The sequence below is a fragment of the Castor canadensis genome, chromosome 3 (assembly GCF_047511655.1).
Source record: "Castor canadensis chromosome 3, mCasCan1.hap1v2, whole genome shotgun sequence".
In the NCBI taxonomy this organism is placed as follows: Eukaryota; Metazoa; Chordata; class Mammalia; order Rodentia; family Castoridae; genus Castor; species Castor canadensis.
Genome location: NC_133388.1, coordinates 126,232,624 through 126,809,339, shown reverse-complemented (window position 1 = coordinate 126,809,339; position 576,716 = coordinate 126,232,624). Strand labels below are relative to the sequence as shown.

At 38.3% G+C, this 576,716-nt stretch overlaps 2 protein-coding genes and 1 long non-coding RNA gene across 18 annotated transcripts; 2 read left to right on the top strand and 1 right to left on the bottom strand.

Annotated features, from left to right (window-relative positions):
- Positions 1-3,499: 3,499 nt before the first annotated feature.
- Positions 3,500-31,341, top strand: LOC141421666 (uncharacterized). The gene is made up of 4 exons (XR_012446333.1): positions 3,500-3,798; positions 29,302-29,396; positions 29,476-29,516; positions 31,102-31,341. It is a non-coding gene; the product is annotated as an uncharacterized lncRNA (long non-coding RNA).
- Positions 31,342-174,991: 143,650 nt separating this feature from the next.
- Positions 174,992-366,839, top strand: Clvs1 (clavesin 1). The gene is made up of 6 exons (XM_074068621.1): positions 174,992-175,156; positions 186,780-187,409; positions 259,021-259,195; positions 331,129-331,239; positions 334,659-334,894; positions 364,675-366,839. The coding sequence occupies exons 2-6, from the start codon at positions 186,955-186,957 to the stop codon at positions 364,760-364,762; spliced, it is 1,065 nt and encodes a 354-aa protein (XP_073924722.1). The 5' UTR covers positions 174,992-175,156; positions 186,780-186,954; the 3' UTR covers positions 364,763-366,839.
- Positions 365,763-566,909, bottom strand: Asph (aspartate beta-hydroxylase). Of its 16 annotated transcripts, none has more exons than XM_074068605.1 (27): positions 566,326-566,900; positions 532,851-533,000; positions 531,466-531,510; positions 530,122-530,190; positions 519,795-519,836; positions 506,511-506,603; positions 504,005-504,079; positions 499,856-499,981; positions 497,357-497,389; positions 496,349-496,393; positions 495,823-495,879; positions 495,372-495,404; positions 490,530-490,568; positions 489,800-489,832; positions 485,155-485,199; positions 473,012-473,053; positions 432,709-432,794; positions 425,666-425,752; positions 420,151-420,301; positions 417,740-417,876; positions 411,867-411,965; positions 409,721-409,810; positions 403,522-403,659; positions 385,866-386,001; positions 382,333-382,424; positions 381,827-381,960; positions 365,763-368,689 (listed from the first exon to the last, which is right to left on the bottom strand). In XM_074068605.1, the coding sequence occupies exons 1-27, from the start codon at positions 566,447-566,449 to the stop codon at positions 368,539-368,541; spliced, it is 2,352 nt and encodes a 783-aa protein (XP_073924706.1). In that variant the 5' UTR covers positions 566,450-566,900; the 3' UTR covers positions 365,763-368,538. The 16 variants fall into 16 exon arrangements, with proteins under 16 accessions (XP_073924706.1, XP_073924713.1, XP_073924711.1 ...); XM_074068612.1 differs by lacking the exon at positions 566,326-566,900 and adding an exon at positions 538,241-538,973; XM_074068610.1 differs by lacking the exon at positions 504,005-504,079 and having other exon boundaries at positions 566,326-566,905.
- Positions 566,910-576,716: the final 9,807 nt, after the last annotated feature.

The following is a 576,716-nucleotide window of genomic DNA, read 5'->3' as shown; positions in this document are numbered from 1 at the left end:
GGTTAATGTCCATGGAACCACTGAAGCCTGGGACCTGAGGTCAAAGGTCTCCAGGGACGGGCTTGAAAGGCAGAGTAGCAAATTCAATGGGAAGCCATAAGTCTCCTTGGGCTTTTGTGCTTATTTATGATTCATTTATTTATTCCACAAACATTTATGGAGGATCTATTACACACCAGTCATTGGCTGGGTGCAAGCAATTCTAAGAGGAATAAGACACTATACTCATCTTTCAGCAGTTTGCAATCAGAGAGCAAAGATAAACAAGCAAGGGAACAATTATTGTATAAAGTAATGAATAATTGTAGAGATATTACAAAGTGTAGTCAGGGAGAATGTGCTTGAGTGGCTCAGAGAAATTCTCCAAAAGGCATTTCTTGAATGTCACATTGAAGGTGTGTCTGAAAGATGAGAGTTCGTTGAGGGGAGTCATTGAGACTAAACTTTCGAGGGTTATCTATTAGATGAAACTCTTTTAGGATTGATATCATTTACAGTAGCAGCAAACATTCACTGAATTTCTGATATGTACAAGCAATTATTCTGACCCAAGAGGGTACAAAGACACACCAGAAAAAATTCTGGTCCTCAAGCAAATTATAATCTGCTCCAAAAAGCAGGATTTACTTAAAAAGAGAGCTAACAATATAATGTGATGTATAGTTATTGCCACTTCAGTACTTAAAATGATAACCACAATTGAAATCCAAAGAAAATCATGTGGTAAGTTAGAATGCTAGAATTAAGCCTAGTTATAGGAGAGATGGAAACTAACTTGGCCTTATCTTAGTCTGTTTTTTTTTTTTTTTTTTTTTGCTGCTAATCACAGCAAAATATCATAAAGCAGGTAATTTATGAAGTAGAAAAATTTGTTTGTCATAGTGCCAGCATTGGTTGAGGGCTTTCTTGCTGTATTATAACATGGTGGAGTATATCATATGATAAGAGTATGTCCACTTGGGTTTGTCTTCCTCTCCTTGTAACACCACTGATCTCACCATGGGAGCCACACCATGATGACCTCATCTAACACTAATTATCTCCAAACACTATCAATATATAAGCTTGGGGATTAAGTTTTCAACACATGAAGCTTCAGACTATGGCAGGCCTCAGATAAGAACTCGTGGTGCTTAGCACAGGGGGTTTAGGAGAGATTCTAGGGAGAGGAAATTAGGGGAGGGGTAGATAAAGAAGACAACAAAGAGAGGGAGAATGAGGTGGGGCATATTGAGTGGACCAAACATTGAACTTTTGGTTAGAAAGTAATACTGACATAAGAGAGAAATGAATACAAATGTGGCTGGAGCAGCAGGGCTAGTTATGCTCTATGAAGATGACTCACATTGTGCTGTTTCCCCAACAATGGCTGCTATGCCTAATTCTCACTCAGCCTTTCCCAGAAAGCTGCACGGTTGCTTTCAGACCTCTCCACAGACTTTTGATATAGGCAAGTATAATGGTTAGGGTTAGGATTGGTTGCTGGTGACTAAATACACCAGACAGAAGTGGCTTTGAGGAAAAGCCTTATTTTCTCTCATGTAAACGTCTGGGAATAGTTAGTCCAGGAATTGCAACAGAGCCCTTGGCTCCTGCTGTCATGTTACTCTACTGTGTAGAGTATGGTCGTCAATGCTGCCTCAGGGTTTAAGTGGATGCTGGAGGAGCAGTTCAATGTCCACGTGCTAGCAGGAAGCAAGAAGGGTAGAAAAAATTTTAGGTGCTCATTGGTCTTTTATATATCTTCTTTAGAAAAATGTCTATTCAGACACACACACACACGCACACATATATACATTCTTGATACATGTGTCCCATCAAATACATAATTGGCAAACATTTTATCCCATTCTGTGGGTTGTGTTTTGACTTTCATTATATCATGGTGGCCTCCTTTGAAGCACACATTTTTGGTAGTACTGGAAGTTGAACTCTACTCCTTGAGCCACACCTCCAGCCCTTTTTGCTCTAGTTATTTTGGAGATAGGTTCTCACATTTTGCCCAGACTGACCTGGACTTCAATCCTCCTGTTTTAAGGTTTCTGCTGTCACTGGGATGACATGCATGTGCTACCATGCCCACCTTTTCTTGGTTGAGATGGGATTTTGCCCAGGCTGGCCTAGAATGCAATTCTAATCTCAGCTTCCCAAGAAGCTGGGATTATAGACGTGAGCCATGGGATACCAGCTTGAAACAGAAAAGCTTTTAATTTCTGTGATGCCTAGTTTATCTATCTTGCTTTTGCTTCTGGTATCATTTAAAGACATCATTGCTTAAGGCCATAAAGATTTACTTTTTTCTTCTAGAAAATTTGTATGTTTTTAAAGCTCCGCAGTTAAATCTTTGATCCATTTTGAGTTTGCTTTTCTATATTATATGAAGTAGTGGTCCACATTAGTTTTTTTCCTAACCAGTTTTCCAGTACCATTTGAAAAGAATATCTTGATTTCACTTAATTGACTAGGCACTATCACCAAAAATTAATTATTATGCAAGGGTTTATTTTAGGGTTCTCAATCTATTGCATTCGTCAATAAGACTACCTTATGCTAGTACCACATTGTTTTGATTTCTATAGCTTTGTAATAAATTTTGAAATTAGGAGGTGTGAGTCATTCAACTTGTTTTTGCATTTTCAAGATTACCTGACTATTCTGGGTACCTTGAATTTCCATATGAATTCTGAGATCATCTTGTCAATTTCTGCAAAGAAGTCAGTTGGGATTTTTGACAGGGATTAGATTGAATCTGTAGATAATTTGGGGGAGTATTTCTATCCTAACAACAGTCTTAGGTCTTCTAGTCTGTGAACATAAAATGTCTTTTCATTTAGTTAGTTCTTTTTAAATTTCTGTCAATAATGTTTTATAGTTTCCAGAGTATGAGTTTTACACTTATTTTGTTAAATTTATTTCCAAGTATTTTATTCTTACTGGTGTTATTGTAAGTAGAACTGTTTTCATAATTTGCTTTTTTGTTTGCTCATTGCTACTATATAAATACAACTAAATTATCTTGTATACTGTAACCTTGCTGTAGCCAGGTCATGTAATCTGTGAACAGAGATAGTTTTACATTCTATATTCCATGCTATTTCAAGCGTTTTTTTTGTTTGTTTTGTTTTGTTTCTGTTTTTGGGTGCTGGGGAATCAACCCACAGCCTCACACATGCTAGACAAATGCTCTACCTCTGAGTTACAGCCCCAGCCTCTATTCTAATTTGTATGCCTTTTATTTCATGTGTTTATTAAATTGCCCAGCTGGGAATTACAGCTTCTTGAGAGAACATCATGGACCATAATGAAAAGCTCCATACCCCTCCCAAACTCATACTCCTAAATGCCATTACTGGTTAAGCTATCATCCTGGCCTCTACTGACAAATTCCTAAGGGGAAAAAGCATAGGAAAATGGGAAAAAGAAAAAGTGAGAGGGTAAAGAAAGAGTAGTAAAAGAAGGAAGAGAAAGGGGAAGAAGGTAGTTGGAAGAAGAAAAGGAAGAGGAAAAAGACACAGAAAGAGGTGACTCTGGGGAGATGGCCCCCCCGAGCCCCACAAGGCTTTCATTTCCTTTATGTTAAGTAGAGGACTTTCTAGTTCCTTATGCAAGATAGACAGCTTCAGAGAAAATAGCATCAGGTTGGCAGATGATATAATACAAGGGTCCACAGAAAGACAATGGCACGGTCCTTTGTTGGTGGGCCTGAAATGACTCTGAGCAAGGACCAGGTGCAGCCCTGTTTGTGTTCCTTGACCATTGGTGACCATCTCAGTGAAAATGAGGGGGAGGAGTAAAAAGGTAAGCAAGGGGAGTGAATTTTAATCTAAATGGCCCTTCTTTACAGGCTGCTCCTTGCTGAGGGCCAAAAGTAGCTATGAGGATTATTGATTGGTGATTAATTGCTCAGTCTCTGGGTGAGAGTGTGGATAAACTGAGCACAGTTGGATCCAGAAGAACACTGGTAACTTAAAGAAGTATGATTCTTCAGAGGGTCAGGGCTGATAAGCAAACATCCTTGGACTATGTGACTTTTTTTAAAGAAAATTAATCAGAAAATGTGCACATCAGAATGCAGGTAGAACAAAGCTGTGAACTGTGCCACTTCTGGAATAACAAAAGACAAACAGGACCCTTAAGGAAATGGGCTGGCTTAGAATTATGAATCACTGAGCCCATTTCTTATAGTGATTAATGATGAATCACTCTTTTAACTTTGTATGAAATAATAGGCTGCATCTGAGGAGCTCCATTAATCATCATAAGAATTAGGCTTGTGCCAATTCATTACTGCAGGGTCGACATGTGCTAAACAGTTGAGCCGAATTTCAGGAAGGGGTGAACTTTAGGCAAGGGCTGGCTTAAAAGAATGCAAACATTAGGGGTCTATTCTTGCCTAGATGGGTGGGGATTTATGAGTGGAGACTAGATCCTATTATATTGTCCCTCATCTGGACTCCTCCTCCAGTAGCTTAATAAAACACCAACTACAAAGTCTTTGGGTGTTTTGGAATTCAGGGTCATGTTGCAATAGATAATCAACATATATCATAAAACCTGATGCTTTTATTTAATTTTCACTGTGCATGTTTTCTGTATTGAGAAAGTAGCTAACAATCTACTGGACATTTGGATTTTAGCACACATGAAAGTAAGCACATTTAGCCTATTGTTCTTCTTACAGAGCAAAATTGTCCTTGTAAAATTTCTGCTTTTCTGAAAACTTCTTCTTATAGATAATGAAAACCTGAGCTACAGACAGCAGAAGGAAGAAACCTGGTCCAAATAAAAAAAAGAAGTCAGACTGGATGCATTGTGGCCAACTTCAAAGCCCTTGAGCTGAAAAGAGAGTTAAACAGTTGTTTCCATATATTTAAACTGATGATGTAGTTCAAGGATATATAGAAAGTGTATATGTCTCTCTAGCAGTGGCCGGAAGTGATAGAAAATCCAATAGAATTTCATGCAGCCCTTTATGTGATTTTCATAAACGCAGATAATAACTCACCCAACTTACAAAGGACATATGATATAATGTCTTAACGTTGTTAGTTCTAGTAATCTTTAAGAATCACGATGCACATTCAAATCATCACCTGGAAACTTGACTTATACTACAGAAGACATTTTTTTCAAATCAAAACCATATTATTTAAAAATTTTATACAATTAATATGCACTAATAAAAACAGGAAAAAAGTATATGGGGATTGTTGAAGGAAAATCAAGGATTACATCCAAATGTTTAAATCTCTTTTATGGTAAAAGACTATGATAGAGATATTTTTAAAATATAGACTTTCTTAAAGTAGCTTTCATCCATATCTCTCCTTGAAAATCACCCTTGCAAAATTTTCATTTGTACTTATAGGAAGAAAAATGAATGACAAGAATTTGGAAGACATATTAACTCCCGTAGAGTATACATAGAGCACACGATTGTGAGTAAAGCTGCTATCAATGAAAATAGGTTCATAATCAGTTTTTCTGAGCTTAGCTTTCTCACTCCATCTACTTTTTTATACATAACAGAAAGAACTTTTTTTTGGTGGTGCTGAGGTTTGAACTTGGGACCTCACGCTTGCTAGGAAAGCACTCTACCACCTGAGCCACTCCACCAGCCAGAAAGAACTTCTTAAAACAGAAGGTATAAATAGTCCCTGCCTGACTTAAAACTCCAATGAGAGAAACACGAGTGGCTCCCAATTCTTAAGACCTGGATATCTTACGCAGTGAGAGAGGAGGGAGGTGCCACGGTGGCACTATCAGCCTCACAAATGCTTGTAAAGACTGTAATTTGCAAATAAGTAAACGAAAGCATGTTTCAAGTCATGTTTCATTATATCTGTTCTCATAACTATTTTCCTAATCATAGGATATTAAATATATAACCATTTTCCTGTAAGAGGTCCCAGAATATATAAATTGATATATACAGAATATGTAATAAAGTTCAAACTTTAGACCCCATCAAATCCAGTCTTTCTATTTTTAGCTCTTCTACTCTCACATCCATGCTGATGGTCCCTCTTAGCTCCCAGGGATCTCCTTCTGGAAGCCAGGTGCATTTCCCCCAGGAGAGCTGGCCTTCCCTTTTGTGCTGCTGGCACTTCTGTACCCCGTATGCTATAGTCTTTTCATATCATAGCATCATTTGCCTGTCTACCCACTAGTCTGGGAGCAGGTCTTGCATTCTTCCCTCCTTGAGTCCCTCCCTTGTCAGTTACCCAGAGAAAGAGAGGGGACACTTTGTAGGGTTTTGGCTGGTTAGGGTTTTTTACATTGAACTGTATTTTAAAACATGAAGCCAGTACTAGGAGCAGGCCATAAACATAACTCTAAAAAAACAAACAAAACACAAAAAAACCTCGTAAGCACACACCAACTATAGGTAGGTGACTAACACTTGATATTAACAACCAAATGAAAGATTTTTAATAAAATTGAAAAGCTGGAGCAGAGGAAAGAAAGTTTGATGTTTAAAAGAAATTTTAGTCAAGGCTGAAGCAGGTTTTGGAAGCCTAGACAAAAAGCAGTTCTGGGTACAGGCTTTCATACACACCAGAGAGGCAAACAATAGGGGTAGGAGGATTAGAGACTAGGACAATGAGCCCTGAGTTTAGGCCTGCACCAACATGAGGAAGGAGCTGCTGCCTCCTCTGTGTAGGCAGTCATGGTGTTGGGTGTCTCAGCCCTGGGGGGTTGACAAGCAGCCTACTTGCAGGTGGCTTGGATCGAGACCCACACAGATGCCTGCATTTTGTTCCTTTGCATTCAGAGGAGACATGGCTATGGAAATTTTATTGGCTATAACTTTCCAGGTACTGTGAAGCTCATAGATAAGGACCAGCCTCACTTTGCTTTGGGGGATTTTCCATCCCATTGGAAAGAAAAGATGGGACTTCTTATGTCTGGGTGCCTAGAGATGAGCAGAGTACCAGGTTCTCAGTGCTGGTTGGAAGGAATGGTGGCTGAGGAAATGGTGAACTTTACATGGTTCCATGGGATTGCAGGCCTTGAAGAAAAGCTAGGTCATGACAGTCCCAAACTTCAGACGGATGTGTGGAAGCAGGAATCCTGCCACCCTCTCATGAATTGTCCTAGTGGATTTTAGACATTGTCATTAGTTCTTTGTCCCTGCTACTCCGAAAAAGCAAACCAGATAAAATCTAGGAGGATAATTTGAAATCATAAGGACTGATTTTCAAGCTAGGAGGAGTGAGAAATTATGTAGCTGAAGACCAGACAGATTTCATGTCAGAAACTTCACTTTTCACTGCCAAACTGAATTTAATGATATTCTTAGTCTATGAAGACTTAGTAGGTTTGGGCTGCTATAACAAAATACCTTTCACTGGGTAATTTTAAATATCAGGAATTTATTGCTCATAGAACTGGAGACTGAGAAGTCCAAGATCAAGGAATTGGCAGAATCAGTGTGCGGTGAGAGCCCATTCCTCATAGACAGTGTCTTCTCAAATGATGGAAGGGGCGAACATGCTCACTCATGCCTATTTCACAAAGGCACTAATCTCATTCATAAACTCTCCCCTCACACGTGGTCTAATCACCTCCCAAAGTCCTTCTTCTTAACACCTTGGGGGGTAGATTTCAACAAATGAAATTTGAGGGATGCAGACATTCATACATATTCACAAACACTCATTTGCTAAACTCAGGTTTAGCAAAGGCTGAACTAGAGATGGTAGATGGTTCTCTGTGAAGACTAATAGTTCTTCTTTTCCACCTGCATGATTCCCTTGCTTAGAACAATATTATTTGGTATAGAAATTTACTTGCTGAATTGATCTGGAATGCCACTTGAAACTATGGAACTGTTTCCTTTTTTTTTCCTTCAGTTTTCAGAATTCAAGTTATTGGCTTTTCCTTTGAATGATGAACAGACATGTTTTTGTGGTCTCCAGTTATTTATAAATTGAAATTTAATTCATTCAACAAATATTTATTGAGTGTTTACTCTATAGCAAGCATTCTTTCCTGTAAACTCCATCTGGGAACAATTCAGTCCCTGCCCTATATCAGTGCAACACAAATCTGAACTATTAGCAGTAATATACTTGTAACAGCTGCATTTATCCTTTACAGTGAAAGATGTTTGCACTTTTCCACACCATTCACTATTGCTGATTAGTTGATTTTGTAATTCTGGTATCCAAAGGTTCTTAATGGCTCCCTAGATCTCTGTTGCAATCCATTTCGATCTATGTCTCAGTATCTCCCTCTTTCTCTCTCTCTCTCTCTCTCTTTCATACACACACACACACACACACACACACACACACTATGTACATCCCCAAGAACATCAGGAAGAAAAGATGAAAGGGATGTATATTATTATACTTAACATATTTAAGGCTATTAGAATTCTAAGAAATCTTTTAAGACTCAACCAGACTAAATATGAATCCTAATCCAAGGGTTGGCATTTTATTCTGACTTCATTGCTCCTTCTGGTTGCAATCTTTTCAGACAGATATGTTCTTGTCTGTTTATTGCAAAGCTTAGTGCTGAGTCTGGGCTTAATATTTTAGCTGGCCTGTTCCTCTCTAGTGGGACAGGCAACGCCACTGAGTCAGGGTTTTAAGTGTGTCCCCAGGTCATCCCTCCTATTTCAGGTTGCTCATCATTGTTGGTCCGTGTTGCCTTTAACAGGACCACAGCCCTCCCTGTGGAGCAGAGAGCATTCTATTCTACCAGATTCCTGGTGGAGCGAGGGAAGGAGTGAGGAGGGATTCACACTTAATCCTTCCCCTTTTAGAAGCCACATTGGTCATTTTCTACTTGGAATTTCTCCTCCTTGAGAAGCCCTGGCCTTAGAACCTGGTGTGATGGGGGAGAAGGACTTGAGGGGTCCCACTCTGAGTGGATGATGGGGGCTGCTGTGCCTTCTGGCTGGATGGTCATAGCTGGGTTTGCATTCTACTTCTTCCAGTTATTTCTGTATGACCATCTTCATCATTTATAATGTAAGAGAAATATTACTTTTAAAAAGTAGCTTAAATAAAATAATTTTCTTAAAAGACCCTGGCACTTGTAAGCTATTGGAGTGGATGGTTTTGGAGCCCAGCCTAGAGTAAAAAAATTTAACAACTAAAATTATAACATGCAGTTAAGTTGGAATTTCAGATGAACAAGACATACTTTTTAGTTATCATATATATGTAAAGATAACAAATGGGCTATAGAATATATAATAATATATATACTACATAGCTATATAAATGTAAATATTTTAGCATAAATATTGCCTGGGACATGCTTATACCAAAAATTGCTTCCTTGTTCACCTGAAAGTCACACTTACATCAAAAGGTACCACGGACCACCCTACCTCATCCACTTCACTGGGTCTGTGCACCCCTTCCCAGGAACCCTGAGTACAGGTTGCTTGCAGCTCATAGCAGCCCAGTTTGAAGGGGAACTACCTCACCTGGGAAATGAATCCCTCCTCCCACCACTACCACCACCAGTTGGGAACTCTTGTGGTCTGACTGACTGGCAGGAGAAGGGACCAATCAATTCGCAGTTGGAGGAGCTGCCCTTGGGGCCTAAATTGCCAGCAAACTCCAGCTAGAACCACTTCCTGCTGTCTCCTGCTTCCTTGTCTCCTTTTCCAAGACTGCTTTCTCAATCATTTCCGGGCCTCCCCATCTCAAACTTTCATCCCTCATGAAAGCCAATTAAAGCCAGCTATCTGTGAATGTGGATTTTCCCCCTTCCTATGATTAAAAAAATTCTAAGAATCTAAAAATGTAAATGGGATTACCATTTAAAAAATTTAAAAGTTTTCATTATGGTAAAACCCACACAACATGAAGTTTATTGTCTCAGTCATTTCTAAGTGTGCAGTTCAATAGTGTTAAGCATATTCATACTGTTTTGTAATCAATGTCTAGACCGTTTTCTTCTTGCTAAACTGGGAACTCTGTACCTATTAAGCAACAGCTCTCTATTTCCTACTCTTCTCCCGGCTCCTACTCCCTGGTAACCACCCTTTTATTTTGTATCTTTAGGAATCTGAGGACTTTGGGAACCTTAAGAAAGTGAAACCATATAGTATTATAGGTTTCAAAATATTCAAAATTTTGATTGACAAATTAAATTTATAGATTATTTTGAAGAGAAGTGGCAATTACTTTTTCTGTAAGATCTCTCCAACTAGTAGAGTCTTCTTTCAGTAACCGCAGAAGTTTCTTCGAACCAGCATTGCAGATTTCTTGTTGAAGCTCACCTATATTTTTATTTGCTCTTATGAGTAAGATCTTCTCATATTTCAAAAGACTCTTGCAAGGAACAAGAGAAAGAAAAATCTACAAGCCTATTGCCGATGGTAACCACCATTATTTTAGCAAAAGAAATTTCCATGCTACACAAATACGCAAACACACACACACAGATTCATACGTTTTTTTTAACTGCCTGTAAATGAATTTCTACAATAAAATGTGCTTGAACAAGGTATATTAGATTCATTAATAAATATTTGATTAAGTTAGTTAAAATTTAATGTAGATTTTTATGTGTTTCTATTGTAGATGAGAATTGGCTTATAAGTCTCTCTTTTTCAGTATTTGTAAGATTTTATTTCAGAACTGTGTTATATTGATCAAATAATTGTGACGATTTCTATAGCTTTGCAATAATTCAAGTAGGCAGAGAGATTGTGTTTTTCTTTAAGTCTTGTACAAACATACACGTTTGTAAGAGCTTTATAAAATACTTGCTGCCTCACTTTTCCAAAAGATTAAGAACCAAGATCAGATTCTAATAGGCTTGACAGGTAAAAAAGGATTAGAACTGATGGTGCTCCAGACTGGAGAAGCAATAGGACCAGCAAGCTTTGGAGTTGGATTTGGGGCCTCATTCACCAGCAGATACAGGGAGGGAGGCTTGGGACAATGTAGGTGACCAAAAGTCTTTATGAGCAGCAGAACAAGAATAGGAAACTTGGTTAATGTAGTAAAAGGAACCTTGTTTATAGTCAGAGCCTGCTCAGTCCTGGTGCATATCCACATGGAAAGAACATCCTATTTTGAGAAGTGCAGATGAATCAAACAACACTGATAGCAAAGGTGAGGAAGATAATTTTTGACCGTGATGTGGTGGTGGGTAGAACCACATGGGAGAAGCCGAACTTAGACAAGAACTTTCTAAATTCCATCCGCAGGAAAGCGGCTTCTTGCATTATCCAGAAGGTCCCAGCTACTCATAGTACCCTCCACTGGTGCAAAAGAGGCAAAGGACTAAAAAGCAAGTTGGATTCAGGAAGTTTTCCAAGAAAGCAAGTTCCAGCATCAGTTGCTTTTTAGTGTAGCACCAACTCCCTCTTTAGTACCCAGCTCCACTTCCACCTCAAGTCACATGAGGAAGTTACCTACCTACAGGGAAAGGCTGTGATGCCCAGAAAGTTTGGTTGCAGAAGACAAGACAGTAGACAGCGTATTTATGACAGTAGAAAATTCTTTTTTTATTATCATTGTTGTACTGGGGGTACATTGTGACATTTACAAAAAGTCTTACAATATATCATAGTTGCATTCACACCCTCCATCATTCTCCTTGATTCCCCTGCCCCATTCCTGGAAGAGTTTCAACAGGTCTCATTTTTCCATTTTCATACATGACTACATAATATTTCCATCATATTCACCCTCTACACCCTTTCCTTATATCTCCCCCTTGCCATTGGTACCAACCCCCACTCCCCTGGGGCCTATTTTACCTTCCTGTTCTCTGTTTTTGAAAAAAAAGACATTTTGTTTGTTTAAGATAGTTTTCATTGTGACATTTCTATACATATATGTATTGTAACTCAAATTGCTTCAACTTATTTCTGTCCTTTCTATTTTAGACTCCTTCTTATGGTGATTTCAACAGGTTTAAAAATTCTATATTCATTCTCATTCAAAAAGTACATCAACCATATTCACCTTCTTAACTTCCTTCTTTTACCCTTTTTCTCCCATTAGTGACCTCCCCTTAGTGTGATCTGTTTTTCATAATACTGCTTGTGTTTGCATTAGGTCTATATTTCACATACGAGAGAAAACATGTGGCCTTTGGTTTTCTGAGCCTGGCTAACTTCACTTAAGATGATGCTTTCTAGTTCCATCCATTTACTTGCAAACAACAACATTTCATTCTTCTTTATGGCTGAATAAAATTCCATTGTGTATAAACACTGCATTTTGACAGTAGATGACTCTTAAAGTCCTTTTCATTCTCATAACTTACTCATTCTATAATCTGTATAACAGTTTAACATGCTAAAATTTTCTATTTTTACTCCAGAATTCAAGCTTTTACTCATAGCACCACATCGGCAGGTAAAATTTTGAACTCTTATTCATAGAAAAAGCTAAGAAACCCCTAACTACACATTTCAAAAGCTGTCAAGTAAGGAAAAAAATCCCCCAAATTTACCATAGTACTCTAGTATGTAAAAGAGTCATTCATTCACACAATTGTGTATATCCTTTGTACCAGGAGTTAGCCAGCTTTTGTGAAAAGACCCTGGTAACAAATATTTTAGGCTTTGTGGGTGTTCAGCAGCTACTCAAACTCTGTCCTCACATCATGAAAGCAACTATACATGATGCAAAAATGAATGACTGTGACTGGATCCCAGGAAAACTTTATTCATGCAAATTGAAATAACAATTTAAAATAATTTTCATATTTTGAAATATTCTACTTTATTTCTTTCAGTCATTAAAAGGGGTTAAAAAAAACCCCAGTAATTCCTAGCTTGAGAACCATACAAGAACATGTGGTTGGCCATGGTTTTGCCCATCCTGCTCTACCCACACAAAAATCTACCTGCTTTATGAGCACCATATAGTCCTTTAGCAGTATTGACTCCACTCACAGACCCAAAATTAAATAGCAGAAAAGTTTAATGCAAATTTCATAAAGCATCACCCACAGAAAGTTGCCCACAAAGTCCTCCAAGTTTTGATCCAGCTGGATCTTCTACATGATTGCTTTCTATTAGTGACATCAACAGAAATGATGGAAGACCAGATTTCTACATAAAATCATTCTTTGCAGTCAATAGTTCAAAATAAAAAATGTAACTATCAGTAGGTTTTTGTTTGTTTCACTGGGGATTGGCTCCTGTGTGTTAAGCACATTCTTTACCACTGAGCTATACCCCACCAGCATTTTGTCTGATACGCTATTTATTAGCTAACACCTTGTACACCATTCTTAGTTTAAAAAATGGTTGCAAGTGAAACATGTATTCATCAAGAATTCTAGAATGACTGAAAAAAATTCTTGATAGAAGAAATACCTTAGAAACATTTCAAGAAAGTGGATAAATTTTTCTCACCCCTCCCATACCTCTCAAGGTTCATCTTTTGATTCTGTATTTTCAAAGTTAAACTCTCAAATTATTGACTTACTTTGCAAGTCTATAGTAAATATATAAATGAAAATAAAAACAAAGATCTTCCAGTGTCTTTGTGTTAGTATAGATGGTGCTAGAAGATCAGAAAATGCTCTTTGAGCTCCAGAAAGCATGCAGTTTTTTGGATTGTCATTTTCAACAATACATGAGAAGCTGGACAGTAGTGACTCAATAAAATGATTATATACATTTTTTTTGAGCAGATGTTTTTGGAACTGGCACAACCCTTGGCATAGCATTTTAAGGACACAGAGTTTTGCAGGACATAGCCTTAGTCTCAAAATTCAGTTCTGATACTTTCCCCTATATGACTTTAGACAAATTACTCTAAACCATACGTTCTTATGAGTGAAACAAGGCTGAAAGAGTTATCTTTTGTCATCATCATGAAGTAAAATGAGATACCATGTGCAAAGCACTTACTACAATGTCTAGTAGCTAGCAAGGCTTAAAAATGGCAGTTCGTAGTATTTTAACTCTTGGGTTTACTCTCTCTCTGTATTGGAACAGGTCTCAGAGAGAGTCATTGAGACGTGTCTTTGTGGCACTCATATGGAGATAGACTCATTCTGGGGGAAAAAACTCTCATATAACTTTGCAATTGTGTTTCAGTTCATCAGGTTTTTACAGAAGAATCAAAATTTGAGTGAACAGATACCATAGCCTGTGAAATCAAAGAGAGATTCTGAGCATCTTAAGTATGTTCTTTGCTGTCAAAGCAAAGTGTGCACAAAAACAGTAGGGCAGATCACAGCAGAAAACATACCCACTCCCATAAGGACATTAATGCAGTTGGATGTACATGCTATGGCTTATACTTGGTTAACATGGTACAGAACAGAAATTCTTGAGAGAGTTAAAGTGGAATAAAAAGAATCATAAATAAAACTACTCATAATTATTTATTAATCATAAATAAAACTACTCAAATTAGAAGTATTGCTTTCCAGAAGAAAAGAAAGCCAAGACACCAAAATGTAGTAGTCAGATTCAATGACGTGGAAGGCAAAGAATCCAAACTAAGACACAGAGCTACCCAGAAGTATAAGAAAACATGACCCTTGGTGAAGATCTTTTCTGGCTATAATTATAAAACCCTGTGAGGAGTGTAAAGCCATTTTCTTTAGCAGTTTCTGTGTGGTAGTCAGCTTTTCACCACTAGAAAAAAGACCTGAGATTGCCAACTTATAATGAGAAAGAGGTTATTTTGGTTTACAGTTTTGGAGGTTTCAGTTCATGATTGTTGGTCTTGTTGCTTTGGGCCTGTGGCAGTACCATTATAACATCACAGGCTGACGCCTAAGCCTTTAACATATGGGCTTGGGGGAACATTCCAGATCCAAACTATTGCAAGCTACATCTAGTGATAGACATGGATTATAAAAATGACCCAGGAAAAATGAGATGATTTGATTACTCTAAATATGCTTCTGCTTATAATAGGTACAGAGGAAATTAAGAAGAAAGACTATGTCAAAGATATTGGCAGGGTTTTATTGAAAACTCCTGCTACTGCAAACCATTCAAATGCAGGATCCAATAACAGCTTTGAAATGATGCCATTGCTGCCATTGGCTGACGAGGATACTAAATGAGGCCACACTGGGGGTTCTTATGATTGTTGCACAATTCAGGTTATTTCCAGTTATTCAGGCTCGGAATATAACTTGTTAGAAAACTAATGAAACACACTTTTTCTGTCAACCTAGTGGCAAGCTTTTGCAAATACATTTGGCTCCCCTTCTTGTTGAATTCTATGTATCGATTTCTTACAACTCATGAAAGATATTGGCCTATATTAAGAAAGAGCAAAAAATAGCAAAACAAGAAATGAAAGACCACGTGAAAAGAACTTGATCTTATGACTTTTCAGAAGGCTGTGCAAATGATAAAGATTTCCTCCAAAGGGGGACAGTTCCAAAAAGAAACATGATTATATAAAACTAATCAGAAAGATAAAGGTGTTTGTGACTAGTTTTAACCCTGTCCCAGGTCAATGGTTCCTTTGCTGAAAAAGAATGTTTGACTATGAGTAACAAAAATGTAACTTTCTGTATTCAGTGTTAACATTTGTGATTTCTTCTGTTTTCATATTTTTGACTGCTTTTAATCAACTCGTAAAACCCAAAGAGGTATCTACTGCTTAACAAGTTTATAGTTCATACTTCTTTTTCTATAAAAACAAAACTAAACTAAAAAACATTTAAAAGTAAGTTTCATCCATGACTGCAATTATTTTAAGTCTCCTGTTTACTTGAGTTAAAGTCATTGTAACTTTTTAAGGACCCAGAAAAAAAAAAGTTATGACAAACTGTTTCATACTTCCATGCTAAAAAGTATATATAGTAAATACGTTTCAAATTGTTCTTCATATTTCCATTTTTAGCCAAGAACGTTTCAAAGAAAAATTCAAAATCTTAAAATTTTCCCCCATGATTTCAAAATCACTGGAAATACTCTTTTCGCTATCATTAATTTAATAGGAAAATTTGCTCAAAAAAAAAAAATGAACAGGCATATGTTAGTGGATTTGTGTCATTCTTTTGTAGAGTTTTATGGATTTCAGATCAACGCATATGCATGGACTAAAGTCTAGGGAAGAACAGCCTCATGGGGTGGAAGTGACACGGCCTTGGCTTGTCCTGGGGGAGGGGAGAGTGGGCGTGGCTTCCTGTGTTTACATTGCAGCTCTGCATTGCTTTGGACCAGCTTGATCATCGCACTAGACAGAAACAAAGTGGAGCGAGGGTAACCAGGCGAAGAGGCGGTTGCATCTCTCTTTACCTTTAGCAATGAACATAAAAAAAAGAAAGAATGGACTTCAACTTGGTTGTCAAAGGGGTGTTTAAAAATGTTTTGTTCTGGCACAATAAAGGCACAGAGGCAGAAAAGATTAACCTTCAAAGCAAAAATTATCTTTAAAAAAGAAAGAAATAAGAACAAATCATTTCAAAAGTTGCTGAAACGTCAGTAAAAATCCAAGTAGTGAGCAGAGTGCAGGACCTCCTTTGCCTCGCGACTATACTCCCACATCAAATCTTTGCAAAAGAACAACACTGTAAAATCCAAAACCTCTGAGTGAGTTTTAAAACAATGATTTGAACTTCAGCAATGAATACATAATCAAACAAAGACATTTAGTAGGACTTAAAAAACATGCAAAGTACTTCATATGAAATTCCAGGATTAATTGCTGATCGTTCCCTGGAACGGGATGAATTGTTTCTAAAGTAGTCACTTGCTTGACTGGGCTTGATTGCATTTCTTTGTCTTAAGGCTGGTTTGTGCCCGTCTAGGCAAGGCCTTCTTGCTTATAAATGGAGTATGCTATTGTCACATATTTGATTGACTTTGTTACTATCTTTTTTCTTTTTAAAAATTGTTATTTTTAATAGTGTCCTTTTTCATTTTTCCCTTTCTAGTCAAGTTCATGTGTTTTCTCTAAAATATTAAACTGCAATATATTACTTCTGTTCCTTCAGACCCTTTCATGAAAGCACTCATGAACCTGAAAACGCTGCTTATGACTGCTGAGCCTCAAATTCCTCATTTGTTAGAGGGCTGAAAATTCATCCAGCCATTTTTTTTTTTTTTTTTTAAATTGTGACTGCTGGATGGGGGCATTGAGTGCATGAAGAGAAAGAGAAGACACTGTCCTTGCCATCATGCATGAGGCTGTAGTGAGAAGACCCCTGTATAAATACCATAAACCTCACATACCAAGCGATGGGGGGGTCATCAGCTCTACTTGGGATGAGAGGTGTGGGGAACACCAGCAAATCTGATGAAGGAGAGGAACATTTTTGAAAGCTCCTGGTTCACTGTAATGACAAATGTTCATGAGCATTTATTGTATACTTATACTGGGCTGAGCACTTCAGAGACATTTCATCTCAGCTTTTCAACACTCCTTTTTGGTAGTTACTATTATCATCTCCAAATCGATGAGGAAATTGAGGCCTACAGAGATGAAGTGACTTGTTCAAGGTTACAGTCAAAATGACAGCCTTATATTGTACCTTAGCCAATAGAACTTGTTTAACCACTAAACCACTGTTCCTTTTAGTGTCTGCCTCTTGGAGGGTGGCAGGGGCCCTTGTAAGTTATGAATGGTGCTGGGAATGGGGAAGGCTGGAAGGGAAAACAGGTCATACCAGGAAGCAGCTAGGCTCTGAGAGTTGGGCAGAACAGGCCTTACCTGTAAGGGGTTACTCGAAACTAAAACTAAAAACTTGATAATTCACTTCCTCATTTTGGCTTGTCCCTTCTAGATAATGTTGCTTTTCTCATTTAGTTCAAACTGACATTAGTGAGTTTTTCTTTAAAAAAAAAAAACAAACAATTTAAAGGCTAAAATAAAAAGAACAGTGGGTTATAAAATAGAAGCAAATGGATTCTCCTTGGGGAATTTAAAATAAACAGGTAGCAAACTGTCAGTGCTTGTTTAAGTCCAGTTCAAAGAAATCTTCTAATTTAAAGGACTCTGCTGCTCTATTTCATGACCAGAGCAAGTTCCTACTTAGTACCCAGAAAGGGTTTCTGTGAGGGAATTTAAAAAAGTGATATGCAAATCACTGGGAGAGCTTAATAGGAAACCATAGCTATGAGACACACAAAATGAAATACTGCAACAGATAATATATTTTAGTTTGATTTTTAAACATTATATAAATGTTCCTAATTAATATTAAAGCAAGAATTAATGAGAAATAGTCTTCTTGTCTTGATAAATGGAAGTCTTTTTCAAGGGGACATGTTTTCTTTTTGATTCCAAATATTATGTAGTTGCTTGTGGAAGATTCGATAATGAACTTCAGTAAGTCTATAAGGAAATGGAAATCACCTCTCTGACTCTAAGCTTTTGTGAATGTCGTGGAGGTGTGTCCTCCCATGCAGGCACTATCCCATATTCTCACTTCTCTCTTTCTTCTCTCTCTCTCTCCTACAAGAGTGCACACATTACCTGCACATAGCAAGTGGGCCATAAATGCTTGCTATTGTTATAACTAAAATTATTATATACATTAGTGTTTTAATTGGGGTCATAGTAATATCAGTTTTGATCCAGTGGAATGGATAGTGTTCAGGAAGCAGGAAAGTAGAATAATCATACAAGTTGTAGTGTTCAGGAGTCTTGCAGTGCAACAGCCAGAAACCCAACTCAAACCAACTTAAGCACAGAGGGATATTTATTCACTAATGTGATTTGAAGTCTGGAGGAAGTTTCACTCTCTTGCATGGCTGAATCCCAGGGTCCAAACAACACACTTACCTCATCCTCTCTTTCTCTTCCTCTCATATTACAGCTCTATTTATTTCTGTCTTTTGTTTGAATGTTGGATTTATTCTTTTCTGCTTCCCACCATATTTTTCTACTTTGCTGAGAAGTCTTGGGCTGACATTTATACCACTCACAATTTAAACAGAAAAGGTGGATTTTTCCTCTCCAGTCTAGCATGTAAGCCTCTCCGAGGACTCTAATTGACCAGCGTGGGTCATACGTCTATCCTAAACCAGTCCTTGGTTTCTTGGGCATGGTTCTGCAATTAGCCTGCAAACTTTCCCCTTCTGAATGGTGGGAGTAGGGGCTGCTATTGGTCTTGAAATGAGCACAATGATCTTTCCGTACTAGAGGGACTCCCAAAGGAAACCAAGAAAGAGGAATTGGGAAGCAGAGTTATTTCTCCCATTTTTTTTTCTTAAATCGATTCAATTTAGAATTAAGTCTTAGATTGACCTGTTTTAAGAGTCAAAGTAATCTAGAAAGTGAGGGAAAACATGAACTGATTTTTATATTTGCAACAAATTTTGAATTACAGCATAGCTGTTCTCTTCTAAAATACTATACATATATTGAATAGTACACTGAGTACTTAGAGATGAATTAATAAATCACCTTTGTATTTCTGTACATGTTTCATCATACATTCTAACTGGATATTCATCTTCAAATAGCGTCCTTGCAAAATCCAAACAATTATCTCCATTCTTTCTTTTTCTAGGTGTTCAGTCTGTTCTATAATGAACAGAAATGGAATGGAATGGTTGTGGGAACAATGTTTGGGAAATGCTTTGCTCATAGTTCCTTATCATGAAAATCTTCTGTCACTGTTAGAAGGAACATTCCAGTTACAAGAGACACTTGTTCTTTAGGCTACCACCAGTGGGGCCAAAAACCCATGCCCATTGGATGGGTTTTGAATACACATGGAAGATCTATAAAGCAATAATAGTGAGGGGAATAGTTAGTTTGAAACATTAACCAGTTGGTGTGGAGTGTTGAGTTGATTGATTTCACTATTTTTTTTTTTAAACAAGATTTTTAGGGTCAGCATAGTCAATTATCTGATATGTTGAGTTCTTACATAAATCAAATATTCCAAAAGTTATTTCCTTGTAGTGATACTAAGATTTATGTATACATACATCTGATCTGAATGTTACCATGATCTCATTTGTTTTCAGGGAGTTTCTTGGGCACTGAGGGGAAAGGCTCAAAATGCTCTGCAGCCACATGGGTTAGGTTTTACTTTCATGACCTTTTGGATTCTTCCAATAGATTATAGATGCTCCTAGATTTATGATGGGTTATATCCCAATAATACTATTAGAAGTCAAAAATCTTATCTTGAAAAGGAAGTACACTTAATACAGTTAACCTCACTGATCATGGTAGTTTAGCTTAGCTTACCTCAAATGTGTTTGGAACACTTACATGTTACATTAGCCTACCACTAAGCAGAATCATCTAGCAAAGTCCATTTTATGATGAAATGTTGGCTATCTTAAACAATTTATTGACTATTATCCTGAAAGTGAAAAACAGAATGATCATGTGAGTGTATTTTTACACAATCATAAAGTGGAAAAATTGAAAACCAGGGACTGTCTGTACTTACTTCATAGTTTCTTACACTCAGAACTAGTTTCTGAGTTGGGTCTATTCAGTTTATCATCATCTTTGCTTTTTCTCAAAATTTTTCCTACACGTGAAGGAAACATTCCTCTCTATCCTTTCCCCTAACAATTGTTGTATCTTACTCTAGGCCCCTGCAGTGAGAAGCCCTGATTTGTAAGTTACATAACATGGCATGAAGTTCAGGTTTCCGGAGCAGAATGAGGCACAGGCTTAGTGCCAGGGCAGCCACTAATGTGGCCTCGTCCATCTGGTTCTCTCGTCTCTACCCTGGTGCGTTTCAACCTGTTATGATGCTTCAGTCAGGCTTGATGTCCAATTGCTTCACTCATACATGAATAGGCTTTGGATTTTTTTTTTTTTTTGCAGTATGGCCCCTACTTTTCACTCTCCAGCCCAAACCCCTGAAAACTGCATGACTGAACCAATATTTCTCATATCATGACATTTGACTGAGTTTTCTTACCATTGCAAGTTGACCTGGTTTCAGAATGTTTCAGGAATAGAAGATAAATTTGCAGTCTTGCAACTTCTTTTTTTAATCTTTGAAGGGAATATTTTCACTGCTCTGTCATAGATTTTTCTCTGTGTTAGTGATATTCTTGATGCTTTAATGACTCATGTCTTTTTTTATTGCATTAGAGAGACACTGTTCTAGCCTTTTCCAGGATAACAATCATCAGGTTGTATTTCTGTACCAAGAAGTTCTCATTTCTGAAGCACATCAGATTTCCTTAGAATGATAACCTTCAGCTGACTCATTTGTTGCAGGGGAAGCCACAGGCAAGCCACATGGAGGGATGGAACTTTCTGTAGCTAAATGGAACTATATAGATAGTAAGTCATGGAAGTTGTTGTCCAGATAGTTTAAAAGCAATTGATCACATTACTCTATCCTGGAAAAGGAGAGGCAGAGTGGAAGCTTTTCCTATGCACAAATGAAGTTTGGCAATATAGGTTGTTAGTGATTAGTGAACACTGATTTGGGTGCTGGTTGTGCAATTGTTAAACTGAGGACAATGTGCTCCTGGTTCTTTGTCTTGCTACCACAGGGATTGTGACATTTACTCATCAGCTAAAATTGAAGTTACTGATTCTCCCTTTAAATCTGTCTCTTCTTAAAAAGTAAAGTTGGAGACAGCTTTGTCCTAAGTGGGCTGCTATGACAAACTACCATAGAATGGGTGGCTCATAAAAAAAAAAAAAAAAACCAAAAATCCAGAAATATATTGCTCACAGTTCTGGAGGCTGGAAGTCCAAGACACCAGCAGAGTCTGCATCCAGTGGGGATCCATTCCTCATAGAGGACACTTTCTTCCCGCATCCTTGCATAAAGGAAGGACAAACAAACTATCCCAGGAATCTTTTCTAAGAGCATTAATCTGGTTCAGGAGGGCTCCACCCTTACAATCCAACCACCTTCTGAATACCTCACCTCGTAGTACCATCATATTGGGGATTATGTTTCAACAAATAAATTTTGGGGGATGCCAACATTCAGACCACAGCAGGGTCTAGCTATCTATGAATAGTTTTCTTCTTAGAGTCAAGCATGAATAAAAACCCTGTCTTACTTAAGGCACACAAAGCAATAACTACTCAGAGGAAGGACTGGCCAATTATTAGAAGAGACAAGTAGCTGATTTTGTTGCAGCTAAGAGAAAATGCTTTCTGGATCATTCCTAAAGATAGCTGGAAAGATTCATATTAAAAACTCTCCCTTTATCTTCATGGCTTCTAACAACAATAGCCATTTTACAAGCAATCATTGTTTCTAAGGTCAGGTTTCAAGAAGACTTAGCTAGGTTAACTGGTCTCGGGTCTGCCACATGGTCACTGTCAGACAATAACTGGGGCTGGAACCGTGGGTTGCTGGAAGGCAGGTACTATCTCTCTCTGTTTCTCTCTCTCTGTTTCAGTTTCTCTCTCTCTCTCTCTCTCTCTCTGGTCTGAGGGCCTATCATGTGATCGTCCCATGTGGGCTATGTTGGGCTTCCCTATAACAGGGCAGCCTTGGGATTGCAGGACTTATTACCTGGAGACTGAAGGCTTCATTGTGAATGCTCCAGGTGGAATACACTTTACCTTTTATGACTCAGCTTCAGTAGTCCCAAAGCACCATTTTTGCCAAACCCTGTTAGTCAGTCACTCACTAAGACTGGGCTACATAGACTGTCCAGGAGGGGATATGGTCTTCCCCCTCAATGATCAGAGTGTCAAAAGAATGCAGAAGCATTTAAAAAGCAATTCACCTCTCTAAGACAATGTTAATATGTTCTTTATTTTTGACTCTAAACATATGCCTTTTTCTAAGTAATCCTGATGGACCATTGATTGAAAGAGTTAAAAATGTACATGTACATTATAAAATTCCACTGCAGGTCGGCATATTCAGGAACATACCATGAAGCCCTTGTGCATATCGTATCAACCTCATTCATGCCAGACTTTTGTGGACAGTAAAGAGTAACAGAGTGAATGAATGAATATATAATGAATGAGTTCACATATCTGTCATCAATCAAAAGAGCTTTAAAGCCAAATAGATTAGAAGCCAACAGAATGAATTATAACTTGGCATCTTGGGTGAGGAAATATGTTTCTAAAATGTAATTAGTATAGCACTTGTTTTATTTTGTTTTCTTTTATTTGTACACATAACTTAGTTAAAAGGCAGTTATATATATATATATACACATATATGTATTCAAATAACTGCCTTCTTGATGACAGAGGCAGAGCTCGAGAATATTTTCTGAAGAGCAGTGGGAGACTCACAGTCAAAGGTTCGAAATGGCAGGCTGCAGCACCCTCCTGTCCCCCCACGTTGGTGGAGGGGACACTGGAATACTGATAACAGCCAAGGAGATATGCAGAGTTTGCCCTGGATTTCTTACTTTCCCTGCCAAATTGATGCCAGAATGGAGACCTAAGAAGTTTCTAAAATTCTAAATGCATCACATCATAATAGTTTCACTAACCCTAGAGTTAGAAGGAGTTTTGGAGGAGTACTTGGTTTATTCATGTCATTTTAGACACGATTATCCTGTTTTCTTTTCTGCTTCTCCATTATTCCTGGGTGTGCCCAATTATACCCCAGGAAATGTTATATGCAAAGGGTCTATATCAAGCTTCCAGTGCCTGACCATTACCCGTATGTCCCACTCTGATCATCCAATCTTGCCCTATAAAGGGCATTCCCCATCTGTGACCTTGCCTAGGATGTTATCATGACAGCACCATATATGCAAAGACTTTTGACATCAAAGATGTTGAGTTCAGCATATAAGCATTTTATGAAGTTTCCTTTGGTATCAATGGGGAGAATACTTTTGAAACTAAGAAGGATGACAGATCGTGACTCTAACTGGGGTCTGCTATTGAGTTCAGGTATGAAGACACAGCAGGATTAGGGCAGTGGTATTGATAAAAGTAGTGCACATGTATGGGAAGATTGTAGAACCAATTTTCAAATTGTAAAAATTGTTTGGGGCCAAAGGACAACATTGGGTAGGGAATACATGGTATTGGAGCATGACTGTCAGGGACAATTGTTGTGTGATTTACTGAAAGGAACCCTAAAAGAGGAAGGAAGGAAGGAAGGGGCTCTGGGTAGAAGACAGGAATAAAGGGAATGGGGAAAGTTCTTCGTCGTTGTTGCGTAGGCAAACTTGACCATCAAAACTTTGGTACTGGCAGAGAAGAAACAAGGCTCAGCAAGGGCATTTACTTAATGCAGAGAACTTTTTTCCATGAACCTGAGCAGATTTTCTCTCTAACCAAACAATAAAACTAGTTTTTAAAAGTCCAGACTATTCTTTCATTTTAAATGAAGAGCCCAATCAAGGTATGGGAGGTGAGGGCACAGGCAGAAACAGGAGCATGAAGCATTTATTTTTTATGGTGGTCCAGGCATTTTTGTCAGCAAGGAAAAGTGAGAGTCAATATGACCTGAGGGGTTTGCATGACTTCATTGATAGGGGGTTTCTGGAAGGTGGCTCTTGAGAAGAAGTTCTTCTCCTAAAACCTCAGGAGGCATCTGGGGAAGGAAGGGATCATTTGATTGCCACAATGGAGATGCCCTAGCATTTCATGCATACCAAATGGTCTGACACTCACACAAAGAAGAATTACCTCTCTCACAAAATACCAACAGCACCTGTACTGAGAACATGAGGCCTGGCCTGCTAAGTGTTCTCACCCTTAGGACATTGTAAGTCTTTGAATTTAACCTGTGGTGAGGTTTATTGTATTCTTTTGTCAATAGGTGAAAATAAGATACCAAAACACAACTCTGAAACAGTCAAATCTTCTTGTTTAATGTCCCTTTGGGAGGAGTTGAGGAGCTCAGTCAGAGAAGAATGACTGGTGGTAGGGAAAAGTGACACCTGGGTTGGGCAGGCCTTCTAGAAGGCATCTGGTGATAAGAAGAGACCCGGGGGCTGTTCATGTCAGACCTGGTCTCAGGGGGATTTTCCAGAGAATGTTGGAGAAGCACAGTCCTGAGGATGCCATGCAGGGAATGCGAGGGACTGAGACTGGCTGGACAGGTCAGGTGTTCAGGGCTGTTCTTGCCCCAAGAAAAAGATGCTCCCAATTTCAAAAAAGAAGAGAGAGCCTCTGCCTTACGCCCTTTCCTTGACCATAGATAGCACCATCTTGTAGCTTTTTCCTTCCTATATGGCAGAGTTCAGGCCTGTTTGTCAGTGTTCATTTGGGGAACAACTTGTCCCCTAGGATACTGAGTAATGAACCTTCTGTGACTGACTCAGTACTGCCCTTGAGCTTGAGGCTGCTCAGCTAGCAGGAACCTCAGATGCCCAGAGAGCAGGGTGTGGGCTGAGTGAGCTGTTGAATGACAGAGGCTCCAGTGTCCTGGCTAGGACACAATGCCTGATTCCATAAGTGAATGATACCAAAGGCAGACTTAGAATGCACATAGAATGTCAAGTGCAAGATGACACAAGGCGTTTGGTTTCACTCAGCATCATCCTGCTGTGGCAGTGTAGCCAGGCATGAGATGAAGTCTTTTGTGGGGTGGGCCTCACAAGGCTGGCTTCCCTTACCCAAAGGCCTGAGAGGCATTGATCTTCTCATGATGAAAAGCAGTGGAATTCAGAATGGGAACAATAGGATCTGTAACAGCTGAGATCTGCAAGAGCCAGTGTTCTTCCTCTGTGCCTTGGGGGATTCTGCTAGCCCTGTAGGTTAAAGCACCTACAGGAAGCATTGGCCAAGGGCCAGATGTTCTACTTAGCCCTGAGACTACCATGATATATTGCCCTCAAGAATCTCCCGGCCTACAGGGAAGGCAGAATGGAAAGAAAACTATTTCAGTGGCCCTAAACATGTGGCCATCACAGACAGATGTAAAAAGCAGGGATGTACACAAAGGAGAGAATCAATTCTGTGCAGAAGTACAGGGGAGCCAGGGCCAGTAATGTGTCCCAGAGACAGAACTGCTGAAGGCAGTCCTGAAGAATGAATATAAATTAGTCAGGTGGACAAGGGGGCATGGAAGTCCAGGAACAAGCCATGACATAATGAAGGCAGGTATACAGAATGACATGTGTCTTGAAGTTGCCAGTAAGGTGGTTACTTTGTATCTGCAGGTTCCATATCCATTATTTCAACCTATAGAGGATCAAATATATTTGGAACAAAATTGCATCTGCACTGAACATGTCCAGACTTTTCCCCTCAAACAACACAGTACAACAGCTATGTAGATAGCATTTACATCGTGTTAGATATTGTAAGTAGTTGAGAGATTATTGTAAGTCTACAGCTGGATATGTGTGGGTTATTCGCAAATACTACACACTTTTATATGAGACTAGAGCAACTGCGAATTGTGGTATCAACTCCTTGAGAATATTGAGGGACAACTGCAATATTTTATGATTGGTTATAGATGGGGAGGAGGGTGTTGTTGGAACAGAACAGTGAGACCCGGGCCAGGTTATCAGGAATTTTGGTGCCACATTAAGGAGCTGGAACACATCCTGTGAATGAAAGACATCTTGAAGGGCTTTAGGTCAAGGAGAACCATGGTGATTGCTATAACTCTGTGCAAGAGGCTCTCACTCTGCCAATATATGTTGGAAAGATTGGGAAAGGCAGGACTGGAATTTGCAAGATCGGTTTTGGAAACCATCTCAGTCTTAGTGATGAAGGAAGGATTAAGGTATTGGTCATAGGGACAGTTCATGGGCACTTCTGTGATATGCAGAACATGTGAACACAATGGGACCTCATGGTCCACAGTGGAATACAGGAGGAAAATCGGGAAATGGCACCTTGAGCATTCTGAACCCTGGACCACATCACTTGGGAATTGATTAGCAATCAAAATGATCAGATTTCCCTAGATCTCCTGAATGAGAAACTCTGGTGATTGTGGAACCAACCAGTCTACATTTTTAATAAGTCCTCCAAGTGACGTTCATGTACACAAGGACCATTGCTCTTAGAATTTGTTTCTGACTGTTACCAGGTATAGTATTGCTTAAAGATCATATTGGATTCATATGGAATTCAGTGGCTCTTGAGGTGTGATTTCTCTGTTGAAAATGGCACACCCAAGTTCATAGCTTTAAAAGCCTGCTTCACCATCTCACTGAAACCCCATGATTTTGTTATATAAGTTAACACACACATTTGGGTTGTCCTGAAACACCAAGATGTATGTCTGGTATTCTTGTTTCTTTTCTGAAATTATAATTGTTGATTGGGTCTCCTTAGTCACTGATCTATAATCTCACTGAACCTTACAAATTGTGGCACTGTGGAGCAAGACATGATAAATGAGGCCCATTCCACTTCTGCAAGTATAAGGTGGGGGAAGGGGGATGTCCTAGCTAACATGGGAAATTGAGCTCTTCAATTATTGATCCCTGTTCTTTCTAGGACTTGACCAGGCTGAGAGCCAGGAGGTGGTCAGGATTAGTATTCAATGGTACACATTTCAGAGAAGGAAAAATATACAAGGACTCTCAATTAAGATGAAAATTAGCTTCTAGAAAGTTTTATCTCTTTTACCCAGGGATAAGGGGTTAGGACCTGCTACAGGTGCCTTTTGCTTTCCTTCTTACAGAAGAGGAAACATTAATGTAGAGAGAAAGCTGGGCTTGGAAGTCAGAGTCTGTCTTTGAATCTTGGGGCTATCACATAGCAGGTGTCAGACCTCAGCTATGGAACCAGATCTTTTTGAATCTCCATTTTTTTTCATTGAGCATGTATGGATAGTAATACCTATCTTCTTTGATTATTGTGATGTTTAGAAGGAATATGCTATAATGTGAATGTGTTGTTTAAAGTTTATGTGTTGGAAACTTAATCCCTAATTTCATATGTTGATGGACTTTGGAGATGAGGTCTTGGAGAGGTAATTAGAATTAAATGAAGTCAGGAGGATGGGGCTCCACATTGGAATTAGTGGCTCTATTAGAAGATGAGAAGAGGCCTGAGCTTGCATACTTTTGTGCTCTCTAGGTGTGTGATGCTTCTGTCATGTTATGATGCTGCAAGAAGGTCTTTACCAAATGCTGGCACCTTTATATGTACTTCTCGGCCTCCAGAACTATACTAACTAACTAACTAACTAACTAACTAACTAACTAAACATTCTTCATAAATTACCCAGTCTGTGATATTCTGTCATACCAACAAAAAAAAAGCACATGAGCATAGAATATAATACTCACCATCCCTGGCCATAAAGGAAATGTAAATCAAAACTACACTAAGATTCCATCTCACTTCTGTTAGAACAGCCATCATCAAAAACACCACCACCAACAAATGTTGGCAAGGATGTGGGGGAAAAAGAAACCCTCATACACTGCTGGTGGGAATGTAAGCTAGTACAGCCACTATGGAAAACAGTATGGAGGCTCCTCAAGAAACTAAAAATAGAACTGCCATATGATCCAGCAATTCCACTGCTAGGGATATATCCAAAGGAATGTAAGTCAGGTTACAATAGTCACCTGCACACCCATGATTATTACAGCATTATTCACAATAGCTAAATTAAGGAAACAGCCAAGATGCCCCACTACTGATGAATGGATTAAGAAAATGTGGTATTTATATACAATGGAATTTTATTTAGCCATAAAGAAGAATGAAATTTTGTCATTTGCAGGTAAATGGATGGAACTGGAGAACATCATCTGAAGTGAAGTTAGCCAGATTCAGAAGGCCAAAGGCCACATGTTGTCTCTCATATGTGGACTATAGACCTAATACAAGTACAGCAATATTAAGAAAAACAGGTTATGCTAAGGAGAGATCACATATGGGGGAGAGGGGTAAAAGAAGGAAGTAAAGAAGGAAGTTAAGAAGGAAAATACGGTTGATGTACTTCCTATACAAGAATGAATATAGGATTTTAAAAACTGTTGAAATCACCATTAGAAGGGGACTAGAAAGGAGAAATATAGAGGAAGTGAACCAATATGGGTTATAATACATATATACATGGAAAAGTCACAAGAAAACTTCCTGTGTAGCTATCTTAAACAAACAAAAATACCTTTTTGTTTTTTTTTTCAAAAACAGAGAACAGGAAAGCAAAACAGATCCTGTCTGGGGGGTTGGTACCCTTGGGAGTGGGGAGGGTGTGGGGAGTGGATGCAGGAGAATGAATATGGTGTGAATACTGTGCTCAATATATGTAAATGGAAAAATGAGACCCATTGGTTGAAACTATCCCAGGAATGGGGGAAGGGAGGGGATAAAAGAGAATGATGGAGGGGGTGAATTCAACTATGATATATTTGATATATTGTAAGATCTTTTGTAAATGCCATAATGTACCTCCAGCAAAACAATAAAAATATCATTCTATGTAATTGGTATATAAAATGTACTTAGTTGATTTCTCTCATCCAGTGCATCTTTTAAACTTCTGTGGTCTTCTTTTTCTTATGTGCCTGGTGTCCTAATGTAGACCCCTGAGTCTTGAATATTGCTCTCCTGCTGGATGGGGTCTCTGCCAGATGACTTTCAACTCTCCTCCTCTAATGATAACCTACCCTTTCAAAGGTAACTAGGTTCAATGTTGCCATTGCTGTTTAACTAAAGGCCAGAGTCTTCCAAGTGGTAATTGATTTGCTCTTCACAGACCCCAAAGGAGCAGAGTTAACCCACAGAACTCTCCAATTGGTAAGTGTAAGGAGATGGTTGGGGCACGTTAGTGCTTAGGAGACCGTCTCTCATTCATTCATTCATCATTCATTCTTCATTCATCCATACAAGCGACTCTGAAGTATATGACTTGGGATCTGTGCTAGTTACAGCAGGCATGAATATGAAACAGATGGTCCTGGAATTCAAGAAAGTCAGACATGGAGAGCAGAAAGACACATACACAGACAATCACACAACTCTGTGAAAGTTCTAATAATGAATGGAGTGCTTGACAAATACAGAAGAGGATGCCTAAATTCACAGGATTCATTTAGTACGCCAGTTGGGAATGACTTCCTGAAAGAAAAGAAAGTTTGAGTCTTAAAAGATAAATAAATAGGTAAAGAGACTGGGAGAAGCACAATTAAATAAAGGGCCCAGATTACCAATAACAGAGGTAAGAAGCAGGGTATATGCTGGAAAGCCTCACAAAATCACATTTGTAGTTTATATAGTAGGAGAGAATGTTTCTCAAGTGCTTACCATGTGCCAAGGGCTGTTTTAAGAACATTGTATTAATGGAGTTATTTAATGTAGATCTCTTTGGTATGAAGTGGAAAGCCAATGCTGGAGACAGGGAGAACCAGTCAGGGAGATCTGGGATGGGAAGAGTGAGAAGTCAAGATTCCTCCCAGAAGTATGAATGTGTTCTCTCTTCTCTCAAAATATTTTATTGTATTGTGGATCTAGTAATGTCACCACGTGATTTTTATTTAGTTATTAATTTGAGAAGTTTCATTTTTTTCACTTAAAAGAAGTGCTTTGCAGCTTCTTCTTGGCATATCTGAATTGTCAGCATCACTACACTTGGACTTAGGTACTATTATTAAGGCCCAAGTATTATAATTCTGCAATAGTCAATCTGATAGCCAACACTGGTACTAAGTGACTAATGGGCAAGTAACATACACAGTGTGGATGCATTGTGCAAAAGGATAATTCACACCCCAATTTGGATGGTGAGGAGTGGCATAAGATTCTGTCATGCTACTGAGAATGGCATGCAATCGAAAGCTTAAGAATTGTTTGTATCTGGAGTTTCCAGTTAATATTTTTGGACCATGGTCGATGGCAAGTAACTAACCAAAACCATGGAAAGTGAGACCATAGGCAAGGGAGGACTATTGTGGTGTCATGGACTGGGCCAGAGAAGGCAGAGGGCAGCCATATGGGAGTTGAACTCCCTTTGGGAAGGTTCTGTAGAGCCTCCAGTCACAAGAGATGAAGTGTAGTTTGTCCTCCTGGATTGTAATCTAGAAATCCTTTATTTTTCCTACATAAAATAAAGAGTGGGCTTCTCTCCCACTCTTTCCTAGTAGGGAACATCACCCCCACCCGCACATCTTTGTTCCACACGGGGAAAATGGCTGCATCCTGGGACTCTGACAACTTGAGAATTGATAGAAGTGGTCAGGCTGCAGAAAGGTCAGCTGAACATCCTCCATAGAGGTCAGGATGCCCTCCAAGGAGATGAACTTCTGCTGTTCCACCTTGTCTACAACTACCCATGGCTTCGCACCCTTGTGCTCCTTACAGATAATAATTTTATCTTTGGTCGAAGGTTCTTTGCTGCTGCAGAAACAAAATTTTTGTTGCTGCCAGCGTGTCCCAGGATGAGGTGTTTCCAGGCGTTGCCGGTGCACCGTCCGCCAGCAGAGAGCAGCATCGAGACATTAACGCGGGACGCTCCCGCCGCGCGGCTGCAGTGGAAGCTGAGACACAGAATCCAAGCTTGTTGGAGGCTTTAACCTTTTCACCAATTCCCGGGGGAGCTCTTCCTGCCATGTGTGGGCCCCCTAAAATGAGCATGTGATAGGAATGAAATATTAAACAATTCTGTTCTGCAAAATGAAAATGAGTTGTCATTTAGCTTTTTATCACCTGATGACACATTCTTCCTGGTTTAGGATGGTTTTGTGTAAGTGCAAGGACCTGGGGACTCATTTGCCACCACAGTCCTTGAGAACAGTACGTGGAGGAGTCGCCAGCAGCGGGAGGGGCACCTGGTAGATGAAGGCTGAAGTCTGCAGGAACGAGAGGCTGAGAACCCAGGACCTGTGAAGGTGGCGGGGACACAGCTGCCTTGGTTGGGGATGCTGAGGATGCAGACACAGTGCCAGCGAGGCTGTGGCCAGGCGGAAGGCACTATAGCATCACACAGTCACAGCAGGACCAAGGAAGCCAAGGGGGGGGGGTGAGGAAAAGCAGGAGGCGTGCCCTTCCCGTTAGTGACAGGTGTCTCCTTCCATGGTTCTGTGTGTCAGAAGGGCTTCAGGACGGATGCTTAGTGTTTTCTTTGTCCTCCACCATCTCAGTCGACCTGCCACTCCCCTCCCCTGCTCCCCTTTCTCTGAAGCAGATCCCTATGCACAGCAGTAGGCTGAAAGTGACCGGTAAACCTTTCCTATTTGGCCAGAAGGAAAGGCGTCTTTTGTCTCCATTTTTTGTGTTTCCAGACAATTTAGGCAACATTCCTCCTCTGGTCCTCAGATCTTGCAGAAAACATCGTGAGGTGTGTCTCCACACTGGCCCACAGATTGTCATAGGCAAATCAGTGTAAAAAGGGCACATTCAACGGAGATCAAGAAGAGAACAGCTGGCTGAGAGGCAAGAGCTGGGTAGGAGGCTGTACTGTGGGATCCTCTTCTGTCAGCCGATTAAATAATAATTTTATCTTTGGTGGAAAGTTTCTTCCTGCTACAGAAACAGAATCTTTCTTGTTGTCAGGGTGCTTTATTTCTTTAAAGGCTTTATTGATTCTTCTCTCTGGAGGATTACCCTCCAATTCCTGGTTTCACCCATACTCTTGGTCTTGTGTAAATGAAAGCCCTCTTGTATGGTAATCACGAGCACCATAAAATGCCTAGTGATGAGAAGTTTGATTGGAACTGAAGTTCTTTCTTCAGTCCTAAAGGTGCAATACATTTGACCAGATGAGTCAGATTCCTACATGGCACAGGCAAAGGAAATGCTTATAACTAGACTAAGAGCCCAAAGCACATTTAGGAATACGCACCTTAGTTTTTTTCTGTGAATTAAAATATCTTAAAAAATATTTCTATTTAAAAATGTGTCTTCACTGATTGGTTATAGTGATAGAATGTTCAGTGGGTCAAGCACCTCTGTCCTTGTTATAAAGTGACTAGATGTGAGAAAAAAGCAGGGACATTTGAACAGATGGGATTGTGCTGGAACCCCAGCTGTGTTTTTTACTAATTGTATTATTTCACTTATTTGACCTCATCTGAACTCATCCAAATCGGAGCAACATAATAGCTATCTCATCATGGGTGCAAAGATAAATTTCTGCAAACTAGTAGGTCCTGCAACATATTAGTCTTACTTTCTTCCCCTGTTTTTTTTCCTCTCTGTTTTCTCCTCTTCTTTCTCACTCTCCCCCTTTGGTTCAAATAACCTCAACCAAAAGACGATAAATGCAGCCTTATTCTATAATCTCAGTTGTATATTGACTTAGGAAAATCTACAGCATTCAACAAATGACATACACATGTCTTTTTATTTTCTGTATTTTATTTCTAAGTTACCAATCAGCTGTCTGGGGTCCTTTTGCTCTATCCAGGTAGAATGGTGAGTAGGTGAACAAAAGTTTTTCTATTGTCGGCAGTCTCAGGCCCTTGAGTGCCCAATGCCTAGGGGCTGGACTTATAGGGCCAGCCCCGAGAGGGAGGGGCTTTTAGCTGTTGGCTTTAGAGGCCAGAGACTTATGGCTCTAGGCACCCAGGTTGGAAGCTTGGTGTTCTGCAGCTGTTGGCAGCTATCATAACCCCTGGATCTAGCAGTATTGAGTGGTAGCTAGTGTTACCTCTCCCGGCTGGACCCTGGGTGTTTGGACCCTCGGCTCCTACAACAGTGTTACAGCTCTTGGGGCTAGTATGTAGGGCCCCTCAGCCCTTAAGTCTGAGCAGCTTCCTGAGCTCTTCCAGTGACTAGGGTCTGCTGTTTCCCTCTCTTACCTTCTCCATGCTTCTACCATCTCTCATTGTCCCTACTGCTTCAGCTTCCCATTGTACTGACCCTGGCTACCCTGTTACTGCCACTGCTGCTGCCACTACCACTACTGCTGCCATGGCTGGGGTAGTGGCTGTTGCTACCTTTGCCACTGCCACACTTCGTTGCTTCTTCTTCCATCTCCTCTTTGTGTTTCCAGCGTGGCTCACACTACTAATGATAAAGATCAAAAGTGAGCAAGAAAAGGCCACTCGAGAGAAGCCTTTTCATGGACCTGAGGTTGCAACACCAGGAGCAGCACAGTAGGGCATCTCCCAACTGACTTGAAAAGGGAGCTGAATAACCTCCTTATATAGCCAAAGGAAAGTGTGGCAATGGTATTTGCGTAATCATGGCACACCCTTTCATGTAAATGAAGGATTATGATCTGTACTAATCAAAGCTTTCTGCTGGGCTACCAAAGGAAGTGATCCCATTCAGGCCTGGGTGAAAATGACTTCAGAATCATCAAGAGTTCTCAGAGTCTTGTCTTGCTTAGGGTGTTGCTTTTCAAGGCCAGTGCAGGTTGTCTTGGGGTAGTTGTGATTAGAGCACATCTTTAATTGTGGTTGTACTGGTCCTCTGAGGGACTATCAGAATCCTCAAAGTGATTGTGAAGTGTCCAAAACAACTGGGTTGTTAGTAAAGGGGCAGCCATGATGACAGTTCCCTGCTCAAGGCTGCCAGGCATCAGGGAAGGGCATGACAAACACCCATTCTTGACAGTTTTAATCATTTACAGCAAGCATTAAAAGGGTATTCACAATAAAGACTTCATAAAAGCCCAACACAGAACCAGCAATTCTAATAACATTTAACAGTACTTAATAATATTTTATAGTGCTTAATTCCAACCCAGTGCCCTAGGAAGAGCCCTTTGATCTGTCTCCATTCCAATACACTGAGCGATGGTTTGAAAGTCTTATTTTGAGGCTCTGAGTTCAACTCCTCCCCCAAACAAATTGATAAAAACTCTAATTTTGAGCTCCCATGGGCCTTGACTTTGGTTTCTGAAATACCCCAGATTTGCAGGTGACCATCTTCCCTTAGTCTTTTTTCCTTGTTAGACATTGGTGTTTTTTTCCAAGAATTACTGATATGGCATGACTTCTCATGTGTATAGGCCTTATCTCTGGATCACAAACCTGTGTGTGCCCTCTTTGTACCCCTCACAATGCCAGAGCACATCTTCATCATCAGTAAGTAGGCCTCACTGGAATCTTGCTGGGTGATTGAAAGTCATTGCCAGGAAAGCAGGAGAGGAAAAAACAATGCTAGCTTCTTGTCATCACAAATAAAACATATGAAGGTGAAATTGCCTACACACTCAGTAAGCACTTCACCTCTCCTTCTCCAGCCTGTGCTTTGTGTCAAGTCCTGGTCTTATGGAGAGCCTTGATCAAAGAGAAGCAGCCCATAACACTTGTCTTCTCACCTTTAAATTATGAGAATAAAACTCAGATTGGAGGTGAAAAGGAGGAAACAAACACCGTGTTTTATGCCTTGAAGGGTTGCTCCTCTAGGGTTTGGATCTAGTGATACTTTCACAGGTCAAGTGAATCTATCTTTTAGATCTCTCAAACACTTTTGAATGGACATAGTACTAAAATGAGGAACATGGGATTATCTACCTAAGAAAAAGAATATGGATACTGTTAGGCTGAAAGAGGCACAGGATAGATAAGCTGGAGATGGCTCAAAGGCCAGCACAGCCAACATCATTTCATGATAAAAGCTCTAAGAAAACTAGGAATAGAAGGAAAGTTCCTCAACATTATAAAAGCTATATATGACAAACCTACAGCCAGCATTATACTTAACGGAGAAAAATTAAAACCGTTCCCTCTAAAATCAGGAACCAGACAAGGATGCCCACTATCTCCACTCCTATTCAACATAGTACTGGAATTCCTAGCCAGAGCAATTAGGCAAGAAGAAGGAATAAAAGGAATACAAATAGGTAAAGAAACTGTCAAAATATCCCTATTTGCAGACGACATGATCCTATACCTTAAAGACCCAAAAAACTCTACTCAGAAGCTTCTAGACATCTTCAATAGCTATAGCAAGGTAGCAGGATATAAAATCAACATAGAAAAATCATTAGCATTTCTATACACTAACAATGAGCAAACGGAAAAAGAATGTATGAAAACAATTCCATTTACAATAGCCTCAAAAAAAATCAAATACCTAGGTGTAAACCTAACAAAAGATGTGAAAGACCTCTACAAGGAAAACTATACACTTCTGAAGAAAGAGATTGAGGAAGACTATAGAAAGTGGAGAGATCTCCCATGCTCATGGATTGGTAGAATCAACATAGTAAAAATGTCTATACACCCAAAAGTAATCTACATGTTTAATGCAATTCCCATCAAAATTCCAATGACATTCATCAAAGAGATTGAAAAATCTACTGTGAAATTTATATGGAAACACAAGAGGCCACGAATAGCCAAGGCAATACTCAGTCAAAAGAACAATGCAGGAGGTATCACAATACCTGACTTCAAACTATATTACAAAGCAATAATAATAAAAACAGCATGGTACTGGCATAAAAACAGACATGAAGACCAGTGGAACAGAATAGAGGATCCAGATATGAAGCCACACAACTATGAGCAACTTATCTTTGACAAAGGAGCTAAAAATATACGATGGAGAAATAGCAGCCTCTTCAACAAAAACTGCTGGGAAAACTGGTTAGCAGTCTGCAAAAAACTGAAACTAGATCCATGTATATCACCCTATACCAAGATTAACTCAAAATGGATCAAGGATCTTAATATCAGACCCCAAACTCTTAAGTTGATACAAGAAAGAGTAGGAAATACTCTGGAGTTAGTAGGTATAGGTAAGAACTTTCTCAATGAAACCCCAGCAGCACAGCAACTAAGAGATAGCATAGATAAATGGGACCTCATAAAACTAAAAAGCTTCTGTTCATCAAAAGAAATGGTCTCTAAACTGAAGAGAACACCCACAGAGTGGGAGAAAATATTTGCCAACTATACATCAGACAAAGGACTGATAACCAGAATATACAGGGAACTTAAAAAACTAAATTCTCCCAAAACTAATGAACCAATAAAGAAATGGGCAGGTGAACTAAACAGAACTTTCTCAAAAGAAGAAATTCAAATGGCCAGAAAACACATGAAAAAATGCTCACCATCTCTAGCAATAAAGGAAATGCAAATTAAAACCACACTAAGATTCCACCTCACCCCTGTTAGAATAGCCATCATCAGCAACACCACCAACAACAGGTGTTGGCGAGGATGCGGGGGAAAAAGGAACCCTCTTACACTGTTGGTGGGAATGTAGACTAGTACAACCACTCTGGAAAAAAATTTGGAGGCTACTTAAAAAGCTGGACATCGATCTACCATTTGATCCAGCAATACCACTCTTGGGGATATACCCAAAAGACTGTTACTCCAGAGGCACCTGCACATCCATGTTTATTGCGGCACTATTCACAATAGCCAAGTTATGGAAACAGCCAAGATGCCCCAGCACTGACGAATGGATTAAGAAAATGTGGTATCTATACACAATGGAATTTTATGCAACCATGAAGAAGAACGAAATGTTATCATTCGCTGGTAAATGGATGGAATTGGAGAACATCATTCTGAGTGAGGTTAGCCTGGCTCAAAAGACCAAAAATCGTATGTTCTCCCTCATATGTGGACATTAGATCAAGGGCAAACACAACAAGGGGATTGGACTATGAGCACATGATAAAAGCGAGAGCACACAAGGGAGGGGTGAGGATAGGTAAGACACCTAAAAAACTAGCTAGCATTTGTTGCCCTTAATGCAGAGAAACTAAAGCAGATACCTTAAAGCAACTGAGGCCAATAGGAAAAGGAGACCAGGAACTAGAGAAAAGGTTAGATTAAAAAGAATTAACCTAGAAGGTAACACCCACGCACAGGAAATCAATGTGAGTCAATGCCCTGTATAGCTATCCTTATCTCAACCAGCAAAACCCCTTGTTCCTTCCTATTATTGCTTATACTCTCTCTACAACAAAATTAGAGATAAGGGCAAAATAGTTTCTGCTGGGTATTGAGGGGGGGAGCGGGAGGGGGTGGAGTGGGTGGTAAGGGAGGGGGTGGGGGCAGGGGGGAGAAATAAACCAAGCCTTGTATGCACATATGAATAATAAAAGAAAAATGAAAAAAAAAAAAAAAAGGCCAGCACAGGGTTTATTTGGGAGGAATAGAAGCCCTGTGGAAGGGAGTTTGCAGCCAAAGCCAGAATTCCACTGCTGTTTACAGACTTAGAGAAGATATAGGGGAGGGATCTGGAAGGGCAGTTTACCTGGGCGGGAGATTTTTTTCTCAATTGCTAGGGAAAGGTAGAGCAGATGGATGCTCAGCCAGATCTGATCCTTGGGCAAGGTAAGAGTTTGTCATTCCTTTGAGGCTAGGTGTTGTCCTCTCAGTAAGTGGTAGGGTGTTTCCACTAAGCTGCCTGCAAATGTGAGGATCCGATCCTAACATGGCTTCCCTTTTGTTCACCTTAACCGATTTGTGAAACGTTTTACTGAAGGATCTAATTAGTAGCCTTCTTTATTTGAATGACCTAAAATAGATGGATTAAATATTTTCTCTTCAGCTATTCAGTCATTCTCAAATTCACTTTGTGTGTGGTTATAATCTTTAGATTTGAGTTAGCTTAAAATCCTAAAACAGAGAACAAGGAAAAAAAACCTCACTGCACTCATCAAGATAAACAAGAAGTTGTAATCCCAATTTTGAATAAAATATATTAAAAAAAACCCATTTGTGCAGTAAAAATTGTGATGAGTATGCAGTTGATTTTCTGAAATAGCACGAAGTGGCCCTTCAAGTCTGTTAAGTACAAAGATCCATTGTCTCATTTACGTGAACAAGATGAGGCAGAGACTTGGCTCACCAACCTGGGCCAGGCCAGGTTCTTGGGGCTATGTCTTGTTTGTCCTTACATCCTTTGTTGCCTCAGGCTCTCTAGGATTTTCAATGACCAACCTGTCCCCTTGGGCAAGCCACACAGTGCCCACCACTGCTGGAAACAACTGTGGTCAGTAGATATGATCAGGAACCTGATACTTTTCCCTTTGGCTCTTTATAGTATCTGATGTAGCTGGCTTGCATGTGTCTTCTTCATTCATTTGATCTCATAATAATTCTGTCAAGTAGGTATTACAAATTCTTACTTACATGTGAAGAAACCGAGGCATAGAAAAGTTAAAGAATCATCTATAGTTCCTGTTCTGGGTTAGTGTAATGGCTTCTGATTTAAGTCCCAGTTGCTTCTACTTCGATGTTTCCTCAGATATGTTGCTATCATTGTACTGTTCAAAAGTGCTCACGTCTTTGTTTCTCATGGTGAGTTTCAGCAATGCTCAGCTAGGTTTAGTTAGTGTGATATATACGTCACCATCAAGCTCTGTTCTAAAATTTTAATTTCTGGGTTGGCCTGAGTGGCTCAAGTGGTAGAGCTCCTGCCTAGCAAGGCTGAGGCCCTGAGTTCAGACCCCACTACTGCCAAAACAAACAAACAAACAAGAGAAATAACAAAAATTTTAAAAAAGAAAAAAAAATTAATTTTCTTGCTACATTCTACTTTATTGAAAAAGTTATATGCACAGTACTTGAAATTTTTACTAAATAAATATTGTACACAAAGTACATTTTAAAAAGAGGGAGGAGTATTACTCTAGGTTGAGGAAATAAATAACCCATGGAAATCTATAAATTTGCTATTCCAAGTTCAATCCATTCTTAGTAATGATTGAATTCTAGTAGATATTACCAATCCCTACTTACAGGTGAGGAAACTGAGGTGCAGAAAATTTAAATAACCAGCTGTCCTGCATTGGTTTGGAAGGGCTTGTATTTTAAGTCTAGGTTTAACTCTAGATTGAGTTTTAGTTGCCATAGAAGTGGAAAAAGGAGGGTCCACTTGATAGTGGGAAGCAGGATTTAACCTCTACAAAAGAGCTTTGGTAACACAAGAGGCTTTCCTTGGAAATGTGAGAATTATCAAAATTCTCTGACCCGGCCCATGGATTGCATTCCATGGATGCCCTTTGGTAGAGAAGGTACATGTTCCCAACAATGCCACCATGGATTTGCGAACATTCTTTAAGAAACCTCATAGCATAGCTTTATTCAAGTCAGAAGAATGTCCTTGAAGGATCACAAGTTTAGCAGATGAAATATGGGTTGTGGTCTTAAGGGAGGAAATGAGGCTGAGAATTGAGAGGAAGAACAGGAGGGTGGATAGAGCATCACTGAAGCAGGGGTGCCTTTGGAGCCAACCTGGCTGAGCTTCACAGTGTCATTTAGCTTCATCCGTCATTTGCTACATCTGTCTGCACAGATACACAAGTGATAGGTACTTGCGTTGTGAATTGCATACTGTATATATGTCCTTGTGTGGCTTGAACTCAGTTGTTACCATCAACATTATTGTGGAGTCTTCATAAAGTTCTGAGTCAAAAGCACAGCTTAGGTTGTGTTTTAGGGACATATCTGAACTCAGTAGTCTATACCCATATTTGGGGTTACTCTCCTAGTGACCAAATAGATAAAATCAGCTCAGCAGAAACCCTTGTCAACATGTAAATGAAGTAGGATCTCCTTCTACTGGAGTTCCCTCCCTGAGATGGAGACCTTCTCAGAGAAGATAAAAAGAGAAAACAGCAGGGACACTGTTAGTCCATGTTGGAGCTCTTGGCCTGGGAGAGGAAGTGAATCTTGAGTTCTCAATGCAAACCTCAAAACTGTCATGGGGAAGTTGCAATTTTGAGCAAGACTTGTGCTATCCAGAACTGATCTTGAAGCCTCATTCAATGAAAACTGAGCAACCAATAGGATTTTCACTTGTTTGGATAACAGTTCTATTTCTCAGAAGTTAGAAGAAGATGTGATGGGTGTTTCTACTGTAGAACTAGTTTCATATCAACAAGGTGAGTACTTAATAATTAGAAAAACCTTGGGCGTAAAGGAGAAGTCATCTCAGTCCTAAAGAAATTTCTGAGCAACAAACTGAGATTAATGAATTTGGAAATTCAATTTTCAAAATGTCTTAAAAAGAAGCAAATTAAGTTAGTAAGTATGTAGATGTGATTGAATTCCATTTGGCAAAAGTGGAGTTATGGCGAGACTAACTTTAATATACCATTTGATGGGATGCTGTAACAATTTGGCCTCTCTGGTGTTGAAAGTCAGTTCTTTTTGGAGCCAGCTCCTAATCAGTTATATTCAAAGAGACTAGAATAAGGACTAGAATAAGAAATGAATTTATTGACCTCCATCATTAAATTCTGACCTTAAAATTAAGCTAAAAATATAGTTGATATTTAAAATTTCTCCTCCTCCTTAGGAAGCCAGCACTCTATAACATCCTTCAGCCTTATCAGCTGAACCTGTGTGGATTGGGCTCTGGCTATTGAAGAAGGAGCTCTGACCATGTTCAGAATCTGTGACTCTCAAGCTGCTAAAATCTCACTTCTGATTGGCTTTTGTGAGAAAGTCACTTCGAGCTTTTGGAGGATGGTGAATAACAATGCATGACAAGTTTTAAGACCTAATTAAATATTTCAAAAATATTCCTGTGATCCCAGATAAAAACATCTGCCCATGTGTGTGTGTGTGTGTGTGTGTGTGTGTGTGTGTGTGTAAGAGAGAGAGAGAGAGAGACAGAGAGAGAGTGTGGCACCTGGGTCCCTTTGTCATGGAGATGGGAACCCTTGAAAAATGTAGCTTAGCTTCCCAAATTCAACTTTTACTCATATTAAAGCCCAAGAAAGCTTACTCTGGCTCAGCAAGAGAAAATACTGAATTTGCCAGGGAAAGCAGCACTGAGGGTCAGAATCATGGTGCTTCATGTGGTTGACTTGGCATGCAAGTGACTGATCTGTTCCTTTCCTCACTTCTCTAAGTTTGATCTCCTGAGGCTAATTCTATCTTTGTCCCATTTGGCACCCCATAGTTTCTGTAGGGTGTATGCAAACCTGGCTTTGATAAATTCTATCCCCATTCCCTATTACTTCCCTGCCTCCTTTCCACTCGGGGCAGTGCTGGGATGTTTGTCTGTGCTGCCCTTTGTGATTTCCAGTCCAGATGGCCTCCTCTAATGCTTTAACACTGAGCCCGCGCATAGCTATGTTCAAGGAGTCACTGGCTGGTATGGGCATGTGTTCTGTTTGTGTAAGTGACATCTACCCTTTGAAATATGACTACTTCTTTCTCTGTAGCTTTATCAGAGCTCCAAAGATTGTTCTACCACTGCCTCTTACCCCTCAGCACCACAAAGCAATGACTCACACAGTGGCAATCAGGGCTGTTCCTAGAATTGATATGTTGACTTTGAGAGTGATGAGTCCTATTCTATGGAGGTTGTTATGTTGGGAGGATGAGACTGGGGCTACTAAAAGCCATCTTCCTTGGCCATAAGCTGAAAGCTATTTACAGCAGTAGAGAAGAAGGCCAACCTGTAAAGGAAAACAGAAACAAGAAATAGAGCCAGGTGACATGATGGGAGTCTTGAAAAAACCAGGATGCAACTTTTCATTTGTAAGAGCCATTGTGTTCCCAGAATATGTCTGAGTCAATTAGACTTCTGTCACTTGCAAGGTAAAGAATCTCAACTAATGCATTTGCTGTCAATAGTGGGATAGAGACAAACTCTAGTGTGCACATATAAGTAATAGGAAGACAAAAAGATGAGGAGAAATGAGAGCTGGGCTTCTGAAAGAATAGCTACAGTGTAGGTGACAGAAAGGTAGGCACTGAGGTCAGTGGAGTTGTTCAGATGACACTGTAATGGTATAGTCTGGATCTGAGATGTCCTTCAAAGATCCAACTGTTAAAGTTTGACTGCCAGTCAATGGTGCTATTGGGACTTGGTGGGATCTTTAAGAGGTGGAGCCTTCTTGGAGGATATTAGTCATTGGGGGCATGTACTCGGAGAGACTGTTGGGACCCATTCTCCCTTTGCTTCCAGGCTGCCATGAAGTGAACAGAAATGTGCTTCCTGCTGTGATGTACTGTGCTGCCACAGGCCCAAAGCATATGGCCAAGCAACCATGGACAGAAACCCTCAAAACCATGTGCCAAAAAAATAAACTTTTGCCTTTTAAGTTGATTTTTTTTGTCAGATATTTTGTTATAGCTGACAAACACAATGGAAAAGGGGCAGAATAATAAAATGACATTTATTGAATAGCTATTGGTTCATGGCCCTGAGCTATATTCTCTACTTTATTATCTTGTTAAAAGTTACAGAAAACTATAAAGTATTTTCCCCATTTTAATGATGGAAACCAAGGTAAGCCTTGGTTTGGGGTTATGTTACTCTTTCAAGATCCCAAAGCTAGAAAGAGGTAGAATTTTATTGGAGTCTAGATTACCTTATTTCAAAGTTGTTGATCTTTTTAGAACCTCTCATTCTTCTTAAAGCTAGATATTAGGGCCTTAGGAGAATTGTGTGTTCCTGTGAAAGACAGGATGTGTGTGTGGTGGAGCGGCAGGACCCAGCACCTGACTTTCACAAGGGAGAAGTGGAGTCCAATTTTAGGTAAACTGAGTTTGAGGGCTCCTTTGTTGGTTTGCCCAGAGCCTCCCACAATGTCCAACATATAACAGGTGGTTCACATCCGTTTTCAGGTTTTTTCTGAAAGCAATATCTTCCAACTTTTATGGGATTCCTCAATAGGGGTGATCCAATTGAATATGAAGGCTTTTATTGCTGATTTTTAGACCTGAGATTTTTTTGTATCCTAGTTTGTTAAGGTTGAAGGAAGGCATTGAAGGGCTTCAGGAGGAAAGATGTTTCAGCTTCTGCTCTTCTCCTGTGATGGGCAAAGGATATCTCACTACATTCCCCTCCGTGTTCTTTTCTATTTCTTCTTTTTCTGTTGGCTGGTATGGGTTTAAGATTATCTATATGTCTTAGTCAGTTCTGGCTGCTCAACAAAATGCCACAGACTGTGTGGCTTGAATAACAAACATTTATGTCTCATAGTCCTGGAGGCTGAGAAGTTCAAGCTCAAGGAGCCCACAGACTTAATGAGTGGTAAGGGACCAATTCTTGGGTTGCAGAGGGTTGCTTTCTTGCTGTATTTTCATATAGCAGAGAGAAAGGAAGAGAGGAAGGGCAAGGAAGGGAGGGAGGGAGGGTGAGAGAGAGAGAGAGAGATCACATGTTTTCTTCTAACGAGACTAATTTCATTTTAAGGGCTCGATCCTTTTTACCTCATCTAGACCTATTCACCTCGGAAGGGGTAATTTATAAATAACAGAAATTTACTTCTCATAATTTTGAAGTCTTGAAAATCCAATATCATGGCACCAACAGATTCTGTGTCTGGTGAAGGCTGCTGTCTATCTGCTTGCATGATGGTGCTTTCTTGCTGAGTTCTCACATGACAAAAGGGGTAAATGTTATGTCCTCATGTGGTAGAAGGCAGATAGGTGAAAGGGCCTCCCTAGTTCCCTCCAGTCCTTTTACAAGACACTAATCCCATCCATGAATCACCTCCTAAATGTCCCACTCCTTAACACTGTGGCACTGGGAATTAAGTTGCAACATGAATTTTTGAGGGTATCCAACCACTCAAACTGTAGCTCCTTCCACAGGCCCTTCCTCCAAATATCATCACATCGGGAATCAGTGATTCAACATATTACGTTTAGGGGAACGTAAGGATTTAGTCCATAGCCCTATAGAGATCTGAAAATGGTTAATAGCATGACTAAGAATTGATAGTACCACCATCAAAGTATTTTTTCTATGCACAGTGAAAGTGAATTTTCCAAATGGGCAATAACAAATTTAATATTTGAACCATCCTAAATAAGCCCTTGAAATAGACAGATTTGCATTTTAGAAGTGCCAGTTCAAATGTTCAAATGTGGACTTTTGATGCCTAATCAGGAAGCTGCAATTAAAATTTGAAATCTCAATGTTTGCAGGAAAGCAGTCACAATGCTGAGCCAAATGGCTGGCTTCCGAGGCTTTTTGAAATGTTTACAAGTCAGATGAAAGAAATGACTCTCCCAGATGGTGGCTGCATAGTAGGGATTTCTCCAGGGTCAGAGGGTGTGAAGAAAATCAGAAGTGCTGTTTTTTTTTGTTTTCAGAAGTTGGCAAGACAGACAGAGAGGTAGAATTCTCCCTAATATGAGTAAAAGCAAATGGTAGAGCAGGTTTGCACCACAGTGGAGGAGCTGAGAGCCTGGGACCAAGATGCAGCCCACGCTCAGGGCTTTGAGTCAACCCCAGGGAAGGTGGTTGGTGGCCTCCGGCTTTGTGAAGGAGCCTGGGGTTGCCTAGAAACTCAGTGTTGCCTGCAGTGTTCACCATCCATCTGTCTCTGCAATATGATGATGGTCCCATGTTTGTTCTGTGTCTCAGGTACTCTCAGGATACTGGAGGGGGGAAGATGAATTTAGGCCACCTGGCAGGGTCATGAAACTGGTCCTGGAGTGTTTTCATGCAAAATTGCACCAACACAGTTAGATTGGGGGTTTAGGTGCAGAAAAATAACTTGATCTTTTCAGGTACTTCAGAAGCCATTTTTTAGCTAGATCCCAGGAAATGAGGTTAAAAAAAAAAATCTATAAATCAGACATGACTTTCTTCTTCCCCACAAAGAAAAGAAAGCAGAAAAGAAACCAAAACAGCGATTACAAGAAGCTTGGCTTTGTTCCTGCTTTTGTTGCTTCTGTTTTATAATTTGGTCTTTCTTTCCCTTTGGTGGTCTCCACTGCTGGTGATATTAGCATGAAAACAAATATGCTTTTTTGTTTTGTTTTGTTTTTGTTTTTATGGAGAAGAGATTGATTTTTGTCTGATCTGAATGAAAGGGGCTCTACTTAACAAAAAATCAAATTCAGTGGCGGTACTTTTTTTTTTCACTGCAAAACATTCTAATTCAAAAATCAGAAGCAATCGTGACATCATTTCTGTCCTAAAAATTGTAGCTTCTGGGGCTTATGAAGGCACTATATCATTCTGGGGGAAGGAAGAGGAAAGAAAGAAGAGTTTTGCTTTGTTTTAATATATAGTTTGATTTCCCAAAAAAAAAAAAATTAAAACAAAGAGTTTGTTGTGCAGTCTAGAATGCATTGGGGTTGGGAGCAAACACTGGGCTCTGACAGTCCTTGGTCCAAGCTCAGGGTTAATTAGCTCTGTGGCCACGGACAAGTTATTGAATGTCGTTGCTAAGTCTCTGTCTTATTATCTATAATAAAATAATAAAACCTCCATCATAAGATAGTTGTGAGAATTCAGGGAAGAGTAGATCCTTAAAAATTATAACAAATTTAAGAACTTTAAAGAGCCAGGCACTAGTGGCTCACGCCTGTAATCCTAGCTACTCAGGAGGCAAAGATCAGGAGGATGGAGGTTTGAAGCCAGCCTCCTATTTTGAAAAAACCCATCACAAAAAAGGGTTGGTGGAGTGGCTCAAGGTGTAGGTCCTAAGTTCAAGCCTCTGTACTGCAAAAGACAAAACAAAAACTGTAATGTTCCTAGCCCAGTGCATAACATAAAGTGAATGCTGAGCAAATCTTAGCTATTGTTATTCACCATGGCCTTGGAAGCTCAGTTGTGGAAGAAGAAAAAGAATGTGAGAACCAAAGGAGTAAGCTGTGCAGTCCAGAGGAGGGGATCATCCTCATATTCATGAAAAGCACCTGGCAATGTCCCCACCTTGTGTGATTGCAGCATGTGTGCACCTAGGCATTGCACACGTTTTCTAGTTGATGATGAAGAGTCCTGGGCTCAAGGACTTCAGATTGAGCACAACAACACAATGATTGTCAGAAAACGAAAACATAATTTTTAAGCAAATCCCACATTCAGTATAACAGATACATAGAAACCGTTTTGCTAAACAGCACTGATTCCTTATTTGGGCTCACATGTTAACTGAAAGTAGAAAAGCTTGGCATCCTTGCCTCCATTTTGTATGTCTTTGCTCTGAGTCTCCTACAGCCACTAAGAATCCAAGAGGGACAGGACTGATGGATAAGCATGTGACAGCAGTCAAAGTGACTCTCCAGGCAACAATGACTTTCTTGTTGGGACCAGGCCCCACTGGGTCAATCCTGAGATGGTGATCAATAGGCCCACACTGTGACCAGGACATTTAATAATTAGTGCACACCTCTCATCCCCTGCCCCAATTCTTCTTCCAGTTGAACTTAAGCTCATGTTTGTACCCTGAACATGGGCCGACTTGTGCATATTGTCTCTCCACACAGTGTGCCCATGCTGTGCAATAAGCCTCCCTTCTCTGCCTTTCACCACTACTTATCTCTTTGACTGGTGTAATGAGGAAGTGGTTGGATGTGACCCATGGAACTTATGGAGTTGGGCCTCTGGTCTAGACATTCAGCCATATAAGTATTGAAGGCTAGATGTATATTGTGGGTTGTCAGTGGGTTGAGTGTCCTATAGTCAGAAAAGCTCCCAGGATGGCTCTGCTAAAGGACACATGTGTCCCTCTGCCCTGTCCCTCCACTGAAGGATTTTCTGCACCATTTGACAAAGCAATCCACAAGAAAATAACTCAATTTCCCACATGGCCTTCCTCTCTGCTGAGTCTGCCAAAGGACACCAACTGTCACTCAGTCTTGTGTCATCTCCTGCAAGATACTTCCACTTCCTCTCTGAAGTTCTCTCAAGATATGGGTTAGAGCTCTGATTGGTCTGTCATGGTGCTGTTGTAAGCATTAATTTATTACATGCTATTTGGTACAGGTCTCTTATTTTAAAATAGGACTTTCAAGAAAGTTCTCAAAATTTAAAGAATTTAAAGAGGCCGCATATTTTTGAGGTTCATTTCTGAATACTACTCAGCACTCAACATACTATTTTAGGCCACTGCAATATGGCTTTGATAATTAACAATAATAAGTGTAAGGAAGACTTTCCAATGAAACTTCAAAAAGATGTACGCATTATGGGTTTAAAAATACTATTCTTAAAATGTCAATTTACTTGTGATAGAAAAAATCACTTTAGAATTTATGAAGGGGAAACAGGAAAATAAAACTTGGAAAGGCTACTTACTTTTGAATTCTGGTTTAAGGAAGCAATAAAACTCTCAGTATATTTTTTCAATGCTCTGACACTGATGAAGTTTCCAAGCACTTTCTGGAAGTTAGAGTCAATGATGATTTTTGATCAAGGGACCCCATGCTGCTGCAGAACTCCATGAAATACCTCAGACAATTCTTCAATCTGGGGAGGAAAACAATAAACCAGAATGCCATACTTTGCAAATGCCAATAACTTTTTGACTGAATTTCCTTAGGTTTTCCTCTGCCTTTAATTACTAGAGAGTTTGAACACTGGAAATCAGGTGTCAGGTGAAACTCTTTCTTGTCTGGGCCCATCACCTACTCAGAGAGAGGGCTCCTGGATCCTTTGACCGCCTTCGCCCTCTCTTTGGGGGTAGATGCTTATGCACATCTGTACCCACAGCTGACTTGGCACAGACCTGCATTCCAGAGAACAGTTTCCTCTGTGCCATTCTTCCCTTCATGCTCCCACACCAACTTGTAGTGTGAATGGGCTCCTATTGCATAAAGCATGTCAAAGTGATGCTAACTCCATACACATGCAATCAAATGACTTTTAACAATGGCATCAAAGCAATTTAATGGGAAAAGGAAATTGTCCTCAAGCAATTGGACTGAGATAGCTAAAGATCCATATAGAAAAAGAAAGAACATTGACCTGTCTCACACCATATGCAAAAATCAGTTGAAGATGGACCACAGACCTAAATGAAAAAGGTAAGATTATAAAGCTACAGGAGTAAAACATAGGACTATCTTCATGACTTTCAAGTAGGTGCAGATTTCCTATAAAGGACACAAACACAGAAACTATTAGAGAGTAAACATTAATAAATTAAGCTATTGAAATAAAAAAATCCTCTGTGCCTTAAAAAATAGTATTAAGAAAACTGATAGGAAATTCATAGGTTGGGAAAAATAACTCACAACTCATGACAAACAGTTTGTATGTGGCATATAAAAACTTTTGAAATTTAATACTAAAATGATAACCAAATAAAAATGGGCAAAAGACAATGTACACAGACAGCAGGCACACACAAAAAAAAGCACATAATGTCATCCAGGAAATGCAAATGAAGACCACAATGGAGTACCACCATACATCTCCTGATGGCTAGAATGAGAGAAGGTAGGGCATTGGGACTTTCCTATGGTGCAAGTGAGTGTGTAAATGGCACACCTTGTTTAGCACTTTCTTAGAAGTTAAACATGAGTCTAACCTACCTATGACCTAAGAATTTATCAAAGAGTAATGAAAATAACATGTGCAGAATATTTATAGCAGCTTTGTACATTCCAACACCACACTTAAAACCTGTAAGCCTAACAGGGGCATGGATAAACAAATCATGGTATATTCATAAAAATGAAATACTGTTCAGCAACAAAAAGGAACAAACTATTGATGTATGCAAAAACATAGATGAATCTCAGAAATACTATGCTGAGTAAAAAAAGCTAAATCCTTCAGTCTCCCCCGCCCAAATACAAACTGGATGACTACAGTTACACAAAACCCTAAATGTGGCAAAATTATGTGCTAGTGATAGAAATCAAGTCAGTGGTGACTTTTGGAGGAATGGACTGGGAATGGCAGAGATTTTGCAGGGTAACAGTAGAATGTGAATTTGTTAACAACACAGTGTTCTTAAGACCTGAGCATTCTGCTGTGTGTGAATGAAGCCTCAATTAAAGAAAGAAAGTGAAAACCATAGCTACATGGTCATTGGTGGTAAAAGAGAGCATTGTTGTCTTGCACATGCTCTGCAGAAGACAGCAGTACACAGTGAAGGGCTTCAGATGGCCTGGCCTACGAGGATAGGCCTAATCAAAAGGGGTAGCAGTAAAGGGTGTGTGGAATGAAGAGTAAAAAAGAACATCAAGAGGAAGATCCCACTTGACAGCTTGAAATGGATTTTGAAAGACTGAATGATGGTGTCTTAGTTTTGTGTTGCTATAAAAAGTACTCGAGGCTAGGTAACTTACAAAGTAAAGAGGTTTCTGTGACTCATGATTCTGCTGGTTAGAGAGCCCAATAGTGCAGCGTCCAGCAGAGGCTCCTTGGCTGTATCTCCAACATGACAGAGAAATGGAAAGGTAATCAGCTGCGTGCAGAAGATGCCAAAGCATGGGGTGGGCTCACTTTTAACAACCAATTCTGGAAAGTGATCCATACCTGCCAGACCTGCATTAATTCATTCACCTCCATGACCTAATTACCTTCTACCAGGCCTCACCTCTTAAAGATTCTACCCTCTCCATACTGCCACACTGAGACCAGCTTCCAGAACATGGAACTGTCCTAGAGACAAACCATTTCTGAACCACAGCAGAAATGAGAATAATAAAGAAATATTTTGCAATAGCACATGAACATGATACACCAGTAATAAAAAATCAATTTCTTTGTGCTCCTAGCCTGTGCTTACAGCTGACATCGTTGGACAGAACCACATGCCCCGGGAGATGCTAAGTAAATACTTGTTGAATGCATGCTCTGAAGGGGCATTCTTTTTTCTTTCTTCCTTTTTTAAAATTAAAAAAATTTTTTTGAAACAGTGTCTCAGTGTGTACTGCATACTGGCTTCAAACTCAGGATCCCAAGTGCTAAGATTAAGGGCATTCACCACCATGCCCAGCTAGGAACTTTCTCTTCTACCTTAACTTATGGCAGTTACCTCAAATTCCACTTCTTACTTTAGCTAATTTTGAGGCTAGCTCAAATAAAGCCAAACTCAAAGGTATGCTGAAGGAGATAATGCTGTAAAGAATTCTGAAACGGATTATGGCAGAGGAAAACCTTTGCAAAGACTGCTGGGTGTGTAGGAGATTTACTCCTTCCCTCCTGGTGAGTAGCTTCTGACAACAGCCTGTTGTCTCCATTAACCAAATTGCATTTGAACCAGAGAAAAGCACTTTTATTTCCTTAGCCTCCTGAGCTAGCTCATCCTTCCTACTGAGGCAACTATTTTTCAGACATCCACATCATTTATCACAAATGAAATGGCTTGCTGAGAATCTGAAATGCCATAAGTCAAGGCATGGACCTAAATCAATTAGAGAAAAATCAAACCTTCATGCTTTTGATTAATTGCTAGGAAAAGAGACAATGCTGGTGTGATGTTCCTCTGGGGCTTTGTTGAAAGTACAACAGAAAGTTTGCTGTGTCCTGAACAAAACCCAGAGGGCACAGGACCAAGAACACATCAAACTTTTGTCTACACCCAGAAAAGAAATTTAAATTGGCTAGAGATCAGCTTGATTCTCCAATAATTCGTGGGAGGCCTCAGGATTATTTACACATTCTTTACACCTAGATAGGTTCTTACAGATTCCAGAAGTGGCTGACACTTTCTGAGGTTGAATTTCTGATCTTGCTGCTTACTATATGTGGGGTTGAAGGCCGATGCATTTCCATTTCTTCTCTGACCTGAGTTGCTCTGTGGAAGGAGTTGAATATAGACTGGCTGGGAGGGTCCTCTTTGAATGACTCCTTGGATTCAGCTGAATTTTAACCTTGATTTTTAAAAAATGCATATTGGTGACAGGAATTAATTGCTGTGTCTCCAAAATCAGTATCAACATTAAGTTAATGGGCCATTAAAAATGACTAATGTCAGCATCCAATTTGTAAGGAATGCCTGCTCTTTTAGCTGTTGTTTTCGCATTATGATTCCTTACCATATAAAGGAATCTATATTTAGAAAACAAAGCAGTCCCAAGAAGCAAAATTCTGCTAGGGCCTTCCTGGTGCCTGCTAAAGAGGGCAGTCCAGGAACATAAGTAAAATGGAAAAAAGGAAGGCTTACTTTTATTTTCACCTTCAGGGTCTCTGGGTGTCTCCACCTACCCTTTTCTAAAGATGGTGCCTCTAAATTATCTTCCAACTCCCTCTACCAGCTTCCTTTTATTTTCAATGAATTAGTAACTGATACAGTAATGTCGTCATTTTGTGAATGGCCAAAGTGGCAGCCCCGCCCCTTAACAGAAATTCCGGTGTTCTAAGACAGCACCACCCCTACCAGAGACTACCGTGCATGCGCTAACTTCTTTAACCTCCCCCGAGCTTTCTTTGTGAGTGGCATTTTTCCTAACATTTTGGTGCCATGACTTGGATCTGGTGCACTCCCAGCACTGACCTTGCTCTCCCAGCCTTCCCCACCTGCTCTTTCTCTCTCTCCCATTCCCTTCCTCTAGGATATGAACTGCTTCACTGGAACCCCTGACCTTAGAAAGCATCACACTCTCACAGCTCACAGGGAAGTTCCTCCACCCCAGTGTGCCTCCAATTGCCATCCACCACCAGCCAATCTTCCCTCAAGGTCTTCTCTTGGTGAGTCCTTCTCACATGCAGAGCTGTGATCTCGCTCTCATTTCCTTGAAATCCTATTGCTAGGTCTTGGCTTGCTCCCCTCCCTGGGAACCGGGATGCCCACTAGGGACTGTGGACCCCCATGGTGAAGACATTCCTTCTGGGTGCTCCACATCTCTCTCTCTCTCTCCTGAGGACCTGATATTTCCGAGACGCCTGCCATATCTCTCCTCAGGTCAGGCCTCACCATAAGAGTTGGACCACTCAAATTCCTTCAGACTCCCCGCTGGGTTGTCTCCTGGCCAACCTTGGGCCCCTCTGCCTAACGCCTGATCTTAAGCCATGAAAGCTCATTTTCCTCTGTAATTGGGCATGGCCCCCCAATACCCATTAGACAATGCCTCCAAATGCCACTTAATGGCACTTTTGATCCCAATATTTTAAGGGATTTATATAATTTCTGTGAGCGTGCTGGTAAATGGAAGGAAATGCCCTATGCCCAATCCTTTTCCTATCTCCCCACTAAACCCTCCCTCTGTACTTCCTGTTCCCCTGTGCAAGTTCTGTTAGCCTCTAAACCAGCTTATAAATGAACCAAATCTTCTCCTGAACCTCCTCCTTCTCCATGTAAGCAGACTTCTTGAGCTGTTCCCCCTGCCTGTCTCTTCCTATTTTCCTGAGGGACCTTCCCATCATGGTGTCAAGCCACTCCTTGCCAGCTCTGGCCTCAAGGTGATTCTAGCTCTAACAGAGCTCATGCTCCCTCCCAGTGGGCTGAGACCAAGCCTGGGGTTTATTCAGGTACACCTCATGTTACATTGGGGGGATCCTGTTTGATTATGGCATCTGATGACTGCTTCTCTTTTCCTCCCTGTCTAATGCCCCTTTTTCCTGAGACAGCAACTGGAGAGTGGAGGTTTCATGTTGCTGAAAGTGTTCCAGTACCAGTCAATGGGAGCGACCTAGAGGCACAGGTGATCGCTAATCCCTCAGGCATATGTCATGCCTCCAGGCTCTGCCTTCCCCTCACTTATCTAAGATGTCATGACACCTTTTCTGCTCCCTCCCTGGTCTCACCACATGTCCTTTGTCTCTGTCTGCCTTCCTCTCCCTGGGCTTACTGGGACCCCGTTTCCCATGAAAACTTCTAACATGGTACCTTATGACTTAAGTTATTCCAACTAGTTTGCCAGGCCTCTCAGACTAAAGTAACTGAGTCAGCTGCTAGGTAAAAGCACTTACAAAAAAAACTGCAGCTGCCACACTAATGCCCTAATTCCCCTCCCACAGGAGAGGAGGGAAAGCAAATAGGTGCGCTCATGCACAATGGGAATGCCTGCCATAGCTAAGAGAATCCATGGGCCAACCCAACACACATCTTAGGCCGCCAGCTGCACATGGCTGTGGCTATGGCCCACTGCCACTTCCCCTAGAATAAAATGTGCACAGAGTACACAGGAAGGGGGGAGGGGTGACAGGCCGCAGGATCAGGCCTAGGCAGTCAAGCTTGCTTGTCCCAGGTGTGTGTGGAGAGTGCCGGTGCCTTGCACATGCCCTGCTCCTAGCCCCATCTCACAGCTTGGGCACTGGACCCAGCCCTTGTAAGCCAATTGTTAGTTGAAGGTTATAGTCCCAGAAATAGCAAAATGGACATTACTGTGGTCTCTAAACTTCTTGTTTAAAATTTTCTATACTTTTGGCCTCAACATAAATTTTTCCCTCCAAATATTAGCACTAGTTGTCCCATATGGTAATGTTACTGGCCTGGGATGCCCTCTGAATGCCCTTCTCTAACTTTACAGATGATTTATTTATTCCTTTGTTAAAAAGTAGCCTTTATTAAAGAGGCTGCCTGCTGTTAGCTAAAAGACAGGATCCTAATGTCTTGTTCTTTCTAGATGGGACCTGCACCTTCCAGTCTTCTGGCTGGTAGATGGTGGAAGCTTTGTACTGAGGCCTGGCCTCAGTATGCCTTGGGTAACTAAGAGAAGTGGCCTTCACAGGGTTCCTTAAATTACAATACCATACTCCAATTAGGCCTTTTCTATAAAAGTAAAAAAAAGTGAACTGAGGTCCCCTATACAAATTTTCTTTCATCTCAGATTGGCTCCACAATTACTATTTAGATACTCAAACACTGGCCATTCCTTGTAAGCCACAGGATAAACATGGAAAGGAGGACCAGAAAAGCCCCTTATCAATGACAAGGACCACCCCTGCTGCTCCACCCTCTTCCCTACCTTCTAAGCCACCCCAATATTCAGAACCTCCTAATGGGTTCTTCTCCCTTCAACAGGCAATGGTAGAAAGAGGGTGAGTCTATGTCCCCTTCCAGCTATCAGATCTAAGAGGAATTAAAAAACATCTGGACAGCTATACTGATGCCCCAGACCAATACATCCAAGCCTTTCTAAACCTTTCAATTTCAATATTATGTTTCTACTAGACCAGACTCATTCCTCATTAGAAAAGCAAAGGGTTCTGGCCCAGGCCACTCAGGTTGGAAATGATTACCATTTACAATGAGCCCCAATACTAGTGGCACCTAGAAATGAGGGAATAAATGTGCCTACCTTCAGGGGCACAGGTAGTCCCCTTGACTGATCCACACTAAAAGGTGCTGGTGATATGGCTCAAGCAGTAGAGTGCCACTTTACAGGCATAAAGTCCTGAGTTCAAGCCCAGTACAGCCAAAGGAAAAAAAAATATTTGGGGATAAGGAAGTAGCTCAATGGGAGAATGTTTTCCCAGCATGTGCAAAGCCCTGGGTTCAATTCCTCAGCATTGCTAAATTAAAAAAAAAAGGTAATTAAGGTAAGTGGTGCTAATGTCACTTCAGCCATCTCATAGTGGAAGAAAGTAGTTTAACCTAGACCAGATCCCTCATTTGTCAAGTGAGGAAACTGAGGCCCAGGACAGTTCAGAGACCTGCTCTCCATAGTATCAGGTGTCAATGTAAAATAACAACTTTACTTTACATCAATGCCCTGAAGAAAATTCCCTTACCTTTCTGCAGCATCTTAAGGACAGTATCAGAAAGCATACCGCAATGGACCCAGAGTCACAGGTGAGAGAGGTTCTCCTCAAAGATAAACTTCTAACAGTCAGCCCCAGATATTTGTAGAAAACTCAGTCTGTGGCTGAAGGATAAAAGTCATTGTATCAACTAATACAACTAACCATGTCTGTATATTATAACTGAGACATTACTAACAGAGAGAAAGATAAGAGACACCATGGCCTCATTGCTGCTCTCAGAGAGGGCCCCACCTGACTGGGGCCTACATCCTGAACTTGCTACCATGATGGACAGGAGGGATATTTCTGCAGAGAATGCTTAAGGAGGGACAGCCCAGACAGCCCTGCCCCCAATCAGTACCCTGCCCTCTGCAAGGGTAACCACTGGAGGTCTAAGTGCCCCCATTACCAGATGGAAGGTGAGGTGCCATCTCCTCTGGATTGATGGGTCCTGGCCCCCTGTCCACACTCCAGTTCTTGGCATCAATGTTGAGGAGCCTCGGGGTAGCCATGATGGCAGAAACACAAAAGATCATTTTCTGGGTAGACAGTGGAGCTCATTTCTCTGTTTTACCTTTCTTTCCTGGTCCCCAGTCCAATGACAAAAGTTATCACTCGGGGCAAATCTGGTTAGACCCTAGAGCACTAATTTACCTGGCCTCTGGCCTGCTCTTGGGGAGACCTCCTCTTCTGTCACTCTTTCCTCATGGTACCTAAAACTCCAATATTCCTGCTGGGACAGGATTTACTATCTCAACTAAAAACTCAAGTTCTCCTCCCCCCAGGCAGCTATCTCTGCTGCTCCTCCTTTCAGGAACAAAGAGATTCCACAGTGTGGACTGATGAGATGAGTGTAGGGTGAGCCAAAACTCAAAAATCCCTCACAGTTTCCACACCTAAAACAATACGCCCTCAAGCCTGAGGGACGGATGAGGCATTATGCCAATTCCTTAAAACAACAAGGGCTACTAATTAGTTGCTCCAGCCCCTATAATAAATTTAAAATTCTTATAAAATACAATTTTATTAAAATTCTTTTAAAATACAAGTTACAAAGTACAAAATTACAACTTGTAATTTTAAAATACAAGTTACAAAGTCAACAACTAAAAAGGATATCAATAGGTAGTGAATGTATTTTTTGAGAAGTTAAAGGAAAAAGGAATGTTTTTGGATGAGAAAGGAATTTGTAAAGAAGGGTTTGTCCTAAAGATTGTTTCAAATAGGAGGGATAAAGACAAGCTATCAAAGGGTTTAGTATGTTATATAAAGGTCTGAGTAAGTTTTAGAAGTGTATAATAAAAAGCTTTGGTGTATGATAAAGTTAAAGCTGACTATAATCTAAGAGTTTCCTAAAAGATTTTTAGGGTCATGTCAAACTAAAATCAAATTCTCTTTGTCTATAAAATAACAAGGTTATCTTAGTATTGTTCTGCTCTGAGTAACAGCTACAAAAAGCCGTTACAGAGGAAAATTTTATCAAAGAAATTATTTGTGTTTTCTGCTGATCTTGTCAAGCTTTAAGTACTACTAAATCAGTGTTCATTTACATATTTGCTTATGTGTCTTAAATGACCACCTTGTAATAGTATTGTGTCTATACTTTATCTAAATATGGTACAAACATTTACAAAGTTAAAAATGTAAAGTTATATTAAAAATGAGCTAGAGCTCTCTTTCATCCAAGAGTGTTACACTCAACCTAAATCCTGACAGCCCCTGCCTCCCACAGGTCACCTACCTAGGTGTGGCCTTAATGGGACAGACTTACTCCCTGATTCATGAGTGCATAAACCCAATCTTCCGTTTCCCTCTCCCCCATACCATAAGGCAGCTTACACCTTTCTTGGGAGTTACAGGATTTTGTAGAATCTGTATCCCTAGATATGTAGTCCTTTAGCAGATACCTTTTATGTTTCTTCTAATAAACTTGCCTCCAACAGACCCTGCTCCTCTGACTGACTACTACCTTATCTTAACCTTCTCAGGGCACTTCTCAGCATACAGACCAGATCCTGCTCCACCCTATAACAATTTCTGTTAAACCAGGGGATCTTGTTCTCCTAAAGGATCTTCTACCCTCTCCATTGGGACTTCAGTGGACCAGCCTTCATCTGGTCATTCCCACAACACCCACTGCTGTCAAGCTCAATGGGATCCCCCAGTGGCAGCACCTCTCAAGGAACTGTTAGAAAAACGAAAAAGGGAGTTAAAAGACTCTTGAAATCCTCTAGGGAAAAACATTTCACAGTGGTTCTCCTGGCCAATGCCCGTCCTAATGCCTATGTTTCTTGCTCTCCTATTGTTAAGCTTCCTCCCTTGTATCATACTACATGTCTGCTCTTGATAATCAAAAGTTTAACCAGTTGTACCTCCAGGGATATCAACCTCTCCAAAACCATCCAAAGGACTGCTATGAGGGCCCCCACCAAGACGCAGGAGTCTGAGGATCTTGCCCCAAACAGCGCCCCCTTCCAGCAGGAAGCAGCTAAGAGGCCAACGCTTCACAATTCCCGATCCTCAGCCCTTTATTATTAAAGGAAAAATGGGGGAATGATAGAGTAATAATGTTGCCATTTTGTGAATCTGCCATAATGGCAGCCCCGCCCCTTAACAGAAATTCCCACCCTCTAAGACAGCCCCACCCCTACCAGACACTACCATGCATGTGCTAACTTCCTTACCCTCCCCTTTCTATAAAATCCACGCCTCACCCAGAGTCTGGGCTGCGCCATCTTTCCTTGGCCAGCCTGGCTGTTCAAGCCTACCATTGCTCTATGGTCGTGAGACTTTTCTTGTGAGCTTTCTTTGTGAGCAACATTTTTCTTAACCAGGTACAAGGGATAGATATAAAGAACTTTCTCAGTGGACATTTGCTTTTCACAGAAATTTGTTGAGCACAGTTGAATATTTGGAGGATGGAATCAATAAAATGCTTTCCTTGACCAAATTTCACTCAGGCTCCTCTGAACCCTCTTCTCAACTAGATACAACCACAGCCCCCATTCTTACCAGAGGAGTAGGCCAGGCTCTGCAGGAATCTTGCAAGGCCAGTTTACCTGGAAGCTTCCTTTAGTATTGATGTCTGACCACCCCGGTCTGTCTTCAGCAAGAATGCTGTGAAGTTTGCAGAGCAAGAAAGCCTCCAAACTTCATGATTCATCTTAATACTTTTCTGTCCACTAACCCCCAATCTGCTTGGCTATAAGTTCCTTCTTGTCCTTGTTTTATTTGGAATTGAGTCCAATCTCTTTTCTCTATGACAATAGTCTTGGTACTTATTTCCACAATCTTGATAAAATCTTACTATTTTAGTAAGTGTCAGAATAATTCTTCCTTCTTTCTTTCTTTCTTCCTTTCTTTCTTTTTCTTTCTTTCTTTCTTTTTGGTGGGAGTGGAGTTTGAACTCAAGGCCTTGTGCTTACAAAGCAGGCACTTTACAGCATGATCCACACCTCCATCCCTAATTTTTTCTTTTATAGAATAAAAACTCTACTGGTAAGATCCTTGTCTTTCTGTTCTACTAAGGTATCCTCAGCACTGGAACAAGACCAAGAATATATCTTCTCAGTAAATATTTGTTAATAAATGATCTCATTTTTCCCTTTTTTTTTTTTTTTTGGTGGTACTGAGGATTGAACTCAGGGTGAAGCAGGCACTCTTCTGCTTGAACCACATCTCCAGCCCTTTTTGTTCTAGTTACTTTGTGATCCTCCTATTTTATACTTTCCTCCATTGCTGGGATGACAGATGTGTACCACCATGCCCAGCTTTTTTTCTGTTGAAATGGGGGTCTCTCAAATCTTTTTGCCCAGGCTGTCCTCAAACCATGATCCTCTGGATCTCAGCCTCCCATGTAACTAGGATTACAGATGTGAACTGTGGTTTGTATCCCCGTTTTGTAGAAGAAAATGAGCTTTCAGTGGCTTATAGAGTTTATTTTTTGCTTAGCAGCTTCTAAGAAGCATTTCATGGAGAGACTCTTCTCTGCTCTATCTTGAGTAGTGAATAGCTCTTAATATATAGAACTAAAAGTATTTTTGAGAGTGACATAAGCAAGCTGGCAGAATAGGAGTGTCAGCAGTCACCCCTGACAGAAATGTCAATTTAAACAGAAATCCACACACAAAAATGCCTTCACAAGAGCTGAAGAATTCTGATAAAAATTAGGGTATCTGGAGTATGAAAATACAAGGCCCATGGAGGACTGTAGGAATGATAGTTTCATACTACCTCTGTGACCTTTTCCATCCTAACCTGCAAAGTGCCTCACAGAAAGAGACACCTTCTGCATGGGAGGAGAGTGCAGTGAGCACTGAATGTCACTGCAGACCCCAGCATTAGATCTGCCCCTTTGAACCCTGGTGCTAGAATGGACTCTGCAGTCCCAGGCTCCTGGATTGCCTCAGCAACAGGCCAGCCCCTGCAGACTCAGGTTCCAGCCCTGCTTTAGAAATTGACAAGATCACCAAATACCAGGCTCCATGTCAGCCCACTGGAGGACTTGAGTAGAAAGCCCATTCATGAACTGCAGCCAGGCTGCCCAGAATCACTGGTTAAGCAGATCACTGAAGGGCTTTCCTTGCTAGAGTCAGTTTACAAAGACTGTCTACTATTTCAAAGATCCTGATACAAAGCCAAAAGAATAATGAATAATCAGGAAAACATGATGCCACCGAAGGAACAAAATAAAGTATTCATTAACCAGCTCTCAATAAATGCCTATCTATGAAATGCCTGACAAATAATTAAAAAGTAATTATCTTAAAGAAATGTAATATGAACGAAAGCTCCTACATTGTACAATTAATATACCTTCATGAAAAATGGGGGAAAAAAGTAGAAAAAAAGAAGCTCAGTGTGCTACAGAAGAACCCAGATAGTCAACTAAATGCAATCAGGAAAACAATACATGAATAAATAGATAGAAACTATACAAAGAAGCCAGACAGAAATTCTGGAGCTAAAAAGTACAATGAGTCTGTATGAAAAAATTTCATAGACAGCTTCAACAACAGACTTGATCAAGCAGAGAGAAAATCAGGTCAAAGACAGATAGTTTGAAATTACTCATTCAGGGGAACAAAAGTGAAAAAAAAGAAAAAAAAAAAACGAATAAAACCCATGGAACTTATGGGTCACTATCAAATAAACCAATATATGCATTATGGAAGTCCAAACAGGAGCAGAGAAGGAGGAAGGAGTAAGAAGTTTATTTAAAGAAATAATGATAGAAAACTTTTCAAATCTAGAGAAATAAACACCCATATCCAGGAAGCCAAAACAATATCAAATGGATTAAATGTAAAGAGGTTTTCACCAAGACCCAGTATAATCAAATTCTCAAAAATCAAAGACAAAGACAGAATTTTGAAAGTGGCACAAGAAAAGCAACTAATCACATACAGGAGAATCCTTGCCTTTATTAGACTATAAAGGGGTTTCTTAGAAGAAACTTTGCAGGCTAGTAAAAGTGCTAAAAGAAACAAAATTCTAACAACAACAACAACAAAATGATACCCAGCAAAGTTGTCCTTCAGAAATGAAGGCAGGATAAGGACTACCCAAACAAATCTGAGTGAGTTCATTGCCTCTACTAATATGAAACTACATGAAAGTACAAAACTCACTGTAAAGATAAGAATATAGACAAATGTAGAATATTTCAATACAGTAAGGGTTGTGTGTAGATCACTTTTATTTTTGTATAAAAGTTAAAAGACAAAATTATTTAAAAACTCTAGACACAATAATCTGTTAATGGATACATAGTATGTAAAAGATATAAATTTTGACACCAATAATATAAAATTTGTGTGCAGGGAGAGAAAGAGGAATTAAAATATCAAGCTTTTGGGTGTGTTGGAAATTGTTACCAGCTTAAAACAGACAGTTGTAACTCTAAGATGTTTTATGTAAGCCTCATTATTACTATAAAGAAAAATAGCTACACAAAAGATAAAGTAAAAAGAATTAAAGCATACCACCATAAAAGCCCATTAAATCATAAAGGAAAGAGGCAAGAGAGGAAGAAAAGAACAAAGGAACTATAAAATATTCAGAAAATAATCAACAAATGACAATTCTAAGTCCTTACCTATGATTACTTTAAATGTAAATGGCTTAAATTCTCTAATCAAAGTACATAAAGTGGCTGAATAAATAAATTTTAAAGACCAGGATTCAACTAGATAAAACACTTGCTTTCAATATAAGGGCATACACAGAGACAGAAAATGAAGGCATGTAAAAGTATAATACTTGCAAATGGTAACCAAAAGAAAGTAAGGTGATAGAACTTAAGTAAAAACTGTTTTAAAGGACAAACAGTCTAATTATACGATGGTCAATTTAATGAGAGAATTAAATCTAAAAAAAAAAAAAATCTATATGCACCCAACTTTGGAGCACCTAAATACATATAAAAATGTTAATGGAACTGGAGAGTAAAGTTTACAGCAATATAATAACAATAGGCAACTTCAACATCCCAATTTCAAAAATGGATAGATCACACAGACACATTAACAAAACTGCATACCTGAATAAAACTATAGCTCAAATGGAATTAATATATCTACTGACTATTCTACCTAGCAACAGCAGGATATACATTTTTTTCAAGTGTACATGAATCATTCCCCAGCATAGCTCATATTAGTAACAAATTTAAGAAGTTTGACATCCTATAAAGTATCTTTTCTGACCACAATAAAAGGAAACTAAAAGTCAATTACAGGTGGAAAATTGGTAAATTCACAAATATGTGGACATTAAACAATACAAACTCTTAAATGGCAATCAGTGAAAGAGAAACTTCCAGGAAAAATCAAAACATATTTTGAGACAAACAAAAATGGAAACATAACACACAAAAATTTATGGGTTACAGCAAGAATAGTTCTAAGAGTGAAGTTTATAACGATAAATGCATACATTGGGAAAAAAGGTCTCATATAAACAACATAATTTTATACCTCAAGGACAAACTAAAAATCAGAAGAATAAGCTAAGCCCAAAGTCAGCATAAGGAAGGAGGAAATAGTCAATGTTGGGAGAAAAAAAAATGAGGCAGAGACAGGAAAAATAATAGAAAAGATAATTAAAGTTAAGAGTTGGCTTTTTGAGAAGACAAAATTGACAAACCTTTAGGTAGTACATCCAAGGAAAAAGAAAAGACCCAAATAAAATTTGTACAACTAATACCTCATAAATAACAAGAATCATAAGAGACTACTATTAACAAAAATATACCAACAAATTGTATATAGCCTAGAAGAAATGGATGAATTCATAGAAACATATGACCAACCAAGGTTAAATTATGAAGAAAACAGTAAGACCATATATGACCAGCCTATACCTAATATCACTCTACTCAATGAAAAATTAAAGTTTTTCCTCTAAGATCAGGAACAAGACTCTTGGCACTTCTATTCAATAGTATTGAAAATTCCACACAGAGCAAATACACGACAAAAAGAAATAAAAGATATTAAATTGGAAAGAAAGAATTGAGATGATCTTCAATCACAGATGACATGATCTTTTAAGTAGAAAACCCTAAAGACTCTACAAAAAATCTGTTAGAACTAATACATGAATCAGTAAATTTGCAGGATGCAAAATCAATATACAATCTCATTGTCTTTTAATATTTTAGCAATGACCCATCAAAGAAAAAAATAAAGAAAACCTCCCACTTATAATGGCATAAAAGATTTAAGAATAAATTTAATCAAGAGGTGACAGATCTGTAGACTGAAAACTATAGAACATGGATGAAAGAAATTGAAGAAGAAACAAATAAATGAAAAGATATCCCATGTTCATTGATTAATAGAACAAGTATTATAAAATGACAATACAACTCAGCGTGATCTACAGATTTTTAGCAGAAATAGAAAAAACAATCCTAAAATTCATATGAAACCATGAAAGACCTAAAATATCCAAAGCAAAAAGGATAAAGCTACAGGCATCACAGTACTTGATTTTAAAATATACCACAAAACTGTAGAACTCAAGCAGTATGGTACTAGCATAAAAATTGACATAAGTTCATGGAATAGAATGCAGAACCCAGAAATAAATCCGTGTTTTTATGATCAATTGATCTTTGAAAAAGTTGCCAAGAGCATACAATGGAAAAAGATGAGTCTCTTCAAGGAAGAGTGTTTGGAAAACTGGATATCCACATGCAAAGAAAGAAATTAGACCCTCATCTCACACTATATAGAAATAAAATCAAAATAGATTAAAGACTTAAATATAAGATGTGAAACTATAAAACTTTTAGAAGAAAACAGATAGAAAAATCTTCTTGACATCAGTCTGGGTGATTTTTTGAATATGATCTCAACAGCACAGGTAAACAAAAGTAAAATAAATAAATGAGATTGCATCAAATTAAATGCTTCTGCACAGCAAAAGAAATAATTTACATAATGAAAAGAACCTGAAAAATGGAGAAAATATTTGTAAACTATACATATGAATGGGGATTAACTTTAAAAATATCTAAATTAATTTATATATCACAGTGAGAAAATAAATAACCTGATTAAAAAATGGGCAAAGTGCCGTTTTAAACAGACATTCCTCTGAAGATGTGGAAGAAGGTGAACCCTAAATAATGTTGGTGGGAATGAAAATTATTACTACTATTATGGAAAACAATATGCAGGGTCTTCAACAAAATAAAAATAGAACAACCGTCAGGTCTAGCAATCAGAAAAGCTATGAAATCAGTATCTTGAAGAGATAATCTGCTCTCTCAAGCTCATTAGAGCATTATTCACAAATGGCAAGATGTGGAATCAATCTTGGTGTCCATCAACAATTGAATGGAAAAAGAAAATGTGGTATATGACACAATGGAATATCATTCAATTTTAAAAAGCAGGAAATTCTGCATTTTTGACAACAACCTTGAGGACTTTATGTCATGTGAAATGAGCCATAAGATCTAAAACAGTAACAACTCAAGAGAGCAGGGAGTAGAATGGTAGTTGTCAGGTGCTGAGAGTGGGTGGGGGGTTGTGGTGGTGGTGAAAATAGGGAGATGTTGGTTAAAGAGTTTGAAATTTCAGTTACTTGGTATGAACAACTCCTAGCGGATAGCATGTTGATTATAGTTAATAGTGCTGTATGTTATACTTGAAATTCACTAAGAGAACAGATTTTTAATGTTCTCACTATACACATACACACAAAGGTAACTGTGAGGGGATAGATTTTTAAATTAGCTTGATTGCAGTAAATTTCACATTGTATACATATACCAATGAATCACACTGTACATTGTAAATATATATAATTTTCATAAATTGTACTTCAAAAAAATTGAAAAAAACAGAAAGAAAATATAATTTTATTGTTGCTACTACTTTTGACCAGGAAGAGAAGGAAGGGGAAGGGGAAGGGGAAGAGGAAGGGGAGAAAGAAAGAAAGAAAGAAAGCAAATGAAATAAAGAACTTGGATAGAGATAAACAATATACAAATCTTCTGATTAAAAATAAGGGCTGTGTTTATTGAGAGCTTCCTCTATGTGGGCATCTAAGCATATATTAATTCTCTTCCTCACTTTGCTAATGAGGCAGTACTATTATTATTATTTTGATATCTTTATTGAAGTATAATTAGCATATAACAAACTACATACATAAAGAGTACACTTGTAAATTTTGACATGTGTATACACCTGGGAAAGCATCCCCACAATCAAGATAATGAGTACACCATTATCCCTCCAAAAGAGCTTTTATTATTCAGATCACTTTACAGATAATACACTTGATTTAGTTTTTTTCTTCTTCTTTTTTTTTTTTTTGTCATTAAACAGCTTCTGTGAAGGGGACCAGGACTTGAAGTTGTATCTGCTGAGATTTCAGAACCATCTCTCTTCCCACAATATCAGTCGCTACTTGTCTATCTCTCATGCTCACTCTCATTCCTCCCTTGTCTCTCTGTCTTGTTTCTTACTGATTTCACTGGGCACTCACTGTGTGTTAATGCCTCTATATTTAGATGTTCAATAATGCCCTCCTAAGCCACTTACAATGATAGCCAGTAATGACAATTGAAAGTAAGATGTATGACAAATCACTCTCACAAGCTCTTTATCTGGTGCTACATTTGATGCAATGTGGCCCTTTAGAACTTGGCCTGGCATTCAGGCTCACCCAGGATTGAACCATAGCCCTCACATTTATTGAATGACCCAGGTGACCTAAGCATCCTCTCTGAGCTTTGACATCTCCATTGGCAAGAGAATAACAATAACCATCTCAGAACTGGTGTGAACACCTCATGACATAATCTACTTAGCACTATATTTGATAACAGCAAGTACTGAAACAGTAACTACAATTATTCAGAGCATTATAGCACTTTTGTAACATGGCACATTTCCTAAAATTTTAAGTACTGTTTTTTCTCCTTCAATGGTAGAGTTGTTTCTTCAGATTTGCTCCATGTAGCATAACATTGTGGATCAATGGAAATATGATATTGCTAAAAAGAACACAGAAAATTGGAAATGTTCAACATCTTGCTTTATTTCTCTTTTTGTAAGTTTATTTTTAGTAAAAAAAAAATTATTGAGCAAAATATATGACAATTTAGTCATTAGTTGTTTAAACAAAAGAAAAAGAAGACCCTATATAACCACCCAGAGTGAATTTTGAGGGCCCCCTGTTGGCTCCATGTCACTGGTTTTTGATGCCATGGCTGCATTTCAGAGTAGAACACAATCATTGTTGAACAGATCAGCAAGAAATTTGAAAAACATTTTCCAGGTTCTGTTGTCAATACAAAAATCAAATTAATGAATTATTATTGAAAAAAAAAGTAGTGAATTTGAATGTTGAAGAGATTAGCAGGTCAATACTGGGGAGAAATTAATCAGCATAAAAAGTGTGTTGGAGAAGAGCCAATTTAAATGGATTTTTTTTCAAGTATTCATTCGCTCTTTTTTTTTTTTAAAGCACATGAGAAATAATCACGGCCAGTGTTATTCATCTCTTTTGGATGTCACTGAGATCCCGTCTTGAAAATCTTGGTCTTACAGACATGTTTCAGCCAGCGAGCAGAATGTAAATAGCCTACTTTGGAAGCCTGTTCAAATGCCTCCCATTCAATAAGAAGGGGAGGTCTCACAAAGTGCCTCTTTGTTCACCCCAGATCTCCATATGGCTGCACAGAGCCACTTAACTCTTAAGTAAGTCAGTTGCTATTTGTTCTTTCTTCTTTTTGAAAAATAAGCATGCTAGGGAGCAGGCACTGTGCTAGACACTGAGTGCACAAAGAGATAGAAGCAACAGTCCTTATCCCTCTAGAGCTTCATCTCTTTAATCTAGCTGGGAAACTAAATTTATCCAAATGAGAGAGATAAATAATAGTGTGTGGCTAAAAATAAGCACCACTTGAATACTACAAAGGAAAAATACTTTTGTAAAGGAGCAATTATTTGAGCTAGTGCGAGGCTATTGTGGTATAGAAGTAAGCAAAGTTTTATGCATGGGGTAGGTTTTAAGATGGCCCTCAGGTTGGATTTCAGTCAGGAATCCTGTAGCAAATGGCAGAAGTGAATATGTGGAGACTGGAAAGCCTAATTCACAGTCTGGCTGATCACATTTTCTTCCATGCAGTTCTTATGTCCCATAGCTCCTCCCAATCCATAGCTATGTTGGGTAGGATTACTAGGTTCCCGCCCCCCCCACTCTGCCATATCAATGTATTGGTAGATTTCAGCAATCTCTACATCTTTGCTCCTAGAAGCTGTATCTTGGAGATTATATAAAGAGCATTTGAAGAGGGGTCTGAGACTTTTGGCTCCTGCTGCTGAAGGGGTGGTGCTATTATCCAGTGAAGTAGAAAACACTGGAAGATGACTTTGTTCAGGGAAAAGATCATGAATTTGATGTGAAATAAATTAAGCTTGTAGTGACTTTGCCTCAACTGGTGAGAATTAATACAATTGTTTTTGAGCGCATTATAACAAAAATTTGCTATTTTTTCACTTTCATTTTCTTTTTCTTTGCAAAGAGCAGAAAAGTTTGCAAAATACACAAGAGCCTATTACTTTAAAAATAGGAAAAGTCATAAAATAATAACATAAGATATTCAAGAATCTAAAAAATTAAACAATATTCATTGAAATTTAATTTTGATTGAACTAGTTTATAAAATATGTGAAGAGTCAAATGCTAAATTTATCACATAGGGTATCTCCAACTCCTGTAATAAACAATTTTGAAAATGTATAATGACTCAAAACAATGAAAATTATTCCCTTCTCATGTAAAGCACAAAAATAGTACTCCTAATTAGTGACCATCCCCTTGAAGGGAGACTCACCTTCTGTCTTATTGCTCTGCTATCTCCACTGTATGCTTTCTAGAGTTGCCATACTCATTTTTTTTAGCTGACAAAGGAATAAAGAACAAGATGGATTTTTCCATGGCACATTTCTTTGTTTCAGTTCTGAAAAGGAGTACAAATGGCTTCCGATGGAATTTCACTAGCTAGAGCTCAGTCAAATGGTGTGCTAACCTCCATGGACACTGGGAGATATATTCTAGCTGTGTGTCCAGGAAGAGGAGGGAATAGGTTTTGTGGTGGGCTACGAAAATTCTATCTCAGATGTCAGGAGTGTGCAGTTGGTGTTTCCCCTCCAGGATGGCATCTGACCAGCAGGTTTTCAGTCAGTCTGTTCTTTAGATATTATCCATCTAGCATTTCTGTATACATGCACAATTAGATAAAGTCAAGTGCAGTGATCGTCATGTAATAAGAGATATTATAATATTGCACTGGAGCATTGATCTACTAATTCTGTGCTATAGAAAATGAAGTTAGAGTGATTTTTTCATATTCAATCAATTGCTCTTTCACTTTTTTAATGCCTCTTAACCATTGCATTAAAATTTTATTTTAGGAATTTGTGTATTCTTTTTGGTCTTAGTTCTGGGTGTCCATATGAGTGGTAGAATTGTATTTACAAGAGCTCTTTTAGTTTCAATCCATACGAACTTTTGTCTGCAGTAAGAATAAATAATAACTCACAAATACAGGGGCCACTATTTTTCAAATATATACATACATACATATATATATATATATATATATATATATATATGAAGATATTGTTGAGATAAATAAAATGCAGATTTATTTAAAGGAATTACTGAGTTTACAGTAGATTTTGCCACTGTGTATTTTGTGAATAAATTGATACAACCAGGAGAGTTATTATTGAGTAAGGTTGTAACATCTTGAAGAAGTCACACTTGACTAGGATGGGCCCATAACACAATGACCAATGTCCTTTTGAGAAGACAGAGACTTCAAGGCACAGGAAGAACAGTAGAGAAGTCCATATGAAGATGAAGGCAGAAATTGGAGTTATGCTGCTGCAAACTAAGGAATGCTAAAGATTGCCAGCCACAGTCATGGCACATTTCTTTGCAACTAGAAGAAGCAAGGAAAGTCCCCCTACAGCCTTCAGGTAATGGTTCTACTGACACTGTGATTTTGGACTTTAAGCTGCTAGAACTGTGAGAGAGTCAGTTTCTGTTGTAAGCCAACCAGTTTGTTGCAACAGCCCTAGAAAATGAATAACCAATGTCTGCCTAATCAATGCCCAATCCAGAAACTTGGAAGAGGGCAAGAAGTGGTTACTAACCTTTTCCAGAGCATTTCTGTACTTGCTGATTTTCTCCAAATATTCTGGAGAGTGATATATGTAGTACCCTTACTCAAGTTAAATGTGGTTGCAGTAATAATCATGACTTCCATTGTTTTGTGTTCATGCCTTTTAAAAATGCTCTCTCATATTGGTTTGGACTTACATTGCTTTTCTGTTTTCAATTTGCCAATGGGATAGTAGCCAATATGTCACAAGCAGAGTGTTGAAATGTGCTTGAACATTTGAATTTGCCTTTTATTGCTTTTGGACCTCATTGCTATGTGAGAAGATATAATTGTCACCTGGGAGAGGCTGCTGGAGAATGAGAGACTAGAGGGAGAGGGGCCCCAGTCATCCCAGCCATTTTATCTAAGGTTTTCCTGAGCCAATCAGTTATCATTGACTCACAAGTTAACCCCTGATTCATAAACAAGTCCAGCCAAGGTGGATGAGGCCCATTCTAGTCCAGAAGAGCAGTGCAGCTGAGGCCTGTCCAAGCTATCATTGTGAATATCTTTTAATAGATGATATTGAAAATGTAGGTTACTATTAAGTGGGATTTTAAAAATAAAAATTTTTAAATTTTATTTTAAAAGGGAATCCTTATATTTAAAAAAGAGCATCTAACTGTTTGTCTAATATCTGAATTTTCATCACTGGCTCATTTTTTTTCCTTGAGGCACTGGACATTGAACTCAGGGCCTCATACTTGTTAGGGAAGTGCTCTATTACTTGATCACTTGGGCCACACACTAGACTGTTTTTCCTTTTTCATTTGTTATTCAGACAGAGTCTCATGCTAACTTTTTCCGGGCTGGCCTTGAGTATCCCTCCTACCTCTGCCTCCTGAGTGGCTTGGACCATTGGCATGTACCACCATGCCATTCCTCACTGTTGGCTCATTAATGACATAGCTAATTTGTCCTGAGTTTCCTGTCATACTTATTGCTTCAATTTGTTGTTTGTCAGAATGCTTAAATTCTTTATTGACTCTCTACCTCCTAAGAGATGAGCTGAATAAATGTATTGCTCTAAGCAGCTAAATGTCATTTGAGAATATAGTCTTAATGGCACTATGACATCACATCTTGTGAATATAGCCTATTATCCTTCGATTATCCCCTATTTATAAACTTTAGCTGTGACTATATCACATTTCCACACTGTACTGAAATTTCTGTAAGTAAATTTTATGTATATTTATGACTTGTTTTTGCAATAAATTACTACAAGTTCTATACATTAGAACAAGGTCCACGCACATGTTTTAGGCCTTTAATATTTATTTCCCAATTGCTCTCTAAGTAGTTTATAGAGATAGATACAATAAAACATGATAGATATAGACAGTATACTAGGCAAATAATAAAAGCATGGGTTCTGAAGCCAGAGGCCCTGGGTTTGGTTACCAGGCTCAGTCATTCACTTTGTGGTTTAACAGTTTGCTGTTAATAATATCATTCCAGAGTTCCATTTCTCTATTTGCAAAATGGGACTAATAGCAACACTTAGCTCCTACAATGACTATGTTGATTTAATGTGTGAATATGAAAGCACTTTGCAAGGTTTAAAGGCTATCCAAATGTTATTTGTTTGTATTATTGACATGTTTCCAAATCTTGTTTCTTCCCTAGTTGCCTCTTGAAATATGATAGCCATAACCTGGCCCTGTACCTGGCCATGGAGGTAAGGACAGAGTAAACAAGGTTGTTCCTCAGAGCTAACAGGAATGGGGGAGAAAGCTTCATGCCTTCCACTAGAAATCCCAGTAGTGAAAATTTATGTCTCTCTGACATCTCACACCAACACTGCATGGCCTGTGGGTAAAAGGGTCACAGAGAAATGCACAGCCAGGCTATCTCATTATCATAAGTGTGTTTGGAATTGGAAAAGAGAATCGAGTAAGGACGAACAAGAAAAAGACAGTTTGCAGCTGGCATTTACCTTCTGTGAGATTAAAACATTCAGCTGAATGAATTGATATCATATTTCTGTAGATCTGCATGGACATAATGAAATGAAAATGTAATGCAAATGCAAACTCCCCTCAAAAGTAGGTGCAATTTTCCTTCCTCTCTGCATATTCAAAGAACTGTAAACATGAAGGAGGAAAGACAAGTGAGGACAAGTCTCTGAAGATGCATTGGGGGTGTGAAGTGAAGAGAGGAAAGAGAGAAGAAATAGCAGACAAACAGCCTTCTTGGAAAGACACTCAGTCAAACCGGATTTCTTCAGCCAAGATGCCCTCAACTGACGAATAGATTAAGAAAATGTGGTATTTATATACAATAGAATTTTATTCAACCATAAAGAAGAATGAAATTTTGTCATTTTGCAGATAAATAGATGGAACTGGAGAACATCATCTTAAAGAAGTTAGCCAGGCTCAGAAAGCCAAAGGCCACATGTTTTCTCTCATGTGTGGAATCTAGACCTAATACAAATACAAGCAATATTATGAAAAACAGGACACGCTAAGGGGGAGGTCACTAACAGGAGAGGGAGGACAAAAGAAAGAAGTTAAGAAGGTGAATATGGTTGATGTTCTCGCTATTTAAGAGTGAATATAGAATTTTTAAAAACTGTTGAAATCACCATAAAAAGGTAGAAAGAAGAAAAATAGAGGGGATGTGCTAATTCAGGTTATAATACATATATACATGGAAATGGCACAGTAAAACAGCATGTGTAGCTATCTTAAACAAACAAAAATGTCTTTTTTCAAAAATGGAGAACAGGAAGGTAAAACAGGTCCTGTCTGGGGTTGGTACCAGTGGAGAGCAGAGGGTGTAGGGAAAGGGTGTAGAGGGCGAATATGGTGGAAATATGTACTCAAGTACGACAATGGAAGAATGAGCCCCATTAAAACTATTCCAGGAATGGGGGGAGGGGAGAAAAAGGAGAATGATGGCGTGAATGAATTCAGCTATGATATTTTGTGAAAGCTTTTGCAAATGTCACAGTGTACCCCAGTTCAACAATAGTAATAATAAATAAAACCAGATTTCCTCATATGTACCACCCTTGGGATATTTGCTAGGGGTGGGTATAAACTGGACAATAGGCAACTGGGAACTATAACTACTTAAGGAAAGAGAGAAAGAGAAGAGGAAGAAGGAAGAAGAGAAAGAAGAAGAAAGAAAAGGAGGGAGGAAGGAAGTGAGGGAGGAAGAAAAAAAAAACACCTCTGAAACTGAGGAGAACTACAACAATGTCCTAAAATAGACTTGAGAGTCTGGCAATTAGAATTGTAAAAATGTAAAACTTTAAACATGTTTATTGTAGCTCTGTAGTTTGAGAAAGAATTTAATCAAGGTGTGAGGAAGGATTTTGGGTAGAAAGGGCAGTAGAAAGGGTAGTATATTCTCTGAGATATTGAAAGACTCTAATGCTCTGGAATGCAGTGTGGATAATCTGAAGGTGGGGAAAGAAAGTTCAAGGTCATTTTTGGTTTACTTACATCCTGCAGTGCTGCACCACATTGCTGGGCTTACTTTCTTGTATAACTGAAATGGAAGCCTAAGATACAAAAGTGAGGATTAATATATGGCGATGAGAATTTCCAAAGCATTAAAATATTTTCCCCATGAACTCAATTGATAAAGAGTTCCATTCATTTGATCATCTAACAAGCATTTGACTGAGGTGACATTTGAACAAGATCATAAAAGATAGAAATTAATTATACATAGGAAACAAAAAAATGCACGTCCATTTAAGCATGACAATTCCATATTTATTCCAGTGGAGAGTAATAAAAGATCTGTTCTCAGCAAATTCATTTCCTTATTGTCTTTGCTTTTCATGCAACCTCCAACCCCAAACCATCTTCCTTCCAACTCAACTTTTGCTCTCCCTCAATATATGCCCTATCAAAACATTGTCAGATTGAATGATTTTATGTAATAATAAAAGCAGACACACATGTGTTTAGTGCTAGACACCATAAAATATATGGAGCATGACTTATCTCACACAATCTTTAAATAAATTTATTTAATAAGCTTGATGATTTGTACAAAGTCCAGGATTTTGAAGCCTACCTCTGCCTCTTCCTTAAGATTTTGGTGGATATACTTTATTTCCAGTCATGTATTCTAGGTGGCTTAGACTAACCATCTCACTGCAAACAGCTAACATGAGTGGATTATATATAATATGTTGGCAAATGCTAACCAAAAGAAACCTGGGGTTGCTTTTCATTTCCTTTTGAGTAATGTCTGACCCATTAATACCAAACAAATTAGACATTAAGGAAAGGGAAGTTATTAGAGGTGAATTGGGATATTTTATGATAACAAAACTTTGATTCAACATCAAATTTTGCATTTTTAACTTTTATATGCATCTACTCATATAGTTAAACCCTCCTCCAAAGAAATGGATAAGCATTCTTGTGGCAGATTTTTGCACACATCTCTATGTTGGTAGAAAAAGCAAAAAGCAAAAAAAAAAAAAAAACCAAAAAGAAATCTCCAACAATTGTATAAATACATATTTATATTTTTTGAGAAATATGTAGAATTCATATTCTTTTGAAATTCATTTAAAGCAGCCATATGTGGTGGTGCACCCTTATAATCCAAGCTACTTAGGAGATGAAGATAGAAGGATTGCATTGTTAGGCTTGCCTGGGCAAAAAGAGCATGAGACCCTACCTGAAAGAGAGAAAAAAAAGATCTGGGGCATGAGCCAAGTGGTAGAACCAAACAGAAGTCCATAAATTCAAGCCCCAATACCACAAATCAGCAAATTTCAAGTATAGTCATGCACTGCATAATGACATTTTGGTTAATGATGGACCATATTTACAGCCATTGTAATCTTATAACCATAAGATTATATCACCTAGTGATGAAATCATCTAACAATGCATTTCTCAGAACATGACCCTGTTATTAAGTAATACATGACTGTACTTTGACCACAACACTACTTAGATTGAAATCGATAACAAAAGGAAAATCAGAAATTCTCATATGTTTTGGAATTCCAAAATATACTTGAATTAATCCATTGGTCAAAGGAGAAGTTATATTGAGATTTAGAAAGTGTTTTGAGCTGAGTGACAATGAAAATATTACATATCAAGATGTGTGAGATGCAGCTAAAGCAGAACACAGATACAAATGCATAGCTTTACACAAACATACTAGAAAAGCAGAAAGACTAAAATTTTATGGAGGTGTTAGGAAAAGAAGAGCAAAACATACTCAAAGCAAGTAGAATAAATAATATGGCAGTACTTGGGTTTGAGTTCAGGTCTTCGTGCTTGATTGGCAGGTGCTCTACCACTTGAGCCACACCCCAGCCCCAAAGTAAATATTTATGAAAAATAAAGCAAACACAGAGGCAATCAACTAAGTCAAAGTATTTTTTTAAGTTTAATGAAATTGACAAACTTCAGGAAGTGTGTGTATGGGAAGACACATACATATAAGCTGGAGAGAGAGAGAAAGAGCAAATTATTGATATCAGGAGTTAAAAAAGAGGAGATCACTACAAATTGAAGGTAATAAATGTGAAGAAGGAAAGGAGTGAGTTAAAAATAATGAAGAAATGATGAAACTTGCAAACTTGAAGGACCACAGAAAGAGTAAAAGTAGAAAATCAATAATTTCAAGCAGACTGGTTTATATAAAGTATGTAATTAAAATATGCATGCAATAATTTCTACAGAGACCATCTCATGGAGTTTTTTTGTGACCTTGGAAAAATTATAAAACTGCTTTGGGCTTTTTCCACTACATGAACAAACTGGACAAGTTAATTATAAATCTTTAAAATAGGATGGTTATTACTTTAGACAGAGAACAATCCAGGATAACTATAAGTATAGATTTGATATCCATGAATTCATTCATTCATTCATTCAGCAAAGATTTATTGAAAACTACTTTGTGTTTTAGGCCCTAGGGATATGGACAAGGTCTTTCTCACTGTAGAATTTCTCTACTATTAAAGGAGAGGCGCCAAAGAGGTGAAGTATTATATAAACAGGTGGGGACTGTGACATGAACTATATAAGAACTAAGGTGTTTTGATATAGATTAAAAGAGATGTTTGAATGCTTCTTAGTACTGTGCCTAACTCAGGACAAACTTTCAGTAAATACTTGCTGAGAGTCTTGTTATTAATGATAAAAAAATAGAATACAATTTTACATAAGCTCTCTGGCTTACGGGCTCGTATTGTTGCAAAAGAGGAAAACCTAACTGAGATGGGCTTAAGCAAAAAAAAAAAAAAGAAAGAATGTATTTGCTCATGTGTTCTGGAAGCCTAAAGTTGGCTTAGCCACAGTTGAACTTGGGGTCTTGATGGATATTGTGAAGTTTACTTGTATTTTCTTGCTTTCAAGAGCATTATCTCCAGCTCGAGTGTGTGTATGCGTGTGTGTGTATGTGTGTGTGTGGTTGGAGGCCATGAAGGGACAAATGTGTTTGTTAATTGTAATACTTAGGTCACTGTGTCTGAAGCAGACTTTTATTTGTCATGTGCCATACATTTTTTCTTTTGCTTTTTAGCAATACCTCTAAAAGTGTTTTCTCAGCACACGGCCAGCTAGTTTTTTGGCATCTGGCGCAGCTTAGCACATCTTCAACCATGCAGTGGCGTGTGAAACTTCCATACTACTTTCAAAAACCGCTCCACTACTCACCCTATCCCTTCTCCATGTGCTGAACTGCAGACACAGCGCTTGTCATGCCTACCGTGCTCCTGTTAGACAGCAAACACTCCAGCATCTTTTTTTCTTTTCTAGAAAAGAATTAGGCCCTAACATTCTCAGGCATCCTTTGTTGCTAATGCACTCAATTCTTTATTTATGCATTTAGAATTGTACTAGTTAAGTACTTATGGTTGGGAGACTCAAGAAAACTGGCTTGAATACAACAAGGAGAAAGAGACGTGGGCCCCTGGATTGACTTAAGGAGCACAGTGCCTGTCTTTTCTGGATCTCATGACAACCTTGGATTTAGTCACCTAACTACTCTATGTTTGGGTTTCGTGGTTCCAGTGGCTTAGCTAATGATTGTCCAACTTTGTCAATGGAGACTTGGACAAGTTCTTCATCAACAACATTGACTGGGAGTGGGGAAGATCGAAACTCACAAATAGAATCAGAGAAGTAAGTAAAATAATAATACTCAGAACAAGCCCTTACCTGAAAAGGCTGAAAAAAATTAGTTTTGCCACTGAAAAAAAGTCTGTAATAGAAATATTTGTAATGTTTTTTTTTTCTCTGAGCATTATCTTTCCAGGTCATAAGTTATAGAGAACATTAGACTCTTCTTTTACTCAATTATGGTTTTTTCTTTAAATATATACATTTCTTTTTAGTCAAGGAAGATAAGAATATGATTGTCTATAGCTCTCTTATGAACTCATGACAATATACTAATGATTTCAATTTTATTTCCCCCTGAGGTGGCAGTGTGAATTTGTATAAACTTAAAATTACATGTAGATAAATTATATATCTAACATACTACATTAAAAAAAATTTCCTTTTTGTTATAATTTGCATTAAAGATTCCAGTGTGGCTTTCTAGTGTCTTACATTCTCCTGTGCTCTGACGCCACTGTAGTTTTTGTATCCTGAATAGTTCCTCATATGGTGAAAGATGCATTTGGTTCAGTAGCCTTCTTGCTATGCCTCATTTACTCATGCTCAAATTTTCACTCTCCTCTGGTGAATCATGCTGGTGACACCGGAGTCTGGCACAGTGGTAGCCTGTGACTCCAACTAGATTGCATGCAAAAAGAGATGACTCCTCAGAGCTGAACCAAGGATGGAGCTGTTATTCATTTCAAAAGGCCCAGTGCAGTTGGTGGCTTCACACATGGAAGCAAGCACATACTGGCACACAGGAGAAAATAGCAGAATTGAAAGGGAAAACATCAACTTCCTTTAAGCTGCTATTTTGAGGGAGAATAAAATTCTGAATATAGTATAACACTGAGCATTCATGCCTAAGCTTCTAAATTGAGTTGTATTTTATTTTCCTCCTCCTTTTTGTTGCCTAAGTACTGTGCTTGTAGCAGAAAAATTAGAAAACTCTGATCATTGGAAAAAAATTGCTGAAAATCTTAATAATCAGAAATTGCTGTTGTATAAAATTTTGACTTTAGCAGTGACAAGGGATTGGTTAAAGCCAAACCACATGGTGGGTAATTGGTGATATCTTCAGAGACAATTATTCAGAGACAAATAGTTAGGAGAAAACTGTTCTGACAAGGAAAATTGTCAGACTCCAAATAGAATTCACTCATGCCAACCCTTCCAAAAGTAACCAAAGCTGAAAGGTTAAGAACAGGGTTCTTGGGGTGAGGATAGGTAAGACACCTAAAAAATTAGCTAGCATTTGTTGCCCTTAACGCAGAGAAACTAAAGCAGATACCTTAAAAGCAACTGAGGCCAATAGGAAAAGGGGAACAGGTACTAGAGAAAAGGTTAGATCAAAAAGAATTAACCTAGAAGGTAAAACCCACGCACAGGAAATCAATGTGAGTCAATGCCCTGTATAGCTATCCTTATCTCAACCAGCAAAAACCCTTGTTCCTTCCTATTATTGCTTATACTCTCTCTACAACAAAATTAGAGATAAGGGCAAAATAGTTTCTGCTGGGTATTGAGGGGGTGGGGGGAAGAGGGAGGGGATGGAGTGGGTGGTAAGGGAGGGGGTGGGGGCAGGGGGGAGAAATGAACCAAGCCTTGTATGCACATATGAATAATAAAAGAAAAAAAAAAAAAGAACAGGGCTCTTAAGCATGGCTATCTGACATTAAAGCCCTTCCATAAGCATCTTTAACAGAAGGCAAACTCATATTTTGGCCAAGACTTTCTATTTAACTGGAGACAAAAATGACTCTTTCTATTGACTTCAAACATCTTCTTTCAGTAGTTCATACTCATAAAGTTATTTTAAAAAAGAGGAAGCCCTACACAATTTATTTAATTGGATGTCTTCTGACTTTTTCTTCCTCTTGTATTCTGTTTTATAATAGGGTTTCAAGTTTTAGGCTTAAACACTGGTACTTTTGGCTTCTATGCTTCAGATCTTCTCCTGTACTAGTTTATTACTGAGCAAGAAATCTGCTAAGCCAGATTGGCTGACACCCCAACTTCCTCAAGACTGAAGAATATTCAAACATAAGAGGAGGGTAAGGAACTGTATAACAGGTATTTAAACTGCTTTTGCTGAAAAGCATTGACTTCTTATTTGGGCCCATTTATTAACTAAAAGCAGGAAAAAAGCTTGATATCATTGCCTCCATTTTTTCTATCTGTCTTTGCTTTGAGCAATTCACCATGAAAAACAGGACCGATTAATAATATCTTTAAAAGAAGACATTGAGGAAACTGACCCCAAGGAGAGGAACAACAGAGGCTCCTCAGGACAGACCACTCACCAGGCAGCAATGACTTGCTTATCCTGACCAGATTGCTCCTCTCAAATGATTACAAGGGTAACAACTTCTTCAGAATCCCTCCCCAAATCAGGAATGAGATAATGCTAAACTATGCATACTGCTCACCCCCTGCCCTAATTCTTTCTCTGTTAAACCTTAAATTTATGTCTGTACCCTGAGGATGGGCTGAAGAGCTTACTTTGCCTCTTCCTGCAATGTGCTTGTGCTGCATAATAAATCTTTACATGCAAAAATAATTTGTTTTTGACTTTAGGTCCTTTCAGAATTTTGCTTATACAAATATGTATATGTACATATAAATGTATAAAAATGGTACCCTGTTTTGTAACCTGATTTTTAATCTTTCTGAACCCTCTCCCAAATAATGTAACTCTGAAATGCTCTAATAAACCAAGAGGTCTATGTTGGTAGTTTTCAGTATTGCCTAAAAACATGTGGTCCATTAAGCCAAAGTACAGTGTCTTGAGTGTTATTAAGGGGAATCCAATACATAACGTCAGTTATGTTCCTGACAACCCACTTCCTCCTTCCTTCCTCCTTCTCTGTGCTGTTTTCCTTTGTCTGCACCCATACTTCATGCCACACTACCCATCTCCTTCATTCCCAAAGGGCTTTGCCCATTTTCTACTTTTAATGCAGAGCATCTTGCTTTCCCTGTTAGGTCCTTCCCTTTACATTCTGCCTCTGTAGTCTGGTCTCCATTATTAATTTACTTTCTCCAGAGTCCGCATCATCAGAGATAAGGACTTTGCTCTGCAAGTTTAGGGTGCTCTGCTGAGGACCAAAGGTGAGGACATGGAGTAGGAAAGGAAAACATCTTTAGTAAGTGGGATATAGGCAGTAAAAGAGAAAATGTAAACATTCAAGAGTTACTAAAGCTGTCACTGAAACATTAAAATATTTTGAAAATTTTCCATGACAAAAATGTACACTTGCATCATCATTTTTCACAACCACAGGGTGAATCGATCCATATATCTTTCCATACGTAGGTGGTGCTCATATATTTATTCTATTTCCTTTTTTTGAAAATTTGCTTTAACAATTTTTTATTAATATAAAAAGTCTGTTGTCGATATCCTTAGACACAGACCTTTGAGTATTTTTCAAATAGTTTCCTTAGAACCTGTAAATTCCTTAAAGTGGGTGTGTTGATTCAAAGTTATGTATAATCTGAGAATTTACCTTATGGTCCTTCAGAGGAGTTTATTAATTTGTATTTTACAAATTATATGTGAGATAATACTTACCCCCACAATTATGCCAGTATCGATTATCATCATTTTAAAATAAAATTTTTATTAGGATATATTCATTATACAGGGGGGATTTGTAGTGACAACTCTGATTAGACTTATATTGTACATTATTTATATTGACCCCATCATCTCTCTCCTTTCCCCCTTCTACTTAAAGCAATTGCAAGAGGTTATTTAGTTCTGTTTCATATAGGTATTTGAAGTCCATCAACCATATACCATCACCTTAATCTCCTTCTTTCACTGTCCCCCTTCCCAATAGTTACCACCCCCCCCAACCACACACACTAAATCTACTTTTCAGTCCTGATTTTTGTTAATATTTAAGTTGACGTTCAGAGGGTTATCTCAAGGTATGCCCTCTGTGGGTGTGCTTTACTTTGGTCTGTTCAACCCCTTCAAATACTCTCCTTTAACCTTAACCTCCCTCCCCCTCCCCCTGCTTTTCAACAGTTTTCAATACACATCCTTATATCCTCTACCTTTACATCTTATGGTATGCAATATTAATGATGCTCTATCATTTTCTTTTCCTTTCCCTCTTTCCCTGAATTCCATAGAGTAGTGCCACTGTTACAACATATTCTACATTTGAGTTTGCATATGATCATGCTTGTTTTTGTATATATGTTTATCTTTAGCTCTATCTTCCCTGTATGAGGGAAAACATGTGTCTTGCGTTTCTGATCTTGGCTACTTCACTTTAGCATAATTTTCTCCATTATATCAATTTACCTTCAAACCCCATGTCATTATTCCTTGCAGCTGAGTAATACTCCTTTGTGCATATGTACCACAATTTCACGATCCATTCATCAGTTGTAGGGCATCTGGGTTGTTTCCAAAGCCTGGCTATTGTGAATAGTGCTGCAATGAACATTAGTGTATAGGTGTCTATTGTATCCTGTCTTACATTCTTTTGGGTGGATGCCCAGGACCAGTATCGCTGGATCATATGGCAATTCTATCTCTAGCTTTTTGAGGACTTTCCATACTGTTTTCCATATACAACTTGCAGTGTATAAGGGTCCATGTTTTACCACATCCTCACCAACATTTGCTGTTGTTATTACCTTTGATTATGGCCATTTTAACTGGGGTGAGATGAAATCTAAGTGTTGTTTTGATTTGCATCTCTTTTATAAACAAGAAATTTGAACACTTCTTCATGTATTTACTGGCTATTTATACCGCTTCTTTTGAGAATTCCCTGTTTAATTCATGTGCTCATTTCTTCACTGGGGTGTTGAGTCTATGGGGGCTGAGTTTTTTAGTTTCCTGTAGATTATGGATATTAGTCCCTTATTTGATGAGTAGCTGACAAAGATTTTCTCCCATTCTGTGAACTGTCTCTTAAGTCTGGTGACTGTTTTCTTTGCTGTGCAGGAGCTCTTTAGTTTGATATAGTCCCATTTGTTCATTGTTTCTCTTAGATCCTGAGCCTTTTGAGTTCTATTTAGGAAGTTGTTCCCTATACCTATCTGTTCCAGTGTCTTTCCTACTGCTTCTTGGAGTTGTTGCAGGGTTTCTGGCCTTATATCAAGGACTTCGATCCACTTTGAGTTGATTTTGGTACAGAGTGAAAGACAGGGATCTAGTTTCAGTCTTCTACATGTGGATATCTAGTTTTCCCACAGCATTTGTTGAAGAGGCTGTCTTTTCTTCATTGTGTTTTAGGCCCCTTTGTCAAAGATCAGTTAGCTATAGATGCATGGGTTTATGTCTGGATCTTCTATTCTGATCTATTGGTCTTCCTGTCTGCTTTTTTTCCAATACCATACTGTTTTCATTGTTGTCGCTCTGTAGTATAATTTGAAGTTGGGTATTATGATGCCTCCAGCATTGAACTTTTTGGTTAGAATTGCTTTGGCTATTCAAGGTCTTTTGTGTTTCCATATGTATTTCATGATAGCTTTTTCTATTTCTGTGCAGAATGTCATTGGAATTTTGATAGGGATTGCACTGAACATGTAGATTGCTTTTGGTAGTATTAGAAATGCTGTTTCCAAACATTAATCAAAGAAACACATGGGAGTCACTCAGCAAGGCAAAAAGAAAAGTTTTACTTCTGCAGGAGTCTGCAGCCACACACCAGAGCCTGATAGGCAGAACACACTGAGAGGGTGTCAACTCAGTTTTTATCTCTCTCTGTCTCTCACCCTGATGGATGGGTTTGGGTTCACAATCTTTGCGATTGCTTGCTTAGGAAAGGGGGCACATTGGGTAAGGGGGACCTTGAAGCAGAAAGAACAAGAAAATTCTTTTGAGCAATATTCATCTTAAAGGAAGCAGTTTGAGATTAGGACATCTGGTGATAAACAGCTCTTTGACCACAAGAACCTTGTTAGATCAAGCAACATTTCACAAAACATGTAGGCAGCAATTTGGGGAAGATAGTTAGCATCTACACAGTGGATAGTTTTACATTAACTCCTTTGACAGAAAATATTTAACTTTAGTTGATTCTCATAGTAATATGGCCATTTTCACAATGTTGATTCTACCAATCCACGAGGATGGAAGGCCTTTTCATCTTCTGATGTCTTCTTTGATTTTTCTCTTCAATGATTTATAGTTTTCATTCAAAAGGTCTTTGGTTTCTTTTGTTAAATTTATTCCAGGGAACTTTATTGTTTTTGAGGCTATTGTATATGGGATTGTTTCCCTGATTTCTTTCTCAGTCTGTGCATTGTTGGTATAAAGGAAAGCTACTTATTTCTTCATGTTAATTTTTATCCCACTACTTTGCTGAAAAAATTTATGATTTCTATTAGTTTTTTTGGTATAGTTTTTGGGGTATCTTAGGTATAGGATCATATCATCTGCAAATAGGGATAGTTCGACTTCTTCCTTCCTTATTTGAATCCCTATTATTTCTTGCTCTTGACTTACTGCTCTGGCTAGGAATTCCAAAACTATGTTGAATAAGAGTGGGGAAAGTGGATAGCTCTGTCTCATTCCTGACTTTGAGGGGAATGGTTTCAGTTGTTCTATATTTAGTATGATGTTGGTTCTAGGTTTGTCATACATAGCCTTTATTATGTTGAGGAACATTCCTTCTATTCTTAGTTTCTTCAGAGCTTTTATCATGAAAGGGTATTGGATTTTTGTCAAAGGATTTTTCTACATTTATTGAGAGGATCATGTGGTTTTTGTCCTTCCTTCTGTTTATGTGCTGTATTATATTTATGGATTTATGCATGTTGAACCATCCTTGCATCTCTGGAATGAAACCAACTTGGTCATGGTGTATGATCTTCTTGAAATGTTGTTGGATTCTGTTTGCCAGTAATTTGTTGAGAATTTTTGCATCTATATTCATTAACAATATTGACCTATAGTTTTCTTTTCTGGTTACGTCTTTGTTTGGTTTTGGAATGAGTATAATACTGGCTTCATAGAATGAGTTTGGTAGTGTTCCTTCCCTTTTGACTTCCTGGAAAAGTTTGAGGAGTATTGGTGCTAGTTCTTCTTCAAAGGTTTGGTAAAATTCAGCCATAAATCCATCAGGTCCTGGGCTCTTCTTTATAGGGATACTCTTTATTGCTACTTCAATTTCATTGTAAGTAATAGGACTATTTAGGTGGTTAATATCTTCTTGGTTAAATTTTAGTTAGTTATATGCATCTAGGAATTTACCCATTTCATCTAGATTTCCCAGTTTACTTGAATATAAGATTTCAAAGTACTGTAATGATTCTTTGGATTTCATTGGTATTTGTGGTTATGTCCCTTTTTAATCTCTGGTTTTATTAATTTGAGTCTTCTCCCTCCTCCATTTTATCATGTCGACTAAGGGTCTGACAATCTTATTAATCTTTTCAAAGAACCAACTTTTCGTTTCATTGATTCTTTGTATAGTTTATTTGGTTTGTCAATTGAATAGGCAAAAATAGCATCTTGTTATTGTTTCCTTGAAACAATAACTTGAAACTTTCTTTTACCATTATTGATCACTTTGGTCTGATGTTTGGAATTATATATTGGTTTCATATTAGTGCTGAAATGCATTTTAACATGTGGCAACATAAAATACAGTTTTGGAGGTGGACAGTATTTCTGAGATATTATTAGCCACAACCGAACATGGTGAAATTTACTAAATCATTATGTTGTCCTTGATCTCCTTTTCAATCATTTGGCCATATACCTCAAAAAAAAAAAAAAAGCCCACAGCAAAATTAAATAAATCCATCTAGTAATTTTGATAAATCATACAAAAGGGAGCCCTTTATCATATAAAGGTCAGGGGCTACTGTCATTATCAATGAGGTAATTATGATGGTTAACTACCCTGAAAGATGCAAGGTCAGGAGCCTTGGCCAACTTTATGGTAGCAACAGAGAATACAGGTCAGGTGGTGTGCAATGGCAGATAAGGGAAGTTAGTGTGAGGAAGGGAAATGCATTACCCATAACTACAGAGCAAGGGCAGCTTCATGGCTTATACCCAGATCTGGCTACAATCCAGTACCCTCTTCATAAAAAACAAGTACATTAAAAGAAGAAGAATTGAAAAAAATCTAAAGAGCAAAAAAGAGCAAGCAAGAATTATTCTATCTTTTCTATGGTTGATTAGAGGCATCAGGGCACATTCAAATATTTCTTCCTAATGTAAATAAAAGACCTATTTGATCATAGTGAGAGAAGTTACAAATTTATGACCAATGTTATGATGTGCCATAGAGATCATGGTTTTAAGGGTTGTGTGCTTTACTTTCTATGCTTAGTTCTCCGTGTTCTTTCTCTGGTAATTCCAATTCCATTTCCCATGAAGACTAAAGTTACCTAAGTTCCCTGGTCCTCCTCCAGCAGATCAAGTTCATAGAGAACTGTTCTGGCATTTAATGCCTGTCCTAGCCAACTTATCATTGTCTATCTTCCATCTTCTTTTGCTTTCTAAAAATCCTTGCATGTTGTCCTTATTTGCCTGTTATATTCATTGTTAGCTCCCCATGTCAGAAATGTAACTTCCAGAACAAAGCCAGACACAAGTAGGGTTTACTGCAAATGCAAATTGATTTTCTTAAACCAGCTCTACAGAAAGATCCAACAATACCTCCTGAAAAACTTCTATGTGCCAGATGCTTCCACATAAAATACTTTGTTTAATCCTGCCAAGTGGGGGGATATAGGCCTGTTTTTCAAATGAAAGAACTGAGGCCAGCAAATGTTAAGCAAATTACTCAAGATTTCCCTTCTAATGGGTCTGGGATTAGAATTCCAGTTGCCCAGTTTAAGAGTTGGTGCTCTTTGACAGCCTTGCAATCCTTCTGGGATTGTTCTACATACCCTGGTTATGGGTGGAAGAACTTTGCATAAAGAATTATCATGGATGATGAGCCCCAAATAAGAAACTCATGATTGTTTTGGTTGTTTTTGCTAACCAGACAACATGGTGCCTATGTTCTTGGGCAAGAACTGAGTTTAAAAACCAAATTAATCAAAATACATAGAGGTTGCTTTTCCATGGAAGCCCAAATTGGTAGATTTTTCAAGAAGAAAACTATTGGATATGTGCTTATCTTCTGCTAGGGAAATAGCCAAGTAGAATTTTCAGGGACTATAAATGCAAATTATTTACACTATTAAAAATGTAGTAGGTAATATACTAAGGACTTTTCACCATGGCTATATAACTTGACTCTTTCTGCTGGAGAATGATAAATGTGAGAGGAATACAATGAGGTTCCCTAAACATTCTACAAATGACACTAAGTACATTATTGTACCTCATTAAAAAAGAAAAGAATAATTTCATATAACAAAACAAATGTGAAGTGCCTCATATTACTCTGCATAGATATTTTCCTATAAACAACTTCCCTAGTGATGGGAATTCAGCTTCATTAAGATTTCATAAGGTCAAGTCTTTCACTAATATATCACCAAAAGTGCATAGTGCATTTCCTATGCTTTCTTCAAGAACTTCTTGCCACTGAAAATACCCAAAACTAAGCCAAAGAAAGTCAAATAGGAAGGGCCGTGGACATCAAGTTTGTAAACACAACACAAAGATATAAGTGTTTCAAATCTGTCAAAGTCAATGTATGTAGTTGAAATTTTCATGAAAAAACAACTGCTTAAAAAATAAATTTAAGAGGTGGATAAAATTGTTCAGTGGTGGAAAGAACTGGAAAATCTGCCAGCTTTCCAGAAACTATATGTCACAAGGGAATTGCATAAGCTTAATGAGGAGAATATTTTTATTAAAAGTTAAAATTTTTCTAAAACCATGATTGAATATACATATCATAAAAGTTAACATTTTAGGTGTATAGTTCTATGGCATTGGGTTGCTTCACATTGTTGTAAGACTATCACCACCATCCATCTCCACAACTTTTTCATCTTCCCAAACTAAAACTCTTTGCTCACTAAATCAGAGCACCCCTCCCCTATACCTCTGGCAACCACCATTCTATTTTCTGTCTTATTTAAGTGGAATCATATAGTATTTGTCCTTTTGTGTCTGGCTAATTTTATTCAGCATAATGTCTTCAAGGTTGATCCACGTGGTAGCATGTGTCAGAATATCTTTCCCCTTTAAAGCTGAATAATATTACATTGTATGTATGCACCATGTTCTGTTTATGAACTGATTCTTTGATAAACATTTCATTTGTTTTCTCAAGGGCAACACCATTTTACATTCCCACAAGAAGAGAATAAGAGTTACAATTCCTCCATATTCTCATATGAGAATAACAATGAAATGTTATTTTCATTCTTTTTTTTCAAGTAATATCCATCCTCGTTGGTGTGAGAGGACAGTGTCTTTAATATTAAACTTTTACTGTTTTGTTTGCCAAAGTTCTTTAAACTCAGTAATCTCTATTTACTGTAACTATGCTTATTTTTAGATGTATTTTTCCATTCTTGGTGTTATTGTTTAACTGATTCTGTCACTCTCATCAGCCTATAAGCTTGAAAGGACATGCACTGTGTTTTGTTAGCAAAAATTTCAAGCACATAGTAAGTATCATTAAAATAAACATTTGCTGAGAATATAAATGGTGACTTAATCAACAAAGTCTCATACAAGCATTTGTATGATTCACTTCCATTTCATTCAGCAATTTTTTTTATCATCAAGGATACCACTAACAATCTTTGCTTGGCTGTCTTTCTCAGACTGGCTTTTTGTTAAAGCCTTAACCTCTACCATCAGAACTAAAGGCACTTTGGGAAAGAAATATCCTCACTGAAGTCACTGGTCCAGTGGATATCTATCTAGGACTGGATATGACAAAGAAATCTGCAGTAGATTTTGAACAGGAGGTGGTGTCTATAATAATGAGTGGAAAGATTGACAACACAGGATGAGTGGTGAGAAATCTCTGTTACCTACTAATTAATACATTATTCAGCATTCAGGGCATAAATTAATGTCACCTCCACAGGGAAGTCTTCCCTAGCTCCCTAAACTAGGTTTAGCTTTCATATAATCTTCCTTGGGGCCCCAAATTGCTTTGTAGTTACGTAAGTTTTTTAGCTATAGAATAATTTCCTTTCTACTAGATTCTCAGGCTAATGGGATCATGGCTGCATGTGCCTTATTTATTTGTTTCTGTGTTGCATGTGCAATGCCTGGTTCATATCTGTTAGTGGGGAGATACTTGGTAAATAAATGAAAGAGTACTTGAGACTTCTTAGTCTTGAGGGAGCTTGCAGTCTAATAGAAGAGATGCAAATATCTGAGAATCACAAATATTACTATGAATAAATTGCTGTAGAAGCAAAGAGAAGGAAAAAGTAATTCTGGCTGTAGAGGAAGGGATTCCGAAGACTCTTGTTTCCTGGTTTGGTTGTACATGAATTACAGTGAAGTGTGGATGTGATGAGGTGTTGTGGGAGATACTGGGTGAGGAAGGGAGACTTAGCAGTAAGATGACCCACACTATGGGCAAAGAATGTCAATCAGATCAATGTGTCTCAATACTGGGGCAAGAGATCTAGAGGGTTAGGAAACACTAACTCTCAATGAGCATAACTATATTCCTAGTGTCAACCATGTATCAGCACCTTTGATGCTGGGGCTTTTGCTAATATTGGTAATAGAATTATTGATTGAGACACATGAGATTCTTTTTCTGAGATCAACCAACCTTGACCTTCCTGATCTGGAGCCTACATAGAAAACTATAAGCTTCTAAGTGAATGTGGACTTATCTCAGACTAAAACTTGCCACAGATCCAGGCACCAAGCAGAGCAACAGAGCTGCCAACATGGACATGGTAGTTTTCTATTTAATTTTTTAAAATTAAAATTTAATGAAAAAGAATTTTTTAAAAAGAGAGACTGACACATTTTCCCATGACTCCAACATACTAACTCATGGCTTTTTATATCTTTCTATGCCCTTCTTTTTTGCTGCTGTGTATGAACAATGTGTACATTCTTGTGATCAATATATATAGATGATTTTGTTGTCTGCAAAGAAAACTCAACACTATCATGAAAAGTCTTACTGTTTTCTGTAGCTAAAAAATATTTCATCAATTGAATTGCTGTAGTCAAGTTGGCCATTGGATGCCTTTGTTACAAACTATGTCAGCTGGAAGAGTTCCTTTCCTGCCTTGTTGTGAAGAAAGACAACAGTCTGAGGAAGGGATAGATGATATTGAGTGTGAGTAGTTCATTTGCTTGTTTATCCCTCATAGAATATTTGTTGACTAACTTCTAAGAGTTGTAAGACCCATACTGTCTTTAGCTCCATCCAAAGGGCAGCTGACATCTCAGGTGGAGGAGACCAACTCTGCTTTCCCAATAAGGTGGTAGTAGCATACAGAGTAGGTATCTTCAAGTTTGACACATATCACAAGTACCAGAAGACATTTTTCTGCCCAAGTTTGTGAAGCTAAGCAACCATGGACCGAACTGTCTGAAACTTAGAGCCAAAATAAATCCCTCTTACCTTAAGTTGTTTATGTCAGGTATTTTGGTCACAACAATGATAAAAGCAAGTAATACAGAAAATTGGTACCAGAGAATTGATGGCTGTTGCCGTGATTAAACTTGACTATGAGGTTCTTAAGATTTTGGAAGTGGTTTGTGGGAGGAATTTGGAAGAGTTTGTATAAGTGGGCTCGCAAAAGCCTAGAATGCTGTAATCATAGTTTAATGGACAATTCTGGTAGGAGCTCAGAAGATCAGATTGCCAAGAGGAATGTAGAGAGTAAAGACTATGCTCATAGGTTTCAGGTAGAAATGAGGAGTCTACAGGGAATTGGAATACAGGCCATTCATGTTACCTTCTGGCAAAAAATGTGTCTACGTTTTGTCTGTGTCCTAAGACTTTGAATGAGGCTGAATATAAAAGTAATGGATTAATTAATTTGCCAGAGGAAAGTTCTAGACAGCACAGCATTCTAGCCAGCATGAATATGCTGGCTGTTTTTAGCCAGATTTATAGTGAAAATAAGGAGCAAAAAAACAGAGTGAAAAGATTTGGAAAATGTGTCATTTGGCCAGAAAAAATGCTTGTTTAAAGTTGTGGGCAAGGAGAGTGTGGTTGTTAAAGAATTAGTGCCACTAAGAAGAAGCCAAACACTGTGCATTGGGACAATAGGAAAATGCCTTGAGGGCATCTCAGGAATCGGCTAGGCCCAACCATCACAATCTCATTTGAGAGACGTTCCCTTGAGAAGAGAAAGACACTATGGCTCCTTGGCTACACAGGGCCATTTAGAGGAATGTCCTCTTGGTTTCAGGGTTCAGTCACTAAGGCACTTAGAGGGCACTACAACTGTGGTCCACAGGGGCCTGGATACTGCTTGAGTTGACAGCAGACCTTGGCATTGTCCATATGATGCTGGTTTTTCAGGAATGCAGAATGGAAGAGTTATGAGGTCATAAAGGCTTCCACTGAGATTTCAAAGTAAGGCCTTAGAGGCCAGGCAATGTGTGTCAGAGTCAAGATCTCTGCAGGCAACCCTTGCAAGGGCAATGCATGAAACTGTGAGGGTGAATGCCAAAGATAAAGTGGAGAGACCCCAGGATGTTAGAAATGTCCAAAGAAAGCCACAGGCAATGTGTGAAGCCAGTCCAAAAGGGAGGCCATGTGGGCTACAAATGGCAGGGCCATTCGGATAAGGCTGCCCAAGCACTTCGGGGCCCAGACCACGTCATCACATGTTCTGGATGCTGGACATGGATACAGATTTAATGTTAGGCCTCCTGGGTTTTGGAATTGGTCTTGCTTGGATTCCATTCCTTCTTTCTATTCCTCCCATTGGGAATGATTATGCTTATTCTGTGCCATTGTATCTTGGAAGTATGTAGCTGCCTTTTTTTTTTTTTTTTCCAAACAAGGGGTCACAACTAAGGGATTGCTTTGAGTATCAATAGAGACTCTGGACTTAGACCTTAAAGACTTTGGGGACTTTTGGAACTAGACTGAATGCATTTTGCATTATGTGATAGCCATGAGCCTTTGGGGCCAGGGGTGCAGTGCTATGATTTGAATAAGAAATGCCTCCATGGGCTCATGTGTTAAGTACTTGTTCCTTATTTTGGGAGGATCTGAAAACTTTAGTAATTGGGACCTAATTGGAAGAAGTAGGTCATAGGGGATAGGTCCTTGGGGCTGTGTTGTCCCTTGCCTCTTCCTGGCAGAGATGCAGGAAGTTGCTTCCTGTCTGCCTGAGGTAACTCTCTTCCTTCATGAGTAGCTTTCATGTCACCATGAAATAATAAATAAATCCTTCCTCCCTTAAGCTGTTTAGGCCAAGTATTTTGGTCATAGCAACAAAAAGCTGACAGATACAGGTATGGTTAAAAATATATGGTTCAGGGTCCCAAAGATGCTGGGACCAGGAAAATCATATAGGTTTCTAAAAGCCCCTCGGTGATTCTGATGTACACTTAAGTCTGGAAGCTAAGATGGAGAGACCTGGACTCAAAGCCAGCCTCTGTTGCTGGCCAGGTGTGTGATCTCAGGTAACACACCTATTGACTCTTAGCTTGTTTGCCTTCTGTATATTAAGTTTTGTGAGGAGGATGTGATGGCACAGTAGTTGGCTCAAAACAATTTTCAGCCTCACGTAACATTTGAGGCCAGAGTTAAGTTATAAGGTTCTCCACCATCATTCTCAGCTTTGGAGCGCTCTGTTCTCAGGACGGGAAGATACAGATTGAGAAACTACTCGATCTAATGGCTTCCCGGGCAACCTGAGTAAAGCTGGTCTTGAAGTACCAGCTTTCAGCCACTGGGGGTCCTTGCAAAGATTCCTGACTGATGGTTTAAGGAGCTTTGCTAGCAGTGGGAGCGAATACACCCGGAATACTGCAAAGAGAGAGGGGTGGCTCAGCAGCCTTAGCCAGCAGCTCTTCAGAAAATTCAGATCCATGCTCATCACCTTTGTCAACGGATTTCAGTCTTACAACAGAACTTAAAACGAAAAGTCAGAAATTAGAAATGCCTCCAATATTTTATTGCATGCTGATAGATGAAGCAATTTTTCTCTGTGATCCATCACCAGCACATTTGCTAAGAAGGGATATTTATTGGTTTCATAAAATGATAGATTTCTTCCAGACACACATGCTGATTTACTTTCAAGCATATGGCAGAATTCCTTAAAGACTCTATCTTTCATATACTTCGGAGCAAGGTATCTACATCATTAATTTTGAAGAAAGGGCTCTGACAAAATAGGAGATAAATCACACCAATATTACATTCTTACTCTTTCTTGGCAAGAGCTGCAATAGCTTAAGAAATCAGCTTAAAGAAATTGGAAAGCTGAGGTGAATTTTATATCTCAGTTATTGAGGCATTTCACAGAGTTTTAATGTGAAAATTAAAAATTATAAAAGTTGTCAGAACATACCTACCAGCACTGGGGGGAGGTAAAGCTTGGAAACACCTGCTCAGGAGAACTGATGATCTGACCAAAGCTAAGAACTAACCGGGTTAGTGACTTCTTCCAATTCATCCTAAAACCTGTTCTTTCAGTCTTGCCACTCCCTTTATCTACCTTCTCAGGCAGGTGTCAAGAGGACTGCATTTTCCCATTCCCAGGGGTCCCTGAATCAGTGAAAAGGAGGCTCCCCTGCTTTGAGCTTTTTGGTTTATTGCCAGCACCTTGGGAATACATGAGACTCTGTTTCTAAGAGTCGTGCACTTGCTTTGCTCCCAGCTGCTGGCTCTGCTCTCCTTTTCTAACCATTTCTTGTAGGGAGAGTCCGATTTTTGGATTGAGACTTATCCCTGGAAAGGACTGGTTTGTCTTTCTAGCACTCTCAGCAGTGCACAGAGCTACAACAACCCCTGCACTGAGCTTCCTGTATGTGGGAGGAAGAAAAGAGATCATATTCATACAGGATAACTTCCCATTGACAGTACAAACCATCAGCTAGTTTAGGAGGGGTTCTTCCTTCAAGGTCATTTATCATTATTCCACGTGTATGGGAAGAACACATGCCTCCCAATTGAGAGGTAGGAGCCAATTTGAATGGTATAAATCATGGGTATGTGGGAGCACATTTACAGGTGATGTGTGACATTGAGCAAGTAACTTACTATGTCAGTCTTCGAGGATTGCCATAACAAAATATCAGAGACTTGCGTGACTTAAACAAAAGAAATTCATTTTTTTATATAGTTCTGGAAGCTGGAAGTTCAAGATCAAGGTGCTGCCAGGTTTGTTTTCTTCTTGGCTTCTGTCTTTACTCTTAGACGTCCCCACATAATTTTCCTCTGACAGTATCTTATTCTCCCCTTCTTATACATATACCACTCAGATGAGAGCAGGGCCCACACCAATAACCTTATTTTAATATAATCACCTTTTAAACATCCTTTTTTTTCCAAGTACAGTTCCATTCCAAGGGAGTTATTCGACACACATATTTTGAGGGGACAGAATCCAGCCTATGGCACTCTTCTAAGGCTGTTACCTTCCTCAGCCCTGAAATAGGGATAGCAATCGTAGCTTCCTTGTACGGCTTATTTGCATGGTAAATGAAATGTGCATGGAAATGATGGCATCTGTCACTTAGGAACGCCCAGTTGATGTCTATGACTGTGATATCAACTCTGATGACTCTGCTCAGTGTGGTGACAAGCACAAGGTGGATAGAAGCTTGACCTGTCATCCTGAGAAACTCTTGGAAGTCTGTGCTCCTTTTCCTTCTACATTTAAAAAATCTCAGCAGAATATCTAGCAGTCATAAAGATAAGTAGGATTATACAGGTTTATTGGTACCTATATTTTAATGTTGGTTCTGCCTTTTGTTGTAAAGAAAGTTAAAAAAAAACCAAACCTCTGATTTGCACTTCCCCCATCCCATTCTACTCCCTTAATAATTTTTATTTCTAGAATGACATATATATATATATATATATATATGTATGTCTATTTATTTATTTATTTATTTATTTATGTGTGTGTGTATCTTTCTCTTCCCATCTCTATTTAGGCATAATTGACAAATAAAAATTATATATATTTAAATTATATGATGTGATCCTTTTATATATGTATTCATTAAAAATAATAATCACAATCAAGCTAGTTAGCATATCCATCACTTTAAATGGTTTGATGTGTGTATGTGGTGAGAATTCTTAACATATTCTCCTTAGTAAATTCCAAGTATACAAGCCAGTCATATAATCCTAGTTAATAAACTACAGTAATATAATTATTGGTAACTATAATATCCACCACACTGTACATTAAGCCTCCAAAATGAATTCATCTTATAACCAAAACCTTGTACCTTTTTTTTTTTGGTGGTACTGAGGTTTGGATTCAGGGCTTCATGCTTGTGAGGCAGGTGCTCTACCTTTGAACCACTCTTCCACTGTTTTTTGTTTTGTTTTTGAGATAGGTCTTTCTTTTTGTCTTGGCTAGCCTGGACCACAGTCTTATTTATGCTTCCCATGGTACCTGGGATGACAGGAACTTGTTACCACACCTAGCTCTTGGTTGAGATGGGGTCTTGTGAACTTTATGGTGTATGTTTTTTGTTTTTGTTTGTTTGTTTTCTTTCTTTTTTTTATGTGGGAGGGGGACAGTACTGGGGTTTGAACTGAGGACTTCGTGCTTGCTAGGCAGGTGTTCTACTACTTGAACCACACTTCCAGCTCTGGTCTTGTGAACTTTTGCCCTGGCTGGCTATGAGCCAAGACCTTCTTCATCTCTGCTTCCTGAATAGCTAGGATTACAGAAGTGAGCCAATGGTGTGTGGCCATCTAAGAGTAAAGACAGAAGTCAAGAAAAAAACAAACCTGGCACCACCTTGATCTTGGACCTCCAGCCTCCAGCACTATGAAAGAAAAATAAATTTCTTTTGACATTTTTCTATTTCCCCCAGCTCCCAACCCCAAGCCATCAGCAAGCATCCTCTATTCTCCACTTCTTCTTAAGATTCTACATAAAAGGGAGCTCATGCAGTAATTTTTTTCTTTGTCTGGCTTGTGTCACTTAGCATAACCTGCAGGTTCATTCATATTGTCACAAATGGCAGAATCTCCTTTATTTTTAAGGCTGAATAATATTTGCCCATACATACTACTTTTTTCTTTATAACAATAAATATGAATGTATTTATGTTTATTTTAAAAAGAAATACTTCCCACCCCAAACCATAAAAACATCCTTTAATATCTCACTATGTTCACTTTTTTTACATTTAGGTCTTTAAACTCAACTTGAAAAATTTTCATATGTGATATGTTGACACAGATTTAATTGTTCCCTGTTTTTTTCTCCACATGGGAAGTCCAATTTTTTTTCCTCCACATTTCTCAGTGCTATTTATTGAATCGTTTGTCTTTCCCCTATTGATTTGTAATTCCATCTCTATGATGTATTCAAGTTTTATATCCAAGTTCCTAGATCTGGTTGAGATATTTTGAATTATCTCTATTAACACTGTGCCTGCTCTGTACTGTTGGGAGTCTGTGATCTATAATTTTGGTCATCTCCCTTGGTTACTGTGATGTACTTGAAACTTGAGAGTCACAAATCTATACTACACTGCCTTCCTAGGTGGGAGTAAAGTCATTTCTTAATTGTGGCTTGTTGGCTATCTTGTGTATTGTTAATTTTTTTCATGTCATTTTAAGTAATAGTAATAATTTGCAGTTACACTTTTCCTTTTTTTTTTTTGAGACAGGGTCTCACTATGAAGCCCAGGCTGGTCTAGAACTTAGGATCTGCCTGCCTTGGCTGGCTTCCTGAGTGTTGGAATTATAGATGTACACCACCATGCTCAGCTAGAGATGATGTTAAGTAGGTTATTTTTAAAGCTTTCCCTCTCTTTATGTTTCTTCTCCCTGTCTAGCAGCCCTGCAGTTACTTTCTTCTCATCTCCCATGATCCCTTGTCAAGAAGTAGTTCCTATATTGGTAGTCTGACATCCTTGAGAATATTGCAGACATGGTAGATCCAGCTCAAGACCAATGTGCTATATTTTCTCTGCTTCATTTTTCTGTAGCTTTAGTTTCATTTAGAACCATGACCACTGAGGTCTAATACATTGTTTCTTTTGTTTTTAAGTGCACTTAGGCTATTTAAATTTGTGTATATGTGTGTGATCACTTATGTATTTAAAACAGAGAAATTTGCAGTATTTCTCTCTGGAATATCATCTTTTTGAGACATCCTTATGGCTATTGTGATATAATAAATGTGTATTTGGTTAAATACAGGGTTCCTAGAACAGAACCCCTAAAACTCTTGCAATTTCCTGACTGTTATAGTTGTTTCTGACACAACAGCCATAAGACCTTTGGTATGTCCAGAGAAAGGAGTGTTTTCATATGCTAATGCGATGACTGGTAGCTGAAGGTTCCAAGGTAGTTTCTGGATGGGGGCTGGTCCCAGAAAGACCCTGGCATGATGAAAGGGTTGGGATTTTTCAGCCCAACACAGAGGGGTTGGAAATTGAATTATTCATGAGAGCCAATTATTTAATTCACCAAGGATATCTAATGGAATCTATAAAGCCCCTAAATTAGGATTTGGAGAGCTTCTACTTTGGTGAATGCATCCATGTGAGCCACAAACTCCAAGGAGGAGCTCCTGCTCTCAAAACATTTATTATGTCCTTATGATAAACCAATAAATGTAAAGTGATGTGTTTTATGGAGTTCTGTGAGCCATTATAACAATTATTGAACCTGATGAAAGGGTTAGAGAAATTCCTGATTAGGAATCAACTTAGGACAGAAGTGTGAGTGAACTGGGGATCTGCTGGCATCTGCAGTGGAAGCAGTCATGCTAGACTGAACCTTTGTGGCCAGTGCTAACACTGAGTAGCTAGTGTCAGAAATGAATTAAATTGTAGAACATCAATTTGATGTTTACAGAGAACTGGTATACTGCTTGATTTGGAAAACCCACACTTCAGTGCCAGAAATACTATAAGAGAAACAATTTTCTTTTAACTACGTTCTTTCCATTTCCATTTCTTTATTTGATGGTTTATTGATAGCAAAAATGTATAGTGAAAAAAATTTATTTTTGTGGTACTGGGGTTTGAGCTCAGAGTTTCCTACTGTAGTAAAGAATTTTAAAATATGATTGCTTTCTGGGATAACTAATGAAACCCACTGTGTGACTGGGTTTGATTACCTTGGACAAAGACTAAGAAAGGAGAAGTGTGGGTTAAGGTATTTGAGAGAGGCAGGATTAAAATGACTTGGGAAGTTCAGATCTAATTTCTTGAGAAATACCCTGAAGAAAACCTACAACATTGATGGAATTGTCATCACTGAACTCAGAACTGTGATCCCATGGAGCAAGAATTGGTGTTTCCAGTACTGTTGGGAAGAGTGTGCCCTCAAGCTCACACAACCACGTCTTCTTGACAGGTTTACCTTATACTTAGAAGGACCCATTGAGCTACAAAAAACCTGATGAACTATGCCACAGTCAGTCATTATTAGGAGCTGAATTGTGTCTTCCTAAAATTCATGTGTTGAACATGAAAAAATGCTCACCATCTCTAGCAATAAAGGAAATGCAAATTAAAACTACATTAAGATTCCACCTTGATAGAATAATAATGTCACCATTTTGTGAATCAGCCAAAATGGCAGCCCTGCCCTTAAACAAATTCCCCCCCCCCCCGCTCTAAGACAGCCCCACCCCTACCAGAGACTACTGCACCTATACTAACCTCCTTACCCTCCCCCTTCTATAAAAGCCACTGCTCGCCCAGGCTCTGGGCTGCGCCATCTTTTCCCCGGCCAGCCTGGCAGTTTGGGCCTGCCATTAAACCTTGCTCCATGGACGTGAGACTTTTCTCGAGACCCGGTATTGGGTTGAGTTCCCGGCATTGACCTTGCTCTCCTGGCTTTCCTCCGGGATCTGAGCTGCTTTACTGGGACCCCTGATCCTAGAAAGCGCCACTCTCTCACTAGCTCACAGGGAAGTTCCTCCACCCCAGCGCGCCTCCAACCACCATCCACCACCGGCTGATCTTCCCTTAAGGTCCTCTCTCCCTTGGTGAGTCCTCCTTGCACACAGAGCTGTGGTCTCTCTCTCTCATTTCCTCGAAAACCCTAGTGCTAGGTTGCAGCTCGCTCTCCTCCCAGGGAAAACTGGGTTCCCCACTTGGGACTGTGGACATCCCCGTGGCAAAGACATTCCCTCTGGGAATTGTTTTCCACATTTCTCTCTCTCTCTCCTGAGGACCTGATATTTCGGGGACGCCTGCCATATCTCTCCTCAGGTCAGGCCTTCACCATGGGAGTTGGACCATCCCAAATTCCTTTAGACTCCCCAATGGGATGTCTCCTGGCCAACCTTGGGCCCCTCTACCCAACGCCTGATCTTAAGCCACGAAAGCTCATTTTTCTCTGTAATCAGGCCTGGCCCCAATTGGACAATGCCTCCAAATGGCCACTTAATGGCACTTTCAATCCCAATATTTTAAGGGATTTATTCAATCTCTGTGAGCCTGCTGGTAAATGGAAGGAACTTTCCTACGTCCAATCCTTTCTCTATCTCTGCATCAAACCCACCCTCTGTACTTTCTGTTCCCCTGCGCAGATTCTATTAGCCTGTAAACCAGTTTCTAAATCAGCCAATTCCTCTCCTAAACCTCCTCCTTCCCGATGTAAGCAGGCTTCTTGCACTGCTTACCATAGCTATCTCCTCCTATCTTCCTGAAAAACTTTCCCCATCATGGAGTTAAGCAAGCCACTCCTTGCCAATTCTGGCCTCAATGTGGTTCCAGCTCTGGAGAGCTCATGCTCCCTTCCTGTTTGCTGAGACAAAGCCCCAGATTTATTTGGCGACCTCGGAGAGTGGAGGTTTCATTTCCTGAAAGCCTGCCAGTACCAATCAATGGGAGCAACCTACAGACACAGGTGATGGCTAATCCCTCAGGCCTGTATCATGCCTCCAGGCTCTGCCTTCCCCTCCCTTACCTAAGATGTCAGCACACCTTTTCTGCCTCCTCCATGGTCTCACCACGTGTCCTTTGTCTCTGTCTGCCTTCCCTACCCTGGGCTTACTGGGACCCTGCCTCCCATGAAAAACCTGTAGCATGGTACCTTATGACTTAAGTTATTCCAACTAGTTTGCCAGGCCTCTCAGTCTAACGTAACTTTAAATCAGCTGCTTTACAAAAGCGCTTGCAAAAACCTGTGGCTGCCATGCTTACGCTCCAGCTCCACCCCCACAAGGGGAGGAGGGAAAACTAACAGGTGCACCTGTGCACAGGATGCCGGCTCCTGGACACAGCAAAAATGCCTGCTATAGCTAAGAAAATGCATAGAGAGGACCCAGTACATCCTGGGTCGCCAGCCACACGTGGCAATGGCTGTGGCCCACCGCCACTTCCCCTAGAATAAACACATGCAGAGCACACAGGAAAAGGGGAGGGTCGACAGGCTGCAGGACCAGGCCTAGGCAGTCAGGGTCATTTGTCCCAGGTGTGTGTGGAGGGAGTCACCTTGCACAAGTTCTACTCCTAGCCCCACCTCACACCTCAGGGCATCAGACCCTTGTAAGCCAATTGTTAGCTCAAGGTTATAGTTCCAGAAATAACAAAATAGACATTACTGTGGTCTCTAAACTTCTAATTTAGAATTTTCTATACCTTTGGCCTCAGCATAAATTTTTCCCTCCAAATATTAACACTAGTTGTCCCATATGGCACTGTTCTTGGCCTGAAATGCCCTCTGAATGCCCTTCTCTAACTTTACAAATGATTTATTTCTTTGTTAAAAAGATAGCCTTTATTAAAGAGGCTGCCTGCTGTTAGGTAAAAGACAGGATCTTAACGTTTTGTTCTTTCTAGATGGGACCTGCATCTTCCAGTCTTCTGGCTGGTAGATTTGGAAGCTTTGTACTGAGGCCTGGCCTCAGTATGCCTTGGTTCACCAAGAGAAGTGGCTTTCACAGGGCTCCTTAAATTACAATAGACCTTTTCTATAAAAAAAAAAAGTAAACTGAGGTCCCCTATACAAATTTCTCTCCCTCTCTCCTGGCTCTCTGCTCTCTCCCTCTCCCACCCAGCAATAAAGAATCACTTGGCCAGATCACTCCTCTCCACGTGGCCACTTTTGGGGTCCACATTTCCTTACATTTGGACAAATTTCTCTCATTAGAAAAGCAATGGGTTCTGGCCCAGGCCACTCAGGTTGGAAATGATTATATGGCTCAAGCAGTAGAGTGCCGCTTTACAAGCAGAAAGTCCTGAGTTCAAGCCCAGTACAGCCAAAGTAAAAAAAAAATAATAATAATATTTGGGGCTGTGGAAGTAGCTCAATGGGAGAATGTCTGCCCAGCATGTGCAAAGCCCTGGGTTCAATTCCCCAGCATTACTAAAAAAAAAAAAAAAAGGTAAAGAAGATAAGTGGCATTTGTGTCACTTCAGCCATCTCATAGTAGAAAAACATAGTTTAACCTAGACCAGATCCCTCATTCTTCAAGTAAGGAAACTGAGGCCCAGAACAGTTCAGAGACTTGCTCTCCAGAGTGTCAGGTGTCAATGTAAAATAACAACTTTACTTTACAGCAAAACCTATCAGAAAGCATACCATGGTGGACTCAGAGTCACAGGTGAGAGAGGTTCTCCTCCAAGATAAATTTCTAACAGTCAGTCCCAGATATTCGTAAAAAACTCAGACTGTGGCTGAAGGGAAAAGTCACTGAATCAAGAAATACAGCTAGCCATGTCTGTATTTACGGCTATGTCTGTATGTCTGGGACCTTACTAACAGGAGAGAAAAAGATAAGAGACACCATGGCCTCATGCTGCTCTCAGAGAGGGCCCCACCTGACTGGCGCCTGTATCCCGAACTTGCTACTGTGGTGGACAGGAGAGGCACTTCTGCAGAGAATGCTTAAGGGGGGACAGCCTGGGAGACAGCCCCGCCCCCGACCGGGACCCTGCCCTCTGCAAGGGTAACCACTGGAGGTCTAAGTGCCCCCATCACCAGATGGAAGGCGAGGTGCCACCTCCTATGGATTGATGGGTCCAAGCCTCCTGGCCACACTCCACTTCTTGGCATCAATGTTGAGGAGCCATAATGGCAGAAAAACAAAAGGTCATTTTCCTCCTAGACAGTGGAGCCTGTTTCTCTGTCTTACCTTTTTCTCCTGGTCCCCAGTCCAATGACAAAAGTTATCATTCAGGGCAAATCTGGCTAGCCCCTAGAGCGCTAGTTTTCCTGGCCTCTGGCCTGCTCTTGAGGAGACCTGCTCTTCTGTCACTCTTTCCTCATAGTACCTAAAACTCCAGTGTCCCTGCTGGGACAGGATTTACTATCTCAATTAAAGCTCAAATTCTCCTCCCCCCAGGCAGCTATCTCTGCTGCCCCCTCCTTCAGGAATAAACAGATGAGTGTAGGGTGAGCCAGGACGGCCCTCCCTATTCAAATAAAACTCAAAAATACCTCACAGTTTCCACACCTAAAAAAATATCCTCTCAAGCCTGAGGGACGATGAGGCCTTATGCCAATCATAAATTCCTTAAAACAACAAGGGCTACTAATTAGTTGCTCCAGCCCCTACAATAAATTTAAAATTCTTATAAAAGTTAATTTAAAATACAAGTTACAAAGTAAACAACTGGAAAAGATATAGATAGGTAATAAATGTATTTTTTGAGAAGTTAAAGGAAAAAGGAATGGTTTTTTGGATGAGAAGGGATTTTGCAAAGAAGGCATTTGTCCTAAAGATTGTTTCAAATAGAAAGGATAAGGACAAACCATCAAAGGGTTTAGCATGTTGTATGAAGGTCTGAGTAAGTTTGAAAAGTGTATAATAAAAGCTTCAGTGTGTGATAAAGTTAAAGTTGAATGTAATCTAAGAGTTGCCTAAAAGACTTTTAGGGTCATGTCAAACTAAAATCAAATTCTCTATGTCTATGAAATAACAAGGTTATCTTAATATTGTTCTGCTCTGAGTAACATCTACAAAAAACCCTTACAATGAAAGATTTTATCAAAGAAATTATTTGTGTTTTCTGCTGATCTTGTCACGCTTTAAGTACTACTAAATCAGAGTTCATTTACATATTTGCTTATGTGTCTTAAATGACCACTTTGTATATCTGACTATGGTACAAACATTTAAAAGGTTAAAAGTGTCAATTTATATGAAATAATGAGTTAAAGCTCTCTTTTATCCAAGAGTGTTACATTTAAATCCTGACAGTCCCTGTCTCCCACAGGTCACCTACCTAGGTGTGGCCTTAAAGGGACAGACTCACTCCCTGAGTCATAAATGCATCAACCCAATCTTCAGCTTCCCAACCCCCATACCATAAGACAGCTTACAGCTTTCCTGGCAGTTATAGGATTTTGCAGAATTTAGATCCCTAGTTATGTAGTCCCTGAACAGACACCTTTTTATGCTCCTCGTAATATTCCTATTTGGGTCTTAGATAATGTATGGCCATCCATTTCTCTCTCTGTAATTGGAGGACTCTTGAAATTGTCTAGGGAAGAACATTTCACAGTGGTTCCCCTGGCCAATGCCCACCCTAATGCCTGTGTTCCTCCCTTGTATCATACTGCATTTCTGTTATTACTAATCAAAAATTTAACCAGTTGTACTTCCAGGGATACCAACCTCTCCAAAACCACCCTGAAAACTACTGTGAAGTCCCCATCCAGGACACCACAGGAGCCTGAGGATCTGCCCCATACAATGTCCCCTGCCAGCAGGAAGCAGTTAAAGAGATCAATGCTTCACCCCAATTCCTGATCCTCAGCCCCTACACTCATCATTATTAAAGAAAAAATGGGGGAATGATAGAGTAATAATGTCGCCATTTTGTGAATCAGCCAAAATGGCAGCCCCGCCCCTTAAACAAATTCCCGCCCTCTAAGACAGCCCCACCCCTACCAGAGACTACTGTGCATGCCCTAAACTCCTTACCCTCCCCCTTCTATAAAAGCCACTGCTCACCCAGGCTCTGGGCTGCGCCATCTTTTCCCCGGCCAGCCTGGCAGTTTGGGTCTGCCATTAAACCTTGCTCTATGGATGGGAGACTTTTCTCGTGAGCTTTCTTTGAGAGCAGCGTTTTTCCTAACACACCTCACCCCTGTTAGAGTAGCCATCATTTACAACACCACCACCAACAGGTGTTGGTGAGGATGTGGGGAAAAAGGAACCCTCTTACACTGTTGGTGGGAATGTAAACTAGTACAACTACTCTGGAAAAAAATTTGGAGGCTACTTACAAAGCTAAACATTGATCTACCATTTGATCCAGCAATACCACTCTTGGGGATATACCCAAAGACTGTGACACAGGTTACTCCAGAGGCACCTGCCCACCCATGTTTATTGTGGCACTATTCACAACTATTCACAAGTTATGGAAACAGCCAAGATGCCCCACTACTGATGAATGGATAAAGAAAATGTGGTATCTATACACAATGGAATTTTATGCAGCCATGAAGAAGAACGAAATGTTATCATTCGCTGATAAATGGATGGAATTGGGGAACATCATTCTGAGTGAGGTTAGCCTGGCCCAAAAGACCAACAATCGTATGTTCTCCCTCATATGTGGACATTAGATCAAGGGCAAACACAACAAGGGGATTGGACTTTGAGCACATGATAAAAGCGAGAGCACACAAGGGAGGGGTGAGGATAGGTAAGACACCTAAAAAATTAGCTAGCATTTGTTGTCCTTAATGCAGAGAAGCTAACGCAGATACCTTAAAAGCAACTGAGGCCAATAGAAGAAGGGGACCAGGAACTAGAGAAAAGGTTAGATCAAAAAGAATTAACCTAAAAGATAACACACATGCACAGGAAATTAATGTGAGTCAACTCCCTGTATAGCTATCCTTATCTCAAGTAGCAAAAACCCCTGTTCCTTCCTATTATTGCTTATACTCTCTCTTCAACAAAATTAGAGATAAGGGCAAAATAGTTTCTGCTAGGTATTGAGGGGGTGGGGGGAGAGGGAGGGAGTGGAGTGGGTGGTAAGGGAGAGGGTAGGGGCAGGGGGGAGAAATGACCCAAGCATTGTATGTACATATGAATAATAAAACAATTAAAAAAATGAAAAAAAAACAGCCAGTGAAAGAAATGAAAAAAAAAATTCATGTGTTGAAATTCTAACCTCAGTGTTTCAGAATATGACTACATTTGGAGAAACTATCCTAATAGAATTAAAGTAAAATGAGGTCATTAGTATAGGTCCTAATCCAATATGACCGGTGTCCTTTTAAGAAGAAGAGATTAGGACACAGATATGTACAAGAGGCAGATCATGTGAAGACAAGGAAGAGGATAGCCAACCATAATTCAAGAAGAAACATACCTGTCAATACTTTGACCTGTTACTTCCAGCCTCCAGCACTGTGAGAAAATAAATTTGTTTTGTTTAAGCCACCCCATCTATGATTCATTGTTATGGCAGCCCTAACCAGCTAATTATCCATCTAACTCCTCACATCTCAACTTCAAACTCCAGGGGTAATTTTCTAGTTATAATATGGCTTTCCATGTCTCTGTCATTACAGGGTAAGAATGCATTGGCCAGATATCATGAGAACCCTGGTATACTTGCCAGCTCTATTTCCCATTCAAATTAACTTTCATTCTTGTCTTTGGAGCGTGTTTTGAATCCCTCTCATACTTGAGAGTGCTGATAAAATTGAGTTTCTGGACTTAAGTAGACATTCAGACTGCAAATGTTTTGATCCTGACTCCTGTAATGTGACATAAAGTAAATGTTCACCTTTCACATGTGATTTTTTCCTAACAAATGTGCATTGCCTTCTGAAATTTTGTGGTCAAAAATAAGATGCAGGAATGGGATAAGGTTTTGGTATAGGATAAGGGTGCTTGGTATTCAAAGAAGTTTTGAAAAAAGATTAGTACTTTTTTTAAAAGGATGTATTAAACATCCCAGCAGTCAGTTTAAACTGTCTACATAAAAATGATTGCATCAAAATTTACTGCTTTACCAATAGTATGTGGCACATAGTCACCTGGAATGAATATAAAAACAGTTGAAATGGTGAGTGATTGTTTTAGAGTCACACTGGGTACCTGAGCATGGCAGCCTATGAATTAAACCTTTTTATTATATTGACCTGGCCTCATGAACAAACTTGTTTTCCAGAGATCAAAAATAAAGTTTAGTCAATACCATTTTTATTTTTCCAACTGCAGTTATGGAGAAAAATCACTTGTACTTGAACTTTCATTTAGCTATAAACAGGATCCTCACTAGCTAGGAGAAGTTTGAAACATGTTTTTCCCTTTATATTCAATGGTGCTGAACTTACAATTATAGCATTAAAACTGAAAATGTGTGTATGTTCCACCCTACTCACACACACTTCAAGCTTCCAAGTCACTGCAAAGAGATGCAATTCAATCAACAAGAGGAGTGCTCTGTTTTCTTTCTGCTGTTTAAAATTTTACATGCCTTAAAGAGAAGCTGACCTCAGTCTCATGGCTCTGCCTGTGGGTAGAGGAATTTGACTGCAGTTTCTACCCAGGAAGCTGAACTTGCATGAACAGATCCCAATTATCCCGGGTCATTTCATCCAATTGTTCGTTCCACTTTTTGTATCCTTCTCAATGTGTGAATACAGTAAAGAGCAGTAGAAAATATGGTAGGTTCTAAGGGCATAGAAATCATCTTCTGGGACTTCATTTTCTCCTCTTCAAGTCTACCTTGGGACTAGAAATTCCTCTACAGACATCCTGGATTTAGAGTCCTCAAAACAAAGAGTGCCTCCAACACTAGCTTCCATCACAGGGTCATAGATTAAATTATAGCACAGGCTCCTTAACTCTTAGAACCATTAAGAACTCACTGTAACATAGCAAAAAACTAGGTGCCATGGGAATGTGATGGTAAAGTTAGAATCCGTAAGAGTAGGGGTAGACAATCCCCAAAGTCATGCTGGTCAAAAACATGTTGTGGAAGCCACAATCTGCTTTCAAGACTTGTCTATTCACCCTTCAACCTCTAACCTGTTTTCAGGAAGGAATTTAGCAGGCATTCAATCTTGTACTTTGCCCAGAAAGACAAACATGTGGCCTTAGTAACCTGGGTTCTGGATCACAGCCACTGCAACAATAATGATTTTTGAGAATGAAGGTGGAGAAATAAGACTGATTTTATTACCTTGAAAACAGGATTATAGACTCCTAGTTTAGAAAGTATATTTTACCTAAGGTAGTGATAGAAATACTGTAGACAAAGGGATTTGAACCTACCATTTTCTTTTTTTTTTAGAATAGTTTTTGTGCTTTATCATTTTTGCATTTACTTACATGTGTATACATTATTTGGGCCACCCCTCCCCTGCATCTTCCTGGCTGAACCTGTTCCACCCTCTTGTTCTCAGATTTTGTAGAAGAAAAAACATAAAAGATAATAAGAAAACATGACATTTTTGCTACTTTGAGATAAAGATAGCTATATAGGGAAATTCCTTGTGTTGTTTCCATGCATATGTGTATTACAACCCAAATTGGTTCAACTCTACCAGGCCTCTTCACTATTCCCTAGTCCCCTTCCCATAGTGGCCTCTGCCAGTTTAATATTACTATATTTGTTCCTATACAGTGAGCACATCAACCACGTTCAAGTTTTCGGTTTCCTTCCCTTTCCTTATCCCTCCTGTGCATGATCTCCTCTTATAGTGTGTGACCCATGTCCAATAATATTACTGCATTTGTTTTAGGTTTACAATCTGCATATGAGGGAGAACATGCAATTTTTGGCCTTCTGAGCCTGACTAACATCACTTAAGATGATATTCTCCAGTTCCATCCATTTACCTGCAAATGACAAAATTTCATTCTTCTTTGTGGCTGAATAAAATTCCATTATATATAAGTACCTCATTTTCTTAATCCATTTGTTGGTAATGGGGCATCTTGGCTGTTTCCATAGCTTGGTTATTGTGAATAGTGCTGCAATAAACATGGGTGTGCAGGGGCCTTTGTAGTTACCTGAGTCACATTCCTTCAGGTATACGCGTGGGAGTGGTATTGCTGGATTGTATGGCAGATCCATTTTTGGTTTTTTTAAGAAGCCTTCATATTGTTTTTCATGGTGGTTGTACTAGCTTACATTCCCATCAGCAGCATAGGAGGGTTCCTTTTTCCCGGCATCCTCACCAACACTTGTTGTTGGTGGTGTTCTTGATGGTAGCTATTCTAACAGGAGTGAGGTGGAATCTTAGTGTGGTTTTGATTTGCACTTCCTTTATGGCCAGGGGTGTCAAGCATTTTTTCCTATTTGGACTTCTTCTTTTAAAAAAGTTCTGTTTTTATAGAGGACCCAGATATGAAGCCACACAACTATAACCAACTTGTCTTTGACAAAGGAGCTAAAAATATAAGATGGAGAAATAGCAGCCTCTTCAACAAAAACTTCTGGGAAAACTGGTTAGCAGTCTGCAAGAAACTGAAACTAGATCCATGTATATCACCCTATACCAATATTAACTCAAAATGGATCAAGGATCTTAATATCAAACCACAAACTCTAAAGTTGATACAGGAAAGAGTAGGAAATCATATGGAATTAGTAGGTATAGGTAAGAACTTTCTCAACGAAACCCCAGCAGCACAGCAACTATGAGATAGCATAGATAAATGGGACCTCATAAAGCTTAAAAGCTTCTGTTCATCAAAAGAAATGGTTTCTAAACTGAAGAGAACACCCACAGAGTGGGAGAAAATATTTGCCAGCTACACATCAGACAAAGGACTGATAACCAGAATATATAGGGAACTTAAAAAACTAAATTCTCCCAAAGCTAATGAACCAATAAAGAAATGGACAAGTGAACTAAACAGAACTTTCTCAAAAGAAGAAATTCTTTTTTTTTTTTTTTCATTTTTCTTTTATTATTCATATGTGCATACAAGGCTTGGTTCATTTCTCCCCCCCTGCCCCCACCCCCTCCCTTACCACCCACTCCACCTCCTCCCGCTCCCCCCCCCAATACCCAGCAGAAACTATTTTGCCCTTATTTCTAATTTTGTTGTAGAGAGAGTATAAGCAATAATAGGAAGGAACAAGGGGTTTTGCTGGTTGAGATAAGGATAGCTATACAGGGAGTTGACTCACATTGATTTCCTGTGAGTGTGTGTTACCTTCTAGGTTAATTCTTTTTGATCTAACCTTTTCTCTAGTACCTGTTCCCCTTTTCCTATTGGCCTCGGTTGCTTTAAGGTATCTGCTTTAGTTTCTCTGCGTTAAGGGCAACAAATGCTAGCTAGTTTTTTAAGTGTCTTACCTATCCTCACCCCTCCCTTGTGTGCTCTCGCTTTTATCTTGTGCTCATAGTCCAATCCCCTTGTTGTGTTTGCCCTTGATCTAATGTCCACATATGAGGGAGAACATACGATTTTTGGTCTTTTGGGCCAGGCTAACCTCACTCAGAATGATGTTCTCCAATTCCATCCATTTACCAGCGAATGATAACATTTCGTTCTTCTTCATGGCTGCATAAAATTCCATTGTGTATAGATACCACATTTTCTTAATCCATTCGTCAGTGCTGGGGCATCTTGGCTGTTTCCATAACTTGGCTATTGTGAATAGTGCCGCAATAAACATGGATGTGCAGGTGCCTCTGGAGTAACAGTCTTTTGGGTATATCCCCAAGAGTGGTATTGCTGGATCAAATGGTAGATCGATGTCCAGCTTTTTAAGTAGCCTCCAAATTTTTTTCCAGAGTGGTTGTACTAGTCTACATTCCCACCAACAGTGTAAGAGGGTTCCTTTTTCCCCGCATCCTGGCCAACACCTGTTGTTGGTGGTGTTGCTGATGATGGCTATTCTAACAGGGGTGAGGTGGAATCTTAGTGTGGTTTTAATTTGCATTTCCTTTATTGCTAGAGATGGTGAGCATTTTTTCATGTGTTTTCTGGCCATTTGAATTTCTTCTTTTGAGAAAATTCTGTTTAGTTCACATGCCCATTTCTTTATTGGTTCATTAGTTTTGGGAGAATTTAGTTTTTTAAGTTCCCTGTATATTCTGGTTATCAGTCCTTTGTCTGATGTATAATTGGCAAATATTTTCTCCCACTCTGTGGGTGTTCTCTTCAGTTTAGAGACCATTTCTTTTGATGAACAGAAGCTTTTTAGTTTTATGAGGTCCCATTTATCTATGCTATCTCTTAGTTGCTGTGCTGCTGGGGTTTCATTGAGAAAGTTCTTACCTATACCTACTAACTCCAGAGTATTTCCTACTCTTTCTTGTATCAACTTAAGAGTTTGTGGTCTGATATTAAGATCCTTGATCCACTTTGAGTTAATCTTGGTATAGGGTGATATACATGGATCTAGTTTCAGTTTTTTGCAGACTGCTAACCAGTTTTCCCAGCAGTTTTTGTTGAAGAGGCTGCTATTTCTCCATCGTATATTTTTAGCTCCTTTGTCAAAGATAAGTTGCTCATAGTTGTGTGGCTTCATATCTGGATCCTCTATTCTGTTCCACTGGTCTTCATGTCTGTTTTTGTGCCAGTACCATGCTGTTTTTATTGTTATTGCTTTGTAATATAGTTTGAAGTCAGGTATTGTGATACCTCCTGCATTGTTCTTTTGACTGAGTATTGCCTTGGCTATTCGTGGCCTCTTGTGTTTCCATATAAATTTCACAGTAGATTTTTCAATCTCTTTAATGAATAAAAAAGAAATTCTAATGGCCAAAAAACACATGAAAAAATGCTCACCATCTCTAGCAATAAAGGAAATGCAAATTAAAACCACACTAAGATTCCACCTCACCCCTGTTAGAATAGCCATCATTAACAACACCACCAACAGGTGTTGGTGAGGATGCGGGGAAAAAGGAACCCTCTTACACTGTTGGTGGGAATGTAAACTAGTACAACTACTCTGGAAAAAAATTTGGAGGCTACTTAAAAAGCTAAACATTGATCTACCATTTGATCCAGCAATGCCACTCTTGGGGATTGTGACACAGGTTACTCCAGAGGCACCTGCACACCCATGTTTATTGCGGCACTATTCACAATAGCCAAGTTGTGGAAACAGCCAAGATGCCCCACTACTGATGAATGGATAAAGAAAATGTGGTATCTATACACAATGGAATTTTATGCAGCCATGAAGAAGAACGAAATGTTATCATTCGCTGATAAATGGATGGAATTGGAGAACATCATTTTGAGTGAGGTTAGCCTGGCCCAAAGGACCAAAAATCGTATGTTCTCTCTCATATGCGGACATTAGATCAAGGGCAAACACAACAAGGGGATTGGACTTTGAGCACATGTTAAAAGCGAGAGCACACAAGGGAGGTATGAGGATAGGTAAGACACCTAAAAAATTAGCTAGCATTTGTTGCCCTTAACGCAGAGAAACTAAAGCAGATACCTTAAAAGCCACTGAGGCCAATAGGAAAAGGGGACCAGGAACTAGAGAAAAGGTTAGATCAAAAAGAATTAACCTAGAAGGTAACACCCACGCACAGGAAATTAATGTGAGTCAACTCCCTGTATAGCTATCCTTATCTCAAGTAGCAAAAACCCTTGTTCCTTCCTATTATTGCTTATACTCTCTCTACAACAAAATTAGAGATAAGGACAAAATAGTTTCTGCTGGGTATTGAGGGGGTGGGGGGGAGAAGGAGGGGACGGAGTAGGTGGTAAGGGGGGTGGGACAAGGGGGACAAATGACCCAAGCCTTGTATGCATATATGAATATTAAAACATTAAAAAAAAAGTTCTGTTTTAGCTCAGTCACAAATTTCTGTATTTGGTCATTGATTTTTGGGGAGTTTAGTTTTTTGAGCTCCCAGTATATTCTGGTTATTAGCCCCTTGTCTGATATATATCTAGCAAAGATTTTCTCCCATTCTGTGGGTGGTCTCTTCAATTTAGAGACTTTTTCTTTTGTTGTGCAGAAGACTTTTAATTTCATGTAGTCGCATTTGTCAATCTTTTCTCTTAGTTGCTGAGCCACTTGAGCTCTACTGAGGAAGTCCTTGCCTATACCAATTTCTTTCAGTGTATACCCTGCTCTTGTCTGTACTAGCTTCAGTGTTTCAAGTCTGATATTAAGGTACTTAATCCACTTTGAGTTGGTATTAGTACAGAGTAACAGACATGGATCTACTTTCAGTTTTCTGCAGGCCACTAACCACTTTTCCCAGCAACATTTGTTGAAGAAGCTGTCTTTTCTCTCGTGTATGTTTTTGGCACTTTTGTCAAAGATTAGGTGAGCATAGTTGTGTAGATTCACATCCAGTCCTCTATTCTGTTCCACTGGTCTTCATGTCTGTTTTTGTGTCAGTACCATGGTGTTTTTATTGCTGTGGCTCTGTAGTGTAAAATTGGGTATTGTGATACCTCCAGCATTGCTCTTTATGCTCAGTGTTGTGTTGGCTATTTGTGGTCTTTTGTGCTTCCAAATGAAATTTAGGGCAGATTTTTTCAATCTCTGTGATGAAAGTCATTGGGATTTGTTGGGAATTGCATTGAACATGTAGTTGCTTTTGGTAGTATAGCCATTTTTACTCTGTTGATTCTGTCAATCCATTAGCATGGGAGATCTTTCCACCTTCTGTAGCCTTCCTCAATCTCTTTCTTCAATGGCTGTGGTTCTCCTTGTAGAAGTTATTACATCTTTTGTTAAGTTTATTCCTAGGTATTTGATTTTTTTTGAGGCTATTACAAATGTAATTGTTTTCCTATATTCTTTCTCAGTCTGCTCATTGTTGGTATATAGAAAGATGACTGATTTTTGTAAGCTGACTATGTATCTTGCTACTTTGCTGAAGCTGTTTATGGTGTCTAGGAGTATTTGGGTGGGGTTATTCACGTCTTTAAGGTATAAGATAATGCCATCTGCGAATAGGGAAATTTTGACTACTTCTTTCCCTATTTGTATTCCTTTTATTTCTTCTTCTTGCTTATTGCATAGTCCTGGCTAGGAATTCCAGGACTATGTTAAATAGGAGTGGGGAGAATGGGCACCCTTATCTCATTCTTGACTTTAGAGGAAATGGTTTCAGGTTTTCCCCATTAATTATGATGTTGGCTATAGGTTTGTCATATATAGCCTTTATAATGTGGTACATTCCTTCTATCCCTAGTTTCATCAGAGCTTTTCTCATGAAATGGTGTTGAATCTTTTCGAAGGCTTTTTCTGCATCTATGGAGATGATCAAGTGGTTTTTGTCATTGCTTCTGTTAATGTGCTGTATTGCATTTATTGATTTGTGTATGTTGAACCTCTCTGCATTCCTGGGTTGAAGCCAACTTGGTCATGGTTTATGATCTTTCTGATATGTTGTTGGATTCAGTTTGCTATTATTTTATTGAGGATTTTTACACCAATGTTCACTAAGGAGATTGGCCTGTAGTTTTCCTTTTTGGATGTGTTCTTGACTGGCTTTGGGATGAGTGTACTACTGGCTTCATAAAATTAGTTAGGCAGTGTTCCTTTCCTTTCTATTTCATGGAAAAGGAGTGTTGGTGTTAGTTCTTTAAAGGTCTGGTAAAATTCAGCAGAGAATTCATTAGGTCCTGGACATTTCTTTTTTGGGAGACTATTGCTGCTTCAATTTCATTATGTGTTATAAATCAGTTTAGGTGATTAATATCCTCTTGGATCAGTTTTGGATGGTCATGAGTATCTAGACATTTTTCCATTTCTTCAAAATTTTCCAATTTATTTGAATATAGGTTCTCAAATTGAATCAGTTCCTGATTATTCCCTGGATTTCCTTGGTTTTTGTTGTTATTTCCCCTTTCTCATTTCTAATTTTACTAATACAATTTGTGTGTCTTTTCCCTCTCATTTTAGTCAGATTTGCCAGAGGCTTGTCAATCTTGCTTATTTTTTTCAAAGAACCAGCTTTTTGTTTCCTTGATTCTTTGTATGTTTTTTTGGGTCTCTTTTTCATTAATTTTGGTCCTTATTTTTATTATTTCTCTTCTGCTTCTTTTGGGTTTGTCTTGGTTTTGTTTTTCTAGGAGTTTGAGGTATTGCATTAGATCATTTATTTGAGATCCTTCTGTGTTTTTAATATATGCACGCATGGCTCTAAACTTTCCTCTTAGGACTGACTTTTCTGTGTCCCATAGGTTCTGATAGGTTGTGTTTTTGTATTCATTAAATTCCAGGAACTTTTTGATTTCCTCCCTATTTCTTCAATGACCCACCAGTCATTGAGCAATGTATTGTTCAACCTCCAACTGAGCATTTTCTCCTGCTGCTTTTCTTGTTGAGTTCTAGTTTTATTGTATTGCGATCTGATAGTGTGCAGGGGGTTATTTCAGTTTTCTTGTATTTGTTGAGGCTTGCTTTGTGCCCTAATATATGGACTATTTTGAAAAAAAGTTTCATGGGTTGAGAAGAATGTATATTGTACTGTTGCAGGGTGAAACATTCTATAGACATCAGTTAAGTCCATTTGATATATGGTGTCATTTAGTTCCAGGATTTCTTTGTTGGTTTTTTTGTCTGGATGACCTATCTATTGGTGATAGAGAGGTATTAAAGTCTCCCACTACCACTGTGCTGTAGTCTATATGTGCTTTTAAGTCCTTTAGCATATGTTTGGTGATGTTGGGTGCACTGACTTTGGGTGCATATAGGTTGAGAATTGTTGTTTCCTTTTGATGTATTGCCCCTTTTATTAGTATGAAGTGACCTTCTCTGTCTCATTTGACTAATGTAAGTTTGAAGTCTACTTTGTCTGATATAAGTATTGCTACATCTGCCTGTTTTCAGGGGCTATTAGCTTGGTAAATCTTCTAGCCTTTCACCCTAAGTCAGTGTTTATTTCTGTCAATAAGGTGGGTCTCTTGTTAACAACAAATTGTCGGATCTCCCTTTTTAATACGGTTTGACAAATGGTGCCATTTTCTGTCTCCATTATGATCTGGCCCCTTGACCTCAGCATAGCAAGGAAACCATTTAGCAGTGTTCAGCCTCTGCCTCAGAGCTAGACTCTGGTTTGGAACTTCACAACCCAGAAGTTACTGTCTATGTGATAATTACACAAGTTTCTCACTGGTGTTCTTCCATTACTTCAGTACATAATCTTTTAAAAATATATATCTCACCCCTAGGCTATCATAAATATATTTTCATTCTGAATGTTGAAACAAAAGCACAAATTTATGCCTTTTTATCCTTCCCTTTTTGTGCCACACAAAGTCTACTTGAACCAACTTCTCTTTTTAAAAATACAATCCTAATGAAATTTAATTTCTTTAAATTACAGCTTTAAAATTATTGTTATTAATATTTATTATTATTTCTGAGCTTTTTTCCCCATTTTTTCTTGCCTCTTTCTAGGTTTTGTGGCAAAGAGCATCTCATAACTTTTGGTTATGATTTGATTTCTACTTATAGAAGATCTCGCATAGTTACAGATTAGAGAGTTGGAATTTCAGGTATTTCTAATTCACTAGGATAGATATGCTCTATGAAATACCAGAAAGACATAGGAGGGCAAAAGTGAAGGGGACCACCATGCTGATGGCCGTAATTTTTATTTCTTATTCTTATTGACTAACAATGAAGGGAGAAGGGTAACCTCTAATTGACAGGGACAAAGTCTACAAGAAATGCTCTAATACGTTTTCTTCTTCTACAATATAAATGCTGTGAACACTGCATTTTAGGACCAAAGGTATGTTTCAATTTACCACTTAGCTACTTTTTAAGAATATTATTGAATAAGTTAACCTTATATTTCAGTTCAATATACTTCACGCAACTAGTATATGCCCATAGGTTTGGCACTAGATGTATAAAAAATAAATGATACAGTGGCTGAGTTTAAGTTGCTCACAATTTTGGGGGCGTGAGAGTTAAATCAGTAAACAGAGAATCCCACTGGAATGTGGTTAATATTCAAACAGGTATTCATGGGAACTCGGAAGTCATCAAAGACTAGGAAAGGGGAAACTTAGCTTATGACCACAAGCCGTTTTCTTTCTAACCTTCTGTAAGTGAACCATGTATTCTCATTTATAATTGTTCTGAGAAAATATGTTGTAAAAGAACCAGGTATCATGGGTAGAAGGAGCTATGAGACCCAAAAGTCAGAGAGATCCAGGATTATACTACATGGAATTTATTGGGATTCTATTGACAGAAGTATGATCAAGGGCAATAATAACATCAGTGGATCTCTGTGATTTGGAAATGATAGTGGCTTAATTACTGGTCAGGATAAAAGTGACTTCATCCATGTCAGAATGTATCTGGTTTATCTCAAGCTAATGACAAAGAAATCAGGCACATTCCTGGTACTGATGGCACCAGGATCTGGTTGTAAAGCTCTACTTCCAACCACTTGAATGATTTTCTTTACTTATAGTTTGTTGGAAAACTATGCAGCAAATACATGCAGGGCTTCAGGGGCAATAATGGTGATTATGACTCCATACGGCTACTGTCAGGTCAAGCTAAATCTCCACAATAGTTTTGGGAGACACAGAAATGCATGGCATATTTGCTTTAAAAGTAATTTTATAGCTTAGTAAAATGGAGATAAAATATGAGCATAAATGATGCTTTGTCTCTAATACATCGTTATTATTAACCATGATCTACCATGATTTATACCTATTAAATCCTAGAAAATGGGGTTAAAAAAAATCACACATTGTTATTAAGTGAAATCCTTGGCAGTCTTGCTCCAGTGCTCTGAACTCGTTAGAATTTGAAAGTAAAATTCTCCACTGGATTCTAAAATCTTGCTGAGATAGTTTCAACTCCAAAGGTATTTTTCTAAATTCCTATCATAGTTACTGGTTTTATTGGAAATGAATAAGAGTGTGGTGCTTTATCCTGAAGCAAAAAAAGAACTCAAATGGCAGAAGGGGAAATGCAGTCTGCAAATCATTGCAGGCTCTTTGAGCAACCTCCAATAGTCTGAACCATTTAGGACAGACCATCCTAGGGCAAAATGATTAGTGAGAGTTAATGGAATTGGGGCTTCAACTCAGTCCATGGACAACTCTCATGCTGTCATTAATTCCAAGGATGCATTAGTTCTCCTGAGGGAGCTGCCTCTTGGGTAGCAATTGTTCAATATAATGCACAGGAAAAAGCAATATCCATTACTTCTTAATTACATCATAAAATATGGTGCAACCAGTGAGTTCTAATATTATCCCTACAAAGTCATCCTTGCTTCTTTCTGAAGGAATTTCATGTATGCTTTTCAAGAAGGGGAAAAAAAAAAACCCAAAGTCTGGATTTCCTATTACAGATACACAGGTGATAGTAACTTTAACTACCATGAACATAATCATTAGGCTTCTTTCAGCTTCAGAAATGTTCCAGTGGAGTAGAGATGCTCACTGAGGTAAAATTAATATGCTCCAGAAATGAAAAAGCAGAAGTTGGTCATATAATTATTTCTTTTTAAAACTTATTGGTTTTTTTCAAGATAGCAGAATCAATTAGTGAATAATAAGTTACTTTAAAAAGGAATGTCAGCCCACAATTTGTCAGCCCACAGGTATTATTAGAAATTATATTTTTGGAGAGTGACTACATTCTTGGCTTGGAAAGTAAGACAGTCATTGTTTAAAAAAAATGAAACAAACTGCTGGTCTATGACCCACATCTATAGTCCCAGCTATTAGGGAGGCTGAAGCAGGAAGTTCACTTTACCCCAAGAGTTTGAGGTCAGCCAAGGCAACATAGTAAGACCCTATTTCTCTCTCTCTTTTTTGTTTTTAAAGATAAAACAAACTTTTCATACTTTTAACATACATGTGGTTTTCCATCTTCAGCCTTGACCTTTAGGAGATATTTTTTACACACAAGCTGAGTTTGTTTAACCTGAGTGAGTGAAGAAGTATCAAATTTTCCATTTTTGCCTTCTGGATTTGTAATTTCTTTATAGTTTATCTTGAAAATTAGTAACATTTAGAATAAGGAATAATTTCAATCTTCTTTTGTTGTTTGTTTTGATCAAAATCAGTTTCTTTTCACAAGCAATCGTGAAGGACATCATGGGGCATCAACCTTTCACTTTAACATTGGGGCTGGGGAAGAAGGATGGTCAAGTTGGTGGGTGGATGGGGAGGACGAAAAGTAGGTGGCTCCTTTTGCAATCATTGTGATTCATAGCAAAGGAACCTAAAGATGCAGTCAGGGAGGCCATGAGAATTTCCTTTTGGGAAGTAAGTGGGGTGGATGACAGTTCCCTTCTGATGAGCTGGATCCAGAGTTCTGGAATTATATGAAGAACATCCACCATATTACAAAAATGTGTTTTTTTCTTCTTGATTTTCAGTGTTTAGCTCAGCTTTTCAGAAGCAGTTCAATATTATATCAAGGACTGGTTCTAACTGATGGTAATCTGATAATAGTTGGAAGGCACACTACAAAAGAAAGCAGTTTTGTCAATAGACAAATGATGTATGTGTGTGTGCTTAGCTGTATAGATATGTCCTAATAAATGAACATTGAGGCAGAATGCCTTATAAAACAAGATTATGTCAAAGACAAGCAGTGTTGTATTGAATTAATTCTCATTAGGAATGACATCCATTTAGATGTGAGAAATTAACCCTTGAAGGATTTGGTGAGAAATTTTTCTATTCCTTTATTTTTTAAAAAGTTTTAGAAAGGATTTATTTTAGTATAACAGGATAAAGTATAGACAAAGGGGTGGGGGGAAGGAAAAAAGAGAAACATTTCCTGCCCTCATGCAGGAAATGGTAGCAAAGACTCCACTATTCCTTTCTCATGTGAGAGGTTTTACAATTTTTCAGAGCAGGCACACAGCTATAAAATCTGATTCTGGGAAACTATATAATCACATTTCCAGAAAATCTTTGATGTACCCTGAACTGAAACCACACTGTTCCATTTTCATGAGGACTTATTGCTATAGGCCCTATGATAAGCATTTTGTCACATTTTCTTCTGCTTGAATAATCCAACTTAAAAGAAATGTTTTGAAGGGACATGAGTCATTCTTTCTATATTAATTCCTGTTTTGACTTCTGCAAAAAATACTATTTATTTTCCATAAATGTGACATTCATTTTCACATTTACCTTTTTGGACTTGGGATCAGATTCAAAAGAAGGAATAAGTCCTTTGGAGACTTTTCTTTATTGGAATAATTTGTACCCAAATGCTATGTTTTATAATTCAATGATATCTGGGTGCCAGGTAGGGTGACAAAAAGGATTTTTCTGCACTTAGGATTTCAGCAGTAAAACTGTGAGGTCCTGGGCAAAGCAAGACTACTGGTCAGCATAGCATTAAGACACTAAGCTAAACAATGAAAAAAGATGATGCCAAAGACCAGGTGTGAAGTAAAAAAAAAACCAAACCTCATGTCCTTAGAAAGTGAGGTCCGAAGGATTCAAAGAGAGGTTTTTGAGAAACTTGTTTTTGGCTCCCTGAATTATTCTTGATATTTGCTTGATTTGATTTCATTTTCCAGTAATTTTTTAAAGATTCATTTCTAACTATTTTATTTTAAATGTTTTAATTGACAAGTAAAATTGTATGCATTTGTAGTACAAAATAATGCATACATTGTGGAATGGGTAAATCAAAGTCCTTACTGTGTGCATTTCTTCATATGTATTTTTGTTGTTAAGAGCACTTAAAATCTTCTTGAAAAGCAATTTTTAAGAGTTCAATATATTAACCAGGGTCATCTTCTACAGCAGACTTATTAAACTTATTCTTCCTTTCCAATTGATATTTGGTGTCCTTTGACCAACATCTCTCTAAATCTCTCACTGTAGTCTCTGCTAATCTAATATCACAGACTCTGTGAATTCAATTTTTTGTATTTGCATGCAAGTGAACTCATGCAGTATGTGTCTTTTGGTAACTGAATTGTTTCACTTAGCATAGTGTCCTCCAGGTACATCCATGATGTTGCAAATGACAGAATTTCCTTTTCTTTTTTAGAGTCTTTAAATTTTGAAATAGTTTTTTAATATATATTAATTGTACAAAATAATTGGTGTCATTATAGCACTTTTACACATATATATAATATGCTTTGATTATATCCATATCCCCTTCCCTCTCTTTCCTATCCCCTCCTGCTGGTTTCTTTTGTCTTCCCAAATAGTCCCCCTTCTATTTGCATGATTTAAAAAAAAAATCTAGACTCTACATATGACAGAAAATATCTGATACTTGTTTTCTTGAATCTGGCTTATTTTCCTTAACATGATGGTCTCTAGTTACATCCATTTTCCTATAAATTATATGATTTAATTCTTCTATGACTGAATAATACTCCATTATCTCACATTTACTTTATCCATTCATCTGTTTATGGGTACATAGGCTGATTCCATAACTTGGTATTGTGAATAGTGCTGATATAAACAAGAATGCACGTTTCTCTATTGTAAGCTGAAATTGATTCACTCATGTATACCCAGGAGTGATATAACTGGATTTCATGGTAATTCTACTTTTAGTTTTTTGAGGGAACCTACATACTGATTTCCATAGAGGCTGCACCAATTTACATTTCCACCAACACTATATAAAGAGTTCCTTTCCCCTTACAACTTTGCCAGACTTTGATGTTTTTTGTTTTATCATGATAGCCATTCTGACTGAGATGAGATGAAATATCAGTGTAGTTTGATTTGCACTTCCCTGATGGCTAAAGATGTTGAACAGTTTTTTCCTGTGTCTATTAATTTGTACTTCTTCTTTGGAGAAGTGCTTATTCAGTTCATTTTCTTATTTATTCATTGGGTTATTCAGTTTTTGTTGTTTAATTCTTTTCTAAATATTAATTACCTTTTTTTTGTGGTATTGGGGTTTGAACTCAGGGCCTCAGACTTGCTAGGCTGGTGTTCTACCACTTGAGCCACTCCACAACTCCCCTTTTTGAGATATTAATCTACTATCGCATGAATAGCTGGCAAAGATTTTCTCTCATTCTACAGGTTGTCTTTTCACTCTGTTAATTGTTTCCTTTGCAGAAGCTTTTTAACTTGATGCAATGCCATTTGTCAATTCTTACTTTTATTTCCTGAGCTACCAGAGTCCTGTTCAGAAAGTCATTACCTATGCCTGTATATCAAAGAGCTTTCCCATTGGTAGCTTTGGAGTTTCACATCTTACATTAAGGTCCTTGGTTCATTTTAAGTTAATTTTTGCGCAGGGTGAGAGACAGGGATCTAGTTTCGGTCTTCTTTGTGTATATCCAGTCTTCCTAGTACCATTTGTTAAGGAGGCAGTTTTTTCTCTAATGTACATTTTTGACACCTAAGTCAAGAATCAGATGCCTATAGATGTGGGGGTTTATTTTGGGGTCCTCTATTCCATTTCCATTGGTCTACTTGTTTACTTTTGTGTCAGTACCATTCTGTTTTTGTTACTATGGTTCTATAGTATAATTTGAAGTCAAGTATTATGTTATTTCTAGCATTACTTTTTTAGCTCAGGATTGCTTTTGTTATTCAGGATTTTTTTTTTTTTTTTTGTGCTTCTTGAGTCTTAGGATATTTTTTCTATTTCTTTGAAGAATGCCATAGAATGGTGATGCTGACTGCATTGAATATGAAGATGGATTTTGGTAATATGGACATTTTCACAATATTAGTACTGCTAATCCATGAACATAGGAGGTCTTTCCATTTTCTAGTGGTTTCTCCAATTTCTTCCTTCAGTATTTTAAAGTTTTCATTGAAGAGGTTTTTTACCTCCTTGGTTAGGTTTATTCCTAAGTATTTTATTTCTGAGACTATTATGAATGAAATTACTTTCCTCATTTCTTTCTTAACATGTTCATTACTGGTATATAGAAAAGATACAGTTGCTGAGCATGGTGTCTGTAACCTTAGCTAATCCTATGATGGAAAAGATCACAGTTTGAGGCCAGCCTGGGAAAAAGTTCATGAAATCCCATCTCAATGGATAAAAAGCTGAGTGAGGTAGCACACACCTGTCATCCCAGCTGAAGATGAAGCATGATAGAAGGATTCCTGTCCTGGGTATAAATGTGAGACCCTATCTCAAAAATAACCAGGCAAAAATGGTTAGGGGCATGGCTTGGGCGGTAGAAGTGCCTACTTTGCAAGTGTAAGGACCCGAGCTTAAACTACAGTACTTTCAAAAAAAGAAACGAAAGAGAAGCACTGGTTTTCACATGCTAATTTTGTAACTTGCTATTTTGCAGAAAGTGTTTATCAGATCTGAGAGTTTTCTGAATTTTTAGGGTATTTTAAGTATGTGATTAGATTATCTACAAATAGAGATAATTTGACCTCTTCCTTTACTGTTTGTATCCCTTTCACTTCTTTCTATGGCTTTAATGCTCTAAGAATTCAAGCTCTGTATTGAATAGGAGTGGAGACAGTGGACACCCTTGTCTTATTCCTGATTTTAGAGGAAATGCTTTCAATTTTCCCCTATTCAGTTTAATGTCAACTATAGATCTGTCACATATAACCTTTATTATGTTGAGGTATGGTTCTTCTATTCTTAGTTTCTTCTGGGCTTTTTATCTAGAAGAAATGTTGAATTTTGTCTAAGGCTGTATCTATTTATATGATCATGTGATTTTTGTTCTTAATTCTATTTATGTGCTCTATTATATTTACTGACTTGTGTATGCTGAACCATCCTTGTATCCTGGGAATGTAACCAACTTGGTAATGGCATATGATATTTTAATGTGTTGTTGAATTCAGTTTATAAGTATTTTATGAGGATTTTTGCATCTACTTTCATCTAAGAACTTGATCTAATTTTTGTTGTATCCTGGAGTTTTGTTGTATCTGGTTTTGGTGTCAGGGCTTTGTAGAATGAAATTGGAACTGTTTATTCCCTTTTTGTTTTATGGAATAATTTAGGGACCAGTGGTGTTTGTTCTTTATAGGCTTGTTAGAATTCAGCAGTGAATCCATCGAGTCCTGGGCTTTTCTTTGTTGGGAGAATCTGCATGACTACTTAAATCTCATTGATTTTCACTGAGTTTTTTAGATTGCTTATTTTCTCTTGGTTCAATTTTGGTAGGGATATGTGTCTAGAATTTATCCATTTTCTCTAGAATTTCTGATTAATTGGAATGTAAGTTTTTTTTAATATTCCCTAATGATCTGAATTTCCATGGTATCTGTTGTAATATCCCTTTTTAAATCTCTAAGTTTATTATTTTGGGTCTCCTCTTTCTTTTGGTTAGGCTGGCTAAGAGTTTGTCATTTTTGTGTATCTTTTCAAAGAACAAGCTCTTTGTTTCACTAATCTTCTGTATTCTTCTTTTAGTCTCCATTTCATCAATTTCCACCCTGATTATTATTATTTCTTTCCATCTACTAATTTCAGGTTTGGTTTGTTCTTGTTTTTCTAAGACCTTGAGTTGCATTGTTAGGTTATTTATTTGAGATTTCTCTGTTTTTTTTAATGTAGGCAGTCATAGCTATAGACTTCTTTCTTAGAACTGCCTTCACTGTGTCCCAAAAGGATCTAGCAATTTGTTATTCCATTTTCACTTGATTCTAGGAATTTTAAGTATATCCATGATTTTTTCAGTGACCCACCATTCATTCAAAAGTGTGGTATTCAATCTTCATGTGTTTGTATGGTTTCTGTAGTTTCTGTGGTTATTGATTTCTAGTTTTATTCTATTTATGGTCTGATCTGATCAAACACAAGAAATTACTTCAACTTTTTTTTTGCATTTGTTGAGACTTTATTTATGAACTAAAATGTGATCTATTTTGGAGAGCATTACATGGACTTATGAGAAGAATGTGTATTCTGTAGCTGTTGGATGGAATTTTCTGTAGATGTCTGTTATATCCATTTGATCTATGGTACAGTTTAACTCTTACTGTTCTTTTTTGTGTTTTGTTTTTTTTTTGGATCTCCTGATCTATCTATTGATGTGAGTGGTGTGTTGGAATCACTATCATGTTATCTGAACTAATCTGTCCCTTCATGTCCACTACAGTTTATTTATGAAATTGAGTATATCAGTGTTTGGATGCATTTATATATATATATGTAATTGTTATATCATCTTCATGGATTGTTCACCTTATTAGTATGCAGTGATTTTCTTTGTATCTTCTGACTAATTTTGTCTTGAAATCTGCTTTGTATAGCTATTCCTATTTGCTTTCAAATTCCATTTACACTTAATCTTTTCACTCTCATCTTTGTTTTTCAGATTAATCTTTAGGCATCATTGCCAGTGAAACAAGTTTGTTGCAGACAGCAAAGAGTTTTTATCTATTCAACCAGTCTACACCTTTTAATTAGATAGTTAAGACCATTTACATTTAGAGTTATTATTGAAAGGTGTATGCTAATTTCTTCCTTTAATGATGTTTGTTTTTTTTTCCCTAATTCTCATTTCTAGTGTTCTTCTAGTGAGATTTATTCTTTCCTGAGATCTCATGGTTGTGTATACCATTTTTCCTCTTCTGTGGGTACTATTCATTTAAGTATGTTCGTAGTGGTCACTAATTACTTTATTTAGTGCTTACCATGAAAGGTTTTTATTTCTTCTTTGGTTTTAAAGGATGACTTTGCTGGATATAATAATCTTGGTTGCCAGTTATTTTGTTTCAGGTCTTGAAATACATCAATCTATGCTTTCCTGTTCTTTAGGGTTTCTGCTAAGAGTCTGCTGCTATTCTGATGAGTTCACCTTTTACATAACTTTGCATGTCTGTCTCACAGCTTTTAGTATTCTTTTTTTGATTAGAACCTAGTTGAGATTCTAAATGCCTTCTGGACTTGGATGCCCATCACTTTACCTAATTTGAAAATTTTCTGCTATAATTTCATTGAATAAGTTTTCTATGCCTTTAGCCTGTACTTTGGTTCCCTCTTCTATATCAAAACTTACTAGGTGTAGTTTCATTTCTTTTAACAGAAGTTTTGTTAGAAAATGAAAGTAAAGACTCCTTGTGGGAGGGGCTGGAAGAAAGCAGTCTGAGCTCTGGTTTGGTCTCTTAATCATGTACCAGAGGCTTGAAGGTTTTTTCCCATTATTCCTATCTGAATATAAAAATTCCCCAGCCTTCAGTGACAATGCCTGGCATTCTTTCTTCTACCTGGTCTAATATATCAGTGATTCTTATGGTTGAGTTTTTGTTTGATTTATTGAAATTTTCATTTCCAAAGTTTTTGTTTTGTTAATTTTTTTCAGAATCTCTTTCCTAACATTCTCATCCAAGTTCTTTAACTTTTCACCCAAGTCTTAAATTGACTACTTCATTCATCTGTTTTTGTTTTTGTTGAATCCTCTTTTATGTCTTTGATTCTTTTTAAAACTAGACTTTTAAATTCTTTGATATTTCAATCATTTCCATACCTTTTGATTCAGGTATATTCAGTTATTAAAGTTATGAGCTTTTCAAGGAGTCATGTTGCCTTGCCTTTTTGTGTTTCTTGGATTTCTAATTTGCAATTTGTGTTGGAGTTGGGATGAATAGCTCTTCGGACTTTATATGGGGGTCTTAGTGATTAGTCTTCTCTTAAGAGGTCAATCTTCAATACTGATTGGAGAGGAGAAAATATGCCATTTGTGATTATAGATTTAGATTCCCCTCCTTCCTGGAAGCCCAGATTGGAGTTGTAGACTGTTTCTTACTTTTCTCTGCATCATTTTCTGTTTCTTCTTGCTTTTTAGCTGACCTGTCACCTCTTCCTTGATTCCTGATGTTCTTTCTCTTTCTCTTTTTGAAACTTAGTCCCTGTTTTTTTACCCTGACTTTTATCTTCTTTTAAAGGTTGAATAATATTTCACTGTATATGCAGACCACATTTTTCTTTACCTTTTCATCTATTAATGTGGACATTAGTTTATTTCCATCTTTGCTATTGTGAATAATCATGCAAATACACATGGGAATGCAGATGTCTTTTCAATACACTGATTTCATATTCTTTTAGACATTTACCCACTAGTAGAAATTCCGTATCATATGGCCATTTTATTTTCATAGGAAACTGTTTTCTATAATGGCTAATAGCTTTCTTCTCATCTTCATCAGGAGTTTTTATCTTTTGTTCTTGATAATGGATATTCTATCAGGTGTAAGGTGATATGTCATTATCATTTTAATTGTATTCCCTGATGATTAATGATGTTGAGTATTTTTTCATATCCTTATTGGCCATTTGTATGTCTTCTTTTGAGGAATGTCTATTCAGATCTAGTCTCCTTGAATTTCAATGTGTGAGTTAAAGCTAGCAGCTAAGTCATTTGTCTCATCTACTCAGTCATTAATTCATCAAAAAATACTGAGTACTTATTCTATGCCAAACACTGTCTGCAAACATATATCTGAGAATAAAACAACATTTCTGTTTTTGTGAGATTTACATTGAAAATGACAACACTGGCACTTATTGAGCACTTGCCTCACACAGACACTTCATATGTGATTTCATTTATTCTTCATAACTCTATTTAATCACTCACCTTCTATATAGGGAAATGAAGGTTCAGAAACAAAATTAATTGTCCAAGACAGAAGGGTGGAACATAAGCCATCCTGAATCTGAATTGAAAACCCCCAAGTGTAGCATTATACATGCTAGTGGATAGATGGCTCTCATCTTTGAAGCAAAGCCCTACACTTTAGGGTATGCCTAGTTCTGAAGAACCTGCATTTTATATGCACATTTCTAACAGCTACCATATAGGTACTCTTATTTGATTCTCAGATCAACTAGGAAAACATTGAGCCCTCTAAAAGATAGGATATCATTCTCTCTAAGACCCAAGAACCTCTTTGTTTACAAGGATCCTTATTCTAGGGTAAGGAGATTTAGAAGTATGAGCATTAGAGAGAAGATAAGAGAGACAAAGGATATACTAAAGCAGAAGGGATCAGTGAATGATGAGATTCTTCAAGACTGCTTGCTGACTTCCAACAGAGATGTACTTTATTTCTGCCTTTTTATTTATTAGGAAAATGTGTTCAATATTTCAAATGTTGATAGTAACAGAGAGGCAACATCAACAATAGTTGATCACACACATTGTGGATCTCAGAGCCTAGATTCAGCTCTCCAACTCCTGGTAGTGTGGATTTGGATATTTGACTAACCTCTCTGTGCTTCGGTGATTTCATCTATAAAATGATAATGATAAAGATAGCATCTTCCTTAGAAGTTACTAAAAAGAATTAATTAGGTAATAGATATAAGCAGTAAGGGTGATCTCTTGCATTCAAGTATTGCATAAGTATTAGCTATAAATATTCAAGTCCCAAGCATATTGATCTTAATTGTATTTGTCTTAAAAATAAGGCAAACTATTTACTTAAATAATTATTTAAATTAGCTTTCATGTATACTTTATAATTTGCTGTTTTTACTTTGCCCTTTACCTGTTTAGCTTCCTACTTGAGTTGAGCAGGATGAGCCACTTGGCTTAGTAGTGTTTTAGTTGTTTTGAATTGCTATAACAAAAATACCATAGGTTGGGTTGGCTTACGAACAACAGAAATTTATTTCTCACAGTTCTGGGGTCTAGGAAGTCCAAGATCAAGGTACCAGCAGATATAGTGTCTAATGAAGGCTTGTGTTCACAGATATTCCTTACTGGGGTTCACCAGGTGAGAAGGGTAAGAAAGCTCTCTGAAATCTCTTTTATAAGGTCATTAGTCCAATGACCATCATGACCTAATCATCACTTTCTACTGCTATCACATGGGGGTTAGGTTACAACTTGTGACTCTTAGAGACACACAAACATTTTATCTATTAGAGCTGTATCAGAGTTGGACAATGTTGTTCTCTTGAAGATTCAGAACCCAGGGAACCCACCTTCCTTAAAAGCTATTTGAATCTATAGGCAAATGGCCAATTTCCATGACAGAGTTCACTGAATTCCTTGTTTGCATCATAAATGGACAAAAAGTTCAGGTCAGCCACCTCCAGTCTCACCCCCAAAACATGCATATACGTGTATGCCCACCCACAGATATACAAACAGCCTAACTACTGGTAACACCCCTATTTTATAAAGCAGGATTCTCAACTCCGGATGCATACTACCATCATAAGGAGGTTGAAAGGCTACTTTATACTCAAGCTTTGTTCAAAGCAATGAAATCAGAGTCTCTTGAGAGTAGAGCTAAGTCTGAGTATTTTTCTTTTAAAGATCTTCAGGTCAGTCAAGGTTGATACTGCTTTCAAGCAAACCATTCCTCTTACATCTTCCCCTTTGCCTTGGCATTCAAGAGTTTTCTCTTGAATACAGCAGAATGTTTTTGGAATTCACCTGTTGTATTATTTGAGGAGCCAGTGTACAGCAAATAGAAATCACAGTAGCTTCAATAACACCTAGAAAAATTCTCAGATTCCATCCCAGCCTGAATCTGACATTGGGAATGGGGGAGGGCTAGAAGTTGTTTTAACAGGTTCTGTTATGCTATCATGCTTGTGCAGACTGACATTTGGCTTAGACCAATCTGTAGGAAAGACCTACCATCTGTAGGAAAGAGAGCAGGATCACTTTCATTCAAATCTCACACATGCTGCATAGTTTGGGGGAGGAGTGTAAAGGGTGGATGTTAGGAGGTGGGTGGTCCCCATATGATCTCTCTTCATGTATTTTGCTGCAATAATGTTGGATGCTTGCAGATCCTTGTGATTAAGAAGAAGCCAAAGGAGGCACCCTAAAAAAAGTTTTAGGATACTTTTGAAGTACAGTTTTCACTGGGAACTTCCAGTTATTGATATGGAGAAACTCTCCTTATCAATTTTTTACTTGAGTCAGGCACACTTAAAATTTTTGTGGATGTGGAAAGTTTGTGGATATTTTAGAATAGGAAACCAGGGTCAAAATAAAGTCTTAATTAACCCGCTACATTTCCAGACTAATCTCCATTCTTTGAGAGATTCATCCCCATTGACAAGTTGCAAAATGGAAATCAGTCAGATCTGCAAGTGGTGGGTTAGTTTCTACGTGAATGCCCATAAATCTAGAAACTTTCTTAGAGACACATGCCTCTATTATCAATATTCAATACATTCTTCCCTGCACTATTTGATTCAACATCAAGCAGCTATCATGGCAACCATCTGGCAATATCATTTCATCTCCTTAGGATAAATGAAGTGACTTGGTCAAAGGGTAACAGCATTAATTATATTTTATCTTGACATTTTGCATTAAAATCAGCCATACCTTTAACACTCCACTTGATATTTGGGATTTTCTCCACTTTTAGTCTCATTTTTTCTAGACTCTTTGGAAAGTAAAAGAATAGATAAAGAACATACAACCTTCTAAAGAATTTTGTGGAGAGTAAAATATAGCTATTCTCTAGTATGTCTAAAGAATGTGGTAATTGTACTAATATCTTTCAAAAATCCACTATCTTCTAATCATGTGACAAACTCCTGAATGGGCATATCTGGAAAGATGAACTTTTATAAGGAAATCACTTGACTTGGACACATTGTTTTTCTCTGTAATGATTAAAAGGTATTAAGAAACATTAGTTTACCTACCAGACAAGTTAAGTAAGAGTTTATCATTTTATGTTCTAGTAGGCTAAATGAGAATTTGCAAAGGGCAAACATACTTGGTACACACTTGCTTGTGAGGGGCTCAGGGTTGCTAAATACTTGGCATTCACTTGTATGTATTTGATGGGGTACAAATAAGCAATGGATTTATTTTTCCCCACCATTGTTGCCACCAGCACTCTATTTCTTAATCTCTTATGAAGTCCCAGGAAGAACCCATAACTTTTCGTAATGCTAGTCATTTTAAAATTCAGGTTAGTGTAGTCTAGTTTGAAACTTCAGACTTATTTCTTGCCTAATACGCATCTCTTTTCCTACTCCCCATATCAGAGTTCTTCCAGTCTTGCCTCTAGCATTACCTCTTCCAGCTGGGTACTCACCAGACTACAGCTGTTGTGAACCCCCCCTCTGCCAGGCAGCCTGCTCTCTTGGCCTTCTTGGCTGGGGAGAGTCTGTTGTATCTACAGTGTCTGTTCAGTCCTAGCAAATGTGTTCATCCTTGCCATACCCTTCATACCTGCTTGGTACTTGGAGTGGCTTGTTGGCCACACAAGGCTAATGTCCACCAAGCTTTGGTTTGGTTTTCTTGGGGACTCCCCCTTCCTCTTTCTGCCTTCCTCATCTTCCTTCTTGTTCTCTCTCTCTCTCTCTCTCTCTCTCTCTCTCTCTCTCTCTCTACCTCCCAGAGAGAAAGAAAATGATTGAACCTGTGAATCCTTGCCCTAGAAGTGGCAATCTTTTCCTATCTTACTTGCTAGGGGTGAGGGGAGGAATTGGGGTGGCATTTGAATGGGTAGCAGAATTGGGAAATCACTTCTTAGTAAGTCCTAGAGGGGGAGGTGACTTTGAAACTGGAAGGAGGGTCAATGACACCTTTTTATTTCAGCTTTGGGCCCCAACCTCTCACTTAAGACAATAGGAATAGGTCTGCTCAGCATCTTATTCCCTGTCCCAGTTCCCCTGAAGCAGCCACACTTCAAGATATCACCACAGACCACTGGCATCAGGGACAATGGCCCAGGTACACAAGTCTGCTCAGACCAGAGCATGGAGTGCATCTGCCCTTGGCTTGGCTGAACTGTGCATACCAGCTTGAGGACAGAGCCTAGTTTGACTAGTGCTTGACATGCCTTGTTTTGCATTTCCTGCTGGAGCGTTTCAGCTTGACAGAGGATCCCTGTGTCTGTGCATAGCCACTGTGGATAATTACTCCAAAGGAAGAGGTGAATTATCCCTGCTGGGCCCATCTGTACAGATAGATCTCATACACGTCTTTCATCTGAGTCCAGGCAGACAGGGGCCCAAAGTACGTCTGAGCTTTGCTCTCACTTGGCTGCTCCAGCAGGAGGGAAAGTGGCTTCCTACTCTCCCATGGGCTGTGGCAAGGGGACCTGGCTGTTTAGAAAAACCCTTTAGCATCAATGACAAGTCAGGGAACTGTCCATGCTCCTGTTCCCATGATGGGCACACTCGTTTCTGCAGAACAGCCTGACATTTGTGGTTTTTATATGCCAAATTTTGTGCTAGGTGTCCAGAGCACATAGTGTAGAGACACATGTCCTTGTTCTGAAGTTGATGATGACTAAAAGCATGTATCTAGTCACAATGATCAGCCTCACCAATCGAAATGGGCACATAACAATGAAGCAAGGTTTCATTGACTTGCTAGGCACTTTCCCATTTGATGCTCACAACCACCCTAGAAGATTAGAGAATTTCATTATCCCAATTTTTCAGATGAGAAAGCTGAGGCTTAGGCAATGTATATAACTTGCCCAAGATCGACCCAACAGGTAGACAATGACAGCAAAGCCAAGGGTCAGCCCCAGGCATCTGATGTTCACATGTACAATTAACCTTTATGTGACCAGCTCTGCAGATGTGGATCTCAGCAGGCGAATGAGGTTGGGAAACCTCACTGAAGTCAGCATAAATGGCCCATTTTGCTAGTTTTCAAATTTAAGTCTTTTGAAAAAGATTAGAGTGGACAGAATGGCTGTTGTAGCTGTCTTCCACTCTAGGTCTCAAGGAGCAGACTGTTGTCTCTGTCTGAGGCATGCAATTCAGGCCACTTGGAAAAGGATCATTGTCACTTGAAACAAAGTGATAGGAGTAATTTCACATGAGAGCACACTGCAGCTCAGGCAGGTGAACTTAGGGCCCACTTAAATAGACACTCAGGAGCTAGGTGCAGGAAGGCACTGATGGAATTTGTGGGAAGGTCATATCAATGACTCAGCTGTCCTACAACAACTGTGGAGATGGTGGAATCAATGTGCCAGAGGTCAAAACCCAGGCAGGTGAGCAGAGCACAAAAATGTTCCAGATGCCTGAGGTTCTGTGGCTGCCCCGAGGTGTGTAGAGAAAGTACACATGCCTAAGACTGATTCCACAGTGATGCTGGGGCAAACCTCCACCAGAGGACCAGCTGAGCTGGCCTGAAGTGCCGTTTTAATAAGTGGTCTTAGGAGACAAGAATTTCAAATCACAGATGCATTTACCTAATACTGTGCTATTATCAATAACTACAAATAACTATAATTAAGGCTCAAGAAAATGAAAATTGCTGGGACACATTTTAAATAGTTTTTAAAAATTACACAAACCCATCCCAGTATATCACTTAGTTTTTTAAAAAAGCTTTTTTCTTTTTGTTTTTGGTGGTACTGGGGTTTGAACTCAGGGCTTCACACTTCCTAGGCAGGTGCTCTACCACTTGAGCCACAGCCACAGCCCTTGCCCTTTCTTACTGTTATTTTTCAGGTAGGGTCTCATGTTTTTGCCAGGGGAAGGCCTGAACAGTTATTTTCTTACCTCTGCCTCTTGTGTAGCTGGGACCATTGGTGTGAAACACCATTGCTCAGTTTTTCATTTTTTGTTAAGTTGGTGGGGGAGGTCTCCCTGACATTTTGCCCCCACTTGCCTTCAACAGCTATCCTCCTGATCTCTTCCTCCCAAATAGCTGGGATTACAGGTGTGAATTACCACATTTGGCTTTATTTCTTTAAGATTCTGAATGACTTTTAATTAAAAAGAAAGGCCAATATTTTCTAGAAAGTAGAGACCAGGGAGGAAAGGAGAGTTTTCTGTTGTAGTTAACTACCTCAAGGTGGTTTGTTCAAGGAAGGGACATTGGAGCACACAAATATCAGGCAATTTGAATTGAAAATTAATGTATTAGTGTCTTCTTCCCTGGCACATCCTCTGTCCTAAAGTTAAAACATAATGTACAAGGCACTTCCTTTGCTGGGGATAGATACTGTTGGGGCCAAAATCTTTTGGGACTTCACTTCCGTGTTAATTGTCCCTGTCTGCAAGCTGGAAACCCTGCCAACAGAAGCAGTATGTCCTCTGGCACATGATCAGCTGGGCCTGGTACCACTGAGCAAGCAGGTTTCAGATCAATGAAATCAGAGGCTGGGATTCAATCTGAGCCTTGCTATTGCTCTTCCTTTGTGAAGCTCCTGGACTGTTTTCTATAGTTGGTGAGAAACCAAAGACTTCTGGTAAGATGTTGACTGTGCCATAGATCTCCAGGAGCCTGTGCCAAGCTTCTGTTCCATACATTTTGGCTCTGTCGACATGATGCCAAAATGAGGCAGTGTGCTGCCAAGACCAAGGGTAGAGAAGAACAGTGTGTTGGCCAAGGGCACATGAAAGATGGGCAGAACACTTCTCAAACGAGACAAAGGGTATGGGAGAGCCACAAAGGGTATGCAACCAATACTTACAAAGTGGCTCAGAAAGGCAATTGATGTGGTGACAACAGGCAATTAGAGATGAATGTGTGCAGCTCACATGCCACAGGGCCCAGTGTGAAGCCAACCTGTTACAGGTCTGCTTCCAGGGGCAGCAGGCCCTGGGAAGTCTCCATCCAAGATCAGCCTATGGTGGAGCTGATCTTGAGACAGCCTGCCACTCACCCAGACATTCCTCTGGGACACAGAAACCCCACCAAAAACAGAGCTCTGTAGTTGAGTCAAATTTTACAAATGCAGCCGTGGTGCTGTTCCTGGTGGACAGCCTTTGCTCTTTGTGAAATTCCAGCCTCAACACCTGCTCTGTTCTTTAATAGCTCCCCAAGGGCCAAGCTCCAGCTGGGCTTCATTTACAAAAACAAGAAGGATTACAGGCTTTTCAGTAGGAACGACTATAGACTTGACTGAGTTCACTGACCTCATTTTACAAATGAGGAATGGTGTCAGGAGAGGTGAAGTTACTTCCCCAGGTCATCAGGCTCATGCAGGCGAACCAGTGCAAATGGGTAAGCCTGCACTTAGCATGTGGGACCCAACACCTGCATCCCCACCATCCTCATCTCTCCAGCTGGTGGATGAGGAAATGGAGTGCAATTAATTAATGAATAAAGTATAACCATGTGCTATTAATATGACATGAACAATTTAGTCAGAGGACCCAGAAACACTTAAAATTTGTCTTCAGTTAATCAATTCTTCATGTGAAGCCACAAAGAGAAATATATCCTGAGGATATATCAGAAAGGCAAAAAAGGATATTTTTTCAATTAGCTAGGGTTTTGTTCCCAAACCTAAGTCTAGTGATCTGAAGCCCCACTCTCATTTCAGGCAGAGCTTGCCTAGGCAGCAGGCTACTGGTCATAGCAGAAGAGTCAATTTCAAGGAGATTGTTGGCAGTGCCTGTGAGGGAAGAAATAGAAGGAAAAGGAGGCAGTCCGTGGAAACGAGGAGTTCTCTATTCTGAGAATCTTTAAATCACTGAGCTGGAAGAGGTCTCACAGGTCATCTTCATTCTTTCTCAGTTGCTAAATTAAAAGATGAGGGTATTGCGGTCTAAGGAGGAAAAATGAATTCTCTCTCCAGTTTTGATAAAAAGTTTAGGACCTTGGGACAGACCGTGGCACAGCACTTGTGCCAGTGGGCTGTGGTCTGATGGGCTCCTGCAGGGCCTACCAATGAGCAAAAGTTTTTGGTTATATTTAAGAAGCTACAACTTTCAGAGGCATCAAGACTGAGGCTGATGGTTCCACCATTTTCCCCCTTTTCCAAAGTCTCGTTGGCTCAGATACACAGGAAGCCATGAGAATGTACTACGGACTTCCTCTTACCTCTAGTCACATAAATTACAGTCCTCTATCCATCCAGGTGCTCCATGAAGAGGAGCCTGCAGAGGGCAGAACTCCTGAGAATTTGTCTGAGTCATTCAAGCTAAGACTGAATTGGCTAAACGCGGAGAAAATTGCTGCCTTGGCCAGAGTATCTGATTTGGTGTGAGAGGACCCAATTCATAGGGTTCTTCTTAGCCTGCTCCATACCTCTTCCTGACAGAACAGGGATCCTATGGAAGACTTAAACAGGTATAAAGAAATAAAGAAGCTGAGATCACTTGAAATTATGTTGCAAATATTTTTAAAATGGAAACAAAATTTACCCTTAATTCTAATACTCAGAATGTATCTACTGCTAACATTTTTATCCTTTCCTTCCTCCATGCCCCTTTCTATTTTTCTCTTCTTCCTTCATGTTCCCTCCCATCCTCTTTCTTTCCTTTTTTCTTCCCTTCCTTTCTTTCTTCCTTTCCTTTTTCCTTTCACAAAGAGTTTATTATAAGGTGTATTTCTTGGAGCAGCTAGGGGATAGCTGCTGCTGGTTCTCGGGACAAGACTTGAACTGGGAATAATCCAGGGAGTCTGCTTTGTTTTTTCTAGCAACAGACTTCATTCAGTTCTCTGGATGGATGGGTTTTCTCTGCTTCTCAAGGCAAGTGACAGGCAAAGGGCCTACCCACACTCACAAGCTCCCAGTTCTGCTTCCAACCATTCAGTCTGTCAACTGGCATCATATTATGCATAGTTTTTTTTTAATTTATGCTTTTACATAATGTGTATTGTGTGCAATTTCTCATGCTATTAAACTTTCTTCAAGAATAGTCCATTAGATGCAGATAATTTGTTTAATCAATCTGGTATTGTGGTCATTTAGATAAGTTTTGAATTTTTCACTCTGATGCACATTTTTAAGCATCAGTCTTGCCTATAACGAGGATTATTTCTGTATGGTAAACTCCCACATGCCAAGGAAAATTCTCGTTTAAAGGTACACATGTTTCAGTGGTCTTGATACATTCTTCCATATTTCTTTTTGTAAGGAGCAAACTAATTCACACTCCTTACTCTGCCAGCAGAATTGACGTCTGCTTCTCTACAAATTCTTTAGTATTTTCTTTTTTCCATTCTGATAGTCAAAAACTAGTATCTAATTTTTTTCGCCATATCCTTTTTTAAAGATCTCTATAAATAGTCTAACATTAACCTCTCTATTTTTGAACCTAGTTTATCCTTTCTCTAATTTTTTGTTATTAATTTTCCGAAATATACTGTTACTCCCTGGGGTTGTACAAGGTAAAATTTATATAACTGGACATGTGATCTCTGCAGAGTCACATGTTAGAGTCACATGTGGCATTTCTTCTTTCTTTTGTGACTTCTCTTAATGTTTTTGTTATTAGAAAATCATACCTTATCTAGAGACTAATACATTCTAACATATGTATTTTTCAGTCTTTCTGAAAAGATACTTTAGGTTTTTCAATATACATAGTTAATTTTTGAAAGTTTTTCTTTTGTGTCAGTCTTTATACTGAGCTTTGATGCAATGTTTTATTTAATACTCAATATCAATTGTATGAGATTTTCTCTTTGTTTCAAAAAGGAAGTACTGGGTTATGTGCCCAGATTACAAGCCCTGGCTTTAATTCACACATCTTTGGGAATCAACAGTGCTTGTGCCTTGTAAGCCTGATTTTGTTGTTATCTGTTGTCTTTTCCATTGATAATGGATCACATTCTCTGTAATCCTCTTGTTTAGAGAAATTTTGAATTGTGTCCGGACCTTATGAATATTATGTTGGGTTCTGTCTTGCTGAGCTGAGTTCTGTCATATTGCTTGTAAGATTATTGATTTAATTTTTAACTAGGATATTAATTTGGCTAGATTCATACAGCACATTCCCTCATGCCAGCTGTGGGCAGCTGAGGTCTATGCTTTTAAGTTGATTTACACATACATGAATCAGGGACCAGACACAGGCTTGGGCAGTGTTTATACACAGTCTAGCTCTGGCTTCTCTAGCTTCCTCCTTTACAGAACTCTCCTCACTCTCTGACAGGCTTGGTTGCCCCCAGGCTCCTTCATATATATTTCTCCTGATTGAAAGATGCAGATTTTTTTTGCTGGGGCTTTGGTTCTCTGTCAATGCTGCACTCAGGAAATAGCTAGAAAAATGTGACAGTTGTCACGTGCTGATTATTTGCTTAAGTTTCCATTCCTTTCCAAAATGGAAGTTCTTTTCAACCCCTAGAAGATTCAGTAGCTGCTTTTGTATTGTTTTTTTTTTTTTTTCATTTTTCTTTTATTATTCATATGTGCATACAAGGCTTGGTTTATTTCTCCCCCCTGCCCCCACCCCCTCCCTTACCACCCACTCCACCCCCTCCCGCTCCCCCCCTCAATACCCAGCAGAAACTATTTTGCCCTTATCTCTAATTTTGTTGTAGAGAGAGTATAAGCAATAATAGGAAGGAACAAGGGGTTTTGCTGGTTGAGATAAGGATAGCTATACAGGGCATTGACTCACATTGATTTCCTGTGCGTGGGTGTTACCTTCTAGGTTAATTCTTTTTAATCTAACCTTTTCTCTAGTTCCTGGTCTCCTTTTCCTATTGGACTCAGTTGCTTTAAGGTATCTGCTTTAGTTTCTCTGCATTAAGGGCAACAAATGCTAGCTAGTTTTTTAGGTGTCTTACCTATCCTCACCCCTCCCTTGTGTGCTCTCGCTTTTATCATGTGCTCATAGTCCAATCCCCTTGTTGTGTTTGCCCTTGATCTAATGTCCACATATGAGGGAGAACATACGATTTTTGGTCTTTTGAGCCAGGCTAACCTCACTCAGAATGATGTTCTCCAATTCCATCCATTTACCAGCGAATGATAACATTTCGTTCTTCTTCATGGCTGCATAAAATTCCATTGTGTATAGTATAGATACCACATTTTCTTAATCCATTCGTCAGTGCTGGGGCATCTTGGCTGTTTCCATAACTTGGCTATTGTGAATAGTGCCGCAATAAACATGGATGTGCAGGTGCCTCTGGAGTAACAGTCTTTTGGGTATATCCCCAAGAGTGGTATTGCTGGATCAAATGGTAGATCGATGTCCAGCTTTTTAAGTAGCCTCCAAATTTTTTTCCAGAGTGGTTGTACTAGTCTACATTCCCACCAACAGTGTAAAAGGGTTCCTTTTTCCCCGCATCCTTGCCAACACCTGTTGTTGGTGGTGTTGCTGATGATGGCTATTCTAACAGGGGTGAGGTGGAATCTTAGTGTGGTTTTAATTTGCATTTCCTTTATTGCTAGAGATGGTGAGCATTTTTTCATGTGTTTTCTGGCCATTTGAATTTCTTCTTTTGAGAAAGTTCTGTTTAGTTCACCTGCCCATTTCTTTATTGGTTCATTAGTTTTGGGAGAATTTAGTTTTTTAAGTTCCCTGTATATTCTGGTTATCAGTCCTTTGTCTGATGTATAGTTGGCAAATATTTTCTCCCACTCTGTGGGTGTTCTCTTCAGTTTAGAGACCATTTCTTTTGATGAACAGAAGCTTTTTAGTTTTATGAGGTCCCATTTATCTATGCTATCTCTTAGTTGCTGTGCTGCTGGGGTTTCATTGAGAAAGTTCTTACCTATACCTACTAACTCCAGAGTATTTCCTACTCTTTCTTGTATCAACTTAAGAGTTTGTGGTCTGATATTAAGATCCTTGATCCATTTTGAGTTAATCTTGGTATAGGGTGATATACATGGATCTAGTTTCAGTTTTTTGCAGACTGCTAACCAGTTTTCCCAGCAGTTTTTGTTGAAGAGGCTGCTATTTCTCCATCGTATATTTTTAGCTCCTTTGTCAAAGATAAGTTGCTTATAGTTGTGTGGCTTCATATCTGGATCCTCTATTCTGTTCCACTGGTCTTCATGTCTGTTTTTGTGCCAGTACCATGCTGTTTTTATTATTATTGCTTTGTAATACCTGACTTTGAAGTCAGGTATTGTGATACCTCCTGCATTGTTCTTTTGACTGAGTATTGCCTTGGCTATTCGTGGCCTCTTGTGTTTCCATATAAATTTAACAGTAGATTTTTCAATCTCTTTGATGAATGTCATTGGAATTTTGATGGGAATTGCATTAAACATGTAGATTACTTTTGGGAGTATAGACATTTTTACTATGTTGATTCTACCAATCCATGAGCATGGGAGATCTCTCCACTTTCTATAGTCTTCCTCAATCTCTTTCTTCAGAAGTGTATAGTTTTCCTTGTAGAGGTCTTTCACATCTTTTGTTAGGTTTACACCTAGGTATTTGATTTTTTTTGAGGCTATTGTAAATGGAATTATTTTCATACATTCTTTTTCCGTTTGCTCATTGTTAGTGTATAGAAATGCTAATGATTTTTCTATGTTGATTTTATATCCTGCTACCTTGCTATAGCTATTGATGATGTCTAGAAGCTTCTGAGTAGAGTTTTTTGGGTCTTTAAGGTATAGGATCATGTCGTCTGCAAATAGGGATATTTTGACAGTTTCTTTACCTATTTGTATTCCTTTTATTCCTTCTTCTTGCCTAATTGCTCTGGCTAGGAATTCCAGTACTATGTTGAATAGGAGTGGAGATAGTGGGCATCCTTGTCTGGTTCCTGATTTTAGAGGGAATGGTTTTAATTTTTCTCCGTTAAGTATAATGCTGGCTGTAGGTTTGTCATATATAGCTTTTATAATGTTGAGGAACTTTCCTTCTATTCCTAGTTTTCTTAGAGCTTTTATCATGAAATGATGTTGGATCTTATCAAAGGCTTTTTCTGCATCTATTGAGATGATCAAGTGGTTTTTGTCTTTGCTTCTGTTATTGTGGTTTATTACGTTTATTGATTTTCGTATGTTGAACCACCCCTGCATCCCTGGGATGAAGCCTACCTGGTCGTGGTGAATAATCTTTTTGATGTGTTGCTGAATTCGATTTGCCATTATTTTGTTGAGGATTTTTGCATCAATGTTCATTAAGGAGATTGGCCTATAGTTCTCCTTTTTGGAGGTGTCTTTGCCTGGTTTTGGGATAAGTGTAATAGTGGCTTCATAAAATGTGTTTGGCAGTTTTCCTTCCCTTTCTATTTCATGGAACAGTTTAAGGAGGGTTGGTATCAGTTCTTCTTTAAAGGTCTGATAGAATTCAGCAGAGAATCCATCAGGTCCTGGACTTTTCTTTTTGGGGAGACTCTTGATTGCTGCTTCAATTTCATTTTGTGTTATAGGTCTATTCAGGTGATTAATTTCCTCTTGGTTCAGTTTTGGATGATCATATGTATCTAGAAATCTGTCCATTTCTTTTAGATTTTCAAATTTATTTGAATATAGGTTCTCAAAGTAGTCTCTGATGATTTCCTGGACTTCCATGGTGTTTGTTGTTATCTCCCCTTTTGCATTCCTGATTCTACTAATTTGGGTTTTTTCTCTCCTCATTTTAGTCAGGTTTGCCAGGGGTCTATCGATCTTGTTTATTTTTTCAAAGAACCAACTTTTTGTTTCATTAATTCTTTGTATGGTTTTTTTGGTTTCTATTTCGTTGATTTCAGCTCTTATTTTTATTATTTCTCTCCTTCTATTTGTTTTGGGATTTGCTTGTTCTTGTTTTTCTAGGAGTTTGAGATGTATCATTAGGTCATTGATTTGGGATCTTTCAATCTTTTTAATATGTGCACTCATGGCTATAAACTTTCCTCTCAAGACTGCCTTAGCTGTGTCCCATAGGTTCTGGTAGGTTGTGTTTTCATTTTCATTGACTTCTAGGAACTTTTTAATTTCCTCTTTTATTGCATCGATGATCCATTCTTCATTAAGTAATGAGTTATTTAGTTTCCAGCTGTTTGCATGTTTTTTGTCTTTACTTTTGTTGTTGAGTTCTACTTTTACTGCATTGTGGTCAGATAGTATGCATGGTATTATTTCTATTTTCTTATATTTGCTGAGGCTTGCTTTGTGCCCTAGGATATGATCTATTTTGGAGAAGGTTCCATGGGCTGCTGAGAAGAATGTATATTGTGTAGAGGTTGGATGAAATGTTCTGTAGACATCTACTAGGTCCACTTGATCTATTGCATATTTTAGATCTTGGATTTCTTTATTGAGTTTTTGTTTGGATGACCTATCTATTGATGATAATGGAGTGTTAAAGTCTCCCACAACCACTGTGTTGGCGTTTATATATGCTTTTAGGTCTTTCAGGGTATGTTTGATGAAATTGGGTGCGTTGACGTTGGGTGCGTACAGATTGATGATTATTATTTCCTTTTGGTCTATTTCCCCTTTTATTAGTATGGAATGTCCTTCTTTATCTCGTTTGATCAATGTAGGTTTGAAGTCTACTTTGTCAGAGATAAGTATTGCTACTCCTGCTTGTTTTCGGGGGCCATTGGCTTGGTAAATCTTCTTCCAGCCTTTCATCCTAAGCATATGCTTATTTCTGTCGGTGAGATGAGTCTCCTGTAAGCAACAAATTGTTGGGTCTTCTTTTTTAATCCATTTTGTCAAACGGTGTCTTTTGATGGGTGAATTAAGTCCATTAACATTAAGTGTTAGTACTGATAGGTATGTGGTGATTCCTGCCATTTAGTTATCTTAGTTGTTTGAAGGTTTGATTGTGTGTACCTAACTTGATGTTACTCTCTACTGTCTTGCTTTTTCTTATCCTGTGGTTTGGTGCTGCCTGCCTTTTCATGGTTAAGTTGGGTGTCACTTTCTGTGTGCAGGATCCCTTGCAGAATCTTTTGTAATGGTGGCTTTGTGGTCACATATTGTTTTAGTTTCTGCTTATCATGGAAGACTTTTATTGCTCCATCTATTTTGAATGATAGCTTTGCTGGGTAGAGTATCCTGGGGTTGAAGTTATTTTCATTCAGTGCCCGGAAGATCTCACCCCACGCTCTTCTTGCTTTTAATGTTTCTGTTGAGAAGTCTGCTGTGATTTTGATGGGTTTACCTTTGTATGTTACTTGTTTTTTCTCTCTTGCAGCCTTCAATATTCTTTCCTTAGTTTCTGAACTTGTTGTTTTAATGATGATATGTCGTGGAGTAGTTCTGTTTTGATCTGGTCTGTTTGGTGTCCTGGAGGCCTCTTGCATTTGTATGGGAATATCTTTCTCTAGATTTGGGAAATTTTCCGTTATTATTTTGTTGAATATATTACGCATTCCCTTCGCTTGCACCTCTTCTCCTTCTTCGATGCCCATGATTCTCAAGTTTGGTCTTTTGATGGAGTCGGTGAGTTCTTGCATTTTCTTTTCACAGGTCTTGAGTTGTTTAATTAGTAGTTCTTCAGTTTTTCCTTTAATTACCATTTCATCTTCAAGTTCTGAGATTCTGTCTTCTGTTTGTTCTATTCTGCTGGATTGGCCTTCCGTTTTGTTTTGCAGTTCTGTTTCGTTCTTTTTTCTGAGGTTTTCCATATCCTGGCTGTTTTCTTCTTTATTGTTGTCTATTTTTGTCCTGAGTTCATTTATCCATTTATTCATTGTGTTCTCTCTTTCATTTTGGTGTTTATACAGTGCTTCTATGGTTTCCTTTATTTCTTCTTTTGCTTTTTCAAATTCTCTATTTTTATTGTCTTGGAATTTCTTGAGTGTCTCCTGTACATTTTGGTTGACCCTATCCAGTATCATCTCTATAAAATTCTCATTGAGTACTTGTAGTATGTCTTCTTTTAAATTATTCTTGTAGGCTTCATTGGGTCCTTTGGCATAGTTTATCTTCATTTTGCTGGAGTCTGGCTCTGAGTTTCTGTTCTCTTCATTCCCCTCTGGTTCCTGTACTAATTTTTTGCTGTGGGGAAACTGGTTTCCTTGTTTTTTCTGTCTTCCTGTCATTGTCCTTGGTGTTGTTACTGTCCCTGTACTGTGTGTAATTGAGTATTTTCTAGCTTGTAATAATAACAATGGTAATATTGAGAATGGAAGAGTGAGCTGAGATGGAAAGCAAGAAGTTAAAGAAAAGGGGAAAACAAATATACAGACAAGAGGGAGAAAGCAGAACAAGGTATCAGACAAGAGAGTTTCAAAGGTATAAACAGGGAGTGTTAGTGTACTAATCGACAGTAAGCTGAACAGACAATAGAGTGACAGAGAGAGGATTGAAAATCAAAGATAAAAAAAATAAAAAATAAGTATATGAAAGTAATATCTATTTATAAAAATGAATTAAAATAAAATGGAAAATAGAAAATTAAAAAAAACAAAAAAAACAAAAAAACCAAAAAACTTCCAAGTTTATATGCAATGCAATTTCAGTCTTAATAATTTGGATGTCCGTCTCAATCTCCAGTCCTGGAGTTGGTGCCTCAGATGTTGTTCTGTAGTTGTCTCATCAAAGGGGATGCATAAAGTAGAACAAAACTACACTCACACACACACAGAAGAAAAAAAAAAAGCCCCACCAAGTGTCCCCAGTTCAAATGCAATACAGTTTCAGTAAGTTTTTCGGCTTGCAGGTGTAATTCGGTTGTTCTCTCATCAAAGGTAGGGAGAAAAAGAAAAAAAAGCGTCTGGAGGCAGTTCTAAGAGTGGTATCTGCAACTGTGGCTTGCCTGCCTGCTGCTCTCAGCCTGTAGCTGGCGGCGTTATTTATGCAGATCTCTGGGGTGAGCTAGCACTCACCTGGTCCCACAGGCTTTGTTTGCTCAGAGTTCTCCTGTGCGGGGGAGGGGGGCCTCTGCTACAGGCTTTTCCCTTTCCAAGCACTGGGAAAGGCGACACTGCCCCGCGTTGTCAGGCCTGCGTGTTTATTTACAGTTCACGTGGGAAGTGGGTCTTCCCTCCTCTCACAAGCGTCCCCGCTCCTGGTTGCTGGCGCGCCCCGCTCCCGCCAGAGCCTCTCCGGCCCGCCCGGCTCGTTTATTTACAGTCCCGGGAAGGATTCCCTTCCCCCAATCTTCAGCGCTCAGGGCGCCCCACCCTCTTTCCAGCGTGTCTTAACTGTTCTTATTGCTTAGTACTCAGTTTCTCTTTTTTTCCCGGGTGGAGGTCAGTCTGTCCAGGGGGCTATGCTGCTTTGGCCCAGGCTTGTCTGTGGGGGAACCGTGGTACCGCGAAGCTCACCTGGTCCGCGTCTTCCCAAGCCGTATGGGCGCCGGCCACTGGCGGCCCGGGGGCCTCCTCGGTTCTCTGTTTAACGTGAAGTGGAGATTCTCTGCACCGGCTGGAGATGTGGAGGAGTCAAAGTTATGCCTTTTCTCGGTGATTATGCCTGCAAAGTGTGTCTCCAGCGTCTCTCCAAGATTTCACTATAGGAGGGTCGCTTTCTGCTTCCTACCTCTAGCCGCCATCTTGGAATTCTCCTTTTGTATTGTTTAATTGTTCTGTAAACCTAAAACTGCTCTAAAAATAAAGTTCATTGATTTTTAAAAATTGCCTTATTTTTGTATATTTTTACCCTATAGTCCTGACAAGAGTTGTTTTAACTATTTTTAGATCATATTACTAAGTGCATAAGTAATGACATTTTTGTGTCTTTCTGTTAAGTCCTATCTCTTCTCATATGTAATGTCATTTTTTATTTCTAAGAATATTTCTTCGTGATGACAACTTTGCAGTATGTTAATAAAGTTAGACTGCCTTCCTTCCTTTTGCTAAGTATTTTTATATTTGTTTTTCAACTTTTTACTTTAAACTTTAAAGTTTCCTTATGTATTAGATTTGTGTCATAGCAGTATATAGTTGTATTATTTAAAAATGAAATCTGAGATTCTTGTTATGTTATAGTAATTTTCAGTTCATTTATATTACATATAATTACCGAAACATCAGAGCAAAAAAGTTACCATCTTGTATCTTATTATTTACTTTCTGTTTATCTTATTTCATTAGATAAATTTTTATGTTTTAAAGTTGATTACTTTTTGAAAAGTTTATTTTTCCTCATTATTAGGCTGGTCATTATTTATCATTTTACTAATACTTTTGTGATAACTTAAGATTTTAGCTTGCATATTTGTCTTATGAATTTTAATCTAATGAGAATTTATCTCTTCCAAGACATAAGCATCCTTAACCTCTATCTATCCCCTCCCGACTTTCATGTTACTGTCCATATTTTACTTCTCTATGTAAAGTCCCATGAGACGTTATTATCATTGCATAGCCTACTCAGCCATCACTTGAATTTATTTATGTATTTATTCTTTCAATTTTCCTTCATTTCTTAAAATACTCCTACTCAATCTCATTTTTCATGTGAGATTAGTCAGTTTTCTGTTTCTATAACAAAATACCACAGATTATGTAAATTATAAACACTAGAAGTTTATTTGCCTCATGGTTCTTGAGACTGGGAAGTCAAGATTAGAGGACTTAGTGAGGACCTTCTTGCTGTATCACGTGCAGAAGGGCAAGTGTGTGTGAGACAAGATGGGGATAAACTTACCCTTTAATCAGGAGCCCACTCCCAGGTTGTGGCATTCACCCATTCACAAGGGCTCTGCCCTCATGGCATTGTCATCTCTTAAAGGTCTCATCTCTTAATACTGTTGCATTAGGGATTAAGTTTCCCATGAGTTTTGGCGATAACATTCAAATCATAGTTTTATATGAATATATATTATGAGTATTCTACTATAAGGATAGTATTATTATTAAAATACTTTGATCGAGAATTTTCCCAGTTTTGGTTTGTCTGAAAACATCCCATTTTTTTCTGATTTTTGATTTATGCTTCTCTAGCTTAGTTGCAATTTTATTTTACTATTTTCAAAATATCATTAAATTATCTTTAATTTTCCATTAACTTTATTGAAAAGCTAAACATCACCTCACTGTGAGTCATTTGAAAGTTAAGTGGCCTCCCCTATCTGACCTCTGGCTGCTTTTAAGATGTTTCCTTGTTCTTAGATGCTGGTAGCTTTACTATGATGAGCCTAAAAGTGATTTTCTTTGTAATTATCATGCTTTAGGTGAATATGGTTATATTTTTGCTTGTTATTTTTCTAAACTTGTGACTTGATATTGTCTTCTGTTTGATGAATTGGTTTGGGAAAACTTTTATCTTTAAGTACCACTTCTGACTCTTTTTCTCTTTCTCTCCCGGGATTGTAATTATGCTGGACCTTTTCAGTGACCCTCCCTCCTTTACTTTCCACTCTTTTGTCTCTCCATACTTTTTTCTGAATATTTTCTTTCAACCCTAACCCCATTCCATATCTTTCTTTTAATTGTGTTTATTGTTCATTAATCATTCTATTCATATCTTAATACTCTGTACATTAGCTTAAAATTTTTATTTCATCTGGGAATTCACTTCAATCAGATGATGCTGCCTTTTAAAACTATATTTCTAGGGCCATAGGGAAGTCAGGATATCACAGAATACTTGAGCTGAAAGAAACGTGATTTTACTTTTATAAACATTAATATACTCTTTAAAAGGATATTAATAAACAGAGAGTTGAGGGAAGAGCTGCAAGCTACTCAACTAAATTAACAGTGGTGCAGAAGCAAATACCAGATAGCTGAAGTTTTGTGAGAATTCTGGTACCTTCATTCTACCAGACTTCTCATCAAACGTCTTCATTTATCCATTCATTGAGCAAACATTTAGTGATCATCCACTAGGTGCCAGGAACCATCCTAGGTGTTGAGAGGTCATCAGGGAATGTTATAGACAAAATCTCAGTGCCCATAGACATTAAATTCTTATTTGTGTGTGTGTGTGTGTCGGGGACAGGGGGGAGGGGCAATAAAAGACAAAGAAAGTAAGCAAGCAAGAGAATAATATAATCTTAGGTATTGATAAAAATTATTCCATTTTCTTTATGGCCTCCTTCTTAAGGTCATTTCCTTTAGCAAGCAGATTTCTAACCATGGAATGATCTGGTGTTAGGATTTAAGGTGCAGCTTTTCAAGTAAGAACAGAGCAGGAAGAGAGGTCAAATAGATGAAGTATAATCTGTCAAAATAATGAAAATATTTACCATTGAAATGTCCATACTTCTAAAAAATAACTGAAAATTGACCTTTCTATAAAAAGTAGTCTATACTGAACAAGGGGAAGATGTATGCTTTTGAAATCTAAGTACCATCTTTGGCTTAAGAAATATGTGACTCACCTTCCTTTGACACAAATTATGTATTACTGCTTTGAGAACAGGACAGTTGAAAAGCTTTTTTAATTTTTTAATATGGTAAAAATATATAACCTAAAAATAAAATGTTCATAACCACTTTTGAGTGTACAGTTCAGAGGTAGAAAATACATTGTCATTTGTTGGGCAACCATCAGCACCCTCTGTCTCCAGAACTTTTCGTCACTCTGTACTGTACCTCTCCATTCTCCATCCCTCCCCAGCCCCTGACAACTTCCATTCAACTTTCTGTCTCCATGAATTTGCCTACTGTATGTACTTTATGTATATGGAATCATGCAATACTTCTTAAATATTATTTTAACAACCTACTCTACAAGATGGATCAAATAGTAAATTATTAGCACAGGTAACTCTATTCTAGCCATCGTTATTGATTACGGGTTTTATGCATTTTGCTTATTAGATTTGTGAGGTGGTTTTAGTCAAGGAGGCAATTTTAGAAAATTTCAAACCAAATAAATCATTATAACTTTCTCATATCATATAGAGCTTCTAAGTGGATTAAAAGCACCTTTCAGAACCAAGAGCTACTTACTACTTATATACTAATGTTATTGATTTCCTAATTATAAATGTAAGTTTATAATGCTTGTACAGACTTATGTTGTAGGTTTCAGGGTAGTGTTTCTGAGGCAAAGGAAATAATTTCCTTGTTGTTCAACCTTATTTTCTTCCCTGAAACATTACCAAAATGGTTTTAATTGATCATAACACATGCATTTATAATGGCCTAAAATCAATTACAGCTGCATCATTTGATTTAAACAAAACCCAGATTGTGGAGCTAACTCCAACCAGTACGTTAGCTGCATCGCTTTCATTTTCTGTCTCTGTGCTAATTGAGTAGATAGACACTCCTTTGCAACAAACAACTATTGATAAAACATCTTTATTTATTTTGCCACCCATTAAATTGATAGTAAGCAGGCCCTCAAGGCCTATAAATTTGCTCTATATTTAGGAAAGTCACACATTTGAAATTTTGACTTTAAGATTTTTATAAGCCTTAAATATAGTTTAATTCCAGATCAAATACTTAAATTATACATGATGCATAGATACTTGTAAAGGCCAGGTAAACTGTTTTAGACGAGTTCAATTCTCTGTCTTCTAATTAAATAGGCTTTGGAAATGCTCCAGTCTGCTTGCAAAGTTGGAGTGAGTGGATTTCATATGTACCATTACAGGGCATATGCTACACCTCAGTAGGATTTGTATTCATGTTCCAGGGGGCTTAGTGAGTATTTTTCATCACGTGAAAGGGATGAGGGTTGGGAGACTTAGCCGGAGAAAAGTGAACAAATAAGGGAAGAGAAATTGGAAAACAGGAATGCAAGATCTAGTGAAAAAAAATAGGCTAGGCTTCACTGTTGTGCTTATAAATGGATCTATTAACATAAATTTGGAGTTAAGAAAGCAAATATGCCTGCACGTCACTCATTAGCTCACACTATCCTAACTTACTATGTGCATTTTCTTTGCGCATCCTGTTTGTCTATCAGGAGACTCACTATGCATTGCTATCTTACTAAATATGTATTTGTGGCCATTAACATTAACAATGATGATGACAGTGGCAATACAACTTTTACTGAGAAAGCCAGGGACAGAAGATAGGGCAAGACAAAAGGAAGAAAAAGGGCATGAAGAAAAGCAAGAGGCTGATGAATCTAACCATGCCGCCCCACTCCACTCCCACCAACCGCACTCCAGTTTTGAAAACACTTGTATCTTTTTTTCTTTAGCCAGGGACAAATCTCATTTGAATTGCAAGAGCCTTCATTTACAGTAAATTTAACAATGAATATAGAGTAGATTTTCAGATTTTTTGATCAATTGAGTGCATAATGAGTCCTAGATATTCAAGTAGTCAAGATAATAACATTCAGCAAGAAAGCAGTCCATCTCAGTTTTACAAAGGATTGATTGTTTTATTTTTAAAAGATTGCTCATTATCCTACATTTTAGAAAGTACAAGGCAATACATTGCACCTTGCAAAGTGAAGAGAAGAAAATGCTATTTCATATTATTGAGTAAATACATTATCAGTCATACCTCTCTGAATCAGGACTATGCCAGGTACTAATTAAAGGCAGAACAGGGAAGGGAGGGAGGGCAAGAGGTAAAGCATCCCAAGAAAAGTGCAAAGCTAGCAGAATCAGTCATCACCCCTGTGACCCAGGAAGTCCACCCTGGACTCCAGCACAGACACAATTATTATTTATTGCTTTTCCTGGCCAGAGAAGCACAATGGCTTTCACCTAGCTGAAAATCCTTGGTAAGTGAATTCAAAATCGTTACTGAGTTTATGTCTTATAAAGAAGGTGTAAGTGAATTTTTGCATTATTTAGATTAAAACTTCTAGTTCTTTGTCTAGTGAAATAATTGCATAGTTAACATTCTTGTTTCCATAAAACTTTATTCCATTCAATAGAACATTTTGGAGAAAAATAATGCCTTTCATTTTATACAGTTCAAAGGTACAGCATACACAGAGGAGGAGATTGAAGCATCTTCCGTACTCTGGAGCCCAGCAGCTACAAAACTTTGAAAATTTCCCCCCAAAAATTGCATACTAAAGATTTCTAAGGAAGGCTTGGGCAAGGATTCTACGGTCAAATCATCACAGTATTCTAGCCCCAGTGTATGTTAAAGCTCACTCACAAAGTGAATTAATATGCCATCTCTGTTTAAAACTGCAACATGCCATTAGCAAACAGCTTCAGAGAGCATATTTTGAAAGTGAAATACAATAGTTATTTCTTAGATACTTGGAAAGTCAAGCTGTCTTTGTGGGTAGCCTTTCCATATGGGTCACTGTTTGCAGGGGCCTTACTTTGTGTAAATAATAGTACCATGGCATACTTGCTAGTATATAGACCATGTCAGAGGTGTTCCTGACCTTGGTGTGTTAGTAAAAATTCAAAAAGCACAGAAATCCAGGACACTCTTAAATGTCAAGGTCTGTACAGGTAAGAATCATTAATACAATAGCTTCCTTGCAAGGATGTTATTGTAAGATATCCATCACATGCAGCCCTGTGTGGCATTTTTTAAACATAGACAAGGTGTTTATGGCAAAAATCAAAGGTCTATTTTCTTTACTTGTTTTAAGGTGCAAGGGAGCTAAACTCAGAGCCTCATGAATGCTAGGCAAATGCTTTACCACCAAGAAATACCTCCAGCCCATCAAAGTTCTGCTAACATGTCATCTCTTCCCCACAATCCCCACATCCACATGCAAAGTAGGTGGCAGCTACCTGTCTTTATTACTCACTCTCCTGGTCCCTTCTTGGTTTTCTTCATGGCATTTATGTGCTATATTCTACTTATGTGGGTGCCATACCATCTAACCCCTTCCATTTATAAACAAATACACTAGTGGTCAGAGATGTAGGGTAGGTTCTTGAGGCTGCTTGCCTCAGATAACAGTGGTGAAAGGGCAGGAACATATGAAAGCTAATTTACTTACAGATAAATTGAAATATTAAATGACAAAGCAACCATAAAAAGGAAGGAACAGAATTTTTTTTTCTTTTTTCTTTAGGCCTCCAGCAGACACCGGTCCTCACTTCTTCTTCCTATACATCCAATGAATGGGAAGAAGTACATTTACTCATCTTTTTCTCCTCCCAGCTCCCTGTACCAGGGTTCCACCATTTCTTTCTCTGGTCAGGCTGTTGGTGAGTGGAGCATGGAGGGACTGGGCAGAGCTCCAGATCTTCAGGACCACTAGGTCTTGCTCATAGAACAAGGACTTAAGAAGTGTGGTCCTTCCTGGTCCAGCCCAAACTATTGATGGCCCCACAGTCCAAGTCCTGCCTTTTTTCTTCCTCCCATTTTCTGTTGTCTGAAGTGATAAGGACCAGCTCCTCACAGGAAGCCGTTTATGCAGGAAGTGGACAAAGGAGGGGGGAGATAATAGTGTTGTGCACGTAGCAAGGTAGGCAAGAATGGAGACATCCAAACCACAAAAATTTGCAAACTTAACATGCATGAGAATGATACCGGGAGCTTTGTTTTTGCGGTTTGCTTATTTCTTTGCTGTTTTGGCAGTACTGGGGTTTGAACTCAGGGTTCACACTTGCTAGGAAGGTTCTTTACTGCTTGAGTCATGCCTCCAGTCCTTTTTCGTTTGTTGTTGTTCTGATTACTTCTGAGATAGGGTGTCACTTTTTGCCTGGGCTGGCCTGGACCACAGTTCTCCTATTTCTGCTTCCCACGGTAGCTGGGAAGACAAGTGTGGGTCACAACATCCAGCTTTTTTCTTTTGAGATGGGGTCTTGTGAACTTTTCATTCAGGCTCTCCTGGAACTGTGATTCTCCTGATCTTGGCCTCCACATTGCTAGGATGACAGGCATGTGCTATTGCATCTAGCTATTGATTGCAATGGGGTCTCTCAAACTTTTTGCCTGAGCTAGCTTCAACTGAGATCCTCCTGATCTTTGCCTCCTGAGTAGCTGGCATTCCAGGCGTGAGCCACCAGCATCTGGCTGTTTATTTATTTTTGAGATTTATAGTTATGTAGTTATGTAGCCCAGGCTAGTCTTGAATTCATGATCCTCCTGCTTCAGTTTCCTTGAGTGCTGAGAGTCCAGGCGTGCTTGAGCAGGCCCAGCATTTATAAATTCATATTCCCAGGCTTCCCAAACCCCTTGAAGGACCTCAGGGTAGAGCAGGTACTTAGCATGTGCAAAGGCCTACTTTCAATTCCCAGCACCAAAACACAACATTTTCTAGCCCCTTGAAATCTGGAATCAGTAGGTCTGGATACTAGAGTTGGAGCCCAGAATCTATACTGCAAATGTAACATTACCCTAATAAAAGCAAGTCTTCAATCTTTCCACTCATGAAAGAACAAAGTGCCTGTGACTCAAACTCTGTGATCTATGTCAGGGTCTTCAACTGCTGTGTTCTCAGACACTTCTCAGAGGTGATCAGCGATCCTGAGGGATGGCCCTTGCCCAGCTTTATTTATTTACCTTGCTGTGCCTTACAAATACTACTATTTGTTTGGAAGGTCCTGATTTGAGGGAGTGTGTGAAGCATTAGCTAAGCCACACTACTTTAGATCCCCTGGAGTAACAAATTTCAGAAATAAAACAGGAGAGAAGAAAATATATAGCAGTCCTCAGTATTCACAGGGGATTGGTTCCAGGACCCCTAAGGATGTCCAAATCCTCAGATACTCCAGTCCCTTATATAGAAAGGTGTAATAATTGTATATAACCTATACAAATCTCCCCAAATACTTCAAATCACCTCTAAATGACATATAACACACAATGCAATGTAAATAGCTATTACATTGCATATTTTAGGAAATGACAAGAAAAAAAAAAGGTAAAGTTTTTTCAAATATCTTTGATCTGTGCATATTTGTTTCCTCAGATGTGGAACTCACGGATAAGAGGTTCTGACCATAGTTTAAGACAAAGGTGGAGTTCAGGAGGGGCCACTGTTCAATATCTCCAAACATTCTATGAATCCAAGAAATGCAAAGCCCTGACTACTGTGACTCTCTCAAATAAATCCTAACCCAAAATGTGATAGCATTAGGAGGTGAAGACTTTGGGAGGCAATTAGGCTGAAAGAGTGTAGCTGTCCTGAATGGGATTAGGGCCCTGAAACAACAAAGCTCATTGGTCTCTTCCACCATTCAAGGACACGGCTGGAAGGAGCTAACAGTGAGTCAGTAGTGAGCCTCCATCAAACACCAAATCTGCTGCTAACTTGATCTTGGGCTTCTCAGCTTCCAGGACTGTGAGACATACATTTCTACGGTATTTTGTTAGAAGCCTGAACTAAGACTTCTAACAAGTGAGAACCCCACAGCTCATGTTCCTTGGAGGAGGGACCCTCAGTTCTTGGGTTGAGTCACTGCTTTTCTTTACATTTGGCAGTGTTCTCATTGCCATGTACTTTGAAAGAATGTGGTGAGATGCTGCTTGCTTATCTTATTTTTTTTTCTCTTTTATTTTATTTTATTTTTCATATGTGCATACAAGGCTTGGTTCATTTCTCCCCCCTGCCCCCACCCCCTCCCTTACCACCCACTCCGCCCCCTCCCTCTCCCCCCCACCAATACCCAACAGAAACTATTTTGCCCTTATTTCTAATTTTGGCTGCTTGCTTATCTAATAGGACAGTGTAGACTCCTCAAATCAACAAGCCACTAGGCATCCTGGCAAGTATCCCTTGTTCCTTGTTCTGAGATGGGACTTTGGCATCACTTCAAAGAAAGCACATGCAATAGATTACCTTTGACTTCAATGCCTGGAGAAATGGAGATTAAGCATCTACCCACTAATGACTGAAGCTCATGCCTTGTTAGCACTAGTTTTCCCTTGACACACCACTTCCTTCCTTCTAGTCTGTAGGCAGAGAATGCAGCTATAGGTTGATAGGTATTTGCTCCTACCTCACCTATTCCTTGTCATTGACTTGCCCTTTCTTGATTGGGATCTGCCAAAGTTTAGAGCTACCGCAGCAAAGGGCACTAGTTGCTCTAGGAGCCAGCCAAACACACATCTGCTCCTGCTATAAGGCATGGAGGTGGGAGAAGTGTGTCCTGTGATTAAAGATGGTTTTATTTGAAATTTAATTAAATCGCTAGTATAGTATTGTCTCAAGGCTGGTAGATGAATGCACGTTTTAGTTACTGAATTTGCTGGCATGTGAGAGAGAAAGGAACAAGAGAGAAACATCTCCTTGGGACACTTGACAGGTGAAAAATGACCCAGGTTAAATAGTCAGCTCAACTGCACAAGGTACTGGAAACCTGCTCATATTTACAATAGTTTGCCTAAGATTTCTAGTAAAACTGTGTCCATTTCCCCAACACATGGAGGATGAGTTCTGGAATTATATATTGCTATTTTTTAGTCACATGCTTTTCTTTGAATACCAACTGTCAATTAATTGTCATAATGCAAATGTTAAAAACTCCACTTTTATTTTTGGCTGAACTTTGAATACAGTTTTGTATTTACATATGAAAATGGGCGTATTTTACTCTGAGAATTCACAGACTAATAATACTCACTGAGTAGCTCTCCCACAGCAAGTGGTGGAGAGCTGCCCATTTTCTCTCCAGATCCTTTTATAGGTGAATCTATAATTGGTGTTATTTCGGGATTCAACATCATTAAACCTGAGACATTTGGATAGTAGAGGAGATAAAGTTAAATGTTTGCATTTCTACCTTTTTCTTTTGTCAAAATGAATGGGAGTTGCAAACATTACAATGAAGAACACTGGTGTGCTGAGTAGACATAATGCTGCAGAAAGGGCATGGGATTTGGAATCCCAAGATGTGATTTGGAGTCCTAGCCCTGTTGATAATAGCATAGCCTTAAGCAAATGGTTTAATTTCCCTAAGCACTAGACCCTTGTCAGTAAAAGGTTATCATTGTCAGTATTCTGCTTACTTCATGGAGTAGTTATAACGGTCAAATGAAATGGTAACTGTGAAAGCACTTAGTAAATTGCAATGTATATTTCAAGCAGCTCAGAGTTCTAGCACTAAGCAGGTTCTTAGGTGGAGAAGGTGGTAATTGTCACAACAACTGAGCATAAGATTTTCTATATACTGTACAGACAGTCTGCCTCCAATAACTGTGATGGTACTCCTAGTGTACTTTAAACAGTATGAAAAGAAGGTGTTATGGCTTGAGTCCAATATGTCCCCCAAAGGCCATGTGTTGGTGTCTGTGACACTACTGTAGGTGTGTAACCTTTAAGAGGTGGGGTCTAGTGGGAGGATGTTAGGTCCTTGGGGACATGCCCTGGAAGGGGATATTGGGACCCTGGGTCCTTCCTGTGTGTCTCTTTGCTTCCTGGATGCCTTTAGATGAACAGACCTCCTCTACTATGCCACGATGTTCTGCCCTGCCATATGCCAAGGCAACATGACCAAGTGATCTTGGAGTGAAATTGTGAGACAAACTTTTCCTCCTTTAAGTTGATTTATCTCAGCTATTTTGTCACAACAACAATAACTGACTAATACTGAAGTTATCAGAACAGATATCCTTTTGCCAAAATCTAGAAAACCTGGACTAGAGGCTCAAGATGCAGGTCTTATCTTTTTCTTCTCTCTGTATCTTTTCAGGTGATCTTATTCAGTCCTATGATGTTAAAGGCTATCTATTTGCTGACAATGCTCTAAGTCACAGCTCCAAATAGGAACTTTTCCTGAGCTTCAAAAACATATCAAATTAAATTTTCAACATCATCATTTGGCTGTCTAGTAGGGATTAGAAACTAATCCCTACTCCTATTCAGACCCACCATTTCCCCCTTAAATCCATTTCCCACCAAGCCTTGTTTATCTCAACAAATGGCATTACCATTCACCCAGTGCTTTATACCCAAGTCATAAGAACCATATACACTGGATGTTGCACTGGAGTCTGCCAGGGCTCAATTCCCAGCTCTGCTGCCTTATTAGTCCAGTAATTTTGGATTAATTGCTTAATATTTCTGTTATTTGCAAAATGAGGACAATAACAGTACCTACCTATGGAATTTTGTGAGGATTACATGTAAAGATCTCAGAACAGTGCCTAGTACATTGTAGGTTCTTATAGGTTCTATGAAGGGTTTGCAGTTGTCACAATTCTTTCTTTGTGTCTCATCTAAATTTCACTATCAAATATTGTTAGCTTTACTTCCAGAAGGGACCCTGAATTTGACCATTTGTTGCCAACGCAATACCCCAATCCCAGTCCAGATGGTTATTCTATTTCTATTGAATTCCTGGAAACTTCCTTAACTGTCCCCTACCTTCACATTCCATCTGTGACCGGCCATTCTGTGCGGAGCAACCAGAATCCAGCTCTTTACCAGCAAGGTTACACCAGCTCAAGTCCTACCTTCCTTTCCTACCTCATCACCACTCTCCATGTCATTCAGGGTGGGCTAGTCTGTCATGGCTGTTCTCCTGCACCAATTATTTCTCAGCTCAAATGTCACCTCTTTAGAGAGTCCTTCCCTTGTCTCTACTGTCAGAGAAGCCCCTCAAGCAGTCATTTCTCTCCACGGTCATATAAACCTACTTTATTTCTATCACTTAACACGAGCTAAAAGGACTGGATTATTAGACATGTCTAAGGGTTGCTATTCATCTCTCTCCATGGAATGTCAGATGACAGTGTGCCTGTTTTGCTGTTATGTCCTGATACTCTTGAACTTCATCTGATGCTTATGATCCTGTAAAATAGAGAAAGTTAAGAAATCACTAACCTCTTGTGCTCTGGGAAGCAGTTGACTGCAAAGAACTGTCTCTCCTCAAATGACTTTAGATGAGACCTACCTCTCTTCCAAATTCCCACTCTTTGCCTCATGAGTGATTAGGTCAACAGCTTATCCCCACTTGTCATTCCCCAGTGACCACCTGGAACAAAATGCTAGTTAACTAAGCTTGTTATTTTTTTCTTTTTTTCTCGGGTCACTGAAGTAGGCTGAGCTGCAGACAGCCTCAAGTGAGAATAAGCTAGCCTATGTGTAAAACCTTTTTCTAACTACTATTTGTTCCATCATGGTGCTTCTCATGTTCTTTGTCCACATCAGGTTCTTTCTAGACTTTTTTCTCCTTTCTATAATAAGGAAAAGCCAATTTTTGCATTTTCCTTTTGTTGAGATACTTACAATTTCATGGTCACAACATTCTCATTATTGCAATAGCCCCTCTCACCTTATTGCAACCCTTCCTTTTTCTGTTGCAATAACCCTTTCAAATAAAGTCCCTGCTTAATAAATCTGGATTTGTTTTTATTTGACAGTCCTCAATGTCTGAGAATTGCCTGGTATATGATAGGTGCCTGATGGATATTTGTTATGCAATAAAAATACATTGCTATTTCTGATTGTAGCCAAAATACTATAGCTTTAGTATGGCAGCCCTTATACCTGGTGAATCTTAATGCTGATAGCCAAAATTCCACCACCATGGAGCCATACCAAGGCCCTTTCACTCTGAGATGACTATAGGGAGCAGAGACAGAATCTCAGGAGAAGCAAGGTATTCCGCCCAGAATGGGTGACTGGTGGTAGGAGTGGCATTGCCATTAACCTGTCAACTCATTTCATTCTTATTCACTTGCAGAAAAAAAATGCATGCTCTAATCATGCATCTAAAATGTAGAGATTTTAGTTTTCTTGTTGCCAACTAATCCTTCACAGTACATCTCCAGTGAAAAAGATGAAAGTAGTGTGAAGCTTTGCCTTTGTTACCACAGGAGGCTAAATAGCTATGTAAGGAAAGGATATTATTTGAAAAAAGTAAAAGTCTGTTTTTGTTTTTGTTTTTTTTTGGTGGTGGTACTGGGTTTTGAACTCATGGCCTAACAATTGCTAGGCAGGTGTGCTATCACTCAATCCGCTCCGCCAGTCCTAAACATCTGTTATTTTAAGAAGAATTCAGCATTTTATAAGCCTTAGATATAAATTTGTTTGTATTTCTGGCTGTTCTTAAAAATTAAAACCAACGGAAACAAAATATACCCCTTATTCTCAACACACATATGCATGCACACACACACACACACACACACATACACACATACTCATACCCTTCTACTCTCATTAAAGTTTTCTTTTTATCACCCAGGGTTAGTCTCTCCTCCTTGAGCATGAAGCATATAGCTGGCTATAATTTTATAGGAAACATTATCTTCAGCTTAAGGCTCATATTTTCCATACACTGCTTAAACAACTGTGATTTAAAAAACAAACAAGTTTCCCTCCAAGTTTTATTTTTTCTCTTCTTATGACTAATGTAAGCATCCTTCTCAAGTATAAATAAATTAAATGATAATCATGACTAGGTACTTAGCTAATTTGGTTTTATTGCATATATATGTATATTACAAATATGAACTTTCAAAGTTAACATTATTATGCTTCCAAGACCCATAAAATATGCCTCAATTTATTTTAGCTATATTGTCATTTTGAATTAATTTATGTAAGAAAATTCTTCATTGCCATTAAGGAATTGATCTCAGGGCTGAATATGAAAAGGCCATCAATTAGCTTTTTACTGATGGGTTGACCAGGGGAGGAGAGTGCCATTCAGAGACCTTGATGGTGATTTAACATGACATATAAGTCTTGATGCCAGCTGTTGATGATGGGGGGGGGTCATTTTGATTATGTAAGAATTAGATATGGTTAATTATTCTGGCTAAAAATTCTTAAGAGCAGCATTCAGAGTATTTTAAATATTTTGCATAACAGCAGGGATTCCACAGTATTTACTGAACATCTTCATTGTGCCCAGCGCATTTTCCCAGCTAATGGGTGATTAAAAGATGCTGGAAGTTCCATGCTTTCAACACTATTTCAGGGAGTTTATTTATTACCATCTGCTTAGATCAGATTAAATATTCTTTGACTTTATTTTTCCTTGCTTTATTAAAAAATGTGCTTGCTTACTCATTCCAGCTGAAATTAGCTCTGTTTCCCTGAATCTAAATCTTCTTAAGAGTTATTGATAATGCCATTTCTCTACCTTGATGAATCACTTAGCCAAGGACATACTTAATTCCTTTAAACGTTTATCTTGTTGCTTTCTTCTCCCCTTCCATCTTAACCAAATTCTGATCAGTGAGCTCATTACTGTGTATACTTGGATATCTTTTAACATGTAGCAAATTTGAGATGTTTTCATCACAGCAGAGAAATCACTACTTTTATTTTTCATCACATTGCAATTAGTTTTTAGGTCCCAAGAATGTATCTCCATTTTGGGGATACATCAAGGCAAAGGAGCACACAATCACTGGTTATTTTTAAGTTTGGGTGGCTTAAAACTGATGTAAAACACATCTATTTTGTCCAGATGAAGTTGCTTGAAATCTGGTACCACTTTGTTAAATTGATTAACATTTGTAGACTCTTATGCTTTCATAATTCATGTTATTGACTGTCCATTTCTCCAAGTACAAATAAGGCTGTCAGACAACTTGAGACTGCAATCATTGAGCAATACATAAAGAGTGCAACTGAATAAGTAATTTATGGAATTGTTCTCTGGTGGTGCAAAAAATTAATAAAGTTTTCAAAGGTGGCCAATTTGTACTCAGACAACAGCTCAGATGCTGGGAGGTTTTGACTTTAAATCACAGAAATAAAAAAACTACAAAATTATTAGTACTCATGTGTAAGACAACTATTATCTAACCCAGAGATTACAAGCAAGAGAACTTCAGGGTTGGTCTAGCCTATCGATTATTTTTATTTTCTCCTTTATTTCTTTTTTTAGACAGAGTCTATCTAGTCCATGTTGGCCTGGAACTCAGGATCATCCTACCTCTGCTCCCAAGTGCTGTGATTACAGATGTGTGCAACTATGCCAAGCCTTGTTTTTATTTTTGCAGGTTTGATTTTGAGTGCCTTCAGGAAATGCAAACAGATGTGTGGTTTGCCACACTCTCCATCATTATCACTGCCTTACTCTCTGTCCCCATACATGCATTTTCCTTCTTGCCTGGCACTAACAAGTATTGAAAGCTATGGCCTAGTTTTGTAGATAAGGAAATGAGATGAGGTTAAGGTAACTGACTAGCAACATGTTTCAAACATAGCTTGATATTGAGCAAGGGCTTAATGTTCAGCTCACATAGAAGTCAATACTATGAGATCAGGTTTTTGTAAAAAGAAAAGGCTGTCTTGCTCTGTCAACTGGTCAAAAGGCCAGGAGTTAGGAAATACAGTCTATGTCTTTCTCTGATCAATAGCTTTTGGGGTAATGTACAGGAAGGGAGAAGGCCAGAGCTTCTTGTTGACAGGGTGATGAGAAGGGAAATTTTTAGGGTTCTTTTGCTTAGGCATAGACAAGCATCATGTCTCTTCTGAGGTGGGGAGTTATCTTGGGGGGGATGGGGATTTTGACCTTTTCATGTCAAAGGTCATTTATCTGAGTTGCTGACTTCTGCAGATATTCATTTAAAAAAGTCAGTTTCAAGCAGTCCTCCAGTAGATTCCAGAGGCTTTTCCTGAAAAACAACTTAAGCACTTTGTTATTTAAGGAATTTATGTCTGGATGTGTCCAGGCCTTATGAGATTTCAGGTTTATTTAATAAATATACCTATTCCCCATTTAGAATCTTTTCCACCTCATGAACAGTTATATTTGTTGGATAGGTTAAAGGCAGAAAGAACTAAAAAGCTAGGTCATTAATATAACATCTGTGAAATTGCAAAAGTATTTTAGAAACAGTAGTAATAAAAAGGAAATGGTTCAAGAGGCGGAGTAATTTGATCAAGCTAAGGAGGAAAGCTGTATTTTGAGTCTTGAGTTCAATTCCCCATACAGACTGGGTTTATTGCTCATTTTGTACAATGAAGAGAACAGCCAATAAAAACTGACTAAATCATGGCATTTCTTTCTTGAAGCCTAAAGTCTCAGTGTCCAAATAAACCTCTATAAAGTTCTTGCCTTTAAAATGTCACCATTCACTCAAAAGAACAACCCACCAAACTAAAATAAATAAAGCATTTATGGCATGATCAGAAATTATTTTCTCTTAGCCATTATGTTACTCATGCATGATTTCTTTCTGCCAATATGACTTCAGTTTAAAAGTTCATTCGGCATGGCATTTCTTAATCTAAATGGCCATTAATGCAGTTCATCAAGAGCACACTGTATCCTATAAGCCTGAAAAGGAGCAAGAAAGGTATAGTTTGGAGAATTCTGGATTCCTTGTTCTAATCAGAGTTTAGATTAGTGGCCCAATCCAAGAGTTTCACATGTCAGATCTGGCCAGTCACTCTGCTATGCTGAATAAAGAGACAAAGTAGTGGTGAAGGGCAGAAAGGTTTATTATATGACATGGGCACACTGTGGGAAGAGACAAAGTAAGCACTTCAGCTTTAGGATGCAGATTTGAGCTATAGGTTTGAATACAGGAAGAATTGGGGTCAAGGGCTGGTAAGTATGCATAATTAATGCACAGTTCCTGTTACAGGTATGGTCTGGTTGATCCTCATCTCAGGATAGTCAGGTGGTGCCTGGTCATGATAAGGAAGGAATTGCTATTGGGGAACAATTTAAACTCTTGTCACAGACGTTATTGATTAGCCCTGTCCTTGCTGGATTCCAAGGTGACTGTAAGGTGACTCTAGAAAGAACAGCTCAAGCAAAGGCAAATACAAAATGGAGACATAGATGCTAAGCTTTTGTTCTGCGGGCCCAAGTGAGGAGTCAGTGCTTTTCAGCAAAAGCAATTTCTAAGTACCTGTTATACTTGTACTTTCTGACTCAGAGTTAAACATTCATTAAGAAAACCATGCTTCTCAATGAAACCCCAGCAGCACAGCAACTAAGAGATAGCATAGATAAATGGGACCTCATAAAACTAAAAAGCTTCTGTTCATCAAAAGAAATGGTCTCTAAACTGAAGAGAACACCCACAGAGTGGGAGAAAATATTTGCCAACTATACATCAGACAAAGGACTGTTAACCAGAATATACAGGGAACTTAAAAAACTAAATTCTCCCAAAACTAATGAACCAATAAAGAAATGGGCAGGTGAACTAAACAGAACTTTCTCAAAAGAAGAAATTCAAATGGCCAGAAAACACATGAAAAAAATGCTCACCATCTCTAGCAATAAAGGAAATGCAAATTAAAACCACACTAAGATTCCACCTCACCCCTGTTAGAATAGCCATCATCAGCAACACCACCAACAACAGGTGTTGGCGAGGATGTGGGGAAAAAGGAACCCTCTTACACTGTTGGTGGGAATGTAGACTAGTACAACCACTCTGGAAAAAAATTTGGAGGCTACTTAAAAAGCTGGACATCGATCTACCATTTGATCCAGCAATACCACTCTTGGGGATATACCCAAAAGACTGTTACTCCAGAGGCACCTGCACATCCATGTTTATTGCGGCACTATTCACAATAGCCAAGTTATGGAAACAGCCAAGATGCCCCAGCACTGACGAATGGATTAAGAAAATGTGGTATCTATACACAATGGAATTTTATGCAGCCATGAAGAAGAACGAAATGTTATCATTCGCTGGTAAATGGATGGAATTGGAGAACATCATTCTGAGTGAGGTTAGCCTGGCTCAAAAGACCAAAAATCGTATGTTCTCCCTCATATGTGGACATTAGATCAAGGGCAAACACAACAAGGGGATTGGACTATGAGCACATGATAAAAGCGAGAGCACACAAGGGAGGGGTGAGGATAGGTAAGACACCTAAAAAACTAGCTAGCATTTGTTGCCCTTAATGCAGAGAAACTAAAGCAGATACCTTAAAGCAACTGAGGCCAATAGGAAAAGGAGACCAGGAACTAGAGAAAAGGTTAGATTAAAAAGAATTAACCTAGAAGGTAACACCCACGCACAGGAAATCAATGTGAGTCAATGCCCTGTATAGCTATCCTTATCTCAACCAGCAAAACCCCTTGTTCCTTCCTATTATTGCTTATACTCTCTCTACAACAAAATTAGAGATAAGGGCAAAATAGTTTCTGCTGGGTATTGAGGGGGGGAGCGGGAGGGGGTGGAGTGGGTGGTAAGGGAGGGGGTGGGGGCAGGGGGGAGAAATAAACCAAGCCTTGTATGCACATATGAATAATAAAAGAAAAATGAAAAAAAAAAAAAAAAAAAGAAAACCATGCTTCTTGTGGTTTAAGATTTGGAATGAGCTATTAACAATCAGCAGGGAAGGTGTCCGCAGAATGAAGGACACAGTACAGATTGCTAATTAGAAAATATTCTCCCATTATTCTTGACCTAAACAGTTGTCATCAATGTTTCACCTTACTTTACACTCTTTTTTCTGTCTCTGTCCTTCCCTTCTTATTTCTTAGTCACCTTGTAATCTATAGACTTGGAATATTTTCCTCTTCTTCTTACTCTTTTATTGTCTTCTTCCAGGTAATAATAAACAGTCCCAGCAGGAGATGTATATGAGTTAGAAAGATTGCTCAAGAAACCCCTGTATTTATGCTCCAGTAAAGTCATATTTCTGACAATATTCTCTTGTTTGTTTTTATGTCTTCATTAAACTAGATTCTTAGTTTTTAAACCTCCTCTGTGAGCCAGGGCATTTTTCACACTTGTATCCAGCACTTATCAGATTGCACTACGATTATTTGCTCACATATTCAGCTCCTTCATTTGACTTGGGTACTTCAAGGACATTCTTAGCACCTAACACAGTATGTTATATTGCTGAAAGAAAGAAATGAGTGAATAAAACCACACAAGATAAGTGTTTGTGAAGAGTCCTGCTTTTTAAAAGATTCATGTGTTACTTAGCATATAAAAACAGAAAAGAGACACATGGTTGAGCCAGAAGGATCAGGGAGGACAATTTATGTAGGGAATGGTACCATCAAAGAAAGGGAAGCTGGTTCCAGTTCAATGTCCCAAGTAAATCACAGGGTAGTGTGTAGACTTCCTCTAAGAGTCCAGCTTCCTGAGGATGCCTCTGCTCTTGTTGGGGGTGAGGTTAGATAGGCTTTGTTGTGTGTGATGTCCACACACAGTTCTATGAGGTCCTTCATGCTGCAGGACAGAACCAGAGGTATGCCCAGAAGGGATAGTCTGTGGGTGAGTATAGGGGAGGCCTGTTTTTTTTCTTTTTTACCCTATTACTATTTACAGTTCATATAAACTGTAGAGTCAGTCCTACTAGGTGCTTTACATTATATTATATTGTCTCATTCCTTCTTTACAATAACTATATGTGAGGGAAACAGGGTATAAGGGTAAGTCAAGATTAGAGGGACATACTGAGGCCCGTGTAATTCAATTCATTCATTCAGCAAATATCTACTGCCCATAAGCTCCATAGATTTTCAATTAATGGGTCCCTGTGATTTTAAAGGGAAAGACAAATGAGTTTATTAACATGTGTATTTCCATATATGCATGGGAGACATGCAGAGAATGACTAGTTCTGAGAGGTGGCTTTGAATCTGGCAGATTATATAGCAACTTTAACAAAGCACGGTAAATGTTTAGAGAAGTGACAAAACAAAGGAAAAGGACTTTGAGTTTCTATGGGCACCATCTTGGGTAGGAGGAGGCAAATAACTGGCAAATGAAAGCTCGTTAGTACAGCTTGTTAATGCAGAGTCCTCTGGTCCCATCTCTAAACTGGTGAAGGTCTAGAGTTGTCTTCAGTGGTTAATCTTTCTTCTCCCTGGTGGAAGTAGAAGGAGTTGGAATAACTTTTATTTTTGTAAATCCATGTCTTACTTTCAACAAATAGAGGGAGGAGAGCTTCCCTACATCTGAGACTTCTTAATTGTCTCTAGTACAACAACTTTCATATTCTGGGGAGGCATATGCTGGTCTCCCACAATAGACATTGTGGTGAGCAGAAACAGAAGACCTGTTCTGTCATGAAACCTCTCACACCCCTTAAATAAAGCAGTAGAGATAATCCAGCAAGCAAAGGAAACACTCCATCACCACACACTTCTTTAAATAGCAACAATGAGGACTGTAACACTAGTTTCTATTTACCAGTCTTAGATTGCTAGGAAATGTTTAGGCTCATCCCATCTACAATTTCAAAAGAATTCTTACAAATTTGTTTCCTTTTGGTGAACACTATTTTCCTATATCTTCCTGTTTTCAAAGCAGATGTTTGAAATTTTCCTGATTTTATAACTTAAGAGTTGTTGGACGTAACTTCTCAAACTCTCTGCTAGTGTTACTAACAATAACACTGTATGTGGTGCTAGGTATCACCAGGCACATATTTTAAATTTGTTTCCTTTTGTGAGCATTATATGTTATATATATATTTGCATAAAATCCAATAAAATTGTATTTACATAAAATACAAACTTCTTAAGTGGAAAAAGAGCCTTGAAATAATTGAAGGTAACCCCTTCCTCCAGACTCCCAGTTTAGCACTGAGCCCTTTGGGATGCTTTAGTGAATCTCCCTCAGAAGGAGCAACCATCTTGAAAGCTCTAGGATTGCTTTGCCCTACATGTAAAGGTAGTTGTTTCTTTCCTAATTTCATTCTCCTGGGGTTCTATACTAGACTATTGACTTACATTAAAATTGACGATAAATGAAAATGGTAAGACCATAAAATATCTGTATTAACATATGTCAACCAAGTATTCATTTAAAGAAACTCAAAATGACAAGGGCAGCTTGTGATAGAGGCTACAATAATGGGTCAGATGCTATCACTGATGAGACCTACAGCCTCTGTGTAGGACCAGGGTCCAGGCACCATAAGGCAGAGAGTGGGCCAATCAAACTGCAGCTTTGGCTTCCAGGTGTGGAGGCCAGAACCTTCCATTTGAACTGACTTGACTTCTGGGGTGCAGATGGAAAACACTTTGGTTTTGAAAATTCTTAGTGTGTTTCCCAGTCCATCTTCCTTCTCACAACACAGCTCTGCTTCCCTTATCTCATGGGAAGCTCAGAGACATCTCTCGTTTGGCATCCCAGCCTCAGCTTCCTACTTGGCAGGAATTAAGGCCATTCTTGGTCCAGAGATCTTTTTTTTCCTCATCTCTTCCAAGTCTTCATGCAGAAACTCCATCTCTCTCTACTTTTTCTTTCCTTTTTTTTATCTTGTTTCAAGGACCACTTCCCTCTTTTTCTAACTCTCTCCTAGCGTAATGACTTGAAAATACAAATTTAGAAACCAAACTTCTAGTTGTTGAAAAGATCTGCAGAAATAATTCCATAAGATTTGGATAATTGCATTCAAATTTTGCAGAAAGAGTAACTCACACTGTCTGAAATCCATTTAGGTTGATTTGTAGCCCTAATTTCCCAAACCATAACTCTCCTCTCAGCTCCTCCTGTGTTATCCACTGAAAGCTTTATGAGGTTAGGATGTTGTAAACTTTACATATATCACAAAATATAAACTTGAAATATCAGTCCAATAAGATATACATGCAAGCTGGATGAATATATGTATAGGATATCTCTCTATATATCTATAGATATCTATATCTATATCTATATAGAGATATATACACATACACACATACATATACTTTAAAACCTAGTAGATACTTTGCTCAGTTTCAGGTTCTTATAAAAGTTTTGGTAAGATTAATGTGAACTTCAGAAATAATTCAAAACTTTGATTCATTTTCACTAGAAGAAATGAGGCCTCTTTTAGCATGACAGCATTTCTCAGGGAGGTATAAAATGACCCGAATGAAAGACCAAGGTGTGAATTTTAAATATTGTTAAAAAGTCAGCAGCATACATAAACATTTGCATATTATACAAAGTGTGGGGCAAAATAATTAATTTAAAAAATGTTAATGACATGTAATAGTTGTACAGGGGGATATATTGTGATATTTTCATGTGTTTACAATATGTCTTAGATGTACGCCCTCCATCATTCTCCCTCTTTCCCTTCCTTCTTCTTAGAACAATTTCAACAGGTTTCATTCTACTATTCTCATATATGGATATAAAATACATCCACCATATTCACCCTCATGCCCCCTTTCTTCATGCTCACCTACCTCCTTCTGGTACCCACCCCCAGAAATGAACCTATTTTACCCTCCTGCCCTTCATTTTTTAAAATGTATCCTGATAGTCCAAGAGGATTTCACCTTGATACTTCAGGCCTGTATGTATTGTGTTTTAATCAACTTATCCCCACCCCTGTTACTTACTTATTCTCTATCACCATGCTCTCTTAATAGTCAACAGCTCACTGTGTAGTGCATCATATTATATTCATATATGGATGGGTTGTTTCAACATTTTCCATTTTATAACATTTTCTTTACCTCTTCTGCCTCCTATAGTCCCCTCAGACAGACCCATGAATACAATTTTGTTCTCTCTGTCACTATATATACGTGTGCATGTGTATATATGTGTGTGTATATACATACATATATATATGATCATATAATATATACATTTAACTTATAGGTCTAGCTTCCACATATGAGGGAAAAAATGTGACCTTTGGCTTTTTGAGCCTATGTTACTTCGCTTAACATGATGTTCTCCAGTTATATCCATTTACTTGTAAACAAAATAATTTCATTCTTCTTTATGGCTGAATAATATTCCAATATATATGTATATGCCACAATTTCTTTTTTTAATGGATGTGCAACATTTATTTTTCCCTTCCCTTATATGACATAATTTCCCACTATCTTTTAACTTCAGAATCCATCAACCTTTTAAGCATGATTTTGTTTAGATGCACATTCTTTTTTTTTCTATTTTTTTATTGTGCTGGGTGGGGGTACACTGTGGCATTTACAAAAGTTCTTACAGTATATCAAATATATCATACTTGAATTTACCTCCTCCATCATTCTCCTTTATCCCCTTTTCCCACCATTCCTGGAATAGTTTCAAAAGGTATTATTTTTCCATTTATATACATATGTACACAGTATTTACACTATATTCACCCTTCCACACCCTTTCCCTACCTCTTTCCCCCTCCCACTGGTACCAACTCCCCAGGCAGGGCCTGTTCTCCAATTTTGTAAAAGGAAAAAAAGTGACATTTCTATTTGTTTAAGATAGCTACATATGGAATTTCCTTGTGATATTTCTATGTACATATGTATTATAACCTGAATTGGTTCAGCTCCTCTACTTTTCTTCTTTCTACCTTAGTTCCCTTCTTATGGTGGTTTCTACAGGTTTAAAAATTCTATATTCATTCTTGTATACAGAGTACATCAACCATATTCACCTTCTTAACTTCCTGTTTTCCAGTTCCATCCATTTACCTGCAAATGACAAAATTTCATTCTTCTTTATTGCTGAATACAATTCCATTGTATATAAATGCCACATTTTCTTTCTTTCTTTTTGTTTTTTTGCAGTACTGGGCTTGAACTCAGGGCTTACACCTTGAGCCATTCCACCAGCCTTTTTTTGTGAAGGGTTTTTTCAAGATAGGGTTTCTTGAACTATTTGTCTGAGTAGGCTTCGAACTGTGATTCTCTTGACCTCACCTCATGAACAGCTAGGATTACAGGTGTGAGCCACAGGTGCCTGGCTACATTTTCTTAATTCATTCATCAGTAGTGGGGCATCTTGGCTGTTTCCATAGCTTAGCTATTGTGAATAATGTTACAATTAACATGGGTGTATAGGTGCCTTTATTGTAACTTGACTTACATCCCTTCATGTATATCCCTAGGACAGGAATTGCTGGATCATATGGCAGTGCTATTTTTAGTTTTTTGAGGAGCTTCATACTGTTTTACATAGCGGTTGAACTAATGTACATTCCCACCAGCAGTGTAGAAGTGTACCTTTTCCCCCCATCCTCATCAGCATTTGTTGTTTGTGTTATTGATGATAACCATTCTGACTGGAGTGAGGTGAAATCGCAGTGTAGTTTTGATTTGCATTTCCCTTATAGCCAAGGATGTTGAGCATTTCTTCATCTGTTTATTGGCATTTGTGCTTATTTTGAGAATTGTTTGTTCAGTTTGTTTGCCCATTTATTCAATGGGTTATTGATTCGTTGAGAGTTTAGTTTTTGAGCTCCTTGTATATTCTGGTTATCAATCCCTTCAATGGTGTATAAGTGGCAAAGACTTTCTCCCATTCTGTAGGCTGTCTCTTCAGTCTGGTGACTTTCCTTTGCTGTACAGAAGCTTTTTAGTGTCATGAATTCTTACTTGTCTATATTTTCTCTTGATGAGCTATTGGAATTCCATTCATAAAATTTTTACCTATGCCTATGTGGCCCAGTATGTTCCCTATTTTTTCCTGTATTAATTTCAATGTTTCAGATCTTACATTAAGATCTTTCACCCATTTTTTGAATTGATGTTAGAACAAGGTGAGTGGCTGGGATCCAGTTTCAGTCCTCTGCAGGTAGAATTTCAGTTTTTCCAGCACTGTTTATCGAAGAGGCTGACTTTTCTCGAGTGCATATTTTGGAGCAGATGGTTAGAGCTGCGTGGATCTACGTCAAGTTCTTCTGTTCCACTGGTCTTCATGCCTGTTTCTGTGCCAGTGCCATGCTGTTTTTGTTACTGTGGCTCTGTAGTATACTTTAAAGTCAGGTATTGTTTTACCTCCAGCAATGCTGTTTTGGCTCAGGATTGCAAAAATTATTAATTTTTTGTATTAAATGAATGATAAATAGCAGAGCCAATTAAGTATATATTTTTTTGTAGTTTATCTTCTATACAAAATAAGATTTTTTTCTTATGAAATTCAAAATGATATCCAATTTCCTTGAATTTAATTTTTAAAATCATATTATTGACTCTTATAATTGAGTTTTTTATCATCACCTTTATATTAGAATACTGACATGCTGAAAATGAAAAGGAAGATAAATAAAAATGGTAAGACCACTAAATATTTGCATTAACATAAATCAACCAAGAATTTTGTTTTAAGAACCTAGAAATGAATTTTTCTGGGCTATTCCTTCATTAGTGGAAACAAAATTCCTTATTTGCAAATATAACAGCTCAAAAAGAAAAAAGATAGAAGTCATGGAGTATTCTCTGCCATATAGTTTAACATACTTTAGCCCTCATAGGTGATTACTTTCTTTTTATTTATTTATTTATTTTTTGTTTTGTTTTCTTTATTTATTCATATGTGCATACAAGGCTTGGGTCATTTCTCCCCCCTGCCCCCACCCCCTCCCTTACCACCCACTCCACCCCCTCCCTCTCTCCCCCACCCCCTCAATACCCAGCAGAAACTATTTGCCCTTATCTCTAATTTTGTTGTAGAGAGAGTATAAGCAATAATAGGAAGGAACAAGGGTTTTGCTGGTTGAGATAAGGATAGCTATACAGGGCATTGACTCACATTGATTTCCTGTGCATGGGTGTTACCTTCTAGGTTAATTCTTTTTGATCTAACCTTTTCTCTAGTTCCTGGTCCCCTTTTCCTATTGGCCTCAGTTGCTTTAAGGTATCTGCTTTAGTTTCTCTGCGTTAAGGGCAACAAATGCTAGCTAGTTTTTTAGGTGTCTTACCTATCCTCACCCCTCCCTTGTGTGCTCTCGCTTTTATCATGTGCTCATAGTCCAATTCCCTTGTTGTGTTTGCCCTTGATCTAATGTCCACATATGAGGGAGAACATGACTACTTTCTTTTTAGTGTGCACATGTACATCTCATGAATCATTTCCCCTTCCCCTAAAGGGCATTCAACTTGAGAAATGGCATGTTTCAACATTATAGACAACAAAGGCTGTCAAGTGAATACAAAGAAAGTTGGACTTGCTACATTTATTCTACATAGTTTCCTCCTCTTGAGCAGAATCAGCAGCATCATTACAAAAATTTCCAGAAATTTCTAAAGAAATACAGTTCTTTCTTCAGTCCTGAAATGAGATGTGCTGAAAGATTGCATCAATTGGTAAACTGAACAAGACTGAGGAGGGTGAATACAGGTTTCCAAAAAGATAAGGAAAAACATTTGGGGGTGTTAGAATTCAATTGTGTCTCCCCCAAATTCTTATGCTGAAGCTGAGCCCCCAGTGTGGCTGCACTTGAAGTGATTAAAGAAGCCAAATAGAACCTGATTCTAAGATCACAGGAGTAAGGTTTGGGATGTATTTAACTCAATGGTAGAGCACTAGCCCAGCATGCATGAGGCCCTGGGCTCAATTTTCAGCATATCAAAAAACAAAATCATAGAAGTTAATATTCAGATATGATATTTGTAGTTTTCCAGGTGTTCTGATTGCCCATTTCTTCTGGTATTCACATAGTATAGTAAAATAGTGGTTCAGAGCATTGATCTTGGGAACAGATAGACATGGGTTATGATTCCAGCTTAGCGGTGCCCCAACTCAACAACTCCTAATTTCTTTCTCTTAAGTTTAGGTTTTAACTATGAGGACCTGTTTTCTGGGGAGTAGATTTGCCCCAAAGAAATAGGTCCTAACAGGAAGTTATAGTTTGAGCAATAAGATCCCCTGTATTTTAAAGAAGTCAGCAGAATGAGACAGAACTATTTTAATATCATTGATAGAAAACCATTTCAAATTAGCTTGATGGGGTAGTTCAGATACCTGAAAGAAAAGCTGTACGAACCAAAGCCTTAGGAGAGAAAATAGTCGTACAGTACTCTCTTCATAGATTACTGTTGTGCTCTGTAGCAATGATGGACTGGAGTGTCAAGTGCCTCCCATAACATGTTATAGAACAGGAATACTAGATAATAGGGTAAGAAAAGTCTTTCCAAAGGAAAACATGTTTTTATTATAGTAATTCACCTGAGATGCCACAGCTAGAAGAGACTTGAACTAAGGCCCTTTGTGTCCAATTTTCACACTCTGTCCTCGGTCATACTGTTATCTATTACTGAACTCTTCTGTTTTCAAGTTATAGAAGGGATAATTTTTTGACACTGGTTGTACTTTCTTGACTGATACCTTGTAGACATTCAATATAGGCAGATTTATTTACTTTTTCTCTGTCAAGAATTTCTAACCTTTTGGTGTTTGATGCTGCACACATATCCTCTACGATGAGTATCAATGTATAATGATTTGTTATTAGATCTTTGGTTTTAGTCTCTCAAGCTTTTAGTTTCTATGTGCCTCTCCCAGTTTACTAGAAATAACTGGCTTTATGCATTTAATAAGAAACAAATGATTAATTCTGGTCAATGGGCCATTGAGTGCAAGTTCTTCTAAGTATACATTTAAAAATTTTTCATCACTATATTTCCCCAATATATGTTAAAAAAGATAACATTTGTTAATCTAGAAGGTGTTTGAAGTAGTTAAGAAAGTCTTCGTAGGTGCTGGTGGAGTGGCTCAAGTGATAGAGTGCCAGCCTAGCAAGTGTGAAGCCCTGAGTTCAACCTCCGGTACCACCAAAAATAAAAATAAAATATGTATTCCTTTAAAAAAAAAGAAAGAAAGAAAGAAAGTCTTTGTAGCAGGGCTGTGGGAGGAGTCTTAAGATCAAATTCCAGTCACATTAAGTATGCATTTTCATTGCTATGATGGTTTTCAAAATAATGGAACTTTTCTAAGTCTGACTTGGTGGACTGCAGAACTTCTATCTTCCTGACATACCATTTCTCTGAAAACTAGCATTGAAATTTAGCACACACAAAAAAATAAAACTTTGTTGAATTAAGTCTCTGATATCTTTGGGGCTATTTGTTATTGAATTAGACATAATCTCTTGGAAATGAAGCACTTATATTAAAAATAAACTGCATAGTGTTGACTTAGTGATTGGCAGTACATAGCTAGAAAGCTAATATTGAAGTAGAAAAGATAATCCATGTTATACGGTGGTGAAACATTCGGTAAAAACTCTCACCTGCAATAATTTAGGGGTAAGGTTGTATACTTAAAGAATTTGAATTTCTGGGGGGAAGTGGATAAAAAACAATGTGCTAGCATGCATGTTTTAATTATTATTTGCAAGATAATAAGGAAGAAAATGGACTGGTTTTGTAAGTCAGAACAAAAGGGAATGGAGACTTCTAGTAATCCAAAATCTTGCCATGTTAGAAAAACCAATTAATTTTTGCTCTGAAAGAAAGAGGTAAAATTAAGCAAGCATTTGAGGAAAAGATCATCAAAACCGATGGGTTGTTGTAGTTGTTTGTTTGGGAGTTGTTTTTGGCTGGAATCCTATTATGGGTGTAACTTTCATGCCAACTTAAAACCTCTCCATGAGTTAGAATGTCTGAAAAAAAATTGTTCTCCAGAAAGTTTCACCTAAATTGGGAGAGGTCTAGCCATCAGGAAAACGCAAATCAAAACAGTCATCTATCATCCTAGTCAGAATGGCTATCATCAAGAAAACAAACAACAGCAAATGCTGGCAAGGATGAGGGATGAGAGTGGGGGAGTTTGCAGTTGGAGGAAGGAACTCTTATACAATGTTGGTGGGAATGTAAATTAGTTAAGCCACTATGGAAATCAATATAAAGATTCCTCAAAAACAAGCAAACAAACAAAAATCCTCAGAACTACTATATGATCCAACTATACCAGTCCTGGGTATAAACCCAAAGGAATTTAAGTCTGAATACAATAGAGACAACTGCACATTTATGTTTATAGCAGTACTATTCACAATAGCCAAGCTATAGAATAGCCTTAGTGTTCATCAATGATGCATGGATGAAGAAAATGTAGTATATATGTACATATACATACATACAAACATACATATATATATATATACACATATATATGCAGTGAAGTAGCATTCAGCCATAAAGAAGAACAAAATTATATAATATTCAGAGAAATGGGTGGAACTGAAGGCCATAATGTTAAGTGAAATAAGACAGACTCAGAAAGACAAAGTTTGGATATTTTCTGTTATATACTGAATCTAGACTTTAAAAAAAAAGATGGCAGTAATGTGGAAGGGAGGTTTTTTGGGAAGAGGAAGGGGACCAGTGGGAGAAGGAGGACAAGAGAGGACACTGGGTGATGAACATGATTAAAGTACTTTGTATACATGTATGAAAATATCATGAGGAAGCCCATTAAAATGGACCCCACAAAAAAAGAGATTTAAGAGACACATCAAAAAAATTTGAGAGTGATAAGAAAAGGCAGATAAACATTGCATATCTGAGATATGTCTCCTAAGACCTATGGTGCGGTTCTAGGAACATGGACCTGATAGAGTCAGAACCAAAATGAGTCTCAGAGGTCTTCAGAAAGCTATATTTTCAAGGAAACTATGAACTTGGAGTAAAAAAGACTGCAGAGTCTTCAAAAATTAATATAACTCTTAAAGCTTCCATCTCCTATGGGAAGAGAGTGGGCCGAGAACCAGCGCTTCCCACAAGGACATTCAGATGTATGTATTTCAAAATATGGTAAAGGATGCCTCATCTTATTTATAACCACTTACTTGTAACAGCCTTACATGAAGAATTGATTAGATGTGGAATTCATATAAGCACATAGTTCCCTTGCCTGAAACAGATTAGAATATGGCAACCCAGGAATTTAAGCTATTGATGTAAGTTTGAATGTTGCAACTTTGAACCAATAGGAATATGAAACACTTTACTGTTATCTACATCCTAGCTATAGAAACACCTGACTTTCTGTAGCATCACTCTTCTTATGGAGTCACCTGTGACTTCAGCTCACATCTCACCTTGAAAAGTCAGTGATCAGAAGAAAACTTGTAGTAGTCAAGACAAAGAAAGACTGCTCTATTTAAGGATTTAGTTTGTATGCCAATTTCCTACCTTTTAGCTTCCTTACCGATTTAGTCTTATGAGGAAATAGATGTTAAGATGTATAAATGTTTAACTATGTGGTTTCTTGAGTGCATACAGCTTGTAACTCAAAGATCTTGGGTATGTACTATTATCTAAGTAAAACTAAAATTGAAATTAAGATTGGAAACTGAAATCTCCTGTAGGCATATTTTATAATTTCCATTCTGTATATGGCCAAGTAGTATAATAGAAAAAAACAAGACCTCTCCCCAGACTGTGGTGTCATTAAGAACAAAGGAGTAGGATAGGAAACTTCTCCCAGAAAGCTCAGTAAGGCCTACTAAAGAAATCAACTAACCTTAACAGAGAATGTCTCTCTAGAACCTGCCCAGGGTGTTTTCAAAATTGTGGGACCCAGTGACAGTTATGCTACATATCTTCCATCCTGCCCTTCCAGAGTGGGACTGCTTGCTTATTATAGTCACCCTGTCTCCTGTCTCCTACTGCGTATTTAAAGATAGGTTGAGTATGCTCTGTGTGGTAAGAAGTGAGCTAAAAGACTTTTGGTAAGTCTAAGAATAGACTGTTGAGGAAACAAAACTAGAGTTTTGTACCCAATGCCCAAACTCCTGAGATTCCATATGCCAGGTCCATCTACCCTTCCCTAAGTGCCAGATAAAGAGACATTCTGAAGGCAAAGAAAGAAGGTTTATTACATGGCTTGGGACATGCTGTGGAAGAGGTAGAGTAAGCACTCAGCTCATCTTCATCTATCTTCAAGGTACAGACATGAGCTATAGGTTTAAGCAGAGAAAAGAACTGAGGGCAGAGGGACAAAAGTATGCATAATTAAAAAGTTTAGTCACAGGTGTGACCTGGTTGGTTATTATCTCAGTCCTCATTCTAAGAAGGGTTTCTGAGTTGTTATCTGGATTTATTGTCAATTGGCAGGGAAGGTCTACTATTGAGGGTAATTTCTGTCCCTTGTCATGAAGATGTTATCATTTGTTTATCCTGGAATCCAAGGTGATTGCAAAGTGACTGAAAACAGAGTGGCTTAGAGCAATACAAATACAATTGACAGGTACAAAATGGAGGCAGAGATGCCAAACTTCTGTTTTCAGTTAATTCATGAGCTCAAGCAGGAGTCAGTGCTGTTCAGAAAAAGCAATTTGAGCTCCTCTTACCGAAACAGTGACTGATAACCAAACATCCTGCTACTTGCACATTTCCCAGCCCCCTTGCATACAGGCAGGACCATGTGACTTGTTCTGGTCATGGGCTATGAACAGAAATGATGTGTTACTTACTGATTGAAGCACAAGAGCAGGCACAAGTTCTCCATGCATTATTTTTCCCTACTGTGATAATTCCTTACTCAGTGCCTGGATGGCTAAATGCAGCAGAGCTCAACTTCTCTCCTCACTCCCACCTCCAGTGTGAACAAGAAAGAAGTCATTGTTATGAGAAGTCAGTGGTACTGCAGAGTTAAATGGTTCATTCAGCAATGCCTAGGCTGTCCTGACTAACACAATCCTTGAAACTTCAAAATTGGCCTGCATATTACATAATAGAAATATTACTGGCAATCTCTTATGATAATATATTGGGATGTACATTATAAAACTAGAATGAATATTATGTAGCTAGCTTGACTATTCTTACTTTTCACATATTTTCCCATGTGATGTCTTTTCAAATAAATTTCTATGTGAAAGTTATAGCTTTATAAAATACTTTAAATATATCTTCATTTGTATATATTATGTAATTCTTTCCTTCCTTCTTTCTTCCATTTAGTAAATATTTATTGAACTACTATGATGTTCCAGGCACACTTGTAAGTGCTTGGAAAACAGTACTGGACAAAAACAGGTTTTCTCTGCCAAATGGAGCTCATATTCTATTGGAGACAGAGATAGTAAATCCATAAATCAAGACAAACATAATACTATGTCAGTATTGGAGTTGGAGGAATTCTGGTGACATTGAAATCTCTGTGAGATATATGATAGGAAGACAGCTTAAAAATATTTCATAATTTTTGTTTAAAAAGTAAATGTATTAACTGTAGACAAATACAAAGAAGAAAATTGAGTCAAGTTCGCAAAAGGAAAATTTACCTATAATTTCATCATACTCTCCCATAATCCTACTAACTTGATAAGCAGGAGGTGGGGAGGGAAAGCTAGAGTCTGTATTTGGTATATTTCTTTTCTTCACCTACTGTTCTGCAAGTATTTCTTCTTGTCATTAAAATACATAATATGCAAAAATTACATCTTATATAAAATGCATGCTTTTAATATTTTGACAATTTCTATGATCATAAATGAAATGTATACCTTTATTTGCATGCCTGGATACATCCTAGCATTTTGCTTGAAATAAAACTATTGGGTCTAAATGCCATATACATTTTATGACAGCTTATGTATATTGTGAAATAGATTTTTGAAACATTACACTTTTTCAGTATTATCTCAATGATGTATAAGATATTACATGGATTTAAAATATCAGTTAGAACCGAACTTTGATGCTATTTTAAAATATCTTTTCTGGTTATTTTGTTGTGCTGTTTTAAGCAACATATTTCAGTTTACTCCTGATGTCGATTGTTAAAATGTGTTCACTGTGTCTTCCCATTTTTCTTTTGTGACTTCTTTGTGTCATTTGCCCTTTCTTTTTTCTATGAGGTTGTTAGTGTTTTTCTTTTGACTCACAAGATACTTTTTGTATGAAATACATTTGTTGCATTTTTTTTCAAGTTGTAATTTCTATTTGCTTTTTTTGGCATTTTGACATTCAGAAGTATTATGCACTCCAATTTACTGATCTTTTTCCTTGTGGTCTGTTCTATTCTTCTTATGTTTAAATACCTTTCTTAGCCTGAGAGCAATAAAATATTTATAGTCTTTTAGTTATTAAACAATTCTTTCTTTGAGTTATTTCATCTATGTGTGATTTATTTTGGTGGGATGGGCTTTAATTTGGACCTTTTCAAATAGTTCATTTTCTTAACGCCATCTGTTTATAAAATAATCCATCCTTTTTTACATAGGTCTGTGATACTTTGTTATCTGTCAGATTTACACACAAACACACAGACACTCGTAGTGGTCTATTTGAGAGCTTTCATTAATCCGTTTAAGATTATGTTTTTATCATTGCTGGGGGAAGTGATGGTTCGACACTTTTGGGCCCAGATGTCAAAAAAATTACAATAATTCTTGGTATAACTGGGGGAGAGCAATTGTACGGAGGTATTTAGGACCCAGGGGAAAGCCAGACTCGGTACAGAAGGACAGTCTCAGGCGCACACGCCTCCTACCAAAATCACAGCCCCGTGGCAGCCCGGGTTCTCATTCACAGCTTTCTAGAGAAATCTGAGCTCGAACCTGCCAGAATAGGGGATCTCACCCACCCAGTTCAGCCGTGAGGACACCTGCAGAAACACATTCCCAAAGCAAGCCTGGGCGGCTGTGTGAAGGTATTTGTTGCCTTTTTTCTCCCTTCTGTATTTGCAGCGCCTCCCCGCCTTTCCCCCGCGCTTGTGATGCCATGGCTGCAGCGTTTCAGCACTTCGTGCGTGGACAGCTCCCATCTGCAATCCCTCTGCACTCCATCCCTTCCCGTACCCCACTCGCCACCGCCTCCGCGGTCCATCCTCCTCCCGCGCCCGCTCAGCCTGCGCTCCTTACACCATCAGCACCCCATCTCCACCATCACCGTCATCATCTCCACCATCACCAGCGCGGTAACTACAGTCAACACAACTGTGTGTTATCACTTAGACAAAGCCCGAGGTCCGCAGGGGAGAGGAAAGAGTTCAAGTTTACCGGCAGAGGAAGGAAAGTTCAGGTGAATGACACTCCTGAAAACAAAGAGACGCCTGCTTGAAAGAAAGGGAAAGTAAAGGGAGAGACCCAGCACGGGGACAGATGGGGACTTGCCAGACACCAGCAGTTAGCCAGCTGCCTTTCAGCAGATTAGCGACTGTTTAGTTCAGGAAATTAACATGGCCTGAGGCACAGTGTAATTCCAGAAAGAAATGTGAGCTCAATCCAGGGTTCTGGTTTTCCAATGGAGAATCACCAGGAAGCCGGGTGGGGGTGATTGATGACTCACATTCACCCACATGTCTTTTCTTTCCTAAGCATTTTCTGCTGAAACTCCAGAATTAAGTTTTTTGTTTGTTTTTTTTTTAAACTGAAATGTTTGGGAAAATGGGGACTTCAAAGGTTGACAGTGTGGCCAGAATGAAAATTAAAATGATGGTAGTGATAATCTAACAAATGTGGATCTCAGTGGGGATTTCTATTTGCTGAAATGTCTCTTCTTGTCTCCTTATTTCAATTTTCCAATCTTAAATCACTCTTGGAAGCAGAACAGATAGATCCCTTGTCCAAATGGCCAAAGTACTAATGATATGGAGAGCAGATGGCCTGGCTTTGTTCATCACTAGTCAAGGACTGGCTCGGATTTGGGAGGCGAGATTTTTGTGTGCTTTCTCCATAATCAGGCGATAACACCATTTTCCTATAATAGTAAAGGGTAATAGAGTGCAAAAATTGAAAAGGCATTTTATGTAACTGTAGTTTGCCAAGCTCTGCTTTAAACAGTGCTATCATTTTCTATCTGAGCTGAAGGGAAGTGGGAACATCTTTCAAATATCTGATTAATTTGGACCTGACAGTCCAAACATGTCATCGCACCTATTTGATTTAGTCAGGATCATTTGTTTTATAAGAGCCAACAAACATCAGAAAATAAGTGCCTGAGCCTATTATAAATATAAATACATTGATGGGTACCCATTTAATTGAGTTGTACTAAGCAGCAAAATAAGGTGTTTTTTTTTTTAATTGGCAAAATAGCTGTTTTTCATAAAATCAGTATCTTAATTAAAATGAGGTGCATTTAAATGGAAGTGATGTCAGGTCACATGTAACAAGGAAGTTTAAACCAGAGCACAGAAAAACTTCTTTAAAATTGCCCTTGTAAATTTTATTCTGTCTCTTGGAAAAGAGAGAGTAAAGCAAGTTTTGTCCTTGCTCACCTTCAGAGGGATTGTCTAAAATAAAGATACTCACAAACTGGTATTTTCTGAAGAAGTTTTGTGGAAGAATTCACACCTAGTCCTCTTTATGAATGAGGAATAATAGTAGCATGGTGTCTACAGTTTACTTACTGTTATCATCACATAAACATCACTCTATTTGCCTCTAAAATTCACTTACTTTTGAACTCAAATCAAGAACATTAATGAAAATATTTGGTGAAATATGTTTTAGAGAAGAAGAAAATTTGGTCATCTACCTACTCTCCTTAGACTGGTAATATGCACAACAAATAAGACCTCTCAAGTCTCTGAGCAAGGAGAGCCTTAAAATTCTCTTCTCTCTCTGCAAATAATGGTTCAGCCTAGACAATTTAAAAATTGTACATATTGCCAATTCCATCTGCTTTGCACCAGAAACTCAGGCCAGGAATCCAGTGCCTCTAATGCCACTGTTTTCCTGTGCTTAATGTGATTTCCTGAGGCTGGGACATTTCAAAACAATGTTGCTTCAGTGAGATTTACGGGCATGTGTCAGAAGGATGATTCCCTGACTGAAATATTAAGCTGAGCTTGTTAATTTTTATAGCACTCTATTTTTATAGAGTGCTACTATCTTGGCTTCTTCATTTATTGTTTTTCTATTAAGGGCTGTTTTATTTTTTCATATTTCCAGCAACAGAATTTTCTCATTTTAAAAAAATGTATTTAAAGTTGAACAGAAAACATTTTTCAGCAGTGTCATAATATACATTTGTAGAAATGCTTATAGAAGGGTGCCACCTTAAGCTGGCAGTTCCTACATTTTTCAAAAGGTGAAATCTTGAACTCTTAGAACTATTAGTGTTTGCTTACTTCTGCAGGCTTTATAAAGAGGGACACCTTATTATCTTGAGAAGTATGTTCCTCACTTTATAGTCTCCCTTGTGGAAGAGCCACCCTCAGTTAATGGATTCTGACTGATTTTGATCTTCTCTACTGTTTTGGTCACACAGTGATTTGGACTGTGGAAGTAATACAGCAGAGTGTACCCACTCTGAGAGCGTGGCAACATGCAATAAACCCAGAAACACATTCGGCATTACCAAGAGAGATCTTCTTTCACACACTTTCATTATTCATTTTATCTAGATTTTACAGGGATATAGTTGTTTTAGGAGTAGGTTCACAGTGTGAATTACTATGCATATGCAACTCCCTACTATGCATATTTTAGCCCCAAGTATTATATCTCTCTAGAGAAAGTTGTGCTTACTGTCCAATCCTAGCTTTTCTTAGCATAAAGGAAGTTTGTGTTCATTGGCTTGAGTCACTATATCAACTGGTCCAATATCCCCTTCCCCACAAAAAAGTGTTCCTAGTAAGTTTATTATTCTTCTCTACCTCTGCTGCCTCCAGCAGTCCTTTCTTCCATCTCCTCTGGTCAGATTGCCCCATGCTCTTTCTTTTATGGACCTGTCCTATGACACGGAGTATCAGAGAAAACTGTCCTTCATGGTAGGTTAATTTCCTGTGAGCTTTTCATCTTCTTGACTTCTGAGCCAGCAAGAATTTCCCCACATGTGTTTGAGATGATGTGTTCTTGTGTCCTGGATCCTTTCAGCCAAATGTTCAATTCTTGGATAACATACAGACCACTGGTTACTCTGTTTCCATCTCCGCTCCTTAAAATAGAATCACCTCAATTCAGCTTCTATTATTGCTCAAATGTCTTATATAAAATTCCATATCTTTATGTGTGTCCAATATATAGCTTCAATGTTCTACATTTTTTAGTTTTGGAGGAAATAAAAAGGGAGTTGTGAGTCTGAAAATAGCAGTCCTGGGGCTTAAATTATAGGCTCTGTTAAGAAAAAAAAAAAAGGCTTCCTAAAGTGTGGTCAAAATAAAATGTGAAATTTCTCTCCCTTTCCTTTTTCTTTATTTCCCACCCTTTCTCCACCTCATCCACCCTCCCTGCCTCCCTCCCCTCCTTCCTTCTATCTGTTTGATTCATATATAGAGCATGCAAGCATGTATGAGAATAATGAACAGGCCGATACAAGCTTTCATGAGTGTCACTGCCCATGAGGAATAAACACACTGAAGATGCTTTTACTGTCCTGTTGGACCATGTAGCTCTGCTGTCCACAGACAGTGTGAGCTGAGTTTCACGGGCAGTTCATCTACTCTGTTAACCTTTGAGGGTCATTACTGGTCATTTCAGACCAGTGCTTTTGAAACATTAGAGTGCACATACGTGCCTGGGAATGTGTAACTCACTCAGTGGGTCTTGTTGGGTCTTGATATTCTGTATTCTTAATACAGAATGTATAAAGATGCTGTGCTGCAGATCCATGAACTATGTATCAAAACATTCTTAATTTACAGAATGTAGCATAATTTAATACATGTATAAAATATGTAATTATATTACATATTAGGTTAATTGACATTTCTTTGTGTTGAGAATCTTTGAACTCCTCTCTTCCAGTTATTTTGAGATATATTGTAAGTTGTTATAAACTACAGTTACCCCACTGTGCTATAGAACACTAGAATTAATTCCTCCTATCTACTTGCATTTTGGTACCTGTTACCTAAACACTTTTTCTACCTCCTCTCTTTACCCTGTCCAGACTCTACTGACCATTATTCTACTCTCTTCTTCTATGGAATCAGTTTTTTAAACTTCCACATATGAGTGAAAATTTGGTATTTGTCTTTCTGGGCTGGCTTATTAACATAATGCATGGATCACCATTTGGAAAGACAAAGAAAAGTTTCCTTCATGTTTAGCATTCCACTTTTAGGTCTGAACAGTAAATAATGGCACTCACTCTATAACAAACAGAAAGCATTCCAACTTCTGAGACAACAGGAGCTCACATGTCATATGACTAAATGAGGAGAAAGTTATATACAAACAGCCCTTTTCCTCCCACCTCACCCATAAGCACCCTGCACCTTCTCCAGGCATGTGCTACTTTCTGCCAAACCACATCCAAAAGAATTGCCCCATTTACACAGAAGTGCTGGGAAAAAACGGAATGGAAAGGGGGAAAGCAGATTTAACAGTTGTCTTTTGGAGCTCTGCCTTTCTTTCACTCATTCATATTCTTTTTCTCAAAAAAATAAAAGCCCCATTCTTAGAGAAATATCCTCTTCCTTTGATGATGAAAGAGACAAGTATCTTTATCCCACAATCTGTTTTGAAAATTGGAGTGTCAACTGCTAATAGCTTCTTAGGGGATAGTTTAATAGGATAGCAAAACATTCTAGTCTAATTTTCCATGCTTCTATAATTTCCCCCTTTTTTTAAAAAATACATTGAGGTAGAAGGTAAATGCTACTTCAATTAAAAGATTTTTAATTGAAGGAGGCAGAAAAAATCCTATACTTTCCCTGTAAGTTAGCTTTCTCCTCAACTCTTTGCATTACTTGTGCCAAAGCAAACTAAAATAACAAAGGACTTATAGATGGTTCTAGAACTCAGGACGCAATCCTTTGCCAAATAGGTCCACTATATGTGAGGCCCAGTGTATTTTAATTCTGATCTGGCATCTATTTTGGGTAAGACATTCTCATTGTCTCTGCTGTGATGGAACTCATTCCAATTTGCTTTTAACCTTTCTTAAGCTCAAGAGCAAATGGAAGCAGATGACAGAGAGTTTGTTGCTATTTTAAAGGGAGCCAAAGGAGTCTACACAATAATGAATATTTATGAAGCAAGAGTAAATCCTGGGCTAGGACTAAGGTAAAGGTGATGGAATGTTGACTGTGAGCCAGGGGCTAAATTCTGATCACGCTACACTTTCAGATGATTAAAGGTCTCCCTTTTATCCTTCCAGACTCTTCACCCTGCATCTGGTACAGATAGTTCATGCCTGGAAGTTGGCTAACTTTTGATAGAAAGTTAATGCTTTGAGGTCCACTTTGTTACTCACAGGACTAAAATCCTCTGCCACTACTGTTGCAGAAGTCTTACAATCATTAATGGCCCATCTGAAAATTCATCAATTGGAAAGACTCCTTTCTGGTCCATGCCAAAGAATGTGTAATTAATAATCTCTGAGATTTAAGTGTAGTCGCCACTGGCAGTAAGGGAACATGATCATTCAGAAAAGATTTCAAAGACAGTTGAACTTGAAAAAAGATTTTTGTTCACTGTGCTTTTCAACTTTGATCTAGGCATATTAGCAGCATCTACTTTTATTTCATTTGGTATAAAAATTCATTTTGGCATTCCTAGGTGAAAATACATATTTAGTTTAAAAATTAGCATTGAGATTTTGGAAAGGCAAAGAGCTTCAAGGGTTAGCCTAGTTTACCATATATTTAAAATTTGGAAACACAAATATCACATTTGCTGATGGGTGAGGTAGTTGATTAGACTTCCATGTGCAGAATTTTACCATTGAGACTTGTTTTTCACCCTTTTCTTAGAAGAGAGTCCCACTAAGCACATATGGGTATGATGGGTATGTATTGATTTAGAGTTATGTTTAAAATTTTTCTTTGTATTACCAAGAACACCCAAAAGTCATACAAATTTGAGGTACTGCTCATTAGTTATAGGTAGGCTTTATAGATTTTATCTTTCTGATTATGACAACAATATTCCCTTTATTCCTCAAATTTGGATGTGTACATGCAGTGTGAGTGAGAGGGAGGGCATTGGTACCTAGAGTGATGTTAGAGAAGATGCCTCCTCAGAAAGATAGGGCAACCATGGAAAAATCATGGCACAGGTAGGCTTGGGTACAAATCTTTGTCAATTTTCACCCAGACTTTTATCTAAATCTCAGACCTATCTTTCCATCTAATATGTAATATCCTAGTTTTAAAGATTGGTGTGGAAATTAGATATATAACATCAAAGCTCTTGACACATTACAAGTACTCAAAAAATATGTGTTTGTTTTCCAACTCTAAGCTAATTCATTTATCTGACATTAAGCCAGTTACTTAGCTGTTATGTGCTTCAATATCTTTTATGTATCTGCAGACAACATAATTATAATATTAACAAGAGTATCATAGCTAACATAAAATGGATCTTTTCACTTCACAAGCACTTTTGCCAGTCTTACTTCACATGATATTACCACAGCATTTCCCAGGAAATTACCATTCTTCTACCTATTAAAGGCTAATTGTAACAAAGAAAAGAGAAAATTAATGCAAAATGCTTTGAAATGATAGATACACATGTACATATTTTTAGATAAGATGCTTCTAGAATTATTCTTATCTTTTCCTGATATTAAATGTGTATTTCTAAAGATGATATCAAAATAAATGAGAATAACAAATGATTTTAAAAAACCCAAAATACTATACTTTGAGTCAATATAGTCTCTGAAAGGATCTTTATATTTAGATTCCTTTATTCATAAAGACTATGGTGTCACTTTCCATTTCATTTATGAGTGAATACTGAATGAGGAAATATATATATATATATTTTTTTTTCCAATGATACCTGAGATGAAGTATAAGACTAAAATCTATGGATGCCATGATTTCAAATTTGACATGGATGTTTTTTTCCTCTCCTTCACACGAAAATACCACAACCTAAATTTCTAGTTCATCAGAAAATGCACAGATTAGAAATGTGGGTATCCTCTACCTTGGCCTCCAAGAAGGTACTTTTGAGTTTTTATAAATGTTCCTAAACACAGAACCATTTGGGACTCCACCAGCAATGAAGAGAGATGTTTCTGTAACTGCCTAAAGTTCTCTTTCTGGTTATCAAGCAAATTTCATTGCTGGTGCCTTGTTTGACACCTTATGAGGCATGACAAAGAATCAATCCTTCAGAAAAAATAGCAGAGTCTTTGATTTGTCATTTTTGCCAAAGGAAAACATATGAAGGAAGAACAAAAATTAGTGATGGCTAGGAAAGCATAATCAGCCAAATCTTAAAGAGATTTAGTCATCTTCTAATAAAAAAAGATGATAAGATGGAAACTGGACACAGTTACTATAAGGTACAGCATTAGGCAACCTAAAAAGTCTGTTCATTCATTGGCATATCTAGGCTTATAGAGGTATAAATCTGAAAGGGGTTTGAGGAAACAGTGTTGAGGGCCTAAGAGGAAGATGACTTGTTGAACATATTGTAGAGCCTAAGTAGCAAATAGTACTATTTTATAAGATGTGGAGCAGCATACTAGTCAAGTACATTGTTCAATGACAGATTACTTGATCTTGTATCCAGTTTCTGCCTCTTAGTAGCTGTGTGATCATGGACAATCATTTAGCCTCTTTGTGCTTTGGCTTCCACTAATTTCATACAGTAGTTTCATAAATACTGTAGTATATAAAAAAGAGAGTATACAGTGTCTGGGACATAATAAGCACAGCTATAATAAATAATAAATTATAGATATTGTTATTATTAATACTATCAGGACAGAAAAATACTTCTTCATATGATATCAAGTCCAATATATCTATTCATAATTCAGAAAAGTTTAGTGAGAACAAAAGATTATAGGCAATTGAAAGTACTATATTCTTATGAACATTCTATGTGTAGTTTTTCTAGTACCATATGCTATCATCAGTTGAAGTTGTTATTTAAATAGCAGTCTATTCAGACTTCTGGCATGAAGGATTTGCCTTTAATGGAAAATATCTATTTCATCTTAAGCATGAAACCCAGTGACCCTGTCTCAGCTGTTCTCCCCAGAAGCTGCTTCTGTATGCTGAGCACAGAATAAAGATGTAGATTGGAGCAAATTTATTTCAGATATTATAGATTGGATGCATAGCTATGTGTGGAAGCAGGCCATGAAAAATGCAACCTCAAACCTCCCCTTGAACTTATAGTAATTTATCTTGGAAACATTGTTGAGTTCCCTGAACTGTAAGGTAAGTAACTTGCTCCAAGCAGCTTTAAATCTTCTGTAGGGAGCAAGCCGTTACTATGCCTTGTGCTTTTAATACTGTGCTCCATGGCTTGGCACTGTGAGCACTACCCAACATGCTTCAAAGAGAAAAAAGGAGGAGTTAAGATACAATGTGCCTAGGTAAGATTCTCCAGGAAGTGGAGCTATTTTGTAGATGAGGGAGGAAATTAAAAGTGAGTTGCAATGCCGTATTTAAGGAAAAACAGTCCTGAAGTACCCAAACAGAGAAGGAATAACTAACTCACTCACATAAACAACATTTTAACTACTTAACTTTATTTAATTGTGCTATGTATAACTATAGAGCACCTAGTTCATGGTGCACACTGCTCTAGGCACTGAGGATATGGCAGTGAACATAATGAGTTAGCTCTGCTCGTAGAGCTGACCCTCTTTATGCCACATGTACTGGGGATACACAGATGAATAAGAGCCAGTTCTTCTCCATAGGTTTGTCAATAAAAAGAGAGAAGGAAAATGACAATAAAACTTAGTATGGTTGCGAGTATGGGGAATATGGTGATCTCTGAGGACCAAAGAGTGTTTGCTGGGGAACGTGACTTTCAGGTTGAGTCCGTGAAGAGCAAAGGTGTGTTAACCAGTTCTCAAAAGAGAAGACAACTTTTACCAAGGCACACAGGAGATAGAAGAGACTGTTAGTGACTCAGTGTATCTGCATGACCAAATGAAGTACTGGGTTACAGAGTTTTATACTTTATTCTAGGACAATTGGAAGCTAATGACAGATATTAATCGATATAAGCATATTTCAACTGTAATCCAGAGAGTGAATTGGAATAGAGAATGGATTGGTAGGGACACTGTCACATGATTCTTACTCTGGACTTAAGGAGAGATTTGAAGTTGCAGGGCTGTCATAACTAGGCTCTGAACAAATGAGGAGTAATGTGGTCTCATCAAAGACAGTGATTATGGGGCCGGAAAGAATTGGGCAGATATGAGAACTGTTAAGGAAGTGATTGTCTGGTAGTGGATAGTGAAGGAGAGGGTGGGATAGAAGTTGACTCTAAGGATTCTTGCGTGGGAACTGCGTGGAAGATGATGTCATTCACTAAGACACCGAGGTGGAGGAGGAAGTTCAGGATGAGGAGCTATGATTAGCTCAGTTTTGAACATATTGATTTGTAGTGTCTGTGGGACCTCTAAGTGGAGATACTCAGTATGCAATTGACTGTGGAGACTGGAAATCAAGAGGAAGTTATAGACTGAGGTTATTTGTATGTAAATGGCCAAATCATGGGGGCAGAGCCCTAGAAAATAGTGGTATTGAAAGGGTCAGAACAGAAAGAGAAGACTGAGAAGGAAGGAGCAAAAAGATAAGAAAAAATTAGGATGTATAGAGTCAGAGAAAAGAATGGAAGAAGGGGCAGGTCCTGTTGAAGAAAGATTAAGGAGTCAGTGTAAAATACTAATAGAGGTCACCCAGACTGGTACTGGAATTTATCTATTAGATACAGAAAAAAGTTTTCATTTACTAGCAGGATGACCATCTGTCTGGATCTGCTTGGAACTGTCCCAGTTTATGCTTGTTCCAGCATCATTATTAGCACCCTTTAGTGGCTGTGTTTGGATAATAAATTATATTGTTGTCATTGGTTAGTGAGAGAAGTTTCAGCAGTACATCAAAGATAAATTACGATGGGCATAAGGATGAACTGGAGGAGGGAGACAGCAGATTAGGCAGTTTTTTGAAGGAGTGTGGTGAGACAATTGGAGAAGGAATTTAACATTTGGTGGGTACTGAACTAGATAGATTGTAAAATTTCCTCTAATCCTGGCATTATTCCATAGCCCTGGTTTCCTTTACTATTATGAGTCTCTAAAACCAGTGAAAAGCGAGTCTGTTGCCTCTTTATTTCACACATTATACAGCTATATGTTATTATTTTATAATGCAAAAATTTTATAAATAAATACATTCTATTATTCTATTATATTGAAAATGAATGCCAGTCACTTAAAGTGTCTTTCATCTACCCCATATCATAAAGCAAAAATATGTACTACTAAACTAAGCAGAAGACTCATTTTGTCTTTTAAATTATTTTGAATGATGAAGCATTACCAATAATGATTAGCTGGGGAGGAAATAATCTGCCTCTTGCCACAGATATTGTTGACCAAGGAAATCTAGGAGGAAAATACATGCTTCCAAGTATATTTACACATAGTATGTCTTGACTTTTGGAACTTACAGGATAGACCCAACAGATGTGGATTTAACTGTGAGAGTTAAGCATTTATACTTAGAATGGGAAAGACGCAAATAACATGGGTTTTTCTCTGTGTACCATTTAGGAAGAGAAGTCATAAGAGAGGATTGAAACAGTTATTATCATACATAAAACAGTATCTCAGGACACTAGAAAAGTTATATGAAATGGAATGGTTTTTGAGCCTATGTGGATATTGGATTAGGTAGAGAGCCAACCAAGAGTGTCCAGTTCCTGTGCCTTCCTTGCAAAAGGGTGGCAAATGTGAGGTTTCTTTCTGATTGCTTATTGAATTGATTACTGAAGGTCAGGCCTCCAGCCCTAAGTTGTCCCCACTCTCCACCCCACTAGAGGAGGACTCCTTTGAGTAATTAGGCACCTGTAGAGTTAAGTTAAGGTGACCTTTAACAGTTCCCTTTTATTGTTAAGATGTAAATGGAAGCCTGAAAAAAACCACAGGGAAGGGGGTAGTTCTGTGAGAGACAATTCTGTTTGAGAAACAAGCTAATGGGAAGCAATAAATTGTACAGGAGCCACAATTTCTCACCATATCTCAGCCTGTGAACAGCCCCATAAAGCATTCTAGAACAAAGAAGGATCTTTCTCTCCTTTCATTGTTTCTTAGGACATTAACAAAAGATTACTCTTATGACTAATTTGACCATACTCCCATTATGTTAACTAGTCACTGTAACTAAAAAATTCCCAAGCATGTTTTAAATGTTTGCATAGTAAACATTCAAATTGTCTAGTAACAAGGCCAAATAACTCACTTAAAGGATTGTTTACCCTTTATTCCTTGAATACCCACTCATAAGACTCACAGCCTACCTTACAGTTTTTCTATCTAGACTCTTTAGTTTGCCTAGACTTTCTTTGTATCATCTCTGTTTCACTTTCTTGTGTGCATTTGTTTTTCAGTAAGCAATGGCCCTGGTTTTGCTTCTGTTTTGGATGCAACCACCACACAGGGCCTGAATGTCCTGCTGCTTTTCAAGAGGAGCAAGAAGATCCCCTTGTATTTGTCAGTTTGTGCAGCAGTCTGGTAGTAGGAAAACTATTGAATGGGCCACAGTTTCAGCCCACCATCACGTGAATGGGACCAGTCTCTGTTCTTCCAAAACATCAGAAGTTAAACACTCAGAAAGGAGATTTGGCCAACATGACGCATTTGCAGGCTGGACTGAGTCCAGAGACTATAGAGAAAGCACGTCTGGAACTGAATGAAAACCCAGATGTTTTGCATCAGGACATTCAGCAAGTCAGAGACATGATCATTACCAGGCCTGACATTGGATTTTTACGTACAGACGATGCCTTCATCCTGAGATTTCTCCGAGCCAGGAAGTTTCACCAAGCAGATGCCTTTAGACTCCTGGCCCAGTACTTTCAGTACCGCCAGCTAAATCTGGACATGTTCAAAAACTTCAAGGCGGATGATCCCGGCATTAAGAGGGCTCTGATTGATGGCTTCCCTGGAGTGCTGGAAAACCGTGACCACTACGGCCGGAAGATTCTTCTGCTGTTTGCTGCCAATTGGGATCAGAGTAGGTAAATGTAGATAGTGTCTTTACTTGGTTTTTCTTTTCCATGGCATAATCACTGCATGTTTGGGGCTGTATGGCTTTATAGGTAATGGGCTTTCATTTTCAAAAATATATTCCACACACCCACAAAGGAGGCTTGAAGGTCACAGGGGTGCTGTCAGCAAAAGGCAAGTCCAGATTCCCAGTGGTGTTTCGGAACAGTAGAATCATAATACAGTTGTAAGAAACCTTAGAAGTCAGCATTCTGTTCATCAAAGTGGGTCATTTATTTCAATAAAGTTGAAAGCTGGCCTTCTGGAAGATACATATATTATGTCTTTAGTGTTCTCATCTTTAACACCAAGAATAACAAAAATAGATTCAGTAGATGGGCTTAAATCAAGTGTTTCAACACATAAAATAATTTCTTAGATCCTTTTCATGACGTTAATAGTCTCTTCTTCTACGTGCCACACCTTTCTATCAAAATACTTGCTAGACATTTCATCTGAAAGACCAATACAGAACCCCAAACTCTACATGCCTCAGACTGAAAACACCATCTTCCCCTCTATTCCTACTCTTCCATCCATCCAATACCTCAAGCCAGAATCTGGGCGTCATCCTTGACTGCTCCGTGGTTTGGTCTTCACATCCAACTAATTTCCAAGTCCCACCCCTTTCTTCTCAAAACACCTCAAATCTGTTCACTTTTCTCTGCTTGTATTGCTATTGCCTCAGTTTCATTTCTCACTTATATGACTGTAGCAGCCTGCTAAGTAGCATCCTGCCTCTAGTCTCTTCAGGACCATTCCAATTTTCACTGTGGCCAAATAGACAAAACTCTGATATGTCACTCCCCTGATTAAAGTTCTTCAATGACCTGCAAGACTTCAAAGTGAAGAAAGGCCGTTTGCCATACACTTTCTACAACACCTGCTCTTTACCCTTGCCCTCTGTTCTTGGTTGAGGTGGCTGGAAGTATAAGCCTTGCCTTGAACATGGAAGTTTTTACATGTCTCCAGCCCTTTGAAATCACGGTACTAGACTCCTAAAGGTTAACCCAGGCATCATTTATCCCAACTCCAGCCATCCTGGACCCAGTCTGCCTACTGATTCATACTCATCTTTGTAGTTCTTCAGGAAAGTAGTCTTTATCTACCCCACTCAACCTGGTTTTAGTCAGGTGTCTTCTTCTGTTCTTATTTCTATTAAAACCTTTATACCAGGAGTATAAGAATGACTATTATCAGAGATAATATTTTTGAATACTTGCTCTGTTAAGCATTTATATATTATCTCACTTAATATACCTAAGAACTTATTGTGATAAGGGTTGTTACTGTTACCCCTATTTTACATTCAGTGGCACAAGGCTTTGAGAAGTCAAGGAACTCACACAGTGAAGTCTTGAGATATGGAGTGGGAACTGAGTCCTGGTAGTCTGACTTGAGAGCCAAATAGATGCCTTAACCCAGTTTTATTACAATAGTGGGTTTATGAGGGCAGAAGACTGGGTCGTTTGCCTGTTTATCCCTTTGATATCTGACACAACAACTAAATGTTGAGTGAGAAAAGTGAATGGATCCATCTCCCAAACTTCAGCTGTGTCCTGTTTTTTTTTTGGTGGTGGTACTAGGGTTTGAACTTAGGACTTCACCTTGGTTAGGCAGGCACTCTATTGCTTGACACCTTTAGTGCTTTTTGTTCTGGTTATTGTGGCTGGCTTTTTGTCCAGGCCAGCCTGGAATGAGATCCTCCCATTTTACACTTCCTGCCTTGGCTAAGGTGGCAGGAATGCCACAGATATTCATTGAGATGGTATCTCTCAAACTTTTTGCCCAGGCTGACCTCTAACTGTGATCCTTCCCAATCTCAGTCTCCCAAGTAGCTAGGATTCTAGGCATGAACCGTCTGTACCTCACTCACAGTGATATTTTTATTGAGTTTTTTAATGCTTCATGAGAAGACACAGGTTTAACTTATAAAATATGCCAGAGCACCTTTCCAATAACATTAAAAAGAATTCTAGGGTGTCTCCTCATTTTTCACTCCTCCTCTCTTAAGAATATTAGTAGTATAGGATGCCTTAGCAATCATTGATTATTTTCTGAGTGATAAATTGGGACACAGCAAACCAGCCCTGAAAAGGTATTTGAATGCTTTAACATTATCAGTCTAGAGTTTGGTCAAGTCTGCACCTGAACCAATCATAACGGTATGGAATAACATATAAATATCATATATCATAATTAATGATGAGTTTCTCATTACATTGCTGCACTAATGAAAAATAACATCAACAAACATTTGGTGAGTATAGACTTTGTGCCAAGGCTTATACTAAGGCACTGAGGACAATGACCAGAACACACGGTCTCTGTCAGTGAACACCCCATCGTGCAGCTCATTGGCCAGCAATGAACACATAAACAACTAGCCCCCATCTACCACAGCACAATTACATTTGAGACACATGGACCATTGGCATAGGACATCAGTGTTAAACTAGAGGGAACAGTTGTTCTCCTGAGAATAGTACATTAACATTTTGGATTTTGAGGCCGGAAGGTGTTGAGGAGTTTAGAGAACAGTCATGCTGACGTCATTTGTGCTAAGTAGTTATTAGTGTTCTAGAACTTCCATCTGCTAACATGGGTGATGCAAAGAGCACCAGTGAGTAGTGATATGCACATAAAGAAATGAACCACAGTAAACTACTTTATTTTGTATTAGAATTTGGTCTGTATATACATATATACAAAATGTGTCATGAAGAAATTAGCAGTAACAGATCTCCAAGGTGAGACTCAGTTTCCTTATCTGTGAAGTAGGGGTGATAATGAGGTCTCTATGTGGTTGGGAGGATTGAATGAAATAATGCATCCAAGTGCACAGTAAGCACTCAATCATTACACATTGGCTGATGGTGTTATTACTAATATTTTAAAAGGCTCCACTACAAAAGTAATAGAGCACAGATAGCAAGTAAATCAGAACTGGGAAACAGGAGTATAATATTTAAAAATGGGAAGGGGACTATAAGTGTTACCTGCCCACCCACTTGTCCTAAGCACCTGATTGCTTTCTCCTCAGACATGCTTCCTGAAACACAGACCCAGCCCAAATGGGTCCTAAAAGGCCTGGAAGAGTTGGCACAGCTTTTCAAAGAGATTGCATCTATCTCGTTGGGGGTCCAGATGACTGGGAAGCAATTTGAATGTCTTATGTGAAAATTTACTAAGATTAAAATGGTTAATACTTATTAAAGTGATGTAAATTTCATTCATCTAGACCAGACACATGAACAAAAGTACAGAACAGCAAATGACTGCATGGCTGTGTGCAGAGCTCTGTCCATTCAGGTTCAGTGTCAGAAACAGAGGCACAGACAGCATTTGGACTACAGGAACAGAACTGGCCTCATCAGAGAGTTGTCTGGCTTCTGTCTTTTCTGAGGCTGCAGGGTTGAACTGAAATGAGTTAGATGAAATGAGCACCCACATATTCATTCACAAAATTAGCCTGCCCCTCCCGAGTCAGCAGAATTTACATTCCAGCTCACCAGCTTGGAGACTTAAGGGGACACTATTGTTCAACCAGCCCATTGATCTTTCTCATCTAAACTCATATCAACATTGGCAAGAATTCACAATTTTCCCATTAAGACCTGATCAAAAATAAATCCATTGCTTACTTGCTTCTTTCTGACCCATAGACTTGCACCTGATCATTTGACCTGATTTGCCATGAATACTCTAGTGCTGCAGAAGAAGATACAAATAGACAAGGGCACATCTATTTTTTTCTGGATTTTACTCAGTTGGAAAAAAAGTAGTTACACTTGACCAAGTTATTTTACTTTTTGGAATCTCAATTTCTCAAGTGGAAATGAACAAAATACTAGACTTTTGGGGTTGCTACAAGGATTAACCTCAATTACCCTAGTTGGTGGTGTCTATGAGGCAGAAGAGGATAATGATTAAATGCAGACTCTGAAGCCAGATGGTCAGCTTTAAATCCCAGCTGCCTCCTAACTGGCCATGCACATTACATGTTGGTTAAACCCATACCGCCCCCCTCCGGTTTTTTCCTTATAACGTGGGGGCAATGATGATCAGAGCACTAGTTGGTCCTCATAAATAGTTGTTTCTTATGTAAAAAAAGATCAAAGCAGGCAAATCTCTAGGATACTGGATCACAAGATGTACTTTCTAAGGGCAGAAGCATTTGATGCCATTATCAACATTCTTCCACCTAGAAAATTATAATAAAAAGTATGGTTGAGACCTCAAGCTACCTTGCTCCTAAGTTCTTTGTGATAGATTGTTCAATTGTGGCTGGGAGGCTCTGAGAACTCACTTCATTTTAATGCCCCTACCTATTGTTTATCATATCGTGAGGATAAAGAACTGCATTTTGGGGAATCCAGATTATAAAAGCTCCATAACACACTACAATAATATCCTTCAGTGCTGTGTGTAGACCACCCTTCCCCCATGCCAGCACGTTGATAGAGGAAAAACAACGGAAGATGCCTTGCAAGTCAGAGCATGTGGAGTTACAAGGGACATTCTTTTGTCAGTATGTTCTTTGTTTCTTACATTTATTTTTTTATTTTATCTATTTATTTATTTATTATCTTTTTTCTTTTTTAAATTTTATTCATATGTGCATACAATGTTTGAGTCATTTCTCCTCCCTACCCCCTGCCCCCTCCCTTACCCCCCTTACCCATTACTACACGGCAGAAACTTTTTGCCCTTATCTCTAATTTTGTTGAAGAGAGAGTATAAGCTATAATAGGAAGGAACAAGGGTTTTTGCTGGTTGAGATAAGGATAGCTATACAGGGAGTTGACTCACATTAATTTCCTGTGCATGTGTGTTACCTTCTAAGTTAACTCTTCTTGAACTAACCTTTTCTCTAGTTCCTGGTCCCCTTCTCCTATTGGCCTCAGCTGCTTTAAAGTATCTTCTTTAGTTTCTCTGCATTGAGGGCAAAAAATGCTATCTAGTTTTTTAGGCGTCTCACCTATCCTCACCCCTCCCTTGTGTGCTCTCGCTTTTATCTTGTGATGAAAGTCCAATCCCCTTGTTGTGTTTGCCCTTGATCTAATGTCCACATATGAGGGAGCACATATGACTTTTGGTCTTTTGGGCCAGGCTAACCTCACTCAGAATGATATTCTCCAATTCCATCCATTTCCCTGCAAATGATAGCATTTCGTTCTTCTTCATGACTGCATAAAATTCCATTGTGTATAGATACCACATTTTCTTAATCCATTCGTCAGTGGTGGGGCATCTTGGCTGTTTCCATAACTTGGTTATTGTGAATAGCGCTGCAATAAACATGGGTGTGCAGGTGCCTCTGGAGTAACCTGTGTCACAATCTTTTGGGTATATCCCCAAGAGTGGTATTGCTGGATCAAATGGTAGATCAATGTCTAGCTTTTTAAGTAGCCTCCAAATTTTTTTCCAGAGTGGTTGTACTAGTTTACATTCTCACCAACAGTGTAAGAGGGTTCCTTTTTCCCCACATCCTCGCCAACACCTGTTGTTGGTGGTGTTGCTAATGATGGCTATTCTAACAGGGGTGAGGTGGAATCTTAGTATGGTTTTAATTTGCATTTCCTTTATTGCTAGAGATGGTGAGCATTTTTCATGTGTTTTTTGGCCATTTTAATTTCTTCTTTTGAGAAAGTTCTGTTTAGTTCACTTGCCCATTTCTTTATTGGTTCATTAATTTTGGGAGAATTTAGTTTTTTAAGTTCCCTATATATTCTGGTTATCAGTCCTTTGTCTGATGTGTAGCTGGCAAATATTTTCTCCTACTCTGTGGGTGTTCTCTTCAGTTTAGAGACCTTTTCTTTTGTTGAGCAGAAGCTTTTTAGTCTTATGAAGTCCCATTTATCAATGCTGTCTCTTAGTTGCTGTGCTGCTGGGGTTCCATTGAGAAAGTTCTTACCTATACCTACTAATTCCAGAGTATTTCTTACTCTTTCCTGTATCATCTTTAGAGTTTGGGGTCTGATATTAAGATCTTTGATCCATTTTGAGTTAATATTTGTATAGGGTGATATACATGGATCTAGTTTCAGTTTTTTGCAGACTGCTAACCAGTTTTCCCACCAGTTTTTGTTGAAAAGGCTGTCTTTTCTCCATCGTATATTTTTAGCACCTTTGTCAAAGACAAGTTGGTGCTAGTTGTGTGGCTTCATATCCAGGTTCTCTATTCTGTTCCACTGGTCTTCATGTCTGTTTTGTGCCAGTACCATGCTGTTTATATTGTTATTTCTTTGTAATATAGTTTGAAGTCAGGTATCATGATACCTCTAGTATTGTTCTTTTGACTGAGTTTTGCCTTGGCTATTCTTGGTCTCTTGTGTTTCCATATAAATTTAACAGTAGATTTTTAATCTCTTTAATGAATGTCATTGGAATTTTAATAGGAATTGCATTAAGCATGTAGATTACTTTTGGGAGTATAGACATTTTTACTATGTTGATTCTACCAATCCATGAGCATGGGAGATCTCTCCACTTTCTATAGTCTTCCTCAATCTCTATCTTCAGAAGTTTATAGTTTTCCTTGTAGAGGTCTTTCACATCTTTTGTTAAGTTTACACCTAGGTATTTGATTTTTTTTGAGGCTATTGTAAATGGAATTGTTTTCATATATTCTTTCTCAGTTTGTTCATTATTAGTGTAAAGAAATGTTAAAGACTTTTCTATATTGATTTTATATCCTGCTACCTTGCTATAGCTATTGATGGTGTCTAGGAGCTTTTGAGTAGAGTTTTTTGGGTCTTTAAGATATAGGATCATATCTTCTGCAAATAGGGATATTTTGACAGTTTCTTTACCTATTTGTATTCCTTTTATTCCTTCTTCTTGCCTAATTGCTCTGGCTAGGAATTCCAGTACTATGTTGAATAGGAGTGGAGATAGTGGGCATCCTTGTGTACTTCCTGATTTTAGAGGGAATGGTTTCAGTTTTTCTCCATTAAGTATAATGCTGGCTGTAGGTTTGCCATATACAGCTTTTATAATGTTGAGGTACTTTCCTTCTATTCCTAGTTTTCTTAGAGCTTTTATCATGAAATGATGTTGGATCTTATCAAAGGCTTTTTCTGCATCTATTGAGATGATCAAGTGGTTTTTGTCTTTGCTTCTGTTAATGTGGTTTATTACGTTTATTGATTTTCATATGTTGAACCACCCCTGCATTCCTGTGATGAAGTCTACTTGGTCGTGGTGAATGATCTTTTTGATGTGTTGTTGAATTTGGTTTGTCATTATTTTATGGAGGATTTTTGCATCAATGTTCATTAAGGATATTGGCCTATAGTTCTCCTTTTTGGAGGTATCTTTGCCTGGTTTTGGGATAAGTATAATACTGGCTTCATAAAATGTGTTAGGCAGTTTTCCTTCCCTTTCTATTTCGTGGAAAATTTAAGGAGGGTTGGTATCAGTTCTTGTTTAAAGGTCTGGACTTTTCTTTTTGGGAAGACTCTTGATTGCTGCTTCAATTTCATTTTGTGTTATAGATCTATTCAGGCGATTAATATCCTCTAGGTTCAGTTTTGGATAATCATATGTATCTAGAAATCTGTCCATTTTTTTAAGATTTTCGAATTTATTTGCATATAGGTTCTCAAAGTAGTCTCTGATGGTTTCCTGGACCTCCATGGTGTTTGTTGTTATCTTCCCTTTTGCATTCCTGATTCTGCTAATTTGGGTTTTTTTCTCTCCTCACTTTAGTCAGGTTTGCCAGTCGTCTGTCAATCTTGTTTATTTTTCCAAAGAACCAACTTTTTGTTTCATTAATTCTTTGTATGGTTTTTTTGGTTTCTATTTCATTGATTTCAGCTCTTATTTTTATTATTTCTCTACTTCTGTTTGTTTTGGGATTTGCTTGTTCTTGTTTTTCTAGGAGTTTGAGATGTATCACTAGGTCATTGATTTGGGATCTTTCAGTCCTTTTAATGTATGCACTCTCGGCTATAAACTTTCCTCGCAGGACTGCCTTAGCTGTGTCCCATAGGTTCTGGTAGGTTGTGTTTTCATTTTCATTGACTTCCAGGAACTTTTTAATTTCCTCTTTTATTTCATCAATGACCCATTGTTCATTAAGCAATGAGTTATTCAGTTTCCAGCTGTTTGCATGTTTTTTGTCTTTATTTTTTGTTGTTGAGTTCTAGTTTTATTGCATTGTGATCAGATAGAATGCATGGTATAATTTCTATTTTCTTATGTTTGCTGAGGCTTGCTTTATGCTCTAGGATATGATCTATTTTGGGGAAGGTTCTGTGGGCTGCTGAGAAGAATGCATATTGTGTAGAAGTTGGATGAAAGGTTCTGTAGACATCAACTAGGTCCATTTGTTCTATGGTATGTTTTAGATCTAGGATTTCTTTATTGATTTTTTTTGGATGACCTATCTATTGAGGATAATGGGGTGTTAAAGTCTTCCATGACCACTGTTTTGGAGTTAATATATGCTTTTAAGTCCTTCAGGGTATGTTTGATGAAATGAGGGTGCGTTGACATTGTGTGCATATAGGTTGATAAATGTTATTTCCTTTTGGTCTATTTCCCCTTTTATTAATATGGAATGCCCTTCTTTATCTCGTTTGATCAATGTAGGTTTGAAGTCTACTTTGTCAGAGATAAGTATTGCTACTCCTGCCTGTTTTCGGGGGCCATTGGCTTAGTAAATCTTCTGCTAGCCTTTCATCCTAAGCCTATGCTTATTTCTGTCGGTGAGATGGGTCTCCTGTAAGCAACAAATTGTTGGATATTCCTTTTTAATCCAGTTTGTCAAATGGTGCCTTTTAATGGGGGAATTAAGTCCATTAACATTAAGTGTTAGTACTGATAGGTATGTGGTGATTCCTGTCATTTAGTTGTCTTAGTTGTTTGAAGGTTTGATTGTGTGTACCTAAATTGAGGTTACTCTCTACTTTCTTGCTTTTTCTTTTCCTATAGTTTGGTGCTGTCTGCCCTTTCATGGTTATGTTGGGTTTCTGCACACTTTCTGTGTGCAGAATTCCTTGAAGAATCTTTTGTAGTGGTGGCTTTGTGGTCACATATTGTTTTAGTTTCTGCTTATCATGGAAGACTTTTATTGCTCCATCTATTTTGAATGATAGTTTTGCTGGGTAGAGTATCCTAGGGTTAAAGTTATTTTCATTCAGTGCCCGGAAGATCTCACCCCAAGCTCTTCTTGCTTTTAATGTTTCTGTTGAGAAGTCTGCTGTGATTTTTGATGAATTTACCTTTGTATGTTATTTGTTTTTTCTCTCTTACAGCCTTCAATAGTCTTTCTCAGGTCTCTGTACTTGTTGTTTTAATGATAATATGCTGTGGAGTAGCTCTGTTTTGATCTGGTCTGTTTAGTGTTCTGGAGGCCTCTTGCATCTTTATGGGAATAGATTTCTCTAGATTTGGGAAATTTTCTGTTATTATTTTGTTGAATATATTACGCATTCCCTTTGCTAGCACCTCTTCTCCTTCTTCGATGCCCATAATTCTCAGGTTTGGTCTTTTGATGGAGTCAGTGAGTTCTTGCATTTTCTTTTCACAGGTCTTGAGTTGTTTAACTAATAGTTCTTCAGTTTTTCCTTCAATTACCATTTCATCTTTGAGTTCTGAGATTCTGTCTTCTGTTTGTTCTATTCTGCTGGATTGGCCTTCCATTTTTTTTTGCAATTCTGTTTTGTTCTTTTTTTCTGAGGTTTTCCATATCCTGAGTCCCTTCCTCTTTAATGTTGTCTATTTTTGTTCTGAGTTCATTTATCTCTTTATTAATCGTGTTCTTTGTTTCACTTTGGTGTTTATACAGTGCTTCTATGTTTTCTTTTATTTCTTCTTGTGCTTTCTCAAATTCTCTATTTTTGTTGTCTTGGAATTTCTTGAGTGTCTCCTGTACATTTTGGTTGACCATATCCAGTATCATCTCTATAAAATTCTCATTGATTACCTGTAGGATTTCTTCTTTTAGATTATTCTTGTAGATTTCATTGGGTTCTTTGACATAGTTTATCTTCATTTTGTTGGAGTCTTGGTTTGAGTATCTGTTTTCTTCATTTCCCTCTGCTTTCTGTACTAATTTTTTGCTATGGGGAAACTGGTTTTTCTGTCTTCCCATCATTGCCCTTGGTATTGTTATTGTCCCTGTACTGCGTGCAATTAAGTATTTTCTAGCTTGTAATAATAACAATGGTGACATTTAGAATGGAAGGGTGAAAGGAGATGGAAAGCAAAGTTAAAGAAAAAGGGAAAAACAAACAGACAAGTAAAAAACAAATAAACAAAAAAACAAAATATTTCAAAGATATAAACAAGGAGAGATAGTGTACAAATCAACAGTAAGCTAAACAGGCATTAGGAGACATAAAGAGGATTGAGAAATTAAAAAAAATTTTACAAATTAAAAAAAAAGTCTCCAAGTTCACATGCAATAAATTTCAGTCTTAATAATTTTGGTGTTAGTCCCTCAGCCTCCAATTCCGGAGATGGTGTCTCAGAAGTAGTTCTGTCATTGTCTCATCAAAAGGAAAAAAAACCCCCAAAAAACCAAAACACCACAAAGTGTCCCAAGTTCAAGTGCAATACAGTTTCACTAAGTGTTTCTGCATGGAGGTGTAGTTTGGTTGTTGTCTCATCAAAGGAGGAGAGAAAAAAAAAAAAGAGTCTGGGCACAGCTTTGTGAATGTGTATGTGAGGCTGTGGCTCACCTGCCTGCTGCTGTCAGCCTGCTGTTGCTAGAGGCTTTATTTATGCAGATCTCAAGAGAGAGCTTAACACTCAACTACCTCCTCAGGCTTTGTTTACTTGGAGTTCTCCTGGGCACTACCAACCGCCACTGCTACAAGCTTTTCCATTTCCAAACACACTGGGGGAGGTGACACTGCACCAGCTTTCTCAGGCCAGCATGTTTATTTACAGCTCATGTGGGAAGTGGGTCTTCCCCCTCTCCTGTGGAGTTTTCCTCCCACCAACACTTTTACAAGCTTTCCCACTCCTGGTTGCTGGGCGGGTGCCACCACTCCTGCCTTCTGCAGCCAGCTTGTTTATTTACAGTTCTGTGAGGGATTGCCCTCCTCCCTCTTCGGCACTCAGGGCACCCCACCCTCTTTGCTATGTGTCTTTTTTGTTGTTATTGCTTATTATTCAGTTTTTTCCTTTTTTCCCTGGGTGGGGGTCAGTCTGTCCAGGGGGCTATGCTGATCTGGCCCAGGGTTGTCTGTGGGAGTACTGTGTGCCACTTAGCTCACCTTGTGGTCTGCATCTTCCCAAGCGGTCTGGGCACTGGTGTCTAGCGGCACGGGAGCCCTTCTGGTTTCTCCATTTAACGGGCTGGGGGTGTGGAGGAGTCAAAGTTTTGCCTCTTCTTGGTGGTTTTTCCTGTAAGGTGTATCTCCAGAGTCTCTCCAAGATTTTACTTTAGGAAGCACGCTTTCTGCTTCCTCCCTGTAGTCGCCATCTTGGAATCCCCTGTTTCTTACACTTAAAAGCTCAGAAATCAGCAAGCAGGTTGAAAACTAGTAACTGGTTTAAAAATTGGTTCTTTAGGGGAGATGAAACACATTTAGAAAGAGTTAAGCTGGGGAAATCTACTAGAGAGTAAAGGAGGTTAATGAACAGCTTGATTACTACCTTTAAGTACAAAGTTATCCTAAGAAGGCAAAGAATCCAGTTAGCTCTCTTTCCCTAGAACACAGAACAAAGGATAAAAGGTTTACAATGAAGATTATGGAGCCTTAGCTAAGACCTCAGAACCAGGGTTGGGGCAAAGCTGAGGGAGTAGGGCAAAATTTAAAGAGGCACCCAAAACCTCAGTAATTTACTCAAAGTAAGTAATATTCTAATGAAATATTTTAGAAACTAGAATTAATGCAAAAAAAAAAAAACTAATGAACAAAAATTCAAAATTTTAAAGAAAACAAGGTAAGTATTTCTGATTTTTTTTTCCTTTTGTCTCAGGCTCCAGTTTGGCTCAGCATGGCACAACTCAGACCAAATGGGCTTCAGGGAAGGAGACTTAAGTTGGATCTTGTCCATCCGTTATGTCACAGTACATAATACCACAAATACAGATGCAACACAGTGACATAGTACCTTATGGTTCTCAGGCATTTTCATGCACGTTTTCTTATTTAATGCTCATAACCATTTGGAAGATTCAGTATCACTAAGTTGCAGATGTCAGGTAGAGATTTGGGAGGAGATGATGGCCTGTCAAGGAGCAATATGACTCATCAATGGAAAAACTGGGACCCAGGGCTTCCAATTTTAAGTTCATTCCAAAGACATCTGGAGTCAAGTGCTCAGCTCTGCATGGTTAGGTATTTCAAAAATATCCACAGAGCTTCTGCAAGGCTGCAAGTGGATTTCTTCATGGTGAACATGTAGGTGTATGAGCATGGTGAAGCACACAGGAGAGGATTGCAGGTCTGGGTGGGGAGCACCATGGTCTGTGGAGGTGCTCAGTTCATAATGTAAGACTGTGTCAAGTGCAATAGAATGTTTAACATCTTTGTTCCCAGGTGTTGTGATAATCAAAAGACCTCTATATTTCTAACACCTTGGAGAGAGTTCACTTGGAGAGCCCTGGTGTGGACTGTCTAGAAACATCTCATTATCAGTGTGGTATTGGTCAGCTTTCTGTTGCTGTAACAAAACACCTGAGATAATCAACTTAAAAGGAAAGGTTTATTTTGGCTCATAGTTTCAGAGATTTTAGTCCATGGTCACTTTGCTATGTGTTTTTTAGGTCTGTGGTGAGGTAGAAACATGTGGCAGAGGAAACTGCTCACCTCATGGTGGCCAAGAAGTAGAAAGAGAAATAGTAAGGGGCCAGGGACAATATGTACCCTGCACAGGTACTTCCTACACTGTCTAAAGTTTCCAACACCTCCCAATAGCCTATCAGCTTATGAATCTATAAGTGGAATAATCCATCGATGAGGTCAGAGCTCTCGTGATCCAGTCATTTTCCAGAGGCCCCACCTCTGAACACTGCTCCATTGTGGACCAACCCTTCAACATATGAGCTTTTGGGAAACATTTAAAACCCAAATCATAACATACATTAACAACTGCCCTTTGTTACAGCTTTTGTGCCAAGTGTTTCACACATAGTTGTTGCTCAGAATCTGTAGAGGACTGGTTCCAGGATTCCTCATGGATGCTAAAATCCATAGATGCTTGAGTCCCTTATATGAAACTCTGTACTATTTGTATACAACCTACATATATATGCCTACAGATTTTAAATCATCTTTAGATTACTTATTCCACTTAATACAACACAAGTGTTATATAAATAGTTGTTTCACCATATTGTTTTGGGAATAATGACCAGGAAAAAAGTCTGTCTATGCTCAGTACAGATGCAAGTTTTCCACCCAACAGTCTCTAAACTCTGGTTAGTTAGATCTGTAAGTGCAGATTTCACACATACAGAGGGCCGACTCTACATTTCTAAAGCCTACCACAGTCCTGAAAAGATCTGTTATGCTATGCTGGGATAGATAATCCCAAAAATGATGGGATTCTTCTCTTGTCTGTTTGAACATAAAAGACTATGCTCTCCCACTAAATTTTATCTATGACCTCATTTCTACCACAACTTAGAGTTTGAAAAGTCTCTGACAATGAAAATCAGAATCTTTGGTGTGTTGCTAAGTGGCAAAGTAGCCCCAGGGTCCAAGTTCAAGGTTTTGTCATACTCCTTCCTCAACTCTTTCTCAGCCAAGAGAAATCATGAAATCAGGGTTATCCTCATGGGGAGCACACAGGGAAGACTGTGCATTCAGGTCAGAAGTTGAGAAGCTTCAGGAGGCCCAGTGTTGAGGACTTGTCTAGGTCCCATTGTGCAGGAAGAAATTAGGGAGGGATTCATTGCCTCAGTTTGAGCAAGATGTGGTGCTGACCACTATTCTTTAATGAGATGAATTGGAGTCTCCATTTTCCATGCCCTCTATAGTAAGCACACAGAATGGCTACAGTAGCCTGGCCTTGTGTGTTTCCTGAAGGTCCCAAGGCAGTGTTCCCATGCTGCCCTCATGGTCTCAGAATTTTGCCTCCCAGCAGAGCCCCACCAGGCCCTCCAGGCACTTAAGGATGGGAAGATGAATGCTACCAGGATATATGACCTTCTTTGCTTCACAATTCTGAAAGTGAGGACACTGTCTTATTTCCTTTCACTGTAGAAAGCCTCTTGAATCTATCTGCCTGTGCTCAGGGATGGTGCTTTTCCACTCTCTGTGGTTTCTGGGAAGGCAGTCAGCACTTTCTTGTCTTCCCCTCACCCCACCACCACACACTGCAGTAATTTATTTAATGGATTTTCTGGAGACAGCAGCTCCTTCAAATGTCATGGGTCATTGTTGACCTATGACAACCTTTCCCAGGGCTGAGGTGGCAAAAATCCCCACAGGTCCATGGGTGCACTGTGGCCAGGGAGATGAGCTTTCAGCAAGTTCTTTCTTCTGATTAAAACCCTGAGCCATAGGTGGGATATAACTCTTCAAACTATAAATAAGCTAGCTGATTTAGGCTGTCCTCCAGCGTTTGCAAGAGCATTAAAGAGCTTTTTATAAGTAGCAGGGGGTCTGCCCCTTATTCAATTTGATTGTCCTGAGTGATAAGAACTTGTGACATGAAAAGGGACAGATTTCTCACATATCCCTGTGAAATACTGGTGAGGAAAGAAGAGGAGGCAAGCCACCAGCTGTTATGCTTTTTACCAGTGACTATGGAACCCTGCTCCCAAATCCAAAAGCCATCCAGGAGGATGTTTAGCCTTCTGCTCATCCTGTAAAACCCTGTCAGATTAGTTTTCCAGTTGTTAGGAGTTGGGGAATGAGTTGGAGAAGAGAGTTGTCACAACCACAAAAACAAAGAATATTGAGTGTTTATTAAGTGCTTACCAAGCATTAGGCAGGAATGCTCATAGGCAGGCCCTATTAATATCCTCATTTTTCAGATGATGAAATTGTGACTTAGAGAGGTTAGGTCATCCGTACAAGGTCATACACCTGATATGTGGCTACTGTGGGCAAAATCTCAGACCTAACTCCCAAGTTAAAATACCATGCTACATAACTCATCACCGGGCCTAATTTGCCAAATTTGGGAGTGGCTAAATCAGACATTCTAGAATCAGTGAGCAAGCACCATAGGTCACTTCAGGTCTCAAAGGACTTTGAAAGAGCCTCATAAGGCAAATCTTCTTGCCACATACTCCAGCCTCAGGAATCTGGAATACCACAAGTTATCTAGTCTCTGCCCCAATTATTTGACAATCATGACAATAAACACAACTTTGACTTACGAAAATCCTAGCCCAGCAAAGGAAACTAGATATTGCTTACAATATGTTACAAAACATGGTCCTAAATTGAGCCAGTAGAAGGTGCTATCTTTGCCTACCCATTCCTTGAATTAAAATGAATGTTCGTGTACAGACTTAGTTGGGATCAGAATCCCAGCTCTGTGGTTTACCAGCTCTGTAACCTTGGCAAACTCTGTTTGCCCTCAGTGTCTGTGTTTGCTGCGTGTTTGGTAGAGCTGTGAAGATGAAATAAGTTACTATGTAGGAAGGGTTTTTACATTTACATAGGCCTTTTCTTTCTCTCATAATTAAAGTGGTTTTCCAACTTTCATCTAATCCATAGTCTAAAATGCTCAAGATATGATCTCCCATTCAGTTAAAAGATCTTGTAAAAGAAAATAAATCTCTTATGTGGGATGAAGTTAGAAGAGTTCATAATGTGCCTAGATGGCTGGCACCTCAACCCACAGGATATTTATGTAGCTTGGTGTGTGGATGGCCAAACAATTCTTTGAATATTTCTTTAAAATCCTTCTTCCTCCACAGACACTTCTTATCAGGCCTGCTCCACCACTCACACTGTAATCATATAACCCAGGGCTCAGCTGCTTTCTGCCCACTGTCAACATACCCTGGTCACTGAACTCAGGACCTTAAAAAGTTGTTAAGTAGCAGCCTCCCTCTTACAGATTGAATGAGAGAGCAAGCCACAGAGGCTCTGCTTGAAGTTGAAGACAACACAGTACCACATGGCCTTACCTAACCAGATGGGGTAGCTGCCACTCAGGAAGATGTAGATGTCACATGAGCCTACCCCACTGTTACAAAGACCAGAACAAGCTTTTATTGACAGTGATCTTTTCCTGCTGGGGAAAGATCCCACACTCTCACTTATAAACCCAGGAGTTCAAAAAACATCACACTTATTACCATGAAGATTAAAAAATCTCCTCTGGTGGCCAAAAAATTGAGGGCCTAAAAATAACTTCTCCCTTCTCAGAGCAAGTCTTGGTTAAGGCAACCAGGGATGAGCTTGCTCTCAATTACTCCATTTGAAACAGTCCTTCAGTCTGGGGGCACGTTACATATTTGTTCTTTACAAGGCCAGTGTCAGTAAAAGAGGGCACGTAGAGTGGGCGTTTTTAAGCATGGTATTGCCAGCAAGCTGTGTTCACTGTGAGATTTTTCTTATGGGCCTAGCGGGCTCTGAGCGAATGTGTTGCCATGTATGAGGCTTTTTCCTGTATTGAAGCTCTTCAGGGGCTATTAATTGCTTTCCCTGGTTCTTAATAAACTAGAAAAGCATCTTCTGACCACTTTGTAAAGCAGGTACTATAAAGCTGAGAAGGAAGTTCCTCAGCACTTTCCCAGAGTCACCCCCACCCCGCCCTGAGGCCTGAGCTTCATCTCTATAACCATCCTCCACTCCTCTACCCTTTAAATATGGTTCCCAGATAATCACTGCTGAACTGGAGATATACAGAGCCTTAAACAGCTGCTGGGAAAGATTAAGTGCCGGTGCTTCGCTGCAGCTGTAAATCAAGCTCAAAGCCATTTATTGTGAGTGTGCTATAAAGCAGCAGAAGTTATTGCTACTATACTGCAAAATGTAGCATCAGACAAGAAAATAAAGAGAGGGAAAATTTTGTTGTGAAGGTTTTAACGTGATGTGTTGTTTTTCCTTTGCACATTCTTCCTGTTTCTCGCCATTTTTCTTTTCTCTCTGCTTCTGTTTCTTCCCTAACTCCAGTGCTGCCCATTGAGTGTGTCTGAATTAAATTTCAAGCTCAGCCCTCCCACAAAGCACACCCAGTGTCGTTCTGGATTGGAGAGTGTTAATGTTAGTGATGCTCCTCGGCATTGTGTATCTCCTTGTGCTCTGTTGTTTTATTTAATCCTCACCACAGTTTCTGAATGAGGTATTATTGTCTTCATTTTAAATGTGGGCATTTAATTTGCACCTAACACAAGGCTGGTTAGTGCTTTAATCCTGAGTATTTCTTTCTCTCCTTCATGTGGCCTCATTGTTTGGGGCTTGCTATTGTGGTATGTGCTACGTAATCTTTGCTCAAAATTTGTTGCAAAAGTTTTGCTCTTACAGCTCCCTAACAAAGATGGTTCTGTCTCTGCCATATATTTTGCCTTATAAAGCCTTGGTAATCTGCTATCACTTTCCTCATCCAAAGGACATCTTTCAGTTGAGTCAAAAGTGTTCCCCTCCTGTGCCCTTTCTCCTCCTTCTTCATCTCAACTCTCCCTCACCTTTGCTTGTGTAGTTCCTCGTACTCAGGTTTCATTCCTATAGGGAGGGCACAGGCCCTACAGGGGGAGAGAAGAGACATGTAACCTGACTGGAGAGCTGGGACATTGAGAGATTTTCCTAGAGGGGCAATTTAACTTGAAAGAGAAGGAAGAGTGAGCAGGTGAAGGGAAGTCATGTTAGTGCTGTCTGAGACAGAAGTGTACCTATGCAATGATCCTAGGGGACAGAGCTTGCCATGTAGTGAAAACCTTATTTGGTTCCATGGAGCATAAAAGATAAGAGCACACCTGGTGAGAAATGAGGCTGAGGAGGTTGACTGAGGCCAGGATTGAGGAATTTGGCTTTTATACTAAGGGTACATTAAAGTCCTATCTATCTTTCAAATCTCACACTCACACTAGGGAGCTTTGCCATGGCTGAGGTAGCATTGAATGCCCTGACACACTGATGTTCTTTATTGTGCTTTCTCACATGTCTGGGAAGCTCCTGGAGGCAGAACTCTGTGTTCTTCTGCCTTGGTATCCATGGGCACAGAGCAGTAATCAGAGGCTGTGACTTGTGGGGAGAAGTCTGAAGCAATGGAAAACTCAAGAAGGAGGCTCTTTCTAGACTCTTCCTAGTGACAATATTCCTATTCAGGTGTCTGGAGTTGTGTGCAGTTGAATTGAGAATTAAGGAGGGATGCTTCTGCTAATTGCTCTCCCAGTGATTTTCCCCATGACCTAAAGGGCACATAGTGGCAGCGGCAAATGGGCTGACAGCACAGGTTCTGCAGAGGCTTCTCCCCTGTGTGATTTGGGCTCAGTTTCCTCATCTTAGCTCCTAAACTCTCTGTTCAATGCACATCATTGCGCAACAGACAAAGTTAAGAAGAGGTTTCATGTTGCAAAAGTGTCCATTGTTGAGCATGCTGCCTTCCAAGCAGAGCTCAGGGAATGAAGGCCTGACTCCCAGCCTTGCTCTTTGTGAATGACTCTTTCTTCTCAAGAACCCTTCACACTGATTCTGGGTAACACATTTCCTCTTGAGTTTCTGAGGGGTTAATCCATCATATAATTTCATCCTATGCATGCTGATGGGCATATCATACCATATCATCACAGGTAGAGTGTTGCAGTTTAATATTTGATCTGCGGAATCTCCCCAAGTAAGACTGCAATACCTTGCTTACTTTGCATCTTTATAATGGAAAAGTGTAGTCCAAAGAAATTTCCAAATAGTCGAGGAATGGGTTTTAAGGGCCATTTGAAAAATTTCTATTTTATTCAGTTCTGGTTAAAATAAACAAATAAACCTGAGACTGCATTCCTGACCTTTGCTACATACAATTTAATACTTTCTTCGTGACAAGTGCTGACAGTGATGAACAAACTCACCATACTCTGGGCTGTGAAACAACCATCATAATAAAGATTCCTGGGGTATGTTGATCTTTGTCCCCCTGCTGCATGGCCCATGCTGTCACACCTTATGACTTACCCAGTATCTTCTGTTTAAGTTACTTCTTTTCCCTCTTAGCTGTTAATTCAAGTTCTTTTTGGGTCTACTTCAAAATGCCCATTGTTTCTAATTTTCTGTGAATTGGGGAGCCAGAAAATGAAGCTTGTTGAATTATATGCTCTGGGTGAGGCCCTACAGGGAATCCCATGGAATAAAGTAAATGAGCTGTAGCAGTGCATGGATTTAACAGCATCTCATCTGTGTGCTCACAAACAAGCTGCTTGGTGCGCCAGTAGGCAGGACATGAGGAATTTTCCACTGCAACATCTACTTGGACTTGCATAAAACTGACAGCCTGGGGGGGTCTCACTTCCAAGGTTTCTCCAACTTTGGATTCATGAACTTCACCCCTCTAACTTCTGCACCTTTCTTCTCTTTAATATTCTCCCCAGACTAATGGAAAGTGACCTACATCTTCATTTAAACTTAACTCAAACACCACTTTTACCAAAGTGGTGACTATCTTTTGTATTTTCATTTTTACACTTTTCTAGCTATTAAATATAAGGCTTTGTCTTGCATTTACTATGAGGATATGTTAAATATAAGGATATATTATGGGAAGAAAATTAAGTATCTTATTTTTCTGTTTATCTTTTACTATCTTCCTTGTACAACTACCCTAAGGCAGTGGGATCCAAACAGCAATGTCACTAGACACCTTCTCTTTGGTCCCCCTCATCTGAGCTACAACCCCTTCTCCTTTGCAGAGTGGCATCATGACTAATGTGACTGTGGCATCTTCACTATGACCACAAATTTTATGTTTATGGATTTAAATTTCTGCTGCTTTGATCCCACCAGTACCTAGACACCCACAGATAGGGTCAGGAGCAGGGCTGATGACAAGGACCACCAGCACAATGACTTAGTGGGCAGAGGAACATGGGTGATGCTTTCTTTTCTTGCCTCCACAGTAGTCTAGGTATTTGGGCTGTTGGATATGTAGTCACCTTAAGTTAGGAGGGTGAGCTTGCTAGGCCCTACCACTTGAGCCACTCCACCAAGCTGAACCCTATCATTCCTAAATTGAGAGCACTGACTTTTGATCTATAACTGACTACTATGAATCTCTTGAAATTATAGATGCATGTGCACTTAGTGGAGGAAAAAGTATCAGCTTCTACCAGATTCTTAGCAAGTTTGCAACCTCCCCTCTCCCCCCAAAATAAAGAAAGAACCATGACATTGTACTATTATCCTTCTATTGGTTAATGCAGGAGTGTAATTCTGTGGTACAGCAAGGAGGCAATCCTATTTGGATTGCATTACAGAATGCTTGTCAAATAGATTGACTGCTCTTTTTAAAATACGAAGTGTTATGTGATCATAAAGATAAGCATTCTGACAGAAGGAAGTTGTGAAAATAGAGAAAGCATCAGGACATTAAAATCATCCATAATCCCACCACTTGGCTATAAACAATGTTTTCACTGAGAATGTAGGTACATACTGTTCACACATGCATATACCACACGTACAACTGAGTTTACACTGAATAGCTTTATGAATTTAGACGGGACAGTACCATGATAAAGGCCACAAGCATGGTGGTTAGGTTGTCTGAGTCAGAGCATCACCATTTCCTAGCTGGCTGAGTCTGGGAAAGATACATAAACACTGTTTCTCAATTTCTTTACCTGTAAAATGAGGGTTTTTTTCAATATTTTCTGCTCAGAGAGTTATAATGAGAAGGAGTCAATGCAAGTGCAGTCTTAGAAAAATGCCTGATCCATAGTTAACACTCAGTAAGTGTCAACTTTTTAAAATTTTGTGCTTTTTTTCCTACTTAAAATTACACCATGGTTGTTTTATCAGGTTACTAAATATTTGTCTTAGTCCAATTTTGGTGTTATAACAAAACATCTGAACCTGGGTAATTTATAAAGAGCAGAAATTTATTTTTCACAGCTGGCTAGGTAGTCCAAGATGAAGGTGCCAACATTGCCTGACAAGGGCACTTCTCTGTTTTCAATATGGTACTTTCGTGGCACATTCTCTGAATGCTGTACTCTCACATGATGGAAGGCAGATGGGCAAGTGAGCCAGACACTAAGTAAAACCTCTTTTTTAAGGGTCCTTTATCACCTTCATGAGGGGAGGGGACTTGTGGCCTAATCATCTCTTAGTTCTATCATGTTGGGCATTACGTTCCTACACCTGAACTTTGGAAGGGCGCCTTCAAACCATAGCAATATTCCTTAAGCACAAAAATGTGATGGCAAACTTCAAATCACAATTAGTGTTGTTCTATTTTTAAGACATTTAATTTTTCTTTCATATTTTCCATGTTTCTATCTTTCTGAGCAGTGTTCTGGGACAACTTTTCAGTGCTATGTTGCAGAAATTCCTTGAATTTCTTTTTTAGCCACATCTGGTTTGTTTTAATTCAACTTCTGTAGTTTTCTTTTTTTTTATTCATATGCATATACAATGTTTGGGTCATTTCTCCCCCTGTAGTTTTCATTTTACAATTTCTACTTAATTATTTTCAAATCTACTTATTTTTCATAATATCTTTTTCTTACCTAATATACGCTATTCTTTTTCTATCTCAATATTTATTATTCAGTGAGCTATAGCCCTGGGCACCATTTCTCCAATCTCTCGTGTCTGTTGACTCTGCCATGGCATTGAACTTTTCTGTTTTTTGCTGGAAGCGCATTTTGGTGGGAATTATTTTCTACAGAGTTCCACATGTGTTTTCTGCTATGAAAGCAGCCCTACCTATTGCCTCTTCTGTGGCCTAACACTGGATCCATTTTCAGGTTGGTTCCTATATTAAGGTTTCTATATCAGAAAGGGCACAACACCCAATGTGGGGGCTGTTGAGAATTAACTTTGTTTGGGGTCATTCTTTTTCCCTCACAGAATGAGGGAAAGCCCCATTTTATGTCACTCCCAGGACAAGCAGGCATTTTCTTTATTCCTGTTGCAACTAGGAATCCTAATTCTCTAGTTGAATTGATATTTTCAAATTGTATCTATTTCAGTTTTGTTTGATGGGAAGAAGGTGACTGCTTTCTGGAACTGACTTATTCTACCACCTTAAGTAGGATTTCCAATAAATAAGAATAAATAAATGTTGCATATTTACCTGAAATTTATTTATCTCTCATTTTCTTGGATCTCATACATACAATCATATCATATAAAACTATTGATAAATTTGTTCTTTATTTTTATTTAAAAAACCTTAATATCTTTAGTTTTTACAAATATACTCTGTCATAGATTGATAACAGTATGCCACATTTTTCCAATAAAATTGTATTTTTATCAATCTCTGTGTAGAAGTGCCTCTTATAAGCACCATGTCATCCTTCATCAATGAGTATAGCTTCTATACATATTAAATTGTGACTTATCAGATAATTAAAATTTTTCCTCTACATACAGTTCTTCTTTTGGAGTTATCTGTTCTGCCTTTGGTCACTGTAATTATTTCAAGCTTTTCTGTGTTATTTTACTTCAGTGCGGATTTTATAAGTCTCCACTGTTATGAGTGGTGTTTCTCTTTGCTGCTTTGTTCTTTTTGCTATTTATGTGCTTTTTTTGTTTGTTCATTTTTGCTGATGTTTTTATTTGCTACTTTTCTGGAAATAATTTAAGTGAATAAGCTTTGTACTGTCCATGTTAGTTATGGTTAACTTAGATTTTCAAAAAGATAATCCTAGATCTGTATTAAATTAGCTTTTACAGTAAATAGCAAATTAGTAACTTAAAAAAAACCCATCTGCCATAGTCCATTCAGTGTGTTCTAGAAAAATATCATGGACGAGTTAGCTTAAAAACAACAGAAATTTATTTCTCACAGTTCTGCAGGCTCAAAATTCCAAGACCAAGGCTTCAGAAGATTCTGTGTCTGGTGAGGGTCCGTCCACTTTCTGGTTTATAGATAGAATCTCTGGCTTTGTCCTCACCTGGTAGAGGGGAAAAGCAAGCTCCCTCATTCCTCTTTTATTTTAATTTTATTTTTTATTATATTATTGTTGTACTGGGGGTACATTGTGACATTTACAAAAGTGCTTACAATATATCATAGTTGAATTCACTCCCTCCATCATTTTCCTTTATCCCCCTAATTCCCCATTCTGGATTAATCGCAACAGGTCTCATTTTTTCATTTACATACATGTGTACATAATATTTCTACCACATTCGTCCTCCTTCCCCCTCCCACTGGTACCAATTTCCAGACAGGACCTATTTTACCTTCCTTTTCTCCACTTTTGGAAAAAGACATTTTTGTTTGTTTAAGACAACTATACAAGAGTTTTATTATGACATTTCCATGTATAAATGTATTAAAACCCAAATTGGTTCATCCCCTCCATTTTTCTCCTTTCTACCTTAGTCCTCTTCTTATGGTGATTTCAACAGGTTTAATTATTCTATATTCATTCTTGTATAGAAAGCATATCACCCCTATGCACCTGCTTAACTTCCTTCTTTTACCCTCCCTTCTAGTATGTGATCTCCCTGTTTCACTCCTCTTTTATAAGAGCCCACATGATCTAATTACCTCCCAAAGCCCCACCTTCTAATACTATCACTTTGAATGGTCCAGTTCCAGTAGGCAGATTTTGTGAGTACACATGCATTCAAACCATAACACCATCTCTTGTGAAGATAAGAAATGTAATATATTGCACCACTCTTACTGTAGTTTTTAAAAATTTACTCTGTGGTTATGGTTATTGTTTTCTATTACCTTAAAAATAAATGTGGCTCAGTGGTAAAGTGCTTGTCTAGCTAGCACATACAAGTCCCTAGGTTCAATCCCCAACACCACAAAAAGCGACAAAATAAAGGTGATTATTTCATTCACTTAAAACATACCTTTAGTAATAAATTTTATAACCACTGAAAATACACTTAACCTCACTTCTGCATATTATTCTTTCATTTCTTTTTCTTTCTTTCTGTCCTTCTACCAGACTTCTTGCATTCTGACTTGGTTCTGTATGTTTCTCATTGTCCTGGCCTAGATTTTCCAGTAGCTTTTCAGGAAGACACTCAGCAGCTGGATTCTGTGTGCCAAGTAGCTGAGGAACGACTTTTGCTGTTTTCTCACCTGAGGGTGAGGGTGAGATTTTCTCACCAGAGTGACCTGACTGGGTATAGACTCTCAGGCTTTGTCCTTAGGACTTCTCTGTGGTGATTTGCTGCCTGCTTCCAGCGCCTTGACTGCTAATGAGTCTGAAAGAGTCTGACTTTGTTATGGATATTTTTCTGGGTGGCCTGATTAATTTTTTCTATATGCTTAAAAGATTTTCACCTCCTGTGCTTCCTCTTCCTCCTCTTCCTTCCAGAAACTGAAAATTTCCTTCCTCCGCTCGTGCTTAAGAGTGGTTGCTGTCCTGACATCTTGTTTACTTGGAGCCTAATGTCCACTAAAATTTCCAACTACAGCACCTCTTTGTGTCAGAAAATAGTTCTTATCTTGTGACAGCTGGTTACTCTTGTTTCTCTCTCAGCAATAGTGTGGAACTTCACAAGTCCATGCGTTCTCCTCTCACCCAGCGACCCTCTTCATTAGTGTCCTAAAGTTTCATGTACAGTGATTTCTGAGATGTTTTTTAAGGATAAGTAGAAAATTTCATCTTATTTTCAAATGATGTTTATTTTTATAATAACCTACTTTAGAGAGAGAAATATCTCTGGTCATTTCTCCCCTCCTTTAAGTTACTCCAATGTCATATTCTCAAGGAGACCAAACTTGACCATCCAATTCAGCACTGCAGTGCACCCTCTACCCTTGCATTCAGGTTTCCTTGATTCTGTTTTACCATATACTTCCGAATTTTGAAAATATTGTATCTTTTGTTTGCTTGTTTAATCTATTTTTTACAATTGTCCTTTTACCTCCATTTGGGCTCCACTAGACTATAAACTAGAAGGAAAAGAAGTTTCTTTATATGTTCTTCCTGCTACCAGAACTGTGTAGCAGACAGCAGGTGCTTGTCAAGTATATACTAGGTGGATGGTAGCATTCTTCAGTGTGCTTAAGCATCTAGAACTGTATGCAGCTCATATTTATATAAGCAGATGTGTTTTTCTCTAACCTTCACACACAGGAGGGCAGAATGGAAATACAGTAGGCTCCTCTGCAAACTCTTTGAAGTCCTGATGAACACAAGAACAGGAAACTCTCAGTTGGAATTACCATCCCGAGAATCCTTGTCCTGAGGTTAAGAATGGGGGGATGATTACTAACAGGAGTGTCATCTCTCTCCTGAACAATCTCCTCTGTGTGTCTGACATGGGAGCCTAGAACCAAGTTTGTGTAAGAAATATAAAATGCTAGGGATTCCCAGTGCCATTGGTGGTGTCAAAATTCTGCTCGCCTAGCCAAAGAGGGATTTACCTACCTTGTCTTATCAAATAGTGGAGATGAAACAAGGCTATTATTACTTTCTTCTGGAAACAGAAGAATGAACTGCTGATAAATAGGAATGATTCTTCTCATCTTCCTCAGCCCATTCTTGTTCTTTTGGGAAACAGTACTTTTCTCACCTCAAGTAACCAATAAGCGGAATTCCTGACTGCTGTGATTTGAATATGGTTTGTTGCTGGAAGCTTAGTCCCCAGTGTGGTCATAGTAAGATACCTTTAAGAGCTGAGGCCAAAGCCGGGATGGTGGTTTGTGCCTGTAATCCCAGAATGCAGAAGGCCTCAGCCTCATGGGATTGAGGTCAGCTTGCACTATTTTGAGATCCTGTCTCAAAATAAACAAACAAAAGAAAGCAAAAAGGGAATAAAAGAAAAGTAAAAAGGGAAAAAAAAAAGGTTGGGGTGGAAAGCAATTAGGTCAGGGGCTCCACCCTCATACTTGTATTAATGCTGGTCTCACAGAGGGGGCTGCATCTCACAGATGTAAGTTCATTCTCATGAGAGAAGGTTGTTATAAAGAGAGGACACCCCACATGTTTGGTCTCTTTTGCATGTAGTCATTTCCCTTTCTGCTTCTCCACCATATTGTGACACAGCCAGGGAGAGGCCCCTGCCAGGATGCTGGTTGAGCATTCCAGTCACCAGAATTATGAGCCAAACTCCCTTACTTATGTTGTTACAGCAACACAAAATGCACTGAGATAGCAACCATCCTCTCCAAGGAAATTCAAGATTTCTTTTCATGGTTCTTCTAACTGAAACATACTTCAAGATTCCATTTAAAATTTGAAAATGGAAAAATGAGACATGTTGAAACTATTCCAGGGATAGGAGGAAGGGGAAATAAAGGAGAATGATGGAGGGGGTGAATTCAATTATGATATATTGCAAGAACTTTTGTAAATGTCACAATGTACCTCCACTACAACAATGAATAAAAAAGATCAAAAAAATTCCTCTTCACTGCAGGTATTTGCCAGTCTTTCCAAACACAATCCAGTCTCCATTACTTTGCCCACCAACTGTTAGTGCTGTATCTCTTATGATATGCAGCACAATTGTCCTTTTGTGCACCCTTAAGTGTACATTGTTTTTTCTTTCCTAATACTTTTTAAGCATCTAAAGAACAGAACTGTTTTATAATAAACCACCTCAAAACTTAATGTCTTAAAATGCATATTTCTTGCAATTCTGTGAGTTGACTGATTCATCCCTGTTTTTTTTCTGGGCCTACTTGGTGGATGCATTCAGTTGGGAGCAGAGGGAGTGTCATTTGGGCCCTGAAATCAGATGGAAAATGGGCTTCCCTTTCTTCAGGGCCTGGTGCTCGCGGGGCAATTCTCCAAGATGACAAAGGCAGAAGCAATAGGTCTTTTGGGGTTGAGTCCTGTCAAGGCTTTGAGGGTTTGCAAAGATCCACCATCTGGTCAAAATAACTCACATTCCTCTCTTATGCAAAATATACTCCCAATGCCCTAAAAAGTCTCACTTCAATTTTCAGCATCAAGCTGAAAGACCATGACCCTGTGGGTCAAGAAGTGACCATGGCTTCTCTGGTGCACTATCTTGGAAACAGCAAGTACTGATCTCAAGATCTGCGGACTAAAATGCCACATTATTTACCCATACTCGCCCAGCATCCCACAATGCAGGTAACTGCAACAGGAAAAAAGTGGGAAACACATGGAGAACCCTCGTCCACAGCAGACCTGAAATTCAGCTGGCTCATGTTGTGACCAGTCCCTCTACTTAAGGAGCAGAGGATGCTGTTTAACATAAACTTGTTTCTTTGAAATTATGACCTGTTTATTATCCTCCTTGGAAATTAGCTCTGTCCTCTGGGCTCTTGGTTCTGGCCTCTGAGACTTTTTTTTTTTTTTTGCCTTAAGTAACACATACAGTAACTAGAACTATGTTAGGATATGGATATATGAATTAACTTAATTGTAGTAGTCATTTTACAATGTTGGGTACATATATCTAATCAGCATGATGTATACCTTTAATGTATGAATTTTATTGGTCTGTGATACCTCAATAAAGCTAAAAAGTAACTGATATTTGCAACAGATTAGTGTTCCAGGCTACTACTGCCTGCAGAACATTGGAGCCCCAAATGTGTCTCTTTATTTTGAACTTTTGTTCCCATCTACAGTGTTTTTGTCTACTCAACTCTCCAAAACACATTGTGAATTCCCTATGAATCTTCAGTGTTCACACTGTGCTCCATAAGCCACATTTACTCTTTTTTTTTTTTTTTTTAAATGCCTGTGTACTTTAGGTGGTATCTGCTCTGTGACAATTCCCTGGGCTTCTTCCATGCTCTTATATGGAAGTGTTTACCAGAGACCATCTGAAGTCTTTCAAGGTTTTAATGAAGGCCTGAGAGCCACAAGTCTGGGTTTGATCTTCATGCTGAGGTCATGTTTTACATTGATAATTTATTGACTAGCAGCACAGATTGAGAGTGTGAATTTAATTTCCCAATTCAACAAATCCTGGGCTTTTGCCTTTCTTTAAATTATGCTCACTAACTGAAAATTTCCTTCTTTAGTTCATCTCTCTTGACATGATCTATCATGCACAGCAAAAAGTACCAACTGACACTGTCAACTTCTGCCAGATCCACAAGCTCATTAGGTGCATTTTCTATGCTAGATTATACCTCAGAAAATAGTCTTGCAAATGCTCCATCACTCCATAAATGGATTGTCTTTCTTCCGCTTGTAATAGCAATCCTCTTACTGCTTTTTCCAGACTTCACTATCAGCCTTTTCACTGCTTTTCAGTCTTCACCTGCAACCCAGAACTAGAACACATAGAAGTACCAAATAGTACTTCCCAGTACTATTTGGGTCTGTTGTATATTTTAGTATAGTAAGCTATATCAACATTTAATGGTTTAAAGTACCAGTAATTTGTGATTTTTTTATGACTCTGAGGCTTGGCTGGGTGATTCTTTGCTGTTTTTTGGTTTTTTTGCTTCCCTTATGTGACTGTGTTCAGGTGTGCGGTCCACTGTGAGTTGAGCTCAGCTACAACAGTTGGAGAACTCGATTTCTATTTCCAATGTATTTTGTTTACTTGCGACTTGTTTGTTGTCTCAACCTCCTGAGTGCTGGGATTATAGGAATGTACTACCATACTTAGCTTTTCCATGAAGTCTTTTCCTGGGTTTCTATGTGGTATGATGGTCAAAAGCTGCCAGTGAACTTGAGGCCTAGACTCTGGAACTCACTTGTCCCTTCTACCACATCCTATTTGTCAAAGCAAGTCACACAGTCAGACTGTTCAAAGGGGGAGAGAAAAGAGATTTTGCCTCTGACTAGGGGCTGAGGCATAATCACATTATTGAGGAGGCTGTGTCTTGAGATGGGAAGAATTTGTAGCCATTAAACAATGTGCCACAGAAGCCAAGTCCTATTAGATCTTGCGTCCCTTCAGCATGAAGTGATCATCTCACATAAATAAGGGATATAATAGATGCTTGTTGAAGTAAAGGATGAGGAAGAATTGAGGTCAGTAATTCCAAATCTGATGTTCATTTAAAAGAGACTTAGCATTCAGATACTTTCAAAGGCCTCTTCTGATAATGATTTAGGAGGGTTTCACTCCACATAATAAATTCAGCCAGAAAACTGCTGATTTTATCTTTTAATACTTGAAACCCCTAGAAACATGGTTCAGTGCAGTTAAAAGAGTTTTGATTTAGCAACTCTCATGAATATGATATTCGGCTACCGCTCAGAGCGAGCTAAAGTAGACCTCTCAGACTGGAGGCAAGGGATTATCACACATACGAACACACATCTGGCCATATATGTGAGTGTGAAGGAAACACTTAAGAAATGTAGGGAGAATTCGCCATGAATCCTCTAAGGAATAGGGCCAATTTTTTTTCTCTTTTGTTAAAAAAAAAAAAAGCATGTTTATGTATTTCACAATAAATTTCATCATAAAACAACTCAAGTGACTTTAAATCTCAGCAATTTAAGATGTGTCCAGTGTTGGTAACATTTTATTGTTTGACATCCAGAACTTCACTTAACATTTCTTTTTATTAATGTTAGAACAGTAATCAGACAAGCTGTAATCACTTTTAGTACTACTATTTGCAGATAAATGTTTTTCTCTTCTAAATAGGCATTTTAAAAAGGCAAAGGCTGTATGCTCCACTTTCTTCTAGCTAGCTCAGAGTATTACAATTAGTTGCTCCTCAATACCTGCTGAATTAAATCAAATTGAACTTCTAGTTCCAATTCTAACCATGACTTAAAAGCTTCAGCTTTTTTGTATGGTTTTATTCCCATGTGCACATTGGTAGTAAATATGTTGCCAGAGACTTTTAGGAGGCATTTTCCTCTTCCTCATTTAAAAGGTGTCACAGCATAGTAGGATCACTGTATCTGTACTCACATATTCCTGTGCTTGTGTCAGAATTAGACTCAGTGGCTCCTGTACTCATCAGCATTTAGAGCCACTTAAATTAGTAACATGGATTTCTACTTCTCTTACCAGTAGAATATGCAATGGCCTTTCCTGGCTTAATCCATCTATGTGGATTTAACAATAGATATACCTGATGCTATGACACTGAGGAGGGAAAAAGACAGTCTCTACTCTCAAAATGTGTGCAGTTATTTCCATGAACAATTAGAATCTTGGTAATAATAGCAGCTAGTATTCTTATTATTCTTTTCTAGGTACATTTTATATGTTATTTTCCAATCTTCCAAGAACATAGCAAGTTAGGCAATTATTATATCCAATACAAAGATAGAGAAATAGGCTTCAGGAATTTTGTAAACTTGCTAGAGGGCATAGCTATAGTAAGTATAGCTATGAAGCAGGAATTCCAATGTCAAATGCCATACTCTTCTGCCCACTGATCCAGAAAATAGATTGGAGAGGGACATACGTCAGAAAATTCTTTAAAAAAAAGCCCAAATTAAAAATGTAGAACCTCAGTTAAGGATGAAGAGGAGGGAGAAATTGTCATCATTTTTCTTAATGGGGCAGGTTTTATAGCTTACATGGGGTTAACCTTGAGTTAGAAGCTGAGGATTGAGGTAGGCCCTGAATGGACATGGGCAGTCTGGATCACTGTCCTGGCCTGCAGTGTAACCTATCTTCTATCTCTGTTCACCTTGCTTGGCCACTCCTACTCTCATCACCTCCTTTATCACCATCACAGACTGGTCTTTTCTCCCTTCCTGCAAAGCATCATACAGATCCATTGCTTCCTTACTTCCATAAAACCAGCTCCAGACTGCAAATTCCCTGATGTCTCCAAAGCCCTCCAGCAGGTGTGTTCATCTTTAATTTGCCTTTGATAGATTTCTATGTTTCTCATTTAAGTTTGCATGTTTCCTCACTTATGTTGCTTGTGTCTCAGCAGGAGCAAAGTCTCCTGGAAGCAAAGATTTGTCTTTTGTGATTAACTGCCCTTCTTCCTCATCCTGCACTCTATTTACACTGGACGTTTGATAAATGTTACCAATAGACCAACTCAGAGGGATGTTGTGAGGAATAAATTAAGGCAATAAAATTAATGAGTGACAACCCATGAAACCCATTCAATGTCTAAAACAGAATTTTCATTATTGTGTCTGTGAGTTAGACCTCTGCATTCTTTTAGTTTTTGTTTACTTTTATTTTCATGTAAATATTTTGTTTATTCCTTTTGACATTTCTGTATTTTCTTTCTATTTATTTCTCATTGTCTTGTAATGATCTTTCTTTAATTTAATTTTTATCTTATCAGCATAATAATGTAAATAATTTCAAAAATCAAATGACAATAGCATTTTGACAGGAGATAGCATCTCCCTTCCTCTCTTATCTCTAGCTCTAATTCCGTTGCTTACAGGCAAACAGTTTTAACCATTTGAATTGTATCTTATGGCATTTACTTGTACATTTTGAATTAACATGCAGACACTGCTATTTGTTGATTGTTTTACTATGTAGTAATACTACTGTGAAAATATAATCCTGCCTGGTATGTAAACTTCCCTTCTTCCAAACCTCTCCAAATAATTAAATCACAATTTGGGGCTAAGTCAATATTCAGTATTAATATTGTTATGAATATATGAATATTAAGAGCTGAGCTACATTAGAAATTGGCCTCATTAAAAATATTTGAAATGTGTTTTTAAAGTAAAAGATTATGACATTTTCTTTCTTATACAACTTTTGCCTTTTGCTAATAGTTGCTTTTATAAGAATTTGTTTAATGTTCTGGGTACCCAGTATTACCCGTTTGTTCAGGCAAGGGGCCCCCTGTCCTTGGCTGTGAGCTTTAGAGGGCTCCCTCTTGGCTTTCCCTTAGCCTTACCCTTCCCATACAATCAGAGTTCCAAAGGGAATGCAAAAAGAAAGACCTGCCCATCAACAGCCTATAACACCTCCCTGTCTAGACGTTGCTTCTGAAACCCAGGACTTTGGGATTCCCTGCCACTATGGCCCCAGGTCCCCTTCCCGGTACCTCTTTGCAAAGACAGATGGTGCTACTGTATACACCCAGGGCTGTTATCACAATGTCCATAGACTTGTGCAAAATCCTACTGGACAATAATGGAGAAAATGGTGAGGAAATAGAGTGGGGTGCAGGCTGGAGGCCTCCGTCTGACTCAGTCTGGCCTGGCTGGCAATTTATCCTCAACAGATGACAGGACTTAATCTCCTCTCAGTTCTTTCAAATACATTATCTAATACATTTGTTTGGTTTTATTAGAGTCATTCCTCCTTTCACAGTTGTCCAAATCTGCCAGTCCTTTTACACAACTGTGATCTATCACCTCTCTTCTGTGTCTTTGGAATCCTTTTTGCTTCTCCTATGTGTCTTCTCTGCTATGTTCTGGATCCCTTGTCTTCTTTCTTGGTTTATTACATTATTATGGAATGTGAAAATAGAAGAAAAATTTCAGGTTGAGAAATATTTTATCATATCCTTCACACTCAACTTGGTTGGAAGTTGGTTTCCTTCAGCATTTTGAAGGCATTGCTTTATTAAGCTTTTACTATAGCTGCTAAGTCCAATGACATTTTAACCCTTGGCCCTACACATGGAATCTGTTTTTTGTCTTATAGAGTCTCTCCCAGGAAACATTTCCTGGAGTTCTGTAATTTAATATTACTGTGGTTAGTCTGGGCCTCTCACTTACTCAACTGAGAGCCCTAGGAGTCCATTCAAACTGAAAAGCTAGAATCTTCTATCCAGAGGGTTTTCCTACATTATTCTTTGCTAAATCCCTCTAGCATTTTCTCTGGTCTTTTCTTTTTTTGAACAATTGTCATTTGGATGTTGGATTTTAGAATTACTTCTAAAAAATTTTAAAATATTTTCTTCCATATTTTGTTTCCTGTTGTCTTTTCTGGAGAATTCTCTGACATGATGGCACTTTCCTTTCCTGAATTTTTAACACAGGACATCATACTTTTCCTTTCTTGCTAGTTGTTGTTGCACACAGTGTTTTACCTCCTCCTTGCCCACAGACGCAATATTTTTCTTTTATTATCTCTCTGGGGGATATTAATTCTAATTCTCTTTCCTGAGTTTTTTTTTTTTTTTTAACTTCAGGCTTTTTCCCTATAAGCTGCTTAGTTCTTTTTTTATTGGAATGAAGAAAACAAAATGTCATCAATCCGTTGGTTGATAGTTTCTCCTTTAGAGTGGGAAGTCTAAAAAAACTGTTTGGAAGTTCTGTATAAGAGAAGCATGTTAGTCAGACATTTGTTGCCCTGTCAGATATCTGAGGGAAACAGTTAAGAAGGAGGAAGGATTTATTTCAGCTCACCATTTCAGAGGTTTCAGTCTGTGGTTGGTTCGCTCCATTGCTGAGGGTCTGTGGTCAGGCAGAACGTAGTAATGGCTAAAACTTGTGATGGAACCTCTCTCACCTTGTGGCAGCCAGGAAGCAGAGGGAGAACAAGGAAGGTCAGGGAACAAAATGCATCTTTCTAGGGCACACTTTCAGTAGCTTATTTCCTCCAATTAGGTCTTCCTTCCTCCTACCTTTTTATCACTTCCCAATTATGAATCCATCAAGGGATTAACCCACCAATTAGTCCAGAGCCTCCAGGATCCAGTCACTTCCCCAAAGCCCATCAGCTGGTAACCAAGTCCCCAACACATGAGCCTGTAGGGGACATTTCAGAATCAAACTATAACAGGAGGACTCTGTCAATTTGGTGAAATTCATGGTGGCATGACAGGGTGACCAGTTGGCTTTCCATGGAAGGATTCACAAATGTCAGTGCTGGGTCTTTTCCCCTGAGCATGTGAGTAGGTAAGAACCCTCATAGAGAAGTGAGAGTCAATATTCCCAGAGAGAAGACCTCTCTTCTCCTGACTGGGGGAAAGGGTGATTGCCAGCTTTCTGGGAGCTGAGCAGTGACCTTCTTAGCTTGGGACGTTTAATCTCATTTGTTCCCTTGATCTTAGCCTCAGCCTGGTGTGCTTGAAGTCTCTTCCTTTTCCAACCCCTCAGAAACTAAAGTGTCCTGTTGGATGTTAAGCTGCTGCTTTCAAAACCTCCATGAAGTCCCCTGTGAACCACTTGTCTCCATCTCCTGAGTAACTAAAATTTCATGTTGCCAATAGACTAGTTTCTTGCTGGCTTCCTTTCTCGGGTCGCTTGTGACATGATCTCTTGTCCATCCACTTGCCAACTTCCAAAAGTTGTTGATCTTTTAATCTGCCATCAGCTTCTCACATATTCTCTTTGTTTCCTAGTTTTATGTATTTTATTTATTTAGTATTATCATTTTTCTATTACATTGCTTAGGGAGTAAAGTGTTTAAAATATTTTTTGAATCGGGGCAAGAATGAATAAAGATATGGGAAAATTTTAAAGTTTAATTAAGTTTTTATATAACAAAGTGAAAAATAGATAGACTCCTTAGTAAGAGACAATTATAATCCAAAAACCCCTTTAAAAAATCAAAGCTCAATCTTATAATTGTGACACTTAACAGAGTCCTGTAAAGATCTTCAGGATAATAAAGGACGTGGTGAATCTGAGAATAACTTCAGCCTGCAAGAATTAAAACACAGAAAGGAAAATTGGGGATGAATTATTAATTAGAAATATTGAATTTCAAAACTAACAAAAGCACCCACAATTTAAAATTTTTATCAAGTGTTTACTTGCTAAGCATTTTACATACAATAAATAAATCATCAAATAAAAAAACAATTTGACTTAGTAAGGAGGGACTTTATTCAAAAGGATTATGGCAATGGAGGAGAGAGACTATTGCCATAGAGAGAGCTATGATCAGTGAGCTCTTGAGGAATAGGCACGAAGGGTTTTCTGTTAGGGAGAAGAAGTAAGGCTAGAAAAACCGAGAGTGGGAAGTGAGAAGAGAGTTTCATGATTGGACAGTGGATCAGAGGATCTAAGATTGTACCCCAAGGCAGGCAGGATCTGGCTGCTGGCTCAGTCTGAAATGGAGCCAGAGTTTAAGGGCCTGGAGGAAATCTTAACCCAATTTGCTCAACAGGCATTTTGTTCTGATTGATCAGTGGGGGAAAGCAGTTCATCTAGTTATTTATGAAGCAGAGGATGGGCATTCGAAGGGTTGTGCCTGGCCCTGTCCTTGGTAAGTGAAAGGTTGCCTGTGAATCCTAGATAAGTCCTCTGGGAAGTGTGGGGGAGGGGAGTCTTTGTAACATAAAAGATGGTAGGATTTATAAATCTTTGCTGTTTTCCAGGGTCACAAGAATTAGGTAATTTTATCACTATTCATATGAATAAGCAAGATGGCTACCTCTGAAAAGCTGAGCTATGTAGGAGATTTCTGAGTAAAGTATTTCAGTACAATGTAGGAAGTAGTGCTAGGATAAATAAATATGCAAGTTGCCATGGCAATGCAGAGGAAAGGCACCTCAAGTGGAGAAAGGGCAGGCAGAGATAGCTGAGCTGGGTCTTAATGGATGACCAGGAACTACCCAGGTGGAGAGCAGGCCATCAGCACTGAACCAGAAAATATCAGTGAAGACCATAAAGGCGAATGCACTTTGTAAACTCTGTGCAACCAAGCTTACCTGCAAGTGGATGAGGGAAAAATAGGCTTTTCTGGATGATGAAAGATTTTTCTTCTCCTTAAACTGTTAGGCCAATTTTCTTCATAGTGAGAATCTATTTGTAAACATCTAGTAAAAATCCAGGTAATACAATGGAATTTAGCTACAGTTTATTTTCCAATATCAAGCTTTTGCTGCCTCTCTGCTTGAAAGTTCATCATCTCAAAGTGTTGAACTCTTACTTTACTTTTGAGACACAGGCTGCTGCAAAAGCAAATTCCTTCTTTGCACCCCAGAGAACATGAACTGTAGGGGATCCAATATCAAAGCATCCTGAGGTGGCACATAGCTTCCCTTTGCTTAGTGTTTTATGTCTGAGTGGCTTCCTCCAAGGAAACCTATTTGTGTGTCAAGATTCAACCAGCAGTAATATCAAATGTGGTGGGCAAGGGTCACTTCAGGGGCCAGGGTTAAGGCAGAGATGGACAGCTGTCTGAGAGTCTCTTGATGAATAGGATACAGTGAGGAGAACAAGAAGGTGGGCTCCTTCTTCACCTCATTACCACTGTGTTCTGCACACCTGGGTCAGTGGACCTGTCTCCAGTGTTGCAGGAGCGCTCAGACAGAGACTGAGAGAGCACCAAAGCTTTTGGGAAGAAAGTTTATTAAGCAAGCTGGCAGGAACTCAGTGGACTCGGGTACACAGGCTGAGCCCCGAAAACAAAGAGGGCTTTCCTTATGTACTATTTAGAGCAGGTTACAGAAATGTGAGGGGTGTACAGCTTGTCCCATACATAATCACGTGTCATTTCTTTGGCTCCTTTAACCTCTGGGGCAAGGTGACTCTTCTGTGGTCTCCAGGTAATATTCCCCAACTCCAGTTTTCCTTTGTTTCACTGTAGCACTCATTAATCTCTCTTCCCCATCCCTGCCTTCCTGCCACATTCTCCCCTTTGATGCTCAGACTCACTTCTGGGTCAAAGAGCATCATCTTGATAAAGACCACAGAACCGGAGGATTATGCAGGGTAATATCAGGCATGCTCTTAAGATAAGGAATGTTGTCCCTATTAAGGTCTTGAACCCACCTAGGGTTGAGAACCAGTCCCCAAATAAGTCACTGGGACTTTGTCCCTTTCAGGTCTGTACAGGGACATGGGCAAGCTTTTTTATCTTGTTGGTAATCTCTTTAATTACCTTTTTTTCATAATTAATCTGTAAACAGCAGTTACTCAGACTGACATTATTTCAGGTTATTGCAAGTTAGGGAAGTTAGCCAGCTAGTGAGGTTGGGGTTTCATGTGATTAGGAGCCCCTGACTACTGAGTCTCCTGAGTAGTGTCATTGTAAAACTTTTGTCCCAAGCAGATTAAGTACCCTACCAGGGTGGAGAATTGGCCTTTTGGATGGGAGATACAGTAATTTCCAATAATAGAGGTTTTTAGGAGCCAAACTCTCTCCCTGAGGCTAGGGAGAGTGGTTTCATTAAAGGGCTCTTGTAGATTTAGCGCTTTTGCTCCCATGGCCAATGGTCTCCCATATTCGTTCCTCCACAAACATAACACAAAGTTACATTCAGAGTTTGTGTTATGGGCTCAGCTAGTGAGAGGAACAGGTTTTTGGTTTTAACTGAGATGGGAAACTCACTTTGTATCTCCTCACAAAAGGAGTGAAAGACCTGGTATGAGGAGCTCTCATGAGTGATCATGATGAGTTGAAAGTCAGCAAAGTACCAGGATCTGTTCCCTCTCCATTGATTAAAATGCCAAACTTTTTCCCAACTTCCCAGCCTGTTTCATTGAGGTTGAAAGCAGTGAAATTTACAGGGCTACAGGTACCAAGAGGGCAGTTAGGGGTTGCTTTCCCTTTTTGTGAAAGAGTGGCAGTTCCATGTGAGGTATGTACCTCCCCTTTTAGTCAAGTTGCCCACCTTTCACAACCCTAATAAGGACAATAGAGTTGTTCATAGTACACACAACCAGCTGTCTCACTGTCATCTTTTGGGCATATATATTTGTCATTTATTCTATAGGTACTTTCCCAGGTTAGTCCCCCACAGCTGTCCTAAGGCCTGGTGTTTTCAGCTATGATGGCACACACATCAAAGTATGTGGACACAGGATTGTTGGGGTCATTAACCCTGGTGTGGTTAAACAGCTTCCCAGTGCTGGTGAAGCTTTGGTCCTCTATCCATTGCTCCCTCAAGGGTGATAGATGGGGTTAAAACAGATATATTGACCACAATGAAAGCACACTGAGTAGTTGATATGGTTGGGGGTATATGACCCAATAATGGTGCCTGCACAGAAATAATAAGTATGGAAAACCAGAGTTTTGGTAACAGCACTCCCTGCTTGGGTAGAGAGCATTCATGAGTCACAGTCCAAAGCCTGGGGGTCCCCAGGCAGAAAGCTGATCAAGATGAGCAAGAAGAATACACTGAATGGACTCATCCTCAAAGGTGAGATGTGTGACACCTCAAGCTTCTGCCTTGCATAGACTAGTCAGCTTCTAGAGTGACTAGAGCAGGGCTGGTGCCTCACCATCCATGGTCACCTATTGTCTCCTGGGAAGCAGGGTCTTATCAGGGAAAGGTGCAGGCTTTCTGAAGGGTAATCTTGCATGGTGAGGCTAGGTCAGGAATGCACTCCCATTTGAGGGAATCTGGCTGCACATGGCTGTGGTGGATCCAGGAATCGATCTCTGCTACTTTCACTGTGGTGGGGGTAGACAAAGCAACAACAAAAGGGCCCCTCCAGTGGGGCTTTAGTGGATGAACATTCCATTCCTTTACCCAAACAGCATCCCCTGGCTTATAAGGGTGTGTGGGAGTTGTCAGGTTAATGGGGAGTCTCTTACCCAGTCATTGACTTTTGAGAGTCAACCCAAGAGCCTGCATCTGCTATCTTAGGGTAAGGTCACCTATTTTCTTAAGGTCCCCTCCCAGGCCTTTGACTAAAGGGAGTGAGTGTCCAAAAAGGATTTCAAAATGAGAGAGGCCTGTCTGGTGGGGCTTGACCTAATCCTGACCAAGGCTATGGGCAGTGCTTGATCCCATTGTAGGTGGGTCTCTCGGCATAGTTTTCCCATTTGCAGTTTTAGGTCCTGTTTATACATTTTATTTTTCCTGAGATTTGGGGTGTAGGCTGTGTGTAGCTTTTAAATTATTCCTAATCTCTTAGCCATCAACTGTAGTTCCTCAGCTACAAAGGCTGGCCCATTGTTTGACCCAACAGACACAGGTATTCTGAATTGAGGGATGATTTCTTATACCATGCACCTGGCCACTTTTTGGGCTTCCCTAGTTTGAGTGGAGAAGGCTTTGATCTATCATGAGAAGGTGTAGACAAACACCAGCAAATATTTACATCTTGGCCCTTGTCGGGGATTGTTTCTGGCACCCAGACTGCACCTTTCACATACTATCTTATTTATGTTGGAGATTTTGGGGACATGAAAATGCTGGGCCAGGGTGGTCTGTCTACCCTGAGTGAGTTTCTTTATGGAACTGCTTGACAAATGTGGGAGCCAGTGACTCAGGTATGGTAATGTGGCCATCAGTAAACTTCTACCATCTGTCTGGTAGAAAATTTCCTCCTTCAGTCTCAAACCATGCCTGTTCTTGTGAAGTATACCATGGGTCCCATTCAGATAAGGGACACAGGAACAAGGCAGCTGCCAGTGAGGCTGAAGTTTGTCATCCTGTGAGGAATGCTCACTTGGCTTTTCTATCAGTCTTTTGGTTTCCCTGAATAGCTGTTGTCTCCCCCTTTTGGTGTCCTTGGCAGGGTATGACTATTTTTTGCTTAGGGGCCCATACAGCTTCTAGTAATTTTAGAATTTTTTGTCCATATTTAACACTTTTTTTACACAGGTTAGAGGTCCTGACTGGCAGTGGTCATGTTTCAGTGACAACACCCAGAGTCACTACTGTGTATCCAGCAAAACATGTGCAGTCCAGACAAAGCTGTTACCATCCATGAAATACTCAACGTCAGGATGACTAATGGGCTGGTCAGTCAAGTCTGACCAGCTGGAGAATACCTCATCCATAATCTCAAAACAGTCATGCTCCAGTGTACCTGAATAATAGGGTGGATGGGTTTAGAGTCTTAACAACCTCTAGTTGGACATGCAGGTTTTTACATAACATGTTTCAATATTTGAGCATTTGGGAATTCGTTAACAAATAATTTCCTTTATATTCCATAAGAGTCAAAACAGAGTGGGGAACTCATCTGTGAGTTCTTGTCCCAAAGTAAGTTTTTCTGCTTCAGCCACCAAGACAGCAGTGGCTGCCAGGGCATGCAGGCAGGGCCACCAGCCCCAGGAGACTGCATTAAGTTGCGTTGATAAATAGGTCACTGGGTGGTGTCAAGAATATAGCAGCTGGGTCAAAAGTCATATAGCAGTCCCCAGTATTTCATGTACATATAGGAAGAAGGGCTTCATCACATTTGGCAAGCCCAGAGTAGGGGTGTTTGTGAGTGCCCTCTCAATTTCTTTAAAGACCTTTTCTTGTTTCTCTCCCCATACCATTGATTCCTGTTCTCCCACACTTTATGGCTTCATAAAGGGGTTTTGCCAAGACAGAGTAATTGGAGATCCAGATCTGGCAGAAACCTGCAGCTCCTAGAAAATCTCTAATCTGTATAGTGGCACAAAAGGGAGGCAGGGACTCCTCAGGGTCTCCCACTAATGTGGGTTTTTCTGAATTTTTACATTTCTCCCTGCACTTGGAAGCTGCTGCCACCCTGGCTATCATGACCTTACATGCTTCGTGTAGGTGGGGCTTTAGCTATGTAGGGTGAACGAGGACTGCATCTTGTCAGCAGTCAATATAAGGAACCATCTGGGTGTTCCAGGCTCCCCTACAACCACTTCAAAAGCTCTATTGACTATGATCTTACCTAATGACTCCTCTGAGGGCCATCCTACACCAAAAGCAGGCCAAGCTTGTCAGGTCCTAAGCTTGTCAGGAGTCAGCTTGAACCTGTAATCTCCATTAAATCCCCTCTTAAAGTTCTTAAGCATGCTTGTACAGGAGTGTTCTTACTCTGACCTCTTCCCCTTCCTCCCATTTGACAGACATCAAGATAGAGACAAAGACAGAAAGGATAAAGATTGTGGAGAGGAGGTAAGGGGCTCTTCTCTCTGGCACACAGGAGAAAACAAATAACACCACTCACTTTGTCCATCTCTGGCAGCTTCCCTCACAGGGATTTAGGTGTCTCTTGGCCATAGTGAGTCTGCATAAGCCCCAGACCAGAGGCCCTGTTAAGACTCAACCTAGACCATATGAGTTCACCACAGACCTGTGGATCAGGACTCCACAGTCACTTCATAACCAGGCTACTTCTCAGGCTCACAGTTTCATACATTCTTTCACAGCATAGTACTTCCACCCGACTCCCTGAACCTGGAAGACCTGGTTTTGCCCCAAAAGGTGGTTACAAGGGTGTCTTTGGGAGTTGAACAGACACCCCTTCTGCTTCCTGAGGCAGGCCTGAATTTGAACCAGACTGGGTTCTTACCAGTCTGATGAGTGAGGCTCCCAGGTTGGTTCCTGAGCCTTTTCAGGTTCCTTTGTGCAACTGGAACCCACCTCCTTGACTCACCAAGAGAGGGGCTCCCTCCCCTCGGATCAACATGGTCTGGTTGTGCCTGGCCAGGCAGCCCTCCCTGCAGGACAGGGACACGAGCCAGTGACAAGGAGGTGAAAACATCACCCTCCAAATCCCAGGTGTGCCCCCAGAAATGTTGTAGGAAGGCTCAGACAGAGACTGAGAAAACACAAAGCTTTCGGGAAGCAAGTTTATTAAGCAAGCCAGCAGCAACTCAGCAGACTTGAGTGCAAAGGCTGAGGCCCGAGAACAAAGAGAGCCTTATTTACCATTTAGAGCAGGTTACAGAAATAGGGGAGTACAGCTTGTCCCATACATAACCACATGTCATTTCATTGGCTGCTCTAACCTCTGGGGCAAGGTGACCTTTCTGTTTGTCTCCAAGTAACATTCCCCAACTCTGGTTTTCCTTTGTTTCACTGTAGCACTCATTTATCTTTCTTCCCCCTCCCTGCCTTTCTGCCATACCAGCACTTATTGTGACACCACCTGAATGTCCCTCAGAGGACACAGTCTCACCACCCATCAGCCTTGGGAATTTCCAGGTTTCACTGAGGGCTTACTTTTCCCTCTGTAAGTGAATGGGTTCCACTTATAACTATAAGGAAACAAATATATCTTTTTCCAAATGTCAAGGACAGTAAAACAAAACACATCCTAACATAGAATCAGGTTCTTGCTTGGAGGTGTTTCAAAAGCTAAATACCTTAAAAAATCAATGGCATAGCCTAGGGAAAATTCATTCATTGAAAATTCATAAAGGTTGACTAAAGGAGGTAGTGAACAATACAGGCATTTAAGGAAGGATTTTTAATGATGTTATGGGGACTGGTGGGGCACACCTGTAATCCAAGGTCAGCCTGGGCAAAGTTAGTATGACCCCATCTGAAAAGCAAAAGCAAAAGCAAAAGAAAAAGGAAAGGGTTTAGGATGTGGCTCAAGTGGTAGAGCATTTGTCTAGCATGTACAAGGCCCTGGGTTGAATCCCCAATGTTGGAAGAAAATAAAAGTTATCTGCCAATAATAAATATAAAAGAAAAAATAAAACAAACAAAACAACCATCTGTCTACAAAACTACAGTGGAAATGATTGTAGAAAGGGCAAATTGGGAAAAAAATTCAGTTTTCTCAGCTTCCATATAGTGAGACTGCCAACACTGACTTACAGTACCTCAGAAAGTTGACTCATTGGCTGTACCACCCAGATTTCTTCATTGACTGCAGGATCAAGGAAACCAGGAGGCCTGAATCCTAGTCTCCTCCAACCCTTTTTTCAGTCCAAAGTAATGAATGCTTTGAAGTGGCAGGATTGGTTTGGCCCTAATTATACCTCAGGGAAATCCCAAGCAAATCTGATGATATATCAGAATGGCTTATGGAATAGTTTCCCCCTCAACATGTGGACTAAGACCAGAAGGTTTTCTGTGTACTTCCTGCTCTTGCTTATCCTATGACTGCCTCATAAACTTAGCACCTAAGTTCTGGTTCCTGTTTGGGGCTCTCACACTCTGCCCTAGGCTGGGTGGTCTCTTTTCCTCTGATTTGCATAACTTGTTCCACACAAATTGTCCCCTCCAAGATTTCCACCTTTCCAGAACATCAAGACATGTTTTCAGGATTTCTGATGCTGTGTCCCACCTTCAGATTACCCTTAACTGATCTGACCAGTTGCAATATTGTAATCTGGAATGTGGACTGGTGTTTAAATTCCTCCATATCAACCATCTAATCTGCAAAAGAGATGTGTGAAGTGGGCTATTGTAGCTTTGTTTTCAAAATAAAGGAACTGAAAATCAGAATCATTAAATAACTCACCCAAGGTCAAATAGTTAAGGAAGTGGCAGGGCTGGGGCTTCCACCCTGATTGGGATCACACCTAGAGTTTACTTGTTCTGCAACATCTTACAGATGGCTAGAGAATATTTGCTCTAAAGCTCTTACCCTTAAAATGACAATGTCTAGTCCAGCATGTAGGTTCACACCTGTAATCCCAGCACTCAGGGTACTGGGTACTGAGGCAAGAGGATCACAAATTCCAGGACACAGGATTGCCTGGGCTACCTGGTAAGACTGTCTCAAAACAAACAAGCAAAAACACAGAAACCAAAAATCTTAGGAATCGGTTTTCCTACAATTGTAGAAGATGTAGTGTCAGAATTGTCTTTTAGCAGATCTCACTTTCAGAGGAGTAGCCTGCAGCAGGAGATCTTGAGACTCTACAGTTTCAATAATTTTCACTCCTTCATTTCCTCAGGAAAAGTCCAGGTCCTCAGCATGACATGCAGAGCACACTGTCATCCAAATTCTGTCACTTCACTTTGTGTCCCTACAATGCCAAGCACAGAGGCCCTCTTTGCAGTCATTACAACTGGATTGAATTATTGTGGGTGAGGGAAAATATAAGAAATCCTGTATTTCATTTCTTTTCTCTTTTTTTTTTTTCTGGGTGGAAATTGAGGAAAAAAGAAGCTGTCATTTCAGGCATTTATCATTCCAAACTATGTAACAGACATCTTAATGGACCAATGATTCTCATGGAAGGTATCCTGGAAGACTCCTTAAAATCCAAACTGTTGGAACTCACCCAGTTTCTGACTCCTGGGCCTAGGATGGGGTCTGAGAATTTGCATTTCTAATAAATTCCTAGGTGATGTTGGTCCCAGGACAAAGTCTGAGGATCACTAATGCTGGCTGAGTACCATAATCTTACCAATGAACTATGAAGGCTCTGAAGGCCTTTTCATTTTATAGAAGGGGCTCAGAAATGTTCGGTAAATTCCTAGGATTATCATGATGAGGTTGTAGGATACCAGCAGTGAACATTCTGGTTATAAACCATCTCTTTGCTCTTTATAAAAGTCATGCTCCTCCATAGCTGCAGATTCTCAAAGGAGCAGCCAACTTGGCGTGTCTGCTTCCCAGTGTGACATTGCCTACAGGTCTCTTTACGTAGGTCCAGGCAGGCGAAACATGCCAGGATCTCTGTTCTGATTTCTTGCTTCCTGTACCCTGAGGAGATCCTGCCTGGCTTGCCTGTGTATTCAGACACAGTGGCAAAGCAGGGTGAGTAGCTATAAATTAGACCTCGTCTGGCTCTGAGCTGCGTCCCTTCAGAGCCAGAGCCAGTTGGGCTTAATTTATAGCTACACACCGTCCCCTGTGCTCCCAGGTGAGTGGTTTGGGGAAATGAGATGTTTGTATGTAAGTGTGTGTGTGTGTGTGTGTGTGTGTGTGTTTATCGGTTGGGGGAAAGGATGCTCTGAGGATGGAGAACTGAGATATGACTCATAGACTAGAGGAGGGGCAATGTGTCTACTGTCCCTCATGCAATAAGGAGCAACCATCGTGAGGTTCTATCATGGGGCTCCCTCTTCCTTTCCCTCATCCTCTGTCGGTGGAAATGTGACTGTGTTGATCCAGTGCAAACTCTCATCAAGCCTCATCCCTGCTGATTGTAGTTTGAGTACCTTACATAGTAGACAGAGCCTCAAGGTCAGCCATAAAAGGCAGAAGTCTAGGGATTGACCTCTAAGGCACTTGCAATCTTTGCTTAAGATGCAAAAGGTAATCAAGTAATTAAGACCCAGGCAGAGACTGGCCACCTATGGGCAGTTAGCAGCTCTGTATGAGATATTCAAGTGGCCCAGCCCAGAGGTGGGCCAGTGACATGTGTTCTGTACCCTTGATGGTCACCACAGGTCCCACATGGGGCATTCACTGCGTTGAGAGGACCCAGAACCTCTGGAAATAATTGAGAGGTCTTCCATAATTCAAAGTGTTTGGTCAGGACTTTTCAACAAATAGGTATTCAGAAGAGCAAACATTTGGCAAGCTGATGTACTTGAGAGACAGAGAGAGAGAGAGAGAGAGAGAGAGAAGCACCTCTCCTAACTTTCTGGCGGTTGTGAGTAATTTTCTTTCTTTCTTCCTTCCTTCCTTCCTCCCTTGCTTCCTTCCCTCCTTTCCTTCCTCCCTTGCTTCCTTCCCTCCTTCTCTTCCTCCCTTCCTTTTCTTTCCTCCCTCCCTTCTTCCTACCCATCCTCCTCCCTTCATCCTTTTCTTTTCTTCCTTCCCTTTGTACATTTTTTCCTTTCATTCTGTCTGTTAATTAACAAATTGAAATTTTATATATTTATCTTATACACCATGATATGGTGAGAACACTTAAAACATACTATCTTAGCAATTTCCAAGAATGCATTCCATGTTTTAACTATCGTCACCGTAGTGCACAATAAGTCTCTTGAACTTCTTCCTCCTGGGCTGTTATTGTTTGACTATCAGCCCAACCCTCCTCCCACCTTCTAACCCCTGGTAACCAACATTCTGCTCTCTGCTTCCACGAGTTCTAAGTTTAGATTCTGCACATCAGGGAGATAATACAGGATTTGTCCTATGCCTGACTTGTATATTCTTAATATAATGTCCCTTAGGTCATCCATTAGGTAAAAAATGACAGATTTTTTTCTTTTAAAGGCTGAATAGTATTCTGTTCTGCATATATACCACATTTTCTTTATCTATTCATCCATGGTGGATGCTTAGTTTAATTCCATATCTTGGCTCAGTGATCATGGGGATGCAGATATCTCTTCAACACACTGATTTCACTTCCTTTGTATATACACCCAGAGGCAGGATTGCTGGTCATATGGTCTTTCTATTTTTAATTTTTTGAGGGATTTCCATACTGTTTTCTATGATGCCTACATCAATGCTCAGTACATTTTAATATGGATGAATTCCAATATCGTATTGTTTGGAAGCAAATAGGAATTTTGTTTCTGAATAATCTCTTTTTAATTGGTTCAATAATTTCAAACTCTGGGGTAGGATGTTTTTAAGTCAATGGTTTGGGAAATGGGATAGTAGCTTGATTTCCCAGGTTTTGCTTTGCTTTATTTTGCATCTTAGTTGACCAGGCTGTCAGCTCAGTGCAAACATCACAGGCAGAATCTAGGCACAAAGATAATAGCCTCCTCTTAAAAATATTGTTGATAAAAACATATAACTTCCAATGTGCTAAAAAGAATAAATTATGCCTTGTAGGAAAACAATGGAAAACATCTCCTTTTCAGCTTCATGATCGTTTCCGTGTTTGCCATTTTCAGTCACAACAACAGAATGAATTCTGTTACACATGTTGATAAGTCCATCATTCTGTTTTGAGGGAACCCAGTCTGCAAATTGCATGGGGACTGAAATTGGATGGCAGCACGAAGCTGTTAAAGATAATAGACCTGTGTTAAAACGCACAAATGAATGAAGCAGTTCTCTAGCCTGCCAAAGCAATCTCTTTGTGCTCCGTGGTCCATTTTCCACACATACAATGTGTTCACAGCTGGTTGTCCATTCTCCTTTGGGGGTATTTGTGAATACGCATGTCCAAATCACAGGCCTGGTTTCCAGACCAGGAACTCACGTCCATGTCCATTTCCTCCAACATCTATCAGGACAACCCTAATCAATTTGGCACCTGCCATCTGGTATTGTCATTCTGGTAGCCCTTCCTTCCTGGGTTGCACACCCTTGCAGATGGCAATCCAGACTGATTTGTTCTGAGCAGTCACTTGGATGGACATTTCCCCTGGGGTTGAGAATTTTGTTTCAGACAAAAAAGACATACACAGGAGACAGTCTGGCAGTATTTTGTACCTTTTAATGCTGGAGGAGAAAGCCAAAGTTGTACTGCAGATTGGGATACAGCTACCTCAATCTAATTGATGGCTTTTAAGAGAATTTTGCAAGGTCTAGAGAGTGAACAGCCCAGAGTAAAAATAGCTACTGTCTCTTTTCTTTGAATGGATGCTGAAATCACTGTCATTTGGAGACAGGTGTCACTTAGTACTCAACAGTTTAAGAGTAGCAGGTTCAAAAAGTCATGAAAATGTGTTAGTTGGTTTTCTGATGGAAAAGGACAGAATTTCCAACCTTTGACTAGCCACCTGTGAGCACCTCAGCCTAGATTCCTGAGGGGTATTTACAAGGAAAACTCTAGGTGGCTTCCCAAGATCTCTCTGATAGTTCTTATGTGGTGAACTGGGCCACACTGCTCTTCCTTCTTTTTTGGAGTATCTAGCAGATGTCTGCTTTTCAGCAGCCTCTTCTACTTGTCCCACCCTGGCTTCATTCTGCCTGCTACAGAAAGAGAAAAACATCTCCCCAACCAGAGGGGGCTTAAGATCCTTCTAACTGTACCATTGGCTTGGTAAGGGGAGAGAAAGAAAAAAGAGGAGAGTAGGACAGAGCCTTGTTGAGGGGAGATGGTAACAGAAAGAAGGAGAGGATTCTTAGCTCCTCTGTGGCTTAGCGTATGACCTTGAATTTAAGTACTTGTTGCCTAGATTCCACCTATACATAACTCCCTGAGAGATGGAACCTGTTTGGCATGGCCACAGTCTTGTTCACCATTGTACTTCTCTCACCATATATAGGATTCAATTTTCTTCCTGATCTTTCCCAGTAGTAAGCTTGAAAACAGAAGCTGTGCTTTCTTCCATTCTATAGCCTCTGCATCAGCCCAGTGCTTGGCATATACAACCTAGTTAACTTTTGATGAAGAAATGAGTGGTATTTATTGTACCTTTTCAAGGTTCAATTATAACAAATTATTGTGGTATGGTGGTTTTGGAACCCCTTTCATGTACCCCTTGGAGCCAGTTAGAAAAGAACTCCGGCATCCATCTTAGAGCAGCAAATAGTCAGAAAGGACTTTCTGAGGCTGTTAAGACATCAACAACAATGTGTGCTGAGCAGATTTTTCAAGACAGACATAAATATAATGTTCTATAATTGAACTTTGAAAAGATGGAATGACGTCCAAAAGAGAAGTGTCAGATACCAAAGAGATCAAAGGAAATCACAGTTCAGAGAAGAGTCAAAAGTAGTGTGGTGAGAGAAATATAAACACAACATAGTAAAATTCTGATTTTTAAAAGTACCCATCTGGTTTCAGGTATTAATATAAGTGTGATGTTCATTTCTCCATGCTAGAGTAGGATGGAGACCTCACTGTTCCACTCACTTTAATTAAACAAATATGACTTCAAAGAAACTTTGGGTGTATTTTATTTTTCTTGTATAGCACAATTCCCTTAAAACCTTGTAAAAGTGCTTTCTTCAGAGTCATTGGCTTTCAGTCATTCTAATATCTTTGGATTTATAGAAAAACATTTGTTTACCAAAAGATAAATGTATTTGGGGATGTTACTGGCTTACTTTCCAGCTAACTATTACATTGCAAACTTTACTGTGGCTCTCAGTGGCTAGTGATAAGATGGACCCACCTTTAGAACAAGCCTAGAGAGTGTAGAGGAGAAAATTGTATGTTGACAGGTCAGTCATTTAACAACTTCTAGAAACATTGCCTTGGTGGTTGGGTGTAGCCTGTTTCCTTATCACTGAGCTTCCTGGGCATCTTCAGAGCCCAGGAAGACAATGTGCTTGCACTGAAGACTTTGGTAGCATCACTCAGAAGATCTAAGTAATGAGGAGAAACATCCAAAACCAAAGAGGGGATTAAAAACTCAAGTTGCACAAGCATGAACCTAAAGTCAACAAGCTGGACAAACTGTAGGTAATTGGTGGCAAGTCTGGGTTTTAGGGTCAGTTGCAAAGTTCATGCTGAATAAAGTTTCTCACCCCTCTCTAATTGCTCTGTCTCTCCAAAGTAAAATTTTGAAGGACACCTCTTAGAGATAAAATTTTTCATTTTGGTGATAACTCTGAAGAAATGTCAACACTATAATAGAAAATGCTATAAAATAAAATCAAACATTTCTGCTATTATCATCCTCAATTCACTTTAAATCTCATTGCTGGCTTTGAGGAATATAAAGAAAAATAAAATCCTTTCCCTGTTGTGAAGGAGTGCATTGACCATCATGCATGTACGCATTAATAATATAAAACAGAATGTGGCAATGTGCTCAAGGACCAGTAGGTGCAATAATAATTGCTAATATTTATTGTGTAATCTCTTAAACCAGACGTTGATCTAAGTTTTTTAATGTATTAATTCTTTCACAAAAACCTATAGTCTTAGTATTTATCATTTTAATAATGAAAATTGAGAACTTGAGGCACAGAGAAAGTTAAAACAACAAACTTGACCAAGTCAGAGCTGATAAATTCAGCTCTACCATTTAGACCCTACAGTCTGACTCCAGAGCTGCCACACATCCTGAAGACAGTTGAGAGAACATCACACAATTAATTCATCCTTAAGTCAGTAGCACCAGGTAAGGCATGGTGCTCAGCACAATACCGTGCTAGGGAATGTGTAAACTAGTTCTACTTGGTGAACCCCTCCTGCTTCTATGACCCCTGTCAAGTTTGGCATCTTGAAGTATAGACTGGAATTTGTGCAACTGTCCTATCCCAGTGGTCTCAGAGTAGAGAATAAGGCCTAATACATAATAGGCACTGCATGAATGAATGGATGGATGGATGGGTGGATGGATGGATGGAAAGATGGATGAATGAATGAAGGAAGGAAGGAATATCCAACTAGGATATCCAACTTTTTAACCTGTTGAAGGAGTCAGCTTTACTTTTCCCTTAGTTCTAATACTTGCCCTAATTTTACAGCCATGAGACTTACTTGCTTCTGTGGTAAGTAGCATTATTTTTGTCATTTTAAATTGAAGTTTTGCAAAACACATACTATTTGGGAATTGTAATGGCAAAAAAGAAGTGCTATTCCAAAGACAGTAGAAACTATCAGAAGGATTGAAGAAAGTGGAGAATTATATCTGTGTGACCCATTGTGTTATCAAAAGGCAAATGTTTATTTTGTTGGCTTCTCTAGACTATGCCTCCCCCTACCAGTGCCACTTTAGTGGTAATAGTGTGATTTTCTAAACTGTATTTATGATAAAAATAATACCTGAATTCACCTATTTTTGAGATCATGTTACATTACTGAAGAGCAATAGCAGTGGACTGCATGCACAAAAGCCAAGGTGAACTGAGAAGCAAGTTTAGTTTTGTCACTTATGGCTCTCTGCCCCATATACTTATCACTTGCCTTTATTTCAATCTTGGTGATTATTGACACTCACTTGTAAAGTCACATTTGCATTTAAATTTTTATTCTCAAAACAAAAGTTATGTTGACATTTGCAATACTGAGAACCCTCATGCAAATACACCTCCTACGAAGCATTGACAGGCTGCAGGGCACTTGGAAAGGTCAGATGCTGATGACATTCTCTTCTCAAAGCCAATGGGTGTCTAGGAGCTTAAGCAATGCTTAAAAGTCTTGGGTGAGAGAGAAACTTTTTGTGTTTGTTTTGGTTTTTCTGAGACAGGGTCTCTATGCAGCTCATGCTGGGCTGGAACTTGCTTTGTAGCCCAGGCTGGCCCGTAGTGCTGGGACTGCTGGTGTGTACCACTTCACCCAGGCTGACTGAAAAACTCTTAAATATACTTGGATGCCTTGATGTGCCTAGAATATTGTGTCTTCTTTTTTTCAGAGAGCCTTTTTGGTTTTGTGTGTGTGTGTGTGTGTGTGTGTGTGTTTGTGTGGTTTGAAAGCACGTGTGGCTATTATTCAGCTGTTAGAGTATCAAGTAGCACCTTTTTGATTAAGACAGAATGGAAGTACAAGAAGGCAAGAAAAAAAGGAGAGACTGAGCAACGAAAGAGGGAGAGAAGGGGTAATTAAATGGCTTCTTAGCTGTGGAGATTGCAGATGGTGGCAGCAGGTGTTGGAGAAATTGGATCTTGTGGCTGGCAGGGTCCCCAGGGTTAGGTTAGGAGGGGCCTTAGCTTGAGTGTTGGGCAGATATTTCAGGGAATACAGAAAGAATCTGCTCAAAAGTGACCCCATTGCTCAAAACATACCTGTTCTTTGTTAATTTAGACAATGAAGAGAGAGTGCATTAGCTTTCTTCTGAGTTACTTGAAAAGAAGCCTATTGGTATGATGGTCTAAAAGGTAGATCTTTGTCCATCAAATCCTAATAAAAGTTTACTGAAAAATGAATAAATGTTCAGTTTCTCTGCATAGGACATTTCACTGAAGACTTCTTCACAACTGGTAAGCAATGTCAGTCAGCCTTTCTCAACCAGGTTGTCTGGGACTAAACAATTATACCAGTATCTCTGGGATGGAATGAGGGATCAACATTTTGGAAAATCTTCCCAGCTGTGAAACCAGGACTGAGAACCTCTGCCTTAAGCAGACTCCCCTAGAAAAAGCAGAGGCCACGGAAGAGGAAACTAAATAGTTGAAGAAAGTGAAAGGACGGGAGTCTGTGAGGACTCTTAGTTTATATAGACGCTGTGCTCAGTGCAACATAATAATAAATATTCCTGCCAAACCCTGATGATAACCTTCTACAAGTCTCTGAAAGCAGCACACAATTCACTTTTACTTGTCATCACTTCTCACTAAGAAATCCACCAATGTGGTGTTTCCAGGAAGTTTCTCTATAAACTAATTTTGACTTCCCCCCCAAATAATGCATTCATTTGACAAGCAGTTCACACTGCTTTGTGCAAGGCACAATGCCAAAGCTCAGAGAGATGGTAGTCCTACACTCATGTGATAAAAGTTCACAGACAAAAAGAGGGTACCTGAAGCCTGTGAGTGCAGGCTGTTATGAGGTAAAGCCAACAGGATTTAGCACTGACTGACTGTTAGAGGAGGAGGAAGGAAGAGAGTCAAGCATGTGCCTTAGATTTTTACATGGGAACCTGTGTTCCGGGTGGTGTGTTGTCATCCCCTCCAGTAGGGAAGGACCAGATCCAGGTGGGCAGATGTTTCAGGGTACACATCAATATGTTTCTCTCAGATTCTGCTTCTTGTTGTTTGTTTTGTTTTTCCTTTTTTCCTGTTAGATCTTCCATCTGAGTGCTGATAACCTTCTCAATTTCCCAGTTGGAGTCAATAAGAAACAATTGAAGGGATTTGCAATTCTAGTATAATTGATCCCAAACTCTCCTGGTTTGAAAACACCAAATAGAAAAAATATAAATACAGAATAAGCCTACATAAATTAAATTTTCACAAGAAGGAATCACTGGTTGAGGAAGGGATGCCTCCTGGCTCTCTACTGAACCCCAAATACAGCACAGGCGTTTATTTTCAACTGGCATCTTTTAAGCCCCAGCCAAACAATCCCTGAACTGCATCATTGAGGCACAGGCTCTCTTTGTCATGGAAGACATTTTTTCAGAAAGATTTTCTTTTTATCTCCTGCACGGACTAGTAAGTCTGTGGCCTACAAAAATTAACAAAAACTCATTAAGCTATAACTCCCCTTTATTTGTTGTCCTCCTGAGGGCTTTCACTTACGAGAGTCAGGTGCCCCATATGGGTCATTACTTACCTCCCTTACCAGAGGTCTAGTTAGCATCTCTTACCTGGTGATTTTTCTTCAGTTCTCTCTATTTCCCAAATGAGCTATACCTCTTGCAAGTCTCTGCATTTGGCATTATCTGATCTTGTACTGGAACATACTTTTCTCCTTATTGTAAAATACCGTGATAATGCATTGCAAGAGGGAACCATTTCAATAAACCACTTGAAGAATTTTGGTTCCTGAATGGTGGTTTTTATTACTCTGAAGATAAGCTTACTCTGTAATCTACCATCTTGTTAAATGCACATATACAATGAAACAATTTTTAGACTCCAGGCAACTCAGAAATACATTCTCTTTTCCTCCCTTATAACACTCTGGTTTTGCTTATGTGCACTGAAGTCAAAGGTAAAGCACATATGAGCAAAGCAGTTACCATGGAGAGTGGAGGATGCAGAGCTAAACAGAACCTTTAGTTCACTGGGTGACTGCCAATCATTCCCACAGTGAGGTTGCAGATTGCTCAGTGCACTGGTCATTTTCTATGAGGATTTCCATAACCTCTCTCTGGCTGTGGAGTTGAATGGAGATGGCATCCTACTCATCTGATAGGCATGGTGGACTATGGAAATTCCTAGAAAGGTTTGGGGGTGTCTGGACTATTGGTAGGCATAGATGAATGTCTTCATCTGTCCTAAGAAGATACAATTGGTACCATGATTGGTCAGAAACCTGTTTTCCCTTGTAAACCACTTTGAGGGTATGCACTAAATCTGATCTCTCTTTTCCACTTGCTCAAGACTGGATTCCTCCAAGGAATTCCATATAGTTAGTAATATCTCAGAAATTTCTAAAAGGGGTCTTCTCTAATGAGGTTACCAACACATATGGGACAATCTTCCTTACCCATAAAGAATTGTAATTAAACTACACTGGGCTCAGAGGGAAGTTTTAGGCTGCTGGGTGTTCTCAGGCTACGTTAGCTGAAGAGGAAATACCCTAGGGTAGGCAAGTGAGAAGAACAAGCATGGCAAGCAGTCCTGCCTGGGAAGTGTCTTTGACCTGGTGAACCTGAGATTTTGCTTCCCTGTCAGAAATACTGAGGCAGCCTGAGGGCATCCAAATATACCTTTCCCTCACACCCAGAGATATAGCATGGGAAAACTCCTCCCTTCCCCGGGCAGACCCAGCAGGGATGAATAGGAGCCACAGTCCCACCAGAGAATCCAAACAAACCAAAATAATGCTGCAAAGGCTCTGAAAGTAAAACTTCTATTGGAACTACAAATCACAAAATTGAATCAAGTTTGGCATGCTTAACTTAGACAGTGGGGCTGCCTGCTAAAATAAAAGACTTAAACAGGATGCAGAGTCTCCTAACATAATAGTCAAACTGTTCAGATAAAACTGAAAATCACCAATCATTCCAAAAGCCAAAAAAAACACAACTTAAATGAGAATAGACAATCAACTGATGGTAACAAAGATGAATTCAGATGCTAAAATTATCTAACAAGGAGATTTCAAGTTGCTGCCAGAGGAATGCATTAGGAAAATTCTCTTGAAACAAATGAAAAAATTTAAAAATATCAGCAAAGGAACAGAAGCTACCAAAAGTCAGTGAATTTGAGGATAAGTTAATAGAATTTACCTGATCTGAATGCAGAAAAGGGAGACTGAAAAGTTTTGGTTAGAGACTCAGGGATGCAGAGCAGTGTGTCATGAGATCCAATACTACTATGATGGGTATTTCAGAGAGAGAAGAGTGGGCTAAAAGATTACTTGAAGAGGCAATGACTGAAAACACCCCAAATTTGCTGAAAAAAGACAAACTTGTAGATTCAATGAATTAAACATTCCCAAATAGGATAAAACAAATTAAAATACATTAAATATTTGTGAACTAAAGACAAAGGAAATTTTTTGAAAGCAGCCATAGAGAAACACACATTATAGACAGAGGAATACCACTCATGTTGCAGTGGATTTTCTATCTAAAATGGATGCAGAGGGAATGGTACATTTTTCAAGGGTCAAAAGAAAAGAACTGTCAGCTAAGATTTTTCTACATGGTGAAACTATCTTTCAAGAATGAGGAAGAAGAGAAGATGTTCTCAAAGAAAAACTGAACGTTTGTTCCTTGCAGAACTACCCTTAAAAACTGGCTAAAGAAATTTCTTCAAACAAAAAGTAAAAGATAAAAGAAAAAAATCTTGTATTCTCAGTAAGAAGGAACAATAGAAAAGCAGAAACAGACGTGTATATAAAAAACTATTCTTTTTGTCAGGGGTTTAATTAATCATATGTGATTTGAAAATATAGTTCAAGTTGTTGAAATGCAAATTTTAATACTGTCTAGTTATCGAGACAATGATATTTAAAAAAGAGGAAGCAAAGGGACTAAATGGAAGAAAGGATTTCACACTTTATTAAAAATGGCAAAATGTTGATACTGCCATTACAATGTCATATATGCATATTGTGATACAGAAATCACTGAAACCATAAAAACAAATACAGTAAAAAACACTGTAAATTAATCATAACATAATTCTAAGAGATGTTTAATAACAGTCCTTTGAAAGCAAGAAAAGAGAAAGAGGAATGATAGAGAAAATAAGCAAAAAAGCAATAAAATGGCACACTTAAACAATGACATAGTAATTATGGTGTCAATCAAAAGACAGAATGCCAGTGAATTGAAAAAACAACCTCAACAATATTTTACTTATAAGAAAATCACTTGAAATTCAGTTGCATAGGTAGATTGAAAGTAAAAGATAAAAAAGACATACTATGTACAGATGAATAAAAAACAGACATGGTTAACTGTTAGAGCCACAAAAGTAGATAAATCTACATTTGTATCTGGAGACTTCAACATCCCCTGCCAGCAAATGACAGAACTACTACACAGAAAATCTAGACCAACAGAATTTCATTGACAAGTAGAACATAGACCATTCTACTCAATAACAGCAGAATACCCATTTTTTCCAGTACCTGTGGAAACATTTATCAAGATAGACGATATCTGAGGCCATAAAGTAATTTTAACAAATTAAAAATAAATAAAATCATACAAAGTGTGTTCTCTTAGTATAATAAAAATCAAACTGTAAATCAACAACAGAAAAGTCTCAAAGGACATGGAAATTAAGCATCATTTTCTAAATAGTCCATATGTCAAAGAGGAAACCTTAAATGAAATTTGAAAAACTACTTACAATTAAATGAAGATGAAAGTACAACCCATTCACATATGTGAGATGCAGCTAAAATGGTGCCAAGAGGCAAATTTATTGCATGAGATGCTGATATGAGGAATGAAGAAGGATCTTAAAATTAAAATCTAAGTTCTTACCTTAAGAAACTAGGAAGGAATAAAACAAAATGAACCTAAAGCAGACCCAAAAAGGAAATAACTACAGAAATTCATGAAGCTAAAAGTTTGAAAACAAAGAGGAAATCAATGCAAAAAGCTGGCCCTTAAAAAAATCTATAAAAATAAATAAATTTAACAAACATAAAAAGAAAGAAGACACAAATCACCAAAATCATGAATAAAGTGGGTGATACCATACAGATCTGACAGCTGTGAGAGAGAAAATAAAGAGTAACTACAAACAACTTCACCTTCACAGATTACTTAAAAAAGAAATCTGTAGGTCCTTATGGTTGTACTAGAGAAGTTTATTAACTACTTAAAGAAGAAGTACCATCAAGTTTACTCAATTTCTTTAAGAAAAAAGAAGAGGAGGAAACATTTTCTTACTTATCTGATGGGGCCAGTTCAACCTCATTAGCCACTATGGAGTGCAAATCAAGATGACAATGAAGTATCACTATAATGTAGTAGAGCGGCTAAAATAAGAAATAGTGACAGCACCAAATGCTAATGAGAAGTCAGAGAAACTGGAACATGCATTAACATTGCTGGTGGGAATGTAAAATGGCATTGCATTCGGGAAAGGAGTTTTGCAGATTCTTAAAAACAACAACAACAAACTATACTTGGAATCAGTGTTGACCCAGAAATTTTACACAAGGGCATTTACCTTAGAGAAGTGAAAACTTACATTCACATAAATCCTCTATACAAATGTTTACAGCAGCTTTGTTTGTAATAGTCCAAAGACAAAATCAGCTCAGATGTTTTTCAACAGGTTTAATAAACAATCTGGCATGTCCATAGCATTAAATACTATTCAGAAATAAAAGGAACAAACTATTTATGTATGCAACCACTTGGATGAGTCCTCTGGTTATTATGTTGAATGAAAAAGCTAATCCCAAAAGACTGTATAACATAAGACTCTATTTATATAACATTTTTTAAATGACAAAATCTTAGGAAGGACAGATTAGTGATTGTCAAATTTCAGGGGATGGGAAGAGGGAGTTATAAAAGTGCAACATATAGGACCTGGTTGTGCTGACTACAACTGCATGCGTATCTATGAGTATATCAATTAAAACTGTTTTCCTTCTGATCTTCCTAACTATGGAGTTGGTTCTGCTTCCACCCATGCCCACAAGAAATTCATTTTAGCACTAATTTCTGCTAAGCTTTGATACAACCTTTGACTGTCTCAATATGAGCTCTGCAGCACCATCCATTGCGCAGAATGGCAATGAATTCAAGACTAGCAGCATATCATCCTCTATAAAACATTCTTCCAGAAATATTTAACCTGAATCTAACTAAGCCTGTGGATCCAACTCCAGTTTAAGAGGAACAAATTAGATGACATCAAAAGAAAACATTAGGCCAATACAAAATTTAGGACATTCTACAGTGAATGTGGCATGAAATTGATAAAGAAAAAGTCATGATATGTGAAACATTTTTTTCAATTTTCTTTTAGCTGTTCTCATGCCTCTGCATACATGTGCATACTGGATAGATAAAGCAATTCTGTAAAATGCTGGCAATTGTTGAATCAAATGGTGAGTGTATCATAGTACTCTTTCAACTTTTCTGTTTGCCTGGACATTTTCTTAATAAAAAGTAGGCAAGAATAAACCCTACTGGCTGTCTGGGGATAAGATGATCTTTTAGGTCCCTTTCCCCTGTGATATTCATACACTGAAGTTCAAATTCTGGCTCTGATATTTATTAGCTGTGTCCTCCGGGGCTTTAGTTTTTCTCATGTATAAAGATGAAGGTTTCGGAAGAGCTCTGAATTTCTATATATTGTAAGGTCACCAGAAAAATTGATTTGAAATCTCTCAGTAACCCATTCTCATTATGAACAATCCTCCACAAAAGCATGTTTTTCTTTCAATCTCAATCTTTCAAACAGTAATTTAAGAACTTCCTTCTTTTGGACACAATAAAGACAGAAGGAAGAAAAAAAAGTATTCTTTAAATATTTGAAAAATGTTCTTTGTCTGCCCCTCATCTACTTCCTTTCCTAAATCAGTCATTTCCAGCAAATGGAACCAATGCCCTCTTGTATTTATTATGTATGCATTGCAATACTGTGCAGGCCTCTTCAGCCTTGCCATTATTACCATTCAGTTATATTTGACTTTTCCTCTGTATCCTTTCCAAGGTGTGATGTCAAAAAGTCTTGCCAGGGTGGGCCCTGTTTACTTTCAAATACCCAAAGTGAAGGGACTTCCTAGAGTAGCACTTCCCTAGGTAACTGCAAACTGACCTGGGAGTGTTAAGCTGTAGTTAAATGGGAGTGCAGGAGTAAGATCCTTGCAACTTGCTCATGCTTACTTGAGAATAGGTTGTGGACTCTGTAGTTCTAAACTCTGTCATCACTTTGCAGTGAAGCTTTCCACCAGTGACCTTTCTGACCATAATCTCTGCACTTGTGCATTTTAACGTGTACTCTCAAAGGTAGTTGTGAGGGTACGTGAGAGGGAGCATGTGCAATACATGGTACATGGTACCTGGCACATATTAGGGATTGTTAGATGTCATCTCCTTTTTTCTTCTAAGGTCAGCTTAAATAAAATTCAGCTGGACCAATACTATAGCTTTTGATTTATAATACAGTAAGTTCTATGTCTTTTATGAGACATCTCTGTCCAAGTCTGGTGCCTTATAAATTGAGAAGAAAGGTCCCTATTGTTAAGTTTCAAAATTAGCCTGGAGGAAAAAAAGGAAAACATCTTCTATGTCAATTTTGCATTAGGCCAAAATAAGAAATATCTGATTTTTCTTTTCATAGTATCTGGTGTGGAATAGCATATGAAAGCTCTTTCAGTGATATTTGAAGAACATGGGACTTTTTTCTTAAATAATAAGCAATACAGCTGATTTTCTCTAAGATATTTCTTCAGGCTTTTAATGATGACAAATGAGTCAGTGAAGAATCCACAAATTAGTAGAAATGAAGGTGTCCATTAACCATGGAATAATAATAACAAAAAAAAAAGCCTGCCTTACTTGATCATCTCTAGCCCTTGATTTCATCCCTATAACCCCAAAGTGCCCTCTAGTCTCTTTGTAAATGAAATATCCCAGAGCATATTCTCCAAGCTTCATAGAGACTTACCCTTCTTTGTCTCAGAGGTTGATGTAACTACCTGCCTTGGATATAGAGAAATCTCATTACCACAAATGGATCCAATAAATCTTCCCCAGAGCCAGTCCCTGGGAGCATCAAGGAGAGCTCTTCAGAGATAGACTATAGACAGAACAAGCCAGTCTCTGCTGTCCTCATGCTGTTAGGGATTCCTTGACCTCATCTACCAGCTTTCTCTTCCAGGCCAACTTTCCCATGTAAGGACATTTATCTACATAGTTCAAGTCAGAGAGTAACCCATTTGATATTTATTTATTATACTCTAAAAGAAAAATTATTTACCCGACACTTGCTAAGTATGGCAGAGACTTTTTGCAAGACTATTGTAGATGGGGTCAAGGCTAGTGTAATGGAAGAAAGATTGAATTCAGCTTTGAATGCAACAAAGACAAGTAGGGATTTATAGCCAACAGCAGGGTGATGGAGTGGATGGAAATTACTAAGAGGAACCTGGTTAAGTGTCAAGGGTGAATGAGAGAGAAGAAGAATTTGATTAGATATCAGGAGTAGGGATTCTCAATAAACTGGCTTAGCAGGATTTTTTGTAAAAACTGCATTTTGCAAGAAAGGACAGGTTAAAGAAAAGGGTCAGAATTGGCCCAAAGACATTGTCAATACCCTGCCACTTGGTCTAGTAGGAAGGCCTCCCTAAGAAAGTGATACTTGGTTAAGACTTGAAAGATGAGAGTCAGCTTGGTGAGAAGCAGAAGAATATTCAGGTGGGTAGAAAGACAGAAGAGATATTCTTGATTCCACACATTCCTCTCACTCCCCTTTGAGTCAACATTTCTTTTTTTTTTTTTCTGATTTTTCTCTGAGTCTCAGAGCCAGTATAAGCATACTGAATGAAGGAGTCAGGAACTTTATTCCTACTGTACAATGAACTGTTCCTGGTTTTTATTGAGCTTCTCTGGAAATGAATTTGATGATACAAGATAAAGAGATTGCTAGCATTTGGAATATGAGCTTATTCTGGGAAATATTTTGTATGGTACAGGGTATTATTAATTACTGGCCTCCACCCAGTAAATGCTGGTAGAATTCTCGAAATGTTGTGAAAATCATAATGATCCCGCACACACTGTTTACCCAAAATGAGGAGCAGGTGATCCTGTCTCCAACTGAGAATCACTGTGTAATCACAAGGATCCCAGCTGAATCTAAATTGCCTCGTTCTATTTGAATTATAAATCCATTTTGGAAGGACCAAACTCAGTCCTGATCTATGTCCCTCAATGTCTTTCTGTAGTCAGAGGTCACTTGCAGTACTTCTATTTGTCTCAGGATGCAAAGAATTATATAAGAGGTAAGTGAAACCTGTGATTCCTAAGTGGAGGTAAAGGACGCAAAAAAGGTCCGTTTTTTTTTCATTTGGGAATGTTCTGTGTGATTTAGGAAATCACTTGTACCCTGGTTAACAGAAATAAGGTAGGTAGTGACCCATCAATTTCAGCAAGCAAGGATTAAAGCAGGGGGAAATTTTTTAGATAGAATTTTCCAAAGGCTGGACATTTAATTTTTTTCTCTTTGGAAATTAAACTGCTGATATTCTCAAGCAGTCCCTTTCTTTGACTGTTTTCTAATTGTTAACAATCTTTGATTTTATTAAGATAAGTACAGGCACTGAAATCCTCCTTTGGCAAAATTCCAAATTCTAAAATGCATTTTCTCTTTTTGTGAGTATTTAAACTATATATATACATATATATATATATATGTATATATATGCATTTACATATGCATGCAATGCATTTCTCAAATTCTGTCTTGCTATTCATAGTGCTGATATTTTGAACCTACTATGAAGATAAATGATGCTGATGATTTACAGTATCTCCTGCAGAGTAGCTACTATTAAGTGGTAGTAATAAATAATAACTACTGGCTTTAATTGCTTAGAGAATTGCTAACTGATAATCTGTGGTGTAATTAATGAAAGAAACCAATGTTGCTTTTAACCATTTCCATAAAATAATGCCTCAAAGTGGTATCAGAGATTCTGTGGTGATGTTACCTGGTGAGGCAAAAGTAACTAACCCTCTAAGCACACTGTACCTGGAAAGCCAACCAGCCATTTGGTTTTGTTTGTTTGTTTATTTTGTTGTTGTTGTTTCTAAATGAACTATGCCATGCCTATGTCCGTTATGGTATTAAATGCTACCTTTTGTTTGTCTCTGCTTCTTCCAATTAGGTAGCATGAGAATAAGGAGATTATGTTCTAACTGGAGCAGAGAAAGTGGATCTATGGGAACTCCCAGTACACAGTTTTATTTTCAGGGAGAAAACATTGTCCCTCTGGGGGGGCTCTTTGACCTGCTTGGCTTGGGCAAGGTTCAGTGGGTACCCTTGGGCCCTCTTCCAGGAGGAGCCTAGGAATTCCCACATCTCCACCCTGTGACTCCAAGAGGTAATTGGCAGGTGTAGACATAGATGCTTTAAGTGTCTTTGCTTAGGCTCCATCTGTCCTCTGAAACCTCCAAAGGGGATTTTTTGCTGGTGTTAAACACAGCTTCAGTTCTGGAAGAAGGGTAGGTGGCTTTTCAGGAAACTTTGCTCTATAGGCCTTGGGTTCATATTTATTCTGGTTTCAGAAGAATGACCAAGCTACTCATCACTACTGTTATTTGTGAACCATCGATAAGCATTACAGGAGTTGGCTAAGATCAAGAATTCTTCCTATCAGGTTAGATTCTAAGAGCCCAAACTCAGAAATAGTGTATTCAACAGACAGCATCTTCCTGAGCCTGAGAGCTGCAGAAGTCACAACAGCCTTATAGCTTTCTGTCTCCATGAATCTAGTAACATTGAGGTGTCTTGAGGACAATAAAATAGTTAAAGCCAGGTAGAAGAACAACAACCTGCAAACCAAGCAGCAAATTGCATTCCCATCAATGTAGATTACAAAGCTATCCTAATGACATAAATGTCCTAATGATGTCCTGTGGCTCTCTCCTTTTAATCTTTCATGAATGTGATTGCTTGCTACTGCTTCAGTGGCTTATGATTAAGAAGGCTAGAAGTTTTACAAGGGAAAAGAATAAACCAACCTTGAAAACTTCAGTCAAATTACAGACTCTCCAAATTCAGTCTCTGATGAATTACCCATATTTTTGAAGGTTCAGATTCTTACTTATAGGCAACTAATTTTAGAGCCCTGAAACCTCTTGGTTTTAAGATTTTTGTCATCCTGCCAGAATATATTGATCTCTTTTTTAAGTACAGAGGTTTGGAGTTGTCAATGGCAGTAGGCAATTTTTCTGAATTAATTAAAATTATGAGATATATTTCCAAATCAAATTACAAGTGTGTCTTCCATGAAATGCAATACCTATAGAATTTTTTTTTAATAAAATATTTAAGTCAAGTTGCCTTGCACACTACTTTCAGAGTTTGTGATTCTGGAAAGGTACTTTTGACTGCAGGAGTGATTGCAGAATATCACCAAGAGGGAAGGAACTCAGGAGTGTACAATCATTCAAAGCAATGTGGCACCATTTCATGGATGTTTTCCTAAAATGCGTCCTCACTTATTGTCTAATTTCTTACCCTGAAAGTGATTTTATAGTTATAAGAGTCAGACAGGCTCAGGAGAAAGAATATTGCATTTCAATTAATGAGTAGTACAGGACCATGAACCCAGTACAAGATCTGCAAATTTCCATTGAATTTCATTGATACCCACATCAGGGGAGATCTTGCTGTTTTTTGCCCTGGTCAAGTTGATATGATCCTAGCTCCATGCCTAGTGCTAAAAAACTTTGTGGAAATGCTAATGAATAAATGTGTAAACCAAAAGGTGTTATTTTTTTGCAAGTTTACAAGATTCCAGTTTTGTAGGATGTATATGTGTTCCTCTTATCACTCTAAGTCACTGGACTTAGAGGCTGAGCAACCTGGTAATCTGTCACCTGTTTTCAGAAAGCAGATGTAGAAATGCACTCATCTGAGAAGTTAGAGACAGAATAGCCAAAGTGGAAGTACTAAAATCAGTGCTTATGTGGCCATATTAAGTACTTATTTGCATTCATGAGACTTCCTACTTTTTACTTTTCTAATGCTCTTCAGTCAAGGGAGACACCAGAATAGACAAGCATGAAATTAATTTTTCATACTTGTTTAGTAATGGATGGAATGCTCATAGCTTACTTCCATTGGAGTGGGTTTGTTGATGTTGTTGGTTTTTTCTACTGCTCCCTGAAGACACAGACTCAGTACTCATTCAGATTACTTAATGAAATAAATTGCCTCCTCACTTGCATTTCAGGCTATTATGAAGTGATGTTTGGGATCTAGTTCTTTTGCAATGAGATAAAAATCTTATGGTGTACCAGCCTTCTGGTCTATGAGTATTCACCTACCATTCATTATTAACTATTCTGGATTTTCATTTTTCCACTGACTTCATTCAAGCCCATACTAACCTTGAATGAATACAGGCATGGTCCTTTCTTAAGCCAAAATCCAATGAAACATATTTAAATATAAGGAAGTTACCCACCTGTGAGCTAAGAATGTGTTTTTTCTATTTTCAGCATTTTAGAACATCTGGGAATGGTGGATAGTATGCCTGCCTGCCTGCCTTCGCTAAGAATCATTGTTAAGCGTGTACTTTGTGAGAGTGCTGGTGATTGCTAGGGATTCAAAGGCAAATACACCATACTTCCATCTCTGATGGAACTCATAGTCTAGGCTAGAGAGGCAAGTGTTCCTATAGTAGGAATAGGACAGGAAGCATTCGCTCTATCAGACATGACAAGATGCTCATTGTAGCGTTTCATCATTTGGGTAGTAGGAATGCAGACTCCAACAAACTAGGTACTCTAGGCATCCCCAATGTCAAGTAATGTTAATATTAACCTTATGTGTTACTGATTCTTACTGTGTAATAACTCAATGCAGCTAGTGCCCCCTGACTCACTTCCTATCTGTCAGAGTTCCTCTTGCCCTCAATAGTACCACTGTTCTTCCCTCTTCACATCCATAATTAGTCAGTAACACTAAATTCTGGGTACTACCTCATATGGTTCTTATGTCTTCACCATTCCCTTGCATTCTCACTCCATATAGTGCAGTCACCTCCTCCTACTTGGGCTTGACTCCAGATCCCTGCCTCCGCTCCACAGAATCCCTGCTGCCAGTCCAAATCTTCCCAAACCTACAGCTGCCATCACCACCATGAGCAGTCACGAGTTTCCCCAGCATTTAGACTGAAGATGGAGCACATTTAGCTACTTGGGAGGCTGAGATCAGGAGAATTGTGGTTTGAGCCAGTCTGTGAAAATAGTTTGCCATCTCCAAAAATAACCTCAGCAAAATGGACTGACTCAACTGGTAGAAAATTAGCTTTTCAAGTGTAAAGCCCCTGGTTCAACCCCACAACTCCCACACACAAAAGATAGAGCACATCACATTTCTGACCTTACCTTTACATTTTTTTTCACTACACCTGAAGCTCAGGTAAGTTTATCATAGCTCTAAGTACACAGTGTGATGCTTCAACTTTACACTATTTATGTGGCTTCTTCTGCCCTTACCCTTTTATGTTCAATGTCCAAACCTTCCTATTTCTCATGGACCATTTGAAGGCTTTCAGGGAAACCTCAGCCTTAACTGATTTCTTCTTTTTGTAGTCCCCCTGCACTTTGCAACTCTGATTACTTTCTATCTCATATCATATCTACTCATGTATTGATGAAAGCCACCATGACCATGACAATTTCTATGCATTAATCTGGGCCAGCTGCTTTGCTAAGACTTTGTGTGCAATATCTATCTCCCTTCATCACTACCAGTGAGGTGATTGGAATGTTCTTCCTGCAGTGCAGAAACAAAGCTATGAGAGATAAACAGCTTGCTAAGCTCACATAGGGCAACCAGGGTTTGAATCAGAATCTGCCTAACTCCAAACCCTATCCTTTAATGACCATACTCCATTGCCTTCCATGTCCATATTTTCCAAATATCTCCTATTGATCTCCATCTACTAGCAGAAAATTTTATAAATATCCTTTTATTTTATGTGACTTCCACAAAGTAAATCTTCATTAAATCTTTGAATAACACCTTCTGACTCCTTATTCTGTTCCAAGTACTTCAAAATTTTTTAAGGAAGACATTGACTAGTAAGGAATCACATTAGCTATGGAAAGGAATAGATAAATACATGTTAATTTCATTCTGTTCACTTCTTGGGAAGATTTAGAAACATCAGGACCAAATGTGATAAAATATTGGCTTTGTTTATTGAACCACTTCTTTATTTAAACTAAAGAACTAACTAGAGGAATGAATTACAAATGATGAATTATTGTATATGTGTGTGTCCATGCATGTACACACACACACACACACACACACACACACGCACACACACACACACAAACACACACACACTTACTTCTTTCATCTTTAAAGAAATACAAACAAACAAAACCTGGCAGATTAGAATTTGAAAATTTTAGTTTAAAGACTTATTCTGAATGGTGGATATGAATACTCTGTGTTCTGTCATCTGTATCAAGAGATGGATAGGCCTGCCAAGAATGGTTTGCAGAAACACAGCCTCTTATCTCCATGTTTTGCTTAAGAGAACACTATCTTCACCATTTCCATTCTGTTTTCTCTATATTATTTCAAAATCAGGGACTTGTTTTTAGACAAGTGTGTTACCTTTTGTGTTCTATCCCCAGAAAGCAATGGATGGATTGTGGTAGAGGACTGTTGTCATACTTGATAGAGATAAGCAACATTTGTAATAACTATAGTTGTTTTTGTAAAGTATGCACCAGGTTAGTCGAACTTCTGTGTCCTGAGCTGAATCAAAAATTCAGAAGCCAGATGAAATGCTGTAGCTTGTCCCTTATCTGAAACTCCACATACAGGAAGTTGGTCTTGTATATTATCAGATGTTGAACAGTATTCAATACAATATTCTGTCTATCTGATGCTGAGGCTTTGAAGGCCAGGTGTTCTCATATTACAGCTACTAAGGTCAATAGGCAATTCATTATACTGGTATTATAAGGAATTATATTCATATGCTAACACAAATCTAAAAAGTTTTTTTACTTACCAGAATAGCTTGAATTAAAAGAGAAAAAAGACTTCTTGCAAGATTTTCCCTTTTTATCTTGCTTTTCTTGCTTTATTTCCTCTTTTCCCTTTCTCCTTTTTCCTTTCTTTCTCTGCCTCCCTCCTCCTTTCTCTCTCCTTTCCTTTGTTCTTTTCTCCCCCTGAGAATATGAACCTCATCAAATTACATAAGGCAGAGTGAAATCCAGATACTGTTCTCTGGGTGATTACCCTTGCTAGAAAGTTTGTCTAATTTGATTTTTCTAGCTAATATTCGGGGTAGTAAATTTATCATTAACCTCTTGCTAACATTGTTCCTACTATAGCAAAGCCAAACAATTTTATTAACATCCTCCTTAAACCTAATTTCAGAATGCAAACTTTTTTTTGCATTTTCCCATTGAAAAACAAGGATTAATTTGCTTAAGATCACAATGACACATAGAACAATGACATTATCTACCTAAAACCCAAATTACATAGGAATCATTAAAACCCATTGAAGAAAATGCCTCATCTGAGTTCCCTTCCCAGGCCATTTTTCAAAGACTTTCCAGCCTAGAAGAGGAAAAAAAACAGATTTGCTTGGACTCAACCCAGTTGAATTCTTAACTCTTCCTGTTGTCCTGCTACCATCAACGCCCTGAAAACAGTGACCAAGAAGGGTATACCTCATGAAAGTGCAAACATTACCTCCTTTTTGGATTGACTTTCTAATCCACAAAACTCCTTTGCACTTTCTTTTTGCAAAGTGCTCAAAACAGCCTCCACATGGAAGAACAGGAAGTTGCCCCTTGCTGAACTCCACTTTTCTGTGAATGGTTACTGCATGGTCCTCTCCTTATTGACCAAGGCATGGGTATTGGTTAAGGGACAAGGAAAACGCTGTACCTGTGAGACCCATACCATCATTTTCTTAATAATTGATTTTGAAAGAACTGTCAAGTGGGATAGAAATAAAGAAGCATACATAGATGTAATATTTATGTATCTGTGACTGAGCCATAGATACTTAGAGGCAAAGTATGCCACAAAGGTCCACTTTGTGTTTATGGTGGACCTTAAAAAAGGGGAAAAAGTCACAAACAGTTATACTAAGTGTTCACAAATAATTATATTAAGTGTTTGGTCAAGAGGTTAAAAGATAGAATTGGAGAGAGATTTTAATTGCTAATATTATTACTTCTTGCTACAACAGAAAAATTACTGAAATTTCAAACTTGACTAAGAAACTTCCCACTCCTCCTTCTGAGAATTCATGTCACTTGCAACCCCATCATAGTTCTACATGGTTATCTGATTGCACTTGATCTCTTCTTTCTTAGATGCATCTAGTCCTGGGATCTAAATCCCAGGGTCTCCACTAAAAATTCAAGGCACAGATAAGTCAAAAAATATGAAGATTTATAGTGACAGGTTATATACTCTAATAAGCACATTTTATTAAAAGATAGCTTTTTAATCACATCAATTTTAGATTTTCTGTATGGATCCTTGGACTTTTGTATTCTGGCAGGTGCTCTACCACTGAGCTACATTCCCAGCCTAATAATCTTAGATTTAATAGTCATCATGAAAGGACCACAGTGAGTTACTGTGTATATGGCATCCAGTTTTCCCTGTTATTAACATCTTACATTACTACAGAGTATTCGTTACACCTAATCAACCAAATTGATACATTACTTTTCACCAAAGACCATGTTTTATTCCAATTTCTTCAGTTTTTAGCTAATGTCCTTTTTCTGTCTCGAATCCCACCCAAGACACCACATTACCTTTAATGTTCATGTTCTTTAGACTGCTCGTGGCTATGACAATTTCCCAGACTCCCTTGTTTTTCATACACTTGACAGTTTTGAGGAGTATTGGTCAGATATTTTGTAGAATGTCCCTCTAGTAGGATTTGTTTTATGTTTTCCTCATGATTAATTTAGGATTATGATTTTGGAGGAAAGAAAGTGTCAGAAGTAAAGTGCCATTTTTATCACCATGGCAAGTGTAAATACTATCAACGTGATTTACCACTGCTGATGTAGACATTAGTCACTTGGCTCAGGTGGTGTTGGTTAGGTTTCATACTGTACAGCTACTTTTTTCTCCCCTCTCCATACTGTAATCTTTGGAAGGAAGTCACTATGCTCAGCCCATACTTACAGAGTGGGGAGTTTATGCTCCATGTCCCTGAAAGTGGATTACCTACATAAATTATTTAGTTTAATAGGTATTTTAAATTTTAAAATGCTAGGTGGATTCCACAAGTCAAGGGTGGTATAAATAGAAAAGGGGGAAGAGGGAAATTTATATTAGGAAGCCAAGAACTAAGGAAGTTAAGGTAATAATTTCAGCGAAGGTAAAACGTAGTCATATTCCTCAACAGAGCCAAGCTTCATGACTAGAGATACATTCCAGTCACTTTTCTTCCTGCCTACCAGTTCATCTGAAAAACTGAAGCATTTGAACATTTGGAAGCTATGAGTCCATAATCCTTTTTACTTTATTCCTGGGATCATGAATATAACACAATTCCTCCCCTGCCAATACCTATTCAACATTTTGGTCTCCAAAATGCATAGAATAGTTTCCAGATTTCCAGACAGAATTTAGTGTCTTCTTGGAAGTAGATAAAAGTGGATATGCCATGGGAAGAGACATATCTTCTCTTATTTAGAGGAGTAAAATGAGGTAGAGGGTAAGTGATTTGCTAAAGATCTTCAAAATTAATGATTTCTATGTTTACCATTAACTAAAAGTACCCTCTCAAAACTCCCCAAAGATCTGCTTGTTGCCAACACCATGGTCATTACTCCTTCTTTGTTTTCTTTGATCTTTGTGTTGCATTTCACTTTGTTAGCTACCCTCCAGTATTGGATAGCCGTTGCTATATAACAAACCACACAAAAACCTCAGTGGTTTAAAAGCAGTCCGTATTATTGCTCACATATGTTTGGGGCAGCTGGAGTTTATCTAGATTGTGTTTAGATAGATGGCTGTGCTTCTCATGAGGATCTGCTAGTTGGCTGGGCACACTGTTCTGCCTATGTGTCTCTTATCCTTCTTCTCAGTGCGGAATGCCAGCTGTGGTATGCTTTTTACCATGGGTGTGGGTAAAAAGGCAAGAAAATGAGGGGTGACATCTGAGGTCCCTTAGGAATGAGGCTCAGAATTGGCACCTTGTCATGTCTTTGTACACAGTATTACTCAAAGCAAGTCCCACAGACAAGAACTGTATCCTCAATGAGGCTGTAACTAATGTGTAGTAAATGAAGAATCAAGGTCAGTAATGCAGTTTATCAGATTCTTACTTCTTAAAACATTCTCTTCTTTTTCTTTTTATGACAAAATACTGTCTCAGTCCTCCTACTTTTCATTTTTTATTTAATTCTTCCTCTTTTAGTCTCAGTACTGTGTATACCTAAGGCTCAGCTTAATAGTCCTGATTTTATTCCTGCATGTGCAGAAAGCTTATCCAGACTGCTTATCCAGAAAGCTTATCAGACTGTCTGATGCCCTAACAATAATTTCTAGTTTACTATTCAGCATGTCTATATTTCAATTTGGAATTGCCTAAACTCATAGCCTTTGGTCCCATTCTCTACTTAAGTCAATGTTTTTTCCCAATGTGAAAGTGTATCTTTGAAAATAATGATGTAAATCTAAATGCAAAAAGAAAAGCAAAACAAAGTTCCCCCAAAATACAGAAGGAAATATCTCAAATTTGATGACTAATATTTAAAAAAGCCCCAATAAAAACTTACCCCACTTTAATAGGAATATGACATACCTAAAAATGAAAAGGGAATATTGGAAAGCTAACAAGAATGGTAGTAACAAGAGCTATTAAGAATCATGTCTTCTGAGATTTTTTAAGATTTTTTTTTTGCAGTGCTGAGGATTAAACCCAAAGGCTCTGTGCATGTTAGGCAAATGCTCTACCACTGAACTGTTCTCTTTGCCATTGGTTTATTGAGACAGGGTCACACCATTTAGCTCAATCTGGCTTCAAACTTGTGATCCTTCTGCCTCTACCTCCCAAGTGCTGGGACTACAGGCCTGTGACATTAACTGGCAAGAATAAGTTTTTTAACAATTAGGTCATATAGGGTATCTATCATGACTACCATGTTTAGATAGTCAAAAGTACATATGAGGGGGTTTCTACATGGCCAAACTAACCCAAAAGGGTAGTTTTGGGGGAGCAAAGTTTTAGCTTCATATAGAGGGAACTCACTTGATAAGACAAGCAGAAACAGAATAGGCTGTATATCTTTATTCTTGTATGTGTGTCTCTCCTCTCTCATGAAAGGTCTTACTTCTTATTCTCCCAATTATCCATCACAATCCTGTCTACTCGTGAAGAATTATCCCAAACCGTCATACATCCACACACTCTTCCCTGACTACTCAAATCCTGCCAGTCCCTCTCAACATGAGGGACTGGCATAAATTCAAGCAAGAAACACAACGCTGAGGTTCTATCAGGCAGTAAATTCTTAGCTGCTTATCTGATTTCCAATCTGGAGACATTAGGCTGGCTTAGAATTCAAAACTAGATTGGGGTTCTTAGGGATCTGATCACTTGACACTGATTTCAGAAGACGAGACTTCTGATGTAAGTGAACATCTGAAAGAAGTAACAGATTTTCCCATCACTTGCCATCCAGGCTTTCAGTTTCCTATTAAAGAAAGACATTGAATTTAAGAAATCTAAGATCTTAGATTTGTAGATTAGATAATTTCAGGGTGAAATAGTAGGGTGAACATGCTATTTTTTCTTCATGTCTGAAAACTATTTAAACAAAAACTGGCTTATGAATGAGAATATATGATGTGGAGGAATACACAACACACTGGAGAACTGTCACCCTAATTTGTATTCAGGTCTGTCTGTTGTCATAGCTACTGATGTACTCAAAGCAATTTCCCTCCCAAATCATGTTCTGTAGATCTTCAGTGAAAATAAGCTATTCTTCCTGCTTTATTTTTCTCTGTCCATGAATCAAAGTTAAAAGCTAGCACCACTTGCATGGATGTTTTTACACTGTTAGCAAGATTTTTAAGTATAGAACAGGAATAAAAAATACTTAAAATAAGAAACTCTAATTGAGGTCTCACCCCATTTGTTCAGCAATGATTCACTGAGCACCTAGGCATTGGACAGAGTACTAGGATGACTGCCCAGTCCCTGCCCTTGAGGATATTAGAGGTCAGTAAGGGACAACGATGAGTAAGGATGTATTTCAACACAATGTAACCAGTGATGCAGTGGAAGCCCAGCACTGAGAGCCGTCACAGAAGAGCAACACCTCATTAAGTCAGGGGTGCTGCTGGGGTCAGAGCAAGGGGAGGCATCTATCCTGGGAGTCTCAAAGCATTGCTCCTGGGAAGTTTAACCAATGTATTTTTAGTCCTTCTAGGTACAGACACCCATTGAGATCCTGCAGGCTGGACTCATGGAGCAGTAGCACAAGGACACCAGAGTGCTGGCAGTGTGCTATCTGTGGCCTGCCTATACTCACACGTGATTCTCCTTTCTGCTCTGCCCACAGGAACTCCTTCACAGACATCCTCCGAGCTATCCTGCTGTCATTGGAAGTTCTTATTGAAGATCCTGAGCTTCAGATAAATGGCTTCATTTTAATTATAGACTGGAGTAATTTTTCCTTCAAACAAGCCTCCAAACTGACACCTTCCATCCTTAAACTGGCCATTGAAGGGTTGCAGGTATGTTCAACAAATGTGCAGAACCCAACAATTAACAAATGTATTTTTAGTCCTTTCTGGGTACTAATGTACTTTTTTCTTATTGCAAACAAGGTAATATTTGTCTTTTATAATGGAAAAAACAAAATGCAGATAAAATTCATCTGTGAGTGCTCCATATTTTTGCTTCAAGTTTACTTTAGGTGTTTGGGTTTTTTTTAAATTAGTCTTCATTTTCATTAATAACTCTAAATTACTGTTACCTACTGTAGTAATGAATAAAGTTCGGATATGTTTGGCTTAATCCATCAGAGAGTTCACAAATATTAAAACTAGGAAACATCTGCTTTACGAGCATGTCCTGCATAGAGGTAGCACAGGGGCTCTCCAGGGTTTCCAGAAACATTTTTATGACTCAAAAATGCACTCTGCAGATCAATTCCCATAGCGTCACCTGCTACAGTATTTGTGCTAACGTGGATGGCTTCCCTACAAACAAAGGAAGCAAATGAAATTCTTCCTCCTGTTTATATGGCCACTTGTCAGAACTGGTCCTTTGGGGAAGAGGTTATGGTTCTATGTGGAGGTTAGGGAGGCCAGTCTCCAAGGAACCTTCTACTATTTAAGGGCCAGTGATTGTATGGAAAGTAACTAACTCAGAAAATCCTGCTTCCTTGTGGTACAATATCCCAGTATAAAATTAGGGGCATTGTTTGGGGAGATTCAGGATCAACATAGATAAATCCTTTCTTAATTTAGTAGGAAGATTGACGCAATGGAGTGATTCTCCCCACCCCATAGATGTTCGTTACAATGGACCCTTGGTATTGGCTGGTGAACAGTTCCAAGGAGACTGCCAGTGAGGAAAACCACACATGCTCAGGATGCATGGAGCTCTGTGCACCCCGACTTCGTCTACATAATCTGCTACCTTTCAACAAACCTCAAATATCTCAAATGTTTATTTTATCACTTCAATTAAGCAAATTAACTTTTACCTTGCTTTCTGAGCACCATTTTCTTTTTAGCAGGCAGACTGTCACAAAATTAAGAGTAGGGAAAACACTCAGCTGATTGTCCAATTTTAACACAACAGACAATAAGGCAGGACTGACTGAGAACCTTCTCCCAGTGCACTCAGCTGTGTAGCGCATATATTGTAATTTAAATTTTTTGTTTTTGAAGTTTCTTTTGATTTTTAAAATTTATTATTATTTTTTTGATGGGGCTTGGTCAAAACCACATGTAATAAGTCTGTGAATAAGGTGTGCTAACTGTAATTGCAGCTATGTATATACAAAATATGGAGATTGGATAATTCTTAGATCAAACAGTCATTCCTTATGCTCTTCAAAGTGCAAAGTCAGTCACCCGTTATACTTAATGCCACCAGTAGTTGGTGGATCTATTTCTTAAACTATGGCCTGTTCTCAGTTGGCCCCTAGCACATACCTGGCTGCTGATAATCATGTGTGCGTTGAATGGATCTTGTTTTATGGAAATGGTTTCCCATCTCCCAGAGTACGACAAGTAGACCTGATATTTCAGAAGAGGAGCAGTGAATACATGTCCCAGGAATGCCAAATTGTCCAGGTGGCCACACTGTGCAGAGAATGGAGGACACAATTTGAGTGTCTGCAGGTACAGACCACATGGAGCATCCTGCCTTGGCTTAAACTCTTTATCATGAACTTGTAGGTTCTTGACTATCAGTCACTTTCTCTCAGTTCTGTGTCAGTCTCTGAATCCCCATTCTCTCTCCTTAAGCCTCTTATTAAAGGAAATTTTTAAAGAAAACTTTGAGATTTATTACCTGCCTGTAATTAGGCTGACCATAGTTCCAGGAATTTCTGTAGAAGCTTCATGTAATCTCATTTTTTCAAATAAAAAAAAAGATAATTTTTTACATGAATAAGTAGCTGTGATTTGACTTCTATGTTCTTTATAAATTTATTTTCATGAATGAGGAAAGAAAAAAATATCCTTTATCCAACCCTGTGTTCCAATTTCTCTTTCTGAAAAATGTGTGCATTACATAATATGCCCCTTGCTAGCCTCACTAGGCTGATGTGGGTCTCATTGAGTTAATGTACATGGATGTGTTTTAAAAGTAAAGGTATACATAAATTTAAGCTTTTTCTTTCCAGAAATAATAGATGACCTTGGTGGAGCAAGGTGGATCCTATCTTGGTCTTCATTTGTCATGTACTTGGGTCCAGGATGATTTCCACAGTGACCCATACTCTGTTAAGGGACAGACTCTCCTGGGAGGAAGGGAGATATGTGGGACCAGAGTCAGAGAGGAGAAAAAGTACTTGTTCCCATTATCCCCCAGAGTGATGAACTCCTCATTTATTCAGCAAGATAGGCTCTTGTGATTGTAGGGAATGGTAGCAGGCCATTCTGGATCCAGGCTGTCTGGATTGGGGTGCAGCTCTTTCTGGGAACCCTGCCTGCTCATGCCCTGGAGTCTTTAGTAAGGGACAGATCCTAAAGTTAGGGGCAGGAAGCTAATGGTCTCAGGAAAATTGGGTTGAAGTAAGGCTCCTCCATCTAAGATTGCCATTCTATGTTTTTAGTGTGTTGTCTTAGCCACACTGAAGAAGTTATTGGGGCTACTGCTGACAATTCCGTTCTTATTCTACAATGCCTGGCCAGCAACTGGAAACTTCTTGTACCAGTTTATCATCTCTCTGACTTTGAAGGCATTCAGACACAATGGTTTACCCACTACTGACTCTATCCTTATCACAGAGGTTGTCCCCATCTCTAGGTGGCCATGAACCTTTCTGATACCTTGAAAATGCCATAACCGGTACCAAGCAGAACTCACTCCTTTAGATCACCAGTTCTGCAGAGGGAGAAACCCCACAGCACCACTGGCTGCTTCTTGTGGAGACAGGGAAAGCTACACAAGGCTACCATCAGTGAAAGAAGAGAAGCAAGTTCCTCCCTCCCCCGCCAGGTACCCTCAGAGAGGACTGAAAAGACTAGGGTGTTTGCTAGACGTGTGGGAAATCCTAGGATAGGGAGATCCTATGTTCTATTGTATAGAACTTGCTCTTTCTGCTGTCCTGCCTTTTGCAGGCTCTGTTCGACAAAGTGACTTTGAGCACTTTGGTGCTCAGTCATCTGGTTTGGGATTTCAGCCATTTATAGAATTGTCTAGGATTACCTGCTATTCAACTCTTGGAGAAATGAGGCTCTGGGGTACCATATACCTCCCCCATACACAATAACAACACCTCCTACTCACAGAAGAGGGAGGGGCCATCTCAGGTGGCTCAATGTTCAAGCAGTGAGAATTTAAGGTCAGTTTTGGTCAGACCCACACCTGGTATCACAACTTGATTCCAGATGCCCGAGTTTTAGTCCTGTTATTTTGGTTCAAGACCTTGGATTACCAATTGTTGCAGGTTGGTTTCTCCAGGGGCAGACCCTGATGTGGAGATCAGCATGCAGGAAATTTATTAGGCAGTGCTCTTAGGTCAACACGTGCAGAAGGGAAGCTATTGCACAAGGTTTGCTAGAAGTGATTCAGTCATTTCTTTGGAAGGCCTCCAGTGTTCTGAAGTTAGAATGACCCTTCAGAGTCATTCTTAATGGGGGAGTCAATGATCTAGACTTTTATCTTCCTACGTTGTTCAGTCCCTAGCTACTCAGGGAAGGGAGTGTGAACTTGTGCAAAGTGACTTTTTTCAGTGTCTTTGAGGCCCCTTAAGGATGTGTTATCTTGAGGATATTCTCTAAGCAACTCTCCCAGTGGCCAGGGTCATGTATCAGAGCATCTAGAGCATCTATTGCAATAATCAAAAGATATTTGGGATATCTTACAATGTAATATCAAGGAGCTTTCCTTGTTCTGGGTCTGATGTGTGACTGCTTTATATTTTATTATTGTACTTCAGAAGGTAATTATCCTGCCTCTGACAGCAATCATCAAAAATACAGCATGTGCATAGGACTCAGTATGCACTTCGTAAGCTGAATTAGTTATTATAATAATTGTAGAAAAGACTGTTCTTTAAAGGATCATCAGGTTTTCATATCAAACTTTACCATGTATCAGTCAGTCAGGAAATGTTCTTTCAGAGCAATGTTTTGAGGAAATTCCATAGTTTAGGATATTATGTTGTATAGTTATTTAAATATTCTATGAATATTAGTTCTAAGAAGTTTAACTAAACACTAATTTTGAGAAATTATTTCTTCCTGCCCTGACTTCAGATTTTTAAGTGTCATCAATAATGTCTAAAAGAGCCATGGTATCTATTTATTACAGCTTATTTAAGTTTTAATCAAACTTAAAGTAATATTTATGCCACCATTTTAATACAACATGGCATTATTAGTCTCAGTCTGCTGGGGAGTGCTGGCAGAATGAGCAACACACTGAAGTCCTGCTCTTGAGATTTGTAATGTTTCCAAAATCAATTTTTAGAATTATTTCCTGTAAATCACTCTAGCCCAACTATTCCATCCAACACACGGTGTTTATCAATGTTCAGCCAACCCAGCTACTCAGAAAGCTGGCTGTGCCTGTGTATTTTCTTAAGAAGAGCTATAGCCTCGTGTCCTGTAAACTGTTTAAAAAATATTTGATTTATTTAAGGACACAAATATTTGCTATGGGTTTAGAAAATCCTGTTTTTTAGTTAGAGGAGAAAATCCAGGAAACACTATTTTGTTTCTCTCATTTCCATGCTCATGGCATTACTTTTTAAATCAATTTAGACAATTTATCAGTTCACAACTTCTTTGTACAAGGGTTGTTGAATGACTCTTTTATTCTATTAATGATGCTTGCATAATATTTCTATCAACTTTGATTCAACTTTCTCTGATAGCTTTGAGCTATTGGGTGCATTGATTTTCCACTCTTTTCTCCTTAGCCTTGATAATGATTTTATAATTTCTAACCCAGGTGGGAGGGGCTTTGGAGCAGTGCTGAGACTCAGCCACCTCAAATCATCTACCTCCTTACAGCTTCTTTTGTTACATCTTTTCAGACCTTACTTCACCCTCTTTGGCCTCTTCTTCACCATATATATTTATTTTTTGGCAGTTTTGGGGTTTGAACTTCACACTTGCTAGGCAGGTGCTCTACCATTTGAGTTGTCTCCAGCCCTGTTTTCCTCTGGTTATTTTTGAGGTAAGGTCTCACTTTTGTGCCCAGTCTGACCTGGACCACAATCTTACTATTTTGAGCTTCCCACAGTCACTCAGACAGGCATGTGACCACCATGCCCAATTTTTTTTTCTGTTAAGATGGGGTCTTCAACACTTTTTGCCCAGGCTGGCCTGGAATCACAATCTTCTCAATCATCTCAGTCTTCCATGTAGCTGCAATGACAGGTGTGCACCACGGTACCCAGTTATTGGGTAAGATAGGATGTCGTGAACTCTGGGCTAGCCTCGAATCATGATGCTCCCAATCTCAGCCTCCAGACTAGGATAATAGGCATGAGCTACTAGTGCCTGGTCACCTCATATTTTTCATCTCTTTTTCCAAAACTTATGATGTGTTCATTTGCCCTTGGTTACTCAAAGTGCAATATTCAGTGAAAAGAGTAAAACAGTTAAAAGTCTGTCATGTGGATGGGCAATGTAACAATTCCTGCCTCATGTTGTGATTAGAAACTTGGGAAGATGGGATGGGTGGATGCCTTTCAATCAGTAGTAGACTCACTCCTACTCTCTGGTCCTCATCTCAAGGCAGGCAGCATTCTGACTCGTGTGTACACGTTCAATATAAAACTTAGATCAGACACTCCTCTAACAGGATTACAGGAGAGGACAAAGTCGGACATACATCCGAGGGCTTTCTTTCTCAAAGTGTATCTGCAAACTAGCAGTATCAGTGTTACCAGGAGCTGGTTAGAACAGTCCCTCAGGCCCAACTTCTATCTAAAGACAGAGGCTACACTTTAACAAGTCCTTCAGATGTCTTCCATACTCATTAAAATTTGAAACGCACCACACTATGCATGTTGGTATGGTACAATGCAATCGATCTTGACTTTAAGTGCATCTGACTTCCCCACAGGGCTTGTTCCCATCCACACCACTGGACCCTCTAATAGTTCCTCATTCCATACCTCTGGAGCAGAGCCCAAGATTTTACCCTTCAAAAACTCCCAGGTGATGCTGATGCTGCTGGTGTAAGCTATACTTCAGTGTGCGTAAGAGTGGAGTCTGATATCTGGTCTTCAGTCCTGGCTCTGCACTTGACTTAGGCAAGTCATTCACTCTCTAGGCCTCAGTTTCCTTATCCATACCATGTGGTGTCATTATTGTACCCTCTGCACAGTATACAGTGGCAGTTAAATAGTACATGAAGATTCATTGACAAAATCTTCCAGTGCTATTGAAAGAATAAAGAGCCCAGCCCTTTTCTGTCCCTGGGTTCCTGTGACTCTTAGGCACCCATGTAAATGAAATCTGTCTGCATTTCCCCAGCCCTGTAAATCTGGATTTCTGAACATTAGACCTATCATCCTGTTCACTGTTCCCAGGCAAGGAAGTTCCTTTTCTCTGTAGCTAATTACTTAAGCCTAGATAGGTGTCATTCACTAATGCAGATCTACTCATGGATTGTACTACTTTTAATTCTTGCCCAACAGTTGGAGGTGTGGGGCTAAAATTCCCCTTTCTTCTTATAGGATTCTTTTCAGCAGCAGCATTTACAGCATCTTTTGTCAATCCTTACAGTTTTCAGTATTAAACAATATTAGGAAGAGATTGAAGAAAAAGGATATTTTGCTTATGTTCCTTGTTTTCTAAACACTCCATGTATGATTGAAGAACACTTTTCCTCTAAACAAACTATGTTTTACTTTCTCAGGCTACAAAGCCTTAATTCTGAATTTGCAGTAATGGGATATGTTATTAAGGAAATATTAGAGGAATAAAATATTCCCTCTAATGCACTAACTTGTTAAGTATCAATTAAACTCAGGAAGATAGTTAGGGCTAATGACATTCTGGAAATCCTAATAGCAGACAGTATGGTCCATTTAAAATAGTTCCAATTAAATAGGTCTATCTCTGGCATACTTTTGATAAGCAGTGTTTCTGCACTCTTATGCATTATAAACCTATACAATCCTACAATTCAATCCATGAAGAAACAGTCACTAAGCCTTTACTTCCACCCAGTCACAAAAGTAAACAAACACTACCCTTGACTTCAGGAAGGTCATGGTTACAGCAGAAGTACACCTAGAAACAAATGATGAAAAAACATGTGCAGAAAGGGAGATATTCACTGAGCTAATAGAATCCCAGAGGAGGAATCCAATCCAGCCATGAGGATTTGGAATAGTATCTTGTGCCATACCACACCTTAGCTGACTCTTAATTAGTGTGGAATAGGCAAGCAATGACAGAGGGGAAGAATTTCAGGCAGTGGAGATAACAAGGGCAAAGACATAGAGGCAAGACATAGCTCAGTAAGAGAGAGAAATAGAGTTCATTTCACATGCTTGAGCGTCCATGTACCATGCTAAAGGCTCCATCTCCTTCTGCAGACATAGGGAGCCACTGAATATACTCAAGCAAGATGGCAGCATGGATTTACTTTTGCCCTGGGGCTAATTTGGTGGCTGTGAGTAGAGAAAATTGAAGGACTTGGGAACCAATTAAAAGTCAACTACAATACAAAGACATACTCTAAGCTAGAGTGAGAGAAGAGATTCAATAACCAAATGGAAAGCAAGATAAGGCAGTGCGTGACCAGATGCATGGAAGTGGTGAAGGAGGAGGAGGGCAAAGATCAGGTGTGAAGCTAAGGTGAGGGTGGATGCTGGTGCCAGCTAATGAGATAGTGCAGACAGGAGTGGGCTGGTGCAGGAAATGATTAGCATTATTGAGTACTGGTACTAAGATTTGAACATGGTTTGAGTGCATCCCCTGGGTGCTTGTGTTGGAAGTTTCCTCCTATGTGTGGTGATAGATTCTTTAAGAGGTGGGACCAAGTAAGAAGTGATTGGATCATGAGGGCGATGCCCTTAGCAAAGATTAGCATAGTTCTCATGGGACTTCACTTAGTTCCTACAAGAGTGGTTTCTTAGAAAAGAGCAAGACTGGCCCCTCCTGGCTTTCTCTGGTTTCCTGCCTTACCATGTAATCTCTTTCTCTAGTACCAACTCTTGTCATGATGCCACTTGCTATGATGAAGTCACAGTGGTTCTTAAAAGCATGCCAAATTGATGGGACCAACTGATCTTAGACTTTCAGCCTTCAAATATAAGCTAAATAAATAGTTTTCTTTATAAAGTACCTAGCCTCAGGCATTTTATTAGAGTAATTGAAAATGGACTAAAACAGTTAAATGTAAAATTAAGAGTTTGTGACATAGTTTATTTATTTACATTAAGTCTGAGCTGAGGGGAGGGGTCTAAACTGGATCCATAGATTTAGTGGTATTTGAAATCCTAGGAAAGAAAATATCATGCAGGGAAAGCGAAGGAGTGGGAAGTGGTGACTGAGGAAAGAACCCAAGTGAAGAACAACATATAATAAACAAAATGTGGAGCAGCCCACAAAGAGAGGGCAGGAAAGTTGGAACAGGGAACCATGAGAAGAGTGACAGAGACTAAGTGACCGAACCTTTAAGGCAGGACATTAGTGTGGTACTGTGGTGGGTTGAGCAGGCAGGTGGACCATAACTGTCTGAAGTGTGTCTCATGGGCCATGAGTTGGCAGCGTAGAAGAAACCAGAGGAGAGGGGTAGGAACATGGTAGTTGGATGAAGTCTTCCATCTTGCTTTTCTGTCGAACAAGATTTCCACCAGAGGGACATAGCTGAGTCCTTCATACAGCCCCAGTAGATTGTCCTTGGCAAAGGATTGATTGACCCTTGTGATTTGTTTAGTTCTAGGATAATATTTCTCAAAGTGCCAAGGAAGAAATTTTTGCCTTTCATGATTATGAAATGAAATGAAATGTAGCGTGGCTGTCCAGGGACTCTGTTCTGACTATACCATAGAAGATATTTGCAGCAAGATGGTGAGTTACAGGTTTCTAGTTCTGTTGGTGCTCTACAGGACCCAGCTTTAAGTTAAGCAGTATTTAGCCCTCCCTAAAGACCCACTGTTGGAAAGAAACTCCACGGAAAATCTTGCCCTGCACAACCCATATTCTTCAGTTGTTATACCCTAGGCATTAAAATAATGCCCTTTGCAAAACTCAAACCAACCCCAAGCCAAACAAGGATAGAGGGGAGGCATTTACATAAGAGAACTCAGAGCTCCTCTGTCTTCCAGGAGCAGCTGGACGTGCAGGTGTAGTTCAAAGAGCATCTTGAGAACTCAGTATCTTTCTCTGTCCATCTCTCGGTCATACTTTCTCTTCACTGACTTCATTTCCATCAGGATTTGTGTCCTAGGGAGCAGGACAGTTCCCTGTGTAAGTGACCCCTGCAGTCCCGGCAGAAGTGAGGGGACTTCTGGCCAAAAGTGCTGCATCCTGACAAAGTGTGCATCGGGACAAAGGTGATCATTGGTTCTAAATAAGATATTTCATTGCCTTGGAGACCAGCTAAGGACCCCAGACTTCTGTGTGTCCCACCATGGGAGAAGGTATGCTTTTCTGGAATTGAATAGGTTGTAAGGTGCAGCCCATTTCCAGAAAAGGAAAGTATTTGTTGCTAAGAGACCAATAAGCATTGCTAACCCTTTTAGCCCAAAGACAAAATTTCAAAATGCATTTCCTTATTTTTATATGTAGAAAGATCTGATTTTGTGCAATAAACTTTTTATTGACACGTAAGTTACCTTCAGAGAACCACCCAAATCACAAGTATACTGTTCAGTGAATTTTCAGGAAATGAAAGTAGGTAACCAAATGCAGATCAAGAAAACTAATGTTTGTGACTCAGAGGTTTTAGGTGCCAATAGCTGACTCCAAAGGTGACCTCTTTCCTGACTTCCAAACCATATAGTCGTTTTGCCAGGGTACACTTTAATTTACAGATTAAAAAGCAGTGACTTAACCACCTGTGTGAGTCATTCTTTTGTGGCATAACAATGCTTTGGTGTCCTATCTTGACTATACCATTTCCATAAATGACCTAAAACTATTTGTGTCTACATGTAGAATTTAATAAAATTATTCTTAGCAATTTTAAGACTAAGAAATGCGGTAACATTTTCTTCATGGAATTTAGGAGCATTTGTATCTTAGAGAATACGCAGCATCACACAACTATTACACTACTGCATTAAACTCACACATTTACTTTTTTTGTTGTTGGTTTTGTTTTAAGATAAGGTGTCTCCATGTAGCCCAGGCTGGCCTGAACTTGCTGAACTTGCTTCTGCTCCCTGAGTTCTGGGATTACAGTCATGTGCTACCATACTTGGTCTAACATACTTTATTAAAAGAGCCTATCAAACTTTCAATTTCAGCCTATTTATTCCAATTTTAGACATAATTATTATTGATTTGGTCATGTGACTTCTAAGCTTACACATCTTGTTTGAGATGTCCCAAATAAGAATTTGTTTGTGGGGTTTTAATCCACTTACCTATGTAGACAATATTAAGAAATAACAACTGGGTGGGGTGTAGCCCAATGACAGAGCATGTGTGAGACTCGGTTCAATCCCAGCAGGTCACACACACACACACATACACACCAGCTGACACCCAGCATAGAAACACAAGTGACCTAAAATTCCACTGCTGAAGCCATTTTGTATAGAAGTTAGTGATCCCCAGCAGCCCAAGAGTGTCAGCCTGTCATAGCATCAGGTATGATGTGCACAGCCATGATCCTGAGCATCTAGAAGAGTCTCAGTCCCATCCATTAGCATTACTGAAGATAATATGGAAATGTGTAAATAACAGAGAGGTCTATCTATAATAGTTATAATGTCATATAAAATATTCTATAGCCTAAGAGACAAACCCTCCAGGTCCTACATGGTGGGCCACATCTGTAATCCCAGCTATGTGGGAGGCATAGGTGGGAGGCATAGGCTGATCTGAAACTGACTCTGGGAAAAAGTGCAAGACCCTATGCTCCACACAACCACCATAAAACAACCTAAAAACAAAAAAGGCGGGGAGTGTGGCTCAAGTGGTAGAGCCTATCAAGCATGTGCCTGAGTTCAAACCCTTGTACCACCAAAAAAAAGAGGAAAACCCTTAGTTACTTGTATATCTTAAGAATTATAGAAATTATTATCTCATTGTTTAAAAGCATGAAAGTAGTTATTTGATAGATTACCAAGAGAGATCCCTTAGAAGGTTTGCTTGTAGATTCCCTGAAGTGGAAAAACAGCTGGATGTTCAAAAAGTCTCCAGTTGTTGAAACTGGCACCATTGTCTAAGCAAAGCTCAGGCTCTTAAAACCCTCCCTCCCTCCTATCCAAACTTCACAGAGAGCGGGGCTGGCTCAGCAGCAGTGTGCTTGCCTAGCAGGTAAGGCATGAAGGAAGGAAGGGAAGCAAAAGACTGGATTCTGATAAATAATAAAAAAGTGAAAATTACACACAACTCTTAAACATTTTAAACCCCTTTTCACAGTAGCAATTTCCCATTTCTTTAAATGTTTTACTTCAGCATCATTTGTAATGACTGCAAAGTATTCCATTTAATTACAAGTTGGCTATTAACCAATTTCCAGCTGCTTAATGTTCCAACTGCTACCAGTGTTTTCCATCTTGTGTGACATGATGACACAAATCACAACTTTGGCTGCGCCTCCTTCCTTAGGATGAACTGAGAAGGCAGAAGGTGTCCTGGTTGTGGCACAGAAGGTCCTGATGTCCACCATCCATGTCGCAAGCTCTGCTTCCTAAACCACAGATGGCACCACGCATTGAAACGGGCCTCTGGTGTGACTTCTTCCCACCTCATCCACAGTGCAGCCACTTTTCACTCCAACTTAATTTGATCACTTTGATCCCTAGTGATTATTGTTCTAAATTTCCACATGCTTATCAGACATTTGTTTTCTCTTTTCTGCTTATTGGCATTTTTCAGTTGGGGTTTCAACTCTTGTTTTATTACTACTTTGTAGGAGATTTTTGTGACTTAAGAAAATTACCCTTTTATCTTGTTACAAATATTTTTTCACAACTTGTACTTAAAATGAGTTATGGCAGTACTGGAATTTGATCTCAGGACCTCACACTTACTATGCAGCCGCTCTACCACTCGAGCCACATCTCCAGCCCTTTTTTGCTCAGGTTGTTTTTGAAATAGAGTCCTGCTTTATGCCCTGGTGGCCTGGATGGTGATCCTCCTATGTGTGCTCCCCTGCATAGCTGGGATGACAGGTGCACACCTTCATGCCCAGCCATTGGTTGAGATGGTGTCTCTTGAACTTTTTGTCAGGGCTATCTACCTCCGGAGAAGCTAGGCTCGCAGCCTTGAGTACTGTACTCAGCTTATCATTTATTTTTGTTTGTTCCTGTTTAAAGCAGTTACAAAAGTTTACATGATTAAGTCTGTTAAAGTGCTTTTACTAAGACTTACAATGTGTTCACTTACCCTAAATATTCACAAAAATTTGCTATTACTCCTTTATAGACTTAGATTTTTTATTTCAACATTTTAGTCTTTGTGGAATTTATGTGTGATGAGATGTGAGGAAGGAATCTCACTTAATTGTTTCTCTCTGTGTCTCAATTTGTCCTAATACTGGTTGTCAGATGCATCCTGAAATGCACTGTGGGATGCAAATCAGTCAGTGCCGTGGGACCATAAGACAGTGATGCCGGAGTTAGAGTCATTCATTGAGTGCTTTCTCTGAGACATGTGAGCCAATTTTCAGTAAGTATGAGTAACATGATTTAGGAACTTTATTTGACTTACCATGTGGCAGAATCCCATGCAGACACAGAGGGAGGGTCCCCGGACGTCGCACACACAGGGCAGAATGAAAATTGGCTTAGTGTCTCTTCAGGGCCAGCTAGGAGAAGATTTAAAAAAAAGAGAGATCAGACAGCTTGGTACAGGGCAGTTGTTATAGGGCTTGAGAGCTAAATTAAACAGTTTTCAAAATACCCTTTACTGCTGGGGAAGTCTAGAATCTGTAGTCTGAAAGATGAGTGGATTTTAGTAATTTAAGCATTTTTAATGGAAAGTATTAAGAATGTGAAAAAATCAAAAAGCTTAAGTTAATGCCAGCCCAACTAACATGCTGTTAGTTGAGAGGACTAATCCCTAATGCCATAATCTGTGGACTCATTAGGATTTGGAAGAAATTATGAATAACTTTTTCCACTAACTGATTGAGGTTTGATTAAGATGTTCCTAGGCAAGCACAGTCTAGGGCAGCATGAAAGAGGATTTTAAGACTTTACAAGGTGGAAGTCAGTCCTGAAAGAGAATCTATAGATGAACCCAACTCAAAAGCTATGAATGAAATAGCTTCAATGGGACATCTTGACCCATTGAAGGCACGAGAGCATTCTGAGATAATTCTCTCAGGTTGTGTACTTTGGCAGAAAGTTCCATTTCTTCATTATTGTTTCAGTTTTCTTCTGTAACACTGGAGTTTCTTTGGTTTAGTTTTAAAAACTTGAATGTCTTATGAATAGGAGTTCCTTAAAAAAGTTAACTACATATAATAATTCTGCTAACCCCAAGTAATAGATACATAGAGAAAATAATTATCTCCAACATAAACCTAGAATTCAGTATTAGAGAGAGATGAGTCATTTTTCTGTGCTGCCTAACACTTCCCCATCTCTGCTGTACCTGCTCAGTTCCCCTCTGATTACAAATCAACTGTAAATTTACCTTCCTGCATTCCCACCGTTGCTTCAGGTGATAAAGCTGCAACCCCTCCTACCCTTTTTATCTCTTAGCATCCCACCCATCCCTATAGTAAGCATGGTTGCACCTGCTAGATCAAACACCACCTCCTCCCAAGACTTCTCTATATACTCTAATCCATGGTGAACTTTCTGCCCTGAGCTGTTCTACAAAAAGAGGTCTTGGGGATGTCTGCATATGCTGGGGGGGCGGGGGGCGGGGGGGTGGCAAATGTTAGCATGCTTCTGAATTGACAGGAGAGTTTTAAAAAAAACAGGGAGTCTTTACTTCCATTGTGCTGGGCCTACCATAGCAATGCTGGGCTGAGATGGAGGTCTGAGACTTGCATTTCTATCAAAACCTCACATGATGCTCATGCTGCAGTCCTGGCAGAGAACCTTCTTACACAAATGCTAAATTAGGAAGCAAATGTATTCGCTCAATGTTCTAAAGCTCGTCAGGCATTGTGACTCCACACCCAGCTATGAACCCCATTGCCTTCTTGAATAAACATTGGTTTGATTTAAAATACATACATTCCTGTGCTTGTCAGTTGTTTTTAAGACAGTGAAAGATTCTACCATTCATCTGTTTTATCCCAAATAGGACCTCTGAACTGAGTTCATGAATCAGTTCTTTTCCTCATATACATAATATACATACATTTTTCAAACTTTCATCTTTTTCTCTCTGTCCCTAGAGTTACTGGTTTCGTTGGGGACCTCATCAGTTCTTGGTCTAGGCTGGCTTTGAAGTATTCTCAAGGTTCCATGATTACCTTTCTAAAAATCAAACCTGTCTTTTAAAATATACCATTTCCTTTGATTTCAACCCAAATAAATATTTTTAAATGTAAGCTTAAAATTAACACGTAAAAAAGTTTATTGGGATATTTTGGAAATTTTCAAAAAACATGAAAAAGAAAATGAAAATCAACAGTAAGTCCTCAGCCTGGACAGAACCCCTTTTCACATTTTGGCCTATTTCCTTTTCACCTTCCACTTTGTCACAAAGGTGTATTTAAAGATTTTGATTTGCCTTTTATTAAACAGCTGTATTGAGATATAATTTACATCCCATATAATTCACCCATTTAAAGTGTACAATGAGTGGGTTTTATTGTATTCATGGGGATGTGTGACAATTACTACAATATAATTAAAAATTTCTTCTTTACTTCCCACACAAATCCAGTACCCTTTCCCTTTCATTCCTTGTTCCTCACTCTCTCCACTCTTCCCAGAGCTGTAGGCAACCATTAAAATGTAATGGTCTCTATAAATTTATTGATTCTGGACATTACATATGAATGAAATCATGCAAATGTGTGGTCCTTTGTGATTGGCTTCGCTCACTCAATGTTTTCAAGGTTCATCCATGTTGTGTCGTGTGGCAGTACTTCATTCCTTTTTATTGCTGAATAATGTTCCACTGCATGTCTATCCCTCTTTTTAAAAGTCTGTTTATCAGCTGTGGCTATAGGCTTTTTCCCATTTTGAGTTATTATGTATAATGTTGTAATGAACATCTGTGTAATACTTTTGTATGGGCATAGGTTTTCTTCTCTCAATGTATATCTAGAAGTAGAATTGCTGGCTCAGATGATAGTAGTACAATCCACGTTTTGAGAAACTACCAAGCTGTTTTCAGGAGCTACTGCACCATTTTATATTCTCACCTGCCATGAATGAGGATTCCAGTTTCTCCTCATCTTCATCAACCTCTGTTTGCTTTGGGGTTTTTTTTTGTTGTTGTTTTATCGTTGTTGTGTTTTAAATTACAGCTGTGTTTGATGTGATGTGTATCTTGTTGTGATTTTTGCTTTGATTTTTCCTGATAACATTGAAGATCTTTTTAGAGAATTGTCTATTCAGATCCTTTGCCAAGTTTTTATTGAGTTGTCTGTTTATTATTTAGGTGTAAGAGATACATATATGTTCTAGATATTTTCTTTGTCATATCAAATATTTTCTCCCAGTCTGTAGGTTATCTTTTCACTTTGCCAATATAATCCTTAAAAGCATAAACGGTTTTAATTTTGATGAAGTCCAGTTTATCAGTTTTCTCTTTTGTTGCTTGTGCTTTGGTTTCAGATCCAAGAAACCATTGCCTAACCCAAGGTAAAGAAGATTTACTCTGTTTTTCTCTCTGTATACTCTGTTTTCTCTGATCTGTTTTGAGGTTTGTGTATGTGTGCAGTGTGAGATGAGGTTACAACTTTGTTCTTTTGCATGAAGGTATTTACTAGCCCAGAATTATTTATGAGAAAGATTATTCTTTCCCTACTGAATACTACTGCTCCCTTTATGGGAAATTAGTTGATCACAAATCTAAGAATTTATTTCTGAGGCCTATTTTATTCTATTGATTTATTGTCTATTTCTATGCTAACACAATAACATATTGATTATTGTAGCTTTGTAACAAGTTTTATCTTGAGAAATGTGTTACTCAACTTCATTTTTCTTTTTCAATATGTTTGAGTTGTCCTAGGTCCTTTGTATTTTCATATGAATTTTAGATATGATTGTCAGATATTGCAAAACAAAAAAAAGGAGATTGGATTTTGATAGTCTACTTTAAATTTTTAGATTGATGTAAGGGTGTGTTGCCAAACATAATATCAAGTCTAGGAATACATCAGCATAGAATGATTGTCCTTTTATTTAGAACTTTTATTTCTTTAAACAATGTCATATAGTTTCCCTTTTGTAAGCTTTGTACTTCTTTTATTAAATTATTTCTATGTATTTTATTCTTCTTGATTTTTTAATGAAATTAATTTATTATTTCCATTTTTAGATTCTTTGTTACTCGTATGCTGAAATGCAATTGATTCTTACATACTAATATTGTGTCCTGTAACTTTGCCTTTACTACTTTTAATACTTTAAAAAAATGAATTCCTTGGTACTTTATATACACTGGATTGTGTCTACTGAAAATGAAAATAGTTTTACTTTTTCTTTGCCAATCTTGATACCTTTTACTTACTTACTTTTTTCTTGCCTAAATGTCCTGGCTAGTAAATCTAATATAATGTTGAATACAAGTGGGAAGAACAGATAGTCTTGCCTTGTTTCTGATTTTAGGTAAAAATCATTCAGTTTCTCATAATTATGTGTAAAATTATTGTTGGTTTTTGTTTTGTTTTTTCATTTTTTGTTTTGACAAGTTCTTGCTGTATAGCCTAGGCTGGCTTCAAATTCATGATTCTCCTGCCTTAGCCTCCGGAGAGCTAGGATGACAGGTCCTTAGTCTTTTTATAGTTGTTGATCTTTTTACAGATGCCCTCCACCAGGTTAAGGATGTCTCCTTTTGCTCTGAGTTTGTTCATGCTCCATCATCTTTAAAGAAATGTTCAATATATCCTGAATTTCTTATCAGATGAAGTTCAGTCTCCATAGCCTGTGACAGGACACCCTCACAGACCTACCCTGCTTTACTTGCCAGTTTCATTTCTTTACCCTCACTCAGCACAGCTTTTTCCAGCCTCCTCTCTAAAATGTTGAACTCTAGCTATGGTAAATTGTGTGCAGCTCCTCATATGCCATGTCACCTCGTGTCTCTTCTGCATTGTTCCCATCTAATTCCTAATTGCTCTTCAAGACACAGATCAACTGCACTAATTTCAAAAATGTGCCAGTGAAGTAGACCTAGCTAGTGTACTTCTCATGTATCCTCACAACATGGTGCATGGACTTCTACACCAGAATTCAGCATACTTTTCTGCATTGTTGATTTCAGTGTCTGCCTCTTCAAGTAGGATAAATTTCTCTTAGGCAGAGGCATTCTTTATCCATAGGGCCTGGAACCCACCAAGCAGATTGATGGATATATACATATATATACGTATATATATGTATATATATAATCTCCCATTTTTATATCAAGCATACATAAATTAGTAAAAAGACTCACTCTTCTCAAGTTCTTAGCAGCTATAAAAAGCAAGAGACCCTAAAGGCAAATGGAGTTTTTGTTCTAAGTCTTGCAGAATATAAATTGGAAGGAAAAAAACTGACAAATAAAAAGATGTGTCAAGCTATATATATAGTATACGTATATAATAGAGCTTCCGCAAAACCTTTTCAGTTGCCAAAATTAATGCTCCCTATGGCATTGCTTCCTGCTGTGGATGCTTATCCCTATCTTTCCCCCCCTTTACCCACAATCTCCACCACTAGTTTTTGTGTATTCTATCCAGCTAAAGAAATATGATAGGAACTATATTAGGTAATCAACCATGTTGACATCTAAAAGTAGTAGTTATAGCCTGTGATTGGGTAAAACAAAGTTTCACCAAGTTGTTAACACTCACACACAAAATTCAGTCAGAAAACATCTCTAATAACTAAATATTAAATGAGCAGTACAGACATGTCAGTACAGTCATGTCTTCATTTATATATTGTCTTCTAGAATTCAGCTCATCAGTCAATAATTATTGATTGTGTGCTATCAATATGCCAGGTACTGGGGTAGATGGTGAGTTTAGAATGCTGAAAGGTTCAGAATCTGTGTGCTCAAGGAATTTGTGCTCTAGTGAGAAAGAAATACAAGGAAACATACTGCTGATTATTCACTCTGTAAATTTTTATTGAAAACCATCACAGATACTTTTCTAGGAGTGCTCAAAATACAGACAATAAACAATAGCTATATAGTGTGCATGTGGATTTTAGCATTATTTATACATATGTATGTATGTATATATATAAATAATGCTAAAATGATAAGTACTATGGGAAAATTAAAAATGAATTAGGGTAATTGAGACTTCTGCAGCATTGATGAGAGTGAGTTATAATTTGAAAGGGTAAAAAGAGGATTTCAAATGTTTTCACCATAAGCAAATGATAAATATTTGTGGAGAAAGATATGTCTAACTTGATTTAAAAGCATTACACAAAGTATATGTGTACTGAAACATCACAGTGTACCCCATTAATACATACAATTTTATGTTTCAGTTAAAAATAATTGAATTTGAACTTAAAAAATTAAGTAAGGTTTGTCTTATTGAGAAGATGACATTATAGTCAAGACGTGGAGAAAAAGTTTGCCGCACTGCCATTGAGGAAGACTGTTACAGATGGGGCAACAGGTAGGGCAGTGCTCAGAGGAGTGTGCCTGCGTGGAGTGTCCACAGAACAGCAGGGAAGCTCTAGTTCTGAAGGCATGTGGCTGGCAGCAGTGGGAGAAGATGAGGCGTCCTGTTAGCCTTGGGAGGATTTTATACTTAGTAAAACAGGGAACAATTGGACAGTTTTGAGTAAAAGAAGGATACCATATAAATTGTTTTAAATGGATTACAGACAATCCCTGATTTACATTGGTTCAATTTATGATTTTTTCAACTTAACAACGGTGTGAAAGCAATTTGCATTCAGTTGAAACTATATTTCAAATTTTGAATTGTGATCTTTTCTTGGATTACCTAACAATATGTGGTCAGATCCTCTCTCCTAATAACAGCAACAGTGCATGCTGCAGCTTGCCATCAGCCATGAGCTCATGAGACACTAAGCCTGCACAGTGTGCTATGTTGTTAAGCTGTGATATTTGGTAGGTTAGGTGGATTAAATGCTTTTCTGACTTATGATACTATTATTTTATGGTGAGTTTATCAGGATGTAATCCCACTGTAATTTAGGGAGTATTTGTTCTCTGATGAGTAAAGAATAGACGTGAAGTCCAAGAGTGTCTGGAGGGAAGCCAGTTAGAAGACTATCAGCAGTTAGGCTTGACATTAGCCTACTGACCAAGGTCAGGGTGGGACAGTGGAAGTGGTGGGAAAGTTTCATAGTTTGGATTTTTTTTTTTAATTTAGGGTAACAAGAATTGGATATGAGATACTGGAAAACAGGAGTCAGAGATGAATGGTTTCAGGAGGAGCATGGGGAAAGATGGGAAGGAAGATGAAGCCTTCAGGTGAAAGTGACTGAGATGGGATCAAGGAGAGGGGAGTTCAGTTTTGCACACTGTCACCATAAAATCTACATGATGTCGCATCAGCAGTTGGACATATACGTACTAAAGCAGTGGTTGGCACAGATTCTATGGGAAGATAAAGATGGACATTCGTGCAGAACGAGCCAGGGAAATGTGAAACACTGCCTCAAGAAAGGAGCAGGTGGGCTGGTGTGGTCAAGCTTCGGGAATTGAAGTGAGCATTGGATAACAGGGAAAAAAATAGCTATAGAGTATTCTAAGAGTCTATTTTTCTATCAGAATCCTGGATTGTAAGTTCCTTCAAAGGCAAAGACCTCATATTTTGATTCTTATTTACCACATGGATTCATTCATGGAAGCTGAGTAAACGTTTAGTTAAAGAATAAGTTCTATTTGACCATAGGCTCCTCCCAATCATACCTTCACTTCAATGCTTATGTGGATTTTTAATTAAAAGTCTTTTTCTTTATTGAATAGTGATAGATTATTTATGGGAAATTCATCTTATAAGAGTTAACGTACCAGAAAGATTGTAGGAAACAGTTAATTAAAAACAACAATTGCCATTGAGAGAATCACAGTAGCCCTCAAGTTGCTGAGGTAGAAAACTTTGGAAATTTAGCCATGGAGAAGAGGCCAGGTTGTTATGAATTCATTAAAGAGAGGGAAATGGCTGGTGCGTTTGTCGTGAAGGCATTTCCTAATCAACTCTTCATTAATGAGACAAAATATCTGAGATAATCAATTTAAAAGGAAGAAAAGTTTACTTTGGCTCATGGTTTCAGAGGGGTCAGTCCATGGTCACTTGGCCCTGTTGCTTTGGCCCGTGGTGACACAGTACATGGCAGCAGCCATGGCAGAGGAATCTTCTCACCTCAAGGTAGCCAGAGCAAAAGAGAGAGGGGAAGGGGTTAAGGTCCTAACATCTCCTTCAAGGGCATGCCCAATGAACTAACTTCCTTCTACTGGGTCCCACTTCCTGAAGTTTCCCCGCTTTTCAATAGCATAGACTGGGGACCAAGCTTTCAACACAAGGGCCTTTGGGTGACACTCAAAGTCATACTTATAGCACTAGTTGTACCATTCATGAGGATGAAAGAGCTAACGTGCACTCTACACCTCAAGTGATGAGGATTTCGGCATTTGGTACTCAATCCCGTCAGCAAACCCTGGGCTCAGCCTTCACCCCAAAGTCACTGCAGTGACCTCCCTGCTTTTCAGGGGAGGAGAGTCCATGTGAGACTCAACCTGCAGCCCTGGCAAAGAGTGGGATGGACTTCCGTGGCTGAGGCCAGCCAGCTAACACTAAGCAAGGGGTAGCGACCACAACCAAATTAGGGGCTCAAATCAGCATGGGCTAAGGGAAAATGGCAGCTGCTTGAGTTGTTTGTGGTGCATGGCCTGGTATGTTTGAATGGGGCAGTGAAAATAATGCTAATTTATTTTAAAACGTGTCTATGCTAGCTACTGCATTTATCCTGCTGCCAGCCCTGGCTTCTCTGATTCACAGATTCATGATTTGCTAGCTGATTTATAAACACTATTGCTTGCTTTCCTTGAAGAGACAGAGTCACTGCTTTCATTTTGAAAAAAATCTTTACCAAAAGCCAAGCCTACTGCCCATAGTTTACTGTTCAGCTATCCTTTTAGTAAAAATGGTGCTCCAAGCAGCTAGTTTAGCTCCCAGCCCATGCAATTTCACAGGAACATTTCCTTAAGACATCAGGCTTCAGAGAGCTAGAGGAGTGCAGTGTCTGCACAGAATATTAAAAACATGTGTATGTAAGGGTCACTGATTTTCCTCCTTCACCAAGGATGCTCTTAAATGAGACTGACAAATATTTTACTCCCCCATGGCCCAACAGAGTAGAGAGAGTGAGTTCTAGCACAGTTTGGTGTCATGGTCTTGATCCATGTAAGCAAATGGCAGCACAGTGAAATAGGCACATCACATTTAGTAATATCATTAAAGTATTTTTGACCCTGTGATTCCCCTAAAAGCATCTCAGGGACCTCTGAGACACTGTGGCTATAATTTAAAATGCTGTAAATAAATCCTTTCTTGTATCTTGACATTCTTAGACCAAAGTACAAATATATTAAGGTGCCTGATAATACTAACCAATAGCCATACAGACATGGTCTACTAAGTAATTTATGTTCACCCCTGCAGTGGGTGGGACTTCCTTTTATCTGCAGAATTCAGGCTCCTGACTCTGTCCTTCTTTTTTTTTTTTTAATTATTCATTTATTCACATATGCATACATTGTTTGGGTCATTTCTCCCCCTTACCCTCCCCCCACCACCTCCATCCTCTCTCCCTAACCCCACCTCACTTCCAGGCAGAACCTGTTCTGCCCTTATCTCTAATTTTGTTGAAGAGAAGACATAAGCATAATAAGAAAGAATGAGTAAGAATCACTAGCAGGAGGCTGGGACAAGCATTCTAGATGTGGGAATAGAATGTGAAAAAAAAAAGAAAAAAAATAAGAAAGACAAAGTGTTCTTGCTAGTTGAGTTAAGGATAGCTATACAGAGAGATTCCTAGCATTGCTTTCATGTACAAATGTGTTACAACCCAAGTTGATTCATCTCTAACTGATCTTTACACTGGTTCCTGATCCCCTTCTCATGTTGACCCCTGTCGCTTTAAGGTTTCTGTACTCTGACTCTGTCCTTCTTAAGATAAACAACCCAAATTGTAACTGGCTCCTGGCTCTGTTGTGTCTGAGGCAGAGAGAGTAATTTCTTTTCAATTTCCATTACTTCTCCCAACTCAGATTATCTCAACTATTTGATATATTGTTCATGTAAATGTCAAATCACCTTCCAATAGTCACAAAAGACCTATAAATTTAGAGAAGGAATAAAATAAGCACGTGACCCATTGCTGTCCCTTCTCTGTGCTCCAAGAAAATCATTATTTTCTGCTAATTTACTACACATAGACTAGCAATCGGTTGTGTTTCAGCTCTTTTGATTTACAATATGATTTTTAGTTGGAGACATAGCTCAAGTAGTACCTGTCTAGCAAGAGTGAACCATGAGCTCAAAACCCAATATTGCCCAAAATTATGATTTTTAGTCATATACCATTATGATAAAATTCCACAGCAAAATGAGAAAGAACAGATGATAGCTCCTGATCAGTTCTCATGATTCCAGGAAGATTGATGTAAAAATCCTTGTAGATAAAATTGTCTTAATAAAAAATTCTTAGAAAGACAAGGTTTTGTACTTTTAAGAATTTGCAGTGTGTTTAACTGCATCACAATTAGTAATAATCTGATAAAAGTAAGATTTAACTTAAACCCATATCAAGGGGATTTCTCATGTAGATTTCATCATCCAGAGTAGTTCTACAAGAAGAGCTCCTGAAGGCTGAGTGCTCAGCAGAAAAATCCAAAGAGCACGTATGAAGAATTCCCAGCACCTCTACTAGAACATGTCTACATACACAATTGATGTTCATTACCTTCCAAAGCATAGTTCACCATCTGCAATTTCACCTCTTCAGACAAGGACATATGTGCAAGGAAGAAAATGTTCTTTCTAAAAAGAAAAGTAAAGCTCTTTACACAAATACTGGTATTTTGACTATAACTAACCATGCCTACTATTTACTATTAACATTGTGAATGTACTGTAGTTAGGATTTACTAAACCAACATATCAATAAATTCTAGCTGTTTATACAATTAGAAAATGTACTTTCACACTTATAAAATGGCATTTGAAGTTGGAATAAAGTACCTAAAGAAATATTTTATTGCCAATGACGAATCGTGTACAGTTTATTTTTACATCAGTTATTGGAGGAAAAATTGATTAAGTTTAGTGAAAATTCTATTGAACCTCAGAAAGAAATTATGCTGGGCACTGGTGGCTCATGCCTTATAATCTTAGCTACTCAGGAGGCAGAGATCAGGAGGATCACGGTTTGAAGCCAACCCTAGGTTCAAACCTTAGTTCAAGAGACCCTATCTCAAAAAACTCATAAAAAAAGGGCTGGCAGAGTGGTTCAAGTGATAAAGCACCTGCCTAGCAAACATGAAGCTCTGAGTTCAAGCCCTTGGACCACAAAAAAAAATAAAGAAATTACACGTCCAACAAATAAGTCTTCTGATAAACGAGTATTTTAAGTTGAATAAACTACAATGAATATTGAGGCTTTACCAAATATTAAAATTGTAAGAGAAAGTTGTATTTTTTTTTTGGTGGTACTGGGGTTTGAACTCAGAGCCTCACGCTTGCTAGGCAAGTGCTTTACCACTTGAGCCACTCTGCCAGCCCCAGAAAGTTGTATTTTTTACTCAGTATTTCAAGGATGTCAATAATTTTTAGCTATGCTATAATAGAGTGATGATCGTTGCCAGTGTGTTTCAAAAGGCAGTATTTGTGTCTGGTGGAGAGATTGCATGGATGTTCTTACCCACTGAATCAGTATTTGCCAAGTGTCTTGCATTTGGTTTTGTGCACAGACCTGGGCCCTGGTCTCCACTTACCCATACAACAAGTACTTACTGAGGTCATACTATAGACAAGACACTGGTTCAGGCACAGAGAATGCAAGAGAGCACAACAGAAAAGGTCCCTGCTCTTCTGGAACTTGCAGTGGTTCAGAGAAGAGGGATACCAAATGATCAACAAGTATAAGAATGGAGAAGACCCCTTGGGACTGTCACTAGTGCCATCATGTTAATTAAAATAAGCCAGGCTCAGAAAGACAAAGGACACATGTTTTCTCTCACATGTGGAAGATAGATCCAAAAGATAAATGTATACACAAAAACAAACATGATCATATGCACATTTATACAGAGAACATGTTTGTAATAGTGGAACTATTTTATGGAACTTGGGGAAGGAGGAAAAGAAAAAGAGAATGCTAATCAAAAATATCAAAATATATTGCATCTGTGCAGGTAGATGGCATAACGATACAGATTGAAAGCTGTTAAATAATAAGGGTAAGAGGGAAAAGGATGGGGAGAGTCATAAAGAGGGTTGAACTGAGCAAAGTATAGTACATTCACAGCTGAGATCCATCGAGAATTCCCCGAACACTGACTTTGGAACTAAAAATGAAGAACAAGAGTATAAAATAGGACCTGGGAGAGGGTACGTACTTGTGGGAGAGGGGAGGGTGAATGCAGGGATAAAGGAGGATGAATATGGTCAATATACTCTATGTACGTCTATGAAATAGAATAATGAAATATTAAAAAAAAGAAGAAGAAGAAAGAAGATGATAAAATAAGCTGGGCATGTTGGCTCAAAGCTGTATTCCCAGCTACTTGGGAGGAAATACCAGGGGCTCATGGGCAAAGGACAGCCTGGACAAAAAAGTTAGTGAGATGCCCTCTCAACAAGCAAGCTGGGCATGATGGTGCAGATACATAGGAAGTGTAGGTAGGAGGACTGTGGTCCAATGCTGGCTTGGGTAAAAAGTTGTCTGAAAAACAACTAAAGCACTTGAGCATGTGGCTCAAGTGGTAGCAGACACAAAGCCCTGAGTTCAAACTCCAGTGCTGCCAAAAACAAAAAAAAGAAGCAAAATTTGAGCTTAGACCTAAATGATAGGGAGAAGACAGACATCCAAAGATCCAGAGAAGTGACTTCTAGGCAGAGGCAACAGCAAGTGCAAAAGCCTTTAGAAGAGAGTCAAGGGCTGGAGAAGTGGTTCAAGTGATAGAGCACCTGCCTTGCAAGGAAGTGCCAGAGCCTTAGTTCAAACCCCAGTACCTTCAAAAAAAAAAAAAATAGAGTTAAAGGAGATTCATTTGGAAAGCTTTCTCCTTCCTCCAACTCAACCTCACCTGCCCCAGGTTTGTCCCACCTGATGTTAGAACCTGACCCACTTCTCTTCTCCACACCTGAACACTGACCCACCAGGTCACAGGACTGGCTTTCCTATGTCTACTGAAAGTTACAGACTTGATGTTATTTCATCTACACAGTTGTTTTTCACAAGTTTTATGTTTTGCTTGGAAGCATTATTAAATGAAACAAATTTATAAACCACCATTTAAAAAAGGTTAGAGCTGAGGACACTAGAGCGTATGAAAGCAAGTTAAAGACAAGACCAAGGATAAAATATCTGGAGGCCTGGTGTTATTCATCTCCTGGAGACACATTTCCTTTCACCTTCGTCACTCTCGAGCAGCACCATGGCAGCTGCTGATCTACTCGGGAGTTGTTAGCAGGCTGAGAATGTGATCTACAGAGTAAAATGCTCAGTTTATTAAGAAAAGCTGGCATCTAGGAGACAGATAGCCAGCCTTGACAGGAAAAAGAGTGGTCTCCATGTTGTTGACAGAACACCCCAAATCCTCAGGCCACTCATCAGCAAGGTTATTTATCTTTTCCTCTAAGTCAAAGGAAGAAATATATCAGGCTTAAAAGCCCTAGAGGGAACGGAAGAAAAAAGAGAAGCAGGGTAATTTGTAAAAGAATGGCTTTGAGTTTTGTTTTGATTTCCTTAAAGAGGACTGTTAAGTAAAACTATTAAAATCAGACATATACCAACATGATTGACACGTGATTTATGTGAATTTTTAAATAGGTAATCCATTCACACAGCATTCAAATCAAAACAATATAAGGAGGTATTCAGCACAATTTTTCTACTTCCTTCCATCCTTCATTTCCTCTGGGTACTTTTCCTTATTTTTTTGGTCTTTTTTGTGTGCTATAGAAACAGAAGTGTATTTTTTTTATATTATACAGTGCTATATACTTTATTGTTTAAACAGTATATCCTGAGGATTTTAGTGTGTCTTTTCGCAGAAAGGAAGTCTTTTCATACCTGTACAAAGAAAACTTCATTTTACATGTACATAGTACTCCACCATCTGAATGTACCACAGTGTTAAACACAGTCCTCTGCGACTAGATACTTCCTCTAATTCCAGTCTTCTGCTATTTCAACCAATGCAGTGATGAATAAGTTTGTACATAGCACAGTTTTGCACTTGTACAATCATATCTGCAAGATAAGTTCCCCAAAGAGGAATTTTTGTATAAATTAAAAGTATCCATTTGCCGTGTGGCTAACTCCCTGGGGGAAGGCACTACATGTCCCTGCCATCAATGACTTATGAGGACATCTACTTCTCCAACAGAACTCATCCTTAGACTTTTGGGGTTTTGACAAGCCAATAGGTAAGAAATATCATTGTGGAGATTTTTATTTTGCATTTCTCTAATCATGGTTGTGGTGGAGCATCTTTTCATATGTTGGAGTAGAATCTCTATTTCTTTCCACTAATATTCTATATTTTGTTTATATGCTTTCCCCATCTTTATTAAGCTGTTGGTCTTGTTATTATTGATTTCTATTAGGGAGATCAGCTAAGATAGAAATTGCAATTATTTCTCAGTTTTCTTTCACCTGCACTTTTCATGCAGAACTTTTTTTTTTATGCCTTATTTTGTTTTCTCTAGGTAAGAGGATTTTTTTTTTTTTGGAGTGTTATCAGTATTGTATGACTTCTGGATTTTCCCCTAAAATTTGATGGCTGGCTTCATTTCATTTCATTTGAATTTTTCGTCCGTGTGCAATATATCTTATTGTGCATGTGAGGTGGTGGTGGTGGCGTGTGTCTTTGTGTGTGTGTGTGTGTGTGTGTGTGTGTGTTTCCTAGAAGACTGCCTGGTTGTTCCAACAGAATTTTTGGAAAGATTTATTTCCCCCTTCTGATTATTCTTGCTGTTTTCATCATATGCTATATATACTTGAGTCTATTCATGCAGCGATACCACACTGTTTTAATTATTGAGGCTTAAAAATAAGTTTTGCATCCCAGAGATCCCATTCCTTGGAATAATTCTACACAATACAAATTCATCTGCTGTGAAAAAGAAATAGAGCTGATTATCCGAAGCCAAGTGTGCAAATTCCAGGATCAGAGCCTTGCAGCCTTACGAGGATAGCCTCTTCCCTCTACTTCTGTTCTCTGCGCATCCACCCACACTCCTCCCTGTCGGATTTCATCATTCAAAGAGTGGTATTTGTGGGCATCACGAGGCTTGTTCTCTTCCCTCCTGGTGCTTTCCCCCTATTGTTAGGTGCAGTGCTTCGTAAAGCTTCCAGATGCAGAATGTATCTAGGCTGTTGGCTCCAAGTCCTAAATGTTGTTCTGGGGAACAGATAGCCATTAATTTTTATAGATTCACTATGGAAACATATGCTTATAGGAACAGTAGACAAAAAAGATAAGGACAAAGAAACAAAGGTGTTTTGAAGCTCTGGAGCTTGTTGCTTGGCTCTGAGCAAAGCACTAGATTCTCCTGTCTGCAAAGCAAACTCAGTCCCTCCACCCCCCCCCACCACCACTACCACCATACCTCCAGGGCTGAGTCAGGATGCCAGGTGAGCCTCTGATAGTTGGGAGAATGAAGAAGGGAACCAACCCAGACTCTCTGCCCACTCTGCTTTCTGAAGAGAGAGGGCGAAATTAAACATGGAGGAAGAATGCTTCAAAAATCCCCCACACAGGAGGGGTCAGACTAAGTTTTGCATCCCAGAGATCCCATTCCTTGGAATAATTCTACACAATACAAATTCATCTGCTGTGAAAAAGAAATAGAGCTGATTATCTGAAGCCAAGTGTGCAAATTCCAGGATCAGAGCCTGGAGTCATTTTTAAGAACCTAAGACACTGAGGGCATTTTCACTGTAATTCTGAAGAGGAATAGGCCTGCCATTTAGGTGGTCACAGGAACCCCATCTAAGGAGGGGACCTGATCTATATCTTTAGCCCTTCCATACAGGTGTCTTACTTTTTTCAGTGTCCCCAGTTCAGAGCTGTCATGCAGTGGCAGTGTGTCACCATGTACATGGTACACCACTTGGGATGGACCCTGGAGTTTCGACCAGAGGATACAAATTCAAGGCTAACTGTCACCCTCTCAGGCCACTGTCAGTCTCTGAGGGTCATCTTTGTTCCCTCCTAGGACATACTGACTGACTGAGGCAAGCCAAGTGTCCAGTGCTGAGTGAACCAGGTAAATGGCCTTAGGGCTAGGGATAACTTCAGGGAGCCAAGGACAGGGTGTCCACTGGAGACGGGCTTAGCACTGTGTATCCCAGTGTTTCCCACAGTTCTCAAGTTCCCATGTCTGAGTTCTGTACATTCACACTCCGCCCAGACCTGCTTGTGACTCCCTACGCTGCTGTCCTGTCACCCACCTCCCTGTCTCCATCTTTGGCCCTCAGGAAACCACCTCACCAGCAGTGCAACCAGCCACTGTTACCTGCATGCATGCACACACTGTCACTCTCACAAGTGTGCACGCACACTCATTCTCACTCATGTGCATTCACATACTCAGTCACACATCCACTCACACCCACTCCTTCTCACACGGTCCCTTTCTCTCAAACCCACTCGTGCACTCACATGCCGTCACACTCCCTCTCACACTCAGTTCCACAGTCATACCCATTTGTGTACCTACTCACACATTCTCACCTCAGTCTCACTTGCTCACACTTACACTCATTCACAAATTCCTCCTGTGACTCCATCGCACCCTCTTTCATTCACTCCCCCCTCATTCTTATCTAGGCTTTTTTGCCCTTTTCCTTCCAAGTCTGTCCTTTCTTCAAAATTAAAGAAGCCTACTCTACAACTGGCATCAGCAGCTACTTGCCCAGCATTCACTGGGGGCTCACAATCCCCTAGGTCTTGGTCATAAAACGATGGGAAAGACAAAGTTCCATCCTCAAAGAAAGTGACAATCTGGTGGGGAATGCCAGCTGATAAGTACACTACAAGTTTTCAGTGATTTCTAATTCAAAAATTAAATTAAAAGAACACACTTACTATGAGATACTGACAACAATGGAAACACAAAGGACCAAGTCAAAGAAAATCTAAAAGAAGCAAAGCACTGTGAAGACTTGAGCTGTGGGAGTCTCAGTGGAGACTTTGGGAGTTGGAGATTTGACTGAGACCTCAGAAAATAGGTGGAATTCTGACAGCAGTTCTGGTAGGCATCTATAATGTTTATAAAATGGGTTATTGGTAAGAAGGGGGCTGAGGGCATCTGTGTGGATGTTAACTGTTTATATATAGTGTTCAACAGTCTTCATGGATGTTAGCATTCATCTTTATGACAGCCAGCCCAAGTCAGGGTAGCCTCCTGTCTTTGATCCAATGTTGACTGAATCTGTGGATGCAGAACGTGATGATTGAGAGGGCCGACTGTGTTTCATTAGTGTTGTTGTAGAGCTGCCTTGGTCATCATGGCTGAGATACAGTCAGCCTCCTTGATGTCAAACATATATTTGAAAGGAGCTATTGATGATTCCAGGAATATAACTGCTGTTCCGGACTTTGAACTTATAGGAAACTGCACTTCTACTTTCAGATAGCTGATTAATAGATTAGCTTGGAGGACCAAATCATTCAACAAACACTATAATGCAAACATGATTGACCTCCACCAATAAAAATAAGCCTTGCAGAAAGATAGATAAATAATCTAATGCTTTCAAAGGAAATTGACAAGTATAATAATAAAGGTGTTCCCAAGCTCTGAGAAAGAAAGGCATAACTTGAAAGCTCATGTGATTAGAAGTGGCAGATGTGCGGGGGATTTTTAGTAATGAATAGGCAATAAAAGATGAAGACCAATGGGTACTCCAGCCTTGTTTGAATTTTCCTGAGACTTTCCCCACATTTTCCATCTTCGTTTTTTACTTACATTGGGGATAGGATTATTTAATAATAAAGTGGACACAAAATGAGGCATTTTCAATAAACAGAGGAGCCACTGTGACCTGTCAGGCCTCCAGGGTGAAATGTCTCTGCACTGGTCAGGCCTGTGGGTAGGGTCTGAGGCTTGCAGACCAGCAAAAGGACCAAGCTCCTTTCTTTGCCTTCACTCTTACTGACCCATAATCAGTAGAGAAGCTGCTAGGAAAAGAGAAATTGGGAAAGGAAGAGAAGAGAAACCCCATCAAGAGAATTAATACGATTAAAATGAGCTCATCTGTGAAGGAAAAAGCCCTCACCAGTCCTCTCAGGCAGGAAGCATCCTCCAGGCCTGCTCAGATGGATGAGGTACCAGCGTGGCTCTTATACCTCCAGTCTCACCTCTGCTTTAAGTCTCCCAGCCAGGGACAATCCCCTACTTATCAGTCCATTTATTACCATATTTTATAGATTCGTGAGGTTGAACTTATTTTCTGTACCCAGCTGGAAGCCCCAGGGGGAAGCAGAAGGTAGGCACCATATGGGGGCTGAGAAATGGGAATAGTTAAGGGAAGCTTCGCAGTCCAAGGAAACAGGAAGTTGAAATGTGCTCCGGGTGAAGGCCCAAGGCTTCTGGTTTAATTATTCTCACTGGCTCTGGCCTCATCTATATTCTGAGGTCTTTCTTCTTCAAACCACATCTCTCTAAATTTCTCTGCTCTCACAGCCTTTGTCATTTTATACCGGCCCACTTTTTGTATATTCATTTTAGCTTGTTAACACTTGCTAGGGGGCAAGAATCAAGGTGGGGTGACCTTCAGAGTGGTAGCCCAGGTGGTTACCTGGTGAGGCCCCAACCTGAAAGCTGGGGCACCTGACCTGGAGCTCACAGCATTGAGCTCTGCTATCAGCCTTCTCCTCTCTTTACTTCACAGTAATAAGTATCTGCTGAAACATTAAAATACTGCAAAATTTATAAGAAGAAAAATGGGCACTAGGTGATTCTCCACTATATCTTAAATGATGACTAAGTCATACATCAAAATAATCAGCCATTCCATAGAGTTCCCCTCTTGTTCATCAAAAATGACTGGGCAATTGTTTTATTTTTATTTATTTATTTTGTGGTCCTGGAGTTTGAACTCAGTCAACTGGAGTCACTCCATCAGCCCCTGGGAAACTGTTAATGAATGAAAGAGCTGCAGGAGTGGAAGTAGAATAGTAGAATCCCAGGACCTCAAAACACCATCAGCACCTTCCATCAGTGCCCCTGTCTGTTGTATGCTGTTTGCTCTTTAGAAGTACAAAATACTCTGACGAATGGCCACCTGTCCTCTTCCTCAAAGAGATGAAGCCCACACATTGTAAATAAAGGGGACACAGTCAGTTCTACATACTGTATAAAATGATCCACTGACATATGTGAAGAAATACTTCTATTTTCTGTCTTCATTGATTTTTTTTTATGCATTTCATTGTAGAAAAGTACACTATCAAAAACATTTGGAAGCTGGGCACTGGTGGCTCATGCATGTATCCCTAACTGTTTGAGAGGCTGAGATCAAGAGGATTTCTGTTCCTGGCCAGCCTGGGATAAAACGTTTGAGAGACCCAATGTCAATGGAAAAAAGCTGTGCATGGTGGATGTACCTGAAATCCCAGCAACAGTGGAAAGTTGTCCAGGCTGGCCAAAATAACCAGAGCAAAAGGGAGGTATGGCTCAAGTGGTAGAGTGCCTGCCTAGCAAGCACAAAGCCCTGAGCTCAAACCCCAGTACCACAAAAATAAATAAATAAATAAATAATTGGAAAGGTTTGGAGACTTCTGAGTTAGACCCCAACCAATATAAGACAAACCAGCTTGTCTGGTCCCCTCACCACTCATCCACAGCATGTGCAGGGATGCTTTATTGGTATACCAATGCAAGAGGAAGTCCAGCATCCTGCAAGTGGGGCCATGCCCTTGGATGACAAGGTTATGAAACTTTTAGAAGAAGGAAATAAGAAATGACAATCTTCCTGTTTTGCTTAATTTCTGAGATGAGAAGTTATTCTGAATCTACATATAGAATGAGAATTATACATTTATTTGCAGTAATGATATTTGTATATTATATTTGTCTTCTGCATTTCAGTACTGGTTTCCTAAAACCACTACTTAAACAGGTTAGACAGACAGACAGGTAGATAGATCAATGCACAGAAAAAAATGCTAGAAACAATTGGTGGGGAAAATAATAAATTTTGCACTACTTCAACCCAGGATGACCTGTCACTTGTATTCAAGACCTTTATTCCTCTCTAATTTTGTTATCTTGAACAATATGAAATATTTATGTGAGACAGTCAATTGAGTCCCACATCCCTGCATACTGAGCGGTTCTTCCATCAAAAAGAACCTCAAACATGGGCCTCAAACATGAAACCAGTGGACCCAGCTTCTGTTTAGGAATGGAAAAAGGGCAATGTTAATACTCCTAGAAACCAGCCTTGATGCAGCCTCCAACTGAAATGATTACACTTTTCTTTGATTATTTACTATATCTATACCAGATTGTAATTCTATATGTTGGACTTTCAGGTGAAATTCAGCCTTATGAGGTGGAAAGCTCTAGAATTCTGGTGAAGTGGGAGTGGATGGACAAGGCAGAATGGGGGCTGATTGTTAGGAGACTAGCAAGGAAAGTGGCAGCTACTCCGCACTCTGTGACAGGGAAGGCATTTTTCAGCAGTGATGACACAAAGACAGGGTGGGAGGACATGATCTGAGGGCACACCAGACATATGGAGAGTGTGAATGACAAAAGAGAAATGAGAAAGCCAGGCATGATGAGTGACAAAGTGAGTTAAGACTAAAGAGAGACAAGACATATTGTTAGGCAGTTGCTACAGGCATGGAATGAGATGGAGAATGAGAATAATACCTACACACAAAATGAAGGGGCATGGCTGAACATCACAAAAGCTCCCATCCCTCCATTCCCACCATTGTGTGTGTGTGTGTCTGTGTGCACGTGTGTTCTGGGAAATACTATATACATCTGAATTATTTAGGCTACATTTTTCTACCAGACTTTCATGACACCAGGCAGAAACTGAACCATGTAAAATTCCAGGCTTAATTCTGGCTATACCTGTTGAACTTTCTGGTTTTCTGGGAGGCCTGCTTCAAATGCCAGAGTTCTTTTGGTTGAGCACCTGCTCAACCAAAATTAAGGTGCCCTTACTTTCTTTGATCACCATGGGATGTCATCACTAGAGTCTTTCCTCTTTTCTGAGAGCATTGTATGGGAAAGGTAAGACTCTTCAGCATATAAATTTTCACTGGTATTCTATGTGACACATGAAGACTCTTCAATATGTAAATTTTCACTGACATCAAACCTGAAAATCTGTACTCAAAACAGAGATTAGAAAGAAAAATGTCCCAAAGCATTTCCAGCTAACAATTCACAATCATCCATACCTAAAAATAAAAGTCACCCTTAGCTTAGTTCCTTATGCCGTAAGTAAGTATCAAGCCCAGAGAACCATTTGCTGAGAGACAGCCAGGAACTATAAGAGGGTGTCTGACTTCAGAAGGAGAAAGTCTGAAAAAATTCTAAAGACCCCTTGGTGCAGTGACCTGCCTGGTGTGTGACATTATACCCAGTCTACACTGATGCCTCCTGTCAAAATGTCTTATTCCTCAGTACCACAGTTTCATTTGCTTTGGTATACTGCCCTAAATCCTAATAAAGTGTGATGTCTTGTTCTAAAGAATACTTGGATGGAACTTGACTCTGCCTATTCCTGAGCCCATCACTAGAGCAGACCCTTCCTTACCCCAGACTCAATTTCTTCCACCATGAGAATGGAGAACAGCTAGTCTCAGCATAATAGGATTTTTATATTTGTTTGCTAAGTGTAAAATTTTGCAGGATACTTTTGAACTACAAGCAATGCTGAATAAGGGCAAAGATGATTTTCCCTCTCCTCTTCCCTCTACCTACATGATTTAGGCAAACTAGACAAAGTATGTATGTCCTTCCATCCTTTTTCTCCTTGATCATACAAACCCAAGTAAATAAATATAGAGGAGTTTTATCTGAAACATACTTGTAAGATATATAGATTAATCTACAATAAGATTTTCCCCCAATTCAATGTATTGTTTTGAGAGGTGAATGAAATGAGACCCATAAAGAACCTGGTAGACTGTAGTCACCACTCTGTCAAGCTTATCATACTATCAGGTAGTTTGGGAATTTGGTCAATCAGCTCCTTTTCCTTAGCATCAATAAGAGATCAGGTAAGTGAAGGAATGAGTGAACCAGTGAGGTGGTGGAACATAAATATGGTGGCATGGAATGCAGAGTTGTTTCATGGGCCTGACTCCAATGGGCTAGGCATCCGTGGAGCAACATGTGAGCTGGGGAAGAAAAGGGCCTGGGCTTCTTTGCCCCGAGAACCATGTATATTGCCTAGTGCAGAGTGGGTAACACATAAATGTGGAATGAGATGAGAGACATGTTAGATGAATAAACGAATAAATCTGTGAATTTTAAAAAGGAACAAATAAAGGTACAGAGAAGACTACAAGTAAAGACAGTATTTAAGCAGCATTGTGGTGAAAATCAGCAAGAAAATAATGAGAGGAAAGAGGGAATTTTTCCCTAAGAGATTTAAGGATGCATTTGAAAATGCAATGAAAAAAAAAATTGCTGACACGCTGAAGGCTGACAGCAGGGGACCTGTACTTGTTTCACCAGCCAAGGGAACTACAAAGCTGAATTGGAAATCAGGCGTCTCTTTTACCTTTTTACATCAATACAGTTTAACATAATTCTTTGGAACCTTCCTCAGGGAATACTCCCTCTGGAAGCAGCTGACTCATGGCACTGAATGCCGTAGTTCCACTCTTTCTTTATATCTCCATGTACTCCCAGGCTTTTCTGCCATAATTTCCTGATTCTAAATGCTCCCAAGGCACTCCGTGTTTTGAACGTAACTGCATATCTGCAAACTTCCTGTTTAAGCTGTGAGCTCTAAAGAATTCAAGACTGACTTCTAAACTAAAGTTTCTAAGATAAACTTCCTAACCCTTTGATAGTTGCTCTTTACCTATGAGTAATGCTAAATAAATATGTTATTGGCTTGATAAGGTAAGGGGCAAGTAAGCTATCTGTTATTTATGAAGGTTTGGAGCCTTCAAGACTGATTATTATTATTTCATATCTTTCAAAACTTCCCTCCCTTTTATTTCATAGAAATATTCAAACATATGAACCCACAAGTCAGACCCAAGATTCAAATTCTGGATCCATAGCATATTGGTGGTAGGTCTCAGGGTAAACTAGTTAACTTCTCTGAGCCTCAATTTTTTCATCTGTTCAATGGAACTAAATAATATTGGTTTTCATGGAGTTGCTATGAGATTTAATTGATATCCTTACAAAAGCATGTAGCAGAAGTTCTAGCACATGGTAAATATTTGGTAGAGGTTTGAAAAACAAGCTTTAAAAATCATTGTTATTGTTATTATTATTGATGGTAGTGGGGTTTAAATTCAGGGCCTTGGTGCTTACCACTTGCACCATGCCTCCAGCCCTTTTTCTTTGGTTTGTTGTTTTCAGATAGGGTCTCACATTTTTGCCCAAGATGGCCTTAGACCTCCATCCTCCTACCTCCACCTCCCACCTACTTGGGATTACATTTGTGTACCACCACACCTAGCTCTTTGTTACTATTTTAAGAATGGTGTTTTACTTAGTAATCCTTAATTTATTTTTACAGTGAATACTCAAAAACATATGCAACAGAGTATAAAAATTGAGAGAAATGAAAAATTAAAAACTAGCATCCAATGTAGGATTGTTTTTACCTGTTTGTTTGAAGTGGTTGGTGTTTTGGTTGGTATGCAAATTCCATTCTAAGGCAGATTCTCTGACATATTGTATATAGCTAGACGGACGCCTAGAACCAACTGCCTTCCTGTGTCCCAGTTGGATGTCACTGATCAAACTGTGTACTGGTAAGCTATAAATACATAGCTATGTCATCATAAGCATCACTTTGTTGAACACCCAGCTAATGGTGATTGTGGCAATGACGCAGAGTGGCCTAGTGAGAGGGGGCTACAAGGCAATACTCCATGGAATAAAGACATAAATTAAGTGGCAGTACACTGGAACTGAGCATCTGTTCTGGTCCTCTCGGAGTTTGTGGGAATGTTTGAGGTGGTTCTTCCGGGGATAGTCATTCTTCACACACAGGGTTAACAGTCCATTGCCAGCTGATTCTGATGAAAGCAATTCTAACCACTGCTGAGGGGAATTCAGGGTATTTCCAAGCTAGGTTGGCTATAATGCCATATCACTATGAAAGGACCTGACCTTTCTCAGTTTATGATGACTGAGCTGAAGCCATTCCTAGGTGCTCAGCAGGCAGGCCCAACTCTGGTAGATGCAGATTACAGCAGAACAGGAGGCCAAATGAGTTCCAATTCATTTTAGGACCAACAGTCTATGAGTTAATTTGTGTTTCTTTGGAACAGAACAATAGGATGTGCCGCTGCTGCTGTCTGTGTTTTAAGCCAAGGTTTGTAGTTAGATGTAAAGAGACAGCTGCTATTGCTTTATTCGTCTGTGGTCCTGCCTGTACACCTTCACTCTGGGTAGAATGGAAGGACCAGGTAAGGTGGGCTCTTTGATAATTCACAGCTCCTTCCTGCTGTGACTGCACAGATTGGAACACCAGGCCATCTCTGAAAATGTTGGGCTTTAATCATGAAACTGTGTTCAAACAATGAAGGAGGATTTTCTTGCTTGGGAAATAGCATGGACTACATGATTCTGCCTCAGTTCTGAGTATGTGATTCTTTTTCCTAGCTTTTTTTTTTTCCCCTTTGTTTGGCAGTACTGGAGTTTGAACTAAGGGCCTCCTGCTCACTAGGCAGGCATTCTTCCACTTGTGCCCCTAGCCCTTTTTTTGCTTTAGTTATGTTTTCAGGTAGGGTCTTGCATTTTTGCTCAGAGTTGGCTTCATACTGTGATCCTTCTACCTACACCTCCCAAGTACCAGGATTACAGGCATGCATCACACCTCACATATCTATTGAACTGGGCTCTCAGTAACTTTTTTCCTGGGCTCTCTTTAAACCACTATCCTTCCAGTCTCTGCCTCATGAGCAGTTGGGAATACAGGCATGTGCCACTATGCCCAACCCTTTATTTTCTTTTGAAGAGCATTTTTGGCGAGCTTTAAGACCCTCATATACTCTGATTTCTCTTCAGACTGTATAAATCTTTTACCCTTTAAAGGCCCTTAGAAATAGGGTGAATTGTGCTCATCTTTCTCTTTAGAAGTAAGAAAAAAAAAACTTCAAAGATCTTTCATAATCTGAGCTAATGTCAAGGGAAATACGCGTCTATGTGTGAAACTGGAGATTACACACCTGCCAGCTAACATGAAGTTAGTCCTTCAACAGCCACTTACAAGCCCCTTTGCATACCAGGTGTTGAGCTGGGCGGTGGGTTTGTAGAGTCTCTGTTATGGGGAGTGGGGTCCAGGGGAAAAACACAGAACTAATAAATATGTAATTAAAGATTATATTAAGCACAACAAAGAAAACAAGCCAGGGCAATTTGTATAGTAAAACATTCACCTTGACAATACTTTCCTTCTGTTGGTCTCAATAGTGGCTAATTGCTTCAACTTTTTTTTTTGTAAGACCTAATTTATACTCTGTGCTGTACTTCCCACTTGAAAACACAGACTGCAGAAAATCCAATGTGGAACCATCTACTGACCCTGAGGAGAGTCACCTAAAATATGTGAAAACAAGTGATAGGATAAATGTGAAGGCTTGGGAGAATCACACAGGGGCTCTTCACAAAGGAATAGCATCTTTAAAGCCCATACCAGCTGTGCACACTCTGAAAGACTAAAGGAGCAAAAGCAGAGGAAACCTGGTTATCAGCAAGCTGCCTTGGCCTCCTCTTATGACTTCATTGCAACAACAGGAGGCATTTAAAGAAGAGAAGAGAGGCCAGTATGGTGGCTCACACCTGTAATGCTAGCTACTTGGGAGGCAGAGATCAGGAGAGTCGGGTCCAAGACCAACACAGGCAAAAAGTCCTTGAAACTCAATCTCAACCAATAAAAGCTGTGTATGGTGGCATGTGCTTTGCTACACAGGAAGCATAAATAGGAGGATCAGAGTCCAGGACAGTGCAGGCATAACCGAGAGAGAGACCTTATGCAAAAAAAAAAAAAAATATATATATATATAAAATATAAGCAAAAAGGGCTGGGATGTGGCTCAAATGGGAAAGCACCTGCCTCACAAGCACAAAATCCTGAGTTTAACTCCCAGTACCACCAAAACAAAAAACAAAAGGAAAAGAGAGACATTGGTAAAACATGGTAGAAGTGCCACACTGCCTGGCTGAGGGTTCTCTCAGCCCTGTACCTGGCTGGGAATGCTCCGTAAGGAGAGCTGAGTGACCAGGAATCAGAAAGAAGTATTGGAAGCTTCTGGCCTTCAGAGTCCACTGACTATTCTTACTGGGAAACTATGAGAATCAACATACTTCTTAAAACATTATTGGAGTGAGCAAAATGTGCCTTATACTGCACTATAGCCTCTTTCCTGGCCCCACCCTACAGAGGAAGCCACCTGGCTCCCTACCTGGTCCAATCCCAGCCCCTGTCCCAGACTAGGATATCAGGACCAGGTACCAATTTCTTTATTAGCTCATATAATCCTAACACTCATATCTCATCTGAGGGTTTCACTGCTTTAACTTCAGCAGAATTTAGTAACACTAAAAACATTCCTAAAGCCAGGTCATATAGAAAATTGTCCAATTTAAAACTAATGATGTTCATTAGCTTACTAAACAAAGTATGCTTTTACATCTTTTCTAGGGCAGAACAAGCACAGAAATATTCTATGGGGACTGCTCCTTGCAGGGGACATCACTTTCCTCACCTTACATACTTATAAAATAGGCTTCCTAAATGTCACCTGGACAGTATTATATAATTGTGTTTAAAAACAAGTATTCACCGAGGAACTGACTCGTAATGGGGAGTATGTCCTAAATTAGACCAGTGATAGGTTAAAAAAAAAGTGTATAATTTTAAACCTGAGTGGAAACATTGTACATTTATGTCTGTTCTCTAAGCTATATAAAATGTGAATATTCATACTGCCTACATTGATTTTGTTCATGTTCTTAGTGTATTGGCAAGTCTATTTATTGACCACCAACACACACACACACACATAACCTAATGTCTCTCAGGTAACTGTGGACTGTATTGAGACAAAAATTTAACTTGAGAATATGTTAAAGGATTGACAGGGTTAATTTCCAAATAATAGAATAATGATTTCTATATGCAGCAAAGATGAATAACTTAGTGATCTTCACAGATATGAAAACATTGTATAAAATTATTTTGTAAGGCGCTAAAACACAGACCATTTTGTCTGTTCTTATTTCTTTCAAACATCCACACATCCACACACACACACATCCATACACACACCCCCACACACATACACACACACATCCATACACACACACACACACACACACACACACACACACACCCCACAATGTATAAAGCCACTTGTGACACTGCATCACACATAGGTACACTTGAGCTCTCTATCATAATGGGGAGAACTTGTTAGAAAATTCAAAAATAAGCTCCTGGTTTTTCCATAAAAGTTGTCAACTGTACCTAGTCATCTGTTTTCCTAAATTGTCTGTCATTGTTACATCATTAGTGGCATTCAGTAAATGCCTGGATTTCCCAACCTCTTCCACTCGCCCCTGGGGTAAAGGCTGCAGCACATCAACACCTGTGAGCAAAGCCCAGACTTTTCCATGGCAAATAGCTACCCTTTGGCACAAAGCACTAAAACAAACAAAAAAAAATTCCTATTTTGTCTGTTCTACATACCAGCAACAAGGCCTATAGACAAAAGCACAGACACCAAAGTAGCTTGAACTAACTTCCATAAATAAAATATAACTAGGAGATAATTCATTTGTTATCATACATCAGTAGAAGCTTTATTAATAGTATATGAGACTTGCTTTTAATTACTTATAAAATGATACACATTCTCCCAAGTCCACTACTACAGAAACATCCCAATTATAGCATGTGTGACATTGGTTTAGCTTTCTTTTCTTGTGACTTTACCCCACAAAATGATGTCTCTCCCAAGGGAGACTCAGTCACTTCATTTTTATATCTCTAATATCCCCAGACTTAGTGGGTCTTATTGGATAAATTGGTAGCTAAGAACTTGATGCACATATCAATTACTCTGGCAAAATTTGGTTTTTCTTTAATTGGGACTATTCACAAAAGGAAATGAACATAGAACATTATAATAGTATAATCCAAAAGATTATATGCCTACTTTTTATGCAATGCAAATGTAATTATCTCTTTCTCCTTGCTATGAGCTCTTTATCCACATGGATATTAAGAACAGCATTTGAAAATAATTATTTATATCTGGGCAAAGGGCTCCAGCAGGTTTTAATCCTCCCTATTTATCTAGCTCAGCTCCCCAAAGCATCCAGATGTGTTGTACATAGCAGCAACAATTCCTTTACCCTGCCAGCCCTTGATTCTCAGCCATACAATCCACATACCATCAGCAGGCATTCTCTTCCAAGAAAGAAGTCTTGGTTATGAAATGATGTTAAAATTTCCAAATGACTGAAGGGGTAAATCAGCTTTTAGATATATGTTTCAAACCTAAGTCTCAAAATTTCTCCACAATTATGACAAGATAGGGACTTGTCATGCCTTTCTCTTCATCACTTGTGATTTCATTCTTTGTCACCTTCATACAGCCAAATTCTCTTAAACTGAATCACTCTCCTTTTATTGTCCATCCCAGAGGAAAGAATAGGTCAAATTTTTGAAAGGAAGGGGAATATATTTTAACCCAATATATTTAAGCAATTGGCATTTCAACATAGGATAAATGTTTTCAAATATTAGATAGTTTTTTTGGTATAAGTCCTCAAAATTCAGTGGCTGTTTTCTGCTTCCAACACACCTCAGTTTGGACAGGATGCATCTCAATTGTTCAATAACCATGTGCCTAGTGGCTGCTTTCCTAAGCAGTGCAGGTTGGTAGGAGTCAACTACAGATGACTGCAGTTGTAACTCATCAACTACCATCACAGAAGCTTAACAGGGGGTGCCAGATAGAGAACAGAGGGAAATGTTAAAGCAAACTCCCTGTATTCAGGAACAGATCCCATTTTTCTATGCCAGATGCATCAGGATTTGTGGTCAAGATGAACTCTTTTCTATTATAGCTGTCTAACTCTCCCTCCTTTTTCATGAGATTCTCAGAGTCTTGCTATACTAGGGAGCTGGATCTGGATAACCCAGTATGTAATATGTTCAAGTGATCTTAGAGAACTTCAAACCTTGCTCAGTGATTCAACCAGTGATGACCTAGTTTTTCCGAATCCTAGAAAAATGCTACTATTCAGATTTCTCAATAAATGTATGTTGAGTAGAAGACCAAATGAACCAGTAGCTAACCTGTCAATTCTCTAACATAGAAGATATTTGCAGGGTTGGATGTGTGGCTCAAGTGATTGAACACCTGCCTAGCAAGTGCAATGCCCTGAGTTCACTGCCAAAAAAAAAAAAAAAAAAACCTTACAAGCTGGGCACCAGTGGCTCATGCTTGGAATCCTAGTTTCTTGAGAAGCTGAAATTAGGAGGATTGTGGTTGGAGGCCATCCCAGGCAAAAAATTCAAGAGACTTCATGTCAACCAGTAACAGGGTCCATCTGTCATCCAAGGTATGCAGGTGGTTGAGATTGGGAAGATTGGGGTTCCAGATCTGACTGATCAAAAGGAAGTTTGTGAGATCCCATCTCAATGGAAAAAAACTGGGCATAGTGGTGTGTGCCTGTCATCTCACCAACAGCAGGAAATGAAAATAGGAAGATCACAGTATCACAGTTCAGAACAGCCTGTTCAAAAAATGATACCCTACTTCTAAAATAACTAGTGCAAAAAGGGCTGGAGGCATGGGTCCAGCTGCAAAGCACCTGCCTTACAAGAGCAAGGCCTTGAGTTCAAACCCCAGTACTGCCAAAAAAAAGTGTATCTCTCTCTCTCATATATATACATATATATATATATATATATATTATATATATATATTTCAGCTCCAGGTCAATGAGTCATGCTCACTCACATGGTGGTCTTCTGTGTAAAGTGCTTTCACATTTCAAAATTGTATTGTTTTCTCTATGCTAAGTTCATTATTTCCATTGGATTATAATATAAATTCATTACTTGCAATAATAACCCTAATTTATTACACTATGCACAATAAAATGTATTTTGGATTCTTTGGTTATAATGTACCTCATCAATACTAAATCTGAGCTAAGACTTTAAAAAAGCAGCTTTATTGTGCTATGATTTGCATATCACAAAATGCACTTTAATGTGCACAAATCAGTGAGGTCTAGTATATTCACAGGATTATGTGACTATTATTACTATCTAATTTCAGAATAATTTCATAACCCAATAAAGAACTCTGCATCCATTACCTATCACTCCCTGCCCCCTCCCTCCCCAGCCTAAAGTAGCCACATTTCAATTGGGAAAAAAAAATCATGCATGCTGACTTTAAGGTTTTTGTAATTAGTACACACAATGGAGTTTTTTGGTGTGCTGGTTTATTGCTTCTATGCCATTTACTATTCACCTGCTCTATAAATACCTATTGGGTAGTGTATAGGGTACATAGGTGGGAGAGAAAAGACAGCTTCTCTGTCAGGTGCAGTTCTTCCTGATGAATGCTGAGAGTATGCAGGATAGATCCCATTTCTGTGCTTGACTGCTGTAAGATCAGACACAACACCATTTTGCATGAAGTTGGAGGATGAAGTTACTGGAACATCATTTCTTGCTATTTCTGGCCCTGTAGAGCTGGGAATACACTTTTATAAGATGCAGCTTTGTTTGTGGCCTATAAATTTGTTCAGAATTAACACCTGGCTCCCCTGTGGGGGACCACAGGGTTCATAAATAAGCTGTCTGGCTTCTTTTTCACCCTGTCTCCCTTCTATTCCTGAAACCAGGGTATGGTGATGAATATTGCTTCCTTGTTCCTCTACACATTGGGTGGTCTGTAGTGTTACCTTAGGTATCCAAAACATTATTTCAAGTATCAGTTTCTGTTTCATAGACTCTTTGGTGTAGGGAAGGCTTACCTAACACAACTCTAATAGCCTGTGGTTACTTCTAACTCATGCTTCTGTGCTTCACTGTATATGCACTTACATTATTTGCTAATTGTATCCTGTATTTATATTATCTCCTCAAATGTAGTGATGTTTCCTTAAGAATAGATAGCTCACAGTGCTGGGGAGTATGCTCAGTGGTAGAGCACTTGCCTAGCATCTGCAGGGCCTTGGGTTCGATCCCCAGCAACACACACACACACACACACGCACACACACAGAGAACTCATGTTTCTGTGTCTTTGCCCAGCCCAGCCCATCACACTGCAGTGTGTCCTGGTGTCATTAGTATGTGACAACTGATGGAACTCATTTAGTTGACAGACAGAAAGCTATAGGTTGAACCACCTTTACCACTGTTCCTTGTTTTATAATAGTACTCTTTGGTGAATTGGGGTGTCACTGTGTTCCTGCATTTGGTCTGCAGCCCCAGCCCTCTACTGCTGGACCCATCTTCTCTTTGAGCACCTATTTTGTGCTTAGTTTCATGTTAGGTGTTTGAAGGGAGCACTCCTCCTCTGTGTTCATCTCATGTCCTCATCTCTATTAGCAAGCTTGAGGCAGGCTAGAAGTAGGAAAAGTTTGGGGCTCCTGTAGGATGCTGGGGATGAGCCAGATCCCCCACACCTGGCTGGGAACTGCCTGTGCCCCTTCCCACTCATTCGTTATTGGGTGGGAACCACCTGGGCCTGCCCTCCCCTGGGGTAGGATAGGTTTTAAAGGCACCTGAAAAAGAAAATGCTCTCTCTGCCAGCAGATTCCCCCTGCACCCACCATGCCCTCTGTTTCTTCCCTTTCCTCTGCAGACAGAACAGGTGACTCCCCTTTTCTCAATAAAGCTATTCTATCTCACCCCATCCTTGTGATCTGCTTAAATTTTTCCAGTTGGAGCACAAAACCAGGATCTTCTTATCACAGACTGCATCAGCGCCATTGTATGCTGACCACACAGCAGAGAAATGGTTGTTTAGCTTTGTGTCTCCCTCCATAGACTATGAACTAACCATGAACAGGATGGAGCCTCACACAGAGTATGGCATACAGCAGACCCTCCATTAGTGTATGTTATGTGAATAAATAAATAGAAAGCAGTGTAAGCAGCTTTCTGAAAAGAGAGCACATTAGAAACAATGAGAGAACAAGATAGTATCCTTTAAGGAGCTGATGATGTAAATCAGACAATGTGTAAATCAAATGAACTTCAGGTATCCATATAGTCTAGAGTCAGCAAGATCTTTTTAAAAGTACAGCTCAACCACAAATGTTCAATTTAAAGTAGATTGGATTTTTCTTCACATCCCTTACAGAACTTCAAATACGGTGTAGCTCATGTTCCAAGTGACACTTCATGGAATCTCTGTTTTTTGTCCACATCATTCCATCCCCCTTTCTGCTCTGCAGCCTGTCACTCTCCACCCCTGCCCCCTTCCCCACATCCAACCGCACCTCCCTCCTCCTTTCTGGTTATCGCCCTTGTCCTTCCTCTCAGGAAGGGCTATCTGATAAACTGGCTCCCTTTGTTCCCTCTTTCTCTCATTACACTAAGTCTGCTCTGCAAAAGAAAAGCCTGGAGTCAACCCAAGAGCAAAAGGCTCTCTCTGCAGAACGTGGGTAGGTGGGAGGAGGGGCTGTATTGAGGAGTTGTTGGGGGAAGACTATGAACACTGGAGGGCTGGAATACACTTTTGTCATTATTTCAAGTGCAAAAGACTGGGAAGTAGGGAAAGCCTGCCAGGTCTGGCAAAGAGCCTTCCTTTCCCTCGGGGCCTGCCCCTGGCTGTGTAAGCATGGCAGGGAGCATGCAAAAGCTGTGGATGGCCACTCAGGTTTACAGACAGTAGAAAACCTAATGGGAAATCCCAGTCCCTCATCCAACACAAAGTTTAATCCCATGTCTAATAAAAGGGTTGTTGTGCTCTCAGCTCCACTGGGACATGGAACTCCAGGTCAGCAAGATTGTCACTGGCCCTTCCTATGGGAGTTTCTTTCCCTGTTTCAGTTCAAGCTATGTCTGGCATAAACAGAAGCCCTATCTATGCAGGCCTTACATTTGTCTTCTGTATTATGTGGTCAGCCATGTTCACAGGCTCCTGAAGCCACTTCAGTCCTGCAAGGCTTCAGGTCCATTTACCTGAGAAATCTAAGGATCCATTGCTTTTCAATTCCAAAGAATGAGTTTTCAACCCAAATGCTAAAATTTAGTGATATTGGTAACACATCTGTGTATCACTCAGGATCCAATCAGGAAAAGAGAAATCACTATAAGTATTACAACAGAAGCAGCTTAACTTAATACAAGGAATTGTATTATAGACTACATGGATGATGGAAAATCTGAGAAGCCAAACAAGGATGATGAAGCAAGTTAGGGATTTAGTAAGAAGAGGAAGCAGAGAACTATCAAAGGCCAAGAGACAAAGGGCTACTGGTGCCCAGAGACTCACAGCCTGCCCTGAGGGAGAGACCACCAGGGTAGAACCACATGGGGAAATGCCCCGGTTTCTCCTCTGACCCTAACCATCTTAGAGCGTCCACCAGTAGTTTCTGTGGGCCATAGATGACCCTGAGTGCTGTGAGCAGGAGGACAAGGTTCAGGCCCCTGCACTCAGCCCAGAGCAAGGAAACAGAGGAAAGGGACCAGCCTTAGGGCACATAGACCTGGCACACATAGTCTGTGTGAAGTATCACTGACAATGTGGGAAAAATATGGACAAGACACATAGTCATCATGGTACAGAATATGCCCTGTCATGCCAAGATGCATTTTTACAGAGCAGGAGCAGAGTCAAGGCTCAGGAGTGAAGCTCAGGAGTGAGGCTCAGGAGTGAAGGCTCGGGAGTGAAGGCTCAGGAGAGGGAAATGCAGGCCGTAGTTCAGCCACCAGGCACTGTGGGTTATACAAACTGTCCACTGAAACTTCAGAGTCAACTGCAGAATTTTACCCAAAGGAAACTGGGCTCAAAGAGGTAAAGTAACTTGCCCAAAGACACCTATAAATAGCAAAACTTCTGTGCCTGCAATACAATGTCACATTCTCACAGGTTCCCATAAACGTGTGCTTTTATGGTAATATTATTGGAGGGACAGATGTAGTTGGATTTGTGAAGCAGGATTCACTTGCTGCTGGTGCCTTTCTACCTCCCATTGCAGGCCTCTTTCCCAGGGAGCCCATAGACACTAGCATCATGTTCCTGTCCCACCACTGCCACACAGGCACACAGTGCACACCAATCACAGCAACAAATCTGCCTCCAGAAAGTAACAGGGAAAAGCAAGTGGGGTGTACCACAGCAGTGTCTGATTTTAACAAGAGATAACATTCTACCATGAAGATAGACACAGGATCGTATCCTTCTCTAAGGATGATAGATTCTGGATTCACCAGTGTCAGAGAAGATGGGAAAGTGACATTACCCCTTGGATAACACAGTTGTGTCTCTTTCCTGAGAAAGCCAACTTCTGAATATTCTTTTGCAAATTTGAATGCTGAATGCTCTGAATTTGGGGGATCCATTGATAACTAGGAAAGAGAAAATCTAAAAAATACTGACAGATAGCAATTGTGTATTAAGATGTGTGGCATGCTTGTGTGCATAAAGAGGAGGAGCCAATATTATCTTGGCCAAATATTTAATCACAATACTGTAGCTAATGGATAAAAAAATGATAACAACAACTAAAGGAAGGATGGTAAAATTGTAACATATAGAGAAAGAGCTCTGAAATGGTAGGTAGCTTTTGAGTATCTTTAAGCAATGGATTTCTCATTTCTTAAGTAAGCATTTCATGGAGGATATGTAGCTAGGACAACAGATCTAAATTTTGCTGATGGAAGAAGACATATTCCTTCTCTTACAGATGCTCCTTGATGGTGTCATTCCACAGAGAAATGTATGTGTGTAATTATTGTCTTACAGCATTGTCTTAAAGATAATAGCTAACATTCTAATCTGAAATAGAATAGCTTAATGGTATGACTTTCAACAAATACAGTGGTTTCATGCTAAGTATAAAATGCAAAATACTTGTGAGAATTTGTGTTACTAATAAAAGCAGGAAAGCTACTTTTCCAAGGTATATTATAATAGTGGTGGTAAATTTTTTAATGGAAAATATCTAATGTTATTAGTAATAATCTTCTCTCCCTCTACCCTTGAGTTCCAAAAGATTTTCATAACTAAGTTAAAAGCACACACAGTAGAATTTAAAATTAAATGAGTTCTATTGGTGAGCTATTATCTTCTCTGCAATCATTTTTATCATACTAATTTTGCTTGTTTTAAACTATCAATCTAAGCTCCTCTTTCCGTGACAAAAATTTCTCAAATATTCATAATGGTTGACATGTACTAAGAAGCTGATTATGCCCTTGCAACAGCACTCAGACCAATGGAATACACAAATTAGCATTCAGACTGTTGTAAAGTCTACATTCCTGTCAAAACTCTTTTGAAGACACTTTTATGAATGATAGATATCTGAATTCACGCGATCTTTAGAGACGCTTAAATCAAGATTTAAATTTCATGGAACCATTGGGGTAGTTGTGTGATTTAGTGAGTCTTCTTTGGATAGTGAAATGGTGACAAGGCAACATAAGCCCCCATCTAGAATGGCAGACAGGTGAGCAGAAAGAAGTGATGTGTGAGGTAGTTTAGGTTTTTAAAAATTTTTTGCTGATATATAATTGTGCATATTTAAAGGGTGCAGTATGGTAATTTGATTCATCTTTACAAGTATAGTGATCAAATCAGAGAGTTTTTCAAAGAGGAAAGGCAAATAAAACCTTCTCCCAAAGGACATCCCGCCCATGTTCAAGGCATGTTTTTCACTCACGCCTAGGGAGTGAAAAGCAACACACTCTACATGTGTGAAATGACTCAGTGGGGGAGAGTAGCCTTGCACAGGGTGAGAGGAATCCAGCCTGGACCTTCCTTGGGGTTCCTGGTCTCAGTTATCTGCTAGACATCTCTGCGAGCTCTGCTATTGCCAACAGCCTGCTCTTAAGACAACACAAAATCCATGCTCAATGTGTGTTCAGTTACATGAGACATGGTCCTCCTGATCTCAGATACATGTGAGTGCCACGGAAACTCTAAAGGACCATGCAGCTGTTTTCCAAGACCTGAGACCAAAGAATTGGAGAAGAAAAGGAGATTGACTCCTCGGAGCGGGTTCAGTTTCTCTATTCTTACTTGGTTCTCACAAGAAGTCAGTGGGCTTCTCTTTCAAAGTCTGCAAACCACAAGAAACCTGGGGGAAATATGAATGATACAGAGTTTCAAACGACTACAAAGTCTTTCAAGTAACTACAATATGAGTCCTGTTTTAAAATGAAAGAAAATAACTTCTTAAAGTCCTATGCTTGCTCCCTATAACTGCATGGCTTTCATAATAGATTTGCTTAAAATAGTATTTGATTATAGGTATATAAACTGTCACACTGCCAACTCATCTGGTAGCTCTGACACCCGAAATGCATTATTTTCTAACTTACACAGAAGGGCCAGCAAGTCTAAAATTTCCCCTTGCGATTTCCAGAATATTAATGTTGGCTAATAGATAACCTCCCCATTATGGGTCCTGTGATTGAAAACACTTGGGAAACACAGTATTTTTAAAAGTTCATCGGGTTTCTTTTTTTTTTTTTTTTTAATTTTTATTTATTTTTTTTGTTTACTTATCTATTTTTTTCCCTTTTTCTTTTATTATTCATATGTGCATACAAGGCTTGGTTCATTTCTCCCCCCTGCCCCCACCCCCTCCCTTACCACCCACTCCGCCCCCTCCCTCTCCCCCCCACCCCCTCAATACCCAGCAGAAACTATTTTGCCCTTATCTCTAATTTTGTTGTAGAGAGAGTATAAGCAATAACAGGAAGGGACAAGGGTTTTTGCTGGTTGAAATAAGGATAGCTATACAGGGCATTGACTCACATTGATTTCCTGTGCATGGGTGTTACCTTCTAGGTTAATTCTTTTTGATCTAATCTTTTCTCTAGTTCCTGGTCCCCTTTTCCTATTGGCCTCAGTTGCTTTTAAGGTATCTGCTTTAGTTTCTCTGCGTTAAGGGCAACAAATGCTAGCTAATTTTTTAGGTGTCTTACCTATCCCCACCCCTCCCTTGTGCGCTCTCGCTTTTATCATGTACTCATAGTCTAATCCCATTGTTGTGTTTGCCCTTGATCTAATGTCCCGGGTTTCTTGCCTATGGAAATTTTTTAAATGTCTTAAGCAAGTACACAAATGGATCCCTTTACTCTCAAGAGAAAACCAAGTATGCAGTGTTTAACTTGGAACCCTTTTTGTAAGCATGGAGACCCGTCAGAATTAATACTCTGCAGCACTTCCTTTGGAAAGTCCTCGTTTAGTCCGCTCCTTTCTTCAGACATTGTGGGACGGCCCTGCCTCTGGGTTTTACACAATCCCCTTTGCCTGAAAAACTGCCTTGGGTAATCATGCGGCTGGGTTCCACAATGATCTACCTCTACCTGTCCAGCTTTTGAAATTTTTAGTTCTTCCCTTAACATTCCCTAGCCGTCTAGCTTTTATTCTACAATGTAGTATCTTTTAGCATTTTTAAAAATCTTGGGGTATTCTTCCTGTCTTTTTTTTTTTTTTTTTTTTGGCAGTATAGGGACTTCTCGATTGCTACGCAAGCACTCTACAACATGAGCCATGACTCCACCCCATTTTATTAAGCCATTTTTCAGATAGGATATTACACTTCTTGCCAGATTGGCCTTGGACCTTTATCCTCCTACCTGTGCTCCAAAGTAGATGGGGTTACAGGCATTAGCCACCACACCCAACTTGTTTTGTTGAGATGGGGTCTTTACTAACATTTTGCCTGGCTGACCTTGAACCTCCATCCTCTACATCTCCACCTCCTGAGAGGAGCTGGGCTTACAGGTGTGTACAACACATCTACCCTTTTTTTAAAAAAAAACTTTTAATTTGGCTATCTCTCTCTCTCTCTCTCTCTCTCTCTCTCTCTCTCACTCACTCACTCTCTCTCTCTCTCCGAAAGTAAGCTCTTTGAAGGCAAGGACTGCAATCTCTTTTTGTTCTCCAGGGCCTGGAGTTTCAGGAATCTACTTGTTTAGAGTAGGCATTCAATAAATACATACTGAATAAAGGGAAGGTAAAATCAAACCACGCCAGAAAAATCCTACATCTTTCTATATGGTTAGTTTATTTTCTCCCTTAAATCATTTGTAAGCTAGTTCTGTATTGACTGCTAAAACATCTGAAACTTATAAGCCATTTGGTCAACATCCTTTGCTAAAATTCTGTCTATCCTTGAGGCACTAAAGGTATTCAACCCACTGATTAGAATGAGTAGGAAGGAACTATAAGGTGTCTTTCAAATGATTTGGGTTATCCTTACAACTAAATTCCTGGACTAGACCTCATCTGGTTTTGCTGGCTAATCCTTGCCTGAATTATAAAATCACTGCAAAATTTAGCTTTATTGAACATTGTCATGGGATCCATTGTGTTTCACCAAATTCTTATGTTGAAGCCCTAATTGCCAGGGCTTCAGGGTATGGAGATGGGGTCTTTTTTGTGATTAAAATGAAAGGATGTCATTGGAGATGGGCCCTAATCCAATATGACTGCTGTCCTTATAAGAAGAGGAGATGAGAACACAGATACATAACAGAGGGAAGACCATGTGAAGATAGTAGAAGAAGACAGACACCTGCAAGCAAAGGAGAGAGAGAGACCCTCAGAAGAAACCTATACCTGCCAACCTATAACTTGATCTTGGATTTCCAGTTTCCAGAAATGTTCACAAATAAACTTCTGTTGTATAAGCCTCCCTGTTTGTGATATTTTGTTTAAGCAATCTTAGCAGACTAATACAAACACTGATTTTATAAATGGGATATAGCATAATCTTGTTCTTGATGTTAAAGAGCTCAAAGTTTGAGGAACAAAGAAATAGATAATTGTAACTTTGCAATATCTGTTTCTCCCTGGAGATCTTCACACAGTGCCTGAAGCAGAGACACTGGAGTGTCTTACTCTAATGGTTTGAGTAGAGGGAACGCTGGGAGGATGAGGCTGCTGGACTATGTTTGGAGGGCAGGTAGGAATGGAGATGGGCCAGAGGAGGAGCATGGTTTTAAGGCAGATCAAGCAGAGATCAACTTGTCAGAATTGGGAAAAGCTTGGTACAAACTTGGAAGGCAGGAATGTGGTTGTAGGAAACAAGGCTGAAGTAAACCAAGGTCAGATCATCCAGGGCTTCTAACTCTCCCAAAAGCACAGGTTTAATCTAAAAGTGATGGGGAGTCAGAGCAGGGTTTTAATCAAAGTGACCAGACCTAAATTTCAGGCAGATTTTTTAAAGTACAGGGGATACCAGTAAAGAAACTGGTATCAAAATTCTGAAGGCCAAACCTAAAGAAGAATCATGTAAGAGGCACTGAAAAGAATGAACAGTGAGCATGAATGAAATACACCACATGACACAGTTGGTAGGAGGTGAAGGTGACAAAGGATTAAAATAGGGCCTCTAATTTAGTATTTGGGCAACTGAGTGAGGCACCATGTCCTGCAAAGGAAAAATAGGAAAAAGCAGCAGGGACTATTATAACACACACAAACACACACACACACACACACACACACACACACAAAAACATAGTCACTCACATAAACACATATACACATATATGTGCACCTACTTATATACACATATTCACACATTCACATACACACATACATGCACACACATACACACTTAAAAATAACCCTTCAATTTTTGGAGGTACCTCTGACTTTCTGTGGAGGCTACACAGAGAGTAGTGAATTAGAATTTTGTTTTTTCTCTTAAATTTCCTTAGGGCCATAGCCCTAAGGAAAACATTTCCTGAATGTTTTCATCCTTTGGCACAATTCAATTCCATAAATATTTGAAGTTGTATTACAGAGTAGGCAGTTACTAGAGCTTGGTTCTTCTATATGTTATGCTCACCTTAATTGCCTCAAAATTTAGGTTGCTTAAAAGGAGTGGCACATTCATTAATGGTGAAATAGTTGTAATAATAAGGAAAATGCTCCCCAGATATATGGCAACTTACAATGCACCAGCATTACTGCTTTTCATTTGCACCTCACCGCAACACTGTGAAATAGCTGAGGACTACTATCCTACACATATACAGATATCAGGAAGGTAAAATAAAGGCATAGAATCTTGTTTTTATTAAAGTCATTTTTAGGGAGAAAATCAAAATCCTTAGTAATTACTATTAACAAGTTTTGTGGGTTTTTAAATTTAATTTTAATCCTGATAAAAGTAATTGTACATTAAAAAAATTAGAAGACAGAAGAAAATGAACAGAGTGGAGACAAAAATCACCTTATACCTAATACCCAGAGATAAAAACTATTAATATTTTTGTATATATTTTCTAGGTTTTAAATGTATTTTACCAGTTTTTTTACACAAGCATGTAATCTTATACATACATACATATATAGTTACATATGTATCTGTATATATAAAATGTCTTTTTTTTTTGTACAATATCAGATTGCAATTTAAATATCCTACAAAATAGCCTATACTAGGGCCCATTCACTCTTCCATATTCAGGGACCTTACTATGCAAAAATGTCAGCCCTTCATTTGCATAACCAATTATTTCCTCTCTGTTGGATCATTCCCGCTAGCTTAGAGACACACTGCAATATTTCTCATATTAAAACAAAACAAAAAAGCACCCCTCTCTGGGGTGTTTCTGCAGTTACTGCCTTCCCTTTCACTGTAAAAGTCCTCAGAATATTTACCAGCACTTTCTATCTCGTATCAGGCTTTCATTTCAATCATATCACTGAAATTGCCCATATCAGGCCAATGACATTCACTTGATCCCATGCAAAGGCACTTCTCAGTTCTCACCTTATTCACTCTCAGGAGCATTCAACACCATCGATCTGTCAAAGTGAAAATATCTCAGTGTCTCTGAAAATTCTCCCCTCTTTAGGCTTCCAGACTAGAACATGTAATGTGCTTGAAAATAAGAAAATTTCCAAATGTCTCAAATCTCCTGCAAAATAGGGTGATGCTACAAGAACACTTCTATACTATAAAAAGTACAATGCAGTAAGGCAGGACCAATAAAGAGCATGCAGTTTCATCTTTAATTCTTCCTGAGAAGTGTTAAAGAATACTTGCCAATTAAGAATACATTCTCATTCTTTTGTAATAACAACTTTAACTCTCTTTAAATGACAACTTTCAAACCATGATCGTCTTGTCAAAGTCATGCCAAGCACATGCAGCTAAAACAAGAATATAAGTTATAGGTTGGATTTGGGATGCATGCTTAGGGATTGCTTATTGTTTCATCTGAAACTGTAAGCACATGCATCTTTAAAAGCCAATGTGAACATGGTCAACAGTCCACAATTTATTGACGCACAGAATTTTAAAGAGGACAAAAGAGCAGTGTCATGGAGGGGAAAGAGCCTGGATTATAAAACCTGATGGGTCTGGATTCAAATTCCACTCAGTTTCTTTAGTAATGAATGAACTTGGACATGGTTTTTTGTTTGTTTGTTTTAAGTCAGGGTCTCAGTATGTAACCCAGGCTGGCCACAAACTTTCTTTCCTCCTACCACAGTCTCCCGAGTTTCTAGGGTTATAGATATCTGCCACCACGACCAGCCATGAGGCAAGTTTTTAACTCAAAATGAGGCTATGTTTCCTCACCTGGTAAAGTAAGATCATCTGGCAATGGCATCTTCCTAATACTGCCATGAATGTTACATGAAATAGCACATATAAATATGCTTAGAGCAGTTCTTAGTGTACACTAAGTGCCCAATAATTAACTATTAAATTCTCTTTTCAGATTTTAATGTTTTCTCTAAAGTTATATCTACTAAGACTTTGAAATATCATTACACTTACTTATTGCAAACTTAGTTACAGACCAAAGACATTTGCACAACTAATTAAAAGCTTAACACTTGCCAAGAAGGTTTACATTGAATAACTTTATTGTTCCTTCTGCCATGCTTCCTCTTGGAGAGAGCATGACTTTGTGAGTTTGTGTATACCTCGATGGCCGGGTGAGCCATATGAAGCATACTGTCTCTGTGGCATCGATTTCCCCTGCTAATCAGTCATTCATAGGATCTGGGTTCTTCCATGAATTGGCTTTTAAACAACGAGCAACAATCATCTATTTACCACTTAGGGGCCCTGAGGGAAACTTTGAATGAAGATGAAGTACTGGGTACTAACCATAATGTATTTGCTATTTAATAGCCAAACACAAATTCTCTTTAAGGTCATTGTGGTTAGAGAAGCTGGAAGTGATTTTTATAGCAAATTAAGTTTCTGTTGCTTAGGCTCTGTTCTGTTGGCTCAGCGTGGCCAGGCCAGATGGATTTGCCTTCCACCCCTCCTAACCCCCAGCCTAGTAGTAGTTATCTCACTGGCAGGGCATTGCTAGAGCCAGGGAAGAATGCAGTTCTCCTGTTCGGAGTTCTATAAGTAAGAAGCAACTGAATTATTTTGGTTTGCCTGTACTGAAGGATCTCCTCTCAGGCATAAGGAAGATACCATTGCAATCAAGACATTCTTTAAATTTGTAGTCATATTTTCTGTTGCCTAGGCAAAAATTGGATAGCTATGCATGACCAGGTGGTTTTTTCATCTAATATTCTCTCTTTCCTCTCTCCCTTAGTTTCTCTCTTCCTCCCTCTGCCTCTTTTTTCTTAAATAGATGTCTTAATCTATAAGTTTATTCTTGGGGAAAAGTGGGGCTACGTAAAATGTAGAGACTTCTGATGGAAGATCAAGTCTTAAAACTCTCAACACAGTCACATATATTTATTCACAACCAAATCTTTTGCTAGGTCTTTCATGTAAGGCTTTCTTATTTGACCTCTGTAGGACGTGCAGTCTTCCCCTGATCTTCACATCTAGTTACCTGAGCTATTTATTAGGTCTTCCTTAAGGAACCACCACATATCATAGACTCTAAACCCCAAGTCCTGGGTCTTTCCTTAAAACAAAGCATTAACGTTTCTCTGTATCTCTCACTGGACAGTGAAGTAATTGAAGGTGAGATGTATGTGTTGTGTACTCTGCACCTTCTAGATTTTAGCTGTAAGAGTTGATCAATCACTGCTTATTAAACTGTTGAACAGAACTGAATATGAAAGGGATGGTAAGGAACATTGTTCAGACAGTTGCATCAAGGCAAGGGTCTGAGCCAGTTTGGCAGAAAGTCAATTTTGTTTATTAGGAGAATTACTAAAAAGTTAGAACTATTCTAGGATTTACAGAAAAAATTATCCCCTGACATGCACTCATCTGAATCTGCAGGATAACCACTCCAAACCTCTCCTAACCCTGAGACCACACCAAATCAGTATGGCTTCTTGGAGGTCCAAACTGCCTTCTTCAGGAAGATATTGTAAGAAAATCCATAGCCCATTATCAAATGTAGCCATTGCCAGCTTTTCTTCCTAATGAGCAGGTTCTGTCTCTTCTCTCATACTTGCTACTGATGTCTATATCAGACACATGTGTACACACATATAACATCTGGTGTAACTGCCTTTGCACAACTCTCCATTTCTTTGCAAATAGGAGCAAATGTGACTTCCACACTAATGATTGCCATGTGGTATCATAGAAACCCATCACCATGAAATATAGCATTTTTAGAAGGCTTTTTTGTATCAATGACTCTCATTTATGCTGCTGAATATGTTTTTATCTGCCTGCCTCAAAGTGAAAAATGGATGTCATTGGTAGGACATGCATGAGCAAAATAGATAAAGCCTGACTTCACGCTCGTACCCTTACCCTGCCTGCAGATCAATACACATGCAGTTATGTGAACAAATGGATGCCCACCAAGGCCTGAAAGACTAAAGGGAAGGAGGAGGCAGGTTTAGAAGACAGCTCTCAGTTTTCCTCTTTGCATTTGTGTTTTTTAGAGGAATCTCAGGAGATTGGGGGGAGGGGCTCATTGTTTTTGTGAACATGAGTGGTCCTGTTCCAGTTTTCCCAAACAGCAGTAGGAAGAGGTAAGGACAGATGAGAGCTGGAGAGAACAGCCATGTGAGAGCAGCACCCCACGCTGCCCAAGTCCATGTCATTTTGTGTTCAGATGTGTTCTGAACCTTATTGTAATGTATGTTAGCCTACAGGTATTACAAATCTTAGAAAACAATACTAGTACATGCTTTGTTATCGGGCAGGAAACAGAGCCAACTGCCACTAGGAACATCTGTCTCTGATTATCAAAGAGAAAGAGGAAATACTTCTGCCTATGTCATGTTGCCCCTGAATTCTGATCAAGCACCAAACAAGGCAGCTGAGTAATACTTACAAAGTACACTGTGGAAATGAAATGCAAACAAAGTGCTTCTTAAAAATGAAGTGCACCTGTAAGGACTGCAAAAATCACTTAATACTATCTATGACTCCCAAGAAAAGTCTGGGAGCCTCACCCTCCACCCCCCACCCGCCACAGACAGAATGTACTGAAATGTACATTGCACTTTGGCAGTTTTTGTTTGCTTTTAATATTCCATGTAGCAGAAAAAGCATCTTTCTTTTGTATTTCAAGATACAGAACATCCTATCTCCACAGAATGGTTCAAGTTACCCTCCAATAGCTGTGCCTACTTCCCTTAGTCCCCACCCACTCTTTAATTCCTGGCAGCCACTAATCTGCTCTGTTTCTACATTTTTTTCATCTCAAGAATATCACATAAATAGAATCATGCAGTATTAAATTGTTGATTTGCTTTTGTTACTGAGCAAAATTCTCCAGAGATCCACCCAAATTGTTGTATATATCAACATTACTTTTTCCTTCTATTGCTGTGTGGTATTCCCCGTTATGGAGGCAGCAGTTTGTTTAGTCATTTATTGACGGCATGTGGGTTACTTTTACTTTTTAGCTATTGCATGACCATCCATGTATCAGTTTTTGTGTGAACATGTTTTCATTAGTCTGAGATAAATGCTTTGAGTGCAATTGCTGGGCTGCATAGTAGTTGTGTGCTTAGTGCTTCTGAAAACTTCCAAGTTGTCTTTACACTGGCCGTACTGTATTGCATTCCCATCAGCGTTCAAGTAACCCAATTTCTCCAGAGCCTCACCAGTGTTTGGAGTTGTCACTGTATTATAAGTCACTTACAGGTTTGTAGTGTGATATCTCATTGTGCTTTTAATGTGGGACATCTTCTCCTGTGCTTACTTAATAGCCGTGTATTTTCTTTGGGAAAATGTCCTGCATGTCTTTTACCCATGTTTTGTTTGGATTGCTTATTTTTATTCTGTTGTATTTTAAAACTCATTATATATTCTAGGTACTAGTCTTTCATCATATATGTGATTGGCAAATATTTTCCGTCAGTGTTTAGTTTCTATTTTCATCCATTTCGCATGAACTTTCACAGAGAAAAAGTTTTAAATTTTTTTCAGCATCTAGTTTGTCATTATTTTTCATTGTATAGATCATGTTTTTGGAGCCAGGTATAAGAACTCTTTGTCTAGTCCTGGATCTTGACGATTGTCTCCTATTTTTTTCTAAAAGTGTTAAGAGTTTTGTGTTTTACATTGAAGTTCGTGAACTACTCTGAGTTAATTTTTGTAGGAGGGGTAAGGTTTAAGTTAGGTTCATATTTTTTGGCCATGGATGTCTAATTGCCACAGCATGATTTGTTGAAAAGCTATCTTTCCTACACTGAAATACTTTTAGAACTTTATTAAAAATCAATTGGACATATTTGTGTGGATCTATTTCTGAGTTCTCTACTCTGATCCTTTGATCTATTCATTTTCCCCTTCACCAATATAACACAGTCTTGATTACTATAAATATATAATAAATCTTAAACTATGGTAGAATGATTTCTTCTACTCTGTTCACAGTTGTTTCTACTGGCCTAGAGCCTACACCTTTCCATATCAATTTTAGAATAATCCTATTCATATCTGTTAAAAAAAGAAATCAACGAAATAGAAACCAAAAAAACCATACAAAGAATTAATGAAACAAAAAGTTGCTTCTTTGAAAAAATAAACAAGATCGATAGACCCCTGGCAAACCTGACTAAAATGAGGAGAGAAAAAACCCAAATTAGTAGAATCAGGAATGCAAAAGGGGAGATAACAACAAACACCATGGAAGTCCAGGAAATCATCAGCGACTACTTTGAGAACCTATATTCAAATAAATTTGAAAATCTAAAAGAAATGGACAGATTTCTAGATACATATGAGCATCCAAAACTGAACCAAGAGGAAATTAATCACCTGAATAGACCTATAACACAAAATGAAATTGAAGCAGCAATCAAGAGTCTCCCCCAAAAGAAAAGTCCAGGACCTGATGGATTCTCTGCTGAATTCTATCAGACCTTTAAAGAAGAACTGATACCAACCCTCCTTAAACTGTTCCATGAAATAGAAAGGGAAGGAAAACTGCCAAACACATTTTATGAAGCCAGTATTACACTTATCCCAAAACCAGGCAAAGACACCTCCAAAAAGGAGAACTATAGGCCAATCTCCTTAATGAACATTGATGCAAAAATCCTCAACAAAATAATGGCAAATCGAATTCAGCAACACATCAAAAAGATTATTCACCACGACCAGGTAGGCTTCATCCCAGGGATGCAGGGGTGGTTCAACATACGAAAATCAATAAACGTAATAAACCACATTAACAGAAGCAAAGACAAAAACCACTTGATCATCTCAATAGATGCAGAAAAAGCCTTTGATAAGATCCAACATCATTTCATGATAAAAGCTCTAAGAAAACTAGGAATAGAAGGAAAGTTCCTCAACATTATAAAAGCTATATATGACAAACCTACAGCCAGCACTATACTTAACGGAGAAAAATTAAAACCATTCCCTCTAAAATCAGGAACCAGACAAGGATGCCCACTATCTTCACTCCTATTCAACATAGTACTGGAATTCCTAGCCAGAGCAATTAGGCAAGAAGAAGGAATAAAAGGAATACAAATAGGTAAAGAAACTGTCAAAATATCCCTATTTGCAGACGACATGATCCTATACCTTAAAGACCCAAAAAACTCTACTCAGAAGCTTCTAGACATCATCAATAGCTATAGCAAAGTAGCAGGATATAAAATCAACATAGAAAAATCATTAGCATTTCTATACACTAACAATGAGCAAACGGAAAAAGAATGTATGAAAACAATTCCATTTACAATAGCCTCAAAAAAAATCAAATACCTAGGTGTAAACCTAACAAAAGAGGTGAAAGACCTCTACAAGGAAAACTATACACTTCTGAAGAAAGAGATTGAGGAAGACTATAGAAAGTGGAGAGATCTCCCATGCTCATGGATTGGTAGAATCAACATAGTAAAAATGTCGATACTCCCCAAAGTAATCTACATGTTTAATGCAATTCCCATCAAAATTCCAATGACATTCATTAAAGAGATTGAAAAATCTACTGTGAAATTTATATGGAAACACAAGAGGCCACGAATAGCCAAGGCAATACTCAGTCAAAAGAACAATGCAGGAGGTATCACAATACCTGACTTCAAACTATATTACAAAGCAATAACAATAAAAACAGCATGGTACTGGCACAAAAACAGACATGAAGACCAGTGGAACAGAATAGAGGATCCAGATATGAAGCCACACAACTATGAGCAACTTATCTTTGATAAAGGAGCTAAAAATATACGATGGAGAAATAGCAGCCTCTTCAACAAAAACTGCTGGGAAAACTGGTTAGCAGTCTGCAAAAAACTGAAACTACATCCATGTATATCACCCTATACCAAGATTAACTCAAAATGGATCAAGGATCTTAATATCAGACCCCAAACTCTTAAGTTGATACAAGAAAGAGTAGGAAATACTCTGGAGTTAGTAGGTATAGGTAAGAACTTTCTCAATGAAACCCCAGCAGCACAGCAACTAAGAGATAGTATAGATAAATGGGACCTCATAAAACTAAAAAGCTTCTGTTCATCAAAAGAAATGGTCTCTAAACTGAAGAGAACACCCACAGAGTGGGAGAAAATATTTGCCAACTATACATCAGACAAAGGACTGATAACCAGAATATACAGGGAACTTAAAAAACTAAATTCTCCCAAAACTAATGAACCAATAAAGAAATGGGCATGTGAACTAAACAGAACTTTCTCAAAAGAAGAAATTCAAATGGCCAGAAAACACATGAAAAAATGCTCACCATCTCTAGCAATAAAGGAAATGCAAATTAAAACCACACTAAGATTCCACCTCACCCCTGTTAGAATAGCCATCATCAGCAACACCACCAACAACAGATGTTGGCGAGGATGCGGGGAAAAAGGAACCCTCTTACACTGTTGGTGGGAATGTAGACTAGTACAACCACTCTGGAAAAAAATTTGGAGGCTACTTAAAAAGCTGGACATCGATCTACCATTTGATCCAGCAATACCACTCTTGGGGATATACCCAAAAGACTGTTACTCCAGAGGCACCTGCACATCCATGTTTATTGCGGCACTATTCACAATAGCCAAGTTATGGAAACAGCCAAGATGCCCCAGCACTGACGAATGGATTAAGAAAATGTGGTATCTATACACAATGGAATTTTATGCAGCCATGAAGAAGAACGAAATGTTATCATTCGCTGGTAAATGGATGGAATTGGAGAACATCATTCTGAGTGAGGTTAGCCTGGCTCAAAAGACCAAAAATCGTATGTTCTCCCTCATATGTGGACATTAGATCAAGGGCAAACACAACAATGGGATTGGACTATGAGCACATGATAAAAGCGAGAGCACACAAGGGAGGGGTGAGGATAGGTAAGACACCTAAAAAACTAGCTAGCATTTGTTGCCCTTAATGCAGAGAAACTAAAGCAGATACCTTAAAGCAACTGAGGCCAATAGGAAAAGGGGACCAGGAACTAGAGAAAAGGTTAGATCAAAAAGAATTAACCTAGAAGGTAACACCCACGCACAGGAAATCAATGTGAGTCAATGCCCTGTATAGCTATCCTTATCTCAACCAGCAAAACCCCTTGTTCCTTCCTATTATTGCTTATACTCTCTCTACAACAAAATTAGAGATAAGGGCAAAATAGTTTCTGCTGGGTATTGACGGGGGGAGCGGGAGGGGGTGGAGTGGGTGGTAAGGGAGGGGGTGGGGGCAGGGGGGAGAAATGAACCAAGCCTTGTATGCACATATGAATAATAAAAGAAAAATGAAAAAAAAAAAAAAGAATGTAAACAGCTAAAAAAAAAAAAAGTAATAAAAAAAAAAAGAAATCTTACTGGAATTTTGGTAGATATTGCATTAAATGTCTATCAATTTGAGAGGAGATAACATATATTATACTGTCTTACCATCCTAAACATATGTCTCCATGTATTTAAATTATTCTTGATTCCTTCCATTATCATTGTGTAGTTTTCAGCATATACATCCTGAATATATTTTGTTAGATGTATGCTTAAGTATTTAATTTTTTCAGCAATTGTTACAGTTTAAATTTTCATGTGTTCATATTGATTGTTACTATATAGAAAGACAATTGATTTTTTAATATTTATCTTGTATCCTGCAATATCGATGAATTCACTTATAATTTGGAGTGTTTTTATAGATTCCTTGAGATTTTCTACATAGATAATCATATCACCTGCAAAAAGAAACAGATTTATTTCTTCTTTCCAATCTATGGGCCTTTGAGTTCTTTTCAGTCTCAATGTGACTGAGGCCTTCAGCACTACGTGGAATAAAAGTGATGGGGCAGATACACTTGCCTCATTCCTGATTTTAGGGGAAAGAATCTGTTTTGTCACCATTAACATAACGTTAGCCATAGATTCTTAGCAGATGGTTTTTAATAATGCTTGTAAGCTCCTCCCAATTAATATTTTTCTGACAATTTTTACTGAATTTTATCAAATGTTCTTTTTGCATCAGTTGATATGACCCTTTGATATTTCTTTTTTGGCTTATGAAAATGATGAATTATTGTCTTAAAGTACTAGGGATTTGTTCTAATCAGAAATTATAAGATATGTAAACAACAGTCATAAAAAGAAGAAATTTGTTTTACTTAAAAGTTTCTGAGGTCAAGAGGTATGCCATGGACCGGCAGAGTGGCTCAAATTGTAGATCACTTGCCTAACAAATGTGAGGCCCAGAGTTCAAATCCCAGTACCACCTAAAAAAAAAAAAAAGAGAGATATACCATGTCACATGGGGGACTACATGAGAAAACACAGGGTCAGTCCAGAGGCAGAGGAAGTGAGGGAAAAACTTGTGTGAGGGATTTTACTGTGTTTTTTCACTGGAAGGAATGGTAAGGAAGAGGAAGGGACCTAAACTGGTTTAAGATTGGTTGGCTTGAATAATTTCAGCTGGCTCTTAGGTATAGAGGCTTTCCTAGTTATCTAGTTCCTGGCGTTGGACAGATTAGCACAGAGGAAAAGGGATGCAAAATGCAAGGGCCTGATAAAGGAGGTAGTTGGGAGTGTGGGCATTGGATTCGTTAGCTGCACATAAAAGGAATGCTTCCAGGCTAGTACTTCACTCTCTTTGGAATCAGCTAACCATAGGTGGGACAGTCTCTTCCCTGGTCAAGAAGATCCCAGATACCAAAGCATCAAATATAGAAACTAGAAAATCTGTATTTATGGAGAATATTGGTCTCTAATTTTATTTTTTGGTACAGTTTTTGTCCTATTTTGGTATCAACTTCATAAATGAATTGGAAAGTGTTCCTTCTCTTCTATTTTCTAGAAAAGATTATGTATAATTGGTGTTAAGTCTTTAAAAGTTTAGCAGAATCCTCTAGTGAAACCATCTGAGCCTGAAGATTTATTTTGGGTAGCTTTTTAAATTACAAATTTATTTTTGTTAGTAATTACAGAGCTACTCAGATTCTGTTTCATAGTAAGTCAGTTGTGATAGTTTGTGTTTCAAGAATAAGTGATCCATTTTCTCCAAATGGTCAGCTAGATGTAGGTGGAGGTTTCTTTTGTCAGTCTTGCTGAAGGTTGGTTAGTTTTAGTGGCCTTTTGAAGGAAGCAGTTCTTTGTTTCATTGATTTTCTTTATTTTCTGTTTTCAACTTTATTGATTTCTGCTTCTTTTGGCAATATTTTCTTCTCTAAACTCTTGAAGTGGGGGCTTAGATTATTGATCTGAGACTTCTTCTTTTCTTAAGCATGTATTTAATTCTATAGATTTTCCTGTCAGCACTGCTTTAGCTGTGTCCCACAAGTTTTGATGTGTTCTATTTTCATTTCCATTCAGTTCCATGTGTTTTGTAATTTCCTTTGAGACTTCTTTGGTGCATCCATGAGTAGAATTGCATTGTTTAACTTCCAATTATTTGGAAATCTTTCTGTTGATTGCTAGTTTGATTTCCATTTCTAGTTTTGAGTATAGTTTATATGACTATATTTCTTTTCAATTGTTGAGGTTTTTTTATGGCCCAGGTAGGAGGGCCTGTCTTTGTTATATGTTCTATGAACATTTGAAAAGAAAGTACATTTATTGTTGGATGGAATATTTTATAAATATCAATTAAATCCTGCTGATCAGTAGTGTTGTTGAGTTATATTAGTTCCTTGCTGATTTTCTGCCTCAAAGTCTTGATTGTTGAGGAAGGGATGTTGACTTCCCCAACAATAATTATGAAGTATTCTTTCTCTTTCTAATTCTTTCAGTTTTTTTCTTCAGATGTGATACAGCCTATATAGGTATATTTGAAGTGAGTTCCTTTTAAACAGCATATACAGTGGGTAATGTTTTTTAATCCACTCTATCAGTCTCTCTGTATTTTTATTATTATTAATTATTTGGCAGTACCGGGGTTTGAACTCAGGTCCTCATGCTTGCTGGGTAGGTGCTCTACCACTTGAGCCACTCCATCAGCTTTTTTTGTGTTGAGTATTTTTGAGATAAGGTCTTGAAAACTATTAGCATGGGCAAACGCTGGAGCTCCATTCTCCTGATCTCTGCCTCCTCAGTAGCTAGGATTACAGGTGTGAGCCACTGGTCCCTGGATGTATTTTAATTTGTATACAAAGACCTCTCATGTTTAAATTGACATAGTATGGTGTAAGTATGTCATTTTATTTTATTTTATTTTTCAGTTTCCTCTGTTTTGTGTTTCTCCATTTTTCTCTTTCCTGTCTTGTTCTGGAAGACAGTTATTCATACTCTTTAGTATTCCATTTTGATTTATTTACAGGGTTACTGAATAGATCTGTTTGTGCAGCCTTTTTAATGGTTGCTCTAGTTCCTATATCACATATTCATCATTTTTTGGTCTTTTGATGTTAACATTTATCAAAGTGAAGTGAGTTTTAATTTTTCTATCATTGCACATTATCTCATTTTTGCATCCTTTCTCTCCTCAGTTTATAATATATTGTCCTAAATACTTCCCCCATATACATTTTGAATTACATCAGAATGTCTTTAGATAATTCAAGATAACTTAGGAAAGTTAGGAGGAAGAGAAAGGCCTGTGGTATTAAACCATTTTTGTGTACTGCGTTCTTTCTTTCTGTCTGATGGTCCAGCTTTCTTTATTTTTTGTCAATTTCTTTATATTCAGAGAAGTTTTTAAAGCTATTCTTTTAAGGTAGGTCTTCTGGAAATGAATTTGCTTAGTTTTTCTCTATCTGTGACTTTCTTAATTTCCCATCAATTCCCAAAGGATATTTTTAGTGGGTGTAGAATTTGGAGCTGACAGTTCTTTTCTTTCAGCATCTGGAAAATGTCTTTTTTTCCCCAGGCCACATCATTCTAAACTTCATGACTTTTAATGAGAGATCTGTTGTTGTTCTATTTGTTTTTTCCCTGGGAGCAAGATGCTGTTTTTCTTTAGCTATCTTCAATATTCTGTCTTTACTTTTTAAAAATATAATTATGATATGTCTTTGCACCAATTTATTTGAGTTTCTGCTCTTTGGAATTCACTCAGCTTCTTGAACCTGAAGGTTTATATTTCTTGATAAACTTGTAAGCTTAAGTATTTTTGCAGTCCTGCCCTCTTTATCCTCTTTCCATGAATCTAATGTTGTGAATGGTACATCTTTTTTTTGCAGGTCTATCAATCTCTCTTCATCTTTTAAAGTCTGGTTTCTCTCTGCTGTTCAGGTTGGGTATTTCTCTTTTTCTGTCTTTTTTTCTCACAGATTCTTTTTTCTGGCTCTTCCATTGTGCTGTTGAACTCATCCAATGAGCTTTCATTTTTTATTGTTGTGTTTTTCAGTTTAAAGTATCTATGAGTTTTTTTTATCTTTTGTATTTCTTTGCTAAAGCTTTCTATTTCTTTGCAGAGACTTTCTATTTTTTCACTTGTGTCAAGTGTTCATAGTTGCTGGCAAAGCATTTTTTTTTGTGATGACCAATTTGAAATGTTTATCATGCAATTCTAACAGCTCTGTGATTTGTTCTTGGCCTCAATTGATTGTGATTTTTCATTCAGTTTGAGATCTTTCTGATTCTTGGTTTGAAAAGTGATTTTTAAAATTTTAACCTACACATTCTATATTATATTCTAATACTCTTAATCTTACAAAAAGCTTTTTATTTACCTGGTCTTTTCGGATACCACTTTGGGTGGGATAGAGGGTAAACTGCCTAATTATTATCAGGTAGAGATGGAAGCCCATATCACTGACTCAGACGCTATTGATGCCAAGGAGGGGGTCTCATCATTGTCTCTGAGTTAGGGTGGGAGTTTTGGCTACTTATGTGGTCTTCACTGAGGTGGTGGCCTCATTACCATGGGACAATGGTCAGTGTTCATAGTTCACTAGTCTTCCTCAGACACATCCCAGTGGGGAAGGGGAAGGGCTCCTCGTTACTGACATTGGGTTGGAGTGGGGGGTCCTGGTTCACAAAGTCTCTATTAACACAGCAGGGTGGAAGGAAGGGGTCATTAATGGCCATTGGGGGATAGAAGATTCTAGATCTCTACTTTCGTAGAGATCTTGGCCTTCCATAGCATTATACTAGCAAGAATGTTGCTCCCTAGTTACAGCTTCGCAGGGTGAAAGTCCAGGCTGCTCACTCAGCCTTTGCTAGCATGAGAAGGACAGAAACTCAATTATATTCTGTGATGTGTGGCTAAAAGTATCTAAAGCATTGAAAATATCTAGTATCTAAAAGCTGTCTATTTTGTTAGGCTGAACTGTCCCTTATCAGGCTCTTGTTACAATGTCACACCCCTCCCCTAGAATTGTTGCTCCACCTCCTTGTTTACCACTGGATATAAAAGACTCGCTGAAGGAGGACCAGGGGTTTTTTGATGGAGATTTTTAATTGGCTGCTGCTGATGCTGCTGCTGCTGCTGGCTGTTGTGTCTCCACCAGAGCAGCTTTCTGCACCGAGAACTTTATACATAGACTTTACAAAATCTAAGCTAAAGAGAACAAGGGGCAGTGCAAGTCTAAGGACCAAGACTTTAAGAGTTATGCTAACACAGTTTTTAGATGCGGCTGCTGTTGTATGTCTCCAAGTCTGAGCATGGAGACTTTATGAGAGGACATGGGACAGAGCAAATCTAAGGAAAGAGACTTTAAAGAATAGAAAAGAAGCAAGGTTTTAAAGAAGCAAGGTTTTAAGGCCTTATTTAGAAATAAGGCCTTAAAGAATAGAGAAGAAAAGAAGCAAAGTAAATGAAGAGTTATTAGAGAAAAGAAGCAATTAGGCTGTTATGTGTCTCCATCTGAGCACCCAACACACCTGACCCCAACTTTATGCATACTTGTCTATTGTTTGTCCTTTCTGCACTTCCAGTTGCCCCAGTTAGGTCGGGAGAACAGGAGCAAGAGAAAGCTCCCTACAAATCTAGAAAGAAAAGGAAGGGAAGGAGGGATTAGCAGAGTTTGGAAAGTCATACTAGTGCTGTTCAACAATACTTTTGGTCCTCCTTTTACTAGGCACATGGTATTACTTCACTTCTTGACCCTCTGAAAGCCAGGATGGTGTTTGGCTTGTAAAATGTGACATCTTGCTTCAGAATATGTCACTTCAGTTTCAGCTTAAGAGCTAAGGTTTCACTCTTCCATGCAGTGGCCTAGCACTGTGGCTAGCAGCTCCGCTCTGGATGGGAAAAGCTTGCACTGGGGACTGCTGCAGACCAATCAAGCTAGGCAGAATATTTAGTGTGAACAAGAAATCAGTCTTTATAGTTTCTATATGGTTGATGCTATAACATTGCATAATCCATTCTAGATGACAGAAAATAGTAACTGTCTTTAGCAGTGAGATTGTAGGTGGCTTTTCTTTTCTTCTTTCTGTCCTGTATTTTCTAATTTTTCAAATAATGGTTTTATCTGTTTTTGGCTTTTCTAAAATGTTCATAAGCCTAGGCTCTGGGATTCTACCTCACTCCTGTTAGAATGGTATCATCAAGAACACAAATAACAACAAATATTGGTGAGGATGTGGAGAAAAAGGAACCCTCATACATTGCTGGGGAGAAGGTAAATTAGTACAACCACTATGGAAAACAGTATGGAAGCTTCTCAAAAAACTAAAAATAGAATTGCCATTTGATCCAGCAATACCACTTCTAGGGATATACCCAAAGGAATGTAAATTAGGTTATAGTAAAGGCACTTGCATACCCATGTTTATTACAGCATTATTCACAATAGCTAAGCTATGGAAACAGCCAAGATGCCCCACTATTGATGAATGGATTAAGAAAATGTGGTATTTATATACAATGGAATTTTACTCAGCCACAAGGAAGAATGAAATTCTGTCATTCACAGGTAAATGGATGGAACTGGAGAACATCATCTTAAGTGAAGCTAGCCAGGTTCAGAAGGCCAAAGGCTGCATATTTTCATTCATATATGGATTATAGACCCAATACAAATGCAAGCAATACTATGAAAAACAGGTCATGCTAAGGGGAGGTTACACACACGAGAGAGAGGGTAATAGAAGGAAGTTAAGAAGATAAATATGGTTGATGTACTTCCTATACAAGAATTAATATAGAATTTTTAAACTTGTCGAAATCAGCATAAGAAGGAGACAAAGGTAGAAGGGAGAAAAATAGAGGAGATGAAACAATTCAGTTTAAAATACCATATATATATGGAAATGTCACAATGAAACACTCTATATAGCTATCTTAAACAAATAAAAATGTCATTTTTTTTCTAAAAACAGAGAACAGGGAGGCAAAACAGGTCCTTTCTGAAGGGCTAGTACCAGTGGGAAGGGGGAGAATATAAGGAAAGGGTGTAGGAGGGTGAATATAGTGGAAATATTATGTACTCATGTATGAAAATGGAAAATGAGACCTGCTGAAACTATTCCAGGAATGGGGGGAGGGGGGGTGAAGGAGAATAATGGAAGGGGTAAATTCAACTATGATATATTATAAGTGTAAATGTCAGAATGTATTCCTGTACAACAATAATAAAAAAAAACCCTGTTTACATGGAAAAAATAAAAATAAAATAAGATGTTAATGAAGAAACAAATTAATGTAATTGAAAATAAACTGAATATGTAGACTCTTTTTGTAATTTGAATATGATTATACTTTGGAATGATATCATATTCTTATTGACAAATATATAAAATATACATAATTAACTACAATTTTGTGGACTTAGGGTATGTTTTGGTTTATACTCTTTAGTCCCCAAGAAGTCTAAAAGATAAGTATTACATTGTCATTGAATCAAGGCCTCCCATCTTGAGCGAGGTCTTTCCAGCCCATAAGAAATTCACTTTCAGGAAGGTGGTGGATCCCCTTGGGGTCCTTACTTCTTCTTTACCTGCAGTTTGCTATTGTGATCAGGCAAAGGGGACCAACAATGATGGATATTGACTAAAAGAGGGTTGTGTTTCCTAGTTTTCCCCTCACTTGCACAACACACACACACACGCCATTATTAAAAAAGTGGCCAGGATCATTCAGAATACCCAGAACATTGGCCTTTATTAGACAGGAGGACCTTTCATTTAAATTTTATAGGAGGGATCTGAAGAAAAATGATGCTGTTTCTACTCTCACCCAAGCCCAGAATTCCAATACCCAGGTTTATGCGTGTTTATTCATACCTTTTCCTGGCTGACTTGAATGAGGGCAATAATGTACCTTTTTTCTGGCACATTCCTGAGCCAGAGTCATCTAATGTTTTCTTTCAACCTCCCCTGGCACAAACAGAAGACACTTTTTGATGTCTTTGATGATTGAGGTCTCATGGACTGAAACTGTCTCTAGGCATTTTTTAAAGGTTAATATTGCCTTTGTGACTTTGCCTACTATTCCTTGAGCATTATTTAGTTTTCTTCCATTTTAACCTGAAATTACAGAGTACAAAAGGCTATCAGGAGATAAAATCCCTCTTATTGGTCCTATTTAAAAAAGACAGAAAGCCTTGGTTTGATAAATAAATGCTTTGTTCTTATTCTTTTTCTATAGCCCCTCAGAACCCACATTTATTGTATGAGATAAAAAATTTATATTTCTGAATAAGAGGTTAAGGAGTCAAAAAGTGTGAGACTAATATGTATAGCACTTATTACAAAGGGAAAACTTTTGGGAAACGATCTCTGTCTCTCTTTTTTTTAATGAAACAAAGAATTTTTAGATTGTGAACTTCACATAAAAAAGGCAACATTATTAAGAACTTCTGCACTTCTGAAAATATCAGATTTAGAACAGTAAGAGGATACTTGACAAATGTTCAAAGTGGTATAAATGATCTATCTCTGTACTTAGTGGTCTTATTAAGTTTTCAAAAATAAGATAAATACAACAAGAACATAGATGTCTTGAAAAATAAGGGCCTTTTGCTGAAATTGTCTAGTCTAGCCTTCGAAATACTTAACTCTTTTCTACTTTGTAAAATGTCTAGATAGAGGCAAAATTATTTTTAAAATTTTCAAATGTCAACCTTTAAGCATACTTCTAATATAGTCACTTTGGAAACTAGGTTTCTGTGTGGAAGATGCCTAGGGATCTTGTAGAATCAAAGGGTTCTGAAAAAAAAGTTAATAACCCTCTTTCCTTGTTATTAAAAAAGAGCCTGGCAAGGCATTTCACACACCCACAGGGAGTAGCTCTCTGCCTGAACTGTTAGCTCCCTCTGTTTTCATCTCCTGGCTAACACTTTATAAAGATATTTGTTGCAATGAAACTGACTGACAGCAAACTTTTCAATTCAAATACCACTTAGATGTGCCTTCTTTTTTAGTTCTGTTAGCCGAGGTAAACTCAATCTGCTGAAGCCTTTCATCAGGACCTCAGGATCTAGTCTATGGGATTAACACAGACTTCCTGACCAAGGTCCTTTGTCCTGTGGATCTAATTAGTGCCAAGAATAGTTTTCCTGGCTTCAAAATCATAAATTCATGCCCTGATCTGGATTCCAAAACCAGAATCATCTTTTAAATGCTCTTATTTCCTGATGTTTACAAAATGTGATGATCCACAGAGAAGGACCGTCAAATGGCTCAATTAGGGGGATTAGGTAGCCACTCAATCAATAAGTATCTTGTCACTGGGGCCTAGTGTGTGCTCCCAGGCTGGAGTAAAGAGATAGTCCTAGACTTTGACAGCAAGCCTTGTAAGACAATTGTCAAATTGTTAGTAAATTCAGAGAGCTTTATCTCCTGATATCCTCTGAAATCCTTTTGTAGCCCCTCCCGACACAGCCAGTGTTCACTGACCCAGAAAGTCTGGCTATTCTCATAATAATACAGTATCATGGAGAAGATGGGAGGAGGAAAGCAGATACAGAGGAGAGGGAGAGAGGGGAAAGAGAGAGAGAGAGAGAGAGAGAGAGAGAGAGAGAGCTGTTCTCAGAGCTGGTAGAAACTACAGCCTGTTTACCCAATGCCATGAAGTATTCAGACTCCTCTCACCATCCAGGCCACACATAATTCTGTGCCATATAGGACATCTTGTCATTGCTATTTGGAAATAGGGCTGGCACCTATGTACAGTTTTCAAGTTGTGAAGTCAGAGTAGGAGCAGGAAGGTAAGAGCGAGAGAGGAAAGTGACACAGCCAGGTTGCTGAATATTTGCATCCTATCTCTACCAGGAAGCTGGAGCTTGAACCTAAGAAAAGAAACAGGATGTCCTCAGGGTGGCTGTCCTGCTGATCTCACCTACCCTGGAGTGCATATTAATTGATGTGTGTTTCTCTTTCCTTCCTAGGACAGCTTTCCTGCCCGCTTTGGAGGAGTCCATTTTGTCAACCAGCCCTGGTACATTCATGCCCTGTACACACTCATCAAGCCGTTCCTTAAAGACAAGACCAGGAAACGGGTAATGAAAACAAATGTGTTATGTAAACTCTAAACTGATCTATCTGTGTCTGTCTCTCCGTCTCTCTCTTTCTGTATCTCTTTCTTTCTCTGTCTCTCTGCCCACTTTATCCTTCACTATGGTTTTGCGACCCCTGAGCATTTTTTGAGCCTCAGCTGGAGTTTGCAAATGGCTTGTATTTAATCAATAATTCAGTGGATCTGGGTTATTTTTGGAGTGTCAGTGACAAACCAAAGGAAACTTTGAAGGCATGCAAATGCCAGATGCACATCTTACTGTAAGTGCTTATGGGACACACTGTGTCATGCTACTTTCTGCTCATGGAGTATTTTGATAGCTAGCATTTTGTCCTGGAAATATAATTATCACTATGAAAAATGCTTTCAATTCTTTCCTCTCAGAGTTCTTGGGTGATAACCGCCAGCTCCATCACCCGTAAGGCATTCTTCACTGGAAATAATAATGCCCTTAAAAAGAAGGCTTTAATATCTTAATGATATCAGCCAACGCTGAGGAAGTCAGCCCTTTTCAACAGAGCTGTGCTTTCACGGCATGCTTGTCTGCTGAGTGGCTGAGCACTCCTTAACTCTAAATCCCCCTTTCTTCATTTGTAAGAGGGGAAACTAACACATACATCACAGAGCTTTCAGGGCAGTTTAATTAGACAGTATATGAACGTGCATCCCATAATGCTACTCATGTAGCAGAGACTTGATGACTTTTCTTTCTCCTTACCTTTTAGCTCTTTTTTCTCCTAGCTTTACTGAGGTATACTTAACAAATAAAAAATTGTGTGTATTTGAGATATGAAATGAAAGGGGTGACTCAGTATATGTATAGTAAAATGATGACCACAAATCAATTTAATTAATATATCTATTACCTCACGTAGGTAATGATTTTTCTTTTCTTTCTTTTTAATAGTTGGGTGTGGTAAAAACATGTAAGGTAAACTGTATTAGCAAATATCAAATATACAATGTAATATTATTAGCTATAGCCACTATGCTGTGCCTTAGATCTCATGAATTTACTTATGGGACCTTCAGACCCCTTCACTGTCATGTTTTCCCTTCCCTACCCCCTAGCTCCTGGCAACCAACCTTCTACTCTTTGCTTCTGTAAGTTCGGTTTTTTTATGTCCATATATAAGTGAAATCATGCAGTATTTATCTTTCAGTGCCTGGCTTAATACAGTTAACATAATGTCCCCAGATTCACCTGTATTATCAAAGATAGCAGGATTGCTTTTTAAAAGGCTAGGTTTATATTCCATTGTGTGTGTGTGTGTGTGTGTGTGTACACATTTCTTTATCTAGTTATCTGCTGGCAGACACTTGGGGCTTCTGTATCTTGTCTACTGTGAATAATACTGCAGTGTTTTCTTTCAGGTTTTCTGACTTCAACTACCTCCTGGGTAAGGAGCATCACTCCCCAATACTCAGAGTCAGAGAAAAGCTCTGAGAACTCAGGGGGATTGATGATGTGTGAAGGTACACACATACACACACACACACACACACACACACCCGTGCACGAGTGCCTCATTGTTCCTAACTCCTCGGCCTTGTATGCCTTTAAGTCCTTAGGGAACATTGCAGTACAGTATGGGAGGGAAAATTCCTCTGTCCCCAAACGAGTATGGAGCTAGAAACTAGAACTCATCAGTCTCAGGAAGCAGAGATGTCCTGAGATATTCTTCAGTCTGTCTCAGGTCATGATAGTGCTAATTGACAGAAGTGTCTTGCACTGTGTGCAATATGGCTCCAGGCTTCCAGTACATTTCTACCCTGGCTATGGCAGTAGGTATTCCTATCACAATGGATGCTTGCTGCTGTTCCAGAGAAGGGAGTTTCTGGAGCTCTGGGCCCAGGACAGAACATGACAGGTACAGGTTCAAGTCCCCTACCTCTATTTTCTTCCATCCCCTGTGCATTCCAGAAAGGAAGGCATTTTCAACAATTCTTACCCTTAAAGAGCTACACGTGTTAGGTGCATGTTACAAATGTTTATTCTAAACACCTGGGACAGAATTTAACTTTTGCATGCTTCAAATACTACAGCACCTTCTAAGGAGTTTTGTGAAAGCCAGAATAATTAAATTTCTTCTAAGAGAAATAATACTTATTAAAATTCGGTCATACCCAACTGCAATGTCAGAATACATTTTTTTCTGAAGTGTAATAGTATAGGGAAGAATTTAGCACTTGGCTTGTTTTCCCCTTTATCTTTAAATGCCATTAAATGATAAGAGAACAAGGCAGAAAGTACTTACTACTTATCCTGTATTAAAGCATTTTAAAAATCACATTTAAATTTCATCATGGTTGACTGTGATATGTGTGTATAATCTCTGTGAGTGCATGTGTGTATAACTGAGGGTCTTCTACTTTGGTGCAACTTAATTTGTTATGTGTAATTAGTTGTGTTAAATTATGTGTTATATGTAATTATTCCATTCCTGCAATATGATGAAGTGTGGGAACAGGTATCACTATATTCACATACAAGGTTTAAATCAATATTCGGAGCCAGTTCCTAAACTGCAGTCAATGGTCATTTTCTACCTGTGGCTTACCCATTTTGTGGATTTTTCTGAAATTAATTGTAATTCAAAGGTGGTTTTCTCCCACTTGACCAGGTTCTATCATCATCCATTGTATGCTCAGAAGATGCAAACTTGTTTTCGTATTAGTTCCCAGTATAGACAAAAATTGGTGCAAAAAAAATCCAACAATACATTCTCAGGCCACAGTTTTCAATTCCCTTGAGTAGGAATTGATAAGCTTCAACCTTGTGTCCATACCACCCTGGTAGTTATGAAGCATGTTAAAAGAATAAGATATCACCATCTCTCCCAATAGAGAAGCAAGACACAAATGAACATGCTGGAAAAAAAACCAGAAGTCAGCAGATGTTGAAGAGCTCATTGGAGGGTGGGTGTGAGAAGCAGAATGGGCAGGTGTCCCTGGAACCAATTTAGGAAGAATCCGTACCTTCGTCTGGGCTGAGAAGGATGGACAGGACTTGGGGAGAAGCTGAGGGCCAGCCAGAATGCTCAGTTGGGAAAGAAGCAGTCTGGGGATCCATCGGAGGCATGATTAAGGCTATGGACGGCATACATCATTGCCCCTGTCATCAGCAGGGATAATTAGTAGATGACTATATGTAAACTTGGACCATTACCAAATAATACCCAATCTGTTCATAAACTTCATTTTTAACCACTATTTATTCAGCCCCTTCTCTAAGCAATAAATTAACATTTTATGACAAGTAAGCTTCAGGCACAGATGAATGCCTCTTTAAACACAATGATCACTAGCAGCACATCCAATTTGTCACTGCTAAATTGTGTATTCGATTAAATACTTGGTTATGTTTCAGATTTTTTCAATTGGTGATTTTCTTCTTTCCAGATTTTCCTGCATGGAAACAATTTAAATAGTCTTCACCAGCTAATACACCCTGAATTTTTGCCCTCTGAATTTGGAGGAACACTTCCTCCTTATGATATGGGAACTTGGGCCCGGACGTTACTCGGTCCCGACTACAATGATGAAAATGATTATACTCACACCTCCTATAATGCAATGCACGTGAAACATACATCCTCCAACCTGGAGAGAGAATGCTCACCCAAGCCCATGAAAAGGTAAGGCCCAGGTCATTCAAAGCCTCCCAGTCAGAGGTCCCTGGGTTTTTTTTTTTTTTATTTTGACCTATTGTGGATTAAGTAGTTGAAGACTTCGTGGGTCTTCAGCTGAATAGAATAAAATAAATTGCAATACATCGTTGAATGATTTCACTAGAATTTACAGCAGATGGGGATTGGCTGGCTGAGAAACACAGTTGTCTCCATGGTATTAAAGGCTAGGACCTTGCTCAGGTCCTGATTACAGGCTGGTGTAAATCACACAGATGAAAGGTGGGTCTTTGAGATGCACTGGATGGCAAAGCAATGGACTACAGAATGTTCCTGTCACTCACTCACTCACTTGGAACCAAAGGAGCACTGATCAGACACCAGGGGCATCAACATGAATTAACATTTGGAAAGAGCAGAAGGGAGTACCTCTCCTGTGAAGTGAGACTCTTCTGCAACATATTTATAAAGTGGTTGGCATCCAAGTTGGGCTTTGAAGGAGGAAGATCAGCAACCTGGTGTGAGAAAGGGTTCTGGTCTACCAAGCAGAGGGGTCAGACAGAGGCTTGGAGGCCTAAGGTTGGTGAAAACTGGGGATGGGCATGGATACACAGTAAATCTCCAGAAAGAGTCACATTCAGGTGGTAAACACACTGCATGTAGTGTTTTGGACAGTGAAATGGAAGAGGGCTGCTTTATTTATTATGATGATTTTTTAATTTATTTACTTTTTCTGCAGTGCCGGGGATTGACCCAGGGCCTTGCTCATGCTAAGCAAGCATTCTGTTGAACCACACCCATACCCCAAGCATGTCTTTTTAAATTGACATGTAAATGGTATGAGTACTTTCTCATTTTGTAAAATTCAAAACTTTATTTTTTATGGATTAGCCACCATCCATAATACTAATTCTAACTTCTTCCTAAACATGACCCTTGTTATCCATTTTGTTTTTCATACATTACATGCATCTAGACACACCTAGAAAAGATCTAATAGCATAGATTCGTCAACCAGGACTGTTGTAATAAAGTACCACAGATTAGGTGACTTAAGCAACAGAAATTTATTTTTTCACAGTTCTGGAAGCTCTCTCTCCAAGATCAGAGTGTTGGCAGGGTTGGATTCCTGCCTGAGGTTTTTCTTCTTGGCTTGTGAATGGCCATCTTCTCCTTGTACCTACATGTAGTCTTTCTTCTGTGTGTGTGTGTGTGTGTCTTTGTTCTAATTTCTTATAAGTACACCAGTCATATAGGAAAAGGGCCTACTCTGTTTTGACCTCATTTTACCTTAACTACCTCTTTAAAGATTCTGTATCCAAAAACCCCCAACCTGAGGGACTGAGTTTGGACTTCAATGTATGAATTCAGCAGGGGATGGGGAAGGCATAATTCAGTTCATAAAATTGTGATGTAACATCTTTCCATGTCAGTACATTTGGAAATAGCTCATGTTTTTAATGCTCCATGTGATTCTAGAATGTGGATATACCAGGTTAGTCATTTCTTTTTTGGTGGGCAGGTAGGCCATTTTTGAGTTTTTTCTCTATAAAGGCTCAATAAAATGTCTGAGGCATGTCTTGCCATTCTCCAAGAAAGGCTCCTCTGGGTAAACTCTGGGCCTGGCAGTTGGTGGGGCAGAGAGTGTGTGCATTTAAATTTTAGTCACACTGCTGAAAGGGTGGACACTGACTGATGCTTCCATCAGCAGTGTATGAGAACCTCCTTTTTCCAACCCTTGAAAAATGCTCCATGTCACCCAGACTTGACTTTTAATCTAATCCTGATGGTGGGAAAATGCCACATTACCTTTTTCCTTCACCAGAATTTCTTCACCAAACATAGTGAGTCAAGCAGAAAAATGTGGTAAAAGGGCTCTGTTTTATAAGAATCATGGAACTAGCAGGGGAAGGGTTTGTGGGCCAGAGACTAAGAGCCCTTGGAAGCTCAGGTGGGAAGATGAGGGCCAACAGAGGAAGACTTGTTCCATCTGGAGAGGTTTGGATCTGGAGAAGGATGGATGTCTATGTTGAAATCTCCTTGGGGTGACAGGGTATATGTCTGAGCCTAGGGTGAGAACTTCTGCATTCCCTGTCTAGTTGAGAATATTGAATACTAGTGTCTGGGGAGCCTCTGTTGGGATGGAAGAGGTCTGGAAAGCCAGTTAGTTTCTAGATTGATAGTCAACATTTTCAGGGGAGTGTGGTCATGGCAGCTGAGTGGTTGAACCTTCATTAGATTGTGAGTTCTGAAGGAAAAGATTTGTCCAGTTCCATTCACCTCACCCCTCCTCAGGAATTCAATTCAATACCTAACACACAGTAGATATGCAGCGCATATGTGTATGAATTAATGTTGAATGAAAGCTATTCCGTCCAAAATCCATCCTTGGTGCACTTATCCTATAGCTTCAAACAGTTGTTTGGCTCCTAGAAGGAGAGTCCATTCCCACTGTCTTTAACATGGCTCTCATGCATCCAGCTAATAGGATCTCACATCCTAGTGTGATGAGAAACCATGTCCATAAATAACTGCAGCAGGGGCAGAATGGGAGAGGAGCTATGAAGGAGAAGTAAGAGCCTGCCTCAGTGTTTGAGGAAGCATCACTAATGTCAGCCAGGGAGACTATTAGATGAGGCTTCACAGAGGAAGATACGGCTGCCTTGGGGTTTAGAGGACAAGTGCATTCTTTTATTTAATTTTTTAAATAGTAGTGGTTTTTGTATGGTTTAGAATGTGTGTATATATAAAATATTTGACAATAGTATCACAGAGCACAGGGTGGGAAAGAATAAATGAAATAATACCTCTCTTAGATATGCTTCCTGAAGTGATATAATATTAATTCTATGTAGACTGTGACAAGTCAAAGAAACAAAAAAATCACCATTGACCATTTAATACAAAATGTATTTGTAAAAATACAAAGAGTTATAGCTTTAAGAAACCAATAAAGCTACAAATCAAAAAAATACTAAAAATAGATTATGTTGAAGAAAAAGAAGACACATTCCTTTAGATATGGGAGTCAAAATCCAAGGCAAGATAGACAGAGAGGCTAGCAATTATACACACATCTCATTTCCCTATTAAAGGCACCAAATCGTCCTGCCAACTCTTGCTGCCCTTTGTGACAGCATCCTTGAGCCCAGGGGATTTCAGGTGGGCAGTGACACCAGCAAGAAGGAATCATCCATGCTGTGTCTGCCATCTAGCACCTTACTGAGAGGGGACAGAACAGCCACCATTCATGGTATCTTTTTGACCCCTTGGAACTCAAAGAGATGTGGGAAAATTGAAAAACAGAATTGGGAGAGACCTTCAAGGTCACCTCTTCCCATTTCCCACCTGATACACTATTCTTTTCTCCAGCACAGACTGTCAGGCAGCCTCCAGTTTACATCGTACAAAGACAGACAGGCAGCTCTGGGGCAGTGTGCTTTCTGCATGGCTATGTTAGAAGTGTCTCGTTATTCTGAGCCAGATGACCTTGGCTCAGAAATTACAGCATTGTAATTTCCAGTGGGTACACGTTGCTATCATCTTACCCTCTGCTGTAGTTCTCTACATGTTCCCGGTCCATTTGGAGTCAAATGGGCTTTTGTGGACTGTCCTTGGGATCTAATCACTTTTTATAATGTGGCTTCTGAACACATATGGCCACTGAGTTCCAAGTGGCTCTCTTGAACAGTGCTTGTTTTTGATGTATGTATGCAGTACAATCTCAGATACCCGAGACGCTCAGTGAATGAATGGTTCTAACAAGCTCTGAATTTTTGCTCCAATAATTGTAGCTTAACCCTTAAGTAGAATTTTTTTAAAAAAAATTATTAGCTTAGATGGAAATTTTGCTAAAATAGATTATTTCAATATTGTTCTTCCCTTTAGCTAGTGTTGATCAGGTGGGCTTTTTAGGTATGTGTCATTCTCTAATAGTAAATGACCTAGAATTTCATATTTTTAACTCCTTATTCCTGTTTTTTATTTCATTTCTTAGAAATGCACTTTTTTCTTGCTCCCAGACCATTGTTTGTTCTTGCTGTTCTGAAAATCATATTTCCTCCTATCCAATTCACTACTTGAGTGTGTTTGTAGATAGCCAAATTTATTAAAATTATCCAACAAACATCAGTAAGTGGATTTTGTGTCAGTTACGATTATTTTTGTTTCAAATAAGAGAAAAATCTCAAATGAACATCTTCAAACAAGAAAAAACACTTACTGTTTCACGTAAGAAGACATCTCTAATTAAGGTGGTTGCAGGAATGCTATGCCAGTGATTCAATGGTGACCACAGAACCTAGGTTCTCTCCACCATCCAGCAGGTTTGGACAATTCCCGGCAGACAGCAGCCCCCTACTCCACGGAGAGGAAAATGCCAGGTGCCAGGACAAAAGGAGCTTTATCTGTTGGGATGAAGGAGAGAGTAGGCTGGGACTGGGAACTGACTCTCCTGTTACAGGTTCAGCTAGAAGCTAAAGCTTGAAATCTCTTCCCCATGAAGTAAGTGCATAGTTTTTTAATTAGTGTGTAGATTTTGTGACATCTCTTTTAATTATTGGATAATATTTATTAATTACATTCTGGTTCTAGCGTTTATTGCTGATAAAGTAATTAAAATGATTATAGCTATTATTTAAAAAGCAAACACACCCACACAGAAACTCTTTTGAAGGAACTACTGGTGAACGATTAGCCACTTTGGGAGAGGTCTTCAAAATACATGTACATACACATATGCATGCACATCTATGTACTTACGATTATTGGTGGCAAACCTCATGCTGGTTTTATCCTATGACTGATTCAGAGTAAGAAACTTGAGCTATCTCCTTGAGTTGGAGCCATCTAAATGTAGGTTGTTGGTCCAGCGGCAGGGAGTTTCAGGAACAGCCTTGATTAGATGCAACACCCGAAAGGGAAATTATGATTGACCTCTTGTAGCATGAGAGTGATCACAAATTCCTCTGAGATGCTTTATTTCATTATTTCATTGGTTTCTTCTAATCTTTGTCAGCCCTGAGGGCAACCCCCTGACAATGGGGTTGATGATCTCAAGGGTGTAAAGAGCATTTTCCTTGGTATTTCTGGACAAAATTAAAAGAGAGGACTCTGAAAAGCCAAGCTTTGTGTTACCTCTGAACTTGTCACCATGGCCAGAAAGAAGGTATATTTGATTTTCCAGAACTGGGGCACATGGTCACTCAGCACAAGGGCAGGGGACAATCCTGGACTAAGCAGGACTATTATAGAAAGGGAGTGGATAGTTTCCTAAAGGAGCATGGACCAGATGAAATTATGTCTCCATTGTACAACAATGACAGGCAGTTCTCATGTATCTTACTCCATGTTCTCACTGAGCTTCAGTGCAGGTCCCTCTGGGCTGTACTGCTGCAGGCAGCCTTTATTTGCAGGATGGACAATGGGTTGGCCTCCACATTGTGTGTGTGTGTGTGTGTGTGTGTGTGTATGTTGAACACTGTTGGCTATCAAGGATATTGCATATATTAATAATCACAAATTCATGTTTCTATTATATATTCACTGTTACTTCACAGTATTATCCTAAGATCTTAGATTTCAAAAAAAAATTTACTTAATTCTTAATTTTCAGTCTCACAGTATGTGAAATTTCCATAAAGTTTTATGGAATATTAGCAATAACATAAAAATATCTGCTCCATTATTTTGTCCATGTGAATAGCTGGAACCAGAGTTCAAGTCTCTTGACTTTAGATCTGGGGATTTTTGTGTGCAATTACAACATTAGTTTCTTCCAAAGAAAAGGTGTCTTTCACATGGCACATGTTCCATACATACTGAATATTTTTAGCTTAAAAATGTAAGTATATGGTGCAGAGATATGCCCTTTTATACTAGTACTAAGGTTAAAAAATATTTTTCTTCCTCTAATTATCATAGCCAGGGTCCTGAGAAGTCTTGCAGGGGAAAAAAAAACCCTATACCAACAAACCTATTTTTTCCTAGAACTCCTTGGATAAAATAGCTGTGAACACCTCACAGTGCACTTGTCTCCCAGAGACTTTATGGGGAAACACTGCTACAGTGATTGGAATGGAAAGTCAGGAAGCTGATTTGTTAGGTTCATGGAAACCCAATGAGACTGAACCTTGATGACAATTTGCATCCTCATTTCGTCCTTGAGCCCCCTCATGGTGCACTCAAGACTATCTGCATTCCAGTATGGGCTCAATTGCGAAACCTTGCTGTACCAATTAAAGGGGTTATTTTAAAAACAAAAGTATTGTCTGGTATTGCAGCTCTATTGAAATCATGACCTTACCAAATAAACACTGAGGTCTCAGTACTGGAAGATGAGTTCCAAGCCTGATAATAGTGGATCCATGGCTCTTTCTTAGAAGCCCAGAAACTACTGTAGACAGAAAATGACAATTCACTTCCCTTGCACAGCAAGTGACTTCAGTGGAGCCTGTCGCCTGTGACACAGCTGCTTCAGCAATCCAGGCCATTAAGAGTAGGTTTAAGGAAAAGCAGAGGCAGATTAACTTCCAAGATTCCAGAAGAGGAGTTCTCACAGGTGCCAAATCTGAGGCAGAGTGCAATGGTCTCATGCAGTGACCATACTACATCCCTCATGCCAAAGGCCACACACCTAACATTTTGGTTATTAACTTTGTACTGTCATCCTAAGTCATCATGCCATGATTCTGCTACCTTTGATGTGTATTTACCTTTTTTTTTTTTTTTTTTAGGTACTGAGGTTTGGACTTGGGCTCTTGTGCTTGGTAGGCAGGTGATCTATAGCCTACAGCTTTTTCTTTTATGATTATTTTTGAGATAGAGTCTTACTTTTTGCCAGGGGCTAGCCTGTGCTGCCATCCTCCTATTTTAGATTTCCTGCAATAGTTGGGATGACAGATACTTGCCACCATGTCCAGCCTTTTCTCATTGGGATAGGGTCTTGCAAACTTTTTACCCCAAGCCTGGCTTTGAACCACAATCCTGATGTCAATCTCAGGATGCTGTAACTTTGGATGACAGGTACACACCACCAAACCAAGCCATTGGTTGAAATGGGGGTCTCACAAACTTTTTGCCCAGGGTGGCCTCAAACCAAAATTCACCCAATTTCAGCCTCCCAAATTGCTAGGATTACAGGTGTGAACCACTACACCCAGCTGGTGTGTTTACATTTAAAGATGCTTATTTCCTGGCCTTTAAAAAAAGCCAAAAAGCATATGATAGAACTCTTATATAAAGTCAAAACTCAATTCTTGTAATTTCTAGGAATCTTATAGTAAGTTTTCAGTGCAACTGAATCACAAAGGTAAACATTTAGCACTTATTAGAGATTTTGCTATGGTTTGGTCCAACAAACACAAAGATCCATGTGCAAGAGGCTTGCTCTCCAGCTTGGCATTATTGGGAGATGGTAAATCTTTAAGAGATGGAGCCTAGTGGGAGGTCTTGGATCAATGGAACTGTGCCTTCAAAGGTAACTGTGGGACTACAATGTTTTCTTCTCTCTCTTTCTCTTCCTGGCCATGAGTTGAGCAGTTTTGTTCTGCCATGTGCTCCCACCATTGATGTGCTGCCTTACCACAGGCCTAAAAAACAAAAGGACTAGGACCTCAGAAAACATGAACCAAAATAAACCTCTTCTCTTTGTAAGTTGATATTCTCCAGTATTTATTATAGTGACAAAACTTGACTAACAGAGATCCAGAAAACTATTCATGGAAGAAGAAGCCAGCAGACTCTGGCTGTGTCTCCAATTTCATCAGTATAGAACAGCCATTTTCTCTGAAAATATAGAACATTTTCAGAGAAAATGTTCAGCTTTGCCTTATAGGGAGGGACCAGTGCTTTTGGGTCTTGACTGGCTATGCCATGGAAGCCTGCTTTTGATTCTCTGGGCCAAATACTGTCTTCCTTATGTTTTCTAAACACCATTTGACTTGTGTGTGTAGCGGGGAGGGAAGAGAGTCATAGAAGAGGAGAATTCTTTAATTGAATTCAAATATCTGAGCCTAAAGGAAACTTCAGGTCATGTATTCAACTTGGTCTCTGCCTAGGTGGTAAAAGTCAGTTTAAATGTTTTTAGCTGTGAATAGAATTGGCCATGACCTTGCTGATCTTTCACCATATAGTCCACTTTTCATAGGGTGAATTCATTCATTTGATGGCTACCCATCCAGAAGAGGTAATACGGCATCATGAAATACAATCCATATAAAAGAATGAGGGATGGCTGTGTGGGAACAGGAGGTCCCACGTCTTATGGATAGTCTAGGCAAGAGGTCGATTGTATCCTGTGGTCTACTGCATTCAGTAATACTATGTAGTGCGTCATCTTTTAATGAGTGGCATACAGTCGCCACTGTCCCTAGGTTGTCCACTCTGGTGTACAATTTAAGTAGGATTGAACTTTTTAGTTTTGAGATGTCACTGGTACTCTAGTTGCTAGTGCCCAAGATGTCATCATTTCTAGAAGGAAAGACTTTTAAGGTAAGCCATAAATTCCCAGTCCTTTATGTCAGTTATGGATACTGGAATGTTCCACACCTGCTAACAGGAGTTTGTTAATACTTCTTAAAGAATGAAGAAAGATAGCTGCATAGCCTTATTGTTACTTGTGCATCTGGCTGAGATTTTCAGCTTTTGCAATGGATTTCCTTTCTGAGGCAGAAATGAAGGGGACCATCTCCTTACAAGCATACCCTATATAGTCATGGAACAGTAGAGTGAAAGAAAATCTATATGATGAATTCAGTCAATGAGAAAATGAATGGGGCTAGTTAAAACCTGTGTACAAGGACATGCTTTCTCTTCTTTTAAATAATGACATGAAAAATTATGAGAAAGATTTCTAAGCTACTGGGAAGACAAAGAAAAAGGGTTAAATTAGAGGGAAATGAACAAATGTGCATGAATTGCCTGGACAGAGTTCCCAAAGCAAACTGTGATTACTCATAATGCATGTCCTGAAAAAAAAAACATCCTGTTTGCTGAAGCACTGTGATCAGATGCAATAACTTGGAAAGGGAGAGATAGCGAGGTGAGAAAGACAAGGCATATTTATTTCTTGAGACACAGTAATATTGGTAAGCAGACACTTCGCCTGGTCCCAGTTAAGCTGATGCTGTTTGTCTCTAACATCCTGCCAGCAATGAACCTCTTTTATAACCATTCATGATCACATGGACAAAAATAAATATTTGACCTAATATATGTTAAAAGTTTCTGTGCAATCAATGTCATGCTTAGAAACATTTGTAATCCCAGCTACTCAGAAGGCAGAAATAGGAAGATCATGAGTTCAAGGACAGCCTGGGCAAAGTTAGCGAGACCTTATTTCAAAACCCAAAGGGTTTAGGTATAGCTCAAATGGTAGACCACTTGCCTAGTAACCTCAAGGCCTTGGGTTCAATTTCCTGCACTACTCTCCCCCTCACCCCTGCCAAAAAAAATCCAGTGTGTAGCTTGCATACAGTGTTTCAGTTCTCTTTCAGTTTTGTCAGATTTTGTTTGATATTATTTGACCTTAAGATATCCAACTGCTCTATTTGAGTTTTTATATCAAAGGCATAAACAATGAGCATTTTATTGGAAACCATTCACAGCCCCACTTAGAATGTGGCTCTCAGGGTTCCTGTTATTAGGGTGATCAGCACCAGCATGGCCCCCTCACTGTGCTCTGTGCTCTTCAAGATGGGCTCCAAGGGCTGCATGGCCATGGCACTGCATCTTTATCTCAACGTGCATGCTTCAGATCTGTGTATCAGTGAGGCCACACATACACTCTTATTTTCCTCTTTATTTGTCTTTATTTCCCAATCTGAACACTTTCTTTCAGTGACTTCTTTAGTTATATGACATAGGGCAAGTCAATTAACCTTACTGAGTGGATGAAATGACCAGTGTGACCTTGGGGTTTGCTGTAAAATGGCAGCAGAATGAGAATGTAAACTGCAGCACACTACAGAAAAACAACACAGCCAACATTAATGCTCTTTCCCAGCATTGTGCATAAGGATTTCCACTTGGTCTTAGATTTGATTTCTTTCCAAATTTTACTAAAAACAAAAATTCCAACTCCCACTAACAAAGAGGCAGGCAGTGAACAGGCCTGGTAACTCAATAGGAAATCTGTCAGATCCTGGTCAGAAGTCAGACTTACACTGGGCCATCAGTTTTGGTGTTTTGGTTTTTTTTTTTTTGTTTGCAGTAATTTATGCATAGAGTCAATACAGGTTCCTTTGTACCCTTAGAGCTCTGTGTTCATAATATGGCTGGCAGAAGGGATACAGAGCACAGAAGGAAAGCCAAGAAGAGAGAGGAATTAGGGACCCAATACCTCGTCTCTCCTCCCAGTCTGCCAAGAGGGTCTTACTCATCACCTGTCCCAGACTGAGCTTGCTCTCTGGCAAATGACATTTCAATCTTTATTGGTCTTTATTTGTTCTGCTTCCTCCTCTTCTCTGGTCCACTCCTCTAAAGTCTTACTGTTGTCCATGTGTTCTCAAGTGTAATCTTCAGTAACAGCGATGCCTATCCTCTGCTTAACACCCTCCAAAGGCATCCATGGGCCTCCTGCAGCATCTGGAGGCTGCTCAGCTTCATCATAGGCCCCTCCCTGGTGTGCTCAGCTCTGGTCACTCCAGCCCTGTAATGCTCTTCCCTCACTCATGGCCAAATTCTCATCCATCAGATTTGGTTCACATGGTCGCGCCCCTGAAGAGAGTTCTTTACCCTCCTTGTGCCCATGAGTCCTTCCCTTCTGAAATTACTATTCTCTACCACTGAATTCTGTTTACTCTTTGATCTTCCTCCTCCTCCTCCTCCTCTCCTCCTCCCCTCCTCCTCCTCCCCTCCTCCTCTCCTCTCCTCCTCCTCCCCTCCTCCTCCTCCTCCCCTCCTCTCCTCCTCCTCTTCTCTTTCTCCTCCTCCTCCTCCTCTTCTTCTCTTTCTCCTCATCCTCCTCCCCTTCCCTCCTGCTCCCTCTCAACCAAGAGTGAGGACTTCATGGTTTAATGCACGATTATGTATCCTGTGCCTCATACATCCCTTAGTATATAATAGGTGCTCAGTATATAATAGGTGCTTAGTATATAATAGGTGCTTCATTTTCTGAAGTAGAAATGGAGAGAAGGAAGAAAAAAAGTGAGGGAGAGGAAAAGAGGGAAGGAGGAAGGAAAGAGGAAGAAATTATATGATAGTAAATGGTGTTAGGAAAACTCTATTTTGTGGAGTGATGAGGAAGAAAATGTCCACTATCCATCATGGAATAAGACAGTAACATAGTCTTTGTAGTCAGTGCTTGACTAGGATTTGAAATTGTCTCTAAGGTTATCCATAACTAACTCCTTAGTCTTATTATTCTCCTAGTTTCTGGATTTCCATCAACAATTAATATTTACAGCACTTATCTTTTGAAATGTTTAGGCATCCAGTAAGTATTTGTTGAGTATCTACTAAGAGCCAAAATATAGTGTACAATAGAAGACCATTAAGAGAACAGGTTATGGAATCAGATTCCATGAGTTCAAATTAGTAGTTGTGTGCCTGTACAGAAAACTATGTTAATTTTCCTCTCTGAAGGGGATAAAAATAAATGCACCATATCACCTTGCTATGAGGGTTAAATAAAGTACAAATAACAGCTGCAGGGGATGCTGAGGGCTAACACTGCCCCTGCATGTCCCTGAGCCCATGGTCTATGAAGAAGACACACTTTAAACACATTACTGTATAAACAGCTATCCCAGAGTCACCACAGTGCTTTGAATAATTACAGTGCACGGAGTGCAAAAAGGGGGTCTCAACCCAATCTTGGAGGAAGAAGTGGTTAGGAGGGACTTCTGTGAAGTCTCATGGATGAGAAAAAGTTTCCCAGGCAAAAGGGGAAGAATAGAAATGGGAAGAAATGCCCTACATTTGGAAAGGTCAGAACCAGTTCCTGGCACTACATGATGCATTTCTTTCACATTAAAAATTTCTGAAATCAGAATGCAACCTACAGTTGAAGACATCTGAGATTCAGTGAAATGCAGAAGTTAATTAAAGTGCCAGGGAGGGCGGGGAACAGGAAATAAGGGGAAGAGTGGCCAGGGAAGTATGTGAGGGTCACTATGCAGGACGGAGTAGAGCGTAGTGATTGGACTTTATCCTAGGAGCAGTGTAGTCAGAGAGAGACAGAGAGAAAGAGAGAGAGAGAGGTGAAAACAAAAGTTTATTAAAAATCTCACTCTGCCTGTTGTGAGGAGAATGGCTTGGAGGAAGGAAAAGTTAGAAAGACCCTCTGTGGCTCTAGTGTAGGTGAGAAACCATGGTAACTTGGATTAGGAACCAAGCCTGCAGGTAGAGAGAAGAGGGACTCAAAATGTGTAAAATCAACAAGACCTGACAATCAAGTGGATATAGAGGGAAATGGAAAGAAGTTTCTGGAATACCCAGAAATCTCATGTGTATGTAATTGTATGAAGAACAATACTGTTTTCCAAGATATGAAATTCTGGAAGAGGTCCCAGGTGAGGAAGATTGTGAGTTCAGCTTTGGGCATAGTTAGTTACACCCAGTCACATCTAGTTAAAGTAGACACGTACACTGTTAGATATGGTTCTAAAGCACAGAATATTCTGGAATAGACATATTAGTTAAGCATTCAAAGGCACAAGGAAGGGAATGAAAGTCATAGGGATGGAGGAGAACTCCAGGGAGAGCTTGTAGAATGAGAAGAAAAAAATGGGTGTCTAGATTTGAGCTGCAAGGAAATCCAGTATTTAAAATTCTTATAGCACAAGACACCAAGAGGCATCCAGAATGTAGGAGGTAAACCAAATGTGGTATCACAGACGTCAAATGAATGGAGTGAGCATTTGAAGAATGGAGTGGTTGGTCAACTTTATTGAGTGCATTTTTTGAGATGGGTGTTGCTATTTTGCCTAGGCTGGTCTCAAACATCTGGGCTCAAGCCATCGTCCTGACTCAGCCTCCTGAGTAGCTGGGACTACAGGTCCTTGCTACTGCACCTGGCTGTTTACTGCTTCTGAGATGCCAAGTAAGATGGAAACTGAAAGGCATCCATGAGACACAATGACTTGAATGTCATTGGTAGTCTTAGTAAGACGAGAGGATGTGAAATGCAACAGGCTTCAAAGTAGATGGAGAAAAAGATGGGAAAAAGAGAATATACACTTAATTTTTGAAGTTTGGCTGTGAAGGTGGAGGGCATATTTTTATCTGAGGAGACCTGTGAGGTTCCTGAGGAATACATTGTTGTTTTTGCTCAGGTTTTCTCTTATTTTTCTTTTTTGTTTTTGTCTTCCTCATTTTCATCTTTTATTAAAAATTGGGAGGCTGGATATATTTCAGTGCTAGTTGTAAGACCCCAGTAAAGAATAAAAATTTGAAGAGGGAGGAGAGGAAATAATTGGTAACACCAAACAGATGAGATGAGTTAGGACCAGAACCTGAGCAGAGAAGGTTTCTGCCTTTTTATCCCTTCATACTGACCAGACACTTATGCAGGTGGCAACCTGAATCTGCAGAGCTCCCATAGTTCTGTTGGCTTCTATTTTCCAACTGAAGTAGGGCAAGTCCTAAGCATGAGATTAGGGTGGTATGCAGGAGTTATTTTAGGAAAGGTGTCACAGAGGAGTGTGGACTGAAATTTGTTGAGAATCAGGAAAAGTTTGACATTGCTTTGGCAGAAACATGGAAGGTAGAGAATAGTTTTAAGGGCTGGTGGGAGTGGTAATAATGAGTTTACAGCGACCTCCATGTTCATGGGTAGCATAATCTCAGCTGCTGTAGCTTTGCTTGTAGCTGACATGGAGCAGTAATATTACTGGGATCATGCAGGGCTGTGATTCGATTAAAAGAGCTCAATGAATGGCCATGAGAAAACAAGTGCTTGATCATGCAATTACAGTTTGTAGGAGTTGCCTCAAGCATAAGGAGATACGATGTTGACTTATGAGGGTGGAGATGTGATCAGTTACTGATCTAATGAAGAATGCAGAAATCTACCACTTAGAGCCCTCCCTCTGCAATCTGATATGAAGGAATAGATAAATGATGCAACAAGGGGGACTTCCAAGAGGGCTAAAAGGAATGGGAAAGATAAATGTCCAATACATATTTCTTGAATGAAGAATAACAAACAGAAAACAATATTAATATTCTCTTAGGAGAATACTTACATTTCTGGCTAGTCTTTACTGTTTGTCTAAAATCATCAGGTTACTGATCTGGATGCATTATTTTAAAATCTGACTTTTATATTGCTCTGAAAACAACCTTTAATTGAACTAAAGTACCTTTAATTTGAACTGAAGTAAAACAATAATCCAACTGAATCATAGCAATCCTTCAAGTAGTTTAAATTCTGAGTATAAAACATCTTTGAAGTTCAATAATGAACTGCAGGGCTGAAAGTAGCAGCATTGAGAAGATAACTGTGAATCGGTGTATGAAGGGACCACCACATTCATTTTTTTTTTTAATAGAAATTCTGGTTTTATTGTCAGCTTTACAGTTTTGTCAAGTGCAAAGTTGCCAAATACAAGGTTGGACTGTTAAGATACAAATCATGATTGAGGTAATAGCTTCTGGGGTCATCTCTTCTTCTGAGTCACCATTTCCCCACTGATGTTCAACCAAATAATAAAAGGAAAACAATTAAAATTGAGTTAACTATTAATGATGCTCTTATCACAATTTCTACAGTGACAGACTGTCACTATGTGGCATTTAGTTTCTGGCTCCTGTCTGAATCTACCAATTCCCTGCTTGTTCCCTAGCCAGTGTTTTTGAGGAACTGCCCCTCCTGCAGCATGGCAACAGCCTTGACTCAGAGCAGGACTCTTCATAGGAGTGAGTATAGGGGGGGAGGTCATGGATGCCCATAGCTGTCTCAGATCCAATTAATTCCTTTCCCACTGGGGCAGGGGGCTTTGAACATTATTGATTCCAGGTGGAAGACAGACTGAGTGAGGAAAACTGGTCAGATGCACAATGTTGCTGGAGGCCCACCTTGGTGGAGGTACCTCCTCTTCACACACCATCGTATCTTCCTGTTTCACCATGCTTCCCAGCACTCAACTTCCCAGAGTTGCTGCTTGCTCTGTATTCGTTGTGTCAGCACCAGCAGTTCCACAAACAGGGTCTTATCTGATTGGTACAGTCCAGCCTAGACTTAGGCCCGGTACTGATAAGGGCCTGATAAATAACTGTTGACTCAACAAGGCACCATTGTGATTCTCTTGGGGTGTTTTCTACCTGTGTGATCTAAGCTGTCAACTTGACCCATGGGTCCTGGAATCCTCTGTCAAATGAATGGACTGACAGCTGCAGGAGGCGTGAGGCAGGTTGCTACTTTCTGTGTCTTTCATGTGACTCAATTTTTTGTAGGCAGGGTGTTTTTTAACCCCTTCCTTATTTGACATGTAGTACGTACCCAAAACATGAACATGAACAAAATGAAAAATGGGAAAGCAGATGGCCTGTTTCCCACCTCTGAGCTTCTGAAATGCTTCCCATTTCCTTTTCAAATATTCTGAGATATGAAGACAGGTTTTCTAACTAGAGAGCAATAGTAATAAATTAGGCATTTTAATGAACTCTTTTAATCCTGTAAGATAATAAAGTAGTGAATAGAACCAGGGATTTGTTCAGGTGAGCCACATATGACGAATCTTCCCAGCTCCGCTTCAGGTAGAGGGAATCAGGCTTCCTTTTAGGGAGATCCACAGGGGAAGGCCTCTAACTGTCCTATGGTTCCTTAGTCAGGCAGACTTAGCACTAGAGCAATGGTGGAAATTTTAATGTATATGAAAACCATTGGGATTTGGTTAAAATGCAGATTCTGACTCCGTATGTCTGGGGTGTGCCTAAGAATCTGCATTTCAACTGGAAACCAGGCAAGGTCCAGGCTTCTGGCCATGGACCATTCTTGGACATATTATTTGCTTATACATGTATGTATATATTTATTTATTCATTCATTCACTCATTCAATCACTCATCTTTTCATTCATTCCAAAAGGGTTTATAAAGCATGTTCTTTGGGCCTTTGCTCAAACAACTGCTGCTATCTTGGATGCGCCTGTCCAGCCAGCCAAAATTCTATCCTGTCTTTAAGATAGCTAGCTGACAAACATCTTCTTCCATCATCCATGGCACTGCCCTGCTCCCTGAGCTCCATTCCAAGTAGAGAAGATATGACTATTTAGGAAGAAAATTGATGCTTAGGCTGAACTAATAATGTCAAAGAAGATCCATTAATGTGCTCTCACTTGACTCAAAAAATAGACCTATGAAAGGTCTTTTCATTAAGAACACTAGCCATCCTTTTCAAGCTCATCCTGCAGATAGAATGAGTCATCGACAGCATTTCCGCTGATGGCAGCTTCTGGCATTTCTCTGCTTGCTTCAGAACATTATATTCTGGTTCCACCATAGTAACCTCACCAAGCTGTGTGTGCACCACCAATTTCAGAAGGAGAGTAATAATTAAGGACACTTTCAAGCTAATTGCCTGCTCTTTGTGCTGGTCTAATCCTAATGAATGATGATTCTGTTCAAAGCAGGTAGTGTAAGCACCTTCAGTCATTTTCTGTGTTGCTATTTTAAGTTATGATTGGTAGTAGATAAAAACTTTCCAGAAATATCTTCATGGTGGAAATACAGAAATCTGAAGCCCTTTCTGCCCTTCTCAGAACACTGAGCACGCATCAAAATCCTGTAGTAGTAAATTCTACTCTACAAAATTCAGTAAACCTATACCCGATGAGCACTGGATGGCTGCAGGAGAATTGACAAGTTCAGAAATACATCAGGCCCCTAAGACTTCTATAGCTCTCGCTCCAATGCCTGGGGCTCCCGTGAGTGATGTGGGGTCCTATGAAGCTCACAAATCATGAGGTTGAATACTCTCATCTGTCAGGTACACTAGAGTCATTCTTTCTAAAGGAATCCTTTGGTCAATTGCTTAGTAAAATTAAGAATAACCTTGTAGTCATCTACTCTTATTTATTTTCTCACTTTGAGGTCTTGTCTCTGGTTTTCTTCATGTGGATAAGCACGGGCTATGTCCGTTTAGTTACTCATGTGCAGAAAGAGCATACTCAGGCAAGTGTTAATAAAGTGATAAACACATCTAATCTAAATAATTTATCTTCTAAAGAGCTCTGAGCACTTTATTATATTTATTTTTTATCTTTCATAGCTCTGTGGAAAATATACAACCATTTATCCTCATTTTACATATGAAAGTCTGAGGTGGGAGAGTTAACATGGCTAGAATGCATAGTTTCGTAAATAACAAGAAATGCTTTTGTAAGTAAATCAAGCAGAATGTCTAGCCACAGCTGGCCTTCTCCCATTCTTCCCTTCCATCTCTAAGTTTCATCACTGATTTGTCATCTGACATTTGAGTTTTGTTCTCAGTTGAATTTAATTTACTGCCTTTCTCTATTCATCAATTTTTAGTGTTGACTGATTGCTGCTCTCTGTAAGTGTTCCCAGGTATTTGAGTGAATGAAGTACTTTTAGAAGGAAGGGTCTATAGGTATTATTAAATACTTTACTGTTAATTAATGACAAAATGTGATTCTATAACTTGATTCTTAGAGTGCTTTTTTTCTAATGAAGATCTGCCACTTTTTGATTTCATTCATTGTATCTAAACAAGTTTTTATAAATGATAGACAATTATGCTATTTAATTCATTAATACCAACGGGAAAAGTGCTTCTATAGGAATTTGAATATTAAAATTTTCTGATATTAACATATAAAATTCTTTCTTTTGGTTTCCAACCAAGTTGCAGAAACCTCTTATACAATAAAGCATAGTGATTAAGGATGTAGATTATAGAGTCAGATCTAGGTTCCCATTCTAAGTTTCTTTTTTTTTCCCCCAAGGTTCTGGGGGGTTGAGCTCAGAGCCTCAAGCTTGCTAGGCAGAAGTTCTACCACTTGAGCCACTCAAGCTTGCTAGGCAGAAGTTCTACCACTTGAGCCACTCACCAGCATTAGGCTCCCCTTCGAATTCCACAAGTAACTGGAATCTTGAGCAAATTAATGAACTCTGAGGCTCAGTTTCCTGATCTGCAAAATGGAATTAACAAAATTGTGGTTAATGATGATTACTATGATGATGGCAATGATAATTCTGTAGATGAAATTCCGTAGATAATAATTCTAAAAATATCCATATAAAATGTGTGCTGAAATCTTTTTGAAAATGGTCTCAAATTGATTTGAGATGCAACAAGCAAGAAGTCCAGTGTGTCAACTGGAATTTTTGTGCACATCTGGAGTGCAGGTGCAGGTCAAATTTAAGAGAGGCTGCTACAGAGCATTTGTAGCAATGCAATGCTTTAAATAAACTAAGAAAGCATTCTGACAATGGCATGGGAAAAGCCTTATTAGGCAGCACCTGGAGGTTTTGAATTCCACACTTACAAACTTGCAGAAATGAAAACTATTTAAAAAAGGTAGATCCGTTTTGACTCATAGAAACTAAGTGGGTACATACCAACTTCAGGGACGGCTTTCCCTGTCTGGTCAACTTTTGTCATTTTTGATATTTTGGCCCTGTGTAGCTACCTTTATCTCAAACAAAGTAAAATGTCATGTTTTTTGTTTTATCTTTTATCTTTTTTCTTCCACAAAATCAGAGAACAGGAAGACAGAATAAGTCCTGCCCAGGGGGGAGGGCTGATAACAGAGGGAGGGAGGAGGTGTTGGGAAAAGGGCATAAGAGGGTGATATGGTGCAAAAAATGCATACACATGTATGTAAATGCAAAAATTAAACCTGTTAAAACTACTTCAGGAATCGGGGCAGGGGGAGTGGGGGATGAAGAATGGTAGAGGAGGTGAATTCTTTTATGATATATGTGATACATTGTAAGAACCTGTATAAGTGCCACAATATACTCCCACCCAGCACAACAATTAATAAAGGGGGGAAAAAGAAGAAGGTAAAAAAATTATTGAGGTAGAAAGATAGACTATTTAAACAAATCAACTTAAAATGAGAGCTGTAGATTTTTGAAAAATGGTGTCTAAACTGCTCTCAAGAACAAATGGAGATTGTAACTCATGAGAAGTCAGAGCTAAAAATGTCATCCTGTCCCAGATTATCATTTTATATGGGATTGGAGAAGCTGAGTAAACTGCTCCACAGTTGCACAGTGACATCACACTGTAGGCAAGAAGAGGCACCTACCTAATCCCTTGTCTACTTCTCTCATTTCTTCATGAGCTCCTCTGAGGGCCCTAGTAATGAATCCCAAAAAAAGAAAAAAAATGTAGTTGTAACATAAAGTTAATGTTACTTTTGTTACAACATTTTCAAATAATAACTTATTTTTCTTCAAGTGTTTAAATTTCTTTCTGATGCTTTTTTTTTCCATCAAGAAATATTTAATTTACTCGGGACAGTTAAACTTGAAGGGATTTTAATTATATCACATTACATGTTTCAGTGGTAATTTGCATAGGATTTTATAACCTCACAAAATAGGGAAACTAATATTAAAGGACTGAGAATGCTACCTTTTCTTCAGCTATCCTAAAAAACTAGGCCAAATTAGTCTGACCACAACTGGAGATGTTGGAGCCCCAGAGTTTGGCCTCAGATCTAGAACTCTGAGTCCATGGCCAAAAAAGGTGAGAGAAACAATAATTTGATTGAAAGAAACAATATGAGTATATTGAAAAAATGGAAAACAGCATAGTTGCTAATTCCTGAAGTCTTATCCATATCACCTATGCCTTTACAGAGATTGCATTAAAGGTATTTGGTGCTGAATGGTAACGGAGGCATGAAGTGTAACCTAGCGAAATTCCTTACTGGATAGAAGTCAGGCAACAGCTGTGAGACTCAGAACCTTGTCCTGTCACAAGGGGCTTTGTGCATGGCAGCAGAAGAACCAGATGAGTTAATACGTGGAAAGGTCTTAGGATGGTGAATGCTGGCCATGACAGACGTAACAGTGCCCCTCACATTCTTTAAGGTACATGTGAATTTCTAAGTGAGGATTAGTAGATGATTCTAGGCTCAGCCACAAGCACAATGGAGGAAATGAGGCTCTCAGTCAATATTGTCAAATGGAAATATGTGAGTCTCACATGTATTCAAGTTTTCTCATAGCCATATTACAAAATACAAGGAAGCCAGTGGTGTTAATTTAAATATGCTTTATTTAACCCAATGTATACAAAATATAATTTCAATATGTAATTTAAAGACATATATATATATATATATATATATATATATATATATATATATACAACTTAAAGGTATGTATATATATTTATATATGTACACACATTTATGTTGCTTTTGGTTTTTTGGAAGTTTTTAAAACTTTTGTTCTGTTTTGCAGTATGAGCAACTGAAACCAGGCCCTTGTTAATGTTAGGCAAGTTCTTTTCCATTGAGCTATGCTCCCAACTCTGAAGAAATAATAATGAGTAGTTACATTATGTTGCAATATTAAGTTGACTTCAGAACTTGGTACGTTACCAAAGTGGCCACTTGTGGTGAAGGTTTCTTAGCTGGATGGTGAAGTTGTCATCTGGAGTCCTGCTAATGCATGAGCTCAATTTCATGAAGCAACCCGAAAATTTCCTGCTGAAAATGCACATGTTCTTCTCTTCAATCTTTTTCCTTCTTATAAGATAGACAGTCAGTGCTCGTCTGTCACATTTTAATATAAGTACATTATATATTGAAATGTGAGTTATAGTACATGTAGGCAAGTGCTGTGAATTGAGTGTTATGCTTACTCTAAAAATAGTTTCAGTCAAATATAATGGAATATTTATTTTCCTTGGATTGGCTTCTTTATACTGCCAATTCAATAAATGGTGGCAAATTGTATTGTCAAAGTAGAGGGAGATTTACTATTTGTTCACTTTGAAGGGAAAAAGATTTGCTTCTTTACAAGAGAAATACCTAAGCTTCTTATTTTTAAAAACTTGATTTATTTATCAGGTTCAGTAAATATTAATTGTTCCCAGTGTGCACAATCATGTTGCCTGCAAGGATGACTGTGATTATAAAGAGTTTGGTAGCTTAACAGAAGAATATGTATTACAAATATTCCTTAATTCTCCATATCAAGGACATTATTTAAGGAATTATCATAGAATTAAACCCCCTATTGCTTTATACAGCTGAAAATAATTCCAAATATTTTCCACTACTACATAAATGACTGTTAAGCAGATGGAAATTTTTATGTTACATTTAAAAATCAATGACACAAAGCAAGGTAATCAGTTAACTTTTGTGTGGGATAGCTTTGTTGCTCTTTTGGAATTCCTAAAATATTTTCTGCCTCCATTTGAAATGTTAGTCTTTCCTTTACTATCAGATTATGTCACATGTCAGTATACGCTATCTCTCTTCTAAGTTCCTATGTTCCCATTGGAATTTTCTTTGATTTCCTTTTAGTTTTAAATTAGCATACAACAATAATATGAGGGGGTTTCATTGTGATAATTCCATAGATGTGTACAGTAGACTTTGAACAAGATTACCTTCTCCTTTATACTTTCCCATACCTTCCTCCCTCCTCTTTTTCTTTTTATTTATTTTTAAATTAACTTATTTTCTTTTTATTATATTATCATTGCATTGGGGGTTCATTGTAACATTTACAAAAGTTCTTACAATATATCATAGTTGAATCCACCCCCTCCATCATTCTCCTTCATCTCCCCCCAAAATTCCTGGAATAGTTTCAACAGGTCTCATTTTTCCATTTTCATACATGAGTACATAATATTTCTACTACATTCAGCCTCCTTCACCCTGTCTTTTTATCTCCCCCTCCCACTGGTACCATCCCTCAGACAGGACCTGTTTTACTTTCTTGTTTTCCATTTTTGGCGTGTCTTAGATAGCTCTATGGGGAGTTTCCTTGTGACTTTTCCATGTACATATGTATTGTAACTCAAATGGGTTCATCCCCTTTATTTTTGTCCTTTCTGTCATAGTCCCTTTGTTATGATAATTTCAACAGGTTTAAAAATTCTATATTCATTCTCATATAGAAAGTACATCACCCATATTCACCTTCTTAACTTCTTTCTTCCCCTCTTCCATTAGTGACCTCCCCTTAGTGTTTTTCCTAACATTCCTCATATTTTTATTGTCTATCTCCCATATATGAGAGAAAACATGCAGCCTTTGTCTTTCTGAGCCTGGCTTACTTCACATAAAATAATGTCCTCTAATTGCATCCATTTACCTTCAAACCACATAGTTTCATTCTTCCTTCTAGTGAATAAAACTTCATTATCTATATCTATATCTATTTCTATCATCTATCTATCTATCTATCTATCTATCTATCTATCTATCTATCTATCTAATCACATGTTCTTAATCCATTCATCAGTAGTGGGGCATCTTGGCTGTTTCCATAGCTTGGCTATTGTGAATAATGCTTCAATAAACATGGGTGTACAGGTGCCTTTATTTTAACCTGACTTACATTCCTTTGGGTATACCCCTAGAAGTGGTATTGCTGGATGATATGGTAGTTCTACTTTTAGTTTTTTGAGTAGCCTCCATACTGTTTTCCATATTGATTGTACTAATTTACATTTCCACCAGCACTGTGTGAGGGTTCCTTTTTCCCCTACATCCTCGCCAACATTTGTTGTTTGTGTTCTTGACAAACCATTCTAATAGGTAGAATCTTAGTGTGGTTTTGATTTGCATTTCCTTTATGACCATGTATGATAAGCATTTCTTCATGTGTTTTTTAGCTATTAGGACTTCTTCCATTGAAAAAACTGTTTAGTTCATTTTCCCATTTATTCATTGTGTCATTAATTTTTGGGGAGTTTAGTTTTTTTGAGCTCGCTGTATATTCTGGTTATTAATCCCTTGTCAGATGTATAGCTGGTAAAGATTTTCTCCCATTCTGTGCCTCTTCAATCTGGTGTCCATTTCTTTTGCTGTGCAGAGCTTTTTAGTTTCACATAGTCCTATTTGTCAATCCCTTTTCCAGTTGCTGAGCCATTTGTGTTATTTTTAGGAACTCATTGCCTGTGACTATTAGTTCCTGTGTATTCCCTGCTCTTTCTTGAACTAGCTTCAAAATTTCAGGTTTTATATTAAGGTCCTCAACCTATTTTGAGTTGATACTTGTACAGTGTGAAAGACATGGATCTGGTTTCAGTTTTCTGCATGCAGATATCCAGTTTTCCCAGAAACATTTGTTGAAAAGGCTGTCTTTTCTTCATCTTATGGTTTGGGCACCTTTGTCAAAAATCAGATGGAACTAGCTGTGTGAATTCATATCTGGTTGTTCTGTTCTGTTCCATTGGTCTTTGTGCCAATACCATGCTGTTTTTATTGCCATAGCTCTGTAGTATAGTTTGAAGTTGGGTATTGTGAAACCTCTAGCATTGCTCTTTTTGCTCAGTATAATCTTGGCTATTTGCAGCATTTGTGTTTCCAAATGAACTTTAGGGTTGATTTTTCAATCTCTATGATAAATGTCATTGGAATTTTGATAGGGATTGCACTGAACATGTAGAATGCTTTTGGTAGTATAGCCATTTTCACCATATCGATTCAACTAATCTGTGATCATGGGAGATCTTTCCCTCTTCTGTAGTCTTCTTTAATCTCCTTCCTTTTTCAAACAATCTATCTATTTGGTAGATTTTATTACGTTGACTCCATATACATATGTATATAAAATCCATATATACATATGTAATATACTTTGATCCTCTTCACCCTTGATATCCTTTTCTTTCCCTCTCCCCCACCTGCTAACCCCCCCTAAACATTCTCCCTTTACACTTATGTGTAGTGAGCTTTCTCATGAGCTCTTGTTCTCCTGACCTAACTGGGGGCGAATGGAGATGCAAAAAGGAAAAACGACAGAAGACAGACATGCAGAAAGTTGGGGCCAGGTGTGCTGGGTGCTCAGATGGAGATGCACAACAGCCTCATTGCTTCTTTTCTCTATTAACTCTTCTTTTCCTTTGGTTCTTTTCTTCTCTATTCTTTAAGACCTTACTTCTAAAGTCTTTAAAACCTTGCTTCTTTTCTATTCCTTAAAGTCTCTTTCCTTAGACTCACTCTGTTCCATGTTTTCTTTAGCTTTTCTTTAGCATAATCTCTCTTAGAGTCTTGGCCCTCAGACTTGCACCATCCCATGTTCCCTTTCAAAGTCTTGGTCCTCAGACTTGCACCATCCCGTTTCCTTTAATTTCTAGCATAACTCAGCTGCCGCAGCAGTGTCATTCTCACAGCAGCCTCACAAGCAGTCTGCAACCAATCAAAATCCCCCATCGAAAAACCCTGTGTCCTCCTTCAGTGAGTCTTTTAATCCAGTGGGAAACAAGGAGGGGGAGCAACAGTTCTCAGGGAGGGGCATGACACTGTAATAAGAGAAACCTGCATTCCTACTTCTCTGAATGTAAACAACTCAGGAAAAGCAGCTGTGCTGCATTTTGCACTCTTCTGCGGCTAGGGCCATGCCAAACTCAGCCTGCCAATTATTGGGCACAGATGTGCTTATGTCAAGTTCTCATAGGCTTCTCATGATCTGCTCCCCACACTTATGTACCATTATTATCAACATTATAATTTTAGGTCTAGATTCCACAAATACGTGAAAACGGTTTTCTGAGCTTGTTTATCTTGCTCAACGAGACAATCTTCAGTTCCATTTATTTCCCTGCAAATGACATAATATTTTCTTAACTATTCATCAGTTTTTGGGCACTTTGACTGATTCCAGTTTGGCTATTGTGAATAGAGTGATAATAAATGTAGGTATACAGATATCTCTTTTGTGTATTGATTTATACACTTTCATATCTAGGCTTGAGTGGTATGGTGGTTTATAAAGTAGGTCTGGTCTATGGCCATACCACCCTGAATGCACCCGATCTCGTCTCGTTTTTAGTATTTTGAGGAAGTTCCATACTTATTTCCAATGGTGGTTGCACTAGTTTACATTCTCACCAACAGTGTATGAGGGTTCCTTTCCCCTGCCTCCTCACTAGCATTTGTTGTTTATTTTCTTGATGATTCCCAGTCTAACTGGGGTGAGAGAGAATCTTAGTGTAGTTTTAATTTGCATTTTCTTTATGGTTAAGGATACTGAACATTCCTTCTTGTAATTATTAGCCATTTGTATTTCTTCTTCTGAGAAGTTTGTTCAAGTTGTGTGCTCATTTATTAATTGGATTATTTTGTGTATAATTTTTAGTTCTTTATATATTCTGGATATTAATCCCTTATCTGTTGAATAGCTGACGTCTGTTGAATCTCTCCCATTCTGTAGGTTGTCTCTTGATTCTGATAATAGTTTCTTTTGATGTACAGGGCCTCTTAATTTGATAAAGTCCTATTTGTAAATGAACCCTGTATTCTTAGACCTTAATTTTTTAATGTGCAAATGGAGGAAAATAATAAGAGCTAAAATCAACCACATTTACACCCAGTTGACACTGAGCTAAACATTTTATGTGTCTTAATTCATCTAATTCCCATTACTCTTGCACCCGGGAATATTAATGTCTCCATTTTACATATGAGGAGGCAGAAATCACCTAAAATCACAAAATCAGGGTTGGGGCCATTGTTCTAACTCAGGCCTGAGTCCCTCTGGGGAGTTTCTTTACTACCTGAATGTGTTATGAGAAAAACAGGATGCACAGAATTACTTTACAATTCTTTAAACATATCTTTTTAAAAGAAAAAAATTCTCTCTTTCTGCTTAGGAGTCCTTCTATAGGCTTACTAAGCTATCAGACAATTCTGTGCTATTAAATAAAACCAAATGCATTTTGAAATTTAAGAAAAGAACCTACTACTGTAGAATACTTCTGGAGGAAATTAGGTTGATCTCTGGAAAATGAATGGGTGTGCCCCGATTCAAATGAGTGTCCAGCTGAATCACCTCTGAAACTCCTCTTGGTCCTGGACTTCTAGAACTCTTGGTGTATGCCTGTAGTTAAAGAACACAGATCTGGGTTCTTAAAAGGGTCCACATGGCTCTAGCATGCAATGGCAATTCCTTAGTAAGATGAATACATGTTAGTCATTGAATTAAGGAAGCTCAATAAGGTTTTGGACATTAACCTCTACTTGGGAGCAAAATTCTCAGTCCAATTATAGATCTATGCATAATGCACTGGCTCACAGTCAACATTTTCCACTTCATCTTGTTTTTCCTGGAATTCAGTCATCATTGGAATTAGTAAACATTAAACCACAGCCCTAAATCTCTGATGTTATCAAGTGGGAGAAATTCCAGATTTGGAATTTCACAAACTTCTCCTAGCATCAGTCGGTGTGGAAAAATGATGTTTGAAAGCTTGTTATTTGAGAATTTGGTGATTTTCCCCCATAATGGTCTCCTAGTAGATAAATGGAAAGTTTACGGAAAAAACCTAATATTCATTAAAATCACAGATAGTAATTTGGATGGAGAAAAAATTTAAGATCTAAAAAAAATGAAGAAAGATTGGAAAGAAGAGGAAAATTCAAAAAGGTAGAATTAAATGTTCAACCACACACTTTCAAGGTTGGATAACAGCAGCATAAGTAAATACAGCCAGCTTTTCCATTGTCTGCATAATATCAGTGCCAAATAAGCTCAATGGAAGCATGCAAAAAAAAAAAAAAAGTGAAGCAATTTTTTCACCCTATTCTGAGGTCACACAGGAGTTTGGCGGGAATCTACCTGGTTGATAAAGAGACAGGAGAGTGTTGTGGAGTTGAGTTCTAAAAATCTTAGCACATGTGGAATCTGATTAATCTTGGTGAGGGCTATGTAGGGCTGGAGATGAGCTAGCTAAAAGGCTGTTATGTGGATACATGAATAGACAGCACAGTCAGCCCTGTTTCTAGGCGTTGGATGAATGGTACATACAATTAGCCAAGGATGGAAAATATTTGCATTAAAAAAGTCATATTGTTGCTGATGTGTACAATGTAGTTAGGCCTTCTATGGTTATGTGGCTCTGTACCAGCAGGTATAGACTTGTTTTCTTGTCATCGGTCCCTAAATAATGTAATATAAGAACACAGTATTTACATTGTGTCTACAGATATTTAAAATATATAGGAGGATGTGTGCAGGTTGTATGCAAATATTATAGCATTTTATACAAGAGACTTGAGCATCTGTGGATTTTGATATTCCACAAGGGTCCTGGAACCACTCCCCCATGGATACCAGGGATGACAGTAATCCTGTACTGTCAGGAGGCAGAACCAGGAACATTATACAGAAGTTTTGAAAAGGCAGGTTTGAGTTCAATGTAGCCAAGAACTTTCTTGCAGAGTTGCCCCTGTAGAGACATGGAACAGTGGGTTTCTCAAGTTGGATATATTCAAGAAGACGAGTGCATGGCCTCTCACTGAAAATTTTTTATCAGGTTAATCTAGGTGAATGACTAGGTTCCAACTCTGTGGTTCACATACTGTTGTTGTAAAGTAAGGTCAATTCACAGAAATGCAGTTTAAAGTTTCCAAAAGCAGATGGACATCAGTCTCCATTTTCACAAGGGCCCTAAGGGCAAAGCGCTTACTTAGGCAGCTGTCCAAGGTACTGGAGAGAAGTGGCCTGTATGGCAGCTGTGCTCCTCTGGTTCATGTTTGCTTTTTGTTTGGATTTTCAGCTTTTCTGTTCCTGTAGAAATCAACACCCTTTTTTCTCCCACATATATGCCAGGCCCTTAAATAAAACAAAGAAAGAAATGCATAGGAAACGTGTCAAAGAGCAGAAGCTAAATTACTACCTGGGGCTTCCTCTGTCCTATTCCAACAGTAAAGAACCCATTTCTCTTTCAAAGGTGGGACTTGGTATATAAAGTTGCATTGTTTGATTATATTGGTATTTGTAGCAGAAACCAACTATTTTGTGGAAATTGTCATGATTTGCTTCCTGATGTCTTACTTAATTTTGTACTTTCTATGGCACATACATTTCCTGAAAGGAGAGAAGCCTAGGCAGAAAGGTATTTTTACAGTGAAGTGGAAGGAACACTTAACTGTTTCAACTAAACAGCTCTGTGGTTTTAGTACACCCAGGAGCAGAGTGGTGGTAATAAATGTGTTTTGTTCTCCACTTTGTATTTGTATTGGCTTTCCTATGTTATTTGATTTTTGATTCCTTGGTTCTTCTTCTAGGTATAAAACAGTGACAATAACAACATCATCCCTTAGGGTGTGAATATAAGTTCATAAATATAAATATCTTCTTAGAACAACACCAGGTGCATAACAAATATGAATGTTATTTTATATTGTGTTTGGGGTCTTGAAGATCACCACTATGTTTGGTAATTTGATAGAAGGCTTACAGGACACAGAAAAATTATTGCACTCACAGTTATGGTTAGTACAGCCCAAAGATCCATATTAAAATCAGCAAAGGAAAAAGATGCTCGGAATAGAGTTGAGGAGGCCAGGTGCCAACTTTCAACTATTCTCCCAATAGAGTCAAATGGACAGAACTCAATTCACTTAGCCATGACGATTGACAATACGTTCAAAGTGTCATACCATGGAAACTCTCCTGAACTTTGGTGTTTAGGGTTTTTATTGGGGGCTCGGTCGCAAAGGCATATAGTAGCTGTATAACTGAGCTTAGTTACTCAGTCTTTCTTTAGCCTCCCTCTCCTGCCTAATGTGGCCAAACTGATATGGCATGATCTAAAGCTAGGCATACAAAAAACAGGTGTTTACCATAAATCACATTGTTAGCATAAACTATCTAGCACAGCGTAAAGCCTACATATACAAAGATATTAGGTGGGATATTCCAAGAACCCAGAGGAACCAGTTTAAGGTTAGTCCTGAAGAATTTTGTAATGCTCAGGGTTTAGATAACCCAGGTCTGGTGACTTAACTATTTACTGCATGAAAATGTAAATTTTGCTAATTTGAACAGTCTAATTTACCCATTTTCTCAATGTTTTGAATAATTAGTTTTTAATATATGAACATAATTGACTACTTCATGCGTAACTCTTACAACATTTACTCTGTAATCCAAAAAATAGTTTTAATACATAATATTAATTATGTTATAATCTTAGGAAAGAAATCATTGTTTCAACAAAAAAGGACACATCAGAAACTAAAAATCAGTACTACTGTTGTAATAATGGTGATAAAAGAGTGCTCCACAAATTTGCACTTCAATTCCATGACAAATGATTCATGTATGGTGTTAGTCCTTATCAATAACTGTAAGAGGTGGGCAGTAACTGCAAGAGTATAGGCTAGAGAACAAAGGTCCAGAGAGTTTCAGGAATTCCTCATTTCCCAGCAAGTAAATGGCAGAGCCTAACTTTATCATCTGATTCCAAAGTATGGTCTTAACATCACCCAAAGTAGCTTCTGATAACCTTGACAACAAAGATGTAAAAGGCCTCAGAACCATTAAAAATCAACAAATTTGACTCTATACATGTCTATATATATAGTCTCTAAATAAAGATATAGACTCTATACATGATTATATACAATGATTAGACACTGGGGCAGCATTGTGGCTGGAACACATGTCACTTCTACCAACAGAAGAGATTTCTGCAGATTATAAGAACCCAAGATGTCACTCTCCACAAAAATGTTGTGTGGAAAAGACCAGAGATACAAAAGGGGAAATAATAAGTAGTTGTTTTGAGAGTCTTACGTAAAAAGGAGAAAAGAGAATTGAAATGCCCTGAAAGGTTTCAAAGTTGCCACAAGGAATTATTCATAATTGTCTTTTTTTTCCTTCCTTCTTATTAGATCTCAGTCTGTGGTAGAAGCTGGAACCCTGAAACATGAGGAGAAGGGAGAGAATGAGAACACTCAGCCACTTCTGGCTCTGGACTGAGTCCTGTATCCCAGCCTTCAGCGCAATCAGCCACCCAGGAAGCACATGTGCAACTGACCCACACAGACATGTGCATTCTGCTTGACACAAGGTCCTCCACTCCTGCCCACAGCAATGACTGTCACCAGCCATCAGTCTGAGCAGCCAAAGTTGGACAAAGATTTGAGAGATGCTTTTTTGTTCTTTTTTGAAAGTGAGGGGATTGGAGGATGAAGCAAAACAATTATTTAAAAAAGATTCTCTATTCTACATATTTATGGTATCAAATGAACGAAAAACATGAAACATGAAAAACTAAATTTGATGCACACACTGCATTTAGGACTAGGATTTTTCTGAGCTAATATGCACAGGGACCCTCTTCAGTTTTTGCAAATTAAGATGAAGTGCATTTTCCAATATATACATCAGAGTTAAACTGAGCAGACTTGATTGTCAAGTTTATTGTAACACAGAGCCCCAAGACAATAGTATCTCCAGTAATTTCCATTCTTATTGAATTATTTTCTGACCTCATCACCAGCATCAAATTGTTCAGCCTAAGAGCATGTTCTCATAGGTCTGGCTGCTTGCAAAGTATTGTTTTGACACACTGCAAAAAGTGATTTTGATGTCATATCTTTTGTCAGGCCACCAGCTGACTTCCATGAGCTGACTTTAAAAGATAATACTTATAATTTGAAATATGACTGTTTCATCTAAGCAATGTGATTTCTCACAGGCATCCTAAGAACCCATTAGTCCAGCATATGTCTGTAAAGAAGATGCATCTCATTGAAAACACAATTCAGTGATTAGTTAATCCATTCAAGTTGGCTCACTCGGGTCACTACAGCAAAGAAAAGTGCTACCAAACCTTTTAGTCTCTCACCTTCCCTCAACCACTGCAGGTATGGAGAAAGGGCCTGGTCACTGCTGACATGATAGACTGTCAGTCATGGGGGAAGGCCCTTAAGGATGGCTCAATATGCAAGTACTGAAATTAAGAGAAGACTAGGAATGCAGGACAAAATGCCAAAGATCTTTTTATTTCTTTATCTGGTCTCATTAGAAATGGACTCCCAATTGCCCATTCAAAGGAAATTAGGTATAAAATAAACAAATATCATACCAAATGATATCCTTATTTGTGTCATGTTTTCCAAGATCAATTATACATTTTTAGATATCTCTTATTTGATTAGCTATCTTTACATAGATATTTATTAGTATAACCAAATTTGGCATTCAACATCAAATAAAAAATACTATAATTGATAATGAGCAGGAAAACAGATTTTATATTTTAAGTATGTGGGAAGGTTAATTTGTTAGCTGAACAATTCACAGGAAAGAGGTGATTGATTTAACTGGCCATCACTTCCAATAGCTATGGTTAATCACAAGTACTTAGGATTAACCATAACTCTTTCTCAATGAATCTACTGTTTGAATTTTTCCTACTGGTAGGGAATAATAGAAGTCATTTCTATATTTCATGCCTGAACACATCAAATTGAGAGAATTACAAATATTTCTTAAACAATTGCACCACAGTATAAATAAACCCAATTTATTTTGTGTAGGCATTTCAAATCATAAAATAATAACTTTGAAATAATTCCATTAATGCAGTGGCTGAAATACTCTTCCTATGTACCAACTGACTTAGGTAAGAGAAAAGAAGAATTAAAGTCAATTAGAAAATCCATTTTATTGCTTGGGTCTATAAAACAGATGTGGGACCCAAGTATCAAAATGCTATTGGAGCTGATGATCGCCACCCCTTGTACCATTCATATTTCTGGCTTTTTAATTGGCAGTATTTAGAATCCTACCCTGTAGTGACCCAATTTTAAACACCACATTATGCTTACAAAGTTAAGAGGTAGTTTTAACTCTTTTCCACAATTTCATTAAATGAATGTAGGGCGATGGTTCAACAATGTGAACTTATGGTTTGAATTCTGTTATGTGTATGCAATATACATAGAACCAAACTCAGTATGTGACATGAATGTTACTACATGAACACCAGATTGTATTGCCCTTTGTCAGTCATTTTCTCTGTTTAATAAATACAGAAGGACAGAAACACCCTTTTAATTTTCAAGAGTTTGTTTTCTTTTGGATTTTGGTAATTACTTTTGACAGTTTTCCTCTCTATATGTTTTAGTGGGATTTCTGGAATTCGCAAAACAGAAGGAATAGGACAAACATTTTATAAACTCTTCTTCTAAATGCTGATGTCTTTAAGGTAAAGAAAAAAGGGTCAATTTCAATGTCAAAGAATTACTCTTTAAATGAAATAAAATTTCTTCCTTTTTTCTTAGATGGAAAAGAAAGCACAAGTGTTTTTTTCTATTTGTTCATGAAATTTCATGACCTGTGTGCAATTTCTGCAGCATTTTTGTTCATATTGGCTTAGAATTCAGTGCATGAATATCCATACATTCTTACAGCCAACACTTCCAGTTAGCTTTAATTTTAAAATACAAAGTCAAATGTATTAATATTTTACTAGACTAACAAATTGATCATCTTTGGAATGAATAGGTAAGACTTCTTTCAACTGTTATTTCTATGCTGTGGGTAATATTCAAACCAAATACTAGTATTGGTTGCTATTTCAAAACAATATTTAAAAAGGCAGAAGTTTCTCAAGTCAGGGAGATGGAAGTCTCCCAAACTCTTTCAAAGAGGAGTGCAATCTTGACCCCCACACCAAGGACAAAGATCTTAGCATTCCCAGGGACCATCTACCCTCCTCTTCACATACTTACATAACTGTGATGAGAACTGTCTCAAGGAGCAAAGGGCTATCTTCTTGCCACTCAAATGCATCTGCAATAGGCACTGTAGAGTCTCAGGCCCTGTGTCACAGATGTCAAAGCGGCCAGAAGACCCATGCCCTAGTACCTGCCTATTCATCTAATCCCTACCTAGAGAGAATTTTTACTTCCACAAATTTTATAGGCTCCCCACTGAGCCCTAATACTTGGCATTGAAAAAATTTCAATATTATGGCATCATAATATAAAATGATTCCATATCCTTTTGTGTAAAAAAGTTCCTCTTAGAAAGAAATAAGAGTTTGACAGTATCTCTATCATTAGCACAGCAGTAAGAGAAAACACTGGATCTTTAAGATTAAAAAAAGGTAAACAGACTCATGGGTAAGGGTCAGTAGAGTTCATAGATGCTGGCATAACTACATTTTTCTCTTTTATATTCAGAAAATAAAATGGCCTTTTTCACAAGTGTTGCTTACTAAAAAGAATTAACAGAAAAGTTTGCGTTTGCCAGGAAAGTTACTATTAAATGGCTAAAAGAAAAGCATTTACACAGCTTATCATTAAAGGCAACAGAAAAGTAGTGGTACATGATGACAAAATAGGTTAGCTATCTTAGAAAAATATAACTGCATAAAAATTACAAACTACAGCAATCCATTTACAGTTTCTACACATACTCTCTTTATATATTGACTGAGACCCTATTCTATGCGGAAAAAATATCTTTGGCTGGCAAGGTAGGAGCAATCAAGTGTTCACCTTAAATATGGCTGTCAGATCAGTGCTGTCACGGGGTGATACACAGCAGGGCGCTTTCTAAATGAAATGCAGCGAGGCATATACTCCCTTTAGTGTCTTCTAACCTAGAAGGAAACTCAGAATTTTTTGGGCTGCAAGTCAAGAGAATTAAGAACCATGGTGTTTTAACTTCTATCTCCACACCCAAAGAGAACCAGAAAGGCAGCCTCTTTTGAGAGTGTCCCAAGTTTGCACGAATTCCTGCTAAATTGCAGGAAGGCTGCGTCTCTGCTGGGATGTCAGCTCAGGGTGCCACACATCCACGATGAATATCAGCCGGAAAGATGAGGCATCCTGCCACACTTCATGCTCAAAGGAGTCATCAAAGATGAGCACCTTGCCTTCTTCCCATGTCCTGGAAGAGAAAAGTATGGGTTTTTGAGTACACCTGTGACTGGTCAGATGCCCGAGGGTCAGTTCTGGATCCAGCTATATTGTAAAAGAGGTTTGTTTAGTCAGGTGAGCATTCAGATGCATGCCCCAGTGGCTTCTGCACAGGATAGCTTCCAGGTACCGACTCCTCAGTCCTTCCTAGTGCTCCTTCTTGACCTTCCAGAAGCTGGTTTAGACCTATGGGCAGTGACTGAGTCTCTGGCACCTCTATGACTCTTAGGACGCTGGGTGAGTGTTTGTACACCTCCAAATGATCTTTTTTCCATTCATTCCATTTGTCCAAGTTCTCTTTTATGGAAGTAATAAGTCTTTACTTAAATTCGGTGTGCATAAAGCAGATAACCAAATTAGGTGTTTCCTAACTAGTATTCTGGCTAAGGAAAATGGGCAGATTGGGAATGAATTTTGTTTATATTTTTAGTATCATCTGCTTTGCAACTGGGTTATCTATAGAGTATTTTAATTCAATGCTACAAACACCCTACAGGACCTCTGGTACTGCCTTGTAAGAGATTTGATCTGTATATACTATCTATCAAAACAAAACAATCCAGGGAGAAAAATGCAGGAGGCAGTTGTGTGATGCCTTTCCAACCCTCCAAAAGCTTATAAGCTGAGCCAATGCTCTTTTCCTTATAAAACAGATATTAATTTAAAGATATATACTAATTGATAATAAAATGCTAAATGCTAAGTTATGCTTTTAAAATAAAATTTTCATCAGAAAATTTTCTTCAGATTTTATTTTTCTCTTCTCCTTTTATTTTATCATTTTTACACTTACTTACATGTGTAGACATTGTTTGTGCTACCTCTCCCTTCCCTCCCCCACAGTGCCCCCCCCACTGCCATCAGGCAGACCTGTTCCACCCTTCTCTGATTTTGTTGAAGAGAAAACATAAGAGGTAGTAAGAAAGATATATTGTTTTTGCTAGTTTGGGATAAAGACAGCTATACAGAGAGATTAAATTCAATTTAAGAATTAAAAAACTTTACATCCTACATTAACAAATAGTGACAATATAGCATAGGAAATTCTAGCTTGATTTCAAGTTACTGTATTATTGTAGGGACATTTTCCTTGGGAAAATGACTGGTGTCTTATGTTTCTTCCTAGATAATTAGTCAATGTAAACTGATTAATACTACACACTGCAGGCCTTATTTCTCAACCCCAGCAGTCAGGACCAGGTATCATTCTCTCTTGTCTTATCCACTAAGATGTCCAGCAGCATCACTGGCCTCTACTCACTGGCAGTGCTATGCCACACACCAGTTGTGACAACAAGAAATGTTTTTAGTCATTGACAAATATCTTGGGGTAGTGGTGATGATGTGTAAGGGGAGGAAAAATCATTCCAGAAGATAACAGCTGACATATTGAAGGGCCCTAAAAATAAACTTTCTAGCTTATTTTAAGTAACTGATAAAGTAATACTTGCAAGTAAAAAGTTCACTGAGGTTGTGAACCAAACCTCTACTTCTGTTACCCACCTATCCATTCCCCAGACTTCATGTTCTCATATCCTGGCCTAATGTCTTGCATTTAGTAAACATGCATTGCATGGCTATTTCACACAGTTCCTCTGAAGGTATAAAGAGTTCCATCCAAGGGTAAGAAAGAATACAAATACAGACTTAGGAGCAAAAGGCAGAATAGGTATTTATTACTATACAAAATCAAACTTGAAAGCAAAAAAAAAGAGCTAAGAAAAGAAATAAACACACCCTTCTCACCACCCCCAAGGAGAAATGATTTATAGCTTAAAGAGTGAGGTGATAATTTTCTAGTGTTGTCAGAAAATTAAGCAATGTCAGTAGATGCCATGGACAAGCCTACTGTACAGGCAGAAGAAAAGGGGGTCAAGCATCCAGAAAGTGGAGCAATCCATTTATTGGCGGATGAATAAATAAACAAAATGTGTTGTAAACATACAATGGAGTATTATTCAGCCTTACAAAGGAAAGAAATTCTGGTATATGCTATGACATGGATAAAATGTGAGGACATTATACTAAAATAAGCCAATCAGAAAAGACATTGTTTGAGTCAATTTACAGAAGCTCTGTCAAATTCATAGAGATAGAAAGTAGAATGGAAGTTGCCAGAGCTTGTTGGGAAGGGCATATTGAGTCAGTGTTTAATGGGTAGAGAGTTCCAGTTTTACAAGATGAAATGAGTTCTGGAGATGGATGGTAGTGATGATTGTATAAAGTGAATGAACTTAGTGTCACTAACATGTATACTTAAAAGGAGTCAAGATGCTCAAATTTATGATATGTGTAGAGCCTCATAATTAAATAAGAAACAAAACCAAGTAAGGCTAAAGAGCAAAGAGAAGTGGAGTAACACAACAGAAAGCTGTGATCTTTGAAGGGAAGCACAATAAAACCTCTAAGCATTTGGTAGTTACGTGACCTGAGGCAAGTTACTGATGTTCTTTAGTTAACAATGGCCATGTCCTGATAAGCCCATCATAAATTAAAAACATAAATCACAAGTGCATTTAGTACACATAACTTACTGAACACCATAGCTTAGCCTCAACTGTTAAAAATGCTCTGAACACTTGCCTTTAGTTGGACACAATCATCTAACATAAAGCCTAGTTTATACTAATGTATGGAATATCCTATGCAATTTATTAAATAGCTGTGTCCAAATGTTGCTGGCAACACAGTGCATTATAGTTTCTGTGTTCACCTTCATGATCCTGTGGCTGCCTGGGAGTTGAGGCTCACTGCCACTGCCTAACATCACAAGAGAGTATTGTACTGCATATTACTTGCCCAGGAAAAAGTCAAAGTTCAAAACTCAAACTGTGGTTCTACTGAATGTGTATCAATCCTGTATCATTGTAAACTTGTAAAATTTTAAGTTGAGCTATCTTAAGTTGGGGACCATCTGTACTTCACATATTTGAGTCTTTGTATTTTAACCTGCATAGTTGATGTGAGGATTAGCATAGAGTTGGTACATAGTAGAAATTCAATTTATGATAGAGATTACAAAACAAAGGAGAGAATAAAATATTGATAAAGTAGGGAAAAGATAATAAAGTGAAATGTTGGAAAGTGGAATAATATAGCCAAGAATTAACTTGACATAACTCCTTGTTAAGTCTGCCTTCATTTGAGAAAACTGAAAACTTCCAAAGAGATGGGATATGAAAAATCTGGAGAGATTCTGTGAGGTATGCCATGTATGACAAGGAATTGCAAAGCTGTTTGGGTAGGAAAGAACCTAGAAGCTACCTAAAATGCTGCAAATAATAAAAATCGTTAAGTAGAAAATTCTAAGTTGCACAAAATGACACTTTTTATATTTGGTGCTTTATAGAACCAAAGATTTAGGAATGTTTGAAAACCTTAAGCATTCCTTCCATTCATTAAGTTAAATTCTTTGTGATTTAGGAAAACCATTTAGCACTGAATACCTTGGTCCTCACAGAACATGTAAGAAGAGAACTTAAGGATCACTGACTTGTGACTTTTTAGACAAAGTAAGTCCAATATGGATTAGTTCAAACCATTAACCAGTTTTTAAGTCAGGGAGCTAATTTAAGGGTTGTGGCAGGAGTTAAAAACCAGCATGGGCAGCATAGTGAATCTGAGGTCAGCTGGGCTACACAGGGAGACCCTGTCACAAACAAAACAAAACTCTATGGGGAAGTGTGTCCTGTTGGACTTATATTGTCCTGAATTTTCTTTTCTTTTATACATTTTCCATAGAAATCAGCTACGATAATTAATTACTTAATGTAGATTCCTTCTGAATACTTAACAACCACGATTAAATTAAAAGGGGGAAAAGGAAGGACAATAAAACCTGATCTAAGCTGTGTTCTGATCAAAGTGACTTCAGAGTTCAACTATACATCTATCACCTGCCTGGGAAAGGAGGAGTGCTTCACACAACAAAAAAAAGATAGGCATAAAGGTGTCAAAGGATGGTAGATTTCTTCTAAATGGAAAGAAAGAATTTTCAGGTCACTTCCTTTATGAGAAAAGCTCCACTAAATAGGATCAAATTGCCATCAAACTGTGATACGGGCAGAGCTGAAAGACAGCAGAGCAGATACAGGTGACCATGAGACGATTCTTCCAGGAAGGGGCCCATAAGAACAGGCTTGGATGGAGGGTGCTGGATGGCTACTTTGACTTATTGCTACAATGAGTTACTATTAAGGAAAAACGCTTTCCCCTTGTTTGCTAAAAGATATAGGAATCTATATCATTAACACAAGATAAAGCAGTATTACATAATCCCTCAGTTTCTCAAATTATTATTAACAATAATGATATAATGGCAGCAGGGCATACTTAATAGTTACAATTCTGTCATAGAATTACCACCAATATTAGTAAGGCTCAGTAATGACTAGGTGCTTACAGAATCTTCCACCTAAAAATTCTATAGGTAAATCTCAGGGAGCTTTGCTAAAAGGTTCTGCAGTGGGGAAATGGCATGAAAATCTCATGGAGACAAGGCCAGCTCTCTCAGGGATTGTCTGTCTCAGCCTAACACTTTAGCTCAAGATCATGGTCCTAGGGGATATTCTTAGTGCCTGTGGATGCCATGCTGAGCAGGCCTACAAGGCACTTAGACAGACTAAGTAGAACACAGGTCAGGAACTCAGGAATAAGAAAACTTAACACAGCTCTTCTAATTCTGATCTGCAGAAGTTCCCCAGTTATGACTCCATTGGAAACCTAGCACACACTAATTGAAATGTATAACTGCATTGTCACTTCATCTTCCCTGTCTCTCCTTCTAATACACATTGATGTGTAGTTTTTGAAAGCTAGGAAATTTGTTGTAGCTTCTTGTTATGACAGCTGCTAACCAACCATTTGGCAACCATGTGGCAAAGTACTTCACCTAGGAGTCTCAGTTTCCCCATCAGCATAATATTTGGAGGTAGTAAGATGGCCTCTAGGGCTACTTTCAGTACTAAAATTCACTTCATCCTCTGGTCAGGACAACATTCTTCATTTTATAGGATATATTTAACAAATTCTCTTCTGAGATATGGGCACAGTATTTGCTATTTTGCTTAATGTCACAATATTCATCCACTAAAAGATAGCTAACTTCACAAAGAAACTCTTTTCCCCACAGGCTCTCAAATAAGCTCCCTTGACACACCCTCACTTGGAGCCCTATCTCTCAGTCCCTTGTAGGGCCAGCCCATCCTGCTAGGCCACCACAGGAGTTTGTCTGTTTTTTTTTTGTTCTTTTTTAGGGCTGGGGTTTCCAGATCAGGCTTGCTGTACTACCTTTCCTGGGAGCTTCTGACTTTCTTCTCCTGGTTCTAGGCTACCAGCAGCAGAGGGATCTATAACATAGACAAGAACCCTAAAAGAGGAAGAACAGGGGAAGAGGGAAAGAATAGCTCATTGGGCTGCAGAAATGAGAAATGACCCTCATCCTCATTTGTCTCTCTTTCAGGGTGGGCACAGGAGAAGGAAAAGAAATATGTTGAATTGGGGAGGGAGCTGCTAGCTGCATTCTTGTCTTGCCCCCTTTTTCAGGTCCCTCCACCCCAAGCAGATCAAATCACAGTCCTCATCTGCACCGTTCTTTCACCAGCCCTGGTCCACATACCTTCCAGTGTTCTTTGGCCTTCTTCTCTAACTCCTTGAAGACCCCATCCTCATCCCAGTCAGAGTTCACACTCTAGGTAGCAAAACCACCTACAATGTTGCAGAAGAGCTTTGCTCACTCCCTGGAACCTAAAAGGCCAAGTCCTTTCAGGACAAGAAGATAAAAGCTTACTTATACTGAGTGTATTTACCACACAGAACTTTGCCAATATGGTTCTGAGTGAATTTCTATGGATTGCTTCAGTACTCAAAATCACACACACATACACATCCATTTTACAGTAGAGGAAATCAGGCCTAGTGAAGATATGCAAGTTGTCTAGTTACACTTAGAAGGAAAGCAAGGATTTGAAACCAGTTATATGAGTTCAGCACTCTTCATCTGCTTTTATGAAGATATATAATGCTAAAATCTGAAGTTAGACCTTGGAATGTATTGTTCCCATAGAAACAATACACACAGTCCCTGGTTGTGGGGAGCAGATTATGACAAGCCTATGAGAACTTGACACAAGCACAGCTATGCCCAATAATTGGCAGGCTGAGTTTGGCATGGCCCCAGCTGCCGAAGAGTGCAAGGGTAAAATGCAGCACAGCTGATTTTCCTAAGTTGTTTATGTTTAGAGAAGTAGGAATAAGGGTTTCTTTTGTTATAATGTCACACCCCTCCCAGAGAACTGTTGCTCCACCTCCTTGTTTACCACTGGATATAAAAGACTTGCTGATGGAAGATGGAAGGTTTTTTGAAGGGAGATTGGATTGATAGGTGGGCTGCATGAGATGATGCTGCTTGCTGCTGCTGCTGCTGTTTGTGTGTCTGTGAGTCTAAGGACTGAACCTTTAACAGAGATTAAAGAAAACATGGGACAGTACAAGTCTGAGGGTCAAGACTTTAAGAGAGATTAAGGAAAACATGGGACAGTGTGAGTCTAAGGAAAGAGACTTTAAAGAATAGAAAAGAAGAAAGACTTTAGAAGTAAGGTTTCAAAGAATAAGAGAAAAGAAGCAAAGTAAAAGAAGAGTTATTAGAGAAAAAAAGCAATGAGGCTGCTGTGTGCGTCTCCATCAAGCGCCCAGCACACCTGGCTCCAGCTTTATGCATGTTTGTCCATCTTTTGTCCTTTCTGCATCTCCAGTCACCCCCAGTTAGGTTGGGAGAACAGAGCTTGAGAAAACTTGTGAGACCTGGTTCTAAAGTCCTATTAAGAGAGATCACATGTTAAAAGGTTTTTGAGGGCTGGCCCAGGAGTCCCTGCATCATTTACTATGGCCATAGACAAATGGACTCTAACTTCCCAGCAATTAGTTTATACAAACCATTTTCGATGTGGGAAGTGCTGTCCCCTGTGGAGGTGCAGATATGCATGTGTGTGCATTTGATCTATCTGTGTGTGGAAATAGTTGAAAATAGCTACCTACCACCATGCTAAACAGAACAGGGGACACAATTTATTGCTGTGTTTAAGTGACCAGATTGCTCAAAGGCAGAAGAAGTAGGACAAAATGTTATTATTCAACAATAAGAAGCCTTTAGGAAAACATGCTCTCTAGTTAAAAACAAAATGCCCTTTTTATTCTGTGGTCCCAAATAAGGTCACATTACAATATAGATGGGTGGCTGATGGAGTGGCCCAAGTGGTACAGCACTTGCCTAACCAGCATGAGGCCCTGAGTTCAAAGCTCAGTACTGTACTGACAAAAAAAAAAAAAAAACACACACACACAGATGGAAGAGGGGTTAATTTTGTGGAACAAAAGGTGTATGACTCCCAGGAAAGTAGAAAAAATAAGGTGTGTGTGAGTATGAGTGTGTGTGTGTATGTGTGTATGCAATATTTGCTTCCAAATGATCTGGCAATTCATGGATTCTATAATGTGATCTGAAAATTTTAAGACTTAATCTTGGATACCTTGTGAAAACAAAACACATGTCTATGAACAATTCATAATGGGTTAAAAATTAAATCTTTTAACTATTAATTTTTAGCAGGATTTCCTAATTGAAGCCTTAAGAGAGTAACAAAAATATGTTACAAATATTATAATATCATAAATATATAATGTATTATAAAATTCTTGAAAAATGTGGAGAAAAACATTATTTCTACACTAATACAGAGAGTAATTGAATGTCTCATTTCCAGTTCATTTCTTCAGTCCGACACTCAACGACACTAATACCAACATGTGTTTTCCCAGCCCCCTGTTAGTCTTGTCCAATATTGCAGGCTGGCTATTTGCAGGTGGTAATGTAAAGTCTTCAGGAGAGCCATGAGGTTACAGGTCATCTCAGCACAGTACCAGCATGTTTTGAAAGGGTCTCTTGGAGACTTGAAAGAATGCATTCTTCTCTGGAACCCCCAATGTTCACACAACTGAGCCATTTCATACAGTAACAATTTCCACCTGCTGGTGGTATGTTATACACTGGCTCTAGTTTACTGAGCTCTAGACCAACATTGGTAATGAGCTACTCTTACAGCCCCAAAACACTGCCTGCCTGCGGTGACAAACCACAGACACAGGAATGGAGACTCGCCAGCTACTTTCTCTACTTGCTACCCAATTGTCTGGAAATGAAAACCAGCATTCAAAATGATCACATTAAGAGTACAGCATGATCATATTATACAAACAACAACACAACTCCCCCAAACCTCAAAACTTATATATAGCAAGGCTGTGTCTTGTGTCTAGAACATAGACTTTCAAGTCAGAATGTCTGGCACAGACTCTGATTCTATCACAAAAGACATGTCTATCCAGAACCTTATTTTGAAAAAGGGCCTTTGTAGATATTATCAAGTTTATGATTTTGAGATGATATTATCCTGGACTAGGGCAGGCCCTAAATCCAAAAGAGAAGTGGAAATGACCCAGGGAGGGAGAAGGAGGGGAAGACAGAGGCAGACTGGAGTGATATGCCTACAAGCCAAGTGACACCAAGGGTTCCCAAGTACCACCGCAAGTTAAGGGGAGGAACAGATTTTCCCTTATAGTCTTCAGAAGGAGTCAACCCTGTCAACACCTTGGTTTTAGGCTCTGGCTTCCAGAATAAATCTCTGTTGTTTCAAGTTATCAGTTTGAGGTAATGTTTTTATGACAGCTTTAAGAAACTAATACAAAGATCAACCTTGGGAAAAAGGTTTGTGTCTTTATATCCCACCTCCTCAGCTGTAAAATTGGGATGTTAATCATTCTAAATACACAGGATTGTTGTTAGGACTAATATATGTAGAGTGCTCAGAACTAGGCTTTAAGCAGCTATATTAGTGGCATAACATATTTATTACTATGACCTTCATATTCACGAATATACATGTATAAGGTGAAGAAGCATCAGGCAACATCTCTGGGTATCAGGATAAAAAATAATTGTTTTTATTGTGCTACTCTGTGTCTTACAGATTATGTACACAAGACATTTTGAGTTTTGCAATCAGAAAGCATTTGTTAAACTGATATGATCATTTTATTTATGGTGTAAACCTGCAGACTCACGAGCTCACGGCTGAGCTGTTTTGCAGTGGTAGGAGAGTTAAACAACATGCACACTGCCAGGAATTTTATGGTGCTACAGGAATGGAAATCTGATGATTGGTACCTGAGAACAACAGTGCACAAATAGGTAACCTACTCTTTTGGAAAGTAAGATGCTCTGAAAAATGGCTTCCTGTTGCCTAACACAAAGTCTTGTTTTTGGTATGTGTGTTTCTTTTGACATTAATAGCACTTTTGCAAGAACAGCATGAAATTTCCGGATTTCTGAAACCCTTTTTGTTCTCAGAGTTTATAAGCTGACTCTACACTATTCAGATATCCAGGTATTTACACACAGTACATTAACTACATTGACTCATTTCTCTTTTGAAAAGCATGATTTTTGTGATGAACTACTAAACCCAACTCCACCACCACCGTAAGGACTATTAAGAATGGTAATGTAAACTGAGTGCAGTGACTCCTGCCTGTAATCCTAGCAATTTGGGAGGTGCAGATAGGAAGGATCACGGTTGGAAGCCAGCTAGGGCAAAAAGTTAGCAAGACCTCATTTCAGGCGTGGTGGCACACATGTCATCCCGCCTACTCAGGAAGCACAGGAAGAGTAAATAGGATTGCAGAGCAGGTAAGACTGGGCATGAATGGGAGACCCTATTTGAAAAACAACTAAAGCAAAAAGGGCTGGAGCATGGCTCAAGTAGTAGAGTGCCCGTCTAGGAAGTGTGAGGCTCTGAGTTCAAATCTTAGTACTACCACCACAAAAAAAAAAAAAAAGTAATACAGCCTAAAACAAGTATGACAGGAGGGATTTAGAAAAGAATGGTTGATTGCAAGCCAGGATGAGGTACAAGGGTGCTGATGCTCCCAAGCTCTTCAGGGATAAGGTAACACAAAGTGTTTCATTTTCTACAAAATTGCCTTCCTGGTCCCATAATAGGCAGGTGGCTGGCAAGTACTTTTTAATAATGACTATGAATCTGCAAAACACACCATCTGCAAATTATTGTTATTAGCAGTTCCTTACTGTCACATGAAACAGGTTGTATTTTAGCTTAGCAGAAATTGAGGGGCTGCCAAGTTAATGTTCTTATTCAGGGTCCCCATCTGAGTGAGCTGCAGGACCTCTGGTAGTGAGAACTGTTAACCTAGAAGTGTTTTAAAATTCAGGGAAGAGGTTGACAGTGGTTTGTGTTTTTAAGCATGGCCATGAGGGCTTGCTGGGAGCTGGGACTGGGGACACACCACAGAGGTGCTCCTAGGGCATAGTCTCTTTGAGACTATGGCACTGTCTACCTGCTCCCTGCCTTACTGCCACAGTCATTCTTCCATATGGGTTTTTCTTTCTGCCTCAGGCCACTGAAGACTAAGATCTGAGCCATACCTTCCCTGTCCCTTCTTGTGCATGAGAGAATGTTTATCGTTTATCTCATGATTTTGCTTCAAGTGTCTACAAATAATGGACAAGATGCAGGAAACAAGGTAGGAATGAAAGGAAGAGAGTAGTGATAAAAGGCTGAGAGGGAGAGAGGGAGAGAAACAGAATACATACAGTGTGATCCAACAGACAACTCTTAAAACCCTAAGAAGTGGTTAGGAATGAGGCCTGGTGCTATTCTCCATTCACTATCTCATTCTCTAATTTGAGCTCCAAGAATTTGGTTAGTTCATCTTTGTCTCTGCCATCACCCTGCCCTTTGACAAAGAGACCTGAGGACCCACACTCAATTTCCAAAGGCTTAACAAAATGGTTCATGGCTTGTTTTCACTTCTGTAGTCACTCAATTATCCGTCAAGCTTCCTACTAAGCTCCTGACTCCCTAATCTCTATCTCTATACTTGACTTGTCCCTGAGTGCCAGACCTGTTTCCAGCCAACTCCTTGATATTTCTCCTATTGTGCTCCAATAGTAACTTAAATAAAATATGCACAAACACTAGACTCATTTTCCTTTCCCTGAACTTGCCTCATGACTTGTAAGTTCCCAGTGTTTGCAAAGGCATCGCCACCTTCTTACCAATCAAATATTGAAAGTGCGGTGCCATCTCTGGCTCCTCCCTCCCTCGGCACATATTCAAAGTTCATGTGGGTTAATCCACATCACATCTCCTGCATCTGCTTTACTCTCTGTTTCTTTCCAGTATTCCCACTCCAGCTCTCCTTGTATCTTTGGTGTGTTGCTATGGCAGCCTATTGACTTTAATTCCCAAACCCACACCCCCCATTTCCCCAGCTGGAGTCACACTTGACTCCCACAATAACTTCCTAACAACATCCTGACCCCATTAATGTTTAAAACCTTCCATGAAGGGTTAGTTTCTAAAACATGAAGGGTTAGTTTCTTTTACTTTCCAGCCTTGTTCTTTATCTGTCTCTACTGTTGGTTGCTAAACAACTCACCTAATCTCATATTTGGCCTATGATGTTGGCCTCTGTTCTTTTACAGATACTGTTCTGGAATAATCCTCTCTCTCAGCTTTCAATGTCCAAATCCATCTTGTCTCTAAAAATCATGCTGTCAAGATTCCCAAACCTTGGCAGCAAGTGAGATCTTTGCTTACTGAGCCATGTGTATCATTTTATCTGTTCCTCCCTCACGGCTCACATGGCATTCAATCTTGTGTTGCATTTTCAGAGGATGTCTGGGAGAGGAACACATCTGATCCATCTCTGCATCTCCCACAGCACCTTGTGCTGCTGGCCTGAGCCCAGGGCAGGTATCTGCCAACAACCAAATGAACCACTCTGAACCTCCACCCTTCAGTCTAACTTCTACTGGCGATGAGAAACGCAACTTGATTTCTGATCTGCAGCAGCTTACTGCTCATTTTGGATATATTAATAATATATATTAATTAACAAAAAGCACTAGCAGATAGCAGGATCATGAAATAATAAAGTATGCATATTCTAAGAAGACAAGTTCTATTTTTATGAAATGAAACTGGACCTTAGTAATTGTTATACTTTGCATCCTAGGGGAAGGAAGTAAGAGGATAACAGGCATAGAATCCACAATAAGTATGGTTTGTTCAGAAGATTTTGAATAAACCTGTTGTGATTAAGAAAAGGCACGGGGGGAAAGTGACCTAATATTCACCACACCCACTCATGCCAGGACATGGATTAAGTACCTTGTAGATATTATTCCATTTAATCCATGCAACAACCCTGTAAAGTAGACATTGTCACTGCCAATTTTATAAGAAAGGAGGCTGAGATTGGAGGGGATCAAATAACTGGCTAAGGTCACAAAGAATTAGGCAGCAGAGGTGGGATTTTAAAATGGCAGCAAGCAGGCTTCATTGCCCCATGCTGCCTCTTCTAGAGCAAATAGATCCTGTCTGGGGGTTGGTAACAGTGTTGGGGGGGGGGTATAATGAAAGGGTATAGGAAGGAGAATGTAGTGGAAATTTGATGTACTCATGTATGAAAATGGAAAAATGAGACCTGTTGAAACTTCCAGGAATGGAGGGAATAAAGGAGAACGATGGAAGGGATGAATTCAAAATGATATATTGTAAGAATGTTTGTAAATGTCACAATGTACCCCCCCAGTACACAATCACGTGGTAAGAAGAAAAAAAATTATCATGGGATGATTTCTTCAGGAGGGTGGACTTGTTGCATTTATGAATAATTCAAGTTGTATAACCATAAGCACAATGCATAATATATGCGGGGCTCAATACATGTGAGTTGATCTGAATGCAAGGCTGTGCACCTAGAGAGAGAAGATAGAAGATTCAGCAGCTAAGCAAATGCTCTAGGGAGAAATGTCTAAGGAGGGCAGTCTTGGCATTGGGAAATATCTCTAGACCAAAAGAAAGCATAAAAAGGGGATAAAACTAGAACGCCTGGGTTAGTATCACCCAGCTCCAATCTACTTCAGCTATAAGGGAAGAAAGATGATCCAGCTGAACACAGCTTTGTTTGTAATGAACACCCATCCTCAGAAGTGATGAGTGGGAAAGGAAATGACAAAGTAACATACTTGGTCTCATTGGCACATCGGATCTTGCAACCTTCCTTGGGAATCACTAAACCCAGGTGCATTCGGAGCCTGCAGTTTGTAGGTCCCGTGTGCGGCCACACGTGAGTTCCAGGGTGCATGATGGAATATTTGATCTGCATAGAAAATATGACACCTTATCAGCCATTCATCAAGGTGTGGAGGAACTGCTACACTAAAGTGACAGTACAAAATTACTGTCAACTTGGATTAGAGCCTTTGTAAGGCTCAGAATTTACATTCACATTGTACTTCTTTGTGAAGGAACTAAAAATAAGCACTCACATTTTCCACAAAGTGATAAACACTCAACGTTTTCCACCCTCAGTTTTTTATGTCAACTACATGAAATTATGTTGCATTAAAAGTAAGTGAAAAAAAGGCATTTGTTGTACCAAAGGAAACAATTGTTTCTTTGTAAAGGTCAGCTCTCCCTTATTACTGACAACTACTGCATTCTCCAAAGCACAGGAAAACACTCTTGGTACCTGTCCTCTTCTGCATCCTGTTGTCTCGGGGAACTTTTCTAGTAAAGTGCAGGTTTTAGGAGCTCCTTTACAAGCATTTTCATTTTTTCTTCCTAGAACAGTAAATGATAAAAACAGTTGTTAGAATCAAATCACAAGCCAGGAGCTGTGGTGTGTACCTGCAGTCTCAGATACTTGGATGGCTGAGATGGGAGGAGCAGGTGTTTGAGACCAGCCTGAGCAACATAGTGAGATCCTGTCTCAAAATACAAACAAATTCCACCCCTCCACAAAAAATTACAGTAAGTTTTAATCACCCTATCTAGACCATATGTGAACTGTACAGTTGTCCCCATAGTAGGAATGTGAAGGCCAAGTAAACACAAGAAGACAAAGTGACTCGGCAGAGAAAGAACCTGAATTCTCCACTAGGTGTTGGACTATCAGATATTAAACTAAGGATGTCTAATGGGCAAGGTACATGCTGAATACTTAACTTTTCCCCTTGGTAGGCAGAATAATGGCCCCTCCCAAAGATGTAAATTTAATCCCAGGATCCTGTGAATATGTGTGTTTTATGGCAAGGAGAAATTAAGGTTGCAGATGGCATTGAGATTTCTAGTGAGCTGATCTTAGACTAAGATTATCCTGGAACAACTGGAGGGACCTAATGCAATCACAAGGTATGTAAATGTGAAAGAGGAAGAAGGAAGAGTCAGAGTGATATAGAATAAGAAGACTAGAGCAGTCACTGCTGGTTTTGAAGATGTTAGGTGGACACAAATCCAGGAATATGGGCAGTCTCAAGAATCTGGAGTCCCAGAAAGATGACATCCTGATTTTAGCCCAGTGAGTCCCATTGTAGACATCTGACCTGCAGAATGATAAGATAATAAATGCATATTTTTCAAATCACTAAGTTTATGGTAATTTGTTACAGCAGCCACAGAAAACTAATGCATTCCCTAAGGAAGGAAAATGCCTTCTATTACATACCAAACCTAAAAGTACATTTCTAGGACTATATCAAAGTGTTACTAAGACTTTTCTTTCTCAGTTTGGGAATTGATCCTAGGGCCTTGTGCATGCTGTACTACTAAGCTCTATCCTTGGCTGTTAAAACAGTATTTTAAAATGGAATTTAGTGTCTTTTCAATATAAGATCATCTTTTACTTTTGGGGTTTGAACTCAAAGCTTTGGGCTTGCTAAGCAGGTGCTCTACCACATGAACCATTCCTCTAGCCCACTTTAAATGTTGCTAAAGAATGGAATTTAAATGAAGAGGAGGAAGAGCTGTTTGCTAGAGGATGTTTTCTATAAGTAATTACATCAGGATCACAGATTCTGGGATCTAGTCTTAAGCATCCTGGACCACAAAAACTTCTTCACACTCTATAAAATCACTGTTTATTAGGGAAGAGATGCTTGGAATGTGTGAAGCGTTACTGGCTGTCTTGGCAGCGGTGTGGGGGGGTGTAAGACAATGGAGTTTTTAAAAGACAGAAACATTTTAATTTTCTATTGAAAATTCCTACAAAGAGCTGCTACACCTGAAGCTGAGTTTAATTTTACTTAATTAGGGTCAGCTGTGTACAGAGACAAAACAAGCTATGCTACTTAAAGGTATCTCAATAAAATGGATCTCGAGAATTTAGGAAACAACTTATATATCCATAATAATTTTTTCAAGTAATCTTTTTGTCTCTTAATTAAGTAAAATGGCAATTGTATTTTATTTATAAATGGAGTACCCCAAATAAATTGAATAATAAATGTCAGTTTGAACAAATATACAAATGTACAGGCCATCATAAAGCATTTTCAACCTGAGTTTTCCAGGTCTTCCCAAATGCAGGGGCTGAGGATGGCTTGGCAGGAGAACTGGTGTGCCTTTCCTGAATGGGAGGTAATAAATGGGCAATCAAATGGATTATGTCACTAGAGTTTCCACTTGGTCAGGACCTGGACTGCACAAAACCTCTAGTGCTTTAGACAGTAAGGGCTGAGCGCCCTTAATCTAAAAATCCAAAATCTGAAACTTACTGAGCATCAACCTGATGCTCAAAATGTTTCAGGTTCTAGATCAGATTTTTGGATCACAGACGCTCAACTGGTTAAAATCTATGTAAATACTCAAAAAATCTGAAAAACTATGAAATCTGAAATATTTCTGGTCTCTAGCATTTCAGATAAGGGACACTCAATCTGTGTATCTTTTCTGGTCTGAAAACAAAGATTCTCTCTGGGTGAAAAGCTGTGCAATAGATGTTCAATTTTTACGGATTGCCAGTGGTAGTTTAAAGTATTCATGCATGATCAGAAGGGTTCAATGAGTGCAAGAATGATTCCACAGGGCTCATCATGGGCCAGGTGCTTAGAGTGAAATACTGATGTCCACAACATCCATTAAGGGCCCCATTTGTTAGTAGAGACTGGTTTCTGGATGCATGCTATTCTAAAGCACTGCCCTAGGAAGCAGGGATTCTGTGAAGCATAAATGGTATTAATGGAACCCAAGTATCAGATGAATGCACAAGGGCCAACAGAACTAACTCATCTTAGCGATATGCTGAACAGAAATTGCCTGTTACCCACATATGGACTGTATAGCACGCTTAGAAAAAATCTTGTAGGAAAAAGCTGACAGTCATTTGATCTTTCTTCTTATGGATGTACCACTGAAAATGTTACTGAAATTGTTTGTCTTCTTACACAGAAACCAGTCCAAAAGCACAACTCAGGCAAATCAGTGTCCCTTCAATGTAAATTGATTGCTTACAACACTCCTTTTTGTGCAGCTAGAGATATGCAGTACACACTGTTTGGTCATTAAAATGGACTTTTTTTTTGATTAAAAAAAAGTTAAGTTGATGTTTAAGAGAGTTGATGTTTAAAGTTCAATGCTCCTCAATTTAAAGACAGATTAACACATTTACTCACTGACTACACATTGAAGCTCGTCTATGTGCCTGGGTGTGGGTTAAGCTAAAGAAATATACTGAACATGAACCACTTCCTACTTCTGAAGAGCTCAGTAGTTACTATTTTCTTGTTACTTTGGTGTGCTACATTTCCAACAATCTCAACTGTCTTGATATAATTTTGGCTTGCATCATCGCCTACATTTTGTAGAAGGAAATAAGGCTGAGTGTCAGGGAAACTCATTTCTAGGACAATGATAGGCACATGGTGGGTTTCTGAGTTATATCCACATGGGAGGGTTACTTGTCAGTAACATGCCATTTAACAGGAAAGACCAGTGATATATATGTATATTAATATATACATATAATACATATGATACATATTAATATATAATTTCTAATTTTTCTCTATATTCAAATATGCTATGTACATACACATAGGCACATACATATACAATACACACAAATAAGTGCTCAGATATACTTTTTAAAAACAGTGAGTGCATTTCAAAAGTCTGGGTTTCTGGGGCAGACTGCCATAAGTCTAGGAATCCCAGCTCTGCGATAATTACCAGAAGACTCTTACCTGGTTATTGGCTACAGAGAACAATCTAGAAGTCAGAGCTCACCTTGCTGCCACAGTGTAAACTGGCTCCAGTCTCCCTTCTCCCTCAGGTTTTCATCTTCAGGCAGGAAGAGACCTTTGGCTTCATCCATCACTGCAAGGCCTTCATCACGGATTAACTTCCAGTTCCTTTCTAAAGACTAGAAGGAATGTTCTGGTTTTACTGGGATGAAAATTTGCCTTGTAGAACATCTTACAATGACTCTCAGCTTTGTGTTGGTTTAATAAAGTAATGAATTTTTGCTCTTACTTGATTGCTTATTTCTTTGGAACCTGTTGCCAAGGATGTTAAAAAACCAAAACCAAAACTTTTATTATTTTTCTAAACCAAATGCTTTTGAAGAATAAAAATTTCAGTATTTCCTAGAATCTTCATAAAATAATTCCCTCCATAATTGTTTTAAAGATTTCGTAAATGTTGGTTTTGTTTTCTTTTCATTTTTAAAATCCAAACCTAACAAGAACATTGATCTTGATCAGTACACTACAATAAGTTCATGTGAAACTCCCGCATCCAAACTGGAATACAAATCACAGATTTAATTTTACCTCTCAATAGAGTTCCTTACAAAGATGCACTTCAACATGGTAAATATTAATTAAATTTCCAAAGACATCAGAAAAGTTCCATTAGAGCACTTGATACATTATAAAATTAGCAGCAAAACACAACAAATAAATGTTCTATTGTTTAGAATTTAGTCAAACAGACCTTGACTTCTTATTTATGAGGCTGCTTTAGCCCCAGCCAGGCCTCAAACTGGCAGAGTCTAGGAGTGGGAAGACACACGGCAGCAGACCAGCAGAACAGTGGAAGATTCTCTGGCCATCCTCACCGTCACACTGTGGGGAGGTTATAGACCCGGAGCAGTGGGGCAAGCAGGCAGAGATAAGCATCCACAGCTGTCCACTGAGATGAATTGTGAGCAGAACAATAGAAACAGCTTTCCTACAGTAAGTAGGAAATAGAAAAAGTTGTACAAATAAACTAGGATTTTGAAACATTTTAATCATTTCTATGTTAGGTGAGAAGTGGATGAAATAGTTGCCCATAGGCAAGTAAGTACACACTAGCCGATTTCAAGTAGAATGTTACATTGTGACTTATGAGCAGGAGATCAGTCCGGAGTCAGTAGCTCAAACCTGTAATCTAGCTACTCAGGAAGCTACTTGGAATACAGAAGCAGGAGGAACATGAGTTTGAGGCCAGCCTGGTAAAGTCAGCAAGACTCTCAAAAACAAAAGAGTTGGGTGGGAGTGTAGCTCAAGTGGTAAAGCACTTGCCTAACAGGGATGGAAGGCCTTTGGTTCAATTCCCAGTACTGCCAAAAATGGGGGGCGGGGGGGGGGAAGACTGTCTTAAAAGTTTATCTGGACATAGTGAACTGTAACTTTACTTGACCATGTAAACATAACCTCCACTCACAGGAAATCAGTAAATCTCAGCCAATCATGAGAGGCCAACTGTTGAAACAATACAGACCCAAGCTATAATCAATAGGACTGTTCTACTTCACCTCCATTTCCTGTATGTCATTTCCTTTTCTCTGGCTATTAACAAAATCTACCCTTGGGGTAGAGACTTCTGAACCATTTTGAATGCAGATTGCTGCCCTGTTGTAGGATCACAGATGAGTCCAATTAATATCTGTAAAGCTAGATTTGTTGTAGTTTTCTCTTTTTAAGACTGGAAAATTTTTTGTATCATGTGAAAACATTAGTTATTAAAATATTGTAGGGCAAAAGATTTTATAATTCTGTTTTTGGAAATCCACACATTAATTTGTGTCAACATCTGCACCTGCTCTTATCATTGCCCTCTTTAGGTTGGTGCTGCTCATTTGTCCTTATTCAGCACTTAGTCCATCAAATAGTTTCTATATTTTTTCCATCCAAAAATAGACAGTCCATAACTATTAAGTCAAAGGCCACATTTTGATAAAGGAAGAGTCAACAGTGCTTACTTTGGCAGGTCTCCAGACTGAGAAAATGCAAAGATTTTTGTCAAAAATCTCGATTATGGAAAGAAAAAGCAAAAACACATTCCAGGTCTCTGCAGTATGTTCACATCTTCTCAAATGCACCTAAACTGCCAACACTCACTGCTGTTATTGTAACTTATTCAGGTTGCTAGATAAATCTGTTAGATTCTTGTTAAATTGTCACACAGACAAGGAGAGAATTACCTCGCTAACACATGAAATTACTTTTCAAATGAGGTGACTGGAGCCTTATAAGGGCAAGTTCTTCTCTTCCCTTCCAGTATTTAGAAATTCCTTTCTTTTCTTTTGAAGGGTGATTTTAGGGGCATAGTTGGAAACAGCTGATCTTTTGTTACTAAAATAGGACACAAAGCCCCAGAGGAAATGTTAAAGTGATTGCATCACTCAATATAATTTAAAGTTTTTACTTAAGGACAGGCTAGTTTTTTTGTAAGAAATGTCATCCCTGTATCTTTTTTCATCCTCAGCCTCCCTGGGAAGTGTTGTCAGGGTACTTTTCCATGGGTAGTAGTGAATTTTTTTTTTTTTTAAGCATCCTTTTGGTTTTCCCTTGTTATACATGCCACAGATGAGTTGGATGACAGACTCATGCACAAAAGGTGCAAAGTAATACAGAGGTCACCCCAGTACCTGACTCCAAACACCTGTACCATCTTGCTACAGATGTGCTCTATCCTGTAACGGTTAATCTTGGTTGTCAACTTGAGTTCAATACTTTGTCACAGAATTTTACAGCTGGAAGGATCCATACTGTTGATCTAGAAACGTTTTCACCTTAGGGATGAGGAAATGACTCTGGGAGTCTAGTGGCCAGTAGAACTAACACCAGAATCCCACTCTGCTATCTCCCCATTGCCCATTTCTAAGGCACCCGTGTGAAAAGAGAGGGTTACATTTAGGCATGGGACTTTACACTGAGGCCTTGTTCCCTTCTGGAGCGCAAAGCAGTTGTGTGGTCCCACAGGTGCCCGTGCACAGTGTTTTCCTGAATATCCATCACGAGCAGGTACTATCCAGGTGCTTGGATAGTTCTGCACTCCCTGCTTGGCACTGTGCAGCAGACACGATTCAAACAGTTCACATCCTTGACAAGGGGAGGGAAACTGGGTCAATCAAAAGATAGCACCAGATAAGTCTTGTGACATGAAGAAAAACACAAAGATAACAATCATGATCTCCTAAACGTTCAATGTAAACACTTTCAATCAAAGTAATGTAAGCCTGGGGGAATTTTCCAACTTTGGCAGGCACAACAGGGTCTTTTGGGAGAAATCTGGGTAAGGATATGGAAACTTTGTTTTTCACCACACAACAAGGACCACATTTTATAAAATTCACGTGATTACAGAAAATTAAGGACCTATCTAAATATGGACAGTGTGTGTGTGTGTGTGTGTGTGTGTGTGTGTGTGTGTGTATGTAGTCTTGGTCAATTTGGGTTGTTATAACAAAATACCATAGACAGGTGGCTTATAAACAATAGATATTTACTCTTCAGTTCAATGCTGCAAGTCCAAGACCAAGGAATTGGCAGACTTGGTGTCTGGTGAAGCTCTGTTTCCTGTTTCATTGAGTGGCAGTTCCTTCCTTTAAACTCACATGGTAAAGAGAGCAACACAAGAGGCTCAGGAGGCCTCTAATCACAATTATGAGGTCACTACCCTCATGATCCAATCCCCTCCCAAATGCTGCATCTCTGAATATCACCTGGGAGTTAGGACATCAACATATGAATTTGGCAGGGACACATTCAGACCACAGTAGTGTGTGTGGGGAGAAGGGAGCAAAGAGGGTGAGAAAAAGAGTATGAATTTTCTCTACAGTAGTCACTAATCACTGAGTTGTTTGAGATGGGAAGGAATACCATATTTTTGGAAATTCCAATAGGAACTTGAACACTTACAGAGTTAGCAATGCCTACATTTTTAAAGGCCTCCTATGAAATAGTTCCTAAATTAACCCATTTCATGAAACTGAAGAGAAATTAGTAGCACAGCTATTTGAGTTGCTTGTTGGGAGATAATGGCTTCTAATGCACACTTTTTCTGTGACTACAGAGACTAGAAAACAGGTTTGGTTGTTATTACAAAGCCATATGGCTCCATAAACCCATCACCAGCAACTTGCCTTTGGAATTGTACCTCAGCTATATTCCTTACTCTAGTCATCAACAAATAGACTTCTCACTCTCAGGCCATACTAATTCCACAATGTACCCCAGCATGTCTTCATCCAAACACTCTGTCCACTTAAGAGTCCTTTTTCATCTCCCCAGCCAGCCTGCTCATACCATTTGATGAGTACTCTCCTCCTTAATGTCAAATTAGAGTAAGTCCTATGAAATCCTCTTTTGAAGCTGACTTCTTAAAGAAAGTCTTTCTTTTGAGGCTAGTGGTGTAGCTCAGAGGTAGAGGTCATGTTTAGTGTGCTTGGAGCCTGGGTTCAATACCAAGCACCAAAAAACAAAACAAAAAACCCCAAACTTACTTGCTTACATCTAAATAGTATGCTTATATTACTACTCTTAATTTATTAATTCAGACATTATTGCTCATCTTCTATGGAAGGCTAATAATTTAACAATATGATGTCTTTCTCTTTTCCCTCCTTGTGAAATCTTTCATACATCTGTGTAAATTCACACTCAGATTTTCTATTATGACAATGAGGTATCATTCACACTTCACTTGAGTTGTAATGATTACACTTCATCTCACACTCAGCTTTCAAAAAATTCTGCCCTTTCTTTGTTGATTTAACTTTCTAATGCACTTAATACTACTTTTTCACTAACTCCAATTCTACTATAAAGTCTCACGATGCTATAGGTTGAGCATGCCTAATTAAAAAAATCTGAAATCTGAAATGTTCCAAAATCTGAAACTTCTTGACTGATGACAAGTAGAAAATTCCACTTCATGAAACTGTTTTATGCACAAAATTAAAAAAAAATATAATTACTTTCAGCTTATGTGTTGAGGGGCATATGAAACATAGATGATTCTGTGTTTACATTTTGGTCCCTTCCATAAGATATCTGATTATATATAATGCAAATATTCCAAAATACAAAAAAATCTGAAACACTTCTAGCCTTGGGAATTTTGGTAAGGGATATTTAAGCTGTAACCCTTTGCAAAAAAATATTTCTTTCTCTCTTTTTCCAAAGGTATCCTCTTATAACCAATCTGCATTGCTGTGATCTGGACCAGCCTCTGTCTGGACTTCATGGGCTTGCTTTGAATTCTAAATGTACCTGGGCTCCCTAACTATTGGATTCTGTTGCTCCTGAAAAAGGGCATTTCTGAAAATATCTGAAGCTATTCTTATACCTGATTGAAGGTTTGACTATGTATAGGAGGTGTTTAGGTAGCAAATTCATTTAAATAGTAACTTATTTTTATAATTTTTCTTGTTATTTAGTGTGATTAATATTGTTATTATAAAATATTTAATGGACAAGCAAAGGTTGAATACAAAGTGTACACTGCAATAATTATGATAATCACAATCAAATTGGTTAACACTCCCATCACTACCCATGCTGTACAGGATCTGGTGCTCCCCAGAACTTGTTCATCTCATCCTGACCCTTTGACAAAATTTCCCCATTTTCTTCTATCCTTAGCTCATGACAACCACTGTGCTACTTACTCTCTGCTTCTCTGAGCTTAACTTTTTAAGATTCTACATATAAGTAAGAGAATGCAGTATTTATTTTTCTGTGTCTGGTTTATAAAGTTTCCCAGGATCACAGACATGGTCCCAAATGGCAATACTACACTGTATCACATCATCTTTATTTCTTGATGAACACAGAGTGTTTCTATATCTTGGCTATTGTGAGTAACTTTGCAGTGATCATGGGGGTTGCAGACATCTCTCTGAAATACTGATCTCATTTTCCTTGATATATACCCAGAAGCAGGATTGCTGGATAATATGGTAGTTCTATTTTAATTTTTTGAGGAATGTCCACACTATTTTCTATAATAGTGGTATCAATTTATATTCCCACCAACAACATAGAGCAGTTCTCTGTTCTCCATATCCTTGCCAACCCTTGTTATCTCTTATTTTTCATAGCAGCCATCCTAGCAGGTGTGAGGTGATATCTCACAGTTGTGAGTTATGCTCCTGTGGTTTTGATTTGCATTTCCTTGATGATTAATGAAGTTAGCAATTTTCATATACCTTTTGGCCATTTGTATGTCTTCTTTGGAAAAATCTCTATTAAGGTCCTTTGCCCATTTTAAAATGAACAATTGACTTGTATGAATTCCTTTTTCATTCTGAATATGAATCCCTTACCATATGTGTTATCTCATCCCATAGGTTGCCTTTTCATTTTGTTCATTGGTTCCTCTGCCATTCAGAAATGTTTAGCTTGATGTAGCTCCATTTGTTTATTTTTTGCCTGTGCTTTTCGGGTCACATCCAATAAATACATCATCACTATGTAAGGTCTTTATAACTTTGAAAGCATTGCTGCATTATATTTTAAGTTGTAGTGTTACTGTTTGGAAATCTGATGCCCTTTGGACCCTCCCCCCCTTTTGCCCCTCTAGAAACTTTCCAGAGCCATACTGCCTCACTTGGAAATATAATTCTGCCACTTGTTTGCTGTGTGACTTTTGTGTAAGTTACTTAATGTTATACCTTTAGTTACTCATTTCATAAGATTTCCTTGAGTCTCTCAGAGGATCAAGTGTGTTAAAAGGGCGTGTACTACATACAATAGCATACAGCTCTGAAGATTATAGTATTTCAAGATCTCCTCCTTTCTGGTTATTCTGGAATTCCATGGTTATGCACCTTAGAATAAGGGTGGAACACCCTTCTTCGATATGGAAACACTTTTTTTTCCCCAAATCGAGACCATTTTCTAGTGTATTTCTTGAATAAATTCTTAATTATTTTTCCCTGTTCTCACTGGCATTCCTTTTGTAGGTTGGATGCATTAAATAGAGCCTCTAATTCTTTTTACTTTTCTATTTTCCATCTCTGTTTTTTTGTTTTCTCTTCTAAGAGATCTCATTGACTTGGCTTCTAACACTGTTATTAAATTCTTATTTCTTTGAAACATGTTTTTAAAAAATTAAGTTTTATTTTAACTAATATATAGAAACATGAAAATTATACATATTAATGGTACCATGTAATGTTTTGATACATGTATACATTCTGTAATTTTAAAATCAAGTTAAACACATCTCTGTCTCCTCAAACATTCATCATCTCTTGATGGTAGAAATTTTAAACATCCTTTCTTCTAGCTTTTTGAAATGTATAGTATATCATTATTATTACCCATTGTCATTGTTACCTGCTGTGCTTGACAACCCCCTTCCCCCAAACTTCTTGCTCCTATATAGTGAATCACATTTTTCTTATTCCTGAGGTCTTTGATTCCTTTGTTCTTATAGGATCCTATTCTTGTTTAACAGATATGCTATCTTCTCTTATTGCTCTGAGTATATTATAGGTATTATTTCAAGTTTGCTTTACTCTCTGTATTTTCTCTTTACCCAGGGCAACAGCATTTTTGTTTGTTTGTTTTGTTCTGTATCATTCTTACAGAAAAGCCTCCTTAATTGTTTGGTGGTCCTAGGCTGGCTGTTAGTCCTATACAAATGAATGAATGATTGGACACCAATGTGATATGACATGGCCTGAGGTTTTTGGATACATTATCAAGTCATTTTTTTTTTAAATTGGGGACTGCAAAATGTTAGCATAGGAGGCTATGCAGTTTCATTAGTTGCTGCAGTACCAGAGTCCTTGTGTTTCTTCACAAACACATACACTGCAATTGCTTCAATTTCTGCTTTCTTGAACTAGACATTTCTGTTTTTCACTTTCATGAAAAAGATGATGGTGTCAGTCATTTATTTGTTGTTGTTGCTTCTTTCCTCCATTTTTAATTTATTTTATTTAATTTTTAAAATTAATTTATTTTTTATTATTCATTTATTCACATGTGCATACATTGTTTGGGTCATTCTCACCCCTGCCCCCTGCCCCCACCCTCTCCCCCTTTGCTTCCAGGCAAAACCTGTTCTGTGCTTTTCTCCACCATTGAGGAATAGAAATAAGCAATAATAAGAAAGACATAGCGTTTTTGCTAGTTGAGATACGGACAGCTATACAGAGAGATTCCTAGCATTGCTTTCATGTACAAATGTATTACAACCCAGGTTGATTCATCGCTAACTGATCTTTACACTGGTTCCTGATCCCCTTCTTGTGTTGACCTCTGTCATTTTAAAGTTTCTGTATTAGTTCCTCTGGAGTGGAGACATCAAACACTTTCATGTTTTGGGTTTTTTACATTTTTATTGTCATTAAAGTGAGGTTTCATGTGGGGGTGTTAAGTGCATATGTTCTATTTTATTTCCTTTTCACTTATATTTTGTATACCTCTAAAAGTTGATTGCTTTTACTACCTACCTTCCTATCTGCTTGACTAGAAGGACTTTATAATATGCAAACCATTCCCAACAAAATTTAGAAACAAAATCTTGTTAGCTTGCAAAACCTTTTACCAGTCCTTCAAATCTATCTTTACAAGATCAGCAAACTTAAAGTAACGATGTTTCACATAGCAGAAATGCAGAGGAGGGGGAGCCATAAGGAAAAATTCTCAGCATCATATTTTGTATTTTGAATCAAGCTCCACTAATCCATGTAATGATCTATATTGTCAAGCCAATTTCTTGTCACCTCTTGCTTACACATTTTCCTTGTATTACTTAGCTGGTATATCTCCAATTCCACAAGGGGCCAAATGATGATGAAATGAGCACAATGCTTGAAGCTTGACATGCAGTCACTTCAATTTTATTCTAATCAAACACAATTGATATACTCAGCTTTTATTATTTTTTCGATGGAGGAAGATAGGATCATTCAGAGACAATTTTGCCATAGGAGAGTAACTAATAATAGTCACTGATGGCATTAATTTGCTAGGAGTGTCATTACAAAACACCAAAGACAAAGTGGGTTAAACGAGAACAACTTATTTTCTCATAATTCTAGAGGGTAGAAGTCCAGATCAAGGTGTAAACAAATCTGGGTTCTTTTGAGGCTTCTCTGCTAGGCATCTAAATGGTCATCTTCTCACAGTGTCCTCACATGGCCTTTCACTGTGGGCATGCATCCCCAGTTCTCTCTGTGGATTCAAATCTCTTCTTCTAAGACTCCAGTCAGATTGAATTAGGGTTCATCTTAATGGTCTCATTTTTAACTTAACTACTTCTGTAAAGGCCCCATCACCTAATATAGTCACATTCTGAAGTACTGGGAGTCAGGGCTTCAACATACAAATTTCGAGGAGGCAAATTCAGCCTACGACACTAAAGCAGATGCAAGTTAGAACTAGCTCCAACTAAGAAAGCAATCAGTTGGAAGAAAATCAGGAATAAGTTCACGTTTACGTGGGGAAAAGCAAATTTATGTGAACAAACTAGGGCACTATCATAGAGAAAGGCAAGAAGAGCTATGCTTTTAACACATGAACAAACATAATAAGAACTTGGAAGGCTTGGAGTAACAGAAGCAAGATCAGTGTGTGCTTAGTTGTAAGAAGGGCATTGAGAACACACAGCTATCTGCAGTTGAGATAATTCCTGACATGTACACATACCTTCACAGGTTCTGATTCTAAATTAAGAGAGGGGAAAGTTTATGAATTAAATTAGAGTTAGAATGAATTGATAACAATGGCATCAAAGAATATGCTTTGGCTTCATCAGCCAAGAATATGCTTATGATTTATTACTACTATTTTAGGAATCATATATCTTATTTTTGAGAGGTAATTATTGTATCTTACTTTTGGAACTACATTACTTAATTTTTAGAGATAAAATCAGCTTGCTTAAATCTCATCCAAAACAAGCCTCCACTATAGACCATGCTCAGACCTGGGCAGCAGGGCAACGGTACCCAGGGTGAAGACCTCTGAATGTGAAATTATGATTATGGAATCAGAGCAGACACCAAAGTAAGTGCAATAAACTCTCCTTGCAGTAATTTTAATAAACCCGTGAAGGAAACTAGTAGCACTAAAGGAACACCCTCTCACTGGTCCTAATGCATTTTGATTAGGTCTCCTTGTTTTATCTAGGTTTTCATAAAGATTTTTTTTAAAAAGCAGCTGCCATTTCATATTGTAGAAGTAAACCAAGACTACTAAAATGAGAAAAAGCAAAGGCTGTTTATTCTGAGCTCCTGTAGTGAAGGAGTCAGTGACAGTCACTTTGTTTGGGCAGGGATTAAAGGTGGGTACAGGAGTGGGAAGCTTTCTAGTGGGAAAAAGGCAGGCTCCAGGTGCACTCTTACTGGGGGGTATTGGCCTGGGGAAGCTGGAGTTGGTTGACTCGAAGTGAGGTCTCCCATGTGAGTGGCTAGAAGTTATAATTTGGCTTTCTCTGGTTGTTAAGTTGGAACCATGGACAAAAATCAGGAAAACTGTCACTTATTAAGCAAATCATGGCCATTTAGGGGTCAATTATCACAGAAGTTATTGTTGAGCTTCCTGGATTGTAACTAGAGATAGCACGTTGGCTTCCTGGGCAGGTTGCTGCAGGCTGTGGGTCACAGTTCTATTTTTATACGTGGTCTGGCTGTTGTTCCTGTGTGTGGATTCTCATTATTCTTGTGGAAGGATAACATGAGGCATCTAGCACTGGGACAAGAGAAGACTTTTGGAGAACTGAATTTTCTTCTTTTTAAAGAGTGTGGGGGTGTGGCAGAGAAGACAAAAGATTTCTTCCTCGGGAGAAAGGAGTAAAGGCAGTGTAGGCTGCCAGATGAAAACTGCAGGCTGCAAAGACTCAGAAGGCAAATAAGACCCATGTTCCTTATATGCTAGCCCAGATGGGCAGGAACGGCAGCCACTGTCATCCATCAGAGGCAGGTGAAAGGAGAGACAAGTCCTGGCTTCCCTTCCTGCCCTACCAACTAGAAACAGTGCTATGAGCTCAGTCCTAAGGGAGCACCAGCTATGAGCAGAAACCCCCACAGTCCCTAATCTCAGAGGGATGCAAATCTGACAGCAAGACTTTCTGTGTACATATAAAAACAAATTGCTTGATAAACAGATTCACAAATATGCATGTGTATACATATATATGTATATCTATGTGTGTGTGTGTATGTGTATATATATGTGTATATATATATATATATATATATATATATATTGATCTGTATGTATGTGTGTTAGGACACATTAAGGTCATGAACTACAGTGGATTAAACATTTTAGATCCTCAAATGGAGTACCAGACTGTAGGCTCAGTCTGCAACTATCCTGAAATATCAAATATTGCACTGTAAGTTCTCAAAGAACGTCAGAGGTACAACCAACTTGTAGTCATTTTTTTTGGCATGTTGACAAATACAAAAACTTACCAATTTTGCTGTGAGAAAGAAAATGGCCTTTTAGTTTGAAATAGCTCAAAGACTATCACATATTTTATTCTTTTGCTATATTGCCATAATTGACATCAAATGCCATCTTATCCATTTTATCATAACAGCAGAGTGTTGGCTCATAAGGACTTACATCTAAACAGCACACAGGAACATGCAAGGTGGTGGTTCTTATTGTTTTGTTGTTTTTTGAGCCTTCCTAAAACCTTGCAGACGAGGAGGAAGTGAGGTAATTATTTTGAATTTAGACATAAAAAAAATCCCCTGAGGCTCTACTGGATGACATGACCTGCTCAAAGTATCAGAGATGAGAGCAAAACTAATTTGCTTCTAATTGTGGGGCCCCTTCAAAAGGCTCTCCTTTAAGTCACATAATCATCAAATTCTGAATCCCATAATGTTTTGATGTAATCTTTAGTGAAAGTATCATTTGAATCCAAAATGATTCAAGTTTGATTTAGAAAAAATATGATCAAATTATTATGTTAATGTTAAGGAATAACTCTTAGCACTTCTTTGTATTAATGACACTTTCATATAAAATTGCTAATCCTCTTAATTTACAGCTTAATTCCACTATAAATCTGACATTTTGCTTCTTCCTCAATCCATTTAATTTCAAAAGTAATTCACTGAAAATATTTAAGTATTTAATCACATTGAAAGAAATGCTGAAGCAGTGTGTAAGTCCTACTTTTGTCTAGGTAAAGTTTTCATACACAATGGGTTTCTTATTAATAAAAGCCAAAGTCTAGAGGAAAATGACAGAGTGCTATTCTAATCAATCATTCTAGTGCACTCTGTCACATCACTGGCAAAGCAATGCTGGGCACTTGTCCAACTGAATAAAACTACCACATGAAGAAAGGCAAACTTACATGACATGCTATTTGTTTACATCAGTGCAGTTGCTCTGGAAAGCTCGGCAAAGAATACAAGAGTTTTTCCTTTTTTCCCCAGTGATGAATGCAGAGTTAGCAGGAAAAACAAATACAAAAGGGATTACTTAAACTATGGTTTTCATTTGCTTCTGGCTGTGGTTGTGCTTTCAGTGTACTCTAGTGGTTTCTATGCATGTGTGTCTACATCTAAATTTGCTGTAGAACAGTGCGGATCAAAGAGCTAATCTCAAAAAGGAGAGAGCAAAACTCATAAGGTATGATGGCCTTTCTCTGACTGTAAGAGAACATTTCCATTTCCACCCTAGCAAAGACTTAAATCCATTTTTTTGTTTCAATTTCTTTGTTAAACACTCACAAGGCCCTGACACTTTGATATTTGTGATTTGGGTAGTAACCTGCTCAGTTTCAATGAAAATAAGCACCAAAGAGAAACTCCACTGGGATCATTTTCTCTGATTCCTTTCATTGAGTTGTATAACCCCATAGCTGGAGCTGCCAAATTATAAGCTACACAATGAAAGGGAATAGTAACCAGCTGACAAAGGGGAAAAGCAACACCAGGCTGCCTTCTGTTCAGCACTGTCCCAGGCCTCCAAGAGAACGCACTCTCCACTTCTCTGGAACACAGTGACAATAGCTGGTTAATGTTGGCACTTAGGGACCAATCTGTATAATTATTTTCAAAGTATTTTGGTCAAAGATGGCAGCTACCAATCTAAAAGGTTTCCACTTACACATATCAATAACTAGATGATAATCCACCATATATAAACCTGTAATTTAGAAATGGAAGAATACCTTGATGTATAAGTGTCTGTCAACTAAATGACCAATGGGCCCTGGGTTTCCTCACACTGCTGGCTCTCTTTTGTCATAGTCATTATTAGCAGTGGTCACTCTAAATTTAGTTCTTTTTGAAATTTCATGTAATTTACAGCACTAATATTTCTGCAAATAAAGGTAGCTAGCAGAGTAAAGCACTATCGTACAGCACTGAGTTAGAAGGTGTCATCATCATGCAAGATTCCATGCTGTGACTGAAACCCCCACTTTGCCTTTCTTTTTAAATAAAGCAGAACTTGAAACAGCAGGACTGAAATCAAGAAGTCCAACTAAATAGAATTTCGAAACAAACACGTGAATGGCACAAAGGAGGACACTAGACCTAAGAGCAAACAATCAGTATAAACAAGGAACTATTTTGAGGTACAAGTAGGAAACAGATTTGGAGGCCAAGGAAACCTTCATTCATATCACAATCTTGTCACCATTCAGTATGGGACCTTAGGCAAATTTCTCACCTTGTTTCATCTTTACTCATAAATAAATGGGCCCAATAATATGTATCTTCTAAAGCTGCTTTAAAGATTAGAAATACTATATAGCAAAGTGCTTATTTAGCACATTGACTGCAAACAGTCAACATTTAATGGATGTTACCTAATACATTATTATTTTAATATAACATAATATTTAAAAATCGACTTTGTAGATTTTTTAGAAGTTAGAAAATATTTTCCTACAAAACCAGGGTAGTAAATTAAAATGATAACCAGCATAATAACAAAAAGCCATGTTTATTGAGCATTTTCTGCTTATTAAACCTTCAGAACAACCTATAGGACAGGAACCACTACCATGGACAGTTTTGAGATAATGAAGTTGAAATACAAGGAATGTAGCTCAATGTCACACAGCTAGTAAGGAATAAACCCCAAACTCCAAATCACGTAATGAATTGTGGAGCAAAGGCTCTTACTTGATTCACTGTTTTGCCTTTGTGATGATTAAGTCAGTTTCTTCCACAACCTGCAGAAGTCTGTTTCCTTTAAATGTCTTTGAACTACCATGTTCTGTCAGTTTCCTATTTTTAACAGTTATTGAGATATATTTCACATACCACACAATTTACTCCATTAACTTTTATAATTGAGTGGTTCTAGCATATTCAGAGTTGTGCAACTACCAACACTTTAATATTTTCATCATACCAAAAAGTAACCCTTCACCCATTAGAGGTCATGGCCCCTTACCACAACTTCTTTAGGATCTGGAAAACACCAGTCTGCTTATGTTTCTATAGATTTTCCTAATTAGGACAGTTTATAGAAACATGACCATGTAATATGTCATGTTTTGTGACTAGCCTTTTTAACACAGCATCATGTTTTTAAGGTTCATGGATGAAACTAGGTGTCAATGCTTCATTCCTTTTTATTGTCATTGTATAGCTATATCACATTGTCTTTATTTACTTATCACTTGGATGGGCATTTCGGGTTGTTTCTATTTTTTTACTATTACTGGTGCTGTGAACATTCATGTACATATTTTTTCATGGGCAAGTGTTTTTCCTTCTCTTGGATTTATACCTAGGAGTGGAACTGCTGGAACATGTAGTAGTTTTATGTTTGAGGCATGGCCACACCTCACTAGCAATATGTGAAGCATACCAACACTTGTTAGTGCTTGTTTTTTTCTGTTATAGCTATTCTAGTGGATGCTAGTACCTTCAATTAAAAGAATTTGCTTGAGCTTAATATTACCCTAATTTCAATTGTATACAGAGAGCTGCCGTTCCTCTTCTACTATGTGAAGACATAGTGAGAAGGTACCATCTACGCACCAGGAAACAACCCTCACCAGACAATTTCCTGCATCCTTAATCTCTTTCAGCCTTCAGAATCCTAAGAAATAAATTTTTGTTGTTTATAAGTCACCTAGTTTATGACATTTTGTTACAGCATCCAAAATGGACTAAGACACTGACCAAAACTTAAGTTGGAAAGGAGTATGTAGGAGTTGACGAACTAAATTTTCACATCAGATACTAATGCTTCTGCACAGGTAGAGATAAAATACAAAGAGTGAGAAGTCTATTAGGGTAACATAGCTTTAATTGAAATTTTCACAGCAGATGAAGCACAGTGGAGAAGATTTCTTAGAAAATGCAAGGCAAAAAAAGGAAAACAGAGGGCAGAGGAAAAAATGTTTGTGTTCAAGTGCACATTCACATGACAGCAAGGATCCTGAACACTGTAGGCTGCTTTTCTAATAGAACCCTGATTTTATTTGGGTGTCTACTCCCTCCACCCCCAGTTCAGCCACTCAGTTCAGAGGAAGCTGATACTTTCCTAACTCCCAGGGGTGGTCCGGTTGGCTTGAAGATCATCCCATAACCCCTTGCCAATGACTGATCCAGAGTGGAAATGTGACTTAAATTGGCTCAGATGAAAGGGAAGATTCCTGTTCCTGCATTGACAGAGAGGTATACTCCTTCTTCTGGAATCCTGTTGCTAGCGACTTGGTAACTAGGCTCCCTGTAACTGTGGCTGTGCAAATGAAAGCATCTCCCAGGAGGTTTGGAGAAGGTCATTTAGGGCTAGAGTGGTGGCTAAATAATGTTTTCAATCCTCCAATTTGGGGCTGCTGGCAGCCACCTTGTAGTAAGCTAGCAAAAAAAAAAGACAAAGCTCACCAAACAGGGAGTGTAGAGTCGAGAAAATCATCCTCTGATACTATACTACCCCTGATGTCAGTTCTACTGCTAAGCTTCCAGTTATACAAATCAGTCAAGTTCCTTGTTGTTGAAGCCAGGCTCGAGTTTCATTTCTGTTATTTGAACTTGAAAGCATTTTAAAAACTTTAATGGGGAAATAAGCTCACAAGGAAACTAGGAAAAGATGGTACAGGAGAATCAGAAATGGAATTTTATAAGGAAAGAAATCACTGATGGTGCTATGTGCAGTAGATTTATAAAAATGTTGTTTCTCAACTATTTCTGCTTTGGATTTGCGATCTTTAAAATTAATCTTTGTGCATCATCACCATATTCATCTGAGTTATGGTGGCCTACTTTACAATTGGCTTTTGATGGTTATAATGTATGCTTTCATAATGAAATAAGCATAAACAAAGGTCTTAAGTAAGACCTATTTAATGTAAGTGTATTGAAACCACATTGAAACTTTTCTTTTACCCAAGTAAACTAATCAGTAAAGTCTTACAAATCTTAAAGAAGGTATTCTTTTACGGAAAACATTTAAAATACACCCAAAGGTGGAAAGACTAGTATAACAAACGTCCATATATCACCCAGATTCTAGAATTATCAGTGTCTTGTCATCCCTGTTCGTCCTTCCTGCTTTCCTCACGTGTAAAATAAATTGTTTGAAAAATCAGAGCATATTGTCTTCTACAAACAATGCACAAACAGCAGACTTCTGAGGCCAGAACATGGAAGCCCATCTAACCTATAGGATGCATGATTTTTTTTTTTTACATCTGGACTAGAAAGTGAATTATGCAGAATCTATGAGTAAATTAATTATGAGTAAATTAATTATTTTACTAATGTGTCTATGAAGAATAGGCTTAGCAAAGCAAAAGTAAACTAGTAAACTTCTGACAATGCTTCAACCAAAATCACAAGTAAGTCTTAAAATTCAGACATAATCTACCAATATAAAAATAATTTTTATAGCTAATAAGTTATTAGACTCAATCAATTTCTCTGTCTGACATATCTACTGCAACATTCTCTATCTGTATCTGCTTCTTTTCTCTGTTGCTACAAGCCTAACAGTTCTCAAAATGTGGCTCCAGAACACAGGGTAGTTCTCTAGACACTTTGAGGGCTCTGAAAGATCAAAATTACTTTCTTAATAACACAAAGATGTGCTTTGCTCTTTTGATGCTGATTTGTACAAAGGCACACAGTGAAGTTTTCCAGAGGCTACATGATGTATAATAAAAGTATCATTGCTCCAGTGGGTGTGCGTATGTGTGAAGTAGACACGAAAATCCTCCTGTCTTCTATGAAACCAGACATGAAAAAATTTGTAAAATCGTAACAATTTCGATCTTCTTATTGTATTTTCTGTTTTGAAAATATAAGTATCTTATTTAAAAAGTTACTTACATTAATATGTAATGGGGTTGCTATTTTTACAACACTCATACATAGAAATAAAATTTTCTTTCAGTTTTAATTTCCACTGCCAATGTGGATAGATAAAACCCACATAAATAAAACTTCCTTGATGATGTACAATACTTTTTAAGAGTTTAAGGGTGTCGTAAGGCCAAAAAGTTTGAGAACTGCCATTTCAGACAAATTTCCTTCTTCATTATCTAAATGACACTTCTGGCAACTGACTGGAGTGAAAAGATTTTTCTACTTTTTTTTAATTTCAACTATCACTAGAAATCAAAATCTGTCCTCTCCCTCACACTCCTTTCCATGATAGACCTTCTTTGATTTCAAGGAGAAAATAAATCAGGTGACGAAGATGCCTAAGTTAACAACACTCACCTTTACTAATTCTGTGTAGCCTGTTTCCCTGGGTGTCCACCACGGCTGAGCTTTCAGTCCATTAACGTTGTAGAGGGAGCGCTGCCAGACAGATGCAAAATGTCCCCTCTTGTGCCCAAGCTCATACCACTTATATGCCTGAAAGAACAGGAAGACTATTTACACTACTCTTGAAATGAAGCATTTTTATTAATTCTAAAATAAAAGACATAAAAATAAAGTATTAAAGATGTTCCTTGACTTACGATAGGGTTATATCCTAAAAAATCCATCATCAATTGAAAACATTCTAAGCTGAAAATGTATTGAATCCACCTAACCTACAGGACATCCTAGCTGAGCAGCAAAGAGCACTGTGGAGTGTCCACTGTGTCCCCTCATGATCACAAGGCTGACTGGGAGCTGCAACGGCTACTACTGCGCAGTATCACAATATAATATTGGACTATATATTTCTAGTGTGGGAAAAATGTCAAACTCAAAATTCAGAGTATGATTTCCACTAAATACATATGGCTTTCACACCATTGGAAAGCTGAAAAATCTTAAGGTGACCCACCTTAAGTCAAGGACAGTGTGTAGTTTGAAATATTTCAATAAAGATTTTGCCTATGAAGTATCCAAATCTACTGAAATCTGGTAGAAATACTGCTACCTCATTAGGTTTCTGATTATGACCTGTGAGTATAAATGCACACTTACATTTTATTTCCACTCTTAGCATGCAAGCTCTATGAATACTGGATTCATGCCCCACTTATTTTGGTTTTCCTTGAATGTCTAGCACAGTCTAGAGCTTATTCATTGAATAGATAATAAGACACCAAAGTAGACTACGTTTGAATTTTAACTTTCATTTTGTAAATTCTATTTTTGTTTCTTTTAAAAGGAATGGATTATGATTTTAATGATTTTTTTTAAAGTATGTGCATTTGCTGAGTTTCCTGTATCCTTTCCATATCCATATGTAAGGTGACAGAATATAAACCTGCCACTAAATTAATAAGATAGAAAGGAAATATTATCATGAGGCCCCTAGTTCAAACTCCAGCACAGTGGCCTCCACTTCCCCCCAAAAAGAAAGGAAATATTGTTGGCAATAAATATAGTGATAGCGCATGTAAAGTTTTTTTTTTCAAGGAAACCTCTGTTTCTAATGTATATACTTTTTCTGCTATAAGGGACAGCATTTGTAGCTTTTGGCTGGCTGTAACATGATACAACTGGTCTCCAAGACCAGTCTTTTCAGGGACAGCTGGCTGCAGAGCATGCTGCTCCATATGGCTCATCCATGTGGCCCTCTGCACACACTGCCTGCCCAATGGATGCCCTGTTGTCTCTGGCATGGATGGTTTTGCTAGTGGTGTACCAAGTATCATGTCTTAATGATTGCTTTTGTAGAGGGATTTAAAACATGTTTTTTTTTTATCTTTTGTATTTATTTTTATTTTTTATTGTTTTATTATTCATATGTGCATACAATGCTTGGGTCATTTCTCCCCCCTGCCCCCACCCTCTCCCTTACCACCCACTCCGCTCCCTCCCTCTCCCCCCTACCCCTTTGATACCTGGCAGAAACTATTTTGCCCTTATTTCTAATTTTGTTGAAGAGAGAGTATAAGCAATAATAGGAAGGAACAAGGGTTTTTGCTGGTTGAGATAAGGATAGCTATACAGGGAGTTGACTCACATTAATTTCCTGTGCGTGGGTGTTACCTTCTAGGTTAATTCTTTTTGATCTAACCTTTTCTCTAGTTCCTGGTCCCCTTTTCCTATTGGCCTCAGTTGCTTTTAAGGTATCTGCTTTAGTTTCTCTGCGTTGAGGACAACAAATGCTAGCTAATTTTTTAGGTGTCTTACCTATCCTCATATCTCCCTTGTGTGCTCTCGCTTTTATCTTGTGATCAAAGTTCAATCTCCTTGTTGTGTTTGCCCTTGATCTAATGTCCACATATGAGGGAGAACATACGATTTTTGGTCTTTTGGGCCAGGCTAACCTCACTCAGAATGATATTCTCCAATTCCATCCATTTACCAGCAAATGATAACATTTCGTTCTTCTTCATGGTTGCATAAAATTCCATTGTGTATAGATACCACATTTTCTTGATCCATTTGTCAATAGTGGGGCATCTTGGCTGTTTCCATAACTTGGCTATTGTGAATAGTGCCGCAATAAACATGGGTGTGCAGGTGCCTCTGGAGTAACCTGTGTCACAGTCTTTTGGGTATATCCCCAAGAGTGGTATTGCTGGATCAAATGGTAGATGAGGCAGGATCTCACTATGGCGCTCAGGCTGTCCTTGAACTTACAATCCTCCTGCCTCAGCCTCCCAAGTGCTGAGAGTACAGTTTGAATCTCCATACCCAATTAAAAAATGTTTTGATCAATAAAAACAAGCACTTAATATCAACTTGAAAAAGTGGATTTATAAAACTTTATAGTTTTTAGAGGTAAAAACGATTACATTTTAAAAGTGTTTTAACATTCACATTTAAAATTAAAATAAGTGAAGGGACACAGCAATGCCACCTCATATCTTCAGTAATGTTTTATAGCTTATTACTTGCTTTTACATGTGTGATATCACTTGATCTTTCTAACAGCCCCAAATATCTCCATTTTACAAATGTTGAAGATGAGCTTTATAAAGGTGAAATATCTGGAACTTGAATCCACAGCCCCTGGCAGCTCATTCAACTCTCTTCTTCTATCTTTATATTGTTAAAAAAAATTGAAAGTAATTTTCTTATTTAGTTATCTTTCTCATTAATATCTCAAATTAAGAACACTACACTAATCCATTCTTATATATTTTCCTTCAAGTACATGAAATTGTAGCCAAAGTATCTTTAAAAGCCAGAAAGTTAAAATGGCTAATTGTTGTCAGCTTAAAAAAAAAGACATTGAAGTCACCTTGAAATTAATTTGGTTATTGTGGTTTTGTCCACTTTGAACTTGGGATTTTATTTCCTAAACCTTTTGGTGATGAAGTGAACAATATTAATTACAACAGATTTTTTTGTGAAAGTCTGAAGGTCAACTAATTTTGGGGTTATTAGCAATTCATTTTAAGGACTAATGGGGAAAAACTGAAACAACAAACAGAACAGCTCTAACTCAGGAGTTAGGAGCCTTAGGCTTTATTTCTCACTCTGCTGGATGCCTGGACCAGTCCCTCCACGCACAGGTTTAGAGAATCTGTGAGGGCTATTTGACACTCAAAGTATGGATCACTGCATCAAACGGGAGCTTTAATTTTGCCCTCTTCTGTCATTTAGCCTTCAAGAGAAAGTCAAGAATTGATAAATCAGAAATTTAAAAATTACTTTTATTAATGTACTAAATAGGGACCCAGTGAATTTAGATGGATTATTTTAACCTTTAAACTACCTGAAAATAAAAATTGCTAGAAAATCTATGATCACTTTAGAAAACCTGTGAAAAATTTCTCTTTACTATTTCCTATCCAATCAGGAATTTTATACATCTAAATCAGGAATAATGAAGTAGACAGTAGGAGTGCCTAGGTCACCTTCTTAAATATGTTCTTTGTCAATGTCACCTTTACTTTTGTTGAACTATTGCTATGCGTGGCTCTCTCTCTCTCTCTCTCTCTCTCTCTCACACACACACACACACACACACACACAGAATATGCAGAAAGACTGAAAGATTCCAACTCAAAAAAATCCTGGGCCATATCTGAGCAATGGGTCAGCTGGATCCTGCTGTCTGTAGTGTGTTGTAGCAGGCTTGGGACTTCTGCTGAGAACACTGGGCTGCAACTTGCCTGTGGAGGACTGTAAATGCCACTGCGTGGAAACAGAACTTCATTTTGCACCACAAGTTTTTTGAGTATAGGTTGGCATGACAGAAAGTGAGATAAAAGCAAGAAACAACAGCCAGGTTCTTATGGCAGATGACACAGGCTGGAATTAACACTCCCTGGGTGGGGGGGAAAAGGTGGCTTCCAAAGACCCCAGGAAGCCAAATCGCCATAACTGGTTCTAATTAGACTGAGCCTTAGCTGACTCAAATCTGATCTTGAGAAGCTGGCAATATCATGGAATGAGAGATGGAACTCTGCAGGAAACAGCTTAGAGGAAGACACTGAATTGTCTCTGTAACATCTGAGTGGTATTACCAAGTTGGTAATAAACATAAAAAACTGGACTTAGAGAAAAAGACTAGATAAGAAGCCAGGATGTGGATCTGGAAGTAATGGAAATACTGGTAACAGCTGAAGCTGAATTGCTGCAAGACTATCTTGGTGTGTTTTCCTCATCTTTGCTGTTGATTATTACAAGATTTTCTTCAAAACCCATTTTATGGTCAGCCTCTCTAGTACAGAGGGTGGCTACTTTCTGATATGCAAACTCAGAGATGCAGATTCAATACTCAATGTCAGGAAGATCCTAAAATGGGGCTTCTGGAGGCTTGTTTCTGACCTCTTATAAGGATGAATCCATGTGAACTTTTTCAAATTCAAGAACTGCACTGTTCTTTGCATATTATTGATAATTAAGCTGGTAGAATAGTCCTGTAGGTTCAATACCAAGCCCTAACAAGTGTTTAGTAGTGAATTCTTTGTCCCTAAAGAAAGGGCTGTTTTCATCTAAGATAAACCATATACTTCTTTTATCTGTCATTGCCTTGGACCATGAAATAGTCAAAGAAAAGTTAATTAGTGACAATTATATTTATAGTTGTCAGATGTGAACATTTATCCAGCATTAGATAAATCTGCAGCAAAATCTTTCTTATCCCTCTTACTCAAAGGAGTATTGTTTTTATATCTAAAAGGAATAAAAATAATGACTACTACTCAGCAATTTCTTCTGTCTTCCTTTTCACTTCTAAAGTCTCATTCTATTTTAGTTGACTGATTGTTAGGTTAGAGAGGGCAAGGTACAGATTAGTAGAAATGTATAAAGAAAATACTATCAATTATGCAAACTACTATTGCCCCAAATTTGTTCATGTCTCTAGCAGGTGCTTATCCTGTCACAAACCCCTTTGCTTCTCAGAGCTGTTGGGTGTCCAGAGGGTCCTATGTTCTTAATCATTTTAGAAATTTGACACTGTATTATTCTTAGATGTCACTTTAAACACACATGGAATACAGTGGGTACAAAGATTCAGCATCCCACATCATATTTTTATCCACTAACTCTAAGGACAGCTGAGCCTAGAACCCTTGTAATGGCATAGGATAGAAGAAGTGGGCTTTGCCAGCCAGCAGAGCCATACAGATCATGGTGGATGGTAAAAGAGGTTTAAAATTTATAAAACATGTTGTCATGACTAATGATCCAAGATTATGTTTACAGAAGTTGACTCAGAAAAAAGTAATAATCACAAAGAAAACATGCTTAACTACCACACTGTTTGTGTCAGTACCTGTCATTACTCTCACTGCAAATGTTCAGCTTAAGCTTAGTATTAAATATTTCAAAAGGTAAGTTATACAATTAACCTTTAGGATCAGTGTGCTTAGGAATAGGTCAAAGACTTCATTATAAAAATAGCAATTTTAAGAATTCCAAGATAAAACAATAGCAAACTGCTAAAATATTTTTTAAAAAATGTAAACAATTTCAGAGACAGTTCTTCATTTCATAATTTTAAAGATACTTCCCTATGGCAATGTTTACCTCTTTATACACACATAGATACACAGACACACACAGATACACATTCATTCACACCCCTCCCCCCAAATTAGAGGCTGTACTTGTGATTATTTAGCTGATTGCTTGAAAGAAACTATAAAAGAGAAATATCAGGCCAGGTGCTAGTGGCTCATGCTTGTAACCCTAGCTACTCAAGAGCAGAGATCAGGAGGATCGCAGTTCGAAGCCAGCCTGGGCAAATAGTTCATGACCCTATCTCAAAAAATCCTGTCACAAAAAAGGGCTGGTGGAGTGGCTCAAGGTGTAGGCCCTGAGTTCAAACTGTGGCACCACAAAAAAAAAGAAAAAAAGCCAAATACCAGAAATCTTTTACAAAATTAATTTAGTTATTTAGCTATATAACCTCTGTAAACCTAGAGGTTATATAACTAAATAGCTTAAACTCTGACTTCAAAAGCTTATGCTCAAAATGTTTGTTCAGTTGTAACTTTCTCCTAGAAATAATGTCCCTCTCTCCACCCCACTCCATCCTTTGTTAGAACAAAAAGTCACCATCCATTACCTCTTTGTTTCCAACTCTCTGCATGGCATCCCCCAGATGGAAATAAAATCGCCCATCATCAGTGCCAGGATCCCCAGATTCTATTCCTTCCTGTGGAAGGACAGCATTAGTATTTGTGAAAGAATTAAATATGAGATGTTATTCATTGATTTCCAAAATATGAAATATGGTGTCAAAGGAAAAGCCAAGAAAGAAATATATATCTCAGTATTTAAATGTGGTAATGAGTCAATATTTATAATGCAAAAATAAAAGGAGGCCACAAAATGAAATTTAACAATATATTTATCATTCACTAATAGTAGAATAGCCCATAAAATCAGCATGATATTATGTACTTTCAGTGTGGGAGCAATCATATTTCAATATTCCAAATAATTTCTCTGGATGGGCATCTTTCACATTTATTTTGCTCTCCAAATCTGACCATATGCCATGTAGAGTCTTTTTATTCCTGAACCAAAATGTTTAATTGCTCGTTTGAAGTGATGACAGCCCAACTGCGAGTCATATTTCTTTCCTCTCAAAACAAATGTGTCGTGACTTTTTAATGAACCTTTTTATAAAACTTACAGGATTAAAGCCAACTGGAATCTTGAAGAATTCCTATTCTAAAACATTTAGCTTATTTTTCCCCACCTCTCACACAAGGACTGAAATCGATATTTATGTATGTTGGGGAGAGAGGGTAGGAGAGAGGAGAGAAAGAGAGACAGACAGAGAGGAGAGAGAATACTAAAGTAAGAGAATGAATTTGGAAAAACAAAAAAGAGAGAAAAGTAAAAAGTACTTAAATGCCAAGTACTTCTTTTCTAAATATTTGCATCTTTGAGGTCTCTTGACTAGGAAGAAATTATCTTTCACTAGGAGGAAATTTTATTTACATAATGTTGAAAAGTAGCAAGTAACATGATGACTGACGGCACTTAGGCATTCTTGCTTGCTAAATAACTCTGGGTCCATCATGCACTTGCCTCCTGGTCTCTGAAGTTAATAGGCTTCAGAGAGACAAACAGGCTCTCTTAGGTCAAAGGCAATGTGAGGACATACTTTAAGTCACAGGAACCGACATGCCCACAGGGCGCCCAGGGGCAGCCAGGACAGACAGCACAGGCCCATCTCCAGGGGGCACCACCACTGAGCTCTGTGTCCCAGGACCATGGGGCAGGTAAAATCTTTCAAGAGAAACTAGAAATCTGTATGATTACATAAAATGTGCAGATTCTCAAGGAAGGGAAGCAATAAGAGTTGTTTTTTTAAATAGAACTGTGTTTTCCAAATAAATCACTCAAGCTATTTTCAATCAGTAAGTTGCTATTTGAGTATCTCAGATTGAAGTCATGTGAAAGAAAGAGATCACAGAATTGTAACACACCACTACTTTAAAAAAATGTTCACAGCCATCAGACCAGCTATTTGTTCAATATAGTAGCCACTAGCTACTAAATTGTTACTATTTAAATCAAAATTAATGACATAAATAAATTTAAAATTCACTTTCTCGATTACCATGGCCATGTTTTAGGTGCTCAGTGGTCACACATGGCTAGTAGCTATCATAATAAATATAGATAAGAAATATTTCTGTCGTAACAGAAAGCTGGGTCAACAGTCCTGAGCTAGACCAACTATGGTTCTGGTGTACCGATAAGGATTCACTTAGATATGTCAGGATAAAGTAACAAATTTTAGCTTAAATAATTCGAGCAGTCAGATAGGCTTTTGGAGTTTGACTTTTTCAGTCTACATTTGTATTGGAAGCCATAAGCCCTATTCAGAATAGATTTTAGACATAATTAACTTGTAAAAGGAACATTTAGTGTACTGTCCACAGTATTTTTAAAATACTGTGCCAATGATTTCTGTCTACTTTTCCCATTATTCAAAAACTGCAACAATTTCAGTTTTAGAAATTCCTCCATAGTCTCTTCCAAATGGACTCTGCTCACAGAGTTGCTATTTCTACACTTGATGCTCAGTTACAGAGGAGGTCCATGCTGCCTGTGAGTGGCACAGTCAGAGGGTGAACATTCTGACAATGAAGACTCAGCAGTGCATGCCAATCAATCTTGAAGTATAATCAAGGGTGTTCAAATGACTCCAAGAAATCGAAAGATGAAAAGAGAGGAAGAGCAACAACAGTTACCTTTAAATAGGGAATGCTCTCAGCAATCTTGTTCTGTGCCTTCAGGATGAAGCCGTAATGCACTTTAGCAAAGCCATCATTAGGTGTCACATTTAGAACCTATATTCAAAGAAAATAAGAAAACTATTGTCATAGACTAGAAGATGTGAAAATGGCTGTCAAAACAAATTTTAATTAGTTTTGCTGTACTTGGATTAGATTATGATGTTACAGCTACAAACACTATAGTATTTTGTCTCTTTGCAACCATTAAACTTAAATGGCCTTATTTCCTCTCAACTCAATATGCTTTCACAGGTACATATTGGTTGTTCAAGAATACAGACATGAACAAAAAGGCAGTAAGTGTTGGAGCATCGTTTTAACAATGCAAATCAGCAAAATATCTGTCAACTGCAACGGCTCTAATATTTTTTTTTTCACTGATTAAACAGCTTTAAATTTGCTGTTTGAAAACAACTCTGAATGGTTATTACATTCTGTTTTACATACATCATACATGCCTTATGCATGGCCTTAATTAAGAGGAAATTGGTACTTACATATTGTATTTAATATATCAGCTTCCATTCTTACAATAGAAATGTATTGAGTGTCTAGACTGTTTTAAGCAAGGAGGATAAAGTTGGTGAGCAAATCCTGTGACAAACCCAGGCAAATATTGCATACAAAACACACCATTGCTTATTATTATATACATTGACTGTGATTTAAAGTTAAATTATGTGGAATACTTCTAAGTTAAATATTAGAAGTAAGAAATCGAAACAACAACAACATTCAACTTGTGTAGCTTCTCAGATAATGAATGTATGGAACAAAAGAGAAAGATGAAGATTTGATGGGTGACAGAGAAAAGAAGCACATTTGGTTTGAGCCAGAGTAGGAAAAGGGAAGGCATGGCCACCATGGGAACCCTACAGAGGGTCCCAGGAGAGAGGGAGGCCCCATTCTTGGTGAGTCCACATTGTACACACTGCCCAGAGTGTTTTCAGTTTGGATCACATCCTGCAACTCATTTACTCATGAAGTTGGAAAACAATACCTCAAAGGCTAATCTGAATTATAATGTTTGTCATGTCCTTTACCACTGCCACCCTGGCACGAACCTTCTTTCAGAAGCCTCCTAACTGCAGTCCCTCTATATTTCTGCATTCTATTCTCCACATGGGGACCTGAGGGAACCACTACATCCTGGGTCATATCTCATCCCCCCTTGGGTCCATTTCACTCAGAGTGTGAAAGACCAAGTTCTTGGAACCGTCTCCAAGGACTTTACCTATCTGGGCTCCTCTCTTGCCCCTCCCAACCATACCTCTGAGGCACTCTGGTCTCTGTGTTGCTCACAGCAAGCCAAAGGTACCTCTGCCTCAGTACTTTGCACTCACAGTACTCCTCTAGTTCAAACATTCCTCCCTTCAGATATCCAGATGGCTCACTCCCTTACCTGGATGACAGTGTCCTTGCTCAAAGGTGACTATTTCATTGAAGCCTCACTGATCACCAACCCCTCTACTAAAAATAACCTCACCCCCAGCACTAGTCACTCTCCAACTTCTTTATCTTACTTCAGTTTTCTCCATAACACTAACCACCACCTGACCTATTATGTTTTTTTTAACCACCCCTCTAAGATCTATAGGGACTTTGTTTTGCTCATGTTCATCCTTACTCAGGACCTCTGTGCTAAGTGCACAAACAGGTACATGCCGGCTGTCTTCCCTATCAGATCTCTAGAAGCAAGGGCTGCTTCTTTTGCAATATCCATAGCAATAGTCCCAAGCTAGACACTGAGTAGGAGCTTAATGTGTACCTCTGGAATTGAACAGAGTCAATGCAGATCATGCTTCTGCCAGAACAGCTACACAGGGAGAATCACAGTTATTTCAGCTACAAGATAACATTTTTTCCTCCTGTAGGCACATAGCTATCATCTCAAGTAATTAACAAATTCAATCATTTACTAGGAATTTCAGAATATACTAAACTCTTCTAGGCCCTGGATATATAAACACGGATGAGATATACTCTCTTTTCTCAGGGGATACTCAGTCAAGCAAGGGAGATACATTCACAAGCAGACAATAATAGTGCAAGGTGGTGAGGATAGCTTATAGAAATAGGAAGAAGGCCAGGCAGTGGCCCTGGGGGGCGGGGGACATCCAACTCACTCTAGGATCAGTGTGACTGGGAGCAAGGTCCAAAAGGCACTCAGGGATGAGTAGGAATTTGCTAGAAAAAGGGAAATGGGGACAAAGCACTCATAGCACAGGAGAAGGAAAAAGGGACCAGAAACAGCAAAACAGCAAGAAAGACTGTTCTTAAATTATACACAAAAGGCAATAGAAGAGTTTGGAAAGAGGACAAAGTCACATTAAATCACGAAGTGTCCTTTTTTATAAGATAATCTCCTGGAGAGTAGAAATTACAAACATTTCTACTTATATCTGTCTCTGAAATATTCTTAGCACGAAGCAGGCTTGTGGCTCTCCTTCTATCAGTACTTACCTTTAAGTACCAGGCTTCTGCAGTTTATATATGCATGTGTAATTAATGGTATTATCTAGCCACAATCACAGACACAGAAAATGACAAGTGAATTTATAAGGTTTCTCAGAAACCCAGATTGAGACTAAAAGTATAACTATTTATATTCTCTAACTACAGTTATATAGATTATATTTCTATATCATTATTTACAAGGATATAGCGTATCAAACATATATCTATTATATATTGATATATAATATATAGATGTTTAACTAAAATATAACTATTTATATAGATTTAGATTTATATATTAAAAATACAAACAGCATAGACAACAACCACAACAAACCAATACAGTTGACATTTCTATAACCAGTGCAAACTCTTTGCAAGACATTCCCAAGGACTTAAAAAAAAAAGAATACAGAAGTTTCCTTTATCCAGGGCTTCACTTTCTGCAACCAACAACAGTTTGGAAATAGTAAATGATAAGTTCCATTAATAAACAATTCATATGTTTTAAAGTGTGTGCCATTGTGAGTAGCAGGATGAAATCTCACATGACTCTGCTCTGTCCTACCCATGTTGTATACATGACCCACCTGTTAGTCAGTAGCCATTTCCATCCCCAACTGCTACAGTATCAAGTGCCTGTGTTCAAGAAATCCTCATTTTACTTAATAATGGTCCCCAAAGCACTAGTGTAATGCAATACACACACACACACACACACACAATTTTGTGCTATCCTCAATTTCTGGCATCCACTCTGGATCTTGGAATAGATCCACCATGGACCGGGGAGATTACTGTAGCCATGAATAGCACTGTGCATTGACATTACTAAAATATTAATTTTTTTAATGAGTGAAAGGTTTTTTGTTAGTGAAAAAAATTTGAAAAGCATTTTAAGTATTTTCTTTCATCTTAAAAACTTATTTTGGGGTATTTTTAATAATGTGTACTATATTAGTACATATATATAAATGCATGTAATAAATCCATAAACAAATATATTGCAAGTATTTGCTTGAGCACTTTCCTGAAGGGAGTGCAATCACACATGGTTAAAGACCATTGCTGTGGGCAATTCCCATGGAAGACTTGGATCCAAACGAGATGGTCAGACTGTGTTTGGGGGTTGATGAAGTCAAGAGAGTAAACCTATGGAGAGTAAATCTGTGTTCAGTTACAGAGGAGGGAGGTGCAGAAGATCGAATAAACAGAAATCAGTGGTGTGGCACCAACTGTAAACTCTATGAAGACACATTTGTGTTTGTTTCATTAACTACCATTTCTGAGCTGGTGTGTGTGGGTTTTCATAAATGTGAGTTAAATGTGTATAGGACCGGTGTGAGGATGAGGAACTATCAGAGCTGGCTTTGGAGCAGGGGTGGCACGGGTAGCTGTCACCAACTTGGAAGGGAGACATAGGAGAAGCCTCCAAAAGCTACAGATGTGAGTAATTCACATCAAACCATTTTAAAGCAAGTCTCTTTTGAAACTAGAAGCAGCAAAAACCCAGAACAGGAACCACATTAGTGATTCTTATACATTTACTCAAAAATAAAAATCAATGTAAAACTTATAGTATTAGTTTTCTGAAAATGATCTTTGACAGCGACATAAAGATATCAGGATAAACTGTGGTTGAGGAAACAGAATTCATCAGATTTAGCTCATTAACCTAGAAGGGACAGGAGAAGGGGAAAGGGCAAATCCCACACTTAAATTTTCAATCTATTAATGCTTCTTTTTAAAAAACCCACAATTATATAATACGGCTATGTTTTACAGTCTTCATCCTGTTGTGCTTGATCAGATAAGATCATGGTCTCAAGTATGTAAATAGCAGGTAAATTTTATTTTTATTTTTCAAGGTGAAGTTAAATGCTTCACACATTTGAGATTTAGTGTCAAGCAAGAGGGATGTGTATATCCAAGGATGATTTTAAGAAGGGAGAAAGGACAAATCCATAATGGGTTAGAAATCCTACTATATTTTCAAATCCCACTCTAACCACTCTATGCCTGGCACCCCATCAGCATTTCATCAGCTTATTCAGACTGAAGAAAGAGAAAGAGGGATGCAGACAGAGAGGAAAAAAGGAAAGAAGGAAAACAGGAAGGAAGGAAAGAAATAAAGAAGGGAAGGACATAAGGAACACAGAAAAAGGGAAGAGGAAGGAAAGAATGCAGGCAGGCAGGAAAATCTCTGTATCTTCACTTTTGTGGCATACGGCAGTGGCAGAATGAAAACTGTATGTTTGGTATAGTCTGACAGTTGTTATAGTCACAAGATCCCAAATCACTGAGTATATCTGGGCCATTAGCAAATGCCATGTCCCATATGGAATTATCTTATGACCTGGAACAGGTGTTGAGTAGGTGGCCTGCATTTTCCACATTGTAGGCTCAATCTACCCTGTATAGATATTAGCGATGCTATAAAAAGCAAAAGTCTTATTTTGGCTCTCTTAGAAAAACTAAAAATGAGGACAAGGGTAAAAAGACAACTGCTTCAAAAGTCAATGATTTTCAATTGAGCATCAGCAGCAATATGCAAAGGAAAGCACCACTTTGGGAATGGGCCAGGTCTCTGGACTTAGTATAATATTGCTGTACTTGATGGTAGTTTAAAAATACAAAGAATCATATGGGTTAACATGGAGTAGTAGCATTTTGATGTGAACAGCAGTAGCTTGAAAGCCATTGATGTATAGTCCTGAATTAAAGAATTACATGGAAACATCTCTGTCTTTTTTTTAACAGTCATTAACTTTCTCTTGCTTTAAGTTCATTTGATATCTTGCCTGTTCTGTACCAAATGAATTCTCTCATTGACTAAAGGAGCTAGTTTTCTAGGTTTTATAGTCATTTGGGACTTAGAGGTTATCTATTAAAACATCCATTTTAAGGCAGAAATCCTTTCAAAGGCATCCTTGCCAGAGAATAGAAAAGTCAATGCCTTTCTGAAAAGTGAGTAACCTACTCCACATGGTCGAAAAGACCCATGTGCCAGTCTTCCTCTGGACCAGACTTCTAGTACAAAAGAGAAAAGATTGCATTATTTTACATTCATGCGAATTTGAGTTTCTCTTCCCATCACAAAGAACACTTTCAGAAGTTGTCTATGGACTGATCAATATAAAGAATTAAAAAAAAATCACAACTATAGTTGAAGGTTTTGATGTGAAGTGTTCACTAAGATTTAAAATCCTCTAATAAAAAAGAAAAAGCAATATGAAAACAAAGTTTAATACTTATATACTATTTTAAAGAAAAGAGAATGAGAGACTAGGAACATTACATGTAACTTTCAAACAGGAATAGATTTCATGTTCAAGATAGTTTGACACAGTTCATAGAAGACTGATGCTCACCTCTTCATATACCTTCTTGGCATTGTCATTGTCTCCCATCAAGAGGTATGCCACTCCAAGGTCATTCTTCAAGGAAGTATCAGTGGGAAACAGTTGAACTAATTTCTGTAGGGTAAGCAAAGAACCTCTCATGTGACCTGATTGGGGTGAAGAAAAAAATGAACAGAAATAAAAGCAGATTATATATACCTTTGTACTGAGAATACAAATCATGACAATCTGTGCAACGGGAGCTGAGAAGTAGCTTAAATCTGACTTTGTCTATTAATAGTTTATAAGTACTTAGAATGACTTCATGATGTAATTGCAATGGTATCAATAATTTCTGTAGGCAGATACTGTATATAATATTGATCAAAGGCATTGTAAAGACACTCATTTTCTAAATATATCAACATTTACCTTTTTGTGTCAAACTCTTTAAGAAAGTTTTACCTGCCAATTCTTCTTAAAATTTTTTGCTGAAATATTTTTTGGTTTATTAAGTTTAAAATTACAGTACAGGGTAGAAATACAAAAACTCTAAATGATTCCAGGATTCAGCACCTGATATAAAACTTGAAGACACTGATTCCTGACACCACCTTCAACTAGAAGTGCAGGTCTCTAGGTACTGACCTAGTCCTGGAGTAAAGGATGTATCACTCAGTACTATGGGACCCTCTGGTGGACAATAGGATGCTATGCACTATGTGTATTATGAAAACCTCAGCTTCCATTTACTTTTAAGGATGTCTTATGCAAATGTCTTGGCTTGATTGATATTACTCCTTGCCACAGTTGGAATAAAAACTTTACAAGAAAAAAAATGTTCTAAATAAGACTAGCATATATGAAAAAACTAATTACCTAAAGGCTTATTTGTGCACAAACTGAATATTAGCCAAGAGTACAGTAGGACTATCAAGAAACAAAGGTGGTTGTCTACTTAAGCAACAAGCTATCTGGCATAAAATGTTACCCACTTGCCCCACTGCCTGTGCCCTATTGCTGGCTAATTATATTCCAGTAGAACTGAGCCCATCCGCATCCTGTCCCTCCACTCTGTTGATGTGAACACTGTTCTACAATGAGTCACATCCCCACTCTGCCATTAATGTCTTCTGCCCAGTTGCCCTAGAGCCTCCTCAGGTGCCCCTGCCTCATTCTCATTTCAGCAATAAGAGCTGTACTGAGGGCTGTTGTGGAGGAGGGTTAGACTTCTTCACAGGCAGTCTTCTTTAAGGGCTGGTGAGGCAAGTGAGGTAGTTGGCAGAAAACTTAAGCAGGAGCAAAAAAAAAAAAACAAACTATAATTCAGAGAGGAATAGTATTTTAATGCATACTTTTAAAAATCAAAATTAAAGTAAAAATCCACAATGAACAAAATACTAAAATTTTAAAGAATCATTAAACAGAGTTAAACAGCACTAAACAGCACCATACTGGAGCAGGAGGCATCATTAACACTAATTCTGTATCCAAGGCAGCTGCTTAGTTGCCTGTCTCAACTTCGGAAGCCTTTTCTGTCCTATCTTTGTGCTGTATCTTTCCTGCCCCTGGACTGGCCTTTATGAAAATAGTCTAATAAACCATTTCTTGTAGTTTTTAGTCATCACTTGGGATCTACTCTCCTCACAGTTTGGTCATCTACAAAACTGACACACACTCCACTATTCTATCCCTCTGAAAAGTGATAAAATGGTCAGCTGGGCCTGACAAAGTGACATTAAAAACCTATTCATGTAACTACACAGTCACTGGTCACCCACTTCTCCAGTGATACGTGACTTAGATCCTTCTCTCCTTGTTCACATGTTAGAAAAAGAGAACCACAACCTGGCTGAAAGGAATTAGCTGACAGCTAGTCATACTTGCCTTTGACAATGAAAACTGGGGTCAGTCAAGAGCTCTTTCTAAAGTATTTGGCAAATTTACTTTATGACTAAAATGTATTTTCTAGCACTTTCCTTGGTATAGGTTCAAATTTTACAGGTAAAATTTATGGAGTGTCTGGAATGCCTTAAATTCCTTGATTAAAATTATTCTAGTGATAATTTTGACCACTACAAATCAGTTTGGTAGAGTTAAGAAAAGAATTTGGCAATACAGAAAGTTTTTAATTCCAGTCCTATTTATTTATTAACTACTGTCCCTCAGGCAAATATCCAAGCCCTCAGCATTCTAGCTGCCTCACCTTTAAAATGGTGGAGGGCAAGGTTGGTGTGAAATGATGTTGGCATCTTTGTAATTATTGAGGGTGGGAATGCTATTTCAGCTTTAGCAAGGGTTAGTCCAAGACAGTTAGATAAACTGCTGTAAATTAGTTATGAAACAGGTTTCCTCCTTCACTTTCTGAGTTTCATGGCCTTCAGGCTCCTTAAGATAGAAGTATGCTACTTCCTACTGAATTAACTCCTAGCACATCTCACCTAGAAATTGCTGTCGTTCTGACCGCCGCTTCAAACTCAGCCTCACCAGGTCTGTGGGGACGTCAGGAAGGCTGGCCACCTCTTCGTAGGTCTCAATAGCCCTGCGAAGAATCTCATTGCTTCTCCTCTTCTCGGCCAAATCATCTTCACACTAGAGCAAAAGAGGGTGAATATCCCATGACTAGCCATGTTTGCAATTCCCCAAAATAGTCACAAAGAGTTACCTTTCGGACATGCTTTAAAAGAAATTACAGACATATTAAGCTTTCTTTTCTTTATCAAGTAATACAAACAAACAAAAGCAAAACAATGTGCTGTTTTAATAATATGAAGAAAAGTTGCTACTAAGCTATAGATGAGAAATAACATCATAAAAGCAAGACATACATGCTAGGGCTGATAAGGATTTATATATTATATGAGAACATTATATAAACAGGACTCTAGCTCAAAGTTTGGGTTCTTTCATTTGTATGTTCATTTGTTCATTCATTCACTTTCTGGGAGTGAGATGTGGTTTATTAACATAAAATGTGTGCTATGAGGTCATACATTTTATGTGTACAGAGGTCTGTAGATGTCTAAAGCATTATTCTGCAATTTGAAGACTTGGGAAGAAAATGATCCATCTCTCTCCTATTCTCAAATGAAAAAAAATGAGTAAGAACCAATCTGATTAATAAAATTAGACATGTGTGAGAAGTTCTTCAGAAAACCACACATAAATGAAATAATTTGTTAATATGTACTAACTAACAAGTTTCCCAAAAACTGCAGCTGTGGTGATAGAAGTGAGCAGATTAATGAGAAAGGAAAATGGGTAGGACAAAAATCTCTAAGATTAGAAAATGGCAACTCATCCTTGCTTGAAGCCATTCAATTATCTTTTCAAATCTGTAAATAGTCTCCAGAACAGATTTATCTACCAGGAGAGAAAGTCCAATGTCAAAGATCCATATCAGTCATGGCCTTCCATTGTATATTCATACCCAGGTTTTCTATTTCGCCATCAGCTTCTTGTGAATTTGGCTATGGTGTTAACTCCTCAGACCGTGAACACTGACAGATGACTTAACAGAAACACAGCGTCCCAGAGCTGAGAAAATCTTACGGAGACTATCAAGTTTAGCCCCTCTACTAGGAACCCACAAAGATACCAAATAGATCTTTGAACTGAGGTCCCTGCAAGGCTTTTGGAAAGACAAATGCCTGCCATGACAACTAACCTTTATAAAGACAAGAATAGGTTCTTTATACTCAGTCTGAAAAGAGAGAAAGATGATAAAGTCATCTATATGATTATCTCTTTCCCCAACTCCAGGGTTCTCCATTTCAATGAAGTATGAACATTTTCCAACTTTTAGAAGTAGGAAAATATCAGTGTTAAAATGGGCATAGAAATCCTTTAAAAATTCTTCAGTGAAAATGACAGGAACTTGTTTGGATCACAGTTATAAAGATGGGTTTTTCATCAGTTTAGCATCTGAAGATAGAACATCTGTTATTTGTTATAGGACATTAACATCACCAGGCCCTTGACGGACAGATAATGCGCCCAGGAAAACTTCCTTCTGAGGAGATGCGCCATTTTCTGCTTCAGAGACATAACTGTGAGTTTGTAGTTTAAGATTGTGTGTCTGATGTTTAGGGAACTTGTTCAAAATTGATTTGTCCATGACCTGAAGAGTAAGATGAAATCAGTGCTACTTCAGGAATGGTAATAGAGACTATAGTTTGTATTTGACTTAATCTTGCTGAGATTTTTAAAAATGTCATGATTTACTCCTCCTTATAAAATCTATCCTTTTTCTTATTTTTTGAGACATGGTCTCGTAGTCCAGACTGCCCTATAATTTGCTATATAGCTCAGGCTGGCCTGGAAATCTTGATCCTCCTGCTTCTACCTCCATAGTGCTTGGATTAAAGACATGTGCCATAAACCCAGCATAAATTCTATCTTCTGTTGAATTTGTATTTTTAAGTGCCTATGAATTTAAAGTTTCCTTTAAATTACTCCACTAAAATTTAATTTACCATGCCTAGCTTTTGCTTGAAGCCACATTAGTGTTGATATTAATAACATCTATAGCACAATTGAGATAAAAAATATTGCCTGAGGCCTAAACCTCAAATTCCTTCTGTGAAATAAGGATATAAATAGAGTGAGCACCATGTTTCAAAAGCACTGTGTTTATTTAGACTTTGATATCCACAATTAAAATAACATATGAAGAAAACTTTCATAATACAAAACATTTTTGTTATAATTAAGGTAACATTTACACAAACCATTTTCTCTCTAATTACATGCTTTCTTTAATCAAAGGACTTAATTCTAGCGACAAAACACATCACTTATTTAAACAGGCATGAGCTTTTGGTAATGAACATTTGCTCTTCGTTAATAGTAATACACTTTAGCCATTTTAGAGGATTACTGGTCAGATTAATTTATAAAAATCATATAGTTGCTACATAGTACATCTGGTCGGTACCAAGGATTAGAGGATTATTTGTACTAATTTTTCAGAAACATGATCTATTAAAATTTAATTAACTACTTTTCAATGAGGAGATAGGAAGTGATCACTGCCTTTATTCAGAGAAAGATACACTGTGTTCTCTGTAGCTGTGTTAGCAACTGTGGTTGGTCATGCACAAATGTGTGCACATACCTTCTCCAAGGGCATATTGTACGTTTCTTGGACTGGAAATTTCTGTAGCTCTGCCTCCATCATTTCCCAGCAGGATCGACAATCTAACCCCTCAAGGAAGGTGCGTAAGGAGCTTTACTATCTGACACATATAGAGTTCTGAGTTCCAAACCTCCCAAATCCAGTGGTCTACTTGATATGTCCACGTGAATGTAGACATAAGCAAAGTAAACTTAACAAGACCTAAAGCAAACTCTTGATTTCAGCCTCCCTCTAAACCTGTTCTTTCTGGTCATTAACTGGCATTATTCTTTCTGCAGTTGCTCAGTCCATACTAGGAGTCACTCTTGAATTCTCTCATTCTCTGCTCCTTCCATTTAACCCATCGCCACATCCTTTCAGATATACTACCTGTCCACTTGCCCCGTCACCATGGACTTGACCACCAGCATCTCCTGTATACATTGTGAAACTTCCTATTCTTCCTGCATCTATTTTTGTCTGCATAATCCTGACGACCAAAGCAATCTTCATTTAAAAAAAAAAAGAACAGACAATCACACCCTCTCAAGGCCTCCCAGGGCACACAGAATAAAATCCATGAGGCCCTGGCCTCCCTATCTCACCTGCCTCTCCCTCCCATCAGTATGTTCCTTCTTGTGTCAACATTATTTCTGAGCATCATGGCTTTTGTTTTGCTGTTCCCTCATTCTGTACTTTCCACAACCTTGTCATACCCTACCACATGTCTCCTCCCTAAAGGGCCCTTTTGTGACCACACTGTCTAATGTGCTGTCTGTCCTGTCACTTTTTTTTTTTCAGTTTATTTATTTATTTATTTTTGAGATAGGGTCTCACTACATAGTCCAGGCTGGCTTCAAACTCTCAATCCTCCTGCCTCAGCCTCCTGAATGTACACCACCACCCAGCCTTTCCCTATCACTTTCAATATCACCTAAAATCAAAACATCTTAATAGGAAGGCCCTTTATTCCATTACCTTCTTTTCTTTTCCATATAGCATGTATAATTAGGTAATATAATCTATTTTATTTTTAATGCCTTATAATTTTAAATGTTATCTCCTTGATGAAATGCTCTCTATCACCGTTTTACCATGTCAGCCTCCTCACATATTTTCTCTTGGTACTTAGTACCAGCAAGCATATATATTATGCTTACTTATCTTATACAATGTTTTGCCCTTCACCGTAGAGATGCCATAAGGACAGGGGCATTTAAAGTATGTTTTGCTGGTGGCTGACCTCTAGTGCCCACAAAAGAGACCGGCACACAGTGGGCCAGTAAGTAATTAAAACAAAAAATCTTCCACTAGAACATAAGATTAACAAGTATAGAGACCTCTAGGTGTTCATTATATTAGGAGTATTTTAAAAATTTTCTGCTTATTTTGATAATCAAGATCCTAAAAAACCTCTGGCTGGGGAGTGACTGTAGTTGGCTCCAGGGGCTCATCATCGCAGAAAGCCAGGGAGCAAGTCTTGGATACACAAACCAACCAACCCAGAGCCAGACCTCCTCCAAGGACCTGTGCACCAGAGGAGGAAAGATTCCTCAGCCTTATTTATTACAGGACTAGGTGCTCGGCAATCAGAAACCATTCCAGTAGCCCAAGACCTGCTAAAGTTACTCAAACTAGCCAATCTTAAACTGTACACTCTGCCCTACCTTGTTTTTCTTCTGGAAATTCTACTAAGGACATGGCCTAAACTTTCCTCTTACTCTGATCTTCTGCTCCTGATCACCTTGGCCTCTGTCCCATCCAGCCCCACATGGCTTGCTGGGCCTTCTATCTGCAGGACAGGAGCATAATAAACTGGTTTTGTGTTTGCTTGCTTTTTCCTGAGCCGTTCCTATTATGACCATATTTGACCATCTCATAAAAGAATACAAAACACAGATTGCCAATACCTAAAACAGTATCTGGCACAGGAGGGTTCATGCAGTTACAGCTTCATGAAGGGAATTGGAAGATAAGGAAAGTCAGGTAAAAAAGGTAGTCAGAGTGAGAGACAGGGAGAGGGTGGCTGATAAGAAATGAGTCAGATGAAAGAGATTATAGAGAAAACATGGTATTTTCCACTTTTTATTTTTTAAAAAAGTCTTTCTTAAGCATCCTTGCAACCTCTAGTTATACAACCAAGAACTAGGGAAACCTAAGTGAAAACTGTGTGGTGGGTTTAAATGGAATGGGATGGGGGAGACAGGAAATCAAAGACAAAAGTGTTCCTGTTTGTTTTCATTTCAAAACTAGACATAAGTCATACAGCTGTCACAAGATTCAGCAGTATGCAATATCAAAAATTGTCTGTTTTTTTTCTTGCTTGAGTTTATGCATATACCAAAGAAAGTAATTATACACAGAAATAAGGAGAGGGACCAGGATGCAGAGCGGCTCATGTAATCCCAGCTACTAGAGAGGCAAAAATGGGAGAGCTGCAGTTCTAGGCCAGCCCAGGCAAAAGTTAGCAAGACCTTACTCAGCCAACAAGCTGGGTGTGGAAGCATGCATCTGTCATCCCAGTTATGTGGAAGGCTGGATGATGGAGGATCATGGTCTGAAGCTGCAAGATCCCAGCCTAGATAACTAAAGCAAAAAAAACTGCTGAGGCAGGTATAGCTCAAGTGGTAGAGTATCTACATGGGAGGCCTTGAGTTCAAATGCCAGTACCACCAAAACCCAAAACAAAACAAGAACACAAACAACAAACACATGTGCACATACATACACACACACACGAAAGGGAACAGAGAAAGTGCAAACATCCAGGAGTGAAAAATTCTATTACCCAGAACACAGGCACATCAGCAAGATTATCTAAATAGAAGGTTTGCAAATACCTGTGCTTTCCCGTATCTTGCTCGTGGACTTTGAGGGTATTTGCGTACTAGTTCTTCAAATGCATTCACTGCTTCCTCAATTTTTCCCTGTTAGGAAGGCATGATTACATGAATACAATAAATCTAAATGTATAATGTTACTTAGTTTGGTTATTTAATAGTCATCAAGTGATTCTATCAGATTTTTTTAGATTTCTTTCTGAATTTGTAAAGACATTGACCTAGTTTTTTTTAAAAAAGCAAACACAAAATTAGAAATGCATATAATATACCTAATTTTTTAAAAAAGGGATGCCTGAAGGTGATGCAAAATGAATTTTTGTTAAAGAAATTACATTTCCCTTAACATATCCAGTTCTTCCTTGCTTTCACAATGAAGATCCTTATGTTTTTCTAAGGGGGATGAATACTGCTGGCAGAAGAATGTCTTGGGTCTTTGTGAGGCATAAGATGTCTCATCACAGCTTTGAAGCATATGAAAAGAATGAGGAATAAACACATGGGACAGGAGGATCACCTGGCCATGGTAACTGTTGCCCTTGAAACGTCAAAGTTGATTTGGCTCATCTGGCTGGCTGGAATGCAAATCACTGCCTTTGTGTCATGTGACCCCTCTCAGCGTGCACATGCGTCCTTAAGAAGATCATCCGAGTGCCTTTCCTAGATCTCTGACCACTACTGCGTTGAGAAGAAATGGACATGCAAGAGGTAGATTTGGTGGGGGCTGGCACTGAGAAGTTTCTCTCCAATAAACTCCATCCAGTACCACTCCCACAGTGTGGAACAAGCATCTTCTGGATTCCTATGGATGGCAGCATGTTATGATTTGGATCTTAAATGTCCCCAAAGGTCCATGTGTTGAAGAAATGGCCTCCAGCTCATGGTCCTGTTGGGGAAGTGGTGGAATCTTTAGGAAATGGATCCTAGCTCTGTCATTGAGAGCATGCCCTTGAAGGGGATATGGGGACCCCAGGCTTTCTCTCTCTCCCTTTCTCTCCTTGTTTGCTGGCTGCCATAAAATGAGCAGGTTCTTTACCCTGTGCTTTCTTCTATGATGTTCTGGCTTACCACCACAAATTCAAAAGCAGCAGAGCCAAGATCATGGACTGAAACCTCTGAAACCAGAGTCAAAACAAACCTTTCCTCCTTTTAAGTTGATTATCTCAAGTATTTGTCACAGTGATGGAAAGCTGGCTGACACACAACAGGCGAAGGATATTAGGATTCATAAGAGAGTTTCCAAGTTGAACCTTCCTAGGTACTTCAGTTCTCTGTAAATTGGTGAATCTATTCTTCTACATATGTAAATGCAAACTCACTGTGATTTATATGTTTGACTTTCATTGAGATGAGTTTTTATGCAATAGTTACAGCTACTTCTGAAAGACTTGACTAAATGTCCGTGGGTCAGGCAACAATCTTGTTAAAATTCCTTCATTCCTTTAGTTACACATTATCAAAGAAGGACGTTTTCATTTTCCTCTCACATGCTTAGAAGTGATGCAGAGAGGTTGGAAGTATATATATGTAATGTAGTGATTGCATTGAATGTGAACTCTACCACTTACAAGGTGTGTTATCTTATGGCAAGTGACTTCTAATCCTGCCTCAGTGCCTCATCTATAGAATACGGATGATGGTAGAACTTGACTTCTTCATGAGGTTGTTGTGAAGATTAAATGCTAGCGTGCATAAAGTACTTATAGACACTGCAGAGAACATAGACGTTATTGAGCAGCACAATAGGACCTTCATAGATAAGCCTATTACCTGATAGATAGGCAGCTTGATGGAAAGAGGATGAAAACTTGGATGCAGAAACAAATAGGGCCAGGAACACATTCTCTAAGTTACATCTATAGTCATAAATAAGATACATCACTGTTTAAAATATATTGTCTCTTTCATGGTATTAATTTTTTAAAACACTTTTTGTCTGTGAATGATTTTAAGAAATGGTAAAGAATTTATGCTAAATGTCTTTTTCTGTGTGGCTTTTTAAGAAATATTCTGTATTCATTTCTTATGGCTGAGGTAACAAATTACAAATTTGGTGACTTAAAGCAACTTCAATTAATTCTCTCACAATTCTGGAGAACAGAAGTCTAACATCTGTTTCATAATAATCAAGGTGCCAGCTTTGCTATGGGGAACAGTAAGCTGTTAGCCTTGTCCTGCTCTTAGTAACTGTCCACATTCCTTGGCCTGTGGCTGCATCACTCCCATATCTGCCTCCATCTTTACATTGCCTTCCTCTCTGTGTGTTAGTCTTCTTTTTATCTATCTCTATCAAATCTCTCTTTGCCTGTTTCTTATAAGGACACATTCAGGGCCATCCCAGGTGGTTAATGAAAATATCACTTATATGAACCTTAACTTCCTCACACCTAGAAAGACCCTCTTTCAAAATAAAGTAACATTTATAGGCTCCAGGGGTTAGGGAATAGATATTTTTTGGTAAGGGCATTTTTCAGTCCACCAGAGTGTGCCCTCTGTCCCCTAAAGATTCATGTTTGTTCTATATGCAAAATATATTCATTATTTTCCAATGTCCTCCAAAGTCTCAAACCACTACAGCATCAATACAGGTCTAAAATCTCATCTAAACCTCATTTTCTCCAAAGGCTCAAGTCTTATCATCAAACTCATCTAAGCTAGGTACGGATGACACTGTGGTTAGGATACATCCTAAGGAAAAATTCCTCTTTATCTGTGGATCTATGAAACTAGAAAACAAAGTATTTGCTTCTAAAATACAATGGTGGGATAAGCTTGGGATAACATTTGTAGACACTCCTATTTTAAAAAGGAGAAAATGGAAGGAAGGAATCACTGGTTCCAAGCAATTTCAAAATCCAGCCACACAAATTCCATTAGGTTTCAAGGACAAGGAATAATGTTCTGTGGCTTGAGGCTCTGTTCACTGGGTCCTCAGCTAGGCTACTACACCCTTGGCTCTGGCCTCTGGGTCTAAGGATCTGACCTTAGAGTTACCCTTTCTTCCTAAGAGGACAATGCCGGTATATTGCTGATTAGCTTTATCAGTCTGTTTTGGGAAATATTTCTGCCTATATAATATTCTCAAAAATCTGTGGGTATCCTACATGTGTCACAGGAATTCACACCATTAGGTAAGAGGCTCCTTCACAGATCCCCTCCTGTATAATCTCATTTTTATCCTTATTTCTGCTGAGATGGTTCAATGTATCTAAGAGTCACACACCAAATTTCTTCAGAAAAAAAAGTGCAGCCCTACCCTTGGACTTCTCTCCAGAATATGCTTTTCTAACAGCAGAGTTCCTAATTTTACTATCTTCTGTAAATTAGATATCTGAGAAATTCCTAAATAACCAAGTATTGGTTCTTTATTCCTTAACAGCTTCTCCTTCAATTTACTTCTTTCCTTTTATATTCTACTATAAGCAGAAGAAAGAAACCAGACCACATCTTAAACACTTTGCTCAGAGAGCTTCTTAGCTAAATACTGAAATTTATTATTTGCAAGTTCTGCTTTTCATGTAATTGTATAGCACAGTTCAGATAAGTTTTCTGCCTCTATGTAATAAGGGCTACCTTTCCTTTAGATTTCAATCTATTTCGTTTCCCGCTAGGACCGTGCTGGAAGGGCCATTAACGTCCATTACTTCTATACTCGTTCTGTTCACAATGTTAACATATGTTCTCTAAGATAACAGATAGCTTCTCAACTGTGTTCCTCACATGTCTTAGCCCTCACCAGAAGCACCTTTAACATCATATTTCTACCAATAGCATGTGCAAGGCTATTTAGCCTTTTTCTGTCATGTTCCTTAACATTCTTCCAGTCTTTATCCCATTACCAATTCCAAAGCCACTGCTACATTTTTAGGTATTTTGTCCAAAACCAAAATCGTATTAATTTCCTATGGATGTCTTAACATACTACCAGAAACTTGGTGGCTTAAAATGAAAAATTTGTTCTCTCCCAGTCTGGGGAACAAATGACCAAAATTAATTTCTTTGGAATGAAATCAAGATATTGACAGAGTCATGGTTTCCCCAGAGGCTCTAAGGGGAAATTCTACTCCTTGTCTCTTGCTAGTATTTCTTGATCTGTACTGTATTACTCTAATTTCCACTTTTGTCTTCATACATATTGTCTTCTCTTCCCTGTGTGTTCCATCTTCTATTTTGTCTGTATCAAATTTCCCTATAAGGGAAATCCCTTTACAAGAAAACATGATTGCATTTTGATCCAATGGATAATTCAGGATAATCTCCATCTCTAAATACTTAATCATATTTGTGAAGACTCCTTCCCCAAATAATGTAATATTTACAGGTTCTAGGGATTAGCACATGGCTATCTTTTGGTGGGCCACTTTCAGCCTAATAGCTTTCTCATGCAACTTAAACTGTAATTGTTAAAGCCACTTTTGTGACCACTGTGTAAAACACACCACTGTCATATTTACAACACAGGAATAGCAATATTCATAATAAATCTGATAAAGCATCTTGTTCCTCTTTGACATCATCAAGGTTGTAAAAATTATGGAATATTTTAGCTCTGTCCTAGGCATCCTTTGGATTGCCTCAAGATACAGATTATGTGGCTTTCCTAAGGGACCATCAAACCTAGTCTCACATGAGCTGGCTGCAATGTTAATGTGTCTGCATTTAGTCTGAAAGAATTTCCTTTCTTTAAGGTCTTATATAGCTAACACCATTATGTAACTGTTATTTAAAGACACATGCAAAAAAGTTATCTGCTCAACATAGTTTATATTTTGTCCTACGACCAAGACAGTTCATTGGAGACATATGCTTGGGCCACATTGTTTTGGTATGAAGCCAATGGGCAGTGCTAAGGACATTATGACACAGCCATGCAGATGTATTGCAGAATCCATTGGTGTGAGGATACTGTATATCTACCAGTGTATCCTTTATTATTTACCACAATCCAAAGCAGGATGTTTCTCTCTGGACTTGGTGCAGATAGCTATTCTGATGAATAATATTAATCTTCCAGTCTGCTTTTGTTCCCCTTGTTCTGCCTGCAAAGAAGTGCAGGTGACTTCATTCCTAGCATGACTTAGAGCCTATGGTGTGAAATTCATGTGCTGACATTATTCTGGCTTTGTTGTATTTTCCCTACTTTCTCTTTTTTGATTCCAAGAAATAAATGATATATTTTAGCATATCCTTTAAAATCTTTTTTGAGGGGCAGGGAAGAGCTTTAAACAATTATTTTCAGAAATTAGATGATTAAAATCTGATTTGATTTATACATTTTTGGAAGAAGAAAAGTGATCACAAACTTTCACAGTGCAGAAACTGAACCTGAGATGTGAATGAAGCAGGACTGGCTCTGTCCCAAGCATGCCTTGACTCTACCTTCAGTTATTCTTGCACCAAGTTGCATCCTTTGAAAATACTAACTATAAAAACAACCCTAAAAAAGATTTAATTATCCTGATTGGTTAGTCAGTAATATAGCTCCCAGTTGTTTCAGATGCAAGAATTGCATGCGTGGCTACTCCTTCCATCTTTATTTACCCTTCTATAGATTCGTAGTGCTCCTTGAGGAAAACATCATAATTTCTCCAAATGAGGAAGACCAGAGGGTACCCCGTGGATGGCTGTAGCACTTTTATATCCCACTGACTTATATATCCCTTGGTAACTGATCCTTTCATTACCATTTATTGTTAACTACATAAAAATCATTTTCTAAAGCCGTTTATTTATATTTTATCCTAAAAGTCACCTGTGTAATTGACATCATGTATTTTCATATATGGCATTTGGTACACAGAAAGTGGAGGATACTAAATGCAATGGCAGAGGATTTTTGCTTCATTTCTATTAAGAAATGCAAATTCACAAGTAGTACATGGCTTCACTTCATTAAGGTGAAGAAGACAGACTTAGAAATAATTCTATCTGTTTGAATTTAGCAGTAGTGAACAAAAACTTTGCTATAATATTCTTTGGAGTTACTACATTTTCATCAACTGGTAAATGGGATAAGACAAACCTTGGTTTTGATAACTTGTTTGATGCTAGTTACAGAGTCCATTATGCTTATTGGTACATTTCCAACAAACATGGGAATCTCATTTTTTTCCCATTTTAGTTCCTACTTCATATGTTTTTATTATTGTTGTTTACATTCTCGTTCTGCTTTTTTGCAGCTAATATCCACTTGATTAAAAAAAAAGCCTATGACAGGGCAGCTAATGAATGTTACAGTCTAAATTTACTTGAAAAGCAAAGGAAGAGAAACTTCCATGAAAAACAAGCAGTTGATGAATTAACTATCCCAACTACATTATAATAAATAGTTTTGGGCCCCCAAATTACAGGAATACAACCAAAGTGAAGGGAACAAATGATTTCAATTTAGGGTCAATTCTTTGTTTTCAAAACTTAATGTCTAAAAAGGAATGCAAATAATATTTCAAATTATGTGATGGCAGAAAATAAAATAGTCATGCAGAAAACAAGGAGTGCATGAAGTTAACCATAAGTGAGAAGCACAGTTAACTCAATGCCATTTCATCTAATAGTAACTATCCCAAGAGTGTGGGACTTAACCAATTAAAAAAATTTTTTTTGCATTAAGGTGACATAGAATTAAAAACTTCCAGTAAAATGGTACATGACTGTGTTGTCAATAGTTTTTTCACTCATTTCGATCTTTACAAAAATTAAGAGGAAATTAAAAAAACAATTATCATTTTCATTTTTTAGAAGGAAATGGAGGCTCAGAATGGCCAAGTGACTTGCCCAAATCCATACAACTGGAACATGATGGAGGTAGGCTGACCATGGTCGGCAATTCTATCTCTCTATGGCCACTGGTTAAAATTGAATCAATTCACTTCACATGGAAATGTGCTGATGTGCTGGGGGAAACAGTCACTCTCTTCAAAGATTGTTTCTTTTACATACATCATTATTATTTTTAGCATTTTAGCAAACCAACAGTCATGCCTGAGTTTACTTAACAACAAAGCCACTGCACATTTCTGTGTGAAACAGAAACATCAACCTACCCTTTTACGGAGCTTTTCTGCAGCATCAAGTTCAGCTTTAATAGTCTTATCAAATTTATTTAAAAGTTTAGGCTTCTTTTTCTTTGCTGAAAGAAAAAAGTTTCTTATTTTAATTTGTTTTTGTCTAGAGACAGTTAGGAATACTAATTTAGAAACAGCAAGAACTCTGGAAATGATCTTGAACACACAACCTCATGAGCAAGCACATTTGACTCACCTTTTGCCATTTATGACAAAGTCAGCAACAGCCTGGGAAGATGACTCAACCCTTACTTTTACCTGTTTTGCTTCAGTTTATTGCACTCTAAACAGTCTGCATTTTTTACAATATGAAGGTCTGTGGCCACCCTATTGTGAACAAGTCTATAAACTCTTATTTTTTCCAACAGCAAGTGCTCACTTCCTGTCTGTGGGTCGCACATTGGTTATTCTCTAAATGTTTTAACTTTCCTCATTATTTTTAGATCTGCAATGGTGGCCTGTAGACAATGATCTTTGACATTACTGTTTTAACTGTTTTAGGACACTAAGAACTACACCCACATAAACCTACACATTTAATGGATAAATACTGTTAAGTGTTCTGACTACTCCACCACTGGCTGTTCCCTCACCTCTCTCTGGACCCTGCTAATCCTTAAGAGTTACAGGGTCCTACCTATCCCAGCTATATTCCATAATTTTTTCAAACTGTTCAGCTCTGTATTCACCTTTCTTATCTGTCACTTCTTATGTTACTTTTGCTAAATAAAATGGCCTACTCCTTATGTTTATATTATACAAAATAATGGGTTTTACTATGACATTTTCATATATATATACACATACATACATATGGCATAGTTTGATCATATTCACCTCATTATCCTCTCTTGTTCTCCTTTCCCTATAACCCTTCCCTGACCCAAATAGTCTCCCTTCTATTTCCATGTCTTTTTAATAAATCTACATTCCACACGAGAAAATGTGGTATTTGTTCTTTTGAGTATAGCTTATTTCACATAACCCAATGATCTTCAGTTCCATCCACTTTTCTACAAATGACATGCTTTCATTCTTCTTTACGGCTGAATAATACTTCATTGTGTATGTATACCACATTTTCTTTATCCATTCATCTGTTGATGGGTACATAGTCCGATTCTTTAATTTGGCTATTGTGAATAGTACTGAAATAATCATGAGTGTGCAGGTGTCTCTATTGTACACTGACATTGATTCCTTCATGTACATGCCCACAAATAAAATAGCCTGGTCATATGGTTCTTCTATTTTTGAGGAACTTCATACTGATTTCCACAGTGGCTATACTAATTTACATTCTCATAAGGGTTCCTCTCCCCTCAAATCCTCACCAGCATTTATGGTTTGCTTTTTTAATGGTAGCCTTTGTGACTGGGGCGAGAGAAATCTCAATGTAGTTTTGTTTTACATTTCCTTAACAGATAAAGATGTTGAACAATTTTTCTTCATGCATTTATTAACTACTTGTACTTCTTTGGAGAACTGTCCAAATAATGTGCCCATTTATTGACTGGGTTACTTATTCTTTTGGGATTTAATTGTTGGAATTCTTTATGCATTTTGAATATTAATCCTGTCAGATGAACAGCTGGAAAATTTTCTTTCATTTTGTAGGTTATCTCTTCAGTCTGGAAATTGTTTCCTTTGAAATGCAGAAGCTTTTCAATTTGATGCAATCCCATCTGTCAATGCTTGCTCTTATTTCTTGGGCTTTTGGAGTCCTATTCAGGATGTCATTGCCTACTCCTACTTTTAAGTGATTTCCCTAAATTTTTCTGTAGTAGTTTTAGAGTTTCAAGTCTTACATCCAAGTCTTTGATCCATTTTGAATTGAATTTTGTACAGAGTGAGAGACAGGAGTCATCATTTCTTGGCCTTTTGGCTAAGATCTAGTGTGAGAGACAGGAGTCTAGCTTTAGTCTTCTATATGCAGACATCCAGTTTTCTCAGCACCATTTGTTGAAGAGGTACTCTAATGTATGTTCTTGCACTTTTGTTGAGAATCAGATTGCTATAGTTCCATGGATTTACTTCTGGATCCTCTATTCTATTCCATTGGTCTATGTGTCTGCTTTTGTGCTAGTACCAGGTTATTTTGTTACTATGTCTCTGTAGTATAATTTCAAATCACATATTGTGACAACTTTAGCATTACTCTTTTTGCTCAGGATTGCTTTGGTTATTTAGTGTCTTTTGTGCTTCATATGAAATTTAGGATTTTTTCTATTCTTACAAAGAATGTCATTTGAATGTTGATAAGAGATGGCATTGAATCTGCAGATTGCCTTTGGTAATACAGCCACATTCACCATATTAGTTTTGCCAATCTATGAACATAGAAGGTCTTTCCATCTTCTAGTGTCTTCTTTCTGTCTTTATTATTCTATACTTTCATTGTCCAGTTCTTTCAACTACTTAGGTTTATTCCTAGGTTTTAATCTATTCACTCATTCATTCATTCATGCATGTATTATGTATGTACATATGTTTAAGTTATAATGAATGGAACTACTTTCCTAATTTCTTTCTCATCATGCTCATTATTGGTATACAGAAAAGCTACGATTTTTGTGTATCAATTTTGTATCCTGTTACTTTGCTGAAAATATTTTATCAGATACGACAGTTTTCTGGTGCAGTCTTTAGAGTCTTTTATGTATAGGATCATAATGTCTGGAAATAGGGACAATCTGACTTCTTCCTTTACTCTTCATATCTCTTTACTTCTTGTCCTACCTTATTGCTCTGGCTCAGAATTCAAGAAAAATAGTGAATAATAGTGAAGTAAGTGGATACCCTTGTCTCATTCATTATTTTAGAGGGGAGGAAATGTTTTCAAACTTCCCCATTCAGTATAATGTTGGCTAAAGGCTTGTTGTAAATAGCTTTTATTATGTGAGGTATGCTCCTTTTGTCTCTAATTTCTTCAGTGATTTTATCAAGAAGGGATGTTGAATTTTGTCAAGGGTTTTTTTCTACATCTACTGAGATGATCATGTGATTTTTTTCCTTGATTCTATTCACATGTTCTGCTATGCTTATTGTTTTGCATATGTTGAACTGTATTTGCAACACTAGAATTAAACCAACTTGATCAAAGCGTATGATCTTTGTAAATGTATTACTGACTTTGGTTTGCAAGTGATTTTCTGAGGATTTCTACACTATGTTTATCAAGGAAATTGGTCTATAATTTTGTGTGTGTGTGTGTGTGTGCCATAATCTGGTTTTGGTATCAGGGTAATACTGACTTTCTACAGTAAGTGTAGAGGCATCTTTCTATTTCTATTTCATGGAATAGTTTGAGAAGCATTGATGTTAATTCTTGAAACTTTTGGTAGAATTCAGCAGTGAATCATCTAGTCCTGGACTTTTCTTTGTTGGGAGACTATTCATTACTGCTTCAATCTCAAAGCTCATTATAGGATTGTGCTTGTATTTGCTTGGCTCAATTTTGGTAGGTCATTTGTGCTTGGAAATGTATCCATTTTTTCTTGATTTTTCAGTTTATTAGAATAGAAGTTTTCAAAAATTTCCCTAATGATTCTCTGGATTTCAGTCCTATCTGTTGTAAAATGCCTCTTTTACCACTAATGTTGTTAATTTGGGTCTTCCCTATTTCTTTTGTTTAGTTTGGTTAAGAGTTAATCTTGCTTATCTTTTCAAAGAACCTACTGTCTCACTGATCTTTTTATTGTTCTTTTTGTCTCCATTTCATTGATTTCTGCCCTAATCTTTATATTTCTTTCTGCCTACTAATTTTTGGTTTAACCTGTTTCTGTTTTTCTAAGACCTTGAGGTGCAACATTAGGTTATTTGAGATCTCTCCAATTTTTTAATGTAGGCAATCTTAAGAATAAACTTCCCTGTTAGAATTGCTTTGTTATGTCTCAAACATACTGTAAGTCATATTTTCATTTTTGTTTGAGTCCAGGAATTTAAAAAATTTCCTCTCTGATTTCTTCAATGACCCACCAATCATTCAAAAGTGTATTGTTCAGTCTCCAGGTGTTTGCATAATTTCTTCAGTTTCTCTTGCTATTGATTTCTAACTTCATTCCATTATGATCCGGTACAATATAAGAAATTATTTCAGATGTTTTCTATTCATTAAGACTTGCTTTAGGGCCTAAAATGTGATCTACTTTGGAGAAAGATCCATGGCATGCCAAGGCAAATACTTATTCCTCTGTTACTGAGTGGAATAGTCTATAGATACCTGTTAAATCCTCTAATCTATGGTGCAGTCTAATTCTGAAGTTTCTTTGTTGTGGTTTTTTTTGTATAGATGATCTATCAATTGATAGGAGTGGGGTGAAGTCACCTTACTATTAGATCTGAACTGAATCTGTTCAGTATTTTTGTCCCCAAAAGGGACAAAAACTGTTGCCTTTTGTCCAGTAGGGTTTGAGGGTTTGTTTTTATGAAATGAAAGTCATCAATGTTTGGGGCATATATACTTAAAATTGTTTTCTTTTCTCTCTTCTCCTCTTCCCTCCCTCCCTCCTTTCTTCTGTTCATTCTTTTTTGGCAGTACTTGGCTTTGAATTCAGATACTTGTGTTAATTAGGTTGGCAATCCACCAGGTACATCCCTAATCCTTTTTATCCCAGTTATTTTTCAGATAGGGTCTTACATTTTTGCCCAAAGTTGGCCTTGGACCATGATCCTCTTACTAATGGCCTATCACAGGTATGCACCACTAGGTCTGACTTATTTGCTGAGATGAGGTTTTGTTAACTTTTTGCCTAGGCTGGCCTTGAACCATGAACTTCCTCATTTCTACCTCCTGAGTAGCTGGAATTATAGGTCTGAGCCATCACACTTGGATATTTTTTATCTTCTTGGTTGAGTTGTTTCCTTTACTAATATGTAGTTGGGCAGGTGGTGTGGCTCAAATGGTAGGGCACCTGCTTAGCAAGCATGAGACCCCGAGTTTAAACCTCAGTATCACCACACACACACAAAAAAGTACCAACTTTCTTTATCCCTTTTGATTAATTCTGGCTTGAAGTCTGCTTTGTCATCTGAGTAAAGCTACTCCTGCTTGCTTTTGGGCTGTTTGCTTATATCATTTTCTATCCTTTCAGTCTGTGTGCCTCTACCAATGAGGTTTTTTGTAGACAGCACATCCAATCAGCCAGTGTGGAAAGTTAGGTGAATTTACAGTTAGGATTATTATTGGAGGTAGGTACTAACTTCTCTCTTTTTGATCTCAGAGGTTTGCTGGTTTACAGAGTTAATAATGTTTGATTCTTTCCTACTTCCAATTTGTTTTTTCCATTCTTCTAATGGGAGTTACTTTTGTCTGCAATGCCTTTCTCTTTCTCTGTGCCTTTTAGCTGTTCTGACACTTCATTCTTGATTCCTAATGCTTTTTTCTCCTCTCTTCAGAATATAGTCTGTTTTTTATTACCCCGACTCTTGTCATTCACAGGGTGGCACCGAGGAAGCTTCTAATCCCCCATCTTACTCTGGAAGCCCTCCAATATGACTTTCATTACAATTATTTGTGTGCTTATCTAAATTCTTTGCCAAACTATTAACTCCTACAGGGTGGTGCCATATCTAAATGTAGACTGATTTTACTCATATTTACTTAGCAAACAGCTTTTGGGCCTGTGCATGGCCCTTCACCCAATGAGCAGAAGGCCTATTCCTGGAAGGAAGTCACATCCTGCAGGTGAGAGTGGGGTTCCTGCTGGTGCACATCTGAAAGTGTCTGTGGAGTAGACAGAAGCAGAGCGCTCTTTGGGAGTCCAAATAACAAGGGCAGTAAAGGGTAAGAAGGTTCCAGATAGAGAAGGGAATTCATAGCAGGGAAAGGAGCTGAGAGGTAGAGGTAAAGTGAGAACAATCTAAAGAGGCCTTTCTTAATTTTCTGACATAAAACCTACAAACTTAATAGCTTTTGCCCTGTTTGTTAGAAAGGAAGAGAGGTCTGCTTCCTAAGAGTAACACATATACACACCAAAAAAAAAAAAAAACACACACACACACACACACATATGGACTCTGCCTTCTAAATGTCTCCTCACTGTCTGACTGCCTCCCAGGCCCTCATTGGCATTTATTAACATTGAAGTATCTGCTATTTTAAAGCAAACAAATGAAGACAAACCTCAGTCTACCTTCCTTTACTTGCCATTCTTTCTTGTTCTCTTCCCCTTACAGTTGTACTCCTTCACCACCTCACTTCTCAGCACATTTTCCATTACATGGGCAAATACAAGTTTTTTAGAGGAGAGAGGGCTTGGTGGTGAAGGGTCAGATGGCAGGGACTAAGGCCAAGAAGGTCACATCTCTGTCACATCTAAGCCAAGCAGGTACGAATCCACTTTCCTGTTCTATAAAATGGGGGTAGTGTTTTGAAAATTAGATGGATAGTGTGAATGAAGCATTTAGCACAGTGCCTGGCATATAATAAGTGTTCAGTACTTGAAAGCTGGTACTGTGTGTGCTGGCTCTGCAAGTCCATTTGCTTCTTCTTCTTACTATTGTACTTGACTCATCTCTTGCTATTTTATATGACAAAGTATATATCCCTTCGTCCTTCTGGAATGGATTCCTTTCCCTGACTTTTGTGTTGCCAGCTCTCCTGGTTTTCCTCTTCATTCTCTGCTCTCTCCACCTGCCTGGTGGCTCTTTTCCCTGCTGATCCATATAATGTGACATTATTCAGGGTTAGTGTTTAGCCCTTCACAGAGCTCTACTAACGAACTCTTCAAACTGAGCTCCAAGTTTTTTGTTATTTCTCACACATCTATGCTTTGCTAAACTTCCCCTACTTTGCAGAACGGTGTCCTATTCAACAGTTGTCCAAATCAGAACTTGGTTAGGGAGAGCAAGCAAAAAAGAGGCAGAAAAGGAGCATGTGGAGTTAACTAAAGGAAGACTGAACGGAATTGCTACTTTTTTAGCATTCACTCTGCTAGTCACTGTGCCAGGTGCTTTACACATATCACATTTTATTTTCTCAACCTTCCACACACAGGAAATTTAACTTCACAGGTGAGGCTACTGTGGTTCCCAAAGGGTTAGTTACCTCAACAGCTTCCCTCTTGCACACAAACAAGAGGAAGTGAGATAAATCAGAGGGACGCAACCCTCTTAAGCGGATCATGGTTAGGGGTTTAAGCATTATTAAATACTGTTAAGAATATTAATTTTCTAGGTCTTTATTATAAAACACCCTTTAATTTTTTTAAATTCCTGTCAGTGAGCAAGGCTGTCAGGCCCCTTGAATGACAGTTGATAGAACCTTCCTTTATGCCTGGCTGCCTTGAGTGGGGAGCTGACAGTCAAGCACTCTCTTCTTTGCCCATATGACAGTCTGGCTGTTTTAAACACTTTACAGTCACTTCAACTGCAAGGATCACCATAACCACTGCTGCTGCTGAAGCCACAACATTTTTTTCAGGAGGTTTTATTCTAGTTGTGACAAATTCAGGCAACTTGCACTGGGTTTGAGGGTGATCCTGCTCACCCTGCATCTATTCCCAATCACAATGGGCAGGGGAGCTCCTCCCCAGTGACTCACCATTGTGATTGGTGCAATGCAAAGCTTGTGAATGATTCATAAGCCATGCTTGTGATTGCTGCATATGTAAGGCTTGTGATTGATAGAATTAGAATCCATGCACACGCAAGGATGGGAATGATGGGGTCAGTCCAGGAGAGTTCTCTCCTATATACGACCCTCAAGTGTTACAACATTAGGTCCAGATAAAGGTTTCTTCCAAATGTCTCTATCACAGGTAGAGTGGTCCGAGTTGATTGTACAAAGAATAGAAGAACTCCCGGGATATTTAGCCCCAGACTCACCCAGCAGCAGCAAGAAGGCAGCTGGGGAGTTCCAATAGTGGCCAGGAGCAAAAACTGCAGAAGGTAAGAAGTTACGAAGAGCCAAAGCTGACACTGAAAGCCCTAGATGCTGGAAGAGTTCTTGAGAGCTGCCAAGGGTCAAGAGCTGAGTGACCTTAACCCTAAAGGAAAGCATGGGAGCTATAACATTAGCTACTTGGTGCTGGCCTTGTGACACTCAAAGCCCAAAGCAACAAACCAGTAAGTCTCTGACTTTAAAAGCTTGAAGCAGTAATTCTGTAGGCCACCGAGGGCCTACAGCCATCAGCCTCTGGCTTTGAAAGCCCAGCGCTTACTCTTGCCTGAGCACCTAGAGAGAGAATCTTCTGGCATTTAAAGCCTGGAACCATAGCTTCTAGTTTTCTTGGTCTAGAGCTATAAGCTTCTGGATTTGTAGTTCCAACTCATAAACCTCTGGCACTAACAAGCTCAGAGCTAAGAACACTGCTCCTTGTCTACTTAAGATTTTCTTTTTTTTTTTTTTAACATTTTATTAGTTTATACTAGTTGTATAGGGGTTTTGTTGTAGCATTTCCATACCCACTCAAGATTTTCATCCAAACAGATCAAAAGATCCCTCATCCAGCTCTGTGACAGAAGGGAACATCTACTTCTTGGTTTCTAAGAAGAAACTTTCCTGAAAACCCTTAGCTTCCTCCCTCCTCCCAAGAGAGGTGATACGACTTATCTGGCTGCTAAGTCAGTAAGGAACAAGCCTGTGTAGCTAAGTCCCACTCTTTTACTGCCTCCTACGAGCATGCTACTGAGCTGGGTAGAGCATCTCAGAAGAGTGGATGTATACTAAGCTGAGCTGACCACACCTACAAAAGCCTCCTATATGAATTAAATAGGGCTGTTCCATATACCTAGAGTAGGTTAGTATATCCAATTCTGGGGTTCAACATTAACAAATCTGTCATTCCTTATTATCCAAGGCCCACTCTTCAATCAGCTTTCATCAATAAAACTGAAATGCTGGTCACCTTTAATTACACATATAAAATGACTGTTATTTTGTTTATGCTGCATTCCTAGTCTCCCCTCCCTGAAGCCCCAGTCCTTCTACTGTTGAAAACTGTGTCTAAAACAGAGACTGATAAAATACTGGATGGATTTTTTTCAACTGCATGTCATTATATGTTAGCATATATGCTGATGTGGAAAATGAATCCAGTGAAACTGAGATGTAGATTTACGGGAGTTTTGTCTTCTCATTTCAGTACTGACTTACGTCTCCCAACTGCTCATTTTGCTTTTGTAGAAGTGTCTGTCAGCAGAATGACAATGGGACCTCCCAGAAAGCCTGGTGTGTACCTGAGGAGAGAATTTTACTGTCGGCATTGTAGACTTTCTCCAATGCCTCTCCTGTGCCATTAAGTTCAAGTTAACACGAGATTTATTTACAACAACAAAAAATTACTGGCACCTTAGGAGGCCCCAGTCAACAATAAAATAGTATGTTTGCTAAGGAGCCATGCTATAAGTATCTTAGAATCAAAATATTTCAGTAACAGCACAAAAATGAGCTTTTTATTTTTAATAAAAAATATGAAAATCTCACAGAACCTATTACCAAGAAATTACTCTGTCCCATTTTCATGTCTCTTCATATTTAATAGCTTCTAACTATTGCTGTCTTTTATAGGCCCAGCATGCTTCTGCTGCACTACTCTGCTACTTATTGCTGTCTTTTAAACTGAAGTTTTAGCCCATCATGACTATTTTTATTTCTAAATGTATAAAAAGCCTGAGCTACTTTTTCCAATTGTTTAAAAAACAAAACAAAACAAGCAAACAAACAAAAACCCTGCAGGCACATCTCTTCCTTCTTGTTCTGGGAAATCCCAAGGTTTAGCTGTGGAAACAGCACATTCTCATTATGGTTTCCACAGGATCCTGGCAAACTCTCTGAAGCTCTCTGGGCCTCAATTTTCTTATCTACAAATGCATGCTATGGGCTGGTTTTCTTAAGGTCTCTTTGATCTCAGAAATCCTGTGCTTCTAATTTTCAGTTGATTTAAGTCATGCTAATAGTCCTTCAAAAGTGGATGCGTAAGGTGTAGAAAGGACTAGGAATGTTTAGAACTTGGATTTTTCAAAATGGTTTATGAGGAATTTGTCTATGCTAAAAGCTCTTTTATTTTTCAGTTACTACCATTATAAGTGTTTTACCCTTTTCCAAAAGCACAAAGAAGGTGCTTTTGCCAGACCATGGCTAAAATATTGAGCAAATAAAATGAAAAAGATAGAAAATGAAAGAACAGTGGGAGGCATATGAAAAACACTAACAATGGATATTTAGATTGTATAAATTAATGTTGACTTCTCTTCATTTCCATTTAGTTCTTGGAAGAAGTTTTCATAATATGATTCATGGGAGCAACTGATCTCCAATGAAAGACACAGGATCTCATATTTCTCTTTGTTTCATACCCATTCCATGGAATACAATGAAGAAAACAATTTCTGTCACAAAACAAATTGAAAAGTAACAATTTCCTAACCAGTCTCCCTGCCTCCCATCTGTCTCCATGTGCCACATTATTCTGATGATCTTTCTGAAACATAATGTATTCATGTCACTGCATTGCTTAAAATACACTTGTAGATCCCCAGAACATACAAAACAAAAACTAAATTCCTTAGCACATCATAAAAGTAGCCTTGTTCCTAGTTTGCTACCCAAGAGAAATGATAACATACATTATGCGAATATACACAAAGATTTGTATTCACATCTTAAATGCAGTACTGTGCTTAACAGCTGCAAAGTAGAGAAAACCCAATGTCTATCTTTGGTTTGGAAGGTATGGAGAGATGACATAGTATCCAAGCTCCCTGTCCTCCAAGCACCTAGTCTTGACTTTCACCATTCTTCAGTGGTTGACCCTGTACCCAGTACACAGAGCTCCAGGATGTAGGATTAGGACCAATTTTATTTGGTTGTTCACTCATACACTCAAGTATATATTATAATGCCTCTGCCTTCTGAAGATTGGGCTAGGTACTGGGCTAGGGCCCAAGAGAACCTTTCTCAAGGAGAGTATAGTCTTGTGTAAAGTCAGCTTTCCATTACTGTGACAAAGTAACAGAGATAAATAACTTATAAGGAGAAAAGATTTCTTTTGGTTCATGATTTTGGAAGTTTCAGTCCATGGTCAGTTAGCCAAATTGCTTTTGAGCCAGTGGTGAAGCAGCTACACACAGAGAAGGAAGTTACTCACTTACTTTGTGGCAGGCAGGAAGCAAGGCTGGTATCCCAATATCTCCTTTAAAGGCATACCCAAAATGACCTAACTTCTTTTCACGAGGCCCCACCTCCCAAAGGTTCCCTATCTTCTAATAGCACCGTAGGCTGGGGACCAAGTCTTCAAAACACAGGCTTAGGGGAACACTTATCTAAACCACAGCAAGTATTGCTGGGGAGAAAGGCAGAAGTGTGTAATTAAATTGAGAGGAATGTAAGCACAGATAAAATGCTGGGATTGGAAGTGTTTTGGGTTTCAGAAAAACTGGATTTTGGAATATCTACATATATAATAAGTTATCTTGGGGATACAACCCACATCTAAACACAAAGTTCATTTGTTTCATATATACCTTATATATACATTACCCTGAATGTAACTTCCGTATAGTATTTTTAGCACACCTGTTTTGGCAGCACTGGGTTTTAGAACTCAGGACCTTATGCTTGCTAGGCAGATGCTCTACCACTTAAGCCACACCCTCAGCCCTGTGCACCTGTGTTTTAGTGCAAATCATCACATGGAGTCAGTTGTGAAATTTTCCACTTTGGAATCATTGGTGCTCAAACAGTTTTGGGTCTTGGAGCATTTCAGAGTTCAGACTTTCAGATTAATGATGCTCAGTCAGTCACAATAAGAATGAATTGTGAGTTGTACTAATCTATTTGGGGGGCAGCAGCAGTCTTCCTGGGGAAACTGAGAGAAGAAAGTACTTATTTTGTAATTCTATCATAATCAGGAACTTGTACCTTCATCATTAGTTATTTTTCTTGTAAGTAAAAGGCTAAAAACCTCCTCCTGCTTAGATGCTAGGGTTTGGTGCCATAAGAATATAAATTTTCTTATTAAGGAAATCTGAGCTTTCCAGAATTTTTGAAAGATGAAGGTCTGCTGCTCAGACCCCAGACACTGGCTTAATTTCTGTCCACATCTATGATGAGGCCTAATAATGCTGAACTTGCTTCAAGAGCCAGGAGAGTCCAGAGTCCATGTTCAATAAGCATAAGGTTTCTGGGGAGACAGAATATATACTGTCACTGTAAAAGGGCAGTTCAGTAACAAGAAGTAGGCTTTTGAAACATATAAAACAAAGTGTGAACAGCTGTGGCTGCCCATTGCCACCTACACAAAGGATTCTAGAGACCAAAGGAAACCACACAGAGGGCCAAAGCATCCGCTCTTGCCCCAGGCTGCCATTTTGATTCAATTTTATATGGCTAGTTAAGTATAGACCTTAATTTAACTGTGTATATATGTGTTATATGTGTGTGTGAGAGAGAATTTGTTCCACCAACCCACCTGAAATGCTGTACTTATTCAAAGGAAATAACGTGCATCTTGAGCCTCTTTGCACCAGCTTTCCTCTGCTCTTTCAAAAACTAGCCACTGGTCTCATTTTCATCTCTTGCTACTTACTTCTGAAGCCTGTATTTCCTTTCTGTATCTTCTCAAATACGGCATGAACCCTAGTATCTCTGACTTTTCCCATGGTGTTTTCTCTGCCTTTATTTCTACCAAAGATCACTTGATCTTAACATTTGAAACCTAGTTTGAGTGCCATTCCCTCTATAAAGCTATCTATAATCTCTTCATGCAAATATAACATTTGCATATAACATTTCTGTTATATGCAAACATATAACATTTTATTCCTGTGCTCATGTAACATTTTATTTCTAGAAATATAAACTCTTCAGACTGTTTAAGATAGTGCTCACTCGTGCTCTGCGTCCCCAACTCTACCCCTTGCTGAGTCATTCACTTCTGCGAGGAAAGAACCATCTCTTACTCATACTTTTACATTCAGCATTTAGCAGTCCACCCTTTAGAAAGTCCTCAGCAAGTGCTTCTGAAGGTATGAATGCATGAATGAATCAACACATTTTAGAAGGGGAGATGGCCATGCTATTTTGTAATTTAGACACGTCAACTGCCTAAAAAAAAAATCAGAAAATTATAAGCAACCAAGACAGACAATGAATGGAGAGTAGCTTGCTTTAATAAAGAAGGCTGAATCCAAATCATTCAATGGATAACAAAGCAAGGGACAGAGAAGAAAGACAAGATAGAGAAACAGTCTGAGCTAATCCCCATGGAAGGTCATGTGGAGAACACAGATGTTTATTTCATGTGTCTCATTCCACTTAAGGTTTTTGGTATATTTAGCAATTTAGTATAGAAATGACAGAATAATAGGTACAGTAACCAAGAAATTCTTGGATTGCAAAATTCAACTCTTTTGGGTAAAAAAAAAAACTTCTCAAAGCAGCTTACTTTTATGCTTTGAGTCACATAAAACCTTATCAAATTCTGTTTTATTTCTGAGACGAGGGTCTCACTATGTTGCCCCAGCTGGCATTACACTCCTGGGCTCAAGAGATCTTCTGCCTCAGCCTCTGAGTAGCTGGGTCTACAAGTATGTGTTGCTGCACCTGGCAATTTTTTGTTGACAATAAGCTAACATTTATTGAGCACTTACTCTGCTAAACATGTGTGACTCACCCATGCTGCACACGATGCAAACAAGAGGAGCCAAGACTGGAGCTTGGTTGTCCCCAGTAGACTCCAATTTCAATGCTCTTTACCACTGCTCTGTATCTCTGGCATCTGGCCCAGAAGTTAAGAAACTAGGGTGTTTCTAAAGGCTTTGAGTGCGATGACAGAGTGGAATTAAGTATTAGCCTAAGTATTATGTTGTATAAAGGAAGTAGTTGAACTTTGTATTACTTGTCTGCAAGGATGGAAGCAGTTAAATAACCACAGTAATTTTCCTTCATTTTGCAACTCAAACACCCAGTATTTACCCATTACACAGACACCCTGGCTTAGCAGAAAGATCACACAGTATGAGTCTGGATGTCACTGTGTAAGCCTCAATGCTACTACTTCTGGGGTGCCTTGCTTAATCTGTGTCTCCATCTACGAATGGGGATAATGTGTGACCCCTTCTACCTACATAGAGGATAGTCATGGGTCATAAAGCATGGCACCAAAAGTAGTTATGACTTTCACCTGTAGTGTCTTAAGTAACTTTAAAATTCTGCTCTTAACTAAACGGGAAATGTACATGACCTACCATATTAATCAATGTTTGAGGATTTTTTTCTTTTAAAGATACCAGATTTGCTCTATGGTCAAACATCTCCTTGGCAGAGATTCTGGGAAAATAATGCCAGCACCACGTTATACCTGCAGCCACCTTGTATTTCCTGAGTCAGAAAAGGATTGATGAGCTAATGGAATTACATTATACCTCCTTAGTTCCTCAAGCCCTATCACAGGTTGAGTACTCCCAATCCAAAAAAACCTGAAATCTGAAATACTTCCAAATCCAAAACTTTCTGAGAATTACATGCTGTCACAAGTCTGACATTCAATGTACACAAACTGTTTCATATATAAAATTATGAAAATATTATGTACAATTATCTTCAATGCTCAAGTGTACAGGAAAGACACATAAACTTTGTGTTTAGACTTAGGTCTCTTCCCCAAGATATGTCATTATGTATATGCAAATATCCCAACAAAAAAAAAAAACTGAAATCTAAAACACTCTGGTCCTAAGCATTTCAAATAAGGAATACTCAACTTCTACAAGTTTATAAGCTGGAAAACACAAAATACAGAAGACTGATTTTTGATACTGTCATCATTGGAAGGTAGATTTTGATGAAAAATAATCTACAAAGCAAAACAATTCAAAGGAAAGGAAATGTAAGATCAAATAAGACATTGAAGTAAAATGTGTTCTATATCTAAGATGCATGCTGAATCTGTGATCATATAAAGCAATTTTACTGCAATATTGTTCATGTAACTAACACTAACCCAGACAGATCCCGCCACATATTTTATTTTAACCTTCATATTTGAAATCTGAAGCTACATTTGCTTTTATAAAAAAACCACTGATAGATTCAGTATAAGAAAACAAATCTTTACATTTGTTTGGCAATGTTTGACAAGAAGAAGAAAGAGGGAACGACATAGTAAAGCCCTCAAGAATACTGGACTAGGATTCTTGATGAAATCTTATCTGCACACAGGACAACAAGCCTACATTCACCAGCTTTCCTACAAGGCACAGGCAGGCGACATGGGGAGAAGTCCTCAGCTCTTCTCTTTCATTTAAAAGTGGGAATTAGGTGAGCTGTTTCCTACTGTTATGCTTCACAGTGATGACTGAAATAAGTTCACTATCATATTGTGAGACAGTCATGTTATTTGCTGCTGAGAAACCCAACCAATCAGAACATGGCCATGGAAGTGTTTCTGGCAGGAGCCTTTGTTTATATTATCTCTACATGAGAAAGGAAAATTAATGTGTTTGATCCAAAAATAACCCCTCCCGAGGGTTCCTTCTGGAAGGTTACCCACTTCATAGATAAGTATTCTGGAAGAAGAGGTAAGTTTCGACCACAGGTGCGGATGCTCTTACCTGCTAGCCTTCTGCTGCACCCTTCCTTGTCTCCTACAGCTGAGGAATAATGGACTTTTGTTCTCCTTGGAATTAAATACCAACTACAAACCAGCAGGAGTTCAATATTCAAAGCTTAAAACTGAGCAGTTAACATAAATATTTCTCAGCTGAGAGACACTAACTAATACAACACAGTAAACATTATATAAAGGGCAATTGTTTTCATCTGCCCCCTCCTTTGAAATAATGTGAGATTCAGCTGGGAGCATTCCATGGAACCAGCAAGTATTTCAGATTATTAAATGGAGTTGGCTGTCTCCCCATAGGGTTATTTTAATAAATTATACATCACTCCCCTTCTAGAGTAATAATCCTTTAACAGATGTGACCCCATATGTTAAATTAGAAATTTCAGAGACACTAAGTGATGTGTTTTTATACATAGCAGAAACCCCTTCAGTGCCAAGGCAGTTCACAGTCTTATGAAAACCACTTCAGACATTATGAATGCCATTTCCGTGTGCCCTGTGCCATGACCAAAGAGCTACCTTCTCCAAGTTTTATTTTATATACAATTCTAATAACCTTAGTCTTCCGATTCTCTAGCCCTTAAGTTACTACACATAACAATTCAATTCTCAGCAGCTGAATACCTAAATAAATATTTAAATAAGTAAATTCCTAAATAAAAAATATAAGAAAGGGTGAGGGTTGCTCAATCGGGCTTACACTTAGCCACAGAAACAAGTTGACACACAGAAAGAATGAAAGACAGAAAAGCTAGCAGAATGGCATCAGCCCAAAATAGTATTGCACTATGGGTAAAATGTACAGAGGTAAACAGGGCTACATACTTCTTCAGCCCCATCAAACCATCACTGCATGATACAATAACTGATACTCATTAAAATCAGCTTTCCAGTCTCTACCAAAAGTTGAATTATGTCAGCATACATTTTAAAAAGGCAGAGAGAAATGGTGTTGGAAGGTGAATACAGTGAGAGTATTATGTACTCATGTATGAACATGGAAAAATGAGATCTGTTGAAACTGTTCCAGGGATGGGGGGAAAGGGGATAAAGGAGAATGATGGAGGGGTGAATTCAACTACTATATTGTTAAGAGCTTTGGTAAATGCCACAATGTACCCCCAATACAACGATAATAAAAAAGGATTTAAAAAAATAAATATATGGAAAATACAGCCCAGTCCCCTTTTACCCCCTAAAAGGATTTTAGAACTGGGCACAGTGGCTCACACCTATAATCCTAGCTACCTGAGAGGCTGACACTGTGAGCACCGTGGTTTGAAGCCATTCAGGGCAAATACTTTATGAGACCTTCATCTCCAAAATAACCAAAGCGGACTGGAGGTGTGGCTCAAGTGGTGGAGCACCTGCTTTGCAAGCATGAAGCCCTAAGTTCAAACCACAGTCCCCACCCCCCCAAAAAGAAAAAAAGTTATTTTAGGAAAATGTTTACTAAATGTGTAACTCAATATACTGAAAAACTAAGCCACAACAAATAACAATACAGAAGAAGATGCTATCTTCAAATACTAAGGCTGGGATTTAAATATGAAATCAAATTTCTAAATATTTTCATATAATATACAAAACACTGGTTTGCAAGAGACTGTACATCAGGCAAAGAAGGTCAGTTATCACTGAGAGATAAGAATCAAATTTCTCAAACCAATGCTAAAAAAAAAAGTACCTTAAAAGTAGACAGAAAGAGTAGGCATGTCACAGACAGGGAAACAAAAGTGATGATGTGTACAAAATTTCTTGTCAACTAAAATGGAAGGCAGAGACAGTGTAGCAACATTTTTAAAGTTCTAACAGAATAATATTCCATACCCAACTAAAATGTCTTTTAAAAGCAAAGTAGAAATAAAGGCATTTTCAGGTAGACCAAAAGTTAAAAGAATTTATTTCTTTTTTCTTTTTTTAGATAAAAGCATTTATTAAAAGCAGGCTTACACTGTAAGAAGTGTTAAAGAATATCCTTCAGGCAGAAGGCATGTAACATCAGATGTGAATATAGAGGGACACAAGGAAATGAAAGGCCTGAAAATGGTAACCTCATGGGTAGATTAAGTTTTCGTTTGCATTATTTAAATCCCTTTAGAAGAGTTTACCTTTAAAAGATAATGGTTTAAAAATAATTTTAAACAAAAATAAGTACAATGTTGTATGAGCTTTTGTGCATATGTAACATGTATGAAAACAGCACAAAGGTTGGGAGAAGAATTGGAAGTATACTATTATACGGTTCATGTAGGATATGTAAAGTGGTGCAATATCATTGATAATATCATTAAAGCATGACAAGTTAAAGATATATCTATATAAAAGCGAGAGCACACAAGGGAGGGGTGAGGATAGGTAAGACACCTAAAAAACTAGCTAGCATTTGTTGCCCTTAACGCAGAGAAACTAAAGCAGATACCTTAAAGCAACTGAGGCCAATAGGAAAAGGGGAACAGGTACTAGAGAAAAGGTTAGATCAAAAAGAATTAACCTAGAAGGTAACACCCACGCACAGGAAATCAATGTGAGTCAATGCCCTGTATAGCTATCCTTATCTCAACCAGCAAAACCCCTTGTTCCTTCCTATTATTGCTTATACTCTCTCTACAACAAAATTAGAGATAAGGGCAAAATAGTTTCTGCTGGGTATTGAGGGGGGGGAGCGGGAGGGGGCGGAGCGGGTGGTAAGGGAGGGGGTGGGGGCAGGGGGGAGAAATGAACCAAGCCTTGTATGCACATATGAATAATAAAAGAAAAATGAAAAAAAAAAGGCCATATTAAAAAAAAATAAAGATATATCTATAAACCCTAAAGAAACTACTAAAGTGACTCAAGAGTTATAATAATCCAGCAAGATAAAAATAGAATCGTAAGAATTGTTCAATTAATCCAAAGGAAGACAGAAGGAGAAAAATGTAACAAAGAAGAAATGTGACAAATAGAAAACACAGAGCAAAATGACAGACTTAAACCTAATCATACCAATAATTACATAGGTAGAAATATTCCAATGTTATATCTCAATTAAAGGACAAAGATTTTCAGCTTGGATAAAAAAATTGAGACCTAACTGTGTGATAACTATGAGAAAAACACCTGAACAAAGTATAAAGACACAAACAGATGAAAAGCAAATGGACAGAAAAAGGAATGTAATTCTTATAACAATCAAAAGAAGTCTAGAGTGCCCATGTGAATGTTACAGTAGATTTCAGGCCGAAACATGTTATCAGTGATAAAGAAGATTTCATAATGATAAAGGAATCCATTCATCAAGAGAACATAATGATCCAAGTGTTTATTCATCTAGTAACAGAGCTTCAAAACACAAAATTGACAGAATTATGAAAAGAATATAAAAATCTGCAAATTCATGAGAGAATCTGATAATTCTACTTCATACTCCATGGAACAAGTAAAGAATAATACCAGTAAGGACACAGAGAACTTGAACAACACTATGAAGCAACTTGCCCTAAATGACATTTCTAGAACAATCGTCCTAAAATCAGGAAAATACATTCCTTTGCAAGCACATACAGGCTATTCCAATCTTCCACATTAAAAAAAAAGAGTAAATTAAACCTAGAGTAAGTGAAAGAAAGGAAACAATAGAGATAAAGAACAGATATGGATAACCTAGAAAGCAGAGAAACATCAACAAAATTAAGCTGATTTTGAGAGAAGATAAATAAAATTGATAAAATCCCAATAGGCTGATCAACAAAAAGAAAACACAAATAACCAGTATCAGGAATGAATTAGGTACCATTAAAAATTCTATCGCTATTAAGAGGATAATAAGGAGTTATTATTAGCAGTGTTATGCCAATTAACTCAAAAAATTAGATGAATTCTTAAAAATCATATACTAAAAAAGTTTACTCAAGAGAAATAAACTGAATACCCTATATTAATTAATGAATTTGAATTTGTGATTAAAAACCTTCCCACAAAGAAAACTCTAGCTCCCTCATCGTCACTAATGCATTGTACCAAACATTTAAGGAAGAAATAACATAAATTTTTGAAGAGGAGGGATTGTTTTCTCAACTTATTCTATGAAGCCAACATTACTATGAGACCAAACCCAGGCAAAGACATTATGTGAAAATAAACCTACAAACTGAAATACCTTATGAACATATATGTAAAATATTCTAAACAAAATTTTGGCAAATCAAATCCAACAGCAAATACAAAAGATAATGTATCATGAGGTTTAACTCCGGTTTAACATTTGAAAATCACTTAATGCGATTTACCATATACAATAATACTGTATTGATAAAATAGTAACAACCATATGGTACTTCATTAGACACAGAAGGAGCCTCTGTCTAAATCTAAAATCAAATCCTAAAAAACAAAAGACAAAAAACCTCTAAGCAGTAAGAAATAGAAGAAACTCTCTTAATCTGATAAGGAGCACTATGAAAAATCTGGACCTAACATAATACGGAATGGTGACTGAATTTCCTGCCATACATCCAGTACAGAAGTAAGACAAAGATGGCCACTCTTCTAATTTCATTTCAACATTGTACTGGAGAGGCTAGCCACTGAATCAGGCAGAAAAAAAAAAAAAGAAAAAAGAAAGCATCCTAATTGGAAAGGAAAAAGTACAACTGCCTTTATTCAGAGATGACTTGAACAACTTTGTAGGAAATTTCACAGAATCTATAAAAAGCTACTTGAAAATAGAAGTCAGTTTAATCAAGGTTGCAAGGACACAAGATCATCACAGAAGAACCAATTTTATTTCTACATACTAGTAACAAACAACAGGAAATTGACATTACAGCATAACACTATTTATAGTAGCAATCAAAATATGATTTGGAGTTAATCTGACAAAAGTGAAAGATCTGTATGTGAAAAACTATAAAACACTGATGAGAGAAATTTTAAATTCATATGAAATCTAAATTCATATGGAAATGCAAAAGGCCACTACTGTAACTAAAACAACTGTGAAAAACGATAAAGTTGGAAGACTAACGTTCCCTGATAGCAAGACTTCTTATAATGCTATAGTGGACAAGACAGTGTGGTATTTGTGCAGAAGCAGAAAAACTGATCAGTGGGACTGAAAAGACTTTAGAAACAAACTCACACATACATCAGACAACTAATTTTCCACAAATGTGCAAAGGTAACGCAGAATTATAGTAAGTGAATTTATTAAAACTCAGAGTTTCAGTAAAGGCAGTTGGGACAAGTGAGTAGCCATACTAAAAAAAATGAATTTCTACACATGCCTTTGTCATAAAAAAATTAACTAAAGTGAAACACAGGCTTAAAACTATCAACTTCTATAAAAAGCACATGAGGGAAAATCTTCATGCCTTTGGTTCATGCAATGATCTCCTTGACATGATTCCAAGAGCATGATCTATATATGAAAAAATTCAGGTGCTGGTGAAATTCTAGCACTCAGGAGGTGGAGACAGGAGGACTGTGAGTTCAAGTCCAGCCTGGACTACAGCCTGAGTTCAGGCTACCTTGAGATACATAGAGAGAACCTGTTTTGAAGAAAACAAGGACTGGAGATGTAGCTCAGTGGGAGAGCACTTGTCTAAGCATGCACAAGGGTTTGGATCTGATTCCCAGGACTGCAATAAAGAAAAGAAATAATAATCCAGATGTCATAAAAATTAAAGATATCTTCTTAAGACACTAGTAAGAAAATGAAAAAGATAAAACAAAGACTGGGGAAAAATATTTTCAAGTTACATATCTGATAAATATCTTTTAAAAATAACTTTATGATGAGCTCTCTAAACTCAAAAATAAAAAACACACATGACAATAAAAATAGGCAAGATTTGAACAGCCAGACACTTCAAAACAAGATAGCATCACATACCTATTAGAAGGGCTAAACTTTAAAATATCAACAATACCAAGTGTAGGTGAGGATATGGAAGAAATGGAAGTCCTACACATTTCTGGTGAGAATGTAAGTTAAAGTGAATATCCACCTGGGAAAAAAATTGAGAATTTCTTAAAAAGCTAGGCATACTCACACTATACCATTCCACTCCTATGTATTCCAAGGGAAATAAAAATGTGTCCACACAATCACTTGCACGTGGCATTCCTAATATCAGATCTATCATAGTCCCAAATTGGAAACAATCCAAATGTCCATAAGTGAATGGATAAAGAAAACATTTCAATAAAATGCATACTACTGTCAATAAAAAGAAATCATTACTACACAACATGGGTGAATTTCAAAATAAATGATGAATGAAGTAAGCTAGACAGCCCCTCAAACAGTAACAAAAATGCCATACACAAACAGTGCATACTGTCTAATTTCACTTATATACACTTCTAGGAAATGTAAGCTAATACACAGGGACCTTATGTAGATCAGTGGTTGCCTAGGAGTGTGGTGGTACACAGAAGATGAAGTGCAGGAGAGACTACAGAGGGACAAGGAAACTTTTGGGTCACTGAATACAGTCATTATTTTGATTATGGTAAAAGCTTCATATATGTCAAAATATCAAATTGTATTCAGTAGGTGATAAAACTATTATAATAAACATATAAAAACATAACCACAATACTATTTTCACATCTTAAGAGAATAAAGAATAACTCTCAATATCATAAATGAGTACTTTCACTGGATAGTGTTTACATTTCCATGATTATCTTAAGAATTTATATTTTGAGTTTATTAATCTGAAGTGGGATCTAAAAATAGACCAAAGATTATAATTGGTTTTGTCTGAAATAAATGAGCCAGAACTTCACACATAATTCTGTGTGATATTAATTGTCTACTAAGAATAAGTGAGCAGAAGAGTAGCAAAACAGTTTAGGACATCCATAACTACTATTATATGGGGAAAAATCCAATGTAGAATTTAACAATGTTTTTGCACATTAATCTAAATTTCTTCATTGCATTGATCTGGTAATTATGGATTATCCAGAGTAATGTATTTGACAGGTTTTTAACCATTTTGGCACATATTTGTTGAGTACCTCAGAAAGTATTATGTTAATTAGTATAAAAGATACAAAGACCAAATATAATTCCCAGGTATTAGAAAGTGTGTGTGTGTGTGTGTGTGTGTGTGTGTGTGTGTGTGTAGGGGGTGTAAATTAGTGATTAGAAGGAGAGTTATCAGGCAAAATAAGATTTACAAAGTTCTTTGGGAGCACAAAGGAACAAGGTGTTACTTTTAAGAGGATCAATAAACAAAGGATTTATGAAGAACCTGGCATTTGAGCTGCATCTTAAAGTGCAAATCTAATTTGGGATTTGTGAGGCAGGAAAAAATATTCCAAAAGAAGAGGCAAGTGTGGAGGGAGAAATAGGAAGGAGGTAAGTCTAGAAATTTATGAAGGCTCTGGTGGAGTTTCCTAGGTTGCTAGAATAGGTTACACAGGTAACTTGCAGCTATATTATGGGGGTCCTTTACAATAGCCTAAGGAAGGAAGGCTTTGCTTTACAGACACTGTGGTGTTACTGTTGGCTTTAATGAGTGACTATAAACAACACGTGTTTCAGAAAGCTTCTCTTGGAATAGATACATATAGGCAAAAGGACAGAGAGTTGAAGTAGGAAGATCCTTTCGATATGACAGCCAGAGAAGCCAGAGCCAGAGTCAAGAGAACGGCAGTGCAGAGAGAGGAGTGGTTAAATTCCTGGTTTAATATAATGGGTAAATTTTAAGAAGAAATAAGTCTTGAAACTGCTTTTTTTTTGAGCCCAGAGTCTGCCAGTTGAGTGATACCCCCAGAGCAATCTCTTAAGAACAGTTAAACTTGAACATACCGAATAAAAAATAAAAATGTCATTTCTTATAGGTAAAATTCACATTCAGATAAATCTACTTCACATGAGTAAAAATACATGTGTTAATTTTATGATGTTTACTGGTGATCATGTTGTTTAACATAATGCATTACTGAACATACTGTCACTTAGAGAGAAGATGGTAACATTCCAAAGCATCACAGACTATAGTCAGCCCCAAAGATGTGATATGTGTTGTGATCCTTTTTATGAATAATGTGCGGTTTATTTTTATGCAACAGCACACCACATGTTTTGGGTTTTAACAGATGGCAAACTCTTTTTACCACGGTTTTAAGCTTGCACATAGGGAATGAAAACTATTTATACAGTAAACACTTTAGCTGAACCTATCTTTGGACAAGTTTAATTAAAGAATGAGATACCATTTGCACAATCAAGGAGACTCATGGGAGGAAGCAGAAACTTGCATCCTTGCTGAATACATTATTTTAACCTAGCAATTTAAAACATACATGGAAATTAATGGCACTGTTGAGTTTTATAATAAATCCCTTAAGCATTTAGCTTTTTTTGTTAGCTGTTTTCAAACTCCAGTGTTCATAAAGCTTTAACACCCAAGGTAGCAAGAAAACTTAACTTAGTCTTTAACGAGATGCCACTACAAACATTCCTCAAGCAGCTCCCCAGTATGCTCATATTTCATTCAGCTTGTAGATGTTCACTTTCCACATATAAACACTTCCTAGAGAAACATCCCAGGAGATTTAACATCTTTCTCTTGCAAGTAAGACATTAAGAACACTTGGATGTCATGTGGCTAAAGTTTATCAAGAACCTCTTGGAAAAGGAACATAAACAAATGAACAGTGTTAGTCTTCTCTTGAATCTGGACTTGGAGATAATGAGCCTTATATATAAAATAATCATTGGAGGGAAGTGATGATTAGAATTGCCTTATCTGTACAGCATGGCACCAGCACAAACCAAAATGGTCATGCAACCTGTACAAAAACTGCAGGAATGTGCATACAATTACCTCCCTATTTTACATGTGGAAAAAGGAAAGCCTTAAGAGGCCAAGAAATATGCTCAGGATCAAAGGGCAAGTAAAAGCTGGGAGGATGAAGACCAAAACTACAACCAAGGGCCAGGGGTGTGGCTCAAATGGTAGAGCACCTGCCTGGAAACGCAAGGCCCTGAGTTTAACCCCTAGTATCCTCCCTTAAAACAAACAAACAAACAAAACCCCAAAAAAACTCCAGTCAAGACTCTTTCTATTGCACTGATTTCATACTAGTAGGAGGAATTTAAATGCCTCGGAGGAAAATGCTCATGAATAGAAAAAAAAAGATATCAACTTTCAATGCTGGCATAGGCTGAGAACGGCCTTGTATCTCCAAATTTCCTGTGATGTCACAACTTCCAAATACCATGTCAGCCACACAACTGAATCTAAGAACAAAACAGATAAATTCAAGACTGAGTACTCTTGATACCTGATGACGAGCAGAAACACATGAGGATTTCCATCACATCAGTGGCAACGCACTAAGAATGTTTGATGCTATTAATCTAAAAGGCAATTTAAAGTCATTCCTTCTTTTTCTCTTTCTAACAAGTCTCTTCACTTGTGTTTCATAATCAGAGAAATATCTAGGAAGTGCACTGTCAAGCTATTATCATACTTCTCAGGGGGTAAAAGACAATCTGCCTCTGGTCTCCTTCCTCACAAGCACAGAGGTATGCAATTAATGGCACAACAACACATACCCTGCTGCGTTCTATACTGCTTGACTCTCGTGACTGTCTGCAAGTGCCATGAAAAATATAGTGCAGAGAAAAGCACATGGGGTTCACGGCAGCAGTTAAAAAGCAAGATGCAGTATGAATCAAAGTGACAAGGCACAGAAATTAAAAGCTCACCCAAGTTCATTGGTTTTATGTTGAGGCTATAATTTGCAATTAATGTTACTTCCACTCAATGACTAGCTGAATGACATTAGTAATAACATCACCAATACAAAGGTATAAATGCACAAAGAAGTCAATGATCCTTGGGGAAAGAGAAGCCAAATTTTGATGAAGCATAAAAATCTAGGTTATTACCTCAAACACTGAAATACAACCTTATGAAACCTTGCCTTTTACATAAAGGGTATCCATTAAAGGCATCATGCTATATAGATTTTATCCACCTTACTTCTATTTTAACGTATACTGCACACAACTTGAACCAAATTAAATATACAGTCATGGCACCTAACTAGCCATGAATACTCCAGATAAATAATATATAGAGTCTGAGAAACAGACACTAGTTAAATCCATTCTACAAAACAGGAACAGGACAAACAGAAGGTAGTACCAATGGTACTGAAGAATCAAAGTAGAGAAAAGTGTAAACATCAGCAGATATTAGGAAAAAAATAATAATTCCCCCCAGATTATCAACAGTATCACTAATATAACCTGATCTATAGTGAATACTGCCTCTGATAGCCTAGTAGTGCTGCTCTTTGAAATGAGGGTGGGCTTCCTAATGTCCAGAAACACCTATAATCTTTTCCCTCTATCAATCTATCATCCCTGTCACTAAAATTAATCTAGTATCTGTGTTCAGATACTAGATATTCAAAACACTAGTATTCAAAGCTACTGCATGAATACATCCCCTGCTGTACTTGAAGACCAGCTCAAATGTCATCCCTCCATAATGATTTCAGCTGCTTTCCAACAGCCTTCCCCTGCAGCTTCAGGGCAGTTTGCTCAAAACTTATACCCCCTTATATTACAGTTACTTGCACTGTTTTCAGGGTACCTCACAAAGCATCACACACACACACACACACACACACACACACACACAGCTCAAATGTTTGTTAAACTAATGAATCAGCCCTCTCAGCTAGAAGCAGTCACCCCTTCCCCCCCTTTATTTGGTTCCGACTTCCATTCTTTGAGAAAGGCCAACATGCCAGAGTTGCCTGAAGTCCTAAGACATGGCAGAAGAGCCTGTCCTCTCCCCCAGCACAACTGAATCCCTAATAAAAGAAAACACGTTAACATATTTATAATTCTTTCTCCTACTCCTTTCATCCCCACACTTGACTTCTTAAAAAAATTAACTCTGAGGCAAAAACCAATGTTAGACTCTTGATTCTACTATGACCAGTTGGACAAATGTATTTTTGGTCTGAAAAGAGTTTACAATTTACACTGTAAATTGCTATATATTTGCCTTGAGTGGCTGAAACATCTAGTAGAGAATAATTTGGTCCAGAAACCATGAAAGAGATGCCTTTAACCACATTAGTGATTTAAAAAATTGACACAATAAAGTGGAAGACAATCACTTTTTATTTTTAGGGTTATATTTCTCCAAACATCTTAATCCAAAATAGAAACACATCTTCAGTAAATGCTTTGTGGATCTTCATATGTCATATTACCTTCACACAATGTGCATTAAATTAGTTATCTCAAAAACTGGAGCAGCAAAAATCCCAAAGGGCAGTTTCTATCCCTGGCTGGGGCAACAAGGATGGGAAAGAGGCTAGCATGGAGGGGTGTGGGGCTTGAGGCAACATTCAGCCCAGAAGTGAAAGTGGGTCTCTCCTGGTCTGATGCCAGGCAGGCAGTACCTTTCCCATGCAGGATATTTATAGCACTGGAGAGACCCACATCTTCGGCATCTGCTGCCATCAGTGCACTAGTGACTCCTGGTGCTGGAAAGCTGGATCCAGGAAGATATCATTGATAGAAATCATGTTCTTTGATACCTGGAGTTTGAGCATGTGCACATGACAACTGAGAATCTGTTAAAATGTTCTCTCAGAGCTGGGCATTGGAGTTCACGCCTGTAATCCCAGCTACATGGAGGCTGAGATCAGGAGGACAGTGGTTCAAAGCCAGTCTGGACAAATAGTTCATGAGACTCGATCTTGAAAATACGCAAAATATAAATACAAAATACAAAAAAGGGCTGTGGTACAGTGTCTGCCTAGCAAGTGCGCAAGGCCCTAAGTTCAAACCCCAATGACATAAGAAATAAAAATTATTCTCTTAGTTCTGGTTCATATTTGTGAGGCTTAGGGAGGGAATGGGCCAGAGTGAGGTTAAAGTCTACATGAGACAGAACATGGGCCATAAGAACAATGAACTGCAGGATCTGAGTAGATGAAAAGAAATAGCATTCTAGCAAAAAAGGAAAAGTTAACTGATATTCCACAGTGTTAGGGAAAGGTATTAGAATGGTGCCCCACCAGGCAGAATGTAACAAAATCACCTACACTGAAACAGAGAGTAGTCGAGTTATTTTCATTATTATTAATACACTAGATTCTCTTTATTGAGGAAAATGTGTTCTAAGACACACAGTGGATGCCTGAAACCACAGATAGTACTGAATCCCATATATATTGTGCTTTATCCTATATATACATACCTATATTCAGGTTTAACTTATAAACTAGGCAGAAATTAACAATAAATAATAATAAAATGGGATGATATGCTGTAATAAAAGTAGTGTGAATGTGGTTTCACTCTTTCTTAAAATATCTTTGCTGTATTCATCCTTTTTCTTGTGATGACGTGAGATGATACAATGCCTACATGATGACATAAAGTGAGATGTGTCTTTTGCAGGTAATATGATGTAGTATTAAGTTACTATTGGCCTTCTATTTTTTTGCTGTTTTTTTTTTAAATTATATTAATGTTCTAGTGGGGTTACATTGTGACATTTATAAAAGTTCTTATATTTTTGTTAAATTCTCCCCCTCAATAGTTCTCCTTTACCCCTCCTCCTCACATCCTTGGAATATTTTGAACAGGTCTCATTTTTCCATTTTCATACCTGAGTACCTAATATTTCCACCCTATTTACCTTCCTATACCCTTTCCTTATCTCCTACCCCCTCTCACTGGTACCAACCTCCAGACCCGTTTTACCTTTCTGTCCTGTTTTTGAAAAAAGACATTTTTGTTTGTTTAAGATAGTTACACAGGGAGTTTCATTGCGATGTTTCCATGTATACATGTATTACAACACAAATTGGTTCATCACCTCCATTTTTGTCCTTTCTACCTTAGTCCCCTTCTTATGGTGATTTCAACAGCTTGTATACAAGAATGACTACTGGCCTTCTGATGGCAGGTATTTCTGTATTTTGGACAGCAATCAACCATGAGTAAGAGAAATTGGAAACCACAGATAAGATTGGACTATTATACTGTCTATCGTTAAACTTATTTGATTTTTAAGAGAAATATATACATATATGGTAAGACTCGCTGCCACAAATGCCAATGTAACCTACCATTATATCAGAAGAATGGAAAATGCTGTGGGGGAAGAGCTCAACAGAGCTCAAATGACGATACTTTTCACTAGTGCATTTTCAAATTAATACATGCTACAATTTGAAGTCTTGTTTAAATGAACTACACAGCACAATCTTTTTATGGCATATTTTTGAAAGCTTAATTTTAAGTTAGCATGGACATCTAATATGTAAATCTTTAATTTGCTCAGCATGCTAATAGGTGATGTTAATAAATAATAATGTGGGTTATCCTGATTTAAAACAGTGCCACATCTCCCACCAATTGAAAAATTATTATCCTAACAATAATTTTTGAGTACACTAACATCTGACTTTTTTTTTCCTTTTAAGACACCTATTCTACTTTCCAACTCACATTGTTACAGTCATTACACAAATTAGCTTTGGAAAATGTGGAGTGCTCAACGGGAAGCATTAGAATGGGATTTTAATGATAACGAAGAATTTGCTATCATTGTCCTGTGGTGTATTTGACTGAAGATCTAGCTACTCTGGTGGAAACAGGTGTCCTGAATTATCATGTGTCTTACGGTATGGTTACAATCATGATATGAAAAATAAAAACAAAGTAAATGTGTATTTCAACACGGCAGAAAACTTCTACTATACTTGCTGAGACTGGTAATATATGCTGAACTTATTTAAATCACTAAAATTGCTGTAATTAAACCTCTCTCTAAATCAGACTTGTATAGGAGTCAGAAATCTCCTATAATTAACTTATCTGTGGAAGTAATCAGACAATAACTGCTGGTATATTTTAGGAACCACTAAAACTACTGTAGCTGTTGAGTGTAATGACTGTAATAAATCCTTAACAGCAGTTATCACATAGCCTCTTTCCACAGCTGCAAAGGCGGGGAGGGAGATTGTTTTCGCAAAGCTTTTCCCAGAGTTGGTTTAAATGTGCTATTGCTACATTGCTCTTCTACAGAATGGGAAAATTTCTAAGGTGAAGTGGTGTGGCCTGAACTGAACCACCAGCTGGTGCTACAATATCTAGGTGGGCTTTTGGTGCTAATAATGAGTAAAACCTAGTGTTTTAGGGCTGCTAACGACAGTGAGTTAAAGCATCTCAAATGGGCAACCACAAGACAAAGACCTAATTATACTGATCATGACGATTATGTTCAAGGCAGTGACGACTTGGGTGAGCCCACACACATTAGTGGAAAGGACCTGCTCAGTGGCAGAATCCTTTCCTAGCATGCATGAGTTCCTGGGTTTGATACTTAGTAACCCCACCATACACCCCCAAAAGAGGAAAAAACATTCAAAGACTGAATGACTGCAACTACATGAGAGGTGTTTTCACAGCCAGGTACTACGCTTCTTGCCTCAATAAAAGGAGTGAATGAATTATCTGAGGGAAGGATCACATCTAACTTCTCCCAAGCACCCAAGCTCAAGTCATCTGAATCAAGCCTGTTCAATGATTTTGTACATACTTTGTTGCCCTGGAATAGAAAAATATGTGCAAGCCTGGAGGGAGGTGTTGTTGTACCTGATCTGAGTGCTCGAACGAACCAGAGAATGCCATTCTCTCATGTGTTCATTCATGCACTCACTTATTCCAGACATTATTTATCTGTAAGGCAATATACATGAAATTAACAGGTAAAGAAAGCAGTGGGGAATATTTTTGTAATATTAAAATATTAATTGTAATCCCAGAGTGCAGGAAGCAGAGGCAGGAGAATTGTGAGTTAGAAGCCAGTGTGTGCTACATAGCAATTCAAAGTCAGGGAATCTTGAAGGACTTAGAAATTTCAGATATTTGGCTTTTCTAGTATTCAGAGTATTGGCATTTAATTAAATCAATGAAATAACATTGAAATATTAAAATAACTGTTTGAAGGCACTGGAAAATATCCAAAGATAGGCAGAAACTTGAAGTTTATTCTTGAAAGACTGTTTCTACTTTCGATGGGAACAGTGAATTTGTGGCTTTTATTGCACGGAATAATTCCCAACTATGCCATATTAGTGGAAAACTGTGGCCTTCCTTACTGAAAGGGGCAGAAGGAATAGGTACCAGAGTAATGGAAAAGATAGAAAATTAAAGGAGAAATTTTAGAGGTGAGATACAGAATCTGAAAATAAATCCTGCCCAAATCCCTGGCTGAGCAATGGGTTTCTACTTTCAAGTTAGTTTAGATAGCCCGGAGAAAAAGCAGACAGAAACTTGAGGTGGATGAACTAGTTGTATGTGGCTGCAAAAACAAGTCACCACCAAATTTAGCAACTAGTTTGCATTTATAAACATAATATCTCAAGTTTTTTTTGCTACATGGTCTTGGGTGTTTATATATGGCATGTCAGCTGGTTTCCCCCCAGTGAGTGATCCAAACGAGAGTATGATAAAAGCTACAGTTTGAAGACTCATCCTTGGAAGTAATACTGTCACTTCTGTAATATCCTATTGGTCACACAAGTTAGCCTATTCAAGGAGAGAGGGCTGCAGCACAGAGGCATAAATACCAAAGGAGAGAATTACTGGGCCTTGCTGGAGTCTTTAATATGGAAATCTATTGCTTACAGGACTGCTTCTGCTGAAATTTGTGCTTGTGATATTTTGACATAAGTGCATTTCCAACAACACACAGTTTCGGTGGCAGAACACAGAAGTCTTACTGGCTTGAGGTGTAAGGGGGCAGAACTTGGGGCTGCAAAAGCAAATGGAAATTTAGGTGGTGAATATCTGAAGCAAGGGGAAATAATAGAAGCATGTTCTAAATTCTACCCAAATCTTTGGCAGATCACTAAACTCTGCCTTGTGCAGACAGAAAAGGTAGAAGTCCACCCCTCTCATATCTCCAAAAGAATCTAGACTTGAAAAACACCAGTTGAAAACCAAAAACCCTGAGAAAAATATAGAAAAATACTTCAAATCAGTGATTATAAATATTAAGAATTTAAAAATAACATGCATTAAGCAGTGAACAGATATGGAATCTCAATAGTGAAATAGAAAATATATTAAAAAAAAGGAATTGGAAATTCAAAGCTGAAAGAACAGGAGCTAAAATGAAAACTGTAGTAGATGAGTCCTTTGGCAAATTTGAAATGGCAGAAGAAAACCCCAGGAATTGTGAAAACAATAGAAATGATACAGTTCAACAGGCGAAAAAAGAAGAAAACAAAACAATAACAATAAAATTTTCAGAGAACAGTGGAACATTATCAAGCAATCCAACATACATGTAATTGGAGTTCCAGGAGTGGGAAAGTGAGAAAAAAATTTGGTTGATGTGCACACTGGAGAGGAGCAAATATAGTAACCTTAAACTGGCAGAGGCCACTATGGGAACGGGACTAGGAAGTAGTGAAGAGGTGTGATAGAGATGAACCAATATGGGCTGGAATACACAAGTGCATGGAAGCAACACTAGGAATCTCTCTGTATACTATATCTCAAACTAGCAAAATGCAATGTCTTTCTCATTGTCTCTTATGTTTTCTCTTCAACAAAATCAGAGAACAAGAAGGCAGAACAGATTCTGCCTGGAAGCTGGGGCAGTGGGGAGAGAGGGAAAGGTGGACCAAGCAATGTACAATGTATAATACATGTTGTGAGTAAATGTAAAAACAATAAAATATTTAAAAAAAGATTGAAAAAATGTTAACTCAGAAGCTTTTGGGGTAGAATTAAATAAGAATCCATGGGAATATAACTAAGTATAGTGAGTACACTGTAGAAACTAGAAGTTCATTCATAACTTTGATTTTTTTTCATATTACAACTATTTTTATTCAGCACTTACTATGCTACGGCTAAGTGCCATTAAAAGAGTATGAATGGGTAATTTTATGTGTCATCTTGTCAACAGTATGCAGATATTTGGCCAAATGTGTTGCTGTGAAGGTATATTTTAGGTGACGTGTGTATTAGCAGATTTTGAGCAAAACAGAATGCTCTGGACAGTGTGGGTGAGCCTTAACCAATTTGAAGGCCTTTCAAAAAAAAAGACCGCTCCTCCTGCGTTCAGATGGCATCTAGATTCCAGCTGTTACACCAGTTCTTCCCTGGGTGTCCAGCCTACTAGCCTGTTCTGAGGAATCTGGACTAGCTAGCCTCTACAATCATGTGAGTCAATCCTTTAAAATAAATCTTTCTAGATCTAGACCTATCTAGATCTATAGGTATTTCTTCACACACATTCCAATGGTTTTGTTTCTCTGGAGAATGCTGACAATTATGACTAATATAAGGGAGGGCTGGTCATGGTTCTGATAAGAAGCTTTTTGTCTAGAATTTAAGGGCAAAACTCAAAACATGTGCTAAAAATCTGCAAGTACAGGGCATCTTTGAAACATAGAGAAGTATATCTTCTGCTTAGGTAGAAAGTGGAGTGCAAGTAGTGAAGGCTTCCCAGAAGAAGTGACAGTTGAGCTGGGTTCTAAGGAATGCCAGCTGTGAAGGAGACAGATTGATAGGAGCATTTTGAATGGAGGAAAGTTATAAGTAGGAGCTGTATCTTGAGATGCTTTTGCATTGTTCTACCCACTTCAGTTTTTATCCTCAAGGCAATAGAGAACAGCTTTGTTCAAATATGTTATACACAATTTAAGAATCACAGGAAAAGGTTCACAGGAGATATTTTTTAAATAGAAAATTTCAGAATGAGGCTTCATTATTACTCATGCTATTCTATTTTTATTTTCCTTATGCTTGCAGAAAACTAAGAACCATCCACATAAGGTAGTCATTGAACCAAGCTGACTTACTGGTTATAATATAGCCATGTCAGCCTTTACTACATTACAAATAGATTAGTGTAAATTAGCATTAGTGTAAGCATCACTTGTTTTCTAGTGCCATCTGGCGTTTTGTTGGGGAACTGACTATTACTTTTTAATAGAATATACACACTAACCAGCAAACCTTTTAAATGATTTTTAAAGACACTAATAATAAATACAGTTTAAACATATCCTTAATTATAATGAACAATAAAATGAGACTGAATATTAGTCAAAATCAGGAAAAGTCCATGATACAATGTGACTTTATTCAGCACACACACACACATGAGCAAAAACACATTTCCAATGACCATCTCTACTTTCCATTCTAAACTTGATCACTATCATCTTTTGCCTGGACTACTTCAATAGCCTCCCAATTGATCTGCCTGCTTCCAGTCTTGCATCCCTGTGGCCAGAATGAGCCTCTGAAAGCACAAGGCAGACTTTCAACTTGCTGCTCAGAATCTCCCAATGCTTTCTCATCTCACTGAAGAGTAGACAAAGAGCTTTGTGATTTGGACCCTTAACCTCTCTGATCTCATCCATACTCTATCCCCTCATTCTTCACCAGCAATCTGCTTGCTGGTCCTCAAACAAGTTGAGTAACATGCCTCATGCACGAGGCATATCTACCTCCCCAAACACACTAAAACAAGTATAGACTGTATCATCTATACAGACTGATTTGAACATCCAAAATCCCACATGCTCCAAAATTCCAAACTTTCTGAGCAACTGTCATGGTGACATAGGTAGAAGATGCTGTACTGTCAAAGTCTGCTTATGCATGAAATTATTAAAAATATGTGATAAAATTACCTTAAGGCACTGTGATATTGAATGTTTATATGAAACATACATGAATTTTGTGTTTAGACTTGGGTTCCATCCTTAAGATATTTCATTATATATATGAAAATATTCCAAAATCTCAAAAATTCTGAAATCCAAAACACTTGCGGTCCCAAGCATTTCTAATGTGAGATACACAAGCTGTGCCACAGCAACAGGGACTTTGTTTAATAACTGTAGTAGTGCTGGTCCCTAAAACAGTGTGTGACACCTAGTAAGTATTGAATATGTGGATGAGCAAAATCAATTGTCCGAGTGTGGCATTTAATTGTTCAAGTTTGGCATCTTTGCATTGCACTGCTTTGTAGTTCACACTCATATTTTGTGGCTATGCAAAACTGGATATGTGGGGAAAGATGACATCCAGTGGAGAGAAACTGATATAGCAATATTATCTCAACAGATACAAATAATTTCATTCAATTTAAGAATCGGACTTCTCCAAGTGAGGAACTATTTTGGAATAAGCCCTATTCTAATCTTGTCATTCTATCAAAGTAAACTAAATCTGACTCTTTAAAATTAGAAAAGAATTGTATAATTATTAATTCTAAGTAATAACCATTTTTCCTATACTCAGCGGTTCTCCATCAATATTCTAGAAGGGAGATAATTTATAATTGCCATTTAAAGAAATATGTTTCTGTTACTATGAAACTAAAGTGACTATTAAAAGTACCTTTATAATACATTCCCCAAATCAAGTATCTCCTCTTCCTTCCAGTTAATAGCATCCTATGAATCTAGTTGAGTAAAAACTGTGAGATTCCCAGAGCTGACAATTTGCTCAAGAAGGATTTTCAAAGCATCTGTGGTAACACTGATTCATTATTTCTTTTAAAATCTGACAATTTCTGCATTTCATCCTTAATGAAATACTAGTTACAAAGATCCTTTGGTCGGGACTGACCTCATCTGCCAATCTTAAGTGATGGATGGATGAAAAGGCAGGAAGGCCAGGTTGTTGCACTGTTATCTGCACAGGTCAGAAGACCTCAGCTCCTAGACTCCTGGAAAATCCTCCTTAGGATCAGAACCCTTGGAGGGTTGACCCATACATGCACACAGGGCACTGCAGAGGGAGGATAATGCAGCTAAGGCTGAAATGGGGTCCATGAGGGCATGAGGACATGGGCTCACCACTACACTATGAGTGGCCAGTCTAGGGCTGAGTTTACAAGGGTTCTTGTGTAGCTACAAAAAGCTACACCCACAGTCCCACCTCTCCTGTCTCTACCTTTATAAGAATGCACTTGGTGGACCTTTGGAAGTAAAATAATGTCTAAAAGAGAAAGGGCTCTGATAGGTACAGAGATGTGCCTGGGCCAGGTAAGGTACCTCATGCACAGAAAAAAATGTCCTGTCTCCCTACCACAGTCTGGTCTCTGACTTTCCCTGGCTGCCTATCATGGTCACTGGGCTTGCTTGCAGTGCTCAGCCTCTGGGGTCTTCTATCCCTTCTTAGGACCTATGCAGTCTGCTCCTCTGATCAGAGAGCTCCTAGTCTTCACACAGCTCCCAGGATTGGGTCCTCTACCTCCTCAGAGACCTGATTCCCTTACTTACCTCCTCTGCTCCCTCCAGCACACTCCTGGTGTTTCCTCAGAGCACTGGTCACACTTGCAGCTACCCCTTCACTTTTGATCTTACTGTGACTTGAGCCCCCTGGGACCAGCATGCTACTGTCTTGCTCTTCCCTGTGTCCACTTGAGGAGAACAGTGCCTGGTATGTAGCAGGCACACAGATGTTTATGGAGATAAATGAATCAGTATTATTTCTGAGAATGCCAGGTCGATTGTTTTTAAATACATATTCTGGTGACCTAGTGAACTTTTCTAGCATCAAACAGTAGTGGTGCTCCTAACACAAGGAAGTTGAGTATATTTTGGTAACAAAAGGAATAAAATACTGCATGCCCAATCACCATTACCTTTCAATATTCAAATTCCCCTTTCAGAAGTAGAACTGTGAATTTTAGCTTCAACAAAATTCTGTCAGTTAAATGTGGTTCTTCTAAAAAACCACATCACCTTATCCAATCATCCTTCTTGTTATCTGGAGGGCTGGTGCTTGAACACCCTTTTGGAACATGAGATTAAGAACTAAGGATGGCAGACTGGCAGGACAAGAGGTAAGTTCCTCATGAGCCTACTAAATTGGTCCTAGGTTATTAATGTGTACAAAAAAGCTCCTGTCTTTTTAAGCCACTAAAAATTGAGCCTTTCACATGACTGAAGGTAGTAGTAATGAGAATGTGGTGATTTCTAACACTGGTTTGAATCTGATATACAACCCAATTCTTGAAGGCATGTGGGGAGGAGGGTACCCATAGGGGGTTGCTAAGATATGGGTACTGCTAAGAAAACCAGGATGTTCCTGGTTCATTTCCCTAACCAAGGTAAGACAGGAAACTATGAATAAAGATACCCTTTTTTGTTACATTCTGGAATCTGGGCTCCTGGCGAAGGAGACTGGGTGAGCTTGGTGCTGAGAGCCTTAGTCTACCCCAGTGGTGGCCTCCACTTTGGATCCACATGAGGAAAAATTGAACAGTCCCAGGATGATTAACTGATGGGGGTCATGCTGACCATTTTCTAAAGCTAAACATACTCAATTAAAAAAACTTACCCTTTATTCTTAAATTAAATGTGTCTTATTTGGAGGGCTAGAAATATCTTTTCTTTGCTATCTACTATGATAGGTGTGAACTTAAAAAGTCATAACTCACCTAAATTAAAAACGACAACAACAATCTGGCATAGCTTTGTTAGATCCCTAAATAAGCTACTTACATTACTAATTAAAGCAACCTGAAGTTTAGGTTCTTGGATCATAATAGTAGCTAACTGAATATGGACAATAGTCATAGTAGCAGAATGCATTTATTATTTTCAGATTTTCATCTCATCCTTCCGCTATGAATATCTACCTCGTCAGGCATGAGGATCATTACCTCAGCTCTGGATGAAGAAATCCAAGGTTAAAGGGGTCTAAGGAGGTAGCTCAGTGGTACAGCATATGTAGCATATGTAAGGTTCTGGGTTCAATCCCCAGTACCACAAGAATTAAAAAAAAAGGAAGGATTTTCTTTTCCTTGTTAGTTCTGTGCTACAAACTGGGTACAATGATTCCATGTACACACTGAGCTTATACCTATGAAGGCACAAGAGACCATGCTGTCACTCTGGTTCCTTTAGGAATCAAAAGCAGTCTCCTTCCCTCACTCTCACCCCTCAGGTTTGGGTCTTCCGTAGTTCCACACCCTATGGCTGTCATCTGGGTTTTGGCTCTTAGTCCTACACTTTAGGTTTCATAGCCCTTGATGTTTTTCATTGTAACACTTATTAATTTAAAAATAACAGAAGTTCATTTAACAAATATTTACTGAATGCCTAAGGCGTGCCTAACATGATGCCAGATCAGGGATGCAGCAGTGAGCAACACAAACACATCATGAAATCTTCATTCCAGGGGAAGATTCAGACAATAAACATTAAATTATTAAACTATCAAATATGTTACATGGTGACAGTGCAGAGAAGGTAATGTAAAGACACAGGACATGACATATAAGAAGGCTGCAATCTTAAAGAAGATCAGAGTCTGGGGAGGTTCCTTGAGAGGGCAATAGTTGAGGAGAGACTGAAGGAGCAAGCCATGTGGGCATCTGTGAGAAGAACAATCAGCCTGAAGGATGCACCAGTGTAAAAGCCCTGAGTCCTGTGTATGCTTGGCATGGAGGTCAGTGAGGGTACAATTTAGCCAGCAAAGGAGAGATTTGATCACAGGACATGAGGTTGGAGACGGAAAAGATTATGTGAGACTCTGCAAACCACTGCAGAAGACTCTGCTTTTACTATGAGGAAAATAAGATGCTGAAGGGATTGGACAACATAATATGATTTAGGTTTTAAGTGACTGTGGCTACCATGTTGAGAAAAATCATAGCAACATAAAGGTAAGAGCTGGAAGACCAGTTAGGGGGCTACTGAGGATTCCACACAAGACACAATCAGGCTTGAACCTTGTGGTATGGGGGAAGGTAGCAAGACATGGTTGGATTCTCAAGGTTTTCTGAAGAAGGCAGGTGGGATTTGCTAATGGAATGACAGTGAGCCATAAAAGAGAAGGTTTAAAACAGGAGTGCATTTTCAGGTGGGAAAATTCAGGAGTTCAATTTCACAAGGAAGTTTGAAGTGGTTATTAGTTATTTAGTTTAGGTCATCAGACAGATACACAGGTAACAGGTAACAGCTGAACATAACAATCCAGAATGCAATTAAGAGCCTTAAGCTATGGGTAAATCCAGTCATCTTTGTTGCACAAAGGGATTTAAAGATATGAGGTTACATAAGGTCATGAAAGGGGTACATTCAGACAGAGAAAAGCTCTGAGGACTGAGTTTGGAGCATTACAGTGTTAAAGGGTAAGGGAGATGAGGGATACTCAGGTTGGCAACCTGGGAAGGAGCCAACGGAAAACAGAAGTAGAAAAACTGAGAGTGAGGCATCTGGCAGCAGCAGAAGGTTTGCACAGAGGGAATGATGAACTCTGTCCATAGCTGCTGATAGGTGCTTTCCTGCTGTGAGGTGTTCTCCTCAGCATTGATCATGATCTATTAAACTGAGGTCATGAATATACTGGAAGACTGGGAAGGAAAAGCAGCAGACAGCTTTTGAGTATGGTGCTTGAGTCAATCCCAGTAAGTTATAAAACAAAGTCAAACAACAGTCTCCAATACTGAGGAGAAAAATCTCAGAATTAACAAATTACTTGGAAATACATGGGGAAGTAATAGAAAGAAACAGCTAAAAAAGTGAGTGAGTGAGACTCAGGAGCAGGGAATTGCAAGGCAAGGACTTCTGTTTTACAGTATAATCCGAAACTTTTCAAACTATATCCTTGTAGTCCTTTGACAAAAATTAAGGACTCATAGAGTGGCTTAAGTGCTAGAACACCTGCCTAGCAAGTATGAGGCCCTGAGTTCAAGCCTCAATGCCGCCAAACAAACAAAAAATTAAAAACAATTAACTAGCCAGAGGGATAACAAACTGCATGAGCTAGATGTCTCACTTTGAATCTGTGAGGATTGAAATTATAACCAGAAGCAACAACTTCACGTGCTCACCAAGTGTTTACTCACACATTAAGCAAGGTCATAAACATCATATACGCTACACCTTTTCAAATGTAGATTCTGTTTCATCGCTATAAGGTAGAGGTATTCCTGAAATTATAATTATGGTTAATCACTGAAGATTTTTCATTCAACGGATGCTAAAAGTGTAACCACTATTTTAAGACCATCTTACAAATAAGTGCTTAAAAGTTAAATAGTTTGTCTCTCTGAATAAATTTAGGAACCTCTGAGAATTGAGCTAAAACACTATTGTGTTATTAAATTTATTAAGATGCTTTTGCAGTAAACATTTAGAAAACATTTAGTTTAATATGGCTGTAACTTTGTGTGTGTTCTTGTCAACAGTTTAGTTCCTTGGAAAATGGTACCATCTTCTAGTAATCTTTGGACTCCTCCATACCTAGCATAGTTGTCAACATATTAACAATAAGCAACATTTAATATTTTGTAAGTGCTTTCCCTGTGCCAGACACTGTTTGAAGAAGTTTGTACATACTACCATTTACTTACTATTCTGGAAACACAGCCTTCTGAAATTTGTAGTTTTAGCATTTCTATATTATAGAAGAGGAAACTGAGGCATAAAGCTAAGTAAGTCTCCCAAAAACTACATATAACTGATGGCCAAACTAGGAATACAGGCCAAGCAATGTCTTTCTGAGCCTTGGCCGCTTAATGTTTATGTAGAATGTTAATACATATTTGCTGATAAAAATCATTGAAATAATAAACCCAGTGGCAATTTATTTTAACTGATATAAAATAAAATCATGTAACTTTTTAATGGTATGACTTTGTGTGCATAATTTTAAAAGGCTATTTATTTGGCAGTCTCACCTTTTTCTTTTCGTTCTGGATCATCTGTTTTTCTATTTGTTTCTGAAAATTAAAGACAAAGCAAAGTAATTACTGTATAAGTAACCATTTATTATCTCAAATTATATAATTATATTTAAATGAATTTCAATGATCATAATTTAAGGAAATATTTCCAGGCATACAATCAAATTTTTCTAAATCTTGAATTCTTTACACTTAAAATTCATTATAAAATATCAAGAGTTAGGCTCATATGAATTATTTATAGAACTCACTGAACAACAATATCTATCTGTCTATGAAAATAGCATAGTGAATCCCACCAAAAATTGTTAAAAATGAGGAGGAAGGAGAAAAGGAAGTTAAGAAAGAGTAATATAGACAGGATAAATTCGATCAAAGTACATTATATGCATGTTATAAATATCACAATGAAACCCCTTTGTACAATTAATTTATGCTAAAAAAACTAAATTAATATGAATTAAATACTTAAGTAGGAAGAAAAGAAACTAAAAAAAAGTAAAACATCACTGAACAGTGACTAGGTTTCAGTTACCAGGCTAAGTGTTCCTCATCTATATGAGAGGTGGATTGGGTGATGGCCACCAACTCTGTCTCTATGGATGACAGACGTCCAATTGAGGGAGAAGTTAGGGTGGAAGGAAGCTATCACCAAAGCTTGTCAACATTCTTACTCTCTCCTAAAATCATAAGACTACTTTAAAAGCCACTGTGTAGTTTAAAGGAATATGGATGTCATCCTAATGTCTCACCTCTCCAAAGATTTCATACACACGCGCGTGTGCACACACACACAGATGATCCACTGCGAGCACCTGCACTGAAATCCGGGTATGTACCACTAGCTCATTTGTGGAGAAGTTCAAGATGTGTCAGCCTCTCACACTAAGTTAACCATAGTATCTCTCCTACAAATGGGGCTAGGAGTTTAGACTAAGCGAAGAACTTCTATCCCTTACATGGAAAACAATAGGAAATAAACCAGTCATACATTTATAACTACTTTTCTGCACCTATAACTCTATGCTAGGCTTGTCTGTTTAATGATAAAAGGATCTAGATAATTTTCAAGGTAGAACAGTTGAATATATATCTGTTGGTGTGGTGATGAGGCAGTTTGGGAGATTGATTAAAAATCTTAGAATCTGTTTTCTCCTCACAGTAGATGCAGAAAGGTGTGGGTGCAATCAGGGATACGACCAAAGGTACATTGACAGTTCATTTGTCTTATCCCAAGTTTCTCACATTCATTCTTATAGGACATTTCAATTTAGGAAAGTGAAAATTAAATCTGAGGCAAGCTTCAGTGTCGTGAGGGTTTTTGCTCCTTTGAGACCTGAGATAAGAGGAAGTACAGGAAATAAACTGAAGCTGGGACGCCAGGCTTGGCACTAAGCACATCATAGCTCATACTATTTGACTTCTGACATTCTACAGGAAGATTCCTGATGCAAAGGAGGTAGTTGAGGCTGAGAGATTAGAGGTCCTAAAGCTACCAAAGAGAGCAGTTTAACTGATTACAAAACGTAATGTTCATTCCACTGCACCAATCTACACCTTCCTTGAAAGAGAAATGAGGGAATCGCATAGTGCAAGTCTTCACTTTGCAAAAAGTAGGTTTTATAAAGTTGACTGACTGTATATAACTTCTGGGCAGTGCTGTAAGAAATATGCAGGATATACTTAAGAAAAGGGGGTGGTGGTGTGTAGAGCTCTGTCAAAAGTTCTAGAACTTCTGATGTTATTAACTGTAACCTGCTTGTCATAGAGTTAGGTAGCTGGAACACCATACTCTCAGGACCTATAAAGTGAGTACCTAATGTCCACCTGGTACTCTCACAGACATTAGGGAAGAAAACATTGAAGTTGTGAGGAGCTCTCTTTCTTTTGGGATCAGCGGTACCTGCAGGAAGCCTGTAACTCTCCACATCCTCCAGTGGTCACACGGGGCTAATGCAATTTGAAAAGTCATGCAAAGAGCGCAGTTTTCTAATCCGACAAGGGAGATCAGGCAGGTGCTGATTATGAAGGGGCGTACAGGGCTCTGCAGAAATCCCCCCATGCCTGGGGGGACAAATAAGGAAGGAGGAGTAGTTTGAATTGGTTACATTAAAAACCAAAGTGGACGGTTCAAATCTCAAGTGGGAGGTCCTGGCGAGGTCTCCCCATGTCCTTTGGACTGACAACTCCCGGGAACTTGGAGGGCATGTGGGGTTGGACATGCTCCCAGAAACAAGTGCCTCCATCTGTCTCCCTCTTTCCTTACAGTACCCAGGGTGGGGTGACAAATGGCTCTTTTTAATTAAAAAGGCCTAGCCCAGACCATTCCAGGCCCAGGGTAAGAGCTCTCTCTTGGGTCATTCCTATGTTCCTCTCTGTCTCATACCTCACATCCACAAGCTAAGTTCAGAGGCTCACGTTTGGATAAGGAGAAAATACAGAGCAGGTGTTTTAGCCACTTTGGTTTTTACTGCCTACCTTTAGCTTAAGTAAGGAGTTTCCTATGAGATTCAGCTTACCTACATAGCATTCTGCATAGCTAATAGCAAAGTGGTACTTTGCTCTCTGTACCTATGCTTCTCTTGGGACCTTATATGGACATCTCTCTGCCAAAGAAGAAAGTGATTTATTGAGCACTTTCACATACCCCAGTAATAGGCAGTTCAGTAAGTAAAAAGAGCTGACTTCTCTACCCACCCCTGAAAACTACAAAAGGACAAGCTCACTTGTAATTTGTATTTAATGTTTAAATACTCATGTCTAAAAAGAAAAAGATGTTTCACACTCTTTATCTGTATTAAATTCTTTCTTTTCTCTTTCACATTATTTTATTAGCACAAGGGAAATCTCATTAAACAGAACGAGATCTTGATCCTTAAAGATTATCATGCAACCAGATGGACTCCAGTGGCTCCCATCTGTAATCCCAACTCCAGGGGAGGCTGAGGTCGGGATTATCATGGTTTGAGGCCAGCCCAGGCAGGGAGTTCCCAAGAATGCATTTCCAACCAATACCCAGGAGCAGTGGCATATGCCTGTCATCTCAAATTATGCTGGAGATTAGGAGGATCACTGGTCCAAGCTAGCCTGGGCAAAAGAGTTTATGAGACCTCATCTCAATGAAAAAAGCTGGGAGTGGTGGCATGTGCCTGTCATCCGGTGATGGCAGGAAACATAAAATAGGAGGATTGTAGTCCAGGTAGCCTGGACAAAAATCAAGACTCTTTCTCAAAAATAACCAGAGCAAAAAGGGCTAGAGGTGTGGCTCAAGTGGTAGAGCACCTCTCAGCAAGTGTGAAGACCTAAGCTCCAAATAACTAAATAAATAAATCACTGCATCCCCTCCAAAAATCATGCCACCATTAACAAGCATCATTTTTGTGGATTTAGACATAATGAATCTTCCCAAATTCCACCTACTGTGCTAATCTGCCTACTAAGCAGTTTTGCTGGACCCAACACACGGGAATGTTAACTTGCACCCAGGCCCATATGTACTTCCTTAGTGTTCATCCCTAAACCCAGATGTGGGACTATGCTTTTCACACACATTGCCTAATCTTCAAATTGCCCCTGTCCTGTCTCCCAATCTCTCTACTAGCATTTCCTTAGCTGGAGCCTAAGTGTAACACCAGCACCTATTACTTACCATTTCCCTGTCTGGCCCCCTGCCTGCTCTGTGGCCTCCCTCCCCATTTTTTCACCTTCCATCTGTTGCCTGCATATTTACCCTGGAATACTAGAGTATAAGCACAAGCCACAGGCATTTCCCCCTCAGAGGCAACAGTAACACCAAAACTCAATTTCCTAATGCATGTAGATGTATTCAAGTAAAGGAGCTCTGCTTACCGAGAAAGCCTGTTTTTATTGTTTCTTCTGGAAATGTTGCTGAAAACAACCCTTTCTAAAATCTGAGGAGCTTGTTCCCTATTTGTTTAAGTAAGACAAGGAAAGATTCAGAGAAAGACTGAAAATAGGAAAGAAGAAAAAGTACCTTCCATGTGTGTTTCTACCATCTCATGATGAAGTTAGTATCTTCATAACACAACAGTCATGGAAGATGAGGATGGGAGGGGTGGTCTCAGTAGGGAATAATCAAAACTGCCCAGAGCAGAACAAAAACTTACAAAGGATGGAAACAAGGGATACTTCCATTTTAATCTAGCCTCCTGGCAATGTAGCAAGTTACTTATTTGTTATTAAAACAAATAAGTATTGCCTCTTACAGAAACGGATTAATGGGCTAAAAGTATTCTTTTGTGATTTTAAAAAGACACCAAAAAATGCTAGGATCTTCTAAATTACTAGTAAGTATAAAATGAACTGATTTTGATATATAACAAAAATACTTGATATGCTTCAAAATAATGACAATATAGAGAAGAATTCTTCTGTATTTTATTGCACTCAAATAACATTAAACCAAAGACATTTACATTATTTTGAGAAAATCCACTGATGTTGCCTAACATGGCATATATTTGTCAAGACAAAATTCATTAATTCAGATATTTGGAATTAAAAAGTATTTAAGCTGACCACAGCATAAAGCATCCTCAATTTCCAGAGTTCTAGAGATGGTTATATACAAAAGTCCAGTAAAACATATTTAGTCATTCATCAGTTCTATGGCACTCCTAAGTTTCTCTAAAAAAATATGGCTTTATAAAAAGTAGTGTTCTATAATTCACAATATGGAGAGTTTTATTCTAAGTATCAACTCTATACTACCTATATCACAGCTTTAGAAAATTATTGCTTTTCTTACTGACTTATTTCAGGTTTCATTACACATCGAGTCAGCATGCAAAAGTCAGTACAATGAAACTATGATCTGTAATGATAAAAGCATACTCTCTTTAATCTTATCCTAAAAGCAGAAAGTCACCTTACCTTAAAATAATGTTAACAACATAATCAAAAGCTACCCCTCACCCATAACTGAAACCACTTCTTATGGCTTTATTATTATATAACTAGTGGTTCTTTCAAAGTGATGTTGCAGCTACTTTCTTTTCTAACTGAGGGATAATATTCACCACAGTGACTATTTCTGAGCTCAAAATAAACCACATTAAAAATAGAAGAAAATCTTCAGTGTCAATAGGAAGAGGCTCATCCCTTGTGAAATAGCAGCCAGCAGGCATCGGGCTCAGCAAGTGCTTCTCATACAACCTGAATCGATGCAACCAGAGTCACCTAGCAAGAGCACTGAGCAGTCGCTAGCACTGTGAGGGCATTACTTAATTAGCCAAAGGCAGAACAATTGTTAAGTTGTGCACCAGTTATTTATATAGATTTTCTAAAGCGTAAATAAATACTGAATAGACTACAGCTTATTGTATGATCAGTCCGAGGTGCTACAAAGTATTTCTGCATAAGGTACTCTGCAGGCCATATTTTCACTTTTGTCTTAATAAGGAGTTTTGAAAGATAAATTAATGATTTGAAATTTCCATCAAAATATTAAAATTTTCCAACCATCCAGCTAAAGCTATTAAAAAAAATCTTAAAATCTATGTTGTAACCTGAATACTTAAAGCTAATGTAAAACTTTTTGATATGAGTATCAGTGCAGATATATACATATCAAGCCTTCACAGCTAATCATGACCTGTATTAGTGTTTTTAAGAGCACTAGTGAAAAGCACTCTTAAGGCTTTTAAATCATGTTTAATATAGCATTTACACGTCAGTCCAACATAGCTAATGTTAGCTATTATAATATATTAAAACCCTGCCGAGACAATTGCTATGTCATCAACATAATTATTCACTCTTGTCTGAAAAATACACATAAATGCAGGTAAGACTAAAGCTGGGTCACAAAAAGAAAAAAAAGAAAAGAAACCCATTGGATCCACTAAGGCTATGAAAGAGGACATGCAGGAATGTAACATTACATGGAATTTTTTTGTTTCTAAAAAAAATACATAAACAAAAAGGATATGTTAAAATGCCAGTGGACTATAATAATGCACCCAAACATCTTTCGTGTTCATTCCCAAAGATCTTGATCTGCTCAGTAATTACTTCACAAGATCTATCACAGCCATCATTTGGAGCGTATGGTTAGGCTGGTCCTCCTGTGGCAGTAGGGGCAGTCTTTTTTGAAGCTTTAAGTATCTGCAAAAATAAGGGGAAATCTAAATTAAAGGACCAACCAGACACAGACTGTGAAACTGCTTAATTTTCATTCCACTTTTAAAAAATTCACCAAAGAAATAAATGTTTTTTGGTTTTGTTTTGTTTTTGCTTATTTGTTTGGTTTTAAGGATAACTTGGTAAAAGAATAATTAACTAGCTACCCAGAAGTCCCTGGACATTATTTGCATAGTTGCTAATGGAAACCTGAGGTATTTACAACATGAGAATTACAAATGAATTGAATAATCTCAACCTTTTGAGAAACACAGCCATTACACCTCTTTCTCCCAGCAATGTGTTTATTGTGTTGAAAAGAAATAAAAACAAATCTAATCTGGTATTTGAAAAATAAATACAAGAAGGATTTTCAAGTATATTGCATGGTATGTTTACAATATATTAGTTTAATAATACATTGTACAATATTTCAGTTTAATCATATATTGCATTATGTATAAAGTAAATAAACTTTACTCAATGTTTATTGGTAAGTATAGAGTTTTTTTTTTAAAAGTAAAATTCATTCCTATCCAATTTTGTACACCTATTTTCAACACTGATTTATTTTACTAATACAGAATTGGATTAAAAAGGACCTGGCGTGCACAAAGGCCCAACCAAATTCTGATAGAATTTCTAAAGCAGGATTACTGCCATGGTTTGAGTGTACTGCCCATAAATTCATGTATTAAAAATTTAATATAAAGTCATATATTTAAAGTTTTTGGAGGTAGGTCTCTTGGGACATTATTAGAATTAGATGAGGTTATGAGGTTGGGGACCCAAGGCTATTGGTTTTATGAGAAGAAGAGAGACTTGAGCCACCAGGCTTGCTTTGTCTCACCCTGTGTTGCCGTCTGCCGTATTATGATGTAGTACACGGCCCTCACCAAAGGCCAAACAGATGGCTGCACTGTGCTATTGGCCTTCCCAGTCTGCAGAGCTGTGAACTAAATAAGCCCTATTCTTTATCAATTGCTCAGTCTTAAGTATTTAATGGAAACTATTGTATTTCCTTCTTTCTCTCCAATATCCATTCATCCATCCATCCATCTATGTATCTGTCTATCTATAGATCTATGTATCTATCTATCTATCTATATAAGAAAGAATGACTTGGTGCTAATGTGGAGCAACTCGAAATTATATGTATAACTTAATACGCACAACAGAAATTAGTGCTTATAGCCATAAGACATGTACAAGAATATGCATAATAGTTTTCTTTATAGTAGCCCAAAACTAGATTATCCATCAACAATGGAATTATAAAACATTGTTATACATTTCTAGAAACAGTGTTAAGACTAAGTTACTCTACTTAAAAAACAAGGTGGATGAAACTCACAGATGTGATGTTGTACAACAGAAATGAGTCACAAAAATGTGTGTACGTGTGTGTGTTTATATGCGTGTGATTATGGCTTTAGAATGGCTTTTGAATTCAAAAGCAGACAATAGCAGCCTAGATGCTGCAAGTTAGAATAGTAGTTACCTTTATGGAAGTTACTGAGGGAAAAGCTTTTGGGTGCCGCACATTTTCTACAGCTTGATCTGAGTAGTTATTACAAGGGTGATACACATGTAAAAATTCAACATTTCAGCACAACCCAGTATGTCAATTGTAACTCTACAGAAAAAGTTTTAAAAAGTAAATTTGACTTTAGGTTCTCTTAGAATTTAATAACTACTTAAATGTTGAGAGAAACAAACATTTTTGAAATAATACCTTGAGACAATGGGAAATTGTTCAAAGTATCATAAGCACGTATAAAAAATCAAGTTAACTCAAAGTCCAGTTGCAATTTTAACAAATGCTTCTAAATAGTTAAATGTCTCAACTCAGAAGTTGTTCACCAAGGTGCAAACATAATCTCCAAATCTAGGCCGGTCTTCCCTTCTGCTGCCCTCCTGCCTCTGCATTTCCATTAAGGTTCCAAAAATGTAGGAATCATTCCTGACTCCTCTCCTCCAGTCTCCATGAAATCAGTGCCTCCCTTTCATTCATTCTTCCATAGTGTAGCTCTGCCATTTCTGGCTTAGATCAATGCCCCTTACTTGTTTCTACCTCCTTTCTGGAGTACTCTTTCCAAATCTGAGTTTGATTCTATGATTTCTCTGCTAGGAACTCCCCAGCAGCTTCCTGTTACTTTTGGCCCAGATCCAAACTCCCAAACGTGGTGTAGAAGAAGCTGTGAGATGCCTGTAATGTTTCCATCATGTTGTCTTACATTCTGGATGACCCACCGTCTCGGTTTATTGCTTAGTAAGCACCTGCTCCTCACCTGCCAGCTCCTATAACTTTTTGAATGGATGATCAAGAACAATATGCACATACAGCAATTTTTAGCTGCTCTGAACATAAAGTCTTTGCCTTTGCTTCACACTTTTAGGGGTGCCAGCTGAAGGCTGGTGTTAGGTGCTAGGTGATAGGAAGGCCTGAATGGGAGTTCTGGATGGATGCAATGGAATAAAACCACTACCACTGTTAGAATATTTCACAGTGTGGTCAATTGCAAATGTTGTTTCCAATTTCAAAGAGTGAGGAGCAGCAGAATCACTCGGAAGCCATGATGCTCATACATCTCCATTCTGAATAACATGATTATTCAAAACATAAAATTAACTTTTGGTTCTTTTTCTGGCATGATAAGATAGAAAAACAGTTAATGGACCCACTTAGTCATATGGCTTTAAGTATTGTTTGGCTAAAAATATTACTCTATTGAAATCCATAATCATGTCTTCATAAATCATTTAATTTGTGCTAGGTAGATCTATGCTGCCAAATTGCTAGTGCTGTATGACTTCAAGTAAAAATATGAGTTTGAGGAAAAAGGTGAAAACTTGTTGGAGGGATAAAGATTCCAAAATCAATTTTTAAAATCTGGTTTTCAAAATTACTGGCTTCTAACAGCAGAATGATCATTTCTTAGGACTGATCTTCCACATCTTCACCAAGAGTATATATGTTACAACTTGCTTTATACCATAAGTCATAAACAAATCTCAACATTCCTGAGTCCTAAGTGATTAATTAATGCAAATTAAGAGCAAGATGTAAAAAAATAGGATGTGGCTAATTTTATCACACCAGAACAGCTCAAAACTCCTATCAGCTCGATGGCCTTTATTTATTTAAGATATTGTAGAAAACAGCAGCCAAAGAGTAGATTCTAGAGCCAGAATGCAAGGCTCCACACTTCTACTATTTGTCAGCTCTGTGACCCAGGGAAGGTCACTTTGCATTGCCACTCTCATCCTATAAAATGGAAATAACAGCATGTCTACCTCTTGGAATACTGGAACTATTAAAGGTTACTCAATGGAATGTGCTTAGAAGAGCACCTACAAAATAAATGTAGGAGGCCATCATTATCTCCTACTTTGTGGCTGGTTAAAGTGGTGATAATGCCATATGAGATTAACACCTGTAAGTACACTATTGTGAACTTTAGTAAGCAACACAAGACTGTTATCACTCAGTCCCGGAATGATCAAGGAATGCAAATAGCCAGGATTTTGCAGAATTCTGTTCATGGTTTGAGTTTTCTAGCGAATGAAAGAATTTTAAAGACTGAAGAAATGTAGTGAGGAGACAGGCATACAAACAACTGTTTCTGCAGTTCTAGCAATCAGATATATAATTAAACGCTACTGCAAAAGCAGTCAACTTTGCAATAGAAATATCACTAATGCTGACTAAAAATATCACTAATACATACATATCAACATTACTTTTGTGGTGAATAAAAAAACTGTAATGTAAAGATTGAGAGTTATAAGAAATAAGCAAGCCAAGAGCAATGTTGCTGACTCTCAGACTTAACATTCTCTTTTGGCAAGGTCAAATTACAACTACACCTTGGGTCAAATTTTTAGGAGGCCAAGTTACAGGTCACAACTTCTTGATAAGGTCTCTCAGAATTTAGATTTTCTTGATCCACTCCATGGATCAGGCTAATTAATCTCTAAACAATAACCATGCCCACCATTTACTAGAAACTCACTATGTGTCACAAGCTATGCAAATCATCAATTTGACTGTGGTTGTTAAGTATCTCATCTTACAAAACACCTTATTTCATCATGCTGGTAACCATTCAGCATTTTATATTTACAATACAAAGAAATTTTGGGGGTCTGCTTATTAGACATGAGATAAAAGCACAGAGATTTATGGGAAGAGAATATTATTTCTCATACTTTCACAACAATTAGATCAATATTAAAACATATGGATTGTAACTTGAAAAATACTGATGTGGTAGAAACTCATTTCTAGAATGCTTAATGTTTTTAAAAGAGTGAAGTAGTAATCAAAATGCTACTTCTATAACATGCTCTGTCAGGCAAAGGTACTCTGTTAAGTACCATTCAACAACAAAAAAAGAGTAACCCCCCAAAAGCAGATGTAAGTACCAATTTTCCTCGCTAGGTCCATCTTTTCTAAATACAAAATATACACTGTTTCATAGTAATCATGTAAATTTCTCCATAGATTTCTCCCCATTCATATTGTAATACCAAAATTTCAGGCCTCCTAATCAAGTATTTGTTTCTGCATACTTATGTATATACATGGTAAGATAATTATCAAAACCTAAAGCATCTCATTCATTAAGTAAACAAAGCACAATTACTAGTAATAGTCTTTGGTTATTTTATTCTGCGGTTATTTTTTATCTGAAAATTTAGTATTTCATTTTGGCAGATACAGTTATTTATACCAGTATCAATAATGGTAGAGTACATCATTGCTACAAAATTCACATTAAGCGTAATGTCAAAAATAAGTAAAAATTGAATCAACAAATATGTCAAAAAAAAAAAAAGAAATAGAATAGAAACAAGAAGAAATATACTTTGGGAAGAGGTAGGATATAAAAAATCCTCTCTTGCTAGAATATTCTTTCCCACTATGAGAAAAGGAGGTTACATGCCAGTTTCTGATCACAGGTTTAGTTTATGTCATCTCTGAAATGCAGCTGAAAGTACAGGCCTTATGGAAAGGTTGTTCTCATTCTCTAATTCACTGATAACAAAAGGGCACAGGTGGGAGGAGAAAGGGACACAGAGAAAAGTAGAGAAATGGGTTTCATGTGATGGGCTGAAAGGAAAGACCACAGGGACTGACAAGCCCTAGGAAGCCTGGATTGTCAAAGGGCCTTAATGATGTTCTCAAGAAGGCAAGGACTGGGAAGAAAGAGGAACAATGTCATGCTGTTAGACTGACTTTCATTACTGCAGCAGCTCTGAGTTCCAACATCTATATCAAATATCCTGACAACAAAATGGAGAAAAGCAAACCACAAAACCCTAACTTACACTGCTGTCACCATCTGTAATGGCAAAATCATATGGCACTTTGACTAACACTCCTCAAACTCAAGCACAACACATAGCCTAGAGTGAATCAATGTGTGCTTCCATTACTTTGGCTCAACAGATCAAAACAGAATTATTTTTTAAATTCAGGTACTTTAAAACCTTTTCTCTCAGAATTTTTTCTCTATTTTTTTTCTTTACTCATTTATTCATATGTGCATACATTGTTTGGACCATATCTCTTCCCTGCCTCCCACTCTCTCCCTCTCCCCTCCATCTACCTCCCTTCCAGGCACAATCTGTTCTGCCCTTTTCTACAATTTTGTTGAAGAGAAGACATAAGCAATAATAAGAAAGACATAGCATTTTTGCTAGTTGAGATAAGGATAGTTATACAGAGAGATTCCTAGCATTGCTTTCATGTACAAGTGTATTACAACTCGAATTGATTCATCTCTACCTGACCTTTTCACTACTTCCTGGTCACCTTCCCATATTGACCTCTGCTGTTTTAAGCTTACTATATTAGCTCTTCTGCAGTGGACACAGCAGACATTTTCAAATTTTGGGTTTACCCTTCATAGATTGTATAAAGCTAATGTTAACATCACAGCATTTTAAAATTAAACAAAAAGGAAAGTACAACTAATGAAATATCATACCTGGCAGTACTTCTTGCTGTTCTTCCACAGGTGGCACACTTACTTCTAAAATAAAAAATGAGGTCACAACCATCACACACTACTGATCCGAGTTTAAATTATAGTTTGCAGTATTTAAGTTATGGTTATTATTTTTACAGACTTTAAAAAAATGTAATTGTGATTATCATAAAAACATTAGATTTTTACACCATCACAACAAAGAAAAGAGTTAGCTCAAGTAAGCAAAATGTATACTTCGCAACCATTCTACACAACAGATTTTATAACTAAAAATTCTGTTGCCTGGCTCAAGAGATAGAGATTGAAACCTAGGTTTCAACAATTTTGCATCATACAAGAGAGCTAAGGAAAGACACTTAAAACATCTTGGTTGTTTTTTGCTTTTGGGTGCAGGGGATAGAACCCAGGGTGGTCTTGTGCCTGCTAATAAGTACATGTTCTACCACTGAGCTGAGTCACATCCCAGCACCAAATATTGAAAAGATTTTGCTTCAATGCCCTATTTTTAACATTAAACAACACAAAGAAATTAATGAAATTGAGTATTAAATCAAATACTATCCTTAATTAAGTTCTTTTTAAAAAGTAATCTTCAAATGAAATCTTATCATTCGCAGGTAAATGGATGGAACTGGAGAACATCATTCTGAGTGAGGCTAGCCTGGCCCCAAAGACCAAAAATCGGTTCTCCCTCATATGTGGATATTAGATCAAAGGTAAACACAACAAGGGGATTGGACTTTGATCACATGATAAAGAAAGAGCACACTAGGGAGGTATGAGGATAAGTAAGACACCCAAAAAACTAGATAGCATTTGTTGCCCTCAATGCAGAGAAACTAATGCAGATACTTTAAAGTGACAGAGGCCAATAGGAGAAGGGGACCAGGAACTAGAAAAAGGTTAGTTCAAGAAGAATTAATTTAGAATGTAACACATATGTACAGGAAAGCAATGCGAGTAAACTCCCTGTATAGCTATCCTTATCTCAACTAGCAAAAACCCTTGGTCCTTCCTATTATTGCTCATACTCTCCAACAAAATTAGAGATAAGGGCAAAATAGTTTCTGCCTGATAGCGAGTGGGTGGGGGGGAAAGGGAGGGGGTGGGGGGAAGGGGTTAGAAATGACCCAAGCATTGTATATACATATGAATAAAAGAAAAAAAAAGTAATTTTCATAACCTTTTTTTGGGGGGGGGGTGCTGGGAATTGAACCCAGGGCTTGTGCAATCACATATGCTTTACCACTGAGCTACATGTCCAACCCCCAAGATGTAGATGTGAACTTTTCAGATATGAATATATTCAAACCTAACAACCCACTTAAAATAACCTTCACCTAAAGATAAAACTGCATCAGCTTTCTTTTTGCCCCTTAAGAACTACTACTGGCTTTGGTGAAAGGTTTTGTTTGTTTGTTTGTTTTCAATAGAATTTTCTAAAGTTCAAAATGTTTATACAGCTATTTTAATCATTTTTATTCTTACCAAAATTTGCTTCTATTTATAAAAATGATGTATGCTCAAAATAGAATCTTGGAACTATTATATAGAAAAGGAAACAAAAAATAATCACACTGCTCATATGTTAATCACTTCCTTTGTTATTTTCATCACTGAAATTACAGTAAGAAAGTGTTGCTATTCCAAGTTAAATTTTCATCTAGTTTTATTCTGGGAAAAATATATTCAAACACATCTGAAATTTTTCTTGGTACATGATTTATTTTGGCATATGATTTAAAACATAAAATAGCTAATTACTTGTATCAACAGAATTTGAAAGAGTTACCTATTTTATTTATGCAGCTTACTTTTTCTTATCCCAGGATTTTTTGAACCCACTTCATTGAGTATGGCTTCCACTTTCACCAATTACACCAATGGCTTCTGGGAAGACAACCAAAAATCTCCATATTGCAATGGAGACTTCCTAATTCTGACATCTTGGGTTACCAGGTAGCATGAAACATATTCCCTCTTTTTCTTCTGACATACCCTTCCCCACTGATTTTCATCCTGACTCACTGTTTGGTCATCTTCTACCCAACCTCACAACGTTGGCATTCCTTAGAGCTTAGTCCTGCAGCAGCTTTTCTGCTCTTTCCACACTTGACCTCCAAAATGATAACAACTTTCATGGATTTAATAACATTTTTGTGATAACGGCTTCCAAATATTCATATCCATCTCAGATCTTGCCCAATTAGTTTAGACTGGCATATCAACTTCCTACTTGTACCTCCACTTGAATGTCCCACATAACTTTTAAGGTTAAATTGTGGCGTCTCTGACCTTCTCCCTAAAGCAGATTCTTCTATATTCCAGTATTCTTTTTCTCAATAAAGGGCCACATCATCCAACAGTTAAACCAAACCAGATGTCCCCTTTATTCCTCCTCTTCACTTCATAACATCATAAAAATCCATTTAACTTAATTATAAAATGTAGCTCAGGTTCAACACTCTCCCTTTCATTCCATAGCCATGATCTTACTCTAGGCTACCATTATCAATTTCCTGGATTAGTATAAGGTAATTTCCTAACAGGGAGGTCCCCTCATCCATTCTTACTCCATACAAGTTATTCTCTAGCTAGGTAAGAATGGAAGTTGTTCTTCAAAGTGTAAACCGACTATGCTATACCTTGCTTAAGTATTTCCATAAATTTTCATTGTACCTGGAATATAATTCAAATTCCTTAGTAGGTTTTGTAAGGTTTCAGGGTAATCTGTCTCTGTTTTTTTTTTTTTTAATTGCTTAAGTCAAATTGAGTTTTGTTTTCTATTCTCTGAAAGTAAAAGCTATCTTATTGACACAGCTGGAAAATAACAGAAGGGTTTAAGCACAGGACTGATAGACTGAGATGTGGTATTACATAGATCATCCTGGTGGCACACAAAATATGGATTTGAAAGGGTAAGTACAGAGTCAAGAAGACCAGCTACAAGGCTACTGCTTAATCTAGGAAGATGGGCTGAACCAGACAACCAGTACATGAGCTACACAGAAAGGAATGGACTAGAGAATATTAAAGGAGTCCACTAACAGGTCTTGGGATTAGCTATCGAGACAGAGGGAGAAAAGGAGTCAACAATGGCTCCCATGTTTCTGGTTTGGGAATCCAAGTATGCACTGATGCCACCAGCTTGGCAAGAGAGGCTGGGGAAGAGGTGGCCAGCGGGTGTGTGAAGATTATCAGTCCACTCAGATACTGCCAGAACCTAACACAGCAGCCACAAGTAAGCTGCAAGTGCACAGCACAGAGCCACACTGTCCAATAGAAGGGATTCCCTTAGCAGTCTCTCAGCTTCTCAAAATGCTTGAAAAATTTAGGAAACATCTGTATTTCTAATTCAAAAAAAGGCATCAAATATGATGATGTTAGTTCTATTTTAAAAAACGTATGTGGGAGAAGTTAGATGAAGTTGTTCCTGGTTACTTGGGATTTCCATTTTCTGATTCTCACTGAACCAACATATTCTCAGCAATATTCTTCAGAACATTAATATTCCTTATACAGAATTGAGTAATAGGAGGTAGGAGAAAATCTCAATGCAACCAATCCCTGGTTCCTGAATATGACTCCTTCCCACACACACTGAACCCACAAGCATGGGCAGACATGTCCCCCACAGCTCAGTATTCCTTCCACATGTATACCAATTCCTTCCCCGTTTACACCAATTACACCATGATCACGTCTGCCAAACCAAGCTCAAAAGCAGTAACATTTAGCTGGTGCTGTAGCTCAGTGGTAGAGTGCTAGTCCAGCATGAGGAAAGCACTGTTTTTGATTCCCATTATAGAAAAAAATTCTAAGAGTAACTCTATGAGCAAGCTTCTGTTTCATATTCCCTGTGGCAGCCTTCTGTAGTAAAAGCATATGTGTCCGCACAGTCAACTTCAGGGCCCAGCGATGGAGCACCAGCTCAGCCACTTACACCCATGGACCCAGAGGACAACCTGACTTCACTGGACCTCACTGTAGTTTCAGCTCCTTACTTGTAAAATAAGCACAAAGATCTTTACCCTGTGTCTTCCACAGTGTCTGCTGTGAGGAGCAACTGAAACAAGCTATCTGAAGGAACTGTATAAGCTGTTCCACACTATCCAAATCTAAGTTGTATCAAAGTGCCATTATTTAATATAGTCTATGCAGCTACTTTTACTTTTCAGAAGGCATCCTTTCACTTCCAAAAACCAAACCAACCCCAAAAATTGTTTTTCTTTTCTCCCACATTGAATAACAACAAAAAAGATCCAATTTTCAACTGTGCCCAGAGCTGTGGCCCTCTGCCCACAGCTAACCCTTTCTCACCAAACCACCTTCTCTTAAATGGTCACTTACTTCTAATTCAGGGCAACCCTCTGCACCCTGATCCATTATTTTCACAGTGTCTTCTTTTTATCAACATTACTGTACTTTTCCTGAGGTTTAAATTACTTTATTTATCATCTGTTTGGCTACTAGAATGCCAGCCCCAATGAAAAAAGGAATTTTTGTCTATCTCATTCACCCTTGTACTCCTAGTGCCTGAACACTGTATAGACAGATGACAGGAAGTGCTCAAGCAATACTTGCTGAATGAATTAACATCTCTAGTACTACATTTAAAATTATTTCTATAAAATTTACTTACCTTCTGAAACTATATTTGAATTTTCCACATTATCTAAAAAAAAATAATCATACATTAGATTAATTCACCTCTAGTCATATCTCTAAAGTAACTAATATCTACTTGGATATCTACATTTTGCTTTTCTTAGACTGAGTTTTCTTACAGAGACTCATGAGTTTTTATCATAGAATATTAACTTTGATTTCTAAATTATATTCTGAAATTTAATTAAATAATTTAGTATTATCCCTGATGACAAAATTTGCACCATAAATATGGAATAAATATGTAGCTGGCCCTCTGTGTACACTGGCTCTGCACCTGGGAATTCAAGCAAGGACTGAAAATATTCAGACCAAAAATAACTGTGTTCGCACTGAACATACACAGATATTTTCTCTTGTCATCATTCACTACACAATACAACTATTGGCATAGCGATTACATTGCATTAGGACTGAAAGTAATCTAGACATGATTTAAAGTACACAGGAGGATATGCATAAGTTACATGGAAACACTATACTAGTTTATATAAGAGACTTCAGTGTCCCCGTATTTTGATATCTGTGGGACATCCTAGAATCAATCCCACTGCAGACACAGAAGGAAACTGCACTGACAGCTTTCTTAGTGGCTTGAAAATACCTTGCATTTTTTTAATCTACTCTTGGTTCCATAAGTTATAAATTTAAAAAAAAAAATGGGGGAAGCGATCTACATCCCCTCTCTAACAGAAAAAACTCACCTGAAATTTCTATCCCCTCACTTTCTGAAGGTTCATATACTGTAAAATAAAGAAATAAAAAGTTCTTTAGTGCTGTATACCTTTTGTTATAACAAACCTAGACAACATATTCTAAGGGTCTGCTCTTGTGTTACTTATAAATATTAGAACCTCAAGGCTTAGTTACAGAAATGCAAATTATGGAACAGGCCAGGGAAGAGATTGGTCAACTGGAGCGCAGGTCTAAATTCAAATTCCAGGTCAACTACTGGTTAGTCATGGGGGATGGTAATTTCACAGGTTCCCTTTCCATACAACGGGGAAAATACAAACTCCTCCCACAATCACTTGTTAGCAGGATTCAATAATATGTTTATACCTCAGTATCACGGAATTTTCCATTTTTAGTGTTCTTCATGTCTGTGGTAGAGGTCTGGTGCCAAAGCTCTTCCCTGCTAGTCACACTGGATTCCAGTTTTACCAGGATGATTCCCTACTTAACCTCTGAAGTAGCCTAGGGGCAAACGCCCTTGCCTTGGCCTCTTAGAAGGGGTTGGCTGGCAGATTCTTAATTCACCATGGTAACCAGAGTCCACCACCATCCCCGCTGTCACTTACTGACATAGAGCTTGGAGCTTCTCTGCTCTGGTGCAAAGAAGTCTAGTCTGCAAGCAACCCTGTCCTATGCCTAGCATCTGGCATCTTTCTCAGTCAACCTGATCTTCCAAAATGCCTCCAATTTTCTGGTATACTAAAAGCAAGCTCTCTTATTTTCCCAGAATGGTCAGAAAATTATTATTTTATTCATTTAATGAAGAACAGTTTGAGTATTTACTATCTTCTGTTTTTACATGATACATTAGGCTTGGAGGTGAGCTTTAAGTTGTAGGTAGAGTGTCTGCCTAGCAAGCGCGAAGCCCTGAGTTTAAAACCCAATACCAACAGGAAAAAAAATTTAAACCACATTCAAATGTCCTTTTATTGCAATTCAATTATTTGAAAACAAACTAATCTAATTATCTACTATAATTATCACACTCTAACCAAACTAACTAATATTCTCTTATATAGCCCTTCAAATTACTGTATTTCATCTCATAGGCTTTAGGCACCTACAACATACAAAGGCTTGAGAGTTACTGATGCTTTGGGTTAAGTCAAAAAGGACAATTAAAGCACACTGAAATTACTCATATACATTCAAACTACACAGGTCCCTTATATTATTGGTATTGTAGGAACAGATCCCCAGAACCAAAAAAAAAAAAGAAAAACAATGAAGAGAAACAAGAGAATCTTAGAACTCATATCATATACAGGTTATTCAAAATTATTGGTATACAGTCTATCCTAGCACAGGATAGACTTTCTCAACATGCTGCATTAAATTACCAGCAAGAGAGAGTAGTATAAGATTTACACCTAATCAACTCTGTCCAAATCATTCCCTCTTCTAGCATTCTCAGAAGGATTCCATCCATGAAAATACACAATAACTTCAGGCCCATTTGAAGGGCATACTTCTTGATTCACTCTGAACTCCTTTAAGACCACTGTCTCTTAGGTGTTGTCTTTCAAGCCAAGAATATCTGTTGCTTATGAGACATCTCAATTTTGCCTGCCATTCCTTCTATGCAGATAACAATGCCCAGTCCAGACTGCTCTCTGCCTATAGGGAAAGCCATGTCTGGTCTCCTGGAAGAGCCAGGTTGAGCAATTACTATCATTTTGCCATTATTCTTGGTATTGGGATACAATCATATGTTCTGTTGGTGGGCATTTAGAAGAAGAAGGGGCAGGGAATGTGTACTCTGTCACCTCATGTTTAATTACATGCATACTTCATAGTACTCAAAGCCAACCCCTTCTTGGGCCTGCTTCCCTTTACTTTTCTTCCTCCATTTCACAATCTGATTTCTTCAGAGTCATTTATATTTGATGTTTCCTATCCTAACTTCCTCTCCTCAACCCACTCCCATCTGTCTTCTGGCCCTGAAGGCTTGTACTAAGAGGGCAGTGAACACCTCATTAAATGTGATGGACACTTTCCAGCACTGCTGTGTTGGATCACTTAACAACAGGCCTTCTCTCCAAACTCTCCCTATGGACTTTAGTGAGACCAAATTCTGTTTAGTCTTTCACTTCTCTTTATCAGTCTTCTTTATCACTTCATCCTTTTCTTAGTAGGTGTTACATGTAGATTTTATTCAAAGTCTAGCCACAGAATTATCTCTCAATCCCTGGATTCTCTCTCCTTAAGGCACATGACACTTTGGCTCCAATGAACATGTAGACAGGGATGATTCCCACACTCACAGCCAGGAGTAGACTTCTCTTCTCAGAGCCAAACACCATTATATGGGAATCTCAAAAAATCCTCACTATATGTATGGAACTGGACTCGGGAGCTCCAGACCTGGTTTCTGTCTTCCAGTATCTCCTATCTTAGAGAAAAAGCACCAAGAGCCATCAAGCCAGGAGTTGGGGGGTGGAGGGGGGTGCTCCTGGCACCTTGCTCTCTCTCTCCTCAGCAATATCCACACATCAAGCCCTGCCAATTTGACCTTGTAGAGATTTCTCAGTTTTGTCTACTCCCTACCTTCACTACCATCACTCTGGCTCCATTCCATCTATCCAGTGAAACAGATAGGTCCCGTGGTCACCCATGAGGCCACTAGACCACATACATGCTCTCATTGCTTGTGGTACATGGCTCTCAGTAACATAAAATACCACCAAATATGCTGTGCCCTTCATGGAACTCCTCTCCTTTGGCTCCTTATTTGGCAGAGATGTGACATGAGGACAGATTAGCAGTTTCCCTTCTCCCCATATCTATTGTTTCTCACAAGTTATATATGAGATATATCCAACCTGTTCAAAATGCACATCTGATTTTGCAGGGCCTGCAGAGTGCTCTATTGTGAAGTCCTAGGCTTTGCCTATTGGCATCCCCTGGATCCAGGCCACCTCAACAGTCTCATTTCTCACTCACATATCACCTCAAAGATTTCACACCACTGTCCAACCATATTTCTCCTCACCTTGTCAACTGCTCTCAATGAACCAGGTAAGGTCTCTTTATTATAAGCCCTTAAAGCATACTATACTGGTTCTTGACAGCACTGATAACTATAACTGAAAGCTATCTTGAAATTATTGATTAGTTTACCTCCTGAGAAAATATAAAGACCATGAGAGAACAAACCATGTGTGTCCTTAACTACAGCTACTCAGTGTCCTCTGTTTTGGATGCAAGACACTAAATAGGTAGCATATGAGTAAATAAACCAGCTAGATAGCAAGACACTTCTAGTCCCCAGGTTTGTCCAATGTAGGCTTCATGTGGAAAGCTAGAGAGTTTAATATAGGGCATACTGTATGTCCCACTGAAATAAGGTTTTGTTTCTCCTCCTTACAGTTTCACTTATAGGCCAATTACTTGTTTCTTCTAGTCTGGTTCTTGAATAGCACAGAGAATAGTTCTCTGTTCTATTAAACCTATTGTGTTTGAAAAAGTTTCTGTTCTATAACAAGGCCTAGATCATGATGATCTCCTTACAGCTTAATGTTTCTTCATTAACATTTTAAATCACAATTATTGTGATAGTGTGCTTATGAACATTTATTTTTTCAACATCCTTTTTACCATGTTACCTAATTTTATACTTCTTACAAGTTTGATTTTTAAGTTCCTCTACATCTAGTCTGTAAATTGTATTCCAAACAAGTTCTTTCTAACATATTTTAAAACCATGATTGGCAGAAATGAGAAAAGTATCTCAAATTCTATTCTACATACAAACTTTAAGTTCTAAATTCTTACTTTCACCTTCAAATTCAAGAATGAAAATTTAAATGCAATCTCAGTGGTAAACTTCTTTAACTTCTTATAAAAAATATTGCACCTAAGGACAGTGTAGGATTCTACTAATGGTATCATTCCTACCTCACTAGAAACAATGGATGATGATAAGTAGGGTCCCAAATCTTAAATACATACTTAAGGAATCAGCATATTATGTCTATACACAGCTATTTCTAATTTTTTCAGTGGCAGTTCATCAGTTATGAAACTCTAAACCACTTGAAAGTAAGGATCCTATATTGGAATTTCAAACCCTAAAACCATCTAGAACACAGAAAGTCCTCTGTATTCAATTTAAGCACTGCCAATTTTTCCATCTTTCTTGCTTTACACACTAAGTTACACTCAATTAACCTCTCTTTTGAGAGTCATTTTTGAAGATACTGAATTAAAAGATTCATGACTGGCTCTATTTTCTAGTCATATAATCTTAGCCAAATTATTAACTTTCCCCAAACAATATTTCTCTCTTCTAGAGAGCAGAGAAAAATATAATCTACTTCATGGAACATAAGAAAAAAGCAGTTACAATTGCTTAAATCTGAATCACATGCTGCCCATGCCACAAATGTGCCAGAACTGTTTTCTGGATGCTGTCATTGAGCCTAGATTCCAATTCTTCTTGACCTTCCCCAGCATGGAACATCTGTCACCTTTAAGAGTAGCATGAACTTGCAGGAGCAATTAAAGGAGTCAGACTCTGGCTAAAAGAGTTGCTTATACATATTTTAGCCAAAAGAGAGATGACTATAAAATAATGAGATCAGAAATTTGTTAACTGTAATTTACAAAAAGCTTAAGAAATAATTTAGGCAATGAAAGAACCACTTGAATAGTTAAATAATCTTCCCAAGTTAATTCTTTGAAAATAACAATTCATTTCGATGTTTTAAAGTTATGTTATGATATTTATAGGTGAAAACATAATTCTCTATATTTTATAGTCAAACCATGGATATATTTTAAAATAAATAGGCTAAGAAATGTTTCCAAACCTGGCTCAGTATCTTCTTGGTATGTTATACCATCTGCAAAAAGAAAATTAAAACAAAATAAATATTAAACAAGTCATTGAAGGTGTTTAGCTACAAAGAAACAAAGAAATCCCCTTAAAACTTAAACACAGATTTCTATTCATTGAAACATTAATGTCTGCCCAGTCAGTAATAAATACCTCTCCCTAAAAAGAAAGAAAAGGGCACATAAATTATTTTCATAAAAATTTTTCAGAATTTAGCCTTAGTTTTTAACAACCTGTTTTGTTATGGGGGCATGGTTGATAGGTGAGGTGAAACACAGGTAGCTACTGATACTATTTCAATAGACTAATTTTGTTACAAGACCAAAAGTCTTGCTAAAAAAAAAAAAATCACCATGCAAATATAGTACTGCAATTGAAGAACCTTAAGTAACATTCAAAACCTAATGAAAATGTTCATCTAATACCTGTATCCTGGTATAATCTGTCATCATCTACTACTGATTCTACTGGTTCACTGTGTTCTAAAAAGAAAAAAAAAACATATTACCAGAAACCATTCTAAACAATTCACAGATTAAGTCTAATCTATACAATTCTATAAGGCAGACACTATTCCTATCATTTAATAAAATTTAAGTTGAGCAAAATTGCACAATTTTCAGTTACAGAGATGGGAAAGAACAGAACCAGGATTTGTACCCAGCCTGCTGTTACCATACCATACTGTCTATTCAATTTCCAGCATCCTACCAACAAAGACCAACATCCCAATCATGGTTTGAAAAAAGCATCTGCTTTTCCTCTCATTTCTCCATGTAATATTAAACTATATTTGGAAATTTCTATAAATATCTGGGGAATCAAAAATGTTTAAAGGTATTATGAAGAGATCTCTGTATGGAAACAGTGGGAACCATTTACCCTGGCTAAAATGACCTTGGTCACTGCCTCAAACAGAAATACCTATGAGTAATTTTTGTATTCTCAAACCTGGGTTTTCCTGGTCATACATCATCTCTTCCATGTCCTGAGGAACTGCAAATTAGGAAATAATTAGGAAATTAAATGCATGTCTCAAATAAGGATTATACATGATATTCAAAGCTGAAAAAGCACAATTCCTGGTAATGACAGAAATGTAAAATCAAATCACAAAGATGGTCAACGTATTCACTCATAGAATCAACAGGTATGAACTGTGCAGAAGCCAGAAATATGAAGATGAATAAACTAGTCCTTGACATCAATGGGTTTATAATCTAACCATAAAACAGTACAGCTATATTTTCATTTAGCATATGCAGATTAATTCATCAGCAAATAGAGAAACAAAGAGAGGCAGAAGCCAAACAGTAGTGGAGGTGAGACTTCCTCCTCCCCATTCAGAAGCATCCGCTGCAGGTAAACTTGCGTGAGAGATACTCTGCCTAGCCCCCCCATACCTGGACTCAATGCCCAAGTACGCTACGTGGAGTTTCTTGCAGACTGTGACACAGCTCTAGTGTGTATCCATATGTAGTGCTGAAGCCATATAGATCTTAAACACCAGTCAACAATAAATACCATGTGGTGCTCAAGCTCAGAAAGAGGTATCTGTTCTTACACTAGAGGTAAAACAAGCCAACAATGCATGCTTACTGAAAAAGGATGTGTCTATATCCAGAGTGGGCATGTCTTCTGGGGACATGTGACGTGATAAAATACAATGCAACCCTTCATTGATTTTGTAATTAAAGGCTATAAAACTTGCAATTCTACTATATCTTTTGACAAAGTAATCTAATTTCCAGAGATTTAAACTCAGGAAATAGACTTTAATATAAAAACTGCATTCACACATATACATAGTTACAAAATATGTAAGATTATTAGCTATATCCTATATGTAATATATTTAATTTTGAAATATGAATAGATAATATTTTATGCATGTTATGCTTTATTAAAGAAAAAGATTCATTATAAATAAGAAAGAATAATATTAATTTAAAATCTCACCTGTCTCTTCCACATGGTAATCATCTTCAGCTTCTAAAAAAAAAAAAATTAGACTGACAGTACTACTTTCATAAAATGGTATGAAAGTGTATACTGTATATGTCTATTCTGAGTAATGCTTTTCATTGACCTTATTCTAAAGCCAAATAACTATTAAAATAATAAAATAAAGCATAGAAATATCAGTAGTGTCTAACACTTGATCTATCACAGAACTACACCCTGAAATGTCTTCACATATTCACTTATTTGATGCACAAAACTACACAACTCTGACAAAACCATAACCTGTGTTTAAAGACAGAAGGCAGTTGTATAGAGTGATAGTGACAAAGGCTGGATCTAGGAAAGGTGCTAATTTCTATTCCACTTCACATTCCACCGTGGTGTTAAATTTTCTAGCCCATCCTACCATTTTCTAGAGAAAAAATACATCATCTACAGATGGAAACACAAAGGAAGAATGGAGCAGACATTATATGTTAGCAGAGTGAAACAGTGATTGTATGGATAACTTAACCCTCATCCCTCAGCAAGTATTGTCACCCCATGATCCTTGCCATACTTGTAACCTTTCTCATGTTTCTGAGTATTTGAGTGTCTTAACTAAAATTTGTTGTAAAAGCAGCACCAAGATAAAAAATTCTGAGCAAATGTCAATCTTGTCAAGGCATCTTGGCCAAAGACAGGAGGAAGAAAGAGACAGATGAAAATGTAAAAGTCATTATCAGTATTCCTAGTGAGAAATTAGAAACATTTTCCCACTGAAACCATGACATAAATGATTACTAAATGTCTAAGGCTTTACAAAGAAGAACGAAATTTTGTCATTTGCAGGTAAATGTATGGAACTGGAGAACATCATCTTGAGTGAAGTTAGCCCGGCTCAGAAGGCCAAAAGCCACATGTACTCTCTCTCTCATATGTGGGATACAGACCTAATACACATACAGCAATATTATGAAAACCTGGTCACACTAAGGGGAGGTCATATAAGAGAGGGGTGGAGTAAAAAGGAAACTGAGAAGATGAATATGGTTGATACATTCTCTATACAACAAATACAGAATTCTTAAACCAGCTGAAACCAGCTGAAAAGGACTAAGATAGAATGAAGAAAAATAGAGGAGATGAAACAATTGGGGTTACAGAACATATATACATGGAAATATCATAAGGAAATTCCCTGTGTAGCTACTTTATCTCAAAATATGTCATTTTTTTTCTTTTTTCTCTACAAAATAGGGGAACAGGAAGGCAGACTAGGTCCTGCCCAGGGTGGGAGTGGGGTGGTTGGTACCAGAGGGAGGGGGGAGGTTGCAGGGAAAGGGGGTAAGAGAGTGAATAGTGAATATGATGCATACTGTGTACAGATGTATGTAAATGCAAACATAATACCTGTTGAAACTATTTCAGGAATGGGGGAGGTAAGATAAAGAAGAGCAGGGGAAGTGGTGGGGAGGGTGAATCCAAGTATGATATATTTGATATGTTGCAAGAACTTTTCTAAATGCCACAATGTACTCCCCACCCAGCAAAACAATAAAAAAAGGGGGGGGGGAAGGTCTAAGGCTTTAAAGCTAGTCTACAGCCACCCCATTTTCAATGTATAATGCAGGTGAAACTACATATTCAAAAGCACTTTGTGTTTGCATTTTTCCTGAAAAACATATGCATTGTTTAAAATTCTGTAGGTTGGTATGACAGTAAGCCATCCCTTGCACCACTATTTCTATGGGAAAGGGCATTGTTTCCTCTAAACAACATGTATGGACACGAGCTTTTGGAAATATAGTCACATAAATTATGAAGTATCTGCTTCTAAAGTAGCTTCCCAATATATTAAGTCTGGGAAGGAGTAGACAAACTCTACTTCTTTATGACGCTTATGTTTTAAAAAAGCTCTTGCAGCTGTTTACCAGGTTTATTTTACAGGATTTTGTAAATAAAAGGTTTACAGAAACCCAGCATGATTACCCAGTTAGGTATCGTCAGTGGCTGCTTCTGTGCTGCAGTAACAGAGGTGAGCACTGTGATAGATACTTCACAACATCTAAGACACTTACTACCTAGCTGCTTACAGAAAAAGTCTGTCACTATCTAGTACAGAAGTTATGGATTGCGCTTAACCCGCTGGTGTTATAAAGCAAGCGTCAGAAGGGCCAGTGACAGATGATCAAGTGAAGTAGTTCATCCGTTGCTTGAATTTCATGTAACAAAACACTTCAGAGAATACCGTAAAAGTAGCTTGCTGAGGTATTTAACTTACTATTAAGAAATTTATGGATTAAGTATTCTGAGTTTCCCTTATCTTTGAATCAAAATCACCATATCTATTTTACATAACATTTAATTGAAGCTTTGACGTAAAAAAATTTAGATAAAATTTATATATAAATGTAGAAAATATTAATTTTAAAAGGGTTTAAAAAGACCCAGTAATTAAAATGATATACTATCTATTGTACTTTATCCTGAAACTAAATAAATGTGGTCTACCTTCATGAAATGTTCCAGCTTCCAGGGTCTCGAACCTGTCGTCTATATCAGTTGCTGTAAGGAGGGAGCCATCCTCCTCTTGTGGATCTTCTGTGGCAACATCTGCTTCTTGTTGCAGGTCTTCTCCTATGACAAGGACGATCAACAGTGACACAAGGAGGGCCCATCAGTGACAGACAACTCAGACACAGAGGCCCTCCTCTGGGCCTTCACAGATACTACTCTCTACTCTTCTCATGCTGGCCCAAGTCTACTCTGCTTAAGGGTGGGGACAGGCGTCCTCTCATTAGAATATGAGCTTGCAGAGGACAGGTACATCATGTTTTGTTCACAATGTATACCTAGTACCTAGGACCTATGCATAGTAGGTACTCAATAAATACTTGAATAAATGAACTCATAATTATTAATATACATGCTTCTTCCATGACCTCTGAGTCAGAGAAAAGGTCACATCAAGACCTTTTTCTAAGAATTGGCACAAAATTCATGTAATGACTTCTCAACTGTAATGCAAAGAATAGCTAGCCACCTACCTAAATCATATGCTGGGCCGTGGATGTACCTGTATTACACTCAGCATCTATTTAGCCTTTAGTTGAGTGCCCTTTCTCTTGTTTGATAAACTTTTATGGCAGACTGAGCAGTTCTGCTTTTGTGAGGATGTTGGACATGCTGTATTATTCCACTTCAATATGGCTAACTATCTTCATGCCCTCAAACTATCCCCATAATAACCTAACATGGCTCTCAGCAGAGTACATCCTGTAAATAACATCCTCAGGAACTTGAATGAGCTGGACTAGGCTGTGCAGCACAGTGATTATGAGTGTTGAGGCAAGAAAGCCTGGCTCTGCGGTAGACTATGGGCACATTACTTACTCTGCAGTTGAGATTTTTCCTTCCATCAAATGGGAGTAATAAATATCCACTCAGCATTGTTGTGAGGATGATAACACTTAAAAAAATGCCTGGCCCACAGTAAGTATTTATATGTTACTGTTATTAATCACTATAGTAATAACACTATTTCTGACTCTGTTGAATTTTCCACCAAAACTGTAGGAAGCCCTATTTATTTACTCTGCCTCTTAGTGTGGCATGGTGATGCTCTCAGATGTTAGTTATGTAGATATTATTTACAATAGTCTCTTCCTACTCTTTATCTGTGGGCTTTTTATTCTGTGCAGTTTCAGTTACCCACAATTAACCACAGAATAAAATTATTGAATACAAAATTCAATAAATGAAGAATTCATAAGTTTTATACCACGAGCTCTTACAAGTAGTGTGAAGACATTTTGGGCCATCCCTCCCCATCTCACCTGGGACATCAGTCACCCTTTTGTCCAGGGTGACATATGCTACCCACTCACTAGTCACTCAGCAGCTCTCTTAGTTATCAGACTGACCATCCACAAAGTACAAGAGTAGAGAGGCTGGCAATTCAGGTATGACAAAGAACCCATCAAGTACTTCCTTTAAGTGGAAAGTTGAAAGTTCTCAACTCAAGAAAATTCGTATGCTGAGGTAGGTAAGGTCTACAGTAAGACCAAATTTTCAAGGAATTGGGAAAGAAATTTGTGCTACTTTTGTTGTCACACCTCCAATTGCAAAAGTTACAGCCATGGAGCATGATAAAGTATATATGTATAGGGAAAACATATTATATACATATACATGGGAGACATACTATCTGTGGTTTTGGGTATCAAGCGAGATTCTTAGAACATACCCCCAGGAAAGGCAGGGACACTACTTTCCATCTTACCATCACAGTCTGCTATATTGTTTCTCATTTCAGATTATCTGCTACTTAGCAAACCAACCACCAAGTGTAATTCTTATTTGAATTTTATTACTCTTTCTCTTTCTTCACATTCCTCTTTTCTTGTTCTCCTTTCATTCTGAGAACATTTTATGATTTGTACATTGGTAAGATTATCGGGCAGCCACTGCTGTTCAATGGAAGTGTCCCTATTTTCAGTAGGACTATCAACTAAACATTGCTTCATATTTTTGAGGAAAACCACATCCTAAGGGTTTCTTAGACCCAAAGCATTACCAGGCTCTTTGTGCTGAGGAAGGTACTGCTGCTGTCCTATTTGGAAAGATGAGGAACTGAGACTCTTTGCTAAAGCAGCAAAGCTAGTAAATGGCAGGTGCATGGCGTGTATCCAGTAATGAAATGCATAGCGATGGAGGCAGGGAAGCCACACTGAGTCTGAGATGAGACAATAGGGTAGAGTAGGAAGTACATCCCAGCAGTCAGTATAACAAACACTAAGTCCTGGAGTCAGGGATAGGCTTGGCAATGACAAGAAAAAGAAAGAAAGCCAGTTGGACTAGAGGGACTTGCTGAAGGATTAGATTCAAGTGAAGGGGAAAGAGAGAAACCAAGGAGAATTCCTGAGTTTTTGGCTTAGGCAACTACAGGAGTCCTCAAGGCCATTAACAAAAAGTCTAAGAGCAATATGGGGTGGGGGTGGGGAGGAGCTGTGAGACCTGGGAGCTGAGAGGAAGCAAGCATATTGGGCTAGGCACATTTGAAGTCAGCCACCCACAGGACATCCACATGGTGAAGTCCAGTGAGCAGCTAGGTAAGGCTGGAGTCTAGATGAATTGTCAGAGCTATAGTTATACACAAAGCAGTCACAGCATAAAAATAATACTTAAAGCCATGGGCCTTCGATGTCATCACCTAAGGAGAAAGTCTCCATAAAGAAAGCAAGAAGGCAACTGAGGAAGGGAACTCGGCACTAGCCTGAAGTCTTTCCTCTTCTCGTTAGTTGCCCATCTCCACTGCCCTGAGTACTGGCTATATACCTTTCCACTTCTCTCCATCCCCACGTTTGCCAAAATTGAATTTGAGCAACCATCTTGACTCACTAGATTGCCAGTTCAATCTCCGTCTCTTCCCCCAGCTATACACAGGCACCTTCCCACCCATTTTTCAGGCTGCAGGCAGAATGCACAACACTCCTAAATACCAACAACAGCTTTCATTCCTCTTTGAATCAAGCATCTTTTCCTCTCCTCATTCTCCACCTATGCACACCATGTACCAGCCATTCCAAACTACTTTCACTCTCTGGGTTTCCACACACTGTTCCTTCTGCTGATAACACCCGACAGGTGAGTACTGTGACAGTGAGATGACATTTCCTGCAGGAAGCCTCTCCTGAGCCCAAGTCTGGTAAGCCCCAGAATACCTGTGTTCACCATGATAATTCCTACTGAAATCAGTATTTCGACAGCATCTTTCTTGAGTTGGGTTAAAGAACAAGAGCTGTAGGAAGGGGAAGCCTGCACATGCTCATGTGGGTGGATGTATATCAAATGAAATGGCTTTTCCAGCTGCAAACAACCAGCAATAAAAGGACATAGGCTGGTATACCCCTAACAGCCATCAGCAAAATCCTTTTTTGAATGGTAGGGAATTGTTTTTATAGCACAAAGTTTATTGAAGGCTTCCCCTGGGTCACACCAATAGTAGTATCAGGGTAACACAGTGTCCTGCCCCTCACAACCCCTCTGTGAGTTCCATTTTGGGGTCATGCTCTCTGCTTTTATCAAGGGATGTCTTACACGCTTGTTGCTGACAATCATTTAATACCCTTTATAGAGAACTCCATATGAGAACTGTTTTAGATCTAAGTGCTGGAAGAATGCTTTATATTTTCTAAGAACACAGCATGTTTTTGTCTTCTCTGGCAGTATGATCTAAATAATTAAAAGTTTCTCCTTTGTTTGCTTTGGTGACCAGTCAAGCTTGAAGTAAAATCTGAGGGCTGAGGACAGCCCCTGGATGAGCCACCACAGCTCACTGGCTTGTGTCCTCTCTCTACTATGACCTCCCATCTTTTCTTGATGGATGAGTGGTCCTGAGTTGTTTGTCCTCATTTATTCCCACCATTTTTTGTTGTTCTTAAACATGTTCAATAAGTTCATTCCTAGTTTTGTGGCATATAATAAAGTATGTCTGGTGTTAGTTCAAAAATAATCCTTGTTCCCTATTAACCTGGAATAAAAAAAATTGTAAAAACAACCTAAACACCCAACATTTAAAATTTTAAAATAATATCCAAATAATTTTATGCAAATATTATTTTAGTAACTCATGACAAAACAGTAGATTTTAATTCATACCATGTTCTGTGTGTACCGTTTCATAGAGAAGGGACTCAATCTGTTCTTTTATTTCATCTTCGATATTCAGGGGCTCTAAAATAATGACAAAACATCACCAAGCAGAATACACTCAAGCATTAATATGGAACAAGGGAACATTAAAACTCAAAATATGGCATTCCTGTTTATATGTAAGAATAAGTATATCTGGCTAAGTAACTATGTATCTTTTTCAAGTCAGTTTGCCATGTTGTTCTGTATGTTGACAAAAATGATAGGTATTAAAATTGGTTTTGTTTTGGCCACTGATACGTTAAAGGACTTTCAATAAGATTTTGAAAGAAAGAAAACTAACGCAGGTACAAATTTTTCTTTTAATAAAAGCCTTACTAACAGCAAAAGACTTCAGTTTCTAGTTAATGAAATTCACACTGATGACTAAATAAAGTGAGGACAAAGTTTTCATACAGGGAAGCACTGTAAAATAAAGATTAAAATATGGAAGACAAAAAATGCAACACCACAACAAATTAGAAGCTATTAATTACACTGACAGTTACCAATTTTCTAGCAAATAATCTATGTGAATAAAATGTAGAGCTATACTTCATCTTGATACCATAAATGCTGCATATGAAATAATGCTGCTATCAGTTCTGATGAAAAGGTAATCTTCACTGGTGAAGATGAGTAAATTAATTGAACTTCAAGCAGGAAAAAGTTTAAGTACAGTCTCTCATAGGTGAATCACTTACAAAAATCATTTCTAAAGCATACTATGTATCTTTATTATAGATCCAGCTTCCACAAACTATCTTTTTATATATACTGGTACAACTATAGAAGAGTCTCCAATCTCTACTCTACCCTCATCATCTCCCACAGTGCTTATGACAGCTTCCTCACTGGACGCCCTATTTCACTACTGCTAAGGACACTGATGCCAAAGTGAATGTAGTATAAGTTTCTAGCAGTAGAGAGTGGTGCACTCTCTTTTATTTAACCTTTCCATGACTTCCTTTTCCCCCAAAGTGAAAATCTAAGCTTCATGAAACAGAGTATGAGTTACAGAAATGGACCATCACACATTTTTCCAGAATTATCTGCTGCCAGCACTGGTTTTGAATTTGGTCAGTACATCATGCCATTTGATCTTTCCATGCTCTGTCAATGTTCTTCCTTTCCCTTGGAAAGGATTAGCAGAGGCAGAAGTCAGACTGCAATGCATTAAAAAAAAAATGAATGGAAAATAAAGTGAAAAGGCAACTGTAGAGTCTTCTTTCAAACATCTAGCTATTGCCATGAAGAAAGGAATTAGATTGTAGAGAGGAATTTGCCACCTAAGGGATTAAAGGCTTTATTTTTTGTACTATTATGAGAGTTATGTAACCACAGAGTCAGAGATGAAACGGACACTAAAGACTCAGAAAGAGAAAACTGGAGATGGTAATATTTATGTCATAAATATGTGAATATAAAAAGCTGAGTAGGAGCTAAAAATAAATCAGTGGGTTGTGTGACAGTATCAATTATTTGCAAAGAATATTATTCAAAAACAGGTAGAGTGTCAATTATTTGCAAAGAATATTATTCAAAAACAGGTAGAGTGAGAAGCACACAGGACATTTCGGAAGAAGTACTAGCTTTATAAGTAAAAATTTTAAATTAAAAATCCAGTAGAAAGTAAAATGTGAGGTGCTAAATTCAAACACACATTTAAATTATAAAACTTTTCAAAAAGCACTCCTGATTTTGAAGCCATGACACAGGAATGAGAGGAAGACAACAAATTCTCCAAGAATTATGAATTGAATGAATAATAAAACTTAGAGCAGCATAGTGATCTTAAAAGGAATGAACATTAGCACTCATTAGTTTGGACCTGCAGTGTCATACCTAATAGTCCCAACAGGTGGCATGGTAAAACCAACTTTCCTAAGAACTACTGCATAAATAAAAATGTCAGAAAATGGTACTTTATAATATCAATGATAGAAATGGATTAAAATATTGAGCTAATCATTAAAATATCTCCGAGTTTCTTGGGTAACTATAGGTAAAGTGATCTACGAATCTACATAGATATAGATAAGTTTCACGGAAGATTCCAAGGAGGTCTGGGAAGCTTTTGGTGTAAGATAGGAGACTCCTATCTTACATACTCCTATGAAAGTATGGGAAAACAATTAGATTTGCTTTATTAAATCATTTGGCAAATGATGACAATACCAGTGTTGTCTATTTTTACTTTAAATGCAAAATGGCACAATACTGCTTGAATTGGAATTGAGAAACAGCATTTGGTTCCTGCTGTTCGTAACCCTACAATTTTGGGTAATGAAATTACAACATCCCTGTGTAAATTTTTAGTAGAAAAAATAAGTTTATTGTAAACTTTCAGAAAAGAACAGTAGCTCCTTATTATATAAACCAGGAGAAACGCTGTGGGTTAAATAAGATTCTGTAAGCTGCAAAGATACCTGTTAGAACAGGTACATTCTGCAGAAACTTGGAAGACACTTACCTGTCTCCACAGGAGCCTGCTCCTCCAGCTCACCGTGTGGCTCAGCCTCTGCTGGTGGCAATGCTGGCTCTGAAGCAGATCTTTCTTTAAGTCCTGCATTTTTTTATTCACAAAGTTAACTTAAGCTTTTTAACCTCTTTGACATATTAAACTAGGAGAAATAATACTCTCAAAAACATTTAATAACTGGTGCTGTTGATAATTTCCAAGTACATGCTAAAAAATTACACTAAGAAATAGTTTGTTACTTAACTTCAAGTGGGCCTTTAATAGCTCCATGTTTAAGTTACTCTTTCATTTAAAAAATAAAACAAAAAAGTCATTCATGAATCCTTAAAACCATATACTCACATCTGACTTGCCGAAAGAAGTGCAGTGTGAGTCTGAGCAACTTCTGTGTTTTATAAGTGACTAATGACTTCCCAAGTCTAGAGGTCAGATCCAGCAAAGGGACAATTAAGATGGACTTAAACATTCTGTTATTTGTATGTACTCCTTATTTTATGTACATATTATTTTTGAAAAACTACAAATATTTAAAATAAGAAATCATGCCTATTTACATAATTTTCCCAAGGTTATACCTGAAAATAATCACATTATTCTATAAGAGCTAAAAGGATATGAAAAAAGTCCTTAAAAAAAAAGAATTCCTCATAAAAATAAGGCATGAGTTAATTAATATGAAAACTGATTTTAAAGTAAACAAACGTTAGGTTAGTTCTTTGATATTTTCTATGTGGAACATCAAAATATATTGTCACCTAAATAAAACTATTTAGAAAACTAATCTGGGTACAGGAGCCTGGCTCTGTTTACTGAATTCTAGGCTTCTGTCCACCTGAGAACCTTATCAAGCGTTGTTTTAGGAGTTCCATGTGTGGCAAGGTCTGTAGTGAAAAGGTGCTGAGAGGTGGTCTTCTAACTTTAAGTATCTTTGTACATTTATTAGTGAACACATTTATTAGAATCTGGAAAATTTTCATTTTAACATCTTTTATTCTTTTTTATACTTTGTATATACTTTTTTCCTATCATTCTCTTTTCTTCTGTATTGCTTTCATTTTTTTCTCAATGGCAAAAGCACACAGTTAGGTTCCTCTTTTAGAAGAACACTACAGACAACACTACACCCACACAAAATCTAACATTAGTAACACAAACAATGACACATACAGCTGTGTTCTATATTAAGTACAAATTTAAATATAAAATAGAACCCTGCCAAGTGCAGTGGCTCAAATCTGTAATCCAAGCTACTCAGGAGGAAGACACCAGGAGGATTATGGTTCAAGGACAGCCTAGGCAAAAAGTTAGTGAGACTCCATCTCAACCAGTAAAAGCTGGGTATGGTAGCATATGCCCATGGTCTCAGCTGTGCAGGAGACAAAGGTAAGAGGGTCACAGTCTAGGCCAGCCCAGGCATAAACTCAAAACCATATTCAGAAAAATAACTAAAGCAAAAAGTGCTAGGGATGTGGTTCAAGGGATAGAGTTCCCACCTAGCAACCATGAGGCCCTGAACTCAAACCCAGTACTGCCAAAAATTATAATATATACTCCTAGACCATGGCACAAAATGCCATGGTCTTCATGGTGGTTCAGTTTCTGGGAGTCATGTGTTGGGAATGATCTCTTAAAATTCTAACTTAAATACAGGGCTCAAAAATGCTCTGCCCTTTCCCACTTAAATAATCCATCATTATATCCCTCAACTGGAGTTTATCTTTGCATCCCTCAGCCTTTCAGCTAATACCTGCTAACTGCAACACAAACACTTGCTGAAGGATTGGAAATAACCCGTGACGTCCACTCTGCAAGTCTAAAGGCTGAAGACGTTCACTGCAGAGCCAGCTCCTTACCTCCCTGCAGTGGCTAAGGTTGTTGAATAGGAAAAGGGATGAACATGAATGCTGCTATTGCTATTTACCAGAGATTCATTTCTCTGCCCCAGTACCCATCATTTCAGTTCATGGCCCTTGTCTGTCTAAGACAGCTCCAGTTTATGTTTATGTCCTGGGATCAGTATCTCACTCTCGAAAGTTTGGATGAAAAATTAGTGCCATCCTTCACTAACCACACAGGGAGCAGGCTTTCAAACCTAGTTCCATTGGTGCCCTAAGCAATGAAGTATCTTCCCATCAAATAATAAATATTTAACCCATTCCTGAAAGCCCCATTCCTGTTGGAGTTGGAGAAAAATTTCATTTGAAAAAGAAACTGCAATGGTAACAGTGTTAATCACTAGTATATCAATACTCAGACATGCAAGGTCCTGAAGAGTCACCTGGAAATTTTCTTTAAAATTGATAGAGTGAAATATATGCGAAATGTTAAATAAGGAAGCAAAAGCATACAACACGAGAAAATATGGTGCAGTTTTCTTTTCTATCTGAAGTGGAAGTGGAACTTTAAACTTACAAATTCTTGGTCCCAGTTATTTTCAGAGATGGAATCAACACAAAAATAAACTTCAAAGAAGCTGAACTTGGTATTAATGTATTCTTCCTTAGACCTCTATAAACTTCTAAAGCTGAACAAAATACATTCTAGACTAGAAATGCTTTAATAATCTATATGAAAGAACTAGTCCTAACAAGTTTTTATGTTGTTGCAAAAGAAAAAATTGTCACTCAAACTTCGTTTGGTTTGTAACACCTAAGGCAAAAAGTACACAAAAATTAAATGGGAGACATAACAAGTAAGAGCAATTCAGAGTCAAAGGAAAGGTTTCCAAGCTGGTTTTATTAGATACAAACGGCAAGAGTGTAGCACTGAAATTTTGATAATATTCAAAATCATTATGAAATGAGATTATCAGTTTTCACACCCCTGGAGCTGCATACAACAAACCACCACTCATAATGGATTGAGCAAGAAGATTTATTATCCAACTGAGTAAGAACAGCAGAGGCCAGCTGGCTTGCTCTCAGTACTGGCTTCCCCTTGGGCACCAATCAGGGCTCCCCACTGCAAGATGATGTCCAGAAGCAAAGGGACCAACTTTCACTCTGCTTCCTTCTTAGGCTTGAGAAAATCCTCCCGAGATGTTCCCAGCAGTCCTCACTTCCAGTTCTCTAATCGTCAAACCAGGACCTGCTTCCAGTCCTAAGCTAGCAAGAGGACCAAGATGACCACAGCTGCCTCATGGTCATCATCTAGGGTTGAATGTTGACAGTCTACCACAATGGCCACAATGTAATTTGGAAAATTAATCAATTCCCTTAATACTTACCATGGTTTTAATTCTGTAGTCTCATAAGTTAGGAAAATTTTAAGTTTGCATTTAATAACTCTATAAATGTTCCTCTGCTTTTAATTAAAAATGTAAGAATCTATAAAAACTAAATGAAGTCAGCACTGTAACCATTCATAGTGGTCTTGAACATTTGATACAACCACCCTGGATCCATTATTAGCTTATTTATTCACTGTTGCCCAACTACATATGACCAGAATAAAAATGAACAAATATACTTCTTCCCATAAATGTAATAGTTCTAAACTTACTAAATTGCATGTATTTATGCATTCAATAAACATTTCAGTAGTACCTATTGATGGAAGGCACTGTCCTACAATAAATGAACATACAAGACACCTTTCAAGGAAAGGAAACAAATAGAAACATAAGAAACGGAATGGGGAAGATGTGAGCAGGGAGAGCCAGGCGTTAGGGAAAGGGGAGGGGCTATGCACAATAAATGGGTGAGGAAAAGGCTTACTGATTACAATTCAACAGACTTCTGAGACAAACCAGGGATGGGCCAAGCGTTACACTGGCAATTCTCCAGATAAAGGGAAGAGCAAGCATAGAATTTCTCGGTTGGGAACATGCGTGGCATGAAAAGCAAGCTAGCTGAAACAGGAGAGAAGTGAGCCAGGTGTGAGTACCTTAAACACCTTGGGACAATAAACCTCCCAGCCTGAATGTGAAGGATTCATTTTTCCCAAGGATTACATTTGTCCCTTGGTATATGGGGGACTGGTTCCAGGATGCCCACTGATACCAAAACCCACAGAAACTCAAGTCCTTTCTATAAAATGGTCCTGGATACTCAGTCATCTCTAGGTTACTTGCAATACCTAATACAATGTAAAGCGAGCTAAACAGTTGTCAGACAGACTTAGGAAATAATGACAAAGAAAAAAAAGTCCATCTGTACATGTTCAGCACAAATACAAATCCCTCTTTGTAATACTTTTGGTCCATGGTCATTGAATCTATTGACATAGAACCTGAAGATGCAGAGCTGCAGATGGAGGATTGTCTATATATGCAATCTGCTCCCCCAGTGAAATCTTGGAATTATCAGAATTTCAATTCATAGCATTTTATAATATAGTTCTTAAAAGCTAAGATTTTTTAAAAATTTGGTTAATTAATCTCTAGTTCAGAAGTCAATGGTGAACAGATACATGAAAATTTTTGGTCATACCTGTCTGAGTTACCCCAGCTTCGGTTATTTGTGAAGGCTAAGTACTCAGAACAGCTACTGTTTCACATGCAAGTAGCCTAAGGATATAGATCGCTATATCCCAGGAAGAAGGCTAGGAGGCACATGAAACCCAAAAAACATTCTGGGACATAAACACACCAGAAAGGCACATATGCTTGACCATGCTAATTCTTGCCAATCCTGGCTTGTATAATCAGTGGAAACAGATCTTAATAAGTACACCAACAGTATACTCTTAGAGCTAAGCAATCTTCTGAGACTACCAGGTACTAAGAGCTGTCCAAAGATAGAAAATAGGAGGCATGTTACTCAAAACATCTTTTTATGACCCAAGATGGAAATATTTCAGAAAGAGGATACTGCAAATCAGTACGAATTAAATACTGACATAAGGGTCCCTAAGAGCCTGGTTTCAGGACCAAGAAAGGCTCTCCACAAGACTGAAAAGATTGGGCTCACTTTAACATCATACAAAACACAGCTAAGGAACATGGACATGGTCCATGGAGCAGTGTGCACAAGCTTTGGCACCTGAAGGCCACCTCTGAATTCCATCTCAGCAATTTGCCAACACACTTTGGTTTCCACAAATACAGAAGAAGGATAAAGTAGTACCTATTAAAAGAGTTTTAAGAACTGGGATAATTTAAATTCAGTAATATATATTTTTGCACCAATTTATTTTTCTATTTCTTCTAAAGAAATAAATTTACTCCCCTCTCCTCTTGCACGCAGCAACATGAACAGTTACAGACAACTTCCAAGGTAGTTAAAACTGCAATTCCTGAGGCATCTTCTGGGCTTTCCTTTTCTTATAATAGTCTTCAACAGTGTTAACAGACCTAAAATACCTTCAATGATCTGTTTTATATATTCACCATTGAACAAATAAATGCTGGGAACTAAACATTACCAGTTTCTAGTACAGGTGCCAGATAAGTGGTTACAAAGCATAGGGATGAAGCAGGGTGAAAAGCATGCTAACTGGAGCAATGCAGGGTCCATCCAGCGATCTGCTGGGTCCCACACACCTGAGTGCAGGTATTACTGCCGGGCTGGGTCCCACAGGAGAGGCAGAAGTTGCCTGATAGAGAGAGCAGGAACACATTCTAGGCAGAAAGAACAGTACCAGTACTGACAAGAGATCCATTTTCATTTTCTTCCCAGCCCCTGCTTTATTTCAAAGCATTTCAATGCAGACACTGAAGTCCTCTGATCACTTGTATACCAAGTGCTTTATTCAGCCCAAGCACACTGTGGATTCTCAAGAATGTGTTGAATGGGTCAGTAAGTGGGAAATTAGACAGAATGTGGGTGTTTAGAAAATTATCAAACAACACAAAAACTTTAAGTATACTTAAAGTTCCTCTAATCTCTTATAATACAACAGAGGTAATATTTAAGGCAAAGAAGATATAAATGAAAGGCAGATTTCTATGATATACATACACCTTACTTAATTTAGAGTAAAAGTAATACATAAAGTGACAGCAAATGAGACATGAAAAATAACACAGAAATGGCTGACCTTTCGTTCTGTAGGATTTACAAAATTGAAAGTTTTGCAGAAATTGGTTACTATATAAAAATTATAGTGAAACCAGTAACACAAATGTAGATCATATGGTTAAATCCCTGGGCAAATGGAAGAAAAAGGATATTGAGACAGAATATTATTGAGGATTTTTTTCAGATTAACTTGAACAAGATTTTCATAAAATATCACTATTATTCTGCTACATAATACTCTCCCTTAGCTTCCTAAAAATAAAAATTTTCTCTTCAGACAGAGGGGGAAATGGAAAGGGCTTAGTGGCAAAAACAACCTAGCTTACCTAGTAACTAAATGGTTGTATTTACCAATATGTCAATATTCCCTTATACTCTTTCAACTGTCTAAACTTATTGCTGGCCAAGGGCTAGGATGGCATCTTTATTTCCCATGACTTCTTACTCCAAAATGTCTGTTTTGGCCCACCCCACTCAACTGTTTGGGTAGCAAAAAAAGCAAGAACAGAATAAGGAAGAAACAACAAACTCCAGAATCTGCCCACTTTCAGTGCAGATGGAGAGCAGTCTGTACACATTCTCTGTCAGCATGCTCTGCACTAGCCCCCTTTCTTTGGTAAAATAGTTTTTCTTCATCCAACAGTTGTTCAGTGGACATTCACATAGTTCAAGTCTTACCAATTACAGTTTCTTAATCTCCCACCCTATAGGGAAAATGGCTAACCATAGCAGGAAACTGCCTGAGAAGAAAACCAACATTCCTACAGAGCCAGAGATGGACAGAGAGGCTCAGACGACTGAGCACTCGATCCAGCACAACCAAAACCCACAAGCTACCCTTGTGCCTCACAATTAATGTGAGTTAACCAATGTTTTTTTGTCCTTTTAAGTTAAATTAAAATGGACTTAACACATGTAGCCCAAAGAATCCCAGAGAATACTCCAAGATAAAACTATAAATATATTACTAAAATCCATAAGAAGAATGATGAATACCTTTTCTATAGAAACATAGTAACACTGAAACTTTCAGACTGAGTATTAGAGATTAAATAGGTTTGGTGGGACTAGTATAGAAAGCCTCTAAAGAGCAAAAAGTTGCTTATATAGAAAAATAAGTTCTGGGTACAAAAGAAACAAGTTTTTCACAGTAGGCTGGTTATTAAAGGTCTCTATTGTACCATACACTTAGGACTGTCAATATCACCTTTTATATCCCATGTTTTCATATTATAGCAGTATTATTTAAAGAACCAAGCATTCTTACACCCTCACACATACATAACATGTACTATTTTCTTCACTTGCCCTCTCTATGAGCTCAGGGAACAAACATGGTAGAGCCCTTTACAAACATACAGTTGTTGTAAAGGATAAAGGACAATATTGTCTCCTAATCTGTTAACAAAAGCAGAAATATGATCATTGCTCCAGTGCTTCCAAATTTTTAACTGCTGAGACACCACAGTTCACTTATTATCATTATTCTACAAAAGACAATGCCCACCATTGCCAGCTCCGTACACCTATGCAACAGCAGCTGGTTCTCACACCACTTTGAGGGACTGGTGTTAACTTCAACTTACAAATGAAAACAACCATTTCCAAGACCTATTTTATAGTGAAATAATCCAAGTAATCAATTCTGAAAATGTTACCAATTAACATGCAGGAGAAGGAACCAATGAGGACACAGGAGAAAGGAACCCATGTTAGAAGGCAATAGGCTAAGTCACTAACCAGACCCATTTCATAGAAAATGACCACTTTACAGTTTACTTAAAACTTACTCTTTTCTCTCTTTTTTAATTGAGGTATCTAAGGGAGTCCTTATTATCCAAGTAATCATTATGAGAACTGCTGAAGTTGCATGTATAAATAGGTCATAATAATATAAGTACCCTCTATCCAAGCACTTTCAGAATTAACTCCAATAGTCTTCCTGGAGTAACTCAAGCAATGGACTGATATATGTCCATTAATTTACCATCTCTTCCTCACAGGCAGACATAAAGAGGATCATCTATATACAATATAAACCATCCATGAAGGAACACTGAAAACCTTCTGAAAAAAATGTATTGAAAACTCGATTAGAAATGATATTTTTAGAAATTAAGCAAATTCACACACAAAGCTACTAACAAATGAGACACGAGTCAGATATCCTAACAAAGAAGAAAAGATTCAGTAATGACATAAGTTCTTCAAAAGAATTTGAATAATAAGTTTTTAAAAAATTCTTGAACAAATTGATAAGCTCTCAAATATTTTTGTAAAGCTGTCTTTAGAATGACTACATTACTAAAATGTGATCTACTATAACAAAATTCAAATGAAGTTCTGCCAATAATGTCATTTAAATTTCTAAGTATCATCTTGTAAGAGAACTTAAATCAAAATATTATTAGGGAAAGGACAAAAATCTTAGTTTTTAGCTTTCATTTTCAGGTGTTCCCCAAGCTTTCTGTGATTCCCGTCTACACAGAATTATAGCTTATTTTCAGTTGACTTAAAAGGTCCTTCTGGCTTGAATTATCCTTAGGCAACAATATGAAGGCATAGAAAAGTATCTTCCTAATAAATAAAAGAATGACTGAAACTGAAAATGCACCAACGTTCCACTTATCTCAGCAGTATAATTTAGTATCAGGATTTTGAAAATCTTGCAACTTTTACATGTGGTGGGTATTTGTTTTGCTTCTGTCCAGTTCTCAAATACACCCTCTTCTTGTCCCAGAGGCCCCCTTCCTGTGGGAAACATTTCAAACAGCTTGGGTGGGGCCCGTGCAACCCCCACCCCAAGACTTTGAGCAAGCATGGGAGGAGTAACTACAAAAAACATTCCCATGTACACCAGACCATACCAAGCAAGCTGAAATTCTCCCAGGGACTTCCTGCACAGACCCATCCCAGAAACTACAAAGATGTGTCTGCAGTTTGCTGAGGAACTTTCATCATGCAGATGAAATAATGCTGAAAGAAACCACTAGAGCTAATATATGGGGAAAGAGGCCCACTGCAATAGCTCACACCTGTAATCCCAACTATTTTGGAGGCAGAGGCTGGGAGGATAGAGGTTTGAGGCCAGCCCAAGCAAAAAGATAGAAAAATTCCCCATCTCAAAAAATAAGCTGAGTGGTGCCACATAAATATAATCCCAGCTACGTAGTAGACATAGGTAAGAGAACAGCAGTCTGAGGCTGGTGGTAAAATTAAGGGACCCTATCTGAAAAAATAACTAAGAGCAAAACAGGCTGGGAGTATGGCTTAAGTGGCAGAGTACCTGCCTACCAAGCCCAAGGCAATGAGTTCAAGCCATAGTACTTCTGGGGGTGAGTGGGGCAGGGTGGGGGGAGATAATTTGGGAAAAGAACAAGCCACAGTCCTTCAAATTGCTAACCAAAGGAAACTCCCTTTGGTTTACTGTGTTCTGATCATCTATGAAAACAACAGCAAAATCCAGGGTAATCAAAATATGATACTTTAAATTATTCTATGGTACAATTACTTTGGGCCTTAACCCTCCTCCCCCCAAAATGGTAGGATTGGCTCAGACAGAGAAATTGGATTGTCTTCTAGGATTCTTCCTTTGCTGCAGAATTCTATTATGTAAGCTAGAATTTTTGACAACTACATGAGTAAGAATTAAACTTTAAGTGGTAAAGGTTGTTGGCTTATAAGAAAAAAGGTACACAATACTTTTAGAAATACTTACACTTAACAGTACTCAATTCTGGTCTGAAATATCTTTAGGCCAAAAACCTCTATTGCTAAGCTCTTCACAGAAAAGGTAAAGAATTATTTTTTTAAAAAGATCTTCTTGATACTATTTTTGATTCTGTTATCAGGTTACAAAATTAGTAATCAAAAATAGAGATTTAAAGATTAAAAACTTTTTGCACAGAATGGTACACATCATTTGTAGAAATGTATTTCTTATTAAAATTTCATTTTATTCAGTATCTTCTGATGGGCAAAGTTCTGGCCTCAAATTTCCAATTCTTTAGAAATGGTAAATAATTATAATCAAATATTAAAAATACATGCCATTCAAACAAAATACCTGAATAAAATAGTCTCCTGTAAAATTCATCTTAAAGTGAAATAATTAAAGTCTTTTTTATAAGCATTCTGAATCTGTAAAGGTATCCTAACATGAAACTAGTTAGGGTGCTGTCCAGAGAAAAGCTGGTGGTAGGGGAAGAGCGAGGAGGGGAAGAGAAAGGAGGGAAATAGAAGGGAAAAATAGGTAAAGAAAGGAGGAAAGTAAAAAAGGGCAAATAGAGAAAGAAGGTAAGTACTTATCAAGTCAGGTACTTAGGGTACTTGAAAGTTGTGTCACTCTGCAAATACAGTATGCAACATCTTAATATTATTACTTAATTCCAACAAAAATATTTAATAGATTAATAAACCCATCAGAATTCATATTATACATATATATTTTCTGAAAAGAATCAATAAATAAAACTAGAAATTATTACATATTTTGTATTTTAAAAACTTCATCTTTTTAAATTTAGAAGCAAAACACAGTATATTTTAATTTCAAAGAACTGACTTATTGAGCACCAATAAGTACATTCAATGGTTAATGTATAAATCTTGCCCAACCAGAGCAATACTAAGTTGTCTAGGCCTGTCAGCAGAAAATAGTAATCAAGAATGTTACCCCTTCTGGATGATGACACAAGAGCTTCAGATCTTTTTCTTCTGGTTATTTCCCTTGGCCAAGTGTGCATGCCTGGCAGAACTTCTTTCCTTTCTGTCATCTTTGTCTTTGGATGCCACTTTATTACAAACATCCTTCGTATTTGGTGATTTTTTCTTATTTTCCTTGGATTTAGCACATTTATCTGGGTCTAATTTCTCCTTTTCTTTGTCCTTTTTACCTCTAGGAGACTGTTTTCTGGATGTACCTGAATCAGCAATTTTCTTATCCTTCCACTCATCCTCCTTCTCCTTCTTCCCTCTTTTTCTCTCTTCATTCTTGCTCTCCTTCCTTGACACAAGTTTCCCGCTTTCTTTCTTGAGCTCTTCTTTAGTAGGTTCTTTAACTTTCAGGTTTTCCAATCAAAGCAAAAAATATTTACTGATCACCTCTCTTAATTCATAGAACAGCAATTTAGTGAAAAGGTTTTGTCTTTTCACCCATCTCCCCCAACACAAGAACTGCTCATTCAAAAAATCCCATTAATTCATAGCTTTTAAGTTGACTAAAAAGAGATTTAAATTTCCATAAAATATCAGCTATAAAATAAATGCTGGCACCTTGCCATCTGTTCTTCCAGTTTAAAATATGATTTGTCTTGTGTTAACACAAGTTTAACATGCAACATTATTTAAGTGAGTCCACCCACAAGGGCAGTAATTTTCACAAAGTTTTAACTCACATTTCATAACTATAATGACATAAGTAAAGGAACACTGGCAATATAGAAACAAACTCTCCATGACTTATTTTAATACAAAGATAATTAAAATTTCTTAGTTTGAACGAAACATAATGTCCTTAAGAAAGTCCATGAGAAAAATTATGCACAAAAAAAGTTAAATATCATTCAACTGTCTTAGCTAAGTAAGCAAAAAATAATCTCCATGCATAGGAAGTTTTAAAATCACTATCTGTAGCATTTACAACAACAAATATAATTTTTTTGATAGTCAACATTACAAAATCAGTATTCCTTTAGGTATGTTTCCTTATTAACTTATGAAGAACCACTCACACCAATATAATGCATCTTCCATGTTCATAGAGAAGGAAATGCAACTGAATGGAATACACAGTTAATTCCAAATCTCATATGAGATAATGCTTTCAACTTGCTTTACATAAAGTAAATGGTAATTAGCAAAAGCATTAAATTTAACCTTCTTGTTCTCTTACCAGGAAATCATAAGAGAAAGTGTTTCTGCATAATGTAGCATTTAAGCAGTGAAAAAGAAAATGACAGATCTTTTTATTATAAAAAAATGTGGAAGATGTTTTTGCCAATCAAACACATTTAAAACTCACACAATGCAAAATGAGCTCTAGATTTGCGGTGCTCAAAAACAAACAAAACCCTTCTGCATTCTATCTTTCTACACAGTGTAATAATGTCTTAATTAACCATTAACAATATCACGTAGTGTTTCTCTATTAATTGAAGAAACAAAGAAATGCTTTGTTTCTTCCTGAAAATCTAATCAAAATCCCTTAAAAATACAAAATTGCATTCATGCAGAATTCATCCTGTTAAGAATTCCTTCTATTTCAATGATATTTGTGGGATAACATAGAAAAGACATTGCAAAAGAGCAAAATGCTTATCAAGTCTTATGTGCAAACTGTTTTAAATAATTAAACTCTTAATATTTAATCTGCCTTTCTAGATCAAGAAGTAAAATTATAGTTTTTTGGCCACTCACTTCATTATCATTTATATAAAAATGAAATTATGAAATTTCCATTTTCTTCCTGGGAATGATTCTGATGGGATGCAAAGTTAAAACATTAAAATTTCCTCATCCTAAAACTAAAATATAAGTAGTAAAACCCTGTACTCACCTAGTGAAAGTCTCACATGTTCATGTTTCACAGAAAGCAAACTACAAACCGTATGCCAAGCACTTGATCACAAAAGACCAACACAAGGTTTTTAAAGAAAATCATGCAGTTCCTCCATGCCCTTCTCCTTCATGTTTACATGGAAATAAGAAAAATGATAGGGACAGAAAGGCTACAATATTTAACTGTTAGCCTACATATAATGACAACACATATAGCAATTTTAATGAATTAAAATATAAAGCATAACAATTTTTATAATGACAGAATGCAGCACTCCAGATTATAAACCTAAACTTGCATTTTATTGGAAAGTATTCATTTGAGCAAACCAGCTTTTATTGTGCTCTTAGACAGTGTTATCAACTTTTAGAGAAATGAATCACTGATGAACTTATTTTTATAGTAATAATTCAAAAATCAAACCAAGAAAAGGCTTTAGGTAGCAAGGTAAGATGTATATATGTATATCTAATATAATCAAATAAATGTAACATGACACTGTTATGTAGTCTTAATATAAAAACAATAGTAAGTTTTGACAACATAGAAAAGGAAATCAGTTAACATTATAGGCTTGTGGAAGAAAATTCTTGAATGAGGTTTTGAAAAAAACCTCATGATATAAGGTGCACTTAAACCAAAAAGCAGTATTATTTAGCATTAGTAGTTGCATTTACATAACATGTCCATAAAATGTCATGCACTTTCAAGCGTGAATGTGATTCATTCAAGGCTAATTTGAAAAATAGAAAATACCTTTAGCCTTAGCTTTTCTCTTGGCTACCCCACCAGGTCCTTCTGTTGGTATTTACAAGACGAAAATAGGTTACACAGACAAAATATTGAGGAAATTAAGAACTATGTCTAAAAAAGCTGAAGATATCAAATTTACCACAAAAAAAGACACTTCAACATACAAGAATCATTTATGTGTCACTTTAAAGTGTTACTTTCATTATCTATTAACAGGTAAATACATTGTAATCAGCGTATGATCTAGTCAACACAATTTACATCGGACCTTTAAGACTCAGTGGCTTTAGAAACACATAATTATTACTGGAAACGGCATTTTGCTGCAGGTGGTAGACTTCTGCTCGACCCACAGATGATCAGCATTCCCTACTCCACCACTGCCATACAAAACAAAACAGGCAGCTGACTTTTAGAGAATTGTAGTCTTTAAACAACCATCACTTTCCCCCCATCATTTGGGCTTCTTTTTAAAAAGTTACGTAAGCACCTTTTTTACTCTAATAACTTTACTACAGCTATCTTCTTCCCCTTTTGGTAAATAAAAGTCCTGACAATGGCTTTCTTTTTGATCCTGTAACAAACATCAATACCATATGCTTGCACTCTTTTCCAATTAGGCTATACTTAGAACCTCACTCAACTGATCTTCCTTTTATACTTCCCAATTACAAAAATGCTATTTTATATTCATAAATGGGCAAACTTTCTAAAGTGGCAGTCCAGTTTTTAGGCTTATCAGGTGGGCGGTACAGTTCTTACTATTTAGGGGACTGGGAGAAGGAGAACACATACAACTGGTCACTCAAGAGTGGAGGTCTAGGGTGGTGTCAAAAGACCCCTCCTCCCCGCGAATCACAGTGCTGCAAACTACAGAACCCATTCTGTATGTTTCTTGAAATCACAATCACATCCACACTTCTCATATTGTTCGTATCTTCTTCCATTCCTAAATTCCCTTCCCTTTACAATGAAAATGGTAATTTCTTACACCTGAAATATCAGCATTCTGAAAAAAAAAAGTATGTTTTACCACTGACTAAATAAAAAAGTAAAAAAGGTACAGCTGTATCTGCCCTCATACTTGATATATGTAGGAGACCTAACCACTGCATTTGTTATGATTATTCTTCATAATTAAAACTTGATTCTTTCCTAAACTCAGTCAAAACAACATACTACTTTGTAAAGCAGAATGCTATCTTGGACCAGTTCCTACTAAACTTTATTTCAGAATAAAACACCAAACCTACTCTTGTAATACTACACTTTAAATACATGACCATTTTTGAATGTGTAAAAGAACTTAGCATAAAGTATCAAAATATACTTATAGTACTGCCAATGTGTCTTTCCTGGCTGCTGCATGTCCTCCCACAGCAGGCCTAGATTTTCCAATTAAAAAAGTAATTTAAAAAATTAGACTATCTACTTCCCATATCTACTCATGATAGTCTCAAAAAGAGTTGCACTGAGGAAAAGGCTAAAGCTAACTTTGATCATGAATAAACCAAAATATTAGATTACCAACAGACTAATCAAACAGTTAAAAATGATTATTGTGGGTGGGTAGCTCACACCAGCTACTCAGGAGGCAGAAATTAGGAGGATCACAGTCTGAGACCAGCCCAGGCAAAAAGTTAGTGAGACCCTATCTCAATCACTAAGCTGGGCATGGTGACATGAGCCTGTGGCTCCAGCTACATGGGAGGCCTTAAATAAGAAGATCATGGTGACCTAAGATTCAGGATGCTAGGCTAGTTGTTGCTTCATACTCAGGCCACTTCACAGTTCCTGGGGAGACCTGGCAGTCATTATGATCCTCAGTTTCTCATCTTCCTCCTTCCTATACTGGAACATCATATCCATTTGAACCCTGACTACACATAACAGAAAGAGGCATCACATGCTTAAGTAAACTTGAATCTGGGAAACTGTGACTCCAGAGTTCATGTCTATTCTTGTTAAATGCAGGTCAAGACAAGATATCGAGTTCCTTTTAAAAAGCTGTAATGACAATGCTATAGACATCTGGAGGAAAAGCAAGCTACAAAGCTACCAACCTCTAAAATGAATGGGAAACCGAGCTCAGGAGCGTAAGACAACTGAAAAAGTAAAGGAACAGAACAGAGAGATCTGTCCAAATGAGGTGAGATTGTAGAAAGTCCACCTGACGATGTTTGTTAGCACTGGTCAGTTTGAATGAATTTTAAAATGTCATTTCTCTTGGAAAAAATTCAAAAATTTATTATTATTCAACCTGGTTTTAAAAAAGAAAATAATAAACTTCAGTATTTTAGTATGCAAGGAAACTGAGGCTTGCATTCATGGGGACTAATACCAGCATATGATAATATTCAAATATTAAGTAATATCATGCACTGGGCTCAACTTTGAAGAATCAAAGAACTAGTTCCTAGCTTGAAGGAGTTCATGGTCTAGTTGATATCTGCTCCTAACCATTACATGGTTATCTCAACAAATACAGACAGAGAATTGGCATACTTGCTCATTAATAAACTTACAAAAATAAATTCTGAGTCACTGAATTTCTTATAAGTGTTCCAAACACATTATGATCAATGAAGATTCCACAGCCCAAATCACAGAAAGCTTTTTATATGTTTTATAAACTGAAGTAGTTAACCAAGAATCTTAAGTAGGAAGGTCACTAAGTACCAGTCTACATAAGGATATGGACTGACAAGTGATCAAATTAAGAATCACTGCCTGTACCTACATCTACTTTTGATAATTCTCTTTTTAAAAGTTGAAAGTATTGGGACAAGAAAACATTACATTCTGCATAACTAAGGGAAAATAAAAACAAACCAGAACTCAAGCAGAAAAAAATATTTTTTCTTACACGTCTGGAAACTGCTCTATAAGACAGGAAGATAATTTGTAGAGTGAACAATTAAATGCATGATGAATAAGCAGGGCCACACTATGTCCTCCATACATGCATTTACAGGACTCCACCGGCACAAGCTGACAGCCAGGCCTCAGGAATTAGTAGGATCAGCACCCAGAACACTCCTGCAGCTGGCTCGCACCCCCACTCATGTTCCAAGGGAAATCAGTGCTGAAAGAATCCCCAATGTTCCTGCTCTGTTTCTGCATCAAACTCCAAAGATCCCAATGCCTCTTCAGTTGGACAAATGGCAGAGCACCAAAAGAAGTTAAGAATTGCCACTCTGAGAGACCAACACTACATCTAACATGCAGCACAATCCAGAGATTCTTAGGTTGTTCAAAACTGAAAAAAGCACAGAGTAAATATAGAATGACTTAAAATTCCAGAACTATAAATAAACTCTCAAATGTACAGAATACACTGTTGCCTTTTTAAGTAAGCTACTAAGTTTAAAAGACATGAGCTAGGAAAACTTGTATTATGAAACAAAAGTACAAAAAAATCCTTACAAAATTAAGAAATATACATATATAATAAACAAGACTTAAGCAAAGTCAGGTTGATCAGCATCAAGATATTTTATACCACAGACTTGCCAAAACCTTTATTCACTCTTACACACAAAAAAAAATTCCTTAGGCACAGGTGGAAGGAGGTCACAGAAGTCAGGGGTTCATAGCTACCTGTGTGTTACTTTCATCAGAGATTTTTCAAATAGGACCATTAGAGGTGGTACAAAATAAATGACCAATTATCATCTCACGTCCTTGTCTTTCACTTAATATAATAAAGCATAATTAATTTCTGTACATAAAATGTGCGTTAGTATCATGACATAAAACCAAGCCTGATGAGAAATTAATTATAAACAATTTTAACACAAAAATTTAATTATTTACTTCTCATTATCTAAAACATCTAGAGTTAGTATGCATGACACATTAACAAATAAGACTTTTTTAAAACTATTTTTCAGACAATCACATAAGTGAATTTCATTAATAATAAAACCTACAATTCTTGTGAATTTAAATCTAATGAGCTTTGATACTTCACAGTATTTACGTTCAAAGTGAAAGACATGATAAAGGCAGACAAAGGCTGAATAAACTTTCCAAAAGAACATTACTAAATAATACCCATTCTATTTAGCTTATGGCTTAGCTGAAGTGCTTGTATATTTGAAAGTCAAATGCTTCCTTCAGAAACAGAATGATACCTACTTCCAGAATAACGGGACAAGAGCAACAATAGTTTAAATATTCATTTAAGCTTCAGGAAATCACTATCTAATGACAATATTTACATCCATATCTAAAAGAAGCTACAGAAGAATGTCATATTTTGGTAAAATTAGCAAATTGGGCAATCTTCCCTGGACATGGACACAATGGACAGAGAGGATAGGTCCTGGTGTTCTGATTTCAGACATCTACTTTTAGGCTGTCATTTTATAATCAAGAAACAAAGTGTGTCATATTTCACTCAGAACAAATGGATGAACAATCTCTTTACTTGAAAGTAATTTGATTAAATATGAAAAGTAGAAATAGTCAAAAACAACTATCTAAAATGCAAATTTTTTTAATTAAGCTCTGTGAAGAACCAAAGCTAAGCAAAATTTTATAGATGCTTAAAGATATTTAAAAATTTGACTCCTTCAAAGAGTAACAGAAGTCAAAGCTCTTAACTCTTACCCCTTTCATGTTGTAAGAGCTTCGCTTGGGGAGAAATAGATGAAATCTTTCTTTCAGAAATGTATTTTATGTATAGCTAACATAATTTGCTTTTGCTATCACTAAAGCAAACTCATTTTAAAGAAGTTGATAGGGAAGTTTTTATTCTCTAGAAATTAATGACCACTTTAATAAATTTAATTTATAAATTTAAATATATTATACCTAAACCAAAACTGTATATAGCTAGTTAATAACAGAGGAAAAAAATGGAAAAAGACTGTTACTTAGGATGAATAATTTTAATATATACAACATTATTTAAGATACATACTCACATTTTCCCTCCAGTATATTATGTTTACTTTAAAAAAAATACAAATCACCTTCTCTGGATGTATATTTGGAAATGAAATTAAAAATAAATTTTGCTTTCAGAAACAGAAATATTCAGACATACTCTGATGTGAATTCATAAACTTAACTATCCTAAGGCAAAACCATGGGGTTATTTTAAAAGTATTTCCAAAGCACCATTAATACAGAATTTTACACTGAAATTTGCAATGACCCTAACTGACAACTAATTATAGATTAAAAAAAAAAACAGCTTTTTAAAGAACCATCATTTTACACGAGACAAGTTAAAGATCAATAGAGAAGCTTTTAACTTATGAATCATGCCAGAAAAAAAATATATAATCAAGTCCATTAGAACCATCATCAATAGTGTGTTAGAAAGACAAGCATCAAGGGTTAACCACAACACAATTTGCTACTGTTAAGTTTCCAAGCTTAGTTCAGTGAATACATAAATTGAGACAAAATGATACAGAAACCAATTATACCACCAAAAACATCACTTTCAATGTAGTTTGTAGACAGCTGCAAGAATGAGGAATGACACTTTCTTTACTAGAAGTTGGGGGAGCCAAGCCAGAGACTAGCAAATAGCTATAGTGGGCAAGATCACATGGTTTACTTTTACTGTAAAGTCACAGCTGCCCCACTGTACATTAAGCCCTGCATAAGCAAAGGAAAGGGGAAAAAAAGTAGACTGCTCTGGGTTTTCAGAAGCCAGTGATTTCAGTCCCTGCATCAACGTTATTGATTATGTAAATCCAAAATGACACAAGTCTTTCCCTGAACCCCTTCATTCTGTGACGTACCATCAACACCATCTGTGGTTTCACTTTCTTCATCTTCTTCTTCTAGCATTTCAAAAGGAGTCATTATATCATATAGAAATGAGAGGAAACCATAAAACCAATCTGAACTCTCCTCTGCTAAAATATTAAGGACTTCCTCAAGAGAATCAATATTTTCATTACTGCCATCTTTGGTCAGGCCTACACAAGAATAAAGGAAAAGAGAAAAAGAAAATAAGGAAAGCAGTTAGGTGGAAAAACAGTTTAAGAAAAGCGATCTCAAAAAGGATGTGCATCATGGCCAGAGAGGTTTACAGAAAAGGTATTGGGGAAAATAAAGAATCCAACTGAGATGCACACCTCGCAATCAAGTCTCAATTGTACATACCAAAGGAAACCCACAACCTGACCAATCCCCACCTGTCCTACCAGTTCATGAGCAGATGTGCCTTTTTCCCATTAGAGGATCCTGAGGTGGAAAATGACAAAATTATATCAGCTCAATCTGATAGACAGAAATGGGAAGAGTGCACAGAAACAGTATCAGAGGAAAAGGATATAGACTTCTGACAATTTCCATTTGCTCACTTACAAAATATGTTATTATAGCGAGAAGATTATACATACATTTATATCAATAAATATTTACAGAAAAATAGGAAGACTTATTTTCTCATCTTTTCCCCCATAAGACCTAGAATAACCTTAGGGAGCTCTTGAACTTGGAAGACTAGCAGTATTACTGTTGATAGCATCCATAGATGGACATCAATGCATTCAAACTATGTTATTCAGATCACACACTGACATTTTTAACATTACTACATGAGTTAGCATTCTGCTACTCTGGCAACTGACTCATGTTCCAATAATCCTGACTAACAGTTATAGTTAGCTATTAATAATTCTCTCTGCCTACCAATAAAAAATTTAATCAAGGACTTAGCCAGTCATTCACAGTATGAACACCCCAATGAAATGAGGTTCTACTGCAAAGGCTACTGACGTCAGTCTTTTTTAAGCATTGGTAGAAAAACAGGCTCTCACAATAGAAAGAAATCAAAGACTATATTATCATTTGTTTTTTTTTTTTTCTGTGAAGATAGGCTTAGAGCAGGAAAAGAATCTTGGTTCTAGTAGGTGTCAAAACATGCCAATATAGCAAGGCCCCATAATTTTGGGAAGGAAAACAAATTGGAACTTCTGACTATATGAAATGAGAACATCCACAACATTAAAGCTGTTCCAATTATAACTATCCAATTCAGTGATTTCAGGCTTTGGTAATACATCCTTCCTCCATATAGCACAAATACCAGTAAGGAAGACTGACATATAAGGAATTCAAAATATGACAGTTAACTTTCATTCTGAGATTACAGTGAATATTCTGTTTTAGTCAACAAGAGAACTATGTCATTCTTCATATATCTGGAGGGATAGGGAAGGACACAACTTGTGGGTGGCAGTTAAATTATTTTGTGACAAGCCCAGAATGTTTATCACTGAATGCTGCGAACAGAGATCTGCATTCCCACTCAGGACTCTGTGAGAATAAGTTTCTTCTCACTGCCTTAAAACACTATAGCTGCATATTTAGTAAAAAATATTTTAACTTTTGTCCATGTTCCAATATAAATACTTCTAACTAATGAATATAAAATATAAACTTTTCTGCTCTTCAGTATGATTAGGCTAGTGTGCGTAACAAACATGGAAAAGCACCTGAACCAAACTTTAATCACGCCCCGCTTGTGGTTCTTAAAAAAAAAATACCAGTCCACAGAGAAAAATAAAATATTCTGGATTTGTAATTCCATTTCAACCTCTAAGACTAGGTCCTAATTGAAGAGCAGGGTGTTAACGCCTTTGGATAGGCAAACTCTGGTCCTCTCCCCACTTGAGCTCAGTCACACATTCATCCAGTCTATAAATGATTATCAAGGATCTAGGAGCTAAGGACCAGCTTCCCCTTTGTGTTCCAGCCATACCTGATATGGTGCCAGGTAGGTGTTAGTACTAAAACACAAGAACAATATATAAACTCTAGATGATGCTACTCCACAAAAATACTGTTCTTAGCATTTAGTCCTTGGATCGTTTCCTGTTGATCGTATGTGAAAAACAAGTTTGTAAAGAAAATATTTCTAAGCAATGTAGCTTTCACAATGATCCAAACTAAAATCAAAATACTTTTATTTCAGATAATTTGGCCTCAAAAACAGGAAGAACATAGCCAAGAACAGGCTTAGTATAATTTCAAACTATATCAGAAGGGTCTCGGCAGAAATAATACAATTAATGATGTTACTAATCTTAATTAACTCACATACATTTAATTCTATTTCACAAGACAAGCCAAACCTTAAAATGTGAAAAGCAAACATGAATGTATACATTTCCTCAAACTAATATGATTTAGGTATGTATCAATCCAACAAAAAATTGTGAAGTAAATGCAAAGCCATGAAGTTCAATATACCCAAACTGTTACCATACCTTTCGTGCCAAGTTCTCCTATAATCTGCTCTTCTATATTTCTTGCACCCCTTGGACTTCCTGCCTTAATCCAAAACCTATATACTAAGGTTTAAGCTTTACCCTGAAATTGCCATACCAATGAGCATGTACCCAGACAATCTAGCTGTTTTAGGACTAATGCTCACTGTATTCACAGATCCATAACTCCTGATCATACAGAGTTCATTATAAAGTCTCTTCGACCCTCCTACCTCTCCAGATTTTACCAGGTCTTGTCTTTGCTGTCACCAGCCAGTAACAGAGACACAGCTGAGCTACAATAAGCTCGCACATGAGAAAAGAACTTTAGTCATCAAATTCAGTTTAAGTGAAGGTTGTAGTGAATGCAGAGAATTAAATCTGTGTAGAAATAAAGTTAGAAGTAATAGTGAGTCTGACAGTTCACCTTTGGTTTGTTTCAGTTTTACAAAAGCCATGAACTAACTATGAAGTATGTATACAGTAAAACAATTTCTTTACCTCAGCCTACCTTAACTTTCTTTGTGCATTCATTAGTTAAATTACCCAGGTGAACACTGAAATTCAAATTTAGCTCTACCTCCTAGTACATAATCTCTAAAAGGAACAAGTTAGGATTGGCCATAGCAGGTCTCCTTGCTAATGCCAATCCCCAAACGTACAATTAGGTAAACTCTTAATGGTTGGTTAAAAGCTCTAAAGGGAATAAACTTTTGAAATATAAAATATACTAAAGTTATTAATGTAAAAAAAAGTAAAAAGCCAGAGATGAGAAGTAAAATTATTTCTAAAAAAAAGGGAACTTGGCCCACATGAAATTTTTTTTCTTTAAGTAAAGCCAGAATTCATTTAAAGTAATCCTCGGGAGTAGTAAGCCATTTATAGAAAGCAAATAACCATCATCCCGATATGTGAAACTTTATATAATATTTTTCTTTTGCATATCTAAAATGATGGTCATCTGAGGATTAAACCCATGTTCAAAAACTGATTTAGAAATGTTGTGAGAGAATTACACAGAAAGTTCCATTAAGGTTAAGAAAAGAAATTTCATGAAAAATTTTTTATTGTATGCTTCCACTGTAATTTGCTCACACTAATTCCAACTATTTAGTAATAATTTCTTATTACTTGAAGACATATCTAAATATATTACTAAGGTCTAAGGTATATTACATTTAATCGTGACTAAAACCTTTTCTTCACATTTAGAATTTGTTGTTTTAAAAGGGAGGTTAGATTTACCTCCTGAAAGCAATTTAACTGGCTAGTTATGGCATCCTTCCCTTTTGCGCATGCTCATAAATATTAAGACTATTCATCTATGAAGATATCATGTTACTAATCTATTAGCTTAGTGTACAACCATAGCCACTGTTTTTCTAAATGCTTTAATTCATATTAAGCTTTATCCTAAAACCAAGGAAATGATGCTATATAAAACCAGAAATAAACCAGAACAGCAGGCAAGATTATTAAAAGTTTGCCTAGTAATATCAACACCATACTTTCTCCTAAGAGAAAATCAAGACAGGTAATTCTAAAGGTAGAAAGAAAAGACTTGCAATATTTACATAGCTAGAATACCTGGTCAAAAGACCACCAGTTCATATCTTAATGTTAATTTTATCATATGTACAGGACATTTAAAGATATTTTTTACTACCATGATTTTATTTCAAAATGAATTTACATAAGCCTTTAGAAATTTGTTTTCAAATGAAAGTGAATTATGTGAAATGATACTAAAAAATAGCTTACATTACCATGTTGAAAAGAGACTAGGACATTATCTATTTATAGAAACATTAGGTTCAAAATATGAAGTGCTCTAAATCTGAAAACACAAATGCAATTATACTTATTAAAAATGTGTATGAAAGAGCTATATGCCTATATATTTATAAGTAAATTGCAAAATGGTAATCTTAAGGAAAAATGGTCAATTAGCATCTCAACAAGAAACACTGTGAAATAACAAAATATCCTCCAGAAAATGTTTAAAATTTATATAGATATTATTAATGCCAAAATATTCTTTTGATTCTAGTTTTAACTATCACTAACAAAAACAATAAACGTGTACTTGCCTAATAAAACTTTGGCATCATCCACATCAAAATCCCCATCTCCATCAGCATCATAGACTCCTAGTTTTCCTAAAATAGGAGAGAAATGATATAGGAATGAAAGGAAGACAAATTTACTCAGTATTCCCACTTGTTGCTGTCAGGCACATCTTCTCTAGATGCAATTCTTTATTCTTTCAATTCTACAAAGCAGTGCATTACAAATATCTTAGCAGAAATCATGGGAAAATCACTAGCGATTCTAAAACGTAACTGAGATAATATATTAAAGATATAATAAGACTTCATAATAATTTTTATTATACTACTAAAAATAACAGGTAAAATTTTTAACATAAAAAATTAGCAAGTTCTAGCATTTATATAAAGTTTAATATCTGCAAAGTATAAAATTTCATTACACTATCAATACCTGTAGCAAAAGAGACAACCAGCCAAGCCTCAAATAAAGACCAAAGGTAAATAAGCTAACACATAGTATGAGAACTAAAAAAGGGGAGGCTTATTTCCATCAGGAGCACTGCTATGCTTAGCATTTCAAATGGGTCTAATACATTCAGTATCTGAAAATCCTTCTAAAATCAACGTGGTTTATATTTCACCATTGGCAAGAAATATGAAGAAATACCATAATTTGTAGCAATTATTAAACAGAATTCACAAATGCGGCATTAGTAGTAAAAAGAATCGGCAACACTGTTCCCATTTCTTTAATACAAAGCATATTAAAAGATTGCAAAGGAACAGGCAGAAATTTTGGCATAAGGCAAAAAGTCTATCTTCTGAGAACCCTAGCCCTACTTATGAACACAGTTAACGTCCTACGTAGAATTTAGTATACATATTAAAAATTGTAATGATAATAATGGAGAAATAACACCTTTGTGTTATTTCTTCTGCTAAGGAAATGAGAAGCACTAATTTGCAGGTCAAGGCTGTACATAGAACAGAGTTCAACTAGCATTAAAAAGATAGAAAATACTGCTGGCAAAGTGGCTCAAGTGGTAGAGTGCCTGCCTAGCAAGTGCAAGGTCCTGAGTTCAAACCCCAGTCCTACAAAAAAGAAAAGAAAAACTTCAAAATATGTCAAAAGTAGTGCTGGGGATGTAGCTCAGAAGTAGAGCACTTGCCTAACATACTTGCAGCCTTAGGTTCAATTCCCAGACCTGGGGGGGAAATAACAGATAGGAAATACTATCTTTCCTGACATACTCACAAAAGGAAATCAGTTCTGCCACTTCTATTCTCAGATGCAGATGATAACTAAGTTATCATCATAAGGATAAGGATGAAGTCTTAAGACCCTGATGCAGGTACACTCAAAATGCATCTCCAATGGCCTACCTTGAAGTACCTCTGATAAGTTATAACGGAAGTCCTTTGCTTTGGCTGCATGCATGTAAAAACATGACAACTGTTACTTGTGATTAAAGACACCAATATTTTAAAATCTTTTCTTTTGCTCAATAAGTACCACAGCAGTGGATTTAAAGCACAGATTCACTCAGAAGTTCATCTCTGAAGTAAAATTCTGCTAGTCTATTAATCTATTCAGAGGCAGGTTCTTTGATAAAGATAAAAAACATCAATAAAAGATAGATTACACATAAGAAGATCTTATCAGTCTTTGCCCTGGTCCCCCAGCAGATGATATGACAAATAAAGCAGAAGCAAGAGACTAGTGGACAGAAGGAGGTCCTATGCAAGAGTGCATTTCAACAGTCATGTCCTTTACTGGATCAGTAGAGGAAGGTCATTCTTCAGAACTGCCAAAATGGAAATGAGCCAAATGTGCACCACTGATAAATAGACAGGCAAAGCCTTGTGTATCTGTTCAGTGAAGTATTATTCAACCATAAACTGGAGTGAGGACTGCACCTTGAAAACATAATAATTCAGGCTAAGTGCAAAAGTCAAACACAAAAGGCCACATACTGTATGATTGCATTTCTATGCCATGTTTGGTTCAGGCAAAATGACAATCACAGAGTAGAACTGAGTTTGTCAGGGAAGGGGGAGTTAAAAGTAGGGAATAATGAAAATATTCTGGAATTAAATAATGATGGTGGTTGCACAAAATAATGAACATGTTAAATACCAATGTATTATACATTTCAAATAGTTACAATATTGAATGTTATGAGAATTTTATCTCAATTTTTTAAAAAGATAAAAACAATAAAAAATCATAACGTAAAAAAATCAAGAAAAACTATAGTGATTATGCAAAGAGAGAAAGGGAAAAAGGAAAATGGGAGACATATCAGAAGTAGCATAGCCACTTCCTCAGGACAGCATGCAGATCCCACACAGGCAAGATTTTGTAAATTATGTGGTTATGCTACATTAGTTGGTCCTTAAATAAATTCAGTGGTTCATGATCAAGAATTTTTAAAATTCATAATGTAACAAAATTGAATTGAAAGCACAGACTACAGCATGTAGTGAAAATGAGTCTGAAAAAATCATTTTTATAAATACTTCTGTGTGTATTTTATATACAATATAAAAGTCTACATATTATTTTTTTTACAGGTCATGTTCAAAACTCAAAATCCGCTACTCCAAGGTAACCCTAATTATATCCCCTTCCACTCCCAGCCTTCTGAGAAGAACATTGAAAGGCTACAAAATATAACAAAAGGGTAATAACAAACCTTTTGACATTACTAAGGGATATCACTTACCCTCTAACAAATTCACACCAGAAGCTGTATCACGATTCTTACCTAGAACTTCCTCATAATCAACAAGATCAAACCACACGACAGCTACTGATGTCCACACTCCCAGCAATGCAATGACCATGAACCACGTGAAAAAGGAGCTTCCAGAAAGTCCACCTTTCTTCCCGTTCTTGTGTCCTCCATGCTTTGTCTCTGTTTAGAAATAAATGTAAAATGTCACAAGAAAATTCTTTATGAACACTTCTTTTTATGCTGAGTTGCTTCTCCAGCTATTTGATAGATCATTTCAAAAATAATTTTCACTTCAATTCTCAACAGAAAAGCTTCTGCTTAGATTCAGTCTCATGTACATACAAACCTAATTTTGATTAATGTAATAAACTACTAATGGATGAATGATTTTTTAAAAATAAGTTGATATATACATTCCTTCCAAGTTCTTTATCAAAACCACCTGCATATAACCTCCTTCCAAGTTCAGTGTATCAATACCTTAATGAAATCATATAGAAATGTAGTCAGATCTTCTTCTGTGTCTTAATTTCTACAGAATCTTAAAACCTCTGTTAACTGCCACAGAAGAAAATAAATCTGCCCCAAAGAAAATCACTTCATAGTCTTAGTGAGAGACAGAGAGACAAAGAGACTCAGGGAAGAAGAGGCAGGGAGAGAAGATGGAGGAGTATAGAAATACAAATCAGAGGCAGAGAGAAGCAAAATAGCACATCAATTCTATCCATCACCCTGGGGCCTTGAATAAACAGGAAAGGGCTCTTTCAGAACTGGGTTCAATGCAGGAAACAGCTTTGTACGCTGCTATCCACCAAGTGTCATTTATCACACTTGGTATCTTTCAATATACCTTCTATTCTTTTGGAAATATTCTTCTGACAGTCAAAAATAAACAAAAAGCATGAAAGCCAGTGACAGCTATCAAAGCAGTTATTACTGTTCTTAAAAGGAGAGACCACCATATTTTTACTTACTCTAAAAGGAAATGCAATGCATATTATATAAATATTTAACAAATACATCAAAAGTTTATATGACATCCCAAATGCCATCTGGGAAAAGGAACATCCAGCTAGACAAGCAGGACACTGTGATGTGTGCGGGTGCATGCATCCTCTGCACAGTGCTTTCATATGCATTACTACATATGACCTGCATGGCGTCTTGCCCACGTTTCTGCATAGGGCTCACCCAATGAGTGGTCCTCATACTCCAAGACATGTGACATCCCTGATTTCTCCAGGACCCAAAGGCAAGCAGTTCCCAGGGATTATGACAAATAAAAATATCCCCAAACATTTCCCTGTGTCTCTTATATGGGGCAGTCCTGACTGAGAACCACTAGTGAGTAAGGCCTGGAATAATGATTGGTTTACAGAAGAAAGATGAAGGGATCACCCAAGGTCAGCAGCATAAGCTTTTCAAGAGAGATCATAAGAACTAACTCAGTTATGTATTTATCTATATGCCTATATTTAAATACATAAAATTATGGCTAAGTAACACATTGTCTTCTTAAATAACAAGTCAAATGGTTACTTTTTCTAATGTTCTTTAAATATTAATGCACTCATCAAAAAGGGCTAGCTTTCTAATCAACTGCATGGTGAGAAGTACGTCTTCCACACAACACTTGGCCATCAACTCTGCTTCTAACATCATCTATGTAAAGCTACTTATACTAACAATTTATACTGCAAAATTACTTCACACGGCTGCATTAATAAATCAGTTTAAACATAGGCTTCTCTGTTTCATAAATGGAACAGACATAGGAGAGGAAAGTGGGTGAAAATTTCTACAGTGTTACTGGGGGAAATGATGATTTCAAATATTTTTATGTCTTAAGCATATATATTATAAAAAGAGCAATATAAAATAAACCATCATAGAATTTTTTTAATTAAAGAAAAATATGAGTAGGTTTCTGTGGGGACAGGTGAGCTTCATAGATCCAATTGCAGTCATGTGTTTAGTTTATTACCCTTTAATGAGCTTCAAGGCATTCTTCCTAAAACTATAGATATATAAAAGAAAACCTTCTGTATAATATTTAGATTTATACAAACAGACCCATCTTATTCAATAGTAAGTATAATAAAAATAATGCCTCCTAAGTATTCATTTACTATAGTAATAATTTGGAGGGGGGCAGTACTAGGGTTTGAACTCAGGTCTGTACTTGATAGGCAGGCACACTACCACTTAAGCCATGCCCCAGCCCTTTTATGCTTTAGTTATTTTTTCAACAGGGTCTCCTGTTTTTGCCCAGGACTGGCCTCAGACATAAAATTCCCCTACTTATGTCTAGTATACAGGTGTACACTACCATGTCTGACGTGTTGGTTGAGATGGAGGTCTCACTAACTTTTTGCCCATGGGCTACCTCAAACTGTGATCCTCCTGATCTCTGCCTCCAAAGTAGCTGGAACCACCACACCTGGCTAGAACTACAATAATTAAGGACTAAGAATTTCCTTCTTCACTACTTATTACCTCTTAAAGTCAAATTTAAACTTTTATTTGAGGTGAATGACAAAAATTCAGTGAAATTACATTCTTGTCTTATCTTTTCTTGAACATTCTATAATTACCCACCCTTTTGTATTGTTCCTCATTAACTAGAAAATAAGACAGGTAAATGGAATTCACCTTTTCTTCATTCATTTAACAGATTTACATATTTATTCAATGTATGTGTCAGACACAACACAAATTTTGCCCAATAATTAACTTTTCAAGATGTTTATTTCAGTAAAGTACACCCAAAATGATACTCTTTAAATAAATCTAAAATGTAATAGCTAATAGAAAAAAACAATACCTCAAAGTTCAATTTTCTACTTATATCTCTTTCTTAAAGCAGGAAAAAGGAAAATTACTGAGATTTTCAAAAGTAAAGTATCGTTATGAGTATTAGTAATACTCATGTAAGTTACTGAGGCACTGGGAAGGGGAAGGAGAGAGAAAGCAAATTCACAATAGAGAACACAGTCTTACATAGAATGAGTTTATGTTTATTTTAGGCAGGATCCTAACAACTTCACAATAATTGTTTCCTAACTTACTGCATGAACACGAAGCTACAGAATAGACTTAGAGATTATAGGACATGCCTAACCCAAATGAGTTAAAGCAATAAAGGGTGGATGGATGGATGGCTAGAAAGGGCCTGGGTACCAGCAGTAAGAACAGACACACAAGCCAGAAAAGCAGGTGGTGGAAGGTTGTTTATGATGAAGGTTTATAGGCAAACCCTGAGAGTCCTAAAATAACCTTAGGACAAAGCAGGAACTGATATTCATATTGAGCCTGTCGCTCAAATATTATTTTAATCTGCTTAAGAATGTAAGATATATTATCAAGTTTAGAAAGATCATTCACAACAGTTATTAAGCAAATTTATCACTTTAAAGGGTAAATGCTACTTAGCTACAATACTAAATTATTAACAATACTTCATTCCTTCACAATGTCAAATAAATGATGAATTACTCCAGCCTTATTAACTTTATTACTGTTAGTATTTGTTAACTTCATGAAGGAATCAAACCTTAAATTATAGAAGGGAGTCTTTTAAGAGAGGAACTGTTTATCAACAGCAAATAATTTGTGCCAGGTCCCATGGGCAGATCAGTTTCTCTCCACATGAACTAGACAAGCACAGGAAGACTAACCCTTAGCAAGTGCTTAAAACTTCCTAAGCAAAGCTGATACCCGCTCTTTGTCACTAAGACATTCTGGAAGAACATGCAGCAGTTGCCCCTATTTTCTAAGATCAGAATAAATCTAAGAGAGTCTTCATTTCATTTTCTGTCCCCATGTTCAGCCTGCAGCCCTGGGGAATGGTCATGAAGAAATTCACTGGAATTAAAGACTGTGGAAGGACTACATGATTCAATTTTTTTCTATGCTATCCAGTCAAACATACACGGCCTCCAAATCAGAAAAATGTTCCCACACATACTACTAAACACTGAAAATCACTACAGTAAGCAAAAGTCGCAACTGTCAGAAGAGAAAACTTGGCAAAATGAAGAGTGGGCTTTGGGACAACCAGCCATTTTGCTTACTTGACTGAAGAAAGGGAAAAGAGAAGTGCCCAGCACTTGAATGGCAGTCAGTTCCTGGCCCACGACTGAATTACAAAGCAATCCTTGCTAAATTCTTGTTAGCCTTATGTTGGGGCTGTCATATTTATACATAAAGTATGCATTTAAAGTTTTTTTTTCCTTAGGAAAAAAACCATTAACACTGGTTAAGCTATTACTTTTCCATGTACAAAAATGTTACCCTTTGGGAACGTATAGCTATTTAAAAAAGCGGTCAAAAGGAATGGTGGATTTTATCTAACTATGTGAACTACAAAATCCATGGAAAAGGGGAGCAATATCTTCTAAAAGAACTAAAAGTAAGGTGTTAGAAATGGTAGTGCAGATCTGTAATGCCAGCAATCTGGAAGCTGAGGCAGGAGGATCACAAATTCAGAGCCAGCCTGGGCTACATAGTGAGACACTGTCTCAAAAAAACAAAACCACCACCACCAAAGAGAACTAAAAGTCAATTGTGTGTGTACATGATGTATTATAATGGGGAATGAAGCACTTTATAAGAATAGTTCTGTGATTCATTTATCCAATTCTTCCAAACAGTATTCAAGAAGAGGATGCTCACCAGCTCTATTCTAATAGAACCCTTCAGTTGCCACTTCCACACCTAAGAGTTATAAGCAGTCTCCGTGTATTTTTTTTCTTACATATAGTTTTATTACAATAGGCCAACATTGTCTGCTTTAAACTATTAGAAGGGCAATTTTTACTTACAAAGTAACACAAAAACAGACACATATTTAAGAAGAAAATTCACATCATTAAAAGCACTTGAAAGCTAAAGATTCAATTTCTTAAAAAAGGAAGAAATTCTAATGTGTGGTGCTTTGTTTGGTTGATTTTCTTTTTTACTTTTTTGCATTTATCATCTGCTTCTCAAGTAAGTAGGTCAGCTTCCATATATGGTAAGTATTTGCTTGAACCAAGTCTGTTCACCAATTCAAGACTAGACTTATGTATCTAAGTTTCCTATCATTTTACATGAAATCTGAATTTACACAATTCTTTAAATTCATTGTAATTAACTTACAAGACTAAGGAAGAATGCCTATATATTTTTTAAAGTTTATAAAATGCAGTCTCTGATAATAGACTATATTACAGACACCAAAACATATTCAAATTAAAGCCATGAAAAAATTAAACCCCTATAAAAAGTCAATGTCTATGGGAGTTCAAAATAGAAAACGTAGAAGGACTTAGTCAAAGCACTTAGCCAAAAATATTTGAACGAAGCACAACTGAAAATACAGGAAAAAGTTGTCATTTACATCCGAAAACACTTCTGACCCAAACAACAAAAAATTGTACCTGTATCTTCAGCCATTTTGATTTCTTCAGTCCATGAATAATGTATATTGAAGGAAAAAACTCCAATTGCTCCCAGCAGGTTATCAGGCACACTGCATGCCCTTCCCTCCTAGAGCTTTGCCTGGCCCACCCTGCCCAGCCAAGGGCTCCAGAACTGAAATTGGACCTGACTGCAGACTCTGCTCACCAGTTATTTTTAGAGGCTTCTTCCTCATGGCCACATACTGCTAACTGCTTAGGCTAAAATGCACTCCTGACAACCCCACAGCCCTTCATTCTCTTCGGGGATGGATTCCTTCCACAGTTGGTCCTATCTCCTCCTCATTCCAACCCCTGAAAAATCAAGCATGATGAAAAAGGAACAAACTGTACTGCTGCCGTTTTGTTTTTGTGGAAGCAGGCTTTCATGGCTTCAGCATAAGCACCAAATCATTCAGAACTGAAACGAATCCTACTGTGGCCCAGAGCCCAGAAACAGCTTGATTTGGCCCTTAAGAATCTAAATCAAATGCCCACAAGACTATTAGTTACTTTGTTTGAATGAAACAGAACCACACATGGCAAGAAATTAATTCTCTAGAATTCTGATTCACAGCATCACCATCCCACAAATAGCCCTCTGAACAGCAAAAATAAAGGCATAACGCAAAAATATTTCCCTGGAGAAGGAGGGAGAAAGGGCTGGGGAGGGCAGGTGGTCATGGTCAGAAGGGAACAAGAGGGAGGGAAAGATTGATAGGAAGACTGGAAGAATGGGAGAGAGAGAAATCCTGAGCAGTGAGAGAAGTGACCTAGGAAACACCATCTCAAAAAGGGAACTAGAGAAAGATTATACAACCACATTCTCATTTTTTTCCCTACAGCCCCATCTCCAAATATTCTCTTCTGGGAAATAAAATCAGTACAATTTTAATACCATTTTTTTTCACTGTTCTAAGATTAGCAGCTCACAGAATCCATTAGAACTCTGATTAATATATTTAATTAATTTAGCATAAATAGTATCTAGAGCAAGGCAGCGACCTTTCAACACCGTTTATAAGTCTTTAATTTTTTTCACTCCAATTTAAGGCTTCACGAGCTAACTAAACATTTAAATACTCTGACGAGGAATCACTAACCTAAGGTACCAATATTTGACGGCCTAGATGTGGGACGGGATGGAGGATGACAGGATGAAGGAGGCACCATGGACAACTACATAAAACTGTCAATGTCTTGGCCTTTGACTGGGTACCATTTCCCCTCCTCCTTTTTTGCCAGGATTTGTTCCACTAAAGTTAGTGCTTGCTAAAATGTTACACGACAATCAATCAGTTGTTGGTTTAATGTGGCCTACCATCCCACATAATTTATTAAACAAATATTCTGGAAACTTCCTTTTATTGTGTTGTGTTTGGAGGAAAAGTAAGCGTGACAAGGGTCCTTTCATGGGACCACATGGAGACCAAGCCACCACACTCACATGGTTGATAGCCCTGGTATGGTTTCAGACTCAGACCTGGATTTGCATTCTGCTTCTCCATTAACTTTGATTTGGGCAAAGTCATCAAACTTCTTGCTGGGCTTCAATTGCCCTGCTTATAAAATGTGTCTTGAAATAAACTGGGCTGTTATGTATCTGCTGAAGCCATCCATGAAGCTTTTTATATTTTTTTATTTTTTGGATTACTCAAGACTAGTACACAATTTACAGCTCTGTTCACAACCCCAGCTGTCCCCAAAATGGCCAAAGTTGCAAGTGTTTTTTCACTTTTCTCTTTACCAGCCTGTGCTAGACCAGCAGCATTCTAAATTACAGGGCTGTGACTAAACTGCCCCAAGAATCACAGCTATTAAACCGGGGTCAACTTCAATTTTGGGGCTTCTTCAATACAGTTCCAATTTTTCCTCATGACAAATCTTGATCACATTCACATATGCTATAGTTTACGTTCCCGTCTTTTATCTTTTGCAACAGATGAACAGTTATTTTCACAAAATATCTTTCCTCCTTAGATTTACAATGATGGCACATCTATGTGGTGGACAGGGTGATCAGCAAAATCTACTCTGAAATACCATTTAATCTCTCATATTTATTTAAGAAAAAATAAATTCTTAATTCCATGCAACTGCCTCTTATGATAACAAGTCATTTTTATAATAGGGAATGCTTGTGAAAATTTTTAAAAATAAGGTTAATTTGTATATAGCCAATCATGTTCTAGAAAAGACAAGTAATAATAACTATTCCTATTAACAGTTGCTAGGACCAATACAATAGCAACTCCTAGGTCCAAGTAAAGACCTAAACTATAACAAGTACTCTGAGACTAAATATCAGCCTATCATGGGAGACCTCACGAACCAAGACTCATGTCCACTGAGTCAAGGTCCCTATCTCCCTCTAAACACCTTCTAAGGGAAAATCTATCAGTTCTCTAGGCTCAGTCTTAACTCCTTCCTTCCCTTACCATTTACAGCAATGGTTCTGCACATCAAAATCACTAGGGGGCTTCACAGAACACAGACTCCAGCTTTCCCCTCCCCCAAGTTCTAGTTCTATAGATCTGGAATGGAACCCAAGAACTTGCTTGTCTAAGTCCCAAGTGATCTGATGCTGCTGGTCTAGGAAGTACATATAAAAAATACTGAATTATTTTTTCTTTTTAACTTCCACAGATAAGAAAGCCTGAATGTAGAACAATAATCAGAAAAGGCTGGAGGGGAGGATAAAGAGAGGCTGGATTTGATCAGTGCATGCTGTATGCATATACTGAAATCATACTGAATCCCCATAAGTATGTACAATTAACACATGGTGATAAGTAAAAAGAATGCTACAGGAGTCCTCCCTAATTTTCATGGTCTGGAAGAGAGGAAAGTAGCCCCTATTTTTTCTAGCTTGCAGATCATTTTCCTCACCCCCTAATAACACTACCACCCAGTTCCTCTGGGGCCCAGGCAATCCAATTATACCTGCTCCAGCCCTATCGCTGCCATCAACCATCACCAGTGCCCCCTCCCTACCCTCCTTAGTTAACTCTTCTACACTTTGATTCCAACCGTAACCACATGATTTCTATATCTAATCCTGGAGCCAACATGACAGATTCTCTTTCCTTTATTTCTTCAATCCAAGAGACCTTGTTTCCCTCCTTTCTATACCCAACACTCACTCTCACCATGGGTCCTGTCTTGAGTTTAAACACAACCTAATTCACCCCTTAAACACATCTTCATTCTTGCTGAAATATTTCTGTAGCTCTTCTGGCACGTTCATCCAAGAGACTCTACAACACTGCTGAAACTGCTCTACTTACTTGGCTTCATCATAAGGGCTGGGCATTATCATGAAATACTGAAAAATATGGTCATTTAAAACAAACAAATGAAACTTGTTGTCTACATCATCCAAAATAAACATGAAAAGTGGCATCATTTTAAACCTCATAGTAAGTAGCCACAATAATCAAAATAATAAAAGGCAGTTCTACAGAGACTGAGTAAAACCTACTTAAGCATGACCTACCCCAGCCCCTTGGGCTAAGAAAAACTATCTCTACAGGCCAAGTTTTCAGTTCTGTGTTCATGTGATACACAGCATGAAAATACTCCCTCTTTGATCACAACCTATTTTCCCTGCTTACTATCAATTTCTTTTTGGATCTTGTATTTCTCTTTCTTCTACTTTTTTCTTATCTCCTTGCTATGGTATGAATATGAGTGATACTTCCCCAAAGGTCCATGTGTTCCTTGTTCCCAGTGTGGTGCTACTAGGGTAGGGGTACAGGTTCTAGAATGTTCAGATGGTGGGGTTTTATAGGAGGTCCTTAGGTAATTGAGGGTGTGCCCTCTAAATGGATTGTGGGATCCCGCCCGTCCTCTTTGTTTTCCTGGCTCATGAGGAAATAAGAAGTCTGTTCTACCATACATTCCTATGATGTGCTGCCATCTAAAATAACTGGAGTGCCTGATGTTGGATTCAAGCCTCCAGAACTATGAGTCAAAACAATTTTTTTTCTCTTTATAAGTTTATTGGCTCAGGTATTTCATTATGGCAAGACAAAGCTGATTAATACACCCTTCAACATCTCCTGCCTTCCATCTTGCCATATCCATCCTAGAGTGCATAGTTCATCACATTTAAATCCCTCATATACCCACTTGCTCCCCTATTATTTCATTGTGTCAGTCTGCCATGATCACCTTCCTGGATGAGAATTCATCCTCTCCATGGCATCTTATCCTCTCCCTCTTGGGCAGTTGGAACACTGATGAAATCAGACCAGGACACAGTACAGCCAACCTCAATGGAGTGTTGCTGTCAATCCCACGACATTTCAGTAGAACACTTATTTTCCCACTGCACCAAATCTGTGTCAAACTTCTCTGCCTTAAACTATTCTACAATGTTCTTTGAAATTGCCATAGCCTCTTAGTTCACAGCAAAAGTGCATTAGCAACAAACTATCCTGACTATCCAATGCCAACCACACACACTGCGCACACTCAATCATGCTTTCCTGATTCTCCTGCCTTATTTCCTTTATTTCAGCTTCCTCTCCTCATGGTCAGCCTTTACTCTATCTTTTGCCTTCTCCTCAAAATAGGATTCTTAACAGAGCTGTTGTTTCACTGCTGTCACCTTCTAACCTCACACTCACTCCTTACAATCTGCAGCCTGCCATGTGGTTTCTGCACATGACTCCAAGGCAATAGCTCTATCATACAAATGACCCCCATGTCATTAAACACAATGAAAAGTTTTCTATCTTCATCTTACTTTTGACCTCTTAGAAGAATTCTTCCTTTGAAAACTTTCTCTTTCTTACCTCCCATGACTTCAGAACTTCTGGTATTTCCACCATCTCTCTTGACTTTCTAATGCTTAGTCTCCTTTGCCCAGTTGTTCTCCTCCAGTTTATGGAAGTAGGGACATTCCATAACTTGGTCCTATGCCAACTCCCAGACGATTTCAGCTACCACCTGTAGAGCTGAACGTTTTCTCTCCTGTGCCTTCCAAACCACATTATCTGTCTCCTCAGTATTCTATATGATGACTAACAGAAACCTCAAACTCAGCATATCCATGACAGATCATCATCTGTCCCCTCTCCTCATTAATGTTCTAAATCCCAAAAGCACGTCCATGAAGCGAGTGGCTTAAAAACCTGGGATTTGTCCTTGACCATTTTCTCAAACACTCATCTCTCAAAAAGAGATTTTCCATCTGGCTACTGCAAATGAGTTACAACTATGCTAAAATTTGGATTTTCCTTCAGCACCTGGTCAACATTATCTGTTTTGTTGTTTCATGAAAGTTTTCAAAAGGTTTATGTGTGCCATGACATAAAAAAGTGGGAAACCCTGTATTAAATCACCCAAGCTTCTGCCTCTCAACTTGTGACAATCCAAATCCAAGTTATCACCACATTCTGAGTAACTAAAATCCTTAACATAATCTTTACTGCTCCATATAGCAGCCAAAATAATTTCTTAAATCTGATCAGATAACTATCTTGTTTAAAATCCCTGATGGTTTCAAACTACTCTCAGGATAAAACGCAAAATGTTCAATGTGGTCCCAGGACTCTACTTAATACAGCCCCAGCCTACGCTCCAACCTCAGCGTTGTGTCATTTGTCTCAGGCTGACTAGACTCCAGCCACAAAAGAACTTTCCACGCTCCTTCCTGTCCCAGGCTCTCTGCCCAAACTGTTCACTTTCCCTGGAATGTTGCAATGCTGTCACCAGCATATAACCCTGCCTCACTGTCTCCTGATCACTCAGTTTATACCTCAATCTGCTTTCATACCCCTCCTCAAGGAAGTCTTCTCTACTTTCCTAGTATGTTACGCTGTTAAGCAGTATGCACTTTTTCATAGCATTACTACTCTGAGATAGTACCTGTTTTTACCTCTAGAATGTAAGTTTCATGAAGCCAGGCTTTGAATATACTTCATTCATTACTGTGCATTTCTTTTGTACCTGGAATGGTGATACATGCCTATAATTCCAGAACTTGGGAGGCAGGAGTAGGAGGATCAAAAGTTCAAGGCCAGTCTCGGATACATCATGAGACCCTGCCTCAAAAATGATAAAAATAAACAAAAATTCTTGATATTACAGGATTAATAACCTTTTCCTGCCAGATTTCAGAAATAAAGTATGGTACAAGAACAGCCAAGTCACTTCTGGTTTCCTCATCTCCATCAACTCAATGTTCCTAAAATTGATTTACAAGAGGAAAAGACCTGAAAATAGTGAAGAAAGATGGACAAGCAGTGATGCTTAGTGATTCCTAAACACTGGCCAGGGACTAAACAGTCCATCACGAAGTTTTCACAGCTCCCTCTCAGATAAATTTCTCAATCTTGGGTGACTAACACCTGGGTTGAACAGGGGTAGGGCCATGTAGGAGGGGCTCTGCAGCCCCCTTCATTTGTTCTGGCAGCCAAAAACCTAGCGATGCTCTGATGTGGTGCAGAAAAGGCACAGTGGTTGGAAGAGTGACAAGGAACCACCATGAGTCTTAGAATTTAGGAAAACAAAACTGAGCAAACAGTTTGCATTTTCATCAGAACTAGTAAATGAAAATAAAATATTAGCAATACCCATTCCTATCAGCCTCCAGGTACTTCAATACTTTTTGGAAACTTTATTATCCTCTGGAATCCCCAGGTGGGGACCTACTGTCCTTGCATCTACCTATGTTTGCACTGATGCTGAGTCACTACAGAGGAGACTAACTGAATCAGAACACAGGTTTGCCGGTCCCAACCTTAATCTGTGTGGTACCAAAACTGCCTTGGTAAGAAAATAACACAATGTTGGAGGTAGAGTTCAAATGCTAATTCTTCAAGCTATGCCTAATGAGTCAGTTCTTCAAGCTTAATTAGTTCTCCCTACAGTTCATTTAAAGATTTCATCTCAGGGGAAAAAACCACTCATTCCCCTAGGCAAATCGTTCTTATTTATGGTAGCAGTTATTAGTATAATGTTCAAAGTGAGACACTATACTGCTGTCCTAGAGAAGCAAAAGGTGTGAAAAGCAATGAGATAATGATGTCCATTTAGAAACTCTTAAGTAGTACAAAAAATGTTAGAACAGGCAGGTGTGGGGGCTCATGCCTGCAATCCCACTTATTTGGGAGGCAGCAAGTGGGAGGATCAAGAACAGAAGGAGAATCATGCAGTTCAAGGCCAGACTGGACATAAAAGTTAGGAGAATCCAACTCAGCCAGTAAGCTGAGCATGGTGGCACATACTTGTCATCCCAGCTACCAGAGGGTGAAGGTCTACGGTCAGCCCTGGACAATACATGAGACCCTATGGAAAAAAGAACTGAAGCAAAAAAAAGTTGACGACATAGCTCAAGTGAAAGAGTTCCTACCTAACAAGTATGTGGTCCTGAGTTCAAACCCCAGTACTGCCAGAGAGAGAGAAAAATTGATAGAACAAAAAAAGTTCCTTTTTCAAAACTAAAAACTAACAACAACAACAAAAAGCCCAACTCTACTCTGTTAACTCCAATTCCAAGGAAATGGAAGGAGGCCACAAGCCAATGTGGATGACTGCCACTGATCCTCAGCTATGTCCCTGAAGGCTTCTTGGCATTAACTCATTTGGGGGGCAAAAGACCCACAGCTCTCACTACCACTTCTCACTTTCCAGGGAAAAGACTTCAGGATTTACAATTAGGTATCCTAATAGATGTAAGTGAGGAGGGAAGCATTAGCACGAAATATACATAAAGAATTGTGTATAAATTATAAACCACATACATGCCTTACAGTCACATTATAAAAATTATAGGCCAAATAGCACTAGATACAATTATGCATCACAATACATTTTGGAGACAGCCAGCAAAAACTAACTACATAGATTAGTAATGATGAAGGTGAGTAACTGATAAATAAAAAAACAAGGATAGCTGTAACTAAAAATTGCACAGTGCCAAATTAAGTTTACTCAGAGATCTACCCTTTGCCCTTGGCTACTTGGACATTTGACTAAGAGCTCTGGGCAATGGACAGCCCAGCCATGTTAGTTACGAGGGAGAAGCTGTATCAGTTCTAATCTTTGGAGGAAATGGATGGAAGCTAATGGTCAGTCATGCAGTATGTGACCAACCCTAATAAACCCTAGATACCAAAGCCTGCGACAAACTCCTACAGTTGCAATACTGCATACGATATGTATGGTGACACAACAATGCCAGAAGGGTTCCACATCCCAAGGATAATGAATATTGTGTTTGGAAAATTCCCAGACTTCATCCTATTTGTCTCTTCCTTTGGCTATTTCTGTTTTCTGTCCTTTCACTGCAATAAAACTGTAATGGTAAGTACAGCACTCTCCTGAGCTATGTAAAACATTCTAATGCTGTAGTGGCTCTGGAAGCCTCCAAAATTATTGCTGGTGTCTGACGTGAGGACAGTCTTGTGGACTTTTTCCTCAGATTGTACAGTATGCCTAATTTCTTGCAAAAAAAAATCATGTCCAATTAAATAGATGATTCTTTCAAATTGTATGAACTCCAAGTTTTCTAACATACTTATCTTCAATACAGTGTTCCAAAAGCTGAAAAAAAACACATTTTTGCAAAATAACAAATCTGCATTTTCAATTGATTTTAGTAAGATAACACAAAATGAGAAGAGAGTAAGATATGCCAAATGAGAAAAGGGGAGGGAGGGAGAGAGATATGCTGGGAAAGAATTCCGCTCAGATCAAGGGGGCCTATGGAAAAACTGATTTCTTGTCCCCCAGGGGACAGCTACTCAGGCAACAGACTTGATTGCCCATCCTGTGCTTGAGCAGAAACTGAGAACTGGGCAGGGAAGGTGGCCAGGAAAACACCACAGCTACAAAGCAGCCTCAACTCCCAGAAAGATGGCAGCTCCCCATGGATCTAAGTAGGTAGCAAAGAAGTACCATGGTTTCAATCTTGCCAGTACCCCACTCTAAAGGACTGACTGCTGTGTAAGGGATCCACAGAAACACAAGTATTGGGACATTCTGTCAGGAATGGGCCCCAGGGAGGTTAGAGGAAGTTATGTGCCATGGGGAAGGTCTTCACCTCGCCTTCCAAAGAACTCCAAGGCAACTCTTGGACACCTGTCACTTGTGGGCAACATGTCTGCCAATCTTACCAACTGACAGAGAAGACTCTGCAGAAGTCTGTGAGGGCAGAGGTCTTTCCGTCTCTTGCTCTCCTTGCTCAGGCACTCCTGGGAAGCCAGAGCTTAGAAGAGGCAAGGAGTTCACGCCCCAAAGGCAGACCAAGGGAGGCAACTTGATCATTCTCTTGGAAAGCCCTCCTGGCCCTGCCTCCAAAAGGAGACAGAACATCTGCACTGGAGCCAAACCAGGCAGACTTAAAAACAGAGAATGACTAGGATGTTAAAGAATCCGTCCCACAGATGGAAAGAGTCTCTGCTGCTCAGGGAAAACAGAAGCTTAATTTTGTCCCTCTAAGCACAATGACTGGAGTAAAGTGAAGGAACATTGTATTAATATCCAGTCAGACAGAGATGGCTAAATAAAATGGCAACACGATAAGCTTTTGCATGTTAGGCTCAACCATAGGAAATGGCCAGTATATGACCCAGAAAAATGGCTATCTCATGACGTATATATGAGCATTTCCCCTATGCTTTATTATAAAAATTTAAAAATATATAATAAAGCTGAAAGAATTTTACAGTATCTGTTTATCACTTAGATTGCACTATTAACAGTCTATTTGATTGTTTATGGCATATCTATTCATTCCTCTATATTCATCCTTTAATCCATCTTATTTGTATAACGCATTTGAAAGTAAATTGTAGGTATCAGTCCACATCCCCAATATATTTCAGCTTGCACATCATAAACTATAGCTCAACATTTTTTACCGTTTCTAACGAACAATTCACATAAAATGAAATGTGTTAATTTTAAGTGTACATTCTCTGGGTTTTAACAAACGTATGCCCCAGTACTTATATCAAGATCTAGAACATTAAGTGACCACTTAGATGCCTTCCCTCATGGCTGTTCCCATCTCATTCTATCCTACCCTTGGACATGGCCCCATTATTCAGCATTTAAAAAAGAAAATTCAACGTAGATTAGTTTTACCTTCCTAGAGTTTCATAAAATTGGCATCACACAATGTCTTTTGGTTTGTGTTTGCTTTATACTCTCATCACTCCTTCTATCTGCAACAGCAATTATTCCTTTCCTGTGATAGGTAACACTGTTGTATGCATACGAGTATACACAAGTGACGTACAGAGTATATCGAAGTCTATTCATTCCGCTCCCCTTTTGTTTTATTAATGAGTAAGATTCCTAGGACTGTTCATGTACAAGACTCCTGTGAGCAGCTGGCTCTCTGTACCCACAGATTTCCCATCTATAGATTCAACCAACTAAAGATGGAAAATGCATTTAGGCCTATGATGCTTGTGACTGTACTAAATTTGTACAGACTTTTTTCTGTCATTATTCCCTAAACAATACAATCTAACAAAAATTTACACAGCACTTTCATCATATGAGGTATTATAAGTAATCTAGAGATGATTTAGAGCATGTGGCAGGATATGAATAGATTATATGCAAATAATACACCATTTTATATATGGAACTTGAGTTTCTGCAGAAACTCAGAACCATTCTTCCATAGATACTGAGGGATAACTGAACATGCCTGCACTTGTCTTAAATAAATATGTAGAAGTGGAATTGCTGGGTCATAGTGTATAGGTACATATGCATTCTAAATGTACTAAAGTCTTCCAGACCTTTTCCCAAAGTGGTTGTGTCATTTACCCTACTCATTAAGAACTCATGAGTTCTCTTGCTCAACCACTTTCTCAATAGTTAATGTTGTCAGTCTTTTAATTTAAGCCATTCTGATGAGTGTGCAGTGGGATCTCAATGTAGTTTTAACTGTCCTCCCCTGGAGCACCAATGGTGCTGAACACATTTTTTGCATATTAATTTCTCTTCTTTTGTGAACTATCTGTTCGAATCTTTTGCACATTTGCCTATTTTTAATCGAAATGCCAGAGTTCTTTTTATTTTCTAGATACCTGTCCTTTAACAGATACATATGTTATAAAATTTTCTCCTGGGCTGGAGGTATGGGTCAAACAGTAGAGTGCTTGCCTACAGAGCACAAGACACTGAGCTCAAACCTCAAGTACTGCCAAAAAAAAAAAAAACAGACGAAAAAAATTCTTCCAGTCTGTGGTTTTTCTATTCGTCTTCTCAATGGCATCTTCTGATGGGTAAGTCTCTTAATTTTGATGATGATGAATGTATGAATTTCATATTTTTATGAACATCACCAAATTACTCAGGATTAAAGCTTAACAGGATTTCCATGTTTCACATTCTGAAATGTGACAACTACTTCAGGACTTACCATACAAACTTATTGGATCCATGAAATATAATCATTGGCAGAAGTCTTGTTAAGGCTGAAAAAGGGTGCCAGGGGGAGTAAGGCCTCAAAATCAGAGGCCAGAGTGTCAACTAAATGTCTCTCTATGGTGGATATCACCAGGTTTAAAGAACTTGTAATAATTTTGTAGAATATTTTTATTACCTAAGTTATGAAAATGTTGTAAGATAGTGCCTTTCCCCTCAAATTGAACTGACAAAATCCAAACTAATTTGTGCTTTTTGCCCTATTTCCCCCAAAGTTTTATTCTGAAACTTGTAAACTTACATACAGCAAAAAAAAAAAAAAACCAGATATAAAGAAGGACTGGTCTGCCCTATACCTGAATTACCAAGTATTTACATTTTGTGACAGCTGTTTTCTTCCCATAAAAGTATGCATGTAGACATATTTTGTTTCCCCTCTCTCCTCCCCACCAAAAAATTCTTACTCCATCTAATGTTCTCTCCTCTACTAGAATACAGGGAAAATTCTGTGAGTTGGAATCAGTGGTCACTTTGTGGTAAGCTTTCTGTTTTTGGATCTCAGTAGAAAGAAAAAAATGAATAGGTGAAGCACATATTATCTCTCATCTCTTCTAAAGCTTTATGATTTTAATTCACAATAGCTTGACCCCTAAAATTAAATTGCCAGACAACTGCAATGGGAAAAGAAAATCAAAAAGTCTCACTGTACTGTGAATTTCAGATACTATCCATCTCATAAAAATCTTTAGAAAAATCACAAACGCAACATCATAGAGGAAGATATATAGTTTATCTGTGAGATTTTAGGCAGAGAAGTATTTTAATAAAAACCTTTTTAAAATCTTTATAGAAGAGAATATCAAGAATTCAAGGCTAAATGAAGGGGCAGTTTCAAGATACTAATAAAATTAAGAAAATTTGAATATGCATTTTTATGTTAGGAAAGAGTAGACCTTAATCTAAATTAACTGATTATAATGACTTCTTTGTGCTATACAGAGCATACCCTTGTTCAAAGGAAAAACATTCTGAAAATTTTAGGAGTAAAATATCTTGATTTGAACTGTCAAAAACAAAGGAGTCAAAAAAAGAGACAATGAAAAGAGTAACATATTAACAACTAGTGAATTTAAATGAAGAGAAGTATGTTCCTTGTGTGTGTCACTTGTAACTATATTTGAAGCCTTGAATTTTTCAAATTAAAAAGCTAGGAGAAAAATACAGCTCTATCTCTAGGCCTTAAGAGTCAGACTCTCCAGAGTCCTTCTTTTAAAGGTTAAAAATTTCCCAGGTTCATTCCTAATTGGATAGTGGATAAGTTAAAAAAAAAAAACTTGCAAATTTTAGGAATGCTTCTAGAAAGAGTGAGGGAAACCTGAATGTGCTGTGCGCTGAGAAAAGACCGTACAGATGTTAGAGGCGCTGGGTTTCAGCAGGCCACTGTGGTTACGCAAGAGAACTCCCTCGGTCGCAGGAGACACATGGCAAGGGCAGGAGAGTTAAGCTGTCAGGACCACTACAGTGTACTTCCATGACAGAGGAAGAAAGCCAAGAGGGAAGTGGCGATCGGAGGGTAGAAGAAAGAAAAATCAAACACAGCAAAATGCTGAGAGCTGGAAAATACCCATAAAGATTATGACAGTCTCAATGTACTTATCTTTTTGCTGTTACATAGGTTTAAAATTTCAAAACAAAAAGTTCAAAAATATATAAAATAAAAACAGTCATAGACTGGGTTTTCTAAAAAGATAAAGGTCAAAGGCCAACCTTTTAAACCAGACCTGAAATGACACCAATCCTACCTCTGGTTTCAAACAATAAAAACCAAAGGGAACCTATCTCCACTGACATTTGCTACCTGCAAGTTCTGCTCCCATACCTCCAGCTGCTTGCTGGACATTCTCAACTAGATGGCTATATGTCGCCCCAAATTCAACCAGAAGATTAAATTTAAGTCCTATGCTCCAAGGAGGCCATTCGGACACCTAGAGATGGTGATGGTCCTAGAAGGCCTCTCTTGCTTCCAGCTGGTCATGAAGAGGGTGTTCACCCTCCCTCACAATACAATGTCCTATATCTGCCACCTCCAGCACTGCCCATAACACACAGCACCTCAACTCGAAGCTACCATTCCTCACGTGGTCCCCCAAAGCAGGCCGAATTTCCACTCCCTGACCTCTCACTCTGGTCAGTAATAGTATTACCTTTTGAAGGAGAAGTAGCTTTGTTGGTCAGACATGATGTAGGCGACTTCCTGAGACTGCAAGCCAAAAAAATCACCCACCAAAATAAAAACCTCAGCCTTTGAAAAAACTATAAATATCTACTTCAAACCTCTTTTAGCTTACCCTCTGCGATGAATTTACTTTGCAAAACTTTGCTAAACATATTCTCAGCCTGGGTCATTTTTTTGCACAGAATCTCCTTCCTTCCTGGCACTGGATTCCCTCGATAGGCATTAACTAAACAAGTTTCCCTTGCAACTTGCTCACTCACACCACCCATTCAATCAGCACTCTTCGGATACAGCTCCACATCACCTGTGATTCAAACTGTGCACATGCTGCTCCATCTTTTGGAGGAGTAAGATTTTTAGAGATGCTGTTAAATACCTTGGCAAAGGCAAAAAAAATGAAAAGAATGTAGCCTGACCAGTCTACAAAGCTTATCAAGATGTATAATTCAATTGTTTTTAAAGCATCCTGTACTCAGTAAACCTGCAGTGTCTCTTATAGGCTTTCTTTTCTAAGTGCTTAATAACTTTTATTTCTAGAATTTGCCTAGGATTGTCATAAGACATCAGTTTATAGTTGCTCTGAATTTACCTTTCTTTCCCTAATAAAAATGAGACATTTGTTCCTTCAGTGTCTTTGCTTCTATGTCTTCTGATTTTCAAAGATCCCTAAAGGTGAAATATGAAAGCATTAGCTGGAGTTGTGGTTTTTGAGATTTTTGGAAAGTCTCAATCTACGCCATATCCAGTCTCGTTAATCTCACTGCATATTTTACATCTTATTTCTCAAAAATGTAATATAAATAGAAACTACTTTGACCCCAATTCAATGACAAAATGCATCTAGTATATCTAGAATATTTATTTTTATAATAAAATGGAATCACGTTATTCTGATATCAATAAAATTGACTACTAATAACTAAAGATTAACTTCAAATTTAATTCAAAGTAATGCGCCATTACTCATTTATCTCAAAGTAACATCTTTTTTAGTTTAATCAGAAAATGTCATGTATTAATCCTTTGTCCCATCCCTTTAAGTTATCACTTCTTCTGAGGAATGTGTATGCATTACAATTATCCAAATTTGTAAAACCCCTAAGCATTGAAGAACAAAATGTTCTCTCTCCACACCCCCAACTTTCTTTAGACCAGAATTTTGTGGCCTGTGAACATACCATGCGTGAAACTTAGGAGAATATGTGTTTTCAGTACTTAAGCACTAGGCAGAATTTCCCTTTCTTCTGCATAGAAGATTTTAAAACAAACACACACACATGTGGTTTTGACTCTTTGGGCAAGGTCCCACATTTCTGATTTGTGCTCCTTCCATTAACTGCATCCCAATTTAAAACCAAAGGGATAGTCCATGTCACCACCATGTTCAGAGATGCTCCTTATCCTACTCTGACTCATTTTGCTCTAAGACCCCAAAACACTTGAGTAGCTACAAAGCTAATTAATATCTTCGATCTTTCTGCAAATTACAAACATGCTAATTAATGCTCAAGCAGAAAGCACAAGTGTATTTTGTGAGCATTATCCTGCCCAGGTTGTGCCTCTCCAGTAGCAGTGGTTAAACATTTTTAATACCACTCTAGATAAAAGTAGTTTTCAACAGAAAGTTTCTGGCCAATGTAAAATTCAGATCATCAAAACAAGAAACTTTCAGTTCTGTAAGGCCAACATAAGTTTTAAGACAAATAAAAATCCTAGGTTAGTATATTTTAAGTGGCTTCCACAGTGAAGCACTTGAATATTCATTCACTCAACAAATTCTCTAAATCCCTGCTCTGTGCTACAACGTTGACCAAAAGAGGCAGTTACCTTACAATCCTGGACAAAATAGGAAAAAGTTATTAACTTTAGCAAGCACTGTACCAAAGGTATATGGGACAAACGGATACAAATAATCATTTAGAAATAATCATAATCTTGAATTTTAAATATACAGTATTCTTGGGCACAAAGTTCCAAATTTTTCTTTATAAACATTTAAACTGCTCATTTCCTATTTTGGCATCTTGTAATGAAAACTAGAAATCTTAGTATTAAGTCAAAGAGGAAATAGTCATAATTCTTACAAAGAAATTTTAAAATCTAAAACCAAAAAAGGGGTTAGAAAAATTTACTCCACACTTCATTATTCACTTAAGTAAATTTAGCCCATTCTTGAGTCATGTTTAAAAATAAAGGGAAAGGTGAAATCTTACAAAATAATCAGAGTTTATTTGCTTCTTCCCAACTGCAATTAGCTAACTACAAATTGAAGAGTATAGCCCATTATGGTGTAAAATAGCTTCCTATGGATGTAATGCCAAAAAAACTTGCTGCACTGTGCCTGAACAGTATCTGATACTTGATGGACTTGACCTATCTAACAACTCTCTTCATCAATGAACTATAAACGGTCCTAATAATTCTGTTTATTCAGTTATGAGACTTCTAAGCATCAATGGGACTTTTATCTTCTTGCCTGTAATATAACCTAAAAAAAAATCCACCCATGCAACACATCAATTTTGAGGGCTTATTACAACCAAGACAATGTATAAGACACAAAAGTACAGCTATGCCTCACCTCAATGCCCTTTCGGGCTAGAAAAAATGAAACAGTTATCTGTGTCTGTCCATCCCAATGTTAAGAGTACCTTTTTGTGTACTGAACACCTACTTTGACACTTGAGGCCCACATGCATTGACTATTGAGTACTTACCATGTTCAGGCAGCCATTTCAGCACTAGAGATAAAAAGACAACAAAACACAGTGTTTATCTGTATCACATAATCTCAGTGCAGGCAATTACTCTAAACTAGGGTGAATAAGCTTTGGCTGACCTCCTGGGTTTTGTTCTTTTTTAATTTGGTCAGGACCTGGTACTAAGCATGCTTCTATATTTATTAACAGTTTAAAAGATAACAAAAAAGAAATTTCATGAGACAATTATATGAAATTCACGTTTCATTGCCTATAAAAAAATTTTATTGGCATGCAGTTATACTCATCTGCTGACCCTACTGTTCATGGCTACTTTTAGGCTTTAACAGCATAGCTGAGTAGCTACAATAATGACTGTATGGCCAGCAGTGCTAACCTTGATTTAAAGGATCATGATAATCACTTCACAGCCTGGTTCACAGTGGCAAACCTAGACCAACAGAAACCAAGAAAAAGCAAGGTGTCTTGTTCTAAGTGAAAAGGAAAAGGAAGCCCTTTTTCTTCTGCAGAATGTGAATAAGGAAACACGTACTTCCACTGCTACTGGCTGCCTTCTGGACCTACAAAGGAGTCAGTATTAGGATGACCCACATGGAAAGAGTAGAATAGAGAAGTAGGATAAATATCCTGGAAGACACTTTGAACCACTGATCATGACACATCTGGAGCCAGCACTACTTCTGCTATTCTTTTAAATATAAATTTTCCAATTATTTGAGTCTGAGTCTGATTTTTGTCCCTAACTTAGATTGCACTCTTACAATCAAGGAGGTATGAGAGTTGTTCATGGTAATATCACCATCACCACATATAATAATTGTATTTATAAAACTGTTAAAACAAATCCCTGTGCAATCTTCATAACTGTGATGTAAGTACTATCATCTTCATTATAAAGATGTAGAAAGGCAGGAGTGGGCTGTCCTAGAAGTAACATGTACAAACACTGCACCTACAGAGTGATTAGTATGGATGTATTGTTCAAGTAGAGGGTAAGGCCGGAAGGGACAGGAAGTGTAGAAAGAGGATCATGAAGAGTCTCCTAAGCTAAGGCAGCTGAACCACACCTTGAGGAACTACTTGAGGTTTTCAAATAAGGAAATAAACAGAATCTAATTTCCACTTTGTAAAGATGGCTATGGATGAAATAGGACTCATTATGAGTAACCTAAGTTCACAAATAAAGAGGATCTAAAACACTCAACTAAAGTAGCTTCAGAGTCAGCATCAGGATCTAACTTTTACTAGTTCCATGATCTTTGATAAAACAATCTCTTTAACCTTCCATTTCTTCATCTACAAAAAGAGAATCTGGAGAATTACTATGGGAATGAAATGCTAAAACAGAGGTTAAGTACACAGTATCTGACGTATCACTAGCACTTGATAAGAGGCAGCTACGTTTTTTCACTCTATCGTTATTGGTACTATTTAATTCTATAGCTCAGGAGTACTGCAGAACTGGGAGCCGTCAATCAACAGTGGTTAAAGCTACAGAGAGTGGGTATCATGGAATTAGAAGAGGGCCAAGTAAAAAATCCTGGGAAGAGTAAAGGAAATCCTTAAATCCTTTAAGGAGTAAGAAATAAGAGGAGTCCAATGGATTTAGGTGGCCTCTGTTGACTCTGGCCACAACCCGGAGAGAAGAAAAGAAAAAAGAGCCCACAGCACTCATTTGAAGCATTTGACAGAGTAGAGTAGGCAGAGTAAAATAGCTACAATAAAAGAAGTTTAATGTTTTTACAAGTAACTTTATTATTACAAGATAACAGGCATATATGATAACTATATTCAGTTCACAAGAGGTATAACAACTTTTTGCCACAAAGTCTGAAACTTCAAAGACAAAAAAAAAATTTTTTTGGAAAACAAAACTTAAATGCACCTACAAAGAAAAAAGAAACATAACTTGGCCAACCTGAATCAAGAAGAAACAAAAGTAAAAGAACACAGAGCAGCAGATAGAATGCAGACGTATACATGAGAATACAGCTATCTTCTACTAAGCCAAATATTTTTAAAATCCAAAAATGAAAAAACAAGAAGAAAAATGTAAGTGGTACTATGCATATTTAAAAGATGAAGTCCTTTCCCCTCCTGTCTACCTACCCACAGCCCTGTGCAGGATGACAAGACAGTTCAAATGAGTTCTGCCCACTAACTAACGCTATTAGAGGAACACCACTAATGCAATGTTTAATAAGAATGATGAGAACAGACATTCTGACTTTGTTTTAGCAAGTAAAATAGAAGCTCTTAAGTGTTTTGCTTTTTCTTTCCATTATGGCAATTCTATGCAGAAGAATAGAAAAAAAGGAAACACTCTCAAATTCATGTATATAGCTAGAGTAACCTTGAAAACAAAACCCGGGGGAAAAAATTACAGGTCTATTTTATTCATGGATATATTAACAAAAGAAAATCAGTAATATTAAAAAAATGAAATAATCAAGTTAGATTTTCCCAGAAATGTATAAGCAGTTTTAAATTGCAACATGTTGTAATAACTTATCACTTAAAATACAGGAGAAAAGCTATATAAAATCTCAATAGACACAGAGAAAATATTTGCTACTAATCATAGTTACTAGTAAAATAAGGAATGGGTGAAGAAGAGTAAGAGGAAAGGGAGGGGAGAGAAGAAAAGGAAGAAAATTACAGCCTTAGGTCCAGCATGAACACAGATGTAAAACTGTAGACAAAATACTAGTAAATAAAAAGGATGATTAAACTTGACCAAGTGGGGCTTCAATAGAGAAAAGATATTTGACAAAATTCTCAAACTGGAGATACAAAGAGATTGCCATAATGTGATTACAAGAAAAAAAACCTGCAAAAACCTAGAGCTTCTATTTTACTTGCCAGAACAAAGCCAGAATGTCTGCTATCATCAAGTCTCTTAAACACTCTACTAGAGGTGCTCCACCAATGTGCAGTAAGGCAAGCGAAGACTAAAAAAGAACAAAATACTGTGTTGATGCATGGGTGAAGGGATATTTACATTGAAAATTCCAAAGAATTCATTTTTTTCAACAACTAGAATTTAAAACTGAATTGAGCAAGGTCACATGACGTATGGTCCTCGTATCAATTCTGTTTACATACTAGGAGCATGTAATGGCAAAATGAAAAACAAATTAAGAGACCATTTATTTACAACAGTATTAAACAAACATAAAATATTGACAAAAATACGTAACAAAAAATGTGCAATAGCTTCACATCAAAAACTACAAAACAAGGAAGAAATGAAAAACTTAAATAAATGAAGAGATACAGCACTGTCAGGAAATGAAGACTCAGTATCAGCAGAATGTTAATTCTCCCAAACTTGATATACAGATTTGATATAACTCTTATCATAAACCTTAGCTAGCATGCTTCAATCTAGAAACCAACACCCTAATTCTAAAGTATACATGGATATACAAAGCAACTACAATACTCAGATCTATCTTAAAAGGAACAACAAACTTGGAAGAGTTACACCACCTGGGTATAAGAGTTACTATGTAGCTGGAGTAATGAAGACTATGTGTTATAAACCTGAGAACAGACAGATAATAAAAACAGAATAGGAAGCCCCAAAGCAGACCTATACTTACACTATCATTAACTTTTTGAAAAAGCAACAAAAGCAAACAATGTGATGATGAAAGCAAAGCCTCTTCAATAAATTGTGCCAGAAAAGTGGCCTAAGAGATGTTGGATAAAATCATAAATATTAACTATAATGCTTAAATAGGAAATTGTATTATGTTCATCTATAAGACTCAACATTATAAACATGTGTATATGTCCTAAAATATTGTATAAATCAAGAAATCCCAGTCAAAATCCTGAAATACTTTCCATGAACCATACTTGAGAAAGATATTTTAAAATGTAGACATGGATGAGAAAAGGTCCAAAATGGCAAGGACAAGGGCAAGAAGACAATGTCGAAGAACGTATTAGAACATATTAGAAAACCATGGAAAGTGATTCAGTAGCACCGCTCCACTCACTATGCCTGGAACAAAACAGAGCCATGCTTACATACAGACAGGAGCTGATGCCACAGATGCTACAGAAAGAAGGCACAGCAGCTACACGAAATTTTCCTTATCTAGTTTTTAAAAATTATGTGCCTTAGATCCCAACCTCACAATATACACAATAGAAACCTACATCCAGTAGAGTACAAAATTTAATGTAAAAAAGCAAAATTGCAGATGTTTTAGGAGAAAATAAGGTATTTCATGACTTTACTTAAAATGAACGCCATGGTCTCTATACTAAAAGTATGACTTAAATAAAACACAAAAGCACAAATGATAAGTAGAAAATAGAAAACTTCTAGTATTAATATGTTAAAAGCTTTAAAAATTCTGTTCAATGAAATGTATCATAGAAAATACCAATGTATAATCATAGACTGGCAGAGGTCTTCCAACCATGCAATTAATGAAAAGGTTCAGATTTAGAAAGAAATTCTAAAAATCAGTTAACAAAATACAAAACCAACTAACCAACAAACAAACAAAAACAGAAAAACAGGCAATTTAGATAAACAGGAAATTCACAGAAGAGGAAACACAAATGGCTAATCTTACTAGTAATCAAGGAAATGCAAATTCAAACCACAAAAGACTACTTCAAACCCACTAAACTTGTAAATATTAAACCTTATCAAGGGTGGCTGCACAAAAGGAGATCCTTAATTCATTGTTAGTAGGAGTGTGCATTGATATAACCACTTTAGGGCTTGAAAAGGGCCAAAGTGTAATGCATGTATTTGCTATGCTGCAACAATTCCAATGCAAGGTTATACCTGAGAAAAACAATCAGAAACATACACACAGATAAAGACAAGTGTATTCAGAGCAGCACTATTTGCAGCAAGTAAATAAACAAGTACTCTCAGGATTACTACAGTGAAGAGCTATATATATATATATATATATATATATATATATATATATATATATATATATACAAAAATAAAGACTCAAGTTTGGCAGTCTCTAATGGTGTGTAGGAGCCTAGCCAGGAAACTATCACTGCATGCTCCACAAACATACATGCACTTCTACAAAGAAACAGATTCACGTCCTACCAATTTTCATACATATTTTAACAATAAATATATTTTACATGTAGGGACACATAACACATAATGTGCAACATAACACTATAATATGTATCATTTGTGTGTATTTGTATATCATATATTATAAGGAAATGCATGAGAATGATTATCACAAAATTTTTCAGAACGGCTGGGAAATCCAAGAATCAGGGAATGATTTAGTCTTTTACCTGTATGGTGGCTCTTCACTACATCACTCTTTATACTTATTTGTAGGTCTTAAATATGCAGTATCTCAAATAGGTACAGTTTTAAAGAGCAGCACATGTTTTTCTTTAACGAAAGTTAGAGAGAGAGAGAAAAACAGATGCTAATGGGTCACACTTGTAATTCTAGCTACTTGGGAGGCTAAAATCAGGAGGATCATGGTTCAAGGCCAGCTCTGGGGAAATAGTTCATGAGACACACCCTCACTTCCAAACTAACCAGAGCAAAATGGACTGGAGGTGTGGCTCAAGTGGCAAAGCACCTGTTTTCTAACAGTGATTCTCATTTACAAAAAAAAAAAAAAAGAGAGAGATGGCTCTGTCAAAAAGCAAGTCCTTGAAACAATTTAAAAAATTCAGAAGCATCTTCAAATTCATTTGATTCAAAGAAAGAAAAGGTAAAGTTCAGTGCTAGATATTCTGATATTCTTTCAACATTTACAATACTGATTTGTATATTTATGTAAGGGAAAAAAATTAACTACATGTAAATAAAATTTATATGTGAACCTAAAACCAATGAAGCCTTCTAGAACGCCATTTGAGAACACCTGAAATCAAAAGCAGAGACAGGGAGAAAAACTGGGTATATTAACATTACATTACATAAGACACAAAAGTGAGGCAGGAAAGAACAATAAAAGATCTATGACAGCACTGTGGCATGGGAGAAATGGCTGTTGAGCCAATGTAAAATGTGAGAAAAGGAAGTTCCAACAATGGTCATTGTAAATAAAACCATTTTATCAAACAATATTCTCCTACTTTAAAATTAAGAATGACCCTTTCTGGCTTCCATACAGAATGAATCTCTGTGTTAAATCTGTGGGCACACATTACAGTCTCAAGAGAAGATCTGGCATTTCTCCAAGTTCAGCAATAGCTGTTTCCACCACCTGCATTGTCCTTGGAAATGCTTTCACTGGATAATCCCACTTCCCCCAATTTTTTTTTCACTAATCCTCATTGCTTTGAAGCACAGACATTATCTACAACAGATGATCATGTCCCTAAGATGTTCCAGGAAAGCCAACTGAGTATTACAAGGGGCCAAAAGATTGATTGACCAAGGAAGCTCAAAATTCTTTTGAGTCTTCTAGGTTATTTATATCAAAATTGTCCTTAGTCATCATCAATCTGATCAGAACTAAATTACATTCAGAATTTGTCATTAAAAGATAACCAGAGCAGCCAAAGGTAACCAAGATACATCCCTCAAAAACAAATACCAAATGCAGAGTAAATGCCTGAAGCACCCTCATTTCAGAGGAATCAAAAATAAGACTAAAAATAATTATGATGACTGGCAAGAAAACACCATCTTGACTACGTAAGCATTGAACTCCAGAACACAATCCTGTAAGCAGGACACATGGAAGAAAAGTGGGAAAAAATAAACATGTTAAATCTCTGGTCTCCTAACCGAAATGGACAGAAATGCAGGACTGAAGCGGACATGCTCTCGTCCAGAGAGACATTCCACCCACGTGTGCAGTGGTGAGGGTCCAGATGTTGGGCCAGCGCCACAAGAACCAGTCGGGCACCACTCGGTCTCCAGACAGATGGACGAGGCTGTTCCCCAGAGCTTCGTGTAAGCTGTAAACGGGTTCTATTTACATACAGGTTTTTGTTTTAAATTAATTTTTAACTGATACACACCAACCATAAAAGTTATACATATTAATGAGGTAACATTCAATACTTAGATACATGTACATACATTGTGAAATACGTAAATCAGGTTAAACTTATCCATCTCCTCAAAAATTTATCATTTTAAGACTTTCAAATACTTTCTTACAGTTTTTTGAAATGTACAGTACTTTATTGTTACCTGTAGGCATCTTATTGTACAATACCACATCACAATTTCTTGCTCCCATCTAACTGTATGTACAGGTTTTATTACAGGTAGGTTAATTTGTACCTTAGTATAAAACAAAGTAAAACCACTTACCAGAGATACAGAAGTACTGTATTCAGGATGCAAACCAAGTTGTTCATTTTCATGCTATTAAAAAGTAGCTAAAACAGCATCAAAATACTAAACTGTACCTGAGCTCTATCTAGATACAGTTACAAGCCTCTGAGAGATGAGCAGCAAAATCAGCACCTGGAAGGCTGATGTGTAAATGCGATACTTACACAAATGTATCGAGTGGTACTCAAAGCCACAGGACAAACACTACCTCTAGAACATTCATTTTATTAGATATGCACATGCTACAGAATACAACAAAGAATTTCAAGCATGTACATTCTCCAAAGTTTTGAACTCTCCCCTGCCACTGGAACAGAAATAAATGAGAAGCACAAAGGCATATAAAATTGGTCCTAAGCTATCATAACTCAAAAAGAAAGCAGAGTATAATTCTTTCTGAGTAACCTGCATGTGTTTCTTAAATAAATATCAATCCAGGTCACCAGACTCTATCTAATCTGTTGCATATATTGCCCTTCTGGAGAAAAGGTGTGTGGGTTTGTGTTGTGGTGGTGATTTTTTTATTTTGTTTCCTTTTGAGACCAAAGAGCATAGGAGTTAAATCTCTCATTCTAACCAAAAGAATAGTAGCTAGATAGTCGCATAAGCCTTTATCCATGTTACTCTTGTTGGTAATTAGCTGAAAATACAAATCTCACATACTTATTTTCTGATAATCTCTGTAAGACAGATAATTTTAATGCATGGTTAAAACATATATCTTTTCTTTACCTCCCAGACCACCACAGATTAATATACTTGGTCCTTTTAAAAGGTGTTCAAGAATTCCCTCAGTACATTCTTCAGTACTTGGTTTCAAATATCTGGCCAGGCTGGACAAACACTACTGAGCAACAAAAAATTCTTGTAGTGGTCTATCTATATTTCCATCTAGAATGATTAATGGAGCATCAAGTAACTGGTCCTAACTGGTAGTCCCTGGCTAACGAAAGATTTCACCAGGGCCTCTTCATTTAGAGGAGATAATGTAACAAGCAGCTTATTGTATATGTTACTTAGTAATCTAAGAGACACTGAAAGTAGAAGTAGAAAAAAAGAAAACACATTCAGAAGTACGTCTTTAAATAACCAAAACCTATAAATCAATCGGAACTCATCTTACAAACAATATGAACATAATTTAATTCTAAACAAATATAAGCCTAATCTAGATAAACTTACAACTAAACTTCAAAACTTGTTATAGATCTTGAGAGAATTAAACATCAGTAGCTTGGAGTGTTTAAGTAGCTGTCCATCAATACAGACTGACAAATAATTTTAAAACCCAAGTGCTGTTATACAACCTGAAGCTTCAAACTGGAAGGGGAAATGTGTTCTACAGCGCCACCTAGTGGTAGCCGGTAACACAGTACCAGGACACTTGGGACAAAATACAGGCAAATGGAAAACAGGTTAGAAGCTGCAAGGAGGAGTGAATGATACTCTGCATGGAAAAGCTAAGCAAACACACAAAAAAAAATTATACATGCCAGCATCCGCGTACAACAAAAGGATAAGCATGATCCCTCTTCATCAAAGACTTTTCAAATCAATAAATTTGAAAGAGGCTCCTCCTGGCCCCAGTTAGCCATACAAGTCTAATTTTAAATGCATGTATGCCCAATTTACTGATGTTTCTTTTATAATCTAAACAGTAAAACTGAAAAACGTAAACTTAAACACCACTTCATCACTTTTCAATGAAGTTTAAGAAAAATGAAAAACCAACATCTACTTTAAAAATCTTTTCCCAAAAACTAATGCTTGAAGGACTGCGTCCTTTCCCCCTACACTTTTACATAAAAATCTAAAAACTAATAATGTTCCACGTGACCAATGTCACCTTCAATTTCAGACTTTCAATAAAAAGCTCAAAAAATTTTTCACATGTACTGTCTCAAGCACAATTTCAAAGGAAATTTAATTAGTAACATGACAAAAAACCATACTTTTCTTCAAAAAACGAAGTGTAGTGGGTGTGCCATGCAGAGAGCCAGAAGGCAACTTGATAAACTAGTTCATCTCCCAATTCCCATGAGATAACACAAACTGGAGAATCTAAAATTCAAATAGCATGGTGCAATGAATGAGTAACAGAAAACCTGGTTCTTCCAGTAGCTAGCTGGTTTCCAAGGACTGAACAACTTTCAATGATACAGACAACCTTTCTGGGCATTAATTTTCTCATTTCTATGAACAAGGAACTAAACGTGCTTCATTGAAATGAGTGTAAAAATTCTTCAGCTTCTGTGATTCCTTCACTAGCTGGGAATAATTTGCATATCTATGACAAAACCTAAATTACCAGATAAACGTAGCAATGAAAGAAATGTTAACGTCATCTTTCAGGTATAACCTGCTTTATTTTGCTGCAGTATAACTGTTTAGAACAATGGGAAGAATACTGGTTTCCACTTCTGATGCCTTCTACCCCATAAAGTCAGAATTCAATACTTACTGGAGGGAAAAAAATGGCTGCAGAAAAAGAATGTCAATATGTAATGTGCAAGACTTCAACACCAACTCTTGAATAAGGGGGCAGATAATGCAGACAATGTTTCATGACAATTATGGAATCAGTATAAAATGATTAAAAAGCTGTATATCCTCAAAATTTACTCTAAAGTGTATGACTACAAAAGTCAGAATAAGTTAGGTTTTCACGTTTCCTAAACCTTACCAGCTGTTAAAATGGAATATTTAATAGGCAGGGGTGGGAATATGATATACATTTCCCAATACTAATTCTTACAGTATAGGTCTTATAAAGTCACTTCCTCAGATGCAATCAATCCTCCACTCAAGAGTGCAAAGGAGCCTGGTGCCAGTGGCTCATGCCTGTAATCCTAGCTACTCAGGAGGCAGATATCAGGAGGATCACAGTTCAAAGCCATCCAGGGCATAATAGTTTGAGAACCCTATCTCGAAAAACTCATCAAAAAATAAGGGGGACTGGTGGAGTGGCTCAAGGTATAGGCCCTGAGTTCAAGACCCCGTACGGCAAAAAAAAAAAAAAAGTGCAAAGAATAATGTGGAAGGAGGGCTGAATACAGGAAGGAAGGAACAAAGGAAGGAAAGAAGCAGGCTTCACTTGTAAATAGCTACAGAAAGCTTAAAATTAACATCAAAAACTTGTTTATCACCTTTCTCTAGTGTCTAAACAGCACAATAGGCTCTTCTCACTTAGAAATGTTAAAAAAAAAAAAAAAAGTGCAGCCCTAGCCATACGAGGCAGTTATTGTTTAACAGCTCAGGACAAGTGAACAAGAACACAATTTTTATTTATGTCAAAGGTAAATTAATTACCACTGGGGCTCTGAACTTGAAACTGTGTCTCTTTCCATTTAGAATACAAACATTAGTTTTCTGAATGTAAATGTGTGCAATGGATTTAACTGTACTACTTACACTACTTAAATGTCTTTAAACAAATACTTATTGAGCACCTCTTATGCGACAGGACCACTCTAGGAGTTGGAAATATGGAATGAACAGGAAAAGACAGTGAAACAAAGAAAATTCACATGAAAATAAATAAGACAATAAATGCTATGAAGAAAATAGCTTTCTAAATAAAACCAGTTATCTGACTTATTTTGACATAATAATCTCTACAGAGTCTGAATCATTTTAAGTGAAGTTTACAGCTCATATTCAATACACATGTGTATTACAGCTCCAGTATTCTACATGAGTCAAAGGAAATATAAAAGAACCAGAGAACCACTGAAATATGAGACGAAACAGATTTAAAACATCTGTTCCTTCTGCTGTACATGGAGGAGAAAGGTGAATATTCAGTCTTTTTTTTTTTTTTTTTTTTTTACAAAAAAGAAAAGAAAAAAGGGGCAGGGAATAGAAAAGCTCGTCCAGTATTTTATGTTATGCACTCCTTGTTATTTTAATGGTAGGTTAAGAAAATGACATAAAAGTCTTTAAAACCATTTCCAGGAGCATTCAAATCACTCCCAAGTCCCCCTTCCTACCTCCATCCCCTGAGCATTCTCCTTTGAGCTGCTCTTAAAAGCTGCTGGTCAGACAGGAACTTACTTTCCCTGACTTTGGCTCATTTTCAAGTTCCCCAAATAAGCAAGGCGAAGATAAACTGTTCTCTGACCCCCATCTTCAATTCCAATTCCAATTCAAAAAAGGGTCGATCAGTAACCTCCATCTCGGCTACGCCCCGCAGGTGAGGCATTGCCAGAAAGGGGCTCCCCAGCGTGACCGGGCGGACCCCGCCGCGCCAGCCCTGCAGCCAGCAAGGCCCGGCGAGCGCGGCCTCCGCCCCACGCGCGGAAAGGAGGAGCGACGCGGAGGGAGCTGGAGAAACACCCGCTGCACCCGCAGCGCCCGGGCTCCCACCCCCAGGGCCCAGGCCTGCAGGGACTCTGACCTCTCCGAGCCCCGGAGCTGCTGCTGCTGCCGCCGCCGCTGCTGGCCGTGCTCGTGCTGCCGCTGCCAGAGCCGCTGCTGCTGCTGTTGCCGCCACCGCCCTTTGCATTCTTACGCGGGGCCATCGTGCGCTCCACGGAGACTGGAGAGGACCCGGGGGCTTCCTCAGTGTGCGAGGGACACTGGTGGCGCGAGGGCCGCTGACGCCTGCCAGAGCTGCAGCCGGTACCCGCCGTGAATCTTGCAGCAGCAGCACCAGTGCCCGTGCGCTGCTCGCCGCGCCTCCGAGACTCACCTGCGAGCCGACTGCGCGCGCCCAGCCCTCGCGTGCACCGGTCCTGTGACTCGCTCCACCGGCGAGAGTGCGCGGTTCGCCAGCCCCTCGGCCACGCCCCTGCCCAGCCTCGTCCCACCCACGGAGGGATGAGTGACGGGAATATGAGCCAATCGCCAGACTTCTTTTACGGGGGGGTGGTTCCCTGCCGTGCTAACCCTCCCTCTGCAGGCTTGGGGCCGTTCTGGCACTACGCTGCCGCTGGTGAGCGCGAGCAGCTTTCGGCTTTCCAGTCGGTCTCGGTCCTTTGGAACGTGGCAAACGTGGTAGCCGACAAAGCTCTCGCGAGCGTAAGGGGACCCGGCTGGAGCGGGAAGGGGCGGAGACGGGGGCGGGACAATGGACACGTGTGCCGCACCCAGGAGAGGCGCGCCACCTCTTGGCCCTCTCCTTGGGGGATTTCGTTCCAGTCCCCCCTTTCCTGGGCACAGACTCCAAGGAGTGCAACACCGCTTCTTGCGAAAGAGAGGCCTGTTTCTTGTCAGTATTAAGACATTTCTGAAATGGTGATATAGGATTAATTCGATGCTTACACCATAGTCGTTGGTCCGTTCGGTATTTGTACCATCGGTATTTTCAGAGAATATAGACATAAAATGTAAATGTGACACAAGAATTTCATTTTCTTACCTGGGACGGAACCTTCTAGCTGAAAACTTTCTCCAGCCAGGCTAAGGTCTAGTGTCAATTTTACTTGATGTCCCCAACTATGGTTACGCTCCTGTGTGCTCACCGAGGGCCTGGACCTGTGCTGCCTCAGCATTCAGAACAGGGTGTTAAAAATGTTGGCACGTGGATGAACCAGGGTAGGACTTGATGTCAAGAGATGTCCTCATTATCTTTGTGTCACCAGTTGCTAACTGGTGATTGATATGTTTCTGCCAATTCATGAGACCTTCTCCAATTTGGGACCATGTTTGGGAGCACCCCTAGGAGTGTCTCAGGAGGCCTCAGGAACCAGAAACCGTGGAGAACTGTTACTGCGTCCCATCTGACTTTATTTCTGTTCTTCAGCTTGTCAGCTCCCCAAACCTCCCCCTTCCCCTCTCTACCCCCCAAGCCATTGGCAGGTACCTGGGCCCACCCACCTCTGCCTTTTCTACTGTGAATGTTTGGTTGCTCCTGGGTCCTGCCAGAGCGAGGCACAAAAGGCCATCAAGGGTCTTGTTGAACAGTGAGAACAGTGAGAAGGTGTTCATTTCCTTACTGTTATCAAGACTGGGCTGGTAGAAGCAGTTCTTTAACATTATCTTATAGCATTTCCTACCTCCACACATCCTTTCTCCTATTGAAGTCTCCTTACAACCCTCTTGGACATTATTTCAATATAATGTTAAGGGAGTTGGGCTAAGAGACAAATCTGAGTAATGACACATAATATAAACTAATAATGAGAGGTAAGCTGCAAAAAAAAATGTTCTTACTCCCCAAGATAGTTTAACTCTTAAATTCTCATAAAACACCATTATAGTATCTATTTTTTAGGGGGATGAGGTAACTAAACTTCAGAGAGATTGAACAAAGTCAGTAAGGTCACAGAGTTGGTAAGTGATAGAGCAGGGGTATGAATTCAGTCTAGCTCCAGAGTCTATGTCCAAATTGTTTTTCCTGGACAAGGCTTAGTTTTCAGTGAAGGATGTCTCACTTGGCTCACCTCTTTCCATAGCAGATGCTCCTTGAAACATTCCTTAATCCCACTTGGACACACAGGTCCGAAATATGATGGTGGACACTCACAAAAGTCCATCTCTTTGAGGAAATCAAATTTCTTTAACAGCTGGCTTCAAAAGGCAAGATGTTGAATACTATTGGCTGTGTACACAGTTTAGTTTCTTAGTTTCAGGGACCAAATTCCCCCCAAAAACTAAGTATCAGAATTAAACATTTTATATCTGTTCATATGTCCCACTTTATGGGCATTGAAAACACAAATTTTGCTTTGGGTTCATGGAACTTTTTATGTAGCACTTTTTCTCATCCCGGAATGTAGAAAGTTAGAGAGTCAACCTATCTCTGAAATTAAATGAGAGGACAAATATTCCTGGTCATCCTATCCTCCTTTCTGTGATTTCTAGAGAAGCTATGAATGAACCCCGGGTAAAATGTTAAAAGGGCCGTAAAGACAGCAGTTAACTAGGACAGTGTATTAAAATACTAACTTAATGGAGCTTTTAAACTAGGCCAAACATGTCTTTCAGATATTTTCATAAACTTCCATTGGCTTCAGTGGGATTTTCAAGTGAGAGCTGGAGGACACCCTTTGTCCTAGTTTTTGTTTTGTTTTTTTTTTTTTTTCCTGCTGACCCTTGACAGTCTCTAGCCAAAGGCTTTCAAAATTAGATATTTCTGCACTTTCTTATATTTACTAAAACACTGCTCTGAAGTTCCACTTTAACCTACTTCCTTGAAAGTCCTTCTCATTTGTGTGCAATCTTCCTAATGTGAAATATTCCTACTACAAATTAAGAATGAAAATTTCCTCTCCTTTATTTAAAATAGTAAATTAGGCCATGGTAGAAAAAAGTGAGTTTCAACTGGTCCCGATTCATTTGTGTGTTTTTGTATTACATTAATGAATGCATTGCAAGGAGCTCTTTGTAAGTACAAGCACACTTTTAAGGCTTTCTCTACTCAAGTGTTCCCAAAGCAACGATTCCCATGTCAGTTCTATCTCAGCAAGCGAATGAATGGTCTGGTACCAAGCAGCTTGACTTTATATTGCCATAAATAAAATAGCTATATCATAAATATCCAGAATAAATTAATATAAACACAAATAATTTTACATCTAGTCAAAAATAGATTAAAATTGGAAATACTGTGTTTTAATTGTGAAAATGTTCTGAAAATATTTGCTATGAAAGCTATCATTTCCATTTCAATTCTTTGCATTTTCTATCAGGATTGGTACTTCTTAGTGCCAAAGTTATTTCCTAATAAATAGCATTTAAGTAATGGTTACAGCTAAGTCTTCTCACAGAAGAAACTGATAGAATTAACAGACCCTTCTTAAGTCTCAAAGAAAAAAAACCTTCAGCATAGGAGGAAAGCCAAATAGTTAGAGAATAATAACTAATTACTGTCAGGACAGTCCTGTGACATATAAAAGGACATATTAATGTTACTAAGGAGTAGTTTAAAAGCAATGGAAAAATAGAAAAAATCTCAAGAACTCAAGGATTTAATTCATTTGCAAGAGATAATCTTATTTAAACTGTATTTGCCTTGAAGACCTAATTAGTCGTGTGTGTGTGTGTGTGTGTGTGTGTGTGTGTGTGTGATATTCTTGGTTTTTCATGAAAACAACCATTCTCTTCAGATCTTTGATCCAGAGAAAATATCCTGAAACTAACTTCTGTGACCTTCCAACTTCATGAAGTCTAAATTTATAAAGCAGATGGATTTTTCATATAATGAATAGTGTTATGACAGTATGAAAAATTGAGTCAGCAGACCTGAATCCTCCATACTTGGTGGGAAATCATGCATACCCTACATAAAATTAGCATTATCTCAGCTCTTTTTGCACTGTCCTCATCTTGACTCTAATCCATCCTGCAATTTCATAAGCACATAACAAACATTTTTGAGCCTGTATCAAGAAAAAAATCTTAAGGGATTTTGTCAAAGGCCTTGCTAACATGAAAATAATAGGGAGAGTTGTCTCCCTCTATCATTGCAACAAGATTTTATTAATAGAAATACCACTGCTGATATATTTAAAACCCTACAATATTTCTTTATTTTAAGAAACACTATATTCATTTCTTTTAAAAGTTGTTTAGAATTATATTGCGACAATTAAATAGTAGTCCTGAATATTTTGTAATTCTTTGTGGAACCGCTCCAGTGCTGACTTCATCAAACAATAAAGTCATTTCTTTCTTGCCAGATCCCTTTGAGTTAGAGGCAGACACCAATATACAAGATGTTCCCTGAAGCTACTTCTCCCAACACCAAAAAGCATATTAATCTAGTAAAATTTAGTGGAAAAATGTTTCCAAACAGTTGTCTCACAAGTTATATATGATTCTCTTTTCTCTACTTCTTTAAGGTATCCATATTGCATTTAATTTCTCTATCTATGATACAAAAGAAGAATTAAAGAATGCAGCTATCAAAAGATATACATATAGGAGTAATTGTGCCTTAAAAGATTGTTTTTTAAAAACATTCTCTTTCCCAAATTTGAGAAAGATGAAATCAAGCATGAGTAGCTTGACATAGTACTTAGGCTTATGTAAAAATAAACCAAGTTACAAACAATATTTAGGAAACTATGCAAGCCTACCAACATCTTCATTGATGTGTTCTTGGTGGAACAGGACAATATTCAGAGCAGAGTTGGTTTCTATGAATGTTTCCACCTTGGGCTTTCTGCACTTTGCTGTTTTTCTGTCTGGGAGGGCCCTCTGACAATGCAGAGGGCTGTGGAGTTCTTCACTTGTCACGCTCTCAGTTTCACCCCAAGCTCTGGGGTGAGGCTAAAATATTCTTGGTGAGGGTTGACATTGTTGGTGTTAAAACACTGGGAAGCTTCATATAAGGGCTTATAGTTGATAATAACACAAAAGAAATATGTAGTTAATGTCTTTAACAGAAGGAGAAGTCTTTGCAAGTGGCATTCAACCTGAAAGGAATTGTTTTCTTAAAAATAGACATTTATCCCATTCCACAGATGTGGGCAAATAGTAGTGAGCTGAAGTAAGAAATCAAAAGACAAGCATAAGGAAAGAATGAAACCATTGCATGAATCTGTGCAGCATTCACTCAAGAGATACAGTAGCCAAGATAATCACATTTGATGACAGTCTCCTTCAAATGTGAAATCTGATTATGAACAGATAAACTGCCAACTCTCTACGATTGAAATAAGAGCCTCGCAGCAATGATGTGGCGTCCAGATTAGCCCAGCATGGGACAAAGCAGATAATCTATAATCTATAAAAACCAAAGTGAGAGTGAAAAAACAGTTTGTCCTATTAACTAGGTTTGTCTGGGTGTTTTTCTTTTCTGTTTCCAAGTTGGAAAGGATTGGATCAAGTACCAGAATTTTATTCAGTATTATTTATAGTTGGTTGTGCAATGACAACTTGATAAATTTCACATAAGTTACTGTATACTGGCCATTCATATTTCAACTAATAGCAAATATAGTGAATAGTGTGAAAAGGAGTTGAATTGCTATCCCTATACTCAAGCTCAAGACTCAGTCAAAGTTATGCTGCTCAGAGGAAGTGATCTTAAAAGCAGCAATTCTCACTGGATTATGCAGCCTCAAGTCTAACTCCTGCCTGTGTATGCAGAGGAACACATAACACAGGTGATACAGAAGAGAGGTGACTGTCACCAAGCACAAGGATGTGCTGTTCGTCCTCTTTGCCTGCAAACATTAAGGAAAGATGTGTGCCGTAGCTCTACACCCTTCCCCATCTAGTTTCTAATGACTTTCTCATTCAAAACTGCCACGTATGTATACCAAAATTAAAAGAAGGATTCAGAATGTGGCCCTTTGTCCCTGAACTGTCATCAGTGCAAACTTAGGAAATACTGTGTACACAGAGACAAAATGATTTCTATGGCTGGGTAGAAAACAGGTTAGAAGTCCTCTAGCTCTTTGGAAGAATCTTCACCAGTCAATAGAAAACACTGTTTGTTCCTATTCCCACTCTTAGGACTCCCAATAAAAATGAAAGTTGTTGGGGTGGAAGGATGGCAGGCTTAGCATGACTGATAAAAATTTTGCCTGCCTCTGGCTCTGAGCCCTTGGACTAACAATTCTGCAGTGAAGAAGGCATCACGCCAGAGTGACTAGCCAAAAGAATTGACAATTAGGAGTGGGGGTGGGGAGAATTTACCACTAGGCAGGCAACAGTGCAGGGGAATTGGAGGGGCTGCAATTGAAGGGAGAAACTAACAATCCTCTCCCTCTGGAGCTCACCCTTTCCCCATGGCAAACTTACAAGGAACTCTGAAGTCCTTGCTCCACACTAGGCATCCCTTGAAAGGATGTGCCCTTTGCCCCAGCAGATCCCCATAGCAGAAACCAGTAAAGCCAGCACAGGATGCCCCGTGCAGGATAAGATAAACAGGATGGGGGCAGGTGGAATGTGAGGAATGTGAGGAATGTGAGCAGATTGTGAAAGACAACTAGAGGTACATGCAAAATGTGCCCTGCCTGCTTGCTAAATGTAACCGCGTGCGTGAATACTGACCCTTGAATCTATAGGCTAAGAAGTAATGTACTCTTAAATGGATAGGCTGAAAATGTATGTGGTGTTACAAACTCATTGGCTATGTACTGTGCGGGCTTTTGCTGTAACGGCCGGTAGGGGCCTATATAATAAGATCTTCCCTAAAGAGGCTCGGGGTCTTGTCTGCCCAATTGGACCTGTGAGTCTGTGTGGGAGCTTGACCCTGGCTTGCCAGCTCAATAAACTCTGCTTTGTTGATTGCATTCACGCGTGACTCTCTGTCTCTCGGAGGAATAGGATTCTCAGACCCTAACATTTGGAGGCCCCACCGAGATACCCTTTTTCGAGAAGGCAGACCGTCCATGAGAAAGCAGAGGTGATTCCAAGTCCTAGGCATTGGGAGAGTCTGAGATTCTCATTTGGAGGGAACTAATTGGTAGATGATTGTTCCCGTTTGGGCTGCGGCGGGGATTTGGACAATCCCCGGGGAGAATCATTCTGGGAATCTCGTTAAGGGGACCACAAGGTCCTGCTGGGAGAGGCTTTCCTCTCATTTGGGCTCGAGCATTTCAGGAATCCTGGCGCCAGGTGAAGAACTAATTGAACTAGTCGACCGACCACCCATCAAGTGGACGACTTTCGGCCTGATATCCAAATTGGACGGTGAGGAGATTGAATGGGGTGCGCACCAGCGTGAGAGAAGGACCGGTCCAAGCGAGTGATGGAGAGTGTTCTGTGTGTGTGGAGTTATTGTTGCTTTCACCCTTTTTGTTCTATCTCTCCTTGTGGTTGCTTCTCATCCCACAATGGGACAGGGACAAGCAACCCCAAAGTCTTTGATTCTCTCTCACTTTCCAGAAGTCAAAAAAAGGGCATTAAATGCGGGTCTGGTCATTAAGAAAGGTAAGTTTGACACCCTTTGTTCTGCAGAATGGCCCACCTTCAGAGTCCGATGGCCCAATCAAGGTTCCCTCTCCCTAGACCTGATCACTAAGGTCAAGGCTGTCATTTTCCGACCAGGCAATCAAGGCCACCCAGATCGGGCCCCCTACATTTTGGTTTGGGAAGATTTAGCGGGGAACCCCCCCCTTGGTTAACAGCTTTTCTGACTCACCCCTCCAGTTCGGCTCCCAGGGCTAAAACCCCAGTCACGCCTGCCTTGGTCATAAAAGAGGAAGAGAAACCTCCCCTTCCCTCCCTGACCAGTCCTCAAAATAGGACACCCTCTTTACCACCCCCGGTCTTACTGGAGAGTTCCCCCCTTTACCCGTCCCTCACGGGGGTAGAGGAAGATCGGCCGCCCCATACGTGACTCACACTGGTCAGGCCAGTGCTCCGGAGGAGGAAATTTCCTCATCCTCCTCAACAGGACCGATGGCTGGAGGAGGACTGGGTCGAAGACTCCGCCCCCGAGGGGTACGGGAAAGGGAGGGAGAAGATGGGCCCTCCTCATCAACACATGGGGAGGAAACTGTCCCCACATTTCCAGTCCGGACGGTAGGCCAAGGAGGACTGGGAGGGGGGCAACAGTTTCAGTACTGGCCCTTCTCCTCCAGTGATCTATATAACTGGAGGACGCAGAACCCACCCTTTTCAGAGGACCCTAAGTGTCTCATAGATCTCCTGGAGTCCGTCATGCATACACACTGCCCCACATGGGACGACTGTCACCAGCTGCTCAATACTCTTTTTACAACGGAGGAGTGGGAGCGCATCCTCCACGAAGCTAGAAAGAACGTCTTGGGGGACAACGGGAGACCCACAGCCCTCCAACCGGCCATAGACGAGGCCTTCCCCCTACGCCGCCCTGATTGGGATTTCGGGACCGCAGAAGGTAGGGAGCGTCTCTGAATCTACCACCAGACTCTTATGGCAGGTCTCTGAGCGGCCGCTAGGAGGCCCACCAACTTTGCAAAGGTAAAGGCAGTTGTCCAAGGGGAAAATGAAAGCCCGGCCGGTTTCTTAGAGCGCCTCTTTGAGGCATACCGTCAGTACACCCCTATTGACCCCGAGGCGGAGATCCACCGGTCTGCTGTGGTATTCTCATTCATTAATCAGGCAGGTTCAGACATTAGGAGAAAACTCAATAAACAGGAAAACTTAGGGGAGATAACCATTAGGGAAATGTTACAGATAGCAGAGAAGGTCTTTACCACAAGGGAAACTCCAAAAGAAAGGGAGGAAAGGCGGAGAAAGGAAGACAGGGAAGCCCAAGAGAAATTGAGAAAGGAGGACAGGGAGTTTCAGGCTAAGGAGAACCGAAAGCAACAAAGAGAAATGGCCCCCCTGCCTCCGCATCATAGTGGCCATTGCCATGTTAGTGAGAGAAGCAGACAAATTAACCTTTGGACAGGCCCTCCGGGTCACGGCTCCTCACCCGGTGGAGGAAGTCCTTAAACAACCCCCTGGGAAATGGATGACGAATGCCAGGCTCACCCACTACCAGGGGCTCTTGCTGGATTCCCCTCGGATCACCTTCACAGATCCCATAACTCTGAACCCTGCCACCCTGTTGCCCAACCCGGAACTACAGACACCTGTCCATGACTGCAAGGAGTTCCTCTCCGAAGTTACCCAGGTACGGGTTGACCTAAAGGACACCCACTGTCCGGCTGTAAATTAAACTGGTCCACTGATGGAAGCAGTTTTGTCCAAAATGGAGTCCGAAGGACAGGGGCAGCAGTGGTCGACCAAGAAGGAAACACAGTATGGAGCAGCGCCCTCCCACCCGGAACCTCAGCCCAAAAGGCAGAATTAATTGCCTTGGCCGAGGCCCTGAAAAGGGCAAAAGGAAAACGAGTCAATATCTACACCGATAGCCGCTATGCTTTCAGTACCATCCACGTCCACGGAGCCATCTATCGCGAAAGGGGATTTTGCACAGCAAAAGGGAAAGGCTTAAAAAACCTGGCCAAAGTCCAGTGTCTATTAATAGCAGTGGAAAAACCAAAGGCAGTGGCAGTGATGTATGTCCCAGGCCATCAGTCTGCCAAGACTCCGGAAGCTGTCGGTAACAACAGGGCGGATCAAGAAGCTAGGAGAGCAGCAATGGTGAGTCCCTCCGTGGTCGCGGCTATAGATGTGCCTGTCCCCGAGCTCCCTTCGCTACCTCCCCGACCAGAGTACTCCTCGGAGGATTTCACTTGGATGAGAGCCCACTCCCTCACTAGAAAAAGGGAGGATGAATAGAGAAGCGACTTGGAAGGCAAGCTAATCCTGCCTGAGAAACTCGGCCGATTCCTGTTAGCTAACTTACATAAGTCCACCCACTTGGGGCGGAGAAAGTTGCTAGACTTGCTGACATCTGCACAACTCCGATTTCCAAACCAGACCTCGGCCATCCGTCAAATTGTGGAGGATTGTGCTAGCTGTACAGCTATGAAACCAGGACGAAGGGAGGGGCACCACACAGGTATTCGGGAATGGGGGAGGGCCCCGGGAAGAAGCTGGGAAGTGGATTTTACCGAAGTAAAACCAGGGAAGTTTGGGTACAAATATTTGCTAGTGTTCATAGATACCTTTTCGGGCTGGGTGGAGGTATTTCCTACAAAGAGGGAGACGAGTCAGGTAGTGGCAAAAGCCTTACTAGAGGAAATCATACCCAGGTACGGGGTGCCTGAGGCAATTGGGTCAGATAACGATCCGGCTTTCATTAGTAAAGTCCTGCAGGGACTAGCCCAGGCTATGGGGGCCAATTGGAAACTACATTGTAAATATAACCCCCAGAGCTCAGGGCAAGTAGAAAGGATGAATAGGACACTAAAGGAGACTTTAGCCAAATTGGCCCTGGAGACTGATGGTGATTGGGTGACACTCCTTCCCTTGGCCATCTTCCGAGTCCAGAACTCCCCTTATGTCCATGGG

Coding starts and splice junctions, on each gene's coding strand:
- Asph (XM_074068605.1), bottom strand. CDS start 566,449: ATGGCCCCGCGTAAGAATGCAAAGGGCGGTGGCGGCAACAGCAGCAGC. Junction 531,511..532,850: donor TGATTATGAGGAAGTTCTAG/GTAAGAATCGTG, acceptor ACATGCATGCAG/CCAAAGCAAAGGACTTCCGT. Junction 417,877..420,150: donor AGAACGACAGCAATTTCTAG/GTGAGATGTGCT, acceptor CACCCCAATCAG/GTCACATGAGAGGTTCTTTG.
- Clvs1 (XM_074068621.1), top strand. CDS start 186,955: ATGGGACCAGTCTCTGTTCTTCCAAAACATCAGAAGTTAAACACTCAG. Junction 331,240..334,658: donor AAGACAAGACCAGGAAACGG/GTAATGAAAACA, acceptor TCTTCTTTCCAG/ATTTTCCTGCATGGAAACAA. Junction 334,895..364,674: donor TCACCCAAGCCCATGAAAAG/GTAAGGCCCAGG, acceptor CCTTCTTATTAG/ATCTCAGTCTGTGGTAGAAG.